Source organism: Gymnogyps californianus, chromosome 2, assembly GCF_018139145.2.
Source record: "Gymnogyps californianus isolate 813 chromosome 2, ASM1813914v2, whole genome shotgun sequence".
NCBI classification, from domain to species: Eukaryota; Metazoa; Chordata; class Aves; order Accipitriformes; family Cathartidae; genus Gymnogyps; species Gymnogyps californianus.
Window position 1 is genome coordinate 118,667,144 of NC_059472.1, and position 516,765 is coordinate 119,183,908.

At 42.7% G+C, this 516,765-nt stretch overlaps 8 protein-coding genes and 2 non-coding genes across 15 annotated transcripts; 4 read left to right on the plus strand and 6 right to left on the minus strand.

Moving 5' to 3' along the window:
• Positions 1–1,004: 1,004 nt before the first annotated feature.
• EIF1B (eukaryotic translation initiation factor 1B) lies at positions 1,005–9,500 on the minus strand. Of its 2 annotated transcripts, XR_007766035.1 has the most exons (5): positions 9,205–9,500; positions 6,677–6,840; positions 5,865–5,966; positions 5,089–5,284; positions 1,005–3,625 (listed from the first exon to the last, which is right to left on the minus strand). XR_007766035.1 is itself a non-coding variant. In XM_050891196.1 (4 exons), the coding sequence occupies exons 1-4, from the start codon at positions 9,233–9,235 to the stop codon at positions 5,240–5,242; spliced, it is 342 nt and encodes a 113-aa protein (XP_050747153.1). In that variant the 5' UTR covers positions 9,236–9,500; the 3' UTR covers positions 4,897–5,239. The 2 variants fall into 2 exon arrangements, 1 of the variants encoding a protein (XP_050747153.1); XM_050891196.1 differs by lacking the exon at positions 1,005–3,625 and having other exon boundaries at positions 4,897–5,284.
• Positions 9,501–21,831: 12,331 nt separating this feature from the next.
• On the plus strand, positions 21,832–23,869 carry PRLH (prolactin releasing hormone). The gene is made up of 2 exons (XM_050892921.1): positions 21,832–21,979; positions 23,691–23,869. The coding sequence occupies exons 1-2, from the start codon at positions 21,832–21,834 to the stop codon at positions 23,867–23,869; spliced, it is 327 nt and encodes a 108-aa protein (XP_050748878.1).
• A 1,746-nt stretch (positions 23,870–25,615) lies between these two features.
• Positions 25,616–268,975, minus strand: MYRIP (myosin VIIA and Rab interacting protein). 3 transcript variants are annotated; one of them, XM_050892346.1, is made up of 18 exons: positions 268,766–268,975; positions 254,440–254,589; positions 154,875–155,096; positions 83,421–83,557; positions 81,670–81,750; positions 80,961–81,058; positions 80,549–80,629; positions 78,809–78,958; positions 65,687–65,864; positions 60,744–61,393; positions 52,273–52,512; positions 43,843–43,905; positions 37,357–37,551; positions 32,015–32,176; positions 30,211–30,315; positions 30,055–30,115; positions 29,121–29,239; positions 25,616–28,436 (listed from the first exon to the last, which is right to left on the minus strand). In XM_050892346.1, the coding sequence occupies exons 2-18, from the start codon at positions 254,547–254,549 to the stop codon at positions 28,404–28,406; spliced, it is 2,685 nt and encodes an 894-aa protein (XP_050748303.1). In that variant the 5' UTR covers positions 254,550–254,589; positions 268,766–268,975; the 3' UTR covers positions 25,616–28,403. The 3 variants fall into 3 exon arrangements, with proteins under 3 accessions (XP_050748303.1, XP_050748304.1, XP_050748305.1); XM_050892347.1 differs by lacking the exon at positions 43,843–43,905; XM_050892348.1 differs by lacking the exons at positions 30,211–30,315; positions 43,843–43,905.
• A 124,892-nt stretch (positions 268,976–393,867) lies between these two features.
• Positions 393,868–429,865, plus strand: TMC2 (transmembrane channel like 2). Its single transcript, XM_050892434.1, has 20 exons — positions 393,868–393,913; positions 394,227–394,274; positions 396,300–396,633; positions 397,386–397,538; positions 399,715–399,805; positions 400,729–400,810; positions 401,107–401,213; positions 402,982–403,080; positions 406,875–407,017; positions 408,506–408,653; positions 409,100–409,288; positions 410,809–410,988; positions 411,833–411,985; positions 414,006–414,134; positions 417,103–417,170; positions 418,061–418,300; positions 420,102–420,227; positions 425,119–425,197; positions 428,350–428,470; positions 429,612–429,865. The coding sequence occupies exons 1-20, from the start codon at positions 393,868–393,870 to the stop codon at positions 429,863–429,865; spliced, it is 2,790 nt and encodes a 929-aa protein (XP_050748391.1).
• Positions 429,866–445,346: 15,481 nt separating this feature from the next.
• RPSA (ribosomal protein SA) lies at positions 445,347–449,737 on the minus strand. Its single transcript, XM_050892308.1, has 7 exons — positions 449,716–449,737; positions 449,265–449,432; positions 448,613–448,731; positions 447,055–447,300; positions 446,028–446,156; positions 445,584–445,752; positions 445,347–445,488 (listed from the first exon to the last, which is right to left on the minus strand). The coding sequence occupies exons 2-7, from the start codon at positions 449,395–449,397 to the stop codon at positions 445,394–445,396; spliced, it is 891 nt and encodes a 296-aa protein (XP_050748265.1). The 5' UTR covers positions 449,398–449,432; positions 449,716–449,737; the 3' UTR covers positions 445,347–445,393.
• LOC127013892 (small nucleolar RNA SNORA62/SNORA6 family) lies at positions 446,725–446,883 on the minus strand. Its single transcript, XR_007766135.1, has one exon. It is a non-coding gene; the product is annotated as a small nucleolar RNA SNORA62/SNORA6 family (small nucleolar RNA).
• On the minus strand, positions 447,818–447,977 carry LOC127013891 (small nucleolar RNA SNORA62/SNORA6 family). Its single transcript, XR_007766134.1, has one exon. It is a non-coding gene; the product is annotated as a small nucleolar RNA SNORA62/SNORA6 family (small nucleolar RNA).
• Positions 449,738–454,179: 4,442 nt separating the features above from the next.
• Positions 454,180–464,862, minus strand: SLC25A38 (solute carrier family 25 member 38). Of its 3 annotated transcripts, none has more exons than XM_050892081.1 (7): positions 464,744–464,862; positions 462,941–463,062; positions 462,205–462,289; positions 461,506–461,685; positions 460,876–461,044; positions 460,029–460,195; positions 454,180–458,005 (listed from the first exon to the last, which is right to left on the minus strand). In XM_050892081.1, the coding sequence occupies exons 1-7, from the start codon at positions 464,810–464,812 to the stop codon at positions 457,883–457,885; spliced, it is 915 nt and encodes a 304-aa protein (XP_050748038.1). In that variant the 5' UTR covers positions 464,813–464,862; the 3' UTR covers positions 454,180–457,882. The 3 variants fall into 3 exon arrangements, with proteins under 3 accessions (XP_050748038.1, XP_050748040.1, XP_050748041.1); XM_050892083.1 differs by lacking the exon at positions 464,744–464,862 and adding an exon at positions 463,976–464,053; XM_050892084.1 differs by lacking the exon at positions 460,029–460,195.
• Positions 464,863–470,581: 5,719 nt separating this feature from the next.
• On the plus strand, positions 470,582–472,977 carry LOC127013603 (C-C chemokine receptor type 8-like). Its single transcript, XM_050892551.1, has 2 exons — positions 470,582–470,635; positions 471,898–472,977. The coding sequence occupies exons 1-2, from the start codon at positions 470,582–470,584 to the stop codon at positions 472,975–472,977; spliced, it is 1,134 nt and encodes a 377-aa protein (XP_050748508.1).
• A 32,583-nt stretch (positions 472,978–505,560) lies between these two features.
• Positions 505,561–506,636, plus strand: CX3CR1 (C-X3-C motif chemokine receptor 1). The gene has a single exon (XM_050892770.1). The coding sequence runs from the start codon at positions 505,561–505,563 to the stop codon at positions 506,623–506,625; it is 1,065 nt and encodes a 354-aa protein (XP_050748727.1). The 3' UTR covers positions 506,626–506,636.
• Positions 506,637–516,765: the final 10,129 nt, after the last annotated feature.

Below are 516,765 nucleotides of genomic sequence, written 5' to 3' on the forward strand. Positions count from 1 at the left end.
TTTTTCCAGCAGGACTCTTGGGAATAGACCATTTTTAACCTTTCTTACCCCAGAACTATTCTCTGATTACACATCAATGCATTTATGTCATTTGCTGGGTCGACCTAAAAGAGCAACCTTCTAGTTCATTTGCAGGACAGCTACTGAAACAACTGCAGCGCCACCTCTTCCACAGGGTTAGCTGTCCCATCATGATACCCAAGGCTTGTTTGTCTGTACTGTAGGAACAGCACTGTTTCCCTGTCCGATTGTAAGAGGGACCACAAACACAGCTGACAGCTAAATCCTGTCTTTGAGGAGCATGACCATTCTACTTGCAACCACATCCACTGAATTCAGCTACTCATAACTTGGAGAACTGACCTGGATCATGGGGGTTTTTTGCTGCATAATCATAGCAAAGATGGCTTAAAATGGAAAAAAAAAAAGCATTTATTATATACACAAGTACTTTTAATCAGACCCCAAATTAATTTCAGAAATGTGCTGTCACATTTCACAGATGCAAGAAATTCTAAAATAGCTGAGACTAAACTTGAGCACACGTTACTGGCTTCATCTTAAAACACTGTGCATTTTGCTTATTCAAGAAATTAGATGATCCTCTTCTACCCAAAATTTTAGACCTCAAGCCAATATGATCATATTGTTTTAGAGCTATGATATCCTAGGACAAGTCACAATATTTTTTAGTTGGTTAGATTATGGTAGAAATTTTAAAGAGGAAATAAAACATTTCTTGAAGAAATCAAAGCTGATTACAAGAGGATCACATCAATCACTATTAAATTACACTACTGCTATCTTCCACCAAAAAAAAAAAATCCTCCTTAATAACAGCATGGAATTCCATTTGTTTTAGAAAAGCATACATAAAATAACATTGGTACATTTTATTTCAAAAGATTTTGTTGTCTCAACTCTCTAGCAATACTCCAATACAGGTTAAGACTTGTTCATAAAGAGATCAATCACAGGCATGTAGCAAACATTAAAAAGGCATGCCAAGTACAAATCCTCTTTTATTTTTTTTAATGTAAACTAGAAACAGTAGGCATGAAGCAACTGTACAGCAAACAAAACAACTATGTCATTTTTCCCTTATTCATCTCAATAGCTTTTGATCTGGCAGCTGGAAAATAACCCTCATGTTGCTGTGCATGGGGGACATGTTCCTAAATAAACGGATGCATGGAGAGTCTTAGGAGAAAGGCAGATTCTTTGTACTTAAATACACATGACCCTCTAAGACCACTTCCATTTCCCTAGTGGCAGCAGCACACTAATTAGAGGAACACTCAGTGACACTAATAAACACTGAACACACCAAAAGTGACAGTAAACCTCCCCATTCTTTAACTGGCTAAATACCAATCTTGTATAAGATCTTAGAAAAACTACAAACAGGATATTACACTACAGCAGGGATATCTGCTTACTGGGAAGTCTGTAAATACGTATGCATCTTCAGGGTAACTACATACTGATTATAAGCAGAATGGCAGTGTAGAACAAAATGCAGAGCTCTGCTTAATTATTATTTTTTCAAATAAAAATGCTTCAACAACTCTTCACAATTTTAAGTTTTATAACAGCTTTAGACATATTTAGAACCTTAAATGCCAAACTCTCAAGGAAGTTTAGTTAGGATTTTTACAGATACAGAAACAGAAATAACAATGTTATAGAGCTCTGGCAGTCCAGGAGAATCTAAGTTAATGAAAACAGACTTAAGATATAAACTTATTTCCTAAGGTTTTTTTTTTGTGGGGATCCCTCCTCCCTCCACAAAAAACTTCTCCAGAACAAAATGCTTTTCATTTAGGCTGTGCAAGAATGTAGTGCAGGAAGGAAGGTTTAAGCAAAGCCATTGAACCAATGAATAGTATGCACACACAACCTAGGCACTATTCTTTTCAAAGGTTCTTTCACTTGAGAAAATTATTGCTCATCTGCCCATAGTTGTGCTCTTCACACTCATCTCTGAAACACACGGTCAGATTTAGCAGACCACAGGTGAAGATCAAGGGCCTGACAATTCACACAACAAGAAGTAGGCAGCTTACAGACTTAAATTACTAAATCTCATCTTGTACAAACAAGGATTGCTACCACCATTTGGGAAGCAATAGTTTCATTGTTCATAGCTGCATTAAGTAGATGTAGGCTCTGAACAGACAATTCAATGAATTTATTTATGCAACACCTTACTCCAGTTATCAGCTAAAAGTCAGCCACAACAGCCCAATATAACTATGCACAGCAAGGCTGTGAAATTCCAACAGCAGTCCCTACATCCAATTGCAGCTTGTGGTTAAGCCTAGGTATCACTAAGGCGGCAATCTTGATTTGGAGATCTGAAGGACACAGACTTCACAACATTACAACAAAAAGAAGCCATGACTCTTTGCAGTCTGAGCTTGTCCAGTCTCAACCCACCTACTAGTGGGTTTTAAAAGTGTTTTCTATTATTAGCTCCCTTTTACTGCCTCAACAATTATGGGCCACATCCTTTACCATTTTTTAACCTATTTCAGTATAGATGGAAAGACTGAAACCTGCCTTCACTGTGAAAACAGGTTTTCATGGCAGAAATTTAAACAGTTCTTTCCCAAAGTCTTCCATGTTTTTCAGCATTCTTGAAAGACAGACAGATATTCCAAATAGGCTGAGCTTTGACAAAGAAGTTTCAGTGTAAGATGATAAAAAATGAGATTGTTGAAGCCTTTCCTCTAGAACATGCAAAGAGGCTTGGGCTTGTAACAAGGCTAGTGACAAGCTCAGAGACACTGTTCTAGTTTAAAACACTTCAAGGACAAAAATTTCTGCTTTTCTTCTAGAAAGATTGTTTGTTCCCACAACAAATCTCATCTATTTAAACTTCAAATGTGTTACTTCTTATTCCCTCTCCTTTTAATTTTGCCCTTCAAAGGTCAAAACACAAGCAGCTCCGCTAGAGCATAAAAACCAAGCCACCTATCAACTGCAGGGGTCCTCCCATCAGAAAGGACTTTTAAACAAGGAGGAGAAAACAAAGGTTTTTCTTATTTATTCCAAGCAGAATGACTATGGAGAAATGACTCAAGCTTAGGTAGTAAAAGTTAATGGAATGCCATCTGAAATGAAGACTGACTCAGTAACACATGAGACTTGCTAATCATTTGTTAATCTCCAATTCAAAACCCACTAGAAGTACTCATGTAGCACCAGTGAAATAGGAGAAGATACTGCTTGTTTTTCCTCTTGGACAGGAGAACAAGCTTTAAATGAGAATGTCAGTTTTTCTGGCATTTGATAAAATGAAAATCACCAAGTGCTGTGTACCCCCAAAGGATTAATTACTTTAGCATCTATGAATCAGGACTAGGTAAACTTGCAGTACAATGATTTTATTCTGCTAATGTGTAAGACTTGCATAAGACTTATTCTTTGGATTTTCGTTCTGTGTGCTGGTATTTCATGTTTTGCAGCAGGCACTCCCTCCTCCTCCTCTTGAAAATATTATACCTTAACAGTATACAATCTTCTGGAACATCCTTTCTCTGGAACAGTTAAGATCTGTAACACCAGGCAGAATTTGTGGAGCTTGAGAGACTGGATACTGGATTCTTACAGGTGGAATTGTCTAGACCAGACAGAGAAAGAAATTGTCATATGAATGCTCTATACTGCTCCCCTAATGTTGCTAGTGCCATAAAGGTTCATATCTGAATTCAGAAATCTTAAAAAAAAAAAGGTTCAAATGAGTTAAAATTGGGCATTTCTGTTTAGAAAGGTAGGTCTGAACAGGAAACAAAGTATAGGCACAGGTGACATTAAATAGTACAGTTTTGCCTATTCTTGATGTTTACTTCGGTAGTCATCAATTATTTTCTTCTGAATAAGTTTTATTAATGTCTTAGCGGTGAAGAAATGTCTCTTTCTTCCTTTCCAGAGAAAACATGATATTACAAGAAGTTTTTTTTAACACTTCCCACTATTCTTATGGTTTCCCAGCTCAGCATGTTTTGAATTGTTTCAGAGAAAACTTCCATGTCTATCTCACAAGGAAGGCAAGATCTGCATGTTTCACTAAATGAAGTCATTTCATTCTGTAAAGAGACATGTCTTAAAAGCAGAATACCAAATGCCTACAGCTAACTAAAACTAGATGAAAAGCATGGTGGAACAAACCTATTATAACTTCAGACAACAATGAATGAATTGCCTGCTAGAAAAGTAGGCCAAATCAGCTTTCTGTAGTAACACCCAAACCCCACTACAAAACCTTCCATATTAACCATTAATCACAGCAAAACTTTTCATACCAGTAAAAAATAAAGGGTTAGTGTAGAGCCTGTTCCCTTCCTTACTTCTGCAGCTGACACTACCAGCTAATTAAAGTACTCTGCTTGCCAACATTAAATGCACAGTCATGGCAGAAGCCAACTCAGTGTCTTTCCCCTTCACTCAGTGACAGAAGAGACACAAAATCCCATGCATTTCCTTCAAATGTTTTGGGAATACTATGTAAGACCTCATGTTTAGCATGTTCTCAGTAATAGCAGCCTTAAGGAGTTCAGCTTATTTTAGTCCTACTATGCTTAACACTAATACTTCATAGTCACTGCAGTAAATTTTAGAAAAGATCCAGTTACTCAGCAAACAACTTACGTCTTATCATGCTGCTACTAAGATACACCTACACAAGACTTTAAAGCTCTAGTCTTACAGCTACAGGATAAGATCACATCAAGCTAATCTACTGATTAATTAGCTAATACTTCATCATGTAGATTTTCCAATTTATTCAATCAGCAGTGAGCTACACTTGCAACAAAACAGTTTAGCCATTCTTTAGTAAGGCTGCTGTGCTAGTTTAAAACTTAAGCTAAAGCATTTCAGATATCCCAGAAAATATATGAATAAACTTTTATTTTTAAGCAACAACACACACTATTTTAATACAACCCACACATTTAAGTCAGGTGGAGAGTACTAAACTGAACAATCATGGCTAAAACATTTCCATTGGAAATGTGTTAAAGTTCACAAGTGTCTTCATTACCACCTTACTGAGGTTTTCTTATGTGTTTCTAGTCTACACACCACATGTTTCGTGCAGTCATGCAAATCTGAATCAAATTTTAAATGTTCAGGTAACAGGGAAGTCCATTCACTGCAAAGATTCATTTTTCACAGAAGAGCCAGGCTAGGTAAGACCAAACACTGCAGGGTTCTTCATGAGAGTACAGGTATTTTAGAAGCCATGAACTTTCAGTTGTTCTTCCTTGACAATGCCAATCTAAAGGAGAAAAGCAAAATATTTCAGTAAAGCTTACATGCTTAGGATATTACAGTGATATCAAGTTACCACAATCTCACACTTTGATTAAAGAAACTGCAATACCGTATATACTCAATAAAGCAGTCTTCTAGTTTCCAGAATGTTTCTGGGCCAAGCAGAAGAATTGACTACACAAAAAAGAAAGTCTTATCAGACATCTGACTTGTTCTGTAGTCCTAACACTTATTCTTTGACAGTGTAACATCTCTGCATCATGATTTGTATCAGTAAGCCTCTTTCCTCTATACCGTTTTCAGTCTCAGAATTATGGTTTGCATCCAACACTTGATTTTTTACAAATGAAGAACTCAAGTTGCACTGCCAGAAAACAAGTGGTATGTTCTAGCAGGGTAAATGCATTCTACAGTGCTTTGATTCTTACCAGAGGTTTACTCTCATTCTGCAAGTGTCATTTTACTTTTTGGCTGAAAATACAAAGGAACTAGAGTGGACATCTTTAGCTGGTTAATTAACATCAGTGCCACCTGTCACACTATTGCTTCCAGAGAGGTTTAGATATTTATCTGCAGTCTCTCACCTCCAAGAGAAATTGGCAAATGTTCTTCCTCTGGTCACCTTGAAGCTGGATAACTTCACCGTATTCAGGATGTTCAATCACAGTACCATTACAAGCAAATTTCTAGAGAGAAACACTCATTGTAAGACATGTGATGTACATTATGATTTTGCTTAGTAAGTCTTTTCAGCAGAATTTTGTCACAGAAGCTGCTTACTAAATTCTGATGCCAAGCAAGGCAAAGGCTAGATCTATTTTACACTGGTTTTGAGAGCAAATGGAATATATCTGCTGATGCATACAAACACAAACTAAGCTGCTGATGGTAAATTCAGGCAAAGACAGGATTAGCTACTGCGCAGAAGGAACTGGCCAACACTCATTACAAGAATGGAAAAAAAAGTCATAAGATACAGCCTTTCAACTCCACGCTATTTTAAAATAAATATTTTCATCCTGGCAAAACTCAAGATCTCTATTTTCAACAGCAACGCAGCTATGACAGAAGCAGGAATGCAAAACCAGTTCTACTTTAGACTGATTTTATTCTTCACATCAACACAGCCAGGTATCTGTGAAATTTTAATGAAACATTCAGAATATATTTTATTTACTTCTTTATAGGAAAGAAACATTTGACTTTTTAGCAAGAATCAGTGTCACTAGACACTGATAGGAGTTTTGAGAAAGACAGGGAAAGGGATCAACCTGAATATGAAAGTGATGTGCACTGGCAAGAATGAAATAAAACAAATATTCTGTTAGTTAGTATTAAAAGCTATCATACTCCTTCATATAATATCTTTATTATCAAATCAAATCAGCAATTTCACCTTTTTGAAAGCTTTCACAAGTTTCTTCTTGTCATAATCATCTGCAATTCCCTGAACAGTTGTTAGTGTCTTTCTTCCGTTTCGTTGCTGGATCCTTATATGAATGTAATCCTCAGTCCCCGCCGGGAGTAAGTCGTCACCCTTTGTTGCATCAGCAAAGGGGTCTGCAGGAGGAAAAAGATTCATTTAATTCCCACAAAGGAAAACACCCAAGCTCAAAACTAAGATGTAAGTTTCTCACTTCACGAAGAGCTTTATTTAGGGGATAATCTTGCTGTTTTCTCCCTGTTTAAAAATACACTGTTAAAATCAGAGTACCTTTTTCTACAGCTGTATTACGTCTCACCAGCCTACTAATTCAGCGTAGCGCTCTCAACTATCATGCATCCAGTTTCTTCAATGCCTTCCCAGATACAATTTTCAGCTACAGTATCAATTTACTTCACCATTTCTTGCAAACTGTAAATCCTGAATCTCTGAACCTGAAAACATGGTTCCGAGAGAACATCAAGTGCACATAAGTTTTAGACAGCCACATGCATTTTAAGTGAAATACAGAAGTCATATCTTTTATCAGATCAACTGATAAGTACAGACAAATAAAAAAGCTCTTGTACACACACTCCTTTACAGGTCCAGAACAGAAGTCTTATACCGTGACAACTACCACACTACCAGCATCTTAAGGCATGGACGTAATTCTTGGCTACTAATGTAAACAAAACACAGCAACAGACACTAACAAATGTCAGAGGCTGTCTGTAAACCAGCACCCCTCTGCCAGTCAGTAGTTTCAGGCAAGAATTGTAACAAAATTAATTTAGGCTTTGACTATAGAAAGGTCAGTTCTCAAATTCTTCCAAGCTTAAATTTATCTAGTACAGGTGAAACAGGAAGGCATTTAGGAAGAAGAAGGGTTTCTGGGTTATACTTCTTATTTTCTGTTCTCCACAAAAACATATTTAACACTCACTCTATCAAGAAATTTGATAGCCCTAAAAGTTTCCTAATCAGTAGCTCCAAATAAATTTTGAAGCATGAAGTACTTTAAGTACTATTTTTTTAAGACAAATCACAAGTAATTTTTTGATACTAATCAGAATCATATTCAAGAGTCCGATCTTCAGAAAGTGTAGGTTCAACAGCCATGCAAGCTACAATTTCCCAACCTTCCATTCAAAACTGCAACCTAAAAACACTGATCAAGTTTCACCATCCACTCGAAACAAATGCCGCAAAACACTAAAACTTCAGCAGAAATAGGAATAGAAGTAGTTCAGCTCCAGACAGACTGACCCTTGTAGAAACAAGAATGACAAGACCATTAAAGGCACTGAAAGCAGCATGAGGATGCAAGCACCACAGGAAAGAAGTATAGCACGGGGAAGCTTGACTGGCTTAATTTCTACCAAGGCGTTTGTTAAAACATGCTGAATTTCACTGTGCCCCACAGCTTGTGTAGCAAACACTAATATAAAATTCCAGTCAAAGAAAAGGTGAAAGAAGAAAGGGGACTCAGGCATGAAGATCACTTGGCAGAGTTTAGGATTCTAGGTTGGAGGTAAGCCAGCGCTGTAGGTGTTAACACTGGATCACTTCAAACAAATCCTTTGGGCAGCCCCTTCCTAAGCACAGGATCAGCTCCCAAATCGTGATTAACATAATCTCCTCATATGGCTTGTATGTGCAGAAGATTAGAGACAAAACCGAGACCAAAAGCCTGACAACATTATTGTATAAAGTGTTAACTTGCTCACTTCTGTTGCCTATAGATGAGGACGGTGGAGAACCGTGGCCCAGCATTGTAAACTTCTCTGCTAATACAAGAGAAATGACCTACCATCTGTACAGCTCAATCTATAGAAACAATACCCTTTGCAGAGCATATATCAGGTTTTGGGACATTGGTAAGGATAAGATGAGGCAGCATATCAGCAAGCAATTGGAACTGAGATGATTCCCTTCCTTAGCAGAGGATACGAACCCTAGGCTCCCTCTGCCCACAAAGATTACAACTTTGGGACTGCAGAGTTGACAGAGAAGCTCCGTTTGGGGTGCTACCAGACATTCAGGCAAACAGCGCAGTATGGGCTGTCAGAGCACAGTACACAACAGCATCTCCTCCGGGAGCGGAAAGGGAGCAGAGAGGGAGGGAGATGAGCCTCCTACCCGATGTCTCTCTGCTGCACACAGAGTGCACGTCCCGAGGCCGGCGCCACGGGAGGACAAGGACGAGCAGTCAGAGCTGCCTTTACAGAGCAAGGCGGGCAGCGCCGGGGATGGCAACACCCGCTCAGCAACGGCTTCAAAGTCACCCCGGAGGAGTGGCGGCCACCGACGCACATACCGCACCGGGGCCCTCCGGAAAGCGGGGGCAGGACGACGCCGGGGGACGGAGGCGGCAGCACAGACAGCGGGCCGAGGACGGGATGGCGGGGGCGGCCACAGCCCCGGGGTGGGTTTGCCGAGGGGGTGACTGTGGGGCTCCCTGCGGCACAAGGGGGTGGCGGGGTGCCGGCGGCTCTTACCGAAGGACTGGAGGTTCTGGATAGATGACATGCGACTCTGCGGCGAGAGGCTGGAGCAGCGGGGAAAAGGCCGCGGCTGGGTCCGCTCGGGTCACGTCTCCGGCTCCGCAGTGCCGGCGGGGGCGGGGAGCGGGGAGGGGAGGGAGCGGGGAGGGAGGGGAGGAAGCGAGGGGAGGGATAACAAAAGCAGAGGGAGGGAGGCGAATCTGAGAGGGAGGGAAGGGGGTGGGGGGGGGGGGGAGAGAGAGAGAGAAAGGAGTGAAAGGAGGAGAAAGCGCAAAGGGAAATAAAAAGGGGTGGGAGCCCCCCACCCCTCACCCACGGCACCCCGTCCCACACTACCGCTAACGGCCAGCAGCCGCCGTTTTTCCTCATAAAATGGCGGTTCGCCCGGGCCGCGCCAGGCACGTGATGGCCACCACCGCCCCCGTGCCGCCCCACGGGAACGAGAGTCCCCTCCCCGTCCCGCGGCCATGGAGCGCGGAGCGCCGCTCCGGGCCGAGGGACTACAGTGCCCAGAGTGCACCGCGCCGCGCCGGGCGGTAGCCGCGCCGAGGCGGCCGGGGGAGGAGGTGGCGGGGCCTGGGCGCTGCTTCAGGGTCGGGCTGCGTGTTGGCACGTCGCCGCCGGGGCCGCAGGTGACTGGAAATCGCCTGCTCAGCAGCCCACTTCCCCACCGGAGGGGCCCCGAAAGCAGCACTGGCGGGTGCTGCCCGCCCTCAGGGACGGCGCAGGCCCCGGCGGGGTGACGGGGCCCGTGGGGGTCCCCTCCCCGCTCGCGTGCCTTTGGCTGGGGTGGTGCCGTTTCCTGGTCTCCCTCCGTGTTTCCAGTCTAGCTCCTGTCAGCTGCTGGGCTGACTTTGTCACCGTCATCGGGAATAAACCTCTTAACACCAACGTAGCGTTAAGAAGCAGGCGTTCTCTTCATTGCAGCGTTGGATGCACGGGGGATCGCGCCACCTAACGTGCATCCCGCATACAAAAATTACAGAGTTTATATCCAGTTATCTAATTAGTAACAATTAGTAAAAACACGCCTAAGTTTACACTCATTGGCTAGTGGTAAACATTTCACTCATGACTGGTCAGTCGTATTTAAATTAACTCCGCTTGCGATGTAGATGAGCATGCATGCTCCTTACGGGGGGGGGGCCAAGTTTCTTCTGTCTTGAATTGAGTCGGTGGTCGTGCTTCCCCCTGCCGCTTTCACCTTTCCCCTCGTTACGAAGGACTTCTCCGGGTTTGGCTCATCGTGCAGTTTGTTTTGTAATTCAGTCAGCAGAGCCAGGGGTTACAATACTGATATTGAGGAGCATCTTGCCCTTTTAGCTCGTATTGTTACTTGCTAATCTTTGGTCTGTAGGCCTACTTGTCCTTGGTACGCAGACTTGCTCACCTTTGGTATGCAAGCCTGCTTGCTCTACCTGTACAAAGTTTACACAAAGGGGCCTGCTCTTCATCAAATTGTCTTAAGTCTTTTGGTAACAACTTCTCAAGCTGATCTGAAATTGGGAGAGGGCTTCCCCCTTCCCCACTCAAACATGTTGGAAAAACGCCTCCGTCAGGCCTACCTCGCTGGACAAAATGCTGCTTAACACGCACGAAGACGCTGAGGGAGCCAGTTAGCACCCCACAAACCGCCCGTGTCCCCCCTTTGCACGCAGCTCTGCGCGCTCGCCCTCCCTTTCGGGTGGGTGCTGCCAGCGAGGCGGAGCCGCTGCGTTCCCCACGCCCCAGGGTGCTGCCATGGCCGGCCGGCCACGTGGCCCCACAGGACTCCCCATTCGACAGCTGCCCGCTGACTGACTGCTAACCATTTATGTGGGGGGAGGACATCGGTGGTGTTGGGCCTGCAATGGTAAAGGGTTGCCTTTAAAAAGGTGCGCTTGCGTTACAAAGCTTGCCAGTCCTCTGGAGGTATTCAATGGCTTTGCAGATGTTCAATAACCTAAGTTGCATGGGCACAACTGCCAGAACCTATATTTCTCCTTTTTTTTTTTTTTGGCTTTTATACTAAGCTTCAGTCCTCTTAAATCAAAGGGATATTTCTCTTCTGTGATCCAAGGCCTGGATCAGCACCGCAGTAGTTTTATGAATGTCAGCGTGCGTTGGTCTAAGAAAGCTTCTGGTCCTGGCACTCTGCAAGGAAGCTTTTCTTTTTCCCTTGGTGAAAGCAAGGCCATTTGCCATGGTACAAAACCTCTGCTTACCCTTTGCTACCATCGCTGATGAAGCCTTTCACTGCAGTATGGGCTGTAGAGAAGGGTTGTCTAACTCTTTCCCAAGCAGCTGCAAAAGGCACTATCGGGACAGTAATGGGAGGCTGGGGAGATGCTAATTACAGAGCTTGAGGCGCCTGTGTCAGTCACAGAGTCATGCCACGATTCAGACAATGTCTGTGGATTAAGGACACAGAGCTAGACACTGAGAGACCTTCTGGGCAGGTTGAGCAAGCTCAGGACACCCATCCTCAGGGACATGTCCCTGGGATGTCTCCAGCACCTCTCTTAGAGAACTTACATTACTACTAATGTGGGGAATTTTTGTCTCTGATGCATTTTTGCAAACTCTACATCTCTGTGCAAGATTTTGTTGTATCTTTTGCTCTCCCATCATCATCCCATGAAACTTTTTCCCAGCAGCAAAGCAGGCCTGTCATCCCTTTTTTCCCCCAGCCACTGTTTTTTGTTACCTTGGCTGGGCCAGTACTGCTGTCTGGGGCATTGTGATGAGCCAGATCAGCAAACTGATTTGAGTTAAAAAATAAACTCAAGGGTTAAAACCTCAGATCCACTCCACTTGCATAATCCTACAACAGTTGTGCTGGGACAACCGAAGAGGACAGAGGCTGGAGACAGGCCTGGCCATGGATGAGAGGACAGCGGGTCTTCAGACACAGAACGCAAGTCTGAGTCTGCAGGTTTAGGCAAGTTCTCTGCTCACTGTGGCGGTTCTTGTGCTTACTTGGAATCCTCATGCATTTAAAATAGTTTTGTACTTCTAGTTCTCACTGCAGGGTTAACCTGGGCCTGTGGTCTCATTGGGCATCTGTGGGGTTCATTGTACAGTTTACAGACAAATGAGATTTGGTGTCTGGGAAACAACAAAGCTCCTTCATAAGCCAAGAAGATGTGACTTTGTGGTCCTTAAAACGAAACCACAATGAACAGTTCTTAAGTGCAAACCTTGACAGCTACAGAGGGAATGGAAACAAACCCTAATTGCACAGCTTGGCATGCACTGGGCAGCAATTAAAACAAAGGCGGTGGCCAGCACGCTTATTGTTCCCTTGGCAGCCTGCCGCAATGGCCACGTGCATTGGTGTGGGGTCTCTGTGGGGCTGTGTCAATGCAAAGAGCTCTCCCTCTGCTGTCCTCCTCAGAGGGAGCTGCACATCTCCGTGTCACGTCCGTCACTTAGGTCTGAGACATATACAGTCTGTGCCAGCACCTTGCACCAAACTTTGGTCACTGTGGGCAGAGACAGGTGGCATCCTGCTGGAGATGTGCTTCTCCTGCTCTTGCCCCTTGACAGCTGTCCTGAGGTCCTTTGTTCTGACTGAGTCCTTCCTGTTGCTCTTTAGCAGCCACTCATGGCAATAGACCTGTGAAAGTCCTGGTTGCGAGGGCTTCCAGCTGCACCAGACTGCAGAAAGGTGGGCCAAGCAGACATGGCACAGCAGCAAACAAAAAAGGTAGAAGCAGTTAAAATAGGTTTAAAACCTAAGGGAAAGCAAGAGGTGGGTTGCTTAGGCTGTTAAGTTTCAGATTACGGGTAATCGTCCTAGAGCGGAGGCTGGAGTTAATCTCATTTGCTAACGTCTATTAGACATCAGGGTTTAAGCAATGGATTGGGAATGAGACTCTTGCCTTTCCATGACTAATGTATAACCTGGCAACTATTGTGCTGGAAAAGAACAACATCATCTCTAATTATCTTGATCGTGGCTTCAAGCTATTTAAGTGTAATAGTTCTGAGACCTGGTTATGAATAGCAATTAGAGATCCCCTTGCTTGCCTTTTACTGTATTTCAGTTCATCTGTCAAGCTGTATGAGAATAATTAGAAGTTATTTATGACTGGATAAGATGCAGGGATTAAAACCAGGGACTCACTGGCATGCAGATGAAAAATATGACATACTGAAGCCATACAGTACACTTTTGTAAAAATTGTCACCCTAGTGCAGAACTGCACCTTCACTGGGTACCCTCAGAAGTACTTTGGCTGCCTTTTAGGAGCAACGAGTAACCCAGACCAGTGGGAGAAACTTTGTTCTTCCAGAAAATTGCTGTGTTGGAAAGATGGGCTGGGAATGCCATGAGAAAGCCTTGCATCAGGAAAAAAAACAAGTCACCCACATGGTAGGGGCTAAAGCTCTGCTTTAATTTAGGACTCTGTATGACATCTGTCTTCGCATGCGTGCACGCGCAAGGCTGCCGTTACCTTCAGCTGCCTTCAGTCCCCTCTGTAATAACCAGAATGAACAACATTGTTTTTCATTTACTACAGACACCATTCTAATATATACTACTATTATTTTCATGTGCAGCACCCTAATATTTTAAGTTTTATTCCTTAGGAGCTTTTACAAAGCCAAAATTTAATTTAATTAAGGATTGCTCCTGTAGGCAGATCCCCTGTACCTGGTCCTGCAGTCTGCCTTACCAGAAAATGGCAGGCTCGCATGCTGACCTGTCCTCTGCAACAGCCTGGAAACCCAGTCAATTACTGCTTGAAGCACGCAGTGTTCAAAGAGCAGTTTAAGTTGCCTGACAAAGTGATTGTGCATGAAATGTGCAAATGGCATGTAGCAGCACTAATTTCCATCCTGTATGTCAGCAGTGCAACTACTCTATACACAAATTCTGCTCCACTCCAATGCCAGAAGCATGCCTTTGCTGGCCTAATGTTGGCATCCTGAAAATAACGTCAAAGTGCTGGATATTTGAGAGAAAGGCGAAAATATTTCCATCGTTGATTTTTTTTTCTTGAAGTGTAATCTTCCCTGCCCCTTCTACATGACTGTACCTACAATATCCAGCTGCATTTGGAAACTGCACATCCCGAACCGCTGTGCAGAAGGCTGTCCCGTGGCTTTCTAGCAGGGAGGAAGAATAGTGAAAGTGTCAGAAGAAATCCTCCCTCTGTCTGTACTGTCAGCAGAATAGCTTTGAAGGTGGCTGTAACCATGCCAAGCCTGACTTGTATTTTTCCATCTGAGCTCAAACTCTGGTGCAAAGCCTCCACAGTGTGCTGAGGAAGGGCTTGGGGATACTGGCTGATGTCCTGAGCTGTAGCCCATGCTTGAGCTGCCCAGCTGCTAATGAGTTGTTCCAGTAAGCATGTCCTAACTGGGAGAACTGGGCAAACTGGGAATTGTGCTGGTGGTAAACACCTGGATATCCAGTCTAACTTATCAGAATCTGGGTTATATGCAGTTTGGTTTAGCATCAGTACATGGTCAGATTTCAAGATACACATGCTTGTGTTTGAAACATGTGGGGGTTCATTCCTTGCTCAATAATGATTGAAAGCAAGATGATAATTTCTGTGTTAACCAGTAGGTGGTCCTCTTTCTCAAAGAAAAAGATAGCTCCGAAATAAAGCCAGTCCTGGCTTTTCTCTGAACCTGAATGTTGGTAGAGAACGGCTTCAGTGTAAAGCTACACGTAATTAACAGTCTTATCTAGTTGCTTGAATTGACATGGTTTTCTGAATAGATTTGAATACAACTTTTCATGTATCCTCCAAACTCAATTAGTGCAACCGGGCCTCTTATCAATCATCAAATACTTCCTAGTTAATGTCAGTTAAGAATTTCCAGCTCCAGGCAGCACAAGTGTCAGTGTTATCCCCCGCCTCATTCAAGGCTAAGCAAAATCAGACCAGCAATGTTTTATTTCGTTTCACACACAGAAGTCATGCTCTACCCCAGTACAGAAGGCTGGGCAGATTCATGGGTCAGGCAGTAGTTCATGGCATTTGCAAACTATTCACGTACTGGTATGTGAAACAATGAGGGTGGTGGGCTGGAAAAAAAATGTTTGTTTCTCCATTCAGCTGCATCAAATGTCTTTGCTTTGGTGGTTTTCACCTTCTGTTTGTGGAAGGCTCCTACCAGCAAAAGAAGTACAGCAAAAAGAAGTTTTGGATTAGTTCTTTGAGCAGACTAGATGGTAGAGTTTGGCATCAAAACTGTAGTTCACTGTTGGCCCCTGGTGCTGTCTTCCCAAAGAATATTCCTCTGTGGCAGGCTCCCTGGACCTCATCCTCTTGGGTCACTCCAACCTCCAGGCAATACCTTCCCATTGCCACCATTCATCCTCCTTACCATTTCCTGTTCAGGAGCCCGACCTCTCTTTAGCCTTGGGAAGTTGCTTGCCTTCCCACAGCCCTTCACACCTGTGTATCTGCTGCCTTTCTAAGAAGTTGCATCCCACAGTGTCTCCCTGCTCAGCCATCCCACCAAGACACTGAGACACTCCAGCTAACGGCAGGCTCAGCCCTGCTCCTGGTTCCCATAATCTATGCAGGAATTTTACATGCATAAAATGTATGTGTGTGGGGCAGGGAAGTGATGGAGGCCTGAGACCTTCCCATGGGCCATCCATAAAGAAGAGAGCATGTGCCCAGCCTCTCACTCAAACACAGAAAAAGGATGGAGGTTTTAACACGCAAACCTCTGCCCCTTCACTACAGACCAAGCTGTCCTCTCAGTGATCTTCCTGGTTCACTCTTTCATGACCCCCTTTCCCCTGACAGCTCTTTCCCAGTTCCTCCCAAGTCTGAGTGGCTTTCACATTTCTGGGTTGCATGAGCTGACCTGCTTTCCTCAGCCAGAGCATAAGACCTGCTATGAATGGGATAACAAAATAAAATAAAATCACAACTGCCTGAAAAGACCCTGAGAAGTCAGAATGATTTCTGTGAAGCTTCTGACTACTATACATAGCACTCTGGTAGTTCAGTTGTGGTCTGGTGGAAAGAAATGATAACTTACAGTCAATGAGGATGGAGTAAAATAGTACTTTGGTAAAAGAGACATGCCTGATGAGGCTCATTTAAACAGACTGTCACATAGTTTATTAGTCTTCATTGCTTAGAACATTTTATAGTAGCCTTTCATGAAGGCAGAATGACTGAAAGCAAAAATGAAAAAATAAGCGCTTGAAACTGGCAAGTGGTGTGTCCACAACAGATGCATGGCCGTGATCCTTCTTGTAGCAGGGAGAGAGCTGTGAAGTCCTTGGCACACCATTTTGTAGATGCTGAGAATTTATGTGGGTTCAAGAAGCAACTGTGAAAGAAAAGTAGTCCATTTAAGGGCTACCTACCATAAAGAAACATTTGACTTGGGAAGCCTCTGGACCACCAGACCTTCTCCCGAGGGCCTGGGAGAATAGCCTAGGGTGGAATGTCAAAATATGCTCCCCTGTTTTTAGACTCTTCCCTAGGTGTTCTCTGCTGGCCACCGTCAAAATCAAGATACCGCAGTAGATGGACCTCAGGCCAGAATGAAGGCAGCTGAACATACTAGAGCATTTTAAATGCTGGCTCTCCTAATTATGATTTTTCTTTGTATGGCATATTATTTTGCAGACAGCATTTACCAATAAGCAAACCATATTAACATGAAGACATTGTACAGTTTTATTTTACATGGTAACTTCCCTCCCTCCAGAAATTACCCACTAGACATGAAGAAAGGATACCCACATTTTCTTGTCAAAATCAATGATGTGGAGAGCAGTAAGGGAAAAGTTGTACAATGCAAAACCATGAAGGGTTTTACTTACTAGGAAGATGATACCCTCTCCATGCATGCACACAAAATTAGCACAGCGGAAGCAGAGCCACCGCCTGGTTCTTGGATGCAGATTGATTTTTACGTAGGGAGTGTTTGCAAGGTTCAAAGGGAACAAGCTAAAAGGAGGTTGCTGAAGAAAGGGTGTATATACATTATTGATTGTGTTAGCTGTAGAAAGACCTTTTGTGCGATCATGGACTTGAAGTGCTCTTTGTATTTTGCAGTTGTAATCCTGAGTAGTCTGAGTAAACTCTTCAAAACTTGGATGAGGAAGACACTTCTTTTAGCTGTTACTAGGTGGAAATTGGAGAATGGCAGAGTGTTTCTCAGGCTTCTTTACCATTTGTGTTCATACACATGCCCACAGAGCAAACTATTACACATAGACGAGAAATCTATTTTAATCCCCACAATTAGTGACCATACCCCCCCAATGGTGGTGGTGAGGTCATCTGCTTGATGCCTGGATACTGAGTAAGGGCAGGGCCAGGCAAAATTTCAGTCATGCTTCCTTGTAGAAGTACCCCACAAATTGCCCCTAGGAAAAAAATAATCTCATTTCTTTTGGGAGATGGCTGCAGTGAAATAGCGTCATTTGTACTTTGAGGTTTTCCCAATGGGAAGCGTCTTTATAGAAAAACTAAACAACAGATTTGCTATTGAACTTTCACTTCTTCCTAATGGGATTGCAGCATTTCCTATCCAGTCTCAGCTTATGGACCAGGTCATGCCTCAGAGCCCCCTCTTCTAAGCACAGGTTTAAAAATTGTTTCTTCAGGTAGTCAGTCTCACTGGGAGCGGAGCACAACACTGCGTCTGCAAAGATCTCTGCAAGAGAGCCTGTGGTCCCTGGGCAGCCCAAGTAACACTTCACATCTCAGCCTCTCTGCAGGATGGTGCTGAAGGAGTGAAACACCTGCCAGTTCAACTGCTGCTCCTCTACAAACCTTCACGGTAAACATGGTCTTAGCTATTAAAGCAGCGAGATCTGTAACAGCAAGACTGCAATGACACATTAGTCAAGAGACAGAGTTAAAAATAACTGCGCAGAAGAGATGCCTATTGTAGAAATACAATATTGCTTGAGATATTAGCCTCATGCAGATGAAATTTTCTCTGCCACAAAACCGGTAAGCACCTGCTTAAGCACTGAATCACAACTGATTTCATCAGCTGCTGTGTTGTAGTATGGCCTAAAACTTAGGTGTGGGTGAGTTGACCCCAGCCGTGGGTGAGGGGCTTAATGGGACAAGGGCTGCCATCAAGTAAGATCCCAAGCAAACAGCAGAGTCGGGACAACAGCAAGAGGAACAAGGTCTGGGAAGGGGCACATGGACTGACTGCTCCAGCTTGCTGGCCCTGAGAGCTTCCCACTGTCCGTCTCCTCTTTCTCCCCACACCTCATCCCCAGCCATGAGTGTTTTCCCCCTGCAGACATGCGCTTCAGACAGAGCATCTCAGCCGGGCAGCGCAGAGAGCTTGGCTCTCTTGTGCAGAGAGCATGGCAGCCAGCGGTGCTCCAGTCTGCCCGTGTCCCCCCATCCACAGGGACATGGCAGCGGCCCCCTCCCCTCCGCTCTCCTCCTGGTGGACCAGGGGGGCCTCAGCCAGGTGTCCTGCCAGGCCCCCCCTGCAATCCCCTGGCACCGCCCTCAGCTCCTGCTCCCTGCCCTGATCAACGGCTTTCTCATAGAGCCACAGTTCTCTACCCCTCCTTTTGTAAATTTAAATTTTGCTCACTAATACTGCTGACGTCCTCCTGGTCCACCTCTTGACTCCCCCTCCCCCCTGCTTCAAGCCCACTTCCCTCCAGTATAAAAGGCACAAGCCCCCAGCAGCTGCCCTGCTTCTGCTTGGAGCAGCGGCTATCTGAGGAGCAGCTTCGGTGCAAACAGGTGAGTGCCTCCCTCTTATCCGCTTCAGTGCTTGTCCTGGCTCTTTCGTGTTGGATTTCCTTTTTTCTTTTTGGGCTTTAGCTTTTCTACACTAATGTACCAGCTGTGCTCTGTGCTCAGTAACTTCTGCCCAGTTTTTGCAGTGAAGGAGACCGTGCTGAGGCAACACGGCTGAACCCGCAGGCAGTCTTGTGCCCCTGCAGGGAGAGCACATGCAGGAGCCTGCAGCACAGCAGTGCGCCTTTCGTGCCACTCAGCCCTGAAATGAGCCATGGTCCCAGGCCTGGATTCACCCGGGATTTAATCTCTTGTGGGGATTTCCAATGCTGCTTTCAAACATGAAAGCTATTCGCTTTTGCATTGGAGGGGGTGTACACAGCCGCTGATCTCGAGCAAGATGCTTTTTTAGGGTTTAAAGTCTTAATAGCACCTTGTCTTCTGAGGACATCCATGGTAGGTTTAGACCTGATGGATCTGCTGCAGAGCTTGAGTTTGGTGTGCTGAGAGCCCCTGTGTGCCCGGAGGGAGAGCCAGGCTGGTCTCCCATTGCTCGTGTGAGGCAGACCCACGGCAAGCTGTGATACCGCTGCTTCACTGTAACTTGACTAGTGGCTTTAACTTTCCCCTCTCATGTCAATGGAAATTGCCAGACCGCTGTCACAGATGTTGCTCAGCCAAAATTTAAAGGCTCTTTCTGCTTAGGAACCAAGGAGAAGTGGCAAGTTGACCAAATGGCAGTGGTGCTGACTTTTGCTGAGCTCCAGGAGCAAAATTATTCCTGAAACTTTTAATTGTGTCAAATTTTGTTGAAACTAGTAAGGTTTTAAAATTTTTGGTGATCATTTAATGGTTGGAAATGGAGGGCACATACAGAGTGACTGTATGAGGTGTGGTTTTTTGATTTTCCCTTTGGAAGAAAGCTGCAGGGCTGTGGGCTAAGGCAGGTCTGGACCTGAGGAGATGACAGACCATCTCCCAGCCCCATTATTCATCAGGGCCAATGTGAAAGGACCGTGAGTGGGTAACCAGGATTTTGTGCTTATCCTGGAGTCAGAAATGCTCAGCATCATGCAGGGTCAAGTTTGTGGCATTATTTCTGCCTCAGTTTCCCCCCATACAAACAGGGGTGGGACAATTAGGAGGAGGAAAAATTAGGGAGGATTGGAGGTGCTGATCCCCCTGATTATTTAGGGGTGGCATGTTACTTACTGACGAGCAGTGGGAGCCATGTGCTTCACAGAAATCCCAGGCAGGTCCAAGGGTATGAGCAAAAAGTTCAATAAATAACGGCACTCTAGAAGGTGGCCAGAATGGCTGATGTGGGCACAGGACCAGCCGGTGGAGACTGAGACACAGCACTGCTTAGGAAAAAGCTCGTGCTAAAAGCTTTTCCCTGTATTTTTGTCTTTCATCAACAATGAGCTCAAGGCAAGCTCTTCCTTTCTGTCACTCAGTTCCCAGAAAAACAAGACACAAACCCAGACAGCAAGTAATCTGGAAAGCCTGTCAGCAGCCCTGTAAGCACACTGGAGAGATTCCTCAAAACATCTTTTTGTCTCACTGAACTTAAGGCTTTGCTAAACGCGGAGCAACGAGAGATGTACACCAGCTGAAACTGAAGGCAGAATTCATCCCACGTGGTTTTACATGCTAAGATCATTTAGTCCTGATTGTCATGAGATTGTCATGAGATATTCAAGTTAGAAAAAGTTAATTCACAGTTCTGTTGAAATCATGGGTTAAAATCACTTTCCTCTAAGCTGCCTGCTAAGTAACTGTCAGTGGGGGGGGGAAAAAACAACAAACCTTCACTGAATCCTAGGGGTTAAGGAGCTCTTGACTTTGCATTTTAATGAAAGACACAACCAGATTCTCTGCGTGCTTTTGTTGTGTTGCCTGTGCGGTGTGCTTGGGAGCATCTTGCATCAAAAGATTTTAATTCATGCTCTGCCTGTACTGAAAGCAGGCTAAGATTTGGCAGCAACAGGGGAAAAATCCCACCTGTACACAAGGAGAAGCCTCTGTGTAGGCATAGCCGAGCAGATTTCCTATAGCTCTATACCTGTATATCTACCATAAGTGATGCTTAAGCAAACGGGGCTCCTGCTGACTTCTGTAGGCAGAGGCTCCAAGCTGTCAAATATATAGGCCGACCTTGCATGTTACAAGGCAGACTGTCTTAGCATGACAGCTGGGAGAGCTGCTGCGAGGAAGCTGGTACAAAATGCCAGAGACAGGGTGCAGTGGTAACCTGAGCCCGGGATCCTTCACCTCCTGGATGCGATTTTCCCAACTCAGCACCTTCTGTTCTGCACAGCCCTTCTCTCGGGGGGATTTCTCATCCATTTGCATCTGGGTGCATTTACAGGATCGGGACATCTACCAGTGGAAACCATAACTGGAAATCACAGTTTTGCATGCTGGCTGTGAAAGGGAGTGATGACACAGGAGGAGCATTCTCTTTCATACTGAAATGTATTTAGTTGTCAAAAGAGTGTGCAAAATGCAAATGTTAGACGCGTTTTACAAGTGAGGAAAGGACGATGGAGGTAGTGGCTAAAACACACTTTGGTGGCCAATGCGCATGCTCATATAGAGGGCCACACAGAAAGTCAGCAGCGAGCTCAGGGCCAGGACTTGAGTGCCTTGTGAAGCCATGACAGGGGCTTTCACTGATGGTAAGAAAAAACCTCCAGTTGCAGACTTACCTCAGTAGATGGCTCACTGCCTAGCCTTTGCCTTCAAACAGAAATAGCCAGGACATCCCCAGCGTCAGTGTTTCATGGAACTGAGTCATGAAATGGCTCTGACGGATAGGAACACGCCATTACAGTTGACACCTTCCTTCACCTTGAGAGCTTTAACTCATATGTGTTCCCCACGTTCACTTTTCTCCTTACAGCCTTCCCGCCACTGCTCCATCATGTGGCATCCGATCTCGTGGACACCACGTGCCCAGTGGTCACCAAAGCACTTAAAGCTGGTCACTGTCTGCGTGCTGGTGCTCTTGATATCGCTCAGCTTTGCTTCAGGACAGAGCAGGCCATTTAAACATCAGATAGACAACAGAAGTAAGTATGAGTCTCACCTGATGTAATGCCATGGACTCCCATATGGTGACCCTGCGGTCTCTGGTGCAGCGAGGGATCAGGGTCGGGCTGTCAGGGAAAGTTCAGCAGCAAATCCATGTGGGTGTTTCTATGGCGAAATGGTGGTGTGGGGTCCTGTGCTTCCATTTAGACTTGTAAGTGCATATACAGAACCTAATGTCCTTCTCAGAGCCCTTAATTAGCCAAGGGAAATAGTGTAATTTTTGATAAATACCAGAGGAGACACTGATGTACAAAAGATTGACGAAGAAAATGTAAGGCATCAAATATTTAAGCATTAAATTTTCAGCTGTGTTCTGCAGACCTGGGGTAGTTCACAACTACTTCTATAGAGTAACAAGAAAGCAAGGGCCAGAAGCTTAAGTTTGCTTTACAGACATCTTCATTTCTGTCTGGAGTCACGAGTTGTCTGAAAGTCAAAATACAAGTGGTTGAAGTGTTTCCATTCAGAGATGCTGTGAGGAACTGAGGCTGGCCAGGTGAGGGACAATACCATATATCCCAAGCAAAAGCTAAGACACAGTCCAAAAGATTTTTGAGAAAATCTTTTATCAGGAAATCACATCTTCCCCCAAGGAGCAAAGGCTGATAATTGTATGTGGAGTGGGAGAGAGGAGATGTGGGGAGTAAGGTGCGTGGGCTCTCAGTGGCACACCTTCCCCATTAAAGACTAGAGATATTGGAAGCCTCAGGTTTTAGGTTCCCAGGTGAAAAAAATAAAGTTACTTGGATTTTGGTGGGCAGGAGGGGTGTTAAACACTGTGTGGAAAGACTTAAAAGATGTATTTATGGAGAAATTTACAGCCAAAGTCGATCTTTTATTTCCTCTGTTCAAGCACCAAAATGCACAGGGGAAAATCCTGCTGCCTTGCCTGAGACTTTCATATGACTTGGATGATATATAATGCACTTAAATTGATATTTATTCCTGTTCCTGACAGTCCTCTGGCCTTGGAATGATTTGGCATTTCCTTGGGGTGGCATCATCTCCAGCGCTTTGTAGATTTTCCCTGTTGCTATATCTTCGTCTTTTAATACAACTATACCCCTGTCCACACCTGCTCTAAAACTAGACTAGACTATAAAAATAAGTCAAGTGTAAGTGTACTTCAGATGCTTTAAAAGAAAAGAAGTCATCCATGAAAACAACTTCCTCAGTGAACAAGAATTAGCTTTTTATGTTTACCTCTCACATAGGAACCCCCTCTGCAATTCAGTGGATTTGTTAGCCTGTAGAGATAGCGTAGCTGATACACTCCATACAGGAGGCTGGACAGTAGGACCTTCAGGACTTCGGCTAAGAGAGGACAGTTTAAAAGTGGCGGTACAGGGAGCTACTATGCTCTTTCTGGATGTAGGCTGCATTGTAACCTCTTCCAGGGTTCAGATCAGTTTTAAAACATGCTGTGCCCTCCTGAATTTGATGGGTACTTTGGCTTATGTTAGAATTGCAGGCTGCAGCCCGGATGGATGAAAATTAATTTTGCATCTGAATCCTCTACACATGGAAAGCAACCCTCAAAGGCACCAGAAAGTCATGTGTCTGGCTGCAGCCTTTCCCCTTGTTTTTTTTCCTGGACTACAAATAAGCCATCTAACACCCTCAAGATGTTCAGGAAATGCTGCCTTTAAGTACAGTGGTAGACGCTTCACTGACTGCTTTGAATTCCAGGTCCTGAGATCGATCCTTTTTGGTACGTGGGCCGTGGCGTTCGCCCCATCGGTCGGTTTGGGAAGAGGCAGCTGAGAAGCAGCCGTGGCAGCCTGAGGCCTGTGAGCAGACATCTGGATTTCATCTTGAACGCTTTGTGGGAGCAAAAAGTGTTGGACACAGAAGACAATGACTGGTGATCCCTGTTCCCCGCGGTGGTGACCCAACCTCTGTTCTTTGAATTGTGCGCTCCCCTGCACCTCAGACCTCCAGTTCTGCTATTGCCTAGCAGTCCCACACTGCTCTTCTTTCTGCTCCTTGTGCAAGTTCCTTCAAAAAGAAACGTGTTCAGGGTGCAGGTAAAAGACAATGCATGGACATGAGCACCGAGTGCCACCATAGCTTATAAAAATGTTTCTTCATCTTACATCCCCACCAATGTCCTGATGCTGTTCACTGTAACGTTAGGTTTATCCAAAACCCACACAGCTTTTGTGCTGGGATTTAAACTCTGAAGTGTTAAGTGTATCATGAAACCTTCCTGTCACATTTCAAAGTCAGTGGCTGTTGATATGTAAAAATAAAAAGCAATGGTTGGAAGAAAGAAAAAAGGCTCTCACTAATTTTTGATGTACCTGCATTATGACATGAAATACTGGTGCGCTGTGTGTAGTTTTTATATAGATTGTTAACATCCACTCGTAGGAATGTAGCCCTGAACTGCCCACTGGCCCTTCATGATTCTTCCTGTACTGCTGGAGAGAGATATTAATGAACAAAAAGCAGCTCCTATCAAAGATAAGTATTTTCTCCCTGCTGAAGAAAAAAAAAATAAAATTGGCTGATTAAACTCTTCAGAGTAGTTTTGTGCCTACTGCCATGTAATCGTGCACCATTATCCAAAAGGGGTAAGGGCCTAAACTAGCCAATTCCCTTTAAAACAGTGTAGTTGTTTGTAAGAACATTACCTGATCAAGCTAAAGTCACTCCTTGAGGACCACAAGCCATGTACCATCTACCACATCAATAAGCCTGGGGTTGTGGCTCAATACTCATGTTTGCCATGGTAATTAACTTTGTTATATTAATAAGAAGTGTTATTTACAATATGTTTAATCTTGATTAATAACTATTACCGGCAATAATACTCAAATGTAGTTTAAGCTATGGCTTATAAAAAAAAAAATAGTTTACAATTTAGCTAATGACTGATGGTTAAATCCAGGCCATGAATCATTCTGAAAAAGACAAATTAGAATGAACTTGCATTTCTAGTTGTGCTTTGTTAGAATTACTACTAGAATTTAATAGTGGTTGACTTAATCATTGCAGATAATTTAACCCTTTTTTTCTCTTTGCAAATGGTCTGTCAGCAAGGAGTAGATTTTTATTATAAGGTAGTTACTACTATTTATAAGACAACATATCTGCTGACCCAAAGTGTTACTTAAAACATGCTAGTTTAAATGAACGCCCTCACAATGGAGAAAATACGCTGATAAAGAAATATTTTGATCAGCATTCATCGCATGGGACTTTGGAAATGCTAGACTAAGATTATCGTCAGGGTTCGTGCTCAGTTTGTCATTTTGTAGCAACCCCGGTGAGAGTTACAGAAATTCTGCCTCAGAAATTCTGTTTGAGATGGTATTTTGCCCAACAGACTCGACAGTCTGGAGAAGACTAACCACCAAATGTTCCTAACAGGATTCCTCCCACCCCAGCCGCAGCCGAAAAAATCTGACCTGAGTGTGTTAACGTGTGTTCCTCCCCTCAGCTAACCAAGGTAATTCTGCGGAGCTGCCCATCTCCTGGGTTTAACGGGGTCACTTGTGGACAGGCAGTACCTGAGCACTGCGTGCGGCAGCGTGTTCTGCACGCTTCCTGGCCAAAGCGCACATAAATCCAAACAACAGAGAAGAACTTTTGGTTTTTCTTTATGAATCAAGTCCTTGAAAAGGCATTCTTTTCATAAATTGCTTTTACTCTTTTATAATTTCTCTTGACAATAATTCTTGGTGAGTATGCAGATAACAACAACAAGGCAAGCTTAATATTCACTCAGACTTAATCAAATAGATAATATAGTCTTCATTTTACCCATTAAAATATTTTCATTTATAAAAATTAATCTAAATATAAATATTAACACTAAAGATTGAAATCACTTGATGACAAAATAATTCTTTGTGTGCTATAACATATGCTTTTATGATTTTTTTTAAAACAGTAAATTATATCTTTGCACATATTTGGCACAATAAACATTTGTAAAAATTCAAATGCCTTATAGCAGGTGGGAATTTTTTTTTAATTTTTTTCTTTTTTTTTTTTGCAATGCCTACACAGTACACATTTTTTTGTCAAAGAAGACTGAATATTTTAACATTGTAACACGATAATAGTTGCTTTTCATGCCTCTTAAGGAAAACAACCTATTCCAAACTTTGTTGGCTTGTTTAAATCACACTAACAGAACAAAAGCCAAAGAGTTATTCTATTAAAATTAGTCATTTCTGTATTGATATTACATACACAATATTAGTTATTATTTATTAGACGAATATGTAGACCAACCACCATTAATGACATTTCATAACACGCATACCTGCATAAACCAGAACCTGGGAATGTATTGTATACATACACGAGAACAGTCAAGGAAGGAGGAGGAGACTGGATGACAAAAAAATTACTAGGCATCCTACTCTGTTTAATGTCCTTTACTGGACTGCATATATAAATAAAATCTAGTTGTTTTATATATATATTTATATATTAAACAGAGTGGGCCAAATTCTGCCCTCACATCTGTGCAAACCAATTTCAGAGAACTAGAATTGTGTGAGAGTAAAAGAAAGCATAATTTCACCCAGAATGAACACATTGGGTCAGATCTTGGGCAGATGGAAATTCCTTGAAGGGATGGAGTGACGCTTATGTATTCTACGTGGGGAGATGGTTGTATTTTTTCCGAGGGCTCCTTACATGCAGCTGGACATCAGAGTACTGACAAGCTAGATGTCAAATGTGGGTGGCAGATTTGCAACTGGCACTGTTTTTCCAACCGTCCCATCCAGCCATTCCTCACCTTCCCCACCTGCCCCCCTAAATCCAGCCTAGCCAGGAAATTTGCCCAGTTTTGCTCATATTTGCCCAACCATAGACACTTTATGGCCTGGTGTCCCAGGGGACTGCTTTCCTGCCGCATGGCAGGTAACGTGTGGCACTCTCCTAGTGGGTGTTCGCTGGATGCCCGGGGACAGGAGCAGCTCTCCTGCTTCCCTGGTACCCACTGCTCTTGGGAGAGCTCACCACTCCTTAATGCTGAGGGGGAACTTGCCAGCCCATGCCCTCCTTCATAGCATGTTTCACATCAACCCAGTTTGCATTTGGGTACCTGCTCTGCACTTTGTGTGGAAGATAAGGGATTCACTGGCTTATCACCTCCTCTACCTACCTCCTTTGTATTCTTCAGAGCAAGAAGTACCACAAATTGGCAAGGTCCTCCACAAAAAGGGTGAGGGACACCCTGTAACCAGCATCTTCCCTCTTGGGCATCTGCTCAAGGGCCTTCCAGTTTGGCTCAAAGGTCTCAAGAAATGAAAGAAGAAATCTTACTATTCACAATCCAATTCAGAGTGGTGCAATGGTTAGTGGGGTGCACATGGCCCCAGCGACAGGCCGCAGCTACATTGGCTACAGACTAGTAAAGGAAGAGAATTCTGGGCTACATTTGCCCCCTCCTCAGAAAAGCCAGGAAATGGCAGAAGGGAATCTCTTACAGGCTGCAGCCACCCTACGACCACCAGCTAGTCAGCAGAGATCTCATCCACAATGCTTTTACTTTCTTTTTGCAATCTTAAAGATTTGGTCAGAATTTATTCTGAACTACAGCGTGGTTGGACACCACCAAGCGGACAATGCTACCAAGAAGAATGAGACATACAAAGGTGTTGGTTTCACAACAGTGTTCAGATGTTTCCAGACGCCAGGATTGTAACTCAACAGACATCTGGTCCACATGTGCTGCCACCAATTCACGGTTCAACATGACATCCATGTTCCCCCTGCCGCCAAGAGCAAAACACTTAGCTCTGGAGCTAGAACATTAACTCTGCCAAATGTACCCCCAGTGAACAGAGAAGTCTTTGCACATCGCATCTCCTCCTACAAACCCTGTCAAAACTTCCACTGACTCCCTGGGAGCAGAGCTAGGTACACTGATTCTCCACTCCCACCACGCAGCTGAAAAGCAGCATACACTGCACAGAGTTGTTCTTATTGCTCGACAAGACGGATGCCTACGTGAACAGTAAGGGGCCAGCAAATATGGATCACAGGTCTGCTTTGTTCTTTCTTTTTGTACGAAATATTGGCCTATAATTATGATTGACTGAGTGTACAAAAACATACTGCAGTTTAAAGATGACATTCTTTAGTACAATCAATAGGGAGAAAAAGTGCATCTTAAAATGTGGAGCCTTGCTTTTGAAACTCAGCATCCTTTCTAGAGTCTCATGAGAACTTTAAGGCAGAGTTTCCTTTAGCAGACCACAATGCTGAAGACTTGGACAGCTTTCTCAGTGAGGTATCCAAACGAAGCCCTATAACTGAGGCATTGTGGGTTCTTGAGGGTCCATTTTCAGCTGGACATACACAATGGCTGTTAAGTAAAGGCACTCTAGTGTACAGCCTTAGGCAGTGTGTTATTGGCAGTAGGGAAGTGTAAGTTTAGTACATCACAGCAGATCCTATAGCAGGTTCCTAGAACAGAGAGGGACAGGAAAGAAAAAAACATGAGTGAAACACAAAACAAGCTTGCTGAAGCTTCTGTGGAGCCAGGTCCTTCCCCTTCTCACCTCCTCACCTATTTTCCACATATCTAGTGGCAGACTGCTTTGGGACAGTCAGCTTTTTTCCTTATCCCTCTAGGGCTGTTGTAGAAGAAATGATTGACAGCTGTCCAGTGAAACCTATTTGTTCAAACCCTGCAGAGCCAATGCGTGGCCTATCTACCCCTTAAATTCCACTTAGGTAACCTTTGAACATTTCTCAAAAATTAGTGAGATTCAAGGTGACTCTCACCTGCTGAGTTACAGTGTGCAGCTGGTTCTGTGAGGGTCTGGTTCAGAAGTCTGAATTGCAGGGGACCGCTAATTTATGTATTTATTTTAAAGTAAGGGTAGCACGTTCCTGGAGACCTGGCAGCCAGGGTACATTCACACAGGCTGACATTCAGGAGCTGCTATACTATGACATATAGTCAGACATCTTCCAGGACACTGGTCGTATTTGTTCAGAGCTGTCTCAGCAGTCTCTATTCTTTTTCCTCAAACTATTAAGAGAAGTTTTGTGAAGATGCTGAAATACAGCTGCCTACACAGATACTGCTATCTCTCTATTTACTGCTTTTAACAGCAGTTTTAGAAACATTTGTTATGAGTTTACCATTAAGTCCTTGGCAGTGCTTTTCCTCTCTTTAGTTCTTTGTGTTAGAGATCCTTGAAGCATGAAGTTTCTGTTAAACGTTCGGACAGTGGTAACTGGAGAACCATCTATTTTTTCACCTGGGAAAAATACAAAAAGGGAGATTTTTCACATAACAGATTGAAGCAGATGTAATAATACTCCTGAAGAGTCACAGCTTCTAGAGAGATAAAACTTCTCCTAAGACATATGAGGAAAGCTGGATTTAATTTAAATGAAAAACAGCAGGCTGTGATACTCCAAATTTATTAAAGTTTGAGGCCATGTCAATCAGTGGAATTACACAAGAGTAAAACAAGAGTAATGCAGGGTGAAGCAGGCCCTAGAATTGTCAGAGATAATGCACTGCAGGGTTAAAAAAAAAAGAGAAAACATGAAAGAAAAAAGCACTTTATTTTACAAAGCCAATTCACAGCCATACCCTAACATACCAGGAACACTGCCAAGCCACATCATATGGACTGAAATCAGCACACACAGGCTTTAAGAAAGCAACAGTGGGTCGTGGAAGGTGGCAACTGGCTTTTGGCAATTAAACACTGCGACTGCTTGGGCCTCACAAACTAATGCCAGGCACGCTGGAGCAGCGGCATCCCTGTTGCAGGGCAAGTATTCAGCATTCCTCATTTGCTTTGCCCAGCCTTCTGCTTCTGCTCCTGTTAATTTGCCACTGTCACAACTTCCACTGAAGAGAAAGTGGTGATGCTTTTTAATGTGACAAATGGCTATTTTATGTAATGCAAGTACAATGGGAAATGAGGAGAGTGGACATATTTAGGCTTTCTCTGTTCATTTGGTAACTTAATCTTTCCCCTGCTTTGCTGAACTGTACATTATATTGAACCTTATAAACAGAGACTTTCTCTCTATAATGTATGTAACAAGTTAAGTGCACCTTTTATTGGTGGAGCTGGAAGTTTTCTCCTCTGCTGTCTTGATGTGTCTATTGTATGCATCTGTAAACAACACATGTGCATTACTCAACTCCATTACAGAAAAAGAGGCAAGATTTCCCCCATGTATTTTTGAATACTACATAATGTTCTGGCACCTGGTTTGTTTGCTTTTGATCCCGTTTCCTTGTCAGGCGAACACATGGAGCCACGTTCAAGCCTGCAACAGTGAGAGCTGATATTCTGCTCTCAATATCTGAAATCTTCAAAGAAAATAAAAGAGAGAGACAGACAGATGGGGAGGGGGAAAAAGAAGTTTTAAAATTACTGTGGATGCCACTACTAAAATATATCCCTCCCGCAGTCAAATCCTCTTTAATCAAAAAATACAAACAGATGGCTAACTTCTTCAGCAATTCTGACACTTTCCTGTATTCTTTAGTCCTGATGTTAAAAGCGGCTTAATTTGTTAGTAAAGATGGAGTAAAAGAACAATCTAACCTACCTTGTGACTCCAAGGAAGAGGCACTTTACTCCTTGTGAGGAAAAAAAGAAAGGAGGAGAGAAAACCTGCGTCTGCCATCTCCCAATTACCTTTAGCTGCATAAACCCAAGTTCATTCAAGCTGTGTATTTCAAAGGCTACATTCAAAGAATGACTGTGGGACACATTTCCTAATTAAAAATTAATTTCATGCACACGCAAAGTACATGCTCCATCACAAAATCTAAACATTTCATCGTAAATATTTATAATTTAAGTGTATATGTACGTTAATCACAAACATGCATAAATGCAGGTACACACTATACAAAAACACTCAATGGAAAACAAATTGCTAGGAAAAACAAAAGTCCAAGAAAGCAAACATCTGGGGGGAAAGTAGGCTTATGCTGAGACTAGCGGAAACAAATGTTGCCAAAAGGGAAAGAAGTGTCAGAGAAGTCAGACATATAACCCACTCCTGATTCACGATGACACCTGAAGCTGTTCACTCTGCAGAAGACCTTTTGTTGGCCTCTGTCATCCTCCTTGCATAGCTTAGGCCTCTCTCCTCCTCACCTCTCACTCCCATTAACATATTTACCGTAAAAGGATGACTGAAGCCAACAGAACGTCACTGCCAGTTTGCCATCTAGCACAGCAATGCACTTCTGATATCAGAGGGATGTCAGACTCTTAGATCTTTGCTCAGTCCTAAATTGAGCATGCTCCTGCTGAGTAAAATAACCAGGTACTTCCCATTAAAGCCTGAGGTCAGAGTGCCTTGCTTGGTACAGACTGGTCAGTGAAATCACTGGCGGTGAGTTCTTAGCAGTGTTAGCCCCTTGAGATCTGGCAGCATTACGTTGTTCAGCTTTTAGCACCAGATCACGATGTGTTCTTCTGAGCCCCAGACTTTCTGGAGCCCGCTAGAGAGATGCTAGATCGCAGCCCACAAGAGCAATTGCCTTTTGGCTGGGATGTGTGCTGTTTAGCGGCTAAACCCCAAGGCAGGCTTGCAAGTGCTTGGCTCAGCAGCTGGCTGCTGTTGGCCCTTTTTGGTAGAATGGTACAGACACTGGCTTCTTTTGAGAAGTGCTTTACAATCTGCTGATTAGATAAACTGCCTAAGACTGTATTTACAGTGTGACCACAGCCACGTGTGTGACACAGAGTGCACCACGTGAGCTGCCTGGCAGCAAGAAGCAGGTTCAGTATTAGTATGGTAGTAACAGGCTGTTGCACTCCCATGTCCAAAAACAAGCTGGGGGAAGAAACAAACAAATACAGTGCATCTGGCTGGGCTGAGTTACGCATCTCAGTTACGCTTTGCTCAGCTCCTGTGATGCAGTCAGCATCCTTGGATCATCAGTCCACTGCGGTACAAAAGAATATCAAAAGTAAGTGTGTGTGGACAACAGGTAAGTGCTAGGCAAGGCAGTGTGAAACCTGCAGATAGGGAGGAGCTGCTGTCCTCACCTGAAGCTCCGCGTGATGAACCTGGGCGGCTGCTGTGGCCACCTGATCCTCCAGATCGGCCAGCTCAGATTCTGCAGTAACACTGTTGATCTTGCGTGCGGCGTCTTCCAGGTTGGTCAGCTGCCCCTCCAGCCCGTACACCGTGCTGGCTGTCAGGTACACCTGCAGGGCCAAGGCAGGCAGAGGTGTCAGTGATTTCTGTTTTGTGGGCACGGAGGTTTGAGCAGACTGCATCTTCCACGATACCTTTGAGCTTTCCTCCTTGCTAACCCACTACAGGGAGACTTACCTGGCAGAGGAAACTCATGGGGGAATAATCTGAAAACATACATCCACAAAGAAAAGGGAGGCATGAGGTGGCTGCACTCCAGATTTCATAGGTGCTACAATGGTATTCCAAAACAGGTTTGTTCCAGATTCACCAGCAAAAAAAGAAAAAGCTGAAAAGTTTGCCTTTTTAGTTTTGATATTCAACTGCATAACAAAAACCCTAAGTCTACAAGGGCAAGTCAACAGATCACACCTCACATAAAGCTGTGTTTATTGAAACACGCCTAATGCCTTCTGGCAATCAAAACTCTGTAAGAATAACTGTTCAGCAGCATATGGTTATTAACTTCCTATAGAGTAACTGTGCTTATGTGTACAACACAGTTTTCCATCCCATCCTACTCTCACCCAAATACACAGCAGCCAAAACCTTCCTGCCTCCTGACACTTTGGAGTGAATCTGTGGAGGGTCAATAGACTTATCTGGGCCACATAAGAGAGAATAGCAGACTTTATCATTTAGAGATCTTCCCTAAAAACAAACAACTTTTAATATTTTGACCCACTGACGATACCTTGGACAACTGCAGGTAAAGGTTTCGTTTCCCATTCAGCTCCTTGGAGCAATAATTCATGATACACTGTGTTTTATGTGTTTCTTTTATTTCACAAAGAAATCTGAGGTACACGGCTGGATGGAAGTCTCTGGTTTATAGAAAAGGGTAATTTTCAAGCATTAGCTTTTGACATCTGTGCTTAAAATTGTGCAGACCCATGTGAAAATACTGTACCTTCTGCCTATTTACTAGATATCCAAGAGACTGTTTCCATGAAGCTGGTAACAGAACAGTGGAAATGAAATACATATTCTGATCTTCCCCACTGGCAGCCTCATTCACTCTAATAGCAGTAAAGACTGTGGTGCTACAAAACTAGCATGAATTAAACATGTTCTGTGGCTGACTTCATGGTTCAAGGGGCAAGCAAACAGGATCTGAACCAGATCCTTGAGCAGATACCGTCACTTCATACATGTTTTCCACTCAACTCGTTATATCTGCCCACAATTCCTAGATCATGCAGTCCTTTGACATAACAGGTATTCAAAGAATTTCTGGCCATGATGTGACTTCATGGAGCAAAAGTGATGGAGAATGACTAGATTAAGATTTAAGTAAGTGTTTACTCTTTATTATTTTTTATTTTATTATTGTTTCTTAATTGCTTGCAATAGTTTTTTTTTTCCTTTGTATCAGTTATTTCAAGGCATAAATGTAGATACATTTTTTTCACGTATGTGACTTTGCCAAGAAACAAATTCACTACATCTTGTATGAACTGCATCTTGTAAGATCGCAGTCTAACCGCAGGCATGAAATCTTTGAAAAATGTACCTAGAACAAATAAGTGATCTGATTTAACAACTTTGCTGAAGTACTTGGAGACACAGGTGGGCCATAAAGTTAACATGCTGATTTAAATAGAAATGCTCCTGCTTTTGTGGGTTTTAATTATTCTTTCCATTCATTTAAATGATACATCTTTGTGGTGTGACATACCACAGCCATTTCAGATTACAAGGTGATTTTTAAATTTCCCTATCATGTCTAAAAGCGCAGAGAAAGAAGAAAAAGGTACGTTATGAACAGAAACATCTTTAGAAAGTTAAAGAAAAGATGCATGTAAATGCTGTGCCAAAATTCTCTGCACAATAAGTTGTACTTTTCAAGAGGGGAAAAAAAATAACCTAAAGAAAATAGGACTGATAGAAAAATGTGGGAAGGGAAAGTCATCATGTTTTTGTAACTCAGTGTCGTGGTTTAACCCAGCAGGCAGCTAAACACCACACAGCCACTCGCTCTATGTCCCCCTCTCCAGTGGGATGGGGGAGAGAATTGGAAAAAAAAAGTAAAATTCATGGGTTGAGATGAAGACAGTTTAATAGGACAGAAAAGGAAGGGAAAATAATAATAATAATAATAAGAATAAGAATAAGAATATACAAAACAAGTGATGCACAATGCAATTGCTCACCACCCACCGACTGATGCCCAGTCAGTTCCCGAGCAGCGGCCCCCAGCCAGCTTTCCCCTCAGTTTATATACTGGGCATGATGTCATATGGTATGGAATATCCCTTTGGCCAGTTTGGGTCAGCTGTCCTGGCTGCATCTCCTCCCAGCTTCTTGTACCCCCCAGCCTACTCGGTGGTGGGGTGGTGTGAGAAGCTGAAAAGTCCTTGACTTACTGTAAACACTGCTTAGCAACAACTAAAACATCAGTGTGTTATCAACGTTATTCTCATCCTAAATGCAAACCACAGCACTATACCAGCTACTAGGAAGAAAATTAACTCTGTTCCAGCCTAACCCAGGACCCTCAATCAGCCCCTACGTTTGTTCAATTTTAATTTTATTGAACATTTTCCAGCTAGATCTAATTGAAAGATTTTTCTAAAGAATATTCTCTTTACCTGCACAATTGTTGTGCTTCCAAACAGCAATGGTGTACTTGCAGGTCTCCACTAAATTATGCCCTTATGCATACATTCACATTCAGATTGTGGAGACTTATTCTACATCATTTAGGTATGTACAGCTTCCACGAAAACCCATCTGACCTTGTGCTGGTACAGGTGGCCCTACATTCTCCACACTGATGCATGCACAGTCCCTGAAATGCTAGAGAGAGCAAAAATGAACAAAGTGTCTATATACACCCAGATCCTCTTCCAAAATTTGCCGCAAAGAGGATATGCTGCACGCAGATATGCCCCCAGCTGCACTGAGAAAAGTTATGAATTCCTGGATTTCTAAAGGCTCTTTAACTCTACTACGGAGTGTGGTGGTAAAATCTTGAAACCATGAAGTTTTGCCATCTACTTCATATCCTGTGCGGGGCAGAGAAAGATGTAGTGTGGGGACACAGGAAGGCTGAGCTGGATACCTTATGAATTATGCAGGGAACTAAGAGAAGCTAAACCAGAGATATGCTGCAAGGAGGGCAACACCACAGCAACAAATGCTCTGCCTCAGTGCCCAGTCTCTGCTCAGTGAGAAATGCTTGGCCCGAATGAATGACTAGAGGCCATGGCACCAGAGATGCCAAAGCTCCACAAGGACAGGAGGGATTGTTGGAGTGTAACTGGGGAAAAAAAATGCACCTCAGATAGTTTACAATGCAGCTCTCCACAGAAAAAATGTGGAAGCAACTCTCCCCAAATTGCTCTGTCCTCCTGCGGAATTTTTCTAAAGATGTGGTCCAGCCTGGAGTTGGATTTTTGTTCTGTATTCACTCTCCTGCCAGATGCATTCTGTGGTGTTTGGAGCTAGGATGCTTTAGTATTTCACGGGGGAGAAAATCTCCATCTACTTATCTACTTCTATTACTCTGAAAAAAATTAACCAAACTCAACTAGAAGTTGTTGTGGGGGTGCATCTGTCATGTAAGAATGAAACGGGTATCACGGTAGGTGGCATGAGGAAGCACTTTGCTCACCACAAGCTCAAGTTATACCCTTCTCCAGGCACTAGAGCAGCAACTGCTATGGGAAGCCTTTACCACTCTGCAGAGGGCCATATCTGAGCTGCCATGTCCAGCGTCTCCTGGACACATTCTCCTCTCCTGCTCTCCCAGCCCCACTGGGGAGGACTCCCAAGCCTATCTTGCTTGTTTGTTTTGAATTCCCCTCCCAGAGAGGAGCCAGGAGCACGGCTGCCGTGTGGAAGGCCCCGTGGTGGGGCAGGTTCAGGTGGCTGTGGTGCCCCATGATGGAGGGCAGGAGATGCCAGCAACCAGGACAGTGTATGGGAACAAGGAGGAGCAGGAGCACCTCAGCTGGCACAGTGGGATGCCTGGGAAGGCTGAGCAGAGGTAGGAAGGAGAGGTTTGGAGATCGGGAGCTGGTTGGGGAGGAGTGAAGGTGCTCTGGGGTGGGTTGGAGGACATGCTGTTGGTGTGGGCAGCGGGAAAGGTCTGAGATGGAAAAGGTTTTGGAGCAGACGAGGTTAGGAGGGGTAGGACCTAGTTCGGGAACCTCCGAACCGAAGCAGGCCTGGGAGATTTGAGCTCAGAAAAGGTGTGGTGAGAGGGACTGGGGAGTTGTGGGACTGGTGGGAGGGCTCTGGAGTAGGACAGACCCAGTGCCAGGACTGGCTGTTATTGCCATGGATTATCTCCCACTCAGTCCTTAGCCTGGGGCTGTTGTGGAAGTGCGTTTCTGTGGAGGAAACTGATTTTATCCCCCAAGAAGAGATTCTGTCTGAAAATTTTCAGGGGCTAAAGAAAACCAGGATCTATTTTCTTGAATTGATCAGGATGTTATAATGGGACAGCCCAGATTCCTATGAGATCTTTAAGAGCTCCTAATGAAGGGAAAAATCACTGAAGTGTAATCAGTTAAATGTGGAAAGAAGAGAAAATCGAAGTTACAAGTGTACCAACTCCATTAAGTGGATGCATAAAAATTTCCAATGAGTCGTGACTTCCCTCTATGATTCGGCATTGCACTTTTTCCTGCAGATGACAGGTACTCATGAAAAAGGACGGATGATTTGGACGTGGCCAAACAAATGTTTGTTTAATTTGGCTTCTCCAACCTGCTCTTTTTAACAGTGCAGCAGGCAGTTCTGGCTCTCTGGGTGTTCAGTGCAGTATGCTGGGGATGCGTGGGTGGAGGAAGAGCTCCTCCACTTCTTCTCTGGGTGACTGGGGACATGCTTTCCCTACCTGTCCTTACAGTAATGAGGCTGTGCTGGGACTTGGAGACATGTGGTTTCAGCCAGGCACGGTGCAGCTGCACGGCCACAGAGGTTCGGAGGGCTTAAGTTAACTTTTGAGATAGATATTCTAAAATTAGTTGTAAACCCCAAAACATCCAACTCTCCCTCTCCCCAACAACACAGCTGAGCACCCCTTTGAAATAGGATTTTTTGTTCTATTTGTGTATAACTCAAAATTAATTCTGAACATCCACTGATGCTGCTTACGTGCTTTCGCTTTCCAGTTGGCACACATACATAGGTACACTCACTCATGCATGTGACACTTTCACATACTGATTCATGTTCTTACATTTTCTTCCAGTGTGGTGAGCTGCTCATCAAGTCTGACGGGGTCCGTCCCCAGTGGGAAGGTCCCTCTTCCTCTGTCCTGAACGTCAGCTGGGAAATCGCAGGGATCAGTGGATTCTGCTATCAGTTCTTCAGTGGCATTGATGACTTTCAGGACTTCTGTAGATATGTTGCAGAGAGAGACAGCAGAGTACTTCTGTTTTGTTACAAGAGCAGACAGAGAAAACAACAGCATTAAATTAGCACAGAGGGGTAATATGTAAAATCACCTTGCTAATAGCTGCAGCTTTCGCCGTGCTAAAACAATATACCTGGCTAACTGCTGTGAACAGACACAAGAACTGTGTAATGAAATTGGAATCTGCTTCTCTTTTTCTCCCTCCCTTTTTCACATATGCACACTGCTACAGCATGCAAAATAACATACACATGCAATTCTTCTACAACACAATTTCTACTGGAGGGATAGTCCAAGTATTATCCCAAAGGAGCACACAAATACCCAGCCTTAAAATCCAAGTGAGCTAGATAAGGCTATTTTTGCAATAGTGTTTTCAACAGGCTTTAAAACACAGTCTTCCTTTTTGGGTACTGGAAAACAGATGTGGAATCATCTGTCTCCATATCCACAGGAGCTATCGCATTGCAGCCGCAAACACGGGAGAGCAATCTTCAGCAGCCCTACGAGGACAGCATTTTACAAAGATATTTGCTATGAATTATATGATAGCCCCAAAAAACAAAGGTTGAGCTATAAGCATGTAAACACTTGTATCCTCATTTTTAAAATTTCAATTTACCTTTTTTTTAATATTTATGAAATAAATTATGTCAAATACCAAGGAAAAGTATGCAGTTTTATCCATGTTTTTTTTTTTAAACAACTGTAAGCCTTTTTATCAGTGTTCCTGATTTGTGATTTGTAACTTGTATTTAACTATCCTGATTCTGATGATTCTCACAGAGCTTTAGGCTTTAGGCCAACTCCTCTGACGGCAATAAAATTTCACCTGATGCACCTTCAAGCATCAAGCTCAACATCCAAACTATACAGCTTGGAGATTGAGACAAAGCTTGTGGAAGCCAATACAAATACTGTCACTGAATTTATGTGCAATACCTTTAGTGTTGCTTTGCCTAAAAGAAAGTGTGGGAAGTTTAGACCTAAATTTAATTCATTCCTCAAACCTGCAAATACTTATGCATGTGAATTAGGGGCCCACCCATCTGTAAATTTTCCCACAAACAAAATATCTGAGGATCAAAACCGAGGAAACGGACAGTCTTTGGATTCTACATAGTAAATTCTATAGTACAGAAAAGTATAACTGATCAAAAATGTCTCTGTGTTATGTAAACATTGTATTAATCAATACGTTGGCTGGCCTCCTAGGCAGGATATAGGAGAAATAACATTCCTTTGTTTCACACAAACTCCAGTGGGTTTAACTGGAAAACCTCTTTTACTATCTCTTTCCTTTAATCAGCTGTTCATTTTTATGTTAGATAAGACTTTTACTGAAAAACTACTTTTTTAGAGGTGCGTGCTCAATTGTTGCCTATCAATACATTAAGGCATCTTTACCAGTTACTTCTCCAAATTACAAGAAATAATTAAATATATGAGATTAAAGAGAAGGAGAACAAAGTAAATACAGTATGCTACAGCACTCAGATCTTTAGCTTGTTAGGACAGGCAACACAGCCCTGAACAAGCAGGCTAGGACTCTCTTACTGAGAACAAATACTTGAACCCCATAAATAGCCTACTGTTTTTTCCATTTATTTTCACAAGTGCCAATTAGGTTAAAAACAGATCAATAATTTCATAGGACAGAAGAGGAAATCAATTTTACTTTGTTTTATTATTTGCTTTTACAAGTACCTAATTCTTGTTCTATTCTATGAGTAGTGAACAAAAAAGGATAAAGGCCAGACACTGCATTTTCTTCATCATCTTCACTGATGTATGTTCTCCATTTCAAGAACTGTAGCCTCACTTTAGTGTTAATTATTTCTTAATTTTTTTATTATCCTTTGTAGTTAATGATGGATTTCCAAAAAGATTAAACTTGATTAGAAAAAGGTGTTCTTATACCAGAACATGAGAATCCATATTGGCATTTATCACAGACCAATTACTACAAAACAGGTTCTCTGGTTTTTGTTTTCCTGGTAAAGTGTTCTGTGATAGGAAGCTTTATGAAATCATGATTTTGAGTAAAATACCCTACCTTCTCAATAGGTAATGGATAGGAGAAGAAAACTTCAACGAGAAAGAATGGAATGGAATAGAACAGAATAGACTATTTCAGTTGGAAGGGACCTACAACGATCATCTAGTCCAACTGCCTGACCAATTCAGGGCTGACCAAAACTTAAAGGATGTTACTAAGGGCATTGTCCAAATGCCTCTTAAACACTGACAGGCTTGGGGCATCGACCACCTCTCTAGGAAGCCTGTTCCAGTGTTTGACTAAGCTCTCGGTGAAGAAGTGCTTCCTAATGTCCAGTCTAAACCTCCTCTGGTGCAGAAATGTGATTTCTAGCTTTTCTAGAATTTTGAGGTAAGTTCTTAGTGGCGGATGCTGTTTGACTTTTAAAACCAAAGATTTGTTTCCCATTAAACGTTGCACAAGGCAGCTAGATGAACGGTCTTAAAGCGTGTGCATCACTGAACATATCTTGATCCTAGCCTGCAGGTATCTAGACACAGGAGTCACAACGTTAAAGCTTTTCTTTAAGCTTGTGAAACATCTGCTTTTATAGTATAACAAGGATACAGCACTAGAGTTTAAACACCATAAAGAAATACATGGCAAGCAAAAGTAATTTTCCTTGGAGTATATCTGAAGAGTAGATCTCCCAAAACTTAAGAGCACAAGCAATATTTCAATGTATTTAAATCTAAACTTTGTGAAAGTTTTCTGCTAAAGGATATTTAGAACTCAGCTTTGCCCTGGGCTGTATTTTACAGAGAAGCAAGAAGAGACTAATGTCTGCCTGAGGGAGACATAAAATCAAGATGTGGGGAGTTCAAGGGTTCTCAAATTGGAAAAACTGGATACTCAATTAATGGTTTTGCATATGTTTTTACCTCTTTTTTGAGCAACTGCCAAAAGCTGTTAAAACAGCTCATGTTCCAAAATGGCCAGTTTGCAAACCTAGTGGGGTACTCTAGATATAATTATTTAACATGTATAAGGGGGGGGGGGGGGAAGTGTCCTGGAGTTACAGTGCTTCACAACCCTCTCCCCTCCCTGACCACCCACGTCAAACTTAGGATTTACGAGGTTCTATAAAAATCACGTAAAATTCACAGACACACGCACACCAAGATCATCCTGGTAGGTGGACATTTCAAATTGCTATAGAGACCTCTTGGCTGTCTAATTTATCTTGCCCTTGCAGAAAAGGTCATTGTTAACACCTATAAGTGATTCAAAGAGACAGCTATCATGCCATGATGAAGTCTCTCCCATCTGTCTTGTCAAGCAAGTCAAAGAACTAGTATGGATGTGATAGATGCAGAAAGCAATCTCTATTACAAATATCTATCACAGAAAAGCTAAGCGCAACTATTCTTCTCGAAACACTGGGATGCATTCTGATTTCAACTGTGCTACCCTACTTCTGGATTAACACCACCCCTCCCAAATTAAATCGATGCAGCTGATCCAAATTCGAATGTTTCTACTGGTTATGAGAATCTCATTTTTTACGGAATTTGAGAGTAAAAGTTTAATGGAATGAGGAAAACATGCATTTATCCTTTTTATGATAATTAATGCCCACACTCTCAAATATGTTAAAGACAGTCAAAAGGAGATGCTGAATTTCCTCGAGTTCTTTATAGGAGAGTTTTAAAACCAATGAAATACTAAAAAAGTGTGTGATGCGAGCACATATACATATATGTGTGCATTGAACATAACAAACAGCATCTTGTAAAACTTCTTCACTGTCATTTCTATGTGTGGTTGGACAGATGGAAAGGACTCCTGTTTTGCTGAAGATTATGTTTCAGTGGTCTAAGCTGGCTCTTGCTGACTGTTAGCCATTTCCCTTCCCTTCTGCTGTCTCTCTTTCCTTTCCCTGCTGATGCTGCCATTATTTCCTTTGTTGTTTTAATTCAGGATGCTACACTGGTAGGTGCTTTATAAAACAGTATTTGCATCCTTGCACAACGGATGATGAGTAACAGAAGGAAAGCAGGATGATAAAACTGAAGAAACGTGTGTCCAAAATGCTGAGAGTAGGTGAGCATTAAGTCCTTGTATGCATCTCAGCAGCCTATGACATTTCCACATCAAGTTTCCTTTGCATGAACATTATTGCTTTTATTTTTAATGCTCTTAAAGTAGTTAAGTTCTCTATCATGTGCACTGATTTTTTCTCCACATTGTACTCAGCCATTAGCATTTTCTCTTTTTTGCTACTATCATGTTATGCCAGCATTAGGCTCTATTAAACTGGCATGGGAGGCAGTGACTGGCAATTCAATAGAGAACAGTTGACATCAACAGTTGATAGTAGAGCAAGAAAAACTTTTCATCATTAGCAGCCCTGGCAGTATTGACCACATCCTTGATGACGTGTAGTGCAATCATTTTTAGCTCCAGTCTCAGCCGTTCTATCACACTCCGAGTCGTGTGCCCATTTCGCAGTCGATATCCTTCATTTTTTTCTACGGAGTTGAGCGGGGCTGGGGAGAAGATGAGTTTTGCTTTGCCACTGGTTGATTCATCTTTTCAGAGTAACTTGACTGAATTCAAACTTGACAAAAACAAAACCAAAACCCAAACCTGCCTCCCTCATCTCCCCACCCTGTGGGAGTTCATTGTACAGCTTTGAGAAGGCCCTGAAAAGCCCACCAAAAGTTCATCTCCTTCACAGGCAAGCAAGATCTGGGACACTGGCCAAGTCACCGTGTGGGAGGAACAGAGCCATCAATGCCCAACTATCAATGGCAGTCGTCAACCCTGACCTTCAAAAGATCTTTGGCCTAAAAGTGAACCCTAACCACTCATTACCACAAAGACTGGGAAAGAAAGCTAAAATTTGCCTTGATATTTGATGGAAGACACGTACACTATGATAAACTATGGTATTAAGGGATTACTCTTCTGTGCAAATTTAAGACTTCCTGCCTTGATCTTAACATCAATACCTTCATTTATGGGCACTCGTTTAGAAAAAGAAAGCTAAATTATCTTACAGAGTGAGCTATTATTCTACTGACGTTCTCCAAAGTATGACACAGAGAAATACAGTCTCCCTTTTTGATTGTGCTAGGTAATTCTGAATATTAGATTTTTACTAATGAATTCAATCCACTGTCCTAATGTCATTACAGATGTTATTCCTAATAATTTGTAATGTCTCATTTCTAGAGACAAGTTGCCTATAATAATGAGAAAGGAAGTTATTTTCCAAGAGGTGAAATATTATGGTCCAAGTTGGAAATGGAAATATTTAAATCTTAAAATCCGCACAGGATTCTGTAAGAGTATCTATGATGGACACAGGCTGATGATCTTGCACAAATGGAAAAATATTTTTTCTTTAAAATCATCCTTGATATTTTTACTAAAGAAAACCAAGATGATTAAAAAGTGATTAAAATTCATAGTACAAAATTTAACTCTGACAGTAAGGAAAAAAGAAAAAGTTGAGAGGAGGAGTGTTTTGCTGAATCAAGCATCAACTTTTGACACAAAAAAGTGATTCTTATTTTATGATTGAGAGAATGCTACAGAATTAATTTGCTTACCACTATACATGACATACTAAAAATAGCATGTATTTTAAAATATAAGATAAGCATATATTTGCTCAGGGAATAAAATGAAAATCTGTTTTAATACCTGATTCTCATAAGCTGAGACTCAAATAGCACAGAATATGAAACCTCTTCCCACCTAGATGAATGATAAGCAATAGACACTAGCAGCAAAGTGAGAAAGGGCCTACTCACTGTGTACAGCCTCTACAATGAATTAAGGGTTTTGTTTATTTTTTAAATTGGGAGCTTAGAAAGATTTTTGAAGACCACTATGGTCAGAAACTGCTAATAATCTTATTGCTGAAATAAAATTTTAATTTTTTTCCTTCCAAATTTCTTAATATAGGTGAGTACATGAGAATAGGAAGATCATACACCTTATCCTGGTCTTCTGTTCTTCTTTACTGATAAAACCAATTTCTCATCACAAAGCCAAATAAGAGAGCCAGTCTGCTCCACATATCTACTTCATGCTCATCACTCCCATCATAACACAGGGCTAGCTGTGATTATAAAATAATTTTCTGCAATGATTATTGATTGTGGCCAAAAGGTATGATTTTTCAGGCCTGATATTTCCAGGAAAACATTCTGACTTTGAGAATTTTGCTTGGGAAATGTGGAAACCCTCAATATCACTTTATAGCATCTCTTACGTAGTAAGAGATGTAAGAAGACACAGACAAAACAAAGCATTCTCACCTGCTGCAATACAGTGGATAAAAACTGCAGCTTTAAATGAAGATCAAAAGTCTTTTGTTTTTCATAGATAGTGGGACAGCAGTTAAATAAAAAGGCAGAAAAGTTATATTAACAGCTACAGAGGTTAACATATATATAGGTTCAGACTTACAGAGAACTTTAGGATGAACAGCAAGGATAAAGAAACTAGCAAATATAAAACACCATAAAATTTAGGTTTTAGATTTATTGCTAAAATACTTAAAATAAAGCAATGCCTAATTATTTTTGTTTGTGGGATTTAGAATAGCAGATCTCATTAAGACAGATACTGCAAATGACACATCACTTTTTATGAAATGAAACAGATGGGAAATGCTGATTTCCACTATCACAAAACAAAGCAGCACTAGCAATAGAAAAAGACTTTTGCAGTAGTGTTAAGAAAAAGAAAAGCCAGCTATCTTCAATTTTTGGGTCTACATGACTGCAATTTGGACACCGTGCATGTTTCTAGTTACAAAAGGGTCTGTACCTCACTTATGCCACAGTCAGATGCTCACATCAAAAACACTTGGGCTGAGTTAAGTAAGATGTCTTGTGCCAAATCGCTTCCTACTGTTTGCTGCAGTCCCTCTCCTGGACTTCAGTGTCCCGAAATGAACAAATAAAACCATTCATACTACCACTCTCCAGTGTCAAGTCAGTAGGCTTACCTTAATGCCCCTAATTTACTTAGGTCTATTTAAACTAAATGGACTGGTTTTGCCTTGAAGTAATGACACAACCACAGCTACCCTGTTGGCTGTGCTGTGACAGAAGTATCATCCAGCTGAGGAGCAGCATTTTCTTGAAACTCTTCCAGCTAGCTCTGAAAGAGCTCATCTGTCACTGCCAAATCTCTGGGCTGTTTACAAAAGAAGACAAGAAAATAGTAACTTTTTTGTTACAGTCTGTTTTCCCCCCATTTTGTTACAGCAGCTTACACTAATCTTCACTGATCTTCTGTAATGTATCTGTAAAATGGCTTTTACGTTTTCTTCCTAAGTAAATAAATGGTGATCAGAAAACCGAAGGAGATTCCCATTGCATGCACGCTGGACAGAGCTGGCTTGGGCGTGCATGCACGTAAGTCTCAAATCTGAGACTATGAGAATCTTGTTTACAAAGACACTGCATTCCCCATGTGAAGCCAGCTGAAATCTCACCTATTCTGCACTTCTCCAGGTAGATTCAACAGGGCTTTGATTCAGTTACTTAAACACAGGCAGACAAGGTGCAATTTGAAACAGCGTGAAGTATCTGAGGATTTTCAAACAACGCTGTCAGATATAACACAGACCCGGGAGATGCATGTTTCCTCCGGACTAGCGGCTTAAAGCCCTGTGGGATACCCTAGGACATCTCAGATTGACTATCTATATCCATACTTATGCAACTGTATTGAGCCCGGAAAGTGTCAGAACTGGAGGAATACAAACATTGCTGCCCACTTTTGAAAACTTTTTAAAAATAAATGTTTATGGTCTCAAAACAACTATTTTGCTTGAAACCAAAGACTCAGATTCTGACAAAATAAACTTAGGATCAACTTAATTTTCCATACTAAAGACCAATAAATAATAGTAAATACATGGGAGAAATCCCTTGAATGAGATTTTTGTCCAGCAAACTACTTAATCCTCGGTTTAAAACTGAACACATACTTGACTGCTTTGTTGAATTGAGAACTTAAAACTTTGGATCCATTAGCCCAATGTGAAGATTAAAGTCTCTTACCTCTGTTAGAAGAAAAAGCCACTGTTTCACCTCCCTTAACCAAAATCTTTTTTCTCTGCTGTCATTCAAAATCCTGTGCATAGATTATCTGCAGTTCATAAACCTTAAAGATCACTTTTTACAATGCTGCCCACATTCAGTTTTCAATCCTGGACTTTGGAAGACTGCCCAGATAATTAACATCATAATAAAAGCCATGATCCACCAAAGCACAAGAATTATTCCAAGCATCGTGCATACAAAAATGTGAAACAACAGACACACAAATATCTTCTGAGTTGTTAACCCAGGAAGATGTCATTGTATTACACTGTTCAGCTTTATTAGCATAGTAGTAGCAATGTAGTAAAGCTACTATACTTACGCTATTATGTTTTCTTGCTTAAGTGAGCCATGGGCTTCTGTCTCCTTTAGGAATTTTACTCAGTCATTTCTAAAGCTTTCAGGCATATGAAGCTGGATGGCAGTTTCCTATTAACCCCTGCCTGGACCAGCACACCAACCAAAATACCCAGGAGTTCAGGGAGTTGCCAGATAGTGATCACAGAACCAACTACATCATCTTCTGTGAGGATGGTGCATGCACCAGCACAAATGATTAACAGAAGCCCAGCCACCAGGAGACACAGGCTCTCTCTTGTTATTATAGCACTGCTGTTATGACATCGCAGCCATCCCTACCGTGATGCTTCAACAGGTCTGTGATACACAGGAGGGATTCACTGCCATGTGCACATCCAGTGCCATTCTCCAGCTCCATCAAGGCCGTGAGCATATTGCTCTCCAGTGACCAAGTCCCATGAGCCCTCCCTCGCCTGACCTCCCTTACTGAGCCCTGGCCACCCTCTTCAAGAGCAGTCCCAGGCATAGCCGCCAGCATACACCACACCCGGGAGCTGGCTGTCTCTTCTGCTGCGGTAACATGCACCCACATGCACAGCTACTTGGCTATTCCTCTCACTAAAGAGAGGTGCCAGGCAGATTTTCTAACAAGTGTCAATCTCATTATACCACTAGTTGAAAAGCGCTAATTTACCTGGTGAAAAATGTAAGATGTACTCTCTTGAAACAAAGAATATAGGCCTCTGGCACAAATACACATGAAGATGATGCTTGTAGTACATACTTTCCCCAAAATAAAGCTTTAAAAAATCTAAGATGAATAAAATGTTTCCAGAGAATGAAGGCATAAATATTTTATGGAAAGAATATTTATGCTGTTATTCATACTGTCAAGGAACTTGGCAGGTTTCACTTAGGGAACAGGATCCCACTGTGCTACTTAACAAACTTACAGGTTGTCATTCAGAAAAGAGCTATTTTGTGCCTAGTAATGCAATAATGTCAACAGAAAACAGCAGGATTTAAATAAAGTTACTAAGCCTTGGTTGTAAGATCCTCTGAGCAGAAGTAAATGCATAAAGGGATTAAAAGAAACTGCTCAAGCACACAGCACGGTGCATCAAGCTAATGCAAAGAGGAGAGAAACTCAACGTTACTACTGAAGTTTAACTCACTTGCTCATTTGCGTATCTTAACCAAGGAGGAGTACAAAGTAGAAGGAGACAAAAAGAGAAACACAAGTAAGGTTTTAACAACTATTTCAGTTTTTATGCTATGTGGGGCAATTTGCAAAAATGGCAGGGGCTATTTTGTTTTTTAAACAGTATCTCTATAGTTTCTGATAAAGCGGTCACAGTGATAGACAGCATTCAAAATGCAGTCTGCATTAGGCACTGCTGAAATTGCCTTCTAGAATGTAATTCTGGGGTGTACCATGAAATACAGACCTGGCCTATTCATCTTCATGAAAGCATTAAAAGAGAAGGAGAGAAGACAGAGTAGAGCAAGAACTAAATACATCCCATTTATCATGCTTGCCACTCTCAGGATCAGCGTCATTAAGATACTTCCAAGGGGATTTACATTTTGCTTTTTTCTTTAGGTATTTGGTTAGGGTTTGGGGGGGTGACGCAAAAAACCCCAACAAAAACCAAAAAAAAACAAGGCAGAAAGAACTGTGCAAATCACTGTGCTATAGTACAAGATGCTTCACTAACACAACAGTTGCACAATGTGATTTTTGGTTTGTTCACACCTGAAGTCTAGAGGGGCTGAAGGCTAACTCTACCCTGAGCATAGAAGACTCCATGGCCTTTCATTGCACAACTGAGATGAGCAGGCTTTTCAGGGGTCTGCATACCCCTGAAAGACCATGAACTACTTCTATAGCTTAATAAGCACAAAATGTTATCTATAAAAAGAAGTCTGCTGTAAGATTATGTTTGTTTTAGAGAGCTGTGAATCTCCACAAGACCATTTTAGGTAATCACAAACTTAGAAATGTTGAAAATGATTGTGCTGGAGGTTTAAGCAGATTTAAGTCTAAGGCATAAAATTAACTTGTGTTAATTAATACCCACCTAAATCCTCAAGTATCCCACATGAATCAAATAATTAACTCAAAGGTCAGCATTTTCAAACTTGTATCTTAAAGGCAGACATACAACTCAAAAGCTCAGTTTGAAGTGAGAACTGAGAAGCCATAAACGCCCAACTTCAGCTAACTCCCCACTCAAGACGTGCCAATTCTTGCCGTTGCTTCAGATCTTAATATATTAAATACCCTTTTTAAAGCATCAGCTCAACACGTGATTATATGAGATTCCCAGCTTCCATTAAAAACAGAAGTCCAGGTTTTTAAAGGTGCAGACGTGAAAGTCGGATTTTCATGAGCACCAGGTACTTAATTTCCAGTGATTCAATAAACAATACATGTTTTTTGAAATCTTATTTTACAGTCAGATGTACTATAACTAGAAATTCCCTGTGATTTAAGGTTGCTAATGTGTTCCAGAATAAGCTTGTGAGAATAGAAGACTACAGGCTAATGAAGACAAGCAGCATGGTGAAAATATAAGCAAGATGGCAGTATTTAATTTGTGTTTAGGAGCTCAAAGCAGATTGTAGGCACTCGAGCTCTCATTTTAATGGCCCAGAATTAGTGCTTCTGTATACCTAATTTGAAACTTGATGCCCAGGTCAGAAGTCTGGGTCTCTGGCCAAGAATGTTAAATGCCAGTCTGAAAGATCTGTAATTCCCTACATATGCATTCTCCAAAAATCAGGCTTCTTAAAGAGACAGCATATTGGGACATCTGGCTTTTAAGGCATCTAAAATTACTGGTTCCCTGACAATACGTTTTCTATGCTTGTCTCCTTTGAGACATGCCATCTACTCATCTTAAAGTTATTGCATGTCTTACGAGTTTAGCTATGTCTTTGTATTTTAGGTTACCATAGCCACAACTGGTATCATACACTGTCATCTTCAGTATTTCATTGTAAGATGTTGGTCAGCCACCTTTCCAAAGAGAAGGCACATCTCAGGAGATTTTAAATCACCTTTAAGGACAACTGTCAAGAGTAAGAATGAAAGTAGCCTGTTTGTTTCTCTACAGCTGGAGCAAGTTCCACTATCAATTCTGCTGAAGTCATGACCATGAATAGTACTGGGATATTTTGGTTTCTTTATTACAGACAGAAAGAATATATACTGCGACCATGAATGAATAAGACTTTTTTTTCATCCAAAACCAATAAAGAATTAGGAACTCCAAGCATTCTCTTTTTGCTGAACATGGTATGTCTCTTATTATTTTAAACTTAAGGAAATTTTACTGAGGGAAAAAAAATTAATCTTTACTTTATTTTAAACAACTGACATACAAATGTTAAAGAAATAATAAAATTAGAGGAGGAAAAAACAACTAATATTACTTTGTAGATGCATGCAGATGAGTAAGTACACCACAAAACATACATTTGCCATTTTCTGTGCTCAGTTCACCATACAGGAGCATTTCAGAAAGTCCTATTCACAGCCTTTAATTGTGGACTTTAATTGCATCGTTATAGCCTAGCTAGCCTATATACCCTGTTGAATAATTTGATATTGTTGGTTTGTCTTTGTAAACCAAAGACAAGCTAAACTGAATGCTGTCAACGAGCACTGGTGATAAAGCTTTTATTTAATTTCCTTAGAAAGGTTGTGTGTACATCATGGAGGTATTTGCATACATGATGACGAAGGTACTTACACTGCTGTGCAGTCCATGGCTAAATAACTCAGAATCAGAGAGTCACAGAATACTTAAGTTTGGAAAGGACCTCTGGAGATTGCCTAGTCCAACCCTTCTGCTCAAAGCAGGGTCAACTAGATCAGGTTGCCCAGGGCTGTGTCCAGTCAAATTTTGATTATCTCCAAGGATGTAGACTCTACAATCTCTTTGGAAAACCTATTCCAGCATTTGACCACCTTCACAGTGAAAAAGCTTTTTATGTTTAGATGGAATTTCTTGCATTTCAGATTGTGCCCACTGCTTCCTGTCCTGTCACTGGGCATGGGTGAGAAGAGTCTGATTCCCACTTCTTTATTTCCCACCTCAAACACCCCCCACGTCCCCCATCAGGTATTTATACACATTGAAGAGATCCTCCCCGAGCCTTCTCTTCTCTAGGCTAGACAATTCCAGCTCTCTCAGCCTCTCCTCATATGATAGATGCTCCAATCTTTTAATCATCTCTGTGGCCCTTCACTGGACTCACTTCAGTATGTCCATGTGTCCCTTGTACTGGGGAGCCCAGAACAGGACACAGCACTCCAGAAGTGGCTCACCAGTATTGAACAGAGGGGAATAATCACCTCTCTCACTCTGCTGGATGCTGGTGACTTTCTTTTCTGCAAGTCCACATTGCTGGCTTATATTCCACTTGGTGTCTACGAGGACCCCATGTCCCCTTTTCTGCCAAGCTGTTTCCCAACCAGATGGCCTCCAGATAGTATGGGTGCATGGGATAATTGCTTCCCAGGTGCAGGACTTTGCATTTCCCTTTGTTGAACTTCATGAGGTTCTGTCGGCCCCTTTCTCCAGCCTGTCAAGATTCTCTGAATAACAGAACCATCTCGTGTATCAACCGCTCCTCCAAATTTAGGGTACACTCTGTCTCATTGTCTCTATCAATAGTGAAGATGTTAAACAGTACCGGTCCCAGTATCGACCACTGGGGTACACCACTAGTGACTGGCCTCCAGCTGGATTTTGAGCCTCTGATCGCAACACTTTTGGCCCAGCAATTCAGGCAATTTTCAGTCCACCTCACTGTCTACTTATCCAGTCCTTACTTGCTCAATTTGTCTGTGAGGACTTTATGTGAGACAGTGTTGAAAGCCTTGTTAAAGTCAAAATAAACAATATTCAGTGCTCTGAATGCCTCAGATTACCATGATCTTTCAAAGATGAACAGTGGCCTCACAATGACATGGGCCCCTTCCCTCAGCTCTTGTGAGCGCATCCCCGTCGGGTGCCATGCACATATGTATGTCCCATTTGTTGAAATATTTGCTAACCTGATCCTCCTCTACCAAGGGTAAGTCTTCACTGCGCCCGACTTTCCCATACGTCTCAGGGGCCTTGGATTCTTGAGGGCAAACCTTACCCGTAAACTGAGATGAAAACAATGTCGTATAACTTAGCCTCTTCCATGTTCTGTGTCACCAGGTCACTGCAGTAGTGAGCCCCACTCTCCCTCATCTGCCTTTTGCTGCTGATATATCTGTAGAAGCCTTTCTTATTTCCCTTCGTGTCCCTTGCCAGATTCAACTCCAGGTGGGCACTGGCTTTCCTGACACCATTCCTGCACACTTGGACAGCATCTCTATTGTCCACCTGCGTCGCTTGATCCTGCTTCCACCTCCCGGTGTATTAGTTCTCTATATAATTTGAAAAAAACACCTTTCAAACGATGAGGAATAGATTTCCTTTAGAGAGTTGTCCACACCCCCTGTCAAAGCAGAGCTGCTGTGCAGACAAGACCCCAAGAGGTGAGGCAAGACACACAACAGACAAGAATGAGCCTAAGTGGATCTCAGGGATAAGAGTGCTTGACTGGCAAGGGGCAGCGCTGGGCTTTTACAGCACCAAATTCAAGCACACCACATGATCTGAAAAGAAATTCAGAGGTAGAAAGGGAAGAGAGTAGGTGGTATGTGCTGTGGAGTGACACTGAAATCAGATATCTCATTGTAAGGGTGAAATGGCACAAACGGAGGATCTCATACATTATCAGAACTGACACTGGATTTCAGTTTCACTAGAATGTGTTACTACTCACAGAGGCCTATTAGCTGACAGAGTAACAGGGTTGGAAAGCTTTAAAGCACAAAATATTCCAATAGAGAGGCAAAAGAAGAATCTATGACATCAGAATGAACTACATGACACTAAAAAGAGAGGAGCAAATAAAAGGACTGAAAAAACCACTTAAACCAGCTGGTTAACAAGGAGGAAAAAAGGAGAACTGGATATGTTTTTAAATAAAAATGTATAAGGACATTCTCAGTCAGTATAAACTGATATAATTCCATTAATATCAGTCACGTAACAGGTTTATTACACAAGCTAAGTTCACTGCTTTGAATTGATGCTGTAGGTTCAGAGGGAGGAACACACACCTTAACTGAAGTTTTACCTGCACAAGGGTTGCAGGCTCAGACCCAGTGTAAAGGACCTTGGCTTGTTTTAAGCAACTATGTTTAATTTGCTAACCACAAGTTTCTCTTTCTGGATTCTTTTACAATACTCTCCTCATTCCTCTACAACAACCACTTACCTTCTTTAACTCTTCCTGAATACTTCTGCCATTTTCCTCTGAGGACAAACTCTCCTTCTGGTTTTCAGGGTCTGTTCTATGTTCTGACTCTTGTTCTTCACCAGAAGATGTTTCCTTGTCACTCATTTTAGCAGCAAGCTGAAATAACCTGGATTTAAGCTCCTCCTCCATAAGGTCAGACTTGATATTATGATGCTGATCCTCACTGCTTATATCTGTTTCTGACAAATCATCAAAATCCTACAAAGAAATTAGAAGAACGGTATAATTACTGTATAGGCACAGAAAGAAAAACAAACAGCTTCCTAGAAAAGTATAGGTATGATCACTCTGCAGGGAAACTAGAAATAAAGCATACTAAGTGTGCCGACAAAAAAATACCATGTCTTTACAGAGGAATGCCAGTAAACCCACACTTGTTGGATTATATTTATCATTCCTGCTTACTTTTATATTATGTAAAAAGGAACTATCAAAATCATTATGTATCTGTGTGCAAATAATAAAATATGCCTAAATGGCATTTCCCATTCCCAGCGCTGCACTGCCATCACTCTCAGGCATGGTGCAGATAAAGAAAGTGAAGTGTGGGAATGAAATAACTTGTGACCCGGCAGTTGTGTTCAGCTTTCAGTTGAAACTGCGCTCGAGTTCCGTGACTGCTTGGTCTTTATCCTTATCTGTGGTTTTTTTAAAGACTACTAGGAACAAGTTTTGAAAAATCTCTTTTAGTACATGATGGTGCATAAGATTTTCAGCTTTCCCAGGGATTATTTACATTGGTGGATCCTCTACAGCAACGATTATTTTCCAAATGCCAAGCTCTTTGGAACAAGTTCAATCTTTAGGAGCATCTTCTTTTCTTACTCTTAGATCCTTAAAGGTGGGAAGTACTCAGAGGGTCAGTTAAGTACAGTGGGTGTTACAGACTCGACCACAAGTCCCTTACTTTGGAGGCTCAACAGAAGAAAAGCAAAATCTTTTTGCAAGTCTGTTTAGCAGGGTGCCTGCCCAACATTTAATAATGTGGAAAAGGGGATACTTTTGTCAATCCTTGCAGGAAATTTGAAAATATCTCAGGGTTGTTCCAAAAACTAATGTCCAGATACATACCAATTCATTTTCTGGATCTGTGCTATATGATTAGGACCCAATTTCCCCTGATTTCCACTACAGTCCATGGAGAGAGACAGGCATGTCCCAGAGCAACCTGCTCCACCTATAGCATTAACTGCCTTCTGGAAACGTTCTTCTCTCCCTGCTGACTGCTAAGAGAAAGTTTTGAATCATTAGACATTTCGTTTAGTGCTTCAGTCAAGTTCACAAAGTAAGGTGGAATTAGGTGGTTTTAAGAGTGATGAATTCTTTGAAACGGAGCATAATCGTGACAAAACCACCCAGAAGGAGGCTATGAAGAATGCAGCCTGGGACCAGCAGTGGTAGGCACATCTCAGCGGGTCTAAGAGGATGATTTGGAGCAATTCTCAGATAGGAAATTATTCCTATTTGCCTTATGCTCTCCTACCGTGACAGGACCAGACACTGCTGGAGAGACTAAAAGCTGTGTTCTCTCTAGCATTCATTTGGAAATACATAAACAGGAGATTTGCTTTGCACAGCTACTCTCTCTGCAGCCACAGAAGCAGTATTTATGGATGGCCCAATTACCTCCAGTTCTCACAGGAAACGTTAACTCTGACAACTCCTTCACAAACCCTACCCGCCAAACTGCTCTTAATGGATTGATAAATCGTGTTCGTAATGTCAGTTCTCATCTCTCATACAGTAAACTGTACTGTAGTGTCTAGCACTTTCACAGCTTTCTGGACAATTTTTGTCTGCAGTTATCTGTGAATCAATTACACAACTAAATTATTGCTTTATAGCTCACCTTCAGGATGCAGAAGGTCTATTTAGAAAATCAGGATTTGAAAGTGCCTGACTAGCTACAATAGAAGGGGAACCACGGGCTTAGGCTGAAATTTATTCTTTTCCCAAACAATCAGCTTTTGCAGAATAAAAAGCCTTTTCTGCCAAATGAACTTTGAAGCTGTTCTAAGTAAGATCGAGAACAAGATTTCAAATCAGTGTGTTTCCACTTTAGTTTTATAATGTTATGATATGCTTTTCTATACATGTAGAAGACTGGTGTCATTTCACCTTTTTAATTAAAAATCTGTATTTATCATAATGGTGCTTCCTTAAATTGTAAGAAGAGATTTTTCTTCAGATATATCTTGCATGTCATTCAAAAACTCATTACAACCCCCACCCAACAATCTGCTAATGAAAAATACTCACATGTCATTAAACTACTATAAAAAAATCTGAAAGTTTTTGCTGAATCAATCAGTTCATCAATTTGTACCCAGGAGAGAAACAATCATAATTTATGGGATTTGCAGGATAGAAAGCGCAGCTAAACTGTGCACTTGTATTTTAGGAGAATACAGTTTACTGGAGATACATCTCATTAAACCTGAGCTATTTGCAGTTAGGTATCTAGTTTAAGCTAATTACTAGAATCCCTTTTTACTTGAGTTACCTCCATTTATTTAATAGGTACCTCCAAAAACCTACTCTCGTCTACCAAAACATGTGGTTTAGGATTACAAGATTTGCTAGTGAGCTCTGACAGCTCTGCACCAGGGGTGTGGGCTTCCTCTAGCAGTGTCTGGGCAGGAAGAGTACAGTTTATCTCAGGGTCAAATCTGCAAGGAAGAGAAGAAAATCCCATTCTGTGCAGACATTTGAGTAGATCAAGCTTGTAAAGACAAAAGTTTGCTATTCTTGTTTAAATAAGCTGACAAATATGTGTATAAAATCTAGTGGCACAGTGAGGGAGGCTGGCAGTCCAGAGGGGCAGGTTTTCCCATGTTTCCACCTCACTGCTGTACCATGAAGTACTGCCAGACTTCATCATGCAGCAAGACATGCATGATTCCTCTGGGGGCTTCTTACATAGACCTGCTTAGCTTTAACTGCTTAGCAGCTATATCGGAGTAGCAATACACACATACCCCCATGGAAAGCACCACCAGTTAATTTAAAGAATCCATATTGACAACAGCAGAATCACAACTCCTCTTAATCCTGAAAAAATACCAGTCTTCCTAGGATCACACACAGCAGCATCTTTTAGGTTGATCTCTACTGCCTCTATCCAAATCTCAGTGAAATCCTGTAGAGCCCTGCAGCTGACTTCCCATGTATTTTGGAGGACAGCATGGCAGGACAATATTGCTAAGTTGGCCACCTTCAGCAGGATAAAAAAGGATGTAGTTTTATGAAACACGGTGAGCTAATGTAACAACCTAGTGCTGCTGAAAGAGAGTCATCCTGCACCTTCCTGTCCTTTACTCAGTTGTAATGAGTTGTGTAGGCTTGGCAAAGGGGTCCAAATGTGTGCTAGAGCTGACAGGGGAGAGATACTGGACCATGCTGGAGGCAGGTAGAGGGAAGGCAGGAAGGCAGATAGGAAGGAGGTGTTCCTCTTTTGGCAGCAGCAAGTTGCGATGTTACCTTAGCCACATGCCACACCATTACCGAAACGATCCCAATTCTAGCTTATGCTTTAACACATATAAAAGAATTTTCCCAACTCATTGGCTGGGAAACTTAAAGAGCTTTTTTGCTACATTTGCCAGCACAGATGAAAGTCATGAGCTGCCTTGGTATCCCTAGGGTTTTATTCCACATTAGCTAAACTTGTGTTATGAATACACGTGGTTTCTTGGGAGAGGACTCACCTTGAGGGTATTGATATTATTACAGCTGGATTCAGGTATGTCTGCTATCCACCCTTCTGCTTTCCAGCCTCCTTACAATGAGCAGGTGGAGTATTTACATTTCCAAGACTTGCTAGTTCCTGCTTACATGCAGAGATAATGATATCCTATAATGCTACACTTTGTGGTTTCTGTTACTGGTAGGCTGTTTGTCTCGTGTGTTGAGCTTTTCAGATGGTGGCAGTGAACTATTTGTGAGGAGATGATACCACTTTCATGGATTAACAAATTAAAAAATGTATTAGAAGCCATGACAACAATAAAAAATAATAAATACACTGAAAGGTACTATTATTAATTTAATAGATGCTATCTTAAACTTCATTTTTCTTTACTATTCACACTTTGGCTCTATCTGGTAAGTTTAATGACATCTTTGTGTTCGTATAAATCATTGTGTAAATTCCCATTTGCATCTATCAGCAACATATAATACTAACATCTCCAAAGAAGAATAAAGGGCTACCGCTTTATCTGAAAACAGAGCTTCAGTGAGGGCAGACTAACACAGCCACAAACCCAGTCTCACTATAAGAAAATCAAGCGTTTCTATGCAAGCATAAGTTCTTTAGCAGACAATGAACTAGGAAATACACCTTTCCTCATACACACTGTCCAAATCCTTGCATGCAAATGGCTGATAACTCAATGTAATCCTAACGAACAAAAAAAAGCCCCAAAATAAAGCAAGCAAGCAAAGTACTGCCTTGGAGGCTCCAGAACCAAATCCATGTTAGACTATAAATTCTTGAGAGAAAGCTCCATTCTTATAGGAAACCAAAAATCAGAAACTATAATTTTTAGGAGAAGACACAAATTGTGAGGTTTGCAGACAGTTTCTCAGAGAGCGCCAATGTAATTTCAGGGCAGCTATTTTCAATAAATACATCCCAAGCGCCATCCCGTGGGGACCGGCAGTCCAACAGCGCTCACTCCTTACCTGGCTGCAGGGCAGGAGGGCTGTAATTAACAGGTGGGGTCTCCTGATCAAAGAAGCAAACTCATAATGAGGTCACTTCCTTCACTTGAAGCAATTAAGCCAGTCCACTTTCTATCAGAAATATAAGAATTGCAGCTACACTAGGCAACATCTCCTCTCAAAAAGATAATGAAAGGCAATATATCAATATTATTCTTACTAATAATACCAATTATTAATATTATTAATAATAATGAAAGCAGACAGAGATTGGTGGTTTGAGTGGCAGTTTCTTGTAAAAAGTTACAATTTGAAAAATAGTTATAATTAAAACCAAGGTTGCACTTCCCAGTTCAGTTCCCACAGGAATATAAGTCTTCTGTGGTACATAGGCAAACAGGTTATCAGAAATTTATTACAGTAGGACCTTAGTTTTATCAGGACAATTTTCATGTCTTGCTTCATGTACTTGCTTCATGACTGTGTTTACAGCATCTCTACAGGCAACCCAGTAAAGCAGGTTGTTCTTTTACCTATCAAGTGGCAAAAAACTCTCCCCAAATACAGTACATCTTGATATCCATTCTCAGGTTTCCCTTTTTAAGTCGCTCCAGACTTTAGACAATGAATTCTCTCTCAGTCACAAAGACAGCATTCCAGTGTTGAGTCTAAAATACATTTAACAAAAAAATGCCACAGCATTATCCTAATCTAGGTACTGGATCTTGATTAAAAAATACCTAATTTTAAATAGAAATTCAGTTGTGAGTTACGAAATGACCGCAGTTGTTCCAGAATGTAACTGCTTACAATTCTCTACACTTGCAGCAGGAAGAGACGAAAGGGCCCATTTTCATTTCACTGAGTCTCAGAGAGCAGCAAACAAGAAAGCAACCTTCACTATTTGAAAATTAAAAAAGAAAACCCAACTTTTACACTGCTAAACTGAAATCTTGTTCTACAATGCTGATGAAAACATAATGGTTAACAAATTATCATCTTATTATTAAAATGAAGTAAAGTAAGGCTGTTATTGCAATGCGATAAAGTATGGAAAAAGTATATTTCTTCACCGCAATTTACATATGATCAGTTGTTCGGTGTCTAATGTCTACATGCAACATGGTTTAGAAGAGCATTTTGTATGGTTTCTGCAAATTCTGTATAATCTCAGCATGTGAAAATCTATGCCTGGTTTAAGATCCCACAAGGAGGCTTCCTTAAGTTTATGCTGTTTGCAATTCTTCACACACCTATGCTATCGTTTTGTACAAACTGTTTACATGTAGGGTGCTGTCTACTGCTGCCTCAATCATTTTACCAAGATCAACACATTACTTTGGGGATTATATGAAACTCTGACACCCCTTTAATCTCATTTTTCTAAGCAATATAAATGATGTGTGGCTAATTTATTTTCATACCTCAAATCATAATCCTTATGCTTATGATCATTTTAATTGCTTCCTATAATTGTTCAACCATGCAACATCCTTGCTATAAATTGTAGCAGCCAGTCCATTCCTGCTCCCAGCAGTGCTTGTGTACGGGAGGCTGGAGTAATAGTTCCCCAAACGTGGGCACCAGCTGTCAAATCAGCCACCCGGGGGTGGGGTGGGGGTGTGTCCAAACACAAACGAAATGTATGCACACCCACCCATACATAAACTTCCTAGTGAGAATTTCATTGCTTTGAAAACAGTAGCGTGATCTGGAGGCAGTGTGCCTCTGCCTGCCCCACTGTGGCTGAAGGAGCAGGAGAGCAGGAACAGTCTCTTTTAGCCTGAAGCGTAAAATGAAGGGGAGAGTGGGTCAGAATCCCAAACCTTGCATTTTGAGCACAACAGAGAGGTATAAGCAGTACTTAAGAGACAAAGCAACTCACAAGACAGTTGGAAAGAACAATCATTTTCTGCACCAACTTGCACTTTGAAGCACACACTAAGCTGCTGAAGAATGCCATCACGTATGTCTGGAAGCACCCTGCCTTTCTGACCTCCACTGGACGAACATAGGGGGGGTCTAGATTGGATATTAGGAGAAATTTCTTCACTGAAAGGGTTATCAAGCATTGGAACAGGCTTCCCAGGGAAGTGGCTGAGTCACCATCCCTGGAGGTATTTAAAAGACTTGTAGATGTGGTGCTTAGGGACATGGTTTAGTGGTGGACTTGGCAGTGTTAGGTTTGTGGTTGGACTCGATGATCTTAAAGGTCTTTTCCAACCTAAATGATCCTATGATTCTACAATGTCCCCAGGACCTTCCCTGTGAGGTCTAATCTTCTACACTCTGCAGAGCAGTAGTAACTATAAAGCTACAATACGACTAGAGACACACACAGAACGTGCACAAATATGCAAAGCCAGAAAGGGAAATGCAGAAGTCTGTGTACAAAATACGGTCTTTGTGTAGTCCCTGGAAAGTCCTGTAATTCTGCCTGATGTTCTAAGAAGTCATTAGTGGTCACTGATGTGTTGTTAGAGCACATCATCATACGTAACTCCCCTTCAACAACTGTAGATTATAAATGTATGAGGACATGAGTATAAATGAATCAGTACAAAACACCCAAAACACCCACACCTGTCTCCTAAAAGCAGATGGAATAGGTACAGAAATAACAATAGTTTATCCAGCATTAAAAACCTGCTGAAATCCTAGAATCCTAATGTTGAGTTACGATCAGCTATACTGATGTCTTTCTATGGGAAATACAGACTAGTAGCATAAGCAAAGAAAAACAATTCCAGGCATCCTAAAATTGCTCAGATGGCTTTAAAGACTGGATTGGGTTGCTTGTAGTCAGAGGCATAGGGAGAAGACAGCACTTAGCGCCTTGCTTCAGGCTTACCATTACTCTGCTGCAGCAACGGTGCAGCTCCAGGATTTAAGAGGGGTAGGATGTGGGAAATGGAACTGGACAAGGGGTCAATATTCTCCTCATCCAGCTGGGTAATTAGAGTTAGAAGTGTGCTTGTACTGCTAAAAACGTTTTGCGGGACAATCAGATCCCTTACATAATATCAGTCCCAGACCTGGACAACCTCCAAACAGAGAAGACTTCTTGGTTTTCTGGTTATCCCACACTTCTTGTTTAAAAGAAACGTTTGAGGAGTACTTTGCTATCTTCAAGTTGTATGATCAGTTTTTCCAAGTTTGAGCTGTTATATTCTGTTTGTGGTTTGTTTTTTTTTTATCAATTGACAAATTATTTAAATGAAGTCGTTTGCGAACACTCACCCTAACACATCAGAACTCACAATCAAGTGACCAATTAAAAGAGGACATCACTTGGACCATATTTCAAAAATAGCCGTTTCTGAATTTCTGCTGCTCATTAGCTTTATGCCTTACCAGGATGTTTGCAAACAGCACACAGAAGATTCCCAGGCATACAAGTTATTTCTTATTCCAAGAACAAGGGAGTTAAAAAAATCCCCAATGCAACAAAACAAGTGATTAGTCAACATTTGTTAGCTGTTGGCAAATCCTGACTTTTTTTTTTTTAAAGAGCGCTGTATTTTACAGCATTAACAATGTCATTGATCAGATGGAAGTGGCATATTTGAGAAAAAGGCAAAGCCTGTTCATGGTATATATAACACTTTACCTTTGCTTCTTCTCAGTTAGGAGGCATGAGGAAGATAAATCTTGCAAGAACACTCCACCTCCCACTCATGATTCACATGTTATTGCCAGCATAGCTTAATTAGTTTTGCCCAGCTCTTTTTGAGAATGCTGTTGGTAAGCTCAAACACAATTACCTGACTTAAATTCATCTTGTTGGCTTTTGTGTGATTTTTTTCTTCACATAATTCTTCAGAGATCGCTTTGTTCTTTCTCCACCTTCTTGATCTCTTTTCTAAATCATAATGGACTTCTTCAGTCTCACTGCTGTCCGAATACTCCAAGCTGGTTGCCTGTGGATTGAAATTTACATCCAGTTCTCCATGGAAGTGGGTTTTTTCCATTCTGGGCATATCACTTTGAGTTCTGCTTTGTAACCAGAGAAGTTTGCTAGGTCCTTTAACTTCCTGGGAAGAGTTTACTGAAGATGTTTCTGAATCGGAGAACAGTGTCTCAGTATTGGTGTACAACCCAGAGGAAGGAGAGGTCACTGCCCGGTACTGATCATTGCCATAAACCCATTCAGTACCATACTGGGAATTGGTGTAATAGAAATCGTCTGGCAATTGCCGAGGCCTCCGACGCAGCTTGTTCAAGGCCACATTCCAGTCATAGTCGTCCTCGCTGTCTGAGCCCATCTCGTCATAGGCAGACACAATGCTGGATTCATTCTCCAAAGCTTCGAATACTTGACTCTTTGGTTTGGCGAGCATTCGAGGACGAGGCAAAGCGACATTCTGCAAAGCTACCCAGTTTCCATCAGTGCTTTGAAAAACAGAAGATGGATCTATGAAAACGAAACAAGAACAGTTGTGATCACAGTGTGCAAGGCTCATTTTACCTGCCAGTTTGCGATCAACTGGCCACAAATTGGAGGGTTCAACAAAACTAATGAACAAATGCAAGTGCTGCTGCTACATGAACTCTCTCATGTTGCAAGCCATGCTGCCGTACTCCTTTTAATCGAAGCCACCACTTAAGGTCATGGTGATGACTATTTAAAATGTGAGAGTACTAGGACCAAAGCTTTTTTCTAAACAAATTATTAGGAAAGGCTGAGGGAACATCAGTACACAAACATGTATAAATCCCGTGTTTTGCAAATGTCTTCGATTCCGTGTGCAGTTCTGGTCCCCCATCTTGAAAACAAAAGATAGAAAAAGGATCAGAGAAGAGCAACAAAGGTTGCACCAGGTTCTGAAACGGCTTCCATTCAAGGAATGACTAAGTAAGCCAGAGCTCTGCCATCTGGAGGAGAGAAGACTGAGAGGATACCTGCTAAAAGAGATGGGGGAATCTCTTACAACCTAACTACTAGAGGACATCAAGTGAAACTAGAGAAATCAAGGTTCAAAAGAAACAAAAGAAGTGGGATGCAATGGATACCAGACCTATGGAGCTCCTTCCTTAACGGTGTTATGGATACTAGAAATTAATCTGGGATAAAACAGAGATGGCTATGGACATGGAAGAGAAATCCACTGAGGTTTACTAAATACAGAAAAACACTTCTAGCTGAGATAGTCATTAAGCTGAAAGTTCTGGAGGTTCAGAGCCTACTCAGAGGCAGCATGAAAAATACTTGCTTTCTCCTAATCTTTCCTAGGCTCTTGCTTATGGCTACTGTTGCTGCTGTTGCTGTATCCTAGACTAAATGAGCTTTTTGTCTGACCCAAGCGCTGCTGCTCTTGTATTCTTACACTTTTTCAGAGTATGTTTTACAATTCCGACAGAAAAAAAAATTGCCACAAATATGGTCAAAAAGTGCTGTATAACTCACAGAATTGCATTTCTTCTAAATTTAGATTCCATTTCCAATCAAACTTGAAAAGTCCCTTCATGGGAAATGTGAATGTGTGATGACTCTACTGCCCACAGCAGTTGAATAAATATATAATGCCATGGATTTACACCATAATCTCAGCCTATTGAATGAACTTTTCAGCCTTATGGATTCCTTCCATGGGTTCAAATTTGCCATTTCCAGAAAACTGTAGAAATACTTATTATGAACTATTAGTTTTCTAAAACTGTAAACAGAACATCACTATTTAAAAATGGACAAAGTAAAATCTGGATTGTGTTGTAGATGATACTCAAGCATCTTGCATTACATGATTACAAATACTTGGAGCTTCAAGATAACGACTTTTTCCCTGGAATTGTTCATAAAGAATGCAAGTATGCAGTAAGAAGGTGTGCTTAGTTTTTAAACAAAAAAAAAGTCTGTGGTGCACTACCACCAACAAAACACCCCCACAAAAATGAAACAATAATTAAATGGTAATTAAACTTAGGAGCTATGCAAGATTTAGAACAGGTTTTGTATTTGTTACTCATTTGAGTCCTTTTGGCTTGTTTTCACTTCCTAAATTTCATGCCAATTCAGAGAACTTGAGAAAATACATCACTGAAGTCATTCTTACTCCTGCTTAAAAAGAAATCAAAATAGTAATAGTTTTCCTGTAGCAATGACCAGCTGAGGATATAACTGAAGTCAGGTTTATAAGGAGAACTAATAACTCTTTATTGTAACAGCTGATTTTGGAGGAAAAAAGAATACAAGCTGTTAAGCATAAGGAACTTCTGCTTGTTCACTTTTTCCAGCTGTGCTCACTAATCTAAGTATAGGATTCTCTCAAGAGAAAGAAGACCTTTCTTTAAAAACATTGTTCCTTCAAACAAAGCAAACAACTCTGCAAGATATAAATCTCCAACAGGAATTGAATTCAGCTGCACCACATTACACAAACGTAAAGCAGTGGAGTGCTACATACTTTTTTCTCTCCCAAACCATATCCCCTTATTTTGTTTAGCAACAACACATGAGAATCAGTCAAACATCCTGAGTTAACTGAAGAAAGGACAAGATAGTAGTTGATTACATCTTAGAGGGTAAGCAGGGTGAAAAGGAAGGCCACCGAGAACTTTATATTCAGAAGGCTGACTCACTTTTATCCCAGCTTCAAGTAATGTCAAATGCTCCCTTCCTGATTTTCCAAAACAAAGTCACTTACTTGAAAGAATGGATTTTGCACACAATTCTTTGGGTATACGCTATAATTTATCCATGTGAAAATGAAAACAGATTTAAGAAGTCTCATTGTGAAACTACTGGTAAAGGGGAAAAAAGCACAAATTCATGATTTGGCTCGAGTCATCATTTAAACCAGTGCAAACTGTAATCAAAATGAATTGTGAACTGCTTTTTGGCTACATGACTAAAAAGCCCACTGATGTCACTACTTTGAACTCTTGGTTGAGATTTCTTTCGTTTTCTGTATCCTAATACAGAGCTGCTTACTACTGCATAGGTGAGATCATATTTACACATATTAGCACAATCAGCTATTTACTATAAGCTCAATAGGCACCACAATTTCATCACAAATGTGGTTCTTAGATGAAAGCAGCAGAACAAATCCTCTGAGCAGAGCACCTAAAAGGAAACTGGGTCAATTTGTCATTCTGTTATGGTTAAGCAATTGTTAAGTACTAAATGGCTCAACAGTTGAATTCAATGGGATTGAAGTGGGTTCTTAAATTTAAGCACCCAATTAACTGCTTTACTGAAAATAGGCCTTCCACTAAAATGCCCAGGAGAACAACACTTCTAACAGGGGACTGAATGAGCAGTTCACAAAGTAATGCACACTTAGTTAAGTCACATTTTAGTACTACTTTACTATCACTTTCTTTTGCGGGGGAGGACGGGTATTGACACTGTCTAATTTTCAGTCTCCCAGGTTATCAACTGGCATTACAGATAAATGAATTGATGGGCAGCCTCCATCCCTGGTCCCCACTACACCCAAACACATATTTTGGCTGTGCGCGCACCTAGTGAGCCAGCTGTGGGAGTTACAGCACCAGTAAACTCACCCTACAAAAGAGAAGTTTTCTGCTTGTTTAGCTTCATGAACCAATTTGCTACAGGAGTCAGATGGGCTCTACAGCTGTTACAAGAGAAGAAGCAGGAACAAGCAGACTCTGTCATGGGAGGACAACAGCAGCAGATAGTGTTAGCTTTGCTGTTCCCCGTTACCTGGAGCCAGGGGCTGCTGCTGCAGTGAGCAGTTCAGCCCTTCCCCTTGTGCAGCTGTGGGCGTGAAAACAAACCAACTCTTCCGTGCAGCAGTTGCCTGGTGCTACACTCTTGTGGCCTCATGAACACTACAGCCAGAACAAGAGAGGCAGTGGAAATGGGACCCGCCCAAGAGCAGGAACCACCTTCTTCAATGACAGCCTGTACTTATGTCATCCTGAAGTAAGCAGGGAATTGTATTCTATCCCAGGGTGCTGATTCAGGAATGGCCTGACTTAGGAAGCTGCTCACTGTCCATCATCCATATTCACAGCCACACCTAATGCACGGAGACAGAGGACAGATCTAGGGAAACTGCTGGTCTGTGAAGTTCCTACTCATACAGCTTCCTCAAACTTGTGTGGAAGCAGTAGTTAGTAGGGCTGCACAGAACACTGCATTGGTGAATTCATCGGGGTTGAAAATAAAGGTGCAAGGAGGAATCCTAAATGTAAATTATTTCACTGTTTGGTTCACCATGTGTCCTGGTTTCGGCTGGGATGTGGTGGCTGTGTGGTGCTTAGTTGCTGGCTGGGGACAAACCACGACACCATGTAACCTCACGAACAGTTAACTTGTGCAACAGAAGGGATAGTGTGGGCAGCTGCAAACTCAACTGCAAAACAGCTGCAAAAACTTCAACTGGAGGACAGAGAACCAGGTGACAAAGCAGGGCCCCTGGGCTCTTGTGTCTTAGAAGATCTGAAATGTATCCAAATTAGATGCCTAATGTTTCCTAACAGGCCAAAATCAACTCCCCAAAGGCCCAAATTTTGAATCTTTTCTTGGGGAAAAAAAAAAAGGTAAGATAAGCAATGACACAGCCCAGTGAAATCATGACACTCAGCATCACCAAATAGACATTTTTACAGGTGACCCCTGCAAGCACAGAGGTCAGCAGAAATTTCCTGGAGAAGGTCTTTGCTGTAAGTCGTGTTTATTCCACATGTGAGTGAGAACCAAAAAAAGAATCATATTTGTACTAGAAATATTTACTTGTTTCATTTAGCCTGTCCACACTTTTCCAGCTGGGTAATGCAGAGAGCTTGCGTTCCTTCTGTTTCCTGAATTGTCCTTTTTGCTGCCTCCAAAGAGCCTCAGTCACAGATGATGCAGGGTCTAGTCCTTTACTGGGCATATCTTCACTAGCCAGGGAGAATGCAGACTGAGACCTCTGTGAGAATAAAAATGAAAAAGCATAATTTAAAAATAGAAATACTTAATTATCAAACTCTTTACAGTAATTAGTATGAGTATTCAGTTACCCATGGAAGTGTGGGATCTGCTAGCATCCAGAAATGGAATTTAATGTGTTCAAAAGAATTGTTTCAGCACTAGATTGCTTATTTATGTGCATTTCTGATGCTATGCAAGGAGGCAGGAGATTGTTTATACTACCATGGACCAGATGGAAAGAAATAATTAAGGTGAAGTTGTTAGGAATGTGCTTGGTGAGGACTGATATCTAACTGCTTCAACTCAAGCTAGCCAGAAAGAGATCCCATTGTGGTGAGACATGATGATCTATTGTTGGCTCAACGGGCCATCTGGTGTAACAATTTGCAGAAGTTAAAAATTAAAAAAAAGCAAACAAACAGCCTGTTCCCCAGAAATAGATGTGCAACTCAACTGATTTTAATGCAGAGTTCTTTTGTTTGCTAGGACATACATATCACACAATATGCTGGGCAGTTTTATGCAGTCTTGCTAATGAAGTCAACATAGCCTACAATTGCACATCTATTTGTTTATAGGAGGGTCACATTTCAAGTCAAAATGAGGTAAAATACTGTTGTGATTGTTAATGAAGCCTGACTACTGCTGAGGGGAAGGCGCTTTCCTTTGGATCTACATAAATAGATCACACATTTTAGTTTTGACTTAGGCACTGGGGTCAGCTACATAAGTCATATTTAAACTTGGCCAGTTTTAAAAAACTGTGAAAGCTGGCAGTGTCCTGCTGATTTCAGGAGAAGTCACTCTTACATATCAAATCACATATGTAATTCTAGAAACAAGGCTACAGCTTGAGTCAAGTTTTAACATCTGGCTGTCACTATTTTGCTGCAGCACAATTTTTTTTTTTTTTAATTAATAACTTTGCTTTTGATGACAACATGTGCTTAGGCAGCTCGAATGGCAAGAGAGATCACTTTTTGAAACGACAATTAGCTTTTTCCCGATAACTTTTTACCACTCAAAACCTCTGTCTTGGCCTTCATAACAGAGTCGGTAAAAGACTGCCTGTATACACCAAGGTTTCATTAAGAAATATGCTTTCAAGTGGCTCAGCTTCTTTATGCAGGCCAAGCTGGCACTCAAATCTTTGTACAGTTTTACTGATGTTCAAATTACAAATAGTTAACTAAAACTGTTAATCTCAAAAGGGCCAGTCTTTGCCTGCATCAGAGCTCTGCTTTGCACTGGTGCAGTTGAGGAAAAGGATAACTTGACTTTCAGCTATTTTCAAGTCCCTTCAATTCCCAGGACAGCATAAGTATTGCTGGGAGTCCTGCTGGCTTGAAAGCAACACTTACACCACTTTTCTGGCTGCACCTCCTCCCATCTGAAATGCTCCTGTGTGGGCCCCATGTACCATGCCAGAAGATTTAATTAACTGCAAATCTTCCTGTATCCTTGGCTCAGCAGTGTGATTTCATAACAGATTCAGTAAAAAGAAACACAACTAAGCACCAGGGTTTAGTTTGGCTTCTGAACTCTGGATAAAAAGTCAGAATTATTGCCCTAGAATCAAATATTTTCTGTAACTGCTATGACCGCATAACTTGGTTAATCCTGTCCATGCAAAGACATAGGTCCTAACGTGATGCATTGGAGTGTTTCCTTTCAAATTCAGTGACATGAACTACTAACAATAAGCTCATAGTACTGTATAATTTTATTATAGGGAATCTTTCAGATGAGCCACTTTCACAAACCAGCTATATTCAAGTGTATATTTAGGCTGTTTCAAACCTCAAATTATATCTTCAACTGATCAAGATCATCTGAATCCTCCTTAACGCTGTAAAAGGGTTAATAATTTAACACAATACAGACAGGTACATAAATTGTTTTGCTATAGGAATTTGCTCATTAACTTTCATTTCATCCTGCCAGGATACATGGACAGTATAAACAATTCTGCCACAAATTTGCAGCCTGAACTATGACAAGTTTTAACTGTGCTGTGGCTCACTTCACTTCATTGCAAAGCAAGAATTACCGAACTTCCCATTCTTACAATAAATTAGGTCCAGTTCACATCTGCCATATCCTCCCATATCTTTGTGTTAAACTTGTTACGTACTGAAAGCAGCAAGTTGTTGCGGCTGTCACTATTTTCACAGTACCAAGACTATTCCTTCAGGGCACATTCTTTTTCCACATATATGCCAAACACAGAGAGATGAGAGATGCTGAAGAACCCAGAAGAAGGAATATCCTACAGTTTAATGACTAGTATCTGTTTTCCCTTATTATTTAAAGAACTGAATTGTAAGAAGGAGAAGAAAAAAATCAGGAAAAACTTAAGTAGTCTGTTTAATGATAACCTGGGCTCAGACAATGAAAGTAACATGTTTTTTCTTATTATGTAAAATCTGTAGGTTTGACAACTTTTCTGGTGTTTTGTTTAAATGGCAGCTTCTCGCCTGCCTACTCACTGTTTCATAAACATCACAGTAAAGGCTGCATCGCAGTGATGGCAGTGTCTGCATTTAGCTCTCAACTAACCTGAGACCCACCAGCAGCTTAGCCCTGACAACGCAGAACTTGGCAGAGTCTGCGAAACCTGCTGAAGGAGCTCAGCAATCCTGCCCTCAGACCTATGCTTCTGCAGCAACGCTGCTACCAGCACTGCTTGAGCAATCTGAAGCTAGCTCAGGTGCGTCTACAGTACAGGGCGGATATATCTTTCAAAAGGACTAGAAGATACACAACAGCTTGAAGGATTTAAAAAGGAGAAGACGAGCATGAAGGGCCTTATGGACTGAAAAGCACTGAAAAACAAGGAAGCACAGAAAAGAAAGTAGACAGTTCCATGTGGTATAGCAGCCTAGGATCTCAAATAAGCTTATCCAAACAAGCTTATCTAAAACAAGCTGATTCTTTTAAATTGTGTGCTGAAACTTTTGGGTCAGGTCAGAGGGAAACTGCTCTCCACAGTTTCTGCCAACTCTCTGTGGAGAGCAGGAAATTGGTATTATGCAGGAACTACTGCTAATTCCCAGGAAAATCCCTCTAAATGCAGCAAGGAAAAAAGCTTTTGGTGCCTCCAAAGCTTGGCTTGAGGCCATCCTCATCCTTTTTCTACATTTTATGTGAATTTTTGATAAAATCTGTCTTGGACTGCTCTGCTAGAAGTACCACCTCTTCTCACTGAAGACGGTTCAATGTCACAGAAGGCTCGAGGAGAGAAAAGTAATGCCAAGCTAAAATAGCTTGGCTGCACCCCTGCATTCAGATCCTGAAAAAGGATGAAATGATGCTACTGGAAGAGGCTGTTGAACTAGCACTCTTCACGACTACTTTTGTAGTTCTCTGTAGTTTTTGTATCTGGACAGATTTAAATGATCAAGAAATGACATCGTTCTAATAAACTCCAATTAAAAAGAATAAATAAAAGCAGAGGATTAGGTTATTTCTTGTTCTGAAAGTTAGTTTTAGATAGGGATGGAAGGACAGGTAGTAGAATTGTGTTTTACTCAGACAAGTATGGGTGGAAAGGAAGTGTAAATATTCATCCCTGATAGCAGTTCACATCACTGGTAACACCGATAACGATACAAAAAAGGAGTGTCAATAGCCAAGCCTGGTGCAGGAATAGGACAGAAGCATATCCTGGCATGAGAACAAATCAGTCTACATTGGCATAAACGGGCCATTTTTTTCAGAGCACAAAAGCAAATGTTTGTCCACAAGTTTATCTCCAATCAATTACCGGCCTGACTGATGACTCTATCTGAAAAGCAATGACTCAAGACCTCCTTTTGTTGCTTTTGCAACTAACAGCAAACTAGATAGTTATTTGGTGTGAGGTTACACAGCAAAAGCTCTAATCTTGGTTAGCACATTTGCATCAACTTCAGCTCAGCTGGCACCACTAACTTAACAGCCCTACAGCTATAGCATGGGCTTCAGCATGGGCTACAAACCTACTTACATGCTTGCCCATGCTGCTGACTTCACTGCCACGCTTAACCGGTGGCAGGCAGCAGAAGCACACGTTCCTGTGCTGCATTTGTGCCCCCCTTCATCACAGAGATAACAGCCCATCTGTAGATCCACAGGGGACATTTTTCCCTTGTGGATGTTTCCATAGGAAGCAAAACACTGAATGTAAGGGAACAGGATTGAGAAGCCTACTTGGGGGCTGGAGCTCCATGTAGTTTCCCTGTGCATGGATACAGGGAAGTCCTGGAGGTAAGGCCAGCTACCCCGATAGGCTCTTGGATCTGTTCACATTGGAACAAGGGATATTTACCAACCAAATGGAGGAGTCATGGCGCTGAATCTTTACCAATTGCCTACAAACTTGGACAGCAACAAGATCTCAGGGCAGAAGAACCAATCCAGTCTATTTTCCAAAAGTATCCAAATAATACAGCAGACTAAATATGATTTTCAAAAGGAGGCAGGAATGTAGGAGCTTTGGTCCTGATTTATAGACATGAGAGGTCAAGAAGATCCTTCCTTCCCAGCTAAAGCTACCAGCACCTTTTCTAAATAGAAATTCTGGTTCCTTAGCAAAAAACCCCGTGTCAGCCAGGTGCTATTTTAGGTGTATTTATTTGTGATGAATTACAAGGCTGCCCTGTATGTTTGCAGTCAGACACTAAGGTACTGCAACTGTTAGTTTCTGCAATAAATTAGTATATCAGCAGATGGCATTGCAACCCAACAGGTCATTTGCTATGTTCCCTGCACACACTCCTTGGAGGCATGTGCTGCATACCGGATTGCTGTGCAGTACAGCACAGCTTGCAAAACGTAGTTACAGTATTTACAGGCATTTCCAAACACTTTAGTTAGATGAGTTCCCCACCAAATCCTGCCTACTGGCATCTGCTGTGAGATGTTTGTTTCAAAAAGAAATTCCAGACACATTATTATTCTCTTTTTTTAATCCCTCTTCAGGGGATTTCTGCTGCATAGTTATAATGTCTGTATGGAGAGAACTCAGCCTTCATCTTGTACTGGGCTAGCACTAAAAGGAATCATTTTTGCATGTACAGTCCTGTTTCATTGCTGGCCTTCAAAAAAAAAAAAGAAAAAGACAATGTGGTTTCAGAAGATTAAAGGAGGAAGGAGTGAATAAAAAGTAATCACATACAATGTCTCCTATTACTTAATAAATATAAATATTCCGTCTTCTGTCTATAACAATTTCCAAGTTCATGCTTCTGAACACTGAATAAATAAAAACAAACAAGTAACCAAAAGCAAGAACAACTCTTTATAAAACTTGCTTGTGAATATTGAGTCTAATGTTGATAATCTACGGATTCTTTACATTGAATAACTCTCTTATATGTATACATATTGTTTAGAGAGACAATACAAAGATTTTGCTCTACATCCTTCCGCAAAAGATGAAAGAGTATGGGTAATTTCTCTTTCTTCTAAAGAGAAGCCAAAGTGGCAATTCAAAGTAGATCCCAAAAGCAACTGACTGAACTCTACAAAGGATATTATGGATCACGCATGTTTTTCTCCTCACTTCCCTATTTCACCCTATCTTCGGTCTGGTTTAACTAGTAAAACTGTAATTTATTCTGCACTTATTTAGCATAGATCAAGGACTCTCCCAGCTTCAGGAGGAACTGAGAACCCCGGGTGCCGCGAGGGTAAGGCAGCTGCAGGGTCACCATGGTAGGAGCCCTTGCAGGCACTGGGACCTCAGCACCAGGGCTGAGGGCAGGGAGGGTACCTCTGGATCTGGGCAGCAGAGTCCTGTGCTGTGCAAGCTCTGTCCTGTGGGGCAGCTGTTAATTTGGCCTTTGCGCTCTACATTGTTTATTCAGGGAAGCAGCCTAGAATTGACAGCACAAACAGATGACTTAAATGCAACCTTATCCATCCCCTCTCCTCACCCGCAAATTCTATGGCTATGCCTGCTAGCGGTGCAGCAAAAACCCTCGCCCACTTCTCAACTGTGCTCTATGAATACAATTAATGCACAGACAGAACCATCAAATACAGTAGCAATCCCTAAGCATCAACAGCTAATGCATCCTTTGGAAAGTAAAATCCCACACCAGGAAGGAGACAGTATGAGCTTGCAGATGGTGCCACTCTGCCACAGCCTATTTATCCCTGGAAGTGATTTTTGCTCTGCTCAAATGTATGCAGTCCAGACATTTAGCAGTTCGAGTGAAATACCAAGGGTTTCAAGCATCTGTTCCTTAGTTAATCTTGTATGTGGCAAAGGATCTGTTAACAACCCTATGGCTTCTGAAAAAGGGCAAGAACAGGCAGATGAATGGGAGATTTTCACACTCAATTGAAAGAAAACTCCCTTCTTCATGCCCTGACCTAAACCCTGGTTAGGATATCCCAGTCATCAGGGCAAATCCTTGAATAGCAGGCTGGGAGAAAGCAAAGATGACTGCTCCCTCTCCCACAAAAGCCTTAGAGCATTTGTCCTTCCAGGGTCTGCCCACATTGGCTTGTTGTTCACTAGTGACAAAGACATAGCCTGGCTGCACTGGATGGTTTGCCATCCTTCTACCAGCCTCTCAGGCAGCCAATCCCCTTAAAAGCACTGTTTCTTTAAAAGGACTACAAAAACAATGCATAGTTAATCAGGAATGGGTCCGTCAGCAGTATGAATTGCACAGCTGTGTAATAATATGTAGAGCCACATTTGGGTGTGCATTTATTTTGGTTCAGTTTGGATTGATCAACCTCTGACCCTGAGGATCCAGAGATGGGTTGCAAGGGAGTGAGGCAGGAGGTTATCCCCCAACAAACCCATTGCTGCCGAGCATGCAAGTAGCTCTACACATCACCACACAGAAGTATAATCCATAGTGTTTGAGGGACTTCCCCCTCACAAATAATAAGCAGGCCCCACATGTGAAAATGCTATCGCTTTGGTTGCAAGGGATTTGTAAGCTAGTAATAAGGGATATTTAAATATTGGTTCCAGAAGATGAGTATAAACATCCTTTTATTGTACTTATGGGGCTAACAATTTAGGAAAGTGCTAGGAGCATAAAGTAGCATAGTTCAAGCAATGTAATGGATTCGTGTGAACAAGTCTATAGAATTTTGTGGTAAATCAATTGTTAGGTGCTTTGACAGGCATAGAGGGTAGATGTATCAATGCAACTGTAATCTAAGCAGTGCCTTTACAGGTACCCTTGTTCATTTAGCTGTTACTGTTTTTCACTTGTTCCCCCATGGCCCATTCTTTTTCCCTCCTCCCAAACTTGGAATATTCTATTACATCTCTTTAAAAAAAAAACCAAAAACCAAACAGGGGAGACACTTCCCAGTTGCGTAACACCTTTCATTTGAAGATACTGAGAGCTCAGTTAGTATTCTGTGATGACAGTATTACCATATTACTTACAGACGAGAAAGCTGAGCAACTGCAAAGGCCAGATCCCTGGTTCTGGTGTAGGACAGTATGATTCTGAGTCACTACTAGCATACCCCACTGGCAGAGTGCATGCGTATAAAAGGGCAGGGGAAGGAGGTGAGCTGGCATTTTCATCGCAAGTCTACTTGCAGCCTCATAAAGTCACTTTTTTTTCAAGAGAATACTCTTTACTGAACACGATTATTCTTTTTTCATTAATTTCTAGGTTGCTCAGTGCCCTGTGCAACCTTTCATGTCCTGTTCTGACCCTCATCTTCAAAGTTGTGCTCAGCAGAGCACTCACCCAGAGAGAATCACTGTATCTCCTACTCGAACACCCACTTGACAGAGGAAGCCTTAAGCATTCTGTGTTTATTTGCTTCTCACTGTGACAATATACACGCTGATTTCGTCTAAAAATAAAGTAAGATTTGTCAGGCAGCCTAGCTCTGAGTATCACAGGTTTTAAGTTAGACCTTAAAGCTTTGTGATACCCAGCAGTGTATTAGGATAGCATCTTCAAAACAAAATAAAGCTGAAAGAACAACATGTGACCTAAATTATTTGGAAAATAACATCATAGAATGACCACCCTTCTCTGTCCTCTCTCCTACTCCCTTTCATGCCTTAAAACCTATCTTGGTTTGCTGGCAGTAAGTGCAATTCAGCTGAATTTAGGCCTGCATGGGCTTGATCATATACCTAGCATCCAAAACTGTCTTCTTGGATGATCGTCAAGTGCATGAATAGTACTATGAAATCAAGAATCAGTAATCTTCTGCTAGAGATATATCTCAAACTCAAACTATACAAACAACTTTAAAAGGACAATGCTGTCACGTTTAGCCTTGCACTGATTATTTAGCCACCTGAAGCCTTAAAAAGCGGTACTAATTGCTGAGTCAGAATTGCAAAGCAGTTGTATCCTATCCTTCTGCTGCAGTGGAAGGAGGGAAATCAGCCAGATTACTATGGACAGGGCCATCTTGATCTGAAATCCAGATCACTTTTGCAGTGAGACTACAATGCTACACCTGCAAAGTCAGCAGATCACAGTAAGATTTGTAAGCTGGACAGTACTTAGAGAAAGTTGGATCTTCTCATAATAAATATTAAAAAAAAAGACTCATTATTTTCTAAAGTACCAAGCGCTTTTCCATCTCAAAATGTGCTGTTCTTTCCCATTCTGTGCAGAGAAGATGGTGCTGCAGTTGGCTTCTTCTGGAAGGAAACAAGCCAGTAAATAACCCATCAGGATTCAGCTGATGGGCTTCTGGATAAATGCATGCCTGCCTCACTGGAAGTAGGTCCCAGCAATACACTCCGTGCAACCTTCTGATCCCAGCTCACGTATAAAAGCTAAAAGCTCCATCTTCCCTATGACACGACACATTTTTTAATTAGACATAAATACGATGTTTCTGATACAGAGTCATTGACAGGTAGGAACTTATGTCAGCTGGTATAAACTTCCTACAGTGTTATGCCTCCCTCAGAAAGGTTCCTCCTCAAAAAGGTTTTCTTCAAATACTTGTTTGAGACAAACCTACAAAGGTATAGAGCACCTGCAAAACCTCCAGGGATTTCCAAAGCAGCGTTCAGCCTCAGGCTTGTGGAACCTTCCCTCTCTTTAAAACAAATCAAAGGAAAAAAAAAAAAAGAAAAAATAAACAACTGACGGTACACTGTGGACCTTACAATTAGCTTAACCAGTAAATTTCTGCTTCCCCTGAGGTGCATCATAATGTGTATTTAATGAAATCCTCCTTTTCCCTATATCCCTAGCTGTTTTATATACGATAAATTATGGATGAGCTTCTGTTTATATATGCGATCTTTTAGCTGTAAAATAAAGACCACTAATACAGCACTTAGAACACACCAGGATGCCTGCACTCCGTCAATGTTTAAATGGGATACAATATGCCAACTGGTCGTTTGCTCTCACTGGCAGTGATGTATGGGGGGGAATGGACTGAGAGAGCAGAGAAGCATCCACCCACTGCTCTAAGCTCCTCCTATCCAAACATTATAGAGCCTTTGCTTATTGGTAATGAGAAACAGATGGTGCCATCCATCTCTTTTTATGAGATGGGGAAATAAAATATTCAGCCTTGTATCACTATTTTTAGCATGGGCAAGGGATCTCAAAGAAATCTAAGAGGAAAAAAAGGAAAAAACAATATCTATAGCTACTACCATACCATAGGACTGCAGTTAAACAATCAATAATATACTTTCAGGGAGATATGGGGGGTGTGTCTGTGTGCGTGTGTGTTCCTTATGAAGATCAATAGATTTTGCTCCAGTCAAGCAGGTCTCATGCAGTTGGTCTCTTGGTACTTTGCTGTCCCCAGCTTACACAGCTCAAGTTCTCTGCACTCTGCATACAGCATTTACTTCACACTACAAAGAGGCATATTTAATGATGATTTCAAAGCAAGTGATTTTGGATGAGCAGGGAGGAAATGCAGGGCTTCCAGAGCCCACTGGAAGTTTCTGGCTGATATGGATGAGCTGCACACAAATAGCTGCCATTAAAAGAAAAATTGCTTGGCAGGTATAACCACACAGTTATATCTGGGATTATTACAGCTCCCCCTACACTGTAAACAAGTGACTTTGGTAATAAAATGCAATGCGATAATAAACATGGGTTTCTAAAGGCCAGTGTTATAGTATGCAACTGCCCTAAGTAACTGTATGTTACTAGCTTTATTGTGCTAGTGAAACCACATGTATTATCTTCTACACAGAAGACAAATAAAAATATTTGCTCTAAGATGGATTTCCAGTTTTAAATTATGAAATCCTAACTGCCTTAAGATTTGCTATCCGTACCTCCCTTTCCTCTGCATGTCTGTCTTTCTGTTAATCATGTTTCTTCTTCCCTTTTATTTAATCTATCCTGCTTCTGCTTGCTTCAAGTACTAATTTGTTTGCCAGATAACAAAACAAAGAATGTCTTAAACAGAGGAAGCTCTACTTAAATAATCCTTATTGGGAAACAGCTTCACATACATAACTCTAACACAGTAATAGTCAACTTGGGTAGCTTTGATAGAAAAAAATGCACACTTTATTTTTGCTTCCCTTAGGGTTGTTGCGGCCACATAGTCTGTCTACAAAAACCTTGGTTACACTAGGAACACCTGCCCTAATAAATACGTTGCAAGAGCCCCGTTGTTAGCTGTGGCATGTAAGGGTTTTTATCGTTACAGGCAGATCTCTGCTCAAACTAAGCCAACACACAAAGCTCAATGGTAGGATGTGTACACAAACCAAGAGTTTGGGGTTTTTTGGTCAACATAATGTCATTAGTTAGGAAATAAGAAAACTTCACTTATTGCAGTGGAGCCCATGAAGATTTGCTGTTACAGGCTTGGACTCAAGAGTTCCAAAATCCACCTGGGAGGCAGTAAGGAGCTTTGCCTGGAAAGGGCATACAGCCATAGGGCATCTCTGCCAGCTTCCATAGAAGCTAGGTTTTGTTTTGGAAAGAAAAAAAATATTGCAACTCTTTTGGCAGAAAAGGTAACTTTCTCAAATGATATACAGAGGAGAAACTGAGGCAGTTTAGTCCTGCAAATCCACTGACAGACCCACGCTCACCATTCATAGCTGAACAAAAGCAAAGTTGAATGGAAAGCAAGCTCAGGAAAAGGAATTTGGGTTGTTCCATCACTGTTGATGAGAACCAAGCAGGCTGTAACTGCTCTACATTTGTTCTGCACAAATTGCCTTTCAGTATGCTTTCCAGTAGACCCTTTGTTAGAGCTTCTATGACTTTATATCTACTAGCCTAATAGGCTAACATAACTGCAACTATATTAGCTATGGGAGCAACTGGAGCCATGCTACCTTTCCAAGGGTGTCTGGTTATACTAAGAAAATTCTCTCTTCAAAGCAAAGCAAAAATAAACACATGCGCACTTTAAAGGACAAAAGAAAACAATAAAACAACCCTAGCAAAGCAAAAGGCAGAAACTGAATTTATGGGAGGGGTGAGAGAATCCAGACCAGATGGCCAAATTCATTCGTGTTCCTTAATGCACTGTGGGAAGATAATTGGACCAAATGGTGACAAATGTGGTCAAAGACCCTGTAAAGAGGTAGAAGTCCTTATAAAGCACTGTACACATCTGGATCACTAGTACTGACTGATGGCTGCAGAAATTTTTAAGCTGTTTGTTGCGGCTTTTCTCACCTTAGCGTGACATTTCTGCTACTCCAGTATTTTCCACAAAGTCTACTATTTCTCAAACCAATGAGCCTCCCTCTGGCGAAAAAAACTGGGACTCAAACTTGTTATTTCAGAACAGAATTTCAAAATGTGTTGAGTTCAAGCTTAACTCTCCAGATGCAGAAGAACAACAGGCTTCTGGTGTAATAACTGAGGATTTGAACAGCATGTTCCCCTAGGTCCTGTCCTTAAACTCCAGAAAGAAAACTCAGTGGAGTCAGACACAAAATTAACTCTCCCTCTCCTGGCTCTTATGTTCCACAAGCAAGTTGCCCAGGAGCTACAGAGCAAAGTGCTTAAACAAACACGCTCACACTGACTTGTGATCACCTGGTTAACAGCAGCAGCTTAAAGGCATTACTCCTTCAATTTGGAAATAGGTGGGGGATGAGAATGTGAGTTTGTATCTCAGCAATTCTGGCCCACAGTCTTATATTCTGGCATGAATCTATTTTCACTGGCAGTGTAAGCTAGCAAACTTAGCTGGGAACGAAGTTACAGCACATGTTCAGTTCTGGTAGTTCCGCTCAGTGGAGGAGAGGGGGTTACTGGCACAGTAGCAGGACACTTAGGAGCAGTAGCTTAAACCACTGTATCAAAACGCACTGGAACCCGTCTGTCACTGTCCTCCCTCTCCGACTGTGAAACAGCCTATCCAAGCCTATAGCTTATTTTCACTTCTTTTCCCTTGCTGCTCTTCTTAAAATGTTACTAATGCAGCTTGTCAGATTTTCTTCAGCTTTATAGCAGGAGCTAAAGGCATTGTGCTGAGAAATAAGTGAAAGAAGGAGGAAATACTCTTTAGTGTAAGACATAAATGGTGCTCTACAGTTGCATTTACTGTTTGTTGGTGGTGGTGGCTGTTTTCTTTAAGATGGCTAAGGAGAAAAAAAAACATTACAGAAATCTAACATTGTACAAAAGAAAATATAACATTCAGCAAAAATCCAAATAAAAGCTAAGTGAGCGTAAAAACTGTTTTAAGGAATGAACACCAAGGCATTGAGTCCTGTTAGCATTCAAATCAAACAGCGAGATTGCTCGTATCACAAACCTAGTCCTCTGCAACACACTCACCAATACAACACAACGTCTGTGATATACTTCCATGGCCCATGATGTGCTAGGAAAGCATGCAACTGAGCGACGGTTTGTCGAGATACAGGTTTAATACTTGTTCTCTGCAAGTCTCTATGTACCATTCCAGGCAGTAAGTATACTTATCCATGTTTTCAATCTTACAGTTCTGTGCAGCAGAAAACATCAATAGTTGTGCTAAGCCACTCACCCATAACGTGTAGGACCCCCTGCGGCTCCCTGGAAAAGTCAGCATACTCTGATCTGAGACAGCAACAGATGCCAGGCCACTGCTCCTGGATGGTGGCCATTCAAAGTCAGCCTCGGCCTGCTCAGTTTTGCTTTTCTGCTTCTTTATAATCTGTAAGGTAGGGGAACAGGGGGTGGGAGGAGAGAAAAAAAAGGTGCTTGGAAAATACTGTCTGAGCCGTACGGAGAAAAACTACATTAACCCTGTCTCAAGGCAAACTGCCTAGGAAGAACACTTGAGTTTCCCTTTGCTTTTGCTCCAGTTCATGCAAGGATGATTCTGACAACTTGCATGCATTTCTTCTCATCTGAAGTCATATTGCTTGCAAGCACATAAGCATTGATACAATAAATCATAATCAATGCCTGTAGGAACATCAGAGGTGAATTAAACATGGAAACCTGTTCCTACAGTAACGCTTTAAACATTAGCAGCATCTAAGTGTCAAGTATTTTCTCAGACAAGAATTTTTGCAAAGAAACATAAAATACTAGATATGAGGGGAATTTCAAAGGCTCCCATGACATCTAGACACATTTCTACTGAAAACAAAGAGGTCTTAGGTGTCTAGGCACTATTTTTGTTTTTGAAAATCTACACTGTCTTAAGAGAGAGAGAGATCATATAGACTACCTGTCTCCCTACACTGACAGATTATATCCTGCTGCACTTCATTTCCACAACTTTTTGGACTCCAATTTAAAATATCTACAGAATATTATTCTATGGTGTAAAAAATCTTGTTAGGCAGCTTTTGACAAAAGTGGTAGCAATTCAAGCTTGGCTGAGATAGGCTCTGGACTATCAAAGACCTGATAAGCGGAATTAATCTTCTAACATCCCTATTAAAAAAGAAGGCAGATTATTTTCCATTAGCTGCTGCTCTTCTGGCTTTTCTTGATAGCCTTAGAAACAACATGTTCCTCTTCCGGCACGTGATCCATACATTGTTAAATGCCACATCCCATACACAGATGTGGCAATTACCTTAATTCACATGGAGGGAGACTAACTTAGCAGAGTGGTTACCTTACTGATCACGGGAGCTCAGCAGCACTCTGTTCACGCTTGTCTTGCCTTGCTCCAGACTGTCCAGACAAACTCAAGGGGTACTTGTTCCCACTAGCCCTCCGTTTCTGTGCTGCATCAGTGCTAACTGCGAGCTTTGCAGGGAGAAGAACAAGCTTTCCAGAAAAAGTCACATAAATCAGACACACAGAGGGTTCTGTGATTTTTTGGGTGTCCCTCTCACAGCATCATTAACAGAATTCTATTTTAATGATCGATGTTTTCTTTGTATGTGTTGCAGATGCAGGGTTCAGTAGAGTTGGTATGGTCAAGAACCACCCTTCTTTACATTGGAAAACTTTGTGCCTTTTGGGAAGTGAAGTACAGATGTAAAATTCCATCAAGCAGGGGCCTCCTCTTCCAAGCAAGGATATCGCAGACCTGAGGGAGTAGTACCTCTCAGCTCTGAGGGTGTAGGTCATCAGTTTAGGCAGTGGATTAAGCTTATTTATAAACTGATCTCTCTGTCAGACATAGCTGATTAAGCCTATACGGTGATAGTTGAAGTTGCAACTTGTCATTTATTTTCTACATTGGTGTCATCCTTTTTGCTGTTAGCAGAGTCGAAGCTCACTAGACTGAAGGATTGTGTTTTGGCAATTAAACAAGCCAGGGAAAAAATGCATGCCATACCTTCTGCACGATGGTTGTGGCCAGCTCTTCTATGAGGTCCTCCTTGTGTTCCTGCAAGTAACAAGCCTCGTTCTGCTTGTCCTGCATGAAAATGGATATCTGTAGTTGGTAAAATCACATAAAAACAGCCTTTTCACAGAAATGGTATAGATCAGGAAATGCATAATATGCCCTGTTGGCACTGTGGGAAGAAATTACAGGTACTTAACATTGCATGTCACCTCCTGAAATGCAACATGCATCTTGGATACAAGTTCATAAAACCCATACCCAACTCTTTAGGTATGGTGTGAGATAGTCACTACTTCTTTATGTTTTCTTTTGTATCTACTTGGTTTTGTACCACTACTCAAATGAAAAGAAACATAATTGTTCTATTTAAAATACTTTTTTTTTTTTTGGAAAATGTTACCAGGCTGTCACTGTAGGTCTCTGCCTTAGAAATAGCTTCTTCCACTGCTTCCTCTGCAACACGTAAGGCCACAGCAAGGGTATCCATCATGCTGTGTCCTAGGTGAAGAATAAGATAAAATCACCATGTTCTTTATATACGTACATTTTGCATAAGGAGCTCCAAAATTCAGACTCATATTCTGGACATACATTCAAATCTTAGGTTGTTCATTACAAAGTTCATTTCCTCAATCCATAATTATGCACAGTAAAATAAACACCTTAAGACAGAGAAATTTGTCTCAATCTCTATGTTACTTCTTAAATGTAAATATTAAATACAATAAAACACAGTATTTTTATGTTGCTTATTTTAGAATCCACCAAAATAGTTAGGAGGAAATCACAGGAAGAAAATTTGTAAACTTCCTATAAACACCAACAGAATATAAGAGAATGAAAAAAACGTGTGAGTATAGGAAAGGAAATGGGGAGAAGTAACAAAAACTGAACATTAAGAAAATCATACTAGAATAAGCGTGTATTAGCTGTAATACTGAAGCAAGATATCCCAGCATGGTACACAAAGATTTTTAGTATCTCGCTAAATGTTTCAGCTGAAAAATTGTTGGATCTGTGAACAAGAATTACCAGCACTCTAGGCTATTTGTCCAGTAATTCAAAGTGTAAGGACTGTGTTTTAATCAAACAAGTTTTTAGCAGCATACCTTCTGTCTGTCGGTAGAATGTAGAGTCACTACCACAAATGCTTCCTTCATTTTCAAAGCTTCCTTCAAAAAAACCTCCTTCTGCTCAAAAAAGACAGTACTGTGTGTTAGTATAAGAAGTGCCCATTAACAGCAGAGGCATTATTAGCTTAGAAAATTCACTCAAGATATGGTGGCACCGCGCACAAAGAGGGATAACTGGAAAATTCCTCCTACCTTTTGTATAAATCATGACTGCAGCAGCTTTTGTACAAAACATGACTGCTTTTATACAAAAGACCTCTCATTTTGGATGAAGAAAACTATTGGTACAGTAAAAGAGAGAGAGAGAAAGAAGCTCCTAGGTATAAAACTTACATGGTAGAATTTAAGTACAGGGAATTTCCCTTTAATATGACATTTGGGGTTGAAATAGATTCTACATTTTAAAGGGCAATGCTGTATAAATAAGCCAAAACCCAGACAGGTATACTAGTATTTATCTTCAAAGGGAACAAAAGGTTTACCTAATAGTCACACGTAGAGTAGAAGAAAGTTAGCAATGACATTTAGACTCAAAGGCCTTCCTTAGAAAGGTCTCACAGACAGTGCACATGCCACTGCAACTCATCATTGCATTGTTCACGCTTCCATTCAAGGACAAATTCAGTGAGACTATGGCTTAAGTAAAGGCAACACATCATATTAAAGTTCTGAAGGATCCATCCCCACAGTTTTTAATTCCATTGTCCTACTTCTGCCCTCACTGACACAGATTTTCTTGTCTTCATACATATTTGTTTTCAACTGTTAAGGAATCAACTCAAGAAAAATGAATTTGATACAAAGAAAGCAAAAAGACTAATAAATCAGAATTTAATGCATAGGTCGCTTCTCCCTAGAAGCTTTTATGCCAATTTTCATAAGAAACACCTAAAATTTTCACTCAGGACTAAAGAGTCCACTTACCATCCTATATAATTTCAGAAAAAGACAAAGTAAAGACTATAGAAAAATTACAGTCTCTGTACAAATTTCAAAATAAATACATTAGGAAAGTATCTGGTCCAACAAATCCCATGAAATTTCAAACATTCAGCTAGCTGTGTTTTGAGTAATTTGCTGAAGTTACCAGTATGACACCAAACACCACTTCTTCTAACCCATTTTATACCTCCAATTACTTTTCTTATGGGGTGATGTATTGTAACACCACAGTTAAGGGAGAATTGTGTCTCTTCATTTAAAAGGGTGACGCCAATACTTAATTGGCATCTTTTAACGATTTACAAACATCAGTCAAAAATAAGGTGTGGCCAGTTTCAGATCCTTAAGCATGCAAAACTCTAAGTGAGGACAATCTAAGTTTTGGTCAACTTGGATACTGAATGTATCTCATGTTAACCAAATTTTGCTTCAAATACCTCGGAAATGTGCTCTAAGGCCAAATATTGAATGCAAAATTATTTTCTCATTCATTGACTACTCAGAACTGTGATAAATTTTGGAACGTGGGCTAGAATACAAACTGCAATTTACAGACTGAAGATAACAGTTCTTCTGTATCAGTGGCATAATTAAGATTAAACATTCTTTGAATTCTTAAACAGCTCTCTAGACACTTCACCTCTTTTTTCTCTCCACTGAGGTATTTCTTTTATGAAAAAAAATAGCCTTAAAAAAATCTCTTTTGAAATAATCTCAGAATTTCCATTGTCTCAGCTTGTGTGTTAAAGTTGATAAGCTAAAGAAATCAACAAAGCTGTTCTTACCTATTACATCAGGACAAACTCCACTCTCCAGTCTATGCTTCTTGTATAAGTTCTTCAGGACTTTGGCACTTCCAAAACACTTAAAGCGGCTTTTGACATTATTATAGTACCAATCCAGAGACTGGGTCCTTAGGAGCCTAAAACAGAAAAATAAACTACATATTTGGAATGATTCTACAACAAATAAACAGTTTACCAACCTTTTATGTAAAAAAGGATCTTTTAGGCCTCAGAGCATAAACATACTAATTTCTGAATACTTCTTTACTGTTTGTATGTTGCAAGTGTCCAGTATACTGAGGCAAAAAAAAAAAAAAAAAGCTAACTCATGAGCAAATATCTGCTTCACATTACTCAAGGTTTTATTTGGTTTTGCTACTATCAGAAGAGGTGTTCTCCCCTTTTACATTATAATGCCAACACTACAGCCTTTTGAAAAATATAAACAAGCCTTGGAACAGCACAGGAAGGTTTTAAAAATAGCCTTTATTTACACAGTTTTACAGATAATCTAAGAACATTAGCCCATTAACGCACTGCAAAAAAAACCATTTTCATAAAAATATATCACTGCTTTTATTTGGGGAAAGCAATAGAGTAGACAAAGCCTAATTAGAGGACCTCAAAGCAGAATGAGCAAAGAACGGTAGGCAGACAACCTTTTCGGGGGGGAAGACTAACAACTGCATTTTGGTTTCTTTCAACAGTAAGCATCACTGACGTCAATAATTCATCCTAATGGATTTGTCCCCAGAGCTCATATGCTTTTATAAAGCCATGAGATACTGTCAAGCTTTGTATTCTTTTCCACGTGGCAATGGGCTCTTGCTTCACCTGTTACTTCAGTAGTGGGTGGAGAGAACCTGTGCCATATTCCCAGGCAACACAGGTTACTGCAGGGTAACCCACAGCAGACCTGTACATTTCCTACCGAGGGTGTCACTGGAGAGGGGGATCCTAGGGTTCCACCCATAAATTAAAGCTGACTTACCCAAAAGCCTCCAAAAAGGAGCATTAAGTCTGAGCCGGTGAACATGAACTGATTCTGAGTGTTTGCTTCCCTGTTTAAGCCCATTTGTTCCTCTGCACATTGCCACAGTAGTTTATTTTTAATTAATTTACTGCACTTACATTGCAGGAACCAAGATATTTTTATAGTACATGAAAACATTTCATACAAAACAGTATTTAGTATAGGTTGCAAAGGTAATTTCCCTTTTGTAATAATTACAAAGATCAGGGTCTTGGAACTAGAAGCCCTATGGAGCTTTTTACATAACTAAGCAAAGAGATGATTCTTAACACCAAGATTTTAGAGAACAAAAGGCTAAGGTTAGTGTCCGGTGTCAATATATGAACCTCTAAAGAAATTATGTTACTACCAGGACTGCTGTACCTTCTGCACTTCCAGACTTGAACACATTCAGATGATTTAATTCTGTTTTTTAAACCTGGGGTCATGGGTGAAAAACAAAATAAAACGAAAGCCCCACTGTAATCTTTAGATTTTCCTTCAGGGACTCTGGACTTTTCTTTATAAAGTGCAAAGCAAGTGACAATCCACAATTTTTGTTTAATACACACCATTTCATAAGCAAATAAAATCTCACCTATTGAGAGACTAGCAATGTAGTTCTTACTCGGCACTGAACCTCGGGAGATACTTGATAACAAACAAATACACTGAGCCTGGGATTTCAGCTAAATGCTTCCAGTCTGGCTCTGGATTTTTTGAGTTTCAGTATACTGCTAAAAAGGAATATCCACTTCATGTAAAGCAGAACATCACGATATAGTCCACTTCTCTGTCACCACTGGCAAGTCTTCAGTAGCAAACACCAGCAGTGGGAAATTAAAAATAAAAATCAATGAAGCCTATCGTATTCAAACCGTGAACTCTTAAAGTTACATTAGTTGCTCTACTGAAGACAACTGAAGAAAAAGCACATAATGGAACAGAAGCATACTTTTTCTATATGCTGTGTCAGCAAGTAGATGCAGGAGAGATGTTTACAGATAATATAAGAATATTAGCCCTTTACTATCTATTTGCACAGTAATATCCCAAGCCTAACTATGGTTCCCAGGAGGCTGATTAGTTCCAATATTCACCATTCTACAAATACCACTAACATGTGACAAGGGCAAAAATCCTTTTTTTTCTGGAAAATGTCCTTACACCTGGTGCACAGATGACTGACATACAATGAAGCACAAGTGGCTGGTGATAGAGCACAAGCAATGGGAATCATGCCAAGGTCGGTCTGTGAAGTACAGGATTTCTGAATTCCTATAATGCTGCCACCAAGACATCTTTTATGATGCCTGTCCAAGTCCTGACCCACTGACGAGGGCTCGGCTGCTGGCAGAGTGATGAATCTGTGAATGGAGGCAAATTTCGCTCCCAAACCTACAATTCTTTGGCATTCTGAGAACCCACCTTCTTTGTGGGCAGGAACCATTTGCTCTCATGGAAACCGTCAGAAAGGAACAAACAGTATGTCTTCTGCTTGCTGAATTTAATTCAGTTTTGTCCACTGAGTTTCTACAGGTGCTGGGAGTGTAAGATTTCAGTCAATAGCATGAAGTCACAATCATTATGATGGATAAAGCTAAGTCTGCACAACTGGGTTGGAAACGGCTTAGCAGGAGGTATTGGCCAGGAAGGATACTCTTCTGCCCAGTGAACACAGTGCTCTCCACGCTGTCCACAAAATAGTATCACAGCACTATTACCGCTGGTGGACTCGCAGCACTGTGAGTCCTCAAATACATTGCTTTAGGGCTTTCAAGATCCCTACTACCTACCTTAGCACATTTACCAAGCAACCTCAGCTCCACTAGCTCAAAACACTAAACTTGTCATCTTCTTGGAAGCCAAGTAGACCCAGTTCTTAATATTCAGACTGAGTGACAAGGTACCAAAAGCAGAAAGTTACCTATCTCATTGTACACACTGTATGAGTTAAGATAGTCAGTTATGAATGCTGACCTGGCAACTTGGGAAAAACAAGAGATGAGACCCATTGCAAGCCTGCTTCCCCATCTTTTTCCCCATGTTACCATGTTTTTCTGGGTCTGATCAATACTGCTTCTGTAAAAACAGAAAGCTAACAGCACTGATTTCTTAATGAGGTGAGAGTGCTTTGCAACTAACACAATTTTAGAGACAGGCTTTGTATTTGCAATGATAACATTTTCCGCATGTGAGCTTTGGAAGAGTCAAAAGGATAGGAGATTATACATCTCAAAGCAACAATGAAAGAAGAGATGCTTGCCTCTCTGTACTAGTTGATCTGGTGTAAACACAAGGATTGGGATTTTTTTTTTTTAAATTCCCTCATTGCTGCAGGATTAACACTTTGTGAGTAATCTAATCATCTCATGCCTCTCTCCTATGTGTTGGAGAGCTACCAACAACTCCAAATCTATGCCTCTGTCCTGCACACATTTTATAGCAGATTACAATGCCTCCTCTAAAGCTTTTCAGCCTCTTAACCTTCAAATAAGTCACAATGTCCCTGCTGATTCCTCCTGGGGGGAAAGGATTTGGAGAAGAGAGTAGTTCTCTTATAGATACTAAAATAAAGGACCTACTCAAAAGAGGAGTAAGAGCGTTTTTGCCTTATTTCAAAATCCTTTAATGTTGACCTGTATTTTAAAGCTGTATTTTGCAAAAGCGGTCCATGAGTCCAGAATAATGAAAGACTATGACAGCGCTAGCATTAAATTGTTAAAATGAAACACTTCCCTTATTACCTCTAATAGAAAGTGTGCAAGTTCTCTCCATGAAATGAAAGTTCATACTTAAAGGATATTAGTTGTATGCATTTTAAAGAAGCAGGAATGGTTGAAGCCATTTCTCTCTCTTTCTATGCCATAAAGACTGCTATGTCTTTATTGCTAAACAGCCTTAAACGCTAAGGACATAATTTATGTTATATAATATCGTCATGGAGTTGAGTTGCTTTTTGATGTGCTTTTGGCACAGGGGAATACTGTGATTTTAAAATTCTGCCTTACTAGAAAGTGCGAAAGCTAGGCAGACACTTTTGGTTTAATAACATTAAAACTTGAACAAGTATTATAAAGCTCCTGTCTTTTTTTTAGTGCAGCAATGTGTTTGCCTTAATCAAGCAGCACCATAAGAGCAACGGATAAGCCCATTAAAATCTTTACAGGTGGTTTTCAGTACACTTCTCACCTGCAGCACCCAAATACTCAATTTTTAGCCTTCTCCTGAGAAAAAAAGTACACTAGCTGTGCTGGGGAGTGGGGACGTGAACCATCTCTCTCATTATTAGTGATGATCACAAGAAGATCACATGAAAGATGCCACTCATGCATGATGACAAGTATTCACCACTCAATACAGAGGAGGTTGTTTAGTGATTGATTTACCACTTTAATTTTTTTTCTTCTAAAAAGTTGTGAGGTTTTACTTGGTCTAAAGGCAATATGAAGTTTCTGCAATAAATTTTCTCTAAAATGTAGTACCAACTTAATGTTCATTACTTTAATCTCTACTCATAATGCAAGCTGAACTACAAGGAAGCATTTTATAACAACATTTTTCCATTTTTCCATGAACTCTGTGAGAAATTTTCTCCCACAAGAACTTGTCACTTACTGAGCTGCAGTCTCGTTTCTGTAAGTCAGGAGGTGCTTCTAGAAATCTGAACTTACATTATTTAAATGTCAGAGTGAATAAATAATCACTTGGAGTTTCCCTGCTGTTGATTTGCACTGGAAACTGAAGACTCCTTTTCAGCTTTCCACTCCTATCTTACTGCATCTTCCATAGCTTTGTGCCAACAGCCAGACCAGTAAACTCTTCTAGCCCCTCAATCTGACTCCAAAATCAGAGCCACAAACTTCACCTGCACATCAACAACTGTTCGTACAAATGGTTATGCCAAACAATTAGTATTTCTGAGCTCACCTCCATATATGTATTGTGAAATGTTAGACAAGAGTTTCATGCCACCCTGCTAGAGCCTCTTATGTTCACTTGAGGTGGAAGCGTCCCCTGGAGCCCTAGCTGCCAGCTGAGCCTCTTGAAGCCGATTCCTCTCCCCTCATCCGTAACCTTTGCCATTTTTCTACTGGAACAATGGGAATCACACTGTAGGCTAAATGACACTATCCATCGCCTCCCTGCAGCCCCACTGATCCTGTCAATGGTCCACAACGTGTTAAGATACTGGAAATCTGACTTTATGACCCTTAGGAATATAATGACAGTGTAATAATCACAGAGTAATATCTTTAAATATAATTTTTATACTTCCTTTTGACAGGAAAAAGTGGTCCTTCAAATACTCGTTCATTCTTTTTAAATGTGTTAAACTCATTACCATCCCCCTCCAATTATTCCAGCATTACTACTGCATTTACTAGTAGCAGACTTACGGGTTGGTTGCAATTTTCATAATAAACTCCATTTTCAGGGTTTTATAACTTAGTTGTGAGATGTTCCCCATGGTTCTTACTTTGTAAAACAGGAAATAATAAAAAGGATCTAGTAGCAGACCCACTAAAGTAACGTCCACCATAAAAAAGGTCTTCATTAAACACCTGCTTAATATTCTTGAATGGACATCAGCACTACTCAGCCCTGAAACAGACATTCAGCAGCAATTTCTCAGACAACTGATGATCAGCTAACAACCAATCAAGCTCACTAGAAATCAAATAAAACAGTTGCTGAAAATAACTTTTATCTGGGGAAAAAAAGAAGAAAAAAAAAAGGCTTTAAAAATTGTTACTCTGTGCTCCTCCTGCTGTGCCCATGCCCTAATGTAACATCCAACCTCAGGTCACTCGAGATCTGCATTCGGCAATTGGCCAGATTCACTCAGGAAGGGAGCTGCTTTACAATTCTTGGACCTTCTTACTTTTGTGGATGTGACAATTTTTTTAAATTAAGTAATGAAAATTTAAAAAGCCAAATAAGCCCACCTCTGAAATACAGGACTATCCACAGATCAGAACTGCTGCTCTGTGGGAGACTCCAAAACGCAACGCAACTACGTTAAACTGAAGAAATATTAGAAGTGTAAATTTTAAGTGGAAAAGCAATATCAATGTTTAGTTTTCACTCTTTCAAAGCACTCCCAAGGCTCCTTGAACTGCCTGGAGGCTCAGCCATGAGTGAAGAGACGGAGGGGCTGGGAGCCAGGAGAAGACTGCCTGCTGAGCTATGCCAGAACTGGGACACTGGTGGACAGGACCCCTCCAAAGCAGACCTGCTTAGCCACGCTGCTGGGCCACAGGCAGAGGCATGCTGCAGTTAAATATTCTTATCTTTAACCATGATGTTCCCCCACAGGCAGGTGACCGGTGCTGTAGGACCGACATCCTTGAAGCCCTGCCCCTCCTGGGAAGCTGCACGTCCATCACCCTCTGGCTGCACTGGTGCCATGTTACACATCAGTGGTTGGGAAACTCCAGCTAATCCAGATTATGCTGTCTCAGGCACACCGGCTGTCAGAGGGCCCCTGACACAGGCTCTCTCCCCGTACTGGCCTCACACAGAATACAAAGCTCAAGGCTCTTGTTTCCATTTCCCAGGCACTGAGTGGTCTCAGCCTGGTGCCCAAAGAAACAATTAAGATTTAGCCTGTCACTTCTTATTTACTAGTTTTAGAATAAAATTGCTTCAAACTCAGCATCCTGAAATATTCTTTCTCTGCCAATAGCAATATTTGCTTTTTCCCTTGGGCTGATGTTTTAGAGCTTGTAATGTACTGTTAGTTATAAATTGTTGAATTAAAGTATTTCAGTTCCTTTCAGTTTCAGTGAAATCAAACGTACTTCCAGGTTCAAGAATGCAACTTCACCTTCATTCCCTTCAGGATGAATCATTACTACAGCACACAAACACCGCACACATGAATATCCTGCCAACTCTCAGTTCCCTAAAAATCAGACTTAAAAAAAAATATAGAGAGAGAGAGAAAGTTCAGCCCCCTGAAGCCCTGAACAGGAACTTTGGTCAAGCTCATGTTAGCCCAAGAGGGGACTTATATTTCCCTGATTGTCTTGCATATATCCCCTGCCTGTGAAAGGCACTTGTTCACACCTCAAGAACAACAGCTCCTAATCATTTAGCCCAGCAGGCCACTGTTAACTCTTTGTGACACTTCCTTCCCAAGCTTTAAGTTGAAATCCTATTTATTTTTTTCTTAATGGCATTCTGCAGATCACCCATCACTTAAGAAGTGCTGCTCCAGAAAATTTCTTCCTCCAATTATCCACAGCAGAGGGCTGCACCCAGATTACACTGCGACATGTGAAAGCACAGGACACTGACCTGTGCAGGTGCGTCACAGCAAAGACTACAGCCGTGCACGATGAATGCTACACTCAGCAGTCAGCAAAATCCAAGTAACAGCAGAGGAGAGACCGTCTCAAGTCAAAGCATCTACCCCGGAATGAAAACTGTCCAACCCAGTGAAAACATCACCCGTCTTTCCCACAAGTGGAACAAAACAACTGCCCATGTCCCTCACAGTGAAATCATGACTTCCCGGTGCCAGTAGAAATGAACCTGGCCCAGTAATTGCACTGCAGTCTACAGTATGTTAATTATTCAGAGAGCTCAACCAACAGTATTGTACTATATAATGCATTTCCTAAAAATACGCATACTCCCAACCATTCACTGAGAAGTTCACTGCCCCATTTTGGTCTTTTAAATTCCAACATGAAGAAACATACAAGAAATAATAAATTAAGGTTAGCACAGAAGAAAAAAAGATTTTATCTTTTTTTGTTTACAAAAGACAGCTGTATGTGCAACCCTCAAATTTGCTTACTCTGTCTCCTTTACCTTTGAAATCAGCAGCCAAGAAGTCAGATGTGGGAGGGAGACAGAGCAGGTTTTATACAGGAAACCTAGATATACTTTCGGAATGGAAGAAAGATCAAAACTTGTAACAAATTCACCTAATCCTGATTATTGAGGGAAGTACTAAAGCGTCTACCACCTGGGCCCTTTAAACCAAGCCTCAGTGACTTTCCAAAGGGAAATGCCAAGGATTGCTAACTGCAGCTGTGTGCCAAAGCACAGGAATCACTTGCTGCGTTATGCAGCAGGCCACAGTAAGTGATTGCTGGCTCATAAAAATAAGATCATGAGCCGTACTAGTTCAAATAAAAGGTTCACCTAGCCTCTTACGGTGTCTCTGGCCATCGGTAGATGCTAGGGAAGAGATGACAGGAAAGATGCAAGTGTGGAGTGACCCTGCCTTTGGCACGCTCTGCACTTGTCAGCTCAGGACTTTGTGTTTGATGGTACAAAAGACCACCGTCAAAAGACATTCATTGATGGACTCATCTTCCATAAATCTGGCTATACCTTACCTAAATCTAGGCATACTTTTGGCCTCCTCAAAGGTCTCTGACGATAGAGTCCGCAGCTACATGCCACACAGAGATGCATCACCTTTCTTCACTTTGACGTCTACCTCCTATTTCTCTGGATGCCCTGTGCGTGCCCTGACGTGGGATGCTGCAATAAAGCTATGTAACACTGGCATGCAAAACTGGAAAAAAGCTTTAGTGAAAATACAGGCATTGTAGAACAGCTGAAGAAAACCAGCAGGTAAAGTGCTGGTTTCAAAATGAAGTTAAAGTTCAGGTAGAATCACATTTCCCTCTACTGGGCAACATTTCAAAGCCTGCTAACAAACAAAAAATATCTTAAATATGTGGTATGCAGAACCCACTAAAAACCCTTTCTCCAATTCACAGACATTTCTCTGTGCCATAGGTTTGTGACCCATACTCGCAGTGGTAGCTTGATCAGCTAATCTACATTAAAATAATCTACGAGATTGCTGATCTTTAAACATGTAATTCAATTATTGGGCAGTAATCAGTATGTAAAAATCAGGAGTAAAACATCTGCCTCTAAGAGCCTTTTTGAAAACAAGAATGGAGAAGGTACAGGTGCCCCTCTCTTAAGAAGATAACAGACTTAGCCCATGCTTTATTAATAAAAAAGAAAAAAAAAGATTAGTTGCAATTTGTAATCCCTATACTAGCAAAGCAACATTCCTTGGAGATCACGTGTAGTTTGCAGATAAATGTTTGCATACATTTGCTGACAGACATTACATGCAATGATTAAACATTGGTCATATGCAGTGACAAAAAACTTGGTAGGTGTGGATCGGGTTTGCTCGGGTATACTGTGATCTTCCAGAACTGATGAGTTCAGCCAAAGTCAAGCCCATGAGATACAAGATGTGTAGACCTCAGGTGAACACACCTGTAAACTTGGCTATGTACCTCTGATGGTTCCCATAAACCAGTCAGAGGATTTACATCCTCAAACTCTCCCTGAGAAATGCTAGACCTGACATACCACCTTCAGTTCAGATTTACACCCTTTTGCCATTTATACCCACCCATGCTGCCATCTAACAATAGATTTTCACTTACCCAGCACCATGTGCGCACTCCTGCATCACCATATCCTCCTTCCTTTTCGGCAGTCATCTGCATACTTAACTTACTTTTTCTATGAAGCTATTTGGGTCTTCTCTGAATTTTACAATCTTCCAATTACATTTCCCCAGAATTAAAGAGGTTCCTTTCACAGAGGTTTACTGCAACAACACACTTCCTTTTTAAGATTTCTGCAAAGGATAAGATTTGAACAAACGGTGGCTGAACGTAGGTCAGGTTCAGTGGTTTTTGCAAATCATCCCGAGTTAATCTCCTCGTATGAAAATGGTCAGCCTAAAAAAGTCTTCTGACTTAACTTGGGCACAAAGCCATCATTCTGGTTTGTGAGTGAAGGCTGTGAGTGCGAGTTTGGTGAGGACCATTTTCAGGTCTGTTCCCCCCAGAGGATAAATGTCCTGCAGCAGGTGAGGAAAACACTGAAACAATACCGGGTATAACTGGAGTTACGGTTTGATCCTCCAGTAGGAAAACACACATAAGAGTAGAACATGTTAGCATTTAACTGAGCTATTTTGCCCTGTATTTTCCCTGTGAGGCTGTATGTCAGGAACCCCTGGCTCACGAATGAATGCTTATTTGGCATATTAACCTGACCTGCTGCCCCCAGGAAGCATGTTGTGTTTTAGGGTAACTCAAGTGAAAATACGGATTTTGCAGCAGTTATAAAAGTCAATTTTTAAAAAGAAGAGGGTTTTCAAACCCAGTGCTCCACTGTAATTTAGCTGACTATAAACACCAGGGGTGAAATCACGACCATGGAGAGTTAACGGCAGTTAAAGCAATGACCTAAGAAGGGGCAGGACCTCTCTTCAGGCATCTATCAGCAGTAAAAGATGTGAGAAGCCATATCCAATACAGCTCCTGACAGTATCTCAGTCAGAGCTAATAAGCTTTTGCCATAACAACATGTTTATAAGGATGTTTGCCATGTCTTACAGACATTAGTGAACATTCTTCCTCCATTTTTGCTTTGTAAAGTGAGCATCAGTTGACTGACGCTTATTTATTCAGAGCTGACTTCTGAACCTAAAAGTTCAAAAGGCTGCCTTGCAGGGGAGCTTGCAGAGAGCTTGCAGTACAAGTTACTGCTGCTTTCAAGCCACTTTGGCAGAGCCTTAGGCCATTAAAGAAATGGGATCACATAGGTGTTCCCCTTGCCCCCACATGTGATGAGCAATACCTAGATCACTCCCAGCAGATAGATACACAGCTAGCCTGTTCTTAATGACTGCCAATGCTGCAGAGCTCCCCCAGCCATCCACCCTGGTGTTTTCCTATCCTAATGTTGAAAGGTTTCTTAACATTTAAGCCAAATATTCCTTGTTTCTATTTAAACAAGACAGTTTAAGATGTTTGCTCTTTTCCTTTTTTTTTTTTTTTAAAGGCTAAAGAATCCTGTTTCATCCCAGATCATGTTTCCTAGCCGTCTGATCGTTCCCACTGTTTTTTTCCTGGGACAAGGGAAAAAAGACCCAAGTGGTCTATACTGTTGTTTAAATACAGATCCCAGAACTGGTAATTTGAGGCCTTACCAGTACTCTTTCAAGAAAGCCAAATGTAACTGTCAGGATACAACTTAGCACAGCGCAGACCCTATGGATGAGATCCCACTGAGAGGACCACATATGCCATACTGATATTGAATCTGGGCTACGCAATGCTGTGAGTCACACATCCATCAAAGTCTTAGCTGAGACTTGCAGTGTAGGAACTGCCAACTCTTTAAAAAGAAAGATCCTGTCGAACTAAAGTCAAGGGTATTTTCACTCCACCTTTTCTTTAAACTGACAATTACATGGATGCCACTTTCAGAAATGAGGTTTGAAATGTACCTCCTCACTAGCTGGCAGATATACCAATGGGCTAAAATGTCACTCGTGGGAGAAATCCAGGCACTCAGCTGTTACACCTTCTTATCAACCAGCAAATAACTCTCCCGGATAAGAAAACCATGAACCCCGTCATTCACAAGAAGCCTTATGGTCATATCCGTACCACTTCCACCCCACCTGCACAAAAAGCCCATCTCTCTTCATTTTACTCCCACTTTCATTTCTAGGTGTATTGCAGCCACTGTGGATCATTCAGTGGCCAAAACCAGTGTGTAGTCCTCCTCACCAGTGGTGTAAATGGAGCCCAAGAACTTGTCCCCTTCTTTTCTCACCCCTCTAGGTGTTTCATTCAATGCCTAGAAATCACTTCCCCACCACACTGCCAAGTATTTTCCTCTTAAGCCTTTCATTAAAATGCATATCTTTACACAGCTGATTAATACTACCTGTCAATCCAGATGAAAATTAAATAAGCAGCCATTGGATATTTGAAACCAAATTGAAACAAGTCCAAATCCAAATGCCTGTGTAAAAGCTGGAACACTCTGATATTGCTGAAATGGAATATTCCACATGTTCACTTCAAAGTGCTTTTTATGAGGATATCTTAAATTACAGGATACATTAATGACATTTGTATATGATCTATAGGATTTATTTTATGACATAAAAATCATAAATATACAAATAAAAATATTACCACTGAAACAAATCTTTCCCCCTTAAGTAAAAACAAATATTTCACTTTATGTGAATCCCTTCTTCTCCTGAAATTTCATTTGGTGTAAAATTTGCGGGTTTTTTTTCTATCTTAATTTGCAGTAAAATCTCAGTATTTTTCAAAAGAAAGAAATTCCATATCCTGGTCATCTGGTACTAGATAGTTTTTCAGGCAAATCATAAGAATTAATCGATACTGCATCATTAGTAAATTTATGACACTCACATGCACACAATATGCTGAAGCAAAATCCAAATAAACATGAATCAAAGCAAGTTATTATAGCTACACTGAACACGGATATATTGTCTTTTACTGTCATATTTGTTTCTATTTGCTACAATACATCAATGTAATTTTTATTTCAGATTTCTGAAAGAAGACAGGCAAAAAGAACAAAAATCCACACTGACAGTACCTCAAAATGAATACATCCCGCTGCTTTTCTTAAGAAACAACAACAGCAAAAGATATTCATAAATTCTCAATTGGAGAGGCATTCATTTCCTGCTGTGCTATTCCTACAAATTTATCCTTTGCACCTACCCACTGAAGTGAAGGAAAATTCATACAGAAACCTCATGTAAATAAACTTCAGTATGCAGACAGCAACATCAAAACACTCTCAGGAACATTTGGTCATTGAACTTTGCATTCATGTTAATGAAACAAAAGTATTTACAGTCAAAATACAACTGAATATAAATGGCTACGAATAAATGCACTGTTCACCCACATGAGAAAGGTTTTCTGTTACCACAGCAGATACCAAATGAAACAACAGAACATAAAGCCACTTTGATTAGCTATTCAAATTACCTAAGTGAATGCTTTTCTTTCTGCAAACTTCATTTTTAATCCACAGATTCTTGAAAAACAGCTGAACAACAAAAAAAGTAAGGTCGATGAAGCATAAAAATTTTCACAAAAGAGATACAAACTCTGCTCCATCAGAAAAAAATACCAGAGGATAAACCATGCAAATTAATTCTGTAATCCTGATTAGAAAAATACGCAGGGCTTTTAATATAAAGCTCAAGAATACTAAAAAGACAACAATCCTCTGCTTTAAGGTCTGTTTCTGTTCTTATATTGGGAGAAAGCTGTGAACAAACAGCTGTGAAATGCCAGCAAAGATGAGAAGATTCATCACTACGTACAATCAGAGAGAAAGCTGGGCTCATTTCAAGATTATTTAAAAAAGAAAGGGTGGGAAAAAAAAGAAAAATAATTCAAAAAAGCCAAAAACCTTAAAACTTTGCTGGGGAGCGAAGAGTTGCGATTTCAGTTCCTATCTTTCATACCGGTTATCTCACCCTGCAAGCCCAACTTCTGCTGAAGTAGGCTGCACTGTTTTCTTCTGGGAGCTGTGCACACAGTGACTCCACCACCCCTTTCTGAGATGACTTGTATTTGTAGCTTTGCAACTCCAGAAGCCACGGAACAGCTTAAGAAACACACTGTTCAGCTGGAGGTACTGCCGTGTTATCCAGCAGGAGCACGACACCTCCAAATCCAAGTCCCATGCAGGTCCCCAGCTGGGAGGTGTAAGGAACGTATTTCCTTGCCACCCAGCTACCCGTCGTGGTACGAGGAGGAGTGAGACAGAGTGATGCTGCACTCCCCAGATGCAAATGACCCAGACGTGGTTCAGATGTTTATCCACCAGTTTAAACAAGGAGATTTCCTTGAATTACAGTGGAAAATGGGCTAGATGGGGAATAGCTGGCCAGCCCCAGAAGGTCAGCTCAGTCAACCACTGCACCTCAGCAGCTCTTCCCAGCATGGACCAAGGGCAAATAAGGACTGAGCGAGGGTATCTGATGCTGTGCAACAGTACTCTCTACTGCTGTGTGCAAGTGAGCATCCTGAGCGAACTGTGTATGCCTCCCAAGTTCCTTACCATTCTATTTCTGCTTTTGCAGCAAATGAGACTTCTGTATGTTGTGCCACTTACGAGTGGAGCTCTCTTTGATTAAGCCTTTAAAACACAAAGGGCATGCTTTGGGTTTTTGTTCTTTTTTTTTTAATAATTTGTTTTTTCAAACCAACTTCATAGTCACTGCATTTAAAATGGTGGGGTTTTCCCTGTTGCACAGGAAATATTTTTAGTTGGAAGCTTTATTGTGCAAGCTGTCCAGCAGTTTGACAAAAGCTAAATTCCAGCTTATGGCTGAAAACCGTAGGAAAAATTCCAAAGCCTTTACAAATTATACAAATGAGACTTTAATCCCTGCTGGCCTCCCTAACGGGGGCTCTACATCTGGGCACACATACAAATGTACTTTTCATATGGATTTTCAGCTATTTGAATAATGAAAAATAGAGAAAAAAAACCACCTCTATTTTGGTAAATACTTGTATCACAATAATAAAAACCAAACAGTCCTGCAAGCACAGATTAGCCAGACTGTCAGAGAAATACAGCTGTTTCTCAAAACCAGTCCTGCTCAGAGCTCTTGGGTAAAACTGATCTGCTGTCCAGAGGAGGATTCACTTCTCTAACAAACAGAAAGCTTCAAAGCCACACAATCCTCCTGTCTTTTCCAGGGCAAGCTTATTCTCATCTGCACAAGGCAGGGGGTATCCTCATAAGGCCACTCAGTTGTGATAAGATGCATGCGTGATACCAGCAAGTTCGATCAAGAGCAATCAAGAAAAATGGAAGGAACTAGAAGAAACAGTGTATGAACAGGAGGGGTGAAAACAGGAAGAGCTGCAAAGCTACCTGGTCATGCACACAGACAGGATATTGTGTAACGGGGCTTTCAGTCCCTCAGTGCTGGCTTTCAACTGGCAGTGAGTGGAGTGCAAACATCACAGCCCCTCTCAGCTACGTCCACAACACTCATTTGAGAAGAGCCCCTACTTCACTCGCAGAAGAAACGCATGCTGAGGATTTTCGAGTTCCCATTAAACTGGGATGAAAATACGGTAGCCAAAGGATGTATTTTACTTGACCAAGATGTCTCTTCCTGCTTTAACTGCATGAGGTTATTACTACCACAGCTTTTCATGTTTGGTTAAGGCAAACCCACAGAGGCAATTTCTTAAGAATAAGGAAATCAAGTTCTATCTAACATTTTTCCAAGTGTGCTGCTTAGGCCCTAAATGAATAAAGGGATTTAATGCAGACCTGGTGCACACAAACACTTGTAGTTTCACCTGACAGTGGCAGAGAAGGTGCCATTGCAATAATGGGAGGCATCTTTACTCAGGCATCCTTCCTGTGTGTGGTGACCACAGGGAGAGATGAGGCCAAGAGAAGCTATTTGTCATTTCTGAGACATCACTTACTCTCACCTCTCACCAAAGGGGAAGGAATGTAGATCTCTTCTCAAGCAGAACTCCCATAAAGAAGAGAAACTTGACGGCATTTTGGGGAAGCAATCCTAGCTGCTAGGATTTCCAGCTGAGCAGGCTGGTTGTACTGTGAACTGCTGGCTGCTAATATGGCTCGTGGTGCAGGCTACCAAATGGCTGCTGAGCCTGAGTGGATTGCAGACGGAGAGGGGGGTGTGTGTCTGTCTATCCTTCTATGCATCTAAGGTGGACGCCTTAAAGAACAAATTAAAATGTTCTTTCTCTCTGCACATACACAGTACTTTTGTCAGAGGGCTGTAGGTAACTCTTGTGCTGCCCCTGCCCCTTTTTCTCCGTTCTTTGTTTTCCTTAGGAAAACATGACGGTGGGATAAATGATTCGCTTGCATTGCTGAAGACAAATTTGGAGAGTACTGGGGCAGGCAGGCAGAAGGAAGTGCATTAAGAATGTCTTCAGTGTATGTGCTGCTCCATTAATGTACTGATCTTCTTTTAGGAGGTCAGACTACAACAAATCACCAGTCTTTGTCCAGCAGATCCAGGGATAAGAAAAAGCCTATTACATATAATGCTAAATTATTGTCACATAGCCTGTGCAATTCTGCATTTGCCCTGTTACAAAGACAGTGCAGGTGCTAAAGTCATTTCCATTACATACACACCCATGGAAAATAATTTAATGATCATTTTTTAATGATGGTGTTATGGATAGTGCAAACATATTTTCAACCAAAATAAGTTAAAAATTATTTAGGACCCAGAAAAACATTAAAAGCATCTCGTAACTGAGACACAGAACAGATTAGTCTCCAAGAAGTTAGACTAGTCTATATGGAGTCAGACAGATACATTAAATCTGGTAATTCTGTAATGGAAAGTGGAATGATAAAAACAATTATCTCTTCTAGATATGAAACAAAAAAATGTATACTGACTACTCAAGGGTGTTTAACGTCAACTTTTCTTTTAGTTATGATGAACTTTCATTAAAAAAATACTCTTTCTCATTTTCTTCAGAAGTTAATTTTTGAAAAGAAGTAGAGACCCCAGGGGTAGAAACACCAGGGAAGGAGGGAAACCAAACAAAAATCAGAAAACAACCCCAAAACTGACTTGAGTTTCAAGATGGGGGGAAAAAAAAAATCGTTCTTCTCTTCCAGTCCCCAAAAGTAAGAGGTTGTACCCATATAAAGGATCAAGAGTATCTACTTACTTTCAGCATATTAAGGAAAATAATAAAAGGATCTACATTCATGGACATTTGACTCCTAGGATGAATCATACCCTGAATAATGACAGGTTAGTACTGCTGCTTTAAAATATTTGGGTTTTATACATCTAATCCATCTACAATATTAGTTAAATAAGACAACCTGAGATGATAATATTAAATACTCCGCAAGCTGCAACAATGGGATTATTTATTGAATATACCTAAAATAAAATCACAGGTAGTGAAAAGAGATTTTCCAGAAAACGTCTAGAAACAGAGTTAAAAACAAGAACTTCTTTAATAAATAGTAACAAGTATTTTTCACATCAGAGCCGACTACCAAATCCTGTGATACAATCTATTATCCAACTCCTAATTTTTTTACAGATTAACTCTTTAAGGGACAAAGTGCTATAATTTTATAGTAGGTGAAACAGCTAATAAAAGTATTTTACACATATCCTATTTCATGCTTCTTTTTTATATGGATTTTTACTACTCTTTACAATCAGTAAGTACATACCATATATCACAGTTGTTTAAAACTTACTAGCTCATTGACAATAATGCCATTATCCTAAAGCAATTAAGACCTTTGAAAGGAAGCCGACTAAAATCTCAATGAGTAAATAAAAGAAATGGCCAAATATCCTTTAAATCCATTTTACAGGCGAAAAACGGAGGCACCAAAAGACTTACTTCCAGTTACTTTGGAAATCTAGCAATGTTGAGAAAGGAATTCAGATACGTTGACTCTAAAGCCTGTGTTTTTGACTCAAGTTGACCCCTCTCCCCTTCTGAGGCATTAAATATTTGTCTTAAAGCTCTGCTTTCACATCTGCAATTTGTTCAAATTAAATATTTTAGATTAAATACGTGTGTCAAAGAGAAAAGGAAACCAACACTCTCAAAATTTTTACGCATGAAGAACTGTGAGCGAGATCAAAGGGTCAAATAAGGCAATGTGACAATGCATGCAATCCTCTTCCAAATCCACTAGACAAGCAGCATATCTGAACTTGGAAACAGCCTGTAGCCAAGGATTTTGCAGATTGTTTTGTTAAGATATACGGCAAGAATTATAAATGGCTGAATACATGATGACAGATGCATATCTTGAAACGTGATCATCTGCATTAAGCCTATTTAGCACTGCTTCTACTAAAACAGCTACACTGCTTTGCTCAGAAATGTATCAGAGAAATGAGGCATTCACATTTTACAGCCAATGAGCCACAAACACATATCATATACCTCAGCCAACTCCTGCCATACAAATCCCTTTGTGCAAGCCTGCACTCCCTGTGGCCCAAACACTGGCTTTATTCTCAGAGGATTTGGGATGACACAGAAACCTACATGCCCACACCTACGGGCTTCTTCACAGTTTCTTATGCTGCCTCATTCAGAAAAGACCATCATTGCTCAAGAGTGCAATTATCAACAGGGCAACATCTTTTAGAAATATTTTTGGCCAGTATGATCAAAAATGCTCCACATTTACTGAGACATCACAGTAGCAGGAGTCAGGTCAGCCTAGCTGAATGCTTTTAGTTATATACCCTGTGTTTTATAAACAAGATCATCACTCCAAGTTTGGGCTTATTGAAAGCTATTGAAACCTAGGCTAATTGAACGCTCTGTAAAGTAGGAGATTGCAGAAGAAAAGGGAATTGCTTCCTCCCCTGATATCAGCCTCAGATCCAGCGTCACCTCTGAATCCACCTGTAGCATGTTATTTTGGGTAAAAGGTTTCATAACAGTCTTTGATTCTATTATAAAATAATACATACACAAATTGCTGTATATCCTTGACAGCCAAATGCATCCGCCACTGTGCCAGTAAAAACATACTTGGAAAATTAACATCAGGGCTCTGATTTAACCTTCATATTAACATGCAAATTGAAAACAAATCAGCCACTGTAAGCCATTGGTTAACACATGGGGATATGAGGCCATGCAAGGCCACCAAGAAAAAGCAAGTGATGGCACAGACACCGTCATATCGGGTCATACAGTACAGAAAGGGATTGGAATATCCACCTCCACTCTAAACAGTCTTTTTCAGACGCCCATATGTATGCTACAAGGCATAGGGACGGAGCATACAGCCACACGTGCATATGTTGTGCAGTTCCATAGGATTGTAGTAGGTCTACATATGCTGCTTTGGAGCTACAGAAGTCTCGCATTCAAGACTCCTCTGCTTGCCAAGCCAAACTATTGCAACCATTATCACAACACTTCAGCTGCATTATGTCCACATTACCCATCACTCAGGGTCTGCACTTACTGGTTACTTAGCACAAGGATGAAACTTAATTGGCAGAGGACCACGTTTCTTCATGGGGAACCTCATTTCTGTTAACCGAATCTCTGATAGCAAGGGAGCAATATGTTGCTGCCTTTGGAATTGAGTCACTTCAGTAGGAGGACAGGGAGGATGAAGAGAATATTGAAAGCTTTTTTCAACATTAAGTCTTCAAACACATCATAACCCAATTTGTACGGATGCCAGCCACTCCTTTTGGCAGACTGCATGATGTCTTGTTGTATTCTACAGCCAATTTGTTGACTCTAATAAGCAATTTGGGAATAGAGTAAGAAGAAAAGAGAAATAAAAAATTGAGTGCCAGTGCCAGTTACTATAGCGGGACACACACTCCTTCATTATTATTTTTTTTAATGTAGCTGAACATAGGCTGCATCCAGCTGTTTCTTCAAAACAAGCCATGGCTGTGAGTAGCTCCATATTATATTTGACTCTGGTTGGGTAAATACTTGGTCTTTTTTCTGTGTAAATGTCACTTGTGATTTCCTGGGTGGACTCCAATATGCAGCCCAGCAGGTGAAAGCGGGTGTCAAGGAACACCTTTTTTTTTTATTATTATTTTTCTTACTATCTCTTATACTTTGTTTCAACTTAATAGCAACAACCTGGGCCTCTCCTATTCAGCTCCAAAAAGCACTGGGAGAACACTACCATGCACAAGCCAGCTATTCAACGTGCCTTAAAACACAGATCAAATCCAAGTTCAGCAAGTTTCAGGATATTCAGTTTGCTCCTCTAAAAACCCGCATGTTCTAGGATTTTCACCTTTTTTTCTAGTAACAAATGAAACAAACTGGTGGTGTCAACACCCTAAATAACCATAAAAGATACTTACACAGCCATTATACTCTCTCACATGAACCACCACATTTATGTTACTACATTCTCTGACATGAACCACCAAAGCATATATATCAAATATCCCTAGGATCCCACGGGTTTTGACAGATTATTTTTTTAAGGTAAGAAAATAAAAAGCAAAAGAGATGTGATGATTAAGCAAAGAAAAGACAAGAAACGTATCTATCTATTTTTTTCCATCATACCCAGGCCTCTTTCAGGGATCTTTAGACACAAAGTCCCAGCAGTAGATGTAATCTTTTCTGGGGTTTGCTATACACTATTCATAAGCCTTTCCTTCACAAACAGATCTTTTGGGCCCTTATGCCAAATTTCTCCTACTTGGAGAAATTAATTTTTCTCACAGCCAGAAAACTGATAGTTCATCACCTCTCTTCAGCCGTATAGCTGGATGGAGGGACTCGCACTGCCTGCAAACGGCCTGTTTTGGCTGAAAGGGAACAAGCAGCCGAAGCCATGTAGGGTCCTCAGCTGGCCTTTACTTCAATGAAATGCACTTTAGGCTTGCGGCTATGACTCTCCCCTAAGGCTTTCCCCAAGCCCTGCCTGCCTGGGCTCAGGCAGCATTTCACTGTGGGAGCAGCAGCCAGCTCCATGATCTCTCACAGCTCCATGGATGCTCCTGCCTCTCTCTGAGTCTTCAGGTGCAAGATCTGGGTACCACTTCCCTTTGTGAGCTATGGCTACAGAGCCGTGGTATCAAGGAAAAGCAGCCTCCCCTCTCCTGTATATATCACAGGTAGCATGTGCCTCATACAAGATAATGCAAAAGGAATTCTTCTTAGTCTTCTTTCAGATGTTTTTTGAAGGGCATTTTGCAATCTCTGCTCCCTTTACAGACAATAGGGGTGTGGGGTGGCAATCACCGAAGCATGAATCAATGCACCTAAAAGAGATGGATGAAGCACTTTGGTATGAACATCCATCCTGAAAGAGTTTCTGATCAACTTCACCATGGTCAATACTGTCATCTACACTTTCCCCAGAGTCCTTCAACCCTTCCGCCTTGCTGTCTTCACTGTCTAATGCCACGCTACTCTGACATATGCAAAAATATAAATAAAACAACTCTCCCTGCTTCCACCACTGCCTTTCCTCTTTTCTGAAAACTCATGGGTTTTGTTTTCGGTAAAGAGAGCTGCTATCACAGCTTTTGTTGCTGGCTGAGTACAGAGCACTTCGGTGGGTATAAGACACCCATCCGTGCTGGAGCAATTTTTCATCATTTCTTTCTCAACAAAAGCAAGTATATCTTAAACAGCTGCCTTTAACAGAAAAGGAGAGTAAGCCAAAATCTTGCAATGGTTTTGGTGAGAATTGCCATTAAAATGCCACAAACAGCCGCGAGAGTGCTCACACGGCACTGATGAGTATGTTAAAAACCACAGAGAATGCACAAGTAATAAGAAGTTTAATTATACTCTTTATAGTAACATTTCAAATCTGCATTTTGAAAGTATTTTACATTCCTAGTGAGAGACGAGATTTGATTTGGAAACACTAACTCAGGACAGTTAGCCATGAATATTTGGCTGCTAAGTAATTTGTATCTCTTTCAAGAAGAAAGAGTTCCCAAGGGGCATGATATTTATATCAAAACATTTAAATTTACATGATCCCAGTAGGATTAGATACAGAACACTCACAAATCTTGAGCAATTAAAGAGGCTATACAATTACTGTGTGCAGAGTTTCTCTCTTTTCTCCCAAATTTTCCATTCGCCCTCTCCTCATAAGTCTGTTAGGGCAATAGCCCCACTGGCAGTGGTAGCACTTCAGCCAGGCACAGGCTAGCACATCCACTGGCCACTGCAGCTGCACCCCTTGGGTCAGCTCACAGATTTCTGGCATGCCCAGCACCTGATTGGCAGTGGCTGGCTGGTGTACAGCAACTAGGCAGTGATCAGATGGTCTGTCTAAACAGGTAGGCTGCCCATTTTGGCCATCAAGTCTGGACTTGAGTCCAATATGCACAACAGCTCTCACTGAGCCTGCCAGCCAAACAGGTTATGAACACAGCAAGAGCTGTGGTCTTGTGGTGGGTAGAAGATAGGGGGCACAAGGCAGTATTGGAGGTATAAACACAGGGAAGAGTGATAGATGCAAGCCAAACTGGCTTGCTTTTGCTTATTGTGCCTCCCTGCTCTAAAAGATTTAGGGCAAACCAAGCTGTACATTTTTACTATTAGTGTCACCACAAGCTACTGCGATGTATTAGAGCTATTGCAAAAGATGGGAATATAACAAACGTCCCCTCCCCTAGGGAGAAAACACAGCGAGTGTCACTAACAATCACATAAGTCTTGGGAAATTTTGCATGTCTCTATATGCCTGTTCTAAAAGCTCTGATACTATGTAAAAACCCAAGAAAATGGGTTCACTGTGCAAACAAGAAACAAGATCTAAAAGTTTGACTTGAGGGGTGAAGAAACCCACTTTGAGAGATCTGCATTATTTTCTGCACCTCTTGGGATTTCCTTAAAGGCCTGACTCATGTTGATGCTTCCACCTGAACCTAGTTCCAGTCCTGACAGTGAGACTAACACGCTCTCACTGATGGGCAGGTGTTGTGGTAAAAGTGTAATACAGCTTCTGGAGACAAAGTGTCAGAGAGGTGAGAAAAGTGGTTTGGGTTCGCCTGTGCTCCACTTCTTCCTCCATCCCCTCACCATCCTTGTCTAATCCTTTTGCAGTCCAGCTCAGAAAGGGGTGTCCAAAAATCCCAAATCCTCCCTCAAAACAAAATGCCTGTTTGAAGTCTGATTTCTGTGCATTACACCCACTATGCTAAATTCACATCATCACTTTAGCCCACCAACACCCCAAGCCTAGCAAACCCTAGTATAATTAAATGCCGCCTCCCTCCTTGGCTTCAAGAGCTGATTCTTCTGTGTCTGCCTGGCTCTCACTTTGCATTTACTGATACTCTCCTTACCTATCAAATTTCAATGCAAAGTAAAAAATGCAAAGATTACCTGTTTGCAAAAAGTTTTCTCCACTTAAGGACCCACTTAAATATTTCCACCTAAGACTTAAGGTCTCGGACAATCATCAGCAGCTTGCTGTTAACACTTGGCATGCTGGCATGAGAGTTAACTGCGAGTGGCCAAGGAAACCAGCCACCCACTGCCCACATCAGACTGCCTAAGACGCCTGCTGGAACAGAATGCCCCCCGCTGCCAGTATGTTGGTAGTGATCTTGAGAAATGCAGGGGGAAAAAAAAAAAATCTAGTGCAGGTAGCAAAGAACAAAATAGATTTTATGTAAGTGTAGTCCAACAGTGTGCCAAGTTAAAATGGTCAGGAAAGCTGAAAGGGTAAAAAGCCACCGAAAATGTCTTCCTCATTCTTTTGAGAGAAAGGTGGATTGATTGCACTTGGTACAGCACTGAATCTGCCAACTATAACATGTTTGAAACATTATACAACCTGCAGATTTATGTGGATTAAAGTATTTCAGAAGAAATAGAATTAGTGTTTTTGAGAAGCTCTTTACGTACACATTCCCTATGAATACTTCCAGGAAGAGAACTATCATGGGAAACAATGTGCATTATCTATTCAGTTAAACGAGAGGTCAGAGAGGAGTATCACAGAGACAGATAGGTTAATGACTGCCTCAGTTTGTTAAATGTCATTTTCATGCTTTATGTCAAAGTTCAGCCAGGCAGTTCAGAATAGCATTAGGATCATTATTATTTCATGATACTTGATAGGAAGTGGTTTGTAGCAGTGGCTTCTGAAATTAATTTCTGAATTCTCAGCTGACTCCCATGTATAATTTGTCAGGCACTTGTGGTTTCAATAATCATTAATAGATAAACCAAAGGTACAGTGGCTGGACTTTCAAGATACAAACTGGGATTCTTGTTTATATGCAGGCCCAAGGAAGGTTAATGAGTCATAAATATACACTATGTAAAACTAGAAATGTTCTGTGTTACAGATAGCTCTCTGTCCCAGACACCAAAAGACTGCAAATACATATAACAGATAATATTACAGGGGTTTATCCTTAACATGTACCTTAGGATTAAGAAACATGACCACAAGATTGCACGCAATTACATCTCGCATATTTGAGTTAGCCCTAGAATGCTTTTTCAGACTAATTTGGTATGAGATATAGGGAAAACTGAAGGATTAACCAAAATTTTGTGAGAGGAGTATAATAGACAACATTAAGTGGTCTTTCTCTACTCCACTTACATTTTCATTGCAATCAGAATTGAAGAGTTTGCCAGTTATAGAAGTTACATATAGGTAAAAATGAAATATTGAATTTGAAGTAGGATGACTGCACTACTGAAGAAAATTTTCAAAGCATTTGTTCTGAAGATGCTTTTTACAACAGGTATAAATCTCTGCTGTATAAGAGACGAGGCATTTGGAAATGAACCTACAAGATTTCTATAGAAGAAAAATGATGTCTTTAAAGTCTTTTGATTAAAAGATATTTCTAATATCAAATTTGTTCATGTCTTGCTATTCACAAAGCTTGGCTAGTTGAAGTAGATGGGTCAGTTTTATTTTTGGTTATAGTTGGTTCCTAGAATCCTTAGGATTTATGTCCAAAATGAGCAAGTACTTTTCTTCACTAGAAAGTACTATAGAATGTCAGGATGAAGAAATGCTCCAATAAAAAAAATAGGTTACATATAGGTTTATCCTCTTTATTCTACATTAACATCTTTGCTAGCACTGACACTACTTCAAATTTATCTTGGTGTTATTATGATCAGAACTGGATTCCCGGAACTGCATGATATTTCCCTGCCTCAGCAGCTGTGAGAAGACGCTGCCGTAGGTGTAAAATTCATTTAAGACTTTTACTGGAGTCTTTGATGAGTAATAACACACAAAAAGCTGTTGCGTAGGAAGGGAAAAGTGACCACCAAATCACAAATTCCAAAGGCTGCCAGTAATGCAAGTCCCAGAGAGGGACTTTCTCCAGAAAACATATTGAAATCTATGTTGGGTGGCAGCAACTACTCAGAAAAGCACTTAGACCTGCAATGGAGGTACATGGCTATTATTACTCTCTATAACAATATCAGTAACCCAGAAATAAGGGTGATGGCTATCCTTAGCTTTCAGTACAACAAGATCTAATGAATTATTTATCATTTAGCACAGCACCTTCTTTTTACTATAAGAAACATCAATTTACAAAGTCTTCACTAACAGTAACACTATTTTTCAACTTAGGAACAAGATAGGTGACACGAACATTGGTGTTTGAAGATGACTTTTGTGTTTCAAATGAGGTTGCCTTTGTACCAAAGTGATGATGCTTGTTCTCCCTTGGTCTCAGGTGCACCACTTCCCCTCCCTTTTAGCCTCAGGCTTGCCTATTCTTCTCTTTTGCTCCCTTTTGTTTTTACAACCACTAGACCTGAGTTCCCGAGGACCGCAGTTACTGGCCAGCCCAATACAAAAAGAGCTGCCACCTGAGTACCTGGATTCCTCAGTACGAGAAGCAAACTAGCCCAGGGCCTGCAGCAGCAGTGGCATCTCTGACTTCAGGAAAACACCCACTAGGCACAGTTGACGCACCGGCCCTGGAAGCCCAGGATCACTGATGCTCAGGGACCCTCAGTGCTGCTGATGGACCAGCCATCCCAAACCAGGGCAAAATGTTAGCAGGTCTGCAAATTCCACCAGGAAAAAGCAGAAGTGCTCCAGCAGCTATTTTCTGCTCCTTAACAAACACTCTCCAGACCTGGAGTACCATGCAGAGATGACACTAACAACAGGTTCTTCCTTTTTACTTTGCTCATGCTGTCCATCGAGAGGGCATAACTTAAGAGTGTGTTATTTCAGATATAAAATCTGGTGTCTCAGCTTGGCCAGCAAGCTTTCAGCTGTAGTACTTAAACATCGGTATTGTTGTTTGTGGAGGACTGTTCCTACAGAAACAAAAAATACGAATGCATTCACACACAGAGCATAGAGGTAAATTTTGCACTACAGGACATCAGGTAGAAGCTGAATTCTCCAGGAGCCAGAGTTCCCATAAAGTCATGAGAGAGGAGAGATTCTGGCTTACAAATGCTGCTGCCCTGAGCACTGTGGAGTACAGCACAGGTACACTGCCTCATTTCTAGGTAAAGCATCAGATAAATCAAGTGCATGCTTTTTTCAGCCTCCAAGACAGAGTCCTTCAGCAACATCAACACACTCAGTCCCAAATGGCCAGTGTCATTTAGGACCCACACTTAAATCCTGCAGAAATACTTAAAGGACAGAGATGTTAAAAGGTAAAAATTATTTGGGTTTAAATTCATCAGTATCCTCAAACAATGATGTACAAAAAGGGCCAAATTTGGGGGAACTGGATCCCAGCTCTTCTGTAACTCTATTGACCAAGTGGAAAAGGGTTTTCTATGAGATTAGTAACATCAGCACAGGTGGGGAACCCACCCCGGGAGGGCTAATCTCATCTCAGTTTCTTGACTTGTGCATTGACATGCACAAGTCCATTCGTTCTAACGCTGCTGATGTAATAGATTTATAAGTGTGTGGTCATGAAGCTGAAAGGGGTACGGAGACATCGCTCACATCCACACATCTGTGCCAAACAGGACACACATCACCAACCACAGCGGCACCGCAGGTCATTATTACACAGGGAGAAGGAAACCCACGTTCCTTCCATCTATTACCCCTTCCTTCATCTATTACCCAGTCATCAGGCATTTGCCAAAAAAAGTGCCCCAGCAGGTGCTAACAGAGGGAAGAAGCAGAGGAGCTTGTACCCACATGTGACCCTCTGGCTCGCAAACATCGTGTCACCTCTGCGGGAACCTGGCCAAGTCATTCACCAGCTCTGTATTACTGCTGGCATAACAGGGGAAGAAAGGGGCAGACAAGCAAATCCACTAAAAATGAGTCAGACAGTCTTTATCAAATGACTCAGAATAACAAGTGAATAACAGGGATTATGAAAGTACAGACACTGTTGCGTGAGGCCATTCATATGACTTGTGTTCCCCACTGACGCAAGAAGCAAATGAACTGAGGACTATTGACAATGTACAATTCCTATCTTGCTGCCTGCAATACAATTTAGAGGATGCTTTCAGAGATAGGCTGAGCCAGAGATAAAAAGTGACATGAGACAGCTGGGAAAGAAAGAGAAACAGACTAAGTTGATTTTTTTTTTTGCACTTTTTTCCCCCAGAGAAATGGAAACAAACTGATTGCTAAAGGCTTATCAAATGGGGCTCATTCTTCTAGCGGTACTGCTTATTCCCCTGGAGAAGCAGAGAAGTTTTCTGCATGACTAAGACTGTCTGGAAGCATAGCTCCTCAAAGCCACACATGCATCACCTGACACTATGGAGCATCTTTCTCCACCGGCCAGACATGGGCTGGCACGAACATCAACTGAAACCCAGGCCAGTGCTTTGCACAGACCCCAAGGTAACTACACAAGCCTGAATTACTACTATTCCTCCTAATAGTCCAACAGCTAAATGGGATGAAGTCCTAGGCTCTGTCACCAGGACTTAGGGGCTGTTTGACATCCCAGAACATCACTCAGTCTCTATGCCAGGAGAACACTAATACTGACAATGCCCAAGGATTTTGCAGCACTTTTTGATCTGCAGATCCGGAAGCTTGCTGTGCAAGTGTCCAAATCTTACCTCCATTTTACAGATGGGATAAAAGAGTGTTAAGCAGAGAGGAGTGTTTCAGTGGTAGTTCAAATCTCTTGTGCATGGGGCACACAAGTGAAATGGTCACTCACTGGTCACATCAAAGGAGTAAAGTCACCACAAACCCTCAGGACTTCAATACACGTCAGCTGTCGGTCCACTTGCCTTGCATTTCTCATGTCTGACAAAACCAAGTTCCTTCAAACTCAAAATCATTTATAGTCAAGTGATAAACACATTGAGTGACAAGAAATAGGGAACAAATGATAAATAGTTCAGATTAAAAGATGACCCAGGTGAACAGAGGGGCAAGGTTACCATCTTCCAACATGGAACCAAACAAGCCCTATGAAGCAGCAGCATCGTGCATCACTGGCATATATAAAACCTGTGGCACCTACTTTGCCTCTGGATAGAAACCTCTTCAGGAATGGATGGTGCTACTTTCACTGACCTCGATTCTCCATCAGAAGTCAGGAAGGAAGGGAAGGTTTTAAGCGCGCACATTCTCCCAGCTTACTTTGCACGAACTCCTCCGTGGGACAACCCCAGGAAGAATTATGCTTTGAATGCAAGAATTCCAATGAACTATGTGTTACCCTAGTAAAATACTGGTAGATTTAGTATTTTGTAGTATGAGACAATACTAAATGAATGTCTTAACCTTTCCCCAAAAAGGTAATTTTTTTTTATAAAGTTCACAAGCACTTTTAGCCATTAGGGATCTCTTAGTCATTGCTAAAAGCCTACTTAATTAACTTCATTTTGTTTAGCTAAACACCTCCTGCAACTTAGGCATTCTTAATCTCTTCATCGTACTCCAGATAACAGAAAGGAAACCTAAGATCCAATATAATATTTACCAAAATGTTCTTCTCATCTGGCTTCATACATTTTGATAAATATTCTTTTTAATAAAATGTTTGTGATTAATTTGTTATTTCATGAGTCTAAACAGAGGACATATCAGTTTTCTAAGCCACTCTTCCCCAAAAGAGATGCTGCTTTTCTTTTCATTAAGAAATGATGACAGCCAAAGTAGGGCAAAAGCTATAGCAGCAGCTTGAATGATACTGAAAAGGCAGCAAGTATGCCAAGCTCATTAGAAGCATTATCATAAGAAAGTTAAAAATAACTCTTTCTCTGGCCTAATGACAGAATCACATTTGCTTATAAACTGCAAATCTTAGTGTCCATGCCGTGACATTAAAAACAGCAACACTCCTCCCTCCCAAAAAACACCCACAGGCTTACAGACTGACTCAGCAGATGGAGTTTCTGGACCCTGCCCTCTCTTTTAACTGGGGCTAATTAAAACACCACCACCACCACCACTTTCTTCTTACATTAATTACATAGAAGGTTATGAAATACTGTGATACAGAGGCCACACAAATATCTGAAACAGAATCTGTATTCATTCCCACTTCTCTTTAAATCTTCTTACTGTGATTTGCTTTTCTAGCTAATATGATTAGTAGCCTGAAAATCTCAGCCTCAGCTTTCTCCCTAAAACCACGTTTGCTACAGAATTCGCCTGAGCTCTGTCTTACTGCTCCCATAACGCTTCCAGTCTGGTTGAGTTACTAAGCTACCATAACTCTGTGGATCAAGTAGGATCACTAGCTCTGCAATTTCTGAAGAATGCTAAACCTTGGAAACTGGGCAGGAAATACCTCACCAGTTCCTATGCATGTTTTAAAGTCAATCAACATGTTATAGGTTTTCCATGCTGGATCTGTTTGGGAGTTACAAATGGGTCTCCTGAACTCACAAGCACTACATAGCAGGTCAGGATTTCTGCTGAATTACCTGCACACCTTATAACAGCACTGCAAAACACCACAAAGATCTGTTCAAGAGCACTTCAAAACTTCATGCAACTTGAGTGCATTTGAAGCAAGGTTCCTGATACAAAAGTGCAGGACTAGCTTTAAGCTCTGTTTACTTCACGTTTCCTTCATTCCTCATGTTTAATCACTTCTGTGTCTCTTTAGAAAGATTTATTGTCAGGCATATTTAAAGGGTATTAACCTATGCTTCCAGAAAGCAAATGTGCTCGTAAATTGTTTCACAGAACAAAAATCACTTTTGTCAGTTACCAACTCTTCCTTCTCTGAATTATGCTATAGGGTTCACTGGCCTCTGCAAGCCTCCAGGAAAATTGGAAGCTGTTGCTAAAGCAATTCTCGCAATCACTTCCTCTAGCAAAGTGTTACCAAAAAAAATCCCTACCAAAACACCTAAGCAAGCCCCAACTTTCTCCTGAGCTATCACCAAGGAAAAGCACTGAAATCACACCACACTGACACAATACTACAGAAGATTACAGAAGAATATCAACACATGTAATAGACTATTTCCCTTATCAACACTGGGATATTGGTTCTTCTCAAGCTCAAGAAAAAAGATCGTGAATCCACAAACCACACCGCAGAGCCTTTCAGAGCAATGCATCAGATCCCACTTGCTCATCTTTGTCAGTATGATGAGCTCATATTCTGAGTTGAAATGCCTATAGGCATTAACATTAACATTTCTATAGAATGTTAATTAACATTAACATTTCTATAGAAAATCTATAGAAAATTATATACTGACATAGGAAATGTAGAAGCAACCTTTAAATAAGCTTTCCTTTGGACAAATTCTACTTTTTATTTGAAATTATTAACTTATTTCATTCCCAGACTTCTGAAATGGTCATCTTGTATTTCAATTCAATTAGGACAGGTTTTTTTAGGTAATACTTTTTAAAATGCAAAAAATATTTTTCAGGAATTGAAAAAGAATAATTTGTCATTACTGTCAAGTGCTTTGGGGTTTCTCTGTTCAGTTTTTTCTTACTGAACCTTTCCTCTTCTACCATTTCTTCTGATGCTCTATTTTTACCATGTTACTCCTATGCTATGAGAAAAGTGAGGAAGTGAAGATTTAAAATAAAATGGTTCACGAAGGGCAAATGCCTTTCCAAATCTCCTTGCATTCTGAAGGTTCTCTTTGTCGTCCAGTTTTCTGCAGTTAGGTTTTCACTTTAAAAGCACAACTGTGATTTCTTCTTCATAAAAGGCATATACTGTTCAGTTGTTTTCACAAATGTGTTTTGGAGGTAGGTGAAGTAACAACATCATTTCCTATTATAGTCTCTCAGGTTTCTTTTAACTTTGCAGTTGAAGATCTGCATTTAACCTTTCCAAACTTTTTTCTCTTTTTTTTTTTTTTTTGAAAAAAAAACCTTTGAGCAGAAGGTAGGTAATAAGCCATCATCATATAGTGTCACAACAAATTCCTTGTGTTTTTTCAGGGAAACAAAGGCCGTTCCAGTAGTCCCTGACTGTTCAGAGACTTGTAGCATTTGGCTGTCAGACACACTTCCCATCATTTGCTCCAGACTGGCTTCCTAGGAGACTAATGGACGTTAGTTGCTGTAGCCTTCCCTTTGAAATTCAAACCCTACTTGTAATCCCTGACTATTTCAGACTTATTATTTTTAATCTCTTTTCAGGACCCAGCAGAATCACACACTTTCTTCTAGTCTCTGGATGGAGTTTGGGTGAGTTTGCATTACCCAGCACAGAAGCTAAAAATACAACTTTAGGAGGACTCAATTGTTTCACACAGTCAATTGTCCTTCTAGTGCATTTTGCTTCCATTAAGAGATCAGACCATTTTTCAAATACCCCAATAGTCTGCACAAACATGATTAGGATCACTTTAACTAAGTGTCCTTAATAGGAACTAGATGGGACCCTAATGATGGACAGCAGCAGCAACTCGTGGATTAACCATTCAGGAGGCAACTGGAGACTTTCAGTCATCTGCAGGGTAACTCAGTGACAGCCAGCACTGAGAAACACGAGCCTCTTGTCTTATTGTACAACGTCGTATCTGAGCAGCTCCATTCAAGTGTTGGCCAGAGCAGACCGTATTCTTCAGGGTCACTGATCAGAAATGAAAAAATGGGGCAGTGTGATGGGAGCTGAGCTTTATGGCTGCAAAGGGAAAGATGACACACCGAAAGAAATAATTTTAAATTGCTCATACAGATCACCAAGCCCTGAATTAAATGTGTCCAAATTAAAAAAACAACCAACCAAAAAAAAAACCCCAAACAAAAAACCCAAACAAAAACAACCCCCCCAAAAAGCATCACATTCAATATTCTACAAAAAACCTCAGGTCAATGGGAATAGAATTACAAAAAAGTTAGAGAGAACAAATGGAAATATAAAATTAGTCCCGCGTATAGCTGGTATGCCTTCATTTAAAACACATTGTTCTGTTTTCATAGTTCTGCAGAAAGGAATCAGAATAGATAAATATGCATTGCCAATGTTATGAAAAGATCTAGATATGTTTATATGAATGTAATAAATGAATAAAATGTGCATATACACACGCACAAATAATACCTTCATACATACAGTTGATATAGATCAGAAACATATTTAGAAACTGAAGAGATCTTATCTGAGTGTCTAAAGCAATCCAAGTTGCAACAGGCCTATAGAAAGAGATAGTGAGAAGTGGACCAGCTCTTACCTTGCACTGAGGGATAATGAGAATTACTAAAAAGTAGAGCTATACATGGTACAGAGGCAGTCGAATGGGCAAACTTTATCCTCTGAAAAAGCTACAGATAAATCCACTGAGATTATCTGTGAAACACAATGGTAAAAACACGTGTCGGACTGAAGGTTTTTGATGAAAAACACAATTAGCATGTGGAAGGATTTTTTGGCCACAAAGCATGAGCTGCAGCCAGAAGTTCATAAAAAGAGCTGCACAGGTAATAAGAAGAACCACGCGTGCATGAGATATTTGGACTTCAACAAGCCCATAGTCTAGAAACTGTAGTGTTTCACAACCTGAAGACCATTAACTGGCAACAGTGCCATAGGTTGAGTTTGTTGATGCGGTGGTGCTTGGTCCTGGTCTCCTGGAGAGAAGGGGACCCTGGGGAAGCCCGGCCGGGGGCAGCGAGCTCCCCAGGGCAGCACTGAATGCCGGTGAGGAAGGAGCAAGATGCCATGTCAAAAGACAACAGCCACTTGCCAAGACATGACCTGCTGCCTTTTACATCTCAAGCGTAGCAAGGGAATGGGAGATTTTTAGATTAGGCTAAAAAGCATAAAAAAGCTGATCCACTGCAGAGGTTAGTTTGTTCCCAACAGTGTGTGCCAGCCCGAGGGCAGGGTAGGACCTGAACAAAACAGCCGAGAGGCAGCTGCAGGATTTAGTCTGCTTTTAAAAAAAAAAAAAAAAAAAAAAAAAAGTATTTTAAAATTTTTTTTTGGTAGTTTTCTGCAGAGTTGGCACATTGACCAAATCTGAGCACTGTAATAATTTCAGCTATCCATGTCTCAAGGGGAAACTTTTCACTTAGTTAAGTTGTAGACGATTAACAAATGACAGACTTCAATGTTATTTATTCTCTTCTGAGAGAATAACCATTTATCATTAGAGTATTTAATATTTTGTAGGCCAAAGCAGAGGTTGGACAATTCAATAATTGTAATCAGACATATGTAGCTGCTTCTATTAAAAGAATAAATCTAATAAAATGCAGTCAACATTTTTTTTGTTCTCGTTAAAACAATTCATACAAATTTAAAGGCAAAATTCCTGTGTTGATAAACTGGGGGTTGGGGGAACGGGCAGGAAAACATAGGCTACATTTAAAGTAGGATGAAGCAGTAATATTTGACACTTTGGATATTACCAACCAGAACCTCAGCAGGAATAAGCTAGGGTCAATTTAATAAGTTTGATGAAGCTTGTGTCAGGAAAGTAGCCTGAATTACATGCAGGCAGCATCAGGCATGAAAAGGCAGCATTATCTCTAATTCTGAACAATGATTTCTTCCAGGGAAGCCCAACTTACATTGCAATGGTGGGGAATACTGTTACCCACTTTTACAAAAGGGAAAATCAGGACACAGGGCTAAAGTGGATGCAAGCAAGATTTGACAGTCGCAAAATTAACAGACCCTGTTTAGCAGCCTGTTATCAGCTCAATCAAGTTGCTTCCTAATACTTTTCATGTTTTATTTTAACTGTGATTTTAATCTAGCTGGGTCCTTTAATTAAAAAACTAAAACTGAATATCCACAAATCTCTATAATTGGAAAGAGAGAGAATTTTTTCTTGAACAGAACTGCTACTGCTTTACACACGTTTCATGGTCAGAGGATACCAGAAAAATTCAAGACTAATGATAATTAGTACCATATTTTGCCCAGATTTTTTTACTCTGCCTTGGTGATTGAATGAATTTTACATTTTTGTTGTAAGGGATCCTTATTTTTCTTAATGCTCGGACACTGAGGACATGCAATTATATGGCACTTGTTTCCTGCTCAGGAGCCTTGTATAGCAACAAAGACGTCTGAGCTTTGCTTGTGATAAAAATCATTAATTCTTACAGAATTCATTTTTTCAGTGTCCAAAGGAAATTAGCAGCTCATTGTTATTTCCTGCTTACCCCAAAACTGCCTGGAAAAAATGAACAAACAAAATCAAAATCCCTCAATGTACCAAAGGAAAGCTCTTTAGAGGGGTCGGAGTAACTAGAAACATAGTGCCTAAAAATATTCAGCCTAGTTATTCTGCCAAAGTGAAGGAAATGTCAGCAGGGTCATTGAGACTGCAAAATGAAAATCCATTTTCATGTCATTCTTCTATGTATTTTTACCTTTTCATCTACCTAGCCACATGTTGCAGCTGGAATACAGCCCTTAACAGGCACTTTATGGTGCAAATGGTAAACACTTGCACTTCTGAATGTGGTGGGAGTTTTGCCATGGACAGTAATGGCATAAAATAAGGCCATTAATAGGAACGTCAGATACAATGGCGCATTTCTGGCTGTCATCAACCTCATCCTAACGGTAACTAACAAAATGACTGAAATGCTTTTGACTGTTCATTTATGATTAACTCTTCTTACATTGTGAAACAGTCTATTGCAATACATAAAGGCACTATCGAAATGGGTTTGTGACTAATCAGTAAGTTATATCGCACCTAAGCTCTGTGCAGGAGGGACCTTCATGTTCTGTATCATTCATAAACTGAAGCAATGCAACAAAGCTAACTGTATTCTTGGCATCATTCTTCAGTGAGTGCTGGGAAAGTGCTTAGTCTCCATTTCTTCAATTTCATTATCCAGCTCTTATAAATGAAATTAACTAACAGGTTTTCATCTTGTCAACTATTGGGAAATGGCTATAATGCTTGAAATAAGATTTCATATCTAGCCAGCTGGATGGGTTGTTCTCCTACATTTCACACCATCAGAATAACTGCTCTTCCGTGTCTTTTTCTCATTCTTTTTTTTTTTTTTAATATATATATATGTGTGTGTCATGGTTTAACCCCAGCCAGCAACTAAGCACCACACTGCCACTCACTCACTCCCCCCTGGTGGGATGGGGGAGACAATCAGGAGTAAAAGTGAGAAAACTTGTAGGTTGAGATAAAGACAGTTTAAGTAAAGCAAAAGCCGTACACGTAAGCCAAGCAAAACAAGGAATTAATTCACTACTTCCCAGGGGCAGGCAGGTGTTCAGCCTTCTCCAGGAAAGCAGGGCTCCCTCACGTGTAACGGTTACTTGGGAAGACAAATGCCGTCACTCCGAACGTCCCCCCTTCCTCCTTCTTCCTCCAGCTTTTTATTGCTGAGCGTGACGTCATATGGTATGGACTAGTGCCTTGGTCAGCTGGGGTCAGCCGTCCCAGCTGTGTCCCCTCCCAGCTTCTTGCGCACCCCCAGCCTCCTCGCTGGTGGGGAGGGGTGAGAAGCAGAAAAGGCCTTGACTCTGTGTAAGCACCGCTCAGCGGTAACGAAAACATCCCTGTGTTATCAACACTGTTTTCAGCACAAATCCAAAACACAGCCTCATACTAGCTACTATGAAGAAAATTACCTCTATCCTAGCCAAAACCAGCACAATATGTAAAGAGGTAAAAGTAGGCATGAATTGTATTTTGCTGTATGAACACACACAAAATAGTCTGCTGTTTGTATGAATGGACAATGAGCATCTTCTAATACATATAAAAAATCATTCTTGTATTTTTCAACTTGTTTGTATATAGTGAAAAGACTTTTATTAGTTGGAGACGTATTGGAGAACCCCAGTGAAAGTAGAATAGAAAATGCGCTTTAAGTCTGCCATCATATAAACGTTTTGTCCTTGACAAGAAATCACCAGTTTACAAAGGTATGCAATGGGATATGGCCCTCTATGATTTTACCTATCAAGGCTTTTGGTTGTTCAGTGCTTTCCTGAATGGGAGAGCATAAGAAAACCCCAAAATATTTCTGATATTTTTTTCCAGATAACAGCAATATGTTCAAACGTCACTTTCAATTCAGTGTCTTTAAAAAAGCACCTCTGTAATTTGCTATTTTACCAGTATTCAAAGATTAAGTATATCAGTATCTGTCTTTGAAATACAGTTCCAGGATGGGGTAACTTTGTGTAAATTTTAAGACTCCCAAACAGATCTTCTTTCTTTAGAGTCAAATGAATTTTTCCTAAATTAATGTGTAAGCCACAAACCCACCTTTAGTTTTTGTAATTCCCTGATAATATTATGATGATCCCTGGATAACAGAGGTTGTTACTGGGGTAACATATCATAACGAGTAACTTTTGAGAGCAACAGGTTACGTAATTACAGACTTCACCTTCCTCCTATTGAAGCCAGGGCAGGAGCAGGGCCAGAAGTCCAGTTCTCCTCCACGGGGAAATGTCAGCACTTGGAACTGAAGACCCTGTAGTCTTTCCCTCTCCTCTCTGGCCTTCTTCAGAAATTATACCCAGAAGCCTGCCATGTTCTTTAAGGCTCCCCAAGAGTGAAGGCTCAGCAAAGAAAGCTTTATGCAGGAAGCAGAGGCCAGGTCCAGCCACCCCTCAGAAGACAGTGGGGAATGGCACAGCAACAGAGACCTGACTGACCTGGCTACGGCCCACGGGGCTGTTACGCGTTCCATGCAACTGAATGCGAAGGACAGGCTCCTTAAAGTCACTCAATGAGAGGGGAAGAAAGGAGCAGGTGGAAAGAAGTGCACAGCGCATGTCAGAGCTGAGCCCCAAAGACCTCTGCCCACACCCTGTGCCACCGGGAACCTCCAAGGCATTTCCAGGGTAAATCCGTGCTCACAACTTACCAGCAATTGAATCTGGCCCCGTTGTTTTCCATATTACACTGCTTTATCTTTGCCTCCTCCCCATAACACTGTGCAACCCCTTTTGTTCTTTACTGCATCTAACATTCCCCTGACAACTCAGACATTGAGAAAGTATGTCAATGCATGCAATTAAAACATCTGAAATCTGGTGCATATGTTACCCTGCACCTGCAGAGCTGCTTGTAAAAGTGCAACAAAGATAGCATTTTTAGTTGTACCTGCTGCTACATCCTTGTATTTAGTCTCGTTTGAGAGAGAGACTGAATACCCAACCACATATTGTGTGGAGCCACAAAAGTCAGAGCAATACTCTAGTGGGCGTGCTAAGTATTATTTTACTAAAAATTTGGGGAGGAGGGTGAGGCGTGAGGCAGGAGTCCCTGGCTGGCAGGTTGTTCCAAACTCCCATACCTTGCCTGTGGCTCCTACCCAGCAGCCAAAAATCCATATGGACAAACAAGCGGACCTCACATCCCTTCAAGAAGTCCCTCCACTGCTAGCCTGGGCATACAAAGATATGGCTGGTTTCTTGGTCTCCCCCCTCAGCCTTCCCCTCTTGCTGCGCACTCAGTAGCAGCTCGTGTACTTTTCCATTACAAGGGCCTTCCCTTCTAATTGCAGAAGTGTTAGCAGGGGTGGGAGAAATTTCTCATTAGCCTCCTGGCAAAGGAGGGAGTGAGGTCAGAATTATTTTCCCAAACTGGATATCAAGGGAGGAAACTCCACAGAAATTTTTATTATTATAAAAACTAGGATCCCAGGGCTAGGGTCTCTTTAATACCAAGAGATCTTTGCAGCTACTTTTTCTATTGACAGCCAGAGCTACGCTGTCTGTTGCCTCCAGAATTACAAATAACTACCAGTTATTCACACAGCCCTATTTTCTATGAACAGTACAGAGAGAGACTGATGGGCACAGACAGTAGATCATCTCCATAGCACAGGCAGCAGAGATGGGAACAACTCAGCAGCAACAACGAGCTCAAGGTACAGTCTCTAATGGCATGCCCTTTATCAGTTTTAATTGATTATACTTGCGAAAGAGACATTACATCCTTTAAAGCTGTGTTTATAGAAGAGCAGGAATATGTTTCACAGTGACCCAAAACAGTTGGTTGCTTGAATATGCCTAACTTCTTTTTTTGCTGTCCATCCTACAACAAAAATAAACATCCAAGATTTTGAAGCTGCTGCGGCTGGCAAGACAGAACACAGAAGAGAGACTTATCCTCCCATTACTCACGCTTAAGTGTATGCAATGTAATAACGTTTCCGCTTCTGCTCACTTCAGAAGTTGTGATTCCCCCTACATCAGTGGGATAACATATCACTGCTCTATCGTCACAACACAGATGCTGTGATGCATCTGGTAAGACTTCACGTTGACGCTTGTAAACCCCATGTTATGACTGCAGCAGTAGAAAACAGTGTTTAATGTTAATGCTGCTTTCCTGGAATACAGTTAAAAGGCATTAAGAGAGAACATCTCTAGGAGCACTACAGAATCTTTGCCAAAACACTGTCAAGACAAAAAAATATATGCAATGCTGAAGGAAATGTATCCTACCTCGGTTAGAGAACACTATGGATCATCAAAGCAGATCGTTAAATCAATCAGTAGTTTACTTTGCATCAGTGAGCTCTCAGCTGTCCAAGGCAACTACTGCTATGGTTGTGCCCACTTCCTTATGCAGCCACACAGCACTGCATTGCTTGGGATTTCAGCAGTGCCAGTAAACATCAACTAAACATTTGTATTTACTCACAAATTTAAGAAGTAAAACTATTTTATTCATGTAAGCCTCTCCGTTGCCAAATTTCTTTTTTTAAGTCTGCATTTTGGGACTAAGCTATTTCAAAACACCTTTTAAAGTCATCATAAATGTAAAGATAAATCAAAACATCTTTAGGAAAAACAAAGCTCCCCCTAGCTAATCCAGATAAATATTGTGCAGAGATAAATTTGTCACAAGTTCAAAAAACTGAAACTTAAAATTTTTGTCATGTCTGCTGCATCTCACCATCCAATATTGAAAGGTATTCCCAATCCTATGATTAAATCACACACCAATGTTATGAACTGAAAGAACCGCACTGCAAGGACAGTGATGCACAACACAAGGAATGAAGCCATCTCATTGTAGTATCATGCATGACAAAGATATGGGTATCATCATTACAAATGATAAGAAATAAAACAATAAGCAGATTTACCTGGAGCGGTTACTGTGTTCTATTCCTGATCTGTTTCATACTCCTTTCAGGATAAATACCCCTAAAGTATATTTCCCACTTTTTACTAATATTTTATTCACAACATGTGTGTTCTTCATTATTAAGTGAAGAACTGTAAGGTTTTCAGATGGAAGGCAGAGGATGGGGGGAACAGAAATCCCCCCATTCCCAGCTCTCGCAACTGAACTCCTATGATGCAGGTGGACAGAAGGATTCTGCTGAAGGGAAGGCGCAGTGTATGCAGCTCCTCTCAGCAGCGCTTCTCTCCCCAGCAAATGCAGCTCACTCACGGTGGAACAGCCTGCAGTAGAATAACAAGAGAATTTCTCAAGTGCTAGTGTAAGCGAAGGAGGGGGTGTGAGGGAAAGCAAGGAAAGAAAATGCTCAGGAAGCTGCTTCTCTCTTCAGCTAAGGCATGCTGTATGTCCCTCTTTCACTGGGGTCTTGTGAGGATAGGCACACCAAAGGTTTTAAGGCTCTGAGATACTACGTGAGATCTAACACAGACAGTTGGCTAAAATAACCAAGGTTAGGGAATGCAAAAAATTAAGTTTCCAATAGCAACATCAACACCTCCCTGTTGTAGCTCCTGTAACGTAAGGTACATTGTGAGACAAACAGCAATATTGTGTGAGATAACATCTTTGGCCGAAAATCTAGCTGCAAAATCAGTCTTGCTCTACTACCCCTCCTCAAGAGCCATTTGCCACCTTTTAAATTTCGTTCGATTTTACAGATACCATTTTCCCCACTGTATTCTTTAATATTTTCTCTCCTCTGATGGTGAACAAACAACTAAGACATTAACCCTTGCAGGTGCTTACACAGCTCTGTTTACAGCCCATTGCTGGATTGTAACTTAAGTGACCATACAGATGAAAAACTATTTTGCATGTACAAACCGCCAGCAAATCTACACAGCACACGTGCTAGAAATAAAGAGAAAATCAGACTTTTTTCAGATGTGTGCAAGGCTCATCTAGCCATCATGTAACTGGAGTGTAAAAGACCTGCTGAGCCTCACACTGTGCACAAGGGCTATTCATCTGGCATCCCCTCCGGCAGCTCCCCGTTAGCTCCAGCGGCTGAGCTGCCGTTCAGTGTGCAGCGCTGGCACTTCCCTCCGGCCCTGCGTGCCACCTCCCTGGGGCTGGATCCTAGGCATCCCCCGCATGTAATCTCACAGTTAGCCCCAGCATGTGACTGCGAATGGCACCTTTTGCATTAAACAACAGGAGCTGAAATGTTTGCTCTCATAAATATATTGCTAACAGATGGCAGATTTTTTAAGGGAACTGTAACTCTTAAATTACTACAGCCTCTTGTCCTTGCTGACTTTGATTACCAGCTCTAAGTGATATGAACCCTCACCCACCATTTCAAAACAACATTATTATTTACAATTAGTTGTTTCAAAAAAGCATTGTTCTGTTAATAGTATTCACAACGATATAGTAATGACTACACTTTGTAATCTAGTAATAGCTCAGAGAAGTTTCTCTTGGGGAGAATTTTCATCCCCACGTGGTTTATATATGCTAATTCCTATGCAAATTAAGAACCCACTGACACATCCTATTATAGTACTTGCCCATTTTGTTCATGTATTTGGTGAAATCATCGCACTCATATTATGCTTTGGAAGAAGAACACGTCCCAGCCTGTATTGTTGCTACGACAAGAGATGAGATACCGATCCATCATGGGAGTGTATCCTCCACGCTGGGAGGTGGGTGTTCACTATCACTAAAATGGCATGGACAGTGGGTGGCAGCAGGTTATCATTTCTTTCCTACATTATGTAATCAGTACTGTCAATCCCGGCCTTTTAAAAACTCAAAGTTTAAGAAATAGAACAAACTGATGTATTTTTATTTATTGCTTCAATATTCTAGCCTTTAAGATTCATATTTTCTGTTCTAAAAGAGCCAAGCATCACAACTATTTTTAAAAGGAAAGCCTGAGCTTTCCATCACTGTGGAAACTGAAGCTTTACGGGAAATCACAAGATCCATAATAAAATCATGACTGCCAGCAATATCACATAGCATGTGAAGAAGAAACCCCTTAACAACATCATGCTGTCACTAAACACAAACTGCTGACAACTTACAAAGAAGGAACAGCAAGTAATGCAAGCTAGACCATGAGTGCCATGTTAGTGTATGACAAAGCCCAGCTGGGACACTTCTGGATGGGAAAGGGGAACGGGCTCATGCTTGTGAGACACAAATGTCAGCCCCACAGTCAGTGCCATACGTATTGCACTGACAGTGCCTGCTCTGGTGAGAGCTGTATCAAAAAGGCAAATGCAATCGCTGAAAAATTTTCAAAAGAAGAGCACTCTCTCAAGGCTGAATGCACTGACCTCTAACAAGTCAGGACTGTGAAAATCATGAGCTCATGGCATTTATATGCCGCTTACCTTTCCAACAGCTAGTTAACAGTGGGTAGGTATCCCAGTTTGCTTTTACATGCAAACCCACTACATGGCTCCAGCCAGACCTGAGTGAGGACAATACTGACTATTCTCTCTCTTACCTCACGTAGATCTGGATCTCCAACAAAGTGCAAGGTCTTTGGCTATTCCAGACTCCAAATGGCAATGCAGACAGACCAGCCAGGGACACAGGGACTCAACTACTTCAAAACCTGCTACATGGCTGCAGGCCTAAGCATGAGCTTACCTGGCAGATACACAGGGCCGGCTGGTTGACAGACCATGTGCTGGCTGAGCATGTCTCGCTCCTTGGCCACCCACACGAGCACAGGTCATGCCACACTCCTGTGTGTGTGACACCAGTGTCACAGAGCAGGAACAACACTTATATGAGTCCTGATCTAAGCCCTGGAGATGTAATGCGTCTGATCCATTGTACTCCCTGTTGTACATTATTAACACAAGGGCCAGGAACGTCCATCCCTTTGTGAAGATTAGGCTCCTCCGATCTGTATATCAGAGATAAGTGGTAAAACTGATGTGAATCACTATTGTTACAGGGCTGGAGACCCCAAGGCCTCCAACGAAACCCAGGGGACTGTACAAACAAGAGGCATTCCTTGCCTAGGGGAGCTAATCATCTAAATGAAGAAGACAGGCAGGGAGTTGGAGGGGCAGCAGAAGCACGGAGAGATGAAAGCAATTTGCCCAAGGCCACACAGCCAGTCGGCGAGCAAACCAAAAATAGAGGCTGACCCCCTTGATTGTCAGCCCATTGTTCTCTTCACTAGACTGAATCTCCCATGGTGGATGTGACATTAAATTGGTATTTCTGTTTCGCTGCTGTCATTTTTAAAAATAAAGCATGACAGCAATGTCTCTGTACTGAGTTGCTGTAATCGAGGCCACGCAAGCACTTTTAGAAACAACACCATGGAGAAATTTGCTAAGAGAAGAAAGCAAGGCCGCTGGACACAGCGTCTGGAGAGCACATCCTGGTTACCAGCTACTCCTCTGCCATTAAAGACAAGGGTTACTGCAGTTTTGAAGCCTCTCAGCATCAATGCCGTTATCAGAGCAAACCCTGGACAAGAAGTGCAGCTGAAGAATGCAGCTAAGGGCAGACGCCATTAGGAATCGAGAAAGGATCTGGCCCTGCAGAAGGGTTAATAGCACAAGAGGATTTATGATTGTAAGGATGTCTGCAGTAGCTCTCAATCTGGCAGGGTAAATTCTCCTGTGCAGAACTTGGCGCTGCCAAACGTGGACTATTGCTGATGACTGATCAAGACTCTGGCTTCTCTATACACCACTCCAAGCTGCAGGGCACTTGTCCTTTTAAAGCACAGGTTTTCATACCCATTAAATGTCACTTTAAAATGCGGTAAAGTTTTCCAAAAGACCTGTATCTATGTCTATAAAGGCTGCATCAGTGTTAACTTCAGGCATCACAAATGCAAAACAAGACTTCCACCAGTGTGTACCTGAAGCAGTTTTTTAGAAAACCCTAATGAGCATATGACATAGTGCTTGGAGGCCTCTGCAGGAGGAACAGCCACACATGCTGTCCTCATGGAACAGGAGGAGGAATTCAATTACCTGCGTTCCGACACAAGGACAACTTATTCCAAATGCATTGATATTTTATTCTATTCATTTCAGAACAAAACCACATCGAATCCTTTCAGTTATGTTTTTAAACACAGCTCCTTGGTACTATATACACAGCCTTGGTCCCCCAAACTGGAAGAGAGCAAATGTTGCTCTGATCTTCAAGAAGGGCAAGAATGCAGATTCAGGGAACTACAGGCTGGTCAGCCTCACCTCAATCCCTGGGAAGGTGATGGAGAAAATCCTCCTGGAAAGCATGTCCAAACACATGAAAGATAAAAAGGTTATTGGGAGTAGTCAGCATGGAGTTAAAAAATCATGCTTGACCAACCTCATTGCCTCCTACAATGAGATGACTGGCTGGGTGGACAAGTGGAGACCTGTAGATGTTGTTTACCTTAACTTCAGTAAAGTTTTGATGCTGTCTCCCATAAGACCATCATAGTCAAGCTGACAAAGCACGGGTTAGTTAAGTGGACAGTGAGGTAGATTAAAAACTGGCTGAATGGCTGGGCCCGAAGGGATGTGATCAGTGGCACAAAGTCTAGTTGCAGGCAAGTCACTAGTGGTGTACCCCAGGGGTCGATATTAGGGACATTACTGTTCAACGTCTCATTGATGACCTGAACAATGGGATGGAGTGCACCCTCAGTAAATTTGCAGATGATGCAAAACTGGGAGGAGTGGCTGATACACCAGATTGATGTGCTGCCATTCAGAGGGTCTTCAACAGGCTGGAGAACTGTGCAGAGAAGAACCTCATGAAGTTCAACAAGGTGAAATGCAAAGTCCCGCACCTGGGCAGAAATAACCCAAATCACCAGTACAGTCTGACAGTTGACTGGCTGGAAAGCAGCTTTGTTGGGAAGGACCTTGGGGATCCTGGTGGAAAAGAAGCTGACCATGAGCCTGCAACACACTCTTGCAGCAAAAAAATGTCAAACAGCATCCTGGGCTGCATTAGGAAGAGCATTACCAGCAGGTCGAGGAAGATGATCCTTCCTCTCTACTCAGCACTGATGCGGATGCATCTGGACTGCTGTGTCCAGTTCTGGGCTCCCCAGTACAAGAAAGATATGGACTTACTGGAGCAAGTCCAGGGCAAGGCCACAAAGATGATTAAGGGACTGGAGCATCCATGGAAGATGAGGAGATGAGGAGAGGCTGGGAGAGCTGGGACTCTTTATACTGGAGAAGAGACTTGTGGGGGGATCTTATTAAAGTGTATAAACATTTGATGGGAGGGAATGAAAAAGAGGGAACCAGACTCCTCTCAGTAATGCCCAGTGACGGGACAAGAGACAATGGACGCAAGTGAAAACACACAAAATTCTATCTAATCACAGGAAAACACTTTTTTTTTTCCACTTTGAGGGTGGTGAAACAGTAGAACAGGTTGCCCAGGGAGATTATGGAGTGTCCATCCTTGGAGATATTAACAACTTGACTGGATATGTTCCTGGAAAACCTGCTCTAGCTGACTCTGATTGAGCAATGGGGCTGGACAAGATGATCACAACAGGTTGCTTCCAATCTCAACGATTCTGTGATTTGCTGGTGCTTCACTACACAAACAGCGCAGTTAGCTTGCAATGACCAAACTACAATCAGTGCAGGTGTATGCAAATATCTCACCATGGTTTCTCGGTGTGCTTTCTCTCCTTCTGCCACCAGCAGATCGCATCAAATTAAAGAATTTAATGCTAGTCTTAAGACTTACATGTGACAAGTAATTAATTCCTTAGTAAGCAGTGCTAATTCACCTTTCTATCTTGTGTCCTTTTGACAGCTGCTGTGCATATTCCACTACTTCTAACCTTTTGGCATGTGAACTGCACTCATTCACCTCATTCTGACTAAAAGTCAAAATGCAGAAATTGACTCAAATTGAAGGCAAGTATGTAACTGTGACTTCATTGTAGAAAGCAGAGGATACTACTTCAACAGATGTAATCATGTCTGGCACAAAAGCCAGTGAAATTTGTGAAACGAGAGTGAAACAATGCAATTTATAAAGATATATATTGCAATCTACTATTAATACAGGAAAGATAGAGACTCACATTCAGACACCAAAATGCGTCAGAATACTATACTTTAAGTGAAGGAAGGAAAATATCTTAAATACTTTGTTTACCAATGTTAAAAGCATTGTAACTTTCTTAGGCAATAAGCTGGCAGATTTCAACACATTAGTAAATGAAGATATTTAGTACTTGCTCCTCTCTTGGGAAAAAAGGGTAAGAAAACTATTTTTCTGAAGTAGTAAAAGTTTCACTAGTCCTAGACTGACTTGATCAAGACACTAGTAATTCTAGACGTCTGTAATATGGATTTCTATCTACTTCTAGGATATCCAAATACAAAACATACTTGAAGGTAGATGGCAGAAGCAGTTTCATAATTCCACATATCCACATTTCCAATACTATCTGGGAATGGAGTCCTTTTCAATAATACAGGAAGACGCAGAATAATGTCAGAAGTTCAATTATAGAAAACAATTACGCATACAATTGGCTATAATTTCTTAAATGAAATGAGCTACAGATAAAGATTTTACAGAATTGTATGCATAGGCTGTTCTTTATTTTGAGGAAGAACTGCATCTTTCCACATATTTGGGTAATATATTAGTTCATGGGTGCTATCAGAAAATAATAACAGAATAAGTATCCCCAGTTGCAACTTCTTCCATGAGAATCCTCTTCTCATTTAAATCAGCAAATGGATTAAAAAGATGCACTTTATTGGAAAAAATAAATTTCCTCTGTGTGTAGCTACCCATTGCATACTCAATATTTTTGAATACAAGTTCTGCAGCTATGCTTGACTGTACTTTTTAAAATTAAAGACATTAAAATTCCTAAACGTATACAAAGGACTTGATAAGGTTTTAGAGAAATTAGTTGTACTAACTTAAAAGCAGTACTTACAAAATTACTTAGAACCCCTGTTCTTCTGAAATACAGTTCTGAAAGAGCAATTTCTGGGGTTTGAGAATTAGGATGGGGAGACTGGAGAAGGGATGTGGGACTTCCGATTACCGCAGCAACCCAAACAGTTATGAGTTCTCATTTCTCGTTTGGACATTATCTATTTAAGACCAACATCTACAAGCAAATCCCCAAGATTCATACCTGAACTTTGACAGAAAGACCTCCCCACATGAAGGGTTCCCCCCCCAAAGAATCTGACTATATTTATAAATAATGTATATTACAAGCTAAAATATTGACTTCTTTACTATGATGATAGTGTTGGTATAGGAACTGGTCTTAAGATTCAACAGTCAGACACTAAAACCTGTGACTATGGCAACGCTGGCTTCCTCACAGCACAGTGATATTTCAGAACACAACATTGTCAAACTAGAGTTAAAAAAAGCAAGCTTGGGAAATTTATGTAGTGTAATTCCCTGGATCAAAAAGTTAAAAAACCCTACTAAGGTGGTAAAGTTTAAAAAATGAGGATTTCCAAAACAGCTTAAGTTCATACCACAGATCAGTAGTAAAGTAAGAAAACTGAAGTTGTGGTTTCCCTTCTGTATGCTTTAAAGTCTGCCACATACTTAAGCTGCACATGGATTTTAGTTTAGTATAGTTCAAATCCTGAAAATTTGCCACTTTCAGGTCAATACTGTTGTGTAACCAAAGAAAGCAAGTAAGAGACTTACCACAAAAAACCAAAACGAAACAAAACAAAATTTTGGTTCTCTTATGCTACAAAGCAGACTACTGTGGCTAGTTTATTAGAAGAGTTAGCACAGGAATGGGCACACTTGCTTACATGAAAATAAACTTCTTTAGGATCTCCGGATATGCAGCACTGTTGGAATAGTAGTTTCCAGCAAAACAAAAACGCAGTTACTCTAGGCACAAACCCAATCTGCTAGCAAGATAGGAGAAATTTGGATTAAGATTTCACAGTACTAATTCCAACAGGTTTTTAACATAGCTAAGTATACTCTGTTCTATCTGTAGGTGGACTGTTTTGCCCAGTATCATAGGAAAGTATTAAAAAGATGACCACAACTGTATATTCTTCTACTAGAAGAAGAGAACACATGCATGAAGCTGTAAATTTTCATACTTTGTTCTACATAAAGTCTTGTGTAAGAACTACCCAGAGCCGTTCTGTTGTATGCTTCCAATAAAATTAAGTGCAACACCCTTGAGGACAGCAGACTGTAAAACCTTTCATAGGAAATAAGAACCACAGATAGGAAACTTGCTCATGCAAACATAAGATAACTTGTCCTAAGTAAGATAAAGAACCATCTCGCTTGTAAACTCAGCACAGAAAGGCAACTTTCTAACTTGCCGTTAGAATCAGAGCAACCAAAGGGAAAGACAGTGAAGGACAGAAATATGGTGGATAAATGCCCATGGTTTACAGATTATTCAAATTAAGTTTTTCTTTCCCCTAATAACCTGCAGATTTTAGCAACTGGTATTTAAAAATAATATGTTAACTGAGGTTTCTACTCCCAAGAGAAGTATCGGATGTAAAGGAATGGTACAACAACTTAAAACAGATTTTAACAATGTTGTGGTTCCCAACTGTGTTTGTTCTGGTAGAACAATGTAAGGCGCTTAAGAAAAATCACTTGTTCTTCTAGGTGCAATACTTAAAAAGGCCTTTGAGAAACTGAATTAAAGGTTTTTCTTTATACATCTCTAACATTGCAGGCCTCCTTTGCAATTAAATTATTAAATCCAGTGGCTCCAAAATAATCAACAAACATGCCTGCAAGTTGAAGAAGTACAGCTCAGACATCATGCCTGATCATTATTTAAAATGCTCATATGTTGTACATATATTGCATCAAAATCACTCCCTTGGGCCTGGAAATAGTATAAATATGCATTTATGCAGGACATGTTTCATTAAGTAATACTGACATGAAGCTTCCATGTTAGCTCCCATAATTTATGAAAAGGGTTTTGGAATATGTATGCAACCATTTTTTTAAAAACTACATTTCATATATATAAAATATATATATACACAAATAATTATTACTTTAAATTATTACATAATGGTACTATAAACATGAAAAAAAAATCCTGTTAATATATTTTCATATTAGGGTAGTATCGATCTTGTGCTCTTTGATTAAACTGCCTTAGAAAAAGATGATTACAACTGATAACCTAGACCGTAAAATTTAAAGAGAAGTTGGCAATACTTTTAATTAAAACTTCAATACGGTCCACTGTTTGCAATGTCACCTTTAAAGTCAGAAAAGGCAATCTCTCCCACTACTAAATTTTCCCTTTCATGGTTAACACTTAATTGATCATCAGGAGCAGTAAAAGGATCCTGAGTTCAGCCTGGCTTGCAATGACAAGAGAAGCCACGCTCACATTGTCAAATAATCCATGCTGGAACAACTCCCAGCTCTGTGTTAATTAAGGTTATAACTTGATTTTCAGGCTCTAAAGGAAACTTCCACAGGGAGCTGGGAGGAAGGAAGCAAGCCACCCTCCAGACCTGAAGGAAACCAGCACTAGAATTTGCTATTGCATATCACACAGTACTTCTGCATCAAGTCTGTCAATATTAAGGCCCTACCATGCCTGACAACAAAAAAACACATCCAAGGAGATACCCCCTGCACAGAAAAGCCTTCAGTCTGGCAACATGGGGAACAATCTATGAGACAAAAATTAAATTTGCTGATCTACCAAAGCCTTGATGGTTGTTCCTAACCAGAGCACGTGGATGGCTCCACTGCAGCACTGCACTTCAAGCTTTCAAGTAGGCTGCGGCCAAACAAGCAGCACCAGGTCTTCCTCCCTCACAGACCAGTGCTGTAGATAGGACATTATATTTTATACCTGTATATAAACTCACCTCCAGTGGGAAAGAAAACCTTCATACCAGCATAAAAAAAAAAAAAAAAGTATTTTGACCCATTCCTTTACAGATGAGAAACACTGATGTTTTCATAGAGCACATCTTACAACCCTGAATAAATCCCTGATCCCCACTATGTGAATGGAAATGAGGAAAGAAAGTGCTCATAACTGAAACAAGGCTCTTGCTTCCTGCTGTTTCCCAGCACCTGCTGCTGTCTTAATGCTTTTTCAGCAAATGAAACTGTATTGCAAAAACTGACAGAATTACAATAGAAAGTACTATGGCTTCAAGGCAGTATGACACTATAATATGGTGGCTCCCTTGCTGAAACCAGCTGCTTAAGAGTAAGGAAAGACAAACATACCCTGTAACGCAATTAGCTTCTAAGCATAAAAGGGGTACAATGATCAGAAAAAGACTTACTAGCATCACCTATGAAAATACACAGTAAGAAATGAAAATACTAATCAGTGGTAGGAAGTGTCTTCCTATTAAGTTAGCTAATTACATGCTTGTCAGGAGGTGGGCAGGTAAGGTCTGAAGTATACTGTAAACTGGCTTACAATTTACTGTTACTCTTAAGATTACCTGACGCATCTCCATCTGTTGTTCATTACTTTGATAAACTTGAACTCCTTTGAATTAAGCATGTTGTGCTGGGGATTTGCCTTACATTAAACATTTGGGGGGGGGGGGGGGGGGGGGGGGGGGGGGGAATCAAAGTTGTTCCGCAGTCTCTAAGGATGAGGCTAAAGAACAACATGCTTTTCACATATTTGAAAACATTTCTCTCGTGATCTTTGAGATGTTTCGCTCTTGAATGCGGTGGAGGACAACTTCTGAAACAGACAAGTTTCTGAACAGAAAGTTTGTGCATCTCCATGAAAAAACACAAAATTTGTCAAAAGTATGTGATTTTGAGAAACCACAGTGAAGTTTACAGAGACTTAGCAGAGCGGTGTGACTTTGCTAACACACTCTATATCAAAAAAATCCGCTCACTAAATGCTCACTAAAGCACACACTCTTGCAAATGCAGGAGCAGAGCCTGAGTCATCTGCTGTTGACAGATCTCTCAGAAACAAACTAACAAACCATCCTGTTTTCGTCTCACGCTGCCTCCCAAAGGGTAACCACCTGCTACTCCTCTTGCCTCAAGTGCCAAAGACCTGCAAGGTTTCCTGAAACATGCTGACCTTGCTAAAGATGCACGTAGGTCTCAGTCTAGTAGCACATAGGGAAGACTGGTTTTGGTTTGTTTTTTTCTTTGCAGAAGGAATACAGAAGCTGTGACTCCTGTGCAGAAATGTAAGCTGTGCCTCCAGGGCAATTTTTGGCTTATTGACCACATTACTCCCAGCTTCTCAAACAAATGAAGCAAGTGCTTCAGCCTCTAGATAGTCCTTTCTTCACTCCTGCAGTGGGACTACAATAAGGCAGATATGCTGTGGACAAACCAGTAAGAAATAGCAGACTGAAAAAAATTTATAATGCACGTCCGAGTTATCCCTTCACAGTCGTCTTAATCATTGCAACACACACCTTTCATGTGCTCACCATTGCAGCTTAAATGCTCTTCAAATATCTTTGTGTGTCACTGAGATACTTAGAACATTAGATCGTCTTTAACCAATCCCAGTGAGTTTCTTTTTGTAGCCCTCGAGCTTCTACAGAATGTTAAAAATATTTTTAAGAAACTGAAAAGCAAAAAAGACAACTTGATCACTATTAATGCAAAGAATAAATCTACTGCCTTAGCTGATAAAACATAATGTCAGTAAAAATATCCAAGACCACTCTGATCGACTTGAACTGTATCTTTTCTCAATAACCACCAACTCTTACATTTCAAGGTAAAACTAGCAAAAGGGAAAACAGAAAAGTGAAATGTTACCATGGAAATGTTTGACACCAAAGACAAATGGAAGGTCTCTAGGAAAATGGCTCAAGTTGTAAATAGCAGGTATCCAGTGTAAGCACAAAAGCATAAAGAAAGCAATCACTCTGGAGAGTACATGTAACATTTTAATTTGCATAGTTACTTGCCTGTTCATTTGCCTTTAGTTTTCTCAGTACCTGGACTACTATTTGCAAGCTGGAATTCCTAGTATTTTTACTGGGAAATGAACTGCCAAAATTGTCTCAAAAAATGTAGGATTTTTTACCCCTGTTATAATTTCGACCCTTGGTTTTAACTTTTAAGCCTATTTCAATCTAGCATTGCAGTCAAGAGCCTGTAGCAGTAAACTTATGTAAAAAAAAAAAAATAAAAAAAATCTGTAAATTTGTGCCAGCTATCCCAAACCCAGCAAACTAAAAGGTCAAGTTACATCTCAAACAGATGCAGCTACATTAAGGTATGTAACTGTAAAGCAGAATTACTCAAACAACTAAAAATGGTAACAATCATAGCCTGTAATTCTACAAGGTTTGCAATCCCAGGTTAGATTTTAAAGATTTTTAAATAACATTTTTCATTCCCACTCATACTGTACCATGACACAGCAAAAGCTGTGGTTCATTTGGGAATGCAGCATGAATACGCCGATACTGAACACAGCAGGGATAGTTTAAAGTCACTGTCTTCTCCAGAAAGGGCTTAGATTTAGCCCCTTTAAGAGATCAGTGAGTAACGCATATTTTAAAAGAAGACTGTCCTGCTGAATGTAAGAGTATGGGGAAGTCATTTTGAGACAGCAAAGGGATTTTAAGAGTTTGTGACAGTGAAACATTATGTTTTAATTCCCTGCCGAGAAAGAAACTTTCAATTATAGAGAATGGCAGAAAAATCATGACCTAAGAGCAAATTCTCCAAATATACCAAAAGGTTTCAGTGATTTAGTGAAATGGAAAGTCTGAACAGCCTGCCCTGTTCTGTCATTACACTGTATTATGGACAGAAATTATTTTGAAATTAGATTAAATTCAAATTAATCAAGATACTTATAAAATTTTCAGAATATTTACTTCAATCCCCTAAATATATTTGTTAATCCTAGCAGTAATATGAACTATCCCTCTTGTGAAGCTCTGCTTCAAATATTAAATTCATTTGAACTTCAATTATGGAAGCACAAACAGTACTGGCATAATAACATCAAGTAACATTTCACAGATGATGTTAGTGAATATTTATTTATATAAACTAAACCAGGACCACATGATCCCATTAGACATATGCATGCTGACTCTGAAAGGCAGATTTGGTTTCAGGGGTGGTTTTTCCTCCCTCTGACAGCACCACTGTAGATTTCTAAATATTCCAAATTAGTATTTCTCGTGTCCTTCTTGTAACGAGGCCAAACAGGTTGTAAATACACAGAAAAGCCATTTAGACATGGTGCTTTCACACACAACTAAATTCTTGGCATCAAATGAAACACAGAACCTGATACGACTTCTTGCAGAGGCTTTGTCTAAAACAGTCAAAAGGCCCTAAGTATTTTGTGATCTTTCAATGTAAACTTATGAGAACAGGAGTAAGTGGAGGAAAATAACCAAAAGTTGTGATAATGTTGTAATAGTAGAAAGCTAGGCAACTCTACCTCATGGGAGGAGCTTATTATCTCTTGGAAAAAAATATTTTTCTGTTGCAAACCCATACAGACTAACTTAGCAATTTGTTTTAAAAAAAAGCAGGATGGTACAGCTCCCTGTCATAGGAAAAAACAAAGCTCATTTAAGTCTTGATGTCAGCTTGAATTAATTTATTTTAGACCCATGGCAATATCCCATGACACTGCAGGTTTTTTAATTATTAGGCATAAAAGCAGCAGTCTTAATAAATCCCAACTGTAAGGATAACAGCAGAATCATTTTACTTTCTGCAGACTCTGAGGCAGTAACTGCTACATTTATTCTGAGGGCAGTGTTCAGATCGGAGTTGAATCTGTAGCAGCATCTGGAGACAATTATTCAGCAAGAATTAAAAGCAGAACGGACCTGTGAGATTTGCGTCTGAAAGGAGAAAGCCTTTCTGCACTGGAAACAGCACGCTGCCAGCGCAGAGGCTCTGAAGATTTGCTGTATGGGTTTTGGTACCATAGAACATTTTACTCTATCTAGGAAGATGGTGCACTAGCAAAAGCTAGTCATTTTAAATGAGGAAAGTAGAGGATTTTCTGCTCGTCTTATAGATATCTGTCAAATAGGGAAAAAAGCCAAGCAACCAGTATGTTGCTGTTCTGATGGGATTAGGAAAAGTCCCATCACAGAGAAGCAGTAAAGCTATTTAGCACCTGGTTCCCCACCGCAACTCTCTTTAGATTTGCTAGAATCTTTGCTATCACAGGGAAAAGACATTTTTAGCTAGAAGAAACTTTCACAAAACCATGGTAGGGCAGTTATGCTTTCCGGCTTGGCTTAACAGAAACTTCCCACTACTGAGGAAATCCTCACTAATACAGAGTGCCAGTTAAAAGCTTTCTCTTAAGAAGCTAGTTCTTTCCCACCAGATATTGGGTTTTTTTCTTGCAAAACATAAATAATGGAATTTGGGAGGTTCCATCTATGCTGCTTAAATAACAATTTCCTTAGCACGCAGAGCACCTCTGCAGAATGATCCAGATCTTACAAATGAAGGGCATCATTCAGTTTGCTACATGCTGATTTTATCTTCCATAGGTTGTAACAATGGAAGTTGTAACATGCAGGACAAAACACTTAGGATATATGTTAGCTCACTGTATTTCTACAATCCCTGCTAAAAGGAAATGACTTACAGAATCCCAGTTCCCACTTATATTAAGCTCTTATTCCTGCCCCTGGTCCCCCAGATAATCATCTTTGTAAACTTCATCTGCTGGTCCCCAGAGAAAGGACAGGAGGTGCTGCTGTTTGTATTAGTACACCCATAGCTGATTCCATGAACAGGATTTGCTATGATTTAAGAAATCCCACCACAATGGACCAGGTTACTTGTGAAAAATCTCATTAGATGAGAATTTTTAGAGCTTATTGTATCAGCTGTCCGATTTCAATCAAATCAGCTAGCCTCAGACACAAATCTTAACCAGTCTGTTAATTAGGATGTTTGATAATCTCAATCTATTTGATAACTAGAAGCACCATTTTTAGATTTTTGTCCCACTATTAAAAAAATTATTAAACCCATGAAATCTAGTATCTAAAGACAGCTACTATGGAGGAGGTGTTTCCCTTCACTAACTGCAAGGCTTTATTTTTGTTTTGGGTTTTTTTTTTTTTGGATGAAGATTTCCCATCTGCTATGCTATCAACTAAGAGAATTTGCCAGAGAGCTCTCCTCAGATTTCACTTGACAATCATTCGGACAGAAAAGGCCACTTTTCCCACACCTGTGTCTCAGGTTCAATTGCACTGCCTTAACCATAGAAAAAACACACCACTGCAGTAACAGCAGTAATGATCAACTTTTAGAAGTCTACGGGGTTTTTTTGATCTGATGGCAGAAATCTCAGCTCTGTGTCCCCACCATCCCGCCATTTCCCCATGCTATAGCACACAGGGAAGCAAATTCTGAGCCATTTTGATGCTTTTCTGACTGTGGACCTACCTGTGGGGTCACCCCATCCTCCAGCAAAACAGAGTAACTTACGCTCTTCTGCCTTGGAAAGCCCTTCTTCAAACTCATATTCTGGCCAAGAACAGGCAGGCTGCAGAGCATGCATGGACACACGGTAAGGCTAACAGAGAAAAGTAGACTGGTGATACTCTACTTCTGATAGATGAGAGGAGACTCTGGACTGATCCTTACAGAGGATTCAGAAGGAGAAAAGCTTTAAAATGTCTCACCTAGTTAACTGGATGGTGTATCTGTTGTTCCTTATTAAGACACAGTAAGATTATCAGAGCCTGGAGCCTTCCAAAACCCTGATTTCCCATATGAAGGCTGTCACATCCATGTTCTTTATTCAGACACTCCAGGTCTGTACAACCTCAAGTAAAAAAAAATAATTATACAAAGCTCACATGAACACACTTTATCAAGGTAGGGATTACGTCTCTCTCATTATGGAGCAAAAAAGGGAAAGGCAGGGTGACCTTCTCAACACCAGATGGTGAGCAAGTTATGAGTAAGAAGCAGAATCCAGGTCCACCTCCTACCTCCCCACCTGATGAATTCTGTCCCCTACAGGGTAATAAAAAAAATTTACTCCCTCCATGTACTATAAAGAAATAACTATCTACAAGCCCTTATATATATATATCTGTTATATAAGACATGAAGAGACATGAAGGAAACACTCCTTTACTCTAGCAGGATCTGTGTATTAATTTTCTACCTTTAAATATACACTAAAGCTATGTTTTGATTTGAAGTTCTTCTACCCTTCATAAACCAATCAAAGACATTTGAAATGCACAGAATCAGCATCAGCAATCATCCAGGAAAATGGAAGTGTCCAAATAATTTTGGAAGCGGCGATGATGCCTTTATAACCTAAATGAAAAGTGTGCAAATATCAGACAGCTCACAAGATTCAGCACAATTCAGAAGCCATTGCCTGGCTTTGTCAATGAGATAGATTGCATACATTCACTTTCTATTTTAAAAAGTAATTCTGACAACTAACACTTTTCAGCTTAATAATGCTGGGACAGCAACTTTTTAATGGGCCTTTTAAAAACTGGAGCAGTACATTTGAACTGAGAGAAGCAGAATCTTTGTGGGACAAGAGTTAACAAAGCCCATGTAAAGGCTAAACCGCATACTAGAAGGCATTCGGTTATACGAAGTGAGAGAGTTCAGAAGTGGTGCTGATCTGTATTTGCATTCTGGTAGCACACATCAGCTGTACTGTACCTTAGATTTGAGCAAAATTTAGAGGTGGTCCTTCCCTGAGAAGCTCTACACTTAAACATAAAGGAATTGCCATCATTGTGTATTATATTTCACCAAAAAGGAACTGGGGCATGCAAAGTTTAACACAGCTGCCCTTAGACAGATGATCTGAAGGAAAGCTGGGAGCTAAGTCCTGACTTTTAGAATTTCGAGGCAGTAATTTCCTCACATGACTCTCTACTATCAGTAACTGGTGCATCTGAGCAACTGCAGCTGTGGGATGGACACTGCCAAACTTGGCGCAAGCCTTCACGAGTTGACATATATGCTCATTTAACGCAATGCTCAGTATCCCTTTGAAAGTCAGCACATTTAAATAAAGCACTCAAAAGAGCCTGCAGGGCTGGAGTCCTGGCTATCTCAGATCAAAAAGGATTTCTGTCCTGAAACTCCTTCCTTAACTTTTTTCACATCCAAATTACTCTAGATGCTATTACTGTAGCTAGTCCACGCTGATCACCTGAGAAGTTTATTTGGCATCCATTAATCCTACTATCAAAAGTGAGCTATCGCTAAAAACAAGGCTCACAAAAGTGATATCACTACAGTGAGCTCACCAAAGTGCACAGTTTTGAATTTACCTTTGCATTTTTCTCAGGCTCTTATTTGCAAAGAAAAACCATGAAAAAAAATTGAATATTCACCTTTTAGGTATCTACAGTCACCTAAATTGCACAGAGTGTACGGCCAGGGGAAGGCTCTGGGGGTCAAACTGCTGTCCACAACCACCTCATGGGAGGATTTAGGGAAGGAAGCACCAGACTCTCCTCAGAGGTGCCCAGGGAGTGACAAGAGGCTGTGGATGCAAGTGAGCGTATGGGAAATCCTGATTAGATACTTGGAAACACTTTTTCAGCATGAAGGTGGTCAAACACTGGGACAGGGGCCCTGAAAGGCTGCAGGATTTGAATCCTTGAAGACCTTCAAAACCTGACTGGAAAAGTCCCTGAGTAACCCGCTCCTCCTGGTCCTGCTTGGAGAAGGGGACTGGGCTGGAGACTTGCAGAGGTCATTTCCAGCCTGAATTACTCTGTGACCTTCCTGCCAGAGACCATCCTAAGGAGCAGGTGTACATGCAAGTGTAGCTGCGTCCCACATCTGCTAACAGCCTTCAAGCTGCTTCAGCCTCCAGCAGTGTTGCCTTTGCAAGCCCTGAACAACCTGCTGTGAATCACTTGCTCTGTTTCACCTCGGACCTCCCTTATCACCAGAGAGGTGCCTGCTGCCCTGGGGGGGCCCCAGCCGCTACAGCCCCTGGGAGCAGGTGGCTGGCACAGCACCCTGACACATGAGGAAGAATAAATCACGTAATTTTTCTGGCTGACTGTCCTGTTTATTTTTTTTTAAATCTGTTCATGCAACAGGCATATTGTAAAGTCATAGCCAGTTAGCTATGGAGCTGGAGGTCTGGTTTTGCTAGGACTAACTATATTAAGCACTGGAATACGGTAGCGTATGGTGCGTGAGGCAGGTATCTGTCAAACAATTTGCAAATTATATACTGGAAGTGTTGTTCAAGATCCTGAATGTTACCCTCCAGTGTTACTAATCCTTTATGCAGATATGTGCTGTTTAATTGCCAGTTGGGAATTACGATGACACGTTACATGACTAATTTTTCAAACTATAATCGTGCTATTCCCCCCACCCTCCTCCTTCTACTTTTTCTGTCAATCTTCTTTCACTCTATTTTGTTGCTGTTTCTCTTGCCAGAACCACCTTCTTTGGTAGCAAGTGGAAAACTTTGAAAGTGGTAAATACAGTATTTAAATGTACTGCACAGAATGGACTCAGAGAACTATGCTTTCGCAGGTCTCAAAAGCAACCCTCTCTACCCAAACTCTATGTAAGACTGCTTCGAAAGCTGGTGTTTCCCAAGAATATTCAATCTCTAATTATAATTTTCCTGATGAGAAAAATAACCACTACTGCCACACTATGTTTAGGAATAACAGAGACACTTGTTAAGTATGTTTTCTGTGTGAGTGGTCTAGTTTCCGTACTCGGAGAAACAGTTTCAGGGGGCAACGCTGATACAGACACGTTATAAAATATTAACCTCAAATTCCCTTACATCCAATAGCCCTTTGATTCTAGAAGCAAAGCACAAGAAGGCATTTTGACATAGGTCACGGAGCCCAAGGCTGAAAGGCACCAATTGCAATGTTTTGGGTTTTTTGGGGTTTTTTTTGTTTTTTTTTAAAAACATGTAACAGTATTACTTCCCCTTAAAAATGAATGGCTCGGGATTTCCGAGGCACAGGAGATAGAGGCATTCAAAATGTAGTTCACAGTAGGCACTTCTTCACAGTACAACACTACAGTTTTTTCCCCCCTCAGGACAATTTCCAAAAGCATTTTTGATCAGAAGTATGCACTGCCATCACAGACAGAGGCCTGGCTACTGGTGAGTTTGCAGGATTGGGACAAGTCGTCATAAATTTCTTCCCTGCCTCTAACAGATATTAATTCACTTCTTATCTTGCTGGAGATTGAAAGTGCTTTTGACAATTGCAACTACCTGAGATACAGAGAACCCAAGAAGTCCCCTAGGTTATGAAGCCCTGCAAATACATCAGTGAGACAAAATTACAACTGTGACTACTGATGCAATTTCTACCATCTTTTACACAGATTTCCTCTATCGCACAAGCATTCATTCAAGTTTCTATACTCCAGGCACTATTCTAAAGCCACTACATTGACCAGAGCCAGGAACAAACATGAACACAAAGCAAATCTGTCATCAGCAAATTGAAGACAATGCAAACCATGATGCCTTCATTACCCTATTAACCTCACATACAACCTCAGAGTGTGACAGATGATGGAAAATAATATTTCTTAATTAAATGAACAAACTCTTTCATTCACCACTAATTATCTCTTGGGAGCTTCATGAAAAAGAGAAGGAAAGCTCTCTCAAGCTGGGGCCTGGAGAAGCACCCCTCAGTCTTCACATCAATGGACAGAAACAGAGATGAAACCTAAAAGAACCAGTATGGACATCTGACTCCCACATATTGCCAAGAGACATCACTCGCTGAATTACAACAAGCTTTACAGCATATTAAATTTCAAATCAAAATGATCAGGGCAGGCCGTATTACAGATCCAGCAGCAAAGGCCACTTCATTACCTTACAAAGATTGCTTCCCCAAAGTGAAAGTGTTCAGCCGAGGAAACAAGACCACTTGGTCAGCAAACAGCCCCTGAACAACGGGACTAACAAAACTACTTCAGAAAAGCGTTAGCAACTCCCTGTTGGCATTCAACAATCGAGAGACAAAAGTTAAACTGTAAAACCATACCATGCTCATTCCCAGAAACATACAGGAGTTTTAAATAATTTGGAGGGCTATGCGGAAGAACAAAAGACATATTTGGTATAATTCTGAGGAAAGGTTTCAACTTCAGCTCCCATGTTTCAGGCAACTGAATTGTGATCTCTCACAGGCTCCTTTTCAGAATTTCCATGGTGGGCCTCATCATTTTCCAGTCAAAGCAAGTATGTGCTTGGAAAGAATTTCCATTTTTACTACAGCAGCTTTCTGATTAAAACATTTTATCAAATTCCCAAGCACACTATAAATCCAATACTAATCTGAAAATGAACAGGAAGCTTTCTTTACTGTGATCAAACAGCACTTTCAAATAGTTCACAACTTCTGCAATCAAAAGTGTTCTGGTTTTAGGCAGCTTTTATTTAGGCACTATGTCAAAATTCAATCTTCATTTCTGAAGCTGTTTCTGCAAAAAAAGATACAACAACCTGAAATGAATGGAGATACAAACTGAAAGACAGCTTTAGGTCACAGATGGTTTTCCCCCTACATTAACATTATTTTATTTGTGGATACAAAATAAATACAAGAGTTGTCTATTAGCTCCTGAGCTAAAATGAACAAGATGTTTGCCTGGACAGCTATAGCAAAGATGCAGGTGTGATGTAGGGCAGGAAAGCGCATGAAACATGCTTCCAGTACAGGTAACTCTGGCAGGCATTACCACTTATTTCATGATCCACAAGTGTAGGGTCATATTTTGAAAGCTGAGGGGGTGGAAGATGTAAGAAGAGTAATTAACTCTCCAGCCAGACTCCAGCAGTGCTTATCTGGAGTAAGACTTCACAAAAACCTAGGTGCAGAAAAGATAGGCTACTACAAAAAAGTACAAGAAAGCCATATACTTAATTCTGCACACAAATTTAGAAAACCTTATCTTTCTTTGGCAGAAAGACAGAGCAATTGCTTTTTCCACCTTCCTTTTCCCCCCAAGTCACAGAAGCAGGATGAGTTACTGCCTGATGAAATATGTAAATATGTGATCTCATAGATTCTTATTGAAGATACTAAGCAGTAAGTGCTTCACTATCTATTTCATGTGAGAGGTGGGTCTGAAGAATAAGAGCATAGAGGGACTTATTTATTGATGTGGCTAAGCTTTTTAAAAATGACAAATTAAATTCTCACTTTAACTTCTTTGGTAACACAAGAACCTTTTAAGAGGGTACTATTCCTGATTGCAAAGTGCATTAGCTAGAGGAAAGGCACATTTGTTATCACCATTCACAGCTAGTGGCTACAAGTCTGGAGGATTTCCAATTTTATCACCAAGAAAAAAACCCTGTGCTAACCACAGCATTTATAATGCTTCTAAGGGTACCCACACATAATTGGGCAGCTGTTCACGATTAACACCATAAATCTTTTGGAGGAAAAAAGCACTGAAGAGGCACAGAGGGTCTTTGATCCATAGGAAGTGGGATAAAAATAATACTATTTGGCAAAAAAATCTGAATTACTTGTGGACTGTGGAAATAGTCTTTATATACAGCTTATAATGACAGAGACAGAGGGGCATACAATACAGGTATAAATAGTCGTCTCTCCTTGTGAGGAGTGTATGGGAGCTAAACCTATGTGGTGCTTAGGTGGGAGAAGACTCTTCCTTCACTGCACAGACCTCCCCTCTTGACGCCCAGTTCCTCAAATGCACAGCGGGCCCCACAAAACATTACGAACCCAGCACCTTCAAGGTCAGACTTCCCAATTAGAAAAAGCAAAGAGCATGCACATGGTGTGTCCCTTCGGGACTGGCAGAGTACAGGCCAGAAGCTGACTTCACTCTTGGAGGTGGCAATGTCAGCATCGGCTGGAGCAAGTGACTGATTTCTGTACTTTGTCAAAGTTTGACGGTTGCACAAATACAGCAGGAGAAAACTTGAAGACTCAGCAAATGCTGAAACAAACATATATCAAGCCAATTAGCAATCTTTCATTATTGATAATTAAAAAATGTTCAATGGTATGTCTGTGAAAGTGCACTCTGCTCTGTTTAAAGGCTACCTTAAGAGTGTTGACCACAGCATGACTTTTTCCTTTATTATATGCATTTTATGATGGGGAAAAAGTAATAGGGCACAATAAGACTCAACAAGTGAAATGGGATTTTCCCTCTTAAAAAATAATTCAGCATAGTTGCCATTTAATAGAGACCAAAAAAAGAAATTCTAATGCAATGATATACAAAGACTCTGACTTGAGTCAAAAATCAAACATCTGATCTAGATGAGAAGTTGTGAAAAACTCTGCTTACACAAGTTTTTTCTATTCAAAATAAAAATCAGCAGATTTAGTTGTAAAATTTCACTTTATTCCAAGGGGACTTTCACAGGTACTAATTCAATGTTGTTTAAAATAAAAAAGTTTAACAGCTTTTTCAGATTAACATGTTTTGAAAAACACTTCCCAAACAACATTATGCTAAGAGGATTTTAGAAACCTGACCCAGAGGGGAAAAACATGAATCAGAAATCAGCCTCTGTTGGGCAAGTAAACATACAGTGGTCCTGAAGGGGACGAGGAAAGGCTGATGCTTGCTGGAGCTGAGGGATGTCCCAGCACGTTCAAAGGCCAGCAGATAGTTCAATGCTGCCGCATGAGCTCGGGAGGGAGACAGCGGGGGCTGACATGCCTAGGCAGCAAACGTCTCCTCCTGAACGTTACAGTTCAGCCTGACTGAAAAGCTCCTGCTCTGAAGCGCAGTGTCTTGCATTTCAGCTAATGTTAATGCAGAACAGAGTCAAAATGCTCTCCCTTCTCAGAAAATCAAAAAGAACTAGCTTGTGACCTTCTGCAGGGCATCAGAGAAACACCCTAAGGGTCACCCAAAAGCAGGCAGCAGCACCAGCTGGAGAGAAAGAGACGACCAAGCATGGGATAATCAGAGGGGTTTATTAGATTCCAAAACTGCCTAGACATGCTGAGTTTATTATAATCATCAGTCCTAATGGTTGCCTCAGTTTACTCATAAGTATTCTGTAGGAGAGGCATTGTCAGGAAGGCAAACCTCATCCCCTCTGTCCACCAAGAAAACTCCATCACAACACACAGGAATGATCACCCTACTTAGACTGTATAGGTCCAGGAACAACTTTCTCAACTTGCAAGCATGTGAAGACATCAAATCATTGGCAAGGCAGTATGAAAGGAAATGTCATGGTTTAACTTCGCTCCCTCCCTCCCTCCCGGTGGGATGGGGGAGAGAATCAGAAGGGTAAAAGTGAGAAAACTCGTAGGTTAAGATAAAGACAGTTTAATAGGTAAACCAAAAGTCGCGCATATAAGCAAAGCAAAAGAAGGAATTCATTCACTACTTCCCATTGGCAGGCAGGTGTTCAGCCATCTCCAGGAAAGCAGGGCTCCATCATGTGTAACAGTTACTTGGGAAGATGAACGCCATCACTCCAAACGTCCCCCTCTTCCTTCTTCTTCCCCCAGCTTTATATGCTGAACAGGATGTCATACAGTATGGAATATTCCTTTGGTCAGTTGGGGTCCTGTGGTGGTGCAGTGCCCCCCTGGGGCCACGTTGTGATGTCAGGACCAGCCACCGTTGTGTTCTTGTGCAGTGAGCTGGGACAGCCTGCTACTTTCTTGTCCTGGCTACGGTACAGTGAGTTAGGAAGATTAGGCACTCCCTAACCGCACCTGAAACTCCTGTTGCCTGGAACTGCACCTGACACTCCTGCTGCTTTCATCATGGCTCACCTTGGAGGGTGCCAGAATTACCTGACAAGAAAGCATGATGGCCAGAATGGAAATACACTGACCAAAGTCAATCATCTCACGATCCTATAAATAGTGATCCTAAGCGAGGCCCTTTGAGCTCTCCGGGATTGCAGCACGCTGTGACCCAGTATCCCCGAGTTGAGACGCCTCTCAGGGTAGATTTCACGAGGATTTTTAAGGATAGTTTCACAAGGATTTTTAGTAGTAGATGTTGTGAGGATTTTAAAGAGTAGCTTTCGCGAGGATTTCCAAGATCGTCTGCCGATAGATGCCGACAAAGAAGGGGTCTAAGATCATCTGCTGACAAATGCTGACGAAGGAGAATAGTGAGTAATTCACTACAATTGGATTTCATGAGGTTTTCAAAGATCATTTGGTACCAATAATTTGTTACAACTGGCCAAAAGAGAAAAATCTTTATTATAGGTTAACCTCTATATCTGTGTGTGTGTGTGTGTGTGTGTGTGTGTATGTACGATTTTAGTAAACTTTGTAGAGCTGATAGCAAACTTTATTAAATCACTCTGATAATTGACTGATGATTAAGTATTGTTAGAAATCATACAAGCTAATCTTGTGATTTACCATAATAGTGTTAATAAATCTTAAATTGCTGCTACCTTAAATTCGTATAGGATCCATAATCACTCATTCCCCGATAAATTCACAATTTAATGGGAGATTTTCCTTACCCTCTATATCCCTTGTATTAGGCATAAACCGTTGTCCAAGTCTGAGACTAAGTTTGGATCCAGCCGCACCTAGACTCTTCTCTGAGATGGAGTTTAGAAAGCAAGGGGGTCCCTTCCGAACCTCGTGACTCAACGGGAGGTTTCCCTTGCCTTTGCATTAATTCCATTAGATACAAACTGTTGACCGAGCCTGGGACTAAGATTGGATCTAGCCCCACCTGAGCTCCATCAGGAGTTTAGAAAGCAAGGGGGTCCACTCTGAACCTCGTGACTCAATGGGAGGGTCTCTCTTACTCTTTTGCGTCTCCAGTCTCTATGTAAATCATTCTAAATCAAATCTACTTCGATTTCCCTTTGCATGTTTCTCCCATATAGTAAGTAATAGAGTGAACCTTGCCATCAAATTTTGTTAAGTTGCACTATTACAAATTCACATTAAAAATCACCTTTGCTAATAATCTTTGATGGTGATTCTTTAAGTGATCTAAACGACTCCATTTTGCAACAAGGTCAGCTGTCCCAGCTGTGTCCCCTCCCAGCTTCTTGTGCACCCCCAGCCTCCTTGCTGGTGGGGCAGTGAGAGAAGCAGAAAAGGCCTTGACTCTGTGTAAGCACTGCTCAGCAATAACTAAAACGTCCCTGTATTATCAACACTGTTTTCAGCACAAATCCAAAACATAGCCCCATATCAGCTACTATGAAGAAAATTAACTCTATCCCAGCCAAAACCAGCACAGGAAAGAATCACTTTCTTCTCCAGGAAAAAAGACAGCAGATTAAACATCTATAGGTTTTAAAAATAAGAATAGTAATACTGCTGATATCAAGAATTAGTTGGAGTGGACTTGCTTTAGGCAGAATCGCTGTATTAATAACAGATGCATAAATTTGACATTCTACTGAAAAATGAAGAGAGGTACAAGCATTATTGAGTCGACCATCCAGGAGTCAAAAATGACAGGCTGGTTTCTGACATGACATAACTTTTTTTTTCCTCATTCTTGGAGGAAAATCTTGGCTTGCAATCCTTGACTACTTCACACACTTGTAAATTTGAGCCCTCTAATTAGATATTGTCATCTCTTGTTCTCCCTTGTTCCACCACCACGAACCCTACATCTTCCCTGACTGCCACCAACCCAACATAGGGGCTGTGATAGCCCACAGCCCTCCAAGTCTGCTCCTGCAACAGTAGTCAGTGACAGGGTGCAGAGCACATGAAGTCCCAGTTACAGAATTGACACAAAGGAAATTCTTCCCTAAACTCTGCTCGACACTTAAGATTTCCTATCTCAGGTACTGTAAGGGGTGATGTTCTCACTTGCCACTTAAGTGCCCACACTTGAAGAATCCTGTGTATTTTTTATTTGCTTTCCATTTGTCACCTTCACTGACAGTTCCTTGGCTTTTGCAAAACTGAAAGGTTAAAAGTCCAATCTATAATTTGTATGCTGCTTATTATGTGGAAAAACTATGTTACATCCTTTCATATGCCCCTCCTCACAGTTCAGCGGTCCCAATATTTTTGCACACTATTTACATAATATTTATTCCTACTAGGGAAAATGTTTGATAACTGCTCTTACTATGACTTGCCGAAGGTAGGTGGGGCCAAACACAGGCAAGCATTTACATATTAACATTGAAAATAAAGCTGTGATATTCTGTCCTCATTCATTCCCTATAAGAATCCAAGCACTTTTCTGTGCTACTGCAACACACAAAGCAAAGATTTTAACCATGCTGACTGCAGCAAAACTTCTATAATAACAGTACATTAATACTACTTAGCACTTTACAGCCATAGCATTTAACTTTTCAACCACTAACCTCCAAGAGCTCACCATCATTAAATCCATTCTGCACATGGGGAAACCTGAGCCATGGAAAGTTCCCCAAGGTCACTTGACAATCAGGTGAACAGCTAAAACTGGAATCCAGAGCTCCTAAAACACAGATTAGTCCTCCAGGCACTCAGCCACACACTCACTTCCGAGGCTACTTAAAGCTAGAAAAGATCGCCTAATTAACACTTGTATTTAGCTGTTTTGATAGACCTCTCTTTCCTACTCTCCTGTTCAGTTCCATTTTTAGATACTTTTCTTAAAGCTGAGTGCAGCATTGCAGTCAGCTGTATGTTATGCAAGTACAGCTTTATTCTGTCTAGCAGAATTGAAATTCTTCACAGTGCATACTTCAGAAATAATTAAGACAGATCAGGATAGCAAAAAACCCAGCAGAGATCAACCTGCCAAATCAACCAGTTTGCACATTTCTCTCTCTTCTCCTCCAGCTAGGGAACAATGGAATAAACCAAAGACTGTTCCTGGCTCTTATGCAAAATCCAAGCCATTGCCCTTGCTCTTCACGGGTACTGTAAGCAAAAGGATATGGTGTCTGTGATCCACTGTGATGCTAAAGCATGGTAAGGAGAAGGACATCAAGAGACAGGATACGAAACAGAGAGAGAGTGGTGGGAGAAGGAGGAGGAAGAAAATTGGAATAGAGCAGCAGGGATTTTTGGAAGGAACTGCATAAATTTCTACAAGTACATACAGCTGAGGAAAATAATTTTCACTGCTATTTACTTAAAATTAGTAAATTCCTTAAGTACAATATGAATGGGATCATTCAGAGGACTTTTAAAAAAAGCAGAACAAGACCCATATGGGTCCACTGAAGACAACATGCACATGGCAGAGCTAAAACTTTATCTTTTCTGCTATGCCACACAGCAAGTGAATGTTCCTATACAATTCTATCTCAGAAGGAAAAACACATTTCCTGGCATTTACATGACAAAGTCACAGCTTTCCAAGTTCTGCAGAAGTTCTGTCTAATGTCAGACAAGGACCTCAGACAGCAGAAATACGCAACGCTCACAGAAGTATACACAAAGCTCCAAGCTGTGGCTGAGGCAGACTACCTAAAAAGATATTTCAGCTTCCTTTTACCAGATGGTTTAGCCTGCTTGAAAGCAAAACAAGATTGCTAAGCAGCATTATATCTTCATTAGCCTTCCACAACTAAGTCTTAAAACCAACTGTTTTGTTACAGCCGAATGCATCAACAAACAAATAGAAGGTTCAGTTATTAACTAGGAGTACTTCTTTTTCTCAAGTACCATCCCAAGGTTTTGCCAAATTTTGGTGGTTTTTTTTTCCCTGTAGAGACTGTAAAGAGTTTTACACTAAAACTTGCATCAGCTAAGCAGAAGAGATGTATCCTTTGGCAGGCTAAAATCACATCTACCATCAACTTTACCATGTTTCCACAAAAATACGCTCTGTTCTGCTGACATTAAAGCACATTACAGTGAATGGGCCCTCCAAACAAAACCATCTGAAATATAGAGATTTTATTTAGGACTGTTCCTGGGGCTGGCAAAGCTCCAGTATATTTGAAGGGTGTTCTGTCTGCCCACTGAGCCTAGATTTTCATTTTCTGTTGCAATTTTCATGTTATCAGAAGCATTGCTCCATTTTTACATTAGCGTTAATCCCAACACAAACTAGTCAGAGACAAATGTACTGGGCACTGCAGGTAGACTAGAGCTTAATAAATTTTCCTCAAGTCTCACTGTAATGTACATTAAAAAAGATCTCATGCATATCTTATTAATCTAATTCTAGTTAATTTTCAAGTGCCAGTAAGACAATTACATTTGTTACTGATGCAAATTGTTACAGTCTAGTTAGAACCCTACCTTTCAACTGGGCACCACAATAAACTCAAAAGAAAATGTAAAGAACATTTAAAAATAACTCTGGATTGAGAGTCTATGAAGATAAATTATATTCTTTTGCTTTCTTTTTTTTAAAGCAGCAGTCAAATTGGGAGCATGAAAACCAAAAAAAAGGCGCAGTTCTCTTAAACATTCAAATAAATCTGTGCTGCAAACAACCAGTGTGACCATTTTTGGGACCCATTTTGAGCCACTCAGAACACTACTTTGCACGAAGTCTGAGTGTATGCAGCATGGCTGTGTTTTTCATTAGTTAACATTATTAAGGAGAAAAGGAGCAGTGCCTGGGTCTCTGTCTCTTAATAACCATCATTGGCAAAGGACCATCAACAACAAAGCAGCTCTTATGAAGCAGAATAATGACTTCCCGCAGACCAAGTGATGCCCCCCTACTCACAGCCTGGCTCAAGGGAGCTAAAAGCAAGAGGCCACTAGGTAATGAACTCTCATCATCTGAGCAAGGGTTTTGAGAACAGGTGAGAGAATCACACAGCAGATGAATGTGAAGGCATGAAAGGATTAGGTGTCCATACTCCCACTCACAAAAGAGACAGAAATCTTTTGATATGCAGATGGTGAGACCAGAAGAAGGGAACCAAGAATGCAGGGGGATTTACGCATGATAGTCATGAAAAGCTGAGGTGGACAGCCAGATGTTTGTGTGCCTTATTTTGGATGGGACTCTATATACTCCTCCCACAGTCCAGAAGTAAAACGTGATTGGTTTAGAAAACCCGCAAAAATATGCATTTTAATGGTTTACACTAATTTTTTTTTAGTACAAGTGTTAAACTGGAAAGCAGAGTATCACTAGCAGGGTGTTCTGGGATATGGCTCCTTGGGGACTGGAAAAGAAAAGTGGTCTCAGACGAATAGAAAGCATGCCCTATTTCTAATAAATGAGCAAAGAACCCCTCCTTTCTGGCACCAAAAGCGTTAATCCAGAGGGCAAAGAAACTGTGCCTGGAATCTACTTAGTCAAGAGGACTTAAGAGATACAGGCCTCAGCAAGCTGCCTAAACACATTGTCTGATGGGTGTCTAACAAGGAGACACTGCACAAAGCTTTGGAAGAACAGGAAATGCACTATAGACAAATTGAAAACTTGAAATTATAATATACGATTTTATCATAACATACTTAAAAATTAAGAAGACACATATATGAGAGGAAAAACCCCTAGAACATTAATAACGGCATCCAGAGATAAATCTAAACCAAAATGCATGCTAAATCTGGGAAATGGGGAAACTGAAGGAAGGTTCTCTAGTTCCTCACAAGATCTATACAGACATTGCTGTAAAGACATTTCTGAGCACTGAGATTCTATACTGAGCTGAATCTTCTAACTTTTAAAAGATGCATTGTAACAGGAGATGTGCTTTAAAGGAGTTCAAACACCAAAATTTTCATTGGCTTATTGATGAGTTTTCTGCTTTTGGAAGAAGCAGAGACTAACTTTTTGGCCCATTTTTCTACAAATGTTTTATGTTTCAAATGTTGACCTGCATATTTGCTCTCTGCTAAATGTTAATGTAGATCTCTGCCTTGGAAGATTAAAACCAACTTCCACAGAACAGGTATCTCCACTAGGGTCATGCCTCGAGAGACTAACTTAACAGGTCAGATTTTCTTCAGTGTCAAGATCCCTTTGGTGCAGGAATCTACCAGGAGACTATTTACAACCTGAAAAACTTGATGTCACTCTTTTGGAGGAAGATGATCGGAAATAAGATAGTCTAAAGAAAAGAGTACAGCTCCCAGAAGGGTTTTAAATCCGAACCCAAGGGATGTTTATACAATGTATTGCTTTAAAAAAAAAATTTAACCATCCCCAAGTCATTGGTTCCGATTCCCACATCATACAGGAACTTGTCAGAATTTTCACATGTGCAGATAAAAAAAATGTATCTTCCAAGTAATTCACAATTAGAGTCTCAAGCTCTAATGTGTAAGGTGAACCATCTTTACAAAAACAATTTATGCTGAGAATGCCTTGTAGCCTTTTGTACAGCAAGAAACTGCTTCTGACATCAGCGAACTGGTTGACGTATTCTAAATACATACTAGAAACAAAACTCAATATTATTTGAGCACTATGCTAGAGCACAGCTGAAGAGCACAAACAGATCTTTATAGGAAATCTGAACTATATATATTTGTACTTTTCCAGTTCATCTAAGCTCTTTCTGCACAGCAGAGAATTACAACATTAACTCTTGTAGAATTAAGCAAAAACATATAGGGAGGGGGAGAAAAAAAAGGAGAACAACCTGAAAATGCAGTCCTCTGAGATATTTCTAGCTCACTATCTATTGTGCAGTAAGATGTGCAGACACGCAGCAGCTAAACTGAGAACCACCTCCACTACTTGTGCTATCTTATTAAAGGAAAAAATATAAGACAAAAGAAGAGGAGCTGGGGAGGGGCAGGAGAGCACAGTCCATGCTCCATCTGAGGGATAAATCACTGAGAAAGCAACAGGAACTCACAACAGACTGTGGTGTTTCCCCCTGTGTTTTTCCCTGGAAGAAATACTGACTTATAGTTAAAAACAAGAAAACCACACCACCCCCCACGACCCCTCAAAACCAAAAAAAGCCCCCACCAAACCAAAATACCTCAGCAGCCCATGAGAAATGCCAGCTCCTGCTTCTCCTATAGGGATTTGGAAGTCACACAGTCCAATCAATAAAACAGATCATAAAATGATTAGCAGCAGTGTTAGTTAATTTATTCACTGAAAAATAACTCACGTTGTGTCTCAGGTCTCATAAATAAAGAAAATGTTTATAACTGAGTTACAGGTGGGTGACCCTGAGGGCTGCACAGGATTGTGGGAAAAGCACTGACTTCAAGGGTCAGAAATAGCATTTTTATAATACAGCTACAGATTTTTCTTTTGAAATTAAATTCTTCTGAGACTTTTTTTGTGGAATCAGCAAAAACTATTTTAAGTGCAGTTCATCAGCATCCACAAACCTGGCTGCCTGTTCTGCTGCCCGTATGGGTGAACTCAGGGGAAGTGGAAGAAAGAAGTCTAATGTGAAACGGTCGAATGACTGAAGTAGAAACAAACACTGGCTCCACAGCTCTCTGTGTTGCTGGAAAAGATAACTCCCGTTGTTCTTCTGCCCCCTCACTGGGGGGAAAGGGGGTGTGTGTAGGTTTTCCAAGGTAAAAGGCAGAGAAGGAGCAGGTGCCCTGGAGAATACAACCTCCTTCGGGTTCAAAGGCTGGCATTTGGAAGCACAGCATCATCTATCCGGGATCCCTATGATTTTAAGGCCCTGCGTCAAAGGGCACACACTTCATTCACAGATACTATGCGAAAGCTTAAATTTCAAGTGGGTGTTGATGGGAAACAAGTGGGAGCAATGAGTCTTTGGTAAGCACAGGAATATCATACAGCATTGGAAAGGGACTCGGCTCTTGTCTTCATCCTGTGTTCTCCACTAAAGGGAAAGACAAAGAATAAACAGCCATCTTTGTCACATTCGCTCAGCTGCTTTAGTGACCAATGTTCAAAATTAAACTATAAGGAACTGAGTTATTTCATTCACCCTTCTTGTCTGACTCAAAAGGCCTTGGTCAGTGCTATATCACCACAGCTAAGGCTGCTTTTGGAACCTGGCCTGCAATGCAGACAAGAAGGACTATCACTGTCACCATCCAAGGAATGGCCCCTTCGCTGCTGTTATGTGTTTGCTTGCATTTGCTTTGTTTTTCTGGTGCTACCTTTAAATGTTGTGGCTCTGTTAGCCTCAAAAGGGTGAGATAGTAAATCCCTGATACCCTCTGCAAATAGAAGCCTGGCAGCATATTCTTAACAGATGTTAAGAATTATAACAGGTTGCACTGCTATTTTCTCTGGTTATTTGCCAAAGTAAGCCCAAAGCATCCCCACCAATAAGCTGGTATTTAGAAAAGCACTCCGAAACACAGTCACAGCTGGATGATCTATTCACCAATACTCTTCCTTCCACTCCCGACCCATCAGTGGGATTTGCTGCAAAATGATTAACTGCCTTACCACCATCTGCGCTCAGGTTCCATTAGCAACCCAGGCATTTCACGAGATCCCAGCCCTGCTCAAGCTAAGTCGAATTACTGCTTGCTGATTCATCAGTCCACCTAAGCAAGCCTGCAAAATGCAACAGGAAACCACTCTCCGAACAAATTAACCGCTACAAAAAACAGGCATGTCACACCTCAGGAACCAATCAACCCCTACATAAACAGGTACTTCATATCCTATCCCGCCAGTGTTAACTCCTGACAATTACAAGGAGAAGCTCAGGTCAGGCCACAGCTGCTTTACACAGGTTGCTAAACAATAGGCCTTTACCTTGCTTGCTGGCAGACACTGCAAATCCAAGCCTTCTCCTTCTTCTGGTAAGAACTACAGCTCTTGCAGATGTTGTACTTGCAGTCTTGGCACTGTCGCTTGCTGTTGATAAGAAAGGTGAAAGGGGAACAGCAGCGAATACAGCAGTGCTCATTGAACTTCTGCTGCTTGGAAAGGATGCTGCACTTGTTGCCCTCTTCATCCAACTTCTGCTTCATTTCACTGGAACGAAAAGCAAAAGAACAAATATATAAATAAAATTTCAATGGGAAATCTCCCCTTTGCCTTTCTCCTCTTTCCACATCTTCATGTTATACTCTTCAAATAACTTTTGCAGGTGTGAAATAAATGTCAGAAATGCATATTCTAAATCCAGAATTGGGAAGCAAAAACTCCTATGTTCCCTAGAGTCACCCATGGCCGATCCATTTAAACTCTCAGAGTCACGAGCCAGGGCAAACAGTCTCCCTTCACTCAGCTCCAGCAAGACAACCCTTAGGAGGGTGGGGCCGCTGCTCCAGGTACTCCAGCTGTGCAAAGCCATAGTGTCATTTGAGAATTCAGGACTGCTTTCAGAACACTTTACAAATCAAAAATCAGCCTATGAAAGTCAAAAGCCTTGGTGCACAGTAATAAAAAATCCTACTGATCAACAGTTTTGAAAACAAAAGTGCTAAGTTTGCTTTGTTCTGACCCGTGGGGTCATATTATTCATAATAGCTCTAATTTGTCACAGAAGGTTAATCACATACTTCATTTCAGAGAGTTTTGGGTGTTTTACTAGTTAGGACCAATACTAAGCCAACTACCAACTGTTCGTGAAAGTGTTTGCAGACCCCCTAAAGTTTTCTGTATTCCAGCAGAAAAGCTCATTTATTAAAAAAAAAAAAAAAAAAAAAAAAAACTCTGTGTGTGTGGTATTCAGTAATTTGCTATCTTCCATTTTACAGTGCTTTTGATACTTTACAAATTAGGCAATATATTCCACAATAAGAGTAATAAAAAACATCCAGAAGGAACAGTTGTGTAAGTAGACAAGTCTGCAAACTCATCACACAGTTTCTGGCATATACAACTAGTCTATACATTAAGAGAAAAAAAAAATTAGGATTCATTAAAAATATGTTAAATAAAAGCTTATAGCACGTACATATATTCATTCCTTCAATTTCTCAGAATTAGTGGTGGCTACCTTAGTATTTCCAATTGCTGATAAGAACCACTTATAAGACTAGAGTAACACAGAAGTCTAAACAAAATTTAAAGGTACCACAAGAGACAGACTAAGTTGCAGGAAGACAGAGTCATGACATGCGGACTTACACTTAAATTAATGCTTAAATATCTTGCTATAGGAAAAAAAAGAATACACTTATTGCATACTTATTCAGGAACTCAACCAAGATCATCTATAAGCATCATTATGAGCCAAGCCTGGAATATTAAAAAGACTCGCATTACTGGGCTATATATCTTCTTATTTGCCATTTCTGCCTCAGATTCATAACTCAAAATAAAAACAGCCTGTTTTATGAAAGTCTGACAGGTCAATTCTAAACCTCAAGTCTAAAAGGCAATTAAGGCAGTGATCTAAAGCATATAATTTTTGAACTTGCACATACATCGTATTTAACCATATTCCCAATATATACCTTTTATAAATTTAAAACTTCAAAACAATGTATGTTTCTGCTGTTCGTCCCCTGTACAAAGGTTTGGCTATGTTAGAGCAGCTGCTCAAACCCAAGTAAATACTCTTCGGAGTTTCAAGTAAATAATCGTTCTTTATGATTTTTGTCCGGATGGCAAAACTTCCTTGTTTTTCCACATTTTTACAGAATGTTAAAGGTGAAAAAGGTAAGAGATTATCATGTAAGAGAGGAAATGTCTGAATTATGCAAGTCAAACTGGCTTCCCCGTGTAAACTGATAGAACTATCCCACAGATTAAATGGGATGGTTAGATTAGTTTGTCTTATTTCCATTACTCTCCCCTGCCATGGTACCACATGGACAATCTTTCTAGGGGAACAGGAGAGGAAGTGAGCTGTTTCCCATGTCACTCCTCCATCCACAGCATGCATCCTGCTCCACAGCAATGGAGCGAGACAGAGCAATGCTTCTGCACAGGAGATCAGGCGGGAACCCCAGGTCCCAGGAGAGAAGCTGGTGAAGGTGAGGGCTGTATGACACAAGGAGGATTTCTGGCATGGAGAAGCGTCAGCAGCCCAAGATGCTGCAATCTTTGCTTCAGGCTGGAGACCCCAGGCAGCAGATGCTGGCCTCCCTGTAAGATGTGAACAGCTAAGGAGTCGAGGTCAGGAGGAGCAGTGAAAGAAGAGATTTTTGTCCTCGTTCAGCTCTATTATCTCCCAGAATTAGTGATATTTCGTAGTATGAGCCTGCACACTCAACAGTGGCATGCTCAATGGCATTTTGAACCCTCATTAGGGCTCTTACGCATGATAGCAAGATAAACCACAGAAGCAAAGCCACCTATTAAAGCACTACAGTAATGCTTGCGCAATATAAAAACAGGCAGTTTCATTCACAACAGAGCTAATAAAGCCTGATACCTAGAAAAAGCTGAGCACACACTGAAGCCTTTTCATCAGTACAGGCATTTATTACATCTCTCTCCTCCATCTGGCTGCCAACATTCATTACAGTGGTAGAACCTTAATATCATTAAGGCATCTGCCTCACTGTTAAAAAGGACTAAAATTGGCCAATGGATTAAAAAAGTCAATAGGATAGGGTTGGACAGGCTGGCAGAGAGAGAGCATGACAGAAAAAGCCTCATTTCCACAGGAAACCAGGCAGAACAGAAAAGAAAGCAATGCACATCTCTCTGACGGCTGTAACAAATTAAGGCCCTCACGCACTACCTGCCAAAGGCTATTCTAGTTTCTATCAGGAGTCAAATGGCAAAAGGGACTGGCAACAGGACTTGTCAGTTGAAGCCAAAAGGCTACTCTCCACACTCTTTCCTTGAAAGTAAAACATTGGTTTCATATGAAGGCAAAGTGCTGCACAACACTGGTAGGCAACTCAATCTGTCTGGTTTGAGGAAAATTACACAGTCAAATGGAAAAGTAGGCTCTGGTTTACTCCCAGCAATACTGAGAAAACCTCACTTGCACATGATTTCAGCTGGATGATTACTGTGAGCAGGATGATTAATGTGAGCTCCAATCTCAATACACTGAGAAAGTTTGTAGCACTGGAATTCAGGAGGTACGAGTTGAAGTTCGAGGCATCCCAAGTTTGAAAGTCTCAGACTTTACCTTCAGGATGTTCAAATGGCTTGGTGCAAGAAGATTGTAACAATGGCCTAAGGAAAGGAGAGCAGTCAACAACACTGATCCTCTCATGCAGTGAAACTCTCTTCCAAAAGGATGACAGCCACCTGTGCAGGAGCTGATTTCTAAGAGGCAGGTCGAACCACACAGCCATCGCAAATGTTCCCCCTTCCTCCCCATGTAACACCGTTTCCCTCAGCAAAACACAGATGAGGGGGATGGGACAGAGAAAAGAGGGAGAATGTGTGTGCACTCATGCGCGCTTACTTCCCCCAGCATTACTTCCCCAAGGAGGGAATGTAATGTATTTACAGGTGTGTATATATATAATATGTGTGCAAATAAAACAAGCAACAAAAAAAGACTGCACAAAAAATTTCTCTTTTGGGGAAAGGACGGAAGAGTGGGAACCACAAATGACAGAATTTATTCACATCACAAGTCACAACTGACAGTGCTCAGCTATTACGGTTATGTGTAACATAGTAATAAGGATCTGCGGAGAAGAGAACTCCTGCTGTTTGAATGAATCTCAGATTGGATTTCATTTTCTTTTTCGAGTGGCTGCATTTCACCGATTGTCTATAAATACAAAAGAAGCAAAGAATACTCAATAGATACCCAACACGTCTGTCACCAGGACTAATTCTGTCAAAGAACATTTTATTGAACCACAAGTTCCAAAATATACAGATGCATATTAAGGTTTTTCCAGAGGCTTGTATTAATTAATCTGCAACAGTTTGCATAATAAATACATAATTAATTTCAGTCAATGTTTTGGATGATAGACTCCTGGCATGTAATCCCACACAAAGTCAGGTTAGGAATACTTTCTAGCATACTGCTTTGGATGTAGGTTTTGCTACTATATTCTGAGGGTGAATAGTCATCTTCCCCTCTTCACCCACTATGTTTTTTGTTGCCTTTTTTTAATTTAAATAGCTTTCACTGTCATGGTTTATTTTTTTTTTAGTGTCTTAGAAGATTTTAACCAAATTTGTGAGAAGTGCAATATTCTGCTTTGCTGGTTTGTGCTGTGGTTTACGAATGATATGGTAGGTTAGGTATCATGTTATGCTGAAGACAGGTACTGCACAGCACACTGCAAGGGAGGACACTGCTGAAACGCAGCTGGTGAGTTGTGCAGACATGCAACATACCTCATCGGATGACTGCTCTTCAACAGCTGGGCAGCAGCCTCTCTGAAATACCTTGTCTGATAAGTCATCTTTGGACTCTACAAATTGGCAGCCCCTTTTGTTTCTACAAATAACACTGCTTCAGACTTGTAAACGTAGGATGAAACCTGGCAAACTGAAGCTACAGGATTGTTTTCCTTGCTCTTCACTGCCACTGATTTACAGAATGATTTGTCCAAAGTCACCAGCTTTTTACATGCTTCGGTTTATCTGCTGTCCAATAGCGATAACAGTAAAAGTCTCAATGGCAATAATAAACTTGTCTGATCTAAATATATAAATATATACAGAACACCTTTACAGCATCTTTCATTTAGGGACCATATAGTCCTCTCCACTGCTATATTATTGTAAGCAACATATTTACAACTAATATTCACAGCAAATGACCCTCAAACTTTTTTTTACCACAAGACCTGATTGCCTTATGTAGATAAAATTCTGTTTCAAGTCACTTGTACGGTATACAGCTAATTGAGTTCCTACCACTTAGCAAGTAGGATAAGACGTATTCGGTGCAGGACTGTAATACTGAATGCTCTGTTTGTGCTCTGGACAGGCCTATTCTGGTGGGATTCAACAGGACTGTGGCATTTTCCCTGTGCGATTGCAATGGCCTCAGCTTCAAAAACAGGCTGGCAGGTTCAAACATAATTCTTCAATGTTTGCCTGAACAATGCCTTCTCCCCTAATAAATTCCTTTAAAACAATTGGTTATTGTATAAAATTGCACCTCCTGAATACAGAAATACAAGCTTGTTTGAGAAAAGCCTTTCTGCTTTTTTTCCAAACCCTCTTTTATAAAAATTAGCTTTTTTTTTTTTAACTGGCAGTGTGATAAGGATGCTTGTTTCTCTGAGCTACAGTCTGATATTCACAAAGCTCAATGGCTGTAATTATTCGATATTTTAATAAGTGAAACAAATCCTAGATGGCCCTGTACGCTTCCCCCCAAGAGGCATTACTGTGATTACATACTCAAGGGCTCGGGGCAGGTGGAGCTATAACCTCAAACTGCAAAGTCAACAGTAATATACATGTTGGCAACTTGCCATAGTAAGATAATACTGTGAGGTTTAAAAAAAGCTGGAAAGAAGCCTATGATGTGTTTGGGAAACAGGTTAAAAAAAGTCATTGCTACATGTATAAGGCTAGGATGATGAAACTCCAAGCCTCTCCATTGGGGGCGGCAGTGGAAGGGAGTTCATAAAACAGCAGGACTGAAGACCACGGTCAGCTATATTACAACATAAAGCTAAGAAAACCCACCTGTCTTCCATATAACAAGGAGAACAGTTCCTGGTGGAAACCTGACAGTTGGCTTGATTCACCCACTCATTTGGGTAGCAGAGCTACCATTTCTCCAACAGATCAGCAGTTGAAATGTTTGCCTGGGATGTGGAAAATTAATTTAGGTCTCTGCTCTATTTGAAGGAGCCTTAACATCCTCACTACCACCAAGTTAGACATCAAGTTCAATGGCTTCCTCAGGTGTTGTTCTTCATCTTTGGTAAGACTACCATAAAGTTATTTACAAATATTCACTGGAGCACAGAGCAAGACAAAAGCATAACCAAGCAGCCAAGGCACTGACGAGGCCAGGACACCTTGCTTTAGTCTTGCCTTAGGAAACATTTAGGTATTCCACAAACTGCAGTACATCACCGATGCTTAGCACACTCCTCTGGGAGGTGGGAGATGAGGCAAGGGTGTGCCCAGTGGGTTTTGTTCACAGTCCAGTTTTGGGAAGATTCTCCAATTACCCGGTGAAAGTAGCCTCACACAGAGGCATTTATGGGAAAGCAATGGGACCACTACCACTGGCAGCAGGAGAGAGAGTCCTTTGGAAAGGATGCAACATGTATTAGTCAGCTACAATGCAGCATGCTGAGCTGCAAGACAGAGTCTGTATAAGCAAGTCTGTCTGCCAGGCTCCCTGAAACCCAGCTATCTGCTATTCTCTGAGGGAACGTCTCCAACTATCAGGCTGTAGCCAGCTTACTCTTGCCTCACACCAGGCTCCATTTCAGACTGGCACCTGCCAGTTTAAAGGCAAAGTCCATCTGGTGAGGTTCCCATTTGCTCTGTTGCTTACTTGAGTGATGGACAAATACAATTTTTCCTACTGTTTAACCACCTTTTATCTTCCCCATAGAAAGCAGAGGTTAAATCTGTCTATTCTAGTTGCCTGCACAGGAAAAGAGGAAAATGGAGGGACAATGTTCCTAGGAGTTACAAAAAAAAATCCCATTTCCTTCACATCACTCCCTCCTGCTGAACAGAGGAGCAGCACTTTGACCACAAGTTATCAAAGACAGGTAGAAACTTTCTCCTTCAGTACTACAGATGAGGGCTTCTGTTTCCTGTCCTCTTAATTCAAATTACATCTATTTCATAAAATAAGCTACCTTTTATCCACTTGGCAGTGGAGCCTTTTGTCCTTCAAAGACTAGTGAACAGGCAGCATACACTGCAAAGTGCTTTTCTTATGGGAGCAGTGTTCTGCTCAGCTGTGTAACTGGTTCTCTCTCGTCTCTGCATTTGTTTGCACTATCTCACCTCTCAAGATTAGATTCAGAGGTCCATGAAGATCACCAATTTGTCTTAAAACTGGTTTTAATCTTAGTTTGACCACTGTTAAGAGCCTTAAAAGATTTTTTTCCCTCCACAGAAGAGAATGCCTTTAGATACTCTTCTGGCTAGGCACCCTTCATACTCACCTACACGTACAAGCTACTGAGACATTTTGCTTAGCACCAGATCTGGATTTCTACATAGTCTGGGGAGGAGGTGAACAAGTTCTGATGTGCCTGTTCCCAGCCTTTCAGAGAAGCCATTTTCACCAGCCGCACCTTGTGTTTTTCTGCTCCCACAGTCAGTACTAGCCTGGTCTGTTGGGATGGGTTTCCTTGGGATACAGAGATCAGCTGAAAATACAAGTTCCACCAGTGCCCCCTAAGCTATAATGTTGGAGGACAAAGGGCTTTTCCTATTCAGAGACTAAAGTGTACACAGTATTCCCGGCTCTGCTCTCCTTAGACCTGCCAGATGTGCACTAGACGCTGGAGTGGGGGTAAAGCTCCTTTAATCTGTGCAGAACCTGACAGTCTTTTACTCCTTGACTACTAGCACAATGAGAAGGAGTCACAGGCTGACTGTGACTGAAATTTCTCTCCCATTCACATGTTTTCAATTTGATGTTCAAGGTCCCAGATTGTGATTACTAGAAGTGGTTCCCACCTCTGCCCTTGCTTCCTCTCGCCTTCTCCCCCCCCCCCCCCCCCCCCCCCCCCCCCCCAGAAGCAGACCAACCAGGTTAGTGCAATGCTGCTAAATTTAGGGAAAACACTCACTGGAAGGTTTACAGCCCCTCTCCAATCCCTGCCCAGGAGTTAACTAGCTAGAACTGCCAAGGAGAGCTGCTCAGCATTTTATCCCTTCCATGCTCTCTATGCCACAAAGTGCGGTACAGTGCAAATAGTGATGAAGCTATACGCTGACAGGGTCATATATCTTTTCCCCATGCTATATACAGTAAGAACCAAATTCTCCCAGCAGGCATATGCCTCCATCATTATTTACCCTCTAAGGGTTCAGTGCTCATTTCTTTTAGCTGCATCTTCTTCTCAGGCAGTTTATTCTTCTCCGTCAGGATGTGCATCTAACACAACTCTCTAGTCCGAGGCAGTGCTACATCATCACCACACACACCTTTTATTTCTCTTATGTCTTTGCTAAATTGTCCCTGGTGAAACTCTACTTGCTCTCTTTAAAAAAGCAGAGCACAGGATAGTACTACGTCCCTTTACAGCAAATGCCAAGTTAATTAATTATCTTAAAATCATGGCCTTTTTTCTAGGCTCCTGTCAACAGTCACAATTGTGCCTCGTGCTATATTTAACACTTAGTACATATACTAGTATTCTACACATTGCTAGTGCTGTCAAAAAGCCATGCTAGTACACACGCAAACACACTGCTTGCAGTTGGGGAGCCTTCGAGGAATGCACATCACACTAATCTGTGCAGAGGGATATCGATCCAGCAGCAGTAGCTGACTTTCAGGGAGGATTAGACAGCAGGGAGTGCACCATAAATGGAAGGAAAAAAAAGAAGTAACATCAAAAACAACCCAAAGCAAAACACAAAGTCTTCGGGGGGAGACAGGGGGATGGGACACCTTAGCATTCAAGCACTAACAGGCTCATAAATAGTTATGAGTAAGTCACTTGTATAAAAAAATCAGGAAGATGAATATTTCACAGTCCAATTACTCCAAATGAAGTTGCATTCTTTTATCTAAGATGTTACTAGCATGTCTTAAGGGTTTCTTCTCTTCAGCTTTTCATTTCTATAAAATTAAATTTCTATAAGATTAGTGGGTATTCCTATCAAATCTCGCTTTTTTATTTTTCTTTCCTTCTCTTTTCAAAAGTAGGAACAAACACTGATGGTGCTGCAGATAACTGATGATCTTGTCCCACTAAATTCTTTACAATCGTTGTCAAAGTCTTGCCCTTTTGTCACTTAACTCAAAAGGCCTACAATGACATCCTGTTGCCCTTAAAAATCAATGATAAGGATTCAGTGACTACTGTGCATTCAGACCAAACACTATGTCCATAGCACACACCACGTGGCTACTAACAGTATGAACCCTGCCAAGCAAATGGTAACAGAAGCAGACATACAAAAGGTGAGCTGACTGGCATGCAACTTCAATGCCATCAGAGGTCTCATAGGACAGCAAAGTACCTAGGAGCTCAGGATAACCTTAACCAAACATAAAAGTAAGTTAAGTGAGGTACAAGAATAAAACCCTATTTCAGTATTTTTTTAAATAAGCCTTTGCAACAACACTGTGGAGACTAAATAGACTCCATATTACCCTACTGACGTACCCCACCTGCCTCAACTGATGTTCCTTGGAGCTGAATAAATTAACACTAAAAGACAAATGTATACTCTACCTTTAAAAGATACAGTTATCCTTCTACAACCTGAGACAGCACTATAAAAAAAAAAAAAAATCAGTTACCTGCATTAAAAAGTATCACAGATTCTGGGGACAATCTTTTTCTAAAAATAAAGAAATCGAGCACAGTGGAAACACTGTTGTTGCTGGTTTTGTTTTTGTTGGTTTTTTTTTAACATTTGCAAACACTTCTGATAATGGGAAAAGAATTGCATTGACACCTTCATATTTTTTATTAAATACCATAAAATAAATGTTGTGAAGACCAACCTGTGGAGGCTTTGTGCTAATCACAGTTGAAGCAGTTAAACTGCTGACAGAACCAGAAAAATGTCAACATACTGAACGCTTACTTTTGTCTAAAAAATGCATATCAGGCACTGCATCTGCTAGAGAGAGAACAGATTCAGTCAGCACCAAGATAAGTTGTGGTTCACTTGCCCCAGACCTAGTACCTTGCTTGTCATACCAGGCTCTATCCTAATCTGTTAACAATTTCATGCTCAGGTAAAGCTGTTTAACAAAATGAATGATCGCTGCTGTATTACTCTACAGACACCGTGCTAGTGGCTCCTAAGGGAAGTTTCTTTTTCTGTTGCTGACACAAGCACTGTCAATCAGTGTCTATCATCAGTTGGAACTGACTGACATGTCAGAGTGCAGATAAATGAAATAAATAATATACTGGTATTATTTTTAATTCCTCCTTCTCACTTTGTAAACCTGTAAATTGTCAAGAGAAATTGTATTTAACCCCATTTTCTTTTGTCATGTTGGATATCACAGAAGCACAGACTGTGCACCACATTTAACTCATAGGCTTTGAAATCTTCTGTGGGCCAGTGGAGTAGCGAGGGAGAAGCAGGTCTTGAATTACAGAGCAGATATTCTGGGGACATTGGAAATCTCCACATGAAGGCTGAAATGATCTTTTCCAAGAAGGAGTGCTGCGAGTATGGACTCCTTTGCCCTCCCCTTCTAATACTGCCACATGGAACACGTGAAAATAAATCTGAGTTTTAACATACTTTTTTTTCCTCACTTTTCTTTCTCATCTGCTCTCCTATCTCAGTTAGAGACTGCTGTGCAGCCAGGTAGGGTGTTCTGAGGTGAAATACTTCACCAGTATTGGGGACAAGCACTTCTGCTGCAGGTGCAGGACCTTCTGGTTAAATCCTGGGTTTAACTGATCCATTGAGAAGGGCCAAAAGGTGTGCTTCCATGTTGGACATCAACTGCAGGTGATGATAAGCTAAAAAGTTTTCTCCCTTTCTCACTATTACATCCATACTGAACCACTGACCATTACTATCTGAGCCGACGCATCCAGCCAGTTTTCATTCACTTTATAATTTCACCTGTATATGCCACAGCCCCGCAATGTGACTACAAAATAGTAAGCTTCGATTATTATTTATATTAGCATTTTGTGACACCTTCCTCTTAGATTACAAACATGTAATACTTTATGTGTACTACCCTATCGAACATCCTAACAATCTAGTAAAACATGATTACAGTTTTACCACCTTTCTTATATGCCTTCCCTGATTTTTTCCTTCCCACATTTGATAGTGATTTATAGTTACATAAACATTTGCTACATTCCCCTCTATCTCATTTCCTCTCAATAAGTGTCATTTTGCTCTCCCTGAAGCATATTTCTCACTGCCTGTCTGGTATCTTTCTATAACTAATACATCAATGTTTTTTCCCTCTTTTTTAGCTAATTATAGTAGAATTTTATTTTATCTTTCAATGTCCTTTCCAAATAATTTCCAGAAATATCAAGAAGTCTATAGAATTGCACTGAATCAACAGCATTGATAACTACTTACCACAAATAGTCTATTTGACCTGATAAAAACTCCACAGCCTAACAGCTTTCTATTCCCTGCCATCTACTAAGGGTTATCCTACATATTAAGCAGCCGAAGCGTAGTTCTGAAAGTCTCTCTAATGCGTTATTTCTGTATCAGTCAGTCTCTATTTACCACTTTGCAGCTCAGAATAGTGCATTTTGTCACATATTTAATCCTGTCTTTTTTTCTCCGTGTTGTACCAAGTGAAAAAATAATAGTTTAACAAGAATTAATTCTCGGGTGCATCTAATTTTAAAGGGATGAGAACTGAATTCCTGGCCATATTGACCAACTTCCTCTGAGTATTTCATTGTGTATTCACGATCAGAAGAGGAAAGCAAAGTATTCATCAAATGCTGGTACACTTGTAGCATTTACCTGCGCTCCCCCCTCCCATTTATCACACTCTGTTCCTCCCCCCATGTGTGTCTCACTGGAGAATTTCACGTTTCTCCTGTCAGGTCCCGACTTTCAGTACAAGGTCATCTGAAGTTAATGACCTTTTTTTATCCCTTTGGTCATACCTGAAGAATGATAAATACAGACAAGCATTCTTAAGAATAAAGTATTGTTCAATTCAAACAGACCAAAAATATTCCGTGAAAATACTTTTAAAATGTACATACTCTTCCATCATACTTATGTGCAATACATTCTTTGCATCACTGGTGGCATCTGTGAGTCTACCTTTCTTAGGAATCCAATTTTATGCCCATATCAACTTGAAAAAATTTCCGTTAAGAATAGAAACTCTTCTACTACATTAAACAGTTCTTCTCCCAGCGCTCCTTTCACAGTGCCATCTGGCTTGACCTTATAAAACACAATTCATAGCCTGGCTAGGGTACAGCAGGAGAGTAACTCAGACATTGGCTCTGAAAAATCTCTGAAGCATTCACTTCATATGACTATGAGTCATTCTTCCCTCTCCCTGGCTGGACTTCCAGCAACACAGACCTACAAAGATCTGCACTAGAATCAGTGTTGTTACTTGACCCTTCCCCGCAGAACATGCAGTAGAATAAACAAGAGCAGGCAGCAGAATAAACAGGAGAGCTCACTAAAGAAGCAGGTTTCACAGCCTGGCAAGTCCTAGCGCCAGAGGACTCTGTGTGTGTTGTTAGAAAAAACAGCACAAAGACGTTCATCCCACTTTGCATACAGACGAGATGAGTAATGCTCCATAAACGAGGGCCTTCTGCCTGATGAGGCTGGCTTTGAAATTTGCCTGTCCTGACCATTGCCTTCCCAGGAGAGTGGCTGCCACTCCAGAACCCAGGTGGGATGGGAACACTGGGAAAGCCATGTCCTCCACAAGCATGGGGAATGCACAACAGACAAATCTGCACTGTGTCCTCCCTCAGCAACATCCACCAAGTATTTTGCCATTTCCTGCAACAACCATGGGAGCCCTAATGTGCCACAAGCAGAAAGCAGAAGGCATTACCAAATGCTCTAGGCCATCCTGGTAACAGGGAGTTGTTTCAGGTGAAACTCCTATACAGTCCTAGGAAGCACACCAGGCACACACGAAGAAGAAGAAGAAGAAGAAGAAGAAGAAAGAAAAGCCTCAAAGCAAGAGGTTCCTACTAACTTGGTCTCAGAGTGAATTCCTTGCCAACTGCAGCACTTAACTGTATTTTCAACAGGTCTGTGTGTGCATAGCTCCTAAGGTCCACTTCCCTAGTCCAGCTCCTCTTCATGCTGCCCATGCTCTTAACATAGTAAATACTGTGAATATTCCACATAGACTCTGCAATTCAAGTAGCTTAAAAATTGCAAGCCCTGCAATTCCAAACAATCAACATAATGTGTCAAGAAATAGCAGCTTGATATTTTTAGTAAATGTGAGTCTATAAACAATGATTTTCTTAAGTATAGAAATTGTTTGCAATACCCATGTAGGTTTTGTTTGTTTTAAAGACAAAGACTTATAAGCTTAAAAGTACCATATACCTCTATTGTACACAAGAAAGTATTTTGGCAGACAAAAGAATCTGTTTTCACAGAATGTGTTTTATATTTAACATGATATGTTACTCTGGTGTGTTTCATATCAACAATATTAACACCTTCTGGAAGGAGTATCATATCCCTTATTACAAACCAGACAAATCTGCAAAGGGGCAGGAAAATATTGACAGCACCTCCACCTCCCCATTCAAACACACATACTTAAGGTAGTCCTTTGAAAGGTATTGGCATATGCTATTGCTATAGTAACACCAGTATTTAACAAAGACACAATCTTCATTTAACACTGTTACGATACTTCCAATATCTCAAAGTTAATATTCTTAACTTAATCCAGAAGCTTTTTATTACGGGAATGTTTCTGCAAATTTAATATCGTACTGATATTTTAACATATAAAGGAATATACAGTAATGGAATGAAAGGAAATCAGTAAGCAACCACAAAAAATATAAAAAGCTAATAATTTGGAATTTATTTAGAAAATAACGGTCTTTATTTTGTAGCTGTGACTACAAGTGCAGCTATTTAGGTTTACTCTGCATATGTGTGTGAGCATGCATATGTACACATATAGATAAACTGCATTATTCAACATCCCTTGCAAGTGAAGGCTGGGAATCTCACCCACCTAGTACTCTCCATACCCCATCCCCATGGAAACATAGTACTAAGGACTATCCTTGAAAAGGCAATTCAGCTATAGAAGAGAAAACACAGCTAGATTACCAGACTAGTGGGATATTAAGGAACTAGTGATAAATTGAAGTCCTCTTGTGCAGATGCTCCTACAGCTTTATGTATCCCAGTAATTCTTCCTCAGCCCTTGACAGTATGCCTCACCCAGAACACAGAAGTCTATATACAGTGAACTTTCCCAGAGGGGAGAAAGGATGCAAGGGAACATCAGAAACCTGCCTTTTTCATTCCTCATCTTGGTCCATGTGTGCTCTCTGCTTCTTCCTGATTAGGTATCTATCAATCTGACGTATGGCAAATGTACTTCAGTAGGATGTTTTTGGTGAATGGTAAAACAATTGAAATAACCCAGAAGCTTCTGAAAAATGGAAACTCACCTAATTCAACAACTTGAATTCAGAAAGATGATTAGGTGGTGAATATTTGGAAAAGACAAAGTGATTCTTCAATGTTCTTCACTATTTTTAAAATGATGTGTTTTGAATTTTTAAAATGTCAAGTTTTGTTCTGACTTTTTCCTAATAAAAGAGTTGCAAATACTATTATTCAGTTCTTCTGTGGATAGTGCCATTCAGATATCTGATGTCTCTCTTCTCTTCTCTCCCTCATGCATTTTCTCTCTTCAAAAGCAGCAGATGGAAGAGATCTCCCTTGTGGGGAGCTTATGGCACAGTCAGACCCCAGACTTGGTTCATGTACTTTGTGCAGACCCTCTGGCTATGTCTGACTTCGCAGATAATTCAGCACACCGAGAGCAGATCAGTAGACTGAACTAGACAGTGTTGAAGGCCTACACCTACACAGTACGTGGTTCAGCAGCTTTGCTTCAAGGAAGACAGTCTGATTGCCTGGACCAAATATTCCCACATTGCACACAGTTTGAACCTGTCTTAATGCGTGATTCATTGGTTCAGAGACATTGGTTTAGTTTCTTCCAGAAGGAATCTAGCTTGTGACCAAAACCAACCTGTGACGTAAATCATGGTGTGATAAATGAGGATGAGTAGGTTTGCTCAAAAACTGTCCTACTGCTCTGAACTGAAATGCTAACAAAGATGCAGTCATAGACAACTAGAGGCATCTCTCTCAACACAGGTACCTGGAGCAGGTAATTTTTCATTAACAGGTCTATAACAGCCTTGTCTACTGAGTTTGGAAAACAATTCCGATACCTGCAACATAAGTAGTCATGGCTCACATGCAGCGAAGTTTTATACATTTCTACATCTATCTTGCTGACAGTTAACAGAGGTGCGCACTGCTGATTTATAAAGCTATGTAAGAAGCAAGAAGTAGTTTCTGATTAGGAATTATTTTTCTTTTAAAAGAATTCAGTGGGGCACAAGACTTGTGCATGGGCTTTATGAAAATTTTCCTTGAAATAGCATTAGAAGTTCAATGTATCATACACCCACTTATTTCAAGACATATTCTGGATTGGTATACTTAAAATTTAGCTTTATAAAGCACTACCAATAGGATCCGAATTTGCACCAGCTAGTTTGACATACCTTTGAACATAACTGATCTAATTCTCCATAGCATTTCATTGGTTCATGCCGGTGTCACTCCACAAATTCCATCAACGCTGTGGTACAGTAAGATGGATAGGGTAATGGAATAAGGAGCCAAAAGCTACACCTTTTGTAGCCACAGCCTGAAATGCTACCAGAAGATGGTCAGCCTGTCAGCTTTTACTCAGTAGTAGAAAATGGGTAGAGAGTAACCTAGGGATTCTCTCAGGAAAAAACACAGTCATTTTCTCAGACTTTTCTGCTGCCTTGCAGATGTCTGTGCTTCAGTCAAATCCTCCTTATGTCACCATGCTTCCAAATGAAACCAAAGCTCTACCAAGCCACTTTACTCATAGGTAAACATAGCTTGGATTTACCTTCCAGGCTCAGCTGTTGGACTGACAGTGTGTGGGCAGAGGACTGCCAGCAGATAGTCCTCTCCTAAACCCTTCTCTGTAGAGTTGCACAGACATACTGTCACCTGAATTACAGATCAAATCTGCTTCTGATGTGTGACTGTCAGTGATTTAAAGTTAAATACATCAAAAGAATTGTTGGTTTAAAAGCAACAATTTATTCTCAAAACCAAACATTTATGCTTAAGGAAAAAAAAAAAAAAAGACAAAAGAAGAATATGAAACACTAATCTTTCAAAATAACCAGAATATAAAAGCATTGGCATCTCCATAAATGCAGGACTACAAAACTCACATAATTAAGTGGTCACAAGGGAATATCTCTGTAACTGAAATATCTGTTGATTTATAACAAATAATGAAATGCATTTAATTAAACTTCAAGTGGAGGAGGCTCCTCCAATGGGAACCATAACAATAAAATTTGTATTAATTTAATGACTAAAAATTCTAGTGCTGACAAAACAAATATTTCTTTTTAATAAATTAATTGCTCAGTTTAGTTTTATACATTTAGTTGCAAGTATGTGAAAAGACTAAGGACTGACCAACTTGATGCGTAGAGGGTAAGAGAAATGCAAGTGGAGATCTCCTTCAAAACAGTCCTAAAAATGCATACTTAACTAAGATTTTACTGCTTAGAAAAGGGAAAAGGCATAACTGTGTTTTCCATAAATATTCCCTAACTGTGGAAATGCTTTCTGCTTGAAATGTGTCTCTGTCTGTCTCAACAGTGTGATTTGGGTGCAGGAGGGTCAAAGCTTAGCAAAGCACATTTTCCTGCACAATCTTGTGTTAAATAAAGGAGGAGAAAGGAAGCCTCTTTTATTAAAAAGTGGTAGTTATGTCAGGTAGTGCAACACCCAATGACACAATACAGACTCCTTCCATGACATGGATGCCACAAACAAACAAGAGGGTTGTTGGGAGTACGGGCACTTGCACTTCGGTTCCAAGTTGGATGCATACAAGGATGTTGTCTTGATGCTCCCTAACAGCATCAGAACGAAGTATTCTTCCCTCCAGCCCTATAAACACTTTAAATTTTCTTCCCATTCCTTTCCTTTCGACAGAAAGCAAAGCAATCACAATTCACTGTTTGTTTGTTCACTTCTATAGTGTGCCACACTTTTTACAGCTTTTACACTTTTATGTATTTTCTGGCTATAGCACAAACATCCTGGAAAAGGTGCAAGTTAAAGTCAATTCACAAAATATGACATAGAGGGTCAAAGGTAGGCCACAAGAACCAAAAGTCAAATAGTTATCCCCATGAGCAGGGGCAAAAGAAGCATGCAATCAAAAGTTAGTTGTTGGCAAATCAGCAGTCACTTATATTCAGTCAAGAGTAAGAAAAATACAGGCAAACACTGAGGTAGCAAGATGATGGTTTTCTTCACATACGGGGCTATACAATTTTTTACGCAATTCTGTAGGATGCTCCTAGACATCTTTCAAATCACCATTCTAGGCCAAGGGTGCAAATTTCAGTTACTACGGCAGTATATGTAAGTCAGACATAAAAAAGGAAGTATTTTAGCACTTACAGCAAAACACAAAAATCCCCTAAAAATCTTGATTGACAGCCAATTATTTTTACTGAGAAGAAGAATTGCACAACTTCTTGCCTAAAGCAAAAGGCTAATTATATATAACATTTTTGAGAGCTCTAAAACACAAACTGGAATGCACTGATACTTATAATCAACGACTCTCCCCTTGAGCAAAAAAACGAAAAGCTTTAGAGGAATTCAGTACACTGGTTATATCTATGTAACTACAAAAGCAGAGAAAACAAAAGCTCAGAATACAATCAATAGTTTATAAATCAAAGCAAAGCTTTACTTCAAAAAACAGAGGCAGCCTTGAGAAGAGCTGTTGATTTATAAAAACCATTATTTGAAATCAGCAAGCAATTAAAGCAAAGTATTTATCTTTCTGCTATACAGGCAAAGCATACACAGGCTGTAAACCACACAATCAATGATGGAGAAAGCTGTTTCGTCTGAAATATTTCCCCCTTGCAGGAAATATTGAAGTTACAAAGATTCCCTTGATTGCAGTTCAGTTCTTTTTCCGAACAGTGTCACCACAGTGTCTTTGTCCAAGAAGTACTCAAACCACTCTACACACATGGTTAAGCTTCCCAACTCACTTAAAAAGCTGAATCTATCTAACTTTGCAGAAATCTTAGACCTCAAGGTCTGTGTTCTGGCATGGGAAGTTGCAAAGACCAGACATGGTATTCATCATGTCATCAAATCCAGCATCTAAACTTATGTGAAGAAGTTACACACCAAAGAAGTTACTCTACCAAGCTTTCTGCTCTCCCACCTCCGACCCTTATGCAGATTTTTTTCAGAGCTCTCCTAATTTCTTTTCATCTTCCATTTCATTGATGTTGGAGAAGGTATCTTCTGCCAACTGAAAATCTCCACGAGGGCCACAGAAGGCCTTCAAAAATAAACAGAGATCATTATTCACGTTCCTCAGTCTTGTCTATCTGCTGAGAGAGACCAAGGAAGACAGATACCTGCTAGAAAGGCTTTATAGAAATTCATAGGCCTAAGCCTTCATCAGTGAATCCTGATCTTACTTGTTCTGGAGGAGCATGTGGATGGCAAACTCTGAGATACACTGCTGAGCTTACTGGAGTTAAAATAAGGGACCAATGCTAGATTTTTAACAGAGGTATGAAGTCAATAGAAATTAAGAAATTAAAAAAAGGGTTAACTATGGGCATATTCAGAGCTCTTCTTTCTCTAATACCAGTAAAATCATCTCTCCAGAAATTTTCATACTCAGAATCACCAGAGATTCTGACCCTAATCGATAACAGTTGCTGAAAATGAGAAATGAGCCTATTTGCCTTCGAAACATGAGCTTGAGTCTAAACAATCGGTATCTCTACTACTATTACACCAAAGGCCAGAGAGACCGAAAGATCAGAGGCTGCAGGGAGCTCTATTTTACATGATGCTGTATAACAGGGAAGCAGCTGAATGAAGCATGGTTTTGTCAAGCCCCTAGTTAGGACACAATTAGATTACAGCCACTGCTGCATTTGTCTTGCATGTTGACATAAACCACAATGACTTGGGGCAACATGACCCGACATACAGGAAATTAGGCACTGCCTGTGAAACTAGCCCTGAGGATCCAGAAAAACAGTTGGCTGACTTGTTCAAGTTGAGCACCATGATGCTGCACCCCCTTACTGTCAGCACCCAAGTCAGCTAGTTGAAAAGTAAGCCAGATCCCTGACTTAAAGAGACTCTTGAACACCGCAAGCAGTGACACAGTATACTGAAAAAAAAGCATGCATGGGGGGAGGAAAGTTTTTAAGCTTTTAAGAGATGTCAAGGAAATAAATTACAGAGACCAAAGCTGTGAGGTAAACCATGGTCCTTCACCTAGAGAAGCTTGACTGAAAACTACAACAAACAGATTGATGATCTGCATCATGCACGTGCCACATGCTAAGAAAAGGAAAATCTCCAACATCAGTGGGCTTATGTACCCACTTTGGCTTTGCCTCTGCAACATGTCACCAGGTTATTGCCATTGTCAAAAGGTACCTTGCAGGCCCTGTCCTCAGAAAACCGATGTTCTTGATGACAAACAAATGCTTTGCAAGCTGAATACAACTCCAGGAAGGATGTGGTAGATGCAGATGTATCCTAGGGTAGCTGAGTGCCTTGGAGCAGCCTTGTAAACAAACAGCAAGCAAACTCTGCTGTCTCAGATTAAGCAGGGACACTTCAAAAGAAAAGAAAGGGATGACGACTCATTGATCTCACCATTACCATTCCTGCATGAACCTGAAGGCTCACATGGGACAGATCGCCATCAGTTACACCCAGTAGCTAGAAAATAAACAGACTAAGCTCAAATAACACTCAATAAATAAATATAGTGATGCTGTAAAAGCAAGCAGCAGTTTCAGAGATTTGTGGGCTGTACAGTCCAGCTAAACTCCAGAGCACAACCAAGCAAAGCAAAGCAACAAAACCCCCAATCTCATCATCAGGTTTGGTCATCTGCACTCTCTGTTCAGGACAAGTTTTTCAAAATTACATTCTGAATGTTTTCAGTCTGGGTAAATCTAAAAGAAAAAGCTCACCAAATAAAATACAAATGCTCAACTCTTACTGGACTGTTATTTTCTTCATTAATATTAAAATAACCAATTCTTATTTAAATCCTTGTTATTTACTCATTACCATATCTAGGTGTCAAGATGAATACTTACAGGTGTACAGATATATGTGAATATTAAATCATACCTTTTATGCACTGCATATAACTTGAGCTGGATGATTAAGATCAGATTTTTGGCTCCTCAGTTATGGGATGTACAATGACAGGTGCTTTGAAGGAGCTTGGGTTTTAGTGATGGCTTAGCCCTTCTTGAAAATCAAGTCCCTTGAGTTTCTCTCTCTCTCTTCTTCTCTCTTTGCATACCTCAAATTTGACAGATCCAAAAGCATAGATCAAGTAGAGCTTTTTACCCTCTATTGTTAATCAGTAAAATATCAGCTTTTGTCACACCCCATTAAAATGGGTTATATTCAACACACTATATTTTACCCAGAATATTTGCACTTTTTTCCGATCTTAAAAGTATACTACAAATATCCAAGTAAAAGAAAATGCTGTGCTGAAGTAAACAATTTTATTTAAACTGCCTCTACTCTGCATAGCTGAGAAGTTTCTTCAGAATCTTTTCAAAAGTCTTCAATGACTTCAACTTCTTCAAAATCCTTAACGATAAAATATTTATCTACAACAGGGCAGAAATCCCCAGATTTATTATTTAATCAGAAGAACATAAAGGGAAGTTTGTAAAAGATCAAAGAAATACAAATGCAGTAAGAAAAGCAGTAAGCTACATAAATTGGATAAACATTTTAAAATATGCATTATATGCCTGTTCCATTTGTGTGTATCCAATTATAACAACCAAAATCCCAACCAAACCCCTGAGAGCATGCAAGTATTTTATCTAAGGAGGTCTTATGATCTGTTCAATAGAGCACAAGTGACTCAGATTTTGACTTCCTGGTTTACCCTAGTTAAAAAAAAAAAAAAAAAAAAAAAAATCAATAAACACAAAACCATGTCATCTAAATTTAATTAGGGCCCTGATTCTCACATCTAAGATTGATGGGGGCTTTGCCCTTCACTGAAATAAGAGCATAATTCAAGCCACTTAGCATAACCCACAACACTTTGGTGTGAAAGCAGGTGACCTAATATGAGTGGTGTCAGCCCAAGATGCACCTACTTCAGTACCTTAATATTACACAGCACATTAAGCAAGCATAACAGAATCTGCTACTTGGAAGGAATGAAAGAAGGTAAGAGTAATGGCATTTATTTTAATTAGCAGGCTGGGTATTTCTAAGATGTCTCTGGTATCTCGGTGCCAGTTATCATGGTATGTACTATTTCATCAAGCTGTTGAAAGTGTATCTTTAAGGGTAATTATATAATTCAGAAGCTCAAGTTATGTAAATTCCCTTCAAGTCAGTGAAAAAATTACCCTCCAGCACAGGGGGATATCCTTCTCCAGCTAGGACATGTGTTCACATTAAAACATACTATTTAGGATTCAACATTTTACTCAGTATACTCTTCCCAGAGTGCCCACAATTTCTACTTGATTAACAACTGCTTGGCGGTTTCTTTTACTTTCCTTCATTGTCCTGCATGTTTGCAGGTCATCAGCTAACAGTATTATATGCCGTAACACTGCTATAAAACAACGTCACCCCCCACCTCCCTGCCCCCCCTCCCCAACCCTCCTACTAATTATAACAGTACAAAAGCAAGTGTCCAAACCAACCTTCATTCTTTGTTTCAGCAACAGGACCAAATCACAGCAAAGGTTCAAATCTGCCTTTAAAACCAGACATTTGACTAAATAACGTTTTACTCCCCTATTACTTTGCATTACAGAACATTGCTTTAGCAAGGAGAGGCAGGAGCAACCTGTTGAATTGTCACTCAGAAGAACGGTCCTTCCACCAGAACTGATGGGAGGAAAGTTTCACAGCAATACATTACTGGTCTCAAAAATATTCTTCTGAGAGATCAAGGGGACGCTGTGCCTCCCCAAAGGCCGAGGTATGCAGCCTCTTGCTGTCTCTCCACTCACATGAGCAAGTGGAAGTCGAACGGAGCTGCTTTAACTGTTATTTCTCCATATTATGGCTACTTGCTATTACTCCTCTTCCCTCTGTTTCCCCCTCCTGTTTTTCTACCTTCTGCTAATGCAGCAATCCATCCCATAATGGATGCAAGCAATGACTACACACACAACTGTTCTCATGTGGCGCTTTGTGCTGGCGCATCCAAAAAGGAAGTCATGGCAACTGATGCATTTCTGAGAGCATCAATATCGCTTCAGAGATGTGTGCCCAGTAACATTTACCTCATCTTACATTAGGCCAACCTACGCAGCAACAATTCCTATTTCATGTCACATTTCCAGGTGTTGCTAACAGAAAAGGAACCACAAAGGTGCATTACAGTATTGCCCTCTGGAAATAAATTTCACCATTGCAAAATGCTTATTCACTGAAATACTGCTCAACACATACTGTCTCTGTTACGTTTTTCACCCATATGAATTTTAAACCTGATTTCTAACAATTATCCCACATTTTACTTCATTAAGTAGTAACAAAATTCTAGCTTGCCTTTTTTTTTTGAACAGGAATTAATTTTGGATTCCCCAAAATTGTTAATTTAATCTTTTTTTAGATTTCCAATGATCTTTTCCAGCAAAATTCTCAACCTGAGTTAATTAAAAATCATCTGCCTCCCTTAAGGCTTTCCATCAGTCTTCTGAGTATTAGAGCATTGAGTGCATTGCTTTTTATTGACTCTAGAGCACCTGCTATTGTTAATTGTCTGCCAGAGACCAAAGAATTCGTCATCATATTGCAAAGATGTCAGATCCCCTAGCATAGCAATTTATTGTATATTAAAAAAAAAAAATCAATATGCTTCTCAAATAAACCATACCTTTTCCATGCCAGCCCAAACCCATTCATCTAAAGCAGGTGATGTATAGACTATTTACTGTACCTTGTGTTCTTGCTGCTGGTATTCAGTAATGTTATAATTTTCTCCCTTCCTCTGGTTGTCTAAATGGCGCTCAGAATTAGGATCTTCAGACGTATCAAGCTTGGGAGACTTTTAAACCTCTTAAAACTGAATTTTTCTAATTTATTTTTAGTGAACTGTTTAAACAACAGCTAGCAATTTACCTCAACAGCTTCTTCATTCAGCCTTCACTTAAAAACCCAATCTCAGAATTAAATTTCACCCATCTTTTTCTTTTGAAACGCACATAATCAAAACCTGCTATCAGCATTACAATAGTTTGTCAAGGCTGCACCCTGAGCTGTCTGTAACAGACGTTGAAGATTATACATACCTTCATTCTCCCTCACTCTGATCAGGGTACCTCCCCTGCCTATTCTTTGTATTGCTTCCCTTTTTTTTTTTTTTTTCTCCTTTTTTTTTCCCCTCCATATTTCAGTTTAGTGACTAACAGTTGTGAAGTGATGAACTTCAGCCTTGGAAAGTAAATTCCGAGATGGACTATGGTCCATGTAACACTTGGGTTACATGTCTGACCAGATGGGCAGGAGTTAACTGGAACAAAGAAGGTTTATTTGTAACTTCCCTCCCTGCTCCTGTCTGTAGAAATAGTCTCATTCTTCAAAGAGTGAAAGTCGCTATTGTATTGAGGAGTTATAATATGGAATTTTGTTGCTTGTCTGTTTGTTTGAAAATCCTGTTAAATCTGAACCTCAGTATTATTTGCAAAATAAATTCCCTAGCCTAACCATGCAAAAATAATTGGATTTATTTAATGTAAATTTGATGATGGTACATTTGTTATCAAAAGGAACTGCAAGAGCACTTAATTCTGTACCACATAATATCTTCTGTACTTTCATTGTGTCCTCTCTTGTCTCTTCTGTAAGGCAAACTCTTTTACTCTCATGTTTCTTTTAACAAGAAAGCTGCTAATGAAAGCTCTCATAATTATCTATTAGCCTCTTTCCTGATCAGAAGCAATGACTGTTTTAGGCAAGAAGGCACCTTCAGTTTGCACAGTGGAATTACGAGACCATCAGCATTATCTTCCATCGTAATTCTTGCATCCTCCAGTACTTACTTTGCATGGGTACAGTTTTTGCTGAGGCATCTTCCTACCCAACTTTCCCACAAGTTTTCAAACTCAGTACAGCACACCTGTCTAGGTTCCTCTATCCAGGTGGCATTGCCCAGCATTTGTCAAAGGGGCAAAAAGAAGAAAAAATCCCAATCCAGTCAGAGCTTGAAATAAAACCTTTACCTACATCCTTACAGACACCTTTGACTTCACCTAATCTAAATCCTTCTATTGCTTCTGAATGTCTTGCCATTCATTTCCCAATCATCGTTTAATAAGCTAAAGAAGTCCTTTAATATGAAGCCCCACATGCCTCTAGCCAAAGCTGAAAATTCACTGTTTGTTCCTACTCCTTAATTTCAGCTGCAGTTTCTAATCTATAACAACTCTTTATTTCTAACCTCCTGATAACATCATGACCTTTTCTTCATCTTTTTTTATGGGATTTTTTTCAGAAGCTTTTGGAGATCAAAAGGAAATTAATCCTATGGAGTTTAGGCAGAGCAAATAGCAAAATGGGTCAAGACTAGAAACTTACTCTGGCACCTGGAGTTTGACATAAACTATAAATGTTATGCTTACTGTTTTTTAAATATTTTAACAAACATTAATGGATTAATTGAAATTGGAACACAGTTCTGCATTTCCTTAATAATACAATCCTCCAGAGCACTGGTTTTGTTCTTCCTTCATTTGCTAAATGGAAATGACAACATTTACCCAACTCCTTTGTAGGACACCATCACATCTACAAGTGAAAAGTTCTATATGAGATATACATAATGGATGCCTTTTAATTTATTCTTTGTTGCTAGAGACAATGGCATTACAAATTTGAAAACATACTTTAATTTAAATGTAAGGTGATTCCAAATCTATTATCATTTCTCATTTTATTAATTAATGAGCTAAAACCATTTTTTATTACATTAACAAACAGCAGCATTCAAATACTCTTCAAAACAACAAAAATATACATGAAACACTGCAGCCTGTAGAAAATTAGGTGAATTCCAAAACACATCAAAATGTTTTGCTAGAAATGATGGCAAGATTATCTTCTGAACCATGAACAACCTCATCACATGTTCTTTTGTTCAAATTACTCAGACATGCCTAAGAAAATTTTATCTCCCTCAAAAATCAAAGATAAACTTTTCCCATGCACATTTAAGCTTCTATAGGAGAAAATGTTGCCATTGAAACTATTTTTAAAACTTACTTTAAACTACGGAAGCTTCATTTTGTGGCTCTGTGTAGCCCTAAATGAATAATTTTCTACTTATATAAACTCCTATTTGTGATCCAGTCATGAACCCTTTCAACCTTTAGCAAACAAGAACTGCTATCAACATTTGAATAAAGCAGCAGCATAAAAATGCTTTAGCAGCCTTCAGGAATGGCCGAAATTACCTTCCCAAATGTAACGACATGAATCACAAGCTGGGCCCCAATTTTTTCAAGTAGGTGCACAGTAAGAAGAATTCTACATCTTTGCAAAACCTTGCTGAAGTCAGTGAAAGGCTCCAGCTGGATCCAAAAATCTTTCAGGTGAGGCTGAGCTTGAGACACAAAGGCTCATACTAAAATGTAACTCTGCTTAAGGTACACTGGTTTCATTAACACATTTTCTATGATGGATTGCATTCTCCCTACCAAAACATTTACAAGGGCCTTAAGGCTCGTAGGTATGTTTGTTGCTTTTCTTAAAATTAAAAAAACCGTGATTTCTTCTTAGAAAAATGGCCTCTGAGATTATTGGATCAAAATGTGATTTTAATACTCAGTGGAGCAAGCTCCCTCTAAACGTTAAGGAGAAGAAAGAAAGGACAATCATCTCTTAAACTACAACAATACAGATATTAGGCACGTAGCTTTGGAAGCAAAATGGTTCAAGCACAACTTAGCTTTTCCACTAGTAGTAAAGACCATTCAAAAAATGGAAGTCATTAACTTGGGCAACACCTAAATTTGAATAATTTCAGCCGCAGCCTTGATGAAAAAAAATTAGTAATAGCCTTGTTGGAAACATTACCTCCCAACATTAAGGGACAAAATAAGCATTTCCAAATGGCCATCCAGCTGCAGCATACACTACTGGGACTACAACTTAAAAAAAGAAAAAAGCACAAGCAAAGCTCACTACTGTGCCAAAGAAACAAATATCTCCCATTAGTATAGCACCTATCACAGATGCTTTTCATGCTATTTCACCAATATCAATTAAGTCACTTATCACATAGATGTGTGCTTTTTTTTTTTTTTAAAGTACAATGTAGAGGACGAAAGTTGCACACAACTTCAGACAACTTATAAGCACTCTGGCAAAGATATGTGGAATAAAATTCTAGACTTAAGCAACACTGTAAATGCACCTATTGCATGTGGCAGATCATTTCAGACTACACTTCAAAACGACTGCGTTGTGTTTTCATTGGCACAGCAAAGCAGGTTCACCTCCCCTATGTTTAGCATCAATTCTTGCCACAGCTCAAAGCTGCTTAGCAGTGTCAGCAAAGCTGAATTCCATCCCAGCAGCAGCAAGCACAGACCCTAGACGATGTTCTGGAGCACTGAAGGCAGTCAGAGGGGCCTTGGTGGTGTCAGCAAGGCACTGCTGCTCCAGCCTGCCCAGTCTGCATTGAAATACACGTACGCTACAAAACAAATGAATTTATTTAATAAAACCACTCAAATGTTGTGTGCCATCAGAAAAATCTTGCTAACGGTGTAGTAAAAGGCCAGGCTGGAATCCACAGAATCCAACCCAGTGGTTAGGAGCAATAGGAAAGCTTGGTAGTGGTATGTGACCCTTGCTTCGTAGGTATTAGGGAAAAGATTAAGCAATAAGAGATACTAGTTGGTTTCTTAAGTTGTCATTGAGTAGGGTTACCATTTATCCTGGAGCTAAAGCCTAGAGAGAGGAGCAGGAAGAGGGATGGGGGAAGGTGTTTCATGAGAGCAGGAGTTTGGAAAGTTACTTGCTTTGGTAACACAGACTACATGCCCTAAAAGCCTTGGTGTAACAGCCAAGCCTGTTTCGTGCTGGTAAAGAGGTGTAGTAAAGGTGTAGCAACTGAATCATGAGTTAATTATCAAGGTAAGACATGATGGGAAGAGCTTTTCCAAGCAGCATAAGCCAGAATAGTTTCATTAGCATCATGTTTAATTAGATGTCCAAATGATAGAGAGCAAGAAAAATCTTTTTCATGCTTAAATGGAGATTAAAATAATCAACCAGCTCTTCATGCCTAACCATGAGCTGATGGGACATTAGCACCATTAGGCATGAGTTAGCAGTTATGAATTCAGCATAGAAACAATGGAGTAACATTAAGGCAGGGCTTATTGGCACACATTGCTTACTGCACTGTTTGCCAAATTACCATGAAAACTCCTGAAATTCCTCTAAGGCAGAATTCACATGACTATACCAAATAGGTCAAATGATTTATAGGTATTTCTGAAAAAAACAGTTCAAACCAAACACAAAGATTAGGACACTTGTAGCTCAGCTAGCTTAATTCACACTGCTGAACAAGTATTCTCAATAAAAGGTTTGGAAAATTTCTGACTGATGTCACAGATCCATCTCTTCTTCAGCTCAGGACATTTCCAAGCATTTGATCCAAACAGCTGTGACTGTTGCCTTTCCCTGCTTGAGAGTTTTCAGACACTGTGGAGAAAGAGGGCAGCATCTTCACTTCTGGCCATGCAGAACCCTCTTTACTGCTGGCAGTGGAAAGGCTGCTTGCTGTTTCCAGGCCAGCCTGAAACACTCTTAACTCCTTCAAACTGTCCCACAACTCCTTTTCAGGTTGCAACCAACAATTCGAGAAGTGCTGCTCCCAATCTCCCTGACAAAAGCCATTCTGCATCTCTGATCGTATTTGTTGCCCTTCTTTGTGTCTTTTCAGTTCTATCAGTCTTCTAGGTAAAGACCAGAACTGCCACGCCATCCAAGATGCTGGCATACTATACACTCAGAATTTGTTACTCCTTTCACACTAGTTCTTAGATGTTCTACTTGTATTTTGATCACCACCAACTACAGAGTTTGTGTGAGCAAAAAGAATTTATCACTACTGACGTCAAGATCTCTTTTCTCAACAGATCCCACTGCTGCATAGGTGTATTTTAGGGTATATATTACATATGGTAAAATTGGTGTATTTGTACAGATGCATATACGTATGTGTATAAGAAAATTGAACTTATCAACACTTAGTCTCACATGCTGCTTTGCCGCCTTGTCACTAAGGATCAGAAGTCTCTGTGCAACTTTTCTCAAACTTGATCATTTCATTATTTATTCTTTTTCCAGAATAGTAATAACAGAGTTTTTAAAGGAAATCCACTAAGAATCTCGTACTAAGGAAAGTGATCATTTAGTCCTATTTTTCTCCCTGCCCCAATTTTTAAAAATCATTATTTAATCCATGAAATTGCTCAACAGCTTCATTTCCTCAAGAGCCTCCACTGAGGGAACTCATTGAAAACTTTTTAAATCGTAGTGTAGTACGGCAACTTGATCACCCTAATTCACATGTCTCTTGGCTCCTTCAAGGCCCTCTGCTCCATTTGCAAGGAGTGACTTTGCTTTCCAAAATCATGTTGATTCCTCCCCAGTATTCCTGGTGTGAGTATGACTATTTTATTTATCAACTTTGTCATGCATTCAGTATAGAAGTCAGCCTTCCTGGCGTGCAGTTTCCCCGTTCCTGCATCCCCTTTTAGAAACGAGCATCACATATCAAATCCGTCCATTTTCCTGGTACCAAGAACAATTTAGGAGACAGTTTTCATATCACGGTTCAACGATTTCATTTTTGAGTTCCTGTGGAACCTGTGAGCAATTGCCATCTGGTCCCGGAGACTAATTTCTCTTCTTTTTACTGATTTAGTCTAAAACTTACTCTTGACACTTCCAATTAAGGCAGGCCCTCACACAGTGAAAGACTGATGTGAAAACGCCCCTAAACTCTTCCAAAAAAAAAAAAAAAAGCCAATGCAAAAAATTTATTTTGCAGTCATTAACTGACTTTATCTTCCCAGAGTGCTCCTTTTCCATCCTCCTCTTTAGATAGCACACTCACTCAAAGACTCTCTGGAAAGCTTCCTCCTCCTGATATCTCTGCACAAAATTTTGTTTTTATTAATTACTGTTCTCCCATCTGTAAGGAGCACTTTAGCTGTCCTTATTCACTGGCAAGTTCAGTCATGCATGTTACAGAAGACCAAAAGGAAGTGACCAAAATTGAATTGCTAGGCATTTCACAAGGAAACTTCACTTTCATTTCAAATCCTAGTAACAGGCTACTTCCTCTCCTTCCCTACACATTTTGATGACCAAAAAAACAGTTAATACTAACAGCATCCTTACTGCCATCTGAATTGATATAAATGGGATAGTTTACACCTCCAAAGCATCATTTCAGCTTTTCTGCAAATTCAGCGAACATGACTGAATGGGTTTGGTTCTAACTATGTTTTCCAAAGCTTTCTCCATAAAGCAGCTCGATTTGTTTTCCTCGTAGAAGTATAAACTACCAAAGCTGTGGCCAAATGTTTTGCTCAGATTTTCAAAATCAAAGGGGATATGCCTGCAGGAAATTCTTCTTATATGAAAATAACCACATTCCAATAAAACACCAGAAGTATTTCAGAAATAAGTAATCTACTATCACTGACTTACAGAAGGGCACAACACCTACACAGGAGCTTTCAGATGACTGGAATAAAATATGACCCTGTATTCATGGAACATCCTGAAGTCTTCCAGAGCTGATGATAAGATGAATAATAGCAATAATGAACGATGTACTGCTATTTTTTCATTACTGAGTAATTCACTTTAGAAGTCATTAGGCAATTTCAGATTGTTTAAAATGAGATGCTGAGCTGCTGCTGCTATTTTTCTTTTTTTTTTAAGCCTCAGATTCCTGACTTCAGTCTGTAGTTATACAATACTGTAAAAGCAGATCCCTCTGGTTTCCAAGAATAGTTTTACTGAGTATACAATTAACTAAGCAAGAACCCAGGGGTTCTGCAAATGACGTACTGCTGTTTATTGTTTATTATTTCTCCTGTAAACCTGATTATTTCACCAATAAAACTTGTTAACTGAGGTCCTGTACAACACCAAGAAAACAAAGACTGCAAGTAATACTTTGCTTGTGCTCTTGATTGTGTACCATAATGTTCTGCTACATTACCTGCTGCAGAAAATTAAATTATATGCTTACTTTATGAATCTTCTCACCTGCCAACACTGCAAAGAAGGCTGTTATATGAAAGAAGTTCATTTTATCAAAGGTTATCATTAGGCACAGATTGGCAAAAGATACTGCAATTACCATTTTATTGGCTTTCATTAGCAAAAGAAAACAGCAAGAATATATATTACTACTAAGTATTCTATGACTTAATTCAGTAATGTTTACTGCTTTTTGAGCTTGCAAGCAGGCAACATAAATGTTTAATTTAACTGTTGAAGTATTAAATGTAAATTCAGTTACAATATCAGTTTCCATTACGCCAATCCATTACATTTTGGACAGATTTACTGTAATGCTATAGGAGATTTCACCACCAGAAGGGATTGAGAAAGCTCTCCTAGAAAACCTGTAACAGGCCTATAGTGCACACAGCAGCTCATCAAACAGGGACGGAGCCGGGAGCCTTTGCAAGTTATGCAAGTTCTCAGAGAAAACTCTGAGACCACCCTCTGTAACAGTATTACCTCCTTGGATCTACCTGATCTTCATTCAGAGAAAGAACTGAAAAGCAAGGTTAAAATACAAACAGGTCTATCCTTCCTGAGCCTAAGCTCCTCCATCTCATGTCAATCAAACTGAGCCCCTGTATGCCAAGGAACACTTGGCAAGCCAGCCTAAATGTAGTTTTGTTGTTACTTGGATCTCTATTTGTTCTGTGCAGGAAATACCAACTTCCATCGCTTTTGCAAAATGGAGGTACTGAGAAGAATGTTGGTTTCTGTATCTTCCTCAAAAGGACTCTGCTTAAAAATTCATTTATAATGGTAAAGCAAACAAAAAAGGTAAATTAACAACCCTACCACTGTGACATAACCAATATAAAATTGTTCTATGATAACAAAATGAATCACATTAGAAATATAGATGTTTTAATTCCAAACATCTGTGTAATCTTACAAAAAGAAGGCAGAAAACCGGAAGAGTCACATGCAGAACAGCAGGACAGAACTGCTCCATTTGATCAGTATGGAAAATTACATGAATGCCAGAATAAAGACTGGACAGATAAAGCAGCATCCAAGCAGTTGTAGTATTTTTACAAAACCAGTTTACTCACATCTTCTTTCTAAACTGATAGATCTTTAAGGAATTAGCAATCTTAGGGATGCTAGGACACGGCACTAGATCAGTGCAAATGAAAACTGTTTCTCAACCACATTTTTGAATTTTTCATTTTTAAAGGAGCAGGTTTCAAGTGTGTAATAAACAGCTCCACCTACTGTCCCAGAAGCAAGGAAAGCATTTCCCAAATCATCTCCAGGCTGCGGCAAGTACAACAGATCTCTTACAACCCTCTTCCATCCTGCCCCTTTGTAATGAAGGACTATGTCTGAAAAACCTTAATATCAAAGCAAAAAGAAGAAAAGAACCAGTCATGTAATATCCCACTGAAGTTCTTCAGATCTCCTTTAGACAGCTGAAGGTCCCCATCCCAGCCAGAAAAAGCATAAGAAACCCACTGAGATGCAGACCCTCCCGCTCAGCTCCTGACACAGAGCCCTAGAAGAGAAGGGAAAGACGCTCCCCAGCAGGTCCTGGTTTCTTGATGTCTTGCAAGAATAGCTGCCTCTTACTGCTAGTGTCTGTCTCCCAGTGAAAAAAACACATCTGACTGAAAAACACTAAAGCACTACGTAGGCCAAATCAAAGCTTGACACAATCTGTTGTGGATTTTTTTCTGAATTTTGAACATGCAAGCTTCTTGAGTATAAGGAGGAGTGTATCCAGAAACAGGAAAAGACAGCCAGCTTGAGCTCGGATCTTCTGCATGACATGAGGAGCAACGCTGTACCAACCCCTACCGAATCAAGGGGCAAAATTCACTTGACCAGTTCCTACAGTCTCACAGTAGCTCAGCTGTTTCGATGCATTGGTCAGACTTTTACTCAGCTTTTGAATGAAACTTTCCTTATAAACAAATCAATTATAAATGGAGAAGAAGGAAAGACTGTACTTCCTTTCCTTTCAAGTATCAGAAAAATATTCAAATACCACAGTGATGTGGTACTCAGAAAAACATAACTTGTGAACTTCGAGACTGTGACCCAAACTATGGCTTGTAACTCACAAGATTCTTCAAAGGATCTCTAAGTAGGGAAAAATAAGTTTATTTAACTTAATGTTTTAAAACCAAAGTTTCCTATTTTAAGTAACTAGTAACATATACAAAATTAACCCAGATACTATTTATATGCTCTATAGGACAGTCCGATTTCTTATGGTCCAAATTATACAAGTATAGACCACCTGTAACTCGTACTCTAATGTCATGGTTTAACCCCAGTCAGCAGCCAAGCACCATGCAGCCACTCCCTCACTCCCTGCGCCCCCCGCCACTCCCAGTGGGATGGGGAGGAGAATCGGGAAAGAAGGCAGAACTCGTGGGCTGAGATAAGAACAGTTTAATAACTAAAGTAAAATATAATACTAACAATAATAATAATGAAATCTAATAATAATAGTAATGAAAAGGACTATAACAAAAAAGGGGGGGGACGGGACCCCCAGTGATGCACAATGCAATTGCTCACCAGCCGCTGACCTATGCCCCAGCAGCAATCCGTGCCTCCTGCCCAACTCCCCCCTGTTTATATACTGAGCATGACGTTCCATGGTATGGAATATCCCTTTGGCTAGTTCGGGTCAGCTGCCCTGGCTATGCTTCCTCCCAGCTTCTTGTACAGCTGCTTGCTGGCAGAGCATGGGAAACTGAAAAATCCTTAACTTAAGAGAAGCGCTACTTAGCAACAACTAAAACGTCAGTGTGTTATCAACAGTCTTCTCACACTAAATCCAAAACACAGCACTGTACCAGCTACTAAGAAGAGTTAACTCTATCCCAGCCGAAACCAGGACATCTAATCAGCAGGCTTTAAGCACCTTTGAAAAAATGGAGCTACTACCTAGCTTGTCAAAAAAGCAGAGCACAACTTGTCTGGCCAGCTATTTGGGAAACATCATGAAGACTGCTCTGTTGCAGTGTCCTGGCAACATTCATCACCAGCTATCAGCCAAGGGTGGGATGTACCACTAGATTTGTAACTACTACCAGCTGTTCAAAATTATTGTGACTTAAGATGGAAAAAATACCCTTCGTGCAAAAAGAAAAATATTTGGGAAGTTTTTGTGGGGTTTTTGTTTGGTTTTTGACTTTTTTTAAAAAATAACACAAGACTGGGATGATTCAAATATATTACACGGAAGTTTAACTTTGCTGAGAGTAACTTTTGCTCACATGACAGCCAACTGGCATGAAGAGTCACATCAACTGATCATAATACTCCTGCTAAAGGGAAGAGTTGTACTGGGAATTTGAGAATAACCCAGCTTAATTTGCTTTCACCGGGTGACACTGAAGTAATGACGTTACCGGAGAGAGTTGTGCAGAGCGGAAGTCACAGCAGCAACATACGGCTTCTCTTTCAAACAGTCCTGCCATCTTCCCCCAAAGCCTCAGGTTGGATCATGAGTCACACTACTTCACCCTGATGTTCACTGCTTCTATAAATGTCATCTGCCAAATCTGAAGCCATCAAATGCAAGTCTTACAGCCCAGAACGCAAACCTGCAATGAATATGCCAAGATCCTTATCCTAGCAATCTTTGTGTCTCACTCTGACTAGAGTCTGCTTTAGCTCCTAAATTTAGGATCTGTCACTGTATCAAGTAGATGGCACTACAAGCTTTGGCTGAGTAACAGTGGGGTGCACACTCAATAAGAGTATATTCCAATAGCAGCACAGCTCAGAAGGATGCATAAACTAGTACAACACAACCTAACTCTTTTAGGAAGAAGCAGTGACACCTTCTTACCCTTTCTAAAGGAAGGTAGCCAGATGGGTAAGTGCAGTTACTGGCAGCACGCTGCTGCCAAAACTTTCACAAACAGAAGCTGCAAGTTTAAGACTGTTGTTTTTCATAAATACAGGCCTATTCAATAAATATGAAAACTTCTTCTATGAGGAGGAATTTATTTTAAACCTAGTATAACATCTTTGTCCTTAATTATTAGGACAGCATGCGGGAATGTATCCATTCCAAGGAAGTTACGACTTCTCCCCTTTCCCAGCAGTGAAAACATGGCTGGCTGAAGCCTGGCTTCACCTCAAGCGTCCACAAGGACTGTCCTACCTGAAGTTATGCCTTGCCATGACAGCACTCCCCTTGCCTGCTAGATTAGCCTCTCTCAAGCACACTGGGACACAGAAGAATTGAGCATATTGATAGGTGGAGGCTACACACCTTGCTTCGCGTTCATCAACACTACACTGAGAGCAGTTCCAGCTGACTTTTAACAGGGTAGACAGTACCAACCGTGCATGCAGGGTAGCACAGACCCCCCCACAAAGCGATGCCAATAAACGCTTTGGTGCACTGACACTAAATTTCATGCAATTTCTGCTACTTTGCAAACAGGGATACCTGAATTAGCTCTAACATCGGGCACTACCTGAGGTGATGAGACTGCAGTGAAGATGCAGTTTTCCTGCTCCATCTTGTTTTGATTTCCATGTCCAATGAGACAGAAAAGCTATGGCTATTCATTCGCATATGCCACTTAATATTTGTGTCACTGACCACTGCAAGACAAAAGCTCAGCAAATTCAGCAGCAAAAAACAATCAATTTAACAACTCAGCTCTAAGGAAGCAGAACAGGATTCGGACATTTGCTATTTGGACTGAGACTTTTACAGAGATCCCCAAGTCACTGCATGCGTGATCAGGTTTCCTTAATGTGTGCCATGAATCTATAAACTGTCACCTCTGCTGCAGCAGAGTAAACAAATGGACTGTCCTCCTTTAGAATAGTACCGTCAGAAAACACTCAAGACCCGTGAGCATGCTGTATCAGTGTCCAGCAGAAAGTTCACACAACTTGTCTCTTATAGCCCTGTGATAAATGCAATCCCAGGAAAAGCTTTAGCATCACTGTAATAAAACTATACATTGCAATTAAAACTAGTGTTAGTAATCTTATGCTTTGCATGTCTCTCAGTTTGAATACATTGGGTCAATCCTCATTTTGTTCGTTCTTATGGATAAACTAGGTAAATCGTGTATTTCTTTAGATGGATAAAGTATGAAATACTGTAAAATCCTGGCAAACACTGTGTCTAAAAGTCAGTGAAACATACAGCCTGACTCACACAACATACTAAAAAAAAAATTAATGTATTATTTCCTCTATTTTCTGTAATGTCCTCTTTTGCTCAGTACAATAAAGCAACTCAGTAAAGGTGCCTTAACACTGAATTCAGGTTGGTGTTCTATGAGAGATTTTAATATAATTTTATCATCAGGAAGAACAAGCTATCATATTCTGAAACAGATTTAGTATTTACATCTATTATAGACTTTTATTCTCATATATTGTAACATGATTAACTGCATAATTCTAACCTTCTCAAAAAATGTAAAAATATATCATAAGACAAAAAATGTGGAGGAAGAAAGAATACATACACAGCACCAAGAACAATGTGCATAAAATAACTTCATTCATTATTGGCATCTTTATTATGAAAAGAAACAATGAAAGCTCTGTTGTACTGAAAAAAGTAGCAGTAGCTGTTCAGATGCCAAGCCTTAAGGGCTCCATAGGTCTTATCACCTAAAAATCCTGAGTCTATTAAATTCCAGAGGGGAAAAAAGTTCATAGCAGAAATAAAAGTCATGCCTTTTTTTCCTTAAAAAAAAAAAACCAACAAACAAACAAAAACACCACCACCACCCCCCAACCAAACAAAAAAACCCAAACAAACAAACAAACAAACAAAACCCCCAAGAACAAAAACACCTGCACACGGGAAGACCACTCTGGCTGCATCTAGACGTGCATCCTAAGAAGGGTCAGAGTACAGGCTAACCAAATGTCCAGATTAGGTCCATTAGACCATGAGGGTGAGTTTCTCTAGGTTTCCTCAATACAAGACTCACTCTTGATTCAGAAAAAGCACAACTCCTCTCTCCCCCAATTCCTTACATATGCAACAGGGATACCTTAGAACATGTTAAGGAAATTAAATTCACTTAGACCAATACACAGGCACAATGGGGATTTGGGCCATTAGAGAATATTTTTCTTTTTTTATTTTTTTATATAAAATAGCAGATACTTTAAATAAGAGAACAATTCTGAACTTTTAAAAACGTCTGTATTGTGATACAGTGGAGATACTCAGCGGTTACGCACTGCTGAAAGCTCCTATAAGCAGCCAGTTGACAACAACCATCATTAGTTCTTGGCCTGGACTAGAGGGACTAACTGCCTAGGAAAGGCCAGTCCACAGATTACTAACAGTCTCCATGCCTAATGATCACTGAAATTACGAAGTTATATCACGATACAACCATGATTTACATCTTACCAGTGTGTTTCAGAATACAGTGAAATACTGCTTGTACTTCACAGGTTAAAGAAAGGATCAAGGCATGGTTCTGTTTCTCACAGTGGTTAGATGAAAAAACATTGCCATTCATTTGGTACTGGATGCCTTAAAACATCATCTGGCTAATTTTCAATATCAAGACATTTTACTACCTGGAGCCTTGGCTGCAATTACTTGCAACCTTAGTTGCTGCAGATGTATTAAGAATGAAAAGATAATGCAAAACAAGAGACTAAATTAAATGTTTCCTTAAGTGTTCATAGATCTTTGTATTTCATTAAACTAAACTCTAAGCTTTTGTGGCTGACAGACAAAAGGATATTAATTATAAAAATATGTAGTTACGGTCAAAATTTGGTACTGTTTTTTCCCAAGTAATATGGCCATACAGTATCTGGGCATCTTGTATTCACCCATATTTTTCTTATTTTTTTAATTAAAAGATTGATTTTACTCAAAATTCAAAACATGGAATTTCAAACAACTTTTTAATACTAATTCTCTCAGTAATCTTCAGCGTCCTACCTCCTGTCTTTTGTCCTACTAAAGAACAGGTGACTAAAAAGTGCTTTGAGCAACAGAAGCAAAGATCAGGGCAGCTGAGATGTCTGTCCTGGTGCTTCACATAACACACTGGGACAGAGAAATTTCTACTTGTTGAGGACATGTGTATCAGGTGCCCAGTCACCCTAGGTTACACATGAAGAGTTATGGTAAATCGGGCAAGGAAGGGTCTACATGAGATCATTTCGTTCATACCTCCCTCCAAGGCAGAATCACTTACATCTATATAGCTCCTAGTGAATATTTCCTTATTCTTAAACACTTTTAGAAATGGAGATCCTGAAGTCTTTGTGGGTAAGCACTGCAAGGTCTCACTACCCTCAGTGTTTAAGGGTGCTTCCCAATGTGTACCCTTGCTTCAATTGAAACCCATTAATTCATATCCTATTACCATCCATTTAGCCCCTCTCTTATTCCAAGAATCTTTTTACTTATTCAGTCTATGCAGTATGTGTCAGCCTGAATGTGTTAGCCTGCAGGACCTTTGAAGTACAATATCTACAAAGTATTTCAGACTCATTCTTTGGTGCATACTATATTTATTTCACCTGTCTAAGTGAGGTTTCTCTGTGTTACAGAGCTGCTGTTTAATAAGCATTCAGGCTAACAGCTATAGGAGCTGTACACCTACTGAACACAGCTCCCACATCTTTCACAGTACATCAGAAATGCTCAAGGGGGGAGAATGTAAGAGGACATGGGAAGACCACACATGCTCATGTTTTCTTACTCAATAAACTTTGACGTTCCTTCTTTTCATGTGACCGTTAGGGATCATTCATCCTTTTCTGAGGAGTTCATGCAACTGCTTTTCACACCTTAGTAAGTGTCAGCCAAAACAAGCTTTATATTTAAGAAACTGTGTAAAGTAGCAGCTTGTATGATATGTCTTAGGAGATATAGTGAATTAAGTTTGATTGGGGAACTATCTGCTTTCTGTAAGTGTTACAGTCAGGTCCGTAACACACAAACCTTACCACATGCCACCCTCTCTTTCTGCCCCACACCACTTGGGGAAGTCCACAGTGGAAAGGGAAACACACAATAGTTTGAGTCTACTTATTGTCCATCCAAAGGCTAGTATTACATGATAAACATTTTAATGAGGTTGGAATTAGGACAGTTTAACCTCTTTGACTCAAGCATACATTATACACACATCCACCAGCTTAACAACAAGGCTAATCGTTACAAAGGAAGACAGGCATGGACATGAAATGGTCTACTAGAAATTAATGTCATACTTTTTACAAAATGAAGAACTACATAAAGTATCTTGAAATCCAACAAATCTTTCTATAACTAGACTTCATTGCTTCTGCTATTCTACTACAGCAACCATGAAATTAGCCTTTGTCCTGTTTTTATGTACTCTAAGGATATTGCTTTCCATTTTGTACTATGCACCTCACTGACTCACTCATTTGATCATCTTTTGAGCACAGAATGAAAACATTCCCTGAGTAGATCACACAAATAGCAATTTCATCCAAGCTGAAACCACAAGATACAGATGTGTAAGAGAAGAGGTCACAAAATGCTCTACTTAAGAGAAGGTGCATGCGAAAGCTTTCCTCTAAATAGAAAGCAGTTTAGGGTTAACAAAATGGGTAAGACCACCCACAAGGCATTGAAATCTGCTGCAGAAATGAATGCCAGGTGAAAACAGGTAACACTGATACACTACAATTTAAGTCAGTGATGTGGTATCCATCTTACAGTGATGGAGTCCTCACAGCTACCTTCAATCTTAAATAGCCACAAATAATAGCTCAAGATCTCTCTAAAGCCATGAGTTCCTACTCATTCAAATTGATCAGATTTTTCAGGAGAGACTGTAGTATCTTAACTAATTAAAACCAGCAATGAAGATGCATCCACATGATGTTACTACATTCATCCAACATCTCAAAATATCTTTAGGGGAGAGATCATTTTGTGCTCTGTCCTGACCAGGGATTTATGAGTAAATGAATAAACAAAGGCATAATTTGCACCTAAGGTGTTTAGAACACAGACGATTCTGAAAGTAGCAGCATGATTACAGTACCCCACAAATTATAATTTAATACAAAAATAAAGAGCCTTGCAATAAGTTAGGATGTGCATGGACTGAAGCAACATCTTTCCACTCGCACAGTTCTGGCAAAAAATGAATTGAAAATTCTTATTAAAAATAATTAAAATACAGAATGGCATAGCATCAGAAATAGCGATCTACAATAGGAAGTTGCAATCTATTTACACTTTATTTTAGAAGACATTTCCTCAGCTAGCTGATGGAGTTCAGGTTACTCTTATTTACTTTGCACCAAAATTTCCCAAGAAGGATTCTTATTTTCATCCTGGTCTGACACTGCAACAAAGAGCACAACTTTGGCAGGATTTGTTGTATCACACCAACATGGAATTAGGCTTTAACATTTGGGTGGATGAAGAAAGCCTGTCTGTCTTTCTTTGAAATTCATGCTTCCCCCTATTCTCTCGTCTCCAGAGCTTGAATAAAACTTGCTTTAATAGTCTTAATGCTGCCTGAATTTTTATCATACCACAAACTACACAACGTAAATCAAAACCAAGTATCTTTTGCTTTTGATAGAGGTAAAACATCCAACAATAAAGTGGCAAAGATAAATGCTTTTCTTTTGCTTCTTACATATCTACATCTATAATTACTCATGACAGCTTCAGTTAACTGAATTTCAACAAAGAAGGTCAAATCATAAAGGCCTAATTAATTTTACAAATACTCAGCAGGATAAACTAAGATTTCCCTCGGGAGTTAGAGAACCTGAAAGGACTAATTAAGAACAAGAATAAGACGTGGTAGCTTAAATTTACAGAAATTTTGCATGCATTTTCATTCTGATCCAAACTGCCTGGAACCCACTTCAAATATTTCATTGAGTTCTAGTTATAAAGTAAACCAAGTGTGTTGAAAGATTACAGAGAAATTATTATTTTCTCCACTTCGTTTATCTTCACTTCTGAGTCAAGGGAAACTCAATATTTCATCTGTGTATATATATAGGACAGAGTAGGACAGCTAGTGGTTTTTACCAACATTCAGTTTTCTAGTTTTACAATACAGGGGAGTTTACTTCTATTACAGCTTCCAGAAACAAATGCCTATATGAAATTTAGACCCTTTTGAAATGAAAAACAGGAAAGGGATATACTAGAAAGCCACAGATTCATTTAAATTTTTTTCCTGAAAAATAATTTGATTTCAAGATACTCTTTTTCTGCTTTCATTTAAAACTGATAAAAGAAACAAAGCATATCTGTAGCATACATTGGCATGGTATGTTCAAAGCACACACCAGTACATATAAAATTCTAGCCATCCTGAATACAGAGAAAAGCTTGGGGGAAAAACAAATCTTACCAGAAACCTAAAGTGATAAAAACCTCAATGCAAGTTACAAAAATACTCAATTTTATATTTTACTTCAGAATTGCATGGTTCATGATGTTCAGCATTTCAGGCCAGCTACATCAAGTGCATTTTTTTATATTGTCTGCCAGTGAACAAAGTGAGATAAAAACACAAGAACCAGTCAGCAGTCACCTGTTTCACAGTGAGAGTGAATAGGATTACACAATATATATACATATAGTTCTACTTTGTATGTAGAGGACACATGATACCCTGTGGACACTAACTGTTCTGCCAACAAAGGCAGACAGAACAGTAATTATAATTAACTGCATTTTTTTCCACTGGATGGATTTCTACACACATCACCCCCTAACAAAAGGAAATTTGATTTTAATACAACAGAGTAAATACCACGTCTTAGAAACAGGGTAAAATATTACTGCTTAAGTAATAGCAGAGATTGGAACTTATTGTGGGGATTTTTGTTGGGGTTTTTTTTGCTTTAGAACAACCCTATATTATTTTTTATATCCCAGAAGTACGTATCTCAGCTCAAGGATATGTATGTCTAGGCTCCACACCACCACTGAAAATACAGTATATATTAGATAATGACAGTAAGAGTGTCAGTAAAAAAAAACCAAACCAGCATGCCCTTGTTTGATACGCATGCAGACATTTTTCATCGTCTTTAAACAGTGTAAGCTGTAGCAAATCACTCACAAGTGCACAGATTACTCATAATATCCAGATGTACCAGTATACAAAATTACTCTTGAAGTTACACGTTGCTTTTGCAACTCTTAAACTTGCAGTCATTTGCTGAATGATCTCGCAACACTTAACGTGACGAATCTGGTCATGCCATTATGAGACAAACACACAGCTCCATGAACTCCAAATACATGGATGTTGTTGTCATACAGGAATAAATACAATCTCTCAAATTCAATTACATAAAAGCACTTCTGGTGAGCTTCAAAATTCTCTCATTTCAAATTGCTTCGACAAAAAATTACCAACAACCACTTTGTGAATAGTCTCACCACCAAGACAGAATAATGCGTTTTCAAGAAATGCGGTTTTACTTTTAACATACAGAAATAAGCCTTAGGGCTTGCATTAATCATCTCCCAGACATAGTTTCGCAGTGTTCTTTTATTAAGTATCTCTCAAGCATACACAAGCATCATTTTTTTCAGAAAAAAAATGTACTTTTATTAAAGGTATCCTCTTTTAATAAAAACACACTCTAACCCTCATTCTCTGGCTATTTGGGGCTGACAAACACAGAGCTTGTTACTTCCATGCAAATTAGTAAAGAATCAATAACATCTGGGCAAGGAATGTAAATCTCTTATAGAAATAAACCCTTAGCTATTTCTTATTTGAAGGACCATTAAAATGATTCTGTTTATATAATCAAACAGTCAGTGAGTCCAAGAGGTATCTTAAGCTACATTTATGAAGACATAGAAGTGTGGAAATTTATCTGACAATAACAAAATGTAAGGCTTTCCTGACAATCCCCTTAAATTCATATACTAGAATACTGCTTAGAGAGGTAGAAGTGCATTTAATCATCTTGTATGATGGAATGCATTTTTCTCCAGTGTCAAGTAGGACAGCAATCAGTTTAGAGACCTAGAATAGACAAAAATGAGAAAAGGGGCCCAACTGGGGCAGTGTTCAAGGCGATACCTACAACAGTGTCAAGCCTGAGATGCCTCGGTGCAGGATATTTAGTCCTGCTGCCACAGGGTGTCTAGGCTAGCTTTTCTGATGCCTGTTCCTTCCACATGCGCACAAGAGACCCTCTCTTGCGCAACAGCTGTATCTTTTTTCAGTGTTGAAGAGGTCACCCAGTCATCTTCAGAAAGTCCTTCCTGCATACATTTGGGCTTCAATCACATCACAGAGTGATGCATACTGATTACTGCATTAGATACTCAGTACCTTTATACTCCACAAAAACTATGAAGCATTATCACTGTTATTAGTCCATTTAAATATTACTGACAGTGTGTTGAACTTCATGCAAATGTTATCTTCATAAGGCAAACATGATAATTTGAATTCGGCATGTTGCATGTTTTAGAAGTTTTACTTTGGGTGGGGTAATGGGAGTTTCCATTATGTTCAATAATATGTTCTCATATAGTTTAGATTATGATTAGACTTCAGCTTTTTTGTTGTATTTAGACAACATAGTCTGCAATGAAAACTTAGCTCTATGTTGCCATTCTTTTAATAACTGTGGAAAGAGAGCTGGCTTGGAGGATATAATACTTGCATACAGTCAATGTAAGCATCAAAGATACATAAGTGATGTCATATGGACTTTTCCATATGACTAAGTCCAAATTTCTGTGTGTGATTAATCTCAAATTGTTCTCCTAAATTAATGTAACATCTGCTCAACTTGGGAGATCTCCCTTTGAATATTCCCGAAATATCTACCAACAGTGCTGACTGCCCTGGAAAGGCGAAAACAGAGACAAGGTAATGTACAGGTCCTAGATAATATAAGAATGAATTCAGTTGTAAAAAAGGAAGCCAAAGACTCTTCTAGGACTGCAGTTTGATTTCTCCATTTGCCATTAACAAATCTTTTGCTTCTTTCAACAGAAAATATCCAAAATACTTAATTATTCAGAAGTTATTAACATCCTGAACTCAAGGAAAAAAGCTATGGAAATGTAATTATATATATTCAACAGCGCTGGCCTGCTAGGTACATAATACGCATTTTTTAATGTTGCTTAACTACAATTCCATTCTCTTGGGTAACCAAAACACCCATAAAAAACACACATCTGAAATATTTACCAGAGAGAATAGAATTAGAATCTTTAATCATAGAAAATGTTGCACATTCTTTACAACATTTTTTTAGTTATCCCATTGCCCCTCTCCACTACAGTTAACCACCATAAACCTTTGCCATTTAGGGAGCAACAGTCAAAAGATCAAAGTTTTGAAATTGAAGTTTAATCACCTTTTTTTTTTAAATACTTTAATTGTTGATTTTCTGATTCACAAAGCTGTGTCACGCTCCAATCTGTCCAGAAAGGCCTGTTTGAAACTGCCTACCATCCCATACAATATTCATACCTACTATTAAATAAAGCACATTCTGTTGGCTTTAAAAACTTGCTCAATATGAGGAGTCTAGTATATAATTTTTTTTTACTAGATTGTGATACATCCTCAGCTACTGTTTCTGCCTTGTTTTCTCAGTCCTAGGCATACAAGTGCAGGCTGTAGCTCAACCTTCAAACCAAAGTTGAAGTCCATTCTTTCCTTCAAGTACTCAAAAAAAAAAAAAGAAGGAAAAAAAAGAAGGAAAAAAAAGAAGGAAAAAAAAGAAGGAAAAAAAAGAAGGAAAAAAAAGAAGGAAAAAAAGAAGGAAAAAAAGAAAAAAAAAGAAGGAAAAAAAAGAAGGAAAAAAAAGAAGGAAAAAAAGAAAAAAAAAGAAGGAAAAAAGAAAAAAAAAGAAGGAAAAAAGAAAAAAAAAGAAGGAAAAAAAGAAAAAAAAAAGAAGGAAAAAAGAAAAAAAAAGAAGGAAAAAAAGAAAAAAAAAGAAGGAAAAAAAGAAAAAAAAAGAAGGAAAAAAAGAAAAAGGAAGAGCAACTATCATAGAGATAGATGAAAACTCTTCAAACTGGTCCCAGGCATGGAAGGCAAGGAATCAGGCGCGGAGCAGCTGGGCAGAGCTGCTCCTGATTCCTCCAATCCCCTAAGGCCAAGCCAGTTCTGGGGCAGGCAGAAGAAGGAGAAAATGCTGAGACTACTGGCCAAGAGCTTCTACTTATAGCATGCGAAGACACTCTGTGCTCCCCAACAGATCAGCCATTGTTTCGCAACTGTCCCGAGGGTGTTAGACATGAGCTGGTTTTCCTAAGCAAGAGCCATACGCACAGTAACAGTCTCTTCCCTACAAAAAGGGGAGTGTACAACCTGGGTTGCAGCCTAACAGCTTAAATTCTGCCTAAATCCCAAGCAAGACGCTCAGTGAGCAATGAGGCAGCCTAAGCAGGCGGCCCTGGCAGAGTTACTGCTGCGGTGGCCCAAGCAAAAGCTCCGTGCTCATGGCCAAGCTCCTTGGCCAATGCTGTTATGGCTGCCAGGCTCGGCTCCCTTTCTCATGTGGGGGGCAACATCCTGCTGGACTCTGGACCAAGCACACAGTGCTGAGTTCCCTCCCAAGGTCTACCAGCAGACTTCATCCCCATGGCACGCTGGGCATTACTGCTACTCAGATATCCGAGACGGTAACGAGAAGCAGAACCAAGATCTGACCAAGAATCCGTAGCCCACTGCCTCATACCCAGAAAAACAGAAGAGACAGAGTAAGCCCTCATTCCCATCCTGACGCAAACTTACTAATGCAGTATAGCAAGTGCTACCTACTAGCTAGCTAATAGCAATGAGATCTCACCAGATGAGACACTGCATTCAAATTTAGACGACCCAATTCTGTTGCTTGACGAAGAAATCTGGTGGGGTAACATAGTCTGATTCTGCTTTTCCTGAGGATTTTCAGCATCCAGAGTGTTTCGCACTGCTTACAACACGGGCTAGCTCTGGCACTGAGGCCTTTTTCAACTAGGGATATGCTGTACTAGGCACTATATTGTGTAGTATATAGTGCTGCACTGGCACTATTAACTGTGCCAGTAACTGGTGCTGCCTGCTCTGCCTAGTTAGGCAAAGCTCTGAGAAACAAAGAGGAGAATTCACTTGCCAAGACTCACAAAACTACTTGGTCACAGAGCTCACAATGTTCTCCCAACTCTCCCAAGACCAGAACTGCCTTGTTTCTGGGTCACATTGCCCCTTCTCACAGACATTATCTTCCCCAAGGAAGGCGCGTTATAAATGAAATAGGTGCGCAGAACACAAGCCCTGCAAGCACTTTAAAGCCTAGCAGTATTAGGCAAGCAGTTGGGATCCTCTGGCCCCAATAATTTTTTTTCCCTAACGAAAAAAGTTTATTTCAACTTCTGCCTGTGTCCTTATCTCTAAATTTAATGAGGAAGTAGCTCCTTTTCTGCTGTTTTCCGAGTCTCTTTGATCTTATGATTACGTATGTGCTGGTTGCTTGCCATTATATAAAGTCTGAATAATGTATATTGATGCTAGATAGCTCCAAGTACACTATGTACCCAGGAATAAAGAGCAGCTACTCTTAAGGCAACAGGAGTCTTAGAAGTGGTTCAAAAAGCTTGGGAATGAGAGGAGGGACACATAAAGCTGTCCCATGGTGACTCCATGCTTGCTCCATGCCTGCACAGCCTTAAACCACATGGGGCTGCACAGAGAAGAAACAAGACTGAAAAAGTGAATACTGCTGCACTGGAGCTCATCTCCTTTTGCATCATTTCCAGTTTGGAGGTACACCCCAAATGTTAGATGGATTCTTCTAATTTTGATGTTCTTCCGTAATATTATGATAGCTGAAAAATAAGCCAGAAAAGTAGAAAGGATGGTGGGGTTTGGTTTGGGGTTTTTTGTTTGTTTGCTTGTTTTAAGCTTTCCCCATTATCTATTTTGGACTCTGTTCTGCAAACAGTCCAGGACCCAGCCTAAGTACTTGCTGTAACTGTAGGAAAAGGCAGGAAGCTGAAAATTCTTTCAGCTTTAATAATCTTTACACCACTATGTTCCTTTTTGTTTCATAGCTCACAAATAAATCCAGAACACAGAACAAATTGAAATATTAAATATTAATTTTCAAAATACCAATTATCCTATCATCATGGGAGTTAGATTAAAATATTTTATATGATAATATAAGGGGAAAAATGCTATGAGCCAAAAATCCAAAGGAAAGTTAGCTTTTATTTCTTGGTATATAAGCACCAAGCATTATATCATAAATTTTAACATTCTAAGCCTGGCTGTATCTCATTTGGTTTTACATCCATAATGTGCCAGGTCTCTAAAGAATGCTTATTTGTTATGCTTTCATTAGGAAGGGTACAAATTTAGATACATTAGAAATCTAAGATTCAGGATATGCACAATTCCACAAAAAAGTAGTGCTATTCAGGACCTTGAAAAGAAAGCAGTACATAAAAATAGATCTGAAACACAGACAGGCAAAACAGGCTACTTCTGTGAATGATCTGTGCTGTAACTTCTCTGTACACACATACACACATTTAAAGTGGTGGAAAAAATACTTTTTGGTCTGTTTCAACCAGTTACTGAGAGAATTTATTATTAATACTTCTGAAGACCAAAGGACAGCATCATTATTATAGTAACACATCTGTCAGCTGCATGTTTTGCACTCTGTTCCACACTGTGGAAAACACAATACCTTGGAAATGGATGTTTCAGAACGATTATGCAGAGGAAGGACAACCTGCTGGCTTGGGCTAAGGCTCAGGCACCAGAGGTAGTGACCTGCACCACGGAAAGCTCCCGTGTGACATATGACAAGTCACTTCTTGTCTTCTGGTCTCTAGGCCCCACCTGTACCCCCAATTTTACCTAGCTATCATATAGCGTCAGGGATGCATAAAAGATTACACAGACTAAAGATTCAAGTATCCAGATGCTACTGTAATTAAAGATTAAGTAAATACTAAAGTGAAAGAGATACATAGAAAATCTTGCTGTTTATCAAAGACTATAAAGCCTTAACAGAAAACAAGAAAATGTAATGCAGACAGGGGCACAGGTGCTAGAACAGAGAGGAGCTAAGTCCCTGCACAAATAGCATGCAGCCAGCTCTTGACACTCAAAAAAAAGCATCCCCACATTTCCAAACCGGGGCTATATACATTGATTCAAGCTGTTTTCCTTGAACCCACAGCAGTCTCTGGCAAAACACCTATCATCTTCAGCAAGAGGGGGAAATAGGTTTCTGAGCTTAGCAAAAAGCAAGGCTGCTGAAAATACAGAAAATCGCTCTTATTTCCTGAGGCTATCAGTGTTAAAGTGTCAGTTGTAAGGGAGTCATTTACACACAAATGTGGTTGCATAATGTTATTACATAGGGATCCTGATATAATTATTAATTAAATCATACAGATGAGTAGAATTCTGCTTGCAGGCAAGCTAGCTTTTCCCAAATTATAATTAACTAAAATATTATTAAATAAACACTGTAGAAACAAAATTATCTATGTTCGCTGCTGCTGTGTTTTCTTAGTTATAAAGGTAATACTTCAAAATTACATCATATTAATTAGGAGTATGGTGATATAGGAAGAAATCACCTGTGGCAAAGGCAACCTTATTGGCTTGCAGTAAAGTTACAAACTAGACTGGATCCATTCAAGACACAAAAATCTGAAAAATCAGTAGACACAGAACTTTATTTTCTAAACATGAGTTAAACAGACTACAAAGAAATCGTCCAGGTCTTCAACATTTTTCATAGTGGAATATGTAGAGCTCTAATTCACAGCAGGAGACAAATGCAGCTTCAGAAGAAAGCTGCCCCTGTAGGACCTCCCAAGAGATTTGAAGTAGTTTGCATCAAATGCAAATTTCATAAATTATGCAAGGACGCAACCCAAGCACACTCATTCTTTACTCTACATGATGAAGGTAATGGTCAACACAACTCAATGGGAAAAGGATGGAAGGATTTTGTGCTTTCTGGCTACCAACATCGTGAAGGAAGGCAAAGTGGAGGAAGGCTGTCTAGGCTAGTATTACAAGTCATCTACTATTACACAAACTTGACTATCACCCCCCAAAAAAAAAATTTTGAAGGCTAGTGGTAGATTAAGGCAAGGTAACTCCTTCTCTATCCAAAAATCCTTAAACAGTTTTTGAAAGAAAAAGAAAAAAAAAAAAGGCACAAATAACTCTGTGGGAAGGATGAACTTCACCCTTTGTGAGCAAATCTGATCTTTAATAATGTAAAGAGAATATACAGGTATATTGGATATCCCTTAGGAGGTATTAAAAAAAAGTACAAGTTTAAAAAAAATCAGTGGCTAGAATTTGATGAAACAATTTAAGAAACAAAGTCTATAGTACATTTAAAAACAGCATCTCTTTTAACTTTCTATAAACCAAAAGACCTTGGCACCTGCCTGTTATTTAGTATCTTTCGTCTTACTAATTTTGGTGTTAGACGACTACATAGCCCATATGATCTGGGCTCCCATCTTCTTTAATGTATTCAGAGGTGCTGTGAAGATGAGGAGACACTTGAATGCTAAATCTGTTTTGGAGGGTCAGATTTTAGTTAGATAAACATGGTGACGTGATCGCTAATAATCTCTGCCTGCAATAGCAGGGACCCCCACGTCAGTGGAGCACAGCCTTACATCAACTTCAACTAGCCAAACTGCATTGTCAGGCTTGGCCCTTTGAAGGTGTTTAGGCATTTAACTCAAGGAAATCAATGGAAGTAAAGAATTCAGATACCTTTGAAGGATGTGGGACCAACTGATTTCCCCAAGCTCACTCAGTGAAGTTTATACAGAAAACTCCAATTCAACTCTTGTCACAGGATTCTCCATCTTTTCTGTGAGACCATTGGTGCAAACCAGGCTGGATGAACCTGACGCAGGGACTGAGGAGTTCTTGTCGGAGTGAGGAACATGAGGGCAAAATGACTTTAGTTCATAGGGCCTCCCATACTACCTCACTAAATAGTTCAGCATCTCACCCATTTGAGTGAACAGGGGGATGTAGATTAGTCAGTTTTATAAAGAATACACTTTAGTAGCAGGCAACTCTGCTTCTAACAGGAAAAAAAAAAATTGTGGCAACAGCTTCATTCTTTTACTATGTCCTATTTAAGTTCAATCAACTTACAGCAAAATCTAACCTAATCAGCTTCCCTTATGTAATTTACAGTAACTGCATCTGCCAGAAAAAGCAGTTTTTACAAGATTTTATTACAGCAAGAACCAACTCTGAGCTTTTCAGTGATCTTCAAAAAAAGCTTCTCATTTACCTCTTAATGAAAACCTTTCAAGCTAGGTATTTAGATGTCCTTTACAAAAACATTAAAAACAAAGATGAATTAATCTGTGCTTCATAGTCTTGACATAACAAACGTAGATGCAGAACTGATTGGCTAACTACAGACAAAGAGGAGCTCTCAATGGACCACTCAAAATGGAAAGACGTATCAAGTGGCACTGCAAGCTGTTCCAGTCAGTCTTAATTAATGAAGTTGAAGAAAGAATATGCTTATTTGCAGATGACAAAGGCAGCCAGAAGAAACTCAAAATGATCGAGATTATTGGTAAATTGCCTGAAAAGAAACCTCTGTGAAATTCAGTAAGGGACAAATCCAAGGTTGAAGACTTACACAGAGAGGATCAACTGTGCAAACACAGGATGAAGACAGTGGTGGAGCAGTAGTTCTTTAAGGATGAATTCTCCCAGGGAAATATGAAAATACAACATGTGTTTTCAATATTATTGCAAAAACATAAAGCATTGACAGCATAACAGCCTGAAAAACACCTGAAATCATCCCTCCAACCTGCTTTACATGGCTAAGGTCTTAGCTGAGTTCATTAGACCAGGCTTAGGTACTGTTTTTCAGTAATACAGGCACCAACTGAATAGAGTCAGCAAGAGCAACCAGAATGATCTGAGATCTAGAAATAAAGAATATAAGGAAAAAAAACCTACTGAATAAAAATTATTAAGCCTAGAAAAAAAAAGGCTGATTTCCTAAGGTCCATTCTGTGTCCCTTCATCTTTTTTTAAAATGAAAGGCTCACAATATGTATTTGGGATGGTTTTAAAAGGCTGAAAGTGATAGGCAGAGCAGGGAATAAAGAGGAAATAAGCAGATGGGGGTGGGGGTGGGGCGGCACGGAACACAACAAACAAACCAGATCAGGGAAATAAAGGAAGATCCTGATTCAAGGAGACTGTCACCTGTCAATAACCTTTTCCTATTTAAAAATGGGAATGTTTTCACATTAATTCCTTTCGTAACAGCTATGGTAGCCGCAGCATATAGACACAGATGAGGTCTTCTAGCCCCCAACTCTCAAAAGGTATTGTGAAATAAGCATGGTCATTCCTTAACAACAGGCCCATTGCTTTAGAACGCATTGCTCTTCAGAATTAAAACTGCACATCCAAACACATCTCATCACAATTTCTTTTTTCTCAGGTACATCCTGAAAGTTTATCATTTTTCAAGGTGAAGAAAATGGAATTGTGGAATAAACGTAACTGCTCCCTCTCCTGTCTTTTCATAGGCAAGGAAGGAATTGAGCAGCACTCACAGATTTAAGGTATCTGAAGGATTTTTCCCCTAACAGCATATCAGCCATATGCTGATGTCTACACCTGGGTAGTTTTCTTTTCTATCTTTGAAACTTAGCCACCCAAGTAAAGCCTTCATCTCACTTCAAAAATTAGCAGTTGAGCATCCAACCGTTAGGACTGTGTGTGTATAGTGAGGAAAAAGATTGAGCAGATATGAAAAATAAATTGTCTTACTACTACAGGCAATGTTTCACACTGAAGTAAACTGAGAAATGATTGGTAAATTTTGTCCAATTTGCTGTCTCTGTGAATGGCAATGTCAACCCTTGGGAGCCCTTCACAAAAACTGAATACAGTAAAACTGAAATTTGTATTTACATTTAAAAAGTAATCACTATTTTGAAATGACAACGTAAAAAGTTTATTACTTACATTTCACAATACTTTATATGCAGAGACACTGCAAACTAATAGGAGCACAGTCTTCCTTACACTGGCCACAAGATTTTTCCCTGTTTTTCAAATGTCATGCTGTATGATTTCAATGATTTTTTTCTTTCATTTCAGAGATTTTGCATTCAATATTCTGAAGTGACACAAGGTACAGCTGACCAACTTCAGATAACACTCCTGGACAGTCTAATTCAGAGTATTTTAAAGGTTATATTCTGAACCCCTTAGAAGACATCCAGATTCCAAAATATGCACGACTTCTAGGATGACTGGACTCATCACTAAAGATTCTTTCACAGTAGTCTGTGAATGGTTATAATAATATTTCCTTCAGTTAACTTAATAATCATGTGTTTGCAGATGGATGAAAAATCAAATTTGTTTAGATGTACTTTTTCCGACTTGCTTGCTGTTCTCTTTGTAGTAATTAAAGCTATCCCTACTTTAATCCAGACAAATGAAGCATAATTTACTACTAGAGCATGTTACAGGTGTGAGAAAATAAATAGAAAACATTTCATTACATACTGAAAAGCCAAATAAAAGGCAAATTCAAATTGTCAGACTAGTCTTTAATTTTCATTGGAATAGCTGTATTTGGAAATTCGTATTTTGGTGCATTTTGTCTTTGTAGTCTGCAAAGATCAAACCCTCACATAAATAACATAGTTAATGTAATTAAACAATCACATTTAATTAGAAGGATTCAACTGAGACACAGTAGCAGACTTACCTTGGAAGGGGCAGATTTTGGAAACTGTCTAGGCTCAGCTCTGATGAATCAAATAATAAAAATAAAGCACACCACAATAATAAGTCTCTGCTATTTAATCTTTTTCTCTTGCACTATTCTCTAATGAGCAATGCTGAAAGTCTCCCTTGAAAACATCAGAGACTAAAGCATATCCATTTGGAAGCTATTGCTTTTGTGCACAATAAGGAGTTTCTTTGTGGAATAAACTATTTCACTTGAACCTCTTCATTCCAACAGGCCTTTTCCTTAATAAATTAACCCCCTACATACCCATAATTTCTAGTAACTGCTTTCAGTGTTTGGAAGCCTGATGGCACAAACAAAACCAACCTCCACGCTCTTAATTTCTGCCTAATTTTGTGCCCTTAACTCTTTTCTCCAGTTCCAACACAACTGCCAAGCATTGAATCAGCAAAAAAGCATGTACAACCCTGCATTCAGTGCCTTGTATATTACAAATCTGTCCATAGTGGTTTATTTTTTTCATGCTGGAATAGTCAAAATATTGGATGAGAATCTTTTTTATCTCTCTGCATGGATAAAGCCCAAACCAAATGAGGACTGCAATCTGCTGGAGCCTCTGGAATCAGCAACAATAATAAAAATACTGATATCTATATTAATTTCAAAGAGTTAGAAAGACACTATTCTCTCTAGGATCTGTGCATTCACACTTGCAATACAAGAGTATACTGGCAACTGCTGCTTAAAGAAGAGAAAAAAAGAAAAAGGAAGAAACGGGGCAGGGGAATTGTCCTCAAAAACAGCACTTTTATATTTGCTTCTGCAAAAGGAACATTAATTTTAACAGTTTATAAGAAAGGATCTAATCACTGAAAAAAAGATTATGTTTTTTAATAAGTTGATAGTAAGATTTTAAAGGAGTATAAATAATATTGTGTTGACAGTTATTGCAAGGGGATAATAGTGTTTTATAGGCACCTAAGTGCCATAATCACCAAATTATAAGCAGCCATGAAACAGACATTTAGCTCAAGTCAAAAATATACCCACAGCATGGATGACAAGCTACGTGTAACAAAAGCACCGACCCTCTAGACCTTTATCAGAAAGCACAGAAGCCAGAACAGGTAGGCCACACAAAGAATACAGAAGCAATCAGCGTCTTGGACCCATGCTTATCGCAGGAAACTTGTCACAGAAAATTCCTATCCAATATTGGGAGTCAGACACCCAGTGGGCAGAGCGCGAAGTGGTAAATTCATAATAGTCCAGTGAAGCCAAAGGTAAACATTCACTCCTGACAAGTCTGGCTATCAGCACAATCCTGAACTGGACAAATAGTAGCTGTGCCTGTTGGCCCTGAGAGGAAAGGTGATCCTCCAGCTGCTTCCTACGTGCTCCCCAGGGACACTGGAAGGAAAAAAAAAGTAAGACAAGGCAAGACAAGCAAGACTTGATCTGGAGATGACCAAAATAAGGGGATTAATGCAATAGACATGAAATGCAGTAAACAAACAAAATTTTTGCAAATTTCAAGCCCTTTTAGGAAGAGAGCAAATCAAAACACCCAGCACCTCTGATTCAGTGCAGTAGGCCAGGCTGCACTGGAAGGAAAGGAGAAGTACATTTGCTACAGGATAGCAAAGGTTTAAGAAATGGAGTATAACTGGCAGAGTTACAACAGGAATCAATCTTAGTTAATCATAAGGGGCACTATTGCTGGAGACTTTGAAAATGAAGGACAAGGAATCTGACTTGGGCAACTCTGAAAAAAGCAAGGTGATAAAGGAAGTGACAAGCCAAGTGAGCAGCTGAAAGCTTGAAGCATGGGAGGCAACAGGCATGGAGACTGGACAGATAAAATCATAATATACGCAATCATCATGGCATGGCCTACAGTTCTGAAGGCAGAGAGAAAAGAAAGATTAGGTGTGGCAACTCAACCAGCTGATATTATGTGCCTATATCTTTTGATACAGCCCAGAGATCAGGACCTACAAGTACCAGTCAAGTATGACACTAAGGTTACAGGTTCAAAGTGATGGGCTGGATGATGAGTTAATCCTCTGCAATGAAAAAGGTCGCAGAAGAGGCAGGGCAAGCAAAGTTTAGGAGCACTATTTTAGCTACAAATAGGTAGAGTCCCACAAGGGTTTTGGTTGGTTTTTAGAGAGATGGGCTGGAGGTTGAGTTTGATCCAAAAAGGAGAGAGGTCCAGGATACAGATGGATCAACTCATTACCAGTAAAAGATAGCAGTCCTACAGTAAGACATGTAGTATCAAAGACCAAGAAACAGATCTTGTAGGATGCACAAGAAAAGATGGAACCAGCAGTGGAAAAAGAGAAATCCTCCAAAGCAAGTGCTAAAACAGCCACTAGGAAAAGAAAATGAAGGCAGTTGCTCTCGACTTTGCTAAGATTTCAAGAAAAGAAGAAATTCCTCTGGTTCTGAAGACTACTGTGATGGCAAAGAGGTAGTTTAATTAGGTGTGTGGGGGGGAAATCACTCAGAATTCTGTTTCCGACATTTTACTGCATTCTTAATATATAATAGACTTTTAGAGTCAACATATTCACCACTATAACTGAAAGCTATTGGGGCAGGAGAACACAGTAAAAGGACACTTTTTTGGTAACTAGACAGAGCTGAGGGATAGCTGGAGGTTTTTTCAGTAGTGAGATGTAGGAAGCATTATGAAGCCAAAGAATGAACACAATTAATACCCCCAAATCTATCAAATGACAAAACAGCTAAAAGATTCCACAGTAATTCGACTTCTCAACTGAAGACTTGAGAACCCTTGTATAGGTAATGACCATATGACAACAGTGTTACCCCATAATAATAACAAGAAGAAAAGCACATAACCCTAAATGTACTAGAAGCTCCACATTTGTACCTTTCTACTTGCTTAAAAAAACCAACCAACCAAACAAACACCAACCAAACAAAACCCAAAAAAGTTTGAAATACAAGCAAGAAGCACAGAAAGGATAACATTAAAAAGCTTTCTGTCTTTTTTGAAGACTTTTAGTTGTAGCACTAAAAGCCAATTTTAACCCTGAATTTTTCCTGTGGGTCTCAGTCATTCCAATTAATATTTTTATCAGATTAAAAGGTGTGTAAGAGGCATTTACAACAATATATTTCAGTCACACAGTAATAGTTATAACAAAGGGTTGGCAAAAGCAAAAAGAACTTCATTAATACTTAAAAGAAAAAAAGCTCATCTCCCATCCAAACAACTGGTCTGTTTTTAAGTTATGAATAATAATGAACAGGACATTTTGTTTATGAATAATAAGAGGCAGGACAGCTTTACAGTTGACATTACTGGAGAAGCTCTGTTCAAGTAAACCACATGAAAAATGAATCCTCCCTAAACATATCTCATTTAATACATCCATTTATACATGACATTAAAGAAGCATGCACAGATCTCTGAGCTTGTGCTCATATTGTATCTCAGCTTCAGAAAGACTCAGGGCAAAGAAAATGCTCAGAGGCAATCTGATTGGGTTTGACTGCTGTCTGACCACATATTTGCAAAAATAAACATACTTTGTAGGAGTCGAAGAATAATTAAGTGTCCAGATGCCCATTAAATTCTTACCCTCTGGCAAGCTTGATCACCCCCATGCCATGTGCTACACGGGCACATTTCCACAGAGCTCGAGGCTAGGACCAACAACTCACTGCAAGACAGGCCGCTGAGCAGAGGCCAACTACTTTGTCATTGCCAATTATATTTGAATTTGAACTTGTGATCTCAAGGTGAAAAGCTGCGTATCCTGTCATCAGTGTATTAAAATTATTTAGTTCATTAAACATAGGAACACTAATGTAAATGGCAAAGGCTGGTGAAAAAAATTGTGGAGGAAGGGGTCTGTAAAGTCATTGCCACGAAATTTGATGCACTGTAATGTACCTTTCAGTTATTCTGTTCCTCTGCTGATGATATTCTTGTGATATCAACTGCTCTCACCGTAGGGTAATACAGGTGATGTATGCATCCTGTCTTTTTCAGCTCAAAAGATTAAAGAGCAAATATGCCTTATATTTTACGAATTATCACAAAGTACAATCCTGCCCAATTAAAGTGGGATTTTTTTTAACCACTGTACGGCTTTATGACTGGCAATTTAATTATATGTCACTAGTTTCATTCTTAAAGAGTGACAAATCTAGATGATATTCTAAACTTCTATATTTTGTAATTAATTTTAATGAGGCAGTGTTCCTAATTATAAAATGTTTTATGTAATTAAATCCCCAGAATAAGCGAACATGACATACGTACACACACCTCTGTGTGTTACTGTCCTTTATATTACCACAGTACATGCAACGGTATTACAATAGGATGTTACCTTTTAATTTTGTCCTTTTTCCTTATACTCATCTACAGTATAACACCATATAGCTACTTACCACTGCTGCTTGGCTTTTACTACAGTGGCTCTCAAATTCAAAACACAGGGTTTTTCAGACTGGGTTGCAAATTCCTCTTATACTCTATCATTACTTACTACTCTATCAATACCGTGCAATAAACGCTACTGTCTTTAGACACTACCACAAGCACAGTAATTACAGGAACATTTAAATATCACAGAATCACAGCACGGTTGAGGTTCAAAAGGACCTCTGGAGTTCATCGGGTCGAACCCCCCCGCTCAAGCAGGGCCACTTACAGTCCATTGCTCAGGACCACGTCCAGACGGCTTTTGAATAGCTCCAAGGGTGGAGTCTCCACAACCTCTGTGGGCAACCTGTGCTAATGCTCGGTCACCCTCACAGTGAAAAAGAGTTTCCTGATGTTCAGGAGAAACTTCCTGTGTTTCAGTCTGTGCCCATCACCACTGGTGCTGTCACTGGGAACCACTGAAAAGAGCCCGCCTCCATCTTCTTTGCACCCTCCCTTCAGGTATTTATATAAAATTGATAAGATCCCCCCTGAGCCCTCTCTTCTCCAGGCTGAACAGTCCCAGCTCTCTCAGTCCTTCCTCACAGGAGAGATGCTCTGGTCCCTTAATAGTCTTCGTGGCCCTTTGCTGGACTGTTCAATATGTCCATCTCTCTCGTGTACGGGGGAGCCCAGAACTGGACCCAGCACTCCAGGTGTGGCCTCACCAGTGCTGAGCAGAGGGGAAGGATCACCACCCTCGAACTGCTGGCAATACTTTGCCTAATGCAGCCCAGGATACCATTAGCTTACTTTGTGGCAAGAGCACATTGCTGGCTCCTGTTCCACTTGGTGTCCACCAGGTCCTTTTCTGACAAGCTGCTTTGGGCGGCCCGCAACATATATTGGTGCATGGGGTTGTTCCTCCCCAGGTGCAGGACTTTGCACTTCCCCTTGGTGAACTATATGCCTACTACAAGAAAGTATGAATGAAGAACACGGAGTCTATTATTTTGTTCTGAAGTCATACATAGCCATCTTGACCATGCACAGAAATTTAATAAAAGTTACTTCCAACATGAAAATTTAACAGTAACCTTTCAGCTAAATAGAACTGAAGAATAAACGCCATGATTTAACACCATGCTTAATTAACTTTCTTTTCTCTCATTAGAACCTCAGAATGCTTTATGGACAGTCATACATGATCTATTACTTCCTAATACAAGATCATACACTTCTCTAGATAGATAAACAGAAAAATTACATTGTTTGTCTGATGTGTCTAAGGAGTAACTAAGAAAACAATGTCACTGCTTCTAGTTCAAATAACAACATGATATAGTATAACTATAAATTATGCCTACACATATCAAATTTCTTCTGTATGGATGAAATACTGAAATTAGCCTCTTTGTTCCTAATTAATTTTAAAATTTATAAAGTTTATGTTAGCAAAATCAGGAGAACACTCAAAGAGACCAGCAAATTTCTGCCAACAGAATCAATGGTGAGCCACAGGATATGAAGGATAAACTTGTGCAAACAGAAAGAACAGCATCACTGTGTGCTGAAGAGGCACTTCTTAACAGAGGCAGTGTAATCCCAAGACTGGCTGTGTCGAAGAGCATCTGAATTCTCTTATCTATGAGAAACAATCTGGATCTGCCTGCATTTACTAGATTATTACAAAATGGTTTTCTCAGACTGCAGTATTTTTAACGTGGCTAGAGCCTGTTAGCAAGTTTCAAGCAAATGTAAGAAAGAGGTAAAGTCTCAAGATTGAACCGAGTCCTGCAATTAGGTGACTAGAAGGGTTAAACTCCAGCAGAGAGGGCATTAGTTTTGTTTAGCCAAAAGGGAAAGCTCAGCTATTCTGCAGCTGGCTTGGTAATGGTTGGCAGGCCCGGCAGCAGGAACACCCCAGCACCCAAACAGGCACCAGGCCAGCTCCCCCAGCACTGCTCCTTGCCCAGAAGCCACGGGGAGATAGGTGGGGACCTAGAGTTGCTGGAGTGGAGAGGACACAAAGCAGGCTGTCACTGTTCACAGAGCAGTTTCTGTACACTCTGGTGTCGTTTTAGGGGAGATTGTTTTGATGCTATTTTTAACTGCATATCCAAAATAGTACTGAATGAACTGGATTAAATGGAAGCAAAAACCAGGGCAGTCAGCCTCAGAAGACATTCACCTTGGCCTTCCATTACAGTAGGCAGTACTGTGCTTCTGCTCTCCCAACCACGTGTTGGTCCCAACCACAAGCCAGAGACGGGTTATTGCTGCTCAAAGCAGCACAAAATTCCTTGTATTATAAATCACACTACCTATATATGCACACATTCCCTCTCCTAGCACAATGGTCATAAAGACTTGAGTAACAGCCAGGCACCGAACAGCTCAGATGAGCTCGTTTTCCCCATGCATGTGTCCACATGCAGAAAAATGCACGTTCCCTTTGAAGAAGTATTCATCCCAAGGAAAAAAGCAAGCTTGCAAATCTCCAAAAAGGACTAGTAAAAGACTAGTTACTGTTAGCAACCTTCCACAAACTTTGTAGATTGCAAAGTCATGTCTCACAAACACACGCAGCGCCCTGGCACAGGAAGTACCATGGTGGGGTTTTTTGGGGAATGAGACATTGTCAAATGAACATTGCCTCCTTGCACAGCCTCATTTGACCCTAAATGCAGTAAAAACTGCAGCCTTGAAAAAAAAAAAGCATTCATTACAGTACATACTGCATAGTTAAAAAAAACCACCAAAAAAACCCAAACCAAATATTTCTAGTCAACAGCAGTCCAAATTCACTGACTCAATTAAGGAAGTAATAAGAAACAAACCAGAAGCTTTGATTTTCGTAAGAACCATGGATAATATCAGGACATTGCAGAAAACTAATAATTTGCATTCATTAAGTATCAAAATATTAATGAATTAGCTACTGTAAACCTGGGAGAAATGTCTCCTGTTAACTTTTAAAACAAATGGAACCCAGTTCAGAATTTGCCAAGCAAATTCTAATACCCACTCTTCAAAATTGACACTAATGAATTTCCACAATTACTGTGGAAACAGCTTCCTTTTTTCTTTTTTTATAAACAGCATTTTGCATGCTGCAGTACTAAATCAATTTAAAAGAAAACACTCTTATTTAAAAGGGCTTTTCATTGTATGTTCTATTATTCATGTCTGTATTTTGTCATCAAAATACTCCTAGATATTCACAGCCTGCAGGACACATGCTTAAAACACATTCCAAGAATACATCCCTCTTTGTGCGTATCCCCTCTTTGCAATTTTCTTTCATTCCCATAATTTAGGCTGCTCTAATTTATGCCATCTGCTAAGATTCAAAGATGAATTGCTATCCCAGCTATGAGAGCACCACCTAATTCTCTTAATACTGTTGCCATACAAAGATTGTGCATTAATTGCTGGGCCAACTAAACCGGGCCAGCAGGGTAATGGAAGGCCTGTTTAACACAGGCAGCTACATAACGCAACACATCAGAACTAAACCAGCTGACTCACATGAGTTGTTTTACTGGAAATAAACATAAATTTGTGAGTGTTGCAACAGAAGCCATGAGTATTTGCTTGGAGAATGCTAGTTACCAGAGTAAATCCATTACCTACTGTGTCAGGTTTGTGTGGCAGGGTTTCGGTAGCAGGGGAGGGGCTACAGGGGTGGCTTCTGTGAGAAGCTGCTAGAAGCTTCCTCAGCTTCAAGTCAGACTCGCCTCTGGCCAAGGCCGAGCCCATCAGCGACAGTGGTAGTGCCTCTGTGATAACATATTTAAGGAAGGGAAAAGAAGTTCCAGGGGAGCAGCAATTGCAGCCGGAGAGAGGAGTGAGAACATGTGAGAGGAACAACTCCGCAGACACCAAGGTCAGTGAAGAAGGAGGGGGAGGAGGTGCTCCAGGTACTGGAGCAGAGATGCCCCTGCAGCCCATGGTGAAGAACATGGTGAGGCAGGCTGTCACACTGGGGGAGGCTGTGACCCCGTGGGAAGCCCACGCTGGAACAGGCTCCTGGCAGGACCTGTGGACCTGTGGAGAGAGGAGCCCACCCTGAAGCAGGTTTGCTGGCAGGACTTGTGACCCCGGGGGGACCCACGCTGGAGCAGTCTGTTCCTGTAGGACTGCACCCCATGGAAGGAACCCACGCTGGAGCAGTTCGTGAAGAACTGCAGCCTGTGGGAAGGACTCACATTGGAGAAGTTTGTGAAGGACTGTCTCCCGTGGGAGGGACCCCATGCTAGAGCGGGGAAAGAATGAGAGGAGTGATCCCTCCCTGTTCTTGTCTCAACTCACAAGCCTTTTGTTGTATTTTCTCCTCCCCATCCCACCAAGGGGGAGGAGTGAGCGAGCAGCCACGCGGTGCTTTGTTGCCGGCTGGGCCTAAACCACAAACACCTACATTTCAGTGATCTTGGGAAAAATCTCAACCTTATGAGAGAGCATCTATTGGTGACACCTCAAAGGAAAGTCACAAGACTTTTTTTCTCTCCTTGAGGGGTAAGGGAGGGGGCTCATAGCTACCAGCATCAGCTAAATCCTGAAAGAGGAGATTTCTCATTCCCCACTCAACCCTACCCTCCTTATGGCTTCTGTTTAAAGAAGCATAAGCTAGCTAACCAAGACAGTTTCCTCTGCACAACAGTACTGCTGCAAGTCAGCAACTCAAGGCACTGCTGAAATCAGTGTCTTAAGCAGCCCACTGGTGAGACAAACTCAACAAGTCTTGGCAAGCAGAGGTTAAGGGGGAAACATGTTGCGCGTTTGCCTTTAGCACTGAGCGTCGGCTGCAGAAATGGACTCTGCTTCTGGTCATTGTCCTTCCTTTCCATGTGTTCCTCCTGTGGGGTGCCTAAGAGAGCTGGACTGTGCTCCAACAACAGCAGTAGCCACCTTACCCTTGACCACTAATTTCTCTTCCTTTCCTCTAAAAGCAATAGTTAGTATGCCTGTAATATTTTAACCCAAAAATTTTAATTATATGATACAGAAATAACTAGATGTCATTATCACAACAAAAAACTAGTTCTGTAATTAACTGTATTCTTTTGTTGGGTTTCTTCCTTCTTAAAAAAAACCAGTTACATAGATTTCTTTTTTCCCCAACCACTGACTGGTTACCTTGTGATCAAGTAGACCAAAGCCTCAGTACTCAGACATTTATTTAACAACCAAATCTTGCAGCACTATAAAATACTGTTAAATACATTTCCTTTTTGTATCCCACTCATTCCATTTAAAGTCAGCACAACATAATACCACCTAGTCCCAAAGGTGATGTCTTTGAAGTCTTGAAGAATGAGCATTGAATGAACTTACTGGAAAATCATTACAAAAACAATGCCTTCTAATACCCAAAACTAGATCGCTACAACCAGTACAACAGTAAACCCAACTCAGAAGAACCTAAAATTCATATTGCAGGTCAGGCAAGCAAACACTTGAATGCAATTATTTTACTTACGTGCAAACATATATTAGAGCTGGGCAAGGAAAGGCATTTCCACATTGGAGAAAATTCGCAAATCTGTTCTGGCTCCAGTGTGAAATGAAAATCAGAAATTTCAACTTATCCACTGAAGGGGGGGGAAGGAGTACCTCTGGAGGACAGTTCTACCATTGCTGGCCCTGAAAAATCACACTTGGCAGTACCCTGATGGTTAGGTTACTGGAGAGAAAAGACAGAAACATATGCCAGAAAGGTTCTCATCTCTTGAGACATGGAGATAGGAGAGCATGCTGCCCCGTACCGTCAGACCTGTACCAACACCCCGTGCTCCCTGAGGTATGTAAAATTTTGAGGCCTTATGGAATTCCAGCTAAAGACCATCAGAATTCACCAACCAGGTCTAGCCAAATGATCTTGATCCTGAAATAAAGTTAAAGGGTGATAAACAGTAAAATATGTTGTCCTAGTACTCACAGTGTCTTTCAAACTAAAATTTGAGTCAAGCATTAGTGCACTTTGTTTCTTCTCCTTTAGAAAAAGGAGACAAAGTTGCTCCATTATTTATATTTAATCAATAATTTAAAGACATCCGTTGTATCTATTTATAATTCCAATGTTTAAATATAGTGCACTGATTGCTTCTTGTCTTTTTAAAGTACCACACAGTAACATCTGGGATTTTATTTTTGAAAAAAAAAAAATCAATAGAATCTATAAACTCAGAACCCAAGTGGCTCTTAATTGAGGACAGTGACGCTGACTGGTAGTTAAGAGGACTTCCAGTCTCTGTTTGTGTCCACTGGGGTCTGACCCCTCCAGTGGTCTCCAAATACAGTACAGCACAGGAGACCGAAGGGGAAGACTGCAGGGAGCACACAAAGATGGGGAGGAAAAGAAAGGATAACCAGGGAGAGATTGTAATATCATGTTTGTAGCCAGCTGATGCCAGCTGCTTCTTTCCCCTCTTACTCCCTCAGTTTTAACAATATTTCTACCTCCAGCCTTTTCGGGGAGTGGTATTTCCTCTCAGCTATACTATCAGAAAAGGAATGTCTGTCATCCCACCTTCGTGAGGACAGCAGCAGATATGGTTCCCTATTTCCAGGAAGATTTTTGAAGAAAATGCTGCCCCTGGATCTCCTACTTATGTTTGGGATACTACTGCCACAAGGGAACGGCTAATGACAAACACTCCAGAAGCAAGTTTTCTGCTGGACAAGACTGCTCCAAGGCTGTCTCTAGCTGCCAATGGGTCAGCATGCCTCTGCTCAGCCCAGCAGACCTTTCTCTTCATGGTCTTTTCCCTAGAGTCCTCCATACAGCTCTAGGGAGAGGTCTGTAAATGTACTGGGAACTCGCTTCTCTCGGGGCAGGAGAAAGCAGGCTCACCTTTCCAACAACACCGCGCACAGTGCTGGCGCAGCTGCCATGCCCTCTCCAAACACACAGGCATCCAGTTTCTCCATCAGTACCATTTCTAGCTGCTACCTGTTCCTTTCTGTGCCTTCATAAGAACAACTCCGGCACTAATTAAAAGGCACAGAGCAATTTCTTATTCTCACACTTCACACACTACAAACTCACTGACTTCCCCACGGGTTCATTGCAGTAAAAAGTGAATACAATCCGATCCATGCTGTTTGACATATAACACACGTACAAACACATAACCCTGACATCCTGAATGCACCAGCTACTGAAAGAAATAAGCATACCAATGCTGGGGGCAGGGGGAGAAAGCCCCAGTTAAGATCACTTTTGCAAACAACTCAGATCCTGGCCCCAGTCTAAAAATTTATTGAAAGCTACCGCAATCACAGGGAACTTTTAAACAGCCTCACTGTTCACTCAGCCTGCTCTCCAAATAAGAAACAGATACAGTGAAATGAAAGCAAACAACAAATAAAACTAAACAAGACACTAAAAGTTCCATGTCTCAGTTGAAAGTATCAGCTGAAATAAGCCCGCCTTTTCTAATCAAGCCATTACTTTAAGGGGACTGCTAGAATCCATTTTGGCCTCAGTCAAAGCACCCTCATATCCAGACGATCATCTCCATAGAGCATCTCAGGCCATCTGCACCCTGAGATCATGAAACAGGAGCTCATCTGGATGTTGGGCATTTAAAGCATAACTGATCTCCTGACACCTTAATAGGATATAAAGGCTTCTATTAGATTAAAGCAGGTTTGTAACTAAATACTGAGATGAGGTTGTACATGGTGCACTAGGAAAATGAGGATGCTGGGTACACTGTGTCTGCTTGGCAGTTCTGCACATCCAGCATGACAGTGCCCATCTTACAGAGGCGTTCACCCTTCTTCCTGAGAGGTGATGGAGGACACTAAATTCCCTTTAAGGGGTTATGCCTATCCAATTTAATTGGAAAGATGGATTTCGAACCACAAGGTCACCAACCAGTTGCTCTCAACATGGTGGCAGTATACCAAAACACTGCTTCAACACTGCCTGTTCTTGTCCTTGCTTTTCAGCCCTCCTGAAGCAGTGCATGTTACTTGTTATATCCTCCTGAATGACCAGATCCCCATCACTATCTGCAGCAATAACTGCCACTCAAGCAGCCCCTACTCCAGGGCACAGTCCATGCAGTGTTCAGGGTGTGAGCAGACCAGAATAGAGAAAGTCAATGCTACAAGAAATGATGTTACACTAAAATGGTGGGTCACACTTGAGGGAGGATGGGGGGGCAAGGAGAGAATGAGTTAAATCCATAAATTTCTTCTCTCAAACGGTAACATTGCTTATTTGACTTAATATTCTATGTATTTTTCCAAATAGAACAATACTGTTGTCAACTGCTTATAACTTCATAAGGATTTTGTAAACTAAGAATTACTGCTGGTGTAATTTTCCAACCTGAGAAATACGGATAACTATGATGATCTGTGACTGAGTAAAAGGGTCAAGTAATTTCCTAGTTGAGATTTTCTTTATTTCTCAGTGAGGTAAGCAACAATTGGAGGAAGGAAATGCTTAGGCACGACATTTCAGAAGTCAGAAGCTGTTCTTGTAAGGCAGAAGAACAGTACAATTCAAAACCAGGAAAACCACATATAATTACAGGTCAAAAAGCTGAAAACATTAAGAGGGGGGAGGAACCAAAACATTAACAGTCTAAAAGACCAACAAAATACCAGGAACAACTAGAACAAACCTACATATATAAGCAGAAAAAGTAGAACACGGGGCATCAAAACACTAGGATAAATGGATGTATGGAGTATTGAAATGGTCCGTTTTTTTCTTTTAGGAAATAACTATGTCAGATTTTAACTTAAATAAGGAGAAACAAAAGAAATTTGCAGTCCTTTTCTTAAACAGCATTCATGTTTTATGAATGTACTTTCACAAGCCAGTGGGCTATCTGTTCAAATCAGCAGTTCATTAACCAAGACTACTTTAATTGTTCTTAAAATACCACTGCTGCATTTATATATTAAAAAGATTTATCAGTGGAGAGTGTTATTATTTCCAGACTATTTGAAAGATTACAGGGCATATATTGAAGGTTTCAGGAACAGCAGAATGAAAATAAATATGAACTAGTTCAGTCTTATTTACAAGAAAAAAGGTTTAACTGCAAGATGTTCACATATATTAAGGTGAGTGCAGATCCTTCTGCCGTTTGAAACAGTAGCAGTTTTTATGTCTGGTATAAAGGCTAGATGATTCACACACACAACCCCTGCCTACTACTAGGTCTCCTTTAGTTCTCTTTCAAAATAGACTTTTCATATTCTCTAATAGGCATGTCAACTAGGCTTTCAGTTTCCTTCTCTTCTTTAGCTCCCCAGCAACTAATTGCTAACTTCTTTAGCAACTAATTAATCTAACAATACTGCAGTAAGTATCAACCAAGATACTTAAAACTGAAATGACCACTTCGAAATATACTGAAGTCATGCTATGCAAAAAGCAGAACAATATCAAATGGAGACAGTCTGGACTTCAGACTAGACTGTGGCTTTTCTCAAGGAAAAGATGCAAACAAAGCAAAAGGCATCTGAGCTTTTACCAGACTACAGCTAGCCATAAATATGGATCTGATGATTTGGTACACGCTGTACAAAGTTGTACAACATTTTACAATTATGCATATTAAGAACATGCAGACTTCATCAATAACTAGGCCACATATTTGGAAATAGGGCTAATCAGTTTAAATCTTTGTAAAACTTAAAAGGTAAAGTCTACAAAAAATAACATTATAGTAAAACACATTACTGCCACAACAGCTGCCACAAAGATTAAAAAACAGTTAAACAATTGGGCCTTTGACACAAACACATCAATCTGTAATGCCTAAGCTATCATGGAGAGCAAGGAGTCATTAGAAGAATCAAGTACAGATGCAAGAAAGTCTGCATTTAAAAAAAATGCTTTTCCTTTGTTTAAACTACACAGCTTTACACAACTTATATGATTATTTAATCCATGGTAATTTCCACAACTTGGTTATTTGAGCAGCCAGTGCAGCAGGGGAGATGAAGAGGCAAGACATGTTTTTTGGACACACAGGACTTTCTTCAGACTACTCTGCTTTTAATAACTGTGTCTCTTGGTGTAATAAAGAATATTCCCTCTTCCTACAAACCTTGTCTTCTTTTTTCTGTAGACAATCTTGACTACACTGCCAGTACAATCAGGTTAAGGACTTTGAAGGAAAAGAGTCTTTGGTTTGTTCATTCATTTGCTCTTTTTGAACAACCTGTTTCCTCCCTATTCAACCGTGTACTCTAACTCGCATCATTAATGTGAAATGTTGAAAACAAAAGTCTATATTCACATTCTTTACTCCACTCAGGGTTTTAAAAACCTATTTGAACTACCCCGATACAGCTGGGGTTTTTTTCTAAGCTGAAAAGTTTTAGTCCTCCAACCGAAAATATTCCATACCTTTGATCAAACATGACAACCTTTGCTGTACATTTACTACTACTATAATATTTTAAAGATAACGATAACGTTAGGGAAGTGCATATCATATTGAGAAGTGGATGTGGTACAGATTTACACATTCACACAAGTCATGTTTTCTGATTTGATCTCTATTCCTTTACTAGTATATTGTCAACATCCTTTTAGATTCAGTAGTTCAGTACCACTGAGTACTGAACCAATTCCTAAGACATTATCCGTAAGTCGTCCCTTAATGGCAACAGCTAATTTACTAATTTAAAGGTTAAAGTTTTTTTCCTCTCCACCATGTACATTGCTTGGTACTTACCAAAGTTAATCTTATCTGCATTTAATTACTGAAACCACAAAGTCCCTCAGAAGTCTTCATAGCTGCTTTTGATTCACAGGAATCTTTTTCCATAACAAGAAAGTGACTACATATTGCAACCTTCTGTCTAATATTTCAGTGGGGCAAACACTCTTGATTTCTTCTGACGTGAAATCCAATGAAAAAATATTTAACTTAACTGTGCTGCAGTCACATTCTCCACCAGTAATGCCTCCTTTTCAGCCTAATAATTATCAGCTTTGCTGACTCCCTGGCAAACTTGTTTCTTGCTTATTATGTATTTATTATTATTATCTGTTATGCACTTACAAATTTGGCTTTGAAATTTTTTTTGTGGTTTTACCTTTAAAATGTTAGAGTTTACGTTCTTTTCTATTTTCTTCAGTGGTTACTGCTTTCAATTTTTGAAGGATGTCTTTTTATTTCTAACAGATCTTTCATTCTGCTTTTTGATGCTTTTTTTTTTTGTCTCTTCAGACTTTTTCCTTTAACTGGTGGGACACATTTACTTAAGCCTCTACCTTCCAACATTATTCATCCTGACTCCAAGCACCCTCCCTTTTAGCTGTTCCTTTTATTTTTTGTTAAATTAAAATCCTTTTTGTAACTCAAAACACCAGACAAGACAAAAGTAAACCAAGGGAGGTACAGCAGTGTGCCACCACCTCCTCTGTTGAAATTGCTCTGCAAACAAGAAAAGGCCTTTCTATTCAGCAGCCATAGTTACGCAGTCTCAGGCAAGAGACACATAAGATCTAGTCCAAAAAATAAGAAGTTTTAAAAACTCAGGGACATTGTTCAGTTAGTGACATAACTATGAAGACAAAACTTGCTTAGTCTTACCATTGAATGCAAGTTAAACATAATTGTGTGCTTATAACACAACAATTCCAGGATTACATATGGACTTGACTTCACAATGCAAAGCGTTTCTATGCTTAATTAAGAAAGATTACTGGAAATTTCAAGCATTTTTTTCTTTTTTTTTTCCCCAAAAGAATTTTATGTTGTATTCCTCTACAGCTAAGTTTGCTAAGTCATCCCCTCTAAAGACCAGAATAAACTTCTGAAATTATTACAGAATGGGAGTCATTGGGTGGAAAAAACAAACAAACGAGCAAGCCAAACATATGTAGGCTTGGTATTGTTTTGCTAAAGTAGGTAAAACATATAAGACCATTTTCTACACCCTAATAGTTTACTTATTTATTAAAGGTTTGTAACCATATACATATTGCTATTACTTAATTCTCCATTTTGATGCAAATATGGAATTTGAAAGCTTCTAGCTTATTCACCCTTCTTACTGCTACTTCTTCAGTGATCTCTAGGGCTCAGCCTTACCACATAAACTCCATCCATCCTGATACTTGTCTGGCATAAATAGTTCTGTTAAATCATAAAAGACTGAGCTCCTGAAAGACAGTTTCTCTGACACTCAGTGGAACACAACTGCTTTTCTGCCAACACAAGATAAATCACATAAGTTACAAAAAACAGTAGCTTCAATATAGAAACACAGCTGGTTAGCAAGAAATAACCAAACCAACAATAAACAACTCTACCCAATCCAAACTCGAGGAATGCATTTTCATTTTCTTTCGATAATAGCTTTTGCAGTAGGTCTTTCAGACACTATGCATTAGTATTTCAGGATGACTTGCTGCACGCCAGCCTCGTGTAAGTGATCATTTACATTTTGAGAAAATTGATTATATGCAATTGAAGCAAGCTACTTGAGCTAAAAAGCTGGGGTTCAATAAATGAAAAAACGCCAGTAGAGACTGACTTGCCAATGTTAGAGTAACATATGCCTAACCTACCTTTACAACATCTTTTAAAATTTTGTTCCCTATAAATAAAAATGTAATAACTAACAACAATTAATTAGGCCTAAACCCAACTTATACTAATGTTCTGAATCTTGTGAATATTTTTCACAATTGGTTGCTGTGAAGAGGATTGTGTTGTCATATGCAGAGGATTAGGATGTCACGTTGGAAATGATCAGGAGCAGACGGATTTATAAGAACCACTGATCTTCCTTTTATGGGAAGGGCATGAGCATATTTTTTCATACACTTTCCAGAATGCAGTAGCAGGAATCTTTTATAGTAAATATTTTCTTATTGATTCTTTTTAAATAAAAATTTCAAAAAGTACAGAACAAAACACAAATAGAGGTTAACAAGGATATACCACTACTGAAAAGCTCAGAAAGCCAAACTTACTGTATCCTACTTCTAAAATCAGCTCACTGCAAGTTCACATGAGGCTGTGCTATGCCTACAAAGATGCACCTTGATTTAACTCTCATGTAACAGTATACAGTATACCAGAGCAAACTGAACCAGTGCAAGACCTCTTCCACACCTATCCTTAGATGTGCAATTCAAAAGAAACAAGCATTCACTTGAATCAAAAGCACTCTCACACCTCTCTGCCTACAACACAACTAGTCCCCAAGAAACTGTGCAAACATGAAGGTTCTAGTTTAAAAGGGCCAAGTAGTTTAGGTTGATTAGAGTTTTGCTCCGTCTTGTCTTCTCAAAGCTATTAGCAAGTTTGTTACTAGAGGCACTTTCAGAAACAGACTGACTTTTTTTTTGTCTTTATAATATGAAAACTTAAATATAAAAACCTTTGGAGACTAGAGATATGCTGGGAAGTACTGAGGCCTGCTTGCCCTGTCCCACTCTCTCCTCCTCCCCACCCCCCTACTTAGTACATTTTTCTTTGAAATTAAGTCCTCAGTAAAAGGAAAAAGGGGCAAATTGAAGTCTGGCAGCTTTCCTTTTTCCTCAGTCATTTTCATACATAATGCGATTACTTAATAAAGTAAAGTAGCATCTTTCCTCAAGGACCGCCTCCCCGTATCATCACTCCTGAAAAGTCAGCCTGCCTGCACAACTTACACAGGAGCTGCATCACGTCAGTGGGACTGGCTTTCCAGAGACGCACAACACAGGTCATTCCTCTGACACCTAATGGGACTGGCTGGCATTCCCCTCTTCTGAAGGGAAGAAGACAAAGCCCTACAGGCAACTGAGGCATTGCTATAGGTAAATTATGTCATCCATTAGCTATCATGTACAAAAAGTGTACATTAGACCTTGAAACAAATGGGGTGTTCACAATACCTGTAAGAAACTGTCCAGTTCTGGGCTCCCAGTACAAGAGAGAGATGGACATATTGAACAGTCCAGCAAAGGGCCATGAAGACTATTAAGACACCAGAGCATCTCTCCTATGAGGAAAGCTGAGAGAGGTGGGACTGTTCAGCCTGGAGAAGAGAAGGCTCAGGGGGGATCTTATCAATTTTATATAAATACCTGAAGGGAGGGCACATAAAGGATGGAGGCAGGCTCTTTCCAGTGGTTCCCAGTGACAGGACCAGAGGCAATGGGCACACACTGAAACACAGGAGGTTCCCCCTGAACATCAGGAAACACCTCTTTACTATCGGGGTGACTGAGCACTGGCACAGGTTGCCCAGGGAGGTTGCAGAGTTTCCCTCCTTGGAGATATTCAAAAGTCATCTGGGCGTGGTCCTGGGCAACTGGCTCTAGGTGGCCCTGCTTGAGCAGCGGTATTGGACAAGACGACGTCCAGAGGTCCCTTCCAACCCTTCAACCATGCTATGATTCTGTGAACATCAACTGAGTAAGAAAGTGCCACTGCAATTTATCTTCTTCGGAATAAACTGCATTCTAAATTGCACATGCTGTTCAAACTTCAGCAATCTTATTAAATGCTGAGCTGCAGTTCTCATCAATACAGCGCTCTTTAGAACCTGGCTCAATACGTACAGATTGGGAAAATTCTGAAGAAGTATCACTATTGGATCAATATTTAATTAGAATGGATGAACTTATGTTTCAGAATTACTTTTAGCAGTAATAATGCAACGAATTTCCACTTTCTTACTATGCTTTTATATTAAATATAAATCACAGCAGTTAATAAGCCTCTAGCAAGGTTAATTAATAAGGTAATATCAATGCAATATGAAATTCTCATGGGACAACTGTTACCCATGGCAAAAATAGAGGAGAACAAGAAGAGGCATCCATCAAAAACTAAAGGTCAGGCAAAGACTGGGTTGTTTTCAAAATGAGACCCTAAACTGGAAGAGCACAGTGCAAAGACAAAGCTTTAATACAGTACTCTAATGCATCATCTAATACAGTAACTCTAATGCATCAGTTCTCATGTTAAACTGCATCTGAATGGAACTATCCATCTAAAGCGTGCAATTTTAAATATCATTGGGTTTTCCCCATTGTAAATTTAAAGTCATCAATTATTAACCTTTTATGGAATAAAAATATGGAAACAAATATATGAAAGCATATTCCCTGATGCCCCTAGGCATTCAATCAAACTTCTGGAACAGCCCCACAGCAGTTCTAGTGGATGGCTTCACGTGAAATGAATCGCTAATTCAGTTTGACTACCCAAAACACATTGCTTAGGCTCAAATCCACCAGCTCTATTATCAATCTCCATTTGTACAGCATACACTATTCTACAAGCGCTCTCTGATTATAATGCTCAAGATTTTTGGAAAAAAAATATAAACATTTCTGAAACCACAGATTATATGCAACTCTTACAGTTTTGCACCCCTCCTGAACAAAGATAGCATTACAGAATCCATCTCTTTACTGAGTTGGTGTCATACACTTAATCTGTTGTGCAGGCACTGTGTGCTTTCAACTCTCAGTGAGAGAATTAGAGCTAGGGACACTTAGTACTTCTCTGAATCAATCTCTTAATGAGACAGGACTAGGTAGCATCCCTGGCTTCATTTAGTGAGCATAATGCATTGAAAAGATGATGATGAGAAAATTCTTCCCAACAATGAAATTTATTTTTACTTCCAATTAAAAACAAATGAGAACTTCATTGGAAAAAGTAGCATCACAGGATGTCACGCTTGCACAGTTAAACAAGTGTCAGGAAATACATGAGTTTATACAGAATGTGTCATAAATTAATTCTACATTAGGAGTCAGCTTTTAATTACATTATCTCATGCTACAGCTTCAAGATGTTCTTGAGATCTCCCACGGATATACAGAGTCTTGATGACCTTCAGGGTATTTTTGACTCCTGAATCAGATACTTCTAGTACGAAGCTTTCCTTATTTTCCATGCTGTTGTCAGAAGCCATGGCTATCAGAAGCCTGATGGAACTCTAACTATAGGGCAGAGCAATATATGTATACAACCACCAAGATATCAGCTTTGCTTACAAGAGAAGTGTTCCCAACACTCATTAGTTTAAAAAGGTAGTTTGAGCCTGAACTAAAGGTGTCCCAAAAGGAGCTGAGAAAGAAACTTGGACCTCTCAAGCTGGCTAGCCACCTTATGCTGCCTTCATTTAACTTTCTGGATGTTTGCCAGCATACAGAAGGAGGAAGGACAAAAGCCATTTTTTATTATGGAAGGGCTCTAGTTAAAAAAAAAAAAAAATTTAAAAAAATCCAAACCATTTAACCTAACACAAAGAGAAAACCTACAATATCAGAGTTATTGTTCATGACCAGTGCCCCAGGAACATGAAGAACCTGAACCTAATAAATGAGTATTTTTTCTATGTTATCTGAAGAGAATTATCTCTATTAAAACCAATCTAGCCTTTATGAATAATACATGCCAGCTTCAGACAGACCAAAAGAACAGTTACTCACTGCAAAATTACTTCTAGGAGGGAAAAAGAGGCACATTCTTACTGCTTCCTGATACTTTCAGTCAGAAAGATATCCATTCACTCTCATATATTAAAAAAAGGCCAAAAAAGATAACTTATTCTTGTATAGCCAGCCTTGCTAAGGAGCACAAGCCACCGTGATGTGCTTCTGCTGCCAGAGCTACTCTTCACACACTGGGAGCGGTGTGGCCATTATTGCCCCAGCTATGCACAAGGGAAGAGGGTTTCTGCAGGACACTGTACTAAAATGGACCTTCACCTGGGTATTCCTACCACATAAGCATGAGACCAAGGATGCTGTGAAACAAGACACAAAGATCAGAGGGAACACACAATTAGGCTTGACTTGAGATCTAGAAACAGATTTATCGCCAACCAAGAAGGTAAGAGGTTCAATACTTGAAAACAATGGGAAATGAAACCCACTCAGTGCACAGGTGGCTGGCAGCTACATCCAAAGCAACTGCCTTGGGAACTATACCACAAACTGGGCTGTTGTTGCATCTTCACAAGGGGCTTCACAATCTGACAAAAAAAGGTTGAGGAAACCCAGATAAGCAAAACGTTCGTTATTCCTGTGGCCTTCATGTAACGAGGCTGAAGTTTTAAAAAAGGTCAGATAATAGTGCTACTGGATGTGTAGAAGGTTAAATGCCCATCAAATAAATTGCTGCATCTCTGCCTGCTGTGAATTACTGCAGCACTCACTTCAGTTTACTAGAAAGATTACAAATTATTTTTACAGTCTTTGCTACACTTTAAAGCATTTTCCAAAAATTAAAAAATTAAAGATTCAAAATTTAGTGGAAGACTATGAAGAAAATCCAAAACTCACATCCTCCATCTATTGTTCAGCAACAGCTGCTATTCCAGCTCTGGATTCTAATTATTTTTTATAAAGATACTCATACTAAGGCCAGTAGCTTTACAGAGAACCTGTCCCAAGCAGATTTTAAAGGAATAACATATATACTTATGGACAACCTGTCACTTGTAATATATCTGTTCTGAAAGCAGGATCTGGATGCTTCAGGTTCACAGGCATCAGTTAAGCACTACGTGTCAAGCCCAGAGAACATTGCACTTGAAAGCTATTAGCTGAGGGTGGAGGCTGTCAAACATAGAAGATAAGGCACCTCTGGAAACATTAAGATTTTATCAATATTTTGGAGCAAACAATGCTGGAAACCAGTTGGGAGTGAACCTGTGGGTATGTGCCAGCAACTAACTTCAATTCTTAGTAACAAGATGAAAAACAGAATAAAACAACAACATACTAAACAGAAGCACAAACAACATGAAGCTTGAATATATTTTCTTTACATGCACATACCACTTCCTTTTTGAAATGAACACCACAATTAATAGATGGTAAAGGACAAGTTCAATGCAATGACCAACTCCAGCTGTGAAAAGTCTGATAAAAATCTCATTTAGATCAGAAATATCTATGCATAAAAATGTTCCCCAGAAGGTACAGCATCTTAGAATTTTAGACTTCTTAATAACGCATCATAAAGGATATGATTCTAAGACTGGCTTCTTTTAGCATTTTCATCATTTAGAAAAGAAGACAGGATGTTGATGAAGGAAAGGTTAAAAGTGAAAAAAATATTATTCAATACACAAATTCTTGAATGACATGAAGTAAGAAGTCATCATGACAGCAAAATAGAATGGAACTAAAGAACTTCAGTTCGAAGTTGGTGTTGCCACCTTCCCACACCCTCTGCCAAAACCCCACAAAAACAACTTTCACACCTTTGTATGATTATTACCCCAACTTTTTTGTCCCAGCTCTTCTAGTTGTTAGCACCAATATTAAGTGTGTCAAAATTAGACACACAGGATGTTCCAGAGGGATAAATCTGTATGCAACACTACTCTGACTTGCCTTGTTTTCTCTAGCGCAGCCTAACACAGGAAAACTTATTTGTCCTTCTTTGCCCATTATCTCAAAGAAATTGTTCTGGCTTGACAAGCTCTTGCTGCCTGCCAGGAGCCTCCATTCCAACATTTATTTATTTATTTATTTATTTTCTTAACTGAATATCCTTAATTTGGAGGGTGGCAATGCAAACAGAAAACACTTGTTTATATATTATTTCATTAAAATAAAAATAGAGCTGATAGCTTATTGACATAATTCTTTAATACATAAAGAAAGAAAAACCTCAAGTTTAAATCACTGGACCCATTGTTATAATGTGTAAACAGCACCAGCCAAGGCAGCAACAATAGTCCTCTTATGCTCTGCTGAGAAGGTCGCACACAGGATTAAAGCTGACAAATCTCCATGGGTGCATGGTTCCAGAGAGCTTGTGTCTTCACGATTAAACCTTTGGCTTTTATTAATACTACAAAGAGCAAGAACAAACCCCTGTTAAACCAGATACACAAGCTTATTTCAAGAAATGCCATGTTCTAACTCAAATTCGTGAAGGTAAAAAAAACACGCAACACACTCTCAGGAAAGCTGAGGCTTGAGCCCAGGTCACTGTACCCAGCTAATCCCTTGCTAAGTAAAGGTTTCTGCCCAGCTACAGTCTTTGTACCCACAGAACCACGTTGATTTCCTCAGGTCAAGTATGTGCTCAGCTAACCTTGCAAGTCTATTAGAAAAGGATCAGCTTTATTTCGCAGGGTGCTTAAACTGGCTCCTAGCTTCTCCTCTATCTACGGCAATCCTGTCCAGTTTCAAATTCCTGTATGAAGGGTCAGTAGCCAGATGGGAGACCTCCAAGAAGGAGCACAGTTCAGAACCAGATAGGGCTGCCAGTTTCAGAGCAGGATCAAAGACCCACAAAAGCAGACTAGTTCCTCTGCCCCACACTCCCCTAAGGCAGAGAAAAGTTACAACCAGTTCTGGATTGGTACAAGAAACATGGAAGCTAATAGCACAGCCAACTTCAAATGAAACACAACACTATTTACGCTGTTCTAGAGCTGCCCTTCAGCTATAGTGAGAAAAGTACACCTAGCTCCTGGACAGGTTCAACCCTCTTCTGCTTCTTGACTCATGCCAAAAGACATGGAAAGAAGGAAAGAAAACCTACAAGACTGCAAGTAAGCGGTGGGGAGACAGATCGACAGTACACACAGATTAATCAGAAACAGGTAAGAACTAGACATACAGCACAAACATGACTTTTCAGAAGAACTTTGCAGTGAGATCAGCTGAGAGAGATGAGGACAAAGCAGCACTGCTGCAACAGCAATCAGAAACGTTCCGTGGAAATAAGAGCAATTACACTAACATTTCAGAAGTGTGAAGGTTGCATTTGTCCTGTGAAATACTGTATTCCAGTAACTACAAAACTCTCCTAGGACACTTTTTACAGCAAGAGGCACTATCAGAAATCTGGTTTAAAAATCAGTTGCGGGGAATGGGGAAAAAAAACCAGCACGCTCAACTCAGATTAAGCTTATTTCCCCAAAACAAAGAAACCTTTCTGAACTTCCTCTGATCAACAATGCCTCTGCCATCTATGATCCCTCGAGTAATATTGAATCCATTACAAGGGATTTTATATAACTTAAATAACCCTGAAAGATCCTGTATTTATCCCTGCCAGGTATGCGCGACTCACGTTTCAAAAAAAGGCTGCTGTAACACATTTGGCAGCTTAATATATTGGAACCAATTTATCACTGCACTACTTCAGTTCTGATAAGTTCACCATATTAAAAGACTTTCCGGATATGCTGTAAAGGTCTGTCCTTCTAGCTAAATGAGTAACTTGCAGCTGTTATATAAAGTTAATGATATTAAAGCAATCAATGTAAGTCTGCATATACTGCTTACAATAATAAACATTTTTTAAAACATCAGCCATGTTTTAGTGTTTACATTCAGAAGAGCCAAGTTCACTTTTATTAGATCAGGAATAGATTATTTAAAACTGTGACACATTTCAAGGTCTACAAGAACAAGAAGAGACAAATACAAAACAGGAAACTTAAATTATATTTTTTATTTTCCCCAAGTGTTTCTGAAAGATGACAGAAAGACTCCTAAAAAGCAAAGTCCTCCTTGCCTAAAGACAAGTCCAATAATGTATGGCTCCACATACTCCAAGTGACAGATAACAGGTTGGGGGTTTTTGTTTGTTTGTTTGTTTTTTCCACACACAGTAGAAAATGCTAGGACTTAAAAAGGAAAATTAATAACTCTTGCCTTCCAGAAAGCAAATAAAAGGAATTTTGCATTTATCATTTTAACCAGAGGTCTTTGAGAAATTATTTACTGGAAGGTGGGTTGTATTTTTAATATCTGGGTTGACAATACTGAGTGATTTAACTTCTCCCTTACATACAATTACAGTGAAACGCCATTTACACAAAAGTGGTTGGTTCTCTGTTGCAGGGCCCCTTCTTGTAGCCACTTTGCACATGTTTTTGTTAGGATTGCATCTGTGCTGGAGTACAGTAAGACACACAACAGATCCACTTGACTCCAGAAACAATCTAGTCCTCTTTGTACTGCCTGGGAGCTAGTAAGTCCTGTAGGGACAGATATGCCCCTTTCAGCCCTGAGACCGTGGGTTGGCTTGGTAGGACCTGGTACTACTGCATGGCCTTACTGACTGCAATCTCTGCTAGCTTTACTGCCCAGCAGAGGTATTCCCTAAGCAAGAGGTACAAACAAAAGCATGCCGATGGGCTTAAATACTACAAGCCACATCTTCCAGTCAATGCAACCGATGCATTGGTCTGTAGGAAAAAAGAAAAGCTTTGGAAGGAGGTCAGAGCATCTGGCAGTCAATGCAAGAAAGGCCACTCTGCTACAAGTGTTCTCAGCCTCCCAACACTAGGCAGAGACAGGTGGGAGACAAGCAGGCTCTCCCATCTCTTCATTGTTGGGAATCATTTACCCAAATCGTCTATGATCTTCGACTCTCTTCAGTTCAGAGTTAATGAAATGATACCAGACCAGCTGGCAAGAAGTACAGGAAGATGCAATTGAGTGAATGGAGCGTTGATCTGTCCCTGGAACAGTGTCTTGGCCCAGGAGGTTGGTCCCTCTCCTCTTTCTGTCAAGCTGGAAAACTGGCCATGGCAACGCTTCAAGAACATTCAAGTGGATGCCTGTCCCCTGCCAGAGCAATGAGGGGATTTTAGCTACTATCTACTGAGTTTTAAGCCATTTCTTTTATATAAGCAGATAAACTTATTCAAACGTTCATTTGCTGGTGAGGATAAAGACTTCAACCATCTAAAGCTGCCTTCAGGTGAGCAGTAAAGCTTTTACAGTATTATCCCTAGATAGACAAGTACCCTTCTAGGTATATTTAACAGGGGGCAACAGCTACACAGAATGTTGAACAACTGCCTCAGTGTCAGATGCCAATACAATGACTATACTGCATTTCTGTGTTCAGTAAGTAAGTAACAAACAAATTTGTTATCAAATTTGTTAGCAAAGAGGTATAGCGGACTGGAGATACAAACATTACATTTGCCCAAAGCATGAAACAGAGGAGAATGCAGTAGTATCATACTTATATACCAGGGAAAGGAGGAGAAAAAGGAAGGAGGAGCACATTCTCCTTTGGTCTACAAAAATAGGAAAAAGGGGGGGGGAAATTGCATTTCCTCCTCTTACTACTTCACAAACCCAAACATAGGATAATTAATTTTTATAGCCTAAATTTAATCAAACAATAAAGATATATTATATGATCAAATGAGAAATTGCTACAGAATATAAATTCTGAGACACTTACCACTAAGTCACCACTTGCAACTTTCTCTACAGCAATTTACTGCACGATGTATAGACAAATATTTTATTATGGACTGCAAGTAATAGCAATCCCAGTATTAATCAGTGTTCAGAAAAAAACATGAAAACAACAGCTAAATTTTACATATTTGCTTACCAAATCCTTGTGATGAGTCCAGAAATAAAAAAAACCTCATCAAAAGTATTTACAGTACAATCTGCAATCTCATATGGGACTTGTCTCTTTTGTTTGTTTCTTGCACAAGAAAAACATTAGCAGGCAAAGTCCTTCAAAGCCTACTTCACCGTTACCATTTTAATAACAAATTCACCTTTTGCAACAAAAGCTCATGACAGATTATCCATCAATGCTAGTGGAAATCAGCTGAAGTAGGGGAAATCTGAATATTGTCCAATATATGCATGTTCACAATCAACTAAAATCTGCCTTTCAAGGGAGAATTTAGTTCTTTATCATTAACATTCAAATGACAATTGTACATGGATGGGCAAAAGACAAATAGCCATAATTCCAATTCTCTAACAGTTAAAGATCTAGGTCTGTAATGAAAGCTAAAGCCTTTCATATGAAAGGTTCATTTTAGCTAACAGACACAGAAATGGTATTTGATTTGCATTTAACCCATGGAAACTAAAAACATTAAGACAATTGTAAATAACAGGGCTTAAATAAAAGGCTCAGTATGCCTAGAATTTTAACTTTTGAAGTGTTAGTACCTCAGGGGTGGGTTTGTGGGATGATGGTTCCAGAAACATTAATTTGAACTGAAACACAACTCTCCTCTATTTTTTTAAGCTGCAGACTCTCTCCCAGCAAGTATTCACAGTCATACTTGTTTGATGAAAATCAGTATGTAACTTCTTATTCCTCAGAAGCCCTGAAGACACACACTGCTAAACTGAAACACAGATGGGTTTATTACTTCTTGTGCAATATTTTACAAAAAGATCTAATTACTCACAATCCTGCAACCCTACTAGTGATGAAAAGGCTGCACAAGCAATACTTCCCATCTCGCCAATGCTGCAGGGACTTTAAAAGGGCAGTAAGGCATGAAATTGAAAGAACTCAGCTCAACTTTTGTAGCAGCGGTCAAGTTTGCAGAGTTAGTATTAAGGGGATAGAGAATGCATTTGATAAGAGAACACCAAGAAACAGGAAATATGGGACTTCAAATAAGCATTTTTACATTTAAGCTTTTTGAACTAGGTGTACATTAAAGGGTCTCATTCAGCCAAATACGATCATACCTGCTGCACCCTGCTAAAATTGCAGTCAGTCAAAGGCCGTGAAGCTACCTCCCTCTCTTCCCCATGGAAGTTTTGCTAAACGTCACGCTCCTAACCCATGACATATTTTCTAGTCACAAATATCTGTGGAGGATATTTTTTTTTCCAAGATTGGCAGCATATAAATAGATACAGTGTTTATGATTTCTGTCACCCAATTTCTGACAGCTTCATGAAAGTTAATATCCATTAGCATCTTTACGGCAAGCTGTTTCGGTCTCAAGTTTTGCTACATTAGGCACCTACAATGTTAGGTGGGAGATAGGACCAGATTCCCAAAATGCAAAGACTTAAATACATATGTATCTTGGAACTGTAGTGCCTCACTGTTTGGTTTTTACAATTCAGAAAGACAGAGACTACGTCTTGACTTTAAATCCTCTGTGCTAACTGCTGTTACCTAAAATGAAAGCATTTGTTTGTCAGCGAAGAAAGAATTCCATAATACTGAAGAGGAATTTTATCCATGCAAAGCCAACTGAACTAGATTCATAAACCATACTAGAGGCAGCCAAATCATGAAAACATAAGCAAGATAAAGGGAACATTAGCCTTTGATTTCACTGGATAACAGTGACTTCTGCGATATTCTTCCTTCTTTCCCCCTCTTTTCCCAATCTCCCTTGTCTCAGATAACCCCAATCACCATTACAAAGTGTTGTAAAATGCTGAAGCAAAGTCATCAAAGGAAAATACCACCACACTAAGCAAGTTAAATGTGGAGACATCAAAGATATGCCTGAAATGCTCTGCCAAATTTCTGAGATTACTATTCTGCAGCAAACACCAGTATTAGAAGATTTTTTCACTGAATGAAAAAAGCATCATAGCGGTTTCCAAAATGCCTGCCTGTTCGCATACACTACAACTGTGTACTGCTGATTTACTCATCACATTAATGGTAATTAATGCTAATGTTAATAATTGATGCTAAAGCAGCAATGCCTGCAATACCAAGATAACATATGTATTTAAGATCATAATTTCTGCTCAAAGGGTTGACATCAGACAGTCACATTCTCCTTTTGCAACATTATCCTCTTCGCTAATTTACTCAAAGTAGGTGTTGTTTGGCCAGGACTGTTTGCGTATGTAATGGTTTAACCCCAGCCGGCAACTAAGTACCATGCAGCTGCTCGCTCACTCCCCCCACCCAGTGGGATGGAGGAGAGAATTGAAAAACAGTAGAACTCGTGGGTTGAGAAAAAGACAGTTTAATAGGATAGAAAAGGAAGAAAATAATAATAATTATAATAATAATAATGAAAAAAGAATTAGAATATACAAAACAAGTGATGCACAATGCAATTGCTCACCACCCGCCGACTGATGCCCAGTCAGTTCCCAAGCAGCGGTCCCTGGCCAGCTTTCCCCCCAGTTTATATACTGGGCATGACATCATATGGTATAGAATATTCCTTTGGCCAGTTTGGGTCAGCTGTCCTGGCTGTGTCCCCTCCCAACTTCCTGTGCCCCTCCAGCCTTCTTGCTGGCAGGGCATGAGAAGCTGAAAAATCCCTGACTTAGTATAAACACTACTTAACACACTGATGTTTTTAGTTGTTGCTATCAACATTATGCTCACACTAAATCCAAAACACAGCACTGTACCAGCTACTAGGAAGAAAATTAACTCTATCCCAGCCGAAACCAGGACAGTATCCATCCCTTATTCTATACCATTTACGTGACACCTAGGTCCCACACTTTCCAATACATCCCAGTTAATCACCATCACCTTTCCTGTCTTTTGATATATACACACGGATATCATTCCCACAGTCTATGAGCCATCCCTATAAAATGTCCATTGAGTTCATTTAGTCCATGACTTTAGGCTCCATCTGTCGTAACAGTCTTTCAGGGCAGGAAAGATGGCATGTGGTGTTAGATTGCTGCATACTGAAGCCAGTTCCGCTTCCATCACTGCTGCGCTTTTCTGGTTCTATCATCACTGCACTTCGCTCAGTTTCATCAAAGTTCATTCTTCATTAATCTGGGTGATTTTTACTGTAATACCGTTCATATGCCATACATCCACCATAGAAATGATATACAGTGTTATATAGCAATTAACATCATACAATTCAAATAATTGGCTATTCTCACCCAAAATCAAATCCCCTTGAGGCACACATCAGAAATGAATCCTGTTGTCTGACTCAATTCTTTCTGGGGTACCATGTTGCCCTAAGACTTGCTTCTCAAGGCCCAGGATAGTGTTCCAGGCAGTGGCATGGGATACGTTTCCAGCCAGCCGGTGGTTGCTTCCACCATTGTAAGCACATGGCGCTTGCCTTGGTGGGTTTGTGGGGTGTGATATAGTCAATCTGCCAGGCCTCCCCATATTTATATTTCAGCCATTGTCCTCCATACCAAAGAGGCTTTAACCGCTTGGCTTGCTTGATTGCAGCGCATGTTTCACATTCATGGATAACCTGTGCGACAGTGTCCATGGTCAAGTCCACCCCTTGATCACGAGCCCATCTATATGTTGCATCTCTTCCTTGATGGCCTGAGGTGTCATGGGCCCACCGAGCCATGAATAATTCACCCTTATGCTGCCAATCCAGATCTACCCGAGCCACTTCAATCCTAGCAGCCTTGTCTACCCGTTGGTTGTTTTGATGTTCTTCAGTGGCCCAACTCTTGGGTACATGAGCATCTATGTGACATACTTTCACAACCAGGTTCTCTAGCCGGGCAGCAGTATCTTGCCAGAATGCGGCAGCCCAGATGGGTTTACCTCTGTGTTGCCAGTTACTCTGCTTCCATTGCTACAACCACCCCCACAGGGCATTTGCCACCATCCATGAGTCAGTGTAAAGTATTGGCCATTTTTCTCATTCAGCAATGTCTAAAGCCAGCTGGATGGCTTTCACCTCTGCAAACTGACTCGATTCACCTTCTCCTTCAGCAGTTTCTGTTACTTGTCATAGGGGACTCCATACAGCAGCCTTCCACCTCTGATGTTTTCCCACAATACGATAGGACCCACCAGTGAACAGGGCACATTGCCTCTCATTTTCTGGTAATTTATTATACAGTGGGGCCTCTTCAGCATGCGTCACCTCCTCCTCTAGTGATATTCCAAAATCTTTGCCTTCTGGCCAGTCTCTGATCACTTCTAGAATTCCTGGATGACTGGGGTTTCCTATTCGAGTTCGTTATGTGATTAGTGCATCCCACTTACTCCATGTAGCATCACTTGCATGATGTGTAGAGGGGACCTTCCCTCTGAACATCCAGCCCAGCACCAGCAGCCGGGGTGCTAATAGGAGCTGTGTTTCAGTACCAACCATTTCCAAGGCAGCTCAAACCCCTTCATATGCTGCCAATATCTCTTTTTCAGTTGGAGTATAGCGGGCCTCAGATCCTCTGTATCCCGGACTCCAAAATCCTAGGGGTCGGCCTCAGGTTTCCCCTGGTGCTTTCTGCCAGAGACTCCAGGTAGGGCCATTCTCCCCGGCTGTGGTATAAAGCACATTTTTTTACATCTTGTCCTGCCCGGACTGGCCCAAGGGCTACTGCATGAACAATCTCCCGTTTAATCTGTTCAAAGGCTTGTTGTTGCTCAGGGGCCCATTTGAAATTGTTCTTCTTCTGGGACACTTGATAGAGAGGGCTTACAATCAGACTGTAATTTGGAATGTGCATTCTCCAAAAACCCACAACACCTAAGAAAGCTTGCACTTCCTTTTTATTAGTCGATGGAGACATAGCTGCTATTTTGTTGATCACATCCATTGGGATCTGACGACATCCATCTTGCCATTTTATTGCTAAAAACTGGATCTCCTGTGCAGGTCCCTTCACCTTACTTTGGTTTATAGCAAAACTAGCTTTCAGAAGAATTTGGATTATTTTCTCCCCTTTCTCAAAAACTTCTGCTGTGTTGCCCCATACGATGATGTCATCAATGTATTGCAGGTGTTCTGGAGCTTCACTCTGTTCCAGTGCAGTCTGGATTAGTCCATGGCAAATGGTGGGGCAGTGTTTCCACCCCTGGGGCAGTCGATTCCAAGTGTATTGGATGCCCCTCCAAGTGAAAGCAAACTGTGGCCAGCACTCTGCTGCCAAAGGGATTGAGAAAAATGCATTAGCGATACCAGTTGTGGCGTACCACTTGGCTGCTTTTGACTCCAGTTCATATTGAAGTTCCAGCATGTCCGGCACAGCCACAACTCAGCAGTGGCATGACTTCATTCAGGCCATGATAGTCTACTGTTAGTCTCCATTCTCCATTAGACTTTTGCACTGGGCATATAGGACTGTTAAAGGGTGAGCGCATCCTGATCGTCACCCCTTGGCTCTCCAGTTGACAAATCAGTGTATGGATGGGAATCAGGGAGTCTCGGTTGGTGCGATATTGCCACCGGTGCACCGTTGTGGTAGCGATTGGCACCTGTTTTTCTTTGACCTTCAGCAACCCCACTGAAGGGTCCTCAGAGAGACCAGGCAAGGTAAACAGCTGCTTAATTTTCTCTGTCTCCAAGGCAGCTATACCAAAGGCTGTACCGGTACCCTTTTGGGTCCTTGAAATACCCTCTCCTGAGACAGTCTATGCCAAGGATGTACAGAGCCTCTGGGCCAGTTGCAATGGGGTGTTTGTGTCACTCATTCCCAGTTAGACTCACTTCAGCCTCCAATACAGTTAGCTGTTGGGATCCCTGTGTTACACCAGAAACACAAATGGGTTCTGCCCCTTTATAGCTTGATGGCACTAGGGTGCACAGTGCACCAGTATGTATTAGAGTCTTACACTCCTGTGGATCTGATGTGCCAGGCCATCGAATCTGCACAGTCCAGTAAATCCAGTTGTCCCTTTCCTCCACCTGGCTGGAGGCAGGGCCCCTCTAGTACTGGTCATAGGGTTCTCTACTCACTTCTTGTAAAAACAGATTAGAATTTCTTTCCATAGGATCAGGAGTAAGATCAGCCCTTCCACTCTGTCTGGGGAAGTGCCCACCAGAGACTGGAGCAGCAATTTTCCTGGAAGAACTCCCATTTGTGATTGTTTTTCCTTGCAATTCACACACCTGTGCCTCTACCAGGACAGCGTAGCAGAACAATTTAATGTAGAGACCTCTTGTTGGGAATTCCCTGCTCAACAGTCTGCAAGACTGCTTAACTGCTGAATCTCAACAGTTCCAATCGCCATTCCTAGCAGGAGTCACTACTGCATCTGAGGCATACCTTACTTAACACAGGTATTGTAAACATGGACTGGGGGAATTTTAAAAACAACCTACGTTATCATAAAAAGTGCCAATGCTATCAACTTAACCAGGGAAATGTAGGTCAAAACAGACTACTCCTGAAAAGTGCACAAAGTGAATTCCTGTTTTCAGGTGGTGATGGAGTTGCTGTCCTTTCTTTTATGAAACTGAATCCTAAGTTGATTAAATGGGATGCTGCATCTTTTTATATTACCCAAGGGCAGAAAGGCTTTGCTCTAGAGTGCCTGGAACTGCTTCCTCAATTGATTAAAGACAAATGAAATTTGAGAGAACTGCTGGCCAGGAGAACACTTCATAGTCATCATAGACTGTGCTAAGCACTAGAATAATATTTTGTTTGACTAGAAAGAAAAATTATTCCCTCTTGTGCTACTAATACTTATTTTTTGTCCTCATGTTTATTCAGAATACGACAAGGTAAAAATATCAGCCTGGAACTAAATTAAAAGTTTGGCAACGCAAAGAATTTAAAGCGTATTCCTCCTTAGACCCATTACAAAATATTAAAAACACCTTCCAGCAGTTACAGACAACTGATGTAATCTAAGCCACGAAAACCTCTGTTAAGCTGGCTGATAGAACTGCCATCCAAAAGACTTGGTGTTTTACACTATTCCAAACACACGAATGTTAATTCAATCTAAGTGTTCAGCCTCTCTGAAACTGGGCCATTTAGAGGTTCTAAGGTAGTTTTTCAAATCTCAAGTTTGCATCTTTGGAGAGCTACAAGTCTAGCCTGTATTAATGGCAAACATGAAGGTACATGTTTGACTTGTTATAAACCTCTTATTCCCAAGGCTGTCTTCCTCTAATTTCTCACCTGCTCTGGCACTCTGAAAGCACACTCTGCCCAGTGTGGTTGTGCTGATTAGTATTCTATTATATACTATTAGTATATTATAATATACTATAATATACTCATAGAGTATTAGTATTATATATAACTTCATCTAATAATAAATCAAAGTTTACAGGGAAAAATAAATGAAAGTCCAGATGGCAGAAGGAAAAACAATGATCAGGCTACCGTACTTTGCCTGCTGAGACACAGACAATTCACTAGTCCTGGACTGACACATAAACTGCTTAAGAGCTCCTTTTTGAACTTAAAGCCACTCAATTTTACACAGATTCACCATCTACCATAGAACAAAACTGCCAGTTCACAGATTGTACTGGCTAACTAGGTTTTATGTCAGAATTAAAGAAGTGTTCTCAAGAACCAAAATGTATAAAATATGAAAGGGAAAAATTAGAAATTCACAGTAATTTTAATTACTTTACAGTAAAATTAAATTTTTCTTTTTCTAGATGACCAATTAGCCATATGTGAAACAAATTCACATTCCACTCTTACGCACTAAATGCGGCTACATGTAATAATATAACAGTGATAAATCAACAGGCAATATTTATGAGGCATATTGAAGCTTCAAATGGTATCTTATGGCATGGAACAGATTTCTTTGCTAGTGACAACATTATTTAGACTACAGTTCTCCTATCTAACAAGAGATATTCCATACCTGTCATACAAGTATTTGACTATTTTCATATTAGTCCACAATCCATTAAAATAAAGTTTTCTAAAGACAGAATCACAGGTGACATCTTGCCATCAACTGAAGCGATATCAATTGAAAAGACAGTTTCAGTCTTTTATGTGACTGAGGTAATGGAAGATGGCCGCGGGATTACCTCCAGGATGACTGTCAGCCTAGATGCAGTTACGACAAAGCTTTTAAAATTAATCGTATTTTCAACATTCCTACTAGAAGCACACAACTTTATTTTATTTTCTTAAACAGGAAAGTAAAGGGAAAAAAAAAAACAAATCAAAGTCAAAACACAAGCAAGAAACTCATCACCTCCTGCAGGTTCAAGAACTATATAAAAACCATAGGACCACAGTGGCAATACTAACAAACTGCCCTCCTGTTAATGACAGGTCTTCTATCACGATACAATGGTCCCCTTCCTCCTAGTATTATGCTCAGAGCAAAACTGGAAAGTCCATCATGCATTGACAAAAACTGAGGGGAAAAAGGAGGAGATGCCACCAGCACATAATCAGCCACTCTCACTGACAAATGCTACAGTAGCCAAGAGAGATATTAGAAACTCTCTTGTTAAGTCTCACCCAAAGTGTTTCTGAACAGCAGAAAAATTTGATTAAATCCCTGCCACCTCCAACAGGCTTCTCTTTTAATTGCTTCTTGATCTCAAGTTCTTTTGATTGACATGAAAACATTGAGTTCTGTGATGTTTCCAAATTATTTCATTTCCAATGTGCTTGACAAAAACAAGACAGTTTCAGAACATCCTTTCAAGCTGGAAGTGCTGCAGAAACACAACACCATTTGCAGCCTATATCCTCCAATATTTACTAGCCAAATTACAATCCAAACTGTATCAAGAACTACACCTAATTTACCATAAGGCTGTATTAGGTTTGCATCTTTGTACTACACTGAAGAACTGCATTAATGAAGACTTACTATGATTCTCTAAGATACTAATCCTGTTGTAAACCAGCTTTATAGAGAGATTTATATATTTTCCTTCATGGAGTTTGGATAGCAGTCAACAGTAATAGTAAAATTATTTTACGCATTCTAAATTTTAGTAAGTACCATAGAGCAAAAAGAAAAAAAGAAAGTAAGTTTGAGTTCAGCTGCTTTCAGGAGAACTAAGTCATAACTAGAAGGAGAATCAAAGGATTAAAGCAATAAAGGAAGAGAGGCATAAGCAAATATATTGACCAATTAGAATTCATTCCAATCAAAAATAAAGGAACAGGCTGTTACACAGTCTTCTCTGGTGTGCAGTTCAAAGACTTGCTCTAACCTCAGGCACAGAGGCAAATATACACCAACTGCAAATAAAGGCAACAGTAGATTAACAACTTACCCCAAGTTCAATTACAGTGAAAAGTATGACTCTGTAGTAACTGCCCATGTTAGTTCCTTCCCCTAAGCAAACATGAAGCTCCTTACCGTACCCCTCAAGGGTAAATTATAATAAGCTCACATTTATCATAGTGTAGGATCATATACTTAAGTAGCACCCATTACAGCAATACTTTGTGGTATATTAACTTGCATACCACCCTCAGCTGAGATACAGCTGATAATTTTTGCATGCCTAAAATATTACAAATGCAAAACTTAACATGTTTATTTATACTGCCGTGGAAGGTGGCAAAGCTGAGCTACATGAGCATGCAGACCACACCTGAACAAGATGTAAACAGCACATGGCAATAATGGGATAAGATTGTGAGGCTATAATAGCACAGGAATATATATAAGTTATAGAAGCTGTTAATACGTTTTGGAGGGCTTTAAGGACTTTGTTTAGCCGCTTAAAAGTAGTTGTCCATGATAAAGCAGAACTCACAGCTTGCTTAATGCATTTGTTTAATGTTGACCTATTCCCTGATTGGAGGACTAAGAAGATTCAGAAAGCCCGAGAGCCAGTTTGAGCCAGGAAAAGGAGACATAGTAACAACTAGTCTGAAAAACAGGAAAGAGAAAGAACTGGCCTAGAGATGAGAAAAAGGACCCAATGAGAGAGAAGATGACCCCAGACCTGAATATTACTATTGGACCAGATTATGGTGCGAGGGGCAGGAATTTAGATTGTAAGCATATAATTGCACAGGGATTTTAGTGTTTGGGGTCCCTCTCCAGAGGCACCCAGCTCGAGCTGTCTGAATTTGTGCACCACAGATAAAATAAATTACACTTTTTATTTTGAAGGCCTTGATTAGAGATTCTGCTTCAGGGAACCTAGGGTTGAGCCTGAGGGAAGAAGCAGCGCCCGAGGGTGAGTGTGTGTGAGAAGTCAAAAGGGGCACCCATCAGCTCACTGGAGTTGCCCGCTGCGAAGGGACTCCGGTCCTAGCAGTTAAAGTCTTAGGTGGTGTGTGTGCAACTCCTTGATTGGTGTGTGAATGCTCAGGCAGTAGCTTCTCCCTTAATACTACTACTACTCTTTTTTTGAAAGTATTTTCACAAAGGTAACAAAACCAAATCCATTTTATTTCACATATGCAACCAACAAGTGTTAGAAAGTGTTACAGTTAGAAAGTATCTCCAAAGACATTTCTGAAACACCACTTTGGAAGTGTTGACAAAGTGTTTTGACATCTTTGGAATTCTCCCACACATGCATACCCCTTTTTCCTTTAGCTGAAAATGTTCACCAATTTCATTTAGAAAGAAAAATGCTGAGAACTTTGCCATTTGTGAAACAAAGATCAGCTATCTCTGAAGAATCTGGCACATGTTTTATTAAACCTTAACTTACAAAGCAGCTATCTTTCCATGAACTTCTGATGACACAGGTTCCTAGACCCAGGACAGATTTCTAAGAACGGGTATCCCATTTAGCACAGCTCATTCCTCTGGCACAGTTTTAAGTAGGAAGCTGCACATGACAATTACGAGTTCTAGAGAACCTGAAGGATGAGGTGTTAGGGGAATACAAACTCACTACAGCAATTTGTTAAGATTCACTTTCACCTCTGCTGATTCAAGAGTTTGAGGCAGATCCTGTGACACAGTCCCTAAGCTTCAGCATAGTGAACAAAACACTTTTTGCTCCTAATACAGTGGCCTTACCTTCTCTAAGTGCTCCTTCCACACACTGAACATTTATTTGCCATGTGGATTCTGACACACTTTCAGTTCTTCATAGGCTTCAGAAAGGAAAGATTAGCAAGTATTCAACATGCACCTTTTTATAATCAAAAACACGGACAGTAGGAGACAGCTCCACACTCATTTCAGTGCACAAAGGCAACTCAACTTCATGGCAGCCCTCTTCCACGCTCCTGTGCTGCTACTTACAGCTATTCTTGGTTCTACTCTCAACTGAGGGCACAGGAACTGTCCACAAAAAAGACCAGAGAGATTTCATTGTCTATGAATAACACAGAGAATAAGTAAGCAAAGTAAGCAAAGGCAAAGACTATCTCTTGATTCACCAACAATACTTGAAATAAAAACATCAGCAAATCCAATTTCCAGTCCATATTATCTTCCTTAAATCTAGTATCTCTGAAACATTATAATACTTTTTAAGAATGGTTACTGCTTTGTAGGTAGAAGCAGAAGTCTCTTCCTTTCACAGACGTTAGTGTTTCTTACATGTGTGCTTTTAAACTTCCATAATGTGTATGTTTCTGAAAAAAAGTATTAACAAGTCAAATTTCAAATCTAAATGACAAGTCATATTTCAGATTGACAAACTTCATAATGATGAGCAGTATTTCTTATTTTCTTGAAAACCAAAGGTGAGTATATTTAAGATAGGAAGCCATACAGCTTCAGACAGATCCATCCAGACTGATGCAGCCAAGGACAGGTCTACAGCATGTTGCTATAGAAACTCACAGTAAAACCATTCCCTCCTGGCATTAAAAAAAAACACCCCACATTTTAAATACAACACTTCTTCCAAAACTGTAAGACTTGGCACATATTGCTTACAACTTAATGAATGTTGTATGGAAATGCATTTAGAGCATCCCTGTACTGTAAACTCTAATATGAAGAATAAACCCTGAATAAGTTACATTATAGAGCCATTCTTTTAATGTTTATTTACATGTTTTACCATAACTTGGAAAAGTACTACTAATTGTACTACTGTAGTAACACCTGAATAGAGAAACCAACACTTAAGGTAGACTTAGACTTAAATAGATAACAACTGTAAGTTGGTACAAGATCTTGACCTGTAAAATTACCTAAGCTGGATAAAAAACACACTCCTCCAGTAAAGCCATAGGTTTTATCCAGCATATCCACAGACCTTTTAATCACTTCTGTAACTGCAGCAATCACTAACTGACTTCAAGCACTACAGTAACAGCCAATAGATGTCATAAAAACAAGCCCCTGAAGTTAAGAGTATCCAGGAGGTGAGTGTCCTAGTGCACAGTATTCATTTGGCTTTTCCAGCTTTGGATTTAAACCATACTTTCAAGGTGCAGATAACTTGTCCAGACGTTTCTCCTCTGGAGCAAGACCCTGAAATTCAACTGTCCAGGACCTGACACTTGTGCTCTTTCACATTCTTCCCAGCAACTTAAACTGGTTCCTGGAAAGTCACCTCTGCAGGCACTATTGCTTTCAGTTTTCATCTTCAGAAGCATTAGATTCTGAATCAGACGCTTATCATTCCTCTTTCAAAAAACCTTAATCGTTACTTTAGATAGCGCAATACACTGACCCATCCATTTCATGCATCTCTCTTACAAACTCCCTGGTTGCTCAAAAAAAAGGCTAAGCACCTCATAAGAAAATTTCTTATCCTGCTCTCCAGCACCCCATTTCATTTAATGTCCATGAGGATGTCCAAACTCTCCATCTTTACGAAAAGGCTGAATGTTTCAGTGATTACCTGCTAGATGATGTGTTTTTCTCTCTTCAGCTAATTATTCACCCAGCAGTGCTTACATGAGACTAGAAAATGATCATTTTTTGTTCATATATTCGCATTTTGGTCCAGTACGGTGGTAAAAAGATGACAGACACAGTAGATGAGCCCAACTTTCAATGTGGTGTTTGCCCAGATCTAGCTAACCCCTACAAAATCAACAACTCTGAATTCACAGGGCAATGGGGGACAGAACTCAGGAGGTCCATGTGGTTCATCCTCACGCCCAAGGCAAGATCCAGAAACTGATGGCATTCAGACAGACCCTCGAATACCCTGTCCTTAAAACCTGTAACACAATTTCTCCAGTAAACTCTTCCCTCAGCAGATTCCCTCTATCAACCCATGAACATGTGTACGTTTTTCCCATGAACTAACATTGAGCTTTAACAAAGAGGTTTCTGATAAATTAACAGTGTAACATATTTAACAAGATTAGTATCTTGTTTCTTCAGAAAAAAAGTTGAAGCGCTTTTTCTGCAAAAAGCACTTAAGATTTAACATTTTCAGCAACTATTTTCAGTGTGACTAAGTTGTACAGACAGGAGTCTGTACTCAAGAGAACATCCCTTCCCTGCACTGCAGGGCTAGTCTCGTGAGAGAAGATTACTCCTACAACTCACATTTAACAGCTTAGACTCTTCATACACAAGATATCAGAGATTAAATATTGATTTTACATTATAGCTATTCATTATCACTAGGCACACTCAGTCCGTTTAGCTAAACTATGGCCGTTAATTTGATTAGTCATAACCCACGACAAAGACCAAATTACCACAAAAAAGCCTGCAATAAGTTTTATAACATCTCTGCAACATCATACTGCTTCCTTTAAATACTTACCCACAGGTCATGAAAGTTTGGCACAGTGTATGTGGGCTGTACTTCAGCTATATCTCCCATGGCCTGTCTGATATTGAAAATGTTAGCTGGAGACATTTCTTTCTATACAAATTTCTCTAATAGTCCCTAAAATTAGGCTTTTTGGTTTTGCATCTTTTCATAAGCATCATCTCTCGTGTTTCTTCATGCTTGGTTCACCAGCATGACCTCTCAGTTAAAACTGCATTTGTAAATACATTTTTAAAAAGCCAAAAATCACATCTGAAATTGCTTGTATTAAAACACTTGGCACAAAATTCAAGAATGACAGTTTTGGGAGTGAGGTCCTGCATTTGCCAAATAATTGTTGAGAAGTTCCGTCCATGCTTTCCCTATACCATCTATATGGCATTCAAGTAACAAGGACAGTCATAGGGTTCCCATCATAGTCACAAGCATGCACAAGCAAGATGCACAGAACTGGTTTTAGAGGCACCTAAGCATAAGCTGCTCTTCGGAAGTACCCAGGCATTTTTTCCTCAATTAGGCAGAAAAAATTTGGACCCAAGCCTATAACTTAAACAGCTGAAAGTTCTTTGCTTCTAATGCCAGATTCTTTCCAGTGCCCTGATTTCTCTTTTGTAAAGCATAAACTAGATCCTACCCTCTTGTCAACTGCAATCACTTTCTCTGTTTATAGGTGGAGCAGGGACCAATGCTGAGTCAGGAGAACCTACACACTAACTTTGCACCAGGACCCTGTGGTGTTAGAGCAGGGAGTTTTGGGCAAATCACTGAAAGAAGGACTCTAAACTAAACGCTGCTGCACTGGACACAAAGTGGGATGATGTATCATTGCTGAGATACCTACCTCCTTGTCTAAGCCCAAACACAGCATTATTTGACAGTAAGCAGCACACTTGGATCAATGTTTCTTGAAATTAGTGACAAGTAACAGTTTCTAAATGCATTTTAAAGTGCATCCTTACTGTCTCTGCAGCAAAAACAACCATTAGCTATCTGGCTTTCATGCAGAATTCATCCAGGTCGCTATTTTTTGATAAGCAACTTACCCTGACCTGAGAATACGGCTAAGGGATATCTGTTAAAACATTAAACACCGTTGTTGAGAGAGGGCTACACAGTAACAGTGTAAAGCATCTAGTACACAGATGAAGTTACTGACAACTCTTAATCCTGACAGCCTGTATGAGCTAGGAAATAGGTTTCTTTGCATCTTGGAATATTATGTAACAAAATTAGTGATAATCTATAAATAAAGATGTCTTGCTCTTAATCTTGTTAATGAGTCCTTACTTCCAGGAAACAGCTGTACTGCCCTAGACACATTTTAACTTGTTTTATAAGCCAAAGCAGTAGCAAAATAATATATTAAGTAGCAGCTATAATTCTGATGAATCATTCACTGCACTCAAAAATAAGTTTAGACATACGAGTGCTAAACTTATGACAGCTCAGCAGAGCCTTGCACTGGAAAAGCATGCAGCTGTGTTAACATGGGAATCACAAAGAGCACCTTTCTCAGAGAAGGAGTAAACCGCTCTAAGACCTTTTATCACAGGGAGAGAATACGTGTGTCAGGACAGCCCATAAAGAAGTGCTAACCATTCTCCTTAGCACAGTGTGGCCTTACTCTCAAGCCTCATGGGCAGAAGCAGGGATATGAAGTGGTATGTTACAGCCTCCTTCTCTGGATCCCTTGAGGAGCTAATGAGCAGGGACAGGAATGAGATCAGTGCCTACCTGATACCAAAAAAAAAAAAAAAAAAAACAAACCAAAAAACCCCCAGAGTAATGGACAGGAATGCTCCTTGTGCTCTCCCCACACTGTTCATCAGAGTGAAGGGCAGGCAGGCTGACCTTACGAAATCACTTCGAGCAACGAGGTATTGATCAGAAGTCCATCTGCTGGAACTCTGAAGCTTGTGGAGATGAGACCAGTTCCTTCCTCACTAGGAAAACGGCTTTAAAATGGCTTTGTTTGGAGGCAAGGAGAGGAGGAAAGACAGACAGGGGTTTTTGGTTGGTTTTTGTTTGTTTTAAGGTATTTGATACAAGCCTGCCACAGGAAGAGGAACAAGAACTAATATGCAGAATCAACAGATAGCTACCCAAATGTCTGACTTGGCATTTTTTTCCAGCTTGATATGACTCACACAGACAATATTGCGATTAACAGAGGTTGGAAGGAGTTTAATAATTTATCCACTACAAGACCCATGACACATACTGTAAATACACTGAAGTCTACTGTAGTCCGACAAGAAAAACCGTCAAACTGGTTTCTGGGTTTTGTCAGGTATGAGAATTTGTTTCTTAAGAAGCCTCTTCACGAGTCTACTCATGCTGCAATGGGCTACGATGCAAAAGGAGCAGAAAGAAAAAAGCAGGCAAAAGCAACTCTCTTAATTTAAAACATTTCATCATTTTCTACACAAGGCTCTATTCTAGTCCCTTACCAATTCTTTGACTAAAAGAAAATTAGAACAACCAGAGTGGAGAGGGCCCTCCAGTGAGCACACACATCTCATTTTTTCTGCAAATAAAGCACTGCTGGATATTTGATCATGAATCACTGCAGTTTGTCTTTACCACAACCGAAAACGCAACTGCATAAAGACAGACAGCAAAGCTGATATTCACCAACCCAGCTACGAAAGACACAACATCAGGCAAGACCTAGTGATGTTGCTGCCTGTGGGTGACAGTCAACTCTCAACACTTCCCTTGTGCCATTCCAGTGACCCCACATAACTATATTAAGTGATTAACGTGTTACGATCACATGTCTACATGGTACCAGAAGGTCAGTAATTTTTCCCTGTAAATACATTTTCCCAGGTGATTAAGAGCAGTGGTTTAAACAAAAGAGAACCATGTCCCCTGCAAAGAAACATTTTTCGGCCCTGCCCAGTGCAAGTTTCTAAGGTTTATCACTAGAATACCACCACACAAATGGCTGATTCAGCATTCACTATAGTGATGGAAACTTTTGTTAGCCAATGGTTATAGGAAGATGGCTTAAGTCGCTTAGGCCACGGCCTCCTAAAGTAAAGTAGCTGCTGACAGGTAAAGCATCTGCTCTGTTGACAGCTGATCAGCACTGAGCCCCTTCTATGCCTGCCCCCTTTCCCACCCTTCTAACTTTACTTCCTTTGCAGTTATTACGAATGTTAAATTCAGTATCAGAACAGCCATTCTTTAACCTGTCCACATGGCTAAAACATAACAGGTTGGGAACATCTACCACAACAAGATGATCCATCAATTTTTTTCTGTAAAATGATAATTTCACTTATTTAAAACATCCTGACTTCTCAGCATTCCTGACCTAAAACAAATGGACAAGTATATTTATAAATACAGTGGTAACTCTAAAAACAAAACCAAAGGGGGAATTGATTTTGCCCACAGCAGAGGAGAATAAACAGTGGCACATTTAGACAGTCTGGAAAACTGAATATACAGGCAGTAAATGGAAACAAATAAAAGGCAGCAATCTCTTTTACACATCTGTTTATGTAAAGAGGCCTATCTCACAAACACACATTTGGCCTTGTAAGCTCTTGTAAGCTCTCCTCTGCCATTTCTTTAAAAAAATCTAAAAAAAACCCAAAAAACCACAAACTGCAGATATGACGAAGACTTTATACACAGCACAACATTAAAAGTTCAACCCTCAAAACAGTCCTATCTTCCCCATTGCTGACATTCTGCAGCTGCATGAAGTCTGAAACTCAAGATTAAGAAAATAAATTTGTCCATGAGAAAACAAACCATTCGTGTGTCCAGTCAACTTGCTTAAAAAGCCAGTGATGACTATTAGTGACCCAGTAGCCCAGAGACAGCCTGCAGAGCTTCTGTGGCAGAGGTGATGTACACAAGGCTGTACTACCACAGCTTAGTCCTAAGCACACATGCCAAGCAACTCAAACCGATCACCTTCCTAATTATGCCAGATCTGCCTGGTTTGACTACTTCAACTGATTCACAGGAAACTAAGCCCATCTATCTACAAGTCTGTGTTATAATTTTAGCCTCAATGACTCTGGATGATTACACTAACATTGGAGTAAATAAAAATGTAACACTACTGCCAAAGAACACAACCAACACATAATGAAAACAGAAAGATTATGGGTGAACAAGCAACAAAGAACAGTAAATATTATTAATCTGGTATCAAGCTGAGAGTCACAGCAAAAAAAGAAACTAAACCAATATGAAGCAGTAAGGCATAATAAATCAACCACACTGATCACTAACTATTTGCATATGGTTATCTTACTGTTATCTTACTATTTTTAGCCAACTAATTTTTTCACAAAATGTACGAGAACAGCCTGTCTGATAACACCAGCATAAAGTTGGGAGAAAGATTTAAATTAGAAAACCACTGCTAAAAATTCTCACTGCAGAGAGATTCAAAACAGCTTTGCAGCAGAAAATGCAGATGATCAGTATGGCTTTTCTCCACACATTCATTATGTCACTGTGTTTACAGAACATGGAAAAATAAATTAACAAGTAACAACTGCAATATTGTAAAAGACATCGGTATGTCAGCTCTAAAACAGTTGCCAATTTACTTTACTACCTTAAAAACATTTATTAGGAGTGAAGATAAAACTTCATTTCTTGTAGTATGTTACTTAACTCTTCAGCTTCCGCTAGCAAAGCAAAATTGAAGCCATCAACCACTTAAGAGTTTCCTTAGCTTTCATTGTTCTCCTGATATAGTGGAAATCTGCCATATACTCCCCTAAGTAGTTCTTGATCTTTAGAAATAATTGCTACCAATGGGAATAATCCCAGAGAGAGATCTGTGAAACAGCTACTTAAATCTTTGTGGGGAGAGACACCCAAAACCAAAACCATCTATGCTATGAAGAATTATAGAGAAACCCTATTTGAAGAAATTATCACACGTGAAAGCTTCAACAGTTCCATCCAAAGATTAATGTTGCTACCTTGAATTAATTACAGGAAGAAAAAACCCTACCTTCAGATATAACTTGGGTTTGAATTTATTAACAGCAGTCTAATATATAAAATATATATGCCAGGTTTTTTTCTCTTAAAAAAAGATTACAAAGCTTGACAACACTTCTAATGTGAAACTATACTGTAGACTTTGCCAGTTGATAACTTTCTAAAAAAAAAATGCAATAGAGCCAAGAACATCAAAGCAGACACAAGAACTAATCTGCTTTCTTACAGGCTGAAAAATCTAATCTATAGCAAGGTATAAGTTTCTTATATAATTACATTTTCTATTACATAGTAAGACAAAAAGATGTGTTGCTACTTCCTTCCTTTTAACTCTGCATTCTGTAAAAAAAAAAAAAATGGAGTAGCCTGATGAAAAAAAAAGTTATAGCTTTTAAGTCAGAAGTAAGCTTTGAACTTCACTGGCAATCTTTAAGGTCATTAAAATTACTTAAATTCATATCTTAAACATCAGCCTACATTTCAGAATTTTGACTTTTGTCAGTACAGCTCATTATTTGCAGCACTTTAACATACTTTAATACTTGCAAAAGGCATGAACTACATTCAAGAGAAAAAAAAAATTTACATACTCATATATAAGCTGAGTTGAGTCCATGTGTTTCTCCTACCTTTCCAGTGTTTTATCTCCCTTCTCACACCAGTTTTGTACTTGTGATCATTCAATTATCAAGTCTCATGGACAACTTCAGCAGCAAAACGGTAAAATACAAACACCAGCAAAAAGTTTCACTATCCAGGCTTTCCGATCAATTTTCTGAGAGCATGCCTTACATCCTTCCCCCTCCTCCTCTCACTATAGGATCTAGTTGTATAGAATAGGCAAGATGCCCCAGCACTTGCTAACTGTGGTATGCTTGCTCCAGTAAGATACAACCAGTCACATAAAAAAAGCCAGAGAAAGCCCCTGCACTCACCCTCCTTAAACTGTTTCTAGAACTACCAAAAATAATCAGTACATCCAGTCTTTCCTCCCTGCGGCAAGCTTGTGCTACCAACTCAAGCAAGAACTTGCACAGCATGCCAAAAGTGAATTAGGCCTATGCCGCAAGCCTTCTTTCTTGTTCCTAATGTTCCAAGTAGTTTCAGAAAATAGTAACAGAAAACTGACAGAGATAGGATTCCTCTCAGTTCCAATTGCACATAATATATATGCCTAGTTTTGTGTTTATGTCAGTCATCTTCCTGCTCTGTAGACTTCAGCTTGATGCTAAATGATAAACAAACAGATGATATCTGTGATACTAGTAGTACAGTAAGAGAATGTGCATTTGCCAACTATAGACAGAGACTTCAGACTATTCTAGAGAATAAATAACAATGTGTTGAAAGAAGGTAATAAAAAAATCAGACATAATAATTCAAGGAAATATTGTTGAAACTACAAAAAAAATATTGCATCTACCAATTCAGGTCTCTGCCAGTAGTCCCCTTGTCACATACCAAAGTTCCTGGGCTGAGAAAGTTACCTTGCAACAATTTCCATTTGTTTTCTTCTGGGTTGTTTCTGCTTGCAATCATTTTGTACACAGACCACTGAAAGCAAAGTTAACTTCTCAATACAACGGATAACATGTCCCATTGATTATTTCGGGGGAAAGAAATGGGTTGAACTTCTTCACCTTCAGATGTTTGCATACAGACAAAGTTTCTGAATAAAAGAAAAGGAACTGACTACAGCAAGCAAAAAATTCTCTTAACATAAACTTCTGTTTGTGTTAAAGTCAACCACTACTTAGCCTCTACCCAGGCGACATACACAGATGATTTAGAGACCATTGTCGTGGTTTAGGCCAGGATAGAGTAAAGAAAAATTAATTACTACTCAATAATTGAATTCATGTGGAGGAGTTTGGATGCTTATTGCCCCTGTGATAGGAATGATTATTAATGCATAGACCACCACAAAAAAAGCTGTTCTCTGGTTTCCCCCAAAACCAGTTTGTAATAATCCAAAGAGACCAATATTTTTAATCGTGTTTTTATTCTTACCTCAGCCTTTCTTCTTCTTTCTTACGAAGGCTGAAATCTCGCTGAACCACTTGGAGCACATGCTCTGCTTCTTCATCAGTCAAGCCAGAAAGATCCAGTTTTCTCCCCATTATATACTCTGTCCTGGATATGAATAACTATGAGGAATATCTGAAATCAGAAACAGAAAAAAAATGCAAAATAAATTGAAAGCACTGATATTTTTCCCAAGAGTGTTGAAATCACAGGCACATCTGCCCAAGAAAAAGAAAGTTGCTGCCATAAACATCAGAGAAGAAAATCACAGAATCATAGAATCATTTAGGTTGGAAAAGACCCTTAAGATCATCGAGTCCAACTGTAAACCTAACACTGCCAAGTCCACCACTAAACCATGTCCCTAAGCACCACATCTACATGTCTTTTAAATACCTCCAGGGATGATGACTCAACCACTTCCCTGGGCAGCCTGTTCCAATGCTTGACAACCCTTTCGGTGAAGAAATTTTTCCTAATATCCAATCTAAACCTCCCCTGGCGCAACTGGAATGATTAATTTCAGAATTATTTTTCAAGTTCCATGCACTGAAAGCAATCACCCCCAATTTAAAAAGAAATGCAAAAGATAAATTATTTGGGATATTAAATAATATTGAAGGAAGACCTCAGTGTTGCCCTCAAAAAATACATTAAACTAACTCAGGTGAAATCAGGTTTAGACATTTAAGATTTTATGCCATGAGTTTGCAAAACTGTTTCCAAAACGCAATCCCTGTGACTGTGTATGAACAGAGAACATACTCTCCTGTAACAATCAAAAATATTTCGTACTACCAACTAAGAAACTAGGAATTATTTTAAAACACCATAAAAAAAAGTAAGCATATATATTTCAAATGCATTTCCCAGAGTAACTGGAAAGATTTAGATGTCATTACCACCACGATATCATTATTTCCCCTTTCTGTGAATGAAATGGAGGCGAAAAAATAGTAGTCAATGTTATGTGTGAACTGAAGGTACCATAAAGTTTGAACTAGAGCTTGGTCCATTTATTTCATTAATGAATTATCATCGATTTGTTCTAATTTATTTTCTCATGACTTTTATTAATTTTGTTGAATTCTAGTAAATTCAGCTCTCAGTATTAGTTTCTGTAATTTGATTTATGTAATTATTTTGGCAATCATAAAGGTGTCCGTCTCCACATTGAGTTACGGTTTCAGAAACATCACAAAGTTTTTGCAGCTCTGTTAGGAGCTCCTAACAACGTATATATAATTATGAACACACAGAAGTTCTTACATTATACTGAAGAGGCAACTATTACTGCCTCTTTATCCATGATGAGTGTCAAGTGAATGACACTATGTAAAACACATAAGCTGGTTCTGTCTCAAAAACATCACCTCTAAGCAACACTGCTATGGCATACAATTAAGTGCTCCAAATCGTATAGCAAGTAGAAGCATGGGGGAAAAAAAAATCACCTTTATTTTCTAAACATAACAATTCATTTGCTACTTAGATGATGATGGAGGATGTGGTTTGTTGGTTTTTGTTTGGTTTTTGTCGGTTTTGGTTGGGTTTTTTTTAATACAATATTTACCTTCCTCCAATCATCTAGTTACAGTTCTTCAAACAAGGAAAAAAAAACCCGCATGGAAGGAGGGTATTGCTTATTTTTTCTATTTTGATTAGGCTATCAGTGAAGTTTAGAATACACTCCTTATTCAAGGAAACAACACTTCAACAAAAACAAGCAGACGGGATAGAAGCTTAGGCGAAATCATGATGACAAGATCCCTCCAGTGAGACACAAGCTCACCATACAGCTAACAAAGGTCACAATGGAACAGTATGTTCTGGCTTGACTCTTTGGGTCTACTAAGGAAGCTGAACAAGAACATCAACAATGAGTTAATAAAGGCTATAAAAATGTACTTCTAAATAAAACTACCCTGACTTTTGTAGAAAAAAGTGCCACAGAAACAAAGGACTATATGTAGTCTTCACTAATCCCACTTGCAAGGCCAAGAACGTATGTATGTCAAAATTAAAGGCTGGCTAAAATACAGTGAGGAACAACTGGCAAGATTTTCTTCCATCCCACACACATGCATAAATCTTCCCAAAATTTTCACCAGAATGTTAAGATTTTCCCCTGTCCCTTCATCCGCAGTCCTTGTACCAAAGCCTCACTGGTCACTGGCAAGCATAAGAAATGGTGAGGTAGGGCTTACTGAGGTTACGCTTACACATTGTAGCTCAAAGACAGAACAAGCAGTGCCTTGGGACACATTCTTCCCTTCAGGCTTTGGGATACCTGTTCAGCTCTTCCCAGGCAAAGCACTTCAGTGCAAAGGCCTCTCTCACTTTCTAAAAGCCTGGAAGGGCTTCACTACAGGAAAGCCACATCTGCAGGTAAGTAAGCAGGACTTTTCCAATTAACTTTTTTCACACCCATACACTTCATAGGAGAAACACAGGATATAAACTAAAAGGAAATAAAACTATTTTAAGCAATTGCTGGAGCCAGTAGAGACACCTCCATGGTAGGGTTACAATGGTCTGAGACACAAGACAATGAAGATACTAGGAGATCAAAGATGCCATTCCAGTTGTTCTTGAGCATCAAGTTAACAACTGTAATTAACACTGTCACAATACGTTCTCCCTTCAGGTCTTCATCAAAATGTTTTTGGAAACTTTGTCAAAATTAATTCTGTTTTTTCATACATACAAACTGTGGTCCATCAGTAAAGAAAGTTATCCCTGTGATTCAGCCTCCACTGCTGACTATGAGCATATATTAGAAGGGGGAAATCTACCCCTAAATCTGGGGGTAAGTGGGCAGCCCCACTACCTCTGATTTTTTGGGGTCAACAAAGACTTAGTTTCAAGTATACATATATTTTAAAATCACCAGCAACTTCAACTTTTGATTTTCCTGTGGTTTATTTACCTATAAGAATCTCAGTCTGCATTCCAGTATTACATTAACCTCTAAGGAACTTGTGTGGTTTTTCCCAGGAAATAATTTTTCATCACATTACTAAATCACCTCTGATCTGGGAGTATCACAGCAGTTAATATTTATAAGCAATGCTCAAATGTCTTTTTTTCAGTAGATTCAGATTATGCATTTTGGAAATACACAATGGCAAATCCTCTAGAGGAAGTGTAACAAGTTACATTTAAAAAAAAAAAAAGGGCAACAAAATAGTTTCTCAGCCTAAAATAACTTCTGGCCTCAAGTGAAATAACTTACATGAGGCTGTTCAGATGTTTGCCTTCATGAGTAATACTTTTCTGCTAAATCTCAAACTGAATACAAAATTTAAGCTTTCAGAGACATTACAAGGAATAATATCATTCCCTAGAAAACTTTTGCTCAACAAATTAACACACTGTAACAGGAAGACCTAGGCTTACAATACATGATTGGGTATTGTTTGAATAATACTCTAATCTTAATACTTCTTACAATCTGTTTTAAAATCTAACTAAAACTTCCACATGGAAAACATTTCTTGAATTTAACCTTTAAAAAAAAAAAACCAACCAAAACAAACACACAAACCCCACAGAACAACGAGCAGAATGTTTTTCAAGAACTGCAAGCAATGCTTCTGAATTTTAAACTGGACAAGAGCATCAACACAAGAAATGAGGGCAAGTAGTATATTTCCTAGTCACTCATATGATAGCTAAGCTGTTTGGACTTGCAGTCTCAGCAGAAGATTAGTATTACAGGAGGGTGGGGAGAAAGCCCACAAACTTTTTTTTTTTTTTAAAGTACCAACTAACATTTAAAACAGATTCTCTGCTTGACAAAGAACCACATTATAAAGCGAATTATGCAAGTGGTCACACTGAGTATTGTACAACACAGGCATCTTAGTTTTATGCTGTAGCAAAGAAATCAGCACTAGCGACGCTGCATCTGGAGTGCTGTGTCCAGTTTGGGCTCGCCAGTACAAGAAAGATATAGACTTACTGGAGCAAGTCCAGCTCAAGGCCACAAAGATGATTAAGGGACTGGAGCATCTTTCACAAGAGGAGATGCTGGGAGCACTGGGACTGCTCAGCCTGGAGAAGAGAAGGCTCCCGGGGGGGCTATACAGTGTGTATCTGGAAGAGATCCCTCCAATACCCTGGGCACTGCAAACAAGAATATCCTACAATTCTTTCCATTCCTGAGCAAATTTTTAATTGAGATTTCACCTGTTTCTACAACACAATATCATTTTGGCTTTAAAATGCTGCTCCTGTGCATTAATGAAATGTGATACTTGAGGAGCCAATATCACAAACTCCTTCAACCCTGCTATTTGCAACTGAAATATTTCATATAGAATACCTTTCCCTCACATGCTCTCAGCTTTAGAGTCACCAAACTAAACACCAGAGCTTTTCTACTCTGTTCTGCTATTCTACCACTTCTAGTATCTTCCAGGTAGAAAAATCAAGAAGAAAAAACCTGCTAGTAATTACATCTTTGATTCTATTGCCAACCAACTCATCTTTACTTCCTTCAGCAGTCTGTCAGGACCTAAATAATACTGCTCAATCTATCTTGTCATTATAGTTCGGCATTTGACCAACTTTTGCAGAAGTCTTTTAGTACCTTAAGAAATTCTTTGTGTAATCTTATTGGTGAACATTTTGCCCTTTTAAATCGTAAAAGATAGTCATCTTTCTAAGCCAAAAAGGAATACAAGTGCTTTGTCCACAACAGAGGTCCTTCACCACACCTCGTATTTTAAAAAAAGTTTTGTTTATTGAACGTCCAAAAGAAGTGATCACATTGCCAGCACAAGGTCATTACACTACATTTTTAATGTAAATGTCACAATATATAACATATATAAATTATATAATGTCACACACTTTATTTGGTGACAAAAATAAGGTCTGAGTGTTGAAAGTGTAAAGGGGATTCCTGTGTTTTGAATTGTCAACAAAGTTGAACAAAACAGACTTTTGCCAAAAGACAACATTTAAAGAACATTACTGTCCAAAGTAATTTCTACTACAGCTAGCACATCATTAAGTCTAAAATGAGGCATAACTAACATTGGTCACAAATTTCTTAATTTTTTTTTAAAATCTGAGAAAGTCTAGAAGCTGCAGTAAACAACACTGTAGATATTCTTCCCTTTTCACTGGAAATAAACTACTATCCCAAAATAACAAGAGGGAAAAACTCATCGGGAATACAAAGCCACCTCTTTGGATGAAAAATTAAGCACAGCCCAACTGCCTTTAACATGAGGACCTGTATCTGGTGTGCCACATTTTAAATGAGAGGCAAGACAAAGATCTCAAAGAGGATGTTATTCTTTGTACCCACACCGATTTTAACTGATATTTACTGCACATATTTCCTGGTCTATAACCAAAGCAGAAAATTATCTTCCTTTCAGCCTTGTACTAATTTTATGTGAGATTTGTTTAGAAAATTGAACAACTTACAAGTTCCTGAGCAAAATTAGGTTTCTTTCACTGGGAGGTGTGGGGCGTAAAGCAGCAGGTTTTTAAAAGAACCATGAAGTTCATTCAGTTCCTTCTGGGAGAAGTGTTCCTTATTAATGCAAGTTATTACAATAACCGTGTGTACTTCTTGTCTAGAAGAGTGCCAGGACATACTATAATGGGGGAAATTGTAAATATTAAAGGTCAAAGGTTAGTACTGTGTGGTTTTAAATTTTAATCTATTTAGGAAATAAATAGGAGTTTCGCAGTCTTCTTGCTTCTATATTTTACATTTTTTAAAGTACTGAATATGAAATAGCAGAAGTAGAAAAGCTCCACTAAAGTCACTTTTTATTTAAAAAAGAATGGCATCTCTCACCTAAGGATGGCACTTTCCCAGAGGCAGAACACAGCATATTAAACTGTTTCCAAAAAATAGAAGCTATTTTATTTAAATAGCAAAAAAACTTATTTTTACAGAAAAGACTAAAGATTACACTGCAGGATGTAACTTCCGTCATCTACCTTTGACAGATTAAAAAAAAAGTCATACTAAAAAGAGAATCTTAATAATAAATCATGACCATTTTATACCTATGTATCAGGCCTACAACTGATACACAAGCATAAATCCCAGTGGGAATTCAAAATGTGATATAAAAGCCAAATTCACTGACCACAATTATCTTCTCACTGGTAACACTGAACTCCTAGAGGAAAGGCTTATCCAGAATATGGCACCACAGCTGCTAAAGATCATAGGTCATCTGGCATATACTGTTAGCATGTACTTCAGTGCCATTGGCTTTCTAGTTACTGTATACTCTCATTTTACTTCAGTCTTATCTTCCATTGTTTATGCTGAATTTAGGCAAATCATGTTCAGCTCTATTTTCTCTATTTAGTAGCAACTGTCTTATGGAAGAATGCATAGTCGAGATGATGGGTCTGGCAGTATTCTGACTGTGTGAGACTGACTGTTACTCTTCCCGAAATGAGGAAGACAGCTTGGAGAAAAAGACAAAATTGGAGCGGTAATGCGCTGACACTCAATTGTATCTTGGATGATAGGCCTCTTTTCCATGCACCTTCAATCTAAAACATGAAATGCAGCTCATTACTGTAACAGACTGTCAACCAACCCCAAGCTGAATCATCACAGGTCAGGGAGAAAGCCAGCATGTGCACTTAGGGCATGCCAGTGATCCCAAAGAGCCCAACACAATCAGGAATTTGCACGTCTGTAAGCACGAGACTGCAAGGGCTTCCCTTTGGATGCCCGACTTGCAAAGTGGGGCTCAGAGCTTACTGCTATGTAGCCAGGCTCCCTGCACAGAAGGAACAGCAGCCACTGAACAGAGTTATGTCCCTTCTTCCACCTTCCCATCAAAACCCAAACCAGAACACACCTGGCAAATGTCTTGAGCCAGCATGAAGAAAATACTAAACAAAAAGCTCATTTGTATTCCGACCTCTCTCCTCAGCATTAGCTCAAGAGTGAAGACTGCAAAAATACATTCTCCCACCTGTGTTGCACTACACATGCCACATCCTTCTCCTGAGACACCTGTCAGTCTCAGCATTTCACAATCAATGGCCCTCAGATGAGCTACACAGATTTAAGGGAGACGAAAGAAACAGCAAGTCCTTCCCTGTTCCTCCCAAGAATCAATGCAGTTTCTATCTCATTTTAAGAGGCAGACAGAGAAGGGAGCACTCGCTTTATCTGTGTGTAACAGTCTAACATGTGCACCCAGAAAAAGGTTCAGGTTCAATGCCATGTTAAGCCTGGGAAGGCTCAAATATTTATCTTCCTCCTTGTGGGAGAGTATATAAGAGAACACAACTCAGGATATTCCTGTGCAGATCCCTATTTCAGATGCCAACATCCCGTTTTCTTCTATGGCCTGAAGAAACTGAATGATACAGAAGGTCCACTACCATTTGAGCTCTGGAGCAACATGTGATAAGTATGTGTTTTAAAGTTAAATGCCTTCCCCAGTACCACAGCAGTCACTATGTGTAAGAACAGCTATAGAGGAGCATCCTACAGATAAAATTCAACAAACTAACCAAGAAAATATAGGTCCACCGAGATAACTCTTGCAAGTTCAAGATGCCAAAGCATCACTACTGCATAAAGTGGTGATAAGGCTTCTCATCCAAGTTATTCATAGCTTTAATCTGGGGAAGAAAACACTGAGAGAAAAGGTGAAACTTTTGTAAAACCTCAAACAGCTCTGGAAGCACTACACATTTTACATCTGCATATAAATTTAATTTTGCATTTCAATACAGGCAAAACGGTTATGATAAATTAAGAATCTCATCATAACTTGAAAGTCATATTCTGATCAATCCATGCAAACTACAAAAGTAAACAGTTGAGTGGATTGCCTGACTCCTACCAAAACATCCATAATATAAAATCCAACCAATATGCAAACACACCACAGGCATACTTAAAATATCCTACACAATAAAATGGATTTTTTCCCCAACCTATGTTGCGCTAATTGATATCCTGCATCCCTCTTACTAAATATCATTCATCAGCATATCCTTAAGTTTGATCCAAGGACTAACCTTTGACTGAGACAATCTTTCTGCAGGACTAGGACAGAGACAGAAATTCTATTTTTAGAGGTAAGAAAATGCTTCCAACAGCAGTTGCCACAATGAGGCAGTATTCTCTAGTGCTGCCAGATGTGAAAACAAATTTAATACAGTAAATCACTGCTAATTCAAACCACTGACAGGAAACCCCACTGCAAATTACTGAATTTTACAGATTAGCAAGTAAATGAACAAAATAAAAAACAAAAGTAACTTCATAAGACTGTGCCTTCCACATTCACTCTGACACCTGCAAAGTGCTTCTAATCCTGATTTATGTTAGAACAACTAAGAATCATAAGAGATACAATAATAGTGACATCTGTAAAGCCACATGTCCCATTTCACTGAGACTTAGCGATGAGCTGTAGTTGGTTGACACAGAACTTATGCCCCATCCATGGAAAAAAGGGTTTCAGAAGCAGGTTGCCTTTGAATTGTTTAGATAAGCATTTGTTAAATGACATAAAACAAGAGTAAAATAGAACCAGAGCTGTACAAATCAAGCCAGAGCAGTAGAAAGCCTCTGAAAACCAAACTAGGAGCTGGGTTAATCTGTCAGGTGGGGGAGTTAATGGGTTAGTTTGTTGACACTGGGACCTACTCTACACTGTGGTTGGAAGAGGTTCTGCTTTGGACCCAAGCTTGGCTATTTTTTTTTTTTTAATATTGACACTGCACAACATGGAGATAATCTGAGCCCTGGCCAACAAACACAAACCTGAAGTTCTGGATCCCAAGTTTATACAAACAAGGAACGTTTACATTCAAGCACAAGACACAGTCAGGCACTTTCTGGAGTTCAAAGGCCAACTTCACTGTTGGTTTTGACAGCTGGTTCACTCATGTTTGGATCCAAACTGGAGCAGCCTCACAGCTCCTTTAGTTTAAACTAGGGAACCAAAGCAGTTCATCCTCTTACAGGTTTAGAGAATCATCCAGCCAGCACAGACGCCTTTTTGAGTCTCACAGAAACTATTATTTGATCAACTTAATCATGATAAGCCACCATCTTTAGGAACTAGCTAGGACTCCTCTGTACCTTATTAACTTTTTTTTTTTAAAGCAGTTCCCTTTATCAGGGCCCACCATTGAAGATCAAAGTAGCGCTACCAGTACGCTGAAACAGAATGCTCCTTTGATGAGCCTACATGAAGAACATTAGCTTTACCAAGAAAATTCCTGTTTCTAGTCCTCTACATTAGCTTCTCCCAGTTTTTCCATTTCCAGTATCCATTATAATAGGCCTCTGGACCTTGATACAACACTGACACCAACTTCCCTCCCAACTAAAAGCACAATCTTAGGTATTCTTCACCTACCACAACTACATAGATGACATATTTCCATGGAGGAGGTGCAGTTCACTTAATCATGTGTGGAACCTGAGTCCACAGTATTTCATCTATTGATTCTCCTCTTTTTGACCTGTGATACTACCTTGGAGTAGGAATCTGAAGCCTCATCATTAAATATTAGAAGAGAAGGGGGGGGCATAAAATAATCAGGCTGATCTTCCTCTAGAGGTGAACTGTTTTCTTCTCATTTAGGACTCAACCTATGACTTTTGTACCTGCGGTGATTAACATATGGACAATTTTTGGCACTGCCTTTTAGATCAAGCCCAATTGAGACTGTAAAAACCAACATCACCAGATTATACCTTTTAGAATCCTTCCCAAAGCTCTTTCAATTGTTTTTAAAACCTGGTGTTGCTTTAATTCACACATTATGGTTTAACTTAAATCCAACTCATGGTCTGCCAAACAAATGTCAAAGCACTTACGACAGCTAGACGCAAGCATTGAGATGAATTCCAGAAAGGTACCCCAAGCACTCCTGGGGATGACCACTGAGGGGCAGAGGGATCAGTTCTCTTAAGGGGAAAAAAAGGAAGCAACCTCTTGCAAGATTAACAATGGTTAGAAAAATAGGTACATTCTGCAACTCGAGGTATTTCAGGACAGCGTTAGCTGCATCTCTGTCAATAGCACTTCAATCACACCCGGAACATCCATGCTGTAGCAATTAATGAGAATGGTACAAACCAGCACTTTTCTATTTGGATTGCCCTGTAACACAACATCCTGTTCATACAGCCCAAAAGGGACAGAAGAAAACCACATTAAAATGACCTTCTGTATCAGAAGGCCTAATAAGCAAAGAAGCTCTTCTTGTATTAGTTTCAGAAGAGATAAAACTCATCACAAAAGCAGAACAGAAAATTTACTCCTCGAGTTGTAACCATGTTTTGCTTTCTTTCCTTTCCAGAAGGAAAACAACAGATTATGTACTGTCTTCCTCCAAGAACAGAAAGTTGGTTTACAACAGCAAAGCCACATATTATTCTGCATGGAGGTGGGTGGAGGGTGTTGGGCAAGGGACTGTTTTGTTATTAAAAAACCCCAAAGATTTCAGGCTGTTGCCTGGCTTCAAGACTCATTAAAGCCAGTGGGAATGCCATGGACTTTAATCGCCTTTGAATGAGGCTCTACACTTCAGATTGCTAAAACAAGAAGAGACTACATCTCATTTTCTACAGTAAATTACCCCAGCACCCTTTAAACAGACTTAATGCAGCCATAGTTTCTGGATCAAGTCACTTATCCGTTTATTCTTCTCCATCAGTAAAGCAGCATATGTTGCAAGGAAGAGTCCAGAAAGAGAAGATTTTTGGAACTGCTGCACAGCAGAACTTGAGCTTGGGTCTTCAGCAGTAGGACAGGCTAGAGTTCCCTTCCCGCCTGCCAGCCAGCGCCAGCAAAACTCAGGAAGACTACTTAATTGATTACCAAGAGTCTATTTGAGACAATGCCATCAAAAGTGTCTCATCTTCAAGATTAATCTCCACAGTAGTTAGCTCCTCCACTTCAATAGGTGGTATTTTATTTGGAGGTGTATTTTGCCTTGAAGAATGCAAAGTTAGTTTCCTATGGTAATGCTTTCTATCTTAAAACAACCAGTAGTAGCAATAACTGCAATAATCTGAATACCAAAAACCAATATTAGTTTTTCTTTTATGATCATCAGTTGATCAATAGGTAAATGAAGCATGTAGGCAATAGAAAGAAACAAGAGGTCTTGGTTCCTTTACCCAGCTCAGGGACTAATGGGTCAGTAAAAATTTGCAAGATAAAGGTTTTTGTTAGTACAACATTCTTTAAAAAAAAAAAAAAAAAATTGCTCTGCTGTTGAAATTTAATGCATATTGGCCTGGAAATTTAATGTGTTCCTATTCCCAGGGTAGTACCCATAAGATCTAAAAATTTGTCATTATTGCAATAATGCTGATACTAGCTTTTGACCAGTCAAGCCACTGCGGTCCTTATACTCTGTTCATCTACGCTAAAGCTGCTAGCTGATTCATTAAACTGCTTTCCACTATGGTGTGCTTTATTTATTTATTTTCAGGACATAAAATGTCAAACATGATGTTCATTTTCTGAAAATGCAGTTTTAAAAAATGCAGCATGGCATTTTTATATAAGATTATTAAAAAAAAAGAGGATAACACATTTCAACTGAAAGTTAAATAGCAAGCAGGTCATAATCACTAGTCTTTACCATACGAACAACAGAGCTTACTAGTGTGCCAGCCACATATAAGGAGTCTTCCTCTTGGGTTTCTGTAAATTCACATAAAGTTTGGAGATAGGCATCTTTTGCCCAATCTCACAAAGAGATACACAAAACTAGACCATGGCTTGAAATCTTATCAGATTACACTGTATTTAGCCCTTCCACAAAATTCCCTGTCTATGCTGTAGATAAAGGCCAAGTTTCTTTGGTAATTTGAGCAACAGTATGGTGTGCTTCGCTCCACACTGAAATATGGCAGTTATCTTCCTCTTCCCTTAAGTCCAATAAGCTTCTTTTGAAAGTAAGCTGCTATAAATCTCTGAATATAAGAAACTTGGGGCTGGTTTATTTTCTGGCTGTCAGTGATTCACAGGTAAGCCAGAAGCCTTTATTATCTCTAAGAATTTATCTAGTAAATAACCTACCTGGATCCAAAAGGAAGGTGAATAAAGCTTTCCACAGGAAGGCTGGATTAGTCCGCTCAAACAAATGAATGGGTTTTCTCAAAGAGAAAAATTGTCCCTATGGTTTTCATAGAACTATATTCAACTAGTTTCTTTCAACTTGTCTAACTTTCCAAGGGCAAGTTAAGGTGGTTTACACTGCCAAACAGCAGTTTCCAGTCTGATAACAATAGGGCATATTAATGTTGGCAGTAATACAAAGGAGTCACATTTTCATACAGATGTACTGTTTATGAACAATAGTGCATTTGGTATATACAGCTTTTCTTCAGCATCACCCATGCATAGTTTAGGGATTTTTTTTCTTTGTTTAAGTACAAGTTGTTCAAGTGTCCTGTTTTCTGCAACTATTAAGTAAGAAAGGTGAATTCCTACTGTGTTCATACACTTGGGTACACCCTATATAATCCAAAAGCCTGGTTTAGCAATCAATTGTAGTGCACTCAGCTGTATTCATCAGGTTAGGGTGGAAGCAGGAAACCAACTCAGGAAAACAAACAAAAGTTTTAGCTTAGCTTTCTTGATCTTGTATCAACTCCTAGACAGCACTGGTTCAGATGAAGACAATCTGTTAAAAAGCATTAGCCTGTCTGAAAGGACAATATTGTGTCACTTGAATCAGCAGCAGGTCCAAGATGCAAGTCCTGTCACAGGCAGCAGTGCTCATTAAGTATCTCCCATCCCGGTGGGGGCTACTGGGGTGGAACTGACTTCTGGGGGTTCTCACTGGCAATTAATGTATCACAGCTGCTGAAAATGACACTCTCCTGTGTGTAATTGCTATATGCATTGTCCTAAGTTATCTGACAAATTCCACAGGAAGGCTACAGAATCGCCAAATATATTTTTGGATGCTTGGGCACAATGCATTAGTGAGTATGCTCTGATACAATCTAGTACCTGAGTAACGATGGGTAAGGCAGTAGCCTGAAGGATTATGTACAAGATACAGCACCTTCTGCTTTTTACACAGCTCTGTTCACTTCCTCAAGCTAGAAGTAAGCAGCAAACATCACTGTTTGACACTTTACTGAAGGGACAGAGTCAGTGGTCTCAATGCAGTTCACAGGGAACCGCTATCACCATTAATAAGCAACTATAAAAACCTGTCCAGCTTGATGACAGGTCCTTCAAAGTCAGAAAAATGTCTGGTAATGTGAGAACTAAACTAATTTTCCCTCCTTTGTCTCTCTAGCCTTCCAGAAAAGGGTTATCAGAGGAACGAGTAAAGCCTTTATTGCCAAAATCCTTGCTGTGCCTATTCTAACAATCTCCAGGCTCCATAGGAAGACAGCTACCCACATTTTCAGGAATGCAGGAAATAGTAAAATGGTAAGTATAAGGCAAAAACCACCATTTGTCAAAATAGATTGCTAGATACAGTTAGCATCCCTGCAAACACACTTGAGGAGAGACACACACGCGCTCTAAGGCATTTTGCGATCTAATTTGGTTACATTCACCTAAAACATAACACAAACCCCAGCACAACACACGCTCCTACTTAATTAGATTCCCTAAGAAAAGTCAGCCCAAGCCATATGGTATTTTCCTCAGCAGCTACGATAAACTGACCTTGATACTAGGAAAATGCACGCTGCTTCTGTCTGAAGCATAAATTACAAGCACGGAGTGGCGGGATGCTCCCGCGGAAAGGGGGCAGAGGCAGCGCCACGCCAAAACCCTTCCCGTGCTCGTGAGGAAGTTGATCACGAGTAAAAACACTCCAATGATGATGATAATAATTAATAATAATGTACTGCAGTGACAGCGCTCGAATAACCACGCCGTCAGCAGAACGCTACGAAGCTACTCAGACATCTGGCCGGTAATTAAAAGAAGCCTAATATCCTGCCGTCGTCCCCCCTCCCCAGCACACGAAGTGGCCGCGGAGGAGCGGCCCGCCTCGCCCCTGAACGCGGCGGAGGGCGGCGGCCCTTCAACCACCAACGGCCGCGGCGCCCGGCCCCGCCCGCCGCGCGCGACCCCTCACAAGCGGGGCCGGGGGGGGACGACACGGGCACCCGCCGCGGGCCGAGCACCGACCGCCCCCCGACGGGGCGCTGCGCCGGGCGGCCCCGCAACCACGGCCCTGCCGCAGGCCCCCTCACGGCGCCGGGCGGCCCCGCGGCGGCGCTGCGGGTGACCTCCCGCCCCAGCCTCTGCCCCAGCCCGCGGGGGACGGCGGCCGCGCCCCCGGCCGTACTCACCCTCGGCCAAACGCGAGGGCTGCACCAAAATGGCAGGCGGGCAGTAACTTCCCCGCGCTCGGGGCACGGGCAGAGGCACCGGCGGCAGCTGCGCCCCGTCGCTCATGCAGGGAGGGGGCTGCGGCCGCCCCGCGCCGGCCCTCGACCAGCCACCTGCGCGGAGACGCCGGGCACAGGTGCCCCGCTCCCGCTCCGCACCGACCGGCGCAAGGCGAGAGCCCGCAGTCACTGTCTCCTCCTGCCGCCGCCGCTGCTGCCGCCGCCTCCCCTCCCCGCCGGACGCGCCACCGGGTGCTGCTGCGGTGCCGGCGGCGGCACCTCCCGCCGCGCCCCCGCCGCGCACCGGCACCTGCCCGGGCGCCGCTGGCCAATCGGCGAGGAGGGGCCGGGCGAAGGGCGGGGTGGGGCGGGGCGCGGGTTGGCGCCGGCACGCGCGCGCCGGGAAGGAGGCGGGGGTGCGCGCTCCCTTGGCCGCCCCCCCCCCACCCTTCCCGTCCCCTCCCCTCCCCGCCCCGCCCCGCCCCGCCCCGCCCCGTCCGCGCACCCGCGGCTCATCCCTGAGGCGGCGTGCGGTGCTGCGGGCCGGCCTAGGCTGTGCCCCATGACGGGCACCGACGGGGCTCCCTCAGCTCCGGCCTGTGCCTCAGGGCTGCCCGCTGCCGTCACACGCCGCGATCACGGCGGCCCGTCCGCCACCGGAGCGCCCGCTGGCCAAGTAAAGCAGAGAAGCGAATAGGTGCTGCCGGGCGGTGCTGGTCTGCGCCTTGCCGTGGATGCAGGCCGGCTGCGGGGGTGTCTGCCGAAGGGAAAAAAGGGGCCGGTTGGTGCAAACGGACCAGAATTACATCCATATGGATGCCGCGCACCGGGTAATCATAACGAAGGTGTGGCCTGGTCAGTCATTCAAATCATCAGTGAGTCACCGCTGTAATTTGACGGTGCTTTTTTATGTCCTGTATCACTGCAGATTGTACTGTATCAGGCTAATTACTTTTCCCGTGGTGTTATTTTTCATCCCCGTTTTTTCATGCTTGTTTAACTTCATTTTAAAATAGCTGCAGCTGTTCACTGCAAGGTACGGTTTTATTTGATCTCGGTTGAAGTGCTTTGTCAAGGCAGATGTATTCAATAAATCTTGGCAGGTTTTCAAGGAACGTATTTTCTAGGAGCATATTTTTGTTTACATTAATTTCATGGTATTGCAAATAAACTGGTTTATCAAACGTTTACTTCTATGCTAACCTACACTTGTCTATGTTAGCAATATGGGTGCCACTCTGTGAGGCAGACACCAGATTTATTTCAAAAGTGTATATAAAAAAAAAACCCCAACTTTAGGAAGTATTCTGCATCAAATATCATTTCATATTTCCCAAACACACCTATAAGTAAATACATGTCTGGGTATTTCCCAAACAGAAGAAACTTCTTACTTCTTTAAATAAAAACAAGAAAAAGAACCAATCATTTTCAGCAGTAACATTTTTCAAGAGCAACATGACATGGCAACAAATCAGGGACTGACTTAAACAAAAGGTCACTCATTGCCTGTATTAGAAGAGTAATCGATAACACACACCAAGCATTTTTAATAATTGAAAAAATACCTGGGTAGAAATCCCTCTCCAATCTTATACTTCTAGCTGAAACCCCGAAAGAATAATATGTTTTAAAATCAGCCATCAGTATCAATTAGCTATAATGCTTATGATTACACAACCATGAGATCAAACAGGTAAAACTGTGCCGTGCTCCTCACACTCGAGCGACTAAGCTAATGCTGAGTTCAAGAGTAATGTTTCGCCCTTGCCTCAACATTGTGCAATTAGGTACACAGAGAGTTTATACCTTTCTGTGTAGTATTTCACATTCTTCTCCACTGGAGACAAAGCATTGGACTCAAGGCTCTTTTGTTCCACACCAGTACAGTAATCAGTATGTTTTTACTCTGCAACAGTACTCCACGGGGAAGGTATTAACTTATGGCACACTTAAACCAGCCATTAACAATTGACAGAGTGCAACTGAGAGAGGGGAAAGAGAAGAACAGTGCATAAGAGAAGAAATATTGTAAAACGGCCTTATGGATAGTATGCTGGACTTCTCTATTTGTCTGCATCCCCTCCCTACTTGTTGGATGCCCTATTTGTCTTCATCTACAGGTTTTGGTGTCTCGCTTGGAAAGAAAGCAACTTCTCTTTGCATCCGTAGCAAGTATTTTCTGATGGATGCCATTCACAGCAAAAAAACCACTGACTAAAATCTCTTTTTCACCCCTATAGGCAAAATCATAAGGCATAGATCGGTGAAACTGAGATATGCCAGGCTTTCTCTGGAATCACATATGACACAGCCATTGAATAACTAAAATAAGTATCTAAATAAGGATGCAGAAGTCTAAGGAAGAGAAACTCCCCAGCCGAAGATGAGACCCAAGTGGTAGCAGGGAGTTTTTGCCCCATGAGCAAAACATGCCCAAACACCTTCCCACCCAGTACCTGGCGATTGCAGAGAGGAGCAGGGCACCGAGGGGTGCAAGGGACACCAGCAACAGTGGGGCGGTCATCAGGGAAAGAGGAATGCCCTGTATGTTTGTCTCACTTCCTATAGCTCTGAAATTCCCAGTCCTCCTTACATTCACAACAGAATTAGGTTAAACTGCAGGCCATGCAATCTTTCAGTGATAATAACCTCAGTATGGAGAGAACCAAAAAAGAAGTCAGAGCCCCAGTATGCATCTGTAGTACAGCAACCATTCTGCCACATGGTGCTAAATATGCTGTAGCATGGAAAAATCTTGTAAAAAATAGATAGCAGATCTGGTAATAACGGGGTGCAGGACAAGAAAATAGGTATTTTACTGGTGGTGAGTTTCTCTTGTCACAACACAGCCTTTTTCATAAAGAAAAAAGTCATCCAAATGTAGACTGAAATAAGCAGGCGGGTTTTGCTTGGAAAGCTCAGTGCTAGATCCAGTCGTGCCATAAGCTACACGTGGCTACAGGGCTGAGGTGGCCAACAGGCGACTCCTCAGCCTGTCCCCAAGCTGCGCTGCGTGACCAGCTGGCTGCACTTGTGCAAGGAGGGCAGGGGGGGCTGAACGCCGGGGCCCGTAGGACCCTGCCTTAGCCCAGCAGCGGGCAACCCAGGCAGGAGGTCCCACACTGCAAAGAACTTCCCTCTGCCCTCAGCATCCACGGAATGGGGCTTGTGGCCATAGGGAAGATTTTTGGAACACAGTTCGTATGGTCAGGAGTTTTGGCCATCTTTTGCACAGCATATGATTGTCACAAAACCTGCAAATAAGTTGGTTTCAGGGGAAATAAAATTGGCACTGGTTTGGTATCCCTCAGAGGATATACAGGGGGATGCAGAAAGAGGGTGTTAGCCAATGCACTCAGTCACGCTGGATTATTTGTTGACAATAACAGACCACTCCAGGACGACTTTGTGAAGTTTGCTTTCCGAGTGTCCCAACCTTCTTGACAAAGGTAGGATTTTTTAGTAATGAAATTGGATATGCAAATGTGGACAGTACCTGCTGGAAAGCCACAAGCCACTGTGTTAGCCACAGGGACCAATTATGAATTTATTCCAGCCTATTGCTATCTCAGGGCAGAAAACAAAGACAGCAGTAAGTAATTAAGTCTCTCTTGCTTTCAACCAATCTGTTAAGACCTCAGAGTATTTCCACAAAATGTAGCGAACAATAATTTGACAGTAATAACTTGGAAGTCATTGTAACCTTTTACCTTAGGGTCTCAAAGAACTTCATAAATACAAATTATTATATAAAGTGTGTATGCAAAACATGGAGTAATATGATAATTCAGTTAAAACAGTTAAGTAATTCATAGCCCATAAGCAAATGAGAAAGAAGGGAAAGAGCTGAGAAGAATGGACAAATTTTTAATAGTATTTAATATGTACGGCATACAATGTGCCAGGGCACTTTGCCATGACTTTTCTTCGGAGATTTCAACAGTCAGGTTCCTTGCCCCGCAAGCCTCACAATGTATGGAGGAGCTCTGACAAACGTTAGTTGTGAAAAGAGAAAAATAAAAGCTGAGAGAAGACAGAATTAGGATTATATACATATGTTAGTAAAGGAGACAGCTTGAAGAAGTTTTGCTGTTTAACTAGCGGCAGAACTTAGGCGAGCTAACACTTTGAAAAGAAACAAACACCAAAGTCTCACAACTGGGATGGAGACACCAGCAGACAAACTGTAACTGATGCAGTAAAAATGATTTGTTGCGACCAGTGGGGGGAAGGCAAGGGGGGCGCTTTTTTATGTGGTGGTGGTTTTGTGGTCAATTAAAGGGTAACAACAGGAATACGAGCTAGTAAGAGAGACGGTAGAGAAAAAAAAATGGCGGTAAGTGGTAAGAGCTATGCATGATTACTGGGAAGAATAATCAGAACAGGAATAAGTTTCAGAAGAGAACGTGCTGCTGACCGTACCGCTGTTACTGCAGATCTCCTCATTCATACAGGGTGCATAAATGCAAGCTTGAAGGTGTCTGCGGAAGATGCTGCGTGCAGAGAAATGAAGGCTCTTTCAGTGCTCTTTCCTTATGTCGGCCACCAAATGCATATGAGTGAGGACAAGATTCAACTCCCACATTTCTGCAAGTAAAAAGAAAATTCTTAAAAAGGTGTGGCGAGTTCTTCAATTTCCCTGAAGAATGAACTTCATTTTGTGACAGTGGCTGAAACACACAAGGCAAGTGTCCTTCATCCCCAGGGTTTTTTTTAATATCAATCTTTTTCTCCGCTTAGCCCCACCTTTCATGCAGTAACTCCCTCTTGCTCATCAATCCGAGGACATGCAGCAGCAGGAGGGATGTGGTCCACTGAAGTTTTTCTTTGGAGCTTCATTTATGTCCTGTGCAAAGTGGCGCTGAGGGTGTGGTAGCGTCTTTTACACGGTTCAGCGCTGCTCTCTTCTTTACAAATCAAAAAAAAAGAGAAAAAGCTGCGTGGTGCCCAGGGGAGGAGTAAGAAAAACCATGTAAGTCTCCAGCTAAACAGTAAAATGCTCATGTTAAGTCAGCTTTGACTTCACAGATTCAAGCACTGAACAAACAGGAGCGAGTGTTGGTTTAGCTCTTGTTCTCTTCTGTTCAGTGGTATTTTCTTTCAGCCTCATTTGGTTTCTTTGTATCAGAATCAACAGGTGGCTGTGACATTTGGGGTTTAAAACAAACCCATCTAAAACCACTTCGCCTGCAGTTGCTTCTAGAGTTACTCACTTTTGGTTTTACTGGTTCAATTCTCTAGCACTGTCAGAAATTGTTTGTTTGCTTTTGAACATAACTTACTTAAAGCCTCTGATACCTGGAGCCAGACTACAGTCAAGTAGGTTGTTTTTCATAGAAAGACCTATTAAATGCTTTTCTTATTCAAATAAATTGAGCTTTTTCATTATTTGAAATTATTAAAAATTAAATTTTAGAAGCTGTCATCAACCCAGCTGCCTTGGGCTAAAGCTGACAAATGAAAGTGATGGTGTTAAGAGCTTTTCCCTCCCTTATTATAACTCTATACAGGCAAACTATCCTCAGATGCAGAGAGTATACATTATATAATTCTCTGCTTATATTTTACAAGCAAAGTCACAGCAATAATGTAACAAATCCTCATGAACAGAGTCTTAAAAATCCTAGGCAGTACAAAACCAGTGAATTCCTTTAAGCAAGATTAGTCAAAATTAAAATACTTTATATTAACTTCTTATATTTTAGTACATCCTGAATAAAGTAGTTTTCAGAAATTCTTTTTTTGAAAGAAACCCTAATCCTGACAGTAATTTCTGCATGGAAATGGGGTCAACAAAACCAGATGAGCAGAGTTTTCCAGCCTTTTATTTGGGGGATATAGGATTTAACCGCTTCTGAGGCATGGCGAAAAGGTGAGCCTGCTCACTTTTTTCCCTTCCCGTTAGACCGTTGGATAGAAATAGGTACAATTTCATCCACACAAGTGTTTACACATTTACAAAACTTTTATGCAGCCATCTTATATCTAAGTCCCTACTTCTGTGACATTCATCTGTTCAGAATCAGTACCACATGGCTGAGGAAAAAAGGGATGTTGTGAACAGCAAAAACGCCTGGTGACAGTGAGGCAAGCTCTTTGCGAATGACACAGGCTAGTTCATGAACGTTTCTGAGCCAGGGAAGCAGACCATATTAATTAGATACACTGACCGGTAAGATCTACCCAGGCGTAGTAGTAACGGATATTCTGAGAAACTTGTCTCCACGTTGCATCTAGCAGAGATGGACATTAAAATAAAAATTACCGAGCAAAAATTATTTCCATGGTGACTCTTTCATCAAGGTAGTTCCTCTGTTGCCAAACCCAAAGCTTAGAGACAAACACATAGCAGCAATAATTATGGCAATTAAAAGAAGGTTGCCTGCCAGCACCCCTTTCCAGAAAAGAACTGAGTCAAAGTATTATGAAAGTAGATGTGTCAGATGCTGGCACATCTAATCACGTTATTGTTTGACATATTCTTGCATAACCTCTCACATGCCTTGATTATTCTCAGTACCCTTTGAGCTGTGCTCTGTGCAAGCCCATAGAAAATACATTGTGCTTGTTTCAAAGAGCTTACCCCATGAATGCTCTAATTCCCCTCCCTGGATTTTCTATAATCAGTTTGTTCCTTGGTGTTTTCTCACACACAAAGTAAAATTCTTTTTATTTAACTTACTCCCAAAAGAGCATGGGACGTAGTGGAGCGGGATTATATCTGTCACAAGCTGTCGAAATGACTGTGTGGTTTTATGCAAATCACATCCTCCAGGGATTGTCCCAAATCCACACAAGTTTCTTTTTTGTATATCTGCCTTGGGACCTCACATCAGCCGTTTTACTTTTCCATCTTGTTTTAAAGGTATTGTGTCTGACAGGACCGCATCACTTATTTCACCTTGGCTCGTCCTCGCTGAGGGCTGCAGGCACTGCACGGATGCACTTTTCCGCAAGACCAGGATCAGCCCTGCAAGGCCTATTCCTCACCTCCTTCTGCTCTGCCCAAATTAACAACATCTTATTGCAAACTAGACTTCAGGAATTTCTCATTTTCATAATACCTATGAGAACCACCTTTCCAGTTTGGAAACTGGAATATACCAGACCTCCAGTAAACCCGGGACCAGATGACATATGTCCTCTTTCTCTGCTCAGCTCTGAAACTCTCAGCTCTCAGACCAACAGGGTGTGTCACTCCAGACAAATATTTATATACTGAACTTCATTTCCTTATGCAAGTTCCTGGTGAATGTATAAAAATACAGTTACTGCGATTTTAAAACCTAAAATACCCACATCTATTAATTAAGAATTTAAGGGGAGAGACTAGTCTCTAATTGCACAGCTCAAACTGTTCATTTTCCTATGGGTGCCAATTATTATTGTTCTTCACAGTGGCATCTCCGCTGTAGGCCATGGGGTAATGAAGAAAGCTGAGTAAATAGTGCATATAAGATATCTGTGAATCATTAACAAAGTCATTAAAACAATTATAGATGATTTGTACTGGAATAGGGCTTAGCACAGAGAATGTTAGTCATCTTCTGCCCAGGCAGTCTGTGGTACCAGGAATAGAAAGCTCTGCAGCCAAGTCTTAATCCAACGGTCTTTCTGATAAAATGACCCTTTGACATCCACTTTGGAAGCCCTCAGTTGTTTTGTTGTGGTCATTCTTACGAGGGATTATTCTGATGCATTGGCTGTTTGCTGACAAGCAGCTCTGTGACAGGAAAGATGCCCGTGACCCCCGCAGCAGGGCTCAGCAGGGCTGACAGGCTGGTTGCCCAGGAGGGCAAGCATTGGACCCTAACTGTAAAACAAATATAAAATTGCAGACCAATGTTTATTTACTTTAAATATACTTAGGCACAAGCATGACCATCAATGGCCTTCCTGGGCAGGTGAGTTTCCCATGTATCGGTACCAGCATGCTGCACATGTGCTATCACGTTCCCTGTAACAAGTTGCCGTTGTCTGGATCCTCCCTGTGTGCAAACCCGTTTAGATTAGACCTCCACCAACGCGCAATTAAGCTGTTACAGCCATCACTGCTCGATGGCTTGATTTCTGGAACAGCAGATGGCCCACAGCTCTTACTGGAAACTTCAGCCCTTTTTATTTCAGTGCTCCTGGTTCTGTAACTTCATGTCCTCGTGCCTGAAGAGCGAAGCTGGAGTGGTCCTGTGGTGGCATCTGAAATGCAGTCCCATTCCTATTCCCACGCCTGCTGCAGAAAAGTGAGGAATTCTCTCTCCTTTAATTAAACTGCCTTTGGTGAAGGTCATTAATGTTTCTTTTTCTTTGAAAGTGCTATGGAATGTAATCCTTGCAAAAACAAACCCACTACGATTATGTACTGCTGTGGTAGAAGAGAAGAGACAATAAGGTTTCCACAGCAACTATTAGTGGTGACCCAGTGTACACCATAAGTATTATGTGACTTCATTACTTCTAAACCATTCGATGGTCTATATTAAACAACATTAACGGGAATAGATTCAGTTACAGTTTTAATACCAAATCCCAGTTGATGTACTTGATGTAAATAGCTTTACTGCAAGCTATAATTCTTTCCAAAAAAAACCCCCAAACAGAACAGCAAATAAATTGTCAGGCCAATGTTTCTGTAAGACTTTAGCTTTTATATCTGAGGTTCATTCGTTTCACTTGCAGCTATATTGCCCTTTCTTGCAATTTAATCTTACCTCTACTGGATGCATAAATATAAAAAAAAAATCTCCATATCAAGTACCAAACAATGGAAAAGTGCTCTATCCTTGAAGTCATTATCAAGGCTCTTCACTTGGTAGAAGGGGATATTTTGCCAATGGAGAAGTGAAAGGGGAATGCAAAGGGATAAGCTGAGAAGATTCAGGATCCCTGTAGCCCCCAGACACAGCTTTATCTGTGAAGTGAGGCTCTCTGAATGAAAGATGGTGAGGATAAGGATGAATTCTCGATAAAGAGCAAGACAGAAGTCCACAGCGTTTTACTAGCTGCATGAATAACAAAATTCCTTCAGTCTGTTGAGCAAGTCTAGTTCAGGAGCAGGACATTTGCACCAGCTTCTGTGGTCAGCTCTAGGACCTGAACATCCTTTCCTACTTATAGAGAAAATTATAGGGGACCAGGTACACACACTCATGGAAGCTGGTATCTCAAATCTCAGGAGCTCAGGGAAAGGCAAAAGAGAAATGACAGATTAAGTACATTGGTGGACTGTGTTCAATTGTTAATGGAGGGATCCATTCTCCTAATATTCCCTGGAGCATTAAGTACTCTAGACCATAGGATCCTTCTGTCCAGGTAAAGAAAGGTCTGTAGATTTCAGGGGAATCTGCTAAAACTTTTAAAATCTTTTCCTGATAGGTTGTGGCTAATATGGCACCTTAACCAAGATATCCCTCATGTATGGAGACACATACCAATTAGTTGTCTTTCCAGACCCATTCAGTATCTCTTTAAAGTCACTACATGAACAGATAAAAACCACATAATCTCCAATTTAATTTTCCCATCTCTGTTTATACCGTGCCCAATATGTTATGAGAGATGGTGCTGTAATAATAAGTGACAGAAGAGAATACAGTCAGTGATTCCCGTAGGCAGAAAATAAACTCATGCCTTTCCGATTTCCCTTTGTGTGACTGTGTTTGTTACTTTGCAGGACTACTACTCACATATAGGATTACTTCAATTTATTATTTAAAGTAAAAGTTATGTGGATGGTTGACTTCAGCAATACGAGAACAAAGCAACGGTGAAATGGTCCAGGTACTGGTTGAGATCAGCTCATCTAGCAGAAGCTGAACCCAGGAAAGATAAAATTGTAAAGTTGTATGGGAAAAAAAAAATCCCTAAAAACACTTCCAAGAGCTGTCAGCAACAGCAAACTCTCATTTCACAGGAGTCACACATCATTTTTTGAGAGCTCATACCGTTGTTTCGGAGCAATCTCTGATTCCTCCCTGCTATTCAACTCCAACATTACAGGATCTCCTTTTGGCTAAGAGACTCCATCCCAAGGCAGTGAACAGTATTCTGGTCTTGTTACAGAAACTCCAACAGCAGCAGGACACTGCAGTGCAGCTCTGCAGCCCAACATAGCCCTGGCATGACCACGTTGCACAGGCTGGAGTGGCAAGTTCAGAGTCTCAGTCCTTTCTTCCAGGTCCGTAATGACCCAGGCTCAGCATATAAAAGGTCCTCTGAGGCTCTGGGGTAGATGGCAAGGCTGACTATTCCTCTGAAGCTCCCCTGCCATGGCCCCGGCAGCGGACAGAGCTTCCTAAAGGTATTGGTTACATGTGGAGCCAATGCTGAGAGGAGCCACACAGTCAAAAACTACCTGCATTCTGCTATAAAAGCATGCTGCTCTCTTCAACTTTTTCTTAATGTTTGGTATGATTTGCGTTTTAAAGTAAATGCAATCAGACCCAGACACTTTGCAGTGCATCCTACAGACACCACAGGAAGGCAAGAATAAACTCTACGTTGGAAATGGCAGTCACATCCTTTTCTACAAGAAAATGAGAAGAGACTGTGCAATGAGAACGATATCTGAATCTGTATCAGGGAGACTACATTTGAAACAGTGGCAACAACAAGGTGAGTCTCAGACAACCTCATTACTCTCTGGGTGTGATTACTTTTGTAGTTCTTCTAAAGGCCCATTCCTTGTCTTGCAGGGTCCGAATGTGCAAATTATTCTACCCCTCCCTGCCTATATTGTACCAAATGTATTATGGATGAGAGCAGTAATTTCAAGGCAGAAATAATTTCTTCAAGAAGTATGGGACAATCACTTTCCAAAATTTTTATGTGACTACGTTTATTATTATATTATTTTGAAGATTTTTTAATGGTCTTCTGTGACTTTACACCTTACACACTCATTCAGAAGATTAACTTGCTTGAGTTGCAGCAAACATTTCATATGTGCAAATAGTTTCTTTTTACCTTGCCGAATATTCAAGTGTATTTTTCAGCTACTGACTACTAAAACTCTGCTTCTCAAATTAAATTGTCCTTTTTTTCCTGTCAGGACAGGAAAATATAACATATACCTACTATTCATTAGCTTTTTAATAAATGGAATAATAAAGGGCATCAGCCAAGAACCCAGCAGCAAACCGAACAACTGTTCTTGCACTGTAAATATAGCAATAAATTGGACTTTTTTCCACAGTAAATCTTCATGAAAAACACTAATTTATGTCTTTGGCCTGCTTTCTCCCTCTACTGGTCTGAAACAGAATCTTTCCAATAGGAAATTTCAAGACCTTCCATATTAAAATCTGACCTTTGTATTTGTAATACAGCAAAGAAAGCATGATGCCCCTGGAGTTCATTCTCTGTGGTACTAATGAATCGATGCCACTGTAGTTCATGGACAAGGACAACAGACATCTTCAACAATCTGGCCATATTTATGCTATTTCTTCTTAAAATACCTCCTCTCTGTAGGGATTTGAGCTTGAATAGTCATGTGATAGCATGAGAGTTAATCACAAATGCGTGATTAATACGTCATCCTGACCTCATTCAAGTGATGAGTGCGAGTTACTGTTTCAAGTTTGCTCTCTGCTAAGCAGAATAGAACACATGAATGGGAAAAGGTGGGGGACAATTGCCATTTTAAGCATATCGTAATGGCAAGAACATTGCAAAGTCTCTGAGGTTGGGAGTTTCTTGTTCAAGAGAAGCCAGCCTGGATGGAGGCTGCATTCAAATGACGTTGCCACTGTGTTCCTCCTCAGTCATGTTTCTCTCTCCTTGGGCAGCCACATAGTCAGCTAGCTCAATGAATTGGTCTGGCCAAAAAATGCCTTTCGATACACCTTTCAAAAAGTTATTTTTTTAGCCAGCAACTTGCACTTCAGTCAGCTTAACGTGAGAGTGAATCACAGCCTGATCACAGTTCTGACATCTCCAGGTTCTCCATTTTTCCTTAATATAGCCTTAATTTGACTTACCACATTTCCTGTGCTCTCCTTCCAGAAGGAGCTGATACTCTGTCCCTGGTTTATCTTTGCTTTGTGCCCAAGAGGTGTCCTTTAACCCGCAGCGCCAACACACAGGTAAGCATGCCAACCCTGAAGCCCGCCTGCATGCTCTGCTGGATCAGGCAAACATGTATTCCCACGGGACGCGGGGGAACGGGCCCGTACAGACCGTGCTCAGATCAACATACCCTGGACATCCATCTTCCTTGTGATCCCTTCCTCTAACCTACAAAAGAAATATTGATTTTCAGCGTGACTCATTGACAAGTTTTTACCTCACTGTTTGCCCCTGACGAAGGTTTGAGTTACTGTCTTCCTCCGTCCACAGCAAGAAAACCAGACGATCTTCAGAGCTGAGCTCTCCAGAGGCCGGCATAGGTGGCTGCTGCACCCCAGCGAGTAGCCACTCCATGGCACTGGGGTGCTGAGATTTGTATTCCTGGAGCAGGAATCCACTGAATTTGCACAAGCAGCGGATCAGGGAGAGCAGAGCCACAGGGGAAGTTTCCCAAGTCCGGGCATGTCACAGAGCTGTTTGCATGGAGAGCCCAGATTCATTTCTGCACTGCAGGTTGTTTTGCTTTTACTGGTGCAACCTCAGAAAACCCAGTTATTCAGGGCCTATAAAATTAATGGCTTTCCCCCCCCGCCCCGCCACCACAGCCTGGCAGCCTGCAGCTTTGAGTGCAGAAGACGGGAAAAAAAAAAAGATATTACCAAAAGTAAATGTAAAAAAACCCAGCTTGTAAGCACCATTAGGCTTGATGGCAATGTGAAATGTTTGCTCAGGAGCTCAGAGAAAAGGAAGAGAAGAGGAGCAGATACTTGACAGTGTGAAAAAGTATATAACCTTGCTGTCAAAGGAGAAAAGACTGTTAAGATAGAAGAAAGAAGGCAAGCTCAGCGTCAAGGATGGCTGAGCAAGTGTTTAAAGCTAATTGCAATTTGGAAAGGTAGCCAGGAGTTGTGAGGCAGGAAAAAAACAGATAAGGCCAAATCCATGTGGCCAAGGAAAGGAGATAAATACTCTGGAAGCAACCCACGAGCAGCAGAATTAGGTAGTAAGAGAGCACATCTTAATGGCAATATTTCACACACTCTCATTTGTGGGGCTTTCTGGCCTCTAAATAGACACGAACGAGCAAAGGTAGGAAGGGTGCCTGTCTCCAGGTTAGACTCTTGTCATATGCCATTGATGCTGAGGCACGCGTGAGAGGGGTCAGCCCATGCCACCACGCCGGGATACACGTGCCTGCACACCCCAGAGCACTGCAGCCACCCAGCCTCATCTCCCCTCCCCAACCAGCTCAGGCTGCTCCTACCCCAGGGACCAGGGCAAGCTGCCCAGGACCATCACAACCTGCAAACCCTGGTATTTCTCCCTTTAGCTGCAGTACTTGATGCATAGCCCCTATGCAGCAGGACTGGGGTGCACAGCCTTCCTCTAGGAGAGCAGGGGGATTTTATAGCCCAGGCCTTGCACTCCTAAATGTAAGTTTCTGTTGCTGCATTAAAGAGAATTAATTAAACCTGAAGGGCAGACACCATAACCTCCTGGCCTCAGCCAGGCCAGAATCTCACCTCCCAGCTATATGGTGAAATGTACCCAGGCTGTCTGGGTTGAGTTAAAAATCAGTATATGAGAGTTTCTTTGAAAACTATTACAAACCCCTGTGTTCTTTCTCACTGCTTGGTTTGATGAAGGCAGTGACACATGCTAACAAAGTGCCCAGGCCGTACAAGGAGACATTTAGCTTTGTGCTGCCTCTAACACATTTGATCTCACATTGTCCATCTCTGCATGCTAGGATGAAATGGGTGGGTAAGAAAGCAAGAGGAGCAGGCTCTGCTTCCTCCCAAATCCCCACAAATGGAGCCGTTACTCAGAAGGGGAAATAGTCTTCTGTGAGGAATGGATGTGGCTTTGCCATAAGACAGGGTAAGAGAGATGAGGATTGCAGTGGGTGCCAAATCCTTCTGTATACACCCAGCCAGCCAGGACAAGGCTTTGACTTCTTGGCAAGCGCCGGCTGCGTTAAAGCTGCCAGTTGTGCTCGTGTACTCCCTGTGGAGCTTAAATAGAGCAACTGGGCACCATCTGCACAGAGATTATGAGCAAAAACCACCCCCTGCCCCAGGTGCATGCACACACAGCGGGTCTGATGAGAAGCCAGCTGGGAGAGGAGAAGGGAATGCCACCGGAGCTGGCTGTGCCCGGGGAAGGGACACACTGTCACCAGGGAGGGACATGCTCAGGGTGTTTGTGGGGGTGAGGAACCACGAGCTGCTAAGCCAGGGGAGCAGGAATTGTAAGCACGGCTCAGACAGGTCCCAAAAAACAGCCCTGGCACACAATAAAATGTACCCAGAGCTTCCTGCTTGGCTGCCATTTGCTCATTTCTCTTCATCCAATTAGAGAAGTTTAATCCCACCAGTTTAATACCCTCTTTGATTTATGGTGGCTGGAAGCACCCACATCCTCTCACCAACTTAACTTGTGATCGTCGTTTGGTAGCTTGCCCCGGATAAACTGTTTGTGCTGCACACTTCAGCCCTGGACCACCGGCAGCTCACTCAGGTGTTAATCCCGTTTGGCCGTGTCTTTCAATGGCATCTGCACAGGCATCAAACAGGCGTAATAAAGTGGTGGATCAACTCCGTTATTCCTCACCATGTGCTCGGGCTGCAGAGCGGGTGCTGGCCCAAAGCCGCCCTTTGTGGGCCAGATCCTTCGCACTTCACAGGGCTGGACCCAACCTCATCTTCTCAGCGGCTTCAGTGTGCTTCTGCATCTCCTCTCTCAGCTTTCTCCAGCCCTTGTTGCTTTTGAAAATTTCCCTAACACAATGCTGAACAGAACTGCAAAGTCTTAAAAAAAAAAAAAAGAAAAAGGCAAGCTGAGGGAGGAGCAAATAAAACTGATCCCGTTCCCGAGCATGGCTTAAAGCTGCTTGCCATCATACCCTGACAGTGCTCATGTCATGTCTGCTGTCTGCTTACTTCTTGAATTCCCTCTACAAGTTACTCTAGTCAGAGGAAAATAAAAGTGACAAGCAGCACTGACGTGTACATGCTCTGAAGAGGGCAGGGGCAAAGTCCTCTGTGAGGTTTTAAAAATAGATGTGCTGCAAAGGGTACAGAAAGGTAGACTAAGAGTTTCTTTCCTCCACATGCAGCTTCTGTAGGCGCTTTGAATGCTGGTAGTGTCACCACACAATTTACTGTATGTATTTAACTAGGATGGCAAGGCGCACTGCTAGGCGACTGTCAAAATGCAAGGATTTCATGGTTTGGGATCATTATCTAATCCGCTCCTCCAACATAGCAAAAAAATCATACAGCTTTTGCCTTAATCACTTACACAGTTTCCTGACATATCTGCAGTAGAAAAATTAACACATCATCAGTTACTGCAGATCAATTTGATGTATGACAGATTAAGAACTGGAAACACAGTGGGGATGTGTTAGTGTTTGGCTGGGCATTTTCCCCTCTCAAATCATCTTTCTAAGCTTCCTGGAAACTACTATAATATACACAAGTCTCATGGTTTTTTTGTCTTCCTCCTTAAAATAATAGGAATGGTGCACAATATCGCAAACCCTTTAACAAATCAAGCACACAATTAACAACCAATTTATGTGTTTTGTCTGCAACTTTCCTCAGCAGCAGCTTTAGTGGAGACTATTGCACAGTCTTGGCTTGGTTAGAAAGATCAGATTTGCCAAGACAGTTGCAACTAATTGAAAGTCTTTCCTATTACCTCTAAAGGTTGCTGAAAAGAAATTATATACTCAGCTCTGCCTACCAAGAAAAAGGCATTCACAATTATAAAGCGATGATATCCAATTCATTTAAATAAGTTTTTATCACTGGTTAGTAGAAGGCTGTACAAGGCCAATTAAATTTCTTATTGGCATTAAGACAGAGACAACTGTTGTGATAGGAATTCAATAGCATTATATTTAGATACTTATTTTGCAGTCGAAATACATCTGTGGAAAATGGAAAATACTCCAGTTACCAAGTACTCAACTAATGCATACTAAAAATGAGAAATACACCCAGGAAATTTACTTCAAAAATACACACTGGACTCAGTAATTCTTCACAGTCACCAGTGGATTATACTGTAAAGGGAATTTTGACTTCAGCACCTTAATCCTAGGGTGCAAAATAAGAGCTATTTTACTGAGAAACTCCAACCAGCGCATGCATTGCTGAGACCAACAGCAATAGTCTTCCTGGGCCTTTGGTAGTCCTGCAGCAATTTACCCAGCAGTGATGTTGGCTTACTTGCACACCACAGTCAGCCCCAGATCTGGGTTTGTTTTAACAGATCTCTGATGTTTATATTACTTTTGTAAAGTAGTGGACTTAGTAGGCCTGATTCCTACCCATGGATAGGTCCAGGGTATCAGTGGAGTTGACCTGGCTTAAGTAGGAAGAGATGTCTTCTACTTTGGTGCACCACACAGTCCCAGAAGAAACAAAGGAAGTTCCCTCACCTGCCTCATGTTAAAAAGGAATCACTTCTTGGGGTGCTGGAGAACAGCAGGTGACATCTAGAAGAGGAAATGAATTATTCCTATTATTAATGCACAGAAAAATTAATATTTCTGTAGATCTTTGCAGGACGTGTACAAAGACACTCAAGATGTGTTTGCACTAACTGTAATAGAAAGCCTCCCCCCACCCCCAACTACCAAAAATGAAACGACAATTCCAACAAAATATTCAGAGGAATGCAACTATCACGGGGGCGGGGGGGGAGGAAAAGAAAATTACGAGTCTCCAAATTCTGTTGTAATGGGACAGGGATTCCTTTCAACTCTGGAAACTTCAAACATCAGCTGGGAACAAAGCAAATGAATGTAGTGACTGCAACCCAGTCATCTTCTATTTACAGGACGAAACACTTGACATTTTTGCTCAGAGCCATTTACTATCCAGAAGAAACAGCAGCATTGCACACCACAAGCCAGTACCATAATGAATCTGGAAAAGGAAATAAAATTGCCCAATGTCTGGCTGAAGTCAGTGCTATTTATTCATTTTACATAAGCACTAAGAACAGAAACCCTTTCTAGCAACAATTCCTAGCTGAAATGCCTTCAACATCATGTTTTTTCCTAGCTACATCTGATACTTGCTTTGCACTATTCCTTGATAAACTTCTTGTTACTCACAGGCATTTTAGTAACCAAATATTACTGAACATACTTTCCCTAAAACTGTGACAATAAATTCCCAGTTTAATCTATTATGCAGTTTATTTTGCTGCAGGAACATACGTCCCTTTTATCTCTCCCCCAAGTCACACCTTTATAAATTTCCCTTTCTCTCCTTCAATCCTTTGGAGGAGCTTAACCACCCACAGGTTATATTTTTCCTGCAGGAGCACCAATCTGCTGCTTGTTCAGTTGTGATTGATTCAATCTAAGCAGAGACCTTTTTCTTATAAGGAGATTTTCAGTCCCTCCAAAACTAAGCCTGCAGCACAGGGTACAGTATCTCTCTCTCACCACGCTGCCGCCTGCGCCGTTCCCCTCCGTTCCTCTTAAGAGAGGATGCCCTTTGTGCGGAGGCATCGAGTGGGTGGGTTTGCATGGTTTTTCCCCCACTAAAGTCAACTTCTAGCCCCTCCATCAGAGCGCCCTTTGGTCCCAAAGCAGGACCTGCTTCTCACCTACTCTTTCTGTCCCTGTAGAGCAGCCAGGCATTTTCCAGCACTTAAATTTTTCAGCTAAAAGGTCCTGAGGAATGATCACCACACAGTCAGGCAAACAGCCTCTCCTCTGGGACCTTCACCTCTGCATTTCTCCTGGAGCAACGTTTGTAATGATGCACTGGCGAAGTTCCTCATACAGATGTTACTTTGCTGCTAGGGTACATGAGACCAAGCATGTTCTTGGTAATGCGACCTGTCAGTCTTAAATCATCTAGATTAAATAGATGTGTCTGCCCTCTCTGAAACACACATGCAAATAAAGATCGGGGGGGAGGGGGGGGGAGGAACAAGCCTCCCCAATGCTTGAGGGGGCAGGGAGCATCTTTATCACCTGGGATTGCTCCGGGCACACAGAAGCCCAAAGGAAGCCCCTTTCAAAACCACCGTGTTGCTGCTGCCCTAAGTGACTAGCAAGTCAAGGGTGAGAATGGAGGAGGGCGCTTTATCTGGGGGATCAGGAGGCATTTTCTCAACCTCTTGCTCTCTGCTTTCCCTTTTCCTCCAGAAGTGATGAATGGGGAGAGCAGAGGCCCAGGGCACAGAATGTGCTTCCTGCTCAGGTGATGTGCCCAAACTCATGGATATTTTCCCTGGCATTGGGAAAACTACTACTACTGCTAGATGGGTCAATGCATTAAGTTTTACTCTGGTTATCGATGGCCATTTAACTTTGTGTATCCCAAAATTACAGGTTCTTTTATTGGAAGGATGCTGTAATCCAATAAACCTTTTCCTGTGTGTTTAGTGGTCATAAAAAGTGCTTTGCTACCAATCCTGCCTGCCCTATGTGGAGCAGAGACACGGCACAGTCAGCGGCAGTGAGAGCTTGCTTGTCCTGCCTGGCCACCTGCCCACCTCCATGGGGACAGCTGTGGCTTCAACTGGAGTCTTACAGCTCCAGTGTCCATTTAATAGTGGCAGACACCAAACTGAAAGGTGAAGCCGAGGGTTTTCTCTTACCTGTAAAATCTCTCCTGTGTATGTGAGAGACAGATTTCTAGTTTGCATGACACAAGCTCGTTCTTCAGAGCTCCCAGGGGCTTGAGGGCTCTGCAGGACCTGCAGACCTCTGACTTTGTTTACATGTGCCTTTTGTGGAGATGGTGTGTTCACTGACCTTGCAGCATACCTACAGATGCCTGTGTTAAAAGCTCCTTTATGCCATGTTTCACATCTATATCGTTGTAGACAGAGGAAACATCATCGGAAAAAGCTAGGGGTGGGAGAAAGCAAGATGGTATTATTTAGCCTTGAAGCAGCCCTCAGAAACCCAGCAGACCCTGCTGGCCAATGTGGAGATGTGGTTTTGCTTGTAACAGCAATTATCTAATGACCAGGTAGGTAACTATTACCTACCTACTTAGCATTGTAAGATTGTGTGATCTAACACATATTATATTGATTCTGTAACTGATAGCAATAATATGTAGCTATTGTTTATAGAATGAACAGTCTATGACCATAGAATAAAATGCAACATTGAGAAGTACAGGCACAGGATGGTATCAGAGGTCCCAGGGCTATAAACAGCTCATTAATGGTCCATTACTGGACACCAGAGAAATGCAACCTTGGGAGCTGGGTATAACCAGCTCAGGGGATAACAAAGAGAGCAAAGACCATGTATCCAACATACATGAAAAACACCACAGACAGTAAATTTGGATGTAATGTAGACACACAGACCAACGAAGAAAGGGAAAGGTGGAGACTGCATTAGTGAACATATAAAATCACCCCAACACAACGATCCTAAAGTGAGAAGGAAGAAACCATCATCAAGAACATATTCCTCCAGACGAAGGACCTGGCGTGCTGAGATCTCTCCATACATCTCCTCTCCAGACTGAAACTGTTGACGCTGACATCCAAACGGGCAGTGGGAAGATGCACATAACACCAGAGAGAAGAGCAGAAAGCTGGCATGTGTATCATTTTGACAAATCTTTCCGTAACTGCGTGCAGCAAATTGGGAACAATTACCTGGTTTTGTGGATGGGGAAAACAGATGCATGAAGCATTTTAAAATACTTGCTTGAAGTCACAGGGGAAAGCCAGCTGTAGTAGAGTCAGGAAACATTTCTTTTTCTTCTGAATGTCAGTCTGGTTCTTTACACGCATCTTCTTTCCACCCCAGTCCTCCAAAGTTTTGAATTCCCTCTGTTCCTAATAGCTTAAATTTTTCAGCCTTTCTTCCTCCAAACTTCTCCCATCAACCTGAATTCTGTGGAAGACCAGATATAGACTGAGATTTGGATGTGAGATGCTCCTGCACTGGCTCATGTGGAAACCCCAAATCCAAATAGCCCATCTGAAGCTGAATTCAGATTTAGGTCAGACGACTGAAACATTTCTGTCACCTTGCTTCAAGGGCAACCAGAGTGCAAAGCAATGCCTAGGAGTCAAGTAAATGAACTATGAAGAAGCAGGGACAGCAAACGATGTTCAATATAAAAGCACTCCAACATGAGGTTAGTGCTCCATATTCAAATGACGCAGCAGATGCAAACGGCCCTCTACCTTTTTAACTGAGTGTTCGCCTGTGATAGCTCTAACCACAGCTTCAGTCTTGGAGGACTTGCAGTTCCTGGCATCCCCTGAACTGTCAGGTGCCCACATACGCCACTACATTGAAGTTGTTAGAAGTAATGGCAGGTGCTTCTGCCAACATGCTCCAAAAAAGCATCCACACTTTGGGCTGACTGAACAGCACAGCTGTGCACAGTTGGGCAAGGAGTGTCAGGGGAAGCCTTCCTGTGTACCTTCTCAAGGACTGCACACAGTAACCATCAGGGACACTATTTGCTATTTGCAAATAGAGCTATTTGCTCTTCTTCCCCTGACAGGAAATGGTGGCTCTGAAAGGTCAGAGAAAATCCCAAACCATGTCCTAGTTTGCCCATGCAGCAATCTCACAGCTGGAGGAGATGCAGGCAGTGCTCGTTGCCTGCCCGGTGGGAGATGCTGCACCCAACAGAGCACCTTCCTTCGGCCCTCCCTGCCCCAGGCTGTTTAGGGACCAGGGGTGTCTGGAGATGGGAAGATGTTTGGCCCCATATCTGGAGGTTTTGACTTAGGCTGAGGTTTGCTGGATCACAGAGCATCCTCAAATGCATCACACTGTTATGTGTGTATGTAAAACACGTTGTTGTCATTGTCTCAGCTTTTGCACTCAGTCTGCCTGGAACAGCCGCCCTGTTCCTTCTGGAGGAGGAAATTAGTGACCATGGTCAGAACTGGCCTTTTGGGGATCAAGGCTTATTCTCATTTGCTTTCTGTTGCACAAGCATGGGGTTTTTTGCAAGAGAAGAGCGTGCCTAACAGCTCTGTTGCACCAGGAATGGAGGGTCGCTACAAGTCTCGCAATGCGAAGGCAGCCTGACGTAATAATCTGCCTCTCACACTCAAAGTGCACTGTTCAGAGGGGCCATTCATGTCCTTACTTAACGGGGAACTAGGAGAAGAGCTCAATGTATGGTTTCTATGGAAACAAATTGTTTATATAGCCCCAGTGGATCCAAGTCTGTTCTAAACCCTAGAACCTAAAAGTTCGGCTGTATCAGGGCAGCCACCATTTTTTCTTTGATTTGAGTGGACATAACATTCTCCATCTGTGCCAGAGCCTTAAATCTTAGCCTTAGCAACATAATTTCTCATATTATTTTTCTTAAATGAAAGACATGATTTGTGCTCTCCTGTGCAAAGGAGAAAGAGGAGCTGATCTGGCCTAAAGAAGTCTGTATACTTCTGTAAAGTCACCCTCCATCATCACATGAAGGGATTTATTTAGATGTTGTGCAACCACAAGCACAAAATATAGTGGGGATGGCTGGTGTCTCTCCCCAGACGGTGGAGAATTACTCTTTTACTCTTCCGTCCTTCGCCCTACCTCCTCTTCAAAATATTCCCCATTCCTGTAGATGGCAAAAATAACTCCCCCACCCTTTTTTCCCTTTATTCACGTTCACAGCAGTATAGAGAGCTCAATTAAAAATGCCACTCTGCTCTGCCCACCCTGGCTTCTCATACCGGCAAGGTGATTTGAGACACCCTTGGTGAAAGCTAAAAATTTGTCATGGACAAACTTCTACCCAAGTCTGGCAGTCTCAGTGTGGCTAACCATCCAGAAGCCTGAATGCTAATCCAGGCCCTGTGTCGTGGTTTAACCCCAGTCAGAAGCCAAGCACCACACAGCCGGTCCCTCGCTCCCCGTCCCCCTCCTCCTGCTCCTGGTGGGATGGGGAGGAGAATCGGGAAAGAAGGCAGAACTCGTGGGTTGAGATAAGAACAGTTTAATAACTAAAGTAAAATATAATACTAACAATAATAATAATGAAATATAATAATACTAATACTAATACTACTAATAGTAATGAAAAGGAATATAACAAAAAAAGGGGGGGGAAAGGAAAAAAACCCAGTGATGCACAATGCAATTGCTCACCACCCGCTGACCGATGCCCAAGCAGCAATCCGCGCCTCCTGGCCAACTCCCCCCCAGTTTATATACTGGGCATGACATTCTACAGTATGGAATAGCCCTTTGGCTAGTTGGGGTCAGCTGCCCGGCCGATGCTCCCTCCCAGCTTCTTGCACACCTGCTTGCTGGCAGAGCATGGGAAACTGAAAAGTCCTTGGCTTAAGATAAGTGCTACTTAGCAACAACTAAAACATCAGAGTGTTATCAACATCATTCTCACACTAAATCCAAAACACAGCAGTGTACCAGCTACTAAGAAGAGAGTTAACTCTGTCCCAGCCGAAACCAGGACACCCTGGTAGTCAAGAAAGTTATACCGCAGACTTATCATAGTGCACATGCAAAATTTCTCATACAACGCCTTCTTCCAGTAAACGCTTCTCATAATACCTGGATGTTGTGCTGCCTGTTCTGCTTGGAAGAAAAGTGACTGCATATCAAAATTAAATAGCAGTCTAGGTTTGAGAAAGCTAACTAAGGGGCTTGGGTAGAAAATGGATTGTTTTGCAGTAGTTTTTTCCTAGGTTATATTCAAATCAGTTTTTACTTTAAGATAAATAGAAGACATAATTTCCCATTTTGTCATTATGGGTTTTCAAGAATGACAGATTCACTATTTTAAGTGCCGAGAAATGAAGCTGTTTCACTTAAACCTTGTGATTTTTAGCAAAACTTGCAAAACCTAAATATCCATGCTGCTTTGAACTTCAAATGTAATATTGACTTCATAAAAAAGCAGAAGAACAGGTGGCCCTGGCCCAGCCAGAGCTCTGACAAGGCCAGGGTCCTGTCTGACAGTGGCTGCTAGTGGACGCTGAGAAAGGCTACAAGAAGGGAGCAAACATCTGGTGAGCCAAAAGAGCTCAAGTCAGCTGTTTAAAAGGACCAATGATTACTTTTAAATATTTGTTTTTCTAAAGGGTAATAAAGAAGAGGGAGATATCAAACATGCTATTGTAACACAACAGAGGGTGCAGATTCATCATCCTGGGAGAAATAACAATGTTACTCGGAAAAATAGCATATCTGCGCCTGGTACAACTAGCAGATGCTTTAAAATTAAGCCTAGACTTAGGCTCAACTAGAGTTATAACATCTTTATAGATTGCTTGCCAAATAAATATAAGGTTACGTATATGTTTCGAGCCAATCTTATCTTAAGCGCCCTTCTTTACCAGGACCATTTTAGGATTAAAGAAAGCATCCCTCTATTCCTCTGAACAGATATCCCCATCACACTACAGAGTCCAACTCAATGGGACTGCTCACGGGCTTGAAATGACAGGCGTCGCAAAGTGACAGAGATGCTCAGCATGGGTTGACTTGGATTTCATGTCATTTTTTCCCTCCTGCTGTCTCTCAAGACCGTAATGCTCTTGTGTTCAATGGTTATGGATGTGCAGCATGTTACAGTTGATTAGAGAAACTATTCCCATCTATAGAAAGCTTTCTTTCCATAGCAGCTCTAAAAGCACCACATAGTATCAGCAGTACAAGGCTGCAGTGCTTCAGGCTGGTCCTCGTGAGGAGATCATGGTGCCCAAACCTCCCCTCCATCTCCCCCAAGTTATTTCAGTGGGAGTAACAGGAAACCAGAAAGGAGCCCTCTTTGGTCAAATGTCGCCCATTCCCCATAATGTGCATCTCTACACATTCAGGGTCTCCTGGCGTTTGTACAGGAGGAACGGATTTTGGTCGCTTAACAACATTTGCTGCAGAAAGTTGCACTTTCGGTTTGCAATGGCAGAAAAAAGAATGAAATGTTGCTTTGCATTTCTCATTTCTGCGATTTAATGGAAACGTTGTATAACTTCAAATTCTAAAACTAGCTGTGGAAAACCTGAAATTATATTCCTGTTAAGCGAAATGCTCCAAATTACATTTTCTACCTGGAAGTTTTAATGAAGGAATGATGAAATCACTGTTCACAGACAACCACCCTGAAATCTCACATTAATATAAACTTACACATAGTGGCTGAGGATATTAAAACACTCACTAGGAGACAGAAAAAGGAAAGCCTTACAGTTTGGGAAAGAGCAGCACAGTAAACATTGACCCATTCACATAATTCCTCTTTTCTAGTTTATTCTAACAATTACTAGAATTTAAAAAGATGTGAAAAGTCTTTATTCAAAGGTAGGATAAAAAGCCAAAACCTTTTCTGAAGCTGACTTTCCTCAGATGGGCAAATTAGAAGTTTTCAAATGTCCAGTCTTTAAAGATGGATGTTTCCACTTCTTTTTGTATCATGGACTTAACTTATACCTCCCCACAGATTTGATACAGTTCTTCAATAATGACTGCTTATAAAATTCTGAAAAAATCCTTGGACAAAGTCTTTAAAGTAAAAACTGTCCCTAGATAATTGCTATAATACTCTTCAGAAACAGGCAATTATTTTTTAGAAAATTAAATTTCAACTCATGGATTTATATAAAATATCACCACTTGTTCCAACCTGAATTTCCAATACTGCATAACAAAATATGTTCCTGGGATAGGCTGATAAATATATGTCAGCTTAGACAAAATTTTAATATGGCAAAAAATAAACACTAGAAATATGCTTAATTTGCTTAATTATCTATATTATATTGAGAACGTGTGTTTTACCTATGTAAGGACTTTTTAGATTTTTCTGACCCTACTGAGATCTGACCATCTTTAATAATATAATACTTTAAGAAAAGAATACTCTCAGTTCCTTTTCGGTAGCAGTGAAGCCAGAGTGGATAGCTGACCCTATAAATTTTTGATTGCTTTTCACACAGCATAAGAAGCGGAAAGTTGTGAGGCTTTTCCTGGTCCTGAAAGGGCTGTTTCCTCTCCAGATACTTCCCTAATGATCTGTGAACATAAATCAACTGGGACTCACAGCAACACTGCTGAAGAGCAGATCTTTTTCTTATGACTTGGCAAGGCTGGTTTAAACACCAGATGGATCAAAAATAATAATAATTGGAGGAAAAGCAGTATCTTCTTCCACTGGTCCCCCACAATCTTTTTTCTGTCTCACACACACCTACAATTTTCCAGTCACACGCTGAATGCTGCTCTTGGTACGGCTCTGGAGCACCAAGTACTTCCCGTGAAATGTACCCAGTAATTTGCTATGTCGTGATCCTTCCTTCACCGGCTGTAGTTAAGAGAGGGTGGTTTTATTTAGCTAGGTTACACGGAGCCACTAACCTCTCCAGTGAGTCTCTAAGTGTTACTGGTACAACACATGGAATGGGCTGCAAACCAGCGGCTGGAAACCCTTATGATACTGGGAATGTGGAGTGGCTCTGCTGTGCCCAGGCTCGCTGTCCCTACATCCACTTCCTAGCTCCTCTGGCAAAGTCATGCTCGCTGGAGCCTGGAGGGGCAAAGCTACTCTAATTTTGTCTGTCTTAAATAGCAAATCCTTTTCCAACCTGTCTATTTTTATAAATGTCACATTTTCTCTATGGCTGACCTTTTCCTTTCCCGAGTTTTCTATCTGACTTGGCATGGGGAGAAATGAAGTCCAGGATTTGGAGGACGGCTATGCAGTAGCTCTGGGATGGCATATGCTGTGGAAATGCAGAGCAGCCACTCTTTTCAAGCTCCTGATTATAGGGCTGGATCGCGAGTATGTCTGGCAGAACAATACAAGTGGATGGCACAATCAAAGCCTGAGAGAAACTCGTGCACGCTGGCACATTAAATTGTTAAGTATCCTTTACAAAAGCTCACAGATCAGCTTACTGCAGGACCAGCCTGCTGACTAACAGAAATTTATCAAAACAGTGATTAAACACCCACAAACAAAACAAGCCACATGATTTTTTTTTCTTAATGGAAAATCTCTCCAAGCATCTACAGGCTCAAGTGTCACTTGAATGTTTCCCACAAGGATTTAAACTGATGGAGCTGCTCGAAGCCTGTGGGTCACTGTGTGGAGAGCTCATTGCACCTACATGTCCTGAGAGTCCTCCAGCGTGCCCATGACCAAAAGAGAGCATCCTTGCACAGCAGTAGTGTAAAGAGAGCACATCCAGTTTCAGAAAGCATCTGCAGGGAACAGAGCTAGACTGCAGACACCCAAAAGTCCCAACCGGACAGGCTCTGTGGGGCAGTAGATCAGCATGTGGATACATGGCTGGCGTTCATTTTGTGGACTAACCACGTTGCTACCTGGCTGGTTTGTGTGCTGGCTGCCCCTCCACGGCTATAAAGGAGGTAATTACAGGAAAACAGCAGCATTACTGCCCTTTCGGTCAACTGAAGGCCATTTCCCCTGCAGTTAGAGAGCAGAAGTAGAGCAGACTTTTATTGCTTGAGCCCAGAGATAATAAACATACAGGCTAGCCAATTCAATACTTTTAAGTGCTTTGTGTTTTTTTAATTTAACACAAATGACTCTTAAGTTCCTCTTCGTCCCCACTACAGCAACAATCAGCTCCCAACATTGCATGAAATATGCCTTTTCTCAAGCTGTGTTAAAACAGTTAAAAAATCATCACTGCTTAGGTAATGATTTTGGACAATACCATTCTGGTATTTCCCTTCAGGATCAAGATAAACACACTTTCTAATGATTCCCCTAAGAAACTTCAAGTAGTAAAGCCATTCCTTAGCGAACATGTCTGCTTGTCAAGTAGTCCTGTGGCTTTTGTGCAGGAAATTAAGACACACAGAAACTCTGTTTTCAATTGGGTCTGTGCAATAAAAGTTGCGATGCTGGGATCTCGGACCGTTCTTTCTATGCTTTCAGGCTCCACCACCACACAGTGAAAGGTGATCCCTCTTTCCACCTTCCTGTTGTTCATTTTCAAAGATACCATCTTAATTTTGTTTTCCAAACCAGAAGGTACCACGAGAATAACAGCTCATTTAACTTTCTTAGTGGCACACAGCATGACAGATTAGAGAGGAACAAATATATCCAAAGGCATTTTTTCTGAAAAGTTGATCTTGTAAGTTTACCAAATTCTGAGGTCTTTTTTCCCTAAGGTGCCGACAGGAGTTAAATGTTGATTTCCAGCACCCCTGGATGCATGCCCAAAGCCCTGGGCTGTTCGTACACCAGCAGTTCTGCAAATCAAGTATTTTACTTCCTTTGCCTTAAAGTCAAGCGCCTGAAAACAAACAGCTTCTTTCTGGGAAGAACAGCGCGTTTTGCTGGACATGGAGCCACACTTTTTTTTTCCACTTCCATTTCAGTGAAACCCTCTCACTTGCATCCAAGTTTCAGAGTTGGGTTTGATCCAGGTAGGATTTCCTGTTGGTTTTCTTTCATCTTTTAACAAGGTAACCCCCCACATAGCCACCCACTCCCTTGGTATTTGGGTACCTTGTTGTCTCTTCTATCTCTTTTCCTTTCCTTGGAGCTGCTCAGCACTGCAACCAGCCACAAAGCTTCCAGAACAAGGCTGCCCTTAGATGCTAAAGGAGATAGAGAGAAATGCCTTTTTCTTATATTAAAAGGCTGTCCTGTCAAAAAAGGGCTTTTCTAAAATAGCCACTTTTCTAAACAGTCACTCCGAACTAAAGGGAAAACCCCTGTGTCTGAGTTTTCTTTGCGTGCACTGCAGCTAAGAAAGGCGAGGGCAGCCCCTGGCAGCCTTCGCAGCCGGCTCTGAGCCAGCGTGGCGCAGCCGGAGACAGCCTGGATGCCCCGACAGTCCCAGGGCTCCAGCGCAGTGGGTTGCTGGGGCTGCCCCCGCTGCAGGAACGCAGGAGGCTCAGCTCTCCCACAGCCTGCAAAAAAACAGAGAGGTATCCGAGAGACCTCCGAGACCAGCCCTCTTACCCACGATGTTACAGGAGCAACAAATCCTTCTTGCTGGAATATTTGCAAACACTCTCCTTTAGGCTATGCTAGATATAAACAAGCATGGGAATAACCTCTTGGGTTTGTATAAGGCTGAAACCAGGCAGACATCAAAATGGCAACACACATTTCTATAAAGAGGCTTAAGATCGCCCCATATTTAGGTTTCCAAAATCCAAATTACATTTTTCTTGTTTGAAAATAGCCACACACAAATAAGTCATAACTTGTCAAAAGAAGACGCGAAAGGTAAAACATAATTATCATTAGGAAGCTGCTATCGGTATGTCACCATTCCTGTTGCACCGCAACCACCAATCTGTCAGTCATCTGAACTGAGCCTGCATCAACCAGCCCTGAAGTCTGGCAGACAGAGATTGCACCTAATGTTGAGTACGGGCAGGTACGGAATTCATGCTGTAATGCCTGTTGTTCGAATGTCTCAACAGTTTCCTTTAAAATCCATTTTTTAAAAAAACTTTTAAATGTGGTATATTTCAACCATTCTGGCTAAAATTTTGAAGACAGCTCGCCTGCAGGAAAGTAGGGAAGGTTTCAGCTGAAATTTCTCTTCTGTTCCCCTGTGATGCTGGGGGAAATATTTTGGTTTGTCTGTTGCACTAAAAGTTTTAGTATTTCTTGCTTTAGAGCAATGAAATGGCAAGAGCGGAGGTGCCCTCCTCTGTAAATGGTTTGTGCTGTCATTTTCCAATGAAAATGGATAGATAATTGATTTTGCCATGATAAGTATTTTTGGTGGCTTACTCTCTTACTCTATCATAACTTATACACCTTTATATTAAAAAGGGGCATATCAGAGAAAATGAGGACCTCGCAGAGGCACTCAAAGGTAAGGCAGTAAAAACATGTCCTTGCACACAGTGCATTAGCAGGCCTGATGGGTGTCTTTTGTGATGTTCCCCGATTGTGCAATCCCATTTTATAATAAAATACAATGTCATGCAGTTTATTAACAAATTCGAGCCGAAGAGTATATCCTGTAATTACATTTCAGACTCTGTGCATACATTACTTTCCGTTCCTGACAGCCCAGAGCTGTTCTTATTTTTTAATGCAAATGCTTTATGCTGCTGGCCAGTGACACATTCTTTTATCCTGTTTTTCTAAGAAAAGGAGGTATGAAATGGTCTTGTCTGTCTGTGAGTGCCCACATAATTACTTTTAATCCAAAGGACAATTTCAACCACATCTGAGGGAGGAGGAGATGCCTCAAAGCCTGTGAAAACGTGTAGGTGGGTGGAAGGGAGAGGGGCAGTGGAGCACATCCAGTGAAGGATGGAGGGGATCTGTCCTACATGCGGCCAGCACAGCCCACTGCCCCAGTGACACTTGCACAACTCTGCCAAGACATGCAGGGGAAAACACAGGAGACAAAAGAACCAAATCTGTAGGAAAGCAGGCTACCTTGGATCTCTTACCAACAGAACAGCTTAAATCGCTGCGGGCTAATCATCATGCTGCTGTAAAAGAAATGAATCAAAAGGGCACGCAAAGCTTTCTGAAGCCTTTGATTCTTACAGCTGTTTAAATCTAAGTGAATCACTCCTGTTTTCCGTAAGTTATGTATTTCGATATGTATGGTCTCATCCCTGGGCTTCAGTGAGAGCTGGCTACTCTTTAGCTAGCAGCTACACACTATATATTTCTTTTTTACTTTCTCTCTGGAGGTAGATGTCATCTCAGGAAAAATATACATGGACCTTAGAGGATTGAAAACTGTCTAGCAGAAATACAGCATTTGCAAAACTTGGTAGCTGAAGGAGGAAAAAAAAAAAAAAAAAGCTGATTTCTAAGTCCTTGCTTTCTTTTCCCCTTCAGATGCTGGTAGTGAAAAAATCCTTCCTAGGAGAGGTAAGAGCTTGAGAAAATTAACAAGAAGTGATAGGCAGTATAAGAGGTAGTGAAAATATTTCTCATTTTCTCAAGAATGAATAAAAAGCAAGGCAGAAAAGATGAAGTTAAGAGATCTAGAATGAAAAAACCCTGCTTACAGACACCCACCAAAGACAGGACTGCTCGATGTTATCCCAGCGTGCACCCTCCTGCCCCTGCTCTAACCCCATTTGGCTCCAGGGCTGGACGTGTACAGAAAAATGTTAAGTCAGGACCCACATTACACCTGCCAGTAGGAACCAGGGGGCCACGAGACCGGAGGGTCACTGGCTCCAGCCCTCTGCAAATATCAGCAAGCCGGTACGGGGTGTTTGGCACAGCCAGTCCCACAGCACTCCCAGGCACCACCATCCCAGGCACCACCATCCCCTCCTGCACATCTCTGAAGCACATCCTCACAGCCTGATAACTAATTCAAGTATAAAAAACAGCTTAAAAAGGCACAATGCTGGGGGGGGGGGATTTTTTTTTTCTCAGCTTCATCTAGCAGTCGGCTGTGTCAAAGCATGGAGGGAGCAGCTAACTGGCACCTCCGAAACCCCAGTGCACTGTGTCCTGTAACTCACCTTTACCTCCAAGACTGGTGACAAAGGACATTTCCTGCTTGCTCTGCTTGGGCAATTCATACCACAGGTCTGGATTAGGTGGAAATCAACATCCTGGAGTAGATAAAATGTAAACACATTTCCATTTTTGTTATGTTACATAGTCCTTGCAGCTACGAAAACAAAAAATCATAACAAAATTAACTTCTGGCAGTGTGCTCAAGATGTCCTCTCCCTCACTGTCCTGGTAATTTGGTGTCACAGAACTTTCCTAAGCCAGAGAAACATTCAAATGATTGAAGAAATAACTCAAAAAGATTGTTTCAGGGTCGGGATATGGGCTGTTGCAGATTATTCCATATCAGGTGCAGAATATTAATCTGTGCCATCCCAAATTTCAGCATTACTTTTGAGAGAGGTGATTAATTTTTAAATTCTTATTTGGATTAAATTGATACAAGGAACCTCTCTTGCTCAAGTACTGGAACATTATTTTTTGGTATTTCTGGAGAGTACCAAGAGAATTTTCTTTTGCTAGATGCTGACAACAATAAAAAAGTTGAAAATACTGAATTGATAAAATCTCTGTTTTTGGGTTTTGGGGTTTTTTTGCAATATTGCCCCTTCTGTTTCTACTGTGAATCTGCTCCTTTGAAATTTAAGATACCGCATCTGCATCTCTGTTGAAAATATGGGTTTTTTTTTCTTCTGTCCGTACCTGAAGTGGAAATAACTTCAGGAAAATGTGAAGAAAAGTCAGGAGCAATCACAGAAAATTGGCATGTATTGCATCCCATATATGTAAGAAGACTGGCAAAGTAGATGAGATGCGATTACACTGCAACTTTGCTAGCTGAGCTGGTGAAGGAACAGTTGTCTATATCTTAGGCAGTACAGTGAGCATTGCCTGCTCAAGTCACAGCATCGTGGGATCCTGGGAGGTAGGAAGGGACCACCAGAGGTCATCCAGTCCAACCTCCTGCCCAAAGCAGGGTCAACACCAGGGATCACACCAGGTGGCTCAGGGCCTTAGCTTGTCAGGTCCTGAAAGCCTCCGAGGATGGAGATGGCATGACCTCTCTGGATAACCTACTCCAATGTTGGGGTGGCAATTTCTGCTACTGCAGGACTTGTGTCAGTCACCTGCAGCTCCTCCTCAGCTGTTCCCCACCTCATCACCCATGAAGCAGGGAGGGGTCCTGCTTCTGACCCACTATTTCTTGGCAGCCCACCTTCAGTCTAGCAGCCAACAATTTCTGGGGCTTGCCCTGGATTTCTGCCAACAGGAGGCAGGAGTCAGTAACCTGACCAGCTCCCTACCACTCTTAGCCAGTCTTTCCTAATGAGGGCCAAAAATAGGTCTGCCATCACAGAGAGAGATGTACTGTGCCTCCCCCAGATAACTTGAATTCCAGGTCTGATGTTACAATGGGTGTTTTCTGTGATTCCTCATCTGTGTCTCACCTACTTTGAGGTGCTCCTCCTAATTTCTCAGCTCATATTGAACAGAGTCGCCAGGCTTGAGTTCACAGTTAAATCCATCCTTGCTACAAATGGAAGTGCATCCAGGCAGTCTGGTGGGTGGGAAGATGGGTCTTAACTACAAAAAATCTTCTCTGCCCTCGTGGTGCCAGGTGAGCTGGGAAAGAGCTGGGGTCTGTCTCCTCTCCCCCCCTCAAGCTGAGCACGTGGTCTTTCCCGTGATTCCCATGGGGTAGCAGAGCTCCTTCCCTGTCATGACGAGTCCACTGCTATGACATGGCCATACTCTGAAATCCTTGCCTGCAAGCAAAGCCTTATGGGCTCATAAGAGGTTTTGATGGCTTTCCCCAACGCTGGTCTGCTGGGTCTCGCACACTGAGCATGAGACCCAGGATTTCTCCCAGCCCCTGCTGTGACTCAGCTAACAGCATGTATTTATGCCGTGCTAGGAGGCAAGCGCTCCGCCGCCCTGAAGCCCAGCGGCGTGGCAGCTGCCAGTCATCTTGACAGAAGAAGAGCCCTCCCACATGGCCACTTCCCAGACACATTATCAAAGCCTTCCCACACACTTAACTAGTGAGCCAGTTTTTACCTCTGCACCCATTATCTCAGAGCAGAAAAGTGATGTCACCCCGTGACACGACATGAAATACTCAGCTGAAGCAGACCCTCTGTCTCAGTTGGCTACGTCTACTGAGGTGGTAGCCTAAATTAGAGAAACTGCAAAATGCTTTTTCAGTATTAAACCAGCATGCTGAATCAGAGCGGGAAAGTCAGCCTCTCACAGCTCAGAAGTGGTTATGCTTACCTCCCTGCATTCCCCTCTGGGGCCAAAACAGGTGTTTCTTGCTAATGAAATTGCTGAGATTTAACATAATTTAATACACACACACACACACAGAATTGAACAGGGCAAAAAAGCAGTAAAAAAAGTGAGATAACTCAAGAAAGAATTGTGATTTTTGAGACAACTCTGTCTAGGGCACGTGTTCTGGTTTGGCTTTTCTCCTCTGCCTCCCTAGAAAGACTTGACCTCCTTCATTAAATCACGCCAGATACCTTGAATTAGATAATTCAAATCTCAAACACCCCCAATCTCTTGTGCGCTTTGAAATTCTTGGTCTTCACATAAAGACCATTTGTTGGGTGATGTTGTTTGGTCCCATTCAGATTTCAGCAGCCTCCGGCCAGTTTGTATTGTCCCAGGAGGCACATGTCAGGATGGTGCATCTAGCACAAACCTTCCTATTCTCCCTGCAGGGAAATTTCCTCATTAGGAGAGCACACAGGCATGAGAAACAGGCCAGCCACCCCTGCTGGCTTTCCTTCCTGTAAAATCCAGAAATGTTTCTATCAACAGAGCTCTGGAGGAACTCTTTGAGACATGAGGTTTTACTGCCACCTTCTACAGCCCAGAAGAACACCAGGATATTCCTGACAGGTCCAAGAAGGTACACGAGCATGGCACCAACACACATGGAAAAAATTACATGTTTAACTGCCAATCCCAACCCTTCATAATTCCAGAGCTGATTTAATCATCTGAGCCAATGGTTTCAGGACCAAGTTAAATGACAAAGGTGACAGAAGGGCCCATCACTGCCTCCCTTAATAGCACAAATTGTTCTGACCTGTCACAGCAGATCAGGATGAAGGCTTTAGGCTAGCAAGATAGCCATAAAGATCAAATGGGGATGAGAGTAGGGGAGAACTAATGTGTATTTAATCCCAGACACTCTACTGTGACAAGACCTTTAAAATTTGATTCTTGAAGTTATTTGAGGTGGTTTTAGGGATGAAATGAGGGACTAGCTGTCAGACTCACATGGCTCTGTCACCTTGCCCAGAGTCCTACACCAGCCCCCCTGTGCCCAGAGCAGGAGCCAGGCAATGACCACGAGACTGGCATCTGTCCCCTCTCTGCCCCATCTTGGCTGGCAGGAAGGTCCTTGGAGGAGGAGGATGACAGCGTGGTCCCAGGGCACTGCCGACGCAGGAGGGGACAGAAGGGTACCATCATGGCAGGCCCATGGTCAATGCATGTCGCTCCTTCCACCTGTCACCTCACCAGATGCCATCTCACCAGTGATGCTGAGGAAGCATGGAAACTGAAAGGGAATGTGCAAGCTAAAGCGCAGGAAATGGCGTTTCCCTTATTGGTGCAATATTCAGGACACTGATTTAGGCTGTGCGTGTGCTAAGCTCAGGGTTAGGGCTGTTTTCTCTTGCCTCTCCAAGGCTGCCTTGCCCAGGGGATACATGGGCTGGACATCTCAGATCTTCCTGTGCTGCTTGATAGTCCTTTTACAAACCACTTTTCTTCTCTAACTCCAGCCAGTGCATCTTAATGTTTGGAGGAGGTTAACAAATAACAAATAACAATAAGACTAATGTCAGTGTTTGGAAAACTGCTTCTGTGCCCACAAACAGTAACCTCAGCAGGTCACAGAACAGGAGCTTTGCAATTATCCTCCAAACAAGACAAATTGAAATCAAAGGCACCAAGCTCAAATCCTCAGTGTGTCATATTTATGTAAATACCCAACTAAAATAATCATCAGCACTGTTCTGAGAGGCGAGGAGGAGTGGGATAGCTGGGGGCAGAGTGCTGGCAAGACATCTAGAAACCTCACAACCAGAAGCAGCAAACATCGAAGTGCCATGAGGAGGATGGGTTTGGGTTCTCCAATTGCTTCATGTTTCATTGAACATGACATTTGTACTTTAATGTTTTTGAGTAGTGGAGGCAAAGTTCCCCCTGGGCTAAAGGTTAAAGGAACCAATGGCTGGAAAACTCCGTTGCTGAGAGACAGAGCTTCTGAGATAGGTGCTGGGACTGCCCTAAGCCCAGTGGGCTGGACAAGGGGCAGGACACAAAATTAAGGCCTTCTGGAGCACTGTCTACTCAGATATTTAACTGAGCAAGCTTCTGGAGCTCTCTCTTGTTCATTTATCCCTGCTCTTCTTGCATTGCAGCGTCTGAGATACCATCTTTTAGGGTTTTTTTTTCCCAACTTCTATGCAGTTTCCTTACTAGAGCTCCAACACATAGAAACACATGGGGGAACTGAATAGCCACGATTCAAGTGCTTCGGGGCCATCTTTACCCAGGGAGGGTTATCACAGCCTCCGTTCCTCCTTAGCAAAAAGTTTGAGCAGAAACTCACCCGTGGTTTTGGTCATTAAAGAAAAGAAATGGGACATTTTTTCCTTTGCAAGCAAAGTTAATCAATATTAGTTTTCTGCAGTTATGGTTACGTGAGCAGAATATAGCTCTGGAAGTCAGACATGTCAACCTTGCCCCATGGAGGTCACCTAAGAAGTCAGTTTAGCCACGTCTTGCTGCCCAGGAGTGCTGCTAATCCTGCCATTTCTGAACCCCGCGACAGAATTAACTACATTGACCTGTATGAAAACATGTGGTAATGCAATTCAGTTCTGGAAACTCTGTGGCTAATTTACACATCTTCAAAATTAAGTCACCATCATTTAGCATCTAGTTAGTTACGTCCCTGAGGGAAAGTTTTTATTAGTGTAGGGTGAAGGTATTCATATTTTAAAGGCAAAAGAATAAATGACCCAACTAATAGTTCACAAAATGATCTTCCCATCTTGCCTTGAATGATACTGCAAAAATAATATAATGAAAAAAACATTACAGGACCTTGATCAGACATGATCCTTCAGGGCTAAGGAACCTCATTTTGCTGCATACAGATACGGTTCACTCAGTCCTGCAGGATTTCATACCATATGAAGACATAAATATTTTCTGCAGAATTAAGCAGAGCAATGAAATAGCTACTCTACTGCTGCATCGTGGAAAAACAGAGTTGGAAAGGATCATTTCATAGGGATATCTAGTCCATCCCTAATCAAGGATCAGCTAGACTTACAGTGCACTTGCTACGAAAGAATGCTTCCCTCTGCAACAGCCCAGGTTGCTATAGGGGCACTGCCACACCTAGATCAGGCTTAAAATTCCTTTACAAGTGGTCTCTCTCTTTGCAGGAATGTGAAGTGAATTAATGAAGTCCAAACCACTTCCCTTGTCAACCATTTATTAGGGAACAGCAGCAACAAAGTAGTTTAACAAAACAAGACCAACCAAATTCACTCACGGGCAGTCTGAAGAAGCAGGTTTGCTTACTTTTGAGGTCCCAATATTAAGGAAGTTGCTCTCCAGCCACAGTCAACTGGTGCCACCCACGGACTTCAGAGGAATGCCAGTGCAGTCTCCTCAAATGCTGAGACATACGGTGCCATGGGGAAGATGTAATAAAGCAGAGAGAGAAAATGAGCAGATCCTCCAGAAGACTCCCTACTTGCTGTGACTAATATTGGTCTTTCAAAGCACACAAACGTGCTGTGCAAAAGAGGCAGCGACAGACACACATAGAGGTGTCACTGTACGGATGTGGTACAGAGCAAGTCAACTCTAATGACTTGCCAGTGGTTTTTGACCAGACCCAGTGAACGGACCTTTGTGCAGCAGTTGGTCGGTGATGGGATGCCCTGTGGACAGAGGCAGCAGAAGCAGGCTTGGTCTGCTGCATGCAGTGCAGGTTGAATGCAGATAACCTAAACGTGTACAAGACTCAGAGAAAGAAATTTGCTATTTATGACTAGCAACCCTCTCTACAGCATAAAGCCTGGATGGACATTTTTATAAAGTCTGATTGGTCAGTGATTTTACATCTATTTAGATACACTGAGCTGCTCAAAAATCGAAAAAATTGTGATGCTGCAAAACCAATGCCCAGTACCTTTAAAGACTTTATTTGGTGCTTCTACCATTGCTAGGTGCTGACACAATGAGACTTTTACCCACTTGTGTCTTATGCACTGAGGTTATTATATCTTCACAGTTCATGGAGTAGTTAAATTACTTTCCCAGGGTCACATAACTCATCTTTGTCAGAACTGAGATGAGAAGTCAGGTGCTCTCATTGCCACCCCAGACTCCAGGCTCTAATAGCTAGATTTTGTTTCCCTCTACTTTACTATCTTCTGCTAGGAGAAATGTAAGAGCACTTCATCCTGCATTATATGCAGGAAAGGAAGCAGAAATTTGAATACTTGCCATCTGTTGGAGTTGCTTTGATTTATTGCTTTCCAACCTCAACTGAAGATCAAACATGCTCTAGAGAAAAACATTTCCTTAGGTTGTTGTACTGTGCGTATCTCTCCTCAATGCTAAACTAAGTCACAAGGACATGAGCAGAGAACATTCCCTTTCTTCACCAGAATAATTTATACCTTTAATTCAGTAGTTATAACCAACCACTCAAAAAGTATTGTTGCCTCCTTCCACTGGCACCAATTTTTCATTCAACTAGCATCAAATTTGAAATTGAATAAAACAATTATGCTTTGTAGTTCCCTGCCTGGCTGTCCTGGTTTCAGCTGGGATAGAGTTAATTTTCTTCCTAGTAGCTGGTATAGTGTTATGTTTTGGATTTAGTGTGAGAATAATACTGATAACACACTGATGTTTTTAGTTGTTGCTAAGTAGTGTTTATACTAAGTCAAGGATTTTTCAGCTTCTCATGCCCAGCCAGCAAGAAGCCTGGAGGGGCACAAGAAGCTGGGAGGGGACACCGCCAGGACAGCTGACCCAAACTGGCCGAAGGAATATTCCACACCATAGAACATCATGCCCGGTATATAAACAGGGGGGAGTTGGCCAGGAGGGGCGGATCGCTGCTCGGGAACTAACTGGGCATCGGTTGGCAAGTGGTGAGTAATTGCGTTGTGCATCACTTGCTTTGTATAGTTTAATTCTTTTAGTATTATTACTGTCATATTATTATTATTATTATTATTACTTTCTTCCTTTCTGCCCTATTAAACTGTCTTTATCTCAACCCACGAGTTTTACTTTTTTTCCGATTCTCCCCCCCATGCCACTGGGTGGGGAGAGTGAGGGAGTGGCTGCGTGGTGCTTAGTTGCCAGCTGGGGTTAAACCATGACACTGGCTTATTGTATTTTCTCAGAAAGGAACTCTCTATTCATTAGAAGCATACCCTTATCTTTCTTCAAAATGTCACTCAGACAACAGTAATTTTATGGCATTTCACCCCATCTGTCTACATTTTCAGAAATAAGTTTTGCACTTCATGTATTTTCATTTCCTATCCAAGTCCAGAGCCATATAATTCTTCAGATAATTACTGCTACTGTTTCCTTCAGATTATATAATTATTTTCCATGTCTATCTAGCTGTCTCTTCATTTGTAGGTTTAATGTTGATTAAACACAAAGTACTATGCCACTGCTAATTTTACTTCAAAGAGGGATTTTCACACTAGGGCAAATAAAAAAAACCAGCATCAATATCTATGCATAAAGTAATTTACTTTCCCATTAATTTTCTGTACTCCCTCAGCCCCTTTGGTATTACTGGAGATCTTTGGTGTTTGAATTAACTCTGTTCCTTTGCACCCAGATTCATCATTGGCTCAGGTCCTGAGTACTGGTAATAGCTGAGAGAGGTAATTCATGGACCTAAAGGACAATTTCTGGCAGAGTCCTACCCAGAAGGGTAGTGTATGTCCTACCAAACAGGGAAAACAATGCCAGTAGTTGGATCAGGAAATACTCAAAAATTATGCTGTTTATGCGTGTTCTCTGTCAATCTAGAATGAAAACAAAAAATCATTACTACCAAAACAAATAATAAGAGGTAGCAATAATAATAAAACTTACAAGAAGAATCTGTAAAAAGCCCTAAAAATATCAGGTTAATGCTTTGCCAGCTACTGTCCACAATCCCACTTTTTTTTTTTAATCGCATGAAAAAAACAACATGTGGCTGTATATCACTTGGGTGAGTGGTCAGTGTTTTCACCAGCATGAAACAGAGCTCTCAGCCTTACAGCCTCAAGTTGCCTCTCTCAGCTCGCAGGCTTTGGGAGAGAATAACACTACCCCGCCTCTCTCATCCTGAGTCATTGCCTAAAAGACAAAGGCAAGCCAAAATAACTGTCTTAAATGAAAGTGCCACATAATCCTAATAATGCAGATGGGTATAACAGCGAGAGAAAAGACTTAATCTCCACCCAGAAGTTCCCTACATGCTTATCTGGCAGCTTTCCATCCTTTAGAAGAGACTTTGGTTGAGTCGGGGATCCCAGGCACCGCAGCACTGCCCTCCCTGCATGCAAGCCTGGCTGCCAGTCCCTGCTGCCAGCCCCTCTCACTGCCTCCTTGGCAGGGTCCGTCCATGATCTTGCAAGCTGTGACTCCCCTACCTTCAGAAACAGGGTGAGTAACCCAGGTGGCTCTTGTGTTAGCTTCCAAGATACCAAAGAGGAGCGTGGCAGGGGGAGGGCTGGCTTTTCTTGCCTCTGTGCAGCCAGCCAGCCATGCCTTGAAGGGGAACCTGTTTTTCCTTACATTAAACATCTTTGCAGCAATGAGACAAACATGCAGAGTATTGATCCAATGTTACCTCCCATCTGCACCACTGGCACGCTGAGGAGCGCCATGCCAGATGGCCGTCTCACCAGGAACTGTGCCAATGCAGAGCGCAAAGAAAGTTCCTGTCCTCAAATACGTCAAGAAATAGCACTGAGATGAAAGGATGTTGGTCCAGACAATAATGAATAATCTTGGCACTCCAGCAGGTTAACTGTTGGCAGTTTCAGATATGTTAGGCATTTGTAGGCAGTACAGAAGGGAGATCTGCTTGCATAGGGATTTGAAAGATAATGCTGTTCATGGCTTTTAGGCGGCACAAAGACAAAGCAGTGCAGGCAACACCAAAAATGCTCCATGTTTGTCATCCTTTAGCCGGGACAGCTAGGAAAACTCAGGTCTTGGTGCTCAAGACATGGAGCTAATGGAGACCTTTAAGATCGACAGCGAGTTTCCAGTTGAAACTCAGTGGACCCAAAGGAAAAGGACTTTAACAGCACACCATCCAACCCAGAATCTGAACCCGTGTATCTTTGGGTCTAACCACAGCTTCCGTCGTTTTCTCTTGGCTCCAGTATCTCACTGCATTTCATTGTCTTTGGGGCAAAAATTGCCACATCATTTATGACAATCCTTACATCCCCTGTACTCCTAGGAGAGCTGATTTATTGCATTAAATGCATTAATGAAATTTGAAACACAGTGCTTCTCACCACGAAAATCATGCCGTACAACAAGAATGAAACAACTCCAGAGGGAGCCTCAGCACAAAAATATTTAACCCAATCTTTCAATAAATACCCTACACGTTTCATTCTTTCCTCCAAAATAATTTCAAGGCAGCAATGCCATTGTACTGTGTTCAATCAAACACAGCAGCGACAAACCTATCTGGGGTAGGAAATAAACTTAAGAATCCAAGGCATACTCCAGAAGATGTTCTTTCTTAGTCCTTGCCTTAAATTTACATTTTCTCTGGCAGATTTAAACTTACTGTGAATGATTACAACAACTTGGAGGCATTTGGTTGCTTCATCAGTGTTAAATTCCCAGGAGGAAATATGGCAGAACTACAGCAAGGATGAGGATATTGTGTGGGTGACCAGCAGTGAGCTGTCCACGTCCCACGTGTACACGTTAATTTAAAATTCTGAAAGAAATTCTGATCAAAGCATTAATTGTTGTTGTTTTAAATATTATAATTAAGTCATGGCTTTTCATCTTCTGTGAAGTGGGAAAGTGTTGTCACTTCAAATCTCTCTTGTTTTGTCCCAGAGATTTCTAGTAGACATGGATCTGGGTTGTTAATGTTTGCATTTGTATTCACCCTGCAAACAGCTAAAAGGTTCACCTCCTATGAATATTCAGTCTATAAAAATTCAGACAACATTTTTCACTTGCAGGCCAATAATTGCAATAATTTATTCACCAGAAGAGCTGAAATATACATAGTTGAGCAAATATCTATCTATCCATCTAGCTACTTAGACAAGTTCTTTAACTGTAAATAAAAGTTGTGAAAAACATCTTAAAGCATTTAATCTAGTATGAACTTCTATCAGGACTGTTAAAGGTGAAATACAGCAGAAGACAGCAGATAGGAGATACACAAGCTATTAGAGACTTCACTTTCCACTGGAAAAGAACCCAGAAATGCTATGTTTGTGCTTTAAACCTTACAAAAACATGGAAATTTGTAGCTAGAGATTAAAACAATGGAAAAGTGGTGGCAAATCACAGAGAAGAGCTGGATAACCTTGCAGTTGTACCCAACAGGGAACAGCAAGCACCTCTAGCATGGGGTTATGGCAAGCTGATGGTACCATACAGGGCTTTGCTTCCAAGGAAGGACCAGCTGTGTTTCCAAAACCTCTGTGGCCACTAAAGGAGAGTACCTTTCATTGCAGGAGGGAGCTTCATGCTAGCTTTGCTAATATTGCTGCTGCAAGCATGTAATCATCAGCTTAACCTTTCTCTGAGTACCACTGTCTGTGCTATCGGATTTTGGGGTCAGCCCTAATGCTGCCTGCAGTTAGGAAGTCCTAACCTGCTCCCACAGCTCAACTCTGCAGCTAAACTGTCAGTATAACTTTAGTTCATGTTAGCAACCTATGACTATCAGCAAATGTGTGAATTACACATCCTAAGATATCATCATTCACTCTAATTTGACAAGGTGGATTTTTCCCCAGCGCAGCAGGCTGTCCAAAGCTTCCTGGAGGTCACCTGGAGCACTGGGAGCTGGTGTCCCCTGGGTGGAGTAAAAGGCAGAAGTACATTCTGATAAAGGAGCTGACAAAGCAGAAGCCAGATGCAATTAATATGCATCAGAAAAGGCGTTTCTAGGAGAGATAGGAAACTATTCATGTTACCGCACAAGCAATTGCTGCTGCCTCATCTAGGGTACAGTCCACATCCCTGGGCACTTTGAAATGTCTAAGAGAATTCAAACCAAGTTGGAATAAAACCTATGAGGATAACAAGCAGAGACATTTTTATTGGGGGTTTGAAAGATCTGGGCTAAACTGGCCTAGAAGAACGAAAGCTGGGCAGAAACATCCTAGCTGCTTTTCATATGGAGTTTGCCCAGCAAGAACAGTCTGGCATAGTTGCCTGCCATACTGGGGGGCACGATGCTGTGGCCCCAGGGAGTCCCTTCCAGCCCTGTGTCAAAGCATTGTGGTTCTGTAGTGTCCATCTAAGGCAGTAACTCAGTGACAGAAGTAATAAACTCTTAAAAATAAGATGAATGCCAACACTGAACTGTGTTGGAAACAACATTTTCTTCTCAGAAGCTCACTCTTCTGCATGCAAAAGTCAGAGATTTCAAGGACGATACAAAAGATGCTGGGAGGAAAGGACTCCCCCGTTCCCCTCTGCCTGCCTGCATAGAGAGAAGCTCTACTAATAAACTTTTTAACATCAAAGGGCAATGTTACCAGTAGACTGCAAGCAAGTTGCTGTAATTACAGAGCAATTTTCTTGTGAGGCAACTCACTTTAAAATAAATAAATAAAAGCAAAGCTGTTTTCCAGGGTGGATGAGTTTGTTCCCTTTTTGCAAACCCTGTGGTGAATTCTAGCAGGACAGATGAAGACCAAACAACAAGAAAAGGCATGCTTAATTACCAGCTACAACATGATCCCTCTGTCTGCAAAGTGGCTGTAGCAGAGAATTAGGACATGTTCCTTGATTAGCAGAGGCATCCACAGATACTGACTATTTTGTCCTGATTCTGCCACGTGTGAGTGCAATCTGGCAACATGCTGGTGGGATGGACCTACTCTGATCACACGCACGAGGCTCTTCGTGAGCAGACAATTGGGAAGTGCTACCTGAAGCAGCTGGAACAGAAGACATAACTGGCATATCCCTCTAGATAAGATTTTTAGGGCTAGTGCAGCTGGGATGAATTCATGTTTGCTGTTTCTGTGAGGGACTGCAATGAGTTGGGGGGACCAGGCCTCCTGAGCTAAACCAAGTGCTCTCTTCCCATGGCTCAGGATCTGCACTCTGATATATGGGAGTGCTCCCATGGGTTAAGTCTTTTTATATGAAGATGCAAAGGAGGTGACAAGAGAAAGAAATCTGTCACAGCTACTGATGAGTACAAGAGAAAAAAGAGTCCTTGGGGAACTAGGGACAGAGCAACTATTTAGGTTTCCTTCGAAAGACTAATTCCTCTTCACAGCTCTGAGCTCTGACTTCATAAGATGTCAGTGATAATAACTGCAGTTAGTTCTTCAGCTGCTCTCGGATCCAGTCTTTGAACATCTCCATGCTTATTTGGATTCTGCTATGTTCAACCTGCATAGCATTATATGTTGTGTGTAATGACATTTATTAATTTATCTGGAAAAAGATGTCTTCAAAATCAGCAGTAAGTGCCAGATTCTTTCCCCAGTGACCAGCAGTGACATTGTTCCGCGATATTGCCACTGTCTTTCCCTGTTAGCTAGATCCCTACTATTCACAATGAATAGATTTCTTCAAGACAGGTGAATGTGCCACTGTAGGCCAATTTTATGAATATTTCTAGAACCAAAGTAAACAAATGAATATTTAAAGAGGGGCTTTGATGTATTGCTATTTCCCTAATGCTGTTGTAAGCAGAAATGTCTGTATTTCTTATTGTCAATACACTACCCTTTTGGATCCAGCATGGAGAGCAGACACCACAGCTAGGCCTGAGATACACTTGAAGTTAAGTACTTTACATGTCAAATGACATATTATTTGAAATATCAAATGAGACAGTAGCTGCTCAAAAGAGCTTCCCACATGAATCGAGAAGATTAAACAGATGGGACCGAGAGAACCTGGCACATGTGTAGCCCATTTATTGCCTTAAGATTGTTTTCTGCTGTAGTACCTTGCTTTTGAATAACCCATCTTTTGCTGAAAGGCCACGGTCTTCAGAGTCCGCTGCAATAGGTCCAAAAGGAGCAGTATGGCAGGTACCTCCCCAAACCCCTCAAGGGAAACACAGCAAGTACTTGGCAACCGTCGATCAAAGTCTGAGAACAGTGTGAAATCCCAAGAAAAGTAAAAGTTTCAGATTTGAGAGGGGAAGCATTTGACTGGTCCAAGAGGGCCAGAGGTGCACAGTAGCTGATATATCTCTGCTTGCCATGAGATATTGCTCTACTGGCTTTCCAGATTGCTTTAAACATCAGTTGCTTCATCTGTGCCTTTCTGTATTATCATAATATCATAATGGGCACTCCTGTTAAAAGAGAGCTTTTTCTGTCTTTTTGTTCAATGATGAAAATATTTATTCTGCAAGCCTTCTTGTTGGTGCTCTTTCCTTATCCTTTCTGTCTTCTGTTATATCCAGGTTAAGAAACTGATGGGATAAGATCGTGGGGTTCCTTGCAGAGTTTATAATAGTTGAACATCAAAGGTTTCAACAACTAAGCTTGAAGAGTAAGATGTTCTTGCTACTTGCTAGACAAGTGTAGGTGAGTGCTTATCTATCTAGCCTTTTGCAGCCATTTAATACCATAGGAAAGAACTTTTATTTTGCTTTTTGGCTGTGTATGTCACTGCATCTGCGAAATTCTTGCTTGTGGTTTTGTTCCTTATTAGTATGGAATTAAAATTAGTCCATCCAATGCTCACAAAAGCGTCTCCACTGATGACAAGGGAAAACAATGCAGTAGACTGTTGTGTAAGTTGGGCTTGCTAATGTGTTTCAACACTTCTCTATGAGGATGCTCTTTGTGGTGAGAGGAAAGGGAGGAACAGAGAGCAGGTATTCCAAACATTGGCCTGTCTGCTTAATCTGCCAACAAATCAGGATTTATTGCTGACCTTGTTCACTAGGACAGACCAATGGAGTTGCCACTGACGAGCATGGGCATGAAGGAGCTCTCATCACAAAAGGCAGAAAGCTTTTGTGTAAATCTAGTTCTCCCACTGCACTAGCTGACATGCCAACACCACATCAGGGATGCAAATCCAAAGAGAGCCCTGAAGACATCCCAACACAGTTCTGTTAACACCACTGGCACATTGCTGGTTACAGGAAAACAGGCCCAGCTGGAAACTCATCAAGATCCTGGTTCCCACTCCTCAGCCCAACCTCGTGACGTGAATTCCCATTTTAGTATTAATTTTTAATGTTTGACAGACAAGTCAGCAGTAGCCTTTCATCAGAAAATCCAGTGGCTTCCTTCTTGTCTTCTTAAGAAACTTTCCACCCTGCCTTGACCACTGAGAAGTTATCACCAAGATGTTGTCATTCTTCCCAGTCACCTCACTGAAACACCAAGACCAGGAACTCTGGGAACTTTCAAACTGGTTTTCTGCCTGTTCAGTTCAATTTCACTTAATGACTTCTAACAAGTGAAAATAATAATAAAAAAAAATTCCATCCCATGTAAATATAATTGTCTCCCTCCATTCTAACTGCACTGCTTAGTGAGGGACACAGGGTGCCAAGGGAGGCTGCACAGCCTCAGTTTTGCTCTCTGGGTGAACTGAGGGGAACACAGGCACTGCACAATTTGTTCTAAGATCAGTTTTCCCCAAAGTGCAATAGTTTCAAATATACAACTCCTGGCTTTAGGAAGGCTGCACAGCGACTGGTTATTACAGCTCCTGTAGGAAAAAGCCAACTGCTAGTTTTCCAGGTCCCCCAAGGCATGTTTAGGTTAGATGGAGGGCACCAGTGTAAGAAACAACCCACGTAACAGAACAGAAAGTGGTAGCATTTCTGTACACCTCCTCTTTTATATACTCTTTGCCTATATATTAGCAGATCATGGGTTGAATCTTTAGTGTGGACTTGGTATGGCCATGCCTAGGTCCTGGGTTTTGGCAATCACCAGAGATGCAAAACTCTTGCCTAAACATGATGTTTCCAAAAAGCCTTTTCTAGAATGTTTTGCTCTGCAGAGGATCTAGTGCCTCCTTGCACCTCTGCTCACATTTATTACTTTTAGATACTCCTTGAACAACAAACAAGCTGAAACCATACATTCAATAATAAGACTATTATTTTTTTATGCCCAGTTTCAGGACATGGATAAGTCATCAATGGAACAGGGTATAAAGAAAGCTACAGCAGCAATAGTACAACCAAAATGGAAGTATTTCAACAACTGATTCATCTAGCGTAGCAGAGTCTTAAGACACCTGGTCCCTTCTTTCAAGGAACTCATTTGTAAAGACTTAAGCAATGTGAAAACGTTCACTTATGCAGCCTGTCCTATGAAAATACTGCTGGATTGCAGAATTCAGGGAAATACTTTTAATGCAATCAGGAGCTGATGAGTTAGGATTTCATTGGACCCCAAAAAAGCTGCCAGATGGAGTTTATGACTCAGGCCAAAATGAAGTTATCTCTAATTTTAGATGTAGTGCTAGTAGGCATTTCTGGATTTAAAGCAAAATTCTAGTTGCAGGTGGGGGTTAAAGGTGAGGTGAGGAAGTCTAACATTAGCTCTATCCCTTTGGACCCCTGTTGTCTCCATCCTACGAACTCATAGGTGCTTACTGGAGTGAGCTCTAAACCCAGTCAGTGCTGTACCATGTACATCTGCCCCTTCTAGTCAAAACCCCACACTTAACTCTTCTTTTAATGTGCCATTCCCACGTTAAAACTAGAAAGACAACCACTAACGTACTGAGTCCAATTATATACCACTCTTCTTCCATCCTTCTGGCATGGATTCCAGCCTGAACCCCAACATTATTTTTGGACATGGTCAAACCAAACTTTAGGGATAAAGCCTTTACACGCACCAGCACCAAATCTAGTTCCCCTTTGCCGCTGGTCCAATGCCTAGTCTCAAACACTCTTGTTAATAGAACTTAAAAGCAGTTTACAAACCTAGATTTAATGGTAACACTGGTTTTAAAGATCCTGTCTTCATTGGAGCTAGGGATTAGTGTGGGATCAGGAGGCGCTCCTGGGCCAAACCTCAGGTTTGGAATCAGCAAAGGCTGTGCCAAAGGTGAGCTGGTTCTGAAGAAAGGCGAGGATTATGCCTGTGGCTTGGGCTGCGAGCTTTAAGGGTTTTCATGCAGTGCTGCTGGGCAGGCACTTTGGGAGGCAGCAGTATCAGCATTTTCTTGCATCATCTCGGTATGCTGCCCCTGCTATACCCAGCAAGATCTGACCTGTACGTGCTTCACCTGCCCTCTGCCTTTCACTAATGCCCACGTTTCTGAGCTACAGTAAGTGCACAGGCATGCTTTCCCCTTCATGAGTCTCTAAGCCAGTTAAAAAGGACATCAGCTAAAAATTCATTTAAGGGAACAATAAGGAAGTGTCTGACTCATGGGTAGGCTGACAAACCTTGGGAAGGTTTTCTCTCGAGAACTGAAATTCCTAGTTTAGTTTCTTGCCAACTGAAATTAATGCCAGCTATAATTGCCCATCAGTCACTGATCCAGCTCTGTGTTGTGGCCACTTGGGTGTATTTGGCCTGTTTGAGCCATTGCGGTTTTCTTGTTAAATATCAAATGGCTTTTATATCATCTAGCAATGCACTGCATATCACTGAAAAAGGCTCTGGAACCCAGCATCAGTAAGTGCCTGCAATCATGCCTTTTTTTTTTTTTTTTTAACATCTGAGCTATTTTTGAGCTGAACAGAGGGTTGAATGCTATAATGTCTTCCTTCCTGTGAATACACCACTTATCTGATTACTGAATATTGCAAAAAATTATGCCCCCTGCAAAAATTTTACATAACCTGCTGGAGATGCAGCGCAGAAAAGGGACTGTGATTACAATAGGAAGATTACAACCAAAATAGTTTACTTACAAAATATTTTCAAGTCTTTTTGCACAAGTTTTTGTATATGAGTGGAACATTATTATCCTTACCTTAGTTTCATTATTCACTTTTCAGAGATGAAATATACATATATACATACTAGGCACAAGCCTCTGCAGATGGCTGTATCTTGTACCTCATGCTATGGCTGGAATTAAGCAGGGCAGAAAGTGAAATCAACTCAATCTGATGAGGCCCCAGCTAAAATTTGGTCTCAGGTTGGGCAGAATTGGGGTAGTGCATCTGAAGCCCTCTTGCACTTCCCTGCTTTGATCTCAGATGAACCTGAAATACCTTTTCCTCTTGCTGCCTCCTAAGGGTGGGATTAAGATTATATATGGTGGGATCAGCCAGTATGCTTTGTTCACATCTGTTGCAATCGAAAGTCTTTGATGCAAAAATGCCTCTAGTACCTGGGTCAACCACCTACCCTTTCCTTGAGGAAATCCATCTAGTAAGACAGCAAGCAGTTCTATCCCCTGGTCTCTGCTCCTCCTACACTCTCGCAACCCTCATCAGGGCTGCTCTGATTTAGAGCAGCGTATTTTTAGTGGTACTGTGGTTTTGGAGTTGTGATGAAGAGGAATTACAGACAGACTGTGAGGTCCCTGGTAATCCAAGGAGACAAAGCTGGAAATCCAACTGTTTTATCTCTGTTGGCTTGTAGTTGTATCTGCTTTCTTTAACACGCAATTCCTGTTTACGACAGACTGCAAATATATACAATATGGGATTTGTATGGTAGGTGAAAGCTCCCAAGGATATTGCTGTAATTTTCCATTGAAAATAGCATTTAAAACAGCAAACAAGCTTTCAGAAGTGGATTAAATCCAGATGGTACCAGAAAGTTGATGCAGTCTTGATTTTAAGTTTCCACAGTTCAGGGTGCCTGGTCTGCCAAAGTGTGGTGGGTTGACCCTGGCTGGATGCCAGGTGCCCACCAAAGCCGCTCTATCACTCCCCCTCCTCAACTGGACAGGGGAGATATAATGGAAGGCTCATGGGTCGAGATAAGGACAGGGAGATCACTCAGCCATTACTGTCCCAGGCAAAACAGACTCGACTTGGGGAAAAATTAATTTAATTTATTACTAGTCAAATCAGAGTAGGATAATGAGAAATAAAACCAAATCTTAAAAACACACCTTCCCCCCACCCCTCCCTTCTTCCCAGGCTTAACTTTACTCCCAAATTTTCTACCTCCTCCCCTGAGCGGCGCAGGAGGATGGGGAATGGGGGTTTTGGTCAGTTCATCACACGTCGTTTCTGCTGCTCCTTCCTCCTCAGGGGGAGGACTCCTCACACTCTTCCCCCTGCTCCAGCGTGGGGTCCCTCCCACGGGAGACAGTCCTTCACGAACTTCTCCAATGTGAGTCCTTCCCACAGGCTACAGTTCTTCACAAACTGCTCCAGCGTGGGTTCCTTCCATGGGGTGCAGTCCTTCAGGAACAGACTGCTCCAGCGTGGGTCCCCCACGGGGTCACAAGTCCTGCCAGCAAACCTGCTTCAGCGTGGGCTCCTCTCTCCACGGGGCCACAGGTCCACAGGTCCTGCCAGGAGCCTGCTCCAGTGCCGGCTTCCCACGGGGTCACAGCCTCCCCCAGTGTGACAGCCTGCCTCACCATGGTCTTCACCACGGGCTGCAGGGACATCTCTGCTCTGGTGCCTGGAGCACCTCCTCCCCCTCCTTCTTCACTGGCCTTGATGTCTGCAGAGTTGTTCCTCTCACATGTTCTCACTCCTCTCTCCGGCTGCAATTGCTACTCCCCTAACTTCTTTTCCCTTTCTTAAATATGTTATCACAGAGGCGCTACCACTGTCGCCGATGGGCTTGTCCTTGGCCAGCAGTGGGTCCATCTTGGAGCCAGCTGGCATTGACTTTATCGGACACAGGGGAAGCTTCTAGCAGCTTCTCACAGAAGCAACCCCTGTTGCCCCCCCGCTACCAAAATCTTGTCATGCAAACCCAATACACAAAGTTAGAAAGGACCAGCATTCGTCTTAGGCCTGCATATGAAATAATCCCCTTTTTGGTCCCTAAAAGTCATACATTCAGATGCATGGAATGCATCGCTCATGACTGCAGAGCTGTTCCACCCATAAGGGCACACCAGCCTCAGGGGTGGGATGACAGCAAAGAGGCCCTGGGGGACCCCCAAGTCAAAAGCACATCACTGTACAAGGTGGCACCACGTGGGCTTTGCATGAACCAAGTCTGAAAGCAATTCCAGCTATGCTTGTGCAACGTTGCACAGACCTGCCATGGAGTTAAAGCGTCCCATGCGTATGGCTACACGGCTTCTGTGCTAGAGCTGGTAGCTCTGCATGGTTTGGTGTTGCACTGTATGACTTTACCATGGAGGGATGAAGCAGCCTGGGTGATCTCTACACAAGAGCAGATAACTCCGAAGACCCTGCACGTGGCAGTCACCTGCCTTACCAGGGACCAACAGTACTATCGCAAGAGAGGCAGAAGAGCAGCACAGCTGTGAGTTCAAATCTGTCCACTTTAAACATAATTCAGAAGTCATGATTAAAAAAAAATAATCATTTAAAACCTTCAAACAGAGAAAAGGTCAACTTCAGTGGATAAATAGCTCCTATAAACATTTCATCTATTATCACTGTGGGAATCCTTTCTTAGACTTTTAGTGGTACTTGTAAACTTTGCCTTGTTCTGTGATGTGAAAATGCTTTATGTGTCTCTTACTAATTACTGAACATCTGAGAGAGCAGAAAAGACCAGCCAAAAAAACCCAGGTGCTTGGAAAGTCAGACACTGAAGAGCAATAAAGAAATCAGATGAGTGCTGCCATTTATGATTTTAATTATTATGAGCTAATTCAGCTACATCCCGATAAATGGGAATTGCCTTGCCTTCTTCTAGCAAGACATAAGCTTGCCCATCCCCTGCAAGGACTTACGCCAGACTATGGAGAACAGACAGAGTGCAGGAGCATGAATTCAAAACTTGGTTTAAGGCAACTGGAAGAAAATCATCATAAACCTGATTCTCACAACTGTGTGTTTCAGGGAGAGTCTGGGCATTTCCACCCCTTCCACGAAGTAATGTGTCCATAGCAAGATTTCAGAGCTTTGCTGCCATGTTACAGGATGAGAAGCAGCCAAGAGAATTATGTCAAACAAATTCATGTCCATATAAATTACACAGTAAAGCCCACAGCGGTATCTTTTTCATAATAGCGTGATGATCCTGTCTGCCAGAAACCAACGTCATTGATAATGGTTATCTCTCAAAGCAGTCCTATGTATCAATTTATATTTCAGGCACTATCTTGCAATTAAATTTCTAGGCTTAAAATGCCTGTTTTCCACTCCCTCCTCCCTTCCAATTCTATGTCCTCCAAGATTAACAAAACCTCCTCTGTGCCAGCAAATTAATCACACTACAAAACTAAACCGTTCATTAGAGCTGCAGCACACCACAACTGCCATTAAAAACTCAATATTGCTATTTTTTGTCTTTAATTTTATGATGCTGTTTGCAGCAGCCTCTCCTCTAAGTATACACAACACCACAATAAATACAGTGATAAGCCCTGAACTGCAGTAGGTATTGATGTGCCACGAGCTTGCAGTGTGTTATGACACCAGAGTCCTTGTCTATGGGCTTTTTGATGTCTACAGTGTGCAAATTCTCACATACATCAGCTCACGCAGGATTTGCCAACACCCCCCCAAAAGCGTCCCGTTAGCCCGTGTTCACTGATGCTTTGCCGCAGAGGATGAGCAGAAATGCAGCTGCACTGCTGGCTTTAGCAGTGACCTTGCCAGTGCCCTCTCTCGCTGTCCAACCGCTCTTTTCTGGCCTTTCCTTCCCCCCTGCTTCATCCCTAGAAAAATCATTAGTCTTCTTCCTTCCTGATCCTTCACCTCTTTGGAGAGAACTGGCTGATGTAGCAAACAGTGAGGAGTTAGCGCAGGATCTCCTCTGTCTTCTACTCCAGGGTTTTGTAAGCTGGCTGATGGCAGGCTCAGGCATGGATGGGCTGCCCTGCCTCCCCTCGTAGCCTGGGGTAACACCCTCTGGACATTTGTAACCTCAGCTCCTCAGGAGATTTCAGTTTTTAATTTAAAACTTCTACTTTTTTGTTTTGTTGTTAGGAATACATGGAATTTTAAACTTGTTCTGCAAAGGTAACGCTGTAGAGCAAGAGACAATCTTGGTTTTTGTATAGAAGCAAGATGGTGTCCTGTGCTTATATAGAAAATAATGAAAATGTTTCATAGTTTTGGACAACCAGGATAAAAATACGGACTGTGTCTTATCTGCCTGCCTCTGTTCAATCAAAAGCTGAGCTCCTTCACCCTAGTATGGAAGCTGAAGTACATATCATGGTACCCTGCTCCTAGACATCTCATTTCACATTTGACAAAAAAACAAAACAAGAAAACAAAACTGCAGCCCTTAAACAAAACACGGACATTGGCCCTCTCAAGGACTGGCTAGATCCCCAGGAGTCTACAGGAAAATGCAGCAACCCTATCAACAAATCTCCGCCAACCCTGCAGTTTGTCTGAGTCAGCTATTGCATTAAGCACTGGAAGGAGCCCTCAGGCTTCCGCACCTCTGACTTGCAACTGAATTATGCATGATTTTAAACATGCAAAATGAACCCTGGCCTCCAAGCCTTGCTGCATTAAGAACTCCTTTATATAGCTTAAGCTTAAGCAATAAGGTCTTAACCTGAGGCAGCAGAGCTTTGAACTTAGCCCCTATAAAAGGCACCTGGGCTGGTGTAGGCTGTCATCCTGACTTGATGAAGACAACGAAGCCAGAGCTTTGCTGCAGGACTCTCCACCATGTCCTGCTCTCACCCCAAGGTGCAGAAGGCAGATCAAAGGCACAGCAGGAGGTACAGCCCTGGAGAGTCATCTCTCTCCTTAGAAGCTGTGGGAAATCACCAGGACTCAGGTAAACTCACCTCTCCTCCAGGAAAAGCATCTGCCATGTCACTTAAAAGCACCTTCTTGCCTTCCACCACTCCTTACCTAAATGTGCAAAGGGGAAGACAATGAAACTGCCAACGAAACTTGCTTTTCTATAGCACGCAGATCCCCAGCTCTTGCTTACAAAATAATTGTGTTAATCCTGTAGTTTTCTTGCTCAAATAGTACAGAATAGCAAACCAGCTCAAGCTTTCAGATCTGAAATACAGTCTCCAGCACTCAACTGCTCTGATTAAGTATACTTCAACAGTACTCACGCATTACTAGCAACCTCAACTGCTAAACAAAACACTTCCTTACACAGTCCTGGTGTGTATTTTGCATGTTGCAACCGTATGTGACATACTAAGTTGTGTAATGTCATAGCTCTGTCTATGAACCATAGTCATCCACTTGGCTTGCTCATAATACTCCATATTAAAATCTACCCTGAACCACAGGGGCATTTCTTGTTATGTCCATAGGAATAGCAGCATATCTGATGTGTTTTGCTCTCGTGTACACACCAGCTTTTTCAGCTTTACCAAACGCTTCAGGTCCTGAACAAGGACTCCAGGACGCATCAAAGAGTTTTTCCTGCACTTACCAGCAAGACTATAACAGGCTTCCTCTGAAAACCAGAAGCACTGGCACTAAGCAACAGCACGCTATGGTAGCAGTTAGCTGCAGCCCTGCTCTCCTCCAGATTGCGTCTCTGCCTCCTGCTGCCCACCCATGCACTCGTGGCCTGACGGGGACCCAGTGCCGAGGCCATGCCAAGCAAACTGCATCTCCCCAGGCACGCTGCGGGATCTGCTGGGAAGCTGGAGCGGCACTTAGCTCCCCGTGTGTTGTCAGGCACCGGGACCTCCAGGGTCCTGCTCCGCTGCCTGCGCAAGCACTCGGAGCTGGAAACTGGAGCAGAGCAGGGAGGATGCCGGGAGGGGAGAAGGGACACGCGCAGGTGACAAAAAGCTAAGATTAAAGCTAAACTGATTCTGCATGAGAGCTTGCAAATGTAAATCAGTCCTCTTTGACAAGAGAAACATTACAAAGTGACCCTTATCCCAGTGCTGGGGTGCGAGGAGGCGCCGAGGCGCTTGCTTCAATCCTGTGGCTCTGCCCTGGATGGAGAAGCCGAACAGTGCATCAAGAGTATGGCAGTGGGATGGCTGGAGGCATCTCTACCTGCCCATCCAGCTGCAGCTTTCCCATGCTCTCTATTTCATTCTTTTCTCAGGGAACAGCTCTGTTTCCTTTGGTGATACTTGTGATACTGTGATTTTTTTTTTTTTTTTGAAGTGTCTATCAAAAAGATCATCAAAGCAACAGTTTTGTCTTAGACTTTTCCTACCTATTTGTGTGTATGTTTGTATACTTGTGTGTATCTGCAGTAAAGAAAACAGAAGCAAATTAGTTGACTGTTACCTTCATTCCCGGTGCACATGCAAGTACTTTACATTTTTATGTAATGACCTTCTTCAGATACCGGTACCACACAGAAACAAGATCTGGAGCCAAAATACCCTTCTGTTAGCACTGGCAGACTAGCTACGCAAAGGAGCTAACAGCTGCATACTACATTTCTTCAAAATTTATAGGTTGCTATTAAACCAGCCCTGTCATGGTGCGGGTGGCTAAAAGTTTAGGGCTTTCCTTATTTATTTTCATTGCTTCAAACTTTGCAGATTCATTTTCATTCTTCCTTGGGGAGCTACATTTTAAACCTCTCTCAAGGTGTGATGCAGCACCGGAATCATTCTTCTTTAGCAAGGCAATAACTTCTTTCCTGAATATGCTCTTCCTTCTTTCTCCCCAGCACATGCCCCTGCCTCCCTTTCCCTGCCTACACAAGGAACTTCAGGGTTGCTTTGATGGTCTTGCTCCAGACATGGGGAAACAAAGGCTCAGGCACCTCAGCTTGAAATCTGAAGCTGTTTGGTGACCATGGCAGGGATAGCAAATGTTTTGGCTTCTCTAGAGCTCAGCTCCTCACCCCTTGCTCCCTCTCCCCTCCCACCCCTTGCAGGGCAGAAAAGGGCACACTAGTTGTACCATGCCTACTGTTCTCTCAGACACCCAACACCCCCTCTTCCTCTGGAGTTTTGAGAAGCCAGGCTACACTGGTGAAACAAGGAGCACATCTCTCCCTCTCTTCCATGGCCCTGACAAGGTGGCATAGGATCAAGTCATAACCTTATTACTAAATCTTCTCTAAATGAGATTCAGTTCAGATTCTTTTAAAAACCAAATGTGGCCAAGGGGAAATCTCTCCTTTTTTGCCCTTAAATAATTCAAGGAAGATCCCAGAAAAATTTTGCTGGTTAAGCATTTTCTAGGCTGGCTTATGGCTTTGGGCACCCAACTTGGAGCAGTTTTAAAGGGGCTGATTTTCAGAAAGGGCTTAGTACCCACTTTCTTCTGAAAATCCTACTCTTACAAGTGCCTATCAAGAGGGGAGGTATAAAAACACCCAACCTGACCAGTGTACTAAGAATCCAAATCTTGGTGCCTATTCTGTCTCCAACCAAGATGCTCAGAGACACAAACAGTTTCTGTGAGCCAACAAAAGCCCCTGTGACAGCATGTGCTACTGCAGAAAATGCTGGGTTCAGAGCCCTGGAGATTAGAAACCCTTAATTAGTGACAGCTCAGCTTTTGCAGAGGAAGCAGTAAAAAGCTGTTTTACAAAATAGACATATCATAAATACATTTCCTTCCAGTCACCATGAAATCAGTCCATAAGTGGATGAGGAGATCTTCAGACACAGCTCCACTGATCAGCTGTGGTCCAGTGCTTTGCTCCTGATTTCCTAGTGGATATGTAGCTTCCTGATCAGCATGTCTTTTTCCATGAGCAGGATGATTTGTTTCTTGGTAGGATCATATATTTGCTTCCTCAGGCACTGTCTTCTGTCAGTGTCCCACATGCATCTCCCAGTCAGAGTACTAATCAAGTGGAAATTGAGACAAAATCTTGAACATAAAAGCAGCAACCTATTTCCACCCGATCAGCAAATTCCCATTTATGGTTGTATACTCTTTGGTGACTTCTGGCCTGTATTTGAACCAACCCATTGACTACGGTGAACAGAACATTTTATCATCATTATCTGGAGTTTGTTCTTTCTGCACCCCAAAGGAATTGCACCTGAGCTTTCAATATGTTTTAAAGTTCAACTGAGCTAAAAATGGTCAAGATCAACATTGAGACTTTAGAGAAATCACCGAAAGCCTTCCTGGGGCTGCAAGTAATATTAAAAGCTGTTATTCTTGTTTAAACTCTGTTGACGAACGTGACTCAGCCCTTTCCCTGAGGCCAGTTCAGAGTTTTGCATCTTGTCAGTGTTGAGCAACATACTGCCTATCTGGTCTGCTTTGTTTATGGACGGGCTGTTTGGGTTGACATTGGAAAGAAGAGATCTGCATGAATAACACTGCAGAAAAACATGAGCCTGTACTCTCTCCAAGCTCTGTGCCAGCCAGAAATACCAGCCAAACCAGTGCCAAACTGGAGACTGTGTGGCTGTATCAGCATGGCACCAAGCTCAAATGCTCCTTTCATGAGGGTTTGACTTCCATAGCCTGTGATTAGGCAACTGGATATTGCATATTTTGAACTCAGCAAGGCCTTTGGCATTGTCTCCTACAGTCTACTTATAACCAAACTGGTGAGGTATCAACTGGATAACTGGAATATAAGGTGGGTGGAAACCTGGCTGCTCAAAGGGTTGTGACCAGCAGAATAAAATCCAGCTGGCAGCCCACTGGTACTTGGGCCAATATTGTTTAGCACCTTTGTTAATACCGGAACAGGGGAATGGAGTGAGATCTCAGCAAGTTCACAAAACGACACCAACCTGGGGAAGCGACTGGCACGCTGGTAGGTCAGGCTGCTATTCAGAGAACTGGACAGGCAGGAGAGAGGGTGGATGGCAACATCATGAAGTTCAGCAAAGGCAAATGCAAAGTCCTGTGTCTGGGATGTGATAACCCCCTGCAGCACTACAGGCTAGGGCTGGCTGGCTGGCAAGCAGTGGCCAGTCTGGATCTGGCCTCCCAGCCCACATGGTTCGAATGCCACAGCTGGAGGTGCAGCCAGGTCCTGTAGCGGCCGTCTCAGGGCACCGGCCCTGCAAGCTGCCATCTGCAGCAGAGCTCATGAAGAGGTGAAACACCATGCAAGAAGCTGGGCTTCCCCCATGCAGGCAAAGCTGATGTAGCAAGGGTTGCTCCATACAAGCCAAGTGGAGTAAATACGGACCTGGCTTCCTGCACTCCTGTGGGAGAAGAACAAAAATATACGGGAGAAGAGGAGTGGAGGTGGTATGGCACTGCTGTCCATGTCCCTTGCACAGCCCTTGGCAGCTTCCCTGGATCAAGAGATAGTTCCCTTCCTCGGCTGTGGCAAGTCCACTGCCACCTGACCCAGCAGAGGAGTCCCTCCTGGGGGATCAGTCTGCTCCAGCAGCAGAAAGAGACATCTGTGCCTGCGATTTCTGTGAAGGCTCAAGTCTTCCACTATTTGTTACCCAACCTGAGGGCTCTGTGTTCTGCATCCTTTCACTTCACAGGGAAAGGCACAAGGTTTCTGCTGAAATTTTGAGATGACGAAGGCTCAGTGTAGAGCCTCACAGGGTGTGAGCTCAACAGGTAACATGCTAGCAAAGGCTTTCATCCAAGGATATGCAAGTGGACTAATAAATGTTTATGTGCTAGCTCATGGCACATCCAGTTATCTCAGGCCGAAAAACTCAGCACTGACAGCACCCTCAAGTCTGCAATTCAACTAATATCCCATTTTTCATCCAAAAGATTTTGAAGTCACTGGAAACATTCAGTTTTTAAATTTCATGACTACATTATTTGCTTTCCTCTCCTCTTTCAACCTCGGGATAAAACACTTATTCATAGCTTCATTATAGCTCTTGCTTTGTGACTCTCAAAATGCAGCGAGTCGAGCAATGGTATATCCCTCTGTTATTTACTGCTATCAATTTAAAATGCTTTTGTGATATTTCAGAGAACTTGTCTTTTACAACCTCTTCCTTTATCTGAATAGCAATTTGTTTGGCTCATTACTTAGGAAAACACTTGCCATGCCAAATATACTACTTCAAAGCAGGGTTAAAATGTACTCAAAATTACATTGCTCTGTTATTACTAACACTAACATATATTGAGAGAAAATTACATTACTCTGTTATTACTAACACTAACATATATGGAGAGCTATACTTACATAAGCAGTTGGATAAGGCTTAACCACACATGCTTTTGTGCAGAAACCAGATTCTGGTATGGAAAAATACTCTATTTTGCATTCAGAAGAACTGAGTATTTAGCTGTAGATGAAATGCAGTTTTGTTTTGTAAGCAGAGGTTAGTAATTATCAGACTTGCCCATGGCTGTTTCACTGGAGGTAGGAATATGAATATATTCATATTTACTGGTGCTTTATAGGGAATTACAGGTCACGCTAACACATATAAATTAAGTTTCTGTTTGAATTAATTGCTATAAAGGCAGACAACCTTATACAAAATTCTCGGTTAAATTGTGTGACATAGAAATATATGGAAACCTCCTCCCTTAAAAAAAAAAAAAATCGAAATTATTTTACAACAGACCTGTTTTCATTTTCTGTCACCACATATCTGCTTTGCCTTCCGTCCTCCTCCTCCACTTGTGCCTTCCCTCTCTCTGCCCCCTTTACTTTTCAGAGGTGCAGCATCTGCAGCACTACCCAGAGCTGAGCTTCCCCGTAACTGGCTCTAAGGGAGCCAGTAGGGGCTCACCCTTAAATTTCAAGCGTGCAGCAATTGCATTTGTGCTGGTGTTTCAAAGCAGGAAGCTCACGGAAAGGTTCAGGGGAGATAAAAAGCTAATGAAATGCCACGGTAGGAGAAGTAAAAACTCCTGCGGGCAGGAATGATCCTTGGCACACCAGGAATGCTGAGAAAACCAGTGCAGAGGGATCTTTGCCTTGCCACGTCCAGTGCTGCTAAACCTCCCCACGGAGGCGAAGGTCACTGCCTGTTATTTATAATTAATGCCTGTGCTGCTGCAACACCTATAGGCTCTCGTGATGAGCAACAGCCTCCCTGCGCCAAGCAGAAAGCCCGTCCCTGCCCCAGGGAGCTCGTTATAGCCTATGTTTGAGATGGGAGATGTCCACAGGGCAGCCTCGGGGACGAACGCAGGGAAGGGGAGGCAATGCTGCCCTGTGTGATGCACACCAGCCCCCTCCCCAGCCAGCTCAGGGTTATCCAGATTTGTGCGAAGGGCAGAGGGAGATCTGCTGGAAGAGTTTTTGAAAATCTGGCTTTACTTTCGTTATCAGGGTTTTTCTTTTTTCTTCTCCCCTCTCTTCTCCACTACAAAAAGCAGCATAGGAGAAAGCAGGAAAGAATTTGTTTGAAAATTTGGCAAAAAAGTGATAGCAGATGATGCTCTCAGCCGAGAGGAAGCAGGGGGATACAGCTTCCAAGTGTTGAGGGATGAGGAGGGAAATAGGATGTAAAAGGTCCTTGGGTCATAGCGACCCCAAATCTGGCCCCACTAGTAGAGCCCCCCCGTCTGCAGCCAGCACCTGTGGTGGGGACGAAGGAGAGGTCCCTGCTTTGGGAGGAGAGATTTCTTCCTGCACAAGCCGGGGGATACTTTCCCCTCTTGGAAAGAAAGTGAGAGGCTGCCTGCCTGTTCGCAGGAGCCTGGGCTGCATTTTTTTCCTCTGGCCAAGTGAATAAGGAAAATAAGATTCACACATAATCAGTGCAGACCTTGATGCCCACTGAAGGCTTTAGGGACTTCATTCGGGCATTATCATGCATCCCATTATCACACTAAATCTTAACAGCTCCAAAGAAGTCAATATTCAGTTAATATTTATTACATCTGCACCTTTGCTGAGGAAATGCAGATGAGGTTTTCTCTGCAGATCTAGCTACCCGAGAAAGAGTTCAATGTTCTCTGTGTGAGAAAATATAGCAATGATATCCAGAGAGGTTTTTATTTTAATAATAATTTTTTTTTTTTTCTCCCTGTCTTTCATTCTTTCTGCTGATTTTCAACCCTTCCTCTCAGGTCAGGACCTCAGTTAAAGCATAGAGCTAGACTGTCCTATAATTCCTTTTGCCAGCTCCAAAGTTAAGAAAGCTTCAGAAGGTCAAAGAGAAAAACATGAAAGAGAAACGTGAAGGGGAAAAAAAACCCTAAATGTACTCGTATTCCTTTTATTTCACATTTAATGACAGAAAGGGAAAGAAGGGGGCACATGGGAGCTGCTGTTTTGATGAAAAATCTACAGGTGAAAAAAAGAAGTTGCTCATTTTGAAATACTTCTGAAGGGAAATTGTTGACCACTGCTACAGAAACATGCCTGTACTTCTTGTGTCTTAGTGGCGCGCGTGACGTGCTGACTCCAGCTGCACGGCATTGGTGCGACTGGAGCTGCCGGGGACCACAAGAATCCTCTGCTCTGTGAAGTGGCAGTGCCACAAAACTGCATCTGTGCTTCCAAAGAATAAAGAAAAAAAACCCTGAAAGAAGAAGCATATGGGACACATGCCTGGTATACAGCACTTTCACAGCCAGAGAAAAAGCAATTTTTGCTTGGGCATTAAATCTGCAGTCTTTTACTGGTATTGGGGAAGGGGTTGGGGTGAGGAGCTGGTGAAATACAAGCTGTTTGGTGTATTCATGCTGACAGTGCCACCCAGGCTCTTCGTTCTCCCATTCCTCTCACTCCTGAGACCTCCACACTCCCTTTACTCGCCTCCTCCCACCGGCAGACGGTTTGAGGTCTGGGAGCCTCTGCAGCATCGCACTCCCGGCACCACAGCCGTTGGGAGGAAACGTAGGTGGGGAATAAACAGGGACCTTGCTAAAAAAGAACAACGTGCCATCAAAATAGGCTCACCTGATGTAAGAAAACCCCAAATGATGATCATCTCCCAGCTACTGTGAGCTCAAGCATGAGGGGAAGGTGTCTGGCCGTAAGTGTGTTGTCTTTGCAAAGCTGTGCTAATGTTCACGTTCAGAAAGAGGTTCCTGAGGGTAAAGGCAAGAAAACCGCATCTTGTCTTCCAGCAGGGAAGGGCTGGAAAGTATCTTTAAAGCCAGAAGGAAACATGCAGTAGAGAACTGCTGCTGCAGATGAGAACAATTTTAGGTGTCTGCAGACAATCAATAAATTCCCTGTTTTTAAGTAGAGGAGAAAAAGGAAGGAGGGAGGAAGTAGCTCTAGGTGGATCCAATACAGGGAAAATGGGGTCTTTCTCACTGCAGAGCAGACCACAACTGGCTAAACAAACACACGTGACTGTGGCTGGAGAGCTGGCAGCAGCCCTGAATATATAGCTTTCGTCATTGGGCGGGCAATTGCCTTTCCGAACATGAATCTGCCTTGGCCAAGAGGACTACTTTTGGCAATCAAAAGGCATAACAAATAGACTCAAAACCAAAGAAAAAGCGGTAAACAGAACATAGTGATGTGGTAAAAAGTTTTTTGAAAAAATGTGGGAGGATGTGTCACTCACAAGCAGCAAAGCCACCACCGAGCTATGCAAGATAACTGCAGTATCAGTAAATTACACATGCTGTACCAGCACACAGACCATCCACCTCCTACCTTAGACACGGTATCACTGACTCTCTGGGGCGTGCATTGCTGTGGCTGGTTTCCTTTGCAGCTTGGCTCGGGATGATTTTTTCCCCCAGAGTCACAGACCCAACATAAGTGGGAAGGGGCGCCCACGGTTCTCCAGCCCAACCCTGTTCCAGTGTTTGAGCATCCTGGGTTATAAGATTTTTATCCTAGGGAAAAGGTTGTTCCTTACAGCTAGTCAAAGTCCTGCTTTTTCCAGCTTGTGTCTGCTGAAGAATATTAGGTCAAAATGTCCAAATTCTCTAAAAAGCCAGGAGTTCACTCTTTGAGTAGGCTGTACCATGTCCATTTTTAATTTTGATTTCTAGTGTGATCATTTGAGAGAACAGAATGGGAAGTACAATAATTTAAATACACAGAGTAGGAAGGAGTAGAAGAAAGAAAAAAAAATACAGGCTACCTAACAAAAGAGGGTTAAATCCATCTCCAGAGGACAATTGGTTCTCTTGGGAATCCCAATAATGAATTCCATAAATGTAGGACAGGCTAAGAAAGACTGGTTGTGGGACCTGAGACAAAGGTCTGGAGTTCACAACAGAAGTGAAATTAATAGAATGGTAAGCTCTGATTTAAAGCGTATGATCCATGAATGTCCTAAGGAACCTGTAAAAATGAAAATGAGGAAAGTTATTCACAAACACTAACTAGCCTGAAGAGTCTGGTCTTCCTCACAGCCCCCTAAAGCCAGACATTGAGCCATTCAGAGGTGTTTTATACATATAAATAAATCACCTCTCTGTATTATTCCATAGCTATCTTCACATCACTGGGAAATCATAATGTGTTAGAGAAAAACAAGCCTAAAACTTTTAAATATATCAGCTCAAAAAATGGACTTTTACCATAAATATTAAATGAAAACCTGCAGTTGAGTGAACATCCCTTGTCATTTCTCATCATGATCACTTTTCCATAACCAGAGTAAATATTTCATAGTAATAAAGTTACATTCTTGTTCTTAAAAATTGGGTTTGCTCAGATTTAGAGAGGAAAATCTATTTCCAAAGTCAGAAGAAGCATGCTGCTCTTCAATCCACAAGTTCAACTGTGGAATTAAAAAAAAAAAAAAAAAAGAGAAGCGCTTTCACAGTGAGCCCTCACAGGGTCCCAGCTGCTGCAGTTGCTCTGCCTCCATTGCAGAAACCTCACCCAAATCTCTTCTCCAGACCCTATAACCCAACAATTACAGCTTGTTTATCAACATGCACAATAGCACAGCGGCTCTAAACTGCTTCAGATCAGGGTAGGGTGAAAAAAAGGCACAGTTAAGTGAGAACCAAAGGTTTCCAGACAAAATCTTTACCTTTACGAGACTTTGACAAGAGCGCTGCAACTAACATCTGGGCTTTTGTTAAAAGATAGAGATGTACTAACTACAGACAGAAGAAGGTCCTCAGATATTTTTTTTTTTTTCCAGAAGAATATGCTGATACACGTTGCTAGAGAGGAAAGAGTGTCACCAACTGGTGATCAACAGCCCTCTGACATGGTCCTCTGGATTTGCTTTCCAACTGGGTACTGAAAGAGCCCAGACTTCAACTTGTGACTGCCAAAGTAGGGATCATCCCCATTTGCATACCAATGTTGCTTTCTTCAGTTGCTCATCCCTAAAATCAGCTCTGAACACTAAATAGGTCTGCCTCATTGGGTACCAACGAGACCAGAGCCCAAGCCCTGATGGCTGTCCCCCATATGAGTCAACAGCATAATCTGCAGCCAGCTTCCCACTAGCGTGCAGTAGTTTATTACCTGCAAATAGGTATCAAAAGATCAGAAGCAAAATCAGAAGCAGAAACCTGAGAGGAGGACCCAGCCATTCATCCTTGTAGGAAAACTTCTGAAAAATGGCAGTCTTTACCCTAGAAAAAGAGCATCTGACAGATGATATGGGATAACTACTATAAATATGTAACGAGATGTCAGAAAGAAGCTGGGAATCAATGACATCAAATATTCAAAGACGAAAGAAGATGGGCTTACAAGAAGAAAAAGGGGGAAAAAAGGAGGCCCCGATTGCAAATCGACAATAGGAGATGGTTCAGAAATCAGTCAATGAACAGTGAACCAACACAAAGAGCATAAAATACCTATTTGGGATCCCATACACCCCTCATCCAAAATGCTTCTTGCCAGGCTGACCCTCAATAAAGTTATTTGTATGGAAGCAAGAAGCTCTGAAAGGTGGAATATGGTGGTTGTCCTGTAACGAGGCAATGCTCCCAATCTCGTTTCTTAGCTAGATGGGCACATTCAGATGTAACTGGTTCATTTATAGTAACGCTGTCCTAAAGGTTTTAATTCAGCTTCAGCGGAAAGTCCCTGTAAATTAGAATCTAGCTGCAAGTAATCCTTAGAAATTCAGGCGTGCCTGCAGGTAATTATTTCTGTTTCTGATTAAAGGATGGTTTCCACATGCATTTTCATACAGTTTGGGGCTACTTGGTTAAAGTCCACACCAAAAATAGAATTCTGCCACTTTTGTAATCTCTGTGTGTGTAAATAACAATGTAGCTTTCTGCAGCATCCGAAGGGGCTGAATCCATTGCTGTACATTCTATGCATGCAGGGGAACTGCAGTGCTGGAAATGTTTTGCCATTGCTTAGGGACTCTCTCTGTAGGTAGCTCCAGCTCTGCAGGTGTGTGATTGAAAAAGCCAGCCTACAGATACTGCCACACTTACACTGTATCTACAGTTATCATGTTCTTCCAGGCATATTAAACTAGCAGTCAGCTGGCTACCCAAATCCACTTTCTGTTTTCTTAATATGAGCGCCCTTGGGAAGACTGAGTTTAGATTACCCACGGTAGCATGCCTTGACAATGTTGTTAATAACGGCAGTTGGTTCTCTATGGACACCATTCTTTTTATTCTTACAATATAATATTCAATGTATCTCCACTGTGTGAATGATTTATATAAGGAAATGGGTAAGAAGCAGATACTGTTCTTAAAATCTAATGACACAACCGTTGCATTTAGCAGTAGTTCACAATAAAGCTGCAGCTGTCAGGGTATTATTCCCTGTTCAAGGACCATGTCAGCCACTTCTCAAGAATACGTACAAGTGAGGAAAGCCAGGATTACGGATGATGCAAGAAAACTACTTGGCAGAGCCTTCCCCGATCTGGAAAGATCTGAGTCTCTGAGAGCCCACTGAAATGGGGGTGTTTTAAACCTCACAGCTACCAAACGACCCAGTTTCAAATCACCCATCAATGACCCATATGCTCATGCCACCCCTAATTTTTAATTTTTTTCCCTTTAAGCTGTATGTCCCTATGCATGTTGTGCTACCACAGCCATTTCAGACAAAGCTGTAATTAGGTATGCTACTCATAAGCCTTTCAATATGTCACCTTCAGCATAGGCAGATGATGAACGTTGATGAATTTTACTGTAGCCCTACTCATTATTCAGCCAAGGCTGTCTGTACCTCCCAAAAATAAAAAGCATAACGGCCTTTTATCATCTGCTGCAGCACAAACTACTTTTAAGAAACGACAACCCTTTTTAATAGGAAGAAAGCACAACTTTTCATTTATCATCAGCAAGAGTAATAATAGCAACTACTGACCTGTGACCACAAACATGCCGTTTCACAAACTCAGAGAAAGGCAATTAAAATCTCAGGTGGTCAAATATTGCAGGCAAGCTAGAAAGACGTGTAAACTGAGGTAAGTAAGGGAGTCTTTTGAAAGAGCGCCAAGTTAGCACCAGGGGAAGAGTCGAGTAAATACACAATTCTGTATATTACACTGAATTATGTGAACAGGTTTCATAGCCCCACCTTGTCACACTAATTCCATTTAGAATATTATGCTATCGTTCCCAAAGCTATAAACTCACAGGTTTTAAAAAGCAGGCCTTGAAATACCAGTAGAAGTCTATCCGAGGAGGAGAAATTACACATAAAGTCAAGACTGCCCTGCTTTTTTTCAAATCAAGAGGTTTTGATGACAGCGCATGGCACTGTGCAAGTCTCTGCTCTGGTGTGCATCTCTGGACCACTACGGACTCTGCTTGTGGGTTTTGATGTCCCCTCCTTTCAAGAGCAGAGCCATCTCAAGGCAGGTGTCCGAGCAGCATTCAATACAACATTTGAGCACAACATTGTGGTTTTTCATGGAGAAAATATCTCATCTTTGCTCCTTCTTAATTTCAAGCCCTTGAAGTCGATTTTCCCAGCCGGTGGCACAGCCTGAATCCAAGCACCTGCAGGTGAGGCTCCCGGCCCCTGAAACCTGGCAGCCGGTCTCTCTCCTCCAAAAACCCGCCTTCCTCCCCAACTCAATCAGCCAAAACCTAATGGAAAGAGGAGACAGCTGTGTTGCCAGACTCCATAAATGACCCAGTATCCTGACAGTTTTGCTGTGCTCAAGAGCATTCGGCGCGCCGTGCTGGCACAGCCAGGGATGCTCTTGGCCACAGCCGTTCCTTTGATTACCATCAGCTGCTGTTGCTTAAAACCATTACTCCTCATCTTTCTGCTATGCCATGTAGCACTGCGTTACCATCCAACAGGGCCAAACAGAAATTAAAAAAAAAATAATCCTGATGAACAACAGAAGAGCCCCACACTGGCCTCTCCCAGTAAAACTTTTTTGGCCAAGTAACTTGTTGCCACAATATCAGGTGCCGCAGGACACCAGCAGGTTTTGCACAGCAGGCACTGAGCTTGTAGCCCCCATACAAAGCCTTGCACGGCCTCCTCCAGCTCCCCTACCCAAACAGAGGATCTGAAAGGCATTCAGGTGGGCAGGGACACCATGCATGGCAAGAGGGGGCATGGGGTGCCACGGGCTGCTCCCCTGGGTTGCAGGCCCCATAGCAGGTCTCCTGGCAGATATAAAAGTAGCAGCTGAGTACCAGCTATAGGCTACTGCCCTCTGGGGGTCTGCCCCATGCCCTCAGCTTCAGCTCACGTGGGGTCAACATCCAAATCTGAGAGCCAGAAGCTCCCCAGCTCTGTTGCAGCCCCATCCTCTCCAATGTCCCCCTCTCATTGCTTTTTCCTCCTAACATCTTGGCAGGCCTCCTGCATGCTAATAAGACAGCACTGGGCACTTGCCCAGCCAGTCACTGTCTCAGTATTAATTCAGATTTTAGATACTCCATGCAGCATCTCTGGCTGTTTGCTGGATGGCCAACTTGCCAGACACAGAAAATCTGAGGGTTGGGGAAAAAAGCAGATAACACAGCCCTGGTGTAAGAAAGCACTGCCTCTGAAAGGCAGTCCTGCTTGATTTCATCCCTTTGTTACCTCTAGCTCTAAAGAGAAAGCAGGCAGACATTTTAGATTCTAATCTCTGCCATAAAAAAAGAAGTAATAATAATAATAGCAAAATAAGTGTTTTCAGGCAGAAGAAAGTGACTAGAAACATTTCTTAAACTGTGTTAGATAAGAATGAAACAAGCGGATTTTATGATCTTCAAATGTCACTGTAGCGGACTGAGTATAAGTGATAAAATGGTTTCATGCCTCATAGCAAAATTGAAGCTAGAAACATGTATAAATAAAATTATTCCCAGTTTCCAAATAACAGGCAAACCTGTTTTATATAAATAAGTTAAAGAGTGACAATCTAAGTGGATTTCAGAAAGTTCCCTGTCTTCCTTTGAACTATTATCAAATAAATGCAACTTTGTCCCTTTGGAGCTCTAATGAAAATTCCATCAAAATTCAATTTACAGAATGCTGAGACACAGTGCAAGCTAGGAGTGTTAAATGAATTGATTTGCCTTAAACAATTATTGAGGCCAGATACGTCAGTCACGTTTGCACGTGAAAGTCTGCCATGTTTCAGTAGTAAGATGCTCCTGCTCTCACAGCACTTCCGGCTAACAGTAGTCTTTTCTTTGGTAATCTCCCCACATGCCCCTGGATGAGCTGAAGACACCATCGCGCATCTCTGCAGCCTGGCTGTGGGGCACTCACCCTGCAGCGAACCTCCCATTGCTTGCCGACCAGCTCTGGCACTTGCTGCTGGGACAGCTGGGGAGCACATTTCTCCCAGCTCTCCCCAGCTCCTAGCCTGGAGAAGGCAGCTCCGGAGCAGGATTGGCAGCATGTGTAGAACCAACCGTGGCATGTGGGGTCCCAAGCCAGGGGACAGGCGGAGTCAAGCCCACAAGGTGCATCTGACTCCCCTCCCCTCCTCAGCTAACACAATTTTGGGATGTGGAACTTCTTCCCTCTCCTGCTTTCCACCTGGGATGCAAGATACCTGTTTCTCTAGTTACAGCTGAACTGCAAGACTAAATAAAAAACAAGATTTGGCCAAAAAAGTGCAATAAAATTCTGCAAATTTGCCTCAAAAAAAAAAAAAAAGAGATGAATCAAGAATTAGAAACTATCCACTCGTTTCTGTCAAATTCAGCAAAGAGTTTGAAATAAGAATTGCTGGGGAAACTACAGCCAAAAAATGGAGGACAGTCACTACCAACTTGCTGTATATCTCTAAGACTAAAGAGGTAAAGCAGATGAGAAGAGCAGTCGCAGTTCCTTGTCACCCATGAAGGGGCAGAACAGAGCAGACCTCCCTGTGTCCCAGGGATGTGCCCTAAACACCATGCTGTACCACATCCCCAGGTGAGCTGGTCTTCTCTCCTGCTAGCCCTGTTTGAAGTCGTATACAAGAGGAACAGGGCAAGCGAGGCTGACTATCAATGAAGGACACCCAAGATTCAAATCTGTGCTTGAATTTGGTCTCTATTTCCACAGTCCCTTTTTGCCTGATGATGCCAAACTGGAATTGAAAAATGTCTCAGCATCAAAGGAAGTGCTTCATTCAACTCAAAATGAAAAAAAATGTTACTAATATTATTACTTATTTAGTTCTAATAGAGCTGGAGTGAAGACAGAGAAACTTAAAATGGATTTGAGCTGAAAGCAAGAGGGTGCATTCAGTGCAAGGAGCACACCTGAAGATGGACACAATTTTGTAGTCACCACCCTTCTCCGGATCCGAATTCAACCCTTTGCTGCTTCCTCGGCTTCCCCTGAGATTTTGTACAGTTCATTAATGCTCTGCACAGACTCTCCTTCTGTAGATGGGAACTCTCGCCCACACTTCTGCCACTCTCTTCTCTCTAGATTGCAATTTGTGTTTTTAAAGGTGGAAAGACCTTTCGCAGCATCACAAGGATGTTTTTAAGATACACAACTCCAAGCATGACCACTCTTTGGCTTTATATGGAGGTTTGGAGAAGAAAAAAAGATGGTTTAAATGCATCTTTTAAAAACAGAAGCCCTTGCCACCAGGAACTGCACTCGGTTTACCAGAGATGCCAGAGGATGCTGCCCAGAGTGCTGTGAGCACAGCAGCAAGCACCAGATCGCTGGGAGATGCAGTGCCTGTTTCTGGGCTTCCCTCAGTTTTCCTCTGATGCTTGCATTTCACCTTTACACATGTCTTTGGGCCACGTGATGGGAGCTGCAAGGAAGCTCCTTTCCCTGTGCCACCGGCTCGATCACGTTTTAATACTGGCTGTGCAGTTCTCCCTCAGTCAGCAACGTTATCCTTTCTCTTGCTCATAACAAGGTTAAAACAGAAATTAATAGTGATATGACAAGGTGCAGAAATGCTTAGGAGATAATATGATTTTTCTGGCACTGAATGTGAACACCAAAATATGTACATACAGGTGCCGAGAAACTGGCATCTCCAAACGTGCATGCTGAAGTGACCATTTGTTTCTGATATGACAGCTTGTTGTCTGCCAAGGAAGACTAGCAGTGAACTGATGCTTCACGCAGGAATCCATTGGGAGGGAGAAAGGGGTTAATTATTTTTCAGTTTTATTTAGAAATAGAATTACAATGAGCAGCATGAAACCAAAACATATTAGCCACAGTAGGAAATAGGATTTAATATAGAATTTTAAAAAACAATCTACCTACCTTAATGCAAAAAGCATTAAGTGATGCGAACTCTTAAAACATGCACACTTCTTTTTAATTTTGTTTTATTTAACCCTGTCTTCTAAACATCTGTGTGCTGATGCGAGATGAATATCTGAACCAGTAATAACTGCGGCTAGATATTACATAAGAAGCTTCATACCTATCGTTACCTAGTGCTTTTCACCCCAAAAGAATTGTGCAGAATTTACAATCTGTGGCTGAGATACAGTACATAAAAATGCAATGCTCCATCTATCACTGATGCAGAACCGGTTCAGGCATGAAACATGATAGTAGTTTAACTGCAACTATGCACCAGAGTTAAAGACAAGAAGCTATTAAATCCTATTATTGATATTTGAGTAGGCAGAATGTCATTGAAGGGAAACTTTTCTATTTTCTCCTGTTCTCAAAAGACAAATAAACTACTGAGAGAGAGTGGCACAAGTGGTCAAGAGCTCAATTAAAATTTTAACCTGAGAATTTAAACTTTTAAAAATCAAGTTGAATCATGTTGAAAGCTGTAACCCATAATAGCTGCAAGGCTTAACAGGCCTGCATTGAGCTTGTTTCTCAGCACTTCTGACCATTTTCCATTCTGCTTACAGAGGGTGCTACCTGAGCTTGGGACATGGGGAGGAGGTCAGGACTGGTCCCAAAATGCTTAGGAAGGCAACAAATTTTTCCCAAGCCAGAAGCATTTAGAAACTGAGAGAAGCTATCACATAGTACACCTATGTCCTACAAGCGGAACACACACTCTTCAGCAAAAGTGGGGCCAAGGATCCACCAAAGGGAAATAAAAACTAAGTAGCTTTAAATTTATTTTCTGGACATGAAATCATCCTTCTTCTGTACCTCTTGTTACCTGCATTACACTGCTTTTTATATTGCAATCTTGGAGACCACCAACAACATACACGTGGCAGCGTGCACACTGAGTCTTCAACAAGTAGTAGGGGCCAAAAGCACCTGGTTTCTATCCACTCTAACTTATTTACATGAACCTGCTTCTAAATCAACTTTCACGTGACTTAATTAGGAGATGCTGTGGTTGAAGAGCTGAGTTTAGCTGCTCTTTTCAGCCTAGGCGGGATTGTATGGAGTGTCAAGTCTGTGGGTTTGGCTAATCTCAACCTCAACTCCCCAACTCAAGTTTGAAATATTTTTCCATGTAATATAAAGGCATTTTAAGGCATTTTGGGGATTTTGAGCACAGGTTAAACTATCTGAACCTACACAGCCTGTATGCACACAGTAACAATTGCAAACACATATGTGGACCAGTATCAGTCCCATACTGGAATCATGTAACGTTTCACCCACAGGCAACACTTGTCACCTGAATGCTGAGCAGAGCCAGCCCTGGTCTTAACTCTAGCACACTTTTAATTGAAGAAGAGATGTTTGAAGGTCAACACCTAAAAACGTAATCTCAGACTGCTTTCACTGTGCCTTTAGGCACAGTCCATTTTTCTTTTCTCCCAGGGTGCCTCTTGGGTATAATCCGACAGATGTTCCTGTGTCTAGTTTGAGCTGAGCCATGGTAAGTGACAGCACGACCACGGATAATCTGTTAAAGCGAGGCTGTGGCCATGTACCCTGCACTGGCTGAAGCCGACGTGGGAGAAGCGGATACTACCTACATCCGGATTTCTTCAGTCTTCCCTTCTCCTTCACTAGCATAAGCACCGGAATAATTACTAGCTTTAACTCTTCTGCCAAGCTCATCTACATTAGCCCATCCTATAAAACCACTGCTTGTCACCCAAGCTGCCATAGCCCACCTGTGAATGTTTCCAGCCTTTGCCAGGATTGTAGTTCACGATCATACACGGGCTTCTGCTTTCCCATGAAGGTAAGATATAGCCCATGAGGCTGGTTCCTGCAGCGCAGCTGTAACTCCTCAGGTAAGGCCATCTCGTCACTTGGGAGCTTCTGGACGTGTCTGTGAGCTGAGCGCGAACAGACTTCAGTTGAATCAAAACTCATGCTGGTTTAGTTTAGCCAACAACAAGGGGCATGCAGCAGGTCTGGTGTCTGAGAGGTGGTCTATGTGAAACACAACTGGTTTAATTCATGTGGCAATTGATATGATTTTAAATTGGTGAGATGACCCTGTGTGTACACACACCTTCTTAAATCTATTTGAAACTAGAGTGTGATTTTAACTGGCAGTTTAGCACTGTTTGTTTTGAGGAGATGTGGAAGTAATTGCACATTTTAAACTAACTGCACAGATAGCAGTCATAGAGACCCCAAATCTCTCCGAGGGTTGGGGACAGATTCCTAAGAGGTAGAGGTTGCAGGCATGATTGACAGGCCAGTCAATTGCCTTCCTGACCAAAAGAGGAAAAATATCAATTCTCATTGAAGTTTGCTTCCTTTACCATTACAGGCACTTGCAGATTTAGGATCATGAACGTATCTGCAATACAGAAGATCTGCCTCTAGCAATTATCTTACACTGTGCTGCAGTGCCACACACAGTTAGGACTGCTCCTTCAACACATCAGACAGGTGTACTTCTTGCCCAGAATTATTTTTCATCTGACAACACTGTGAAGGAAATCAGAAAAGACAAATGGAGAAAGCGGCTAAAGCAAATGGGGGTATTCACAGTGCCTGAGAAAGTGGAGAACCTGAAGAAAAAGTGTTTAAGGTGAAGGAGGAGAAAGATCCCTAATCCAAACCTCGGAAAACTCGGACTGGCTTCTCCCAAATGCCATTCAGAGCAGGTGTAGGACATGTAACTGCACCATAGGCAGGTGTTCAGAGATGCTCCTATGGGACGCCCAGCATCTCCCCAACTGGGAGAGGGAGACAGGGATGGAGAGGGGCAGAGCCAGCCAGTTGTGGTGGGGACAACTGCCTGCATGCAACCATGGGGCTACATTCAGCCTGATGCACAATGTCAGGCTCCCCGGGTTTCTGCTATCTCTGCGTTCCTCTTCAGACAAACCACTTCCCTGCTCTCCTTGCTGGGCTGTTTGCACTTCCGTGAGTCCACATCAGCAATATTTGGTGCTTGTGTGGCATTTTTCAGAGGCAAAACTTGGAAAATAATCCTGTGCCCTGCCTGCCTCAGCAGTGTCCCTGTGGGAGCTGCCAACCCAAATGGGGGCTGTGGAGGGTTAGGGGAAAAAAAACTCTGTTCCCGGAGATCAGAGAAATGGGATTGAGTATGCTAACGTGGAAAAATTGGCATCACAACTGCATGTACACTGGACAGCTATCAGTATTTTGCAGACTTCTGTTGGTATCAACAAACTTTTGATCAGGTTTATAAAGCTTCTTTTTCCAAATTAAAGAGTACAGATTAAAAGCAAAACCTCTCTGAATCTGGATTCCATGGGCTACTTTGCAGCCAGATCCCGTTGCTGCTCCAGCTGCTATTGCCCTTCTCCACTTTGATATAGCCAGAGAGTCATGAACCTTTCCCATCTCCCTCACATAACTGGGAATGGGATCCTGACCATGTGTGTGAAGATCTTTGATTTAAAAGACCAATTCAAATGATCTTTGACCTGGCCAGGGTTTGTCATTTTCAGATAAGAAATATGAGAAATGTTCAGCTGCCTAGGAGATGTCTCTCTTCCTCCCCTCAAACATTTTGAATACCAGCGTTGCAATGCAAGATGCGTGCAAAGTAAAAATAAAGATCTTGTCTGTGATTTTAACTGTTAAAATAAGCATCTCTTTCCTTTGCATGAAGAAGACACGTGAATTTACATATTAAAATACCATGTATTTGAGAAATAGGCCAAGAGAGCAAGCCATCTGGCATCTAAAAAATATTGTGACAAATCTGACACTCTTTCCAGATTTTTATGAATTGCTTCCCACAACTCAAACAGATTAAAGGTCACTGAAAAGGGAAAATGTGTATTTGTGCCTGGTTTGCTTCCTTATGCTTTATGTTGGCCTGAGAATGTGAGATACTTTACTTTTGCATTTTGGGAAAGAGGGCAAAGAGAAGGCTGTGGGAAGATGGAGGGGCCTTTGCCTTAGAAAGTGAAGGTAAATCATTCAGTCTTCCCTGGAGACCTTGACTAATCAGGGAACCAGCAGAAGCCATGAGTATGAAACCTGGCTGACTGAGAGAAGACCTGATTTTTACTCAGGCTATTATTTATTTTTGTTAGTGTCTATTTAACTTCAACACTTTTTTTTTTTTTTAAGAGTCAGCAGTCTCCCTTCCCCGTGGAGACCTCAGTGCTATCGCCAGAAGAATCAATAGTGCTGCCGGCCTAAAGGACTTTTTTTAAAGTGACAGGCTGGACTTTGTGTAACTACAGCAAGAGACACCTTTCCTCCTTATTTCAAGGAGATAAAAGTAAAGGTACAAACATTTTTAGGCACCTTAAGGACCTTTTCCTGGGGAAGCCACCTTCTTCACAGAGGAGCTGTTGGTGATCATCCGTACAGAGGCTGATCACTGTCAGCTGGACAGCAAGTCTGGCAACAAGGGTGCGTCCTTGATGAAGCCCGCAACTCCCAAAGTTTTCTCAGATACTCCTAGCCACAACACTATTTGTCAAAGAGATAATCCAAAATCTCTCATATATCGCTGTATCTTTCCATAGGTTAATGACTACGTTGACACAGACTTCAATGGTTGAACTCAGGCCCTGAGATCAAGCACCGTCAAGCTGAGTTTTGAGCCCTATCTTGTGTTAAGCCAGCCTATACGACAGGTAATAGCCTCACATTACCAACCACTTTCTCCACACCCTTCCACCTCCATGGAAACTTTCTTACCAGTTTAGCTTCCAGTTTAGGAGTTTCACATACATTTGCACCAGCTGCATGCAGTAAAAAGGATTTCCAGATCCAAGATTCTTAAGTAGTAAAACTCATAAACCCCAGGCTTAATTCCTGGCCCTATAAAGTTTTTGGCTTTCTCATGGATGACAATAGAAGCAAGGTTTCATTCATGGTCAGTACACACAATTATTTATATTAGTGTAGGTTACATCACCATGTTTGTGAACTCACCTACTTTTACTCAGAAACAGAGACACTGAAGTGCTCTTTCAATAACTTGCTCAAAAATATCAGCTGCCAGTTTACAAACTTCTCTTGCAAAAGCTTCATCAGGAAATATAATTGGTTTAAAATGCCCTTTTCTGTAGCAGAATCAAAAAATGACCCTTGCAAATGGCTAAATTAACTAGAGTATCATTGCTTGAGGCATTTCCTATATTTGCTTGAGGCATTTCCTATCTTTACTTGTGTCATGGTTTCGGCTGGGATTGAGTTAATTGTCTTCCTAGTACCTGGTACAGTGCCGTGTTTTGGATTCAGTGTGAGAAGACTGTTGATAACACACTGATGTTTTAGTTGTTGCTAAGCAGCTCTTATCCTAAGTTAAGGACTTTTCAGTTTCCCATGCTCTGCCAGCAAGCAGGTGTACAAGAAGCTGGGAGGGATCATAGCCAGGACAGCTGACCCGAAAGAGCCAAAGGGCTATTCCATACCATGGAACGTCATGCCCAGTATATAAACTGGGGGGGAGTTGGCCAGGAGGCGTGGATTGCTGCTGGGGCATCGGTCAGTGGCTGGTGAGCAATTCCATTGTGCATCACTGGTGGTTTTTTTCCTTGGGTTTTATTTCTTTTATTTCTTTTTTTTATATATTCTTTTTCATTACTATTATTATCATATTTTTATTATTATTATTATTCTTAGTTAGTAGTGTATTTTATTTTATTTTAGTTATGAAACTGTTCTTATCTCAACCCACGAGTTTTACTTTTTTTCGATTCTCCTCCCCATCCCACTGGGAGGGGGCAGGAGCGAGGGAGCGGCTGCGTGGTGCTTAGTTGCTGGCTGGGGTTAAACCACAACTTGTCAGAGGGCAGCTAAGGATGTGGGAACCAATGTACTTTAATTAATGTTTCCTGGGTTCCATGTACAAGTTTGTTGATCTGTTTAGGCTTTTAAAATCCCTAGATTTTCCATTAAAAAATTCAACTGCCAAATGTTGAGGGAAATAACTAAGTGGTACTTACTTAATTGCCACGTATAGAAGCAACTAGTCCCATCTGAGCTAGCTCTTCAGAAATGGCAGTTTGTGACAAAGGTGTGTGCTTTCTGTCAGCAAGGATACAGAGCTCTGGTGACAAAGTCATTCAGGAATATGAATAGCTGCACTCTCTCCTGAATTTAGAAAAAAACTAGATTTCTATGATCTGCTACATGCTGCCTTCTGTAAGAAAAAAAATAAAACAAACCAAACCAAAACCATACTCCTTCAATCTTGTAGCCTCTCTCCCATTCAAACATGAGTAAGTGAATTGGTTATCTGGACCAAGAGGTTTGGGGAAAAGATGCTTACTACAGGCCAAAGGAAAGCCTTTAGGTTAATGCTATATTAAAATTCCTTAAATGTGAAAAACAAAGGTATCTTTAGAAGCTACGGGCCACACTGGAGGCAAAACAGTCTCACAGGACTGAATCTGATCTACATCCCATCCAATGCAGGTTTTTGCTGTGCTCTGCTTCCCTCCCATGCTTCAGGATTCTGTCATTTTTATGCTCTGGGTATGTTTTATAGTATATTATACCAATGAGACATTTTAAACATGAGCATGACTTTGAGAAGTGGTGCCTTGGGCTAAACATTCCTCCATTTAAACCAGCAAAATAGAGGAGACTGGCATAGTGATGGGTTACTGTCAAAACATGAAGAGAGTGACGTGATTAGATGTAATGACAGGGCCAAAACCCTTGTCGCTTACAGACAGATTTTAAGCATGACCAAAGCACAGTTGATTTAAACACCTGTATTTGAGCATGGCTCCAGGCAGCCTGCACATTACCAGAGAAAACAAAAGGGATAAAGAGCAAGTGTAAGCTCCCAAACTGGGGCAGGCAGCCTCCAGATACCCTGGTAAGATCTCCCCACCCCAGACCCTCACTCACACACGTGGGTAAGCAGGAAAGGTTGGGTTTCCCTCCCTGTACATTACAGAGGCAGAGCAACTTTTAGCACCACGATAAAAGTGGTGTCATCCACCATTCAAGAGATTGTGTGAAGCCCTGATGCTAACCCCAGCTCTGTTACTACCTACCTGGTGCTCTTTGGAAAGGCAGTGTTTCCACTTACACCCTTGTCCAATCAGGCTCAAGACTTTTTGGGGAAAGGGCTGTCTTCTCCTCCGTGACGAGTGCTGTCTGACCTCAGCGTGCCCCAGGCCCATGCTGACCTTGGCCTCCTTGCCATAACGGCATCTAAGAAACCCTCCCCCAGGCTGACTTTCTGCAATGAATGCAGATCTTGATTAAATGCACTGCAACACACAGTGTGTACAGTGAAGGGGGCTTTGATGCACCATGACACATTTATTCTTAGATCTATCATTTTTATGCTGGTACCATCTACTGAGCGCTAAAGATGGCCCACGCAGAAGAGTGGGCTGGTCTACGTGTGTCCTCCATGAGCATCTTGCTTGGACACAGCCACTGTTCCTGCTACGGCTGCAGGTACTTATTTTTCTGGCTTTGGGAAGCCTTCACTAACATCTCATTTCTTCGGCAAGGCCAGGATCACAGATATACCTCAAAGAATGGTGATTATCTCAGGAATTTCTCTGCTGAGCAAATGACTCACTGTGTTTTTAGCCCTCAACGCTGAACTAAAATCTAATAAGAAAAGCTTAGAGGGGGGAAAAGTTGATTTCATTGCAGAGAAGGACTTCTGATTGCAAGAAAAATGAATGAAATAGTCTGTTTAGCTTGAACTATCTGTGGAGATGTCATTCATCAATAGATAATGCAATTTATTCCACTGACATTTGCCAGTGACTCTCAAGAGCTTTGGTAACAAGATCTGTACTGCCAGGCTTTAATTTTGTTTAAAGTTTGACTGCTTAGTAGAAGTGTTTAGAACAAGAAGAGTTTGGCTCATATTTCTGATTTGAGAAACCTTTGTTAAACATTGCCAATAAAATAGTGAAATCGGTGATGGTGGATCTAGAAGGGTGGAATGGTCACAAAGAGAATTTGCTTCTCATTTCTTTCATTTTTCTCCTCCCAAAGAGTTGTATCAATAAATTTCTATGAGGATTTTATCTTCTGTACACACCCTGAAAAAAACTTTCTTACCACCATATATACTCCGTTGATGATGAGCTTCTATCTGTGAACAACAGAAAACATAGTTTACTAACATGCACCTATAGAGTATGAGGGACAGAGCTAACAGTTGCTGAGGGTGAAGACTCTGGCTGCCTCTGGCTCTTTGCTTGCGCACATGCCCTCTTTAGACCATGTGGGAGCTAGCCTGACCTCCCATCCATGGGAGGGACAGCAAAGAGAAATATAAAGGAGAAAATGAAATGAGAGCTCTCATTTTGGAGAGAAATATAATTTACTGTGCAATAAAGGAATCAGAAAAAGAAGGGTTTGGTATTGCTTGCTAAATTTCATCAAATCCACAAGAAAGTCAAGCTGTCGACCAATCAATCCACATTTACATCTCAGCTTCAAAATCGAAGATCTAAACAGCACAACTGAATTTTACTAAGAGTCAATCCAAAGTACCTCAAATTACAGATTTTTCAGACTGAGCATAGCCTTTATTTGTTTGACCCAGACAGAAATTAGGATAGGGATGCAGAGCTAGTGAAGCCATGCACTAAGTTGAGAAGTAAAAATCCCAAAGTGCTTGTCAATGTTATATCCCCATGGACACACTTGGATTTCCGAGTACATATACTTGGATCTGGCATGCCATGCCAAGGTCTACTCTGTTAGCGAAGTCCACGGTTGGATGTTGATCTGGTCCCTTTGATGTGCGAATTACTAGGGCAATTAAAATAACGAGGAGAGGAAAAGCACATACTGCTATGATACCTGTGTAGTCTAACCAGTGAAGCTTTCTTTTCTATGAATTATAAATATCTATAAAACACACACACACACTTGATTTGTAAGGCTGGGCCTTAAGAGCTTTTTCATTCCCTTTCTGTTGTTATACAAGACCATGCCATGGTCTAGCAGATCAAAAGCATGGCTAACAGAAGTGTTTGATGGGACCAGCGGAGGATTGCTTTGGGAGATAGCCAAGTCAGTGACCCGATAAAATGTAATTTCGTTTGTTGTGGCTATGAAACATGCAGTGTTGTCCCAGTATAAAGATTTTCAAACTCACTCAGAAAAATTCAACAAAGCTTTCAAAAAACAGTTGCTGAAAAATGGTCAGCAGTGGAGGGAAGGAAGAGGGAACAGCCACGGCCTCCATTCTGCTGATGAGTTCCTCAAACAGCCATGCAGCAAAATACTTCTGCTTCAGGCCAAATAGAAATGTTTCCAAGTTTACACAGGTGCACGTGGCACAGCTTGGTTGATGCTTCAGCATAAATGATCACAAGAATAAAAGAATGGAAATGAGCCCTCAGTGAAGGGCTTGAAGAAGTATTTTGGAGCTATTTGAATTGGGAGGTGCTGGATTGCAATACAAGAAGAGCTCTTGTCTGACATCTCATCTCATGCCCATCAAAGAGTGAAACTCCAGAAAAACATGTTTCCACACAGTGTGTCATCAATGTGAAGCTCTCCAGCTGTATTCATTGCACTGTATGGTGTCACTTGATAAGCACGGAAAGGATATTTTAAATATCTCGAGAGCAAGCTGGATTTTATTGAGGAAAGAAAAGGAACAGAGGATTTGGAATCTCGCTGTTTAAATGACATTCCTTCTGGCAACATTTATTAGATAAAAGTACAGTCCTGTACTTTGGAAATTTCTTCATTTTAAAGAACATTTTGATCCATTGCATCAGAGATGGTGGATGGCAAGACTGTTACACTTCAGAGAGTCAAACCCAGGCCCATTGAATCCTGTTTTGTAATATATCACTCAGAGGGCTGCAGTTCCAGTGTCTTTTTACAACCAGTCCTTTTCTTAATTATTTGCATTGCAGTGATGAGAGACCAAGAGAAGAAACTGGGGCACATTGACCCAGCCACTGTATACTCTAAATTTAAAAAATAAAATAATTCCTTCCCCAAAGACCTTGAGCTCTTCAAACCTATGCAGAGGGACTCCTGGAAAATTGTGTTAAATAAAAGAAAATATGGTTGCTGCAGCAGTGTCGTCATGCAACTCCGAACAATTGGTCCCTGCAAAACCAGCAAGGAAACAGCTCAGTAGCTGGCAGGGCTTTTACCCCATGCCCCAGGGACAGTTCTCCAGCACGGAGTCCTGCTCAGCTCCCCTCTCTGTGCTGCAACTCTGCATTGCTTCAGAGGATGCAGAAACCTGTGGTAAATCTGCTCCAGTAGGAAAGGATGCTAGTCGTCCCCCCACACTGTATTTTTGGCCAAGAGTGGAGTCTCATCCATTCAGCCCATCAGAGGCATCCAGCAGTGCAGTGAATTTCTTCCGAGTCCTTTAATCTATTTCAGAGGATAAAACCCCTCTTACAAAGGAGCCAATTCAGCTGCGATAATGATTCCTGCATGGCACAGTTTAGTATTTAATAGACATATCAGCATCTGTTGTAGCTTTAAACAATAAAATCGGAGACAACAGAACCAGCAGCTGCAATCATTTAAAAAAAACAGAGATAAAGGAAGGAGGTGAGTGAATACATGCAGTACCTGCATAGAAAATGATTGCATGGGAAACTTTCTCGAGGTACTCTGCAAGAGAGAGCTTATTGCTACGTTCTGTATTCTGCACAGCATGTATCCATCATATTTTTTCTCATGTTTTAGATGTAAACCAGTGGGGGAGAGGAAGGAATAGAGCTCTGTGCTGAAACAGTGAATCCCCATCAATGCTGATTTCCTCACAGCAAATAGGGATTCACAGCAAGACCTTTTTCTGATACTAGAGAGATGATAAGGTTAAATGTAGTGGGGAAGACAACGCTTTTCTCTATGGGCTGCAAACGGGTCCGAGTTGGAGCTGGGGTTTATTTCCTGCTAAATCAAAGGTCTGCTTTTCCTTTGCCAGCAATGCAGCACCGATGGGCAGCGATGATTCTGGAATCAAGAGTAATACATTGAACAGGCATGAGTTATGGTCGCAGTAAAGTCGTAGGCAGACTATGTTCCTTCTCTGCCTCTTTTTCTAGATAGCTGCTCTGCCAGTAAGCTAAAGCAATAATTTGACTGTTTTCACCAATCCTCATACAGTGTCTCTAGTCAAACAGTTATAGCCTGGACTAGAAATTTAGTTGTGTTTGAAAAGGTAAAATTATGTTTCACAATATTTTTCTAAGGAAAATTTTGAAGCTGAATAAAAATCAACCAAATAGATGATAAACCTTTTTGAGTGTGTATAAGAACATGACTGTAAAAAAGTCTGTAAGGACATGCAACAGAAAAACTAAGATTTTGGCTCTGATTTTAAGCTTATGTCATCTTTATACCTTACTCCAATGACATCTGTCAAAATCAAGAATAACATAGCTACTGTCAAGAGAGTTAAACCCATGTTAAAAAAACACAGCTGGAATCAGGCTCAGTGTCTTAATGTCTCACACATTCAGTACTCCTATTTAAAAACCAAAAAATCTTACTATGAACTGAAAGCTTTGCCAAGGGCTTCAGAGGAATACCATGAGGGTAATACTAGCAGAAGGGGTATCAAGATCTGCTCATGTCTTTAAGAGCAGCAGTGAACAGAATTCGGTGAAATAGCTGCTAGACAACAACAATCAGCCAACTGAACTGGAAGCCAAAACAACTCCCCTTTGTATGTACTACACCAAGAAATACACTGCAAATAAATGGAGTTACTATACAGCCCTCAATACAGTACAGAGACTGTGAAAGAGAGACCTATTTGTGCTACTTCAAAAACAGCTGAGTGTCAACCTTGATTTTATTAATAACTCAATCTAAAACACTAGTGAAATTTCAGTTGAAGCTTTTCTCAACTTGGCACTCTCAAACATTTGCCTTTAGGATTTTCTCTTTCCTAAGTCCTTCTGCACTTTCTCCTGGCAGTCCTCCCTGCCTCCTTGCTTGTAACCAGGTTTAGTGAAGAGTGGCTTGGGTCACCCCACCTGCCTATAAGAGATGATCATAGATCATATCCTATGACCACATCACATATAAATTTGAAGATCAGAAAAGCTGCATGACTATTTGCCCTGTGCTGTCACTAAAATCTACCTAGTGCAAAGACAGATGCCCAAATGGGATTCTGACAAGACAGTCCAGACATGTATTTTACTTGCATGTTAAACATTGTCTCAGAACAGGTTGCATTTTTTTCACTGTGTCTCTTATCTTGAAGCCTTTTCAAAACTCTCTTTGTTCACTGTACTTTGGAAACCTGGAAGGGAAGCCTCCAGCTGGAGTCAGTTTCAATAAGGCATACTGGGGGACTCTGTAACTGATAGAGTCATGGAGAAACAGCTGAGCAACAAAACAAATTAGGAGATGAGAAAGGTCATGTTAAAAATTATGCAAGTTGAGCTAATGTACTGGAAAGCTACTTTTAAGGATGATAAACTTAGGAAGAGTTAGTACAAAGTTAGAGGAGCAGCAGCGTCCAAGGTGGCAAAATCTGAGCTGGACAGATTTATTTCGCTGTTTTAACATAGTTTTTGTAGATGCAATAACCTTCCCCTGTGAATAGCTTGTCCAAGATGGGCGCCAAGTTGAAACTTGGATAGCACAGTACTGGTTTTGTTTGGACATCTGCTGCTACTGCTCTTATTTACATGTTGCTGGTGAATGTTTGACTTGTTTACTGCAAACATGATTGTTATTGAAGGTTTGAAGCATATGTGTCACGTCTACGGAACTAAGCAGTGAAGAACATGGAGTCTGATGGATGTACTTTGAAGCAAGTAATGAAATCAGCTATTTCAATTCTGGATATTGCCAAAAACTTTGGTCTTAGTGAAATAAAATGTAGCCTTTTCAGGCCTGAGGCATGAAAGAAGAATCAGTATCTATAAACCAGTTTCATTTGCTTGCTTCCTTTATGCAGTGTTAACAGGACAGACGGAAGACTTACACTGATTAGCCAAGATAAAGCAATTGATATGCTCCTGAAGGGACTTGTTATTCTGTCATATGGAAAAGAAAATATGCCACTGAAGCACATTTTCTTGCCATGTGTTGTGAAATCATCAATAAAGTCTAGCCATTAATACTGACTAGATTAAGACAGTGTGTATCTTAGTGTCTCCTTTGAGCTGCGCCCTGGCTTGGGACAGTGCTGACAAACGTGTGAGGACCGTGAGCAGTAGAGGTGAGGTGTCCCACCATGTGAAAGGGAATGCCTGCGGAGCCCCAGCCACTGAAGAGCTACCACCCCATGCCACGGAGAACTAGCAGAGTACAGCCAGCATGCCAGTTCAACCACAGGTACCAGCAGGTACCAGTATCAGCTCTTCGGTACCACAGCTGACTCGTCCCAACCTCCCACCCACAGAGGCCACCTACCAGGACACGAGGAAGTGACAGGGAAGCATCACTACTGCCGGAAAGGAGCAGTGCCTCCCTCGGGACTGTCTCTGCTCACCCAGGCTCCCATGCCCGGCACACACAACCAGCAGACAACCTGCTGCCTAGCTACGCTTGTCTCAGCTAAACCATGAGTAAACATACTAAGAGTTATTCCATCTGCCTGGGGATATTCGCAAAGATTAGCAAGGCTAATAATAACCCTGGGCTCCCTCCCTGCCACAGTCAGTGAAGGAAGAGGAGCTTCTTTCTAGACCATGTCGTGTCAAAACGGGGTCAGTTCCTTCTGCTGACCTTCATGCACAATTTCAAGAGATTTCCAAGAACACTCCTCCCAGCAGGAGAAAAACACCTTTTCACAACCTTAAAAAGAAAAAATGCAAACAACTAGAACACTTGATTCAAAATCTTAACTACGCTTCATAACGTGTCAATAAACAAAAAATGCAATATATGTAATGCACAATGAGTGGTGTCCTGGTTTCAGCTAGGATAGAGTTAATTTTCTTCCTAGTAGCTGGTATAGTGTTATGTTTTGGATTTAGTAGGAGAAGAATGTTGATAACACACTGATGTTTCAATTGTTGCTAAGTAGTGTTTATACTAAGTCAAGGATTTTTCAGCTTCTCATGCCCAGCCAGCAAAAAGGCTGGAGGGGCACAAGAAGCTGGGAGGGGACACAGCCAGGACAGCTGACCCAAACTGGCCAAAGGGATATTCCATACCATATGGCATCATGCCCAATATATAAACTGGGAGGAGCTGGCTAGGAGGGGTGGATTGCTGCTCGGGAACTAACTGGGCATCGGTCGGCGAGTGGTGAGCAATTACATTGTGCATCACTTGTTTTGTATAGTCTAATTCTTTTAGTAGTATTATTGTCATATTTTTATTATCATCATCATTATTTTTCATTCCTTTCTGTCCTATTAAACTGTCTTTATCTCAGCCCACGAGGGTTTGGGTTTTTTTCCGATTCTCTCCCCCATCCCGCTGGGTGGGGGGAGTGAGCGAGCGGCTGCATGATGCTTAGTTGCTGGCTAGGGTTAAACCACGACAAGTTGACACAAGTCATATCAATACTGAAAGAGAAATTAAATGCAATGAACTCAGAAGTCCCACTAAACTCTCTGTGGAGACCTGGGGTTGTCTACAGAAGAGAACCCGCACATGCACCAATGCAGAAACACGAAAGTTTCACCCAGGAGTGGGGCTGTTCTTTTATTATCTGTGCTACTAAAATAAAGCTATCCTACCAATATAAAGCAAACATATCTGTTTGGTTATTTCCAATCAGTCTCATTCAGCTGTCCATGCTTCTGGGAAATCTCTGCCTCAATCTGTTGCTTCTGTGTTGTTCTTATTGTATTTTCCTATGACCTTAGTTTGGCTCTCTAATGTCAAGGTAAGGCCAATGTGGTCTGTAGGTCCATCGCTAAGACTCTGATAAATACTTTTCTTGAAAAAGTATAACTGTATTTGAACTCTGCTGCTGCGTAAAAGGGCTAGAGGCTGGTCTGTAATACATTGACTTGCCCTCCGAAGAATCCTCTTTTACTGTCTTGACTCTTGTCAAAGCCCAGAGAGGCTGAATTAACCATTTGTAGATAATCCCACATTACTTAAGTGTGTGAGGAGCACCTGAAGTCATCCTGTGCCTGAAGAGATGCCAACAAGTCCCCCTCAGCCAAGTCAATAAGCATCTGTGCGTCACTAACAGGAGACTGTGAGGAACAGCCCTGCACTAACCTACCGACCAGCGGAGACCATGATGCTGTCTGGGAGGAGCTTCATGAAAATTTAGAGGAGACTTACAATGTTGTTTTAAAGCTATGTTCAGGGCAAGATTTGTCTCAGTTATTTACACTTTCATGTGATGGTTGTCTACATCTGAGCAAGCATCTGAGGATGCACCTTATGGTCAGCAGAGAAAGCAAGAGACTTCTGTGCCCCAACCCCTGGCACGTCTGAGATGTCTGCATGGTGGAGAGCTTGACTCCTCTGAAGTACCTATCTCTCTCTATTGACTAGAAATGGAGACAAAGATGACTAGTTCAGACATAAATATCAACACTGTAGGTAGCTAAACTCAGAGGAGACAAACTATCCATAATGTCCTGAAACTGCCTTACAATACCTGTCACGTGCTGAATTAAATTGTGTCACCTGCTTATGATTCATTTAATCATTGGAGGGGTGGGTTAACTAATTCCTAGTACGTAGAGATTCTTTTTGACCAGTAAACATGTAAAATTCAGTATCATATCAAAAATGTATTCATCATCAACTAGAAAGGTTTGTCATTAAGAATGTAGTTACGTTTTCTAAGCTATTTCTCAGTAAAGGTTACACAGCTAAACAAAATCCACAGATACAGAAGCCTTCAAGAAGCATTGTTAGACTCTGCCAAGTAAAGTGGTGTCAGTAGCTGAAATTTCAGAGAATAAATTTGACAAGTGGGAGAAAAACTGAGAAGTCAGAGCTCACAGATTCAATAAAGCATTGTGTCTGCAGGCAAAAATAAGAAGCGGAGGACTCTGTAGTGAAAAGTAAGAGGACCTGGAAAGCAGAGAGGAAGATAATTTGAAACTAATAACTTCATGATGAATAGCCTGATCAAAAACTGCAAAGCAGATAAAGACTGACTCTCCGAGACTAGCTTGGAGATATGTCAAAAACTGATGCTGAATAACCTCCAAAATGCTTGTTTGCTCTCATAAGGCATGATATCAGGAGAAACAAACAAACCAAAATTAAATCTGTAAACATAGAAAAAATCTTTAGGAACCTGGGAGGAAAAGTCAGCAATCTGTGAGGAGAAGCAAGAAGTGCAATGTAAGGGTGATAGGACTTTACAGCTAAGCACAACTGAGAGCTGGTAAGAGGTTTCCTTGATGGTTAATGTATGTCTGCATATGTATTAAGGTGAGACTGAAACACTTCCACTCTTGGTAAGTGACTTTATAAGACAGACAACACGAACACCCAACATCTTAAGAGAATAAGCAGCTGACTCTTAGTGACTCCTTCTGGAAGGGGATAAAAAGTAATAAAACACGATACCAGAGAAGAGCTCGCCATACGCCTTTCAGAGGACAGAAAAGGCTGGGGAAGACACAGGAAAGCATCTCTTTGCATGAGCAATCCCTGCCAAGGGAGTGCGGTCAGGGGGGATGTTGCCCATGGGCACAGCCATAGGAGGGGAGCTGCTGGGAAGTGGTGCACTTCAAAACAGTTTTTACTTCTCTAATAGTCACATAAATGTAGCCACATAAAATGCGGGCGCTGCAGCAAGTCAAGGGCAAATACTGCTGGCAACAGCTCTGCCAGAAGAGAGGAGTGCATGGTCTCAAGTCAAATATGCCCAGGTACTTCTCCCATTCCCGGGGAAGGGGACCGGGGGGACGCCGGAGTGATGGAGGAGCTGAAGTCACCTGCTGCGACCCTACACAAGCATTCACAGTAATTTCACAGCAGAGGGGCCTGTGCCCGCTCACTTGCGATGCTGGATTCCCTTTCACCGCTGCCTCGCAGCACTCCAGACGAGAGCTGCTCTCCGGGAGGCAGAATAACATCCACTTAAATTGTCAGTGTTTTACTGAACTTGTAACACACCAGGCAGGAGTGCAAGAGGAGATGGCATTTTAATCAAGAGATTTGCCCGTTGCTGGGACACGGCCAGGCAGGGAGCACACACACCTTCCCAGGGAAGCGGCAGGGGCAGGAAGGACATGCATGCGGGCACCAGGCTCTCCTTTTCCAGGGCTATGCACCAAAATCATCATGGATGCTACAGAGGGGCACATCTGGCAAATATCAGACGCAGACTTGAAATACTCTGAAACTAGGATTTAGGGTTATTTGATCTTCCTTTCCACTAGAAACTTTTTTTGTATGAGTATAAAAATACTCCTAAGAGAAACTGCAACCCAGAGGCATCAATTTAGATCTGAATTGTTCAGTGCAATTTTCGCATCAGGTTGAAAAGAGCCCTGATTTTAAGTGTCCATTATAAAATTCTCATCTTTTCTTTTTTTTCCTAAACGAGTTCTGTGCAGCAAATCTCATCCTATGAAGAAAGGCAAAGGGGACACGGAACAGAATACCAGAAGTAATTAATGATTTTGCATGCCTCCAATTTGCAGGTACCAAAGTCTGAAATACCTTAAAAGGTAACTGAATGATTTTGAAAAACAGTTTTTAGTACGTACTTTCTAGGAATCAGATTTCTTTGCAGGTTTTGAAATTAAGAATTGAAAAATCATTCAAAGTTCTTTAAAATAAAACTATTTTTAATGTCGTCTCTATAAAGAATGGTCAAAAGTTCTCAATTAGCAGCTGTCTGAAACTGCAGCTTCAGTCAAAGCAAACCCCAGAGCAAAAGTGAATTTTTAGTTCACGCTCCCGAATATTCAGTTACGTTAATGGCAGAAAAACTCTGTTCTGCAGACAAAAGGACTAGATCTAGGACTGTAACCCTGGTTACAGGCAGGCTCCAGCAGATATGTGGATGACTTTTCCATGACTGAACTGGCGACAAACTCTACGCACACAGGTGGAAGTGAGGGTACCCTGAGCTAAACCCACAGATTTTAGGGACCAACAGGTGCCAAAATAATGGAGTTTTTGGCTGAAGACTGCATGCAGCTTTGAGCAACCGCTGTCACTACATCGAAAACAAAGATTAGACCTGGAGCGGTGGAAAAGCAGACTTTAAGTTTTTACAGACTTTAAGCAATTACAAGAGTTTTCTGAACTGGGGGAGTTCTAAAAAGCATCCAGGCAAGGATGTAATGCAAGCTGCCTTTGTGCAAAATTTTATTTCAAGGGAACACGATGCTTTAGCTTTATAGCGCCCTGCAGTCATACACCCTTTCAGGCCTAAGGGCATTGGCTTTCATTTCAGGGGGCTCCATTGGGGGGGGGGGGGGGAAGCTTTTCAGCCTTGCATTTCGCATTATCCATTCTCCTTTATGCATTGCATTTCCCCTTGACACAGCCTCTCCGATGGGAAGGGACCAGCTCTTGCTCTTCCTGCTGACTGCGTGCCCAGTCCTCTGCGCAGCACCGTGACTCCGCCATCCAGGAGGGGACAGTAAAGGCTCGGGGCTATCCCTCTCTTCCTCCCTCCTGACAGCCTGCAGCTCTGAAATCCAGAGGCGTCTGTATCCCGAAAGGCAGCTAGAGCTGGTCTGAGATAAGGGCGCCTTCCTTGGACTGAAGCGGATCCACCTCTGCGTGCGTCAGAAGGTACTGCGAACGCAAATGGCACCAAAGTTGCTGATTGTCAAGAGTGACCCAAAAGTGGCGCTGCCCGAACCGAAATGAGAATGAGAAATGGGGCAGGAGCCAGTCTCCAGACATGGCCAACACGCCCCATCCAAATCCCAAGTGATCCGGGCTCAGCAGCTCCAGAGGACCAGCATCACATCAGTGGTTTACCCGCAGGTTTGGGAGGTTAGAGTTAGTATAATTTGACTTCTAGCAGTACACACATGGGCATGCCCCCATGCACAGGATGCCAAAGAGTGGTGTTGCTGGAGCTGACCACAGAGCCAGGCATTTGACAGGTATTAATGTCACTGAGAGTAGCGCAGAGGATTTTTCAGGAGTTCTCAGCAGTCACCTGCCCCAATAAAAATCCTGTGAGTAGGACTTTTTGTCCTTGATCATGGAAGCACTTTGGAAAATGCAGCCAGCATATTTAAATTTCCAAGTCAGGTGTTGTGGTTTAACCCCAGCCAGCAACTAAGCACCACGCAGCCGCTCGCTCACTCCTCCCCCCTCCCAGTGGGATGGGGAGAATTGGAAAAAAAAAAAGTAAAACTTGTGTGTTGAGATAAGAACAGTTTAATAATTGAAATAAAATAAAATATTATAATAATAATTGTAATGAAAAGGGAGATAACAAAAAGAGAGAGAAATAAAACCCAAGAAAGACAAATGATGCACAATGCAATTGCTCACCAGCCGCTGACCAATGCTCAGCCAGTCCCCGAGCAGCGATTGGCCCCCCCCGGCCAACTGCCCCCAGTTTATATACTGGGCATAATGTTCCATGGTATGGAATAGCCCTCTGGCTAGTTGGGGTCAGCTGCCCTGCCGATGCTCCCTCCCAGCTTCTTGTACACCTCCTCGCTGGCAGAGCACGGGAAACTGAAAAAATCCTTGACTTAGGATAAGCGCTACTTAGCAACAACTAAAACATCAGAGTGTTATCAACAGTCTTCTCACCCTAAATCCAAAACACAGCACTGTACCAGCTACTAGGAAGACAATTAACTCTATCCCAGCCGAAACCAGGACAGGTGTGAAAATCACAGCCTCTTTCTTCCAAAGGCCTACAAATCTAGGCTACGTATATGCAAGATAAAAGATTCAATTGCAATATAGAATTAAATAAATACATGAAATTAAATGTTCCAAGCCAAAATTATAATGAATCAAAATAGAATCACATCAGCAAATTGCCCTAATCTGACAAATTCAACAAGTCATCCTAGACTTCAGTTAATGTTATTGCCTCTCCAAAATTAGCATAATGATATTTCACAACTCCAGCAGCCTCAAGTTAGTTTAACCACTAGTGTTACTTAGCTCCAGGAGCCTTGCCAAGAAGCTGTGACATTTTGTTTACTCATCACTATTGATATGATTAATGTCATCACTGAATTGGCCTTATTTCCTGTCCTCAACCCAAGATGCTTGGCTCTGGACTATACCCTCTGATACTTGGTATGGAAAACAATCAGCTACATGCAGTGCTTTACAATAATTTCAGCTGACATAATTGCCAGGTCATTAGAGTGACACCCTCCTGCCGAGGAACCAGAGTGCCTGCAAAGATCAAGCCTAGCTGTCGGGCTGGGCATAAAGGTGAAGACTTTGTTCTGTGCACACTTCATCTTGGAGATGGGTGTCTGAATGCGAGAGCTGACAGACAGCAGAAGACATAGTCACTGAGCCAACAAGAGTTGACACTATTTTAAAGTTGGTTTTGGCACCTAATGAAGGGACTATAAAAGAGCTGCTTGTAGAAAATAGTCTGGGATGGAGAAATCCTGAATTGATTCTCTTTAAAGAATCAGAGACAAATGGGAGTCTCTTACAAAGGCACAGGTAGAGAAATAAGGAGAACTTCTGGAAATACAAGTCTGCTGGACTGAAAAGCTCAGAGTCTTTGAAATGCAAAAGGCTTGATATTTCCATATGTCCAAGGGAAAAAGAAGTCCTCTTTGGAGTTTCCACCTGAAGCCAGGGAAGAAGCCTGTGGGAAATGGTTCCCAGAGGGAAGGAAGAAGCCTGTGGGAAACGGTTCCCAGAGGGAAGGAAGACAGAGCATTTGGCCTGCTAAAAGCAAGGATGGGGTTTAGAGGCTGAAAAGATTGAGGAAAATCTAGATGCCATCCAAAATCTAAGTTGAGATGGTTTTGCCCATTTCCGTCCATGACAATCATGTTAGAGAGGCAAAGGCAGCACAGCTGACCTCCATCATAGGGGGTTGTGCAGCACTACATGGAAGAAGAGCACACACAGTTACTTATTAAAGAAAGAGAGGAAAAGAGCTTTGAGAGCAACCTTGAGATTTAACAGTCTGGCCTTACCAGCATCCAAGTGTTCAGAACAAAGCTGGGAAGAAGAGAGTCATTAAAGACATAAAAGGGGACAACATTTAGCATATATTTACCCAATGCCAGTTATGTCAGACTAGACTTTTGTCTGTCTTTGATGAAAACCTTATTTTCTGGACAAAGGAAAATGTGGTAAATTGCATCTATTGGAACTTTGTTAAACCACTATGGAGGATTATTACATAAACTGAGAATTAATACAGGAAATTTCAAGTGCTTAAAGTGACTGCAGCCAGCTGGGCTGAAGAAAGGTTTCATCAGGCCAGAGGAAGATTGTAAGCAGAATTCATTACAGATCAATCTTTTCAATTTTTCTATTCATATTCATTAGTGTTTTCATTAATTACATTGTGTCATCAGCACATTTCCTACCAAGATTTCAAAGTGGGAACTCACTGTTAGCAAAGAGGAAAATAAGAAAATTGTCTGAGAAAAACTAGACAACCCTGAAGAGAGGAAAAATGGAAATTTAATTATAAAAAGTGCCAGATTGTGCACTTAAATGCTATAGTGAATCAGATACTTCTCAGCTGGATCCTAGGAAGACTGGGGAAGAGGGAGCTCTTTTACAACTGCCAGCTAAGAGTTTAGTTTGTTCTAGCTGTGAAACAGGACTGAGTGGACACACAGCTGCCCTCTGTAAAGAGAAGGGCAATAAACAATGGGTCAGAAGCACAGAGCTGCCCTTAGTAGAAGAACACAGGAGTATAAACTTGCCAGGAATAAATCTAGCTTGGGAACTAGAGCACTCAGGTTTTGAAGCAGCATCCAAAATAAATAAGAGAGGCCCAATAATTTGAACTATCACATTTTCAAATTTACAGCCTTTATACGATCTATAAATACTCTATAAATCAGCAACAGTGAGGGCTGCAACCATGCACAGCTCATCAGAGATGAAGTGTACTGCAGACGTCTCCAGCCTCTGATTTCCCCTTTGCCTCTGAATTGTGGAAGTTTTCCTCTAGAAGTACTGTATCTTTGCACATATAATCCAAACTGCCTGAAAAATACTAATACTCTACAGTGGATCTGGATTCATTGATGGTGGGAATTACTCAATGTGGTGGCTCACAACAGTAGAGGCTCAGACCTGCGGCTGTAGAAAGTCCTGTTTTACATGTTAACCCAGACTCTAAGCAGTTGCCCCCACATCTCTAGGTCAGGTGATGAAAGGGAAGACATAGGAATGGCTGTACTGTGTGGGACCAAAGATGACCCAGCTCCAAAGGGTTTTTTCTCCAACCAGTGCCCAAGGCAGAGTGCAAGAACAGGGCAAGTCCACAGAAATGCTTCACTGCACGTTCTCCTGGGGAGCAAGGGCTGAGGCACTCTATAAAGGCAATAAGAGATGAAAGATTATCACTTTATGAAAGGTAGTAATATCCTACCCTCACTGGAGTCACTGCCTCGTCTATCAAGTAAGCTGAAAAATGCCATTGAGCACAGTCTATGTATTAGAGAAGAGCAAATATATTTTGAACTTAGAGTCACAGGACGCTACACTGTGACTTCCCACATAATTTATTTCTCCTGTCCTCAAAGCTTTTTCTCACAGATGCTGTTAGTAGAAATTAGGGAAACTCTTACCCTTAATCTGTGCTACTGCATGGTATAAAGTCACCAGACTTCCTCTGTATTATTTCTGTAAGCAAAAATACGAATAAGTGAAAACAAGTTGACCTACTTGATAAGATACTATCAGCTTTGCCTGAACCCTGATTTTGCTATATATGCAGAGGCATGTCAGGGTTCAGACACTCCTAAATATACAGCAAATTCATGTAGTCATGCATTAAGATCTCATGAAGTAATCAGCCCTCAGTAGCACTGAGCTCTTTTCTGTTTCCCACTATAAGACTGCAGTGGAGCAAACTACTGCAAACTATTCTGCAAATGCATAATTCTGTTTCTATACTGATAAATGCTGCAATATGCAAATCTGAAGCATATATCCAAGAAAAATGCTATTATTCTACCAGGTATTGATATCGTATGTCAGTGCTGTTCTATAATAAAGGGAATTATTCGAACTGCTGACTTCCCAGGCCAACACACCTCCAATTTCCTTGACTGTTCTGCCTGGTTCTCTCATTATCTCAGCTCCATTCCCTGCAGAAATTTAGATGGGAATTTCTCTAATTTACAGCAATGTACTGGCAAGCTCGGTAGCAACTCCTCTCAGTATCAGGGATAGCAATCATCCTGATTTAGAGGCTATAACACAGCTTTCCGGTGTGCAGGCACCGGGAATGCAGTGCGTAAGAGGAAAATCAAAGCTGATGGCCCCCGGAAACGAAGCCTGCTCCAGCAACTGGCTCATTGCCAACCATCAAGACAAAGGAGAAGGGAGATCTTCAGTAAAATAAGGTATAAGGGAAACTGCAAAAGTGTTTTGGAGCAAGCCAGGCCCATATTCATCATCTACACAGTAAACAGGCTCAATAACAGGAATTTCTATGAATTTCAAGTAGGCGCAAAGGTTTGGCAGCAAATGACTAGAGTAACGAGTGCATCCATCAAAGCCTCAATTACTCCCAGTTATCCGGGAGGGGGTATGCTTTAAGTACAGACCATTGCTTGCTTCACGTCAGCTTCACGCCTTTTGTGTCAGAGGGTTCGTTTTTCTCGCAAACTCGACAGTTTCTGTAATGGAAAAAAAGATGCTCTCCAAAGAGTGTGGACTGGGGCACATGCCAGCGAGGCTCCTCTATGGCCCAGGCTGAGGTCAGCACATCAGAAATCCCCCGGGGAGGCTCCCAGGAAGCTGGAAACAAGCACATGTCCATAAATAACCAAAAAAGGAAAGCTATTCTTGCTGGAAAAGTAGAGAAAGAAATCAGAAAAGGAATATTCCTCGCTCTGTCTTTCAAAATAGGGGGAGGGAGGAATTTTTAAACCTCTCCATCCTGCCTTTTCTCCCTTTGGCACACAGGGAGACATCTCTGCCCGTGGTGCTGAGGGACCCCTGTACCCTGGAGGCGGATAAGTGCAAGGAAACAGCTTGGTACACAGAGATCCCGGTCAGCTGTGAGACAGGATCAGACCGAGTCTCGGGTTCTGCTATAATCTCTTCAATGTGGTTTTTAGCCTTGTCCTTTCTCCCAGGAAGAGACAGCCAAGATCTCCTGGCTCCAGGAAGTCCTGGGTGCAGATAGGCACAGGGAACTGGAAGAAGGTAGAGATCTGCACTTAAAGAGCTCCAGCTTCTTCCAGACCGGTTGTGTTGTCTTTTTTAAAATAACAACAATTATCATGACTCATGATTTTCATGGCTGGTGCATCCTAATTACAAATGCCTGATTATTTTGTATGTGCATTACACTGAATTACATCTTAGATGCAGTGATACCATTTTATTCTCCTAAAAAAAAATAAGAAAAAAAAAAGAAATCGATTAGGCCCCCACACATTTGAGACTCCCCAACATTCACTTTCTGGAAACTTAAGCAGTCTTTGAAAAACAGCTTAAATCACTAAGAGCAACAGGAGATGTTTCAGCTGGCAGCACTGCTAGACAAAGGGAAATAAGGAATTCGGACTCCTGAATATGAAGCCAGACATTGGAGGGGGCACCAGAGGACCCCTGCCGCTACGAGAAAGAAACTGGGGACAGGATATAACATTTTCATTGAGTGGGACTGGAAGGACAAATCAATGGAAATACTCAAATTCTTTCTGAAATAATCCTATGAATAAATCCAGTAAGCTAAAAAACCCCCAAAACCCAACCCCCCAAAAGAAAACCCCCCCCATTCACTCATCTGGAAAAAGCAGATTCCTGGACTAGTTTTGCCAACCCAGAATAAGAGAGATCATTTAAAGTCATCACTGGCTTTATAAGGCTTTTAAAGATTCTCCTGACACAGATTTATGCCAGCTCAGGTCTTTGCTGGCTCATGCCACGTAAAGGCTTGTCTCACACAGAGTTCAACCAGCCTTCAGCAGGCTGTGCAACAGATCAGGACCCAGCTTTCTCTGACACACAAGTGCATCAACCCCCTAAATTACTTAAAACTATGACTAATTAGCCTGCTTGAAGTTAAACTCCAATTTACAAGCTTTGCCAGTTCATGAACCTAATGAATTCCCCCCAACACTGTAAAATAAATGGATAGCGGTGTATTTTGATGCTATACTCAATACCACTATTACCTGCTCAGTCCAAGGCCATTTTTCTGACCTTAACACTTTGAAGATAACAAACTTCAAACATACAAAACTGGCTGAGCTTAACACATTTAAGTTGGAAACAAACTCCTGATAGATTCACTAGCAGCATCCTACAATTGTAGATGCCAAATAAATGGTCAGACCAAACTGCATTAAATTTGTAGGGTAAAACTGGGACCAGTATGCACTAAGACATTGAGCGATGGTTCATATCAGGTGTTTGGATGCCCAGGCCATGTCTTGGGAAAACAACCAATTGGAAAATATGTGATGATCTTATTTGCTGCCATTTTCAGTGGTCTCCTTATCTTAACACCTATGTCTGCACTGGTGCAAAGATCAGATTGTGTCTGCTGGCTCTAATGGGACTCCAGGCCTTGACATCTGCCTTCCTCAAGCTCTCTGTGGATAAAATAATACATAAACAAGAAAATCTGTTCTCCCTTGGGGGGGGAAAAAAAAAAGTTATTTTGAGAATGTAAATGGCCCCTGTATGAGATACCGCAATCCGGCAAAACCCAAAAACAACAGTATAAACAAGTTGCTTATGATGGGAAGGAAGAGAAACCAAGTTCTCTTCCAAGTATTTTTCTTGTTTATTCTCAGGTTGTTGATATATTTTGTAAACTGCAGAGATTAAAAAGATCCCTGGGGTTCCCAGGTATGAAAGATCAGCACTACTGAAAGTGGCTGAGGGAGAGAATGTTCACAAACTATATCCTGTCATCATGAAATCATTTTGCTGAATACATCAAATTGCTAAACACAAATATTTACATATAAATCAATGCATCTATCTATTCATGTTGCTAGCACAAATACACAAAACATATGCAGAAATCAAATGGACCCCTTTAAGGCTTCCCCCCAAAAAATAATCAAAAAGGAAATTCATGATGAGAAAAAGCTAACTCATAACCTGGGATATAACTGAGCAGTCACATCAGCAGCTTGAGTTTGTAAACAAGCAAACCCAGCAGTTCGGAGCAGCATGAATCACCTCTGCTCATCTCAGTGGGGCATTAGCTTCATTCCCGGTAATGAGCCTCTAATGCGTTAACACTGTGAATTATTTCGCTGCTGATCAAAGTGTGTAACGGGTGGAAGAAAAAAAGAAAAATGCATGACGTACTTGGAGCAATGCCTTATTTTGGCACCACAGTGACCGAGCAATGCCAGCCCCCAGGTGGACCCCAGACATGAGGGAGCTGTGCCCGCGGCTCCCGGGAGCTGTGCCAGGGAAGAGCCTGGTTTACCAGTTCCCAAAGAGATTCTTCCGTAGGGAGGGATTCAAAATTATAGGTAGTTTCCGTGAGCACCTGGGTCAAACTCAGCAGCCCCTACACTCCTCACATTGTGGTCAGACTACGTAATCTTTACCGATGCCAGCGATTTTGACCAGTGCTGGTAGCCCTGCTGATACTTTGGTTACCGCTCCTAGGAGCGCAGGCTTTGCTCCCCTACAATAAAGGCAAAGGTTACAGGATTAGGCCTTCAGCATGCAGGATAAAGCCTCCATCTATTTAAATTAAGGTATGGCATTAATATATCACCTCGCAGGGCCCGAGACGGGCAGGGAACAGCGCAGAGCATCCACAAAGATTTTGTTTTCTTGCAGAATCCATCATATCCCCTCTCACAAAACCTACATGACAATCCAAACACACCGTGGAGGTTTTAGGCAATTATTGATTTTGCTATTCAAGTAGAAAGAGTAGTTCCCATGGCAACGAGCCCATCACTCCCTACCTATGGCATCACTTGCTCTCATAACACGAGCTCCTTATTTAAAAAAAAATATATGTTCACACGGCTGCCCCTCAGAGACTGATTTCTTTTCATTTCACCCTGACATAAGTGATGACCTGCCCTGTGTCTGACTGCTTAAAAACACACTGAAGGCTTTCCCCACCTCCCGTGGTGTCCACGGGGAGAGCAATGGTTGCAGCGCGGGGGACGCCCACCTGCCTGCCCCGAGGGGTGGCCACCGCGGCCGCGCTGGGGCTGATGCTGCCCCAAAGCACTTCCAGATGAACCGTGCAAGGGAGCACCCCGTTGTGCTGCTGGCTGGGTCCCCAGTGAAACCCCACTCCTTTTGCATCAACACTTCACAAGGGCTGAGGTGCCTTCCAATTTTTCTTAGTTGTGCCACATTAAACCTGGCATCGATGGGAAGCAAATTCATCTTCAGCATTCACAGTATTTCTTCCTCAATCTGTCTAATACTAATTAGGGCAAATAACCCTCAAACACAACAAAATAAAATAAATAAATAAATTCAAAGGGATATCACATCACAACAGAAAATTATGGCAGATCTGAGTAGAAAAAGTCAACCACTTTTGATATTTTCATCACTTAAATAATACACCAGCAGGACAGGCTGGCTCCTTAGGAGGTGTAAATCAGCACAGCTCCCCATTGTTTTAACAGCAGTCAAGTTGCATAGGCTGACGAGCAGGCTCTGCGTCTCAGGAAGAGAAACACCGCTCAGAAAAAGGGGAGATAGTGGGTCATCTTGGGGTGGCCAGCAGGGTAGCATTCAGGGAAATCAGGGGCATGCCACAAGCCCTGTCACAGGCTAGCCCCTGGCTCGTGATAGGGCTTTATCTCCATGGAGGGGCCCTCTCCATGCTGGGAGAGAGGAGGAAAGGGCTGTGACACGCGCTGGCGAGCAGCATCGCTGGGCTGCAGCCCCACACGGCCGCCGGGGAAAGCACTCGGGCTTAGATAAGAAATGTGAGAAGCAGCAGCAATGCTGGTTCAGCTCGAAAGTTAAAAGCAAAATCTAGTCCACATGCAAGACTTTCCTTCTAGAAATTAGCCACTGAAAGACAGAAAGTGGGGACCGGTGTGGCAGGGCTGAGAAAAGGTGTGGCCAGACTGCAGAGGCAGCTCACTTTGCTTCTGGCTACACACAGGAGGAAAATGCACATACAGACATGTAAACTCACACTTGCGAGCAGGATCTTTCAGATGAATTTTGGTCTCCTGGTAAAATATTATGAGGCGTAAGCTATTCTGAAGCCCTTTTCTCACGCCGCTCCAGGCCCCTTAACCGCAGCCTTGTGCAGCCCGGCCAGGGCTGCCTGTGCCTGTGTGAGCAGGATGCAGGATCCAGCTGTATTTCCAGGTTGCAGTACCCAAGGGATTTGTGAGCCAGACACCTTGGTGGCTTTGGAGATCAGAGAGGAGCATGGTGTGCACAAGCCCGACCATCCATCTGTGCTACGGGCAGCAGGGTGGCATTGCAAGAGGTGCAGGGAGCCTGGACAGGGAGACCTCAAACCAGGCACAGAGGAAGGAGGTGAAGGTACGTTTTTTGGAAGATGACAGAGGAAATCATGGAAAGAATTACAGCAAGGGAGATCAAACAAGCCTTGGCTTGGAAGAAGTAAAGGTATTAAAGCTGAAAAAGCATTGGCTAGGCTGAGGGGAAGAATAAATATTACAAGGAACAGCAGGAGGAAACAGATCAATTGAAATAGCTGGAAGTGAAAAGATGTGAGGACATCATAGACATTACAGCGCAGAGCCTGGAGAGATGCAACAAAGATTGAGAAGACATTAATGGATTTAAAAAAATAAAAAAAATAGAAGTCTTTGAGAGATGCCGGTTATGGGAAAGGAAGATGTGAGGAGTCAAATCTGGTTACAGGGCTGGGAGGCAAGGGGAGGACAGCCAGGCGTGGGACTAGGGGGTAAGGAGATGTCCTGGTTTTGGCTAGGACAGAGTTAATTTTCTTCCTAGTAGCTGGTATAGTGCTGTGTTTTGGATTTAGTAGGAAAATAACGTTGATAACACACTGATGTTTTGAGTTGTTGCTAAGTAGTGTTTATACTAAGTCAAGGATTTTTCAGCTTCTCATGCCCAGCCAGCAAGAAGGCTGGAGGGGCACAAGAAGCTGGGAGGGGACACAGCCAGCACAGTTGACCCAAACTGGCCAAAGGGATATTCCATACCATATGACATCATGCCCAGTATATAAACTGGGGGAGCTGGCTGGGAGGGGGGATCGCGGCTCGGGAACTAACTGGGCATTGGTCAATGAGTGGTGAGCAACTGCATTGTGCACCACTTGCTTTGTATAGTTTAATTCTTTTAGTATTACTATTGTCATATTATTATTATCATTATCATTGTTTTTCATTCCTTTCTGTCCTATTAAACTGTCTTTATCTCAACTCACGAGGTTTTTTTCCTGATTCTCTCCCCCATCCCAGGGGTGGGGGGCAGTGAGCGAGCGGCTGCGTGGTGCTTAGCTGCCGGCTGGGGTTAAACCGCGACAGGAGAGATAAGGCAAAGCTTGTGGGCACGCAGAGGGAGGAAGCTATGGCAGGAGCAGACTGCTTCACTGGGACCAAAAGGTTGGCAGTGCACATGGTAATGGCTCTCTATCAGCCTGAGCTTGTGCTGTCCCACACTGCAGGGAGAGGAGAGGTCAGCAGTGGGGAGTCGGTGAAGCTTGTCCCAGAGAGGTGTAGCTTTAGGGAGCACAGTGCCCTGAAACAAACCTGATCCCAACAGCTCGTCCGGAGGTTACTACACAGGTCTAAATCAGTTATTGTGGAAATGCATTTTGTTCAGGAGCTGGGCAGATGGCAAGCCTGTTTGTACGTACAGAGAGGTGAGGCAGAAAACAACATATACAGAAAAATGGGAAGAGAAGCAAATGAAAGCTTCACCCTACTTGCTTAACATGTGTCTGCCAAGACATCACAGATCAGGTGAAAGCTGGAGGGGCCAGTTTTTAACAGTTATCATTTTTTCTGACTACATTCAAAATTGAACCTAGATGCTCTCAAGTAAGATTTTTCTTCAGCTCATATCTTTTTGCTCATTCTTAGCTTTCAGGCTGGCAAACCAATATTTGGGTATATCTTCCTGCCACCAGAATTTGCTTGGGTGACTGGTTTCTGAAAAATCCTTTCTTCAGCTTATTTTTGTTCTTGTATGGGGTTGCTCTTGACTGCTTCTAAAAACAAGAAAGAAGGGGGGGGGGGGGGGGGGGGAAGCAAGCTTGACTTGCAAAAAACCTTAACCTACAGGAGTTTTCTGGCTTTTTTGCTTTCCCATGCTAGCGCCCAGGTCTGTAAATTCCCACTCAATACCAGGGAACATCTATTTCACACAGACAACTGGTACAAAAACATTAGCAAGTGTGAAGCAAACCAAGGGGTGACAGAGGGTAGGACTTGTAGCATATCAGTCAGCCCTCTAATTCAACAAACGAAGACAAAACTGGTTTGCCACTGTTAACTTGCATTTCAGTCAGCTCATATAGCTGAACACACAGTCCTTCTAGGACACGATAGAATGATTAAAAATAAGACAGGAACTGAAGTCACTGATATCTTATATCATGCACTGGTTATCTAATACCGATGGTTACTAGCAAAACTGCTTATTTGCCCCCAAGGCATAGAAATTTCAGGTTCTTGCTATTTTGCTTCCTTTCCTTTTTCCAATTTTCCACTGATTTTCATGGTATTGAAGGCTCTGTATCACGTCTAAGGATTAGCCTATAGAGAGGCATTAAAGAGGGATGAGAAAATTATTTTCTAGTTCTTTCTTACAGCGGGATGCTTTTATCGGAGTAATCAAATTTTTTCAGCATTCATTTCTGGATCTGCACAAAAGGGCTAATAATTAGGAATCTGAAAGATATTCTCTGGGAATAACTGTGGGCATCAAGGTCCTCCATACAGAAAGGCTACCTTACTATTCCCATTGCAGCACAGTTGTCTGTTGGCTACTGTCATGGAAACAGAGCTGCGCAAGATAGATATCCATTTACAAGAGTGGTGTCATCAATTTGATGCAGCCAATGTATGAATAACAGAAGCCTTCTCCCTGCAAATATGATTGCTGCACTGTTCACAGCAGAAAAAGCTGTGGCATTAATTTTTTTTTTGCTTCATTGCTGAATCAGGGTTGCGATGCAATAGAAATGATGCCCTTGGCATCTCATACAAGGCCACATAAACAACAGTAAGCCTCTTCTTGATGTCCATTGCCTTATTCGTGCCTTTATAGTGCAGAATCGAGAAAGACCCTTTTATGTAAAAAAAAAATCTATGTTTCATGATCACATCCATTAGGATAGAAAGAAGGAAAAAAAAAATTAGACTTTCCTGTTATTTAATCTAAGGATAGAAGGTGGGGATGGATGGCTCTTTTCCTGTCGACATTTTATCATTCTATGAATTAGTCATGATGATCCAATTATCTTAAAATATGTAAAGCGCAACCTTTTAAGTAGACTAATTTGCAAGCTTGCTTCATGGCCCTCCGCATCAATTTACCACTTAGTCCTAGATTAAAGGGCTGAGTTTGCCCTGGTGAGGTGGCACTGAGGACGTGACAGAAGAGGGGTGTGAAAGCAGCATTTGTCTCTTTCCTCCTGCAAGAGCAGGATGCTCCTTTCACATGTCGTGGAGAGAGAAAACTTGACGACCTTTTCCATAGCACAGGCTCAAAAAGAACATGATTATCTCCTGTATTAAGTCAGAGAATAAGAAAGAAGGATGAGAGAGGATGTGAGGATGGCAGGGGGTTAAAATTTTAACGTTTTGATCTCCTCCAAAGCTGCTCTGGGTTTAATCCATTGTTTAACAGCAGAATTTGCCCCAGAGCATCACTGTCCTGTGGGGATGTGTATTGGGTTTGCGGCAAGGTTTTGGTAGCGGGGGGGCTACAGGGGTGGCTTCTGTGAGAAGCTGCTAGAAGCTTCCCCTATGTCCGATAGAGCCAATGCCAGCTGGCTCCAAGACGGACCCACTGCTGGCCAAGGCCGAGCCACTCAGTAACAGTGGTAGCGCCTCTGTGATAACATATTTAAGAAAGGGAAAAGAAGTTCCAGGGGAGTTGCAGTTGCAGCCAGAGAGAGCGGAGTGAGAAGATGGGAGAGAAACAACTCCGCAGACACCAAGGTCAGTGAAGAAGGAGGGGGAGGAGGTGCTCCAGGCACCGGAGTGGAGATTCCCCTGCAGTCCATGGTGAAGACCATGGTAAGGCAGGCTGTCGCCCTGCAGCCCATGGAGGTCCACGGTGGAGCTGATATCCACCTGCAGCCCATGAAGAACACCACACTGGAGCAGGTGGATGCCTGAGGGAGGCTGTGACCCCGTGGGAAGCCCGCACTGGAGCAGGCTCCTGGCAGGACCTGTGGATGCGTGGAGAGAGAAGCCCACGCTGAAGCGGGTTTGTTGGCAGGACTTGTGACCCCACAGGGGACCCACACTGGAGCAGTCTGTTCCTGAAGGACTGCACCCCATGGAAGGAACCCACGCTGGAGCAGTTCGTGAAGAACTGCAGCCTGTGGGAAGGACTCACATTGGAGAAGTTCATGGAGGACTGTCTCCCATGGGAGGGACCCCACGCTGGAGCAGGGGAAGAGTGTGAGGAGTCCTCCCCCTGAGGAGGAAGGAGCAGCAGAAACAACGTGTGATGAACTGACCCAAACCCCATTCCCCATCCCCTGCACTGCTGGAGGAGAGGAGGTAGAGAAAATTGGGAGTAAAGTTAAGCACAGGAAGAAAGGAGGGTAGGGGGGAAGGTGTTTTTAAGATTTGGTTTTATTTCTCATTATCCTACTCTGATTTGACTGGTAATAAATTAATTTTTTTTTTCCTCTAAGTCGAGTCTGTTTTGCCCGTGACGGTAATTGCTGAGTGATCTCCCTGTCCTTATCTCAACCCATGAGCCTTTCATTATATTTTTTCTCCCCTGTCCAACTGAGGAGGGGGAGTGATAGAGCGGCTTTGGTGGGCACCTGGCGTCCAGCCAGGGTCAACCCACCACAGGATGGTACATGATTCATATGATGGGTAGTTTGGTCACCCAATTAAACCAGGTCGTCATTAGCAAAACCACAGAGATTACGTTAAAAAGCAAACGCAGGGCTACATGCGCAGGTGCTTGCAAGGACCAGGGAGCCATGCAGCCCCGCGGAGCACCCGTGCTGTGTCTTCCCCAGGCTCTTTCACTGCCTCAAAGGTACCCAGCTTGGGCTGCCAACACCATGGGTCACCCTCCTGTTCCCCCGCACTGTGCTTTGTACAGGGGAAGAGAGTCACGCTCTTTGCCATCACGGAGCACCCGACTCGGAGGGGCCAGCAAAGCTGCGAAGAAGGTGGGAAATAACGCACTAATAAAGACAGCAAAAACAGGTCTGGGACAGGTGAGAAGGAACACCCCAAGTCGAAAGAAGCTGCAAACATTTCTATTACACACCAGTGAAGGAGACTGTGAAGCAGGATGTTTACCACTTCCACCCACATTTCAAAGAGTATTTATTAATTGGCAAAAGTTCAGAAAATAATAATTTGTGATCTAGCAAATCTACCTTATAGCTTTAGACGGATGCAGTTCAATGTACAAACTGTGTCTGGAACTTTAGCTAGACCTGATTTGCTAAGAATCTTTCTAGGCTTACGAAGAAAAAAAATATATATATTTATAGGCGAACCCAATCTATCAGATAAAGGTTTAAAAAAAAAATTCAGTGACAGCAAGATTAATCTAGCCAAATTCAGGCTAAAAAGAAGGAGAAAGTTTCTTTCTATATTGATTGATGGAACAAGGTGGCTCGCAATGTGCTGGATCCTAACTATGCACAGTCCTTAGCTTTTCAGAAGAGAGATACTTGAGTTCAGTCAAAAAATCTAGGCATTAATGAATAAGTAAAATGAAATTACATGACCTGTGTGACAGGGAAAGTCAGATTCAAGGATCATAATGATTTGTCCAGCATTTAACTGGACTGATCCCAGCCTCTCTGAGGGTCAGGATTAGGACCTCTGCCAGGAGAAGTTCTTCAGGGGTGGGAGGTCCTCAGCCTCTGGCTGCAGTGGGAAGCCCTCTGTGAAGGGTTCCAATAGGATTTTGCTTGTTTAGCACCTCCCCATTCATACATATTGATTTACAGCATCCTAATTGTGAAAACCTGTTGTCCCTTAATGATCTGGGAACTGCACAGAATCAGGATTTCTGCCATTCCCACAGAGACTACTTCTAAAATTTATCCCATGCTACATTTATGCAGGTTTCTACAAAAATATTCAGCTTTTTTCAGTGGTCCATAGATAACTCTTCTTACTGGAGTATGCAACCAGACGCTTAGGTACTAACTATTTCAAAGAGAAACAATGTGAAACTGAAGCCAGGTGTCTGTACTAGTGAATGCCCCAAGAAATAAACTTTTAACCATTGATCAGAGAAAAAAACATCTTCTGATGGTTTCTCTGGAAGCAGAGGTCAGATTACAAGAAGCAACACTCAAAATCCAAGACTGAAGTGTGGTTTCTGACACAAACCACAGAAGGAAGAGGACGATGGGGACAGACACACCTGTCTGGGCTCCGTGATCCCTACACTGTGTGGGGGCATATTTGATATTGCATTTCATAATTAAGAAACAGATTGCCATAAAGGTGCAGCAATGCGGCCCAAGACAAATTAACAGATGCTCTTTCTGCTTTTTCCGAGTCTCCTGGGGCAGGCAACTTTGGATTTAACTGCTGAAAAAGCAGTTAACCATAATCTGATGCCAGATGTTTAAGAATTGAGTGGGATTCTCAGGAAAGGCTTCCCATGGAGGAGGATCAGCACACAGCTTCGGGGGTGACGTGCCAGAGTCAGCAGGGTAGCAGCCTCCTCCCGGGACACAGAAATTGAAAGCAGTGGGGCAGAAAGCTGGAGGCTTCTGCTAACTGCTGTCAAGAACGCTGATTAAAAAAAGAAAAAAAAAACCCACAAACAACAACAAAAAAAACACTATAGGTAAAAGCATCATTTCCTTCACACTATAAAACACAGGGAGGTAGCACAGAGTGCTGGTAAGAGGGACAAGAACAATCCCATGTAACTGGAAGGTGGGAGACCAGCCAAAAATGTGCTTTGTGTTTGCAGAATTTGTTTAAATCCATGAGTCTTCTTGTAATTTAAATCCATGGGGATTTTCCCTCCCCAGGAAGCTAATTAAACTACACAGCATGTTTTGTTAGCTAACAAGAAGCCTATATCCTTTAGGGGCCTATGAAAACCCCATGAAGTCTAGGATATCACAAGCAAGCACTGTACACACAGTGCCTATGTGGCCAGTACATACTGCTGTGTAATATCAAACACACCAGTGCTTCTAGGCTTTCACAGCCTTTTTTTTTTTTTTTTAATTTTCAGTTTCCTTCCATTTCCACCTGATGCAGATGATGTTTCTTTTCCACTCGGCTGGCCGGTTGCAGGCACAGCTGATACCGCTCCATACACGGGGACATTGCCACTCCATGAGTATTTATGCAATAACCAAGAGAATAATTCTGGATCTCATCTGCTTGAATACAGGCAGAACCAGAGGAGGTGGGTCCGTAGCCACCTGAGTTTGGAAGGAAAAAAGAAATGCAGAGGGAATGACTTCCGTGCTGCCCCCTTCCCTCTGGGAAGAGCCCCCAGTCCCAGGCTGGCAGCATCACATGCACAGCCCCTTGAGCTGGGCGAGCTCCCTGCAGGCCATCACTCTCTGACATCAGGAGCTAACACTTAATTCACTCTATTGTTTTCTTCGATGGTGTTGTCCCTGCGCATGACCAACGTTGTGTTTCAAAATCTGCACCACTGGCTTTTGCTGTGCATGACCTTGGACGTTTAATCACAAGCAGTCCGTAGCTTAGCCCTGAGCTCAGCATCCGGACAAAGGCCAGGATACAGTTAGTGCTCGTGGGAAATCAGTGTATTGCAGAAGAGCAGCCTGCAATCTTCCTCCTACGCCCCTGCAGCTACAGTGCAGATCCTGACCTAGTGCAACTCAGTCTCAGCTGCTGGTAGTGACGGAGATATGCCTCTTTGTCCAGGCTTCACAGACCAGTTTAGGTCAGACTATACCGTCTGTGTGGCTGGGATAAGAAGGATGAAGTGGGACTTTAAAGAAACCTAGTCTTTCCAAGGTCTAGTGATGGACTAAGATGCATGGTACAGGAAAACAGCTGGTGGCTGAAAAAAGTCTTGACTTAGGTTAGTTTTGTTTTTCTGGAAATCTTGCCTCTCATTTTGACCAGTTTCTCTAGCTTAGATCAGCAGGCCTGACCATTAACCACGATGCTAATTTTCATATGCCTTGGCTACTGTGAGATTATTGTCACCTTCCCTTCAGGTCCCAAAAACATCTCCTCCTCTCCCACCGCATCAAGTATAACAACCCCTCCTGCCTTTTGCATCAAAAGCAGCCTCCCAGGCTGACCCTGTCCTCCCCTCTGCCAGCAGCCCTCCCTCCTGCAAGCAGGAACGGCTCACAGGCAAAACCTGGAAAACCCTGGCTGGGTTTTTCAAGCAAGCTGGACACACTAGGAGAAGACTTGAATCTTTTTGGGGCAGAGACTTCTTGTTCTGCTCCCAGCACAGCACACTTCCAGCCAGCTTGGTTTCTCAGTACTATAACAATAGAAAAATATTGATAGTACTAGTACTATTGCAAAGTGTAAAAAGTCTGTGCATTAAGGTCCATACCTCACCATGCCATTTTTGCCTTTTGATTTTTTTTGAAGCACCATGCACAGATATGAACATGGGTCCATATATGCAATATGTTATCTTTCTGTGGCCTAATATGGAAGAACCTACAGACAACGGAAAATAATGCGTGCATCTTTTCACCTCATAAATTGTTTTCAAACATTTGGGGAGGGAAAGAAAGAAAACCAGGATGTAGCAGGAATCTTTGCAATAATTTCCTCTTTTCCCTCTCTAACCTGCAAGTGCCACATGGAAACTTCTCCCGAGACAGAGACGCGCCTGCATTAAATGCACTCAACTACGATCAGAGGTTCAGTTTTTCTCTACTGAGAATAAGGAAGCGCCTCACAGGGCATGCTAGACAGCATGTATTTTGAAATATGGGATACTGTAATTATTTCTATTCCATTTTAAGAATACATCAATAGTCAAGCAGCAAACACTCCCTCCACGGTAAACTGGAGGAAGAGCCAGATAGCTTTTTTAAAATTCAACACGTCAGCCAGAAAAAACGCAGCCAGAGAGAAAAGGCTGTGCATTTCTGCTAACTGTCTCGAAAGAAGACAGAAGTCAGACACAGGCCACATCAGAGGTGACAGCGACGACCCGGAGTGAGTCCTGCCCAGCCAGCTCGCAGAAACCCACATCCTCACTGCTGGGGCCAAGACAGCCTGCACCTCGCCCTGGACCCAAGTGCCATTAAGACAGCAAACACGTCTTCAGCTTTCCTTCCTTCTGGGGAATAAAGTGACTTCTCTGCTTCGTATGGTGCTGGGAAGTGAATTTATTGATACATGTAAATGTGCGAGTATTGCAGTGGTATTACAGTGCCTAGAGAGAGAACTAATACCCTTGGCTTTCCAGACCGTATACGAAACTGATTTTTTTGTGTTACCCCCATATTTAAACTCAGGCTGGGAAGCTTGACCATAGTTTTCCCTAATATTAACAAAAGGGCCTAGCTGAACTATGGGCTTGAATGTATTAGAGTGATTTATTAATGATATCTCTTAAAAACACTGATGTTACTCTGCACTCAAACCACCATTATCTCCAACCCAGCTCTGGCCAGCATTTCTGAAGTACAGTTGTCTGGGGAAACACGCAACTAACAAAGCGAGGCAGCATGGTTATCTGTGGATATGGTTACAACAACGTTTCCAACACTAAATAGGAACAATAAAGGTCTTCTGCTGTTCAGTCCAGCAAGCTCACTTACACTCTTTGAACCTTTAGGCATCATTTAGGTCCTCATATTTACATACGAATCACAACATTATTTTCACATGCATGAGATAGAGGTATACATACACACACACATACATATATATACACACAGCAAGGAATTTTCAAGAACTCAGAAGAATAACTTTTCTGTTATGCATTTCTGCGAGTCTTGAGAAGAATTTCCAAAGCATTTCACATCACAGCGAGTTGGTTGTACATGTACCAGAACTCGTGATAAGCAGCTTAGGAAGAAATAAATGCAGATAAAAGGACAATACGTCCCACCACTATGAAAACCAAAACTAAAAATGCCAAGAGCTTTCTGGCCAGCTCACAAGACATCGTTACATACATACTACTGTATATATCCCTATTAATGTTCACGCTTTACACTCTGAATTGCCGAGTGCTTCGTGCTCGCTGTGGAGGTAACCGCAGCGCTCCTTGTGATGGTATAATTTCCCGTGGCTGGTTTGTATTGACTGCTTTCACTGTAGCATAATACTTTTTTGAGAGCAAATTAACAAAACACAATACTTCATAATATGCTTATTTCCTCCAAATTATTCTGAAAAGCCAATAGGTGCCCCAGCGTACTCTGGCTTGCACTCCAGTACAATGATATGATACATGGGCTTCTGTGGCACACATTACTTTTTGGCATGGGGATTGAAAACTTGTAATTTGTTATTGATGGAGCTGCTTGTGATGGAAAACTGTCATTGACTGCTGGGGGGCAGTTCTTCAACACATTTTTCTTATGGCTTAGCATATAATGGCCTTTTTCTGCTTCAGTCTTACATACATTAAAACTTTGGCTTGTGTTAGTCAATACAGAAATACATGCATGTGCCAGTTACCTTTTTATTAAAAGGTGACAGTTTACAAATTTTGAAAGTCAAGTGTCCAGTCTCCTCAAGGCAATCTTCTTTTCATCCTGCCCTGTATCTTTCACAAAGCTGACATTTAGAAACAGATTCTTTTCAAAATTTCCTTTTACAGATCATCCAGGAGAGTTTTCTGATTTCACACAGGATCTTCATTGTGCTTTCAACTTCTGTTACCAGTTTTTACTCTTGCAATTTTTGTTCGTGAAATCATTCTGCTAAAACCATGCACAAACAAAAATATCAAAAAGAAGGATTTTTTCAATGTTCCTTGAAATAGATGTCTTTGCTTGCATTCCTCAAAATTGCAAGTAGTAATAAAAATGGATCCAGCTGAGTCAGGCTAGTAAGAAACTCGAGTGAAGAGCAGCCTGAACTCCATCCTGGCAGCTGCTGCTGGTGATAAACCCAGCAATTAAGTTTGCTATGTGAAGAAGAGGATGGACTTTATCTGTAGGGACCTGGGAGGGCCCCTCTGACAGACAGACAGAGATGATTTTAAAAGGTGTAAATCTGTCCAAGCAACTTTGGAGGGGCCTGAAGTTTTGAACATAAGCATCCCCCTTTTAGCTGGTAAATATCGCAGTTTATCTTCCATTTATCTTGTCTAAAAATTTACTCTCCTGTTAATGATATCCCTATTTTCCTTTACAAATGCCTTGGCTGTTTGATTTTTATAGATTGGTAACTACACAAATCTACTGCTGTAATCATTCCCTCTCCTCTGCATTTATAGCCTTGCATCCATTAGGTCTGCATATATATATTCAAATAGGCACTTTAATCTCTGAATTTCTTGACAGAGCAATCTAATTCTTATAATTTATATTTTTTCTATGGTAGCAACATTTCATTCCCAGTAAATTACCAATTTGTTGTTATCAGTGAGTGCAGTAATACAGCTCAACACTATATTCACTGAGAAGCAGCAAGAATCCTCCTTTTACTTGACAATGTAACGAAACCCATGATGATGTCAAGAATTAATATATAAATTCTTGAGACAGCACCGATTTGCAGCATCTGGGGGAGGCAGGGGTCAAAAGTGCAAGCCCACTGAAATGGTGCAGTGCCATCAGTGTCAAATATTAAAGGATCCATGATAAATATTTCTCAGATCCATACATCATAGTCAATATCATGTTAATTATAACAGAATTATTTGGCTCAAATGAGCACATAGAATTAGTTTTTGTTGTGTGGTAAGTGGATTTCTTTGTGTAATGATTATTACTTTCCTTAAAACTGTAAGGAAATTTAATACTAAAATCTGGAAGCGTGTTTCCCTTCAGTACTGCCTAAAATTTTAGGGGGTGAAAAAAAGACTTACGTTGAATTGAAAAATTTTTAAGGTGAAGATAACCAGTTTAAACTGAACTGAAACAGAATTTTTTGTTTTTATTTTGTCCAGAGGAAAAAAGAGGCAGAAATTTCTCATTTTAAAAATTGTGTTTAAAAAAATTGAATGAAATGCCTGTGGTTTTGTTGGGTTTTTTTAACTATACACTTCTCCCTGCATGTTTTCTTTCTATCTAAAGCTACTTGCCAAATTCATATGTTGACAAATAATTTCACTCTCATTACAATTCCAAAACTGGCTTTTAGCAAAGCTGCTTTGCCTCAGTTAAATGCCACTCCTCCATCTCTGTGAACAAGCAGAGAGGTGCTGCCAGATGGGGCTGGAGGGACACAGCTTCAGGTGTGTCCTCTTCCTGGTGGACCACCAAGATCTGTGGGTTCATGTGGATGGTTTTGCAGTTGAATGCTCGACCATGCCTAACAATGTGGAAATCCTGCACTCACACATAGGTGGTGCATGCCAGCTCTAGCCACGTCCTTAGGGCCAGGCGCCTCACAGCTGACAGGTGAAGGTTTTCTGCATCCCAGTGTATCCCAAGAGATGATGCACGACCATACATGGTGAGCACAGGTAAAGTAAACCTGGCTGACTCTATTCTTAAGTGCATTCAAAGTGCTCACAAAATCCGGTGCCATGAAGTGGTGGTCAAGAAAGCTGCCACCTCTTGGGTGCTTGCTATGGTATCCAAGAGGGGGAACGAGTGATGAAAGCAACAGTTTTGGACTCTATCCTCAGGCAGTTTACAGCCACCGCATGGTAACAGCTCTCAGAAAGGCAGCAATGGCTTCTTGCTGAAAGTAAGGAGCAGCTTCCTGAGAGCTCTCTCAGCCGTACTTTCTGAATGACAGCCTGGTCTACTCTGTTTGTATCAGGAGCCATTCCTTTCTCAAGAGCTCTTTCCATACATCAAGAGCTCATGCCCTTCTCAAATGCTGACACTACCAGCAGATGCCAATCAATGCAGTTCAATCAGCCCTAGAATTATATTTGATATTATATTTGATAAAGGTTTTGCTATAAGAAGCAAAACATACCTTTCAGATATCCCTTTTCAGTAGTTTTCAAGTCACGATTCCATTTGCAGGAAAATATTAGTATACCTGCATTCAAACTACTCTTATAGCTCTGTTAGCCAAAGATTCATTTTGAGGAAAACAGAGTGAAAAAACAAAACCCAAACCAAACCAAACCTGAAATGTTCCAGTCAATCTGCAATGATTGCCCTAACAGATTTCCCATCACTGGAAGGTTTCATAATGTTTGCTTTTAAACTCTAACATAGGCTAAACCAAATTTTTTGAAAATTTGAAATCCCTCAGAAAACTTCATTTCCCTTCTCCATGTAGCTTCCTAGACTAAGTGAAATTAGGTCCAATGGTCTAAAAGCAACAGCTTTTTGTTTCACAACCAACATCCCGAGTTATCTGGTGCCTCAGCTGGCCCCACTGCTCTGAAGACTCTCCAAAAGCTGTCAGGCTCGATATTATTTTCCTCCATGATTTCACACAGTTTCACAAACCTCAATTGCATTCCTTGTCTTTAAAAAACATACTATAAAAATGCACTTGTTTTCATTTGCTTATGCTTTGCAGCTCCATCTTCCCCTGCAACACGAACTGGAGCCCGATGGGTGGTGGGAATGTCACCTGTGATCTCCTGGGAGCACAGAGAAGCACGAGCACAAAGCACCGTTTTGCACAGGCTTGGCAAAATGGTGGACCAAATCTTTAGGCAGCATAAATCAGCATGGCTCCGTTGATATCAGAGGTGCTTTCCTGAGACTAACTACTGGTGTATAAGTCAGCATGTATCTATAAAAAAGAACAAAATAAAAACAACCCACATCACCTTGCTGTCTGCTGAAACATTAGGTGTAGATATTCTTTAAGCAATTCCACTTAAAGGACACTTTGAATTCAATGTAGAAATGGAGGCAACAGAGGAATAAGTGATTAATACAACATAGCTAAGCCATTAAATCCCTATGCTCAACTCACAGCAGGTCTTTGATTTTGCCAGCATCCAGGTCCCCTCTTCATCTCTGAGCTCAACCTTTGAGACATAGACAGGAAATTATTCCAACAAAAAAATCTCATCTCCTTACAGAGGCACTAGAAATTGCAATAAAATTGCTGCTATACAAGTTTCTTAGCTCTCACTGACTGCAGAAGCAGGTGACGCACTCCAGTCACCCGGGCTCATGTCTGTCTCCATTGGGCAACTTCCCCCGTCCCAGCCATAAGGGTCTGTGCCTAATTCAATTCACATTCACTCAGCAGAAGCAGAGCAGCCACAATACAAGACTGAGGGACCAAAACTCTCAGGTAAGAGGTTAAGGCATTTGCCTAGGAGAGGTAGAAGTGTCTGTAAGCTCCAGATCTACACGATTCAGAGCAGGTCCCTCAGTCTGGATTTCCCAAACCCCAGACAAGTGTCCCAGCCACTGAAATACTGACTACCTTAGAAAGGGAAAAAATCTTCAGAACAAAAATTTCAAAAGTGTTTGTTTTCATTGCAATGCATTTAAAAACAAGCTCACAATGTCAACTTTTTTTTTTTTTTTTTTTTTAAAAAGGGCATTCTCCTTTACCAGCCCTCCTTGCTCTGGTGGTATCAGCACTGCAAGCCTAAGCACAGGCTTTGCATCAGCGAGCCCACTGCCCGCTGTCTCCCCATCCACACCCCTGCCTACCTCCACAGCTACTCGTGGAGGAGCTTTGGACCCTCTCTGTGGTTTTGGCTGCTGGCTGGGTCTGTAAGGTGCACACTCAGACCGCAGGGGCACAAGGGCTTGCAAAGTCCCTGGGCAGGTCCCATGCCAGGGACAGGCTCAGGTCTGTGTTTAACCTGCCAGGCACATCCTCAGGGGTCCCCTTTCAAGAGCCAGTCTTGGTCAAGAAGGCAGTAGCTTGCCCTCCTCGATCACTGTTTGAGCTGCAGCAATCTTCAGATACCTCATCTGCCCAAAGACAACGAGGGATCCATCAGCTGTTACTCATCTCCCCCTGCACTCGATCCACCCAGGATACAGCCAAGAGCTACAACATGCCTGAAGCACTTGCATTTTTTAGCTCACTCTACCAAAATATCTACTTTTGCTCAGCACTGTTGTCACTGAAGATGCTGGCCCCCAAAAAGGCATTAGGAGCAGAGGTAGAAACAGACAGTGCCGCTCCTGGCCCTGGCATGGGATGATGCTTCCATTTGCTTCTCCAGACACCTCTCTGGCCACAGTCAGAGACTGCTAATATTGCACTCTACCCAGTTTGCATACACACCCTGGCCTATTCAGCAGGGTCTTAATAACGGTGTTAGGGATTTCTGGGTTAAGAGATTGCAATTTAATAAAACCAGGAATTTGGTCCTGCTTACAAATCTCTAGCAGGAGGAACACATTCTCATTCAACCCGTGGTATCAAAAGGAATAGATAATGTAACTGGTGAAATTCTATGTAAAGGCAATGTGTTGCTGATAGTCTCAAGCAGGCCACAACGTGCAAATCTTTATGGAAAGACGGGTTCATGAAACGAAAAGTGGGAGGTAAAAACTGCAAATAAACATGGGTAAAGCACAAATCTGGTAATGAGAAGACCAAAGTTGAAGACCTTCATTGACCTTCTTGAGCGCATAGTTTAACACCTTTCAGACTCAGTTTCCCTGTAGCAAAACAAGAATAAAGCTAGATTTCTCCTGGCGCACAATTTGCTTATATTTCCCTATAGAAATACAAAATAGATGAGCTGCAGTATTCTGGTAACTTAAAATACCACACACTGGAAACTATTTTAGCATAACTTAACAAGATAAAAGCTTGAGTCTTAGGCAAACCCCAGAGGGACTCTGAGTTTAGCAGGTCAAAAGGAAGGCCTTTCAAATCCCTTTTGTATGCATAAAGGCATGAGGTTTAGAGAAAGCTCTTTAAAATTCCATAAAGCCAAAGAAAACAAACAGTCTGGTGCTCAGGGGAGACAGGGATAGGGTTCAGGTTGGAAGCAGCAGGTGCAATCAGCATTTCTCTCTGTCACAGAGAGAGAACACTAACATCATTTTGCAAAGAAAAGGAGGGATTCAGAACTCCAGCCCAAACTAAAGGCTTAGACTACACAGTCTAGATTAAATAGTCTAAACAGTCCGTCCTTCATGCCCTACAGAGCAGTTCCCATTAGCTCACAAGTGCGTGATATTTTTCAGTAATCATAAGATAGTCCAGGGTGAAGGGACACCTCAAGATGTCTCTTGTCCAAGCCCCTGCTCAAAATGGGGTCCAAGCCAAGTTCAGACTAGGTTGCTTAAGACTTTGTCCATTTGGTCTTAATAAATACAAACAGATTGCTCTTTCTCTCTCTTCAATGGCTAAGGCAAGTTAATATTGGTTTTGATGAGAGTCCTGCAGTCATAGCAAGCAACTACAAACCAGAAGGCACGTTATTAAGCCAAAAGCGTGAGTGTGTCGTGACACTGTAAACGAGCACTTGCTAACAAATTGCCCCAGGAACAGGCCAATGCAGTTAGAGGAAAAAGCAACAACAAAAAACAAAATCCATTCTGCATTCCACACAGAAGGTTAATATTTTAATAAACAGTATTTTGTCTTCTTTAAATAACCTATCTTTCTATCTTTTGCAGTTGAATCTTCATGGCAATGTACTTCACCTGATCTCAAACACGTTCAATAGGGATTTAACAAATGAAGTTCCTGTAATAAAAGTCTCCGATCAAAGAAGCACCCAAAGAACTGGGTCAGTGCCTATGTACTTGATAAAATTTAAAACATCAGGCTAAATTTCACCTTGTTACACTATCACATGAGTCAAGTTTAACAGCAGGGGCTCACCAATAACATTAAGGCTACTCTGCCCAGTGAACATCGCAACGTTTCTTAGGTATTTGCCAGAAACAGTTTTGCCAGCCTAACTCCAGACTGCTTCAGCTGCTGGAAGATCATGATTTTTTGCAGGTGGTAACTCAGCCCAAGATGATGGAAAAGGTTGCTTGGACACACCTGCATTCAATTTTTATTTTAAAGTTTCAAAAAAATCCAGTTTCATTGTGATACTGAAAACCTCATCCACATCAGCTCAGTTTTAGTTTTAACACTGGATTTACCCAACTCAAAGTCTTCCAGAAGATGAAGTCAACATAAACATTTGTAAGCTCAAAAGAATACGAATGTGCTACTGTCCTGGCCATACGGTAGAAGAGTCATGCAGATATGTTTTACATTATACACTTAATGCTGGACATTAAGTTTCACAGCACCCAGCCATACCAGAACTCTGTGGTACTTTGAACAAAAGAAGATCTATACACATATGTGTATACACACACATATATATGGTCACATGTGTATATAGGTGTATATATGTACATACACATATTAATAATAGTAACAAATGACCGTCTTCTTACATCTCTAAACAAAGGGAGCTTTCTCACAAATCATCTAAAGGGAATGAATGCACTAGAAGATACTCAGTGACTTTAAATAAAGCCCAGATAAAAGCAGTAACTTTTCATAAGCCAATTATATCAGCAACACACTCTGGACTGGTAAAGGATAGGCCTTCATTTTTCGTTACATTTTTCTCAGTCACTATTCAATAATACACAGTCATTTTTAATAATAAGCATGGAAATAACTAACACTTCAAAAGCACATAACTTGTTGGGGATTTTCTTCCTTTGCCACTTATTAGATATTTAATTTGTTCATGAGACAAAACGACAAAAGTTTCCACTGAACTTGGGGAGTGTTTTGCTATGAATGAAAATCCAACAAGATTTTCTCAAGACGTGCTGGCCTGTTGCCTTGAGATTTGATAATAAAGTGCCTTGGTAGTACACTTAAGGAAAGAAACATCATGAAAACAAATTAAAACAATTTAAAGAGACAGCCCAGAATTTTTTCCTCAGACCAACACGGGCTCCAGGTACCTCTAAAATAGATCTTTCCAGCGTCAGTAGAATTACACCAGAAACCAACAGGGTATAATTTCTTGCTTTGGGTGCCATAAGAGACCCAGACTCACCAAGTTTCTGAAACTATGCCTAACATAAAGCATTTACATGGCATGGCTGAAGTCAGTTGAATTACTTAGCTGCTTGAAAATAAATCCCTACACACTTGCATAACTTTAGCTCCATATCTAAATACTTTTCTATTATTATGTTGAATTACTGACCTCAGATCGCAGTCTCAGCCCTCCTGCGCAGACTACCTGATTTGCCAAGCTCAGCTGCAATGAATGCCTCATCATCTCACCCTGTTGGGAAATAACGAGTTTATTTCCTTCCAGCCCCTCTCCCAGTAGTTTGGGGCTTTTCCTAAAGATATTTGTGATAAGTGATTGTAAAATTCCTCAGGCTAATACTCCTAAGAGATTTTTCCAATCTGCTTTTGTTACCAAGCGGGAATTCCAACCGCACCTCTATTCTGTTAAACACAGGAAACACAAATTTAAAAAAAAAAAAAGAAAAAAAAAAAGAAAACATATCCTTCAATAGCAAGATGGTTAGTAATAGTCCTTAAAAAAAGAGACGGAATATAGAAAGTCTTCTATTAAGGACTTACACAATACGAAACTAATATTACAAAAGGCCTGGCATGTCAGTATGCATGTAATTGAGGATTAAAAGAGACAGAATATAGCAAGTTTTCTATTGAGGACTTACACAATATGAAACTAATATTACAAAAGGCCTGGCATGTCAGTATGCATGTAATTTAGGATATGATTAATGTTTAAGCCCACAAAACCCTCTCTTGCTTTCTTCACTTCTGTTCTGCTTTTTGAGGCTGTAGCTCCAATTCTACCTAAGAGAGCAGAAGATAAAGATTTCAGGTTTTAGTACAGATGAGGATGATGTGAGAAATCCTTTGGCTGTTGGCTGATTAGCATGCTAGGAAGCGTTCAGCAACATCTCCTCTGGGCCTCTCTCTCCCATCCAGCAATCGCCATCTTAGCACCCAGAGAAGCAGAGGAGGGGAGGGCTTTGGGGCTGAGGGGCTGCACCGTGATATTTTCTAGAGGCTGAAAACCTGAAAGGTTTGAATCCAGATGCAATCACAGAAACCATAAATCTGCTGATTAGTCCTCTCCCGTGATACTTTTGGAAAACATTTCTACTGCCATCCTCAACCAGAATTTTCCTCAGTTTTCCCAAAAGCACTCCCACCTCCTTTAGAAAGTCACCCGGCTTGAAGAGAAGCTACAGACACAGGCCCCCCTGCAGAGTGTCATGCGGTGGTGCATGTGAGAATTAGAGCCTTGAAAAGATTCAGGCAGAAGGCAAAATCGTACTTGGCTCTTGTAAAAGAAACTAGTGGCTCACCCAGGGAGCTGTGCGAAGAGGAGGGCATCACCTGATGGGAGGGATGCGCCTCCCCTTCATCCTCACTTCTGCCAGTTTGGCCCTTCACTTCTCAACAGGACATCATTTTAGTTGAATGACATTTCATATGAAAAAAAAACCAAGCACCCAAACCTTGGTTTGGGGTCTCGGTGTTCTGTTTGGGGGTTTTTTTTAAGTTTCAATAAGAAAATTTTGGGGTTTAAAAGGCAGATTGTGTTTAACCAAAGTGGCCTTTTTTCCATTCAGTTTTTCAGTTTGGCAGCCACCTTAAAGAGCCATTTATCACTCAGCCCGGGTTGTAGCTCCAGCCCCGCGAGACCCATGGAGCCCAGGAGTGAGCACGGTGAGCATCTTCTCTTAATAAAACAAGTACGGCACCACCAGAGCCACCGGGGTGTGAAATGCAGTGGTGCTTTACAAACACAGAGACTGCTCTCTAGAAACACCCATGGGGGTTACGGCAAGCTTAAAAAGGACTTTTGTTAAATGTAATATTTTAACTCAGTAGCACGTCTGGTCTGCCACACCAGATTTCTTTCTGAATCAGATGCTCATGAAACCTCTGCTGACTCAGTAATGAGAGAGAAAGCAGACACAGTGTGAAGGAAAAAAATAAATACCAGTTTCATGCAGGGCAAGCCCCCATTCCTTTATAAAGTGTGCTGCCTCTACCAGAAGAGATGGTAAATCTGCTGAAATGGAGCAATTTGCTGTGCAAAGTGGCTGCCACAAGAGGGAGTTCCCATTGCACCGCAACTGGGTTCGCTCACCTCAGCTGCATGGAGCATCACCCACCCCTTCCATCCCCCTGCCATGAAAGCCTGGTAGCCATCTGCTTCTCTTCCCCTCCTGTTTCTCGAGCCCATCTTGCACATGAAGGATGCCATCCCCCTGAAACGCTCTCCCTTCCCCTACCACCTCACCGCGTCTCTCCCTGCCTGTGGAGAAACTGTCCGTGGGCTAAAAGACATTTTGATTGTACATCAATCCTGACCTGGACCAGATCTCAGCTAGCTAGGAGTACGCTAGGAGCATATTACATACAAGCAATGCTGCTTTCTTAGGAGCAGAAGAGGGGTACGACTCTTGTGAGTAGTATCTGTTCATCACTCAGGGAGTAACTGACACTGAGGCAAAGGAGGAAGCAGGTTACTGTGGCATGATATAAATGTACTAAAAGAATCCTTTAAGATGCCAAATCATTGTATTTCTCTTCCCCAAACAAATTGCTTCTGTTCTGTCTTAGCTCGCTCTCATGCTATGTGAGTTTTGTGCCCTACTATGATGCTGGGTTTATGCTGCATTTTATTCTTTTTAAAAACTTACCTGGAAAACCTAAGAAAAAAATAATTCAAAGCATTTCATTAATCTGGCTTTACATTTCTAACAATGGCACAAGAGCATGTTGTTTTGGGTTTTTTTTCCAATATAAATCAACCGTGTATAGGGCCTTGAGATAATTTTAAACAGAGATCCTAGCTCTGACTTCCAGTCACCCTCTCACCTCTTCTGACACAAACAGGGACCTTCACAGGGATCTTCTGACACTACAAGTGCTTTATGGGGACACCCCTCAAAGTCCTGTGCATCACTGAGCCCGTGATCTAGCAGAAGCTTTAGGGTTATTTGGCACAAACCCATGGCTGGTGTAACTTGTCAGAGCCTCATGGAAGTCACTAAAGCTTTAAGAGCTTGAAGCAGCGGAGGGTCTGGCTTGTGCAGACGCAGGCAGAGCTCCTCTGGGAGCTTTGCGCATTTTAGGAAGAGGTTAAAAGCATGCAAGATCCTCCTGCCATGATTGGATTGTCAGGCAGCTTTCCCTCTGTCTTTCTCTATTAAAAAAAAATCTTGTTTTTCAGGCAAAGAGATTCTAGACAAAAGTGAAAGAAATTTTTCCCACAGAAATCCTCTCAGACCCAGAACAAAAGAGGGGGAAATCCAGCAGCAGCATCCCCTCTGTGTCTGGAGGGGCTGGACAGGAGGCAGCAAAAAAGGCTCAACTCCAGTGAAGGATGTTCTTCTCCTGATCTTCTCATACCGTGCCCTTCTTTGCTGGCCTTTTGGACACCTCCTACAAAGCTGAGGGGACCATGCTGGAAATTCTCCTCCAGAATAGGGCCGAGCAGGTGTGTAAGGTAGGAAGGGAGCCCAGCAAAAGTGTTCCTCCCCAAGAAACCTTCTACTCCAGAATTTGAGCAAAAAACCTGCCCTCTTCTTGGTTTTCCACATACATTCTCTAAACCAGAAGTTTCTTCATATAAATCCTTTATGACAAAATCATTCTCCAGTTAAGTCCTGCACAAGTGTGTTGACTAGTTTCATGCTTTAGAAGATCAGTCCAGAAGTTTCAGTAATTTTAATAATTCCCCTATTTTCTCTTCTTGGAAACTTCATGATGACCTTCATTTTTTGACTTCATTAACTCTTCAGAAAGGGAGTGGTGGGTTGGAAAAAATGTTGTGCAGCCTCCATTCCCTAAAAGAAGCGTGGGAGATGGGTAGGGGTTTCTGTCTCTGGTTAGAAATCAAAATGGTTTTTCCAGTGCCTCTTAGTTTCTCACACAGTGCCAGGACCACAGAACCATGATGCATACCATTTTTCAGATGAACAAGACCCTCCTGCCCTCAAAGCCTATCCCCAACAAGGTCAGCAATGAGGAGGGATAATACAGGAGCAACATACACCATCTGACCAGCACCACTGCCAAACACCTATACGCCATGTTTGGAGAGCACTGACAGGCCCGTGTGGATCCAGGATGACTCCAAGCATGTGCTTAGCCTGAGATGTGGAGTTGGTGAAGATGGCACTGAGCTGGCAGACATGGGCTTGTGTTTTGCCCTAGGCTGGGGTCTTAATAACTGCAGTGTTTCCCACAAGGCTGCTGCTAAAGGGGTGCTCTATTCTCACACAGCTGGGCAATATAAGCACCTTTAAAAAAAAAATAAAAATTTATTACCAGCTTCTACATGATAAGAACTGGTGGAAGACTGAGGGGCTGCATCCTATGATGGATCTGATGTTCAGAGATATCTCTCCAAGCTGGCACACCTCCAGGACCTGCCAGTGCACATCCTCCCCCTGTTTTGGTTTAATTCTTCCTGACAGGCCACGTGAATTAGCAGCCCTCTGGCAGTAATTGTTCTTCAGCTAAAACACAGACTAACAGCATGTAGAGAGCTTGTGGCGCTCCTGCCCGGGAAACTCTCAGCTGTGCCTTGAGGCATGAGGTGAGTGAAAGCCAAAGAGAGAACACTATGAAATAACAATAGGAAAGAAATAAAAAAGCAATAGCTCTGCCTCCAAGAACCTCGTGCTCCCCACCTTGGGTTGGGATTATTCAGATAAAGGTTATTTCCATGGGCAAAACACAAGCTGGCAAGGCACTGAGTTGAGCATCCCCAACACCACAAGATTAGTCTCGCACAATTTCTTCCAGTGGGACTGCATCGTCCTTACAAGTAACTAATGCCCACACTGCACAAACAGCATAGGACATGTATTTGGCACTGTTTTACTGCCTCCAGCCATAGTCCAGACCCACCATTCTGTATGGGAGCCAGAGGGTTATTTTCAGAGACTGCAAAAAGCTGAGAAATTTCTTTTCCAGATTATGTTAAATTAATGAGACTGTCTTCCCACGTGTTTGCAGTGAACACTGCTGACAAGTCCTTACCTTCCGAGTGTTTCCATGCTGCTCTGTCGGAGGTCATTCCAGACCCTTGTACCAAAGTACAGAGAAACACTACAGCATTGCAGAGATTACCTGAGGGCGAGGATGACTTCTGCATACATATATGCTCAGGTTAACATGTAGCCCATGCTGGCTTTCCATGGCTTAGTCAGAATTTTTTTTTTTTTTGCAAAGTTAAACCCAGATTTTGGTCAAAAGCCAGGCTGGATCACAGCTGAGCTGAATGCAGTTTTATGAAGCACGCCTGAGAGACCCTGGAAAACATGATTATGTTGTTTTAAAAAAAAAAATTTAGTTTTCTTTAACAGTCAGTCCAACAGAACCGGCTCAGTGTTGGGAAGTGATCTCTAACTTTCAAATGTCTGTCTCAGATATATCATTAAAGTTGGTTCTGGCAATTTGCAAGTTTTAGGCACTCACCAAAATATCCACTCACAGGTCAGGTATTATTGTTATTACTGAAAACCTTCTCAAGTAAAGATTACTTATAGATGAGATGAATATTGAATAAATGTAATCCATGGATTAATTAGCTAAAGCCCTATGTTAATCAGAAAGCAAGAAAAGGAGAAACACTAGCTCATTAAGCATTTAGAAGCATGTTGTATGTGCTTCCAGGATTCAGTTACCCTTTCTCCATAACACAACTGCTTTTTATTTAACACTTGGAGGTGTGTGAGACGTCCAATGTCCTCATATGTTAAAACTCAAAATTGTCAAATTATATAGAGTTAGTCACCAACATGAGGAAAAACAAACTAAATAGTATAGGACAAGAAAATTAGTGCTACAACTCCATAAATTGCTCACACTCTGTGTACAAAGTCTGACATTTACATAAATAATAGCTGGATTCGTGGTTGTGCATTACTTATTCATATCTTGTGTTGAATAACTCAGAGGTAAAAGACTAATCCATTAATCCCCCCCAATCCATAATCCTAAGAAATCATAAACCTTGCAAGACACTTTATCCTCTTAGGAAAATCAGGCTCATAAGCTGAGGAGGGCAGCGTGCTTGGTGCTGAAGAATGGCAGCATTTCCCCATTGTACAGCTATGCAAGCTCAGGTCAGCCCTTCACAGAGCTATTTTGGATCTGTCATCTGTTTGATGCGCGCACACACACACACACACGGGAAGTCCTCGTGTGCAACCTCTCTGACAGCACAGGAGATGTCTCGTTGCTCTCCCAGGCCTGCCATGCTTGGGGCTTGTTGCAACGTTTTTGTATATATGTTTCCTTTAATGAAGCACCTTCTACCATCAAAGAAAGATGCATGTCAAAAGGACATGAAATGAAGTACATTTTTCTTACTTCAGATACAGCATTTTGTAGAATAGCCCACCTTAAGTTTTTCTCCCCATGAATAATTCGATGTTGTGTACGAAAACTATATCTTTTTTCTTCAAACTTTCTTTTTTTGACCAACACTCTTCAATGTCCATGAACTACGAGCGCAGTATCACACAGACAAAAACAGCACAGAGGTACAGCGAGATCTCCACCAGCCTGATTCTGGGGGGAAATTACAGATCTCTAAGCACTTACCAAAAAACCAAGGCAAATAAGGCTGGCAAGTCTGTGGTTTGGCCTAACCATGCTGCACTTTTTCTTGGCCTCAGCTTGCATGACACCACTTTGTTGCACTGAACCCCGCTCCTGGAGGCTTCCCAGGGTCACCTGCCCAGCCTGTTTTCTGCATCGCACCCTCTGGCACTGCCTGGTCTGCCTCAAAAATGAGGTTGGCTCTGCCTCTCCGCCCGAGGACATGTGCCGCGAGGGACAAAGACCCCAAAGTTTCTCATCATGCTTGTGTGGCTGCACATCCACCACAGGTGGACCACTGCTTCTGGAGGAGGAAGACAGCATCAGCTGGGGTGGGTTATTTATTTTTTCTTCAGGCTCTAAGGCAAAGGGAACAGCAGATCATATGCAAAGGGGTCTGTTGTACCACAGGTTGAGTCTGAAAGGTAATGTAGAGATTTCTCCTTAAGGGTAAGTGCTTGAGCAGCCACTTTAATAGCCCTCTTCATTAGGAAATAATTGTTAGCCATTATGCACCTCCCTCCCCTCCATGGGATGGAGTCCAGTGAAGTTGGAAGTGTGAAAGATAATGATCCCTACCTATGCAAGGGTAAAATGCTGCCACCCAGCCTGTAAGAGTGCAGTTTTGTCACAGTCGATCTTACTACATTTGACAGTGTAGGTATGGGGGGGGGGGCAAAGCAACATCCATACAGAGCTTACTCCAAATATGTTCAGCCACTGAACAACCATACCGATGTGTTGCCTCACGAGCACTGTACAAAACAGCTACCATTCCTGCTCTGTCCTGTACACCGGGACCCCTCAGCTATCACCCCCTCCTATGGTGCAGCGTGATCTCATCGCCCCGTGTGGCAAGGGGTGCCCAGGGCCCCTGTGACTGCCACGACAACATCACACCTTGCCACCACTGCTGTAAACAGCTTATAAAATCAAAGGACAGGCGTTTTGACTCAGAGCAGGGGACAGAGGTATTACCCAGCCACACTTTTTGGTAGTAAAATGAATTTGCAGTCCCCATTGTTTTTCAAAATCATGTGCTCAATACCTATGGGTATGCCAAGTGGCATAAGCAGGTCTGGAGCCTGCAGCTGCTTCAGCTCCAGTGCAGATGATGGGTGAATTACTGACCATGCAGTGGGGTAGAAACCAGGATACTCAACTCTGGCAATGAGATGCTCACCTGAGCATACCCTGAGCATGCAAAAAGCATCTGAGTATGCCTTGGTGGAGAAGAAGGGTGCCATGAGGCAGAAGCAGTGCCAGCACCGAGCACAGCATTGTGGGGGTGTGATGGGCATCCACACCCTTTTTACCTCTTACCACCTGATTCTCCAGAAACCTGGCTTTCATTTAACAAGGAAAATGAAGTCCCTAGATCCTTTGTTTGGGAAAGAGATGCTTAGGGCTGAGGCTTAAGGCAACTGAAGTAGCCTGCAGAAAATCCATTCCAGTAGCCTCCAGCAACTGCAAATTTCTCCATTTTGCCTGGAGCAGTATTAATGCAATGACCTAGTGATCCCATTTGGAACAACTTTGCAATCTACCACATCGATACATAGGGTTATAGGTGAAACTTTTTAAGTGGGAAGACCTTCAAAAACCGCTACCGCTGTCTTCAGCACCAGTCAGACCCACTGGTGTGGGGAACACAGTGAAAATGCCCTGTGTGACGAACTTGTACGGTTAGAGTTGTTAATAATGTATGGGCATATACCATACATTATGTATTTAGCTCAGGTGAGCTGAGCTAAAGTCAAAGCCAGATCAAACAATCCATGGGATTGGACTTAAAATACTTGAAAGGTGCCTTTGGACCAAAATACTGCAAGAAAAAGCAGCAGAGAGTCTCCTGTTCAGGCTGGCACTTCCTTGGGTGCTGCACCTGACCCAGAGCAGGAGTCATCTGCAAGAGTTGCTGGTGGCAGCAGTCTCCAGTTGATCTCCACAACATTCCTCTCTTTTGGGAGGGAAGGGGGGAATTAACACTCTTCCTGCCAACACTTGTGTGTACTGTCACCACGCCAGGTCCCCCAAGGGACACCTGCGCGAGCCGGGGGTCCGCAGCAGATTTCAGAGACAGCGTGAGGGTAAGCTTTCCTCTTGGGAAACTGTTCCTGCGCAATCCACATGCCTGCAGGAGAAACCCTGCGCTGGGGATGCACCAGCTCTCCGAGGAAGCTACAACTGGGGCAGATGCTGCAGGTTTTACACCAGGGAATGCTCAGACAAACCTATTCTTGGCCCATCAAAAGACTGCAAGCTGCAGTGTGCAATACAATACTTTGCAGTACCAAAGGACCTTCTGAATGAGGGTCTCACATTAATTAATTAAGCCTCAGAGCACCTAGAAGGAAAATCTATCCTATTTTACCAGCAAGTGCAATGAGTATGCAAAGGTCACACAGAATAGAGGAGCAAAGGAAAGAGAGATCCCAGTGTCCTGACTCCTGACTCCTTGCTGCATCTATTTGCTCATGAGTCCCCTACGAAGGACACGCATGGAGGACAAAAGGTCACCCACAGCCATGCCCCGAGGGGCACCGACTGAGAGGTTTAATAAGGTGCAGGAGAATGACTAACAGGGTTACACAGATTGACGCAGGTCAGTAAAGAATATGGCATTAAGAAAATTGATCCTTTCAAAGCCTCCAGCCCCATGCTTATGTCAGAACCAGACGTGACTTGTGTCTGTGTTTCATACGATACCACCAAGTATCCACCAAAGGGCTTTCCTTCATGTTTAAATAATGAAATGCAATGTAATGCCAACAGGTGCTTTTTTCACAGGGAGAAGGGAGCAGAAGTGAAAGCGTTTGGGTGGGCTGAGGCAGAGCCCGGGTCTTCCCTGCCTCTCCCACCCCTCCCTGCTCTCCCCTGCCCACATGGCTTGCAAGCAAGAGGTCACCGACGGCTGGACGTGCCCGTCTGTCTGCAATGCCAAGGAGACAAGCACATGGGCACTGGAAGAGAGAGTAACCCGTATATGACTGGGGTGTGCGAGCGCAGCATAGCAGCTACGGTGTCTGTGCGAAAGACAGGAGGCTGTCATGGGGAAGAAAAAGAAATGTGCTTTACAGGTCATCATGGAAGATGGTTGGTATCACTATGAGATCATTTCAGTTTGGATGCTGCCAACTACTTGACAAAATGTCTTGGGACTTTCCAAGCATACCATTTTGCATCTCTCAAAGATCATGAAATTTCAGTTTGCTCATGCAGGGAACTTTTGTCAATCTGCCAAACTAAAGTAAATACTTAGAGCATCACTGTAGGAAAAGAATATAATGTATAATCAATAAGGGACGTTCTGCCAAGCTCAGCTGGCACTTAAGGGCTAGTTGTATAAAGCATCACATGTGTAAATCCCAGCAACAAATGCAATTACTCTTTGTTCTTTGTCTTGCAGCTGGAATAGAGATTGATGGACAAGTGGAAAGTGACACAGAGAGTGAAGGTAATGTAGAGATTAAAAAATGCAGTCTTGTTTGAAATACAAGAGTGATACCTTTTCTTTTTCTCTCTGGCTTGTGACTTGCTCTACAACAGGAACTGCTTCATGAGCTGCTTGTAAGCAAGCAGATTTTTCCCTTGAGGTTTGACTTATAATAGTGATATGTAAACCACCGTTCTTAAGCAGTCTGCCCCCTTTCATCTACCGTCCTAGAGTAGGAGGCTGTCAGAGTCAATGTCCCTTGGCAGTCATCCCTAGTAAACCAGGCATTGCAGTAAAGCACCACCCTACGCAGGGCTGGGACTGCTTTGCACCGCACCGAGGTCCTGCTTGCCCTTCCTGTAATGCTTGCTTAGACCCTAACACACTGGTATCTTGATTAATCACGGCCACGAGAAGATAAAAATGAAAATGGATTGGAGGCAGACTGATGGCTGTGAGGAAAATCAGGAAGAGCCAGTGACGGGATTAAAAACAGCTTTAACCCTGTATGTATAGTAAATCAAAGAGAAATAGCTAAGTGGTAGGATTATAACACTAAATAGAGATAGCTAAGAGGTAAGATCATAACAGCACCGGATAGGTGATATGAATGTAGATGCTACTGCAAAAATGGTTCATAACTGTGTCTGTATGATCCATAAAATATGAAAAAGTAGTTAGCAAATGAGTGGGATTTTTTTTAAAAATCATATCCACCTTTTCCATACAGGCAAACAAGGCAATAAGATGAAAGTAACAAATGAATGCTCTACATTTAACCTAATATTTGATAGATTGCAAATGAAAACCGTGATAGTTGGCTGCCCAAAATGAACATTTTTCCAAAGAGGGTAGGTGGTCCTTTGACCTAGATCACTAACTGAAATTCAGCTGAGATGGACCATTACATAGTAACTGAAACCTACCTAATGGCTCCTCAGAAATGAGTTGAAAGCTCCTTCTCATTCCCAGTGACAAGTGTGACAACCACCACCTACTAATTTTTTACCACTAGCAAGCAAAAACTATTTGCTTGTTACTAATTTCTAACTTTTCACCAAAACAAAAATGCAAATACTCGAATTCTTTTTGCTTCTATTTTCCTCGCCTTTTAGGCTGCTCATTTTTCACTCTGGATCCCATTCCAGCACAATTTCCTTCTTCCATTACAATTTCTCCAACCCTGGGGAAAAAAATCAATGCCAAAATTACAAATTTATTTGTTTGTTTGTTTGTTTGAACACTTTATTTTCATCAGCCAGAAATTTTGGAAAATTAGAAGCAAAAAGACTCTGGAAAACTTACTATTGATTTTAATGTACTTGGTGGTAAAAGGGATGGAGAGGCTTGGGGTTTTTTGAATGTTTTTTTCCCCTTGCCATAATATTCTGCAATTAAATCATGCTCCATTTCAATCCTTCAAACTGGAAGCACTTCTGACTTCTGGACAAAAGAGGTTTTTAGCTTGCAATGCCAGTAAGAATGAAACGTGCATTAAAGACTATCTGGGGTTTTTCTTCGCTGGATATAGACCTTCCTATATAAAAGAAAACTCAGAGAAACAAAACCAGGTGCTGCCTAAGCTGTACCTTTTCTCTCTATAAATAGAAGACCTCCATTCCCAGCCTTGAAAAGTAAACATCTTTCAAGGACATTGCACCAACAAGCAAACTACATACTGTATACCTAACTGCATTCTCTGTTTCCATTGCTCTGGTGTGTTTACAGGTCGGGAAGATATCTGTCTGTGCTCTCTGATGGATGGGCTTTTGCATTTGTAACTAATTTCCCATTTTCTTATGGTCAAATACAAGTCACTGATGTGCTAAAATGAGCCATACTCTCTTAAATGGGAGTTGCATAACTGAAGAGTTGGACGTGGTTCTTGGATGGGGCATAACGCAAAGCCCACCGAGGCCAATGGGCATCTGCTCATTGACTTTACTAGGGTTTGCATCAGGCATCCTGGCCACCTGTGCTTTTCTGATGAATCCTTATTTTGCCAGCATGGATTTCCCCAAAGTACTTGTTTTTTATCCCTTGCAGAAGATGAAGTAAAGGGCAAGACACCTAAGAAACAGCCCCTCAGGGAAACAGGCAGAGCAAGCAGACTTGAAAGGAAAAAGCAAGAGAAAGACAAAGAAGAAGATGAGAGCAAAGAAGACGACAGTTGTAGCCAACAAAACAGAGCTTCTAGGAGAAAAAACTACCAAAGAAAAAACAGCGATGGAAAAAAGGCAGGAGGGGATGGAAGCCAGGGGAGAGAGAGAGGCAAAAAGGCTCCTAGCAAAGATCAAAAGGAGTCAGAAAACAAAGAAAAGAAAACAAACAAGAAAGGAAAGGAGGGGGAGAACAAACAGAAGAAAGACAGGAAAAACAGGTAATTAATCCCTGAGTATGGTGCCTTGTGTCAGACTGGCAGCGGTATCGACGTGCCAGTGGTGTATGGGTCAGAACTGCAAAACCAAGAGACTGCGAATAAGTTACTGCTCTCCCAAAAGAGATACAGCAATGGAAAAGAGTAGTGTAAAATGCCACACAACCAAACTGTTTCCAGGGTCTTCTGTCATTACCGTTTCTCAGCCAGGATCAGATCCATGCATGTAGTGGAGTCCTAGCGCCTACAGCTGGGGGTAGAAAAGCACTCTTAAACAAGACAGCTTGAGCGACTCAGATCTGGGCACATTTTTTTGGTTGGTCTATGGAAACATTCAGGTTAAAATGGATCTCTCATGTTTTCAAGTCTCTTCCTCCTCCAAATCTTGCTTGTCCCAACCCTCTGCTGCTCCCCATATCTTCCATTTCCTTCTGAAGGTGTGAAAAACATTTCTCCAGAGCCAGCTGTAGCCCTAGGCAATGCTTCTGCAGCTGAAGCGTGGTCCAAAGCACGTGTCGGGCGAGTTATGGTGGGGTGCGATTGCCTCTTCATTGTCCTGGCTGGAAGCAGCCTTGCCCTGAGCGCGAAGGGGCTGCGCTGGCGTTGCACCTAGCCAGGGGACGGTGAGGCACTGTGCCCACATCAGAGTGGGATCCCCCGGGGGCCAGCGGCACTGTGCCCATCTCAGGCAAGACCTTCCCTCTAACTCCTGCGAGTTTTTCTATTTTGTGCCCTTTATTTTGTGTTTCTCCCAGTACTTCTTCTGCTTCTTCCAACTCATCCGACGAGGAGTCGCTGTCAGAGGAAGAGCTTGCAATGCTGATGGAGCAGGTGGAGCAAAAGAAAAAACTGATTTCCACCATGAGGAACAAGCCCTGGAGGATGGTGAAGAAGCTTTCAGTGCTCAGGTACCCATCACACCAGGAACCCACACCCCCGGGGTCTTTGCTGACTGTCAGATGCACTTTGCCTTTCCTAGAAATTGCATATTTGCTGCTGCTACTGTAACACCCCAGTCTCAGAAAAAGCGGCCGGCAGAGCCTGGCCAGCCTGTCTGGGTTTAAATGATCAGAGTTAAAATGTGGAATTTGATTGTCAGCCTCTGTAACCAAAGAACGGACAAGGTGCAAATCTGTTCAACTGATACCCATGGCCAGGTCATTCTACCCTTGTATTTAAAACCAAATGACTCACTACTGTCAGGCTACTTGTTAAAGCAAACTCTGTGCCCTGGTTTGCTTATTCATGCCCATTGTCAGACAGAAATCAGAGCAGCAAAGTGCCATGTTACTTCACACTCCTGATACGGGGCTGCTTGGAAAAAATGCTGTATTATTTGCAGAGGTTTATGAAACAAAGATAATATTGCCACCCAGCCCACGCTGAATGTGGGAATAACTCAGGCAGCTGCAGAGACCCCTTAGTGCAGGGCAATGGGGGGCAGTGGGGCAGGGCAGACCAGGGAAATCAAAACCCACAGGTCAACAGGGAATGGCTCATAATAAACCATTCCCATGTCAAGGCAATGACTCAAATCCCAGCTCTATCGGTTAAAAATCCTCTGAAACCCCTTTCTACCAGGAGAGCTTTCAAAATAGCATTGCAAGGCATGCACAGCCCCACGGGGAGTGGTGATGCCCACCCCTCCGTGTTTGCCAAGAGGCTGTTCAGAGCTGCAGTGACCAGGCTGTGAAGGCTGGCAGTCACCATGTGTCTCTGCTTCTCTCTTCTACATCCTGAAGGCCAAGACCTGCTCCATCTTCCATTAAGATCAGGTGCCTTGAACACTGCCAATTATTTCTAAAAATCTGGGTAAAGATCTATACAGGGAAACTCTATTAAAGCAGCTTTTCTATCTCACAGGCATGCTACGAGCCTGAGCTCATTACAAATAAAATCTTATGACCCTAAAAGTCCGAAGTTCTGCAAGAAAAGAAAAAAAAGCAAAGCAGTATTATTTCTGACATATTTTCCCTTTGCTGTAGGATTCTGGTTAAAATTCTGCCTAGGATCATGTTTGATAACATACCTCCATCCTTTCATCTTATCCCTGAACCATGACAATCATTACCAACCGCTAATGAACCTAAACAAAATTGTTGCATTGCTTGTGCAGGGGTCTCCAGAAAGGCTCTTAGAGTGCTGTACGTTCCCTAGTTATTTTGGCTGCACAAACTCAACCCAGAGACAAGAAATGATCAGCCCATTGCATAGATGAGGAATGTGAAACACAAAGAGAGTGAAACAATATGTTCAAGACTTAGAAATCTCACTTTAGGTTTGCAAATAAAGTCGCAGGTGATTTTCCCAAGGTTATGGGCTGAACTAGCCAACTATTTCTACCAAGTAGAAGTCCATCTTTCCCACAGGCTTAGGATTGCAAAGGACCTCCCAACTCCTGAAATTTAATCTTTTCTCATGATGTATTAGCAACACCAATATACGATATAATTTTATTCACAAACTCAGCATACTCTAACAGCATCTACCTAGGTTCTTTTCTCTGTATTTCCCTTAGAAATCCTATTCTAAAACAAATTTCAATTTGCAACTTGATTTTACTCCTGACTAGTGTGCACTCATTTCTCTGGTGCCGAGATTATCCTGTTGGCCCAATTGCACATCTCTGATATTTATCCAGGGAGGTGTTCATGGAGGGAAATTCTGCATCCTCTTGGAGTTTGTTTCACTAGACAATGTTACTTTCTTCTTGACCAATGCACCAGGAGAGAGAAGTTATAGCAGGCATGCCAGGGTGGGAGAGCTCTGGAGCAAGAGGAACAGGCAGGCTTTTGGTCTACACCCAGGGAGAAGTGTGGAACAAGGTTTGGGACACATCTCTGCATGAACATGAGTGCTCTGCAGACCTGTTAGCTAGCCCCAGGTGGGCGTGCGAGCTCTACATGCCACAGCAACACCACCAGCAGATAGCAGTCAGAACTTCAGATGCAGCGTGGGGTGTGGAGAGAGACCAAACCCCCACCTTCGCACAAGCACGGCTGCTTTCCCACCGATGCAGGCAGAGGTGAAAAGCTAAAGACCCCTTCGCTGTTTCAATAACCTGCTTGTTTATTTTCCAATTAGGGAGGCACAAGCTTTTGTAGAGAAGTTTGAAGGAGCTCTGGGAAAAGGGAAGGGCAAAAAGTTGTACGCGTATAAGATGATGATGGCAAAGGTAAGTGCTGCAATGATGTCAGGGAAGAGCTTGGATACCTGGTTATGTATTCAGCACATTTTTTGAAGAGTTTATTAACCTGTATTTGGCAAAAGAGACACCAGGAAATCAGAATAAAATTTCCTGCTGGCATTCAAAAAAATACTAGCCAGCTTCAAATCTATGACTATTACAGAAAGAACAAGGGGAAATTTCCCCCCCACCTGAATCTCATTACGACCTTCCCTGAAGCAAGGGAGGGTTTGCAGGAGCAGGGAAAACCATAGCTTTCTGGTTGCAATCTCCAAAACCTTGATCTGTGAGACAAGGTACCCGTAACGGGAAGAGAGGCCATGCCAAACTCTCACACTGCTCCATGGACTCCTGTAAAATTTCATCTTCCCCAGTAATGAAGAGATAACAGGGAGAATGATGACTGTGTTTTAAGACTGAAGTTAGTAGCCAAGTTGCATGTTGTCATGGAGATTACATTGAGAAACGAAAAACGGAGCCAGGCCTGGGATGATGAAATCAATGGGAGTTTAGCCACTGGTCTGATGAGGAAGGATTCAAGCTCAGTATTTTATCAAATTAAATTTCGTTTTAAATAGAGTTGGTTCTGCATCAATTCTTTCAGTCCAGAGCTAGGTGTGAATTTTCCACCCCTATATAATATGGTAAACTCATAGCACAATTGCAGCTTTCCAAAAGCCTGGGAAGGTTAAAACTCAGATAATGAATGTGAACACTTGGGGGTAGGGGGCTTTTGGATGGAAGGTGGTTTCTGAAATAGTCTAAAAGATCAGACCCAGACCAGAGTTTTTGCTTTGGACTTTACACCCACTCCTAGCAATGCTACCAAACCCTGACATTAGAAAGCCCTGCAGACGAAGCAGCCTCCCTCTTCGCACCTCTCTGCTCACTGCAATGTTGTCTTGTTTCAGAAATGGGTGAAATTTAAGAGAGACTTTGACAATTTTAAAACCCAGTGCATACCCTGGGAGATGAAGATAAAAGAAGTGGAGAGTAAGTGGAAGTTGCTGTGCGGTGGCAGTGAGACATTTTGTAAGACAGCTTTGCCTTCATCCAAACAATGCTGCAGCTCCCTGGTCCCCAGTCTCCGCTCGCCCTGGGCACCAGTGCCAAACAAGGAGCATGCACCCTGGTCAGCTCCGGGCTTTGCTGTCTCCATCAGCAGTGGGGACTGTCGGGAGGGTCTTGGGCAACACGCTGGAGACACCTGAGGGTAAAGGGGTCCAGGTCTTGCTGAGGACAGTTTAACCCTCCTAAACTCCTAACCATGAAGTGTCTCCTGGTTTAAGGTCACTTTGGCTCCTCAGTCGCTTCCTACTTCATATTTCTGCGGTGGATGTATGGAGTAAATCTTGTCCTTTTTGGGTTAATATTTGGACTGGTTATAATTCCAGAGGTAAGTGCTTAATTCTCCTTTCAGTAATATCTTGCCTGTTGCTTAACATGAACATGAGATTGATAGCACAAACAAGTGTCTTATAACAGGCAGTGCTTTAGAAAAATGAAATGTATAAGGACAATTATTTACAAAGAACAACTTACAAGGCTGTTACTGACACAGGAGCAAAAGTCGGATTGAAATCAGGAGACCTAAAATGCTATCAAAGATCCTGCCCATCCAGCAGCTAAAACAGGAGCTCAAAAACGTAATTTAAGGCTAGTTTTACATTCTGACTAAAGTGAAAAACATGACCTGTGAATCCTAGGTACAAGCTCAGGTCCGTAAGAGCCATAAGAAATGGACTGTGCTCTGAAAGTGATTAAGAAAACCCCCCTTTTGGGCCCTCCGAGGGGCACAGCCCTGGGGTGGCAGCCACAGCACAGCCCCACAGGAGGAGCTGTCAAGGGAAGGAATGAACAATTCAAGCAATTACCCAGCACTTTGCCAACTAACATTTGTTTGGGAAACATCCCTTTTCTGTACTTCTAATTCAGATGATTCACAAGGAAGAGTTTTATTTTTAGTTTTTCTGTTTCTTGCTGTTCTTTGAGAATGAAAAGGATCTCATAGCCAAATTTATATGATCGTTTCTTGAAGAATTTTTTAATGTAGCCATTACAGCTCTGGCTAAATTACTCAGTGCAGTCTTTAAAGACTGTGCAATCTGCAGACAGTGGGATTTCTTCTGTTCAATGCAGATTTTTATGAAGCAAAAATGCAGCACAGAGTCTCTCCTGAGGACCGTGCTTTTGTTCTCCTTAATGTGGTTGCTCACACTATGGAAAGTAGAAGCTCTGTTTCCTCCCAAGATGAAGAGACATAACCATTAGCACTGAACAATACAAATACATTTTGTTAGGAACTATGCATATGGTAGAAGACTAAACAGCTTTCGTCTTTAACGTATGCATACTGTTACTCATTGCCTACTGAGCTGTTACGATATGGAGAGTAGCTGGGCAATAAACATTTAGTCATAAATGATTTTGAAATTAATTAGATAGCCCTAAAAAATAAGTGATAGATTATATGCTAGCACCTTTCCAGGCTATGAATGCTAATGAGATATTTTGGTATAGGCACCAGTCAGAGTCTGCTTGCAAATATATTATTAACTCTCCATAGCCCTTGACGTTCTCTGTCTGGACTTCAATAGCTGCTGGACTTACTGCAAGACCTGTTTTGCATGGTGCCATCAGGAGAGGCTGTGCCATGAAAACTGTTCTTTGCATCATTTTGTCATACACTTTTTGCCCAAACCTAACTGCCCTTCACCTCACCTTGAGATCATTTTTCAATTCAGGATTATATAATACAAAATATACTGCAAGCTTGAACCAGTGCTCCTGACTTCTCTCAAAGGAGGAGTCCTGCATAAATAGATAAAGCTAATCCCTTTATTGCGTTAGACCCATGAAGTTCAAGGAAAGAACTTCTTGCTAAACTAAAGACATTTAAACTGGAGCTGTTCATTGAGGGATACAGTTCCTTGGCAAAATACTTCCTGTACAATGGATGTTACCAGGGAAAGGGAAGTCCTCTGGTTATTTGGGTGATATTAATTCTAAATATCTTAAACTGCTGTTCTGGTATTAAGAAATAAAATATATATTAAGATCAACAAAAAGGAAAACCAACCAAAAGGGACTTGTTAAGAAAAAAACTGCAAAAACTGTATAGTGTGTTATACTATACATGCATCACTGTTATTAATGTTCACCAGATCCTGATGGGAATGCCATATGGGAGCATGCCAAGGAAAACTGTACCTCGGGCTGAACAAGCAACAGCTATGGATTTTTCAGTTCTTTGGGATTTTGAGGTAAGCATAGGAGCGTTAATCATAAGAGATCAGTTGAATACCTCCTAAAGCCCTTCAGAAGTTAGTGGTGCTACATGGATGAATTTGTTCCAAGATAAACCAGCAATGCACCGATTTCTTCCAGACGATGAAGACACCTGCTGCCACGAAATCTTTGTGGATCTCCAGAGATTTCTGGCCAAAACAGCATGTGCACATGCAGGCACCTGCATATGGATTTGAACCACTTCCATATACAAATGTGTTGGCTGGCATATGTCACGTGTGTGTATACACACAAACACACACAGACATATACTTCTTGGGTTTGCAGGAACAAACCAGATGCGCTTTTATTCCAAAGGGGACACATCACATCCCAACACGGCTGGCTAACATCAGCTGAAATGTGTGTGCCTGGGGTCAATGAGGTGCAACAGGACAAAGTAAAATCCACTAAGGCCAGTGGAGTTATACTGTTCCACATTCAAGGAATTTAAAGCAGATTTAGGAACCCCATGTCCTTTTATCTACACAGTATTTTTATTCATGAAGCACAAGAAGCCAAAGTTAGGTTTTTCTATAAGCATTAGTAGAAGCAGGTGACTATGTAAACTGCCCAGTGATGACCTTGGTGCAACTCACTTAAACCACATTCACAGAGTTGCCTTGTGAACTCAGGCAAAAAAAAGATCCTTTTTCAGAGGGAAAAAAAACCCCAATAAATACATTTCTGCTGTATTTTAAATCTACATAGAACAATCTATAGAAATCTATATCATCATCTCACATGCATAATGTAGAATTTTATTCTGAAAAAAACAAAGACTTTTGCATGCCCAAGAGCCGTTTTATTTCCAACTAGAAAGGCAGCCAGCATGTAGGTGAAACGCAAGAGCTGCTCCAAACCAGGCAGCCTAGAAGGTGAGTTCAAGCTGTGGACCCCCTTCAGCGGGCAGGGAGCACCTTGCCATACCACTGAACTTGCTCATAGCTTTGGGAAGGGGATTGCTCCCCACGTCCCTGACGTCCCTGACATCCCTGTTCCCCTGAAATATTTATATGAGCCTGAAGCTGGAACCAAAGTTTAGGACTCGCACCCAAAAGGAAGGTCCGAGTTTCCAGCCACCCGCGAGTGCTTGGCTGCAACCCCAACTCACACCCCCACCCAGTTACTCTTTGCTGTTGAAGATTTAGGCCAAAGGGATTAGGTGTTTTTAGGGGACGGCCCAAACAAGAAAAAGATGTGTGCAGGGGGTGAAGAGATCCTGCTGTGGCCAATACCTTGGGATCTGACTTTCAAAGCTGCTACTTCTGGAAATATTTTTTAAATGCTTGTTGGTGCTGGCCCACATATTACAAGCGTGGGACCCAGTCCTTTTGTAATAAACCCCATCACAATTTCCTTAGCTAAAAAAACCCCAACAACTACTTTAATGTAAGCCAGATTATTTAAATGAATTTATTAATAAGGCTTCAAATACTGGTGTGTCCAGGAACCTGACAGGGCCAGACCTTCGTTCACCACCCATTTTCTGCTGAGGATCCTTTTAGCTTTTGCTCTCCCAGCACTTTCACCCACTTGCCAGAATCCAAAATTCAGAGCTGAATTAGCGACATTTTGAATAACACCGCACTGAATGAAAAGCTCATTTGAGCAGCACGCTGTAAAAATAGAAGCAGCAGCATTTAAACTCATTCATCCAGAAAAAAAAACAAAATAAAACCCCCAGACAAACAAACAAAACCCCTGCAGGAGTGTTGCTGAACTGCAGCTGCTGATTTTGTCTGGGAGACCATAAACTATACACATATCAATAAGGAAATTTGCTCTTAGATGAGGCTGTACCATTGCATGAAAGGCTGGCTACCATGACCTGCCAGTCTCCTGCCTGTGGCTTGGTACATACACCTACAGTTCCCTGCTATCTCTGAGGGCTTGATCCTCTGAACCTCTCTGCCATACAGGTCCCCATCCCGTACCCACTCCCTTGCTGCTTGACACCAGGGAGCAATCACACAAGCTTGAGAAGCAATATCCAGCTATGGGGCAACAATGTACACCTATACCCTCTGCAGCCAGAAGATGTCAAATTAAGCCCTTCACAGAGGCTTGCCCTTTGAAAATGAATAGATGCTTATTCCAGCATGCTCCACAGGAGAGGTGCAATGGGGAAACATATTTCAGAGCAGGCATAAAATGAAGAGTCAATACTGTGATCCTGAAAAATACATTTCAAGAGAGAGGAGCTGGGGAAACGTATGCTTTGGCAGCAAGGAGGTCACATCATGGATTTCTAGAGGAGTAGAAAGGAATAAATCTCACTTGGACACCAGACACCATGTCTCACAAATGGAGTTTAAAGAACATACTGGATGATGTGAGCTGAGAAACTCATTTTTCAGTCCCCACCATTTGATGAATCAAAAAGACAAAGGTTTGGGATTACAAGCTGAGAAAAAAACTTCACTAGCACCTTCTGGGAACATTATCTTTATATTTTACAAGGCTTTTTTCATTACACCTCCCCAGCACACGTTATACATAACACGCTATGAGCCCCAAGCAGCTGTGCTGTGGTGTACCAGCCGTGGGCTTGCTGCATTTCCCCAAGTGGCTCAGCAGCGCTGGCAGAAACATGCGCAGAGTTGTCCTGTACCTGTGGCACTGTGCTTTGTGCAGGGCAAACACGTAGCTAATGTGGCACCCAGAGATACCAAAGCTTTATGTTAGGTGAGGAACGAAAAACCTAGTGCTTTGTGGGAGCTTAGTCTAATTGATTAAATGAAGGTGGTCAAACACTGGAAGAGAGGCCCAGAAAGGTTGTGGGATCTCCATCCTTGGAGATTTTCAAAACTCAGTTGGACATGGCCCTGAGCCACAGCACTTAATTTTGGAATTGGCTCTGCTTTGAGCAGGGGGCTTGACTAGATGACCTCCAGAGGTCCCTTCTCATGTAAATTATACAATGTCTCTAAAAAAGATCCATTACACAGCCTCTGATATGAGCTTCAAGCTATGTCTCAATTTTAGTCTTTCCAAAGGCTTGATCAGAGGGGAGCTTGCTCAGCTATCATGGCCAGACTGATTAACTACACTTAACTTATGAGCTGAAAGACAACAGGCAAAAAATAGAGAAGTACAGTATGCAATGGTACACATCAACTTGGATGAGATATGACAGAAAAATAAGGAGAGATTGCTAATGCAGATTAAGAGATCTGCACAATTGTTGAATGCCCAACAGTTTGCACAGCAAAAAATAGATCTACTTGAGACAACATGGTTGATACTGTGTCTGAGCTCTACTTTCCACAGGAAAGTAATGCTTTGATTTTAGTCTTTAGTTATATTTGCTCTGCCAGTGGTAGCCAGCAAAAGGAACTAAATCTGCAGGGTACCGAGCATCAGCTGCCTCCTAGCTGAAAGGAAAAGTTTCATATCATGGTGCGAAATCCCTTTGCTACAGCATTTCTACAAGATCTGAGTGTTTGATGCTGGCTTAGAGAAGCAGGTGGGCTACAGCCACAAAAAGCAAGAAGAAGGTTTTTCTGGGAGGGATGAAACAGTGATGGGTAAAAACTACCTTTCAGTTTTGAGCCAATATCCCCTGACGTGCTCTCCCTCTTCTCCCTTCTCTTAGGAGGATGGCTCTCAAAGGTGACAGGGCAGCAAACAGCTGCGAATGAGACACTAAGAATTTTTCCAAGTTGATTTTCCCTGTTTTAAATCTTCAGTTTTCACCAGAAACCTCCTTCCTGCAGAAGAAAAGCTGCACAGCTTACACAAAGGTTTGCTTTTGCTTTTCCTCCAGGGCTACATCAAATACTCGGCACTCTTTTACGGCTACTACAACAACCAGCGGACAATAGGCTGGTTAAAATACAGGCTACCGATGGCATATTTCATGGTTGGGATCAGCGTATTTGGCTACAGCCTGATGGTTGTTATAAGATCGTAAGTACGGCTAGCATTGCCCTCTCTGCAAAATCCACCCAGATGTGTCTCCCAGCTGGATTTCCCTCCATGGGCACAGCTCACGGCTCGGTCCAGCCTTGGCCGGATGGCTGGGGGAGCGTGGGGCGAAGGGGGCTGCATGCCTACTGTGTTCATGCACTCGGCCTCAGCATCCACCACCCCTGGCTCTGGCAGACTGGGTGGACCTGGGCAGTCCCCTGCCTCAGCCATGTGCTCACATGCATTATTTTGAATCCTCCCACCTCCTCCTCTCTGGATTGCTTTAACCCTTCCTCCAGCATTACTACAGGGCCGTCAAACAGGTGGATTTTGTACATGAAGGAGGATTTTACTTACAGTAAATTTCAAAGGCTCCTTTTCCCATCCTTTCATTGCAAAAAAACATTCCTGAAAACCAATGTGAGTCGCACAGATGGTGCGAGGGGTACAGAAAAGAGCTAAATGCTACCAGGCTGCTTTTGATGCATCCCCAAACCAATCAGTAGAGTTTTAAAGTGGGGCCCCAATCTCCATGCCCCTGGTGCACTGTCCCCGAGCACCGGTGAGGCCCCCGCAGCATCCCCAGGGTGCTGAGGATGCAGCCGAGGCACTTCTCACTGCTGAGATGATCTCTGCAAAGCCAAAAATAAAAAAATAAAAGCTCCTGTCTCTGCCTGGAGAGCACACCATGCAAAGGTTTTCCTTCCTTTGCAAGAAAGAGTAAGCCCATGGATTTGTATCACTGCTGAAACAGGCCCTATTGCCGTGCAGCAGAAAGAGCCTCTTGAGCCTTTGGTTCAAGTGGGACATGGGGATTTGCTGTACATTTGCCATGAAATTGCATCATCTGTTGTCTCGCCTTCCTTGAGGGACTAGTGCTAGGAACTCTAGTGGGAGTTACAGAAGGATTTCAGGGATCAAATAATAGAGAGGAAACAGCGGAAGCCATATCTGCTCCTATGCTGATTAACAAGAATAATCCTTTTTCTCTCCCTGCATGACTTGCTGCAAGCTGTTTGGCTCCAGCATTGTGCAGCTACTGAAGTCTCACTAAAACTTTGTGTTGCAGTGGGTGTATTGGACAGCACCAGTGGTTTTTGACTAAATTTAACTGACTAAAGCTAACCATAATCACATACTATACCCTAGCACCCAGAAGCACTGTAAACAGACTTTCTTCATGCACTAGCTGGTGGAAGCAATCCTTAACCTGCTTTAATCACCTATGCTAGGTTTTTTCTACATTACTGTTTTTAATACAAGACCTGCATAGCCCTGAAGACCCTGTTTGACAGTTCAGTCCTCCTTAAACCTAAAGTCCAATGCCACGTGTTAGACAGTTGCACTCAAACCCCAAGAACAGTCACCCCGCTCCTTCCTTACCCACCAGCAATCCCAAGCCACCAGCGCTGCTTTGCAAAGCTGAAGGACATGTGGTGTCTCTGTGAAACAGTGTCTGACGTTGTCACTGCACACGTCCTTACACAGGATGGCACGCAATGCCAATGAAAGTACAGCAGACGGGGACGATGACAACTTCATTTTCAGCTGGAAAATGTTCACCAGCTGGGACTACCTCATCGGCAACCCAGAGACAGCAGACAACAAGTTTGCATCCATCACGACCAGCTTCAAGGTAACCCTAACCGGCATTTCTCTGTCTGCTTCTGGGGATGCTCCCAGTGCCTACAATGGCAGAGGTTTAAGGGGAAATCTGGGTACCCGTACAGCATCTCTCCATACAAACAGGGTATGGCACTGAACCACAGCAGCTCCAGCTCCCATGCCCTGGGTCACCCTAACCCCCTTTTTAGGATTTGAAAAAAATTTGTTTTACTTCAGAGCACAATTCCCCCACCACATTCCTCTGGGACACAGCAGGCTGTTTGCCACTTGATGTCTTTCAGTCAAACTGGGATGCCTGTATGAAGCTTAGTTTGAACTTAACACAAACTACCAAGTTCAATATAGCCAGAATAGCATAGGATTGCATTTCATAGGGTGGAAAACCATCTGATGTTGCCTTAGGCTCGGTGCTGCGAGATACTCACTCCAATTCTGTGAGCACCCCCGTTTTTTCAGGAGTCTATTGTGGACGAGCAAGAAAGCAACAAGGATGAGAACATCCACCTGAGGAGGTTCCTGCGGGTTTTGGCCAACGTCCTCATCATATGCTGCTTGTGCGGGAGCGGCTACCTCATTTATTTCGTGGTGAAACGCTCCCAGACATTTTCCAAAATGCAAAACGTTGGGTGGTATGAAAGAAATGAGGTAAGGGAACTTTGCTTCCAGTTTTCTGCTGTGATAATTTGCCTTGGACATCAGCATAATCATTGCCACAGCTTAAGGACAGCATCCAAGGCAGAGGGATTCCCTAACAGGGCCCAGAATTCCCCTTCAGTACCTTTGTACTTGTTTTAGCCACGAAGCACGTTGGTCTCGCTGAGAGTTTCCAGGGCAAATTAACAACTCTTGCAGAGAGGGGAAAATACTCTTACAATAAATCACAATAAAAGTCAATGGGTCTTCAGCACTTACAACACTGACCATCTTCTAAAGAATCTACCTCAAGTTGCATATTAACGCTTACAGACTCTGTTGTACTAGATAGCTCTCTGGGTGTTAGAAATGTCCACGATCAGACATAAAGCTAAACTCAGATTTTTATCATCCATCTTGAATTATGGGAATAAGATTTTAGAACCTCCAGAAAAATTTCAGTTGTCAAAATTTTTCTGTGTATGACTTTGGAATGAAAAGTTCGAATCTTGAAGCTCTTCACAAAAAAAAAAAATTTGTTTCAACCTATGGAAAGGTTTAATTTCAATGTATACTACATTATCATGTATTTATATATCAAAGCCAAATTAAATTCAAAGCCATGAATTTTCATAATTCCCTCAGAAAACATTAGCAAGATAGCACTTTCTCACAAAATGCTTTGATCTATTTCAGTGAACTTTTCCCAAAGAAAAAAATCCTATTAAAAAAAAAAAAAAGTTTAATGTCTGAGACTTTCCTGGTGATAACTTGAGATCTGAATATATACAGTTCTGGGTACTGTTCCCTCTCCTGGAAAGAAAAGCACAAAAAAGAGACCTGTGAGTCAGAGCCTGCCAGCAGCTGTACAGACACAGTCTTCTGCAGGCCAATGGGCACTGTAGGGCTGTAAAAAAAGATAGAGCCTGCAAGTCATGCCTGACCTAATGCTGACTTGCCAATGACCTCATTGACCACAGTACAACTTAGCATCTTGCACCATACAGAGGAACAAAAATACCACTAGGACATATTTTCTTGAGCTGCAAAACTGAGTCCTTCATGTGCTTCCATTCAAATCTGTAATTGCCTATTGCAAAAGCAAAGGTGATGAACGTGGAAAATAAACATTAGCATCGACTAATTATCTTTATGCACACAAGCCAAGTCTTGTGCTTCCTCCAAAACTAAAATAAGAACCTCAGAGCTGATGCAAGCAGTACTATGAGAGACCTGAGGAACCTAAATATTCATGAGCCTGGACTGACAGGGAACAAATTCTTCAGAGCTCATCCCTTTGAGATAACAGCAAAAGTGCTCCTGCAAGAGCAAGCCGTGCAACCCAGCCCGGAAGTCTGATGCTGTGCTGCCTGCACACTAAGCAAAGCCAGAAGCTGAGCTCCCTTCGGCTCCCTCTCTTTTATAAATCCTTCAGAAATCTCGAACCAGTTGCTGGCAGCCCCCGCTCTGCTCAAAGTAAGATAGTCGCTGTTGTTACTATTAGCAGTAATCTTGTTTTCCTCATGTGGCAGGTTGAAATTGTGATGTCCTTGCTGGGCATGTTTTGCCCTCCGCTGTTTGAAACCATCGCTGCACTAGAAAATTACCATCCCCGCATCGGGCTGAAATGGCAGCTGGGGCGGATCTTTGCACTCTTCCTGGGGAACCTCTACACATTTTTGTTGGCCTTGATGGATGACGTCAATGAAAAAGTAAGAGCTGAGCCGAAAAGCCACGTTCACTAGCATTTTCCAGAGCCAAGGGTGAGCACAGCCTGTCCCCACAGCCAGCAGGGATCATCACCCCCTTTGCAGCAGGCACTTCCCTTGTCCCCAGTCCTCTCGAGCATCGGCTCAAGGACCAACCGACTGGCAGGACCCCAGGGAGACTCACCAACCAGAGAGGTTTCCAGAAAGTCTCCAGCTTCTCTTTACAGCCCTGAAAAGACAGTGGTTATTGTCTCCTATAATGATGGCATGTTAGGGTAATTTGATTTTTTTTCTCCATCTGACACCGTTTGCAATTTCTATTAATGCAGACCCCGAGGATATAGTTTATAATCCTCTTCCCCTGCTCTCCCCTCTTTAACATTATCCTGGTAGTGTGTTGCAGGCAGATAACTGCAGGCAAGGATAAAAGTCTAACTGATCTGCAGAAAAAATGTCTCTGTTTTAAGCTGAGAAGAATTACTCTGCCCTGAAAAATTATGAAGAAAGTGAGGAAGGAGGACTGGGTAGAGGCTCCCTCTGCACACAGTAGTCTTGAAGGAGGTCTGGCTCCTCCACTTGCGGGGAGCAGGCTGCTAGCTCCCCAAAACTCACAGTGCCCCGATCTGGTTTCGGTCTGGAAGGGCTGCTGCTCCCCTGCTCCTGGCAAGAGAGACGGAGTTCCTGTGCTATTGCCAGCACTGCAACTGTGTTGTAAGCAGATGCTTATATGAGGGGTGGTAACTGGTAGGGAGGAGGGGGGAACCCAACACCTTAGGTGTCTCCAAACATGTCCTCTGGGACCCCTATTTCCTGACGTTTTTGGCTGGGGGTGGTCTCTTCATTGCAGCTGGCTGAAGAGGACATAGTGAAGAACATCACACACTGGACGCTGCTTGGCCACCACAACTCGTCTGCAGGGAACGGCAGCACTGCCACCCCACCTCCCCTTGATCCTGCAGACGTGCCCAGGGGACCCTGCTGGGAGACAACTGTCGGCATTGTAAGAAATTTGTTACGTAGTAAGTCTCTGGGCTGGTTTGGGGTGGTTTTTTTGTTTGTCTTTGTTGATGTTTTTAGCATTTCCAGGCTTGAAGTTTTCCTCGCAAATGACATCTCCTTTCCCGACTCTCACATAGCAGCACCAAGGCAGTGTAAGTCCTTGGCCACAATTCTCAAGCCATGGTGGTGAGATCCCCAGGGCATGCACAGCTCTGCAGCACTTGCTGAGAAGAGAGCAAAAGACTGGGTAGTCTGCAGCCATGCCTGCATCGTGTTTTCGTTCCGATCACGACTGCGCCTTTGAAGCAAACCTGTCTTCTCCACTTACTGCTGCACTTCAGTTCACGTTGCGGAGCAGCTTTGGAGCACAAGTAAAACCCGGAGGACATGCCTCAAGGGAACTCGTGACACGTCCCAACCTCTAACGCATCGTGAGGCCATGGGACGAGAGCAGAATTAGGCAGAATAATCCCCCTGAAATGCATGCAGGGTGGCCTTCAAGTCCTCAGAGTTTCACCCCATAAATCCACCCTGCAATCTTCTCCTTGCACCAAGAAGTTCTGCAGCCAGACTACGCACAACTTAAAAAGTAAAAGCAATTATTTATTGGCTGATATAGATAGCTAGGGCTTACAAAGCTATGAAGATATGCATTACTGTGTACACTTGTGATGGTTTAACCCCAGTCAGCAGCTAAGCACCACACAGCCACTCCCTCACTCCCTGCCCCCCGCTCCCAGTGGGATGGGGAGGGGAATCGGGAAAGAAGGTAAAACTTGTGAGCTGAGATAAGAATGGTTTAATAACTAAAGTAAATAACTAAAGTAAAATATAATACAATATAACAATATTAATTACAATAATAATAATGAAATATATAATGAAATAATGAAATAATAATAATGAAATATAATAATAACAGTAATGAAAAGGAATATAACAAAAAAAGAAGAGGTGAAAAAAAAGGGGGAAAAAAAAACCAAAACCACAAGTGATGCACAATGCAATTGCTCACCAGCCGCTGACCGATGCCAGAGCTGTGATCCGCCCCTCCCGGCCAACTCCCCCCTGTTTATATACTGGGCATGACGTTCCATGGTATGGAATAGCCCTCTGGCTAGTTGGGGTCAGCTGCCCTACCGATGCTCCCTCCCAGCTTCTTGTACACCTGCTTGCTGGCAGAGCATGGGAAACTGAAAAAAAATCCTTGACTTAAGAGAAGTGCTACTTAGCAACAACTAAAACATCAGTGTGTTATCAACAGTCTTCTCACCCTAAATCCAAAACACAGCACTAAGAAGAGAATTAACTCTATCCCAGCCAAAATCAGGACAACACCCAATGGGTCTTCACTAGCCAAGTGGTTTTCAGTCAAGTGGGGGAAGACCAGCCACCGTTGCTCCTCGGAAGGGGCTGATCCTCAGCGCAGCTGAGCCGTCAATCCTCCAGATCCTTGGTTTTTCCCCTCAGACTTTTAAACCTTTTCTTGTGTTTTTCCTTTTCAATCCTTGGGACACCAGCTATCTCCATCCTACTAGTCTTACTTCTGCCTGCAATTTTACCCTTCTTGTCTTGCACATCTCCCCTCTCTACGCTTCCTCGCAGCTCTTGTTTCCAACTGAGCAATTTCCTCAAGAGTCCACGTGAAGGTTACAGAGCTGAGACATAGCAGAGCTATGCACAATCAAAATTACCCTCAGTGTATGTATGCTTTACACCAGCATTATTGCAGCATTAACATTCTGCTTCCGTTTTATGTGCTGCCACAACATATAACGCAGTCAATAACACTAGCAGCAACTATCAGGGCTAATGGCTGTAATGGAACTTGTGGTTCCCAAGCACAGAGGTAAAGCTTAGGCACTGCCAAGTGTTTGAAATCAGGCAGGGAGTTTGCTCATGGCATGCTTTTCTGAAGGTTACTGTCATATGAAGACAAATGGCTTAATAAAAAAATACAGTCCTGAATGCGCTACTGAAATTATAGGAGCTAAATGTTTTTTCCTTGTTTTAAATTGCAGGAGTTCGTAAGGCTCACCGTGTCTGATATCCTGGTGACCTACATAACCATCCTGGTGGGAGATTTCATCCGAGCTTGCTTCGTCAGATTTGTGAATTACTGTTGGTGCTGGGACCTAGAGGCTGGATTTGTAAGTCAGTGTCTTATAGCTGAGAAGACAGAAGTAATTCAGGACCATCTGGTCAAATGCTACAAACAGATTGGTTTTGAATGCTTCCAGTGGTCCTCTGGTCTTGTCTGATAATTTAATTAGCGTAGGTAGTCTCTGCATCACTTCTCTGGATCAATCAGTTCCATCCCAGAAAGAACCCTACAAAAATGCAGTTCTCTCCCACTCCTCAGAACTTTAAAACATGAAGTTGAGTTAAAAAAATTAATCTGATGTTCATTCAGTTGTTATAACCCCAAGCCTTTAGGCCCTTCTATACCTCTTCTCAAAGCCCCAGACCTTCCTGTTCATTGCCCAGCCCACAGGCAGTAGCATGCTTTACTCACAGCACCGTCTTCTGATTGATGCTGGAAGCTGGTGTTACTTCTGCTGCAGTGAGGCAAGGAGTGTTTCCTTCCCCTCTCATGTATGCCTAACACACAACAGTGCTGGACTCTTTGGTATTCGTAAAGGCTACATTTCCAAAGCAGCCAGTACTGGAGCTGCACAAATACAGAAGAAAATAATGAAAAAAAAAGTCCATTGTTTCACATGAGAAGTGACAAAAACAGATGGATTCAGACAGAGATGGAAATACCTTGCAAGATTACAATTATAGCAGTGCACCAGCTGCCTAGCTGTCATACTGGGAGGGTTTCCAGGAGGGATCTGGAGAAGAGCAACGAGGAGGGCTTTGCAGGTGTCTACAGGAGGCTGGTCAAGCAAGGGCAGTTGGGGCACAACAGGCATTTTGCTGCTTGTGGAGCTCTTTGTATTTCTTCTGGGTGAGGCAGAGGACACTTCCCAGGGTGGCAGAGGGATTTCTGAGCTCAGAGAACCCCCCTGGCAGCCAAGCAGCACAAAATTGCTCCCATTGCATGTGCTCACAGATCACGGTCTCATTGAAGCTTCTGGTTTACTCCTCCTGGCCATGTCCTCCTCTCACTTTGTGAGCTGCCTTTGATTTTTTTTTTTTAAGATGCTTTCCTCAAAACAACCTTTAGAAATACCACATGGGGTTTTCTTCCTTCTTAAGATCTCCATTGTACAAATAGCTGGAAATGTCTTCTGTCCTGCAGGCACTCCTTGAAGTATAAAAAAAACCCCAAACATTTCCTGGACATCCATCCTCCACCTCTCAGTGAAATTTAAAAGAGCTGCTTTAGGGCTTATTCTGCACTTCCCTGTCTCCTTTCCCCTGCCATTGGGCATCAGCCCAGGCAGGCTGCGAGGCGATTTTGCACTGAGAAACAAACCCCATTCAGCATCTGTCAGGGGATGACCAGACTAACATGCTCCAGCAGGCTGGCTTTTGCAAACGAGCAGTCCAACCCAGGGAGCTCAGAAGGAGGAAAGCGAGGCCCTTATTTATTAGGACTAAGTAGTAGCATCAATTTGCAGCCCATAACACGGACAGCACTAGAGGGTTGGCACTCTGCGATCTGGCAAAGGCAAAACTCTCCTTTCATGCCAAGCAGCTCCCATGGTAGCTACAGAAAGAAGAAAGCACCATGGGCTTCCCTCCTCTTTTTATCCTACATCTTTGGGAGACTCACGTATTCTTCGTGGTGCTATGTGTATTACTCCGCTGGTGCTCAAATAGGGGTTTGGTTTTTTCTCCCCTGGCCCAGGAATGAAAAAGGAGTGAAAGATGGTTTGATAACAGCCATCTAACCCAACCTAGCCATGGGCACCAGCACAATTGTATATATGTTTTTCTAATGTATATAGTGAATAAGTCTCTTGTTTAACCCAGCCTTCTCACACAGAAGCACACAAGGCAGAGGACAGCAGGCACTGAAAGTTGTCTTTATTTTCACGGAAAAAAGAAGCCAATATTAACCTCTAGCTAAAGGTTTGAAGTAGAAATGGACTGGAATCAAAAGAACAAAGAAAATGTTTGCAGCCATCCCTTCCCAAAGCTGTGAGCAGTCAGCTAAGCTAGACTCTGTCTAGGCTCCTTTCGAGTTTTCATCATAAAAGACAAACATCTTAAACCTCAACTTTATGAACTGCAGACAGTATTAAGTACATGCAAATTGCACGAAAAACAGACCTACTGCACAGGACGTTTCAAATACAGAAAGGCATCACCCATCATTTCTTAGAACTGTGTTTTCTACATTGCAGTAAAAAAAAAAATATTTTTTTTCAAGAAAATGTAAAGGAAAAACTTTACACACAGTTTAATCTGCCAAAAGTCATCTGAGTTTTGTGTGCACAAAAGCAGATATACGTACAAGAAACAGTAGCTTCGTCATAGGCAAATCTAGCAGAATAATAATTTATAAAAGAACAAATACTGTCAATAGATTAAACCAGCCTGTTCTGGACTTATCACCATTAGCACCCACATCAGACAGGTTGCTCCACATAAAGCAGTATTTTAACTACTGGCTAGCACAGAGCAAAATGCCACCAGATACCCATCAGGTCATATATTCCCTCATATTTCTCTCCCTTTGCCCTCTGTTTCTGTTCTTCAGCAGCCTGCTGCTGCAAGAACTGGGGACGTGGATATATCTGGCATAGCATTTGCCCTCCAGCTCATCATTATCACCATTTAAACATTCAATACTTTACCAGGGTGGAACTGTAAGTCCGTAGCCAGATACACCAGCTGGAGTGTAAAACCTAGTCCCGTGCCACGGCCCCTTTGCTCGCAGCTGGCTTTATATCAGTGTGGGAGAAATAAACACAGAGAAACTCTAAGCACCTCCATATATCTTTCCAATTTTCAGCAAGCCAAGAGAGAAGCAGCAGTCCACAGTGCGGTAGCTCCAATTTTGCTTTCACCACACTGCTGCTGGTCATTCAAGCAGCATGCACGCAGTGGGAGCCCTCCCAGAAATCCCTTCGTACCACCTTTAAATAAGCATCCTTATACCCAGCAGCAAACAATAGCAGGTACCTCTAGCAACAACACACTCTCCTCTCTTTTCCCATGCAGCCGTCCTATGCCGAGTTTGACATCAGTGGCAACGTTTTGGGTTTAGTCTTCAACCAGGGAATGATTTGGTAAGATATTTTCTTTTTTTGTTTGTTTTTTGCATTATTTAGAAAACCTGCTAGTGGAGTTAGAAAGCTTCCAAGCCAGCTAGAATAACCTTTGGGTTTTGGTTTCTCTGATTGTTTAGTTTTCTGTGCTTGACTATAAAAGTGGAAATTTAAAAATGCCAGCTTACTCGTCCAAGAGGAGTAGCAGTGGCACAGCTGAAACAGAGATCAGTCGTGCAAACCCTGCCCCACTCTCACTTTTATAAGGTCATTTTTTTCCAGTGGTAAAAATGTATTAAGATGGTCCGTGTGCTGGGGAAGAGATCAGAAAGGGTTTTGGGGGCACCGCGAGTTTACATGTCAATGCAAGGGTGGGCACAGAGCCAGCTAGAGCAGGTTGGGCAGGAGGGGCACATCCCAAAACTGCTCCAAGGGAGGGCAAACAGGAGCTGCTCTGCCCTGCTGTGGCAGCACCTGAGGCAATAGGCAACAGCACAAAGCACCCTCACCTCCTCTGGCAGCAAGGTTTCTTTTGCCATGAATTGATAATTTCTGCCTGTTCCCCTACTACAACATCTCTGCAGATTTAAGGGGGTCTCTCCCTGCTGGTTACATTCACCTGACATTTTCCAAGCTACCTCCAAGCGATTTTTGTCACAAACTGAAAATCTTTCTTTGCAGCCAGTGAGCGGTCTGAGATCTCACTGGTCCTCAATGCGTGGTTACCATACCCTAACATGGATGCAGGCAGCTTCTCCTCTGGGAGCACAGGGGTAGCCCAAGCCAGCCCACTCAGACTTTTTTTGTGGGCAAACTTGCCACCGCATGAACACTTGTCTTCCTTCTTCTAGAAATAAAAAACCTTCCAGCCTGTCAAAAAATAGCACCTGTCCTTCTCCTTTCCTTTTCAGGATGGGATCCTTTTACGCACCAGGGCTCGTGGGTATAAACGTGCTGCGCTTATTAACCTCCATGTATTTTCAGTGCTGGGCTGTTATGAGTAGCAATGTCCCTCATGAACGAGTTTTCAAAGCATCCAAGTCTAATAATTTTTACATGGGACTTTTGCTGTTGATCCTGTTCCTCAGCCTCCTGCCTGTGGCTTACACCATCATGTCCCTGCCTCCCTCCTTTGACTGCGGACCGTTCAGGTACTAGCAAAACAGCAAAAAGGCCATTTTTCTGCTCTGGTACATTGGATTATTTTCATGAAGTTAGAAAGCCTGGACTCCAGCAGAGATGGTGAAATGCCTCCATTCTCCGTCTGGTTAAATCCTTAGCAATGTGAGACAACGGACCGTGCCCAGCTGTGGGGTGCAAACAGTCAGCGGGGAGCACTGAACCTGCTCTGAGCTCCTGTGTGCTGTTGTCCTGTCTGCTGTTCTCCAGCGGGCTCTGCAAACTTGGCTGCTTTGCCTCCTCTGCTACACAGTTCCTGGTGTTTCCCCAACACACACCGATCAAAGCACCAGAGGACAGCAGGGGTGGGACAGCAGGGTGCAGCCCCCAGTAAAAAAAGCAACGGGAGCACCCCTAAGGCTCTCTGGAACGTTGCAGGAGCAAAACAGGTCCAAAGCCTCCTTCTAAGACCTTCCATAGAGCCAACAATTCCCACAACATGAGATGTATTTTACATGTTGAGTTTTGTTGGAAAATAGCAGGAAATGGATAGGTCTGAGCCTGAAGAGTTGCAGCTTTTTTTTTAAAAAAAAAAAAAAAAGCCTTTTTTATTTTTTAATTAGGACAGAATCAGCACTGCCCAGAGCATTCAGTGGACCGGATTAACATGCCAATAAAGTCTAATTTGATTGAGTACTGCCATTTCCTGGGCCTGCTGAGTCTGACTCAGCAAGGAGTCAGCTTGGAACAAATTGTTCCTGTAGATACGCTGTTTTAGGTCATCCACTTGCTAATGGAGAATGACAACAGAAAGCTAAAAGACTCGGGGGAGAAGGCAAGACACCAAAATTCCCTCAGTTCTATAACAAGGACAGGTGTCAACGAGCAATGTCAGAAGATCTGACAAAAAACTTACTGCACGCACACTATCATTTGGAGATGACTAATCTGCAATGTGAAAGAGCTATTTCAATTCCCAATCAACCCTTCAAAAGCCACTCAGCCTGATTCAGACCCTTGGCACACCTCTCAGCTCGGCTGAAAGCTCAGCTCTCCTGGGCTTAAGGCAGTTGATGAAGCTGGGATACTGCTTAGCCAAGTTTGTCTTCATTGACTCTCATCATCAGGACAGAGTCCAACACCTTCCTGAGCAGAATCCTGCAAGATCCCAGGAGGCAACAAGCCTAAATATGAGGAATAGCACTCGCAGGGTTGAATTCACAGACCCAGAGATGCTGGGGAGAGAAGAAGGTCAATTACGTAATCCAGCCTTTTACAGATTTGTTGTCCTTTCATACAGAATACTCTCATCTGCTTTATCAATGTGGTCTGAAATAACTCTTTCACTGAGTTTCCTATTAAGCAGTAATCACAGCTTGCTATTTTTGTCATTACTTAGCAGCTCTTCAAGTTGGCTCATTATTTCAGAAAGACGGAATTTGCATGTGGAAAGTCATCTCCACCATGAAAAGGCCATATTTAACAAGATATTGATCAGAAATGTATGGTTACTGCAATCTGCAGGTTTTTATACATTTCAGAGGGGTAAATAGTCAGAACTTATAAAGGAGCCACATGTGGAAATAAATGTATTAACTCCACGAGCAAGTTGGCCTAGCAAAGTTTATTCTTACAATCAATGGGGGGCAGGGGGGAATGGATGGACCAATAGATAATTTTAAAAGAAGGTATTTCAAAATCCTTGGTGGCCAACAGCAACCTGATGCTCACTGAAATAGAGAGGAAACATGCTACTTAGCACCGTTAGATTAGGAGCTATTTTGTCCCTCCAGCAAATATCTACACTCCCTAACTGGCCATTTGCCTTTCCAGTGGAAAGAAAAGGATGTATGAAGTAATTCAAGAGACCATCGAGCTCGATTTCCCACTTTTTGTTGCCAAGATCTTCAGCTATGTGGCAAATCCAGGACTGATCATACCTGCAATTCTGCTCATGGTGTAAGTTTTCCTTGCAATATTACATGCCTGGCTGGGGCAAGGAGGTTGAAAAAAAATGCTATGATGTTAGTGAGGTCTAAATACAGCTTCTGCTGAGATAACAGCCTGGATTAGGACAGACACATGCTCCCTACCCCCCTCACATTCGCCCAACCCAATTTCCCAAAATTTAATTACTTGACCCAATTAAACACAACTTTGTAGATGAAATGCATTGCTGATAGAGGCTTCGTGGATATCAAAGCTGTCACAGCTTCCATATGAAAAATTTTCAGTAGCCAGCAGGAAATAAATGGACAGTCTCAGCCTGGTGCCTTTTGAAGAAGCAATTTCTGTCACAGCTGGTGGTATTTACAGCACTGCCAAGCCAGGGCATTCAAAAATTACACGCTCCAAAAACATGAAGAGGTGTGTTTTTTGTTTGGGTTGTTGGGGTTTTTAGTGGGTTTTTTTCTTTTTCCAAATAATATGTCCAGATTTTGTTTCAGTGCTGTCTGATCATTTCAGCTTTGAAACCACACTTAAATCCCTAGCAGCTTCAGCAGCACTAGGACCAGGGCAGTTCTCTTTTTTGTCTTTTTAAAAAGTTATTTTTGGCATTGTTCTCAAGGTTTCCATAGCTATCAAAATGAGTGGGAGAGCTGTGGCCAAATTTTATAGGCAGCTCTGAACACTCCAGACTAAATAGTGGGAGACAGGGAGAGGGCTGGGGAGCGTATTACATGTCCTTGCCTGCTCTGACTCTTCCTTGGGCATCCACACACATTGGAGATGGGCCTCTGGGCTGATCCAGTACAGCCACTCTTGGGCACTGTGATCCTTCATTCTGAATAGGTTACACTGAAGATAATGCCATTAAATTAAATCAAATACAAGTTCCCATGTTACAAAGTTTCTTATAGAAACAGCCTAAGAAAAATCCCAATTAAACTGGAAATAACCTGTCATCCCTCTACCTGCCTCGAACTACTTACTCATTTTAACCTAAATAAAGATGATCAGATACTGTAACTTGTGCAGACAGATCCTACACTTAGAAGAATCAGATCAGATACATGCAGGAGACAAGAAGTCTCATACTACGCCCGTAGTACGGCCAAGCATATTACGGAGTTATTAGCTCTGTTCCTGCGGGCTTCACAGTAGCACTAGCAGATGCTACTGCAAACACAAGATGAAGACTGCAGAACTAATCCACCCCAAATGGATGACCTTTACGAAAGGGCTGCAAGTCAGGTTTCTGAGGCTTTGATACAACCCCCCAAAAACACGGTGGGAGAGCAGCACACCTTTGAAAATAATGTTTTGTTCAGTGACAATCTCCTGCCCTTTCCTCCACTGGCAGCCAGGACAGGGAACAGCGCAAATCCAGTTTATCTGCTGAGGAGTCCTTCCCAGTCTGGGCTATTCCCACATCACAGCCTTCCCATCGGCCCATCTCTCCTCAAGACACCATTTTGTCTCTGCCCAGGTCCCCTCTGCAAACTGAGAGATACCCTATGTCCACATTACCTAAAACATCCTCATTTCCCACCCAGACATACTGCCTGTGCGGCGTTTGAGGATATTAGATATTTGTGATTTCCAGTCATTCAGCTCCCGAGAGAGTCACAGCCCTAAAAAAGTGGTTGCCCCCACGGTGCCTGGACAAGTCAAACCTACAGCCCCTCGGTAGTAGCTCTCACATGCCCCAAGAGCATCAGGTGTCTTGCAGAAGTGCTGCTCGCTATGTGCACGCTAACTTTTCCTGGGATAATCCCAGACAAAATCATAGCTACTGTACAAGGACGTTTCCTAAGGCTTGGGTCTTTTTCTCCTCTCAGAAACTTTTCAGTTGAGGGAATCACATTTAGCAAGTCCCCGGTTTCCTGCCCTCTCCCTGAAAGTCTTCAGCTTCTGCTGCTACTTCTGCTGTGGTGCAGACAGGTAGACAGGGTCAAGCTGGAGCTAGTCCTTACACTGATCCCCATCCAGCTTGCCAAGAGATTAGAACCAGGGAAATGCAAAAGCTTCATTTGGTCCTGATGAGCAGAGCCAGCAGCTTTCAAAGTAGCAGGCAAGGCAACCTACAATGCAGCCTAAGTAAAAACATAGCCTCTATGAAGAGCGACAGGTGGATCGTAAATGGACACTCTGTTGATTTTGATGGCAGACACTCAAAAAAATGTGTTTTCTGCTTCTACGGACTGAATTAAGTCTTTTTCTCTAGCCATAATAACCCCTTCTCTTTTTCCAGGTGCAATCCAAAATGCCTCTTCTATTTATTTCTGTTCTTGTCTTCTGGTCCCAAACAACGATGGGGTCCAGCGAGTGACATGGGTGTCAAACTTACTGTCCTGTTTCTAGCTGCCTGAGGACAAGGGGAAAAGGAAATAAAGAGCAAGAAGAAGCAGAGATATTGTGCACACAGGCACATAACGTAATCCCCCTTGGGTCGGGAGCAGGATTTCAAGCCATGGCTTGCAGAGCTTCCTGGCAGAATCTAGAAGCACCTTACTGCATCAAGAAGGAGAAAAAGATTGAAAACTACTGTGCAGATAGTGATCCAGACTCTCCCCCCAGCTCCAGGCGAGCAGTAAAACAGAGAAGAGGGGTGCCAGGGCCATGCAGCATCCATGCTAAACAGCTCAAGCATGAGGGTGCACCCCCAGGCTCTTTTTAGAGGCAAGGAGATCTAAAGCACCCCATTGAAAGTGGATAAACTCCATTTGCTAATGCTTCCTTGATTTCCCAGCAAAGTTTACAGCTCCTTATGCTGCTGCTTACAGTCAGACCAGAACCTGGCTTTGCTCTGCCTTTTCTGGGAACCAGCACTAGCAGTGTGAATCAGGAATTCAATAGCAAATCCAGCACACCTGTAGGACCTGCTCAGGACACTGGCATGCACCTTGGAGGATCACCCAGGCTGCTTCAGCATTGCTGAAGCTTGGCCTGAACAACCCAGTTCAAATCTGCCTGACTACCTGCAGATTTGGAGTGCAGCAAAGACATCCCCCCCAAATCCTCTTTCTGCGGCACTGTCCCTTTCCCCTCTCCCTCCTAAGACCCCTTAACGGCAGTTCAGTCCTGGACAAACTCAACCTCCCTTGAGCAATAAACCTGCAATAAACCAAGGACAGTGGAAACTCAGGCTTAGCCTGCAAACAGAGCGGGCTTATATCTCACAGCGTTTGGGAAACCTGGTGAGTTCACATCCCTCCCATCAGTGCCCCGTTAAACACAGGAGTCAGCAGGGGAGGGAGCTGCGGTGGTTGGAGACGATGCTGGCTGCTAATGCAGAGGGTGAGAAAGGACTGAAAAAGGAATGAAAATGGATTTGCTCAGTTACTCAATGAACTTGAGAAGGCAACTCAGAAACAGAATGCATGGCATCCCAGACAGCTTTGAGTAGGCAGATCTAGTTATCTTTATGAAAAAAGGGGTGCTCCAGGCACTTACGACCTGGCTGGTCACAACAAAAATGGCAGAGCAGCTCCAAAGCCCTGATTACAAAGTAATATTTCCTAGGCAATGAGCCTGATAACATAGAAGAAATAAAACTATCATGTCCTTACAGAAGAACAAAAACAATTTCCAAGAGGTTTTTGCTGGGCAGAGAGTCCAGATCACCAAGACTGAGTTTTGGGTTAATACTAGGCAAAAGGAAGCAAATGTGTTTCCTCTAGACAGACCCCTGCAAAAAGCCTCAAGAAAGGCCATCCTAAGTAGCCCTTCCTGATCTCCCACCTGGAAATCAATATGCCGATACACGGTGCCTTGCTGGGCTTCCAGTCAGGCACTCTGCTGACAAAATCCTCGAGCCTGGTTTGAGGATGCTGAACCTGGGCCAGACCCACACAAGCAGGTTATGAACTGTCAGGAAACCTTTTTTTTTAGTCTGCCTTTTTGTTTTGTTTTTACAAGAGAATTTTCTACTTTAAAAAAAACCCAACCTATAGTGGTGAACTGAACGGCTGGTGCTTTTCCTGGGAACGGCTCGGAGTCACTGAGCAGATGATGTTTATAATTTAGAATAATAAAAGCACTCTACAAAAGCAGGAGGCATTTTTGACAACCAAAATATTACTGGCTGGCGAGTGGCAGCGGTGGCGAGACAGTCCCACACGCTTGGGCATGTTTTAAAACACACGGCTCCCCGTGTGCCAAAGGCTGGCTGCCAGCACACCCCCTCCCATCCCCCTTGCCTTTCAGTTCCCTCCAGCTTGGCTAGGTTTTCCCCTGGCTTTGGCATGCCCTTTTTGCAGAAGAAGGGATCGAAACAAAAGCCAGTGCCTCTGCTCCAACCTGGCTTCTGCTTGCCCTCGGTTCCCGTCTCTGCTCGCTCCCGACTGCCCCTTCCCAGGATGCAGGAGGCAGCCGGTCCTGGCCAAGTGGGAAGGAGGACCGTGCCCTGAGCAACGTGCTTTTCAGGAGAGGGTTCAGGGCCCTGCTGTGCCACCATTTTCCTAATTTCCTAGTTTTTTCTAAGGTCCCTCTGTAACCTGGTGCCTGTTTTGTCTCCCAGGCCAGGGTTTTCCTTTGAGCCATAGCAGAAAGCCATGTGTTTTATCAGCTGAGTTGGTTTTCAAGGTTAGTGCCTGGTCTCACCAAGGCTGATGCAAAGGAAGCAGAGGGAGCCCACGGCCAGCCAAGGTGGAGGCAGAAGGGCAGGATGGTAATTTTTCTTCTGTTTGAGCAGAACTGAGCTACTAGACTGGCTCAGCCCATCTTAGCTAACCATGCCACGAGGCAGCCTGAATTTTTCCTAAGCCTTGAGCTTCTACAGGCAGTTTGGAGACAGCTGGTGGGAAAACTAGGTATTAGAAGGTAGGCAAAAATTAAGTGTTCCCTTCTTGTGAAACTTTCTCTCTTCCCTGATCCTGTCACTACAGCAACACATTTGTTTTTGTAGCCTCGCCATCTATTACCTAAACGCTGTGGCTGAAGCATACCAGCGCGCCAATGCGGAGCTGAAAAAGAAAATGCAAATGGTAAGTACTGACCTGGCAAAGCCATCTTTGAAATACCATGCACTTCAAGTTTGATGTGCAACATACGCTTTTAAATTGCTCTTCACTTCTGAACACGTTAGTGACACAAGGGGAAGATGCATTTTATGCTTGTTCAGTCATTAAACACCATCAGAGAGGACTAACTGCAAAGAGTGGTCACATCCCATAATAGGCTGCTATTTCATACATCAAAACTACAGTGAGTTTTCCCACAAACTGTGCTTTGCACCTACAAAAGTAAGTTACCTCAAAGTTCAAGTAATGTTTTGGAGCCTGACATTTCCCAGGGACAATGATAAGACTATCAAAACCACAGCCAGATTTTGTACAAGCTGAAGAGCAAAGAGCCATAAATAACAACATAGCAATAACATTTTTTACCAGTAATTCTCAAAGCACTTTACAAAGGAGGCTGGTGTCTGTCTCTGCCATGCAGATGGGAAAAGCAAGATACAGACAGATGCAATGACTTGAATTAGCAGGGTAGGATTTGGACCTCATGACATCCAGAACTGGGAGAGGTTGCAACATGTAGAGGACCATAACGCAGGGACCCTTGAAATGGTATGAATTAGGTCTGGCAGCAGAACACCTGCAAAAGCGCAGCTCTGGTCAGATAATGAGTCTCAGTGAGAAACAGCAGAGATGTCCTGCTACCAGGGCCTGTGCTGGTCTGGCAGCACCAGTTTCCCCCAGAGCTTTCCTAGTGGGTCTCTGTCATGGTTTAGGCCCAGCCGGCAACAAAGCACCACGCAGCCGCTCGCTCACTCCTCCCCCCCGGCAGGATGAGGAGGAGAAAATACAACAAAAGGCTTGGGAGTCGAGACAGGGGCAGGGAGGGATCACTCACCAATTATGGTCACAGGCAAAAAACAGACTCAACTTGGGGAAAGAAAAATTTAATTTGCTACCAATCAACTCAGAGTAGGATGATGAGAAATAGAACTGTATCTTAAAAACACACCTTCCCCCCCACCCCTCCCTCCTTCCCGGGCTCAGCTTTGCTCCCAATTCCTCTACTGCCTCCCCCCCCAGCAGCACAGGCGGACGGGAATGGGGGTTGCGGTCAGTTCATCACACGCTCTTTCTGCCGCTCCTTCCTCCTCAGGGGGAGGACTCCTCACACTCTTCCCCTGCTCCAGCGTGGGGTCCCTCCCACAGGAGACAGTTCTTCATTAACTTCTCCAACACGAGTCCTTTCCATGCGCTGCAGTCCTCCACGAACTGCTCCAGCATGGGCTTTCCCATGGAGTCATGGCCTTCTCCAGGCCCAGCCACCTGCTCCAGCGTGGGGTCCTCCACAGGCTGCAGGGGAACCTCTGCTCCACCATTAACCTCCATGGGCTGCAGGGGGACAGCCTGCCGTCTCACCACGGGCTGCAGGGGAATCCCTGCTCCGGCGCACCTCCTCCCTCTCCTCTCCTTCTTCACTGACCTCGGTGTCTGCGTGGTTGTTTCTCTCACATCCCACTCCTCTCTTCGCTGCAGCTCCCTTTCAGCCGTCTTTCCTGTTCTTAAATACGCTATCACAGAGGCATTACCAACGTCACTAGTGGACTCGGCCTTGGCCAGAGGCAGGTCTGACTTGGAGTCAGGGAATCTTCTAGCAGCTTCTCACAGAAGCCACCCCTGTAGCAGCTCCCCCACCACACAAACCCAACACAGTCTCTAACCCCGTGCTGTTTGGTACTACATAGATGTGTCCAAAGTATCGAGCCTTGCATCAGGAGTGGGTATGATGCCATCAAAGGACTGGTATCAGCCATTTTACTGGTACAGGGCAGGATCCAAGCCAAGGAAGCAATGCCACATCAAGCAACGCATTGCATAGAGATCAGTGCAACATTAAAAGTGAGGATGTGAGTGCTGAGAAATGAGACTCCATAGATTACATTCGAATGCTCAAATTCAGAAGTGATCGCTCATGCACATGGCTTAAAATAAACGTCTTGGTGCGTAGGGCATCCTCAGGTATGGCAAGAGTTGAACACATGCTACAGCACGCTTGGACTTAGGGGCATATAGTCTATTTCACACTGCACAAACTGGTTGTGATCAGGGTTTAAGGGTGCACAAACCCCCATCGAGGGGTCACAAAGCAGGGCCCAGCACCACCCAAAGGAACAGAAACATCTCCAGACAAGCACCTACCTTTGCACAGACCTTACGTATCTTTGTCCTGCAGGCACCTGTAGGTTTGCTGAAGCAGCCAAGCCTGGCGAGAGGAGGGGTACACAGCAGGGCAGCAGGAAAGGGAGGGCATCAGCACAGTCCCGTTGCTTAGGGAGCAAGGGATGGGAGCTGCCTGGTCGTGGCAGGGGTGGTCAGCGGTTGGAGCCCACCAGAGACCTCCCGCGTGATGACCTGCTGAGCTCAGAGAGATCTGCTGTGGCTGCCCCCAAAGTCCGCTTTGCCGAATGGATGGAGGCTGCTCTGTGGGTTGGGACCTCTCAGCTGTAGCAAGGCCACAAGCTGCCTTGCATTCCATGGCTCCAGCACACAACTCCCTCCATTGGCAGATCACCCTTTTGGGAGAAGGGACAGAGCTGGAGTGGAGTCCATCCATGCTTTCTCACTGCGTAAGAGAGGGCAGCCTCTCCCTTCCCCGTCCAGCATGCTTGTCCTGAGCAGAAACAGCCCCTGGGTATTTTCCTCCCTCTGCCATCCAAAAGGAAATCTTTTGAAGACCTAAATGTATGCAGGTAAAACCAAAGACAGCCCTACAGCCCATCCCCATGCTGCCATGCCTTCCTCCTCTTCCTCTGGCATTTATCACTGACACCCTCCCTCCCAAGAGGTCCACATTTAAAACAAACCAAAACCCCAGGGAGGGCAGATTGGCAGTTGCAGAAACACGCAGACAGCCTGGTAGACCTAAACCATGTTATCAGCAAGTGCTTTGCCCTAACAGGAGGGGAGCTGTTGCTTCCCAGGCTCTTGGTCCTGCCTGGGATGTACTTTCTTTCCCTAAAACCCTTGGTCACCGGACAAAGATTCAGCACCTTGAACTTGGCAAAGAGATTGCATTCATACCAACAAACACTTAGCCAGGCCAACCATGACACCAGGCCACCATTTCACAGATTACATCTGCAGTTTCAAACTAAACGCAATGGTTTTTATTGATGCAGCAACGCGAAGAGGAGAAAAACAAGAGAAACAACAAAGCCAGCACTAACCCTGTGCTGCAAGATCTGGAGGATTTACTTACACCAAGTACGAAGAGTGAAAGTCACCCCAAACAAGCAGAAGGTAAAAACTAAACAACCTCCCCTCAACCCTCCTGAAAAGGCTCCTTTTGCCACCAAACTGACTGGGAAGGATTGAGAAACTGGAGCGATACACATTTGCAAGGGATCAGATGAGTATAACTAGTATAACAGATTTTGTCCGCTTACAGAAGTCCACCTGCCAATGGACACCCAGGAAGGGCAGGTTTTTAGACTAGATCATGTCTCACACAGGCTTATCACAGTGTGGGAATTGTAATCCAAAGTTTTGATTCATATCCCAGCTATTAACCATGCCGGTCATGAAACTTACAATTTATTCTGGGAACAATGCTGAAACTCCAGCGTTGTTTCTGGGCTGATGAGTTGAGCCAGGCACAGACTTTTCTCTGAATTGAGGTTTTCATTGGAAAATTCATTATGAATGAGACAGAAGCTTTTTACAGGACTGCATTGGTCTTAGGGCAAATAAATGCATGCCATAAGCTCTGCTGAGGGGATCCGTGGCTGGGCAGAATGTTGCAGGAGGAGGCATTGGCACCAGGGTCCAGGCACTCTCAAGGAAGAGAGATCCTCCAGGCTTGGTCTGAACCAGCCGTTTCCTGACTGCCGGAGCCTCCTGCTCTCATTTGTGAGAAACAGTGCAACACATGTGAAAGATTTTGATTTTATCTTGATGCAGATGAGAAAAGCAGACTAGTGCCACCATAACCCTCTCTCATTTAGGTGGGCTGTTTCTTGGAGAGGCCAAGATAAGCTGGAAAGTTCAGACCAATCCAATACAGATTCCCCGCCCAAGCAGACCCAGGGTGCTCATTTAAATGGAAATAGTGCTGGCAGCATTGTGGGTGCATTGAAAATAAAGACTAAAATCAGCAATTACCCCTGACCACCACATGGCTAGAGGTGTACCAGCGTGGCTGGTAGGACTATCATGTCTTATAAACGCATCAGTAAGAAACTGCAAAGAGGGCTCGGGCAGCAGAGACACATACTGGCTGTTGGCCAGGGGCTAATGGTCTTATGGTTTCTTCACTCAGATGCTCAAACACAAATCCCCAGACACTTGGGTTATTGCATGTAGAAGAAACAGTAGCCACTGGGGAGAGGAAGAAAGGCAGTGTTTGCTCTCAAGAAAATAATATTCATCATCTTTGCTCTAGACAAGAAAACAGAGTCTCCTAATAGAACCAGCCCTTTCGGGAAACAAGGCAAAGCAGCAGCCCTGGATGGCATCCCCATGACTGGTGGGAGAGGAGCAGCATTCACCCTGCCGCCGCACGTGTTCGTGACACAGCCACCGACACTGGGTGTCCGGGCACCTTACCCTGGCCAGCCCAGGCCAAGGGGGCACCCTCTGGGACCAATCCCTGGAAGGGGGAGAGGGCAGCCACGCTACTCACATGCTGCTCGATAAGCTCAGCAATGTTTCTCCCATTTGACATTAAAATAGAGGTGCTGCATGAACTATTATAGTTTTAGGAAATGATTACTGTATGTTGGTCATCCACTTGTGATGATCTGTATCTATCCAATACTATCTAAAACAGCTTGGTTTAGAAGCTTAGTAGTACTTTGGGGTTGTAACCCCCAATGGCTGCGCTGATTTTGATCACGAAGGAAATGGGAGGCAGTCAGGATGAAAATCAGCCATGGCATTGCTAAACTATAAATAAAGGATGCAGCCCTGTGGCCACTAACAGCAGCATGGTGAGCTCGCTCTGCGGCGTGAGTGCTTGTCAGTCCCTTCAAAGACTTCTTCAGTTAATAAAAGTAGTGTAAGTTTACCTGTCATTTCAACAAAGGGTTGGGGTTTTTTTTTGCTGTCCCTCTACCTGAGGAATTAAGTATTATTTTAAAAAGTGAGTGTCCCTGTCCAGCTGCATGGCAGCTGCTACTAGTAGAGGACTCCTACTAGACCAGCACAGGAGGAGGTTTTGTCAGCTGCATTTTGTCCTTCGTGATAGCTTTCCTCCAGTCTACCTCCTCCAAACTTTCATCTTTTTGTTTCAGCCCCGCTGTGTATCTCACCACTGCTTTCTATGGGTTCCTGCTCTGCTCCTCTTTTCATAGTCTGTTGACAGTAGCTTGCACCATTATTTCCATCCCTAGATATGACTCCTAGTTTAGTAACACCACCCAGCACAACTGAGAAACTAAAAGTGCTTTAGCCTAGTTTCTGATTATAACCAGTTAGAAATTTCTGGTGCAGTTTAAGGATTATATCTTCCAGATCTACAGGACTTCACAGGACTCCGTGGCAGGACTTCTCTGGGTTGACCTGCTCTTTTACACCTACAGTTTCTTCCTGTTGTTGACACAAACCCATCCCAGCCAGCTTAGGTCTGGTGTTCACATATGCGTTGTTGTTCATAAAAATTTCTGTAAAAAATAAACTCATTTCTTCAGTAAAAACAAAACCATAAATACAGCTAGTAACAATTCCACTACGGCTGGGATATTTGGGATTAAAGGTTCTGACCTTGAATTTTTCTACTAAATGCCACAAATCTTGTCATATGATATGTTCAGGACAGGAAACTCAGTAACTTATTTCTCTTCTATGACTTGACAGAGCACAGAGCATTTGACCTTCAGTCTGGGAATGTCCACCTTTGAGGAGCTGGGCAAAGGGATCCAGTCAGGTCAGATGTGAGGCAGATGATTGGAAAAAGGATGCTGTTTTTCAGGTCCAAACCAACAAAAGTATTTAGGCATCTGATTCCTCATAGGAATTAAGAGCTTAAATATTGTGCTGTGGTTATTTGTAGATAGAGACCTAGCTCATTTTTTGATGTCTGTGCTTTATAAAAGAGACCAGAGCCCTAGAGAAGTACTTCCAGGATATACAAGCGAGAGTCAAATAAAAGGAGAATTCAGAATTTCTTAAAAAATTAAATCATTGTATTTTGCTTTCAAATACAGAAAAGTCAATGGGTTATTTGTAGAAACAGCTGTCCCTGGTGTGTGGCTCAAAGTCAGTTTGGCTGTTCCCAGGCATGCAGCAATGGTCAGGGTTGCTCATTCTCCAGGGGAGGCTCCACGTGGGATACTGCTCATCAGATTTATTTCCTGGTCTTCAGAGGACATTTCCCTGAGCTGGGTCTCACAGATAAGGTCTTGTCTTGCCTCTTTGCTGTGAGAGTTGCTGGTGCAACACAGCCGCGGTTGCCTCTCCTGCCACCTCTGTCCACAGAGATACCCAGTCATTGAACTGCAGAAAAGTCAGAAAAGAGAAGGTCTTTTTCAGGAGACAAAAGCTGTTGCCCCCCATCCTTCTCCACAGGTGTCCATAGAAAATATTGGTCAGAAAGTGCTGGGGGAAGGTGCTGCCAGCCTGCTAATACAGAAGGATGACACAGAAATGACACAGTGCCCTGATTTCAGCCCAGCCAGTCTGCCCTGCAGACTCTGGTATCTTAGGGAATGGTTGCATAATGAGGAATAGGATTTCCCTCCTCTTAGCTCCTCATCTCACATAAAAACACGATTTGGAAAGGGGAGACGTGGCTTCAGATCTCACTCACCTCTGCTAGAAAACAGAAAGGGGCTGGCAACATGCGTGTGCATACATGTATGCACGCAGGGAAGAAAAGTAGAGAATATTTATTTGCACAAGGAATTTAAGGGCAATAAGAAACATTATGAAGAAGCCATAGAGAACTCCAGACAGGTTTTGAAAACCTGAGAAGCGGAGGCAGGCTTAGGCCAGATGAGTAACTATTCCAGGATTTGAATGCTCTCTGAATCAGGCCCCCGAGACCTGCAATAATACTGAGCATTACAAAGCACTTTGTCATCTCTGGAGCACACAACTGCTCATTAGCTAATTAATCTTTCAAGGTTTGCTCATCTCTAATTATAATACATTAGGTTCACCCATTGATCAATATTTTTTGCAAGCTCAGAGGCTTCAGGATATGAAGGCGACTGTATCAGCCAGACAACGATTTATGCAGACTGGTGGCAACTCTCTTTCCCGACTCCAATTCACAATGAAGTCCTCTGTTAGAGCACAACAGTTGTGAAGGGTTTAAAAATGCCAACCCTCGGTCCTCAAGTTCACTGAAATGATTGTTTGGCGCTCTGAGTTTTGAGCCTGTTTACCAGTTACTCACATGCAACTGCAGGTTAAACTCCACAAACTCATTGGAGTATTCAGTAGTGTTTGGTTTCATCCCTATTTGTCTATTGTTAGGAACAGCAATAAGTACTTGTCTGAGAATTCAGCATTGATTCTTCCTTCCCCCCTCCCCCGCCCCGACATTTGTTGAAAGACTATATCCATCCCAAGCTTCCTCTGGGGCTCAGGCTAACTTCAAGTGGAAAGGAAAAAAAAAAAAAAAGGAAAAAAAAAGAAGAAAAAAAGCTCAGTGGTGTGAAGTGGGAGCCTCCTAGTAACATCTCACAGAGCACACAGTTTGCATTCATATACGACTAGAGAAGCTCTCTGCATTGCAAATTTTTCACATCTTCCATTGCCACTAGCTCGAATGCTGCATCCGAAAGATTTTGGTAAAAAACAAGGAAATATCTAAGCTTAATTCTTTTATTATTCTTCTCACCGAAGGCTTGTTTTTAAACAGGCAACTCTCGTGGGCATCAGTTTTTAGTTTGCGTGGGCAGACAGACCATGGAAAGACTGAGCATCTGCTCAGCGTTACTGATGGACAGGAATCTCAATAAAATAAAAAATAAAATTTAAAAGGGCAATTTTGCAAAACACCTGTGGCTAAACATGAGCTGTGAAAGGGATGCCAACATGCACACTTCTCTTAGGGTCAAAAATGCCATTCAGCCATTTCTCTGATTCTGTGCTCGGCCGTGGTGTGAGACAAACTGCCTTCTGTACTCACAATGAACAGAAAATAGTAGACGCCACTAAACAGGTCTGCTCATAAAGCCAGAAAAGTGGTCCAAATATCTCACGTACATGCACAGAATACACTGATTTTGCATTCAGTACCATAATACTGGGGCCTTGGCTTCTCCAAAGCAGAAAAATCAGCTTTTCACTCCAGAAGGAGAATAAGTTCCTTCCAAAAGAGAACTTTGAAACATCTGAGCTTGCATTTTCAGGTAGCTTATATGAAGCTTTCCAAGGAGAGAAAGGGGAACAAGCATTGCATACCACCACCATTGACAGTATTTTTTTCCAGTAGCCTCACTTACTCCAAACAAGCAGTCAAGATCATCTTGTTGAGCCCTTTTTCATCCTCTGCTCCTATAGCTAACCCTGCACTAAGATAAAGCCATCTATCACACATTTTGAACCTTCACAGCCATAGGATTGTCACCTTGCTTGAAAGTCTGAGCTACAGAGGTCTCGTGTGTAATCCGCCTCCTTTCCTCTTCGGGATCTTCACTGTCTTCCGTTGCACAGCACTGCTCATGGTAGGGGGAGAATGGTTACCTCATACCAGCTAACAAACCAGAATTTTGGTGAGGGATTTTTGGTTTCTTTCAAGGTGCTGAGAAGGGGTGTCATCTGCATATCTAAGCTAAAGAAACCTCTCAATTACAAAGAGGCTCCACACACCGCAAGAGCCATCATAGGGACACGGGCCACAAGCTGCAGTGGCTCCAGCACCCACCAAGACCCACCCTGAGAAACCTTCACCAACAAATCCAGGCAAGGAAGACAACCAACGGCTATCTCCCCATGCCCAGAGAAAATTGCCAGTGATGGAGACTGGTATTTTTTGCAGCTTATCCCACCCCACAAGGCACGCTGCTCAGCATGCCTGGCCGGGCAGGGGCTCTGCTGGTGCCAGGAGCACCACAGTGGCTTCCACACTGGACTCGATCTAATGTGCTGCAGGCCCCTGACTTGATCCCAGCAGGCCATGGGTGCAGCAGGTCGCCCACCTCTCTGCATCCCAGCATGCTCGGACTCCTCTCTGCGACCATATATATCAGGTGCTTTTGCTGCCACCAAAGCAGGTCAGATGGGGACCTTTGAAGCCTGTCCCCACTGCATCTCTAAACCAAGTCTCTTCAAAGCAGCAATGTCCTGACCAAAAAAAAAAAAAAAAAAAAAAAAAAAAAAAAAAAAAAGAGGTGCTCACCAAAAGGCTTTAAAAAGTGATCCACCCATTTTTATTCATGCTGCATGCAATGTTATCAGCAATCCAGCCTGACAGCCATGGGTTTTTTTTTCTCTCCATCACACTTTTCTTGCCACTTGCCTAAGCCTCAAGGCAGCAGCTTGTCCTTTGGCAGGTGGCTGCCTGGTTTCATCTGTGGCCAAGGCTTTATTGCTCACAAATGCTCAGACACAGTTTTTCCCTAGGGAAAAAGGCTAGTCTGGAAACAGAGGATTTCTAGGTCCCGGCCCATTTCTCAGGCAACACAGTCATCATTGCTGAATCAGAATTCAGCACTGTGTTTTAAATGGACTATACCAACGCAATGCTATGCTGCGGCAAGCTAACACGGGAAGGCCTGGCTTGGCTGCAATCATTCACTTCCAATCACAGGACCCAGCTCCCTGGGTCCTTTTCAATTCAGCCATCTATAGACAGGCAAAACCAGTGGTGAACGTTGTCTCCAATTCTTAAATTGGTACCATGTGGTGCTACCCAGGAATACCAGCCTCCTCCACGCACTCAGCAAACAGAGGCCACTAAGCTCTCAGATGTTGGGAGACAGTCTGCGTATGCATGTATCCACACAGGCACTGAGATAAAGACGAGTAGATTTTAAAATGTTTCAGGATTGATATTCTTTTCTGCACCACTCCTTCATGATTGACACCAGAACTGGAAAGCACTGAGGCGAGGGGATGCGTTTGTGGCTGGTGTGCCAAACGTCCTCCCACGGCAGCATGGAGGCGGAGGGAGGAGAGCCCACAGCCACCCAGGGACAGACAGACAGATGCCATTTCCCAGCAGGCAAAAGCTTTGTGTGTATCAGCATCAAGCCCCCATGAAAAGGCCAGATGGGCCAAAGCCACCTGGAGGTGGCAAAGCAGCCAAGGGGAGGAGAGGGGCAACGACAGAGGGTCTCCCCCACCTCCCGGGGACTAGACCCAGGCAGGAGAGTGCCAGCTGGACATGAGAGCCCCCAGGGCTGAGCCCAGCTGTGCTCCTGTGCTGCTTTCAGCTGGGACAGAGTTAACTCTCTTCTTAGTAGCTGGTACAGTGCTGTGTTTTGGATTTAGTGTGAGAATAATGTTGATAACACACTGATGGTTTAGTTGTTGCTAAGTAGCGCTTATCTTAAGTCAAGGACTTTTCAGTTTCCCATGCTCTGCCAGCAAGCAGGTGTGCAAGAAGCTGGGAGGGAGCCTAGCCGGGGCAGCTGACCTGAACTAGCCAAAGGGCTATTCCATACCATGGAACGTCATGCCCAGTATATAAACGGGGGAGTTGGCTGGGAGGCGTGGATCGGGAACTAACTGGGCATCGGTCAGCAGGTGGTGAGCAATTGCATTGTGCATCACTGTTTTTTTTTCCTCCCCCTCCCCCCCTTCCTTTTTTTGTTATATTCCTTTTCATTACTATTATTATTATATTTCATTATTACTATTGTTAGTATTATATTTTACTTTAGTTATTAAACTGTTCTTATCTCAACCCACGAGTTTTACTTTTTTTTTCCCCCTCTTTCCTCCTCCTCACCCCACTGGGAGGGGGGAGGGGGAAACGGCTGCGTGATGCTTAGTTGCTGGCTGGGGTTAAACCACGACAGCTCCCCACTGGCTCATGCCCAAGGGAATCGGAGAGGGATTTAGCATCTTTTAACCCAGCTCACAGAGCTGGGAAATCAGGAGGGTTTAGCAAGCAGATGGGTTAGAAATTCAGCAGCCCTGCACCCGCCTTGGGGCCAGCACAGGGGCAAGGACACACTGCACTCACCGCTGCTACATACAAGCAATGAAAAAGTTTTGCAAGGAAACAGCTGCAGGATATTAAAGCAGGAACAGAGGCGAGGAGAGCTTCTCTTGGTGGGAACCGAGCAATGCTTGCAAAAGCTGCCAATGCCATCTCTCTCCAGGCAATGTGGGAGGGAGAAAAAATAACTTCAGCTCAGTTGAAGATAAAATAAGAACAACCATAGTGGCATAGCACTGTTACCTGGACAGCTCGAGGATGGGCAAACCATCACAGTGATCAAGTGTGCAGATCAGGTTAGTAGTAAGTGGAACATTATTAAAAATGAGTTAGTAACTACAGCAGCTGCAGAAACATCCCAAGCAACTGTGTCCTCCCCCTTTCTCCATTCTCCTTCCCTCAAAGCAAAGCTGTTTAGGGGAACCAAGGCTTCTTCTGCAAAAGGCTGCAGATTCAAACCTTCCGCTAAGAACAACTTCACACATATGGGACTTTTTGGTTTTTTTGGATAGCAGCAGCAGTAAATAATTCAGTGCCTAAGCAGATGTTTAGGAACTTCAAAATATGAAGGTTATTATCAGATTTATTTAAATCAGGTACCGGGAGGGCTCAGGGCCAGGTAGAAAGCAAAAAAAAAAAACATAATAAAAAAACATGCCTTCTTTGTTAGCCAGAGCACTTTGCTACAATAGCTTGGGCACAGCAATACAAACACCGCCTGAACATGAAGCGGAGCTTCACTGCCATCACAGCAGCACTGCTGCAGCTTGTGGGCCCCCAGCTCCATCAGCAGCTGCTGCAGCAGGGAAACAGCCCCAAGGCCAGGGATGCAGCGGTTTTGCAGAGGGCACTGGCAAACCGAGCTTCCGCTCCCCAGGAAGCCCAGCACTTTTTGGAGGAGAAGGCTGCAGAAGCATTTCAACACTGCATATGCAAATAAAACTAATGTGCCACTGGCAAGCTTTCCCTTACAAGTGGCTGCAGCTCAGCCTGGGAAACTCTCTGCAGCTCCTGCTCAACTTTCCACATGTTTGCCATCAATCCCGTATGGGACGGGGTTGTGCCACAGCAGCAGAGAGCCAGCAGTGTGGAAACCTCTGCCTTTGCACTGCCCTGAGCATTGACCCGTGGACAGAGCCGGTCCCCTCGTGCAGAAGCAGCAGAAATCTGCTGTAACCCGTCTCCAGGGAAAGCCTGATGTCAGGCACGTGCCCTTTCAGCCACTTATGTCCCCCCCCAATGCCAGTAACAGGGAGGGTAAGTAGCTTTAAAGACCTTTTGCTGGCTCTGAAGAGCTAATGTAGTTGTCCTGGAACAGGACAAGTCACCACCTGGGTATGCAACGCTACCACAGTGCCGCCAAAGCCAAGTAGTGTATTTGAACTGGTTATCCACCAAACAGCCAAAACCATCACTTCATCAGGGATGAACCTGACATACATTGCTCACAGCACTCCTCCAACCCAAAGTCCAGGAGAAAAAACAAACATCCATCTAAAAGTATAGGGGAGTTGCACATAGCTGGAATAGGGTTTTTTGGGTTGGACTTTGGCCCGGACAGCACGCAAAGCTCGCATCTCTTCGTTGCCACTCCAATAAGAAACGCAGCAAGACCTCATGGGCACAACCTGATCTGTCTCCTTCCAACCTACCTCACAGCTACCACCCCCTCCAACGCAGCCTGCCCAGGGACGGGCAGCCCCGGCTCCCTCCCACCCGCCCGCCAAATCATGCGCCTCCCAGCCAAGTGCGCATCCCAACTCGGTACAGATTCAACCCCTCTTAGTCACAGTTCATTTACTAATGGCATTTCAGGTTGTTATCCTCCCTGGGTGAAGGGGAGCGGCGCTGATGTGTTGGCAGCCGCAAGCCGCCTGCAGACGGCGCGGTGCCCCTTTCCTGGCACGTCCCGGCCTCGCGTTCAGAGGGAAAAATAAGGGATGCAAGGCAGAGCCTCTGAAAGTAACATGTTTAAAACTATTTGCAAGGCTATTGCTCCGCCTGGCCGCAGGTGAGAAGGGAGCCTCAGGGTGGGTTTGGGGACAGAGCTGTTCCTTGGTCAGTCAAGGCATCAGCCTGAAGCTTGGAGCCCCTATTGCCATGGAGCCCCTAAATGGGTCCACAAACCAAAGCGATGGGAGAGCTCTCCTCACCCCGCAGTAACCACTTATCCCAAACCTACCCCATGAGAAACGGGCTCCGCAGCACCAAGACACATCCTAGGCAGCCTCCATTAAACCTCATCTAACCAGGAAGAGGTACCAAGTGCACACTTGCCAGGGGGGTTCCTATGGTACCAGTGACACATTGCTCGAGCAGCTACCACAACTGCTAAGCTCACCTCAGCCTCGGTAAGGAAAGAGACGGCTGGTCTGCGACTGGTCCCTACACTGTTCCCCTCTGGCTTACATCGCCCCACAGGAGGCACTCACTGTTCTCCTCCATGTTTTGTGTTGCAATTATCTTATTAGCAGAAGAGCCCCAAGAGTCACTAATCACAAAGCCACAGTCCCAGAAGACAGCAGAGCCTTACAGCAGCCCTCATGTCCCAGGACACGCACGGGGTCACACGTGCATGCCGAGCCTTTCCCAAGCTGCAACCAGCTGAGGGATGCCCTGCTCTAACACAGATGCCTACCAAATGGACACTAGAAGGGAAGGTCAATCCACTATTCTTGTAATGGTAGAAGAACAGACTCCCAAGATTTAAAATAAGAATTAAATGCAAACACTTGACACTTACCTGAACAGAGCAACCTCCATCTCCCGGATCCCGGGGCAACAGAGCCAGCACAGACCAACCTGCCACCACAAAAGAATTGCTCCACAGAGCGCTTGTCCCACCTGGGCACCATGCAGCGTTGATAACTTGCAGCATTGATAACTTGCAGCATTTTATATCACAAGTCTCAGATTTGACATTTTAAATGTTCCTGCTTCTATATTCAAGGTATGGTTCGAGAAATCCCAGTTCTCCTTTTGAAACAAAAACACAAACATGTAGCTTTCACAGAAGGAAAATAAAATTTAAAACAAGGTGCAGGAGCAGCCTAGAAGTCAAGGAAGAATCCAAGCCATGCTTAGGCAAACAAAATTAAGACAAAATTAATCTCAAAACTTTTCAGAGGGTTGAACCCTTGAAATCAGAAAACTAGTTGCTAGACTTCTCAGCCCTCCTGAAGGAGCTGATGGAGAACTGCTGGCTGCTTGCAGCATTCAGACAAAGTGGGTTTGCCTCACAAAGCCAAGAAGAAAAACTAACACCATACTCACTCCTACACCACACCAGTCCTTGTGAGCAAAGGGGAGAAGACACTCCAGCCCCTGGCACCTGGGGCTCATAAAACCTTACCCAGCTGGGAGCAGGCATGTGGCTTAAAGGAGCCTCCAGAAAAGATACTGTGGAGAGGGAAGTGGTGGTGGCTTTTTTTTTTTTTAATCTTGCCTCTCAAATTAGAGCCTCTAACAGCAAAATAACAAGTGAAGGAAAATGGTACACACTGATTCCCTCTCTACATGTGCTGCTTAATTTTTCCCTATTTAAGCAAAGCCAACAGGTACAGTGAATTGTATACCTGTGAGCTTTGGGAGTACTAGGGAGAAGACAAGTCACTCTAGAAATGCTAGAAGCAATAAGCCAAGCAGGATGGATGAACTAGAAAGTTTCCAAGGCATCTTCAACTAGGAGCACTGTCTTTCTCTGCACTGGATGCCAGCAGCATCCCACACTTGCTCCCTTGGGGAAATTAAAAGCAAGATCAAGGTTTGCAGCCGAGCATGGAGGCAAGAAGTTTAACACTCAGACACGTATACAAAAACAGTAGGGTTTGGGTGTTTTTACAAAAAGTGTATTGTGATCCCTGTGAGAGGGCACCATCCTGCTACAGGGAAGTCAAAAAGCCAGGCAAGAGGCAGGGCAAGCACCAGCTGGACCAGCTCTGCTCTGACTGCAAGAGATGGAGGCTGGCACTGAAGACACTTCTCCACCAGTCCCCGTAGCCAGGGGATTTGCAATAGTATTAAGTCTCTCCTACAGCACTGAATAGCAGCTGGGATATTTAGGAGGGGCAGGCGATCTCTTTCACCACAGGGAGTCACCCCAAAAGGCCCAGGTGTGCTTACAAAGCAGCTTTTGACCATCTTTCCCTCACCCGATGCCCGCTCTCTTCAGCTCTCCGGCCACACTGCCAGCAGCGGCTGAAACATGGACAAACCAGGAATAACAGCCCCATCTACCGGGGTCTTGGAAATGATCCTGATCTGCGCCCTCGCATTTTGCAGCTGTGCATCCCACCACCATCATCCTCCTGACACCTGCCAGGCAGAAGCGATGCTCAGGTGTTTGCCTGCCCCCCAGAAAGCCACTTTTGTTAACATGCCTGCATCTGAGAGTGGCAAAAGGCTGGTATGATCGTCCTGACCTAGTTCAGACTCAAAAGGCAAATATCGAGACTTTCTCCTTCACTCTCAGCATCCCCTCGACTCTCCAGAGGTGAGGTAGCAAACAGCCTCTGGGACCAGAACCAGCTTCTTGGGCAACACTAACAAATTCAGCATTACAGGTGAGAAATAGAGCTTCACAGCAGCTTTCCAGGGTGTACAGCCGCACCCAGACATTTCCAGCCATGGCGCAGGAATGAGCAGTGCCGGTGTGCCTGGTTATGGCAAAAAGACTTGGCAAGTCTTTGATGCGACTGTCCTCGTGGCAGACCAGCTCCGACTTCTGCAACGTGCCATGCTCAGCTCCCTGCTTTCCATAACCCTAAACCTAACCCACATATACGGTGGGTAGGCATACAGTCCCTGTGAGCACCTGAAAGGTTAGTTGTTTGAGTCCTCAATGTCCAACTCTGGCTCACACAATATGCCCTGTTCCCTCCTCTTCTGACCTGCCTGCTGTTAAAACCCAAGCCCCTGCACTAAGGGTGGTGGGCACACGATGTCGCTGAAAGGCGGTCTGTGCTAGATGCACGGGTGTGCTGTGGTACCCCTTGTTCTGCCCAAGAGTCCCTTGCAAGGCTCTGTACCAAAATGAAGAGAGTTAGCTGCGTGACTCAACCCAAGGAACCCTTCTGGGTGTAGTGCAATGGCATTTAAAATGAACACAAAGATTTTTGTACCAAAGCAGGTTTCTCTGGCCTTCAAAGCAGGGTTAGGGAACCATCATTTCAAAGGATGTATCCCATGTCCTTTAGAGGATTTATTTTATTCATGCTTGAACAGTACTAGTCAAAACAATAATCTTGTAGCCAGTGAAACAAACACTGACAGAAATATTTAGGACTGTCACACGAGAAGAGACACACTGGTTAAACTCAGGCTTTATGAACACATTATAAACTGAGGTTTTAAGCAGCAGCCCAGAAAAGACATGTTCTTTCAACTACAGAGACAACAAACAAAAAAATATCTTCATTATGTAGTTTTATTCATCAGTGACTATGGAATAGTGACTAAAGGAATATGTATAAATAAAAATGACATGCTTTCAAAGTTGGACAGTAGAACAATGGCAGTGAGTATTCTTAAAAATACAAGTATTAAAAGAGCAAATAAAACCAGCTTCAGAAATCAGTGTCCCAGGAAGCAAGAAATTCAGAAAATCACAGTTGTGGATGAGACTGTACATAGCAAGATCATGCCCATGCCCAAGGTGTTTATCACAGCCTGCCTCTTTGCAGGGCTGATAAAGAAGGATGTTCTTCATTCCCATTGCTACATGCAGCTGTAACGCACTGTTCTACCTTTACCTGTCATACAGAGTAGATGCAGATGGGTTTTCAGAAACTCAGAGGCTTTGTGGTTTTAACAAACTCTAGGCTGCAAGGGCTGGGAGCTGGTAGTGCCAAGCATTGGCTAGAGGAAAGAAATTTTGCCTGAAATGCTGGCCAATGTGTCTCTGGAAGCTGCAGGGCAGTGGGGAGATGCCCCAGCAACTCCTTGGTCCTACAGCAATAATGAGGCAAATCTGAAATGTTTTTCTTCCTCTGCTAGGATGCACATATTCAAGATGACAGGGTTCATCTGTCCTGAGAAGGTTCAAGATACACAGCTTTGGAGACTGCTGAGTTCATGACAATTGCGGATATACCATGTGCTTTACTCCACGTAAAGTCTATCTGCACCAGGATGCTATTAATCCAAGAAAGAAAAAAAAAAATTTAAAATTACAAGATCCACTCCAACTGCACACTGGCACTCCTGAGTGGGGAGGAAGCCTCCTAAGAGGAGCAGTGAGGTGAATTCATCAACCACACACACAACTCACTTTCCTTTGCATACTTACTTATATGCTACACACTGATTTTAGCAAACAGGCTTCCAGTATGCATATACCATACTCCTAAAAGACAGCATCCATCATCCTACAACCATTTTCACTGTTTCACAAAGCAAAGCAGCCTACAGATGCAAAGAGTGGAACATTTTTCCAGCCTGGATTTAAGTAAACAGAGCTGAGTCTCTTCAACTGTGCATAAAGCCCTTTGTTTCCCGTTAAAGAAGCACCTTTATGTAATCCTACAGTACTTGGATACTAAAAATATCATATACTTATTTGGGCAAAGAAATGACTGGAGAGGAAAAGGAACATCTGTGAATGGGGTCACATAAATTAGAGAGTGAATTAGAAAGCACATGTGTGTATGAGATTCATGGATCACATAGCATATTGGCAAGGACTCTTCAACAGCTCATTTCTCCAGAGGGGCTCTGTGATGCTCAGCAACATCAGCTAGCTCCTGTTGAGACCAAATGTGCAAGAGAAAGGCTATCCTAAGCAGCATATCTAGCCCAGTTCAACCAACCCAAACCAAATACCAAGATAAGGTTGTGGAGAAAGGGAACACTGCCAGACCCTCAGGGGAAAGAAATCGTTTTCATTACATGGAGACCTCAGCCTAAGCCATCTTGGGTCAAATCAGATCAATCCCAAAGAACATGGTTACAAGTTCTCTGCTGTTCTTTTTCAACATCAACACTGCATTTGCCAGAAAAAATTGCAATAATAAACAAGCCATTGTCTCTAGGATTTGCTCCTAGCTCCTCTTCTTATCACTCTGCACTGCCTCAATAGATCATATCTGCCAGGTATTTGCCACAGGGGAAGCTCTGGCAGATTCAAGATCTCCTGCCACGTCTCTGCTGCTGCCTCCACCCCCTGTGCTGAGACCTCTCCTCCCCTGTGCCCCCCAGAATGCCGAGGAACATAGCCTTCCTGCAATGTGCCCTCTGCTGCTGCAGCCAAGGCTGCCTCCTTTTCTAAAGGGCTGCTATTCATCCCCTCTGCAGAGCTCCAGTCAAATGAGCTCTCCCGCCCTGTCCCAGTTACCCCCAAAAGGTAATTCTGAATCCACATGCAGAGATCTGTCTCCTGACCCTTTTTTCCCAGGCTGCGTGGATCCACCTCCCACTGGCAGTCCTTGGTCCTAAAAAAGACACTTACCATAAAAGTCCAAGTGATACTTTAGGAAATCCTTAGATGAAAACAACCACATTCCAGTAACGTGCCAGAAATATTTCAGTAACAAGTACTCAGATGCAGCTATCGCCGATTTAAAACAGCACCATCACCCACACAGGAGGTGTCTGATGACTGCTATATTCTCATTAACTGGAACATATTCACATGAAGGAGGTTACAAAACGGATAAAGAAAAGGGAGAACAGTAAAACAGTAATAGCAATGATTTGAAGTACAGAGGGGTAAGCCTATGCTCTGAGTTTGGAAACTTTTCATGTGGAAGGGTGAAAAGAAAGACCAGGGCAACAAGTTATTTTGGGCAATCTCAGAACTGGGGAGTGAATCAGCAGCTGCTGTACAGGCTGTCCCGGATCCAGCTACGGCACCCACCCAGAGTCCCAAAGCGAACAGGCTCTCACCCCACCCTGACACGCGGCGACAGACCTCAGGCGGCAGGAAGGAGCCTCCCCACTGCTGGGTGCTGAAAAGTAGAGGTCTCGAGGATGTGCCAGAAACACACATCTGAAGAACATAGCGCACAAACAGAATGGGAAGAGCCCTTTCAGGGCCAAATAGTAAAGTGCTCGCGTGCCTCTCAGCTAAAAGCTGTTCATTATTAACAAAATCTTTAGTTGCCTTGCATCTAATAGGTAAAGACAACAGGAAAAAAGATCAGCTTCCTTTGGACAGATATTGTGCAATTAATATACACAGCTTGCTTTAGGTTTTTTACTGCTAATATGCACTATTACAGTAAAAGCAAATAAGCACATGTGCTAAGGGAAAACATTCTTTACAGGTTGATTGGCGTGGCTGAAGGTAGAAAAAAGGAGAAAACTGAGACCACAGCAATATGGAAAAACGGATCCAATTTGAACACATCTCCACCTCCAATGAACAAAACCCCCATTTCTCTTGGCCAAGGGTCTACCTCCCATTATTACTATTAAGCACAGAAATATAATCTTCAAAATAGTTAAAGCAGATGAATTAATTTTTTTTTTCCTGAGGATTACGTGAGTATTTTTGAGGAAGGAACGAGTAACACTGCTGCTAGAACTGGTGTTTCACCAGGGGAGCAGCTCCCACTCAAGGGCTCTCCTCTCCACGCCCTGCGGCCGGGCCGCCACCCGCACCCGGCCACAAGACCCCACCTCGCCCCGCAAACCGGTGAAACGCCCCGTTTGGGGGGGGAGCCCAGCTTCACCCACCCCCCCGGCGCGCAGGGAGTGGCGGGAAAACCAGCCCCGCCCCGCACGTCACCCGGTGACGTCTCCCCCCCCTCCGAACGGCACACGTACCACCGCCCTACAGTTGGCCTCCCGCTGTCCAACAGGGAGCCGCCGCGTCACCAGGAGGGGCGTGGAGCCAGGGAAGGCGGGAAATGGGAAACCCGCCCCGGGCACCGGGTAACCCACCGGGGCGGGAGAGCAGCCCGGCGCACTGCCGCGGGCTGGGCCGGAGCCCACAAACCCCAACTCCACCGCACAAGGTGAAACAGCAGTTTACAGACCCTCCCACCCTTGGCCAGGGACTGTGCCCCTTGCTACCCACGTATTTCACCTGCCAACAAGTTCAAAAAAGCCGTACCAAGCACGGTGTGTATTAAACCAGTCTTTATTTCTCTCACAGTACAGCGGGACTGAAGTTAAGACCACTCCGTGGCAGTGCCAACCCACTCAGTAGCCTGGGCCGTGGGAGCTGCTGACCAGTCCTCGGTGGCAGGCTGGGCGCTCCAGTCCTCTGCAATTACAAAGACAACGACGCTTAGTGCGCCCCAGCTCTTCCCACCCACTACAACACGTACCCCACTTCCCACAGACATCCCCCAAACAGACCTGTGGGGAACTGCTGGATGGGCACAGACGGGACCTGCACTCCCTCAGACCAATCTGCAACCTCGGGCTGAGGAGGAGCAGTGAACTCAGGAGCTGGGGCCGTCCATTCGGTCTGGAACTCCTCCTTCGTAACTGCTTTCTCAGCAGCAGCCTGCTCCTCCTTTTCGATCTGCAATGGAAGAGTGTAGCCTAAGTCTCCCAGAAACACCTCACCGTCCTCACTATCATGTACCAGACAATAGGCACCAACTGACAATAGGCACCAACTGACAATAGGCACCAACTGACAACAGGCAATACAATGAACCAACCACCACCTCTAAGCGTCAAGTGCAATTATTGTATTGGCAAAACCCATCCTTAACAGCAGGCACACAGGACCATGGGGCAGGAGCACAAGCAAGACATCTCACGGAGACAGACTTCCTGCCACAGGTCTCCTACCTCCTCGGGATCCCTGTAGAAGTACAAGTCAGGCATGACTTCCCATGGGTGCTCACGGGAGATGGTGCCACGCATGCGCAGGACCTCCCGAGCCAGCATCCACCACATCAGACCCACTGAATGGGCTCCCTGGAACAAAAGAAAGTATTTAAGATTTGCTGTAAAGCTAAACCTTTGGAAACACCTTTTTTCTTTGAAAGAGCAGAAGACTTATTTGCACCCAATCCAAGGTTCTCACTTGGCAAGAGGAAGATGTTACTTGCTAATGCCCAGACTTATGTACTTGGACTCAGGGAAGGGCAACTTTTGGAGTGCCGAATGACATCTTCAGGTCTCTGCAGAAATCGCAGTGCACTTCAATCACCAGCATCTGAATTTGCTGCATACAGCATACCCTGAAGCAATTCTCCTGCTATGGAGTTTCACACTGCTCACTACCCCACATGGATCTTGTCCAAAAGACGGGGTTGTGCTCATCACATATGCTAGAATGAAGAAATAGTAAGCTTGACCAAATGAGCAAATCTTACATACATGCTCAGATTTGGCTTACATTAGTTTTGGTAAATGACATCTAGACAGAGACCAAAGACAGTTTCCTATCTTCCTAGACTTCACCTTTCAGGTGGTTTCTGGCAAGGTAATGTTTCAGAGCAGTTTCTTCATCAGTTCACTTTATCTTTCATTCATATTCATAAACTGTGGCAAGAATGACTATCAAACTCCACTCATTGGGCCACAAAGACCCTCATGGCGTCAGCGAAAAATCCTGCCAGGTTACTATAGCACACGTCCTACACTTGAGAGTTCCTTGGCCAGAAACTGGCCTCAGCTCCAAGCTCCAACTGTGTGCAGTTCATGTCCTCCTCCCCACCCGCCGGCTAAGCTCGCGAGAGGCCTTAATTAGCTCATCACCCTGGGAGACATGCGAGATACAAACCAACCCTCCCTTGCAGAAAGCATCCATCTTGCAACCTAGGGCATGCTCTGGAGGAAGCAGCTTTGAATGCGACAACAAAGTCGTTACCTTATTGTTGCAGGGAATAGCAATATCCACATAGCGCAGCGGGGAGTCAGTGTTGCACAGCGCAATGGTGGGGATGTTGACGTAAGACGCCTCTGTCAGTGGCTGATGATCAGCCCGGGGGTCCGTAACAACCAAGAGTCGTGGCTCACGGAAAGCCGCTTGGATCTGATTTGTGAAGGTACCAGGGGTGAAACGTCCAGCAATAGGAGTAGCCCCAGTGGCAGCAGCAAACTTCAGAACGGCACGCTGCAAAACAGACCACAGCAAAGGTGAAGCAGCAAAACTGCATTTCAACCAAGTCACCCAGGTATGCTGCCAGCGAACACGCAAGAAATTTAACTGAACTATTTGTTTCAATTCCTGTGAAATCAGGGCTCACCACCAGCTCTGCACTCAGAATGAGACAAAATAAAAACGTTTCTGAAAATAGCTACACCAACACTAGGAGTTAAAAAGATCATATCCACTAGCAAAGCAGGAAGTCAGGATACAGAAAAAAACTTCTTTTTTTTCCCCTGAAGTTATCTGCATGCTCTACTCCAAAGTCTCATAAACAGATCATGAAAGGGGGACACACCAAACAGCTTATGAAAAAAGCAAAGCCAATTTTCTTCCACTATTTCTACATCCTTTCATTATCCAGCAGCATAACTTCAGGAACTACAGGAAAAGGTCAGTAGTAAATATCACAAACTATAGCTGCATCCATTAAAATCGCGGTTGGCAGTTCTTTACTCACTTGCAACAGCTTTCAACTTCCCAGGCATGTGGCAGGGCCTACTATCAAACTCCAATCATAGAGGGAGCTCCTCTCCTGGCGTTAGCGAAAACCCTGCCATCCAGTTTGCTGTAGCACACTTCCGACACTTGAGAGCTCATCGGCCAGAAACTGACCTCAGCATCAAGCTTTAACAGTGTGCAGGTCAAGTCGACAGGAACCCAAGCTTTTCCTTTGTAAATCCACCCCATGTCATTCAGAATCTCCCTGAACATTTGTGGCACTACCTGCATTAGTCCAAAGAAACTAAGCTCACAGATAAGCTTCAGTGCCTAGATAGATTTTATTTAAAGGTTGTGTTCCCTTCCATGACACAATTTTTTTGCTAAAAATCTAGAGACAAAGATAAAAATATACTAGTTACTATACCTTGCTGAATCACACAGCAAATGCTTTCTTTGAAAACTTTGGTATCAGGCACTTATTGTCCCCAAAACCCAGTGCCAATGACTCACAGAATTATTGGGGGGGGAGGGCGGCACCAGGGGACTGACCACTAATATGCCAGAAATCCAACAGGAAGCACCCAAAGGAGGATATGAAAGAAAAACAAGTTATCAAACTACTACCCTAAAACTACAGCAATGGGGAGTGGGTTTCAAGTGATCTGTTCTCAGCTGCAAGTGCAACACAAGAAACATGCTTCGAAAAAAAATGTTCCTAGAGCCAAAATTCATGTTACTCCCTTTTATCATCAAGCTGCCACTGGCAAGCAATGATGCATGGCAAGAGAGTCCTGCTCCCAAGATTGCAGGCCTCATGACCAACAAATGTCCATACCTGTCCAGTATTTCTAGAAGAAATGACGCTCACATCAGCTGGGTTCTCAATGGCAACAATGGCACGGGCTGCCAGGAGGAGCTTTTCCCAGGTCCTCTTCAGATTGATAATGTAAATACCTATTGGTGACAAAAGGCTTTAGAGCAACTAGCAAATACAAGACCCTAAAACAGGATAGCACTCTTCTGCCATTAAACTTGTCACATGGCTGTGGTTACTCCAAAATTCTAGTTAGGGGAAAGCTATTCCAAGAAAAATCCTCCCATATGGTTTTAACGTAGCACGCTTCTAGCACCTATCAACATGAACCAGAGCCTGGTATGAGCTTCAATTTTTTAATAGGGTGCAGCTCAGATTGAAGAACAATGCAAACAAGCAGCAGAGATCACTACTGAGACATTAAAACCATTTTGTTACTATAGTCAAGAACTACCAGAAGTGCCCAAACCCAGTTGTGATTGATTTACCAAGTTCTGAAATCCATATTTCATTCTACTTCTCCGAGTAACACAACCCAATCAGTAAAGACGTCTGCACCTTTCAGGCCATGGAGAAACTGCTAGAGAGCTCAAGCATTAGCTTTCCTGCTTTCCTCAGCTGTGCCCACAAAATCCCAGCTGCCCATCCAGGGCCACCCATCCTACAGGTTTACCATCGCTTTTCCTTTTGTAGATATACTGCTCCATCTGGAAGTCAAGGTTGGTGCCTCCCAGGTGGGTCCCGGCAGCGAGGAATTTGAGGACATCCTCCTCCTTCATCTGCAGGACATCGAGACCTCCGGACATTGTGGGGTTTCCCTTTGGAAGCGACGACAGGGAACCTGCAGGCACAAGCACCCGGCTCAGCCCCGCGGGGACTCCAACCTCCCCCGCACCACGAGGGCCCGGGCCAACGCGCCCGGCCAGGAGTCCCAGCCGCCATCTTGGCCGCGCCGGCCGCCTGCCCCCCCCCCACCCGGCAGGCCTTGGCCTTCCCCGCGGCTCCGCCAGGTCCGGCCGCCGGCACCACGGAGGGGCGCCCAGATGCCCGCCGTTAGCGCCGCGGGGCGCACGGGCCCCCGAGCCCCCCCAGCCCCGCTCCCCGAGCCGGCGGCCCGGACTCACGCTGACAACGCCGTGTGGAGGCCCGGGCACGCGCGGAACGAAAAGGAAGGCCGTCCCCCTCTGACGTCTATATATAGCCTCCCCGGCCAATGGGGAGGAAGGGCGGGAAGGGCGGGGCTCCGCCGGTTGCTAAGGCAGGAGGCGCCTAGCGACCGGCCTCCCGGCCCCCCGGCCCCGTTACAGCGGTGTCTCCTCGGGATCCGGCCGCAGCGTTTAAGCCCGGGCGCTTCCGCTTTTCTTTCCCGCCCCTGTTCGGGGGGGGGGGGGCGGTTCTGAAAGAAATCTGTGAGATGGGAGCGTCCTCTTCGGCGTGTGCCGTGGCTTGTGCTCTGAGCAAACTTAAGGCTTCTTTTGAGCCCTTGAAGTGAAGAGAAACCAAAGATTTAACACTTTAGAACTCTGTTTTCCTGTTGAGAGTGAAATACACTCTCTCGTTTTCAGGGGCTGATGGTTATTTGATGAAGTATATCTAGCTTCTCAATTGCTTGCGGTGGGGGGAGGCCTCTAAGAGGCCGTAGCATCTTTTCTGCTTCCCCGTTCCTCCTCCCCTCACGGGCACTGCCTGGCACGGTGTTGCACCATGCGGGAGAGCTTGTACAGCCAAGGCTGTCCCTGTCTTTTAGAGAAATTACAGGAAAAGTAGGCTAAATTGGCACTGAACCTACACATTCTGTCCTGCAGTGGACATTCATGTGGTAATTTCCCCCCTGGGGGATTTTGTTTGTTTGTTTGCTTTTAAGAAGCAACAGAAAGTGATCAGGTTTAAGATGCTTCATCTTCTTTCTCCTCTTCTTTGTCCTATTCAGGGAGCAGCCACAGGTCTGAGAGTGGAGTTTCTTAGAAAAAAGAAAAGTAGTGATATTTACTTTGTTATGCTTGCTATTGTCCAGATCTGGATAAATTTCTGGATGGTGCAGACACTATTGCCAGTGCCTTCTGCAAGTAATAATTCATCTTCATGTCTTTCTAATAACAGTGCTCCTTTGGTTTTCTCTCATCTATTTTAACCTAATATAACTACAGCAGTGTGACCAGGCATCAAACCTCCGGATAGCCCCTTTTCAATGACTGCACATTGAGTTGCTCTGGAGGGGATTATTTAAGTCGCAGATTACAACGTCATCTCACGTATGTTCTTCACTTCTTGTAAAATGAGACCTTGTCCTGTTTTGGTGAGCAGCCGCTTGTCAGCTGCTTTCCATCATTCCCACAAAACTTAAACCTGCAAGTCAGGAGCTGGCTCTCACGCCGTTCTTTTCTGTATGCTTGTTAGATGATCTTAATTAGCAAGATTACCATTTCGGTTTTAGAATATTCTTTAAGAGAATAATTCACACATTTGCCACATGGTGGTGACAAAGGTAGGTAAAACGAAACTCAGCAAACAGTTAAGTGAGCTCTCGGCGAGAACGTGAAGTATTACGCAGGTACGTAACAGATTACAGACTTCCGTCACACGTTGATAGGTGCGCTGTGGACAGTGAGAGCTGACCTGTTGGGGCAATGTACAACGTGTATCTCCTAACAGGAGCACGATGTGAATATTAGCCTGGGGGTGGGGGAAGAGGGGAGGTGGTGGTGTTACCGTAGTGTGGGCAATGGATTTAGTCTGGAGAGCTCTTCCGCATAATCAAGAAACAACTGTATTAAAAGTGTATTTGAACATAATGATTGGAAGTTCAGTAACGAATATTGCAGTAAGTATGATGTTATCAAAGGAGTGCCGCTGGTAAGCATTCCAGACTCCTCTGGAATCTCTAATATTTAATTTATTTCTTGTTACAGTTTGGGCCCTTTCTGGTAGACTATGAGCTCCGCAGCCCATGAAAAGGCTTGAAGAGTCATGCTAAAGCTTGACAGTAAAGTATTTCTAATTATTTTCTTAAGCAACCTGAAAGTTTTCTTTATTTCTTAACTGTGTGCTGAGACACTTTAAAATAAATCTCTGTCTCTAATGGACATGTCCTTCAGGTAGAAGTGTATCTATCTTATCATGTATTTTAGACCATGTCTCTCTTGTCACTATTCACACTGAACTTTGTTACACAATTATATGCAGTGTGGCAGACATTGCTTTTTAAAAGTTGAGTTAGATTCAAAATATTCCTTATCTGAGAGAAACTTCTTACAGTTCAGTCACCTCATCTGATTACAAAGATACTGAAGCTGATATTAAACATAAACAGCTTGAATGTGAAGGACAGAGATGTTCCTACTTCTTTTGTGCAAACTATCGTCACTCACCGATGGCAATCAATGAAATGCGGATTTAGGGTGGAAGAGCCCCTCGAGTGACAGACCCTGCCATTCTCATCACAGACTAGCCTACAGTTGTGGGGAACAGCACCCGTGGGGAACAAAGTTATTCCATAACTCAGGTGGACAGGGCCGTAGCGGGGGCCATTCCTGTCTGGGCCGGTTTTGACTCTTCAGTCAGTACCAGCAAGGCAGTGACACCCTGGAGCAAGCCCTGCACGGGGTCTCCAGGATGGAGCCCAGAATGCACGAGGGAAGGCTGAGGCCAGTCCCTGGGCACAAGGAGCAGTCTTTCTCTGTAGCAAGCAAAGCGGCACGTGGGAGCAAACCCACAGAAAGGGGCGCTCAGTCGCTGGTCCTCCCGCAGCACCAAGGAGACTTGGGGCAGGCAGGTGCAGAGGGACACGTCAGGGAGTTACTACCAGCCTTTGGGTGGTGCATTGAGAACCTCGAGCAGGTTCCTGGGGTGGTCACAAAGCCCCAGAAAGAGCGTCTCCCCGCCAGCCAGCCCAGGCTGCGGGGGAGAGCAGCAGCCCTTGCCAAGAGAAGCCTCTGCATAGGGGGCTGTAACAGGACCGGCGCCAGTGGTGCGAGAGAGCCACTGGGCTGCAGTGGAGGTGTTCTCTGCTGCCAGAACACATCCTGTGATGAATGGATTGAATGGTGCGTCTTGGGAAGAGCCTCAGGCAGAAAGATGTTAGGGCAGTATCTTCCCCACCAAACGTGCCAGTGGGTGTCATCCAAGAGATGGTGTGGCTGGCACCCCTGGAGCCAGACCCTCCAGATGACAAAGAGGAACCCATTGCCTAACATCTGTTACAAAAGCTGCGGACGTCTCATTTTAACCTCTTACTGGGTTTTTTGGTCATTTTTACTAAAATTCCTTAATGCATTACGATAAAATCTCCCAAAGTGTTTTAGAGTGATAAAACTGCAAATTAAGAAACAGTGCAATGTGGAAAATCAGCTCGATACTTTGAAACCAGAAGCGATGCCAGAAGGGATAAGCATATTCAAGGGCTCCACACTGACTTTGTGAAAGTACACACGTGTATGTGTGTGTGTGAGATGAGGAATACCTTCTGCTCAGTTCTGCTATCAGTGACTATGCACAGCACGTAATACATTAAAAGTAAAAATTAAAAAAGCAAGCAAAGCATTTGCCTGTTTTTTAGGTGATAGGGAGATCTGTAATTCAATGTTTTACTACAAGGACAGTGCCTTCAAAGTGTTCTTTTTCTATCTTTCCCACCCTCCACTACCCAAGAGGGTTAGGGAGCTTGTCTGCTGTCTCTCCTCGCAGCTGGGGCAATGGTCAGCAGCAGGAGCAGAAACACCCTCTACACCGGAGGTGGTTCTCCAAGGCAGCAGGAGAGCTCCGGGGAGCCCTGCGTGTACGAGCGGGCACTATCGCCAGCCTAACTTGGTATCAGGTACCTGCACAAGCAGTTCGGGTCCAGCTGGCACAAGGCCGCACGCCAGGACTGTCTGGTAAGTCTGTTACACACAGATAACTGTCCATGAAAATTGCTCCATTTAAGAATGTGTCATCTAGGCAACATCTGAAAAGAGGTTTGGGATCTTCACATCTGGAGGATGTATATCTCCGTACCAACAACATCAACGTTTTGCTTAGCACAAGCTGCCTGCTACTGAATCCCACGACCGTACTGTGACGGCAAGAGGAGATCCCAGCAATCCAGCGTCACCTTGCACTATGCCCTGCAGCAGAGGATTATGTCCCAAGCACAATTTCTGGTCCCCTGCTGAGATCAGACTGCCCAAGCAGCAAAGACCTGGTTGGCAGGAGATTAAAAACAGTCTCTCCCCAGAGTGCTTAAAACCCCACTGTCCTCAAGGCGGGTATTCCACCAGCTAGTATGGAGATTCAATTTCCATCAGTCTTTACACACAGCAGGCAGGCAGAGGAAGCTGTGAAAAAGACAAGACTCCCCATTGCTATGTGTTTTTTCCATTTAAGTAAAGCTTATTTAGGTTGTACTAGCACAGCCTGTGTACATTATACCCCATACGAAAAAAAGAGACTGTGCATTGCCTTGTATGGGCTCTGAACTCATCCCATAGTCCTGTTCTCTTGGGAAACTTCTTTTGCTTTCTTAAGCCTCTATTCCATCCCATCCCTTGTGGGTTTGACTGGTTTGGGGTTTGGTTTTTTTTAAAGAAACACTGAAGAGATGACATGATTCATTCTGGCAACCAGTTTAATAGAAACATATAATACAGCTTTTCACATAAATATTTTATATAGACACATAAACACTCACAATACTCAAACCTATGCAATGTTCCAAAGCTCCAGTTCTGTTTAAACAGTGCAAGGGGGAAAAAAAAAAAAATCAGCACAGGAAGAATGGAAACGTGAAGTTTCTAAAACATAAATAATCCGACTATTTCTCGTGTCCTTACAACTCACTTAAATACTGACTGCCTCAACATGTTAACCAGCTGCGTTCTTACACCACAGCTGCAGAGGCAAGCAGAGACAGCGCATGTTCACGAACAGTGTATTGCCAGCAACGGAGGTCATAGGGATCCAACTGTGATCCTGCCATATGTAGAAGGGATCACACCACCTTCTCTGGAGTCCAAGCTAAGACAGCTTTGGAAATTATTATCTGATAGGATTGTTAGTGTTGAACTGCTGGCATGATGCAGGTAGGTGATTAAGCACCTGTGTCCGGATCTTTTATTTGATTTACTTTGCATTTAGGTTGTACAGTGACATCTAATTTGTTGTTAATTAGAAGCATACAACCTCAAGGGCAATATATCTAAACTTCAAGTCCGCACACTTGTTTTTCTTGACTTGCTATAGCTATCAAGAAGTAACTTCAATAAATCACTTTAGAAACAGAATGTTTTTGAAGAGGGGAAAAGGGTGAAGGATGGTAAGGATCAGAGCTGAGAAACAGTCTTCTGCCTGCCTACGTGATACAGCTTTCAGAAGACAGTGAAACAGGACTTCAGGCTTTCCCTTCCCCCATATATGAGATCTGACAAAAGAAATAAAAGAAAAACAAACAACAAACTTGCACCGCAAAACTCACTCTCCCTAGCTCACATGGAGAGAAGTTTTTGGATTTGCAGCACCAAGGGTTGATGAAACACAGTGCAGTTTAGATTCTCTAGTTCTTAAACTCAAAAGGAGCCCAGGCTAATTCACAAGTCAAAAGCATATACTTTTTCACTCTACTGCAACAACAAAGAGCCTCCACATTCTCCACAAAGTAAGGGGAATGGAAGAACTTTCCCAAAGGAAAAGCTAACACTGCTTCAGGCCTGAATACAGATTTAAAAAAAAAAATAAAATAAAATAAAAATCAGTAGACTTTAAAACGCCAGCACACCGGACTAAATTCTCTAGTTTTTCCTTTGTTACTTGACCAGGCAGGAGTATAGGGCATAAAAGCCACTGAAGTGTTCCTGCATTTCAGGTTTCTGATGAGGACGTTACTTAATTCAAGATTTATCACCTGGCATTCTTTGCTTGCTTGCCTCATTTTTAAGAGCCTAAGTTTCTGTCTGCACAAGTTGCACGCTGCTTTGCCATTGCTAAATCAGGAACTAAAATATTCGTGAAGCACCTTGCAGGCGACACCATACACAGCCCTTCACTGCCACAGCCCAGGATGATCAACAGATCCAACTCACACACCACATTAAGAAAGCCCCAAATAAATTCAGGCTTCCAGTACAATATGTCGGTTTGATCCCATGCATAGGGGAATAAAAGACAAATGACGTAATTCATGTAATTGCCACCTTACTCCGCCAAGTCAACAATCCTAGACTTGGTTCTCCAGCTCTCTGTGCCAGCAGTGCTCAGGATAACAAACAGCAGGATGTGCAGTTACCGCTGTTTCATGCACTCTCACGAGTTCAGGTCACTAAGGGTAGGAGGGACAGCAAAAGAAAGGAACAGTTCTTCATATTTAGCAAATCATGTGCCCACATGCCTGACAGTGAGAAGCAGCAGAGGGAATGTGACAGCTTGTCAGTCACAACGTGGAATGATTTGATGCAGTGCTCTATTATTAAGTACACTTGTGCACACAGGACCCTCCACCACCATTCTTGGATAATCCTGCACTGTGTAGCGCCAGCCTCCCCTCGCAGATGGGCTGAGGCTCAAAATAGGCAGCATCTTCCAAGCCTCCAGCTCGTCCCCTTACACTTCACTCAAGACTTAACTTTCACATCAGTCATCAAACCTTCTTGGAGTTGGAATCTGGTAGAGAACATCTTTTACAGCCTACATCCCCTCTACTCTTCTGCTCATGAGGTTGTCAGGGCAGGCAGTGATTGTGCAAATTATACTCTAAATTTTACGAACAACAGGTGGGTAGTACTGGTTGTTCGTACAGCTACAGTGTCAAGTCTTCATATTTAGAGACATCTGCTCTGTTTCTAAAGTGAATTGTAATATCCATAGCTATTTAAGAAAATAAAAGCCAAAGCTATGTTTTCTGCAAGGCACACTATAGAACAGGATGCACACTTCCACGCCCAGCTTTGTGGCAATGCTAACAGAGCTGCAAGAGTCCCAACCCAGCCAGCCAGCACAGAGGCACAACTGAAGAAAGGAGCAGGCTGTACCCAAGTTTGGACAGCACACGCTATGAGGTCTGTGTAACAAAGTAGAAATGAGGAAGAAGGCACAGTGGATGAAAAAAGTGTATTTATCTCTAAGCCTAAACTCAGGAATACTGAAGTATGGACTACCTGCTAATAGAAAATAATCAGCCAGGAAACTCTGAAGGGTCTGTGTGGAGCCCAAAGAGAATCAAAGTTCCCTACAAAACACTCATAGGTCTCAAACTTTGGAGAAAGCTTACAGAAAAGAATAGCCTTTTCTTTCCAAACCCAAAGATACTCCACATGCAATCAGCAGCAGCTTTTAAGAGAAATCTGAAGTGTCAGTATCTATATCTGCTTCCACTATACATTTATGCATTATGAGCTATGACCCAGAAGCTACACCTAAGGACCAGCTCGCACTGAGGGTGTTGATCAGGGATTGACAAATGCATAATAGGACACAAATAAGTCTCTAGTACAACTGGATTAAAAAATATATATATATACACTTGAGTGTTCCTGATATAGTCAGACCAGCAGGAAAAATGTTTTTCAGAGAACAAGCAGAACTTTGGTAGCAATCAACTCTAAAGTGCTTTATGCTTCTTAATTCCTGTGCAAACACTGCTGTAGAGGCAGAAGCATGTTTCAAGAGTGTTAAGATGCTCAATTACATAATAACACATGACACAGCAAGGAGGTTCCAGTTACCTTCTCTGCTATCATGCACAGTACAAAAGTGATGACAGAGAGCGTGTTCCTAGCTTTCCTTCAGCACTTCATTTCTCTTCCACCCACTCCTGCAATATAAGCATTAAGAAACACATCCAGTCTCCCACTGTGGTCTGCAACGTTCCCCTGTGAGAACAAAGAATATGAGGAAGGAGGATCTACATCAGACGGTGGGTCATTGTGGCCTTACTGGCCTGACCAGCAAGGAACAAGCTGGCAGGTTCTGCAATCACTGTTTTCTCCTCAAACACTTTTGCTCAGCAATGTCTCATTGCATAAAGGTGGTGAGCACAGAGCTCTTAAAAAGTGGCTTTTCTCCCAGCATAGTTACTAGGCTGTGGAAACCCTGCCATTTCCCGTGGCAGTCTGCAAGTGGAGTCCTTCTGGAATGCATTGATCAAATGATGCAAAGATCCGATCCTTCTTTCCTCTACTTGCCAAAAGGCCTAACCCCTGTCTCAGAAGGGCCTTCTTCCTCCTGGCTGAGCAAGGCTTATTCCTCTGTAGAACTGAGAACTTCCTAGTGCCAGTCAATCACAGCAAGCAGGAGGTGAAGCTGGTCATTTCTTGTGCAAGTCAGTCAAGATTTCAAGCCCATTTTTTCCATCATCTGTTCATACACCGTCCATGCCATTGCTGCCATCAGAGTCCGCCTGAGGGCACGGGGTACACCACCTCGGAAAAAGCCGACCAACCCGAAGTCCTGCAACAGGAGATAAACAAACAGCAATCCATCACAATCTGCCTCTAGTGTTTTATTTTCTCACCATTTATTACATGGAACAGCACAGGATATATTTCAGCTAAGACCTAGATCAGTTTCTGAAAGACCACAGCTTAAATAGCATTTAATGTTTAGGAAGAACCTGTAGCACTGTGCAATTGCAGGGCTACCCAAGAAAGCAGGAAGAGCAGTGAGTGGGGAAAGGAATGCCAAGATGGGGACAATGGATGGGGAAAGCCACACTCAAGCCCAACAAAGAGAAGGCAAGGGTGTAATCATTTCAAGACACTTCAGGAAAATGACTTGTCTTTGTTTTAAAGCTTCTGTCGTGGTTTAACCCCAGTCAGCAGCCAAGTACCATGCAGCTGCTCCCTCGCTCCCCCTGCCCCGCTCCCAGTGGGACGGGGAGGAGAATCGGGAAAGAAGGTAGAACTCGTGGGTTGAGATAAGAACAGTTTAATAACTAAAGTAAAATATAATACTAAGAAGAATAATAATGAAATATAATAATAATAGTAATAGTAATGAAAAGGAATATAACAAAAAAAGAAGAGGGAAAAAAAAAGAAAAAAAAAAACCCAGTCATGCACAATGCAATTGCTCACCAGCCGCTGAGCGATGCCCCAGCAGCAATCCGCGCCTCCCGGCCAACTCCCCCCTCTTTATATACTGGGCATGACGTTCCCCGGTATGGAATAGGCCTTTGGCTAGTTGGGGTCAGCTGCCCTGCCGATGCTCCCTCCCAGCTTCTTGCACACCTGCTTGCTGGCAGAGCATGGGAAACTGAAAACTCCTTGACTTAAGAGAAGTGCTACTTAGCAACAACTAAAACATCAGAGTGTTATCAACATTATTCTCACACTAAATCCAAAACACAGCACTGTACCAGCTACTAGGAAGAGAGTTAACTCTGTCCCAGCCGAAACCAGGACAGTTGCATATTTACAGAAGTCACTTAGCTATTCTGTAAAAACTGAGATTTGTAAGTACTGAAGTAAAAAAACATTCCGGTATGAGAAAAATGTACCATGCACAAATAAACAGATTCTTGTTTAGGAATAGAGTTCAATATGGAAACAAAGCAAACCTGCCAAGATCTGCCCTTCGGAGGGCAGGAAGGGAAAGGTGGGCTTTGAGTACATCTCCATCCCATTCCTGGGATACAGATCTAGGCATTTATTTCTCTTTTAGTGTCCAAAGGGCAAAGAATTGTTTTGTAGCTGGTTTGTATCTGAAACTGGCATTTCACGCTACATACTAAAGAAACCCTTTGCCCGTGTGGTAATCACAGATGTGCCTACACCGATAAACCAGAGGTGGCAGCAGCTGTAAGTACAGCTCCTCCAAGCCTACATACTAAGCTAACCTGAAATGAAGTTAAGATGAAATAAGCTAAGTGCTTTCCATCACTACCAGTGTAAGAATCTATACGTAACAGACATAACTGAAGTGAAATCATTCACCAGCCTGAAACATGAAGTGGGTCTGTGTGGAGAGATGCTTGCTGGAATATGCCCACCTTTGTGCTCCAGTACTCTGAGCTTGCTCTCCAATTCCCCATCATCTGTAACTTTGTGAAAACAGATAGAGGACTGAGGAATGGCAAGAATAATCAGAGAGCAATTCACTGCCTTGTAATCCATTCAAGAGGAGCAAGAAACACACCCAAGTCGTGACAATGGCCCCTCTAATTACAAGGAAAAGCAAGGAATGGACTGAAGCTTCCAATTGCATTCAGACCATCAACCAGAGTGCCTTCCAGTTATTACTGAACAGGTCTGCACATAAACCAGTGCCAAGAGATTCAGCCTCAGTCTCCCACAGCATGACCCACTTCAGCTTCTGAAAATGCTGACACTGATCAGCCTGACTGCAAGAGCATACCAAGCAGTCACATTTGTTCACCTCTAAAAGGCAACAACTTTCTTAGCATAGCTGTGCTTCAGGCAAGGAGACCAGAAGGGAGGCTGTGATTGTGCATATTAGAAGGGATTCACCTCACCTTGTAGATGAAGGCAATGGCCTGGCTTGTCCTGTGGTACTTTTGGGGGGACAGCTGCATGTGTGTTTTGATGACGTCAGCAGGCTGCGTTGCCAGCGAGGCCAAGATTCCCGCAAAGATCCCACAGCCAAAATTCAGCAAGGGCATAAGCACTGGATCCAGCTGGTCTGCAACAGAGCAAAGGGAATGCACTCGGACACGAAACAGGCCAGGAACACTCATGTGGTGTGACAAAGTGAAAAGCTACTGAATGATTAAATCAACGCTGGAGTCTAAGAGAAGTTAAAATCCACACAGGGTAGAGAAACCTTTCAAGGGGAAAAGTGGCTACTAGTCACTATTAAAGTGAATATTGAAATAACTATTAAATAGTCACTATTAATGTGAATATTAAAGTAACTATTAAAGTTAGCACTAAAAAGACTCATTTGCTGGGGAACTGAATTTGACAGGAACTCAGAAAAGGAAAGATTGTGCAAGTGTTGCCCCAGCCAGTTCTAACATCAGAGAAGCCCCGGTTTAGTGGAAACTGATCAGTATACAAGACAACCAGCAGCAGAAAGCACCGCTGAAGACATCCTCTCTTTCAACTGTTCACTGACCCACCTTATGCATCAGTCTTCATAATGACAATCAATTTAGGGTCAATTTCCATTTCTACACTGACCTGAGCTATAGGTCTACAGTTCTCCACAGGAAAATGTGAATGTCCCGCCTAAAGCCCTACAAGAGACTAATTTAACTACTGAGGTAGAGGGCAATAAGCAGAGCATGCAGACAGTCAACTGCAGGGCAAGATGAGAGAAGAGAAACATTTTCCATTACAGCGTCCAACGTTCAGCCTTACCCTGAGGTGTGAGTTTTTTGGTCTGTGTGTAGAACATCAGATAGATGCCAGAGAAGGGTGCATCCCGCAGCAGCGTTGCGGTGAGCCCACTGAACATGCCACGAGCCCCTTCCGTCTGATAGATATTCTTCAGAGCTCCATATACACTCCCATAGCCAAATCTTCCACTCTGCAAGGGTAGACAACGGTCAGTCAGTCGTGTGCCAGGCACAGGCCAAGGAGCCCTACACACACCCTGAGGCCACAGCGTCCAAACAAACGGTAGTATGCACTCAATGTGATGCCCGAAATGGCAGCACAGACAACAGCCCAAGGCAAAAAATGGGTTCCACCTACCTCAGCCTTTAAAGCAATCCTTCAGGAAGGTAAAATATGAAAGATGCTACACAAATGTTGTATACAACTGAAACCTAAAAATCTCAGGGTGAATTCTGTTTCATCATACACTTCTTGCCTAAATATCAGTGCATGGCATTTCCTGCACAATGTGTGAACTAGGATGAAATCAGGACTACATCCCTGGCTGTACCCAAGTGGCAGCAACCTTCTCCAGACAGAAGAATTTCTTTTTCATCATGCAGAAGGCATGTGACATCATTAACAGGGAACTAACTAGAAAGTCATACTCACCTCATATCGGGTCTTCACTACAGTCACTGGCAACATGCAAATCCCAGAAACCGCACGTGCGGTGGCACCCAGAAAGACAGATTCCAGGGCTGTGGGTGAACGGTCCACTAGAAACTTTTGCTTCATCATGTACAAAGTGCTGAAGTAAATCCCAACCCCAGGAATACATCTTGCAAAGGACTTCAGAAGAAACAGAAGCAGATGAAGAAAGAAAAAGCATACATAAGACAAAATGTACTACAGAACATTTCAGAGACTGTTAAACTCGACAGGAAGCTTTGTAGAAAACAAAAAAATCACTAAAGCTAACATGCTGAGGAAAGAAAACAAGGTAAAAATCATTTACGGCACTGAGAGCCAATTGATTCAAATGATGCCAGGATTTAACGCATTCCTCAATGGCAGTTTTCTAGGAACAAGATATTCCAAAACAAAATGAAGTTGATGCAGTTGCCACTCCACATTTGCGAAAGTATTCAAGTGTTCAGCTGCTCAGGACTGCAAAACCACAGGGACTGCTACGACCAAATCAGTGGAATTCAAAACATTAACTCCTTGAAATAGGATTTAATCTAAATCACATGGTTTCATTCATAATTGTACAAGAGCTGGCTATTTAAATCCAGGCAGCCATAGTTAGTAACAGTAGGTTTATTTATCTACTTATTTTTAGAAGTCAGGGTTAAAACAGCCACTTACTGGAGAGACACCTTTCCAGAGCCCCAGAAGACTCTCAGTACGAACAACCCTAAAGAGCAGTGTTATCATCCCAGCACGACCAGACCTGAAACGAAGACAAGACAGGAACTGCAGAGATGACCTGCTTCTGCTCTCTGGCAGATGTACTCCTCAGCCATCCCCTTTCACTCGTATCTCTGTGCATTACCCCAGCACCTCCGAGGTGCTCTTTCTCAACTCAGCCTGCTTTTCTTGGTCGCTCTTTCCAGGGCTTCTCCATCACCTTCTACTCTCCCATCACTTGTAACACACGTTAGAGGCCTCTCTCATTAGTATTTTTAGTTGCTCACTCCCTTTGTTAGCAGCAGCAGATGTAGTCATGGTTGACTACATGGAGCAAACAGGAGCAGCTGCACACATGGAAAAGTTATGTGACAACCGCACAGGACTTTTCAGGCAGAGGACACCCCATGAAACTGCACAGCAGCCACTCCAGCAAACACCATCTCTCAGATGAGTACAGACAAATGCTGAGGTTACATGTTATTAAAGGAGCATTGACAAGAGCAGCCATGTTCTCTCTTCTGGAGCAACATATCAATCCTTCTCCATGCTTTAAAAACATACCTCCTATTTCAGAAAGGCTCTCCATATCCAAATTACAACCCTGAACTCCAAGCCCCAGCCAGCAAATCAGGCAGAAGCCTATGGTGGAGCACCCCCACACCCCCATGCATACACACTCCCACTCTCTCACCCATTCACAGCAGGCTGCAGAGTTTGCAGGCGGGTTTTCAGCAGGTCAAGGGGTTGGAAGAGGAGTGTGGAGCAAGTCCCACTGATGGAGCCACACACGAAGGCCTTTAGGACTGGATGCATCTGGAAGAGGAAGAAGAGTACTTCAAATGGCCATTTAATTAAGAATGGCACAAGAGGAAATATAGCAGCTGATATGTCACATGTTATAGGAAAGGAAGATGAGCCGACCCCAGACACTAAGGACTGCTGCTCAGGGCACAGGAAACTTTTTCAGACCTTTTCAGAGCCTAATCAAGTTTTATTTGTGGGTTTTGGTCCCTCTGCCTTTCCTGCGAGATTGTTCCAGAATCTCCTTGCAATTCAGTGGTTGGAAAGAGCTTTCTGAACATGAAACATATTAGCAGCTGCTTGGTAACCATTTGCCATGCCAAAGGAAATGGGTGCCCCCTTCCCACCACCCCACCAACTACCTGTGCCTTAGCCCCAATCCCATCCACCTCTGCTCGGCACCCTGCTGGCAGCACCTCCAACCCTTCCTCCCCATCACATACCAACGTCCCCCACCGCCACGGGCACTAGTGGGGCTCTCCCTTAAAACTGCTCACCACCCAAACCTGGCTGAAAAGCACCCAAAGCACAGCACAGCCTGCTCAGCTAAGGCCTGGTTTTCCTATCCACACCAGCTGCCACCTCCTGGCACTTCTCAAGAGATAAGGCAGGAGGCACAAACCACACAGTAGGGTGGAGATTATTTTTTTTTTTTAAAAACATATAACAGTGTTTTGTTAATGAAGAACGAGTTTCTACGCCACTTGGAGCAGAATCACTGTAGAGAAGACTTTTGCAGCACGGTGGTGCCTGGAGGAGCACACTCAAAAAGCCACTAATGTGTCTTTCGCAGTGAGCTGCACATGGCTGCCTTCCACCGCCGACTTTCGGACCCCTCTGAAAACCCGTTACGACCCTCCGGCCGCGCTGCACGGGCGGGAGAGCGGCCGCCCCCCAAGACATCGCCCCCCCCCCCCGGCCCCACCGTTACGGGGCAGGGCCGCCCGTCCCTCAGGCTGCCCCGAGGCCCGCCTCCCAAGAGCCCGGCGGCCGCGGAACACGATGAAGGACGGGAGAGGGCGCAGCGAGCCCCCGCCGCCTCCCACGCGGGCGCTGCCCCCGGGCTCTCCTCAGCAGAGCGAGCGAGGAGAGCCCGAGAGCAACTGTCGGTTACCGACGTCCCAACGGACCATAACGGCCCGGCCGCACGTCACTACCTCCACCTCTCGCCCCGGCATCCCAGCGCCGCCCCGCAGCCAGTGAGCGCGGCGGGCAAGAGTGACGCGCGCGCCGTCCCGCCCCCGCTGGCCAATCCGCGCAGCCAGCCCCGAGCCAAGCCGGGGGGAGGAGGGAGAGCGCGACCCCGCAAAGCGCATGCGCCTCCCCGTAACCCTTCGCGTGCCCCGCCCTCCCCACCGACAGCGGCTGCCCGCGGCCTTGCGCCGCCGCGCCCAGGCGGGCCTCGGCCTGGCCAGCGCCGGGCCCCAGCCTGAGCCTGAGAGCGAGCAACGGCCAGCCGCAGCCAGCCGCCTCGCCCCCCGGGATCGCGTTTTTGTCACGTCTCTTGGCTGTTCAGTGTCCAGCAACTGAGTCCCAGTGGGCTCTGTCAGACACGGGCAGCGGGAAGGGGACGGTTCATAAAGGGTACTCTTCATGTCTTCCCTCAGGCTTCCCTTCCCCCCCCCCCCCCCCCCGTCTTGTTTTGGAGACTGTGGCGTTCAAAACCCTGAGCTTCTTGCTGACGCTTTCTTACCACTAGTGTTTCCACTTGATCTTCCACATCCTGGGCCCGGAGCAGAGGAGGGCTGGGTTTCCAGAGCATTGAAGGAGTGAGGCGCCGAAATGAGGTGCTTCTATTTCAGACCTGCGTCAGCCTTGAGACTGTGCGTCTTTGCTGCATCTGCAGAGCCAGCCATTTCTTATCAGCGAAGCAGGAGGAGGCTCGGAGAAGCGTGCAGCGGCTTTGACAAGCTGCTTTTCTGAGAATCTGGCCTGTCAGCTTGCCATGCCCTGGCCGAGTAAGGGGCAGTACATCCAGACACGTCATGCTCCAGCTAAGTTGGGTGGTTCCTAGAAAGAAAATCTTGGGCACAGCAATAGCCACATGCACAAACCACTTACTCTTGTCCGCTCGCTTTGCCAAATGGCAGCCCCATAAGAAAGAGGGAATGTACTTCTACGCACACAGGCTAGCAAAAGCTCTTCATTAGGGATTCTCTCTTCCCTTTTGCAAGCTCCTCTCTCATTATGCAGTTCCCTTCCCGGGGTAGTGACTGACTTAGGTTTCTTTAACTGACTCTGCCTGCTAATTCATGGAAAAGGGGATCAGCTCACCCCCATCCCTCCTGGTGCTTCTTTCCCTAGCTCACATCTTGCTCCACTGTGGACCTCCACAGGGGACAACCTGCGTCACCATGGTCTTCACCACAGGCTGCAAGGGAATCTCTGCTCCGGCACCTGGAGCACCTCCTCCCCCTCCTTCTTCTTCACTGACCTTGGTGTCTGCCGGGCTGTTTCTCTCACATATTCTCACTCCTCTCTCCTAGCTGCTGTTGTGCAGTGCTTTTTACCCTTTCTAAATATGTTATCACAGAGGCGCTACCAATATCGCTGATGGGCTCAGCTTTGGCCAGCGGCGAGTCCATCTTGGAGCTGGCTAGAACTGGCTACTTCCGACATGGGGGCAGCTTCTGGCATCTTCTCACAGAAGCCACCCCTGCAGCCCCCTTGCTACCAAAACCTTGCCATGTAAACCCAATACATCATCACTGATTATATAAGGAAGCTGGCTGGGAGATACATGTCATTTTGAAAAAGCTCCTTTGGCTGGTTTCCTTTGGCATCTTTCTGGTGTGCTGGGTGGGACTGGGTAAGATACCCAAGCACTTACAGGAGTGTTTTGTTCTCAGAACTAATTCTGACTTTAATCATGGCAGTTTGCATCTTGTTTGACTTTTGCTTTGAAGACACAGTAAAAACACATTTAAATGATTGTTTAGAGGAGTAAGCTTAACAACTCTAATAAGGCTGACAAACCCAAGTGATACGTTTCAAATGTTTCTGTATGCAGTTGAGCTTTTGTATGGAGCTGAGGGTGGTGTGGCTGGATCCTCTCCCTCCGTGTCTTTGGGTGGACCTACAATGGACACTTTCGTGGTTTTCCAAAGCAAAGCAGGGACTGCAACAATAGTGGCCAAACAGCACACATCCCAAGAAAGAGCTCTTCCAGCATGAAACCCTGGCAGTAACAGCAGTCTCCAGGTTCTTGGCTTGCTGTGGACCTGGAAGAGTTTTGCTCCCTTCAGAGAAGCCTCATGATGAATGAGGAGGTGAAGCAGCACCGCTAATCACACACATCTCTGCAGGGATCATTTCCATGTGTCGTGGTTTAACCCCAGCCAGCAGCTAAGCACCACGCAGCCACTTCCCCCTCCCACCTCCCAGTGGGGTGGGGAGGAGGAAAAAAAGTAAAACTCGTGGGTTGAGATAAGAACAGTTTAATAACTAAAGTAAAACAAAATACACTACTAACTAATAATAATAATAATAATATAATTGTAATGAAAAGGAATATAACAAAAAAAAAAAAGAAATACCCAAGAAAAGACAAGGGATGCACAATGCAGTTGCTCACCAGCCGCTGAGCGATGCCCCAGCAGCAATCCGCGCCTCCCGGCCAACTCCCCCCTCTTTCTCGACTGGGCATGACGTTCCCCAGTATGGAATAGGCCTTTGGCTAGTTGGGGTCAGCTGCCCTGCCGATGCTCCCTCCCAGCTTCTTGCGCACCTGCTTGCTAGGAGAGCATGGGAAAGTGAAAACTCCTTGACTTAAGAGAAGCGCTACTTAGCAACAACTAAAATATCAGAGTGTTATCAACAGTCTTCTCACCCTAAATCCAAAACACAGCACTGTACCAGCTACTAGGAAGAAAATTAACTCTATCCCAGCCAAAACCAGGACACCATGCCTCACTTCTGCAGGAAAACCCAGCAGAGGCAGCCTCATCCCTTCATGTCACTGTCCTGGAGAGATGCAAGGAGCACCAGTGGGAGAAATATTTATTCTTCATTAAAAAGGTGGGGAGGCAAAAATTACCTGCGTGATCCGGGTCCAGACTGGTCTCTGCTCAGGGGTGGCTACAGCTGGGGTGCGCAGGCACTGTTGGCTTTAGGTGTAGGACGACTCTCTCTGAATCCATGGTCCCTTCTGCCCCCGTGCCTCACACTATGGTCTCATCACGGTCCCAAATTTCCCAGTTGCTGAGAGACAGGAACTGAAACGCAAAGTGTTACTGACTCTGCTGAAGGACGCAAGCCTCTCTGCAGAGCCAAACACTGCTTCAAGGCACTGCCAGTCCAGGAGAGACCCCTCCCCACCAAGATCATTTCCAGTGACAGCACTGGTCAACAAGCCCACCACCATGTCAGAGCCAACAGGGCTGGGGCCCTGGAGCAGACACCTCTCCACAGCAGGCCTGAATGGCAGTCTGACGAGCATCACCCCCAGGGTGACACCGATGCAATCGATCTGGCTGTGACCAGGGAGGTGGACCACATGCTCTGTATGTGTTGTGCCATGAGGACATCTTCCACAGGAGGATCCCACAGGGCTTTACAGGGACCCGCAAGTCACCGTGGCTGCCCAGCACCAGGGACCAGCCTCATGCCAGTTACAAACAGGGAGACCCCAGCACACTGCACACACACACTCGCATGTGACAGAGGCACGGATGTGGCTTGTGGTGCACAGTGGTATGGGCAAACCAGAGCGCAGGAGCAAGGAGATGTCCTGATGTGTGTTGGGCAGATTAGCAAATGGCCTTGACATTACTGCAGGAAAGGTGCTGCTGGTGAGCCCTGAGAGGCAGAGCTGAAGCTGGCGGGTGTGTTTGCACCCAGCACCACACCATTCTCTGCACTGCTGCGGCTGAACACGGCTCGGGTGCTGAAGGTGCCAAATTTGTGGTTACGAGTTAAGAAAGGTGTTTTCTAGCTCTTGACCCAAACCAAAAGGATCCCCAGGGGAACGTGTGCTGCCATGCTGCAGACCAGGACCCTGCTGTAACCAGGAGGTTTGGCTCTGCAGTGCCTGTAGGAAGTTTTCTGCTGAGGCTCTGTCCAGAAGAAACAGGTTTTGTTTATCTCGTGCCGCTACTCCCATTTTCGCTCTGCCATAACACTGTAAGTGTGCCTTTGAGGTCAAGGAGCAGGCAGGCAAGAGCGGGGCATCCTGTCCAGGGCTGGGGCACACTGCCAGCGGGAGCAGCACCAGCACCCAGGCACTGTCCTGCCTGCAGGGTGGCTACCCAGGGACAGCTGCAGCCCTCTCTGCTCCTCATGGGCACCTGCCTCCTCCTCCTTCTGCTCTTCCTCCTTCTCCTCTCCCACTGACACCGCTGTTTGAAAGGGGGGGACACTGGCCGCCTTCCCTTCAGGGCTGGTGGCAAACTTGCATGGTTCCTGGGCTCCCTGCTGCCGTGCAGGGCACAGCCAAGGTCTCCCTGGGACGAGGTGCCAGCAGCCTGTGCCACTGCCATCACTGATGCCTGTTGACATCTCGTCTCCTCTGGCCAGTGCTTCCCCCATAGGAAAAGCCTGGAGTGGAGCTTGGTGAGCTGCAGGCAGAGGTGCCCTTTGGCATCTCCGGCTGGGGACAAAGCCTGACCCCAGGAAGGCTTGAGAAGCCACGTGTGCTGTGGGTCCAGGGAGCAGCGGTGGCTCCAAGGGTGCTTTGTGCTGCTGTGTCTGCACCAGCCAGCGCAGGCACCAGAGGATGTCCTGCCAGAGGCTCTGTGCAAATGCCGCAGGCAGCCTGCACCTCTCTCACTCAGGCTTGGTGAAATGCCTCCCCCGAGCACGACATGCGTGACCACCCCAGGTGTCACCTTCAGTCCCAGCTACCACACGGGGTGGCTTGTGAGCCTCTCTGCCTGCTGCATTGGGAGATGCTTGGGCATTTCACAGCTCCGCAGCAGTCTCGGTGCTGCTGGGACTGCTTGTTCCTTGTGCTTGGGCAGCCTGTCATCTCTATTTAGGAGATGAGAGGTACAGAACTGCCTAAGGGGCCAAATTCCTGTTTGGTTGCCCCCTCTTTTTCCACATTGCATAATTACTGGGTGTCTTCTCTGCCACCAACACTGACAGAGACGTGAGTGCCATTTTAAACCTGCAAATGGATAATGGATATCCCACTTCAACACTGCCAGTAACTCCTATGACAATGGACTTTGTTTCTGGTTTCAGTTTCTGGTTTCAGCTATTGCAAGAGTTAATAACCAGCAGAGCTTGGTTGTCAATCAGACTATCATATACATATGGCTTCACTGACACGTAAAACTTTGACCCAATGTCACACCGCCCACCATGGCCAAAGAAAGCCACCCACTGCCACATGTGGAATAGTTGCAGATTTTCTCAGTTCACGGAGATTTATTTATCCCTCTGCCTTTGGAGCGATGGTGAATGAAGGTGGGCATTCGGAGGGTTTGAGAGAGATGATAGACTGTTCCACATGGGGATCTCTAGCAGCACATCTATGGATTGACATCCAGTGAGGTACTCTTTGCTCAAAAACAAAAAAAAAGGTGATGTGACTTGCCTGAATTACAGTAATAGCACCAGGCTATAGTGAGGAGCAGCAGTATTTAAGGAGATAACACACACTTCAGATGCTGCCCGTTGCTCAGTAGTGCTGCTCTTTCCCATATATCTTGTGTTGTGGGATTGGAGACAGCTGTGGGATGAAAGCTGTGTTGGGTCAGGATGAGGCCCCCTCAGGTACTTGGCAGAGTTGGTGGAAATCCAGTGCTGTTCAGGGTTTTACTCAGTGTTAGTCTGCGAGAGCGTCCTGCAGGGTGCATGTTTTGGGCGGGAAGGGTGATATGGACTTGGCAGTGTTAGGTTTACAGTTGGACTCGATGATCTTAAACATCTTTTCCAACCTAAATGATTCTATGATTCTATGATCAGTTCCCTTGGGTATTTCTGTCTGTGCATGGGTGGGTGCTGGGGGAAGGTGCCTTCCAAGGAAAAATGTTAAAGCAAACATGGTGCCCTTCTGCCATCGCTGGCTATTGGCAGCATTGGGCCATCCTCCACAGACATCTTCACCGAAAATCCTTGGAGCAGAGGAGAGGCAGCGCTGCTTCCTCTCTCCCAGCCACGGGGACTACAGAGCAGGGGCGGCAGGCGGGACGGGGGCACCCAGGTGAGGGATGGGGGCGCTTCACAGACGCGCGGGGGAAATTGCAGATCTCTTCCACTGACGTTTGTATAAATGCTCAAAGTGAAAAAAGATACTGATTATTCAGAAGATAAACCTGACACATTTCCGTTTCTCTAAGTGTCAAGTACAGAGGCTGAACTCATTGGCTAGGTGTTTTATAAGTCTTTAATATAACACATATCACGCAGAGGAAAAGGCATTTTATGACTGTGCACTGCTACAGTGAGGACCTTGCCTGTGTCTTGGCATTGCAACATAAGCTAAGGTAAATACTGCCAGCATACATGTGTGAAGGTATGCCTGCTTCTTAAAAACCTGTGATATAAAGACATTTTTTTGGCACTCTTTCAGACACAGCGTTGGATTATGGAGGGGAACTTGACATACCTGCCAGGCAGAGGCGGCTCCGAGGACATGTTGGTGAGTCATTCCCCGCTGGGCTGCTGCCCTGCAAGCTGAGGCCAGTAGCACATCTGAGGGGTCCAGTTTTGCCTACGGGGACACATAGTACTGGTAGGGATGACGGGGGTTTAGAAGAAATCAGTGTGATTGTTGTTCTCTGAAAAATAACCATTGAGTGAAAATATCTTTGGCTGATGAGACTGTGCTTGTGGAAGAAGGCTGTCCTCAAGGGCAGGGATAGTGCTAGGAGTGTCCTATGGAGGACATCCTGACCGGGAGATGTGCTGCCACCCATCTTCTTTAGCTGTTTGCTGTCACAGGTGCTGCCCAGGGATGTGGTGGTTGCTGCTGGAGGGCTGCGAGGGGCCAGGGGGCAGGGAAGGGGCACGTCGCTGCTGCTGGTGCATCCTGACGAGTGCCAGGAGAGCAGAGCTGCTGGTGTTGAAAGGAAAACCAGCCATCCCTGTTAGCAGAGTAAGGTCTTGGCAGGCATGAGCTGCTGGCAGCAGCAGTTTGTGCTGGTGCAGGCTGAGAGGGCAAAGCTCCTGCTGGGGAGGAGGGAGGAATGGGCAGAAAGTCCCATCTGCTCTTTGGGAAGCGGCCCCTTGGGCCAGAGCTGCCATGGCTGATCTCACCTGGGGTGGAGAGAGCGTGCGACACGCAGCACCCACTGGTGACCTGTATGTGCTCGTGCCTTTACAGCTGAAAACCTGCTTGAACTGCACAGGAATCCTCTGGAAAAGTAACTTGTCCCATGAAGGGCTATTTCTGGCACTCAGCTAACTGGAAACGCAGCTTTTAGGAGATGAACGTTTACATGTCAGTTCCTCCCTGAGCCCTCCTCCCTTTCTCCTTTCTGAAGGAAACGTGGAATAGGACCCCAAAACCTATGTTGGGGGCTCTCAGCCCCCTGGCCATGCCCATTTGGTGGCTGGTTTGGGGACGCTCCCTGTCTCTGGCCCCGGTGCCCCACCAGGACTGCAGGCACGGGGCTGGGCACCCCACGTGGAGCCAGTGCGGGGATACTGGTAACCTCTGGTTTACCACCACAGCTGCATTTTCCTTGATCTCCTCTGCCTCTCTGGTGCAAGAACCTCATCCTGGATCTTGCAGGGGAGAACTGGTCACTCATGTTCATTCCTCGTTTGCATCCTCCAACACAGCTGAGGCACAGCTGTTTTGTCCTCCTGCGGCTTGGTGTGAGCTGACTTGTGCCTAGTATATTTAGTAAGAGGGTAATTTGAGATCTGGGCCTCATGAACTTCATTGTCCTTGAACAGGTGGATTACACGTCACCAACATCTAACTCCTCTGCAGCCTATGAATACGCCGCCTTCTACCCAGAACTGGACATCAGCTGTGATCTTGAAAATATTCCAGCATTTGCATCTACCTTTTTTCCAGTGCTGTACTCCCTGCTGTTCGTGATCGGCCTCGTGGGAAATGCTTTGGTTGTTTGGGTCCTAACAGTCTTCAAGAAAGTCAGGGCCATGACTGACGTGTATCTGCTGAACCTCGCCATCTCTGACCTCCTCTTTGTTTTCTCCCTCCCCTTCTTGGTTCAGTACTCCATCGTGAGCCAGTGGACTTTTGGAAATGCAATGTGTAAAATCATCAGCTCAGCTTACTTCATTGGTTTCTACAGCAGCGCCTTCTTCATAACCGTCATGAGCATCGACAGGTACTTTGCCATTGTCCAGTCTGTCTACGCTCTACAGGTTCGGACAACTGCCTATGGGGTTATCACCAGCCTGGTCCTTTGGGCAGTCGCCATTTTAGCATCAGCGCCAGACTTAATTTTTTTCCAGGAAACGAATGACAATAACCGGACTAAGTGCATCCCTCACTATCCTGACAGCAACAATGGCTGGAAGACTTTCAGTAATTTTGAAGTCAACATCCTGGGGTGGCTGATCCCTGTTGGTGTCCTCGTTTTCTGCTACTGCAGCATCTTGAAAAACCTGCAGAAGTGCCATACTCAGGACAAGTACAAAGCAATGAAACTGGTTTTTATTGTCGTCATTGTGTTCTTCCTCTTCTGGACTCCCATCAACATCGTGCTTTTTCTGGACTCTCTGAGGAACATGTACATCATCGATGACTGCCAGACAAGCCAAAGGCTAGACCTAGCCACGGAGCTGGCTGAGGCGCTCTCCTTCGTCCACTGCTGCCTCAACCCGGTAATCTATGCATTCGTGGGTGAGAAGTTCAAGAAGCATCTCCGCGAAGCTTTCAGAAAATATGCACGTTTTCTGTTGGTCTGCAAAGACTATAGTGCTTTTGATAGGCGCAGCCTGGACAAGCACTCCTCTCTGCACGTGACGTCCTCACAGTCGTCTTTTGTTGGCACTGTCTTGTAGAGCTACAAGTCAAAAACTTTCATGCTGAACAGGTGACGTGAGGTTGAGAAATCCTCGCAGCAGGGCATCCACAGGGATGCACTGTTTGGGCAACCTTTTAGGACAGGAAAAGTGGAAGCAGCTGCTTGAGCTTGCTTTAATCATGGTTGCCTTTGGGGTTCTTACTTTTTAGCGTCTTTTTTAGCATCTTCCTCCCTTTCCCTTGGCATGTCCTGCCCTGCCTGCTTTGTGAAAGGGAGGCTGAAATTACCAGCAGACTCCCGCACTGCCCAAGCAGCACAGAGAGGTGCCTTAGAAACATTTCTTCCCCCACTTCAGATTCAGTACTGAAAGGAACTGTTTATGTTTCCGAACTCGGGACACTTGGCCGCTCCTTCCCTCGTCTCAGCAGAGTGGATTGGCTTCATAGGCAGGGACGGGGCTCGCAGCAGGAGTGGGAACCCTCCTGCTCGTTCATTCCCATAAGGGTTTTCTCTTTGGAGGGAAGCGGTACCCAAGTTTAAGGCATCATGCCAGGGCCTGGCTCCCAGTTGACAGATCTGAACGAGGCTTCCAGCCCAGAAAGAGCTTAGTGAGTGAATAATTAGATAAGCAACAAAGAAATAAATGCTATGCATGTATTTTGTTGAAATCTTCGTGGAGGAATATCTAGGTATGAACCTGACTGCCCATCTGCTACCAGGGCCTGCAGCTCCTGGGCTGGAAGGGTTTGGAAGTTGCAGCCTAGAAATAACACTGTGGGCGTCAAGAAAAAACCCTTATGGGAATGAACGAGTGCCCCAGGGATGAGTGGAGAAATAGTTACCAGGAAAAAAAGGCTGAAGAGAGGAAAAAATACTGAGTGTGAGCGGAGAGAGCGATGAGTCATGTGTCAAAGCTTCCTGTGGACCCGCTGGCTGGTAAGCCATGGGCCAGGGCAGTGCCTGCTCTCAGCAGAGCCCTGACCCGCTGGCTGAGGGGCTCGTTGTTCTGCGGATGCCTGAAACAAGGTGGAGAAAGACACAAACAGGGGTAATACACCAAGGATCCTGTAACTCAGGTGGTATCTAAAGCAGATGGCACTGGCTGGTTTGAGAGGCCAGAGGCTCCAGAGATGCCCAAAACCCAGATGACACTCACACTTCCCCATGAAGGAACTTTTTGAACACTGTAAGCAACTGATGTGCCAATATAGTCGCTGCTCTTGAGCATACGACTGGGGTTGACCTCCCAGTTACTGTTCCAACTTCGTAACTATGAATGAGTGATATATATGTGAATGATTACCCATGCATATACATGTAGATATACATATACATACATATATATACATGCACATGTGTGTATATATACACAAGTATATACACATACATATACGTGCATATATATGTATGTATCTTTTTTATATATACAAATATTGATAGATAAATGCAATGGTGTTCTGAAGCTTTTAGTCCTGATTTATTTCTCCCTACAAGATATCACCATATTTGAAGTTTTATAATAAAGATACTGCATGTAGTGTAATTGCACAATCCTTGCACCCGAGGAACCTATTTCATCATTAATTCTTTCAGCTTGTGCATTTTCTTCTGTCCTGGGCAGTTCTACAAAACTGACAATCCCTCCAGCTGCCTCTTCTCTCCCTCCTCTCTCTCCCTTCCTCTTCTTCCTCCCCTGGGAAGAAAGAAGCGGAGAGTAGATTATCTTTTATTCTAGAAATTTAATTTCCTGTAAGAGTCTGCCCTTGTAGTGTTTCCACACATACTGAGTACCCTTGGGCTTACTTCCTAGAGTAGAGCAGAACAAAACACAAAATACAATTCTTTTAAACCACCGATCTTCTTCGGATAGGGTTTAATATTTTAATGTGTACTCCTATTTGCAATCTGGAAGGTACAATCTTTTGCAAGAACAGGCCAGTGACAGAAAGTGTGTAAGAAACACATGCTGCCTCATGTGGGCCATGACACACGTTCTCCAAATTGTAAAGCAAAGACTGTGACCAGAGGAAAAGGTTCAGCTGCTGCCTAGGTCCCAGCAGCAGGATTGCAGCCAGGTGCAGCAGTGCAGCTCCTGCCTGTCGGGTGCCTTACCACCCTTGGGCAACCAGGCTTTTTTTGTATATGCAAACACTCAGGTGCTCTAGAAGGGGATTCACAAAAATTCAGGACAAAGCCAAAGGGTGGTGGGCAGGAGGACAGTACCAGCTATCTCCCCTGCAGATTCACAGCGTGAGCCTTCTAGATCAGACCTTGCTCAGCTGAAGCACGAGAGATGGGAATGATTTCTGCAGCCCTGGAGCCCCGTCCCGCAGCCCTTGTGTGAGCGCTTTGGGACAGGTGCTGGAGCCCATTTGCCCAAGCTGGCAAGAGGATGGCCTTTCCCTGGCGCTGCTGAGCATCTCTGCTAGGGCATATCTCCCTCTTTTCAGAGGTTTCATTGATTGCTGTTGTGTAGCTGTTGGAGTAAGGCTGTGACCCAGGGCTTCCCCACAAGGGCTGTAACCCTGTGGTGTGAGGGTAGCATAAACATGCAGAGCCTTCTTTGCAAAGACTTTCACTTCTCTAGTTCTCACTAGAGTGTAAAGGGCATCTTCCCCCTGCTGCTGCCTCAGCACTGCTTGCAAACCCTTCCAGCGGGGAGGTGGGAGACGCTTTCTGCAGCTCAAAGGATTTCCTGCCAGAGGCAGCTGCCTTCCTCCATTGCAGCGGCAACACCAGGAGCCCGGAGCTGGACCTGACCTCAACTTCTGCTCGCAGCCCAGCTGCTTTGAGCTGCTACTGCTGCCTTCCTGTGCAAAGGGAGAAGGCGAGACCCACATCTGGAGGCTGCACGGCTGGCAGGACCTGTCCTGTGTTGCTGCAGGTGGCCAGGAGCATCCCTGCAGGTCTCAGAGCTCCTCTCCTTTCTGAAGGGACAAGCCTGGGAGCAGTCTGCTGCGCTGCCAGTGTCTGTGGGGGCACTGAGAGCACAGGAGAGCAGGAGGCATCTTCCTGCGTCTGTGCAAGCTGCTGGGCAGCTTGAGGGCAATACCAAATTTTAGGGTCATCCCAAGAGCTGGGAGCACAAGAAGCACCCAGCTGCTGAGGCTAGACCATCCTGCACAGACCCCGTGCCTGTTCACCTGCTTGCATAAAAAGTACCCACCACAGTTGTTATATTGGTCCTGCTCATATCTGCTACTTAGCTTTATATCCTGATCTTGCTTTTTCTTTTTGCTGAGATGATGCAGGTTAAAGAGGATTCAGGATGATGTTGGCACATATCGTAGTTTGACAACAGCCAGCAACTAAGCACCATGCACCGCTCACCCCTCCCTGCTCCCAGTGGGATGGGGAGGAGAATCGGGAAAAAAAAGCAAAACTCGTGGGTTGAGATAAGAACAGTTTAATAACTAAAGTAAAATAAAATATAATACTAATTAATAATAATAAAAATATAATAATAATTGTAATGAAAGGGAATATAACAAAAAAAAAAGAGAGAAATAACACCCAAGAAAAGGCAAGGGATGCACAATGCAATTGCTCACCAGCTGCTGACTGATGCCTGAGCAGTGATCCGTGCCTCCCGGCCAACTCCCCCCTCTTTATATACTGGGCATGACGTTCCCCGGTATGGAATAGCCCTTTGGCTAGTTGGGGTCAGCTGCCCTGCCGATGCTCCCTCCCAGCTTCTTGTACACCTGCTTGCTAGCAGAGCATGGGAAACTGAAAAATCCTTGACTTAGGATAAGCACTACTTAGCAACAACTAAAATATCAGTGTGTTATCAGCAGTATTCTCACCCTAAATCCAAAACACAGCACTGTACCAGCTACTAGGAATAAAATTAACTCTATCCCAGCTGAAACCAGGACAGCACATTAAATAGTCAGATATTTGCTTGTTCTGGCTTCAGCGTGTCATCTTAAAACAGAGACCAGAGTAATTGTTAACCACATTCAAGCTCAAACCTAAAATACATATTTGTTTTCTTTTGATTTATTGGTGTTATTTGCACCAGAGGATCCCTTCTACAGAGGGTGTCTGTTAGAAAGATGGAGTCTTTGTCTGATGCCACCCATGATGCTCTACGTGTTTGGATGGAAAGGCCTTGACAGGCTGGAGCGTTGCAGTGGCATCAGTGGGGCTCGTCTTGCACAAATGTCACTTGCCGCACTGTGCAAACCTGTGCAGCACTTGTAGAGAGCAAAAGGGTATGTTTAAGGACCCACGCTGTTGAACTACACCAGCAAAAAGTGGGATATGTGAGGACATGCTACTTACGGTGTCGCTAGATCCCTTGGGAAATAGTGTGAAGTTGGACCTGGCAGATTCTTCCACATCTGTCAGCTCTGAGCTGCAGGACTGCCACTTTAGCACAGGGAATGACAGTCTCAGCATTTTGTTCCAAAATGGCATCCCGGAGTATGAAACAAGTCCATATCTGGCTTTTTCTGGCATTATGCTGAAGCCTCCTTCCCAAGGCAACATGGAGACAACACTAATTAAATCCTTGACAGAATCTGTGGCTTTCAAGTCACTTGTTCAGGCCACTGCATACAGTTTGGGGATGAGGATGGGAGCTTCTGACTTGATCCTTTCTGGAGGAGTCCTCCTAGCCAGCAGCACAACTCTGCCTCTTTCTGCTGTGGTAACATCCAGCCACACCTGGAGGTCAGAACCAGTCAAAAGTTTTACAAGGGAAAAAAAGAAAGGTTAATGAAGGGTATTTGTGTCCCGCATCTCTCTTGGCTGAAAGATGCTCCTGCGCAGGGATGGGCCTGCATTAACATGCACAAAACTCCCCAAACCCCTGGTAATTATATCGTGTCCAGGATAATCCTGTTTTATTTTCAGCCTCTTGAAAACACTGATTTAGTATACCAGTTATGAAGCACCATGAAAATTACTAACTGTGCCAGGAGAGGATCCAGAAAGGAGCACAACAGAAAAAAAAATAAACATGACTTTAGGTATTCTGTCCGGACCTAAAAAAAGTTTGGGAAATTGAAAAAGAATTATATCGTTAGTCTGAATATGTCAATTTTAACGGTAATGTGTGGGCTGGCATGCACATTTGGTTAATATTTGTACCTCAAAAGGAGCAAGTAATGCTGAGCAAAGCAAAGCTGCTGCCGTACTACGCCAGTTTTGACGCACGGCTTCCAAGCAGTGTGCTTCTGCGTGTCCGTGCGCTTCTGCATTAATCTGTCTTTCTGCTGACTTGGCTGAAATGCCAAAATGTACAGAGCCAGGTCACAGAAATCCCCGCCTCAGAATAGCAGTAGCGTGATTTGGGTTCCCACAGCCTCTGCTGACGAGTGCATCTGCTGGGGCCTCGTCCCGACCCAATGCTGCTCTCATCTTGCGGCCGGCCGGGACTGTCCGTGCGGGTCCGGTGTGCTTGCCAGCAGTCAGTGCAGTCAGTGTAACCCTGGTGTCAGCAGCTGGGTCAGACTTACCATGTAGGATGAGATACACGCAAGAGAATAGTACTACCAAGCAAACAGCAATGTCTGCTGTGTTACCCCAGTAAATACTGGTTTTCCTCACCATACTCTGGTATCCAGGCAGACTTCCCACTAACATTAGTGCATGTGCGACACGTGCATGCGCGTCTGCATCACCAAGACATTTATCCCTTTCTTCACCTGGCACTCTCTGAGGATGTTCAGTCTCCATAATCCTCCACGTGCTTCAGCATAGAGGAGGTAAAGCACACAAGTTTTGAAAGAAAAGGGCACTCAAGCACCACAACCAGCTGAGGTCTTCACATCACATCTGTCCACCATTAACGGTCCAGATAACCCTACCTGTCCTAGAGGATCCTGCAGCACAGGTTCAGGAGGTGCTTGAGAACAAGACTATCATGCCTTCAGCAGTCCATTTTTTTCTCCTTTTTCTACAGAAAAAAAAACTAAACCAGGCTGTTAACCAATGAAGTGCAGCAAGGCAATCATTCCTCAAAGCCCTAACCGTTTGCTGACCCATACTTGGAGATAAATGTGCTTTTTCTAGAAAACGTGAGCATAGCGCCCAGGGGTGTGTTGCACGTGTGAAATGATCTGCAGGAGTAAAGCATGGCCAAGCTTCAGCTCTGCCAAAGGGAGCGGACACACCAAGAAACAGAGTGGATCAGAGGGTTTCTGCTCATCTCTCCATTTCCTAACAGCTCAGCAGCACATGTATACACTCCTCTTCTGTTTCAAAGATACCATGGTCCTCTCTGCCATGGAGGAACAGCCCCAGCCTGATTCATTCCTGAACTGTAACTCTGATGCTCAGCTTACTGACAGGTGACTGTGGAAGCTGTTTCAGAAAAAAGGAGATCAATCATGATTCAAAGGGAAATACCCATTCTAGTACCTATCTCTTGACCCAGCACCCAGCCCAGGGCAAGGGCAGTGCAGGACTTGGTGGACCAGCAGATAGGTTTGTGGCTGTCGGGGCAGGTTTCAGTCCTTCAGGAAGGCCACACGATGCTGGAGCTTTCTGCATGTTGAAGGGGCACATGTGACTCCTGCCTCTGGGATGGATGCTGCCAGACTGGATGCAAATCCTTAATGAATTCTAACACACCACAGAGGATGAGGGATTTCATTTGGGATCTTTGTAAAATGTGTGTCTTTCACAGCAGCAGGGGATGGATGCAGTGCACTGTATTCCTGGGCCAGTGACAGGCTGCGGCTTATTGCCACCAATTAAAGTGAGCTCAAACACAATTTGGTTAAAAACATACACATCAATAGGTTCTCTTGACTTCATGACTGAAGCCGTGCTGAAGCAGTATCTCTGTTATCCTTTTCTAAGTTAACAGCAGCAGACAACTATTGGACTAGCACCCAGCAAATATGCAACACACACTAACAGGCATGTATCCAGTACAGCAGTCATACACAGGAATTTGGCCCCTTAGGCCATTCTGTACCTCTCATCTCCTAAATAGAGATGACAGGCTGCCCAAGCACAAGGAACAAGCAGTCCCAGCAGCACCGAGACTGCTGCGGAGCTGTGAAATGCCCAAGCATCTCCCAATGCAGCAGGCAGAGAGGCTCACAAGCCACCCCGTGTGGTAGCTGGGACTGAAGGTGACACCTGGGGTGGTCACGCATGTCGTGCTCGGGGGAGGCATTTCACCAAGCCTGAGTGAGAGAGGTGCAGGCTGCCTGCGGCATTTGCACAGAGCCTCTGGCAGGACATCCTCTGGTGCCTGCGCTGGCTGGTGCAGACACAGCAGCACAAAGCACCCTTGGAGCCACCGCTGCTCCCTGGACCCACAGCACACGTGGCTTCTCAAGCCTTCCTGGGGTCAGGCTTTGTCCCCAGCCGGAGATGCCAAAGGGCACCTCTGCCTGCAGCTCACCAAGCTCCACTCCAGGCTTTTCCTATGGGGGAAGCACTGGCCAGAGGAGACGAGATGTCAACAGGCATCAGTGATGGCAGTGGCACAGGCTGCTGGCACCTCGTCCCAGGGAGACCTTGGCTGTGCCCTGCACGGCAGCAGGGAGCCCAGGAACCATGCAAGTTTGCCACCAGCCCTGAAGGGAAGGCGGCCAGTGTCCCCCCGTTTGGAGGAGTGGTGTCAGAGGGAGAAGAGGAGGAAGGTGCCCAGATGCCTGTCTGAAAATGGCACATGCCATTTTCTTCCCTGCCCATCCCCCTTCCTTCATGAGTCTTGCAAGGACAGACAGAGTCCCTCACTCCCCATCCTGCCCTGAGCACAGCGGTGCTGGCTCTCACTGGGGAGTGAGCAACAGAAATAAATGGCTTGTTCTGAACAGAGCTCCAGAAGAATACTTGACCTCAAGTCGTGAACGCGTGTGCAGTATGTGAGGATGAGTACAGTGACAGACAGAAAGGAAGGACACAGCCATGGCTGAACACAGACTACCAGGACACTGCAAAAGTATTGATTGTCCCTTGTGTTTGACTCAGCACCAGCCTTGACCACGGCACCCAGCAAGGTAAGAGACGTATGTGTCAAGGTTTGCAAACCAGCTGCCAGAAGGCAGCGCCTTTCCTACACGACAAGGGATGGAGGAAATGGGTCATGTTACCTAATGCTCAGGTATTCAACTGGGCTGAGAGCAAAGAGCAACGCTGGGTAGTTTCCTTGGGTCTTTTTGTCCGTGCTCACTGCAAGGCAGGCTGCATTTCTCCTCCCCTCGCTCGCAACATCTGCTTCTGTGTCTCTGCTCTTGCACCATCCCTGCACATCTCGGTGTCTGGTGTCCCCAACACCGCGCTGCCCTGAGGGGTGCTCAGCTGCAGCGGTGTGGAGAGAGGGGTGGTGCTGGTGCAAATGTACCCAACAGCTTCAGCTCTCGTGAGCAGCACGAGGGAGGGAGAGAGGAGAAAAAGGAGGGAAGGAGGGAGGAAAGGAGTTTCTTTTTTCAGCATTTTGAATGGCAGCTCTTGCTGGAGTGCGGCTGTGCAGCTGTTTCTTCTGCCTGGATGAGCCCAGGAGGGAAAGGATGTGATTGCCCAGCCGATGGCTTCTTGCCCACTTTCTCGGGTCTTACTGTTATGGTTGGAGCCAACCCCACAAGCAGCACAGCCTCGGTGAAGCGCTCTGAGTGATGGGTGTAACTCAGGTACACACTGAAACAGGCGGATCCGAGTGGCTCGCGTGCACATCACCCGTCCCAGGGGAGGAGGACACCTCCCCAGGAGACCTGGCTGAGCCTCTGTCACCTCTCCAGGGCAGGAGAGCACCGTTCCCGCGTGGCAGCTGGAGCGAGGGGAGGCTAACAAACAGCTCAGGAACCCAGATGTGGTCACCAAGGCATGAGTGAGCCTAAGCACTAAGCAGTTTCAATGCCCTTATCCCTTTAGTGTTATTTCTAAAGTGGGGAAAAATGTTTCTCTTCACTTTTAATACCCGTTTGGGCCGCACTCCTTTTGCTTGCAGAAAGTGTGCAAGTCGTCAGCTTTCTGTGGCTCTTCCCTTCACCAGCCCTCAGGCTGAAACATTTTCATCCTGTCCTGGTTTCAGCTAGGATAGAGTTAATTTTCTTCCTAGTAGCTGGTATAGTGCTGTGTTTTGGATTTAGTAGGAGAATAATGTTGATAACACACTGATGTTTTCAATTGTTGCTAAGTAGTGTTTATACTAAGTCAGGGATTTTTCAGCTTCTCATGCCCAGCCAGCAAGAAGGCTGGAGGGGCACAAGAAGCTGGGAGGGGACACAGCCAGGACAGTTGACCCAAACGGGCCAAAGGGATATTCCATACCATAGGACATCATGCCCAGTATATAAACTGGGGGGAGTTGGCTGGGAGGCGCGGATCGCTGCTCGGGAACTAACTGGGCATTGGTCGGTGAGCGGTGAGCAGTTGCATTGTGCATCACTTGTTTTGGATATTCTAATTGTTTTAGTATTATTATTGTCATATTATTATTATTATTATTATTATTATTATTTTCCTTCCTTTCTGTCCTATTAAACTGTCTTTATCTCAACCCACGAGTTGGGCGTTTTTTTTATTCTCTCCTCCATCCCACTGGGTGGGGGGAGTGAGCAAGCAGCTGCATGGTGCTTAGTTGCCGGCTGGGGTTAAACCATGACACATCCCTAGACATAGCCTCTCTCTCTCTCTCTCTCAGGGTAATTTTTGCACCCCCCACCTTTTCGATAAAGAATAAATGCGTCTCCCACTGGTGGCTGGAAAGCCATCAGAGCTGGGTTGTCTCCTTGCATCTCTCCAGGACAGTGACATGAAGGGACGCCGCCGCCTCTGCTGGGTTTTCCTGCAGAAGTGAGGCACAGAAATGATTTCTGCAAAGGATTGTGTGTGTATGTGATCAGCTGGTGCCCGCACCTGCACCAAAAGCTGCTGGGCGGGCTCTGGGCAGGCAGCAGCTCTGCTGCAGCAGAACACAGGAGGAATGGGACGCTGCTGCGGCAGGGATGCGCCTCCAGAAGTGCCTCCACCCAGCTGACAGAAAAGACAAGAGGAGAGTTTTGGAGGAGAAATTAATTGAAGGGGAAAAAAATGTCCAGCAGGGTTCAGTGCAGTCACAGCTACGGTGCGTGTCGCACTGCTGAGCCGTGCAGGGCAGCTCTGCATCAGAGAGCTCCAGTGGGACCCAGAGGCTCCATCCCTGCTCACCGCCCAGCCTTAACGAGGATTTCCAAAGGATACAGCCTGAACAATACAGCTCCCAGCTCCATGGCACACTACTGACAATGCGGTGAAGGTCACAGCTGCCTGGGTTTTGTTCCTGTCCCTCCACTTGAAACAAATGCAGAAGGACCTGGCAGGGCTTCAGGCTGGAAGAGCTCTTTCTTGGGATGTGAGCCATCTGGGTGCTGCTGTTGCTTTGCCTGGGGAAGCAGCGCAGGTGTCCGTTGTAGCTGTACCCAGCGACATGGTGCCATCACCATTCAGCCGCGGCTGGTGGCCCCAGGGGAAGAGGACGGACGGCTGCCTCCCGAGCTCAGCACCCTTCAGGAGCATTTCAAATGCACCATTCAGGCTTGTAAGCTTTCCAGGGTTGAAGTCTGCTCCTCAGAACAATCATTTGGATAAGCTTTTGTTGTGTCTTCAAAGCGAAAGCCAAACATGATGCAAACGGCCATGGTTTACAGTTAAAGTTAGTTGTAAAAGACCAAAACATCCCAGCAGGTGCCCTGCATAGCAGAGAAAGTCGAAACAGGACCGTATCTGCTCTTTTATCGGCGATGTATGGATGCTTGCAAGTTTGTATGGACATTTTTGCCCTGTACATTTAGAAAGTAACATCTCCATAGGCTATTCTCCACACCAGCCCTTTTTCTCCCTGTGTACAATGAATTAAATCCTCAAGGGCCATTTCTCCTACATCTCCGAAACCACATTCTGCCTCCGCTTACTCGTTCCAGCTCTGCCATGGTCTCAGCTGTAACTGCTTTCCACTTGAGCAAAGCGATAAACAAAAAGAAAGAGTTTGGCAACTCCAGCAAGTCTCTGAAGTCTGCAGAGGGAAGCCCTGGTGTCACAGCAGTGGGAGAGAGCAGGTTCCTGGGGTTCCCTCTGGTACCCCCAGGCAGTTACAGTTGCCCATTGGCCCTGCAGAGGGGACTCCAGTGAAGCTCTTGAGAGCCAAGAGAGCCCCTTTCTGTAGACAACCACCACCATCAGGCTTTCCCACATGGCTGGAAAAGCAGGATGTGCTGGGGAGAACAGTATTTTGATCCTTCAGGCCAGACACTTCTTTACCAAGTGCTTTAGTCCACAAAGCTTGAACTTGCCAGTGCTGCTGTGCAAAAGCCTGCCTCCCTGAGCTGACCTGGCAGCCTGGCCACAGAGCAGGAGGAGATGCCACTGGTGTGGAAGTGCCACTGGTGTGGAAGTGCCGCTGGTCTCCCCAGACATTGAGAGAAACAAGTTTTCAAATTTGGAAGGCAACTCAGAGGGAGATGGAATAAAAAGAAAAGAGGGTTTGCCCCCTCTTTACCCACCGTATCCTTGCACAGCACATCCTTTACTCTTGATTTCCTCCTCTGAAGCCCTCCTGTGCCTCGCAGTTGGGAAGGCAGCAAACTCTACCTAGCCCTTTCCAGGAAAAGTCTCTCTGGTTACAAGGGATGCAATGTCTCTTTCTTTTTAGCTTGGAGAAACAAAAGATGCTTTTCCCCCTCATGTATGGACCAGAATGAAAGTCTTTTCAGCAGCTTCCTCAGACTTTCTTATCTCTGAGCTGTGTCATGAATACCAGAGGGTGAACAGAGGTTGAAGATGGAGAGCAGAGATATTTCTTGATGTTGCAATTGTCTTTCAGGCGGTGTTTATTTCATGCCTATGCATGTCAAGCGCACACCATGATAACAAGCAGCACTCTTATCTAGGGTTATCACTAATAGCAGAATACAACAGAAAGCCTTTTCTGTCTCCCAAGGAGATCTGTTGAGGACGTCTGTGAGTCAGCCTGACTTGGTTTCTCTTTATTTGAAGTCCTTCAGTTAAAAAATGTGTGGGTACTCCTTTCGGCAAACCTCATTTCTTCATGAGGGTAATAGCCTACTCTGTGTTCAGTTCCGGTTGAATTCTGGGCAGTGTGGGAGGGAACCCAGCTGTAAGGAGGCCCTTTCTACCTGGAGGCAAGCAGTGGCTGGGGACTGCCTCTCCTGCTGTTACACGGGCAGTCCTGACCCTTATTTGCAAGGTTTTTGACTGCAAAGAACAATAGCAGAGGTGCTGTGCTGAGTATTGGCAACCCAGGAGCGGGTGCCCACCAGCACAAGGGTGGCCGTGGCTGCCTGGGCTCTGGCAACCCACGTTTTATGGGTCAGCAGCAAAACAGCTTGGCGCGTGCATGTCCGCAGTGGGGAAGCTCCTACCGGATTATCCATAGCTTTTTTATAAGGCTGCAGGAGGCGGGGGCTGGGGAGGATGCAGCCCTTCATCATCTCCATGAGGACATGGGAGACAGGTTTAGATTTGGGTGTCCTCTGAACCACAGCACACCTTCTGCAGGACCCATGGCCGGGGCAGCACTGCAGGGATAACGTCAGACTATCACTCGCATCGAGGAAGCCTTCATTTGCCTTTCTGAATCTTACAGTTCTCATACAATGAGAATGTTTCCTTAGTACCATATACCAGAAATTATCTTTCTGAAAGTTGAAAGTTCGTAATTTTGGCAGTCATAGCTCCTACTTTCAGTGTGTGGGAGAAACCGGCCATCAGCCTTTTGATGTTTTCCTAAAAAAAGTGCAGCGTTCTTTACATCTATTTTTAAAGAAGGGGCAGGATGGGGCTGCTGGCACTTGTCAGAGAAAAAGGAGAAAAAGGTGAGTTTTGAAAATCTGCTGCTCTGGCCCTTTACTATTCCCTAAGCTTTAAACTCTATTTTCAGCAGTGTATCTTTGCTGTTCCTGGCTAACACCTAACCAGATATCAGTTCCCTGATTATTTCCATGGGTGCTTGTCCTAGCCCACGCAGCTGACATCACTTGCATAATTCAGCTGATGTTGGAGGCCCATAGTTTGACCTTTGGTATATCGCTGTGTGGCTGTTGGGGATGTGACCTTTGCTAGATAAAGCATAACATCATAAAAAAACGTGTAATTGGCAGAAATATCAGAACTAAACTTATACAAGAATATTTGCCTGGCAACTCGCTACACCAATCAATGAGCAACAGCTCAGACAACCTGGAAGATGCTCTCCACCCCAAAAACCCCATCCAGCTCAGCCTGTACGGAGGCCCCAGAACTCTGCCTTTGGGGAGAAGACATTTTAACCTCCTTTGGCATCTGCAGCAGGGACAGTACCTGGAGGTGTTTCCAGGACTGTATTCCCGCGTGTGCCGGAGGAGGCTGTATTGGTACAGCCCCCAACCGGACGCGGTGTCTCGGATCCCCATAATAATGCACCCCACTGCACAGCCTCCTGCCTGGTCTCACCCCAGATGAACTGCTTTGTGTGCCCTGGCAGTGTCTGGAAATGTGCTATGTGGCATGCCAGTTGTGGGTGCACCCCTAATGCAACCTTGAGCATGATGCTCAGGTCAGGGGCCAAGAAGACTCCTTGATTAATGAACATGCCAATGCTTTAAACCCTCAGACTGCTCTGGTCCACTAGAAGCCCTGGGCTGCAGAGAGATGCTACGCTCAAATTCTTGTTTACGGGCAAAGAGGAGGCATAACGTATGTACAGGTAAAGCCAAGAATTTATTGTTAGTGTAATGGCAATCTCAAGGCTCCAATCATTATCAGTCTAGATCTGCTGGTTGCAGAAAAAGGAAGAATGCTAATGCAGTTAAAATTGTTTTGTACACACATAGTTTCTAGCCCTTTTCCTGGTGGTACACTCACCCTTCCCCTGCTCCTCTGGGTGCTAAGGCTGGTGGTTTCACCCAGGTGGCGGTGAGGGGGTGGGGTGTTAGAGAGAGCTGTCAGCATCTCCAGCCCTTCCCTGGGACGAATGCAATGTTCATGCTAATGTTTTTTTTCTGCTTCCCTCTAGGATCTGCTTAGGGTTGTTTTTATATGTTTTCTAACATGCTTCTATACCTTCTTCTGTCTTCACTGGTCTGCAACCTCATGTTACACCCAATTTACTACGTGCAGTGCCCCTTATGTATGTTAGATACTATTTTTGTTCTGTCTGTTACTGCTAAACCCAGTTTTGCCAGCTCCAGGTCTGCATTTTTTTAACTGACCATCAGTGAGTTGTGTATAGCTGTGGGGGTCCCCAGTGCCAGCCTGTGCCCCATCTTTTACCATCCCGTACCTGTACTCCTCTGTGCTGCATCCCACGTCCCCACTGCTCAAGGCCCCTGCTATCGTACCAGACTTGTATTTCTATACACTGTACCATTGTGTCTGAGTCAAAAATATCTCATTCTGCATAGGACAGGGGGAACTAAGGGGGTGAGAGCTTTTACATGCTGAGTACGAAGCTCCTCAGGCATTTCTGTCTCCTGTGCAAGTCTTCTCCTCCGTAAGCACTTCTGCCCCTCTGAGTGGCCGCATCCTGCTTCACAATTTCACAAGGTGTCAGCAGGACTGGAGCAGAGCACATTAATATTTTCTCAGCTCAGCCTCGAAGCTCAGCCCAGGAAGCTGCCCTGCCAAAGTTCATGTTTCATAAAGTAGGCATGAACACTGGAGAAGAGGAAATATACATTTAAACCCAAACAGGCTCGGCTTGAAGAAAACATTGGTTTCAATGCAGCTGTGAATTAAGGTAAGAGACAATTATATTTTACCTATAATTTGGCAGAGCAAGATGACAAGAAATGGTGTCTCATGAACTTAAGGAAATTCTTCACTGCTTAGTGCTTGGAATCTAAATGATATTTGAGTATAGGTGATGCGGGTAATGTTTACGAATTGTGAAAGTAGAAAGGGGAACACTTTTATTAATCGAAGTGGACGAGGGCAGAGAAATTTTACTTGGTGACTAATTATTTGTGGCACCTTGTGGTAAGAGAAACATTCACCCTTGCTAGAAGTCCTCAAGGTTAAAGCAAAACACTAATAGATGACTAGTGTGCAGCATCAGCCCAGAAGGACAGACCAAGAAGATACAGCCCTTGTACTTCATTAGATGTTTTTTGTTAGATGTCTGCAGGGATTTCACAACTCACCAGCATTGCTTGCTTTTAGTTTTGCTCAGTGAACCAACATCCCAAATATCACTGACACTGAAAAAGACAGCCCAACATAGAAAATCTGGTAGAGACGATAGAAAGTGTCTGATGTGGACAGACCAGCAAGAGAATGGCAGAAATTCAAAAAACTTGAAAACCCAACTTTCTGTATGACCACATTAATTTCTCTGTGGCTCAGCTTTCTATAGCAAGGATGTTGCACAAAGATGTCTGCTGGTTTAGGTGAGACATTTGGGTAATACAGTGGCGGCAGCCCGTTAAGTACTTGTGTGATATAAACATAGATCCAGAAACTGTGGTTCCCAAAATCTGGTCTGTTGGGGCAAACCCTGCGTGGAGGCAGCTCAGCCAGAGGCAGTGAACTGGGTGACAGGATAAAAGACAGCAATTGCAATGAATTACGAGGGTTTGGGCAGTGCAGAAAAAGTCCAAAAGGGAGAAGGAAAGGGTAAAGTTTGACAAAGGAGAACTCATAGTAAATTGAGAGTAAGTCACATAGTAAATGTGATCTTCCCAGGAAGGGGCTGGCAACTCCAGAACTTAAATCTCATCCGGACACAGTCAAGAAGGGGTAATGTGCGCTGCTCTCTAAAATGATGGAGAAGATGATTTAAAAGTTCTCCCATTTCTAGAGAGCCTTCTCAGATTTACCAAGGATGCCGAGGCAATGTGAGCTTATTAATAACAAAAAGCAGGGGCAGGAAGTAAATCGGCGCCACGATAAAGGCAGCGAGAGGACGGAACGAATGGTAACCTGTTCTGGTTTCAGCTGGGATAGAGTTAATTTTCTTCCTAGTAGCTGGTACAGTGCTGTGTTTTGGATTTAGGGTGAGAATACTGTTGAGAACACACTGATATTTTAGTTGTTGCTAAGTAGCGCTTATCCTAAGTCAAGGATTTTTCAGTTTCCCATGCTCTGCTAGCAAGCAGGTGTACAAGAAGCTGGGAGGGAGCATCGGCAGGGCAGCTGACCCGAACTGGCCAAAGGCCTATTCCATACCATGGACCATCATGCCCAGTATAGAAAGAGGGGGGAGTTGGCTGGGAGGCGCGGATTGCTGCTGGGGCATCGCTCAGCGGCTGCTGAGCAATCGCATTGTGCATCCCTTGCCTTTTCTTGGGTGTTATTTCCTTTTTTGGTTATATTCCTTTTCATTCCAATTATATTATTATTATTATTATTATTAGTTAGTAGTGTATTTTCTTTTATTTTAGTTATTAAACTGTTCTTATCTCAACCCACAAGCTTTACTTTTTTTTCCTCCTCCCCACCCCATTAGGAGGGGGAGGGGGAAGCAGCTGCGTGGTGCTTAGTTGCTGGCTGTGGTTAAACCACAACATAACCATAAACAAGTACAAACAGTGCACATAGCTACAAACAATCATCTGTTTTCACTGTCCCTTCAACAGAAAATACAAAAGGAATTTGAATGCCACTTAAGAAAGGAAGGCCTGGGAGAAAGAAATACTGAGGAAGAGCAGGTAAGAGAAAACACCAGCAAAATGCTCAGCTATATATATAAAAAAAGATACAGAGTGTCACGAGCAACTGTGCAGGCAGAAAGGGCAAATAGGGGAACTAACAGGCTGGAGGAAATACCTGTGAAACAGATTTTCCAAGAAAATCCTGATCCTGGCAATCACTATCCAGTCAGATGACAACCCCGAACACCCAGTGCCCAGCCGGCAGCTCTTGGGAGGGCGCCTGGACCCTCCCCAGCTCTGCCACTGCCCCCCTGGCAGCTGAGTTAAAGTGCTCCCCAGCCTCTCCGAGGACAAAAATAAATACTGCTCTTCAACACAATTCTCACATCATTTACCTCATTTCCCATCCCCTGGCCGGTCCCTAGGAGCAGGACACTGCCTGGAAACCGTCTCAGGTTGCAGAGGCTCTGCAGAGGACCCTTGGATCTGGTCATAGGATCAGGACCACAAAATCATGACCCTGAGAGTTACGGATGAAAATTTCAGAACCATTTCAGTGATTTTTGAACGTCGATTTTAAGATCCAGGGGAGACGCAGGAGTCTGAATCATACTGTCAGGTCGTATTTCCTAAATGTGTAAGTCATTTCTGAAACAGATATTTAAGGCTCTGACCTCCTTAGGGCCAGATTTCTAAAGGTACTTTGACCACCAGAGGTTCAGACCAATGCCTTGTGGGATTTTTCAGAAGCCCCCCAGTGCTTAGCTCCCATTCGGAAGAATGATTTGAATCAACAATGGCACCCCAGGAAAATGCCTTGACATGACTATCTGCACCTTCACTTGCTCAAGAGACTTGATAGTGCCCTGAAGCCCTGAAACCTGAGCCTATTCCCTGCTCCATTAAGGAGCAGGTGGGACCCCCAGTGTGCGGGCACCAAGTCTCCTGCATGGGCACCCTGTCAGCCTCAGAAGGGCTTTGTCCTCCCCAGACTCGAGCGAAGGAGCTGAAACCATTAAAAGCTTCAGCTTACGGCTTTTGCTATAAATACACCAGCAACCGCAGGGGTGAGCTGCCAGGGGTTTGGCAGGGTTTGCCATGGCCCCAGCACATCACACACCGCTGCGGTGCTGCTGTCCCTCCCGGACGGCTCGCAGCAAGTCTTCCTGGCAGGGCGACAAAACCAGCAAGCGGAGGGATGTTGCTGGGGGCAGGGTTCGCCCAGGGCATCGGGGTTCAGTCGCCTGTGCCCGCTTTGCTGTGACAGTAGCACAACCAGCCTGAGTGAGGCCACTGGCCCGGCCAGCTGGACCATGCACTGATGGAGCAAGAGCAAGATCCTATTCAAAACAATACCTCTGTGGTCGCTCTGAAGAACAGGCAGTGAAGCCCTCGCCACTGGCAGAGACAGTAGTAAGTCCATGTTTTTGTGTTTTCTTTATAAGTCAGAGCACGCCTGATTTTGATGTGATGGCTTAACCTGAAACTTGTGCCCTGGTTACTTGCTGCCCTGCAGGTATCTCCAGGTTAGCATGGAGCATCTTTGAGAAAGCACTTTCCAATGCTATAAAGCCTTAGGTGAAGGTGAGAGAGATCCTCGGGATTTTGGACTCTATACTATCCCCTCCTGCCCTCCATAATCCAAGCCTGATCTTTTCAAATGTATTTTTTTACCCAAAACTATTGGTATTAAGTTTGTAGATTTACATGCTTCTCATCTCCAGCTAGTGGTGTCTGCTTCTAATTTAGTTTGTGATGTTGGTGTAAGAACTGCAGAACGGGTTCAGGGAAGGGACTTTTTTTTCATCTCTTTGACCTAAATGCCTTTGTAAAGGGACCACAGGCCTCTGCAATATTCAGGCTTATATTTATCTTAATCAGCAGTGGTTTGATCAGCTTCCATTTCTGGGTCCTTTATTTAGGACACCTTAAATGCCCTAATTTTCAGAAAGCCTCAGCGTCATGCTTCTGCACCTTGAACTCCACCTTGAGTTGGAAAATCCAATAATGAAACAGCCTGGATCACTTCTCGCTTTTAAAAAACTTATCCTCAGAGTCTTGGGGGGAATCTCCATAAATTAAATCACCCAAATCGATAAGCAATTATTAAGCTTGCAGAACTCTGCCGGGCCACAGAAATGGTCCAGCTGACCTGAGAATAAATCACAGAAGAAAGAAGAAACACCAAAGAAAGAAACTTCCTCACCTTAAAGTCATCAGGGAAGGACTGGAGGAGCAGGGAGCAAGGATGCATCTGGGATTACACCACACCCACTCAGAAGTGACAGAGAAATGATAAAAGAACTGGTTAGAAGTAGGGAAAACACACAGGGTTTTACAGAGGCAGTACAGACTGCCTGTTTGATAACAACACCCCTGTCCCCAAACTGTGCTGCTTTCTTTCCACAGCCATCATACAGCCTCCCCTCTAACCCAACCCCAGCAGCTGCTCCGTGCTCTTCACAGGACCCCACTTCCTTCCAGGGGGTCCCATCCCAGGATTTGGGCTAGCTAGTGCTGGTGAAGTACCTGGGGAGAGAATAGTTTGGCTTTTTCAGTCATTTATTACCAAAACAGAGTCATGGTTGTTAAGATGATTGTGCCCCAACAGCCCATCTGCTCTGCCTCCCTGCCTATCAGGGGCTGTAGGGTTTTACCCAGTACCCCTCGCTGAGCTCCTCCACTGTGTCTGGCCTAAACCCGTTTCCCAGACTGGTATCTTCTCTTGACGTGGACACCCTCAGACAGGCAAAAATCTCCTTTTCCTACTTGAAGTCTGTTCCAGTCATTAGTCTTTCACCGTTAAAAATGTGCATCTGATTTCTAGCTTGCATGTTTCTGGTCTGAATTTCCATGCATCGGTTATTGACATGGCTAATCTCACTAAATTAGCAAGATTATTAACACAAGCAAAAGTTAAATCAAGTGTTACCAAAGTATGCCTACAGCCCCAGTATCAAGCTCTGCAATGGTAAAGTCTTCCCTCTTTTGTTCCTTCCCATTTAGCACCTCTTTAAACACCCCAGGGTTGCATCAGCTTTTCTTACTGTGACATCTGGGTGGGAGCTCGGTTTCAGAATCTGCCGGTATTGGCAGTCAAGTTTCCTAGCGGATGTGCCCCCACTCTCGAGACATGGTCTGTGTTGTTTAACTCCCAAGCGTGTCACTTTGGCTACATTAAAACCAACGTGAATCATCCGAGAAGCCCCAGATTACTCAGATCTGTCTGAATCACTGTCCAATTCTCTAACTCTTTTATTACTTCCCCCTACCAGCTCTGATTCCCAATCTGCTTTCAGACCAATGATGAAAATACTGAAGAGTTTTTGGCTTTCAACTCATCATTCCCGCAGAGCTTTTACAAGCACTATTCCTAGTTCGGTGAGGCTTCCTCCACGGCTGGCTGGCTTTTGAGATCTGACAGCTAACCAGCCCAAATCCCATTGTAATGCTTTGTTGGGCTTGTGTTGCTTTGGGCTGGAGAGATGTGTCAATCAAATAAGCAGGCAGTGCAAGCTCCAACTCTCCTGTGCAGTACCCTTTATCATCCTTGCAATCTCATCAGATGTCCAAACTAAAGCTTCTTTTCTATAAAGCCACGCAGACTGGCATTAGCTACACTCTCCCCTTTACTGTTTAAATTTTATTTTGCCCAGGTTAAAGGTTAGGTTACACTAGCTGTTTCACCTTGCTTCCCGCTTTCAAAGGTCGGCATTGTGTCAGCTGCTTCCAGCACCTGTAGAGGTGGAATGGGGAGAACGTCTCCCCACTTCAGGACTGAATAAAAGACTGAGATTTAAGACTTAAAGTAACTGCATCTGCTGGGCTGGGCCTGCTTTTGATCCCAGCTATCCAACACGATCCCAAGTAACTCCAGAGACCGTCCCCTAAGAATGGAGCCACCCTGCTCTGAAAGATAAGCTCAGTGAATTACAGGAACCAGCTGGGTGTAGGACTAAAAACCGGCCCCATCTCTGGTTAGTGTATTGCCCATAAGTCTAAGTTTTGTTTTGGGTGTTATCCAAACCGTGGTTAGAGGTGTCCGCGGCAGTCTGGTGATTGCGTGGTAGCTGTTTGGCACCAGGCTGGTTAAGAGTTTCACCCAGAGTGCCTTTAAGACTTGCATCTCTCCTGCTAGTTTCCACCCAGTTCTGGTTAATTCCCTTAAATCTCTTTTTTGTGTGTGTTAGAAGTGCCACCGGCAGCTACGACACTTCATTTGGAGGAACCTGAGGACATCCCTACGGTCTTGCCAGGAATCACCAGCTGACAAGAAGCAGATGGGTGTAGTTGCAAATGCACAAAAAGAACGCCATTTACATTTGGGTAGGGTGGTGGCAGCTCAGATCTAAGGGTGAGAAAGGCATACGCGCCCGTAGGGTTTCACAGGGGTTCCCACAAAGCCGACAGCTTCCCTGGGCCAGCTGAATTGTCGGCGTGCAGCTCCAGCCTGTTCAGCGTGTGCTGAAAACATGCTTTGCTTGCATGAGAAAAGCGTGTAAGTCAGCTTCACCCAGAAATGCTGATTAAGGTGTGAAAACCTTTGAGGCTTAAATACTTTTATCAGCATATTATGCAAATCTGAAGCGTGACACTCTGGCAGAGGTCTGGGTTTGGTTATTTTTTTAACTTCTTTTCATTCGGTGACAGCAGAGACATCATGGAAAGGCGAAGTGCTCGCAGACACCTCTTCTTGGCAGTAAAGGTTGTAACGTGGCACGTGGCTGAAGCACCAGGGATGATAACTGGAAAGATCAGATACATAAAACACGATTTGGCTCTTGTGTCACCCAGCCTGATGCCACTGCTGTTTAAAGGTTGAAATGCAACTTCTGTTGCTTAGAGGAGTTTGTGGATCTCTCATAATTTCACTTCCCTATGTATTACATATAGCGCATATGGTTCTTGGGAATAGCTGGGTTGAGAAACAGGGGTTTTGGTCCTGCAGACTATTGTCTTTGAGATAGCTATAAACGCGATTAAGAGCAGAAGTGTTTGTGGGGAGTAGGGTGTAAAACTGCTGGGGAATCTGGAGAGAGAGCAAAGCGGTTGAGCAGTTCTATGAGAAGCAGAAGTGAATCTACTGTTTCCTGTACTGAGCAAGGGAAAACGTCTGGTGGAGGGACCTCACAGCCCTGCAGTCCTTCTTCAGTGTCCTCTACACTCTTCAGTTCTGTTGTGGTTTAACCCCAGCCAGCAACTAAGCACCACGCAGCTGCTCGCTCACTCCCCCCACCCAGTGGGATGGGGGAGAGAATTGAAAAAAAAAAAAACCCAAACCTCGTGGGCTGAGATAAAGACAGTTTAATAGGACAGAAAGGAAGGAAAATAATGATAATGATAATTATAATTATAATGATGATAATGATGATACTAATAATAATAATAATAATATGACAATAATACTACTAAAAGAATTAGAATTACAAAACAAGTGATGCATAATGCAACTGCTCACCACTTGGCAACTAATGCCCAGTTAGTTCCCGAGCAGCGATCCGCGCCTCCCAGCCAACTCCCCCCAGTTTATATACTGGGCATGATGTCATATGGTATGGAATATCCCTTTGGCCAGTTTGGGTCAACTGTCCTGGCTGTGTCCCCTCCCAGCTTCTTGTGCCCCTCCAGCCTTCTTGCTACCTGGGCATGAGAAGCTGAAAAATCCCTGACTTAGTATAAACACTACTTAGCAACAACTCAAAACATCAGTGTGTTATCAACGTTATTTTCCTACTAAATCCTAAACACAGCACTATACCAGCTACTAGGAAGAAAATTAACTCTATCCCAGCTGAAACCAGGACAGTATCCACCCCTTATTCTATACCATCTATGTCATGTCCAGGTCCCACACTTTCCAATACATTCTCAATTAATCACCACCACTTTTCCTGTCTGTTGATGCATATACACACAGATATCATTCCCTTAATCGACAGGCCTTTAAAATGTCCGTTTAAATGTCCCTTTAAAATGTTCATTGAGTTCATTCAGTCGATGACTTTGGGTTCCATCTGTCATAACAGTCTGTCTGGGCCGGAGGGATGGTACGAAGTCTGCTCAGTCGGCAGAGCAGGATCGGACTTTGGTGTGGTGCAGCGGGCGGGTGACATTGGGTGCAGCAGGAGGATGGTGTGTGGTGTTGGATTGTTGCATGCTGAAGTCAGTCCATGTTCCATCACTACTGTGCTTCGCTTGGTTTTATCGAAGTTCGTTCTTCATTAATCTGGGTAATTCTTACTGTAATACCATTGATATAGCATATAACAACTATAGTAGTGATGACATACAGTGGCAGGGTTATATAGCAACTAACGTCATACAATTTAATTCATTGGCTATTCTCACCTAAAATCAAATCCCCTTGAGGCACACATCGGACTTCCCCATCCTTCCATATCACCCACCAAGTGCACCCAGGTCCTTGAGCAAAAGCAATCCCATGAATGGGTTTTCCTTTGCCTGAGGCAGGAGTAACCCAAACTGTTTTTCCTAGCATATTTTTTATGTGCACTACAGGGACCTTATCCCCTTCTACAGTACGTAAAAGTCCTGATTGGGCAGGGCCAGCTCAATTGGTAAATCCTCTAGTGCTGACTAACCAGGTGGCCTTTGCTAGATGTGTATCCCAATGTTTGAAGGTCCCACCACTCACTGCTCTCAATGTAGTCTTTAACAATCCATTGTATCACTTGATTTTCCCAGAGGCTGGTGCATGATAGGGGATGTGATATATCCACTCAATGCCATGCCCTTTGGCCCAGGTGTCTATGAGGTTGTTTTGGAAATGAGTCCTGTTGTCTGACTCAATTCTTTCTGGGGTTCCATGTTGCCCTAAGACTTGCTTCTCAAGGCTCAGGATAGTGTTCCGGGCGGTGGCATGGGGCATGGGATACGTTTCCAGCCAGCCGGTGGTTGCTTCCATCATTGTAAGCACATGGCGCTTGCCTTGACGGGTTTGTGGGAGTGTGATATAGTCAATCTGCCAGGCCTCCCCATATTTACATTTCAGCCATCGTCCTCCATACCAAAGAGGCTTTAACCGCTTGGCTTGCTTGATTGCAGCGCATGTTTCACATTCATGGATAACCTGTGCCACAGTGTCCATGGTCAAGTCCACCCCTCGATCACGAGCCCATCTATATGTTGCATCTCTTCCTTGATGGCCTGAGGTGTCATGGGCCCACTGAGCCATGAATAATTCACCCTTATGCTGCCAATCCAGATCTACCTGAGCCACTTCAATCTTAGTAGCCTTGGTTGTTTTGATGTTCTTCAGTGGCCCAACTCTTGGGTACATGAGCATCTATGTGACATACTTTCACAACCAGGTTCTCTAGCCGGGCAGCAGTATCTTGCCAGAATGCGGCAGCCCAGATGGGTTTACCTCTGTGTTGCCAGTTACTCTGCTTCCATTGCTACAACCACCCCCACAGGGCATTTGCCACCATCCATGAGTGAGTGTAGAGATAAAGTATTGGCCATTTTTCTCATTCAGCAATGTCTAAAGCCAGCTGGATGGCTTTCACCTCTGCAAACTGACTCGATTCACCTTCTCCTTCAGCAGTTTCTGTTACTTGTCATAGGGGACTCCATACAGCAGCCTTCCACCTCCAATGTTTTCCCACAATACGATAGGACCCACCAGTGAACAGGGCACATTGCCTCTCATTTTCTGGTAATTTATTATACAATGGGGCCTCTTCAGTATGCGTCACCTCCTCCTCTAGTGATATTCCAAAATCTTTGCCTTCTGGCCAGTCTCTGATCACTTCTAGAATTCCTGGATGACTGGGGTTTCCTATTCGAGTTCGTTATGTGATTAGTGCATCCCACTTACTCCATGTAGCATCACTTGCATGATGTGTAGAGGGGACCTTCCCTCTGAACATCCAGCCCAGCACCAGCAGCCGGGGTGCTGCTTTTGACTCCAGTTCATATTGAAGTTCTAGCATGTCTGGTACAGCAGCACTCAGCGGTGGCGTGACTTCATTCAGGCCATGATAGTCTACTGTTAGTCTCCACTCTCCATTAGACTTTTGCACTGGCCATATGGGGCTGTTAAAGGGTGAGCGCATCCTGATCGTCACCCCTTGGCTCTCCAGTCGACAAATCAGCGTATGGATGGGAATCAGGGAGTCTCGGTTGGTGCGATATTGCCACCGGTGCACCGTTGTGGTAGCAATTGGCACCTGTTTTTCTTCGACCTTCAGCAACCCCACAACCGAAGGGTCCTCAGAGAGACCAGGCAAGGTGGACAACCATTCAATTTCCTCCATCTCCAAGGCAGGTATACCAAAGGCCGTACCGGTACCCTTTTGGGTCCTTGAAATACCCTCTCCTGAGACAGTCTATGCCAAGGATGCACAGAGCCTCTGGGCCAGTTACAATGGGGTGTTTCTGCCACTCATTCCCAGTTAGACTCACTTCAGCCTCCAATACAGTGAGCTGTTGGGATCCCTGTGTCACACCAGAGATACAGATGGGTTCTGCCCCTTTATAACTTGATGGCATTAGAGTACACTGTGCACCAGTGTCCACTAGAGCCTTGTACTCCTGTGCGTCTGCTGTGCCAGGCCATCGAATCCACACAGTCCAATAAATCTGGTTGTCCCTTTTCTCCACCTGGCTGGAGGCAGGGCCCCTCTAATCCTGGTCAGAGTATTTGTTACTCACTTCTTGTAAAAATGACTTAGAGGTCCATTCAAGAGGGTCAGAAGCCCTTCTACTCTGTCTGGGGAATTGCCTGCTGGAAACTGGAGTGGCATTTTTCCTGGAAGAATCACCTTTTGTGGTTGTTCTTCCTTTCAATTCACGTACCCGTGCATCTAGGGTCGAGGTAGGTTTTCCATCCCACTTCCTCATGTCCTTTCTGTGGTCATGCAGGTAAAACCACAGGGTACCCCGTGGTGTGTTCCTTCTATATTCTCTCTCTTGATCAGAGGAACGCTCACTCCCAATAGCTGAGATACTGCTCCGTACAGGTGGGGAGTAGGACTTTTTGATCAGTTCGATCAGTTTTTCAGACTTTTCGGATGTTTTTTCCACAGCTGAGAAGCAGGCTCGAAGGGACGAAGAGAGATTTTCTTCATATTGCCAGAGTTGGCAAGCCATTTCATCCACTGTCGGTGCCTCTTCGTCTTTCCAGGTTAGTACTGCCAATGGGCTGGCATACGACGATGGTGCACTTCATACAAACTTCCGCCACATTGGTCGTGTGCATTGGACTTCATCTGGATCTCTGGGTAATTGTGCATTGTCCGGGTCATAATAAATCATTTCTAGCACAGCTAATTCCCTCAGGTACTGAATACTTCTTTCCATGGTGGTCCACTTGCCTGGTTGACATATAACATCCTCCTTGAAGGAATACCTTTCCTTCATGCTTGACAGGAGTCGCCTCCAGATGCTGAGGGCTTGTGTCCCTTTTCCAATTACCTTGTCAATGCCACCTTCCCTAGCAAGTGATCCCAGCTGCTTGGCTTCCCTAGCCTCTAATTCCAGGCTACTAGCCCCATTGTCCCAGCATGGGAGCAGCCAGGTGATAATGTGCTCACCGGGACGACGGCTGAAGTCTTTTCGCATATCCCGCAGCTCACTCAGGGATAGGGATCGGGTGATTATCTTTGGTTCTGCCTCTTCCTCCTGTTCTCGTGATGACCCTGGTTCATCTTCATCCCTTACTAAGCGAACTGATTTTTTTGTGTATTTCTTCTTCTGTACAGGGGCGACTGATACCGGCACGGGTTGGTTCTCTGGTTCAGTGCAGTGCCTGTCGTGGAGGTTGGAGTAGCCACAGTGCCTGTCACCGGGGTTGGAGTAGCCACAGTGTCTGTCGGTCTGTTTTCCCTCCCTTCCCCCTGAGGGTGCTGAATAATATCGAGCAGTGTTTGGTAGATACTGGCCAGGGCCCAGCACAGTGCGGTAAGTTTTGCCTCTTTGGAATAGCCACAGCATTTTCCTTTCAAATATTCTATCACTTTATCAGGGTTCTGTAGTTGTTCAGGAATGAAGTTCCAAACCATTGGAGGTGAGAAGTTCTCTAGATACCTCCCCATATTCTCCCACATGCCATGCCACCCATGGCTATCCAGCCTTGGGGTAGATCTCTGGGTGGTATACTTAAATAGTTGTTTAACCTTAAACAAGACCTGGAACACATTCAGGAGACATAGCAATAGGAACATGCTGGTTTGAACATCCCACGGATATTCAAAATTCTCAAGAGCTATTGTAATTTGCCTGGAGGAGAAGGGGAAGGTGAAGAAATGTGTCTCCCCCGTGGATTGGCTCTCCAATGAGTAAAGGTACAAGGTGTAATTATTAATAGTTTCTGACAGATGGCTCCCAAAGTACAGAGATGACGGCAATGCTGAGTACAAATACCAGGTTAGTTTCACGACCAGCAATTCTATGGTATCATAAGCCAGTGTTACAAAGTACAACAACATGGTAACTCTAGCCCAGTTCCCACGGGTGACAAACAGCACAACAGGGAGCATGTACTGCAAGTAAGGTATTACATAACGCACCTTTAAGAACAAGCGCCCCAACTTGGAGAGCAAATACATCAACATTGTGACCAGCGACTATTGAACTAATATAATGAATGCTTATAACAAATTTGTTCTAATGCATTCCAGTCAGATTTGTCATTATCTCAACCCGCTGGGCCCCACGTTGGGCGCCAAAAAGGACTGTCGTGGTTTAACCCCAGCCAGCAACTAAGCACCACGCAGCTGCTCGCTCACTCCCCCCACCCAGTGGGATGGAGGAGAGAATAAAAAAAAAAAACAACCCAAACCTCGTGGGCTGAGATAAAGACAGTTCAATAGGACAGAAAGGAAGGAAAATAATGATAATGATAATAATAATAATAAAATGACAATAATAATACTAAAAGAATTAGAATTACAAAACAAGTGATGTACAATGCAATTGCTCACCACCTGCTGACTGATGCCCAAGCAGCGATCCACCCCTCCCGGCCAGCTCCTCCCAGTTTATATACTGGGCATGATGTCATATGGTATGGAATACCCCTTTGGCCAGTTTGGGTCAACTGTCCTGGCTGTGTCCCCTCCCAGCTTCTTGTGCCCTTCCAGGCTTCTTGCTGGCTGGGCACGAGAAGCTGAAAAGTCCTTGACTTAGTATAAACACTACTTAGCAACAATTGAAAACATCAGTGTGTTATCAACATTATTCTCATACTAAATCCAAAACATAACACTATACCAGCTACTAGGAAGAAAATTAACTCTATCCTAGCTGAAACCAGGACAAGTTCACTTCATCCCTTAGGTGAACATTTATCGTAAGCACAAGAGAGAAAATTGGGTTGAAGGTGACAGCGATAAGATTATAGCATGCACTGCAGTGGGCTTTGTGAGGCTGATGGAGAATACCTGGCAGGGAAGGATGGAGGATGGGCAGAGCTAAGTTTCCTCACTTTAGGGTGCAATAAAATTTCATCACATTATGCCTATCTGGCACGGGCTGGGTTTTGGGAGCCCTTTGGAGTTTGCAGCCCACCTGTTGAGTAACCTGTTGAGTAACATCAGCTTAAACTGAGCAAAATGGTATCAGAGGAGCTAAATATTCAAAAAGAACTGATAGCATTGCATATGCAGGATGAGTGGTGGTGGGAGGATACGAGTGTGTGGCTGGTGATACACAACATCCAGGAGCTAGAGAGTGAATAAGCCACAGACTGTGCCAGCAGTTTCGCATGCCAATGTCATTTTAGTAAGTGCAGTTCTCGCTTGCCCCTGGATGTGCTATGCAGCATCTCACCCTTCCCATTGGTGTAGGTACCATGGGCTTTGCAACCACCCATCCAAGGGTAAAGGAAATAGTTTGCTACTGTAGAAATAAATGATCCCCATCAGTGAGCTAGAGGAGATTACCTGACCAAAAAGGTACTTCAGGAAAAATCCCAGCCCAAGTGATGTTCCTCTTTACTTCAATAAGGCCAGGAGTTCATCCTGCACCTCCGTGTAAATGTTCTCCTGTGAAGAAGGTGGCCATTCCTACACCCAGCTTTTTCTCCAGGCAATGCCAGTGGGCACAGCCTATGCAGAAGTCTGCCAGACCTGAGGGCTACCCCATGGTGGGAGCTGTGTTTCCTTACACATGTGAAATCCTCCCTGTGCCCAACAGAGCACAACGGCTTGTACGGACACATATGGAAATTCTCCAGAGAAACAAGCTGCCTTTCTAGACATGAGTTAAGGGAGTGAGCATGGGAAAGACCAGCACAGCTAGAGGCTCTCAGAGAGGAGTAAACCAACACGCCCTCCCTCTCTCTAGATCAGGGATTTCACACAGCACACACAGTCTAGGCAAGCACCACCAAGCAGACCTCTCTGGATGCCTGTGCAGTTAGCAAAGATGCTAATGGGATACGAGCAGGCATCGATCAGTTTTTTCCTCTGTGCGTGATGGGACTTCTGCTTGTCACACCAGGAAAGACATGTCTGAAACAGGAGCTTACACAGCAGAGAAGAAGCTGGGGCACTTTGCAGAGACATTGTGGCCTCTGTCCGGCTTTGTCGCAGAGTTACGAAGTTAGGACAGGACTTCTGGAGGTCCCTTGTCCAAACCCATGCTCAGAGCAGGGCTGGCTGAGTTTCAGCTATCTCCAGGGATGGAAATCCCACAACCTCCCTGAAGCCCTGTCCTGGTGTTTGACCACCCTCACAGTGAAATTTTTTTTCCATATAGTGAGTAACAATTTCCCATGGCCATTGCCTCTTATTCCTCTGAGGAAAGTTGTCTGCTTCACCTTTACACCTTCTCACTAGATCCCCCTTGAGATGTCTCTTGTTGAGGCTGATCAAACACAGTTCTCAGCGTCTTCTCATATACCAGGTGCTCCAGCCTCAATCATTTTGGTAGCCCTCAGCTACGGCACACCGGTGCATCGGTGAAGAACCAGCTGTGGAGCACATTAGCCCACAGAATAAGACGGAAGTTCTGGTGCTGTGCAAATGGGTGCAGTAACAGCTCAGTGGCAAGGAGCTGGGTGGGCTGGCATAGCAACTCACGTTCGGCACAAGAGACTTGGTGTACCCCTGTCGTGGTTTCACCCCAGCCGGCAACTAAGCACCACACAGCCACTCGCTCGCTCCCCCTGCTGGGATGGGGGAGAGAATCGGAAGAGTAAAAGAAAACTAGTGGGTTGAGATAAAGACAGTTTAGTAGGTAAAGCAAAAGCCGCACACGCAAGCAAAGCAAAGCAAAGCAAAAGCAAAGCAAGGAATTGGTTCCCGACTTCCCATCGGCAGGCAGGTGTTCAGCCTTCTCCAGGAAAGCAGGGCTCCCTCACTTGTAGCGGTTACTTGGGAAGACAAATGCCGTCACTCCGAACGGCCCCCCTTCCTCCTTCTTCCTCCAGCTTTTTATTGCTGAGCGTGACGTCATATGGTATGGACTAGTGCCTTGGTCAGCTGGGGTCAGCCGTCCCAGCTGTGTCCCCTCCCAGCTTCTTGCGCACCCCCAGCCTCCTCGCTGGTGGGGTGGTGGGAGAAGCAGAAAAGGCCTTGACTCTGTGTAAGTACTGCTCAGCGATAACGGAAACATCCCTGTGTTATCAACGCTCTTGCCAGCCCAAATCCAAAACATAGCCCCATACAAGCTTCTGTGCAGAAAATGAACTCTACCCCAGCCAAAACCAGCACAACCCTGACACTTCTTTTCATTTTAAAGGCACCTGCTGCATACATTTAGTCTGAGAAGAAGAGAAAGAAAACGTCAGGATGGGAAGATAGAAAATGATGGGCTATTGGGATTACATACGATGTCTCCTGCTCATTTCTGTATCCCTCAACAGGGCAGATAAAGTAATGACTGGACAGACACATGAAGAGATGAGGAACCTCTCACATATCTCTGTAGGCAACTCTAATTAGTTATCTCACCAGCAGAAAATCAGTATCTTGTCTGCAATTGCTGTCAGCTTCGGCCACAGCACCTAAGCACTTCCTATTCATCCCCTTTAATTCTGCTGGTGTCAGATACCACATCTCCAGAAGCTGAAGAATTAAACTGGGTTGCAAGCAAGGGGCTGGACAGACTCTGCAGGCAGACTCAGCTCCCAGTTCAAGTGGAAAGGCACTGCAAGAGCTGCTCAGCCCGTGGGTGTGCCTGCCTGCTGCAAACAGCCTTCCCCGTGCTGTGCCCATGCCCCAGAACTACCAGTGCTGAGACAGCCCTTCTTCTAGCCCACTTTTCCTGCGCAAAACCACAAAGATTGTTTTCTAATGACTGTGGGCACTTCTCATTTAAATGTCTTGGGGACAGCTAGGCTTTGAACTTTCAGAATAAGAAGATATTTTAAAATGGAGAGCCTGCATTTCCAACTAGCACAAAAAAACCTCTTTGAGAAATGACTACAAAATAAGAGGCCAGACTTTCATGGCCTACACCACAAACGGCACTCTGGCAATGAGGCATTAGGAGAAAATGTTAATATGGTCACAGTAGCCACCCATGGGGGAGTTAGTTGTAGTTACCACTACGTCATATGAAAACTTCTTGGGCAAGGACCGTCTCACACTTCAGGACATCTTTATTTCATGCTTAGTCTTGCAAGGCTTATTTTAAACAGAGGCTATAAAAACTACTGCTATCAGTGAAACGTGGACATGTAGGCTGGGATTCCAACTACTTTGCTCTAAGTGTCAGGAGTGGGAATAGTTACACACCATCAGCGTCTACCACTGAGTAATGTGCCCATGTTCTCCTTATAGTCAAAAGCAGTTTCATCAACACGGTCAGCAGAGTCTGGAAAGCAGTCTGTCTTGTCTTAAAGCAGATTTGGCCTGACCTGCATTGGATCAGATGTACTGCTCTTCATTGGCTGTAATGGCTGCATCTCCCACTAACAGGAGATGTAAACATCTATATTAGAGACGGCTTACGGTCACTGAACTGAGACCCTTCTTTACAGTCAATAGGGGTTCCTGTAAGAAGATTGTGACACTGTGACAAAGGGGTAGTTATTAGTTGCAGTTTGTTATCACTGACCTTTCCTTTCAGTCTCAGCTTTAACAGGGTGGTTTGGCCATGTTGTCATCTCCCTGGGCTTCTGCACAGTGTATCACACTCAATTTCAAGAGCAAGTAACGGATACTTACAAGCTCTTTACCCCAACCAGGGAGCAGACCGAATGCAGTAACATCTGCACCCATCTAGGATTTTTGGTTCCCTGCAAACAGAAGTCTTTGCGGAGACTTGAACAAGGGAGCGCAGAGGAACTGACGGGTGCCCCAAGTTATTGGATGTGCAGACCAGTAAGCCCAGAGGTCGCACACCTGCACCTCATGCTCTCTTTGCGTGCAGCCTCCAAGCTAACAAGCCCTCGCTCCAACCTGACTACCTCGCAGCCAAGGCAGGAGCAGTGACGGGATGCTTTGGTGCTTGAGGAAAAGGGTCAATATAGTTTCTCCTCTTTTGATCATGGGATGATTTTTTTAAAAAACCTCATCAAAGATATGCTTGTTCCCAAGGGATGTCCCAGTGCAAACTTTGCTCCTCCCACGTCAGCAAGCATCAGCTCGGACCTGGCCAAACTGGGCGTCTTACCACACTTCCACTCCAGGGTTAACACGTGGGGCGAGACTGGGCTCTTGGTGGTGTTGACAGGCACCGCATGCTGATCAACAGCTACATGAGGTGTCGTTTCCTGCTGAGCACTGCCCAACAGACTGGCAGAGCGCCTTCGTTTCTCACGCTGCGATGCCCCACCTGCAGAGCTCAGTTAGTCGGATGTCGGTTTGCTGCTGCTTCTGCTGCTCTTCCGATAAGCCGCGGCTTATTCAACAGCCCTTGAAACTCTCATTTATTTTTTCTTATCCTAAAGAGCTAATTTTCAGTGAAGTACATGCAACAGCAGAGTCTCGGCTTTTGTTAGTAACTACCATCACCTCCACAGTAATACAACTCTCACTAACCCAAATAGTGACAAAATCCCAAAGCGTGCATGTTGGTGAGGTCTCTCAGTATTTTACCATAGCAGATACTGGATCTCTCTCCCTAACATTATTCTCTTTTCCCTTTTCATGTTGCCTCTAGTGAGAAAATTCAGCATGACGGAAGCATTCACAGAAACGACAGCTGAATACGCTTATGACGAACATGCTTTTTCCTGCAATAAGACTGACATCCAAGAATTTGGGAAAATATTTCTGCCAATATTTTACATTGCAGTGTTTGCTCTTGGCCTCACAGGGAATCTAATGGTGGTTTTTGCCATTGTGAAAGAGGGCAGTAAAAAAAGCATCACTGACATCTATCTCCTGAGCTTGGCTATCTCAGACCTTCTCTTCGTGATCTCCCTCCCCTTCTGGGCTTCCAACACAGTGCGTGGATGGACCCTTGGGACTATTTCGTGCACAGCTATTTCCTCACTGTACTACATCGGTTTCTTTGGGGGCATGTTCTTTATCACTGTTATCAGTATCGACAGATATTTGGCCATTGTCCGTGCAACATATTCTCTGCAATCCAGAACAGTGAAACGTGGCTTTCTTATAACCTGCGGAGTATGGGCAATAGCGGTTTTAGTTTCAGTGCCACATTTTGTGTTCTCCCAGCTGGTAGAAAATGACTGCATTTCTGTCTTCCCCCAGGAGCTGGAGAATATCTGGCCAGTGTTCTGCAATGTGGAGCTGAACACCATCGGCTTTTTCATCCCAGTCTGTATCATATGCTATTGCTACTGTGGGATCGTCAAAACCCTGCTGTCCTGCAAAAATCAGAAAAAAACACGAGCCATAAAACTGATCTTGGTTGTGGTGGTCGTGTTTTTTCTGTTTTGGTCCCCCTACAATGTACTGATTTTTCTAGAGACTTTAAGGCACTGTGAGTTATTCACAAGTTGCAACCAAATTAAATCATTGGACTACGTAATGCACCTGACCGAAACCATTGCATTCAGTCACTGTTGTCTCAATCCTCTTATCTATGCTTTTGCTGGGGAAAAATTCAGGAAATACCTTTATCATGTCTGCTTGAAGTGCTGTCCATTCCTGCGTTTCTGTGGCCCCTGCAGTCGCTACCAGGTCACCTATTCAGCTAGCTATGCAGAAAGCATTGTGAACAGCAACATAACCCTGAACACCAGTGACCAGGATGGCTCTGTCTTCGTGTAAAAGGCTCTGTGAAGAAGAAATGTATGTAAATATGTCTTCTGCAGGGCTAGACACCACTGAGAGATTGCCGTTACCCATACAAAGAGACTTAACAGATGCACTGAATTACTGACATGCCTCTTGTTAAGCATTAAATATTCTGAAACAGTAAAGATTTTAAAAACAAAAGGAGTACAACCTTATTTCTAAGAAAGCTTGGAGGAGAGCCTCTCCATTGAGCAATTTTCCATATGTAATAATTCCACAAATATTAAATATTCTATTTTTTGCTACTGAACATTCATCACACTGTACAGTGTAATAGCTCCTTTTCATAAAATGCCTTGTATTAGGTGTAAATATATTCTATATGCTCAACTTTTAAAATTTCAGCTAAAGTGGACTTCCAGACTCCAGACCTATTGCCTAAGATTAAGCGTAGCATGAATATCACCTGAAATTAAATTACTTTTAAAAATTCAGTCTGCCTAAGCAAGTGAGAGAAGACAACTCCCTCTGTCCCCACCCCCAAGCAAGTGGTATTTTTAAGAAATGTTTTTTTAAAGAAATGCTAAGATGTGCAGAAAGAAAGAGGAAGGTACTCTGAGACTAAACAAGAAGTCATCTGCATGAAATCAGCCTGAAGACGGTGGATTGCCAGGCTGAGCAATGCAATCTCACTTGGTTTCTTTAACTTTCCTTTTATTTTTCAGACAATGGTGAGTTACTGAGTGGGAAGAGTAAAAGGCACCTTTAAATATGATCCATGTCCTGTCTCCAAAATGAAAGGTGCAAGCCCAGAGCTTTCTGCCAGCTCTCTAGGAAAGGAGAGCATTTTCCTGCCTAGCCCCAGTGGTTTCCCAGGAACCCTACCCATCACCAGCACAGTGCATCACAGCACACACGCTTTCCAGATGCATCTCCCTCTGGCAGTGCAGACTTGCTACCGTGAGTCAAACTGCTGTGACAGCCCTGGGTCCTCTGCAAGCTGTAATGTGTGAAACTGCATCTGCAAAAATCCTTCACTTCCAAGTCAAGGGCCCCTCCTGACAACCTGCACTCCTTCTGTCTTCTTTGCCACACTGTGCAATGGAAGACTTCCAAGGATTGTCGGCATAACACCATCAATTTTTATGCCATGTATTTGCAAGTTATTATATAGAATCTGCTATTTACATGCAAGGTCTTATTGCTCAATATCTAGGCATTGGGCTCTGCAACAAATGGCTAGTTTATGCAGATGCCTCCTCATAGCAGAAGTGGTAAATCTTTGAAAACCTGTTGAAAATGAAAATCAACATTTTTGTTTTGTTTGCATTAGCAGGAAGAGTTTTGTTGTAATTGTCCCTTAAAAAACTTCAGCCTCCATGAAACATACCAGTGCTCTGAGGGCAACCAGTAACAAACTTTACCAGGACTGGGTTCAGCTGCAGCTGAGACAGGCATTGCTGCTCTTCGCTGTACTGCACCATGCCAGCATGCATGGGGAGCTGCAGCCCTGCAGCTCCTGCCCAGACCATGCCTCTGTTGTGATTTGTGACAGCTAATATTGTGTAGTTTCCCGGGTTTCTGCTAATTTTATACATTACACTGATGTCTCTTTAAGTCCCTCCACTGGACTTTCAGTTAATTGTAGCCTTTATTTAAAGATACTACTTCTCTTTCAAAACCTCTGCAGCAGGAAACTGGTGCCTTCTAACTGTCCAGCTAGTTTACAACACACACTTTTCTATGTGCAGCACTAATGCTGCATATATCCCTAGGCTGGATCAACACATCCCTGAGGACCAGCAACATCCAGTCCCTACCCATTACACATGAGAAAGTAAATCAGTCTCTCAGTATGGGATAAAACCTTTTCATCTGCCATAAATTAAGGATAGACTCCTGCTTACTTAGCAAGTCACAATTTACACATGAAAATGCGCACGCGCGCACACACACTTGTTATATCTATCCATTGAATAGTATTTGGTTGTGCAAAAAGGAGGTCAGGAAATCTCTCGGTTTGGTGGAGGGATTGGGCTTTGGGGTTTTGAGGGTTGGTGAGCTATCTTTGCATCTTATTTTTTCATCATGATCAACTTTTTTCCTGTTTGAGAATCACACTGACACATAACATAAATCTTTTCCCAGCTGGGTTACAGTTTGAGGAACTAATAAAAGCTGAATCCAAATTTTCTCAGCAGGTTCACAACTATACTTCATGTTCTACTTATAAATAGGATGAACAAGACACATATTTAGCCAAACTGCTTGCAGTGAGATACATGGACATCAGTATCTTCTTTAGGTGCCACTGTGAATCCCTGTTGTTCAAGTATCACACCACAGTCCCAAAAACATAGGATTTATGTTTCTTCATTTTTAAGCCAAGCATGGCCACTTTGAATTCTTTTCATTGGCCTTGTGGGGTTTTTAACTTGTACAAAAAACTTACTTAGAAATGCAGCCAGTCAGAGCATCACATTGACCTAGGAAATTGCTCAGCAGTGAAAGTTGCTGTTTTCAACACTGGCATCAGAAGGAGTCGCTACCCACGTATTTCCTTTGGATTTAGAATTTCCTGGGAGTGGATCTGAAGTCCTGGTCCAGGGTAGTCTGAAGTTTTAAGGCTATATTTCACAGAGAAACTATTTATAAATGCATTGGTTATGGGTTAAGTTCTGTCATTTCCATTCTGTCTCTAGCACCTTTGCAAGGTCCCTCACTGAGATCTCGTAGGTAATACAAAATCGTCCTAGCAGGACACTCTGTTGCCAACGAGGGCACAAGTCCCATCCATGCAAGTCCCAAGTCCTGCTATTGCTAAAAAACAAAGGAGAGTTTTCCAAATAAAATCTCAGTTACCAGCTTTATTCTTCCCAAATTTGAATTCTAGAAGTTGCACTATCTCTACCCATCGTTGCTTTTGCAGCTCCTAGCTGGTAACGTTTTTCCTCTGTAGTTATTGCCCAAGCATGGTGTGGTGCTTTGCCAAAGGCTGTTTACATACCACTTCTAAAATGGCCACATTTTACTAGTGAATGAAATATTTTCTGTGTTAAGGACTTACCCAGTCCTGCTCAAAGATTTACTGTTTGCACTTCAGTTTCTTAACTCTGTAAGACACCCGGAACTCTAATGAAAACCTGTGACTTCCAGAGTTATTATTTTGAAATTCAAATCCAGTAATTGAAGCTAAAATCGAGAACAACTTAAAACTATTAAAGGATGGCTTCTGACACTTGTCACTTACATACAGCTTCTATTGAAGCTGGTAATAATTCTGCTGCTATTGTTAATAAGAACTTCCTAATTTACTTGATAACTACTGTAAGAGCTTGGTTTTCAACACATACACACCCAAACCTCAAGACCTGGGTTTTGCAGTGTCAGTGTTAACACATTGTTTTCAATGTGGAAAAAAATACCGACCAACTCCTCCTGTATAATTTTGTTTGTTACACTAATATTCAATACAAAAATGTCAATAGCTGATATATTGTATTTGTCATTCCTCTCCCTAAAGAAATACTGTAAAATAGCTCCCATTGGACATGGGGAAAATGGTTTGCTTGTGAAGAACAATTTCCATTTACCAAATTTCCAACTGTGATCCTTCAATCAGCAAGAAGCAGAACATTAACTTTATATCACTGAAGGCAGAGGTTAGTGAATGGGTAGAGAATGCAAGCAAGGACTCTGGCACAGCTTTTTCACTATACAGGGGATATTATCCACTTGCCAACTGCAGCTGTAACTAAACAGTCTGTTTTCCACCCCACTCAGATTTTAAGTCTCTGATAAGTTATATGCATTTGTCACTGCTCCATACTCAGCTGCAGCCCAACAGTCCAGCTACATATAGGTCCATATGCTGGGATAATGCAGGCAACTGAAAGAAGCTGCATTTCTCCCACAAGAAGTTTGCATTTAGCCCATAAATGCTACATTTGCTACATTAAAATTAAACCCAGCAGCACCATGACACAAAGAAACGACAGCACAGCTTGCAATGGCCAGGATTTGCAGGGCACATTAGAGGACGCTGATGAAGCTGAGGAAGCAGAACAGTAGATGGCCCCCCGCATCTACTGACGAGACAGTTCCCTCTAGTGCCAGACATGCGCTGCTATTTCTATGTGCAATTTCCTATGCACTTTACCAGCACAGTTCCTTACATATAAGAACTGCTTGAAACCCTGAGCTGCAGCTTCAATTATTTTTCCGGGCTCCAACCAGGTAGGAGCAAACTAGAAGGAAATGGTATGCCTGAGAGGCACCTGGAGCAGCACCACCTTTGTCCACAGCCCCTTGCCATCCCCTCTGCCCAGGGCAATTGCTGAGCAATATAGACCCCAACTTGGCCATCACAGGAGCACATGGCAATGGGGAGCATTTCCCACTGGAAGAGCCTCAAGCAATAGTGCTAATGGCCTAAAAACACTCAGGGATGGGGAATTGGGTAAGCGCGCACAGGAATCGCTGTTCCAGCGCTTCCTAGGGACATCTCGCTAGACCTCCTGGTACAGATGAAGGACTTTGACCAGCACATTTTCTTTGCCCTGTAAGGAAGGTGTCTGAGGAGGCTCAAAGCTGGGTTTGTCTGTTTTGTAAATGGTAGTATCAGAGCTGACTAAAATTTGACGAGGTCATAACCCCTGAGTGGTTTAAGAGCCCCTCTCCAGCGAGTCTTTGCTTTATTATAGCCCCTCTCCCCCCTGGGATCCTATCTTAGGAAACAGGCATCCTCATGCTGCTGTCAGCTGATTTTTTCTAAGGGAGCCCTCATTTGAATCATTAAGGCTCACCATCACTTGGTCTCTTGTTCAGTTCCTTCTTCTTGGTCCCATTGCTGGTCCCTGCTCTCCAGATCCTCCTGGCAGCTCAGGTTTCAGGAGGCTACAGTGCAAGGGATGGACAAAATACAAGCTACCATAAAGACAACACTGAACGCACAGGCCAGAGCTTACAGATCAAGTCAGATTCAGAAAAGGCAACTGCAGGCAGTGGCATACATCTTTTTACACAAGGCTAACAGCACCTGGAACCAAGTATTTCCAGAGTCACCATAATCTCTCACTATCCTTGTAATCACCCTTGCTCATGCAGGACCCTCTGCCCTAAGCTCGCTCCATCATTTCTTCTGCCCATCTTTAGTGTCAATGCTTTCTTTGCATTTCCACCAGAGGGTGGCATTATTAAACTCTATCGGACTTAAAAGTCATTCATGATAAAGGAGGACACCCCAGTCTAGCAACTGGAGTCACTGATGAACAAGTACAGAGTGCAAAAAATATATTTATGAAAAGTAAGAAAAAATTAGTCACTACATTCTGCTGCTGGAAGAAACATCAATTTCTTCAAGGTTTTATTTGCTTGTTATTGACCAAATGAGAGCTTGTGGATGTTATATTAACTACAAGCAGTTTCACCAACGATTCACAAAACACATCGGAATATCTTGTGAATCGCAAGGATGAGAGAGATGTTCCAATGAAAACCTTTTATTGTTGCTATCACAGTTTTATTTCAGTGCCCTGAGTGGTCTCCTCTGCTACTAAAAGTGAACTGAATATTACGTAAGCTGGCTGTACAGCTTGTCTTGAAGAGGACTTGGCAGTGAAACAGCTTTTACCGTGTGATGGCAGAGTGCCTGGCTCTTAGCGAACATAGAAAGAAGATTAGTAATTGATAAGAGCAAGTATTGGTTCTTTCTCAGTCTTGATCGTCTGCAAATACTTCGGTATTTCTAACGAGCTTCCTTTATGTTACAACTGCCATGTGAGGAACATGGCAGGAGCGACTGCAAAGATATTTGTTGTGCAGATGTTTAGGATAAGGCCAGTTATTTAATAAGCTTTTAAAGACTACCAACAACTACAGTGTTTGAGACTTGGGGGCACTACCACAAAGCAAACAGAAACCAAAGCCTTTACGCCAGAATGCCATCATTCCTCTGTATCTAAACTCATCGCAATAAACATCAAACAAACTTGCCTGAGGAGACCTCTGCTATTCACCACTGCCTTGTCTTTTTTTTTTTTTTTATTCGGCGAGACCAGCCTTTAACGGGGACATCATAGTGACGGTTAGGTGATGGCTGGGAAATTAAAAAAAGAAAAATTATATCTCAGGTATCAACTGCTCCTCAGAAGCAGCCCAAATTTGTCATCTTTCTGCAGAAACAGCTTGGGAACATTTGACAGATCACTGAACAAGATAAAGAAAGCTCCTCATGGTGTCATTTCACATTTAAGAAGAATACAACTCATGGTTTTTGCATCAGTGATTTTTATTTTAAGTAAAATTCAGCATACAAAATGACTGTTTCTGTCATGTTTGAGGTTTGGAGTTTCAGTTCTTTTTTTATAGAGGGGTTCTGAATATAGCAGCTTTGCAAGCACAGCACATGGAAAGAAAGTAAATTAGGCTGGGGAAAATGATGGCCAACACCATTCATAGAATCACCAGTGGATACAAACAGCAGAATGCATAGGACTGGACCACTGAAAGAAAAAAAGATGTGGGGAATTGCAACTTAACAGTGTTGAGCAAGGAAAACATGTTTTGGGCTTAAATCTTGTGCTTGTCAGCGCAAACAGCTGTCTTAGCCAAAGGGAATTCGTACGTTCAAAAAGATTGAGGTAAATTATGAGTGAATCACCTGGGACAACAGTGTAGACAGTGGTTGTCTCTAAAACCAGGAAATTAATTCACTTTCCTTTTTTAGTTCTCTGTCAGACTGCTGCAGTTTTAGTCATGCACAGGAAATTTGGAATAAATTGAAAATTATGAGGAACGGAACTGCACAACGAATAGGTGGCAGAAACACTTTGCTAACGAGCAAGGATGGGAACTACAGATGTGCAAACAGCGATTCAAATTCCCTTGAATTGCAAAAGAAGAACTGCACAAGGTGTGACCATGCAAGAAGGGGTTGGCCGCCTGATGGAGAGGACGGTTTGTTGAGAAAGGTAATCGTTTGTCCAGCTGTGACTTTGGTAGCCTGGATCCTGCGCTGATCTACACAATCAGTCAAAATACTGATTTTTGCAATAGTTGGCTATCTTTAGTTACCGTCATCTGCCTCTCTCCTGAGGCAGTCTCTTCTGGATGAGGACTTCGCTAATAAACACTTCTGAATCACCTATCCATGGCCAACACTGATATCAGAGGGAATGGATGGTGCACTGGCACATCAGTGGTGAGTATCTCACAGCCTAGCTAGCGGGTTAGATAAACGTCTATCTCCAGTCCTTCCTTGGGCAAGACTCTTATGCATCCTGTAAAACAGCAAGTTAATGGTAAGACTTTCTGTAAAAGGCGGGAGTGGCTGAAATCATCTTTTAGTGAGAAGCAAGGTTTTCATGGTTTGGGTTGTTCTGCTTTTTGCTTTTATTAAGTTCCCTTCTGTTGGTTTTAATGTGCCCCCCTCCTCCTCATCCCATATAAAAGGTTAATCTCCTCCCAGTCAGGCTAATCAGCTTTGGTCCACCTCTCCGCACTCTCGTGATTTATTTGGTCAGTGCCACATACCTGATACCATCTAGTAAAGAGGTAAGACTTCTTTCTTCTCCCCTTCCTCTGCCAACCTGTCAGTTTTACAGCAACATCCTCTACATCTCACTGAGATCCCTTCCCCCTTTCCTCTTAACCTCGCGGTCTCCTGCCATCCCCTTTTTGTTAGTCTCTGCCAGGTTGTTCTTCTCCAAGGAGGAGCTGAAAAAAGACACAGTGCCATGTTAGAAGGGGACCTCAGACCTCCCCTACTACAGACTACAGTTATATTTAGTCCCTTTCACTCTTCTTTCTCTCCAAGCCACTGCAGGGCCTTCACTCACAACACCTTTCATCCATTTTCTGCATTGTCTCATTTGCTCAGAGATTTCTTTTTTTTTGTCTTCTCTGCAGTTTTCCTCGCAGGCTCTCCCAGGGACTCTTTTCATTGGTAGGCCATCAGAAGGTGTTTCAGGGTTCATTTTTATCCTCTTGATTTTCATGAACTGGCAGATTTTTTTTTAGCTTCATTTTTTGGAGTTCATACATCCTAAGTTTTCATCGTCTGTAGCCACAACCATTCTTCTCTTTCTGTGGGTGAGCATTCCTCTTTCTGCAGGCACGCTCTTGCTCAGTCTCCTTACAAAGACAGACCTTTCCATTTGCTGATGCAGCATGAAATGCATTAGTATGGCAGGCTTCTGCAACACAACTGCTGGTTTGCAAGACAGTGTGGTCCAGCCATTCCTCTCCACTCCACCACAGCTGCACACACATGCCCTGACAAGGAGCCTTTGCTGCCCTACTCCTCCAGTGGCAGCAGCCCAGCTTTCCACCCAAGGCAGCGAGCAGATACAAAAATGCTTAGGAAGCATTCGCTACTTGAAAGTCTTCCAAGGAAGGACTGGGCAAAAGGCAACATGCCAGACAGGTCCTTTCTTCAGGCCAGTGCCATATGAATTGTGCTAAACTGGCACTCATAAGGCTGCAGGCTTGGTCCCTGCTAACAGTACGATTGAAACATCAGAAGCATATCTGAAGTGTGGCATGTGTGCTAAGGACAGGTCGACAGACCTCAAAAGGTTGCTGGCAATGGGAAATCATCCCTTAACCAAGAAGGGTTCTCACAGGGTAGAAGAGAGATTGTATCTGGATTCAATTCTATTCACTATGTCATCTGGAAATCAAGAAAAATCACTACTGATGAAATTCAAAGGATATACCTAGTTTGATGGAGTAGAAAATAATGAGTGGGACAAGATAAGGACACAGATGCATAGTGATTTATTGAGGCAAAAACATTACAGCCAAAACTAAGAACGAACAATGCCTACAGAGCAAGAGGTGGTTTTTTTCCTGAAAAGCAGGTGCTTAAAGAAAGATTCTATGTCATTGTTATTGTGGGTGAAAAGCTGAACTGGTGCCCCTAGTGCAACAACATGTCAAAGAAGAGATTAATGAGGCCCTTACACGGACAAAAGAGCAGCAAGAGGAACAGCTTCTAGTTTCTGTGAGCAGAGCTGATGAAACTGGTACCACAGTGTTGCCTGCTCATCTGATGCTCACATCTTTAAAGGACTGCTAGTAAACTGAAGAGAAGATGTACATGATCTGCAGAGCAATAATCTGCACTGGAGGAACATCTCCCAGTGACAGATTTAAAAACCTCCACAGATGCAGCTTGCGAAAGATGACTGAGAAACTACTTCCCATACAATTGTTTTATTCTGGCAAAACATGAAACCAGTAGATCCCACATCTCATGCTGTCTTCACAGCAAGCTTTTCTGGAAGAAACACTTCAGCCAAATGTAAGTTATTGGGGAGAGTAACAATGTCAGAGGCATATGGGACAGCAGCAAATAGCATAACTGAACAAAAGCTATACCTGTGTCCAGAATAACACTGGAGGTCGAACTAGAAGACATATAATCTCTCCTGGACTGTGATCTATGATTCTTCCGACCCTCCCAACCACCTCCTGTAGCTTTCTTGTTTCTGTTTCTCATTGTGACTCTTCAGTTCCTCCTGCTAACAAACAAGCAGCCTCTCCTGTTGAGAAATGGCTTTTACTTCTACTTGGCTGGCCTTTTCTGGGACATAGAGGAGAGCCGCACTTGCCAGCTGCTAGCACAGCTGTTTGCTGGTGGGACTCAAAACCATCCCATTTGGCTAGCACATGTCCTCTATGCTCTCTTCTCCCTTCCCAGGATCCCCCAAAAGACAGACAGGGCCCATCGCACTCTCAGGAGAAATTCAAAGCAGCTGCTGAGTTTCCTGCTGTGACAAGAACCATGGTAAAACTCAGCACCCTTTGCCCTTACATGACACACGAGCACATATGCACACATCCTACTACTTATTTGATATTTTGACCACTATTACTGTTTGTGCCAGGTCAGTCGTAGGAGTTAGATTTGCTGTACATAAAACCCACTATGGGAGACATCAAGCAAAAAGGTAGCATGAATTAACATGCCTTCATTTCTTTTCTTAGCAAGATAAGGAGTTAGGAAGATCAAACAACAATGAATAAAAGGAGCCCTCCCTACGCTAAATCTATACAGCTCTTTTCTTCTACAATTACATAGCATAACTTGCAAAATTAGTTATCTGGCAGAGAGGGACTAGAAACACACCTCCCACACACCCACCAAGTGCCTTCCTCGTCTCTGCTCAC

Bases quoted from the DNA above. Each gene is read 5' to 3' on its own strand.
- EIF1B (XM_050891196.1), bottom strand. From the start codon at position 9,235: ATGTCATCTATCCAGAACCTCCAGTCCTTCG. The intron at 6,841-9,204 runs GTAAGAGCCGCC...TTCCTCCTGCAG, and splicing joins CCAGAACCTCCAGTCCTTCG to ACCCCTTTGCTGATGCAACA. The intron at 5,967-6,676 runs GTGAAATTGCTG...GTTTCTCTCTAG, and splicing joins TTGTGAAAGCTTTCAAAAAG to AAATTTGCTTGTAATGGTAC.
- PRLH (XM_050892921.1), top strand. From the start codon at position 21,832: ATGTGGCATCCGATCTCGTGGACACCACGTGCCCAGTGGTCACCAAAG. The intron at 21,980-23,690 runs GTAAGTATGAGT...TTTGAATTCCAG, and splicing joins ACATCAGATAGACAACAGAA to GTCCTGAGATCGATCCTTTT.
- MYRIP (XM_050892346.1), bottom strand. From the start codon at position 254,549: ATGGGGAGAAAACTGGATCTTTCTGGCTTGACTGATGAAGAAGCAGAG. The intron at 155,097-254,439 runs GTAAGAATAAAA...TTTTCGTTCCAG, and splicing joins AAAGAAGAAGAAAGGCTGAG to TGAAATGAAGCAGAAGTTGG. The intron at 30,316-32,014 runs GTGAGGACAGCA...TTTTCTTTGAAG, and splicing joins TTCATCACGCGGAGCTTCAG to ATTTCAGATATTGAGAGCAG.
- TMC2 (XM_050892434.1), top strand. From the start codon at position 393,868: ATGGGGAAGAAAAAGAAATGTGCTTTACAGGTCATCATGGAAGATG. The intron at 399,806-400,728 runs GTAAGTGCTGCA...GTCTTGTTTCAG, and splicing joins ATAAGATGATGATGGCAAAG to AAATGGGTGAAATTTAAGAG. The intron at 425,198-428,349 runs GTAAGTACTGAC...TTATTGATGCAG, and splicing joins TGAAAAAGAAAATGCAAATG to CAACGCGAAGAGGAGAAAAA.
- RPSA (XM_050892308.1), bottom strand. From the start codon at position 449,397: ATGTCCGGAGGTCTCGATGTCCTGCAGATGAAGGAGGAGGATGTCCTC. The intron at 446,157-447,054 runs GTAACGACTTTG...CTTTTGTTCCAG, and splicing joins CTATTCCCTGCAACAATAAG to GGAGCCCATTCAGTGGGTCT. The intron at 445,753-446,027 runs GTAGGAGACCTG...CTTCCATTGCAG, and splicing joins TCTACAGGGATCCCGAGGAG to ATCGAAAAGGAGGAGCAGGC.
- SLC25A38 (XM_050892081.1), bottom strand. From the start codon at position 464,812: ATGCTCTGGAAACCCAGCCCTCCTCTGCTCCGGGCCCAGGATGTGGAA. The intron at 463,063-464,743 runs GTAAGAAAGCGT...TTCCTCTTCCAG, and splicing joins ATCAAGTGGAAACACTAGTG to ATGCATCCAGTCCTAAAGGC. The intron at 462,290-462,940 runs GTGAGAGAGTGG...TCTTCGTTTCAG, and splicing joins CTGCAGCCTGCTGTGAATGG to GTCTGGTCGTGCTGGGATGA.
- LOC127013603 (XM_050892551.1), top strand. From the start codon at position 470,582: ATGGAGGGGAACTTGACATACCTGCCAGGCAGAGGCGGCTCCGAGGAC. The intron at 470,636-471,897 runs GTGAGTCATTCC...GTCCTTGAACAG, and splicing joins GCGGCTCCGAGGACATGTTG to GTGGATTACACGTCACCAAC.
- CX3CR1 (XM_050892770.1), top strand. From the start codon at position 505,561: ATGACGGAAGCATTCACAGAAACGACAGCTGAATACGCTTATGACGAA.